The 573,187-nt window shown below is 47.8% G+C and overlaps 8 protein-coding genes across 36 annotated transcripts; 5 read left to right on the forward strand and 3 right to left on the reverse strand.

Moving 5' to 3' along the window:
* Nucleotides 1-13,289: 13,289 nt before the first annotated feature.
* LDLRAD4 (low density lipoprotein receptor class A domain containing 4) lies at nt 13,290-317,368 on the forward strand. Its single transcript, XM_012535261.3, is given in 8 exon segments — nt 13,290-13,535; nt 57,236-57,327; nt 161,955-162,417; nt 203,006-203,146; nt 304,606-304,757; nt 314,760-314,810; nt 315,893-316,360; nt 316,362-317,368. Coding segments are annotated over 6 exon segments (969 nt in total). The 5' UTR covers nt 13,290-13,535; nt 57,236-57,327; nt 161,955-162,320; the 3' UTR covers nt 316,422-317,368.
* On the reverse strand, nt 312,860-366,260 carry FAM210A (family with sequence similarity 210 member A). 23 transcript variants are annotated; one of them, XR_007471634.1, is made up of 9 exons: nt 366,067-366,260; nt 347,870-347,928; nt 340,602-341,115; nt 334,273-334,384; nt 332,024-332,319; nt 327,296-327,444; nt 326,984-327,075; nt 319,594-320,302; nt 314,292-318,085 (listed from the first exon to the last, which is right to left on the reverse strand). XR_007471634.1 is itself a non-coding variant. In XM_049697768.1 (3 exons), the coding sequence occupies exons 1-3, from the start codon at nt 341,072-341,074 to the stop codon at nt 332,086-332,088; spliced, it is 819 nt and encodes a 272-aa protein (XP_049553725.1). In that variant the 5' UTR covers nt 341,075-341,115; the 3' UTR covers nt 330,585-332,085. The 23 variants fall into 23 exon arrangements, 1 of the variants encoding a protein (XP_049553725.1); XR_007471632.1 differs by having other exon boundaries at nt 347,860-347,928; XR_007471628.1 differs by lacking the exons at nt 347,870-347,928; nt 366,067-366,260 and adding an exon at nt 312,860-313,551 and having other exon boundaries at nt 317,884-318,085.
* Nucleotides 366,261-366,264: 4 nt separating this feature from the next.
* Nucleotides 366,265-392,813, forward strand: RNMT (RNA guanine-7 methyltransferase). 5 transcript variants are annotated; one of them, XR_004486614.2, is made up of 12 exons: nt 366,265-366,394; nt 368,622-369,080; nt 371,480-371,615; nt 374,716-374,841; nt 377,511-377,626; nt 378,917-379,098; nt 379,625-379,789; nt 382,776-382,893; nt 384,088-384,189; nt 384,871-384,946; nt 385,115-385,148; nt 386,161-392,813. XR_004486614.2 is itself a non-coding variant. In XM_033439497.2 (11 exons), exons 2-11 carry the CDS (start codon nt 368,664-368,666, stop codon nt 386,178-386,180), a joined length of 1,416 nt encoding a protein of 471 aa, XP_033295388.1. In that variant the 5' UTR covers nt 366,265-366,394; nt 368,622-368,663; the 3' UTR covers nt 386,181-392,813. The 5 variants fall into 5 exon arrangements, 3 of the variants coding, with proteins under 3 accessions (XP_033295388.1, XP_004276026.1, XP_049553724.1); XR_004486615.2 differs by having other exon boundaries at nt 388,281-392,813; XM_033439497.2 differs by lacking the exon at nt 384,871-384,946.
* A 6,745-nt stretch (nt 392,814-399,558) lies between these two features.
* MC2R (melanocortin 2 receptor) lies at nt 399,559-400,452 on the reverse strand. The gene has a single exon (XM_033439516.2). The coding sequence runs from the start codon at nt 400,450-400,452 to the stop codon at nt 399,559-399,561; it is 894 nt and encodes a 297-aa protein (XP_033295407.1).
* A 5,096-nt stretch (nt 400,453-405,548) lies between these two features.
* LOC105748299 (PRELI domain-containing protein 1, mitochondrial-like) lies at nt 405,549-406,786 on the forward strand. The gene has a single exon (XM_049697770.1). It carries the CDS (start codon nt 405,713-405,715, stop codon nt 406,379-406,381), a length of 669 nt encoding a protein of 222 aa, XP_049553727.1. The 5' UTR covers nt 405,549-405,712; the 3' UTR covers nt 406,382-406,786.
* Nucleotides 406,787-461,574: 54,788 nt separating this feature from the next.
* Nucleotides 461,575-470,067, forward strand: DGCR6L (DiGeorge syndrome critical region gene 6 like). The gene is made up of 5 exons (XM_004275983.3): nt 461,575-461,774; nt 461,861-462,021; nt 467,953-468,053; nt 468,920-469,060; nt 469,592-470,067. Exons 1-5 carry the CDS (start codon nt 461,665-461,667, stop codon nt 469,673-469,675), a joined length of 597 nt encoding a protein of 198 aa, XP_004276031.1. The 5' UTR covers nt 461,575-461,664; the 3' UTR covers nt 469,676-470,067.
* PRODH (proline dehydrogenase 1) lies at nt 466,235-489,652 on the reverse strand. Of its 3 annotated transcripts, none has more exons than XM_049697766.1 (14): nt 489,365-489,652; nt 485,473-485,681; nt 481,697-481,731; nt 481,173-481,322; nt 479,291-479,355; nt 478,975-479,091; nt 478,474-478,553; nt 477,844-477,925; nt 476,670-476,762; nt 476,435-476,581; nt 475,751-475,926; nt 475,052-475,150; nt 471,278-471,336; nt 466,235-471,169 (listed from the first exon to the last, which is right to left on the reverse strand). In XM_049697766.1, the coding sequence occupies exons 1-14, from the start codon at nt 489,635-489,637 to the stop codon at nt 470,982-470,984; spliced, it is 1,773 nt and encodes a 590-aa protein (XP_049553723.1). In that variant the 5' UTR covers nt 489,638-489,652; the 3' UTR covers nt 466,235-470,981. The 3 variants fall into 3 exon arrangements, with proteins under 3 accessions (XP_049553723.1, XP_004276032.1, XP_049553722.1); XM_004275984.3 differs by having other exon boundaries at nt 471,248-471,336; XM_049697765.1 differs by having other exon boundaries at nt 466,235-471,336.
* A 26,614-nt stretch (nt 489,653-516,266) lies between these two features.
* On the forward strand, nt 516,267-540,629 carry RTN4R (reticulon 4 receptor). The gene is made up of 2 exons (XM_004275986.3): nt 516,267-516,553; nt 538,926-540,629. Exons 1-2 carry the CDS (start codon nt 516,532-516,534, stop codon nt 540,347-540,349), a joined length of 1,446 nt encoding a protein of 481 aa, XP_004276034.1. The 5' UTR covers nt 516,267-516,531; the 3' UTR covers nt 540,350-540,629.
* The last annotated feature ends 32,558 nt before the right edge of the window (nt 540,630-573,187 follow it).

Genomic DNA, 573,187 nt, shown 5'->3' on the forward strand with positions numbered 1-573,187 from the left:
ACTATTTTTGTAATAAAAAATGTTTTAAAGAGGTAAATGTAACAAAGGAATTGTTTTAATAAGAGATTTAAAAATCCAAACATCACTTTTTCTGCCAATATTCAGTAAACTTAATGGAATATCACTTATTAATTAGGGTATTGACAGTAGTCTTTCTCAGAAGGTTTTGAAATGACACCTCACAGTAAAGTTCTATCTTTCCTTCTGAAGAAGCTCAGGCGTGGAGACCCTCGAGGTCCTTACAGGTGTCGCGGCCTCTTAGCAGATGCTCCCCCTCGGCTTTGCTGTGACGTGTGTTTCAGTTTGGTGTCCAGGAAGCAGGGCCGGTCCCCCAGGGGGCCTTTGTGGAGTAGGTGCCAGCGGGTCTGAGGTCTGAAGGTTTCCTGTCAGCCTCACCTGTAGGGCTGCCGCCCGCACCTGCCCTGCTTCTGGGAGGAGGAGGGTTAACCAATCCTGTGCCTTCTGTTCACTTGGGATCACTCGGTCCCACTACAAGTTTGCTTTCCCCTTTGTTATTTAATGTCGATGTTAAAGCCACTAAGAGGGTTGCCTGTTTCTACGCCGAAGTCACTGGACATGAAGAGAGCCCATTTTTATATTTTATATAAAATATATAACGTAAATTTGTATTTCTGTATTTTATAGGTTTAAGTATATTTTTAAATTTCTATATATACACATACATATCAGGATAAAGCAAATAGATTGAGGTTGTTAGCAACCAAGGTTTTTAGTAGAAGACAAATGTGATGTTATAATTCAAAGATAAGTCAAGATATTAAGTCCCTTTGAAGTTAAATTTAAATCAGAAATATTAGCTTGCACTCATGATTTTTTAAAAATCCATATTTCCATCCTTCTCCACTGAAAATGCCCAAAGCAGTCTTAGCTCATTGGCAGTAGCGCCCCTGGAAAGAGACATGGGACACGTGTGCCGTGGCCACACGCCTACAGTTGTATTATTTTAATTCTAATCTTGTTCTGTTAAACTATGAAATGAAGAAAATTAAAACATGAGGTTAATATTCAAGAGTGATTATGTTGTATATACAATATAAAAATTGATCTGTTGTAAGTTAGTGAAAGTAAATAATCCAAGACTCAACACTCATTTTTTATCATTCATACTGATTAATTGGCAAAATTCAACTTCATTTTGGTTACGTAAGTGCAGACTTTAAGGAAAATACTCTTCATCATCTGTTTAGAAGAGTGCAAGTTAATTATCTAAAGGATAACTTCACTGGGCATGATTTAATTTATGTATGTATGTGTTTGTTTATTTCCCTAAGAAGAGTGATTAGAAGTCCTATCAATTATAGAAATCTCATAGTCTGCTCAGAGAAAATAACTTGTTGACTTTGGTAGAAAAACAGCAATTTCTAGTTATTACATAAAAATAAAGCCAGAAAATAGATGTAGTAATGGAAATAAAGAGAAATATCAAAATGGTATAATTGACAAACAGCTGGAATACCACTACCTCATACCATATGTACAAGTAAATTCCAGATGGATTGAAAATTTTAATGTAAAACCTATAAGATTAAACTGTATTAGATTTTATATGTCTGTAACTTTGGATGGGAGTGAACTTCCTAAGCAGGAAAGGAAACCCAGAAGTTATAAGGGAAAGTCAGATAAATTTCTTTTAATTGTTGTAAAATATGCACAACATAAAATTTACCATCTTACCGTTTTTAAGTGTACAATTCAGTGGCATTAAGCACATTCACATTGTCGTGCAGCCATCACCACCATCCATCTCCAGGGCTTTTCCATCTTCCCAACAGATGTATTTTAACACACAAGTTTAACATATTGAACAGCAAAAAGACACCATAAATAAAGACAAGAGACAAACCATATGTTGGGCAAAGACGTTTAACAACACTTTATTTCTAGCACCCCGAGTGCTAGAAATCCTATAAATTGGTAGGGAAAGGCAATCCAATAGAAATGTGGATAAAAGAACATAAATAGACATTTCACAGAATGATAATTTTAGATGGCTAGTAGACATCTGAAAATTGGTTGAGAAAATGCAAATGAAAGCAAGAATGAAATACTTTTTTTTTAATCCATGAGATTGAAAATTAAAATGTGTCATGCATCCCTACATTGCTGGTGAGTGAATTGCTGGAAATTGGTATGGGAAATGCTAATTATAGTAATAAATACCATTTTTTTAAACTCATCAAATTGACAAAAATTAAAACGAATAAGAAATATCCTTTGCTGGTAGGAATGCAACTGCTAAAACTTTTGGGGGATGTAATCTACAAATACCTACTAAAAATTAAAATCCTTTCACCCAGCAATCAACCTTTGGGAGTCTATTTTATAAAAATGAAAGCACCATTACATATAGCTATACGTATGTATACATATACATATATGTATGTACGTTAATACCACGTAAGAGATGCAAATACAGTATCCTGAAAACATCCTACTGTGAGAAGCTGTGGAGGTTAAGAGCCCTGTCGGGAGAGAGAGGCCACAGGCCCTGCAGTGCCAACAGGTGAGCAAGAAACTGTCTTGCACCTGGGTCATCCTGGCTGAGTGCTCCCCAGATTCCTGGCCCACGCAAATGTGCACAAAATAATGTTTTAGGGTACTTTGTTATGCAGCAATCTTGGTTTCTATAAGGAAAAAGTCTCTTTCTGCTATTCCCTCACATCATTTAGTTCCTTTTTATAGAACATGTGAAGGTACTTTTTTTTAACCAAAAATCTCTCTCTATTTACTAATGGAGTCAAATAAGCAATTTACATTAGGAAACAAAGGAAAAAGTTATTAAGTTTTATGTAAAAAGTATTATAGTGTTGATATTTGGGGGAAAAAACTCATAACCAGAGGCAACAATCTTCTTTTTGCAAAATAAGCTACATGGCCTATTTGGTAGGCAGTACATTGTAATTGCTTTGTTTTTATTATCCCTTTACATGTTTTAAAACTTTGCCAGTAAAGCTTTTCTAATAGTGCTGAAGAGACGTTTTTCCTGCTTACTTGGCAAAGTTTGCTCTCTGAATAAAATAAAAAGCAAAAGTTGTGTTGATTCTCCTCCTCTCTCCTCTTGCTCCTCACTCTTCCTCTTTGTTTTTCCCTCCTTACCTCTCTGCTTTCCCCAGAATCAATCAACCAGAGTTCTCATTTGCCAGCAACAGGACTCCACGCCGCACTCAACACAGCGGGGATTTGTTGGTGCATGTTCTCGATGGCGGAGCCAGAACTAGGCTTGGACACAGACAGGGGGCCTGGGCACAGGGAACACAGCTGGGGCCCAGCAGACCTGCCCCTTCTGTGATGAACTGGACATCCAGTTGTGTCCACTTCCTTAAACCCGCATGTAAGCCCCATGGGAGCATCTGATTTGCCTCACCTGGGGTAAGTGCCGCCCCCATGGTGAATGGGGTGGGAAGGGAAGATCTCCAGCAGCAGGCATGATGAAAGAATATCCAAAAAGGAGATGGGGCTGCCGGTAGGAAGGCACACAGATGGCCACTAAAAACGTAATTTCATCAAGGTTCTGCTTAGAAAAAAGCAACCAAAAATTGAAGATGAACATAACTTAAGACCCAGAAATCCCATTCTAAATGTCTATATACTGCGTGTCTAAACACTAAGAAGTCTCCCACCTGTGTGCAAAGAGACATTAACAAGGATGTTGATTGTAGTAATGGAGTAAGAGTGGAAAAAAATGGCAACTCTTAAATGTCATCAAGAAGAATGTGATCTATTCACGTAGTGAAATACTATTACCAGTTAAATGAACTAAAACGATGTGTCAACTTGAATTTTTTTTTTTTTTTTTGCGGTACACGGGCCTCTCACTGTTGTGGCCTCTCCCAGACGCATAGGCTCAGCGGCCATGGCTCACGGGCCTAGCCGCTCCACGGCATGTGGGATCTTCCCGGACCGGGGCACGAACCCATGTCCCCTGCATCGGCAGGCGGACTCTCAACCACTGCGCCACCAGGGAAGCCCAACTTGAATAAATTTTGACGCGTAAATGAGTGAAAAGGTCAAATGTACACTATGATAGCATTTATATAAAGTTTAGAAACATACAAAGCCATATAAGCATGTATATAGTTTCAGAATATGTTTATATGCAGCATAGGTATAAAAACCTGGATGGAGAGGAATGGACCGATGTCCAGAGACAGTTCTCTGACTTTCTACATGTCAGCACATCTTGCAGGCGAGGCCCTGCCTGCCTTGTGTTCTGCACTATCTTTAGAAGGATGTTCATGTAGGTAACAGACTTGCCAGACAGAGATGTGTCTCCTTCAGCTCCTCTCCTGTAACACAGCCCACTGTGCTGGCAGGTGCCATCTGGCCCTCTTGGCATGGCCCTGTGAGAATTGGGGCTCAGAATATTGGTGCAAAAATGCTAATACTGCTATTGCTGTGGGCAATGAATGGTCCCTTGTCTCTGACCCTGGAGTCGCATTGCCTTCTGCCAGCATCCAAGAAACTGTAACAGGCGATAGTATCAGCTTACAAATGGGGTAAAATTTCAGATTCTTCATAACTGTTGACAATTACCTTCAGGCTAAGAGTTGTCTCTAGGAAGGGAGGAAGGGGCCTGGAATAAGAGGGGTCAAACGGAGGTTGTACATTTCATTTCTCAAGAAAAAGCTCTGAAACAAACATGGCCATGTGATAGTATATATGCCCTTATTATATTCTCTATATTTTTTGGTATGTCTGAAATATTAAATTAAAAAGTGAACTTACATTTTAAAAATCCCAGAGAAATGAGTTTTTTTAAACAATAATGAGTTTTCTTTCTTAAACCTGTAATCTATAGATTGGATCTCCTTTCTTTTTTCCTTCGTATTTTCATCATGTTCATCTCTGTGTTTTTTCTCTACTTTCTAAAAATTTTGCTTCAATTTTCTTGTTGAGATGAAATTTACATAAGATTAGCCATTTTAAAGGGAACAATTTAGTGGCATTTGGCACATTCACAATGTTGTGCAACCATTACCTCTATCTAGTTCCAAACTATTTTCATCTTTCCAGAAGAAAACACTACTTACTAAGCAGTTACTCTTCTCCCCTTCCCTCAGCTCCTGGAAACTACCAATATGCTTTCTGTTTCCATGAATTTAACTACTTTGGATACGTTTTAAAACAGCATCATGCAATATGTGACCTTTTGTGTCAGGCTTTTTCCATTTAACATAATGTTTTCAAGGTTTAGTCACGTTGTGGGTTTGAATTTCTGTCTGGGGTCATTTGCTTTTAGTCTGAAGAAATTCTTTTATTATTTCTTGTAAGGTGGGTCAGCTGCAACAAATTCTCTCAGTTTTTGTTTATCTGGAAATGTCCTATTTCATCATCAGTTCTGAAGGATAGCTTTGCTGGACATAGAATTCTTGGTTGACAGTTTTCCTTTTGAGCCCTTTGACTATGTTATCTCACTCCCTCTGGCCTCCATTGTTTCTGCTGATAAGTTAGCTGTCGATCTCATTGGGGCTCCCTTGTAAGTGAAGAGTCGCTTTTCTCTGGCTGCTTTCAATATTTTCTCCTTGTTTTTGACTTTCAGCATTCTTGCTATAATGTGTCAGTTTGTGGATCTCTTTGAGCTTATCCTACTTGGAGTTTGTTGAGTTTCCTGGGTGTTCAGTGTTTTTTTTTTAATACATTTGGAAATATTCAGCTCTTTATTTCTTCAAATATTTCCCACTCTTTCTGATACTCCCATTATGCATAAGTGGTTTGCTTAATGCTGTCCCATATTCTTCTTAGGCTCTGTTCATTTTTCCTCATTTTTTTTCCTCTCCATTCTTCAGATTACTAATCTCTATCAACCTACTTTCAAGTTTGCTAATTCTCTGTTTTACCAGCTCAAATCTACTGTTAAGCCCCTCCAGTGAAAGTTTCATCTCAGTTATTGTACTTTTCAACTCTAGAATTTCCATTTGGTTGCTTTTCTTAATATATAATTTCTATCTGTTTATTGGTATTTTCTATTTGATATGACAATGGCATCATACCCTTCTTTACTTCTTTTTTTAATTAATTTATTTACTTTTGGTTGTGTTGGGTCTTCGTTGCTGTACACGGCCTTTCTCTAGTTGCGGCGAGTGGGGCTACTCTTTGTTGCAGTGCATGGGCTTCTCATTGCGGTAGCTTCTCTTGTTGCAGAGCATGGGGTCTAGGCACGCGGGCTTCAGGAGCTGTGGCACGCGGGCTCAGTAGTTGTGGTTCACAGGCTCTAGAGCACAGGCTCAGTAGTTGTGACACATGGGCTTAGTTGCTCCACAGCATGTGGGATCTTCCCGGACCAGGGCTTGAACCTGTGTCCCCTGCATCGGCAGGCGGACTCTCAACCACTGTGCCACCAGGGAAGCCCCTGCTTTCATTTTTAATCTCTTTCCACATCCAGTGCAACACGCCCTCAGGACCGTGTGAGGGAACATCTTTATGGTCCTACTGTGCTGACTCTTCTAGAAGCCCCCAAATGTCAGTGCCCCCATCAGGCTGCCCGGGGGCCTCGTCCTCCTTTTGTATCACTCTCCAGATCCCATCCTGCTGCCCTACACAAAGTTGTTGTGGACACATCAAGGCTTTGAATTGGTTTCTGTCAAAAAGGCTTGCCCGCAGAGTTCAGAGAAAGGAAATCTTCACTTTGTTAAAGGCCACTGGGTCTCCTGGGCCAGCAGCTCGAGCCCCTGGCCCTCCTCTAAGCTGAGCAGCTTTGGGGCTGCACTCTGGATGCGGGGGGAGTGGCGGTGAGGTCCCAGCATCGCCCTGGGGCTCCTCTCACACCCTACATCCGATCAGAAGGACCTTGGAGTGGCATAGTGAGTCCTCGGGCGTCCGTTGTAGCTCGTGCTTCCCGCCCAGTGTCCACCAGCTGGGTCTGAGCTCCAGCCTCCCTGCCTGGGCCTCTCACAGTGACCTGGCCCAGCTATTTGTCGGCCCCTCTCCTGGTGGCTCTCAAACACTCGGCCGCATTCCCCCGGCCCCAGCCCCGCCCAGCAGCCTGAGCCCGGACGGTGCCGGTTCCTGGGCACCTGGGTCAGCTGACAGCAAACCAACCTCTGTGTTGGGACGAGTGTGTGAAGAGTACAACACAAGGCGGGTGAGGACAGGGGTGAGGGTGCCAGGGGAACAGGAGAGGGGACTGGGCAAGAGCAGCCTGGCTCCGGAGCCAGAGGCCAGGGTGCCGGGCTGGGGGCAGGACTTTGGGTTGGGTCCCAGGAGATGGGAGCCCCCGGAGCTCCTAGTATGGCCTGGTCACGCTGCCCATGGGGACTGAGCACAGAGAGGAGGGGGAGGTTCGGGGCTGCTGGTGGGAGAGTCGGTGGCTTGGACGAGGGAGATGGGGGTTGCTGCTGAGGAGCACGCGGATTCTGGATGTAGCCACCTGAGTTTCCATCCAAACTAAGTCCACAATCCAGCCAGGGGAAACTTTTAAAACTCAGAAAAATAAAACCTGAATCATTGCACATCACTTCCTCGTTTAAAACTGGGCAGGAGACTGGGGTGTGGGGAACCCCACCCACAGGGCAGCAGCAGTCAGCTCTGGCCCTGCCGCCGCTGGGAATGAAAGGTTGAGGAGCTAGGTCTTTGCATTTCTCCGGAGAAGCAGAAATTTGAAATCTTTAGGTGAAATCTTCCTACTTTTACCCTTTAAAATAATGGAGGTCAAATGACACATGTTTTGAGGATTTGACTTCTGCTCATAGGAGGCAGTCACGAAGTTTGCTGGATGGAAAAACTGATACTCCTACAGCTTAGGTATCTTTATTATTATTGTTGGTCTTCAGACTTTCCCCCTTGACACAGCGGAGGGAAAGTATATGGCAGTGGTGGTGGTTATGAGGGGAGGGGTGACGGGGAGGGAGGTGGGGACGACCCCAGGGTGGGGGATGCTTCAGATCCTCTGCCATGGGCTCCTTGCTCCGTCTGCAGTCGCTGGGCCCTGTCCATGCCTGACTCTAGGAGGTGAGGATGGGGAAGGGGTGGTGGTGAGGGCAAATGACTCTGGAGGGACTGGACTTGCAGCCCGGGCTCTAAAATGATGGGCTCAGAAGATGTTCCTGCTCCTGGCCCCAATCTGGAATCAGACACTGCTCGTTGTGAATGACCAATACTGAAGCATCCACAGTGGTTTCAGCAGCAAGTTATTTTATTGGTTTTAACTGCTTTTTCTTCCAATAACATTATGCTACATGTGTGTGTGTGAGGGGAAAGTGATACCCCAGCGTTGGAGACGCCAGGATGGGCAGCCACTATGGACGGCTGTCTTCCAGCCGTGGTGTGGCAGAAGGACCGGGGCCCAGCTCCCCGGACGTGGTGGTCATGTGATTTGACACATCATTTAATATACGTGAGATCCAAGGTTTGCTTTAAGGATGAAATAAGTATGTAACTTCTGGTCGGGGTGCCTCTGTGCTCAACAGAGGGCATCGGCACAGAATTATTTTAACATAATGGACCTATTTCTTCCTCTTGTACAACAAAGACTCTTACCAGAATTCCCAAATTCTACTTTGATTTCGCACTGATACTTTGATATACTGTAAATAATATGCTGTCAGCCATTGAAATATGAACCTCTCAGCCTACAATTCACCCTGTCCTGAGTATTTATAGGACTAAGATGAATTTTAGGACTGCTTCAGAAGGGCAGCTGCTCATGCCCAGTGATTACAGGAACATGAGGAAGTTTGCCGAAGAAACTTTCCAATCAGTTTACTGACACCTGAAAGGTCAGAAGGAGAGATTAATTTATTTTTGTTTCCTGTTAATCAGTCTCCTTGGATTAAACTTTGCAGTCATTTAAAACCTTTCATTATGGTTTTAATTTACATTTCCCTAATGAGAGAGTACCTTTTCACGTGTTTACTGGCTATTTCATACCTTCTTTTGTAAAGTACCTTTCAAATAGTTTGACTGTTTTGGGGGGACACCTTTCCTTAAAGAAGCTAGATTGGGGGTTATGTTCTCCACAAACAGTTGATCTCTGGCTGAGACGGGGAGATACCCTGGCCCACGATTCTGTGTCGGTCAGGGTTGGATCACAAAAGCAGAACATTTGTAAGTGACACGGAGTCGGTACTTACTACAGGCAGTAGTGGTAGTGAGCAGCGCACGGAAGGGCACTGAATCAGGGCCTGGCAGGACTGGCAGGTGGGCAGGAAAACTGGCTGTGAAGGGGGGGCAGGGATAGACGGGCACTCACAGCACCACTTGGGCCCACAGAGCAAACAAACCCTGTCTGTCTTTTGTCCCTTCAGCCTAAAGGACACAGGCGACTGGCAGAAGGTGCTGGCGTCCTTCGCCACGAGGCTGTGAACGCACCCCTGACCCAAGACAAGGGGACGAGGGGACACAGGGAAAGCAGGTCAGGGGTGTGCGGGCTGCTTGGTGCCTGGCGCCCTGCGTTCCTGGCAGGTCCTGGCCACTGCTCGACCCCTCCTTCCGCGTCGCCCACAACTTTCTCTATGGCATCCCTAACCTGCCTTAGAAAAAGACTAAAGAGGACAATTCAGGTAATACAAACTTTAATGTTTTATGAAGTGGACCTTTTAAATTGCAAAATGGGGCAGAAGGCAAGAAGCTCTCACAGGATAAAGAATAGAGAACGAAGAAGAGACAAAGAGGAAGCACGCAATCAGTGGGGGCTGCAGAGCCCGCCTTGTTTGGGGTGAGGAGGCCCAGAGCTAGTAGTGCATCTGGGGATGGCTGGCTGGATGCCCTGCATTTCTGGTCAAACGAGTGCTTGTAGGACATGAAAGTCATCTACGTTTCGGTGTGCTGACAGGTCACCCCAGGCATGAGTGTCTCCATCTTCGGCCTAGAAATTTATTTCAACACTTGCAACCCCAAGGAAGGGAATTCCGGGGAGCACGGACCCCTGTGGCTAAGTTGACCCAGTACAAAGTCACCGGAGAGCCTGTCCTTGCTGGCAAGGATGAGAAAGGGTGAAGGAAGCTGATAGTTACTGAGGACATTTTGGGCCAGGTTCTGTGCTGAACACTGAACTCACTGACCATTTGTACCCCGCTGACTGACCGTGTGTCAGAAAGCAGTGTGCTAGGGTGGGGGCTGCAGCAGCCACCTTCTACCCAGCTGCTGGTCACTGCAACGGAGAGCAGGCCCCAAACTCAGCAAGGGACCAGCCAGCCCTGAGGGGCTCTGCTGGACATGGGGGAAGTGGACGGGGCTCACCACGGCACCAGAGGAGGCAGAAGCTGTGAACTGTTGTGGCTTTAACAGACCAAGGAAACTTCACTACACTTTACTATCTGCAGGTGGTTTGAAAATAACGTTCATCGCTCAGGAGTTGTTCCATCATTTTTGATAACTGATGCGTAGCAGCCACACCTAAGTGCATCTGGATGGACAGTCTTTGAGGTGATTGTTTACATCTTTTACTTGCCGTATTCTTCCTTTTCCTATACCCGCTCCCCTTCAAAGAGAGAGAACAGATGTTTTTTGTTTGGCCCAAGGAGAGTATTGCAGCAAGGCTGAAAGCAGAAGTCGCCTGCAAAATATTTTCCTTTCTGTCTTTGGTGATTTAAAATCTACACTCATAGAGGGGGGAGTGAGGTTTGTGGGTCCTGGAGCAGTGGGGGCAGCCAGATCCCAGAGCGGGTATTTGCATGGAGATGCGGACATGGCCAACCTCACAGCAGATCAGGTGAGGAGGGAATTGTTATCTACAGTTTACAGATTGGACACTGAGACAGTTTGATGGTGCAGACAGCACAACAAAATGTGCCCGTGACACGGCTGAGACACACGGGACAGAGGCCTCCCTCCTGGAGCTGAGCTTATCCGTGTCCCGTCCCGTGTATTTATCTGGATGGGGTTTCGCTTCCCCAGCAGAATTACCCTCAATGCAAGCATCTCGCACTCCTTCTCCATTTCTTATTAATTTAAAAGGTACAGCGAGTAGGGTGGATCTTTTTTGGATAGCTTGAGTCCCATCCAAATGTTATACATGAGATCCAAATAACCGAATTATATTCTCCGATTCACATTTATCTTGCGGTTGGTTGGGGCCCTCAGAATCTTTTTTCAACATTTGCTCATGGTTACCCTTGTATTTTTGTCTCCTTGGATGACTGACCTTCTTCTGTAGACTAAGTACAGTCGGGATTTAATGGACACCAGGTAAACTGCAGTGGATTTATACTGAGAAAGAATGTTTCTCACATCCCACTCCTTGAAACCATTTTCAGTTGATTTCCACCCAGTTTAGTGATATTTTACCTCAATATTATTTCTTGTCCATCACAATACGAGGCTCCATTCATTTCCCCGATCTCTCTGGGGCCCTTCCTAAGCAGCAGGTGCAGTTCTGGCCGCCACGGACACATGTGCTCCTCTCTTCGGAGCAGAAGCAAGTGCTGCTCTCCTGGCCTCTGCCTGGGCCCTTGGCATGAACACAAGAGGTTACTAACGGTCAGGTGAGCTGGCGGATTTTACAGAGAGCAAACGTGCATCCAGACGCCTCTGGCTCTGCCACTGCTGTGGCGAGTGTGTGTGTGTGTGCAGGGCTGTGGGAGGGGGCAGCTGAAATGCAGAACAAATATGAGGACAGCGTTCCTCCCATAGCTGTTTTCCAGAAATAGAAACAGAGACCTGCACTTTCTAGTTATAAATTAGGGAAGACAGCAAGAAATGGGAATGCAGAATGAATTAAGATTCATCATAAATGGTAAAGCTGAGGCTAAGATGTAAAATTCGGGTCTCAATTTAAGAGGGTTAAATCGTACGCAAGGAAATGATGCCCAAGTGAAATAGAAGAACAAATTGTTTCCTGTTCTTGGAAAAAACATTTTCTCCACTGTCCATGGGCAGTTTCAGGTTTAGAAGGAAAACGCCATTTCTCTGTTGACCTCAAGAGGGCAAGAAAACAGTTTCTCCAACCCCATAGCTGCTGTTAGTTGGCACATTAAATATAGGCTAGCAAGTAGATGCTTGTCAAGATTCAGATTACCTGTATTAAGCACTGATTAGCTCACTTCTCATTTAAAGCAGTTTTCCGGGAGGCCAGATTCAAAGCTGTCCCACTGCTGTAGACACTCCTCATTTGCCTGGGGCCTGGGACTCCCTGGGAGCTGGGCTGAGCTGAGCAGGAGGGATGTCAGCGCGGCTGTAGGTGGCAGTATGGTTCAGCTCCCGCACTGTGCATAGCCAGTTCGGGATTTTGTGGTCTGGAGACAAGTTAATCTTTCACAGCCTCAACTTTCTCATCTGTGTAATGGGGAAGACTAGCTGCCACAGTTGTCCTGAGGATTGAATTAGATAATCTCCGTAAAATTCCTAGCACAGGGCCTGGCACAATAAATGGTAGTTAATATTGTATCACCTATGAGCACTGATCAAATCCTACACAGCAGTTACCATCATAGCTGAGGACAGCTGAGGACTGTTTAAAGGAAGTTGAATTAAGCTAACATTTCACTAACTAAAATGTTACTGATAAGTTAATGTAGATTTCAAAAGATTCTTTTCTCTGATATTATGGAAGCATGAGCTGGTCAACTTTTGGCGGGGAGGTGGAGACATTGAAAATTAGCTGCTTTAATTAGCTGCCCTTCTGTTATACCAGGCCTGAAACCCCAGACTGGTATATTTTGATATGTCTGCTGGGGAGTTAATTTTGGCAATTAATTTGTCTAATTTTGGTGGCTGTAATAAAGCTGGGTTAAAATGCCCGTATGCTGTGGCAGTAACCAAACCCCTATCAAACACAGTCAGGTTGGCCAGTGTGAATGCTAGTACTTCTGGAAGACAACATGTATACTGTCCGCACTCAAGTGGAGTTTAAGTCCCAAAGGCCTTCCTAGGAGAGATGTAGGTCCTCCAAGGAGAAAGGGTCGCAGTGGTAAGAATCCACCTGAACTCCCCATCTGGGAAGGGGCTGACTAGGTGGGGATAGAAGGATTCATCCGTCCCACTAAAGGCCCTGCAGCCCTACTGTGCATCTCAGCTAGTGCCAGAAGGCCGGCTGCCCGCGGCGCAACCACCCCCCCACCCCCCGCCGCCGTCGTCTCCCGGCTCCGGGATGGAGTTCCCCGTCCGGCCGGCGGTGGGCGCACGCCCAGCGAGGCCGAGCCGAGCCGCGTGCGCAGCCGGGGGTCCCGCGGCCCGGGCGCCCGCTCGCCCAGCTCGGTGCCCGCGGCCCGCGGAGGTCAGCGCGGCCCGCGCGGGGTCCGGCCAGCCCACCCCGCCCCCGCCCGGCCGCCGCCGGTCCAGCTTGGAGGGGGATGGGGAGAGCGGAGAGGCCGGCGGACAGCGAGGCAGACGGCGCGGAGGCGGAGGCGGCACCCGCGGCACCGTCTCCCGCTTCCCTGCTCGGCGCAGCGGGCCGGCCGGCCGGCCGGGCCGGGAATCTCCTGCGAACCGGGGAGGAGCTGCCGCCGCCAGGCCGGCTGAGCGTCCGGGGAGCGTGGAAGGGGGCGGGGAACGCGGGGAGCCGGGGCCGATCCCGGCCCTTAAAGCAGCCCCCCCGCGCCCCGCGCGCCGGCAGCCTCACTACAGAGCCGCGGCCGCAGGTGAGTGCCGACCCAGAGCTCCGGCGTCCAGCCAAGTTCGGTGCCGCGCGGACCGGGGGCGCGAGCGGCAGGACTGGGCGCCGGAACTGGACGTCCGCGAGCCAAGCCGTCGGCGGGCCGCCCCCCACCCCCGCGAGTCCCGGCGGCGTCGCGGTGGGCACGGCGGCGCCCGGGGCGCTCCCGGGGGCGGGCGCAGGAGGGCGGTCCCCACCGCACAGTCTGCTTCCCGGTGCCCCGCACGGTTGTGCGCCAACGCGGCGGGGGACGGCGTCTGCGGGCAGGTTGTGCGGGCATTGCCAGAGTTTGCGGGGAGGGAGGCGCAGAGCGGCGGGACCCTGGACCCCGCGTCCCGGGCACCCCGCGTCCCGGGCACCCCGCGCGCTGAGCAGGGGCTCCAGCGGCGGCTGGGAAGCAGCTTGTCCCGGCGCCGCTGGCCCTCAGGCTGAGCCCCGAGCCCGCAGGAAGCGGGCGTGGGCAGAATTTCTGTGACCCTCACGGCGGAATAAACAGGAAGCGACGAGCACCCAGCCCAGCCGCCCTGCCTTTGTTGTGCGGTCTGCGGGGCGCAGCGCAGAGGACGCCTCCCGGGACCCCCGCCGGCCCCCCGGGGGCTAGGCGCGCCCCGTAAGTGCGTCGCCCGAGACCTGGGCTCGGTGCTGGGCAGCTCGCCGCGCTGGCCCCGAGGACAAATCCTTGGTTTTAAACTTTTTTTTTTTTTTAACTGGTAAAGGAGGAGGCTTCCGATTAGGCGGAGGTTTCTGGAGGACGACGGGGACCGCGGCGGGGTGGGTGGCACCTGGAGAAGGCGGGTAGGTCGGGCCGCTTCCCGGGTGAGCGCGCGCGGGTTGGCACAGCGGGAAACTCGTAGCGAGCTGGGACCCAGACGCAGGAGTGATTACTGAGTGCTGGTGGACACATAAACTAGCGTAATTTTTGTTTTCCCCAGAGACTCTTTTAATTAACTAAAATTGGATAATCCTGATTTGCTTCTTTTCTCTTTCTCTGTGTTCCATCTACTCCCTTCTCCTTCTCCTTTCTAATTTTTTTTTGGCAACTTCGCATTCCTGGACCCTTCGCTTGTAGTTCAGTGTTGCTTTCTAAATGTTAGTTATGATGGTGGTAATATTTTTGGATGACCTACTGTGTGTAGGTGTTGTGGGATGAGGTGAGGTAAGCTGCACCGTGTTGATTCCAGAGCTGCTGTTAGTAGGCTTCTCGCAGTGGAGGTGGGTGGCGATGGTGAGCCACCCTGGCTCTTGGAAATATGTGGTCCTGTGGCTGGCATGGAGGTTGGTGCAGCCCTGGGGGCTAGACCAGGAAGATTCCTTTTAAAATGGTCCTTCCGCCTGTTTGGCTAGCTAAGAGGGTGTTCTCCTAGTCTGTCTCCCCTGAAGCTGCAGGACAGTGTGAGTTACAGGACAGGTCCTGGAGGATCTGCACTGAGAAACTGCCATTGCATCCAGTCAGGTCTGCATTTGCATAGGAGTGTTTAGTCTTACCAGGACTTATATTGCTTCTACTGTCACCTGTACATTTGCCCTTGTACTCTGCACTGTTCTCTTGAACATGTTCTTTATGTTCAGTGAAGGGTCATGTCAAATTTGAGTCATTGTACAAAGGAGTAGATCTGATTATTATCCATGTACATGTATTGAATTATAATAGTTGGTTTCCTATCCTTGGATGCTCTTTGATGGCTCTTGCAAAGAAGTGCTTTTTAAAACATGGGGGTATATTCCTCATTATCTTTGAGAGCTTAATTCTTTTAAGAGCTTCACTTTGCTATTGACATTGAGCACACTGTTAGGAATTAGGGCTGAGACTGTAAGTGCCAGTAAGGGATTTGCTGCAATGGACTTGTAGCTGCCTTCCTCCCTTATTTTAAAAGCCCCCTCTAATTTCTTAACATTCTGCTGTTACCCTCGAAAGAGTCTTTGCTGTGGTTCTAGTTTGTGGAGGCTTGTATTTACGATGGAGAAGGCTTTTCCCAGCAGGTATTAGGGCTGTCTCTAGAATCCTCTCTGGGGCCCTTTGCATGACCACAGTCCTGCAGAGGAACCCAGCCAGTGCCAGCTGCTTATTAAGGGATTTTGTGCCCATTTGTTGGCGTATTGTTTGAGTCAAAGTCTCCTGCCCCCACTTGCCAGAGTATATAGACAAATATTTATTCCCACCCCCCCAATGCTGACAGTGCTCTAAGAATAGTTTTCTTGCCTGGCGCTGGGAGCAGGACCCGCCTGCCTGCAGAGGTGTTTACAGTTTGGGCCTGGGCTGCAGTGTGGGTTGACTTAGCAGCCTGGCATAGCGGCCCGCATCTCCTGGGACGTGCTTGGCTTTTCCTCAGGGCTGTTGGAGGGTTGCCTCCCAGCCTGACAGGAGCATAGGGAGGTGACGGTGACTTAGTGCCCTGGGTGCGGTTCCTGGCCTGTGGTCCAGCAGAAACCCCTAAGCTTGTCCAGATCCCTGTGCAGTCACCCCCATGGTCTGGGCAGGAGGTCATGGCTTTTTGTCATCACGTAAAACCAACCACTCAGCGCTCAGGGCAGGGACACTGGCAACTGTGACTGTTCAGATCTTCCTGTCGGCCCTTTGCAAGTTTATTCCTATCTTTCTTCTGTGTCTGGGCTTATGGCCTCTCTGTGATGTGTCTGTTCTTTTGGGTGAGAGTTAATAGAGAAGGAAGAAAGAAATGAAAAGATCATTCCATGTTAACCTGGAAAATTTTTAGAAACGTTTGACGTACTTCATATAGATTTGTGGCTATTCAATGTAAACGGTGTGGAATGCTACGGGGTCCCCAGTGCCCTCTCTCCCTGCTTCCACCCCCTCCTTTTTTAGGTCACAGAACACTCTCCTGGAAGCCAGTATTTTCTCATGTCAAAGTGACTTTCTGCCTACATGGGATTTGTTAGCTTAGAGTTACACCGTGACCTATACCATGGGTGTGATGGAAAGTGAATCTTCAGTTTTTAAATAGCAATGTATAGCTTCTGACTCCATCTGAAAATTTAGGCCACAAGACCTGCCATGTATTAGGGAGATTTTTTGGTGGCGTTATTAGCTTTATTTTTAGGCAGCTAGGGGACACAGGTGAGCACCTGTACTATTAATTGCTGTAGAAATATTGGGTTCGTATTTCCCATTAATACTGTTTTTCTCTCTATCATAGGAGGACTTGAAAATAATGTTTGTGTTGTCTCCTATCCATGTGATTTGAGTATGGATTGCTTTTCTTTGAATTTCCACTAAAAATGGTACTTTGGCCTTTTAAGCTGTTTTTGTAAGGACTTTTCTTTCCACCAGGCTTGTTTTCCAGATAGGTCTTGGAAATTACGAAGAACATAGCTATAATTTCTCCCTTGATTGGCAGCAGAGCGCTTTCCTGGACAAAAATAAGGCTGCTCTGTGCCAAATGGTTGACTTTTCTAGAATAAAAACTCTAAAGGGTTTGCAAAGAGTCCTCTGGTTAATATATTGGCATTCCCAGAACCCACTAAAACCCCGGCAGCCTGCCAGACACCACTTAATGAGGACACAGAGTGTCTGGCTCAAATCCCCACGAGCAGAAGCGGGTGGAGGCTGCTGTCCACACCCTTTATTAATTTTTAATGACCGTACTTTTGTTTTGCAGATTTTGCTCTGCACCCCCTCAAGACCAACAGACACGGGTGCCACCCCTCCCCCACTCATTTACTCATTTCCTTGGCATTGGAAAAGTGTTGAGACTTTCAAGGTTTAGAATCCTGCTGAGGGATCATTTCTGTTTGCATGAGTTCTTTTGTGGTTGGCTTTCTTTTTTTCCCATTCTTTCTCCCCCAGCCCTGCCCCCACCAGCCTTTATTTTGGAAGAGGAAGAGAGAAAAGGAACAGAAAAGGAGATAACTTTTTTTCTTATGATGCTTTATTGTCTGCTGGAAAAAAGAAGCACTTATGAAACTTTAAGTTTGTCAGACAGTTTATATGACAGTGCAAGTTGGTGCTTGCCAAGCTTCAGACAGATTGCTAACGTTACATGATGGGGATAAATAAATTACCGCTGTGAGCGGTGGGCAGGGCCTTGGGCACCCAGGAGCATGCAGGATGTGCAGTACGTGGGTGTGTGGAAGGTCTCTGCGCGCTGCCTGGAATTCTGTGACTTGCTTTGGAAGCGAAAAGGGTGTGTCTCTTGCTTTTATTTTCGCCAGGGCTGCAGGCGGCAGAATCCAGGGAGCAGCTCTGTATTTTTCCCGGCCTGGTGGCCCTGCCTCTCGATGGCCCCTTACCCCCATGTCTCCCCTCCTCTGCATCAGGGGGCATGGCACCTCGTCTTCCATCCAGGGTCCAGCTTCCGATGAAACTGAACTTTGGCTGCTGTTCTTTCTGCAGGTGCAGGCATTGAGAACAAATTGTCTGACATAAGTGTGTGAGCTGCCTGGGAGGGGGCTGGGTGACACTCCTTGGGCACAGTGTACTTTCATCCCTGGCGTGTGGATAGTCAGCTGGCAGAGTGACAGGTGTAATGAACTTAATGGTCTTGCTCTAGTTGCTGGCGGACACACTGCTTGTATTACAAAGCTACCTCCTAAGTTGGGCCCTGGCCAAATGACTCGCAGGATCTTCTCTGTGCAGACAGGATTCAGAGCCTGGACTGGCTAGGAATTGGGTGGGTGTGAGCGACATGGTCCCTAAATGGACCTAGAATTTCTCTTTAAAGTAAGCCTGGGGGCTTACCTGCTGGCGCAGTGGTTGAGAAGTCCGCCTGCCGATGCAGGGGACGCGGGCTCGTGCCCCGGTCTGGGAAGATCCCACATGCCGCAGAGCGGCTGGGCCCGTGAGCCATGGCCACTGAGCCTGCGCGTACGGAGCCTGCGCGTCCGGAGCCTGTGCTCCGCGACGGGAGAGGCCACGACAGTGAGAGGCCCGCGTAACGCAAACAAACAAAAAAGAAGTAAGCCTGCTCTGTCCAATTTGCAAAAAGGCCCCATCCCATCCTACCCCCCCACCCTGCTATCCAGCCATATTGTGGGGTGTGGCAAGGTGCCCCCCCATCCCTGGGGTTGTGGATTGCAGGCTCCCAGTGCTGCCTCCTTGGTTCCCCAGAAGTGGACTGGGCCTCTGGTGGCCGGTCCATGGCCCTGGGACCAGCAGCCTCTGGACAGAGTTGGGAGGGAATTTCGAGAGTGAAATCCCACTGTTCCAAAGGCGGAAGGCCAGGCCGTGCTCGGGAGGGCTCCCCCGGGCAGTGGTCAGAGCGACAGCAGCACCGCCCCTGTGCCAGGCTGTCCTTAGCGTTATATTAGCTGATTGAAGCCCCCCAGCAGCCCTGGGACGTGGGCACCGCCACCATGCCATTGGCACACAGGCAGCAAGAAGCCTGAAATGCCGGAGTGAAGAATCGCTGTCTCGTGAGCAAAGGTGGAGGTGGCCACGTCACGCTGGGGCCTGGGCTGTGACCCTGGGGCTGGCCCTTCCTCAGGGACCACTCACGGCGGGCGGAGGGAGACCAAGTCTCTCCTCGTCCCAAGCAGGGCCCAGGGCTCCTCCTTCTTTCCTACCTTTGTCCATAGCTCTGATTTACACCCCACCTCCCGGCCCCACCCCCATTTCTAAACCCTGCTCCTGTGCCTGTCCTGCCTGTGCTCACAGCCTTGGTTTCAAGAATTGGGCCATTGGTGGCTCTGTTTTGTCCATGTTGAACCTCGTCATCCCAGGAGGAATCAGCCAGAGAGTTGATGCCTGTGGTCCTGGGCTCTGTGGAACCACCTCCGCTGGTCTTCTCTGGGTGAGGTTTGTCGGATGTCGGTCCTGTCTTCCAAGGGGTACCCGAGGCCTGCGGGGCTGGACTGAGGTAGCCCAGGCCCTCCCGGCTCAGCAGGATCCAGCAAGTCCCTGAAAGTGGGGTGAAATGAAAAGATGATACATCTCTCAGATTCTCTGTCTCACTCCGAGGGGGCGTGGATTAATCAACCACATGTATCTGCGTGCAGTTCTTGTGTTCATCCCAGACAGACCTAAGTGTTTGAGGTTATGGGGCCTGAAGTGAGGCCCCAGGAGGTGCGGATGTCCAGGGTCCTGCAAGACGGCTCCCCAGCCCTTTGCAAACCTTCCCACGGCAGCAGGTGGGACCTGGCCTCTTCACACCCCTGAGTGGCTGCGTGATGCCGTCCCCTCTGAGGGGATTGTGGTGGCCACACACTGTGGGGCCTGGTGGGCCTCTGTCTAATTTGGTCCCTGGGGTGGGGTTGGACGGGTGCTCTTTTGCGTTGGGGGCTGCACTGGCCTGGGAGAGTTCCTGTCTGGTCCCCCTGTCAGGCATATAGGGGCCCGGGTTGGCCCTAGACCGGGTTCCACCCTCTATTTGAACCTGACTTTATTCCAGAGATTCTTTCAGGCCTGGCTGAAACCAGTGTCATGGATCTAGTCTCTGAAATCCTTTTTTTTCCTGATTATATACTTATTGAAGATAATTAGGAAACTATGAAACGAAGAGGAAAAAAAAAAAAGAAACAAGAAGAAAATAAAAATGACTACAATTACCTATAATTCCACTACCTTTAGAGATGACCTCTATTTACAGTTTTGTAGATTCTTTCCAGACTTAATTATAAAATCATGCATCAAACTTGTATACTTTTTATAAACTTAACGTTCCATCCTGAACATATTTTCATGTAATTTAAATATTCTCCAAAAATACCACTGCTGATGACTATTAAATTCTACTCTGTGGTTATATTGTTTTTTTTTTTCTAAGCCCGTTTTGGGACGCTGAGGCTGTTAGCAGTTTTCCCTATTATAAATAATTCTGCACTGGACATTCTGATTACGTCCTTTGGATAGCTTCCTCAAGGAGGAGGTGGTGGGTATAACTTTTAGAGGCTCCTCCAGAAGTATTACCAGTTGCTTCTCAGAAAGGCTGGGACACTGCACACGGACACGGGGGTGACTGTAGTCTTGCCAGTGCTGAATATTGTTATGAAAAAAATCTTTTCAAGTTTGGCAATGAAATGGTATGTTTAAATTTTTCTTCCCATTCTTCTGTTGTGAAAATCAGGGCGTGGCATCTGGGGATACACAGGTGAAGAGAGTTTTGCTGTTGCTAGAGCTTTGCTGTGGGCAGATGCAGTGATTTTAGTGGATGCTTCCAGCATGGAGATAAGACCTTTGTGCTGTTTTAAATTCGAATTAAATGTACTCAAGAACTTTGTGCTATTTTAAATTGGAATTAAACCTGCTCAGGTAGGTTAAGGGCACGAAACAGTCTAATAATACATTTTAAAATAAAATTATGGGATTTTATGGCCAAAGACTATGCTTGGTCTTTCCCCAACATCCTCACCCTAACCGGCTGGGTAACGTGGGCCCCGGGTGGAGGGATGAGGTGGGGGAGGGGTGGCTCGGCAGCAGCTGCTTGAGGAGCTGTGTGACACTTCCCTCAGTCCTTCCTCTCCCTTCTCAGCGATCGCTTTTTGAGATCAAACTCTTCCCTGGCCTTTTGCCCAAGGATACCAACATAAAATTCATTTTCTTACTGTTTCACTCGATGGCTGACGGGAGACACCTGGCCTGGATGCCCTCTGCTGGGAGCCTCTCCCTTGGTCCCCTCTATGCTTTCGCAGACTTCTGTTTCCAGCCTGAGGGTGTTGGCGCCCACACTGGCTGCTCTGGAAGCTCCAGAGAAGGAAAACCATCTCAGTATCTTCAGTACGTTGCAGTTAACTAAAGTTGGTTTTGTTTTCCTCGAAAGGCAGCCTTTTTGGCTGAAAGGTTGAGAACAGCTGGAGGGAGCAAGACATGACACCTGCATCTTGAGGTAATTGAGCCCCAATTAGCTTGTTCTGGTCACACACACCTTCGTGCGTCGGTGCTGGGGCAGGTGTGGGTGCTTACCACGCCCCGGGGTGCATGCTGGGAGCGCCCGGCACTGTCGGGCGTGGCCTGGTGAGCAGAGAGTATGGTCCGAGGGGCCCAGGTGGGCGCTGGTGCTTGGGTGAGTGACCCCGGCCCTCCAGGCACAGCCTGTGGGGAGCACCCTGGCCGTTGTCTTGTCTGCTTGGTCCCCCTGCTGGCCATGTGGGCAGCCACACCACGCTTTCCAGGTGCAAACACACCCTGCACGTGGCTAGCAGGGCAGACGGGGCCAAAGCCCTGGAGGTGGAGCGAGCAGAGGAGTTCCCAGGGAGTTGGTCATGGAATAGATGTCATGGAATAGGTTGCTGACACCCCTTGTGTCCCTCCACGTTGTTTGCTGCTGGCTCGTGTGTGCGCGGCTCACACACTTGGGTTTAATCCAACCTGGTGTGCTCCTTCAGCAGGATGATAGAATGCTGGAATCTTCCAGTTGGAACAGAGGGCCTTTCTGGACATAATGCAGCATGATTTCAAGGTTGGGTAATGTTTACAGCTGGATGGCTTGGTTGAACTATTATATTTCTATTACTTTGTCTATTAAGATAAATATTGCCCCCTTCAGAACTTAGCTTTCATCCTACTGCTATTTAAATATAAGAGTCACAATTTTTTACTTCCAAACTAGAGGTAGGTCCTGGGATTTAACTTTTTTTTTAATCTGAAGAGTAATGTAAAAATAATAAATATATATACACAGTCATAACTATATAACTTATGTAGTAAATTTAGTCCAGAGAAAACATAGTGTTTATTTCTGATAAAAGAAGTTGGCTGTTCCGTGGATTGGAGATTTTGTTATTTGATGGACCTCTGTACTGAATGCTTCGTGTGAATGTTCACGCTTTTATTGTTATAACGTGGTTCATACAATGGATTTTAGGAATTGGGGCACATTTATGTGCCTGAGGGAACGGCTCCCGTTGTGTCCTTGGCCACCCAAAGAAGCAGCATCAGGGCCGTAGTGTGGGCCTGAGCCGCCCAAGGGGATTTGTTGTTCATAGCGCGCATACGCATCACCTCCTGGTTTTGAGGAAAGTTTTGCTGTAAGGGGGTTGCTTTTGTCTGTGGCTCACAGCCCCCCTGCCTAGCCAAGCCCCCGGAAGGCTTGTGACCTTGGGGAGGTCAGTTTGCCCTTCCCTAAAACAGCCATTTTCCTGCCTCTTAGGTTTGCAGGGGATCAAACGAGATAAGGCTCATGTAGACCAGCAGGGAGGGGCCCAGCGCTGCCTCAGTGAGAGCTCGGTAAAGTGTGGCTGCCTCCAGTCAAAGGAGCATTTGGGAAGCACCCACCCAGCCTGTGAGGCGGGGACCCCGCTCCTTCCCCCAGGACTCAAGGAGCAAGTAGTCTGGCACAGGAAGCAGCCAGCAGTGAGGACAGGCACTTGTAGCCAAGCCCTGGGTTTAAGAGCGGGAAATGCCATCTGAGCCGTTCGTTCATCGGGAAAGATTGTATACCTGGGGGAGGGGGGGACAAAGGCCGCTGGGCCTATGAGCTCTGACGGCCTCACGCGCCCTCCCTCCCCTCTTCCTCTGCTCCACGGGGCCCCGCGATGTCCGAGCACACGGTCCGCTCTGGGCAACCTAGGAGACTTCAGGGAGAGGCTGGCTTTGGGCTGAGAGGTGGCCAGAGACCGGTTTGCGGGGCGGACAGCAGGGAGAGGGTTCCCCTGTCCAGGGCTCTCAGAGCTGTGCACGCTGGGGTCTAGAAGGCACAGACAAGGGCGTAAACCTCAGTACAGTGTGTGCGGGGCCCTGCTTCCGTCCTCACGTGTGTAGTTTATAATCAAGTACGCATGACCCGTGTGTGCTGCCCACACTTCTTTGCTCATAGGAGGACGTGTGTGAACAGTTGGGGCCACTGTTGGCAGCGGGACCGCGTGTTCAGGACCTGCCGCGAGGGAGCAGCTGTGGTGGGGAGGGCTGGCACCGCGGGTCCACAGTGACCATGTGGCTCCTGTGTTTAGGGCTCTAACGCACCCCTGCGGGAGGGCGCAGGGAACCCTATGCGGTGGTTCGTGTGTCAGGGCTGGGGACACAAACTCCATGGCCCCTCCCCCAACTTTGCAGCCCTGGCTCCTGTGTGTGGCCCCTTTTCCTGAGTCTCCAGGCGGTGGGAGCCGGGCGGATTTTGACGCGATTTGGTAATGTGCAGTGCTGGCAGGACAGATTTGTCGAGAGCTGACCGTCCAGAAGGTGAGATGATTTACTCAGTGGAGCAGGTCAGTGAGTACATTGGGTTGTAAGGCCGAGAAACGCTGGTTCTCGTCCTGCCCAAGCAGAACGTGGGTTGTGGCTGGAGCTTTGCTGGTGAGACCCCATCTGGACAGGCGGCGGGAGTGGGTTTGGGCTGATGTGGCGGTAGAGGGGGCTTTCGGGGGAGGGGCACAGGTGGTGGGAAGAAGTGGCACTTGACCCGTGACCGTGACCTGCGTGGTGGAGGGTGGAGAGGCAGGAAGAGGGCTTGCGGATGAGCATGAGCAGAGGTGGGACTCGGAGGCGTGTGCGGCGAGGCGCTGTCACTGTCACCAGTGGGGACAGTCGTGGTGCTGCGGAGAGGTTGGCAGACTGAGTCTCTTGCAAAGTTTCTGCCCATCTTTGCTGAAAACCGAATCAACCAGCCATGTCGGTGAAGAGAAATGGGTCCCTCGGGACACCTGATTGTTTGCCCTGGGGGCCCTGTCCTGGCCTCAGCTCTCCAGTACTGGGTACTTGTTCACATTTCACAAAATGCGAAAATGTTCGTGCTCCACGCAGCTCACACCAGGGGGCCAGGCTTGTCACTTTCATATGGTGACAGTAGTGGCTTCTATTTGCAAAACACTAACTTTTTAAAGCTCTTCACAGACAACATCTAATTTCATGATCCTTGGCTTTAAGGAACAAACAAATAGTGAAGCGCATTTGGAAGTGTAATTGATCTCTAATGCGGCTGTTTGCTGAATGTGGGATTCAAATCAGAGTGTATCTTAATGTGCAAAACCTCCTGGGAAGAGGTGGCTGGCAGTCGTTCAGGCCGCACGGCGGGTGGTTTTTTGAAGGGACAAGGCTTTGCAGCTTGCTGGATGGGCAGGAACCTGGGCAGCGTGATTTTGAGAGGTTAGGGCAAAACACTAGTCAGACTCAGAAGTACAAGGCCATTTGAGGGCTGTGCTGAGCAGTCGTTTCCCCGTGGTTGTGCAGAAAAAGACATGGGGTGAGGCGAGGTGCGTGGGGCAGCCGCTCTCACCTCTGTTTTTAGAGGAAGGTGTGCTGGTGGCCCTTTGTGGCACTTAAACTACAGCAGGTCCTGGCAAACCTGGAGTGTCGCCCGGCGGTCGCAGTGGAGCCGACGTCCAGCAGTGTGTCCAGTGTCCTTCAGCCCTGGCTTCTTTTCCCTAACATGGCGTGGCTGCTGTCCTGGTGTCCGTCTGTTCAGCTGTGGATGCAAGTTACTGCCGGTTCTGTCTCTCCGCTTCTAGCAGAGTAGTTTTCGTGCTGCGTTGGGGCCCTTTTCAGGTGACATAAGGCAGCCCCAGCCCTCATGGTGCCCGGCCTCCCCTGTGCCTCGGCCTCCGGCAGTTCTTCTCCACTCAGTTCTCCTCTTCTATGGGCACCATGCGTCCTGTCCCCTTCTTGGACCCCAGGCGGAAGCCACGCTTGCTCTGCAGTCTTCTGCTCTCTCGTCTGCAGTCCCCAGAGGTGCCATGTTTCTCCCCGAGTCCAAGTGTGTCCCAAGCTGGTGATGGAGGCAGAGGCTGCAGGGTCTCCTGCTTGGACACCCACTAAACCACTAATGAGGGGTAGGTGTCGCTCAAAGGTTTAGGCAGGAAGGAAGTGCTTTCCGCCCTCCTTGGGGTACTGAGTCTGTGGGATCAGCAACTACTGCAGAGGGTCAGCAGCCCACGGGGCATTCGGGGGACGGCCCGACCCTGAAGGATGGTGCGGGCAAGATGGCCCCTCCTTGCTGAGCCAGGCGCTTGTCTCCTGTGTTGTTTGGATGTTCTCTGCTGTTGGGTGGAGTGGTGACTGTGGAGAGAAGGGGGCAGGCGGTTGGCGGGCGTGACGGGGACAGTGAGCAGAGCCTGGCGAGCCGGCGGGGGGACCGAGTGCCCCTTATCTGAGCCCTCCTTTCTTTGACTCTGCCACTGACTCTGGCGTGGTTTTATTAACAACTGCCTTGTGACAAGACGTGGTTGGGTGCTTGGTGATGTGGCCAGGAGTTGGGGTTGGTGTCAGAGTGGCCCTCAGTGCGGTCTCCCCCTCATCTGTCAGAGGGGAAGCTTTCTGACCCCAGAACCTCCCACCCATGCCTGGAAAGCTTAGAATTCTGTTGTGTGGATTGAAGTGGGCTCTGTATTATGTGGAGGCTCTTGCCCCAGACTCTGACTTCACACTCATGCCCGACTGCTCAGTGGGGATCTCCAAGCCTGTGTCTAGAGCCATGTACTTGCCCCTCCCCACCCAGTGATTAACACACACATCTTGGAGCCCTCCTGGGCTCCCCCAAATCTGGTCACTTGTCACCGTCGCTAGTAGCTCAGTGTGTCCCTTCCATGGCCTCACGCGGGGCCTCCCGACTGGCCACTCGCCTCCCCGCCACACAGTCTGCTTTCAGCCCAGCGGCCGTGTGAACCGGGCCAGGGAACCTGGGATTCGGCTGCTCCGCCTGGCCCGGGGGTCTGGCCGCCATCCCCTGAGGCTCCTCACCATCCAGCTTCACCCTCAGGGCCTTGTGGTTGCTGCTGAAACCCACCCGCCAGGGCTGTGTGTCTGTCTCTCACTTCATTCAGGCGTCTGTTGGGCATCCTGCCCATACGCTGTCCTGGTTTCCTCTGTTTGTGCAGGGGGAGGTGCCCAGGACCGTGAGTGCAGGACTGGGGAGCGCGTGCTGGACGCGGCAGGATGGCAACTCCTGGGGGCCAGTGTGGGCACCGGGGGTCCCACCACAGTCGTCAGGGGTCAGGCCGGGCCTCCCTGCAAACACACGGTCCTGCCGGAAAGGCTGAAGCAGAGCTGCAGGCTGGGGGGTTGAGTGGGGTCTGGCACAGCTCAGCATCCACATTGTCCCCCTCCCCTCGCCCCTCAGGTGTTTCCTCACCTACATTAACTTTTATTTTACCATTTTCCCCCAAAGTGACCTACCCGAGAGAGAAGCGATTGTTTGCCTGACCTGATCTCGCTCCCCTACCCGCCCTCCCCGCCAGTTTAACCCGCTGGCCAGATAAACTGCAGACGAATGAAATATTATCTATTTGTTTCAAGCAAATTAATCAAACTATAAAAGATCATCAGACTTGTTAACTTTATTAAGATCATCATAGGTAGAGATTTTCCCTTTAGACAAAGTGTCTTTATTATTTTCTTGGTTCTCCTTAGCTGTCTTCTTCTGTTCTTGGGATCCGGAAAAGTTCAAAGTAGAGAAAATTATCATCTGTGCGTTGTTTTTCCATCTTTTCAAAGAAGACTAAGTCCTTGACAGGTACTTGGGAGCCTGACTCATCCTCCAGACACCTGACTGTGCTTTTATTCTGGTGTTAGATACGTCTTCTTGAGTTGTGTTTTGTTGCCTTGGATTTAAAATCCACAAGGATGTGAAAACTAAGTATTTAGTGGAACAAGGAAAAAATCCTGAATAAGACAAATTCCAGTTAGTGGCAAGTAACACTGTGGTTCATTTCCGCTGATGGATTTCAGCCCGTGTGATGTGTCACCACACACTAGCTGTGCCTATGGTGAGGTGGGGGTCTCCCCATGTCCAGGGGACACATCTGCGGTCCTGCCCCGACCAGCGGGGGTGGGTTGTCTCGAGTACCGATCTCCACTTTCTGCCTCCATCAGGAATCTGGTTGGACTGATGCGGGCACACGTGCCTTCCTCTGGAAAACAGGCTGCAGGGAGATGCACCAGGACCTTAAAAATGGATGTCTCCATTGTAGCCCCGAGGGAGATTTTGAAATCCCATCTTTTTACCTTTTCCGTATTTGCTACAATGATCTTTTTTATAGCAAGAAAATCACCAGTGAACTTGATTTCTTCAGGCCATGGAACAAAAAGTCAGTTTCTGAAAAACTGTGGAAAACAATGTGATGTGTGTCTTTTTAAGCATCTTGGAAGCATGGAGGGAGTTGCTATGGGGACGGTGAGGTTTACTCTAACGGAGAGCGGCTCCATCTGGCACCACACGTGCCCCCAGCGCCCTACGTACAGCGGACTTTCTCCTTGATGTGAAAACAATTACATGCAGAATCATGATTCCATCTTTTCCCCTCAAATCACCATTTGGCTTTGATCTAAGAGCAGCCTTTCCCTGCTCTGTGCCTGGGGTCAACTGGGGTCACCTGCGAGACCGCCCTGCCTGCCGTCTGAGACTCCATCTTCGCTGCTGGAGCGTCCTGACTGGGTGCCCAGCGTCCGGTGTGGGTAGAATTAGCTGCTGCTTCTGCCCCCGTGCTGGCATCTGCACCCCTCCCGCAGCTGCTCAGAACCAACATGGTCCCACCTTGATCTAGAGAAATGGTTGTAAGTGTCTGTCCTGGGTCACGGTGGGGACGTCGTGACTCGAGCAGTAAAGTTGTTTCCTGTTTGAGGGAGAGCAAGGCAGAGCGACACAGAGAAGGGGGAGGGGCGTCCACAGCTGCCCCAGAGGAAGAGGCTAATGAGCAGGTTGGAGGCGGGGGTCCTAGAGCCCCGGTGGGGGACTCCCTGCCCCCCTGTGTTGGGGCTGTGCTTGCTGTCCATGTGGGGTGTGGTCTTAGGTCCGGCTGAGTTCCGGTTCCCCCGCCCGGAAGGTGGGGTGATCGTGACCCTCAGGCGTCTGCTTCAGGGAATGGGGACTGGGCTTGTGGGAGGCGCCTTGCCCCATGTCCTGCCATCGACTGGTCCTGTGCTTCCGCAGTGTCCTCCCCATGCAGATGCCCTGGTGGCACCCACTCCTCTCGTCTAGACGCCATCTACAAAGGAAGGCCGTGGTGACCGACGGGCTGGGGCAGGGACTGGCCAGCATGCCCTGTCCTCCTGCCTTGGAGACGCCGTGGTAACTTCCTTTGGAGCCGCAGGGTCTGGTGGAACGAGGGTGATTCTGCTTTAATGGGAAAAGCAACTGGAAGACATTCAGGAAATGTGGCTTCTTGCTCCCAGCCCCTTCCTTCAGTGGACACTATTGCTCGACCACCCTGGGTCAGGCACCAGTCACTCAAGACCTCTGGCCTCAGTTTCCCCACTGAGAGCCCCGTGCCAGCCTCCCCCCAGCACTCCCCACACAGGATTTCTCTTGATGGATTTTGTTCATTTGTGGGGCTGCGTTGTGTGACGATCATTCGCATTTTACAGATGAGGGCACTGAGGCCCAGAGAACGTTAGCAACTTGTCAAAGGTCACATGTTGTTAAGATCTGTCTCCAAAATGAGCGGCTGCCGTGGAGTCTGGTGCTCCCCAGGGAGCCTGCTTCCTCAGAGCCCCGGTTCCTGGGCTGTTTATGTAGGAAAAACGGGTGTCGGGGCGGAGCTGCTCGTGCTCCATCCTTGCCCGTGCAGCACGTGCTCTGGAAACCCACCCAAACCCCAGGAACTGCTGGGAGGTGCAGACATGACAAGGCTCCCAGTATCTGCCTTTCCCGAGTTGGAGGGGCTTCTGGTCACGTTTACACTCAAGCACGGGACGGATCCAGGGTTTCTGTCATTATCTGGGGCAGAGACCAGAGGCAGAACTCTGAGGACGCCTGCTGAGTTCACAGAGAGGCAGAGACTCCGCTGTCTGGCTCATCCCCAAATGTGTCACGTCCTGTCGGTACCTCCTTTGCTCACCTGGGAGGATACTGGAGTTGCCTTGCCTGCAGTCCTGGATGTCCGTCTCTGAAGCTCCTTTGGATGGAACCGAGTTCTTTATTTGGGTGGCAGATTTTCACACAAGAGGAAGACTTCTGTCTCTTTGCTGAGTTTCCGTGATAAACTGGGTTGTTTCAGAGTTGGTGGTTAGTCAAGAGCAAAGGTGAGTGAGAGAGACCTTGAACCAGCGGGCAGTGCGAGGGGGCGGCGCGGGGCCCACCGACCAGGTTCCCGTCTGTGGAAATGCATACCCAAGGTGCGGTACTTTAAGGGTCCTGCAGAGACCGAACAAGAAGACCTCTGGGGTGGGGCTGAGACCGAGCCTGTACTAGGAGTGTGGACCCAGCGCTGCCCAGCACAGCTCCTGAGTGTGGATGAAAGGTGTGTGTCCTCGACTGGCTGGCTGGCGGGGGGGGCCTGGGGGAGGGGAGCAGGGACTGGAAATGTTGACGCAGCTAATCCAGTGAGAACAGCCTCCTGGGCTATGGGATTTGAGGGAATAAAGAGTATTGATGGGACCACTTAGAAGTTTAAACAGACTCTGTTCTCCTTTTCCCCCATGTTTTGTGTAAGGATTTTGGTGGCTTCTAAATGAGCTGCCCTGAATGGCATTGACGCCCTTGTAAATTCTAATTAGCTGGTGAATTACTTAGTATGAATTTTGATTAGTTAGGATGAATTATAGGTATTAATGAGCAAATGAAAGTTCTGGTGTCCAGGGGGCTTTGAATAGTCTCAGAAAGGCTGTGCTCTCTTTGCACACTGCGTTCTTTACCCTTAGAACCCATCGTGGGGTGGGGATGCCTCGCTCTCCTCGCTGGTTTGCGGGGCTCCAGAGCCCTGTGTGCCCCCCGCCCCCCAGTGTGCCACGTTGGGGGGCTGCTTCTAGTGGGCTGGTGAGGAGAGCTCAGAGGGTATCAATCTTCCTTCGGCCTCGCCATGTTCCAGACAGCCTTGCCCTGTGTTTAAAGAGGAGTGGTTTGAAAGACCCGAGCCAGACCCATTTCAGTGATGGAGACGGGTCCCATGCGTGGCCAAGGAAGGTGTTCTAGGAGGTCACAGGTTCATTTACATGCAGAGCAGCTGGGGCGGCCTTGTGTGGTCCAGTTGCAGGTGCTGGGGGTGCAGGCTCCTTGGCCCGGCCCCTCCCACGTGCCCTCTGCAGGCTCTCACTCCCCCCCACCGCCCCGCCTTCCTTTGCGTTCTCTGGGAGGTGCTGCCTCCCCGCCCCTTCCCATGAGGTGCCCCATGTCAGCATCCCAGGCCGGCATGTCCCTGCCCTCCCCTGTGCTCAGAGTTTGACCATAGTGTGTGTGTGCACGCCTGCTCACACTGTTGTTTCCCACTTGACTGTTCTCATACCTGCCTTCCGCACAGACCACGACCTCTGAGCCCTCTTCTATATTCCAAGTACCCGACGCAGGGCCTGGCGCGTAGTGTGTTTGCAGAGATGCTGGAGAACAGATGGAGGAGACACGGCCAGCGCTGGGGATCAAGGCAAATGGTGGTTTTCTCGTGATTTCTGCCAAAGAAAGCATCAGCCTTGCTTCAGGCAGACCTGGTCCGCACTCCTTCCTTCGTAACCCTGTTCACACCTCACATGTGTAGCGACCCGAGGACAGTAAAGTTCCATGGGGGCCACAGCGGGTCCTGTGTAATTTCCCGCCGTCTGTGGTTGGCGAGCTCATCCTGAGTGCTCCTCAGGGGTGAGTCCCAGCAGGTGTCACATCCAGCATCAACCTGACGAAGAGGTTCTGATACTTAGAGAATTCACATGGGGCAGAGATCCCACCCAGGGATGGAGGTGGCAAAACCTTGGCAAAATTGACTTCCTTGTGGTCAGACGGTGTCTCAGGAGCAGAGCAAGCAGCCGGTGGATTCAGGCCCTGAGGCCTTCCTGCCAAAAGGCTGCTGTCTCTGGGTCTTGATGGTCAGCCAGCCTTGCAGCTTCTCACCCCAACCGACTGGTGGGCAGGTGCAGGGGCGACCCTCGGAACCTTGGGGTCCCTTCGAAGTTGGTGCCAGCAGGGGCAGTTCCTTCAGATGCCTTGCTCCATCCTGGCCCCCGTTCCCCTCACACCGGGCCTCCAGAGGCTGGTATCCTGGGACCTTACTGAGCACTCTCACTGGGGGCCCAGGTTACAGAGATGATCACCTGCTGTCTGCTGTGTCTCCGTATTTTACTGTCATTTAACATGAATGTTGCAGGGGTCATGGTTCAGACTCTCATGTCCACAGAGGTAGGCTGGGCTCTGGGGACGTGGATGGGTATACACGTCCCGTCCGCTACCTGCAGGAGACAGATGTCTGGAAAGGCTCCCGTGGCCTGCCGCCCTCTGATGTGGGCATAGGGCTCAGACCCTGCAGTCTAGCTGGGGAGTAGCTCGTGTCGTGTCTCTAGAGGATGCATTGCGGAGGTCTTGGCCTGTCCCTCTTGCACTGGTGGCATTCTGTTGATTTCCTTGTGCACGCCCAGCTTCTGCTAGGAGTGATTTAAAGATAGCTACAAAAATACGCATAAACTTAAAATCGTAACAAAAGATGGAAGGTTTTAGGGAAGAGAAAATATGAGTTTGAATAAGCAAAGTACTTCAGACATGTTGACTTGCAGGAACCCTTTATTTATGACTGTCTGGGAAAGTCCATTGAAACAATTCTGTTTAGGATTTTGGTATTTCAAGTTTTACTCAAGAGAAGGAAATGTCAGGTCACCGCAGCACCAGTTCACATTTCTTCTACAGTTTAGGAATTGAGGTTTGAGATGCAGAGGCTGTTTAATTCCTTCTGGTGTTGTGGTTTCAGGCCTGGAACTGTTTGGGTGATTAGTGATGTCTGATCATGATGGGTGGGGGCACAGAGAGGCAGGCAGGAGCTTCATAACTTTATTCAGATGCAGAAGCACCTTCAAGCACTTCCTAATGATTTTCATTGAGAAATGGATCTTTCAGAACAATGATACAGAGATTGTTAGTATTTTACCTTTAAAATATGGTAGTTGTGGCAGAGATGTCTTTTATGTGGTAGGTAGAAGAAGTGTTTTACTTGACTCTAATAAAAGCAACTTTCCAAGTCGTTTAGTTCAGTCTCTGGCCTTTCACTTGGCTTGATATCCGGTCGGAGCCCCGGTCGCCCCCCTTTGCTCAGGGAGCAGCAGCCCCAGCCCCCATCCCCGAGTGAGGCCTCGTCTGCCGTCTGGCGGCCCCTCTTCCGAACCCTTCACCTTTGTGTCTTTGTCCCCACACCCCTTGTTCTGAAGCCCCTCTTTGAGTGGCTTGGAGCTGCCCTTTACATCTGAGCACTTTGTGTCTGATCCCAGCAGCTCATAATTTCCCAACCACTTTACACCTGGACTTTCTAAGGGGCGAGGCCGCCTTGCTGAGGGCCAACTGTCCTGGCTTCTGCCACCTTCCGGCTCTTAACCTTGGGTGCACTACTAACTGTCCACTGGGCATAAAACCATCTCTCAGACAGTGTGGAGGAACAATGAGACAAAATATGGGCACAGCCCTTGACACTATGTCAGCATCCATCCATCCAGTCCACCCACTTAGCTAGCTATCGCTTATTAAACTTAACTGCCATAAATTAAATTGATGTTATGGTAAAGGCCCCAGTTTTCTCTATTACCTGCCCATTCTCCTCTTTTTGTTATTATAGTTACTAATTAACCTTTGAAATCTTTAAAAATTATTTATTGGTCCACATAGAGTGTATTGTGGTTAATACAATCACTTTTACACCTTCAGGAGTTGCCATCAAAAGCTTAGGGGTGTCTTCGTGATACACACGTACACACACATGCAGACGCATACATTCATGTATATGTTTAGATTCACACACACATACACACACACACAGTTGCGCACACGCACAGCAAGCCTTATGTGTGAGTGCTCCTGTGTGGAGTTTGTACTTCTTGCAGAGCTCACGGGTGGACCCTGTGGTTGGGATTCTGTAGAACTGGTTGGAGTGTTCATTTAAGGTTACATTTAATAAGTTTTTAGAAAGCATGTATCATATGCCTCACTAGCAATTTTGTTAGGCATCCTGGGGAAACAAAAGAATGAAAGCTCATGAATTATCCGTGTCCCCTGGACCTTCTCATTTTGGGGGCTTTCCTCTCATGCACACGAAGTGCTGGGGCGGTGCTGTCGCTGGCTCACCTCCGTGGACCCCCCCCCCACTTTATTGGGTGGACTCTGGGGGTCCCGTAAGTGGAGCTGTGCCCGAGTCAGGGCCTCAGGGGAGGTGTGGGTAAGGGTGTTGGGCGTTTACTTCCCTGCCCAGGAAGAGCCCCGTGTTGTACCCGCCCCCCTGCAGTTCCACACCCTGCAGGGCTGACTGTACTATGGCCCCACCACGGGAGGGGACCAGCCTGATTCTACCCAGCCCACCCCTGGTGGGTCCTCGGTCAGTGCCAGTCTCTGTGGGAGGTTTCAGGTAAGACAGGCCAGTGAGGGAGACAGGCCCATGCGTTGGATTTAAGCCATGTCAGTTTTGGGGCCACCTGAGTTTTTTGCTGAGTTTCTTCTGGCAGGAAGTACTACTACCCCTAATTAACATTCACACGGGCCTTGGCCAAATGCTTACTGCACGGGTAGCAAGTGTCGTTATCCTTGCTTCCAAATGAGGAAACTGAGGCTCAGGCTGAGTGCCTGCCCCATCTGCCCTGCCTGCCTCCCGAGGAGGGATGTTCAGCAGAGTTCCTGCAGGTGGGATGGGAGCCAGGCTCCCACAGGGGCTGAGGGACCGAGCCCTGACAGCTCTGCCCAGGGTGCGTGGGGCTGGCTGGGAGGACCGGGAAGGGGCCCAGAACCCAGGAGCTGTGGCTATTCTGCCACAGAGTAGTTCTGCCTGGATTACGAGGTAGGTGCCTGCAGTTGTATAAGTAGATGCTCAAGAGCGAATTAAAAATGCGTTGTTGAAAATGGGTTCAAGTGTGAACAAAGATGGGCATGAAGGTTGGTCCCTGTATTTTTAGAGGCTAATTAAAGTGCGTGAACAACGATAAATCCAGATAACCCATATCGTCTAAAATCACCGTTAAGCATTCACTGAAGAACTCACTGCATAGGACACTGTGCTGGTGACCCGCAGAGAGTCCTGAGGTCGTGGCCGTCATGGCCATCAAGCCCTGCGTGCTTTTGCCCATGCTGAGAGCAGACTGTGTCCAACAGCTGGCCCCGGGGATCTTCGCTTCCCACACTCGTGCATTTCTGCAGCCCTGTGTTGGGACACGTGTGGGCTCTCCCATGGCCGTGTCTGAACCACTTGCAGAAATCTGTGGTCAGGTGTCTGTAAGGTGTTCCCTTCAGTCCCCCACATAATGCAAAACACAAATGCCTCAGCCCCCGCTGGACAGCTGGCCGCTGCTGACTGGCTGGCTTAGGCGTAAGAGCGGGCTGTGTTCTGTAAAGAAGCGTGATCCACAGTGACAGAATCCCCGTTTTTGTCAGTGACTTGGAAAATTGGCCTCTGGAGCTGAGCCATGGAGGGAGCTGTGTTAGGGACTGTCGTCTCCTAGTGCAGTGTTTGGCCAGTTTGTTCGGAGGCCCAGGTGCACTCCTGATGTTCTGTTAGTCACACTTAGAAATGAAAACATTTGCACTTAACCCTCAGGGTTAAACAGTCCTGCAGGTAGATCACAAGTGATGTCGAGATTTTAAAAACTAGGTTAGCTTTGTTCCTGAAAGTCTGTGATGCCTTTTTATCCACAAGCTCTTAAAAATTTTTCCTAACAGCAACTGCTTATTCATTGCAGGCAGGTACAGTGATGACAAACTCAGGATGAAAAAGGCCCAGGGAAACCCAAGGTCTCCAAACATCGTAACTGGAAACACATCCATTCTCACCACACAGACTTTCAGATTCCAACCTGGGCAGCTTTTTTTTTAAGATTTTTTTTTTTTTTTTGATGTGGACCATTTTTAAAGTCTTAATTGAATTTGTTACAATATTGCTTCTGTTTTATGTTTTGGTTTTTTGGCCAGGAAGCATGTGGGATCTTAGCTCCCTGACCAGAGATGGAACCCACACCCCCTGCGTTGGAAGGTGAAGCCTTAACTACTGGACCACCAGGGAAGTCCCCAACCTGGGCAGCCTTTTAGGTGCCAGGAGGTAGTAGGAATTATGGGTTATGTTTTCAGGATGGCTGCAGGGTTTTAAAAGCCATATCCCTTCCCTTTCTACCATTACGCCTCTGCTTTTTTTTTTTTTTTTAAAGCTTTCTATCAATGACTTTGCAGTAATTGTATATTTACAGAGGAGTTGCGAAGGCGATGCAGAGTTCCTCTGTACCCTTCACCCAGCTCCCCTCAATGTTGGCGCCTGATACCACATCAGGCCATGGTGATTGCATCACAAGGCACAAAGCGGCACAGGCTTACTTGGGTCTTAACCACTTCTTCTACTAAACCCTCTCTGTTCCCAGACTCAGTCCCATATGTGTGTGGCATTCAGCCACTGCTGTTTTTCATTCTTCCAACCGTCTTATTTTCAACTTCTTACTACGGTAAAATTTCAAACTGAATGTAGAGAAGAGCAGTGAGTCCGAGTTGGTCCCCTTTCTCAACTGCGATCGGCATGTGGTTTATCTCACTTCTGTCCCCATCAGTAATCATGTCCTGCTGGACGAGCTGGCCTCAAGCGAGTGACTGTGACCTCAGGGGTGCCCTTCCCGTGGGTGCACAGGAGGCCTGTGGAGTCTGTGCCTGGCCGCATGCTCCTCGTGTGTCATCACGGGGCCCCTTCCTGATGCTCTGCAGTTGCTCCTGAAACACCTTGAAGTGAGAACCGGGTCGGATCCTTCCCTGCTTTCAGCTAGTTTCCAGGAAGAATGCTCTGAATGGGAGGGACGAGCAGCACGGTTTGCGGGCAGACACCCTCACTCCAGAGCCTTTGCCATGTTCAGTTTACGTTTGTTGTTCGGCGTGAGCACCCCCAGCTCCACGTCACTCCACTGTCTCAAGTTGTGTGATTGTAGGTGCCAGACCTCAGCGCAGAGAGGAGAGGTTCTCTCTTTAACGGGAGAACCGTGGCCTGGCTTCTGTGCCCACCTTCCCCAGGTGCCAGGGATCCCTAAGTCACCCTGATGCCCTTGCTCCGATGTGCTCCTTTTTTCTTGTGCTTTTCCCCAGTTATTGGCTGGTGCCTGACACAGACATCTCCCCCATTAGCATTATCTGGTAATTGTTTGTTGAGTGAATGAATGAACTATCAGCCTATCAGTAAATAGGTCTATAGGTTTAACTGCTAAGCTACTTCACACCAAGGTGGTAATAGCGATAGTGTTATCAATGTTGATCCCTTGGGGTTATTTACATTTTAAGGAGATGTAACAGTTCCTTTACCCAGTTGTGGAATTCCAGACCTTGTGCCCAGTGCCTGGAGGAGGCCAGACGCTTTTCTTACTGGTCTTTAAGGCAAGTTAGTGTTTGTATGAAAACTCAGCCCTGGTGACCAAAGAAGGCAAATTGAAAAGAATGCTTTTCTTGTGGATCCATAGAAATCGGATAGTCTGAAGGGGACTTGGGTCTTCCAGCAGGGAACAGTGCGTGTTGATGGAGTAATAGGTCTGCTGTTGTGAATGAAGTTTGACGAAAAGCTGATGTCATTGCTGAAGCTCATCTGCAGATGTGCGTTCGTCCCTGCTGTGGTCACTTACTGTGCTGGGGACCTGGGCAGCACCCCAGCCCTGTGCTGACTGGGGGACTGGCCTCGGGGGCCTTGGATGCCCACCGTGCGCTTTTGCAGGCCCTGCTGATGTTGCAACTGTGGGTGGAAACCCAACCTGGTGGGTCCTAGTGCATCAGGAAGGGGGCGACAAGGCCCGGCGTCTACACTTAATCATCTGAAGTGTCAGGAGTTCCTTATGGGTAGTTGCTGAAGCATCTGTCACATAAGTGTGGGTCACACTGTCCTCATGGGACCGGGTCCACACCCCACAGGGTGGAGCCTTGGACGATCATGAGGCGTGTGGCAACCACTGAACTACATGGGGCAAGGAACTGCGATGCCATGGGCTGGTGTGTGAGTCAGGCGGGGTTGGGGGGGGCCCTGCATGGGGGGTGGGGGTCTGCAGGGGGGTCTGTGGAGGGGCTGTCCTTGCTCCTGGCATTGTGTCGTGTAGTCCTGTCAGGCTTTTCTTCTGTTTATTTTGTGTCTTGGCATTTTGCTCATTTTCCAAACCTCTGCCTGGGCCTCGAGGCCTCAGGGCACAGATGGTGTAAGACCAGTGTGCACCCGGGGGTCCAGGGCCCAGGGTCCTGGCCTGCACGCTCCTGGCCACCGCCTCTTCTGGCCTGGGCCCCATCCCAGAGGGGCACCGCCTGGATGCACTGTCGGTGCCATAGGAGAAGGACGGAAGGAAGGAAGAAGCGATGGGCATTGCAGCCTCGTGGACTCAGGGAGCTGCCATCCTGGGGAAGTGGCCTCCCCTGACCGGAGGCAGCCTCTGTGGGGGAGGCAGACAGCCTCCTGTGTCTTCTGCCATCTCAGCAGGAACACGCTCAGGTCTTCACTGACAGTGTCATTTCCTCCATTTCTTTTTAGAGACTAATGTGGATCTAGAAAGAGGGATATTTAAAGCCCTTTCTTCTCCTTTTCCCCACTCTGTGAAGGAATTCCCAAGCCTGCAGGGTAAACTGGCATCAGGGTGTCTGAGACATCTTTCTTGTGACTGATTTGTTTTCAGCAGGCAGATTCCTCTGGGTTGATTATGACTGGTAAGGGGAGGTGTGGTGTGTTGCCCTGTAAATCCTGCAGGCAGGAAGGAAAGAGGAATGGATTCATCGAAAACAGAACACCCTGGAATTCAGAATAGTCTTTCTAATATTCTCCTAAAGCCCTGCTGATCAGAATCTATCACGTTTTCATTTTCTGTAGGAATGAGCACACTTTCTTGACTGGGCACAGGGCTGTACCTGACCCTTTACGCTCTGTGAGCTCAGCCTGCCTCAGAGCTGACCGTCAGGTGGGGGGGCGTGGTGACCAGGCAGTACTGTGAGTAAAGGTGGACCTGCCCCTTGGGAGAGCCGGGAGGGCATGAACGTGGGAGGGGTCCCCTGGTTCCCTGGGAGGGATGTGCAGTGGGGGAGAGCTGCCTGGGTGCCGGGCTGGCTAAGGGTTTCCCCTCCTGAGACTGTGCAGTGGATGATGAACTGTTTTCTCTTGGCCACAGTGGGGAGACTGGCAGGGGGTGTGGGGAGGCTCTCCCGGGCACAGAAGAGGGAGGCCAGGTGCAGACAGGGCCGGGCTGCTTGGGGGCCGCTCGGCTGCCTGGGGCAGAGCCGGGCCTAGAACTCCAGCCGTGGAGTTTGCTCTCGCAGCCACGTCCAAAATTGTCTTTCCATTCGTGGCTGGGATGGAACAGGATGTGCGCTACTCTAGCCAGAGTGACCTGAACCAGCAAACATGCTCACAGGTAACGAGATGAGAACAGAACATTTAGAAGAAAACCCCCTGATTCTTTTAACTTCAAAACCTCTACTGTTAAACATAAGGTGGGTTTCCATGGCTGGGGGTCAGGGCAGGCCTCCTCAGTGAGGCGGCATTTGAGCAGGGACCCCTGAGCGGCCCAGATGGCATTTGGGAAGATCCTAGGCCGAGGGAGCTCTGTGCAAAGGCCTGGAGGCCAAAGCTTGTCTGAGTGTTGCAGGTTGTGCTACGGGAGAGGAGCCGGGAGGGCGCCCAGGTGCGCGTGTGCAGGCATGTGTGTGTGCATGTTTGTACGTGTGCACTTGTGCATGCATAGTCCTGGATGGCCCCCAGGGCTCTGTGGAAGGAGCCGGTCCAGGCTTTGGGACAGCAGTGTCTTGTCTTAGGACTCACGGGGCCTCTGGGTGATGTCGGGACAAGGGAGAGGAGGCTGTCACAGTCTCAAGTCCAGGAAAAGGGCGCCATGTTCCCACACAGCTCCAGAGCCCTGCGTGCTGTTGGAATTAGAGCAGCGGTTATGTGTCAATGGGACAGAGATCCGGGAAGCGCCCCGAACAGCAGCGGGAGGCTGGGTGGATCTAAGTCTGCTTCCTTCCTCTGGAACCTCCTTCTCTATTTGAGGTGGGGCCTCTCTGTGTTGGGAGTAGAAATCGCTCCTCTTAAATTCAGGCCCCTTTCCTGCCTCTGTTATCTGAGTCACTGATTAGAAATGCACATTGGTCCCCACCCCTACCCACGGTCAGAATCTACCTCCTAACAGGGTCCCGGGGACTGGAGGGGCTGAGTGAGGCAAGTCCTGCTTCGGGGCAGTATCTCCCCAGGGATCCAGGCTTAAATCCCCTGGATGCCAGCGGGTCGTAGGGCTGCTGTGAGCAGGGACCCCCACGGCATCTCTGGTGGCCTGGCAGCCACAGATGCTTTGAGCCTGGTGAGCCGGAATGGGTGTTGGCACGCTGGAGGGAGCCCTCTCTCTTCTACGGAAAGGGTCAGGAGGGGGACTGCCCAGGGGGAGCCCAGGTGTTGGCACCTGTGTCGCAGCTGCACCTGCTGGGGTGAGAGGAAATTGCTGAAATGCAATAGCTGTTTGACGAGTGTTGGTGCGCTTATTTGGAAAACCTTGCCCATAGATCTCAGAACTGTTTGTTGCGCTTTCCTTAAACGTTTCTCTTGTCAGAATGATGAGAAAATTGCCTGTGTGGGAGCTTAGAAGTGCAAATTTATTAATACCTCCTTTGACAGTGGTTTGTGTTTAGAGCTGTTTATGAGCTGTCACAAATCATTTCTAGTTAAAGGTGCTTCTGCTAAGTGCAGGAGCAGCGGGGAGCTGTGGGTGGGGTGCGGGTGACCTGCCGGCCAGGGGCCGGGCCCCAGGCCTCGAGGCCTAGTGAATTGAATGGTAAAGAGTGAAGAGGCCTGGCTCCTGTGGAAAAGGACTGTTTTGAAAATCTCCCTTTTAGCGGTCCCCAGAAGCCCGGTGTGAAGGCATGCATTTGAGATGCAGCCCTTCTTCTGACGGCCAGAGAGGAATCCCACGCCTGCCTTTGTTCCTTTATGGCCGCGTGTGTTAGACTGGCCTTTGGTAGAAGGTGCCACTCATGGTGGTGGATTTGCCCTGACCCACCCACCTGTTCATGGCAGGCATCTGCAAGATAACGTCCTGGGGTCCAGAGTGCAGCCTGGGGCCTCGAATGGTGAGAAACTAAGCATCATGAGGGGTGCTTTTTGTGGCTCTGGAGGCTTTATAACACAGATCCTACTGGAGGCGATTTTGCCTCCCCGTGTCAGGAGGACATCTTTGGTTGTCGTAACTGGTAGTCGGGACGTGTTCCTGGCATCTGGTGGGTAGAGACCAGGGAGCCTGCAAACGTCCTACAGTGCACAGGACACACCCACAACAAGGAATTATCCAGCCCCAGATGTTAGTACTGCCGAGGCTGGGAAACCCTGCTCCAGTGCTGGTGGCAGTTTTGACAGATGATAGCGAGTAAAAGTTAGCACACACTGGGCTTCCCTGGTGGCGCAGTGGTTGAGAGTCCGCCTGCCAATGCAGGGGACACGGGTTTGTGCCCCGGTCTGGGAAGATCCCACATGCTGCAGAGCGGCTGGGCCTGTGAGCCATGGCCGCTGAGCCTGCGCGTCCGGAGCCTGTGCTCTGCAACGGGAGAGGCCACAGCGGTGAGAGGCCCACGTACCGCAAAAAAAAAAAAAAAAAAAAAAAAAAAGTTAGCACACATACATTGGCCAGGTAGCAGCTGAAAAGATGTGAGAGCTCCAGTGTCTGCTTCTATTCCTTGTTGTTTACTTAATATTCAGAAAAGAAATTCCATTGTCCGAAACCCATCTTTCTTTTTAATTTTAAAAATTTTTATACAATTTTTAAAGGTTACACTCCATTTACAGTTATTATAAAAATAATTAGCTATATTCCCGGTGTTGTACAATACATCCTTGTAGCCTGTCTTATACCCAATAGTTTGTACCTCCCACTTCCCCACCCCTGTGTTGCCCCACTCCCAAGCTGGTAACCAGTCACTAGTCTGTTCTCTATATCTGGGAGCCTGCTTCTTTTTTTGTCATATGCACTAGTTTGTTGTATTCTTTTACATTCCACATATAAGTGAGATCATATAGTATTTGTCTTCCTCTGTCTGACTTTACACAAATGTTTAAACATGACTAGAGGGAAGTTCAGGGTATGGACTCTGTCACGGGCGCCCTCAAGGTTAAATTCTTTCTCACAATTGCCTTTCCTTTCTTTTACCAGGTCCCTTAAAAGCTTTTGTGATCTGATTACACCTCATAGAAGTTTGCAGTTGATAAATTTGTTGTTCATCAATTCAGTATTTAGGCCAATAATATTTCTTTCTAGCCTGTTACTAAGGCCGTGGTTTGGTCTGTCCAGAGGCGTATTTCCTCTTTCCTTAGCTGGATACGATAGTGTTCAAAGGAGGCAGAGAAAGGATTGGGTCAGAACCACTGGCCTTTTAACCTCTGTAAAACAAGGTCCCAGAAAATGCTCTCTGAAGGAGACTCACAATTTTGTGCAGAAAGGGCAGGTCTGCCGCTGTTCACCCCTAGACACAGACAAGTGACCCCTGGGGCAGGGGGGTTGCAGTTTGTCATATTATCCTCAGATCAGGATGACCGTGTGTTCCTGAAATGTACTCTGGTTTTGGAGGCTGTTGTTTTCCTGGAGTGCTTGTATAATCCCATAACACCTCCTTCAATGAAAGGTGAATTTGCATAGTTTGTGGGTACTTCCTAATTTCTAATTGACTTTTGGGTAAAATGAACCTTAATACTGAAACGTCCCACAGTTGTAGCTCTTAGAGGGGCACTAAGTGAAAGGAACCACAAGCCTTAGAATGTTCTGTTAAGTGTGTCGTATGTTGTTATACACTTTTGATTCATTTTCTTCCAGTTGTTTCTTTAGCTTGTTTTCTGATTTTATATCTAAGTCATCTTTATCATCTATTTATATCCACCTTCTGTCTGTTTATCTATCAATCATCTCTATCATCTTTATCTGTTATTTATATCTATTTCTGTCTACTTATCCTGCCTGTCTGTCTGTGCTGTTCACACAACTCAAGGGGTACTCATTCCATCTTCCCCTCTAAGAGAAAAGGCTATACTTTATTTTTGAATAACCTCCTGAGAGCACATGCTGATTTTTATTGAAGGTCATTGCTTGGCCGTTGAGCGGCCCCTGTACTACAGCTGGTAGATGTGTCTTTGCTGCCTCAGCTTCTTTTTTTTTTTTTTTTTTAATAAGGCTTTTTTGTGTGTGTGTGTGGCTGCTTTGGGTTTTTGTTGCTGCGTGCGGACTTTCTCTAGTTGCAGCGAGCGGGCTACTCTTTGTTGCGGTGCGCAGTGACGCGGTGGCTTCTCCTGTCGCGGAGCACGGGCTCTAGGTGCGTGGGTTTCAGTAGTTGTGGCACGCAAGCTCAGCAGTTGTGGCGCACAGGCTTGGTTGCTCCGCGGCATGTAGTTTCTTCCCAGACCAGGGCTCGAACCCGTGTCCCTTGCGTTGGCAGGCAGATTCTTAACCACTGCGCCACTAGGGAAGCCCCTCAGCTTCTTTTGAGCACAACAGCTAACGTTTTCTCCTGGCTGACGCCCCTGGATGTCTGTGAACAGGGCATGCCCCCAGCTCTTCTTTGCCCAGGACCCTGGCTTGGTCATAAATGGCTAACATGGATTAGAGCACTTGGCAAATCTTTCTCAAATTTGCTTGACGAATGGCTGAGTAGTAGTGGTTTTACACAAACTTGTTACACAAACACAAATTTGCACATGACAATAGTGGCAAATGGCGAGATGCTCCGTGTAGCATCTTGGACTTGGCCGATTATTTGTTGCTGCTCTTCTTTCTCCCACGATTTCCTTCCCTCTGCAAAGATGTCTTTCTCTCCAGGACTTGCCTTGTCTTTTTTGACCTTCTGCCTCATGGACAGGAGTCGTCACCTGCACCATCAGTGTGACGTCCCTCTGTCCTGTCACTTGACTAAAAGGAGCCCTCCAGCCATGGCTGGAACCTCCCTGCCGATGGGGAGCTCATCACCTCAAACACCGCCCCTTCAAGGCCAGTGCAGATGGGTTGAAACGTGCCTGTGATTCAGAGCAGGTTGGCTTTCCTTCCACGTGGGTCCCACAGCCATTTGCAGGCACCACTGAGGCCCCAGTGAGCCTCCTCTTCTGGGCTGGGTGGCTTGCCCTCCCCGTTCCTTCTCTGGCTTCCTGACGGCCCTGCGAGCTCTCTTCATGGATGGCTGCGCTCACAGATAGTGGGCCTCCAGCCAGGCGTACTGCGGCTCAGCATGGCGGGCACAGTGAGGAGGAGGCAGGCCTTATGGTCCTGCTGGTCCCAGCTAAGCCGCCGAGGGAAGGATGCAGCCTGGAGACTGGATGGCTTCCCAGCTCCCTGGAGTCACATCCTCAGAGTGGGCCTTGCTCCTCTTCAAAAAGAGAATATTCAGAACATTAGACACACCCAAATTTAATGATAAGTGTAAAATCATTTTATAAAGCCAGAAATGAATGATTTTTGAAGTATTTGCCATTGTTCAGTTACACAGTGTCCTTCATGAGTGTAGCTGATTAAGAATGGACTTTTTTATACATATCCTGAGCCCAATAACTTGGGTAAATGACATTCTTGGGCAGAGAAGCCTTTAACATGTGTTTTGTATTAGACAATGTGCTGTTTCCTTTCTATTCAGAATTAGGGTGAGTGTCAAGCATTGTTTCCTACTTTTCTCTGCAAGTGGCTACACTTGGATTGTGTGAAGTTCTGTAGCCTTTCTCTTCTTCCAAGACTGAATCTGGATTGATTTCTGTTTATGAAGCTTCTCGAGATCCTTGCTGGAGAATGTAGCTGGAGAAGACACCTGAGTGCGTGTCACACCTGTGCTGTTGTATAAAAGCATTTAAAGTACAATCTTCCTGAATCTGGAGGATCCCAAGGTGGCTTGTAACAGACTTGAGTATTTCAAAGTTGAGGCAGACGTTGGCAGGACTTGTCTGTGCAATGACATAAAAGCTTTCTTTTCTTTGGCCTGACCTAAAGCTGGGTACCCTAGCCAGGCTCTGCCCCCTCCTCCCTGCACGTCTAGTCTATCTCCGTGTCACCAAGTCCTGTGGTTTTACTTCTGAGTATTTTTTCACCTGACCATTTCCATTCTTACTCGTTACTGCCTTCGAGTCCCAGTGTTTCTTGCTTGGACTTTCGCAACAGCCTCGGGACAGACCACTGTGCCTTTTTTTTTTTTTTTTAAATTAATTAATTAATTTTTGGCTGCGTTGGGTCATTGTCGCTGTGCGCGGGCTTTCTCTAGTTGTGGCGAGCGGGGGCTATTCTTCGTTGCGGTGCGCGGGCTTCTCACTGCGGTGGCTTCTCTTGTTGGGAGCACGGGCTCTAGGCACGTGGGCTTCAGTAGTTGTGGCTCACGGGCTCTAGAGCGCAGGCTCAGTTGTTGTGGCGCATGGGCTTAGTTGCTCCACGGCATGTGGGATCTTCCCAGACCAGGGCTTGAACCTGTGTCCCCTGTATTGGCAGGCAGATTCTTAACCACTACGCCACCAGGGAGGTTCCAAGACCGCTGTGCCTTTGACCTCTAGTTTTTCTCTCCCCTCCTTGAGTGTCTTTTATGTGCTTTAGCGAGAGGATCTCAGATTTCAGTGTGTGTCAGAATCACCTGGAGGGCTCCTTAAAATGCAGTTTCTGAATTGGCAGGTGGCGAGTGGAGCTTGAGACTTTGTTCTCATGTGTTTCCCAGGGAAGCTGATGCTCCTGGTCTGGGACCCCCAGAGCGACACTCAGCTGACCATGCGGTCACAGTGGCCTGGCTTGGGGCTCTTTCTCTGGGCCCCGCTCCCTCTGCAGCCTGTGGCACCCTGTTTCTCTAGCGCCACCCAACGGACCACACCCTTCCTGGCCCCTCTGTCTGGAGGCCACCCTCCTTGGCTGTGCAGCCGCATGTCGCCTGGAGAGGAGCGTGCTCCTCTAGGCTCATCTTCAGCGGCTGGAATGAGCTGCTCCAGACACTCAGGGCAGGGCAGGCCTCTTCTCTGTTTTTCCAGAGCAGTTACATCACCAGGAAAGGTAAGAGGGCCTCCCTCAGTCATTTGGGGATGGAGTGTGTACCCAGGATGTGAACTCCCCCCTCCCCAGTGGCTTCCTCGGTCTTTTGTGGGTCCTGGGGTCACCCAGGCGGGGTGGCTCGGTGTCAGTCCTCACTCAGCTGCCCCGAGCCCCGCATCTCCTCCCACCTCTGACTGCTAAGCTGCCTGCCTCCCTCCCTCCCTCAGGTCAGTTTAATTTGGGTTTAGACCTCTGTTTTCCACATGTCGGTATGTTGATGAATTATTTGGTGAGCTTGTTGAAATTCAGATTCCTAGAGATTCTGACTCAGGGGAGCTGAGACAGTGCCCAGGAGGTGGGGTCCGGGCCGGAGGGAGTAGCACTTGCCCAGACCCCACCCCCTTCTGGGTCCCTTTGGACCCAGAAGCATAAAAGGCCATTTTGCTACAAAGTGTTAAATCTTCCTGCTATTGGCTGGAGGCTGGAGACTCCCAAGCAGATGGTGGGCTCCCTGAGGGCAGGACATTTGCTTTATTCTTCTGCTCAGATAGTCTGGGCAGTGCATGCCACAGACTGAGGAAGGCCACACACTGGGGCTTTCGCCTTTTCTTTTCTTTCCTGCGTGATGGTGCTGTGTCCAGAGGCCGGAAGAATTATGAGGGTCTGCGGTGGCTGCTGACTCCAGGTCTGGGCTTCTGCTGGGCGTGGCTGAGAATGAGATGTTTTTAAATTGCCAAACAGTGGTCTTAGATCAAAGGAAAGCTGCCGAAGTGATGTTCACATTGAGATGGTAGCTGGCGACAGCTTGTACATGGAAAGCAGGGAGCTGCTTTAAAGTACACTCAGCCGGGAGGTCCTGCAGGGCTCCTGGCCCCTCCCTTCTTGGGGTTGCCTTCCGGCATTATCTACAGTTTCATCCCAACCCCAATGGATGGGAGTCACTGACTTGGTTGTAGAATTGACATGAACGGAATTCTGAGTAAGAGCAAATCTGACTGCAATTGTTCTGTTTCAGTGAGATTGAAAATCTTCTGTGCTTACTGCCCAATAAATCCTCTTGCACATGGAATAACCTCATCTCCCGAGTCCTGGCCGAGGTCTTGGCCGCAGTCAGCAGGGTGCCTGTGGCAAGCGGGAGGCTAGTAGAAGCTCCTCGGACTGCAAGTCTGAGTTACAGAGATGACTTCTGAAATTGAGTCACGGTCTTCAGTTATACCTGTATTTGCAAAAAGACCCCAATAATTAAGTGTATTTGAAACAGCTTCTGCATGTGATCATGTAGAGTCATGCACTTTTAAATTATCAAAGAAATGTTTGTTACTTTTGGAAACTGTACTTGCAGCCCCTGGAGGCGTGTGCGCACACACAGGCCTGCAGCACAACAGTCACCAGAAGGTGGTCTGTCTCGCTTGTTTGGAAGCAGCAGCACCAGTCCCCCTTCACACGTGGTGGGATTTGAGCAGAACAAGGACAGTTTTCTCAGGAATTGTGGAGGTTTCCAGGGGCAGCCTACGCATGATAATTCACTTTCTAAAAACAACCTGTGCAGCTCACATGCCTGGGATGCTTCCCTGCGCTCAGACCTGGCTCCTGTTGCCTTGTAGCTTGAGACCAGCCACCCTCCCTTCAGACGTGGGTGCCCCTCAGCCTCGTCCCCGTTCATCCTCGTTGTCTGTCAGCTCTCGGGAGGTTGGGGCCACCCCTGTGCGAGCAGCAGCGTCCAGCGGCAGTGCTGGGGCCCAGGTAGTGGCTTGCTTTGGATTGTGAGTCACTAACTGTCGGTTTTTTGTTTTGTGTTTTTTCATTAAAGTATAGGTGACTTACAATATTGTGTTAGTTTCAGATGTACAGCACAGTACTTCGGTTTTGTTTTTGTGGTGTTTTTGTAGGTTATATTCCATTATAGGTTATTACAAGACGGTGGCTACAATTCCCTGTGCTAATACAGTAAATCCTTGTTGCTTACCTATTTTATGTATGGCAGATTGTAACAAATTTATGGATGTCAAAGGGAAGAGGGAGGTGGCGAAGTATGGGATTAATGGATGTAAACTAACTGTCCTTTCTGAGTTTGGGTTTAAGTCTCGTGCAGACCAGGGCATTCTTTCACCAGACTTTTTATTCTCGCGCTTTTCAAGCTGAGCCCCCAGCGTCACGATGATTTCTGTGATCTTCGTCAGTGGCAGAATACTTTGTGCCTCTGGGGATGGGTGCAGACAGGGCTGACTCCTGGCCTTTCCCCTCAGTCTGTTCCTCTCCCTATGCCTCAGTTTTCTCCAAATGGGGGCATCTGGTCCCTTTCCTGTGGCTTTCTGCTCTTGGCTTGGCCCTCCCTTCCTCTCCCCTCTCCCTCCTGGTCCTGGCAGCCACTGTAACTGGGAAGTCGGCCAGTCGTTTTGTGTGTTAAGGTCTTGTGGTTGTAATGATTTTCCTTCTCACAAAAATTCCAATTATTTGAATTTCTCAGCTGTTTGGGTTCTGGCTAAGTGGATTTAATTTCATCTGAGGCTCTGAAAACTTGGTGCTTATCTGAGTTTACTGTTGAAGACGCTGAGGAAGGGAGATTTTTGATAAGTCAGTGGATGCAAAATGTTATGCTTTCAAAACTACTCTTCCTTCTGGTACTTCGCAGCTGAAGCATCCCGCACACATCGCATCCTGCCCTTGGCTTGATTCTCTGTAACTAGCGTTGCTGTGCTAAAGTCACTTCCTGCTTTCCCTATCTCCCCTCCCCTCACCTATGTCATTAATCTTAGCTTGTACTGCTTTGTTAAAGGCTAAAGTAATGCACAGAGTAAAACTCTAAAACGTTTAGAAGCTATGCAGTATTATATTGTAAACCTGTATAAATTCTTAACAAAGTTAGTGGTTTGGAAGGATTTTCAGGAGAACTCCTTCAGCTAAAAGGTAGTAAATTCCTTAAAATAACTGAACTTTGGCTTATAACAAGGTCATTGTTTGGCAGTGTTCATGTTTTTAAAGCTTTCCAGAACTCAGAGGAGGAAATGATCTGAGACAATGTAGTGATTAAAATAATAAAGGTAATAAATTAACATTTGCATTATTTGCCAACGATTGATTTCCTTTCTTCCAACTTTTTACCCCACATTCTGAATAAATTGGACCATGTGAAGAACTAGAAGATTAGCTTTACTTTTTTTTCTGGTTGAAATCGGTTTTGCAGAAGTGGAAATTTGGCAGCAAGTATGGAAACTAGCAAATCAGTTTACAGTGTCCTGTGCTTAGTTTAATGAAACCCGCAAGAACGATGAAAGACTCCATGGCCTCAAATAAGAGAAGGCTGAATTGTGTAGGTTTTCTGGAATTTTATTTTTATCCTTATTAATTCAGTAGCATGTAGAACAGTATGTCCAGGCTCTAGTTGGTTAATAGTTGCTTCCAAGTGGGTAGAATTTCAACTTCAATAGTTATTTTTTGATGATCTCATGGAGAAAATGTTGGGAAATATTTTCTAAGAATAGTCTAAAATGAAGAGGAGTGTGGTAATTTTTTAAGAAAAAACTGTGACCTAATGGAATATAAGCAATTGGCTGATGACCAACCAGTCTTTACCACCAGACGTTGACCTCTAACGAACTTGACCTCTAATGAGGTAGTAGAACCATGTATCTATTTTCAATTAAAATGATTGATTAACATGGGAGTATTGGGAGCATCTGTATTTCTTTCACATAAAATGGGGTAGATGGACGTTTCTTTGAACAATGGTTTCATCATCAGCATACGTTTTCCAGCTGCTGCAGCTCTCGCGAGCCCATCTGATGGAACGTGGCTCACGTGTAGTGTATCCGAGTTGTTGTGTCTGAGTTACTTACAAACAGATGTCTCTTTTCATTCTTGGGCGGTTTATAGGTTTCTGCACTGGGCCTGGCCCTGCATTCTTTCACTCCCTCACCTGGGTGCTGACCTCCACTCTGGCCAGGTGGCCCTTCCATCACCGTCAGTGGTGCTCCCGTCACCTGAAGCCAACATGAACATGCTGTGGGTGTCACCTGAATACCTGCCTTCAAGCAGGTGCTCTCTGCTGAGGGGTCCACTGTGCAATGAACACATATTATTAGGGGGCTAAGGGGGGATCTTGACCTGACAACGACCAGGGCTGTCTAGTGCTTTGTTACTGGGTCACCGCAGTGGGACCCCTGGGAGCTTGTAAGAAATACAGACTCTTGGGGCTCACTGCAGACCAACTGAGTGTGAATCTGTCCTGTTCTAGGGTACAAAGTAGTGCCCATGCTGGGCCTATTTTAATGACCATTTACAAGTTTATCGAAGCATTGAAAGCCAAAGGCAAAGATCCTTTAGCAGTAGAATGTGTTTTCATTAAGTTATTTCAGGATACTGGATCCCAGACTTTATGTGAAGAGCTTATGCACAGATTATGCAGATGGGTGACTTCTGTTTGGCTCCTTTTTGCTTTCTGGTTAGTCTGCAGGGCTGTGCTGTGAGGGATGGTTCTTCAGGATACCCTAAAGTTTTCCTGGTAGACTGGAGTTTGCTCTTCTCTGTGGGTTGGGAGGGTAGGGGGGACAGGAGGGGACAGCTGATGTTGTGATGAACATGGGGTTATTAATTCATTAATAGTCATTAATTAAGTGCCTTAGTTATTTAAGTGCCCAACCAGGGTTTGAGAACTACCTCCCAACTAATTGGCAGGTCATGAACTCATTAGTTCACAACCAGCAATTAAAAAAAGTGACTTGCAGTGGAAGGTGGAATGTAGGTCACATAGTAAGGCTGAGTAGTTTCAGAAACTTTTAAGCTATACATGTGATAAGTATATATAAATATTTACTATCACATATATATGCATGTGTATTTATATATTATGCATGTGTATATAGGTGTGTATGCATATACATGCACACATATATTGCATTAAAAATGAAAGTACAACGTGACTAATATTATGGAGGGGTTATGGAGGAAGTATTACAAGATATAGTCTATGTAGTTTAATGAAGGAGAAAGACCAAGCATAGATGTTTATTATTGGCTCAATTTACCAAAATGACAAATTCGTATCTAGATAGCAGTGAACAGTAAACATTTTTTTGCTGTTCAGAAATGTTGGGAAATAGGATGTTATGATTTTCAAACCTTTGTAGTTAATATAGAACTAGCATAACTACCGTTGATAGACTTAAATATTTAGAATTCAGTTAGGTATAGTCAAGACTAAAATGATCTTGAACTTAATTTGCTTCATGCTGGTTTGGACACCTTTAGGACCTCCTGTATCTCTGGTTGCGGTGAAGGCTCAGCATCTGTATGAGTAAAGGGTGGAGAGGAGCCAACAGGATGCTGGCTCCCAGGCCCCCACTACTCAGCCCACTGAATAGAGACCGTAGCCACCACTAAGGGTGGAAGAGCCTGATTTTGCCTCTTCCCGTGGCCTCAGCCATCTGGCCCAGGGCCCGGTTGTTGAGGTGTGGAAGCCCTTGTGGAATGACGGCTCCTCCTTCCTCTCCAGTCAAAGCCAGTCCCTACGACTGCATACGAGCCCCGGGCCCACGGCCTCTCCGACTTCATCTCCGGTACCTTCGTCTGCGTTCAGTCTGATCAGCACCTGTCCTTGTTCTGGAACCTCGTCCCAAGACCCCCCGTCAACCTCTGGCCTCCTTCCAGCCTTGCGGGGATGCGCCCGCTCACCCCGCCTGCACGGGCGCCTCCACAGTCTGGCCACCTCCACCCCCAGGTGCCCGGGGGTGGGAATGAGGCTGAGTCGCATCTGGCACTCGTGCACCTGCCTGCCTGATGCTGGTCCAGGGGTTCGGGTGGGTTTGGACGCGCTCAGGTTGCTGCTTCCCGCCTCCCGTCTCTTCCTGGTGTTGAGCATCCGCTCCCTCCCAGGACCAGGGACCTGGCTCATAGGAACAGCTCTCTACCAAGAACTGGGTTTGTTTTGGATGTTAACTATTAACAGAGGTCGGTAAAAAGTGGAGGACAGTTTTTATCTCTGGCTTATGAAAACCGGTCTTGACATTTTATTATGACAGCACAGGCTTGCTTGTGTCTGTCCTGCTTCCCGTTACATTTTGGGTTATCAGGGGAATGACAACCTAGGTTTTCCTTATTTTCTGAGAGCACGTTGCAGGAAGTTTGGGACATAAGAGGTCTTCAAAATGCCGCTGCTTCCCCAGCCTGGGTTGAGCCTGCTGTGGCCCCAACCCCACCCAGCCTTTGGGGGTCAGGACTCTGGCCTACCCACGTGGTCCACAGCATCTGCATTTGGATGTGTGCAAGGCCTCTTGTACAGAGGACAGCTGGACGAGAGGTCCTTCCAGGAGGCCCGGACACCAGACAGCACGGCTCCAGATCAGAGAAGGACCTTGACGTCCTGCGGTCCTCGTCACACTTTCGTTCAAGTGCTTGGTGATCTTTTGTGGAGGCGTCGGGCTTTGCCTTTCTTCTTCCCTTGAGTTTGGAAATCAAGCTTCTGGGGTTGGGGCGCCAACCCGCCAACTACCCCCGAAACAAAGGGATGGACGGGTAACGGCCCAAGGGCAGGAAGATGAACAGTTTGAGTGGAATCAGGACTCGGACCCTCCTCCTTTTGATTCCTCACGCTGTGACCTCTACTCCAACACAGATTTTCCCCCACACTTAGTGACCTTAAAGATCTGTAAAGAGGAAGCTGGAAAAAAAACCCGCATTTGAGGGGACCTGCCGCTCAAACCCCTGTTGTTCAAGGGTCAGTTGTAAGCAGGAAGCTAACCCCCTTGGACCAGAACATCACTTAAAGGAAACCAGCATCTTTTTTGATGTTTCCTTAAGGTGCTCTTTCTGGCTTTGCTGAAAACTTTTGTTCTTCTGGCTTCGGAACGTTTACGTATGGCTTTTGGGATCTGGAAGGCTCCGCCCTAAGTGCTTTTAAGACCCTGCTGCGTGTGCGCAAATGCGTGCGCGCCCCCGTGTGCGCGCTCCCCTGGGGGCGTGCGTGTGCTTGCGTGCTTGCGCGCGCCTCAGAAGCGCCGCACGGCTGCCGTGTCGGCCGTGGTGTGGCTTCGCAGTGCAGCGTTTCCCTGGTGGCCATGGCCTGGTTCCCTAACGGGTGGTTCTGGCCTGTGTAAGGTTGGGCGATGGAGCTTCTGAACAGCTCAAGGCAGTCGGTCTGGAGCGGAACGGAGACAGGACACCATCCTGTGCAGTTTCGCCTCAGGTGACCGGCTGTTTGCTCTGAGAAGGCCCGACATTTCTCTGGAGGCAGCTCCGGCTGTGGGCCCGGCCTGTGCAGGGGCTGCCCTGGGCTCGGCTTGGCTCCCAGGAGGCCGGCACCACCTCGGTCCATTTGCTCTGGAACAGCTTGGCCCCAGGGAGAAAACGACCCTTGCGTGGTCAGAGGACCGGATGCGGCCTGCGCCTGGTCCTGCGTCCGTTCGGGCCGTGCCACTGGCCGCCTCTGCCTTCCGCGACAGTTTAGGTAGGAGAGGCCTTCTGTTTCCCTCATCTCTCCGTAACTGAAGTCCACACCTACGGCTTCGTGCTCGTCCCCGTCCCACAGACCGGCCGCCCATGGCGGAGACCCTGCCCTTGTCCCCGGGGACGTCATGTTCTCAGGGGCCCCTCGTCCTGGGGCCCAGGATCCGCGGCCGGGCTTCTCTCCCAACCTCAGTATTCTGTTACCTTAGAGAAAGCGAGGAGGTTGTGAGGGTTAAGAAGGATCGTGCCTCAGTTTCCCCGTGAGTTCAGCCTTCTGCCCCTCGTGTGGGCCCCTCCCGTGCGAGGGGCTCTGTCCGCGTGCTCCTCAGCAGGGATACCAGCGCCCCGCCGCTTCTCGCCCTGCTTCTTACCGGCTCCCCAGCTGTAGCCACTGACTGCTGGAAACGGGTCAGGAGGTGGCTTTCAGGAGGCGATTTGGGGCTGGTGATATCCTCAGCCCCGCAGGACCACATGCAGGTGATCGGAGCACGGGGCATGGTACAGGAGGACCGCCGCCAGCTCCTTGTATGAGCGCCTGTGCTTACTAATTCTCTTGAGTGAACCACTCTCGCAAAGGCTTAGTTTCCTGGGTGTGGGCGTAATATTCTTGCGCAGTTTTCTTTCTCTGAAGCATTGGGCTTTGTGTGGAGCTGTGCTTTGTGAGATGATGGAAAAGGCCTGCACTTAACTAGAGATGAGTGTGGAGGGAACTGGGTGGGTTCTGTCCTCTGGGCCTGTTTCTTCCTCTGCCTGGGGAGGGGTTGCTCAGTGACCCCTCCTGTTCCCTGCTGTGGGTCATTGGCTATTTTCACACATAGAGATGGGCCCAAGAGAGTTAAAATTATGCCGAGAAGTGGTGAGTTTATTGAAATTCTCTGCCTCATATGTCATGGAACTGGTGTTTTTAGTTTTTCTTGGCTTGAGTGTGAGCATTCTGCTGCCTGAGAGGCTGAGCACCAAGGGGTAAACGTTGGAGATAATGTTCAGGTTTATTGAGTGATTTATGAGGGAGTAGGAATATATAATAAGATTTCTTTTTTATAATAAGATCTTGAATATAGATTTTAAGAGAGTATGATGTGCTTCTGTAATGAATGGAGTTTTTATTTTGTACTCCCTTCAGTAATTTAACTGATTTGAATATTTTAAAATCTCTCTTTTATTATACTAGTTCTTTTGACATCTAAAATAGACACAACTTGAGTTGCAATATTCTTTGTAATTAAAAAACCAATAATTTATCTCTCGAGGATAGCAGAAACTGGATGATTTATGCATTCAACTTTTATTTTAAGCAGAGCTTAAATAAAATCTTGCTTAAAAGAATTACAAATCAGCAGTTTAAAAATAAAAAATCTTAAAGAACCTTTGAAATAGGTTGTCATGAAGTTGATGTTAGCATTTTGTTTCAGAATTAGAGTCAGGGGATTTGACCTACACAGGTTTTTCCGTTGTGGTTGGGAATGAATTATCAATACAAATGGAAAATTAAGAGTGATTCACATGGGCTTCCCTGGGGGCGCAGAGGTTAAGAATCCGCCTGCCATTGCAGGGGATACGGGTTCAGGCCCTGGTCCGGGAAGATCCCACATGCCGCGGCGCAACTAAGCCCGTGCGCCACAACTACTGAGCCTGCACTCAAGACCCCGCAAGCCACAACTGCTGAAGCCCGTACACCACAACTGCTGAAGCCCGCACGCCACAACTGCTGAAACCCACGCTCCACAACTACTGAAGCCCGTGCTCTGCAACAAGAGAAGCCACCGCAGTGAGAAAAGCCCGCGCACCGCAACGAGGAGCAGCCCCCGCTCGCCGCAACTAGAGAAAGCCAGCGCGCAGCAACGAAAACCAATGTAGCCAAAAATAAATAAATAAAAATAAATTTATTTTTTAAAAAAGAGTGATTCACACATTTTTACTTCGGAAATTTTCTTAGGGAATTTTTTTGTTTTTAACCTTCAGCTGATAGCTAAATGCCCAAGAAGGGGCAAGGATATTTGGCTAACGTGGTAACTGCAGAGCAAAATTTCTAAGCAGTGACTCAGGTTCACAGGTAAAATGACATAACCAGTCCCGGAGAAATTGTCCATTCATCATTTGGGGGTAGAATATGAGGCTTAGTATCTTCCACCTATTTTGACATTAATTTTGTGGCTCTGAGCTCTGCTTTGAAGGATTGCACAAATTCTATTGTTTTGGCCTTATTGCAGTAATGAGAGATTGACAAATCATAACTCTTTTTTTTTTTTTTTTTTTTTTGCGGTATGCGGGCCTCTCACTGCTGTGGCCTCTCCCGTTGCGGAGCACAGGCTCCGGACGCGCAGGCTCAGCGGCCATGGCTCACGGGCCCAGCCGCTCCGCGGCATGTGGGATCTTTCCAGACTGGGGCACGAACCCGTGTCCCCTGCATCAGCAGGCGGACTCTCAACCACTGCGCCACCAGGGAAGCCCCATAACTCTTTTAATTTGGCTTATTTAAAAAAATATATTAAGGGCATCCCACGTGCCACATACTCTTCACAGTCTTGGTGATGCCAGGGTCATGGTGATGTTGGTTCTTGCCCACAGAGAGCTCATAGTCAAGTAGGAGAAATGAGTTTTTGCTTATGGATGGATGAGGCAGGTAGGGAGGGCTGTTTTGATGTGTTAGTTATGTGTGCATTTAATATATACATATGTGTTTTATATACTCCTATATTTAATTAATTGCCAAATTAAATTTATTTGCCATTGCTGCAAAACAAATGACCAAAAACTTAATAGCTTAAACCAATACTCACATATTATCTTAACAGTTTCCATGGGTTGGGAGTGTGGGAATGGCTTAGTTGGTTCTCTGCTCAGGATTTCAGAAGGCTGCAGACAAGCTCTCAGCCCGGTTGTGTTCTCTTCTGGAGGTGTGAGTGTGGTAAGAATCCACTTCTAAGCTCATTTAAGTGGGTAGAATTCAGTTCCTTGTAGCTGTAGGTCTGATGTCCCTGTTTCCTTGCTGCTGTCAGCTGGGGACTGTTCTTGGCTCCTAGAGGCCCTTGCACTTCCTTGCCATGTGGCCTCCAGGCCCTTCAGACATGGTCGCTCACTTCTTTAAAGCCAGAAAGGGAGTCCCTCACTTTCTAGTAGGCTGACGTGGAGTCTTACATAGCGTAACCTGATCAAGGGGATGGCATCCCATTACTTTTGTCATGTTCTTTTGGTTCATCCCTTTACTTTTGTCATGTTCTTTTGGTTCTGCCTGCACTCAACAGGAGGGAATTATGCAAAGGTGTGGCCCCACTGGGGGTCACCTTAGAATTCTATCGACTACATACATTTCTGGTTATTCCACTGACTTCTGTTCCCTCAAAATCAGCATTTGAATCTCAGGAAGACTGATGAGAGTAGTCCCAGTTGAATAATAAAACTATCATCCGGAAAGTCAGAAGTGGGTTGTTTTCTTCTCTCAGTATAGGTAAAAGTCAGGAGGACAAAGTAATGTCTGTAGGTTCACCACTTTGGTAGGAAGGAGTTATATAAAAACAGTGGGGTGTCTGGCTCATATGTTTGGGGTGGATGTCCACAGGAATTTCACAGGGGTCCTCTGGCTAGACGCAGTCATTTTTTATCTGAATGTCTTAGCATTGGCTGATCACTCAGGAGTGACATATGGCAGGAACATGCTTCGGGGGGGCAAGTCTCCTGGAGAGTACATTGCAGCACACAAACTAGACAGATGGTGGCTTATTCACCCTTGGACCAGAGTGTAATCCTGCACATTGGCCAGCTGGGTGCTGAGAGGTGCTTGTGCCATCTGAGGCAGAGCCAACTGAGTTTACCTGGAACTGCTTTGTCAGGCATGAGGCGGTCACCTGACATGACCTGGAGTGGCGAGAAGGACAGTGTACTCATCAGGCTGAGAGGAGGATGCTGGTGACAGGTTGTGTGAACTGGAACCAAACAGAGTCGGGAGGACGTCCTGCCAACAGGGTGGAGGGCAGGGGTTAAGATAGCCTAGCAGACACAATCACGGAAGTTGTCACCTTAGCTAGGTCTTCACTAAGCAGGGGTCACTGTTGCTCCCACAAAATTAAACATGTGTTTCAGGGGAGGAAAAAGTGCTGCTGGGCCTGCCTCCCTTTATAGTTAAGGATCGGTGGATCCATGTGGTCGACAAGATACTTTGGGTTCTTAAGACAGCCATATTTAGGATGTCTATAATTTAAAAAATCCCTAATCCAATAAAGACATTGTCAATTACATGTTCATGACCCCTCGTTGAAGAAAAAGCGTGTGACTTTGAAGGAACAAATGTGTGTCCTTTGATTGGAAGCTGAGAACCTGTGGCCCTGTGGCTGCTGGAGAATTTATCCCCAGTTCAGTCATACCCCGTACCCAGATTGTGTGCTGGGGGTCTTCTCTCTTCTGTTTATTATATGATGCTTATTTTATTCATTTTGGTATCTGTGCCTTTTATTGTGACAGTCCTCAAGTATTTTTCAGAACTTGGAGAAGGGGATGGTACACTTAAAGAAACCAAGAAATGGTTCACTGGAATTCTTTATTTTTCCTTTCAGCAGTTCAAGCTCTATATCTGTAACATCAAAGTGCCGTCTCCTGATTGGACCGTTTTCAGGAACTCGCATCAGTTTTCATAACAGCTTAAAAGGTGAGTAGAGCTTGAGACTCTTCTCTTTGATAATGTTTGTGAAGCAGAGCTTGTCACAGCACTGACTGTTCTGAGATTGTGTCCCTCTCAAGAAAGTGGTCCCAACTCCAAGGTGCAAAAACTATCTTCCCAATGTAACTTTTTCTGATTGGAGGAAAGTTGCATGATATCAGATTAAATGTGACTTTTCTTTTTTGTTTAATACCCAAGTGTATTCATAGTGGGCTGTGAATGTATATAAAATACATATTTCTAGATTTACTAGAATATCTGAAGGAAAATAATCTTACTATTCAATTTCTATTTATTGCTGAGCCTGAGCATTTAATACCCAGATGTTTAAAAACATTTAAGATTGGTGAGAAACGGGATTCTTTCTTTCTCATTCTAAATTTTTTGTTCTGCTTGGTTTCCAACTTCATAAAATGGGAATAATCACGGGATTGCCGTGGGACGTGATGAGCCACCATGCTTCATACAGCACCTGGCATGTAGTGCACACTGAACGGATGTCAGCTTCTCTCTCTCCTGGCTGTTGTAACAGCAAGTGAGCAGGTTTTCCTCTCTGTGTGTTGGTTGCACACGTGATCTGTACTGTAGGGGGGCGTTGACCTCCTAATTTGCTGTGTTTGTGTTCCTGTGTGTTTCTTCTTGAAGGGTGGGGAGTAAGTGGCCTGGGGTATAAATTTCAGGGTATCTGGAAGTAGAAGCTTAGATGACACACATGTTTTGGTCACCTCTGCGCATCCTCAGACCCAAAGCCCAATTCAGAGCCAGCCCCAGTTGGGGACAGTTAGTGAAGGTGCCTGGCGGGGGGTGGTACCAGGAGCATCCTACCTGCCTCAGCTTACCTGCCCAGCTTTACCCTTTAGCATGTCTCTTCACCTCTCTTTGCTTCTATTTTGTCAACTCTTAAGTATTTTAGTGATTCCTGTCCTGCCTAATTGCCAGGCTGTGGAGAACATCAAATGAAGAAATATATGAGAGTCTTCAGCAAAGTAAAAACATTCTATACAACATAAGGTTCTTTTCCCCTAAATTTTTAAAAAATTTATTTATTTTCTTTATTATTTTTGGCTGTGTTGGGTCTTCGTTGCTGTGCGCGGCTTTCTCTAGTTGTGGAGAGTGGGGGCTACTTCTTGTTGTGGTGTGCTGACTTCTCATTGCGGTGGCTTATCTTGTTGTGGAGCACGGGCTCTAGGTGCGCGGGCTTCAGTAGTTGCGGCACGCGGGCTCAGTAGCTGTGGCTTGCGGGCTCTAGAGCGCAGGCTCAGTAGCTGTGGCGTACGGACTTAATTGCTACAGGGCATGTGGGATCTTCCCAGGCCAGGGCTCGAACCCATGTCCCCTGCATTGGCAGAGGGGTTCTTAACCACTGCACCACCAGGGAAGTCCCTTCCCTAAATTTTTAATGTGCCAGGCATGACTCATTGTTTATGCCATATTCCTTACTAGAATGTAAGCTTTATAAGGGCAAGAATGTCCCTCCCTCCCACTTGTTTTTTCCTCCAGGGCTTGAAACAGTGCCTGCTAACTAGGAGGAGTTCAATGAGACTTTTGTCAGAGGAAATGATTGATGGAGATCCCCCGGAGGCTTTCAGAGCTTACCCAAGCCTTTTTATTCATGGTGGTTGTTGGAAATAGATGAGGCAGTTGGAGAATCACGAGGGATTTAATGTGCTTCCTCACTAAGGCACACAGACCCTTGAACTTATGTGGACTTTTCACAGGTTGGAAGCTTCCTGAAATTGTAGGTGCTCAGAACCATGCTGTACTTAACAGACTCCCTGAGTCACTGTTGGGTGCAGTTCCTACGTAGTTCTTTCCTGAGTGGATTTCACAGTCAGGGATATGCAAATGTGGAGCCCATTCAGTAGGGTCTCACAGGGTCGGTGGTAAGCTTCTGTGGGGGGCACTCAGGCCGCACGCCTCGCCAGTGGTCAGTGACTGATGGAACACTTTTTGTTCACGTGGTTCTTCATTACCTGACAGGACAGTGTGATGTTTGAGAATCCCTTACCTTCCCAGACATGGTATTGCTGAGGTGCGCCATTTTTCTTCCATAAATTGGCATACCCACCACCAGCTTGAAGCAGGAGGTGGCAGCTTGTCTACACCAGAGCCAGAGAGAGTGTGGGCACAGCGTGGTTTCTCATCATCATCTCAGATGTAGTCCTCTTTGACTTTGCCCACCACAAACTAGAACTGTCTTCATGTAGAATTCTACTGGGTAACTGAACACACCACTGATTCTGCCCCTAAGGACTATGCAGCTTGATTTGCAGAATTTTGACAGAAGTAGAAATCTTGCAAATTACATAACTACCCTATTCTCTCCCGTATATGGAGTTACCTCATTCTGTCAGCTATTTTAAGCAACTTTCAGAATTGGTAATGGAAAACTTTTTCTTGACTACATTACTGTATATGGATTTTAAATTAAAAGTAAAGTGCGTTGCTCCTTCTGAACATAACAGTGGTTAAGAACAGATTCCTTTCTGCAGAACTGCATGTCACCTGGTACAGTACAGGTCATTTCCAGGTACATACTTGGGTTCAGAGGTGTTGTAAGAGCTTTCGCACCTCTAAGATAGGTTCTTACAGCTGATTGTCCTGGAATTTATATTTGTTCCGTTACTTGTAAAATTCTGTCCCTTAAAGCTCACAGCTGGACCGGGAGACATTCCTACATGCTGATAGGACAGACTGGAGGCATTACCACTCTGCTCTGTCTGCTGGGATGGGAAGGCCCAAGGAATTCTGGGCTTTTTGTTAACTGCAGAATGTGCCTGTCTTACTGTACAGTGGATTTTTTTGGACTTGGTTTTAAAATTGGGTTGGGTCCCCATGTCTAGGTTGTTATTAAGTGTATTTCAAAAATTTGACCTCCTTGATAAATATGAAGACAGGTCCCTCTTTGCCTTATCATATCTGTAAGGTATATTTGGAAACATGGCCTTTGGCCCGAATTCTGTGCTTTTACTCACTTTGTTACTCTGGCAAGTCCTAACCTCCTCTGAGTCTCAGGTTTTCTCATCTTTAAGTAGGATAGTAATTGTTTTGTGGAATTGTTGTGAAGATGCCTAACTTAGCATTCAGTGCGTAGTAGGAGCTTGATGAAATGTCAGTTATTGTTTTCCATCGAAATGCCAGCTCTTACCCAAGGACCATGGCTGGCTGGATCCGAGGAAGAGAGCAGGGGCGGAGCTTTCTGTCCTCTTGCAGGACTAAGGAGGTTTGCTGAGTAATTTCATGGGGCATCTTGCTGGAGTCAGGTGGGTGGAGTGCCTGTGCCCTGGCCAAGCACAAAGTGGCTGGGATGGAGGTAAACAAACCATTAATTCGAGCTTTTTGCACCTTTTCCTGTCCTCTTTGTGAGACTTAGACCCGGTTGGCTCTCAGCACAGATGTGAAAGGTTCAGATGGGGAAAGTCCCATCTCTTTTTTTGGTTTCCTTCAATGTCCTTAAGGGATCTGAAGTGGATGGTGAGGACCAGGGAGCCAAGTGGGAGTCCCGCATTGTGAGACCTGTGGTCCCAGTGGGGAGATGCTCTAGCAGTCAAAAAATAACCGTAGATACAGGTGATGCAACCTGACCTGAACTTCTGTCTTTGTGTTAAATTTAAACTTTCAAGGTACATCACAGAGGATCAGTAGTGTTGCGAGAAGCATAACCTCTGAGTGTAGGTCTCTGCTGTCTACACTGTCTACAGGAATGCTTATTTTCTCCAAATGTATTTTTGCCAGTGTCCAGTAAAGTCGATTAAACCATGAAAGGTTTGTGTTGGGAGTTCCCTAACTTGAAGGAGGATTTAAACTCTGCCTCACAGTTAGGTTGGGGTCATTCAGAGGCTGCACCAAGACATACTGGCTGTGTGAGAAGCTGGGCAGTGGTGGGTTGGTGCCTCTCTGGCCTTCCAGGTTGTCATCAAGGAAGTCAAGGTGAGCACATTGAAACCAAGGTGACACCAAGGTTTCCAGTGGGAGGGGTCCTGGGACAGATCCCAGGTAGACTAGTTCCAGGGTCCCTCTTGGCTTGTGATAGAGTTTCTGGGTTCTCTAGGCCTCATTCAGGCCCTTCCACCTCCTGCTTCCTCTCTCTTCTCCTCCTCCTCCCTTCCTCCTGCCCACCCCATGTCTGTGCAGCGTCAGGGGATTCAGATCTGAGCCCCATCTCACTGCTTTTCCCTCATTCTTCCACTTTAAGGTTAAGAGTGGCACTGAGAAAAATTGGAACTCAGCAAGGGCATCAGGGATGCCATGTGCTGTGTTTGAGTTAGGAAAACCCAGCAATGCAAAGAGGAAGGCCAGCAGGCAGGACACCACTTAGAGGCTGGGAAGAGAACCTCGTTACCTCTGCTGTTTCTGCCTGTGGCCTGGGAACTTGGGAATTTTCTCTGCCTGTGTGTTGGACGCTGTCCTTCTATTGTTAGACTATATTATTTTGTTATTAAGTAGACATTCAGAGTTGTATTAGAGAAACACCTTTATGTTTCGCTTTAAACTGAAACACAGCAACTTCATCAGTCAGTGCCTAGCACAGCGTTAAACTGCTAAAAAGCTAGCAAATTTTCCACCTAAAAATTTTGTCGGGGAGGTAAAGGTGGGGGGCATGGGGGAGAGTATAAAAATAAATCTTTCAGAGATCCTGGGTTGCTTGGTGGCGTGTGTATTTTTCCATGGTGCAGGAGGTTAGAAATAGCATTGCTTTTTATGGGATTCTCAGCAGCAGCTCAAAAATGTGGCTTCGTGGGCTCAATCTGTGTGTGTGGGTGAGACGGCTCCTGCAGCCCGTGGGGTGGGGGCAGTGCCTATCTGTCTTCCTGCCCGTCCGCCCCAGCGGGTGTCACCCGGGTGAATGGCGCTCACGTGTGAATGTGCTCGCCAAGGTCAGGCTCTTGTGAGGATGTGCCTGTGGCAGCGGATGCCAGCTGTAGCAGACGGAGCCTCAGTGATCCCCACAAAGTCACACTGGTGCACGTGCGAGGGCAGGTGCCAGGCACAGGGGTCGTGATCTGGGAGGGCGTCCTCCAAGGCTTCTGAGTGTCTGACTGGCTGGGCCTCCTGAATCTCTGTGAGATGGCTTCCCCTTCGAGCCTTAATACCAGCGGGTTTGGTGGGCCACCCCTTCAAAAGGAGTCCTGAAGGATTCTTGACATTTGTTAGAGTTACGTAATTCTTACAGATGGAGGTCGGTTGCCCAGTGTTTCTCAGATTCAATGCAGGAAGGAAATGGAAGGAGGCAACCACTGGGCAGAGGCTTTTAACCCCCATGGGACCCAGGACATATGTGAATTCCTGGAAATTGTGCCTGTTCCTGCAGAGAAGGCCAGGGCTTTGATGGGATTCTCGGTAAGATTTTGACCTCCAGAAAGGTTAAGAGCTTTTGCAATAGAGCATAAGGTAAAGTTCATTTAACTCGGGAAAATCATTTTGGAAGCATAGTGAGTGTTGGGAGAGGGAGGTGTTGGCAGGATTGAAGAGGACGGGCAGAGGAGGAGAGGGGTCCGCTTAGTAAATTGTGTGACAACACAAGAGGGGACCCCATCTGCTGGGGGTTTTCTTTGTGGGCTTTCTTCTTGAACTTCCTGTAATATTGTGTTGGGGATGGTTCCTGCCGAAGGCCGCTTGCCAGTGCTTGGTTACCTTCGCAAGCTTGGTGCTTGGAAGGGGGGCCGGCTGCTCGCAGGTCATCTGGGGTCTGTGTGGATTCAGCCCAGCATTTAATCAGCAGTTTCCCCCTCTTTCCCTGGATCTGCTGTGCCTTGTTCTTTACAGTTTTTCTGGCGACTTGCTTGGGGGTGATTATGATAGGCCAGCAGCTGTCCAGAGGACAGTGGAGGAAACCTCAGGCAACGAGTGCTTCACCTCCTCATCCACAGCTCGCCGTGGCTTTGGTGCTACTCAGTGGTGCCCACTTCAGTGCCTTCTGTCTGAGTGGCCAGTCGCCTTTGGGGGACAGGATCGCTGGATAAGTGTGCAGATCACTTGCAAACACAAAGCGTTACAGCTGCCCGAAGACCGTGTGGGCGAGAGTGCCTCAGCCAGGTCAGGGGTGGTGCCCCTGCTGCCTGGGCCTCACGGTCCACCAGGGGCAGAAATGTTTCTCTTGAGTCCTCGGGTGGAGCCGGAGGAGCCGGGAAGGTTACCCAGGCACCTCTCTTTCGGAGCAGGATGTCAGGGGTGCCCTGGAGCCAGAGCGAATTAGAGCAGGGAGGACTCATCCCAAACACGACCTGTGTCTACTTTTGCTTTTTAAAAGTTCCAAAGTTGCTACCTGATATGCAGGTTCTGTTCTGTTGTAATATTTCACCTATGCAGTTATATTCCAAGAATAATGATGCTTTTGGCTTTCTTTATTTCTCTGCTTGGATTGATCCATGTTTGCCCAGTGCAATGACTGGGCAGGGAGTTCTGCTTCCTGTGGTGCTAGTCTGGCAGCTGCCACATGTCCTGTCACCTCAGTCCCTATCTCTCGGTACCCCTGTTGACTTCATAAAAATAAGAGAATGTGCTGAGATTCTTCAGTCATTTGAGAAAATTTGTTTTACAGGTTCAGGTGGGTTTGTGAAGTATTTTTTAGTACTTTGCAAGATATAAGGATGCTTTTGAGTTATCATTAAAAGAACTTTTTACCACTTAGTATTGTGGTATTTAAATCAGTTGTCTATTATTTGATCTTTAATTGGTTCTCAAACATCCTGCTGCTCCCCTTTTTCAAAAAGTGTGGTGGAAAATATATAACAGAGAATTTGGAACCCTGTTGGTGGTTATGAAAGGTAGTGTTGCTGTGGAAAACAGTATGTTTTAACCATTTTAAAGTGTACAGTTTAGTGGCATTAAGTACATTCACATTGTTGTGCAATCATCACCTCCATCCATCCCCAGAACTATTTTCATCTTGAAAAACTTGAACTCTATTCCCATTAAACACTAATGCCCATTCCCCCCACTCCCAGCCCCTGGCAACCACTTCTACTTTCTGTCTCCAGGAACTTGACTGCTCAAGACCTGATACAAGTGGGATCATAGAGTATTTGTCCTTTTGTGACTGGCTCACTTTACTTAGCATAGTGTCCTCAAGGCTCATCCATGTTATTGCAAGTGTCAGAATTTCCTTCCTTTTTAAGACTGAATAATATTCCATGGTCTATATAGACCACATTTCGTTTATCCATTTGTCCGTCAGTGGACACTTGGGTAGCTTCCACCTTTTGGCTGTTGTGCTAAACATGGGTGTCCAAATATCTCTTCAAGTCCTTGCTTTCAGTTCTTTGGGTATCCTCATTTTAAAAAAATACTCCCCAAACTTATTTTTAAAAGCACACTCTCGATTAGACACCATTAGGAATCCAAAAGAAAGATATGCTGAAGTATGGAGGTGATCTTAAAATTACAAGATTTGAAAATGTGAACTAATTAAAGGGAAGTGAAAGAATAGAATTGAGAACTATCCTTTCCTATAGAGGTAATAAATATTATTCGGGCCAGCAGGCCTCTTGTACATGTTCTGAGTGAAGCATTATTCCTTACACAAGACTCCAGGTAGGGCCAACTTCCAGGAACAACGCACTCGGCCTGCATGTTGCTCTTGTGTTGTCAGGGGTGCTGATGGGGAGACAGACAGGAAATGTGAAAAAAAAGGAAAAACGGGAGAATTTCTGGTCAGACTCTTGTTTTTCCTGAGAATTGGAAAAATTTTAAATTGTGACCTTTTATGGATAACAGTACATTATTTGTGATAAGAATTCCACAAGACTTTTACTGGAATGACTTCTAGAATCCTGTGCAGTGGGAAGGTTTTCTACAGTGTTAGCGCCGTCTGTGTGCATGGTGGGAGCCTCACCCTCCCTCCTGTGCCTCCATTATCTTTAGAGCATGAATTGCCTGGTCAAATCAAGAAAGAAAGCTAACAGGTGAGAGGATAGGGAAGTTTGTCTCAATCTGGGCAAACCTTGGCTTTCAAAAGTGTGGGAAGACAGAGAAGCTGTTATTGGAAGAGGAGCAGTGGGACAATGAGCAGGGTCACCACCAGCTGTTGGTGATAAAGTTTATCTTTAACCCACATCAGAGCTCCAGCTGTGTGCTGGCCCTCTGGGGGGCTTGAGCACAAAGATGACTGGGAAACAGGCCCTGCCTCACAGAGGGACTCGTGATCTGATGGAGGAGACCCACAACATGTCCCTGGTCACAGTCCACAGTGACTTGCGCTCAACACGTGGTGCCGAAGGGGCCCAGGGCAGAGAGGGCCGTGTACACCCTACTGGGAAGGTTTGTGGATACACTCACGGAGGTGGTGACGTGTGAAGTGGGTCTTAAAGCACCCATTGTAGTCTGCAGGTGGGCAGATTAAACATTTCTGGGTGTGTCTGTGAGAGTGTTTCCAGATGAGTCAGACTCAGTAGATGGCCTCCCCAGTGTGGGTGGACATCGTCCAGTCCGTTGAAGGCCTGCATAGAACAGAAGGCGGAGAAAAGGGGAATTTGGCCCTCTTGCTTCCTGCCTGCCTGCTTCAGGTGTGACATCCTGCCCTCGGACTGGGGTTTACACCGTCGGCTCGCCTGTTCTCAGGCCTTTGACACCACTGGCTTCCCTGGATCTGCAGCTTGCAGACGGCAGATCGAGGGACTTCTCAGGCACCATAATTGTGTGAGCCAGCTCCTCATGATAAATCTCTCTCTCTCCTCTCTCTTTGTGTGTGTGTGTGTGTGTGTGTGTGTGTGTGTGTGTGTGTGTGTGTGTGTGTCCGTCCTTTTGGTCCTGTTTCTCTGGAGAATTTTCAGCAGCTTCTTCATTAATCTGATAATGTTTATATTCTAAGTCTTCTCCTACTATCTCAACATCTACTTCTTCGCATATCTAACTTATTTTGGATAAAATAATCCTGAAGCCATTAGAATACTATCCAAACTTTGCTTGGCTAGAATTGATAACTAATAAAGATTCTATTTATTTGCTTTCTACAGTTTTATCATTTTCTTTATTTATTCTCCAGGCAAGTATTCTTAAAAAAAAAAGAAAAGGGTTTGTTTTAGGCATCTTTTTATGCCTTATTTCTGTATGACTGTGTGTGTATTTTCTTTTTTGATAAGAAGCAAAAATCACAGTATCTTGAAAGAGTTCTGTTGTCTACCATCAGATGTGTGACCTACTGCTTATTCGTGGGCAGCAGCAAAGCACTTAGTGAGATATAAAACTAAGTAAAAGTCAAATGCTGTGTATATTCTAAGAAGTTACAGTATACCACACAAATGAAAAAGTCTCTTATTCCTAAATTTAAACCGTAGCTGATTTATACCAAACCTTTGCCTCTAAGGTAGGCCTGTAAGAATATAAGAGGGTACAGTCACTGGCATAAGGACTGTCACTGCCAGCATCAGTGGGCAAATCGGAGGCCTCGCTCTGCACTGCGGCCCCCTGAGAAAGTCAGCCCACGCAGGGGCCACATCTGGACCTGTTGTGACACACAGGGATTTTAATTTCCTGAGGCTAACTAAATTCTGAAGTATTTTCTCAGTTTCCAGGCAATAAGAACCTAAACAAAACTGAAAGGGACCGTGTATCAAGCCTGGATGGAGTTTGGGCCCCTCCAGGGAGTATGTGTGAGCAGGTGCGTGAACACCCTGCTCCTCCTCCTACCCCAGCCAGTCTGTGTTCACAGAAGTCCTCACACCTCGCAACTCAGGCTCAGCCTCTTGTGCTCCAGCAAACAGAATGATGAACAGTATAATCGGCAGCAGAGCACCTCTGCCACCAGGAAAGGCATCTGAAGGCAAAATCGGCTGTTAGTTTTTTCATTCTTTTTATATGTTCACTCATGCATTCACTCAGCAAATAATTACTGCGTACTTGAATGAAACCATACAGTATTAGTCCTGGCAAAGGCCTTTTACAAATGGAATGAAGTGGTTAGAGAGGCTGTGGCTCCGGCAGGTGCAGCGATTTGCTCGCGGCCACAGCGCCCTCGAATGGAGCTGCAGGGACCTGGCTCAGGTCTCTGGGGCCCTCGGGCATCTTTTGCCTCACCTCAGGCTCAGCCCTTCTTTCTCCCACAGAAGACCCTGTAGACTGGCCTGGTCTGAATCGCAGCTGCTCTGTTCCAAACCTTAGCCACTAAGATGTTAGGATTCTTGGGAACAGTGAGCATCACATTCAATGTAAATGTGGTTTATCTTTAAGAATTACTGAATTTTGACAAAGCAGTGTTTCTGAGGAATAGAAATGTGTCATCTCATGGCCAGTGTAATTTTCTCTTCCATTTCTCTTACAATTCTGTTTTTGAAAATCGTGCTTTTTATGCTTGAGGTGGACAGGGTGTCGCCAAGTAGAGGCCACAGCATAGGGCATTTCCTGTTTACCAGGGAAATATTGCCCCAAGATCTGTTGGTCTAGCTGATTATGGTACTTTTGAGCCAATCAGATGAAATTTTGGAAAATATCCAGTAAAATAAAACTTTCCCTTCTAGGGTACCAAAAAGAAATGCTCAGCGTTGGGTGTTTTAGTTTAGTCAGTCCTCATGCACTAGTTGTGTGCCATCAAGGGCTCAGCAGGTGATAAGGAAGTGCGGTGGGGTTCAGAAGTTTCCTGGCCTCAGGGAGCTATTTGGCTGCTGTTTGGCTGGATGGTAGAGTGGATAGAGAGAATAATGCAGCATTTCTGAAGGCCTGATGTTTTCCTTGGCTCATTGTCTTAGGTGTTTCAAAAGCAGATGGCAAACAGTAACAACAGTGTTGGGTGCGAACATAGGTGATCCGTGAGTAGGCTGCTGACATTATTCCTGGGTGTGTTCTGTGTGTATTTGTGATTCTGTGACCCATACTCTATTCCTGTTGTTTTCGCCAGCCACTTCAGGTGATCATATGGCTTGAGATGAGTATAGATGATGGAAACTTGAGTTATAAAACATTTTTAGCATCTAGAAATGTCCTTAGACATTTGACTTAGGATCAACAGTCTTGATCTAAGATTTTTTCTTTGCTACCCCTTTGCTTGTTCCCTGATCATTCCGGGGTACAAAGACCACTGGAGAGAGATCTGGGATCTTTCCAATTCAGGGGCCACTTGGGAATGGGATGACAGTGGAGGCAGTGTGGACTCTAGGAGGTCAATTCTGGGCATTGGTGGGGTGGCTCCTGAGGCAGATGCTTTGGTTCCTGGGCATTGGTGAGGTGGCTCCTGAGGCAGATGTCATATGTGCTTTGGTTCTGGGGCTTGGGCACCCCATCAAAGGAATACTGTGAACCTTCATTGCTGACTTCTTTTAAGGTAGACACATAATGAAAATGTGAACCTGAAATCACTGGTTTAGGTCTTGGCAAAGTTACGTATTTTTTGACAAGTTGGCATGGGTTGGCATTTCTTGTAATTCAATTTTACATCCTTTCTATGGTCTCTGTAGAAGTAATCAGTTTTCCAGTTCTGGAAACCTGGTCTTTTTGTGGACAGAGTAATTTGGTGGAGAGAAGACATTATTTCTAGGTTGCTGCTGGGAAGCTGTTGCCATGTAGACTACAAACTGTAGCTGATCCTATGTGTTGGTGTATGTGTGTGTGCATTTTCTCTAAGTCGGCAGTAGTTTGTGGCATTTTACAGATATGGAAATTATTTAATTAAATTTAGATGCATGGGGACTTCCATGGTGGTCCGGGGGTAAGAATCCGTGCTCCCAATGCAGGGAACCCGGGTTCGATCCCTGGTTGGGGAACTAGATCTCACATGCATGCTGCAACTAAGAGTCCGCATGCTGCAACGAAGACCCAGTGCAGCCTAAATAAATAAATATCTTAAAAAATACTTTAAAAAATTTAGATGCATGACGAGAACACCTACTCATGCAGAAGTTATGCAAATACATGCAAATCCTGTACAAATGAGCTGGCTTGGCTGGACTGGAATATTGTTTCACACCAGTCCTTCATTGTATCACAGAAGAAGAAATATGGGAGTACAGTTATCTTATGGTTCACTTTTGGATTAAATCATAACTTTAGGATACTTTTTCTTTTAAAAAGTGACTGCCTAACTAAGTAAGAAGTCTTAGATGGATGTCACCTTCCTTCTTCATTTTTTTCACATTGCATGTGAATTTTCAGGTGTCAGTATTACCTCGTTAGTCATTGTCATCTCTCCTGATCACCTTTGAAGCTACTTTTAAAATTTCCTTTTAAGCATTTTTAAAAATTGCATTTTACCTTGCTTTCAGTCCCAGAAAATCACATGTAAATTGTTGGAAGCTTGCTTCCACGTGCACTGTTGGAAGCTTGTCCCATCCTTCTTAGGGATCTTGGAGGAGTCAGGCTCACAGGCTGGGGGCTGGAGGAGTCCTTTAGAACAAGTTCAGTGCTAGCTCTTTCTCAGTTTACACTAAATGATTTCTGAGGTTGGAATGACAGATTTGTCCTAGTGGCTCTACTTTTAACCTCTGGCTATTTAATTCTATGAAGTAAGCTGAGGAATATACATGTTAAACACTAGTTTCTGCCCATGCTGAAAGGGCTGATGATGGTCAGGGTGACTGTCACTTTGAGGCTCTAGGCTGGGAGCACATCAGAAGGATTGGACCAGAAATGGCTTAAATAGGAGATAATTATGACAAATGGTCTCTTAAAAAGTCTTAATAACTCAATCTAAATACATAGCAAGAGATTTTTCTCATCAGAAGGATGAGGTCTGTGGTATTATTATTAACTGGAAAGGAAGTTATGTCTTTTTCTTTAGAGGGAAAGAGACCACAGCTATCATATGTATTCAGAAACTTCATTTACAAGTAAGGAAGTGGAAGTCAGAGACCTTAAGTGACTTGCCTAAGGTCAGACCCTTAGTAAGTGGTGGAGTAAGCCTTGACGTGAGAGGCTTCATTGCAGCCTCTGCCCTTGTAGACCCCATCCTACACTGGAGGATATGGATGGAGGATGTTGTAAGGCCTGCTGAAAATGGTATTTTTTTTTTTTTTTTTTTTTTGGGTTCGCGGGCCTCTCACTGCTGTGACCTCTCCCGTTGCGGAGCACGGGCTCCGGATGCGCAGGCTCAGCGGCCATGGCTCACGGGCCCAGCCGCTCTGCGGCATGTGGGATCCTCCCGGACCGGGGCACGAACCCGTGTCCCCTGCATCGGCAGGCAGACTCTCAGCCACTGCGCCACCAGGGAAGCCCTGAAAATGGTATTTTTAATGGTTGCTAGGAAAATTCTGGTTACACTCTTTTTTACATTGTAATTGACGTTAGAACAGCCTACCTGCTTGTCTGCGTGCCAGCCCATTGTTTAGAGTAGTCAAAAATGTGTATCTTTTTAGTTTGGTCTTACATGGAATAGCTGTGAGATTGTCAGTACTCTCAAGGGATATAAAAGTGAATTCTGTCAGATTTGTTCATTAGTTATTAGAAAATGCTTAGGAGCAAAGAGCATTTTGGTAACTGGCTGGTCAGATTTGGGACATGCATAAAAATATAGTAATCAAGCACAGTGAAAATCAAGCATTTGATTTGTAGGTAAACCTTCCTTCCCTTAAAGAAATGAGCTGTGCAATCTTTGTTTGCAACTGAGGAGTTAAACACCAACGCTTTTCTAAGGGAAGTGGCTTCGACAGAAGCATCAGCAGTAGTGAAGCCCCTGTTGGCATCTGGACTTTGTAGAAGCTCGAGACATTTACTCTCTCGCTTGGAATTTTCCCTCATACAGGGGACCTTCCCTCAGCACCTGTGACCTTGCGTAATGTGCCCAACATCCTGGGGAGCTGTGATGAACCTGGTGACTGGGGAAACCTAGAAGTTGACCCTTCTGTAGACTCATCCCCCCGGAGGTGCCCGAGCCCTACCCAGGAAAAACCAGCGGCTCCTGCCTCTGGAGTCCAAGTGTGGGCACAGGGCAGCCTGTAGCTGGGATTTCACTCAACATGAAACATAGCTCCAGATGGCTTGTATGTGAGCTTAGACCTGTAGAAGTAGAATGAATTTTAAAGGATCAGCTGACACCTTGAAGTGGTCAGCACTGTATACTTAGTACACTGTGGAGGGGTGGGGGTCTGCTGGCTTCTAAGTGGGTAGAGAATCTTTATACTGTTGTTTCGGGTGATACCTGTTCTTGAATATCTGGAACAAAGGGCATAGCCACTGTTGTTTAATATACATATTCTTATGAGGCTCTAAGACTTCCCCAGTAAAAGTGAACTCTAATGTATATTTTGGTGTGTGTGCTTTTAATGATTGTACAAAAAGAGTTTAATTTGTGTTTGTGTGGAAGATTGAGCACTGCACACACTGACAAAGGCAGACATTATAAAATTAAAGTTTCAGAACTTGAAGTAACTGTGAAGGTCACTGATTCCATCTTTTGCATTGTACAAAGAAGAAAACCTGAAGCCTAGAGAGGCTGAGTGAGAACTCCATCTGATCAACACATTTCCACGGCTGAACACCTCTTCTAATCAGAGATGGATGTGGCAAGGAACAAAGTGTGGTGGACTGGCAGCTGGCCACTAGTTTGAGCTCTGAGACCAGCCAGTAATTATCTGCATGGCTTTGAGCCGCTCACCCCTCAGAGTCTCAGAATCCTCAGCCGTGAGTTCCTGGAGGCCCGTTTGTCTTCTCCATTTTTGTGTCCTCAGCAGCCACTGTGTGCCTGGCTGGAATGGGTGCTCAGCAGATGTTTGCTCGGCAGTGAAGGTGGCTGGAGAGCGTGTGGCACTCAGAGGAGTACTGGTCTCAGGAGGTGGCAAAGAGAAAAGATTTCTAGTCCATCAAGTTTATAAAAGTTGCCTGTTAGATCTCCTTCCTGGAGATTCTTAACGTACCTTTAGCATATTAGAGGCTCGGAGAAGTTTGACGGAAAAGAAAGCTGTAGTGTTGTTTAACCCAGAATCTCCTAAATTTCTCTCTCTCTCTCTTTTTTTTTTTTTTTTTTTTTTGCTGCACTGCGTGGCATGTGGGATCTTAGTTCCCCAACCAGGGATGGAACCTGCGCCCCCTGCATTGGAAGTGCAGAGTCTTAACCACTGAACCGCCAGGGAAGTCCCTCTCCTAAACATTTTTGACCCAAGAACACTCTTCCTATGGCTTTGTTAAACCTGGGGGAACTTTTGCTGGAAGAGATGAGCTTGAAGGAGACTTCCTGCTGGAACATTCTGAAATTTGAGAGCCGGGGTGGGAGGATGGGACATATTTAGAGGCATAAGGAGGTGGCAGTAGGTTTGGGGCAGGGGTGGGGCGCTGTGGGTTGGTCTCTAAACAGGGCTCAGACTCCAAATTCTGCAGTTAAACCTGTAGGCTCTGCATCCATAGCACAAATAGGAATCTGGGGTGAGGTGTTCATCCCTTGAGTTGCACTCACACAGGGAGAGGTGTGCATCTTGTCCTTAGGGAACCGAGGGCAGTGGCATGAAATGACCATGTTTCTGTTGTGCTCTTGCACTTTCTCCTGTTTTTCTCTTTAGCAGATTGTTTCTTGAAAGCAGGACTCTAATCTAAATTCTGTAAAACTCGCTAGGCACCATTGCTGCTCATCCACCTACCACTCGGAGTAAGTGCTGAAAGTGCTGAGACACTTTGTCGAGATGTGGTTACCTTTGCCCCCCGCCTTTCTCCATATGGTCTGAGATGGGCTCCACTGAGAGAGCAAGCAGGAGGGTCCCTCTCTGTCAGCCACACTGTTGGTGGGTTTGGTGATGCCGGTAGACGTGCCTAATCACGGCTGGTCAGCTCTCCCCTGGCCCCCACTGCTGTCTCTGGGGACCCATGCCCCAGCCCCCAAGGTTTGTCTCCACCTACTCCCCCTCCCAGATAAGTACATATAAATGTGATTATGTTTAGAAGCTGAAGCATTTGAATAAATCAGATGCTTTTGCCCAGCCCTAGAATAAAGGCTGTAGTTATTTTAACAACAACAACAGCAAAAATCCTGCAGTCTTCAGCTATTTCTGGAAGTAGACTGGTAATTAGCATGCCATTTGTAATTCATTGCTGTCTCCCTGCTGTTTGTTTCCTTGTTCCAATGCAGCCCAGTTTGGGAGACTGGGTTTATTTCATTTGGAAATGCGATTTTGTTGAGACCTCCAAATGCCATAACGAGATTAATGGTTTTCTGGAGCCGAAGTTTGCCAAACCTGGTGTTGGCAGCTTGGGGACTCGTTTCCAGCAGCTCTGCGGAGGGGAGTAACAGCTTGCTTGGGTGGTATTGACTTTCCAAGAAAACTGTTAGAAGCAACTGCTTCAGGATGGTTTGATGCTACCTGAGGAGAGTGATTCTTGAGGAGGAGAACAGGTAATTTGGGGGTAGGGTAAAGAGGCTTACATTGTTTTATTTGCTGCACTGTTATTCCTGGGAGATGTTTTTTCACATTTGTAGTTTATATATTTACTGATGTTCGTGGAGGCCAAATGCAGATGAGTGCCTTTTGGGATTTTGTTCTCTGGAGTGAAAGGAAAATGTTTGCAGTGGTTCCTTGGAAAGGGGCAGGCGGGCAAGAGGCTCCTGCGGGGCCCCTGTGGCCTCTCCCTCCGGACTTCATGCTAGCCCTCCAGCTGCAGAGGGAAAAGAGGAAAATATGAAGTGACCGTTTCTATTTTGGAGTGCTGGGATCTGACTATAAGAGAACTCAGCCATGGTCCCAAAGGAAAGCTTTTGGTTCCTTCTTTTTAGAAGATTTGTTGGGGTAGTCTTTAATGAATAAAGGGGTTCTCTGGATTTCTCCAGGGTGTGTGCTGTCTTACTCTGCCTGCTCTGTTGACCCCAGATTTGCCAACAGGACAGGCGGGCGGGAGTAGAGCACAGAGTGAGCATGCCTTAGGCCCAGCTGTCTTGGGGGTTCCCATTTGTCTTCTCCTTTCCACTGAGAGGGAAATAAAGTAACTTTGCCCTCTGAGGACTTAATTCCTTTTTTCATTCATCAAAAGCTATTTTATGCATGAGCTAAATCTTTCTAAACTGACCCTCCTGCCCTTACTCTCCCCGACTCTACAAAAGAGGGAGTAAGTTAAAACAAACAAACAAAACTCTCTTGTGAAAGGGATGCATATGTATTGTTCTGTGCAGCTCTTGATAAAACGGTTTAGATGTATGGGCGCTAGGTTCTAATAGTAAAAGAATTAAAATGGTCCTAGTTGTTCTGTAGGATACGATGATAAGAAGGAGCTAGCTTAGATTGTACAGAGGCCATAGGCAAAAACTATGGCCTGAAGTGTTGTTAGACAGTGCAGTTTGCCAGCAGGGAGAGTAGTTTCTGGGTTTTTAAGTAAAGGTGAATAGTTGGAAAGGTTTGAGTGCAGTTCTGTGGTGTGGGGGAAGATGTAGGCACCTGCGTCCTGGTGGTCGTCGTGGACCCCAGTGCAGAGGCTCTCCCACTAGGGGTGTGGACGGCTTCCAGGTTTCTGTGCTCAGCCCCAGTCTTGGTTGACATTGTTCAAGGCATTGGACCTTACATGTCCCTGAAGGTCAGCACGGTGCAGGCTGTGGGTTAGAGCTCCTGGAAAAGTTCTGGGTAGGATGGGTGTCTCTCAGACTCACTCAGTGTAAGGAGATCAGCCAGCTGCTCTCACGATTAACCCAAGAGGGTTCAGCTCTTTCAGGTTTACCTGGTGCAGGCTTAGGAAAAGGGATTCCTTCTGTTTTAGTTTCAAATTATGATATTCAAGAATAATTTATGTTTTCTGAAAATCCTTGTCATAGAAACAGACTTGAGGATAGAGGACTGGCAAACCAAGTACTGTGAAAGGATGTTAAGGGTCCCCTGCGGATGGGGGGCTGTAAACAATGTGGGAGACAGAGGGTCGTCTGAGGAAGGTGGACTCAGTCGTTTGAGCCGCAGCTTGCTGATGTGGAGTCTGGGTTGAAAGACAGCTATCATGTCATGTGTAAAAAACTATTATTATTATTTTATTTTCAATTAGGCAATATCATCTCATGGTTCAAAAATAAAATCAGTTGTCAAAAGGTATTGATTTGGGACTTCCCTGGTGGTCCAGTGGTTAAGACTTCGCCTTCCAATGCGGGGGGTACGGGTTCGATCCCTGGTCAGGGAGCTAAGATCCCACATGCCTCACGGCCAAAAAACCAAAACATAAAAAAAAAAAAAAGCCAGGAGCAATATTGTAACAAATTCAATAAAGACTTAAAAAAAAAAAGTATTGATTCAAAGGTCTACTCTGTCCACTCTGTGCCTGTCCTGTCCCACAATCACTGTCATTAGTTTCTTACGTATCTTTCTAGAATCATTTTAATCATTCATGACAGACTTGAAAGTGTGTTGACCATCACCACCTCTGTTTATCTAGAACGTGTCACACCCATTTTCCTGCACCGCTTTTTATACTTAACATGGTTTGGAGACCCTTCACATCAGCACATAGAAAGCTTCCTTCCTCTCCTCTCTCCTCCTTTCCCCTCCCCTCCCTTTCCCCCTATTTACAGCTGTCTGGTGTCCCATTTAATAGATGCACCATAATTTATTGAACCAGTTCTTTATTGATGAACGTTTGACTTATTTCCAAATTGCTTATACAAACAAAATACAGTAAATATTTTATTTTGCTTAATTTCATTGTACTTAATTATGTGCAAGTGTACCTTTAGGATAAGTTACCAGAACTGGAATTGTCAAGTCGAAGAGCAGGTGCATTTGTGGTTTTGGTTGACATTGCCAGTCAAGCTCCCTGAGGTGGCACTAGCACACCCCATCACTCAGCAGTGGATGAGGGTGCCTGTTTTACCACATCCTCAGGAATAGAGCATGTTACCACGGTTTTGGAGTTTACCAACCCGATAGGTGGAAAATGTGATCTAAATGTACTTTTAACTTACATTTCTGTTTTTATGAGTGAGTGTGCATCTTTCATATGAGTTTTAGAGCCGTTTGTATTTGTGGGTTGTTGTACTTTTTTTTCTCTCTTGGATTTCTAGGAGCGTTTTATATGTTAGAGAAGTAGATTTTGTGATGAAATTTGCAAATACTGTTTCCAAGTTTTTGTCATTTGTCTTTTAACTTTGATTTTTACCAGGCTGAAGTTTTTGATGTTTATGTGGTTATATTATCAATCTTTTGTGGCTTCTGGATTTTGAGTTATCGTTAGGAAGGAATTTCCAATATGGCTGCAGAACCACCCTGTTGTTTAGGATTAGCTGGTTTTAGATATTTTGTTGGTTTCCCCAAAATAACACAGGTTATTCAAGTTATATTTGCTTTTTGTTTCCTGTATACTTTGCTTTTGTCCTCTCTGCTAGACTTTATCTAATATAATAAGATATCTTTGCTGCATTTTTCCATTCCCCATAACTGGAAAGAGATTGTAGTTGCCACCCAGAGTAGAAACGCTCTCAGTCTGGTGGATTAGACTTGTTGGTGTACGTGGCCAGGAGGCCTGTGAGTGACTCGCCCTGCCCTCCATGTGCCCCCTGGCGTGGACAGTGCAGTGTCACTGGAGAGACCTTCAGCTCTGCTGGGGAGTAGGCTCTGAATGTGGCTCTTGAGGCCTCAGAATGCTGGTAACAAATACCTAACAAGTGGCTTTGGGAATTGATAAGTTGGATGAGGATGATTTGCCAATGAAAATCTAATTCCAGGTAGGTTGTTCTCTGTGCAGTCTGGTTCCAGTTTCTCTTGCAAGTAATTATTAGATGTGCCAGCCTGTTATGTTTATTACTTATAATTTTACTTTTCTCTCTGTGAGTTAACTGAGGACTTGGGAGTTGCTTTGTGGGGATGAGTCTCATAGGACATAGCACCCCACCTCCAGCAGGCTCTCAGCACTCTTAATACTATGTATTAAAGATGTTAAGGACCTTAAAAAACAAATTAACATCAGTCGGAAAACTGTTTAGATCTTGACCACTTAAAATAAGATCTTATGTAGGATCTGTCTCTGTGGAGTAAGCATTTTCTGCGACTTGGAATGTTGGATGAGAGTTGGGTCTCAGGGACACAGGGAGGGATGTGGGAGAGATGGGAGAGATGGACTTTGGGATGATTGTATTTAAGACTTGAAAAACACTGGGTGGTCCCGTGCCTGCCTTTTTGAAGAATGATCTGTTGAGGACTCAGCTTGTCCTTGCTGGGGCTCCTGTCAGCCTGTCCTGGGCACTGTTGTATCACCTGTAGTGAGGTTCTCTTGCTGTGCTTGTCTGTTAGCAGGCGGCCCTTTTAACTGTATATCATTTAACCAAATACAATGACAAAGCAACAGAAGGTTGTTTCTCAGTGTTAGGCTTTGAATTCCTACCACAGGACAGCCAGAACTAAATTTGTACACGGTTGAATGTCAGCCGTGTGGTGCAGTTACACGGGTGTAGTTGAGCAAGCCTCTGGTCCATCCTCTCCTGCTTCCTCCTTCTCTCACTCCCTTCTTCCTGCTGTCCAGGTAGCATTTCTCCACTGGTGAGCAAATTTAGGTAAAGTCAGTAAAATTCAGCAAGGACGATTTTGCTGAGGACAGCACTCCAGGCAGCAGCAAATTTTAGGGGCTCGGTGGAGGAAAGATGCTGGTGAGGGTGTCAGAGACGCGGATGATCAGAGGGAGGCGACGTGGAGTCCTGGTGACTGTGGAGGGCCGGGCAGGTGCTGTCAGCGCATGAGGTGCTTCTGAGAGGCACAGGCGACGGGGACCTGATGAGGCTCTTTGGGTTTGGAGTTTAGGAGGGTGCCAGAGAGCTTTGCCAGAGCACTTCCAGAAGCCTGGCTGTGGGATGAAGGCTGAACATCCTGCTCAGTTTCATGATTTCCTGCCTCACAGACACTGTTGAAAGGAAAGGCTGACCCGTGGAGGCCATCGTTCATTCAAGAGTGTCCATGCCTGCGAACTACTCCGTCAGTGCTCACAAAGTTGTCATTGGGTCTGCTGGTGGAATGTACAATTCCCATGTGATTTACCTCCAACCAACTGCCAAACATGGAGTTTAAAAAAATAGCTTCTATTTGAGATTTATGAGGACACCCAGGAGTGAATTTGGGTGGATTATTGCCCTTTGTCATGGCCTTCACTCTACAGGATGTATATTCTCCAGAGAAGCCCATCACTGAACTTTAAACCATTGATAAAATGATGACAGGTCTCTGAATGATGCATCAGGACACGTCACAGAGCTAGATAAATGGCCAAGATGATAGTGTTTGTGGTCTTCAGACTGGCATTACCCACTTCTTTACTATCAGAATGGAGAGAGGAGCTGAGGGTAGGCCCACTTGGGCTTGTGGTCAGGGCAGAGGGAAGAGCAGGACTGTGTTTGCTCTAATAACCAAAAGAAAGCATAACCCTTTCAGTTGCCAGCGAGCACTTCAGGTCTTTCTTGCTTTTACTTTATTCGATTTGCTTACAGAGTTCACCATTCATTTATTCATTTGCTAATTCTAATCCAACTGTTTTTGAACATTTGTGATATGTACAGTGTGGTGATAGATCTGGTCAGAAAAAATATATAGGTAGAAGACACAGTTCTTACCCTCAGAGATTTTACAGTCTGATTTGATCAGAGAGGCCATGGGCACTGGTGTGGACCAATCAGTAAATTCTCCCTCAGGGAGGGTGGGCGGAGGCAGCCTTAGCCATGCTCCTTTCTCATCCCCTAGATTCTTCCTCTTCATTCGCCCAGACCTGAGTTCTTCCTCACTGGGCCTGAGGTTTCCAGGCTTCAGTTGCTGTTTCCATCTGGAATAACAGCTTCCAGATGGGCTTTTTTTTTTTTTTTTGTGGTACGCAGGCCTCTTACTGTTGTGGCCTCTCCCGTTGCGGAGCACAGGCTCCGGACGCGCAGGCTCAGCGACCATGGCTCACGGGCCCAGCCGCTCCGCGGCACGTGGGATCTTCCCGGACCAGGGCACGAACCTGTGTCCCCTGCAACGGCAGGAGGACTCCCAACCACTGCACCACCAGGGAAGTCTCCCAGATGGGTTTTGATCTAAGTTTTGTGTTTTGACATGTTTTGGTTTATATTATTTACAGTGGACAGTATGAGAAATATTTTTTATTCTGAAATGAACATATTTACTTTGCTTATTCTTTTGTTTTACTTGGGAAACTTTGCAGAGTCATACTTTCATTAAGACGATTTGGTATATTGGAAAGGTGCAGGTTTTGGAACTAGAGAGATATAAATTCACATTTGTGTTCTACCCCGTAGCATTACTGTGGCCTTAGACAAATTATGTAACTCACTGAACCTCAGTCCCCTGCTCCACAAAATGGGGAGAGCAGTGCCTACCAGGAGGGCTGTTGTCAAGATCGGAACAAATTAAAAGCTATGACTATATTTTCGGGGAAGGCAGAGGGTCCACATGACCTTTCCTGTTTTACATTTCAAATCCATTCATTCATCTATCCATTTTACTGTTGAGTCAGAGTTTATGGGGAGCTTCCTATATGCCAGGATCTGTGATGGGTGGGACACAAACACAAATGAAATTCCCACTGACAAATAGATACTCAGGGGACTGACTTCAGTCTTGTCAGCGTGGGTCAGTGGCGTCCCCTCCGGGCCCTGAGACTCTCTACCTGTAGAACCGTCCTTCATGGGGGAGGGTCCTTGTGTGTCCTGGTGACAACACCAGGCAGGGTGGCGGCGGCGAGAAGCTCTGATGTCCATCAATTCTCGTTATTCTTCCCGGTCATAGGTGGCACTCCTTGCATTTGCCAGCGGAGGTGACTTTTACTCCAGTGTCATCCTCAGGAATGCAAACCACTGAATGGAATGCTGTTTTCAGTTGGTTATTACAGTGTTCTCAGGGGAGATTTCAGAATAACCTTTATGGAGGTCTTCAAAAGCTGACTGTGTTGGCGCAGTGACAACTGGCAGTGTGTCTGGTTTCCTTGTCACACTCTGTAGGGAAGGTGGTGGATTAGCCTGGTGGTGGAGGAAGTGCTCACAGGCCTGTCCAGAGGGAGTCCTGCATGGTCAGGTTGCTGTGAAAAAATCCTCCTAGTCGTTCAGGCTGCCTGGGCTAACCTGAAAATAAAAGTCCATAGGAATAGCTGTGTACTTAAAGGAGCTATGGGAGAGCATCATTTTAAAAAATTAGTTCAGGGGCTTCCCTGGTGGTGCAGTGGTTAAGAACCTGCCTGCCAATGCAGGGGACACGGGTTCGAGCCCTGGTCCGGGAAGATCCCACATGCTGCGGAGCAGCTAAGCCCGTGTGCCACAACTACTGAGCCTGGGCTCTAGAGCCTGCGAGCCACAACTACTGAAGCCCAGGTGCCTAGAGCCTGTGCTCTGCAACAAGAGAAGCCACCACAATGAGAAGCCCTTGCACCACAACGAAGAGTAGCCCCTGCTCGCCGCAACTAGAGAAAGCGCGCGTGTAGCAATGAAGACCCAACGCAGCCCAAAATAAATAATAAATAAATTTTAAAAAATGAGTTCAGGGTTAAAGATAATACTGCATAAGTTTCCCATTACATTTATATGAATGAGATATCTTAAATAATCATAAAACCACTGGGGAAAACTCTAAGCCTCAGTTGCATTATATGTGTCTTATAAGACATTTTTTTTCTGCGGTACGCGGGCCTCTCACTGTTGTGGCCTCTCCCGTTGTGAAGCACAGACTCCGGACGCTCAGGCCCAGCGGCCATTGCTCATGGGCCCAGCTGCTCCGTGGCATGTGGGATCTTCCCATACCGGGGCACGAACCTGTGTCCCCTGCATCGGCAGGCGGACTCCCAACCACTGCGCCACCAGGGAAGCCCACAAGACATTTTTTGACTGTTTAAGCCTAGAGCTTGAAAAAGATGGTAATAAAATAACACAAAGTTCTGTTTGTGTTTTTCATTTTTGTTTTTTACCTATGATCTTTTTACTGACTTGGTTAACAATGGTGGGGGTTGGTCTGCTTTGCATTCAGCTGCAGGGCTTGGTCTACACAGGGAAGGATTTTTGAAGGCTAAGTGCTAAAGAGGGCCACGTGCCTCATAGAATTTTGGGGCCACTGGAAGGGATCTGTTACTGTGTTCATTTTACACCACCTCTAGTCTCTGGAGGGAAGGACAAGCTTGCAAAGCTTTTTGTGTCCTTATTTGCACAGAGACTAAGTGAGTCAGCGTGTGGTGTCCGGCCTTTCTGTTTGGGTTAGGACGCTTGCCTTGCTAGCCTGGCAGCAGAGACTGGAGTCAGTTATTCCAGATTCTTACTGTGCCATAAACAGCCAGCTAGCAGGCAGCTTACTGAGTCCCCCGGGCCTCAGCTGTGCAGTGAAAGGGAGGTGGATGTGGGCTGCAAGTACCGTTCAGACGTGGCCTTGAGCCGTTTTCTTCCTGTGTCAAGAGTGCAAATTTGGGGTGTTTCCATCTCTGGGTGACCCTGATTTCCCCGAGGTAAACAGCTGTTTAAAGGACTGCCTTCTTCCCTGTCGGGGAGCATGAACTTAGTTTCCTTGGCACTCTTGTGTGCATTTCATTTGAACAGGAACATTTTGCACCTGTTGATGTACTGCTTTTTAATTGTTCACAGCTGTTTTCTTTGAATTTTTTTCCTCTCCTAAACCACAAGGACTTTGAGGACAGTGACGGTTTGTGACGGTTTCATGCCAGTCTGCATGGCCGTGTTCTTAACCCAGCTGCGTGCTAGGGTGGCCCGCTCCTCTCCTCCCTGCATATTTCAGTGCTTGGGTTCAGGAGAGTTGTTTCTTTTTCCAGTTTTTATGTCTGAGAAATCAGAAAGGGAGGAAAGCAGGAGAAATCATAATTGTTTTACTGTGAACTAAATGCAACTAAAAAATGTCTTTCCACTGCTCTCTACCCATGCTTTAGTAATGTGGCCTGAAGAGATTCAGCCCAAAGTCAGTATTTAAATGTCTGTTATCAGGTGAAGAAGCAACACCTTCAGGTCTTCTCTGTAATGATTTTGGGAATCAGTGGGGCTGAACGGGAAATATCTTGGTGCGATTTATGGTGGTTTTGTTGCATTTTCTAATGGCTTGGGATTTCTCAGTCACCAGTGGTTTGTCCCAAGGGACACTTTAAAAGAGACTGTTTTGACCTGACTCAGTGGAATGTTTTATGAATTAGAGGTAGCAAAGAGCTGTGAGTTGTTTTCTGGAAAAGTTCTAAGTAATTGTTTTTATATTGTTCAACCATGCCAAATAATTTATTTTAAAAGTGCTCTCTTAATTTTAACACTTCTGTGACATGGCTGTTACTCTTATAATAATATATATGTATGTGTGAGGAATAAAAATTACTTAACTGTATGTTTTTAAATTTAATTTTGTTTTTATACAGCAGGTTCTTATTATTTTATACATATTAGTGTATATATGTCAATCCAAATCTCCCAATTCATCCCACCACCCCCACCCCCACCCATCCCCCCACTGCTTTCCCCTCTTGGTGTCCATACGTTTGTTCTCTACATCTGTGTCTCTATTTCTGCCTTGAAAACCAGTTCATCTGTACCATTTTTCTAGATTCCACATATATGCGTTAATATACGATATTTGTTTTTCTCTTTCTGACTTACTTCACTCTGTATGACAGGCTCTAGGTCCATCCACGTCTCTACAAATGACCCAGTTTTGTTCCTTTTTATGGCTGAGTAATATTCCATTGTATATATGTACCACATCATCTTTATCCATTCATCTGTTGATGTGCATTTAGGTTGCTTCCATGACCTGGCTATTGTAAATAGTGCTGCAATGAACATTGGGGTGCATGTGTCTTTTTGAATTATGGTTTTCTCTGGGTATAATATGCCCAGTAGTGGGATTGCTCGGTCATATAGTAGTTCTATTTTTAGTTTTTTACGGAACCTCCATATTGCTCTCCATAGTGGCTGTATCAATTTACATTCCCACCAACCGTGCAAGAGGGTTCCCTTTTCTCCACACCCTCTCTAGCATTTGTTGTTTGTAGATTTTCTGATGATGCCCATTCTAACCAGTGTGAGGTGATAGCTCATTGTAGTTTTGATTTACATTTCTCTAATAATCAGAGATGTTGAGTAGCTTTTCATGTGCCTCTTGGCCATCTGTATGTCATCTGTATGTCTTCTTTGGAGAGATGTCTATTTAGGTCTTCTGCCCATTTTTGGGGGGTTGTTTTTTTTTTTTCATATTGAGCTGCATAAGCTGTTTATATATTTTGGAGATGAATCCTTTGTCCATTGATTCTTTTGCAAATATTTTCTCCCATTCTGAGGTTGTTTTTTCGTCTTGTGTATAGTTTCCTTTGCTGTGCAAAAGCTTTTAAGTTTCATTAGGTCCCATTTGTTTATTTTTGTTTTTATTTCCATTACTTTAGGAGGTGGGTCAAAAAAGATCTTACTGTGATTATGTCAAAGAGTGTCCTTCCTATGTTTTCCTCTAAGAGTTTTATAGTGTCCAGTCTTGCACTTAGGTCTTTAATCCATTTTGTGTTTACTTTTGTGTATGGATGTAGGGAGGGTTCTAATTTCATTCTTTTACATGTAACTGTCCAGTTTTCCCAGCACCACTTATTGAAGAGACTGTCTTTTCTCCATTGTATATTTTTGTGCCGGTACCATATTTTCTTGATTACTGTAGCTTTGTAGTATAGTCTGAAGTCAGGGAGTCTGATTCCTCCAGCTCTGTTTTTTCCCCTCAAGATTGCTTTGGCTCTTCGGGGTCTTTTGTATCTCCATTACAAAATTTAAGATTTTTTTGTTCTACTTCTGTAAAAATTGCCATTGGTAGTTTGATAGGGATTGCATTGAATCTGTAGATTGCTTTGGGTAGTAGAGTCATTTTCACAATATTGATTATTCCAATCCAAGAACATGGTATATCTCTACATCTGTTTGTGTCATCTTTGATTTCTTTCATCAGTGTCTTATAGTTTTCTGAGTACAGGTCTTTTACCTCCTTAGGTAGGTTTATTCCTAGGTATTTTATTCTTTTTGTTGCAGTGGTGAATGAGATTGTTTCCTTAATTTATCTTTCTGATCTTTTGTTGTTAGTGTATAGGAATGCAAGAGATTTCTGTGCATTAATTCTGTATCCTGCAACTTTACCACATTCATTGATTAGCTCTAGTAGTTTTCTGGTGGCATCTTTAGGATTCTCTATGTATAGTATCATGTCATCTGCAAACAGTGACAGTTTTACTTCTTCTTTTCCAATTTGTATTTCTTTTTCTTCTCTGATTGCCGTGGCTAGGACTTCCAAAACTATGTTGAATAATAGTGGTGAGAGTGGACATCCTTGTCTTGTTCCTGATCTTAGAGGAAATGCTTTCAGTTTTTCACCATTGAGAATGATGTTTGCTGTGGGTTTGTTGTATATGGCGTTTATTTTGTTGAGGTAGGTTCCCTCTGTGCCCACTTTCTGGAGAGTTTTTATCATAAATGGGTGTTGAATTTTGTCAAAAGCCTTTTCTGCATCTATTTAGATGATCATATGGTTTTTATTCTTCAGTTTGTTAATATGGTGTATCACATTGATTGATTTGCGTATATTGAAGAATCCTTGCATCCCTGGGATAATCCCACTTGATCATGGTGTATGATCCTTTTACTGTGTTGTTGGATTCTGTTTGCTAGTATTTTGTTGAGGATTTTTGCATCTATATTCATCAGTGATAGTGGTCAGTAATATTCTTTTTCTTGTAGTATCTTTGTCTGGTTTTGGTATCAGGGTGATGTGGCCTCCTAGAATGAGTTTGGGAGTGTTCCTTCCTCTGCTGTTTTTTGGAAGATTTTGAGAAGGATGGGTGTTAGCTGTTCTCTAAATGTTTGATAGAATTCACCTGTGAAGCCACCTGGTCCTGGGCTTCTGTTTGTTGCAAGATTTTTAATCACAGTTTCAGTTTCATTACTTGTGATTGGTCTGTTCATATTTTCTGTTTTGTCCTGGTTCAGTCTTGGAAGGTTATACCTTTCTAAGAATTTGTCCATTTCTTCCAGGTTGGCCATTTTATTGGCATAGAGTTGCTTGTAGTAGTCTCTTAGGATGCTTTGTATTTGTGCGGTGTCCATTGTAACTTCTCCTTTTTCCTTTCTAATTTTATTGATTTGAGTCCTCTGCCTCTTTTTCTTGATGAGTCTGGCTAAAGGTTTATCAATTTTGTTTATCTTCTCAAAGAGCCAGCTTTTAGTTTTATTGATCTTTGCTCTTGTTTTCTTTGTTTCTTATTTCATTTATTTCTGCTCTGATCTTTATGATTTCTTTCCTTCTACTAACTTTGGGTTCTGTTTGTTCTTCTTTCTCTAGTTCCTTTAGGTGTAAGGTTAGATTGTTATTTGAGATTTTTCTTGTTTCTTGAGGTAGGATTGTATTGCTATAAACTTCCCACTTAGAACTGCTTTTGCTGCATCCCATAGGTTTTGGATCATCATGTTTTCATTGGCATTTGTCTCTAGGTATTTTTTTTTTTTGGTCTAGGTATTTTTTGATTTCCTCTTTGACTTCTTTAGTGATCTCTTGGTTATTTAGTAACGTATTGTTTAGCCTCCATGTGTTTGTGTTTTTTACGATTTTTTCCCTGTAATTGGTTTCTAATCTCATTGCATTGTGGTCAGAAAAGATGCTTGATACGATTTCAATTTTCTTAAATTTACTGAGGCTTGATTTGAGACCCAAGATGTGATCTGTCCTGGAGAATGTTCCATGTGCACTTGAGAAGAAAGTGTAATCTGCTGTTTTTGGATGGAATGTCCTGTAAATATCAATTAAATTTATCTGGTCTGTTGTGTCATTTAAAGCTTGTGTTTCCTTATTAATTTTCTCTCTGGATGATCTGTCCATTGGTGTAAGTGAGGTGTTAAAGTCCCCCACTGTTATTGTGTTACTGTCAATTTCCTCTTTTATAGCTGTTAGCATTTGCCTTATGTATTGAGGTGCTCTTATGTTGGGTGCATATATATTTGTAATTGTTATATCTTCTTCTTGGATTGATCGCTTGATCATTATGTAGTGTCCTTCCTTGTCTCTTGTAACATTCTTTATTTTAAAGTCTATTTTATCTGATATGAATATTGCTACTTCAGCCTTCTTTTGATTTCCATTTGCATGGAATATCTTTTTCCATCCTCTCACTTTCAGTCTGTATGTGTCCCTAGATCTGAAGTGGAGCTCTTGTAGACAGCATATATATGGGTCTTGTTTTTGTATCCATTCAGTGAGCCTGTGTCTTTTGGTTGGAGCATTCAGTCCATTCACATTTAAGGTAATAATTGAGATGTATATTTCTATTACCATTTTCTTAATTGTTTTTTTTTTTTTTTTTTTTTTTTTGTGGTACGTGGGCCTCTCACTGTTGTGGCCTCTCCCGCTGCAGAGCACAGGCTCCGGACGCGCAGGCTCAGTAGCCATGGCTCATGGGCCCAGCCGCTCTGTGGCATGTGGGATCTTCCTGGACTGGGTCACGGACCCATGTCCCCTGCATTGGCAGGCAGACTCTCAACCGCTGCGCCACCAGGGAAGCCCTCTTAATTGATTTGGGTTTGTTTTTCTAGGTCCTTTTTTTTTTTCTTATGTTTCCCACTTAGCGAAGTTCCTTTAGCATTTCTTGTAGAGCTGGTTTGGTGGTTCTGAATTCTCTTAGCTTTTGCTTGTCTGTAAAGCTTTTGATTTCTCCATCAAATCTGAATGAGATCCTTGATGGCTAGAATAATCTCGGTTGTAGGTTCTTCCCTTTCGTCACTTTAAGTATATCATGCCACTCCCTTTTGGCTTGTAGAGTTTCTGCTGAGAAATCAGCTGTTAACCTTATGGGAGTGCCTCTGTATGTTATTTGTCATTTTTCTCTTGTTGCTTTTAATAATTTTTCTTTGTCTTTAATTTTTGTCATTTTGATTACTGTGTGTCTCAGCGTGTTTCTCCTTGAGTTTATCCTGCCTGGGACTCTCTGCGCTTCCTGGACTTGAGTGGCTATTTCCTTTCCCATGTTAGGGAAGTTGTCAACTATAATCTCTTCATATAGTTTCTTGAGTCCTTTCTCTTTCTGTTATCCTTCTGGGACCCCTATAATGTGAATGTTGGTGCATTTAATGTTGTTCCAGAGGTCTCTTAGGCTGTCTTCATTTCTTTTCATTCTTGTTTCTTTATTTTGTTTCACAGCAGTGAATTCTGCCATTCTGTCTTCCAGGTCACTTATCCGTTCTTCTGCCTCAGTTATTCTGCTATTGATTCCTTCTAGTGTATTTTTCATTTAGTTATTGTATTATTCATCTCTGTTTGTTTGTTCTTTAATTCTTTTAGGTGTTTGTTGTTTAATTCTTCTAAGTCTTTGTTACGTATTTCTTGCATCTTGATCTTTGCCTGCATTCTGTTTCTGAGGTCCTGGATCATCTTCACTGTCATCATTCTGAATTCTTTTTCTGGAAGGTTGCCTATCTGCACTTAATTTAGTTGTTTTTCTGGAGTTTTATTTTGTTCCTTCATCTGGTACATAGTGCTCTGCCTTTCCATTTTGTCTGTCTTTCTGTGAATGTGGTTTTCCTTCCACAGGCTGCAGGATTGTAGTTCTCCTTGCTTCTGCTGTCTGCCCTCTGGGGGATAAGGCTATCTAAGCGGCTTGTGCAAGTTTCCTGAAGGGAGGGAGTGGTGGTGGGTAGAGCTGGGTGTTGCTCTGGTGGGTGGAGCTCAGTAAAACTTTAATCCTCTTGTCTTCTGATGGGTGGGGCTGAGTTCCCTCCCTCTTGGTTGTTTGGCCTGAGGCGACCCAGCACTGGAGGCTACAGGCTCTTTGGTGGGGCTAATGGCAGACTTCGGGAGGTCTCATGCCAAGGAGCACTTCCCAGAACTTCTGTTGCCAGTGTCCTTGTCCCTGCAGTGAGCCACAGCCACCCCCAACCTCTGCAGGAGACCCTCCAACACTAGCAAGTAGGTCTGGTTCAGTCTCCTGTGGGGTCACAGCTCCTTCCGCCTGGGTCCTGATGCACACACTACTTTGTGTATGCCCTCCAAGAGTGGAGTCTCTGTTTCCCCCTGTCCTGTTGAGGTCCTGCAGTCAAATTCCACTAGCCTTCAAAGTCTAATTCTCTGGGAATTTCTCCTTGTGTTGCCAGACCCCCAGTTTGGGAAGCCTGACAGGGGGCTCAGAACCTTCACTCCAGTGGGTGGACTTTTGTGGTATAAGTGTTCTCCAGTTTGTGAGTCACCCACCCAGCGGTTATGGGGTTTGATTTTATTGTGATTGTGTCCCCCCCCCACCATCTTATTGTGGCTTCTCCTTTGTCTTTGGATGTGGGGTATCTTTTTTGGTGAGTTGCAGTGTCCTCTTGTCAGTGATTGTTCAGCAGTTAGTTGTGATTCCGGTGCTCTCGCAAGAGGGAGTCTTAACTACATTTTAAAAATTAACATAGGGCTTCCCTAGTGGCGCAGTGGTTAAGAACCCGCCTGCCAATGCAGGGGACATGGGTTCGAGCCCTGGTCTGGGAAGATCCCACATGCTGTGGAGCAACTAAGCCCATGCGCTGCAACTACTGAGCCTGTGCTCTAGAGCCCATGAGCCTCGATTACTGAACTCAAGTCCCGCAACTACTGAAGCCTGCACGCCTAGAGCCTGTGCTCCGCAAGAAGAGAAGCCACCACAGTGAGAAGCCCACGCAGTGCAGCGAAGAGTAGCCCCTGTTCGCTGCAACTAGAGAAAGCCTGCATGCAGCAACAAAGACCCAATGCAACCAAAAATAAATAAATAAATAAATAAACAAACAAACAAACATAAAACCCCATATATTTGATGGAAAAGTGTCATGAACTGTCGGCCCAGTGCACTTTAGAGCTGCTTGAATGGTAGCTCATTGTGTTGGGTGCACGTCACAGAGATGACCATGAAATCAGCTGTTCAACTTCCCATCAGAACGTTGTGCCCTCTGCGTCTAGGCAGCAGAACTTTGCTAAGTGGGGCACAGACTGGCTCTGTGTGACCCAGCAGAGCTGCTCACCTTCCTGGAGGATCTCACAGCGTCTTAGCTCACTGGCTTGGATAAAGCAAGCTTCACCGATTTTTTCTTGTGTATTTTCTTCAGGCCATAAGAGTTACTAATGAGGCACCAAGCCTTCAAAGTACGAGTCTGCTGACTCCCAAAGTCCCATAGAACTCCTGTTTCTGTGATGTGTAAGGCAGGCTTTGTAGCCAAGTGTGTGCACTAGTGTATGTGTAGCACAGTGGGTTCACTAGCAGAGGGAATGGTGCTTGGAGCAATGGACCACAGGCTTGTGTGCCTTGGAGTCCATGGGGAAGAAGAGACCTGCTTGAGGGGTGTAAACAGGTCACTGCTGCTCCCCACCCCTCCCAACATTGAATTCATAGGAACACGTTCTCTGAGGCTTCTAGGTGGGTAGCCAGAGTCTGGAGTCGTGCGAAGTGTCCACAGCCTCCCTCAGGGGGAGGCTGTGGACCCTTTAGCTCCCAAGCTCTGAGACATTTCTCTTGCCAGGAGCTTTTTCACCTGGCCAGAAGGGAGTTGGATTCATATTCAGTTTTAGTTCCTTCCCTTTCCAGTGTTCCACGTGTGAATGTGGACCAGGAAATGCATTAAAAAATTCTCACTGTTGTCTTATGTCTCAGGGCTCCCCCAAATCTTCCCTTGGGATTCCTTCTCCTTCGCTTTTTCAACAACTTCAGAACTGGGGCCATATCTGCCTTCCCTGGCAGGTGGTGGTTAAACTTTGAAGACCTTCTTCCTTCCCTCATCTTTGGGGTTGATGTTAATTTAATGGTACGGCTGTTAGGAGGCTCTGAATGACTTTCAGAAGGTGTTTTGCTGTTTGTCCAGTCAGCTCAGACTTTAGCCATCTGGGCCTTAAAATAATCCAGTGGCTGTCGTCTTCCAGATATCTTCCTGCATTTTGACCCTATCTGTAGGTAATTTTTGTTTTTCCTTTGGAATCCTCTCAGTACACACATCTCTTAGGCGGAGGGTTGTCGATTCACTTACCACATAGATGGTGACCTTGGGTACTAAGGGTGTCAGGGCAGCAGTTGTGTCCACTGATTTATAGAAAGTAAACATTGTCAAGTCCTTAGGAATAATGTCCTCAGAAACATTTCATAGATAAAGAGGCAGCGATGTGCTCAAAGTGATAAGACCAGTGACAACTGCTCAGCACAACTTGGTGATTAGAAAGATCCCTTCTTGGGTCAGAATTCAGAGGAGCTTCTTACCTTTGAGTAAATCTTTTCAGCCTATGGCTGACCTACCAGTGCTATTGTGTTGGGAAGTGAAATAGGTCGTATCGCAGTATATTGTCTGTCACGAGCCTTTTTTGTCAAATTTGGATTGTGGTCTTTGGAGAAATAGGAATGTGTTTTCTCTTATTTTACCCAAACCTCAATCCACAGTACCTAGTAAAATAATGATATACTCTGATTCTGTTTTTAAAGGTGTTTAAATTGATTGCAGAGCAAAGTCAAGACAAATCGCCAATTTTGTGATAGTGTGGCCTCGTTTATGTTATACAGTAAGTACCTTCAAGTATGCACACCTTACCAACAAGGGATTTCTGTGCACACAGAGGAGAACCTTCATGTGTCAGACTGAGATGCAGATTGTGATTACCTTTGCTTAATTTCAGATTAGTGAGGGGCACCAGCCTTACCACAGAAAAAGGGAGAGAGAAGTCCTGGGCATAGTTGGCAAAAGGTCGGTTCCAGGAACGTACGCAAATAAGACCCTCAGAGAGCTTATTTTATTCTCCTTCCCTTCACCTCTACCTGTATATATAGCAGCCTGGAAGGACTCTCACTTGAGAATCACCCTTGCTTAAAGGATCCTGTGACCCTGTGATCCACCTATATAGACCTCAGGCTGTGGTTGTAGCCTTCTCAGTGCAGCCAGCATGACGAAGTGGCCTGCACATTTGCCAGCAGCGGCAGCCTGCTCCTTGCACCCTGGGGAGGTGACACCATGTCACAGCAACTCTGAGGAGTTCCTCTGACAAAGGCCCTTGTCCCCAGACAACTTTGTGACATTGAGGACCTAAAGCCAACTTGAATCCTTGGGCTTTAGGGATGAAAGTCAGTCCATCAAGTTATTCCCATATGTGTAAATGAGGATTTCTGCCGTGGTGGAGGACAGAATCGTGCTGAAACGACTGCTGACTCCCTTAAGTTCAGCTTCCTGAGCAGTTTATGAGAAGACCCCCCAGGTGTGGGATACACTGAAAAAGTCCAGTCTTGAAAAACAAAGAAAATAAGGATTAAATTTCTCCATTTATTAGAAAATGGCATAGTCTGCCTGTTAGATATAAATGGGAAAAATTTGGCAAACCTTAGAACACAGTTGCTATGTAATACATGGGTTAAAATATTTTTGTATGTTAAATATTACTGGTGCTAAAATCAGTGTTATTTAATAAGCATCAACTGTGTAGTATATTATGCAAAATATGAAAGCACATATTTTCTAGGCTCAAAAATGCCTTCATTCTTAAGACATAAGTATAAATATATTTGTTTTTATATTATATATGGTAGGGGGAAAATACAAGATTATTTTTATCTGGCTCTGGAATGCTCATGTTTTTTTGGAGGGGAAAATGTAGTGACTTTTTCAGTTTATAGTTAATGTTAAAATTAATTTGTGTTTCTTTTTATACCCCAGTTGTTAGAGTCTTTCATTTTCTTGGTGAATGGCAGCCAGAGGGAAAAAACACACATTATCTTAAAGAGGCTATTATAAGACTGACAGCTGACATTTCAGAAAAAATCAGAAGACAATGAAATGATTAATCTTTTAAAAATTTGACGTATATTTGACTTAAAATATATTAGTTTCAGATGTAAAACAGTGATTTGATATTTTATAGATTATTCACTGTACAAAGTTATTATAATATTATGACTGTATTCCCTTTGCTGTGCATTACATCCCTATGACTTATTTTTTTAATAACCGGTAATTGGGACCTGTTAATCCCCTTCACCTATTTCACTCATTTCTCTTCCACTCACCCCTCTGGAGACCATTGATTTGTTCTCTGTATCTTTGAATCTGTTTCTGTTTTGTTTACTCATTTGTTTTGTTTTTTTAAGATTCAACATATAAATGAAAACACACAGCATTTGTCTTTCTCTGGCTTAGTTTAGTTAGCATAATACTCTAGGTCTGTCCATGTTATTGCAAATGACAAGATTTCATTCTTTTTATGATTGAGTAATATTCCATTGTATATATATATATGTATATGTATATGTATATATATACCACATCTTCTTTAGCCATTTATCTATTGGTGAGCACTTGGGTTGCTTCCATATCTTGGCTGTTGTAAATGATGCTGCAGTGAACATAGGGATGTATGTATCTTTTCTAGTTAGTGTTTTTGTTTTCTTCCGATAAATGCCCAGGAGTGGAATTGCTTGGTCATATGGTAATTCTGTGTTTAGTTTTTTGAGGAACCTCCATACTATTTTCTATAGTAGCTGCACCAATTTACATTCCCACCAAAAGTGCATGAGGGTTCCCATTTCTCCACGTTCTTGCCAACTCTTGTTATTTCTTGTCTTTTTGATAATAACCATTCTGAGAGGTGTGAGGTAATATCTCACTGTGTTTTTTATTTGCATTTCTCTGATGATTAGTGATGTTGAGCATCTTCTCATGATGTGTCTGTTGGCCATCTGTATGTCTTCTTTGGAAAAATGTGTAGTCAGATCCTCTGCCCATTTTTTAATTGGGTTGTTTGTTTTTTGATACTGAGTTGTGTGAGTTCTTTATATATTTTCAGTATTAACCCTTTATTGCATATATTGCTTGTAAACATCTTCTCCCATTCAGTACGTGGCCTTTTCATTTTGTTGATAGGTTCCTTTGCTGTGCCAAAGCTTTTTAATTTGATGTGGTCCCATTTGTTTATTTTTGCTTTTTGTTGCCCTTGCCTGAGGAGATAGACCCGAAAACAATATTGCTAAGACTGATGTCAAAGAGCATACTTCCTAAGTTTTGTTCTAGGAGTTTTATGATTTCAGGTCCTACGTTTAGGGCTTTAATACATTTTGAGTTTATTTTTGTATATGGTCTGAGAGAGTAGTCCAGTTTGATTCTTTCGCAGGTAGCTGTCCAGTTTTCCCAACGCCATTTGTTGAAGAGGCTGTCTTTTCCCCATTGTATATTCTTGCCTCCTTTGTTGTAGATTAACTGACTATATAAGTGTGGGTTCATTTTTGGGCTTACTATTCTGTTCCATTGATCTATGTGTCTGTTTTTGTGCCAGTACCATACTGTTTTGATGACCATAGCTATGTAGAATGGTCTGAAGTCAAGAAGCGTGATTCTTCCAGCTCTGCTCTTCTTTCTCAAGACTGTTTTAGGGTATTCAGGGTCTTTTGTGTTTCCATATAAATTGTAGAATTATTTGTTCTAGTTCTGTGAAAAATGCCACTGGTGGTTTTTGTTTTGTTTTTGTTTTTGTTTTTTGTGGTACGCGGGTCTCTCACTGCAGTGGCCTCTCCCGCCGTGGAGCACAGGCTCTGGACACGCAGGCCCAGCGGCCACGGCTCATGGGCCCAGCTGCTCCGCAGCATGTGGGATCTTCCCGGACCGGGGCACGATCCCGCGCCCCCTGCATCAGCAGGCAGACTCCCAACCACTGCACCACCAGGGAAGCCCGCCACTGGTGTTTTGATAGAGATTGCATTGAATCTGTAGATTGCCTTGGGTAGTATGGTCATTTTAATGGTATTAATTCCTCCAGTCCAAGAACATGGTATCTCTTCCCACCTGTTTGTATTGCCTTCAATTTGTTTCATCAGTGTCTTATAGTTTTCTGAGTACTGGTCTTTTACCTCCTTAGGCAAGTTTATTCCTAGGTATTTTATTCTTTTTGATGTGATGGTAAATAGGATTGTTTCCTTAATTTCTCTTTCTGATAGTTCATCATGAAAAAGAACACAAATAACAAATGTTGGCAAGGATGTAGAGAAATGGAAACCCTCGTACACTGTTAGTGGGAATGTAAATCGGTGCAGCTACTGTGGAAAACAGTATGGAGGTTTCTCAAAAAACTAAAAACAGAACTACTATATGACCCAGCAATTCCACTCCTGGGTATATATCCTGAAAAAATGAAAACACTAATTTGAAGTGATACATGCACCTCAAGTGTTCACAGCAGAATTATTTACAATTGCCAGGATATGGAAGCAAGCAAGTGTCCATCAACAGATGAATGGATAAAGAAGATGACACACACATGTATACAATGGAATACTACTCAGCCATAAAAAGAAAGAGATTTTGCCACTTGCAACATGGATGGACTTGGAGGGTATTATGCTAAGTGAAATAAGTTAGATAGAGAAAGACAAAGACTGTATGGTAACACTTATTTGTGAAATCTAAAAAATACAACAAACTAGTGAATGTAACAAAAAAGAAACAGACTTACAGATAAAGAGAACAAACTAGTGGTTACCAGTGGGGAGAGGGGATGGGAGAGGGGTGGGAGAGGAGGTGGGAGAGGGGGTGGGAGAGTGGGTGGGAGAGGGGGTGGGAGAGAGGGTGGGAGAGGGATGAGAGAGGGATGAGAGGGGATGGGAGAGCGGGTGCGAGAGGGGCTGGGAGAGGGGTGGGAGAGTGGGTGGGAACATATAGGGGTAGTAGATTCAGAGGCGCAAACTGTTACATATAAAAGAAGCTACCAGGATACATTATACAGCACAGGGAATATAGTGAATATTTTATAATAACTGTAAATGGAGTATAACCTTTAAAAATTGTGAATCACTGTATTGTACACCTGTAACTTTTATAATATTGTACATCAACTACAAAAAAATTTTTTTTTAAATCAGATAATAACCTTATGGAGTTTACCTTGTATGTGACTGTTTGTTTTTCTCTTACTGCCTTTAAAATTCCATTTCTATGTTTCACTTTTGCCATTTTAATTATGATTTGTCTTGTATCTCGTTGGTTCATCTTGTTTGGGATTTTTTGTGTTTTCTGGACCTGGAAATCTGTTTCCTTCCCCAGGTTAGGGAACTTTTCAGCCATTATTTCCTCAGATATGTTTTCTGCCCCCTTTTCTCTCTCTTCTCCTTCTGGGATCCCTGTAACGTGAATGTTAGTATTCTTGGTGTTGTCTGAGAGGTCCCTTAAGGTAATTTAAAAAATTCTTTTCTATTTTTGGTGTTTTGATTGGGTGATTTCCACTATTCTGTCTTCCATATTGCTTATGCATTATTCTGTATCACCTAGTCTGCTGTTGACTCCCTCTAGTGTACTTTTCTAATTTCAGTTATTGTATTCTTCACCTCTGATTCGTTCTTTTTTGTGTTTTCTAATTCTTTGTTGAAGTTCTCACTAGTGTTCCTGTGTTCTCTTGAGCTCATTGAACATTTTTTTTTAATTTATATTTTTATTGATGTATAGTTGATTTACAATGTTTCAAGTGTACAGCAAAGTGATTTAGTTACACATACATACATATATATATGCATATACATATGTACACACACACTTTTTCAGATTCTTTTCCATTGCAGGTTATTATAAGATATTGAATATAGTTCCCTGTGGTATACAGTAGGTCCTTGTTGTTTATTTAGTTTATATATATGTGTATATATATATATATATATATATGTAGTGTCTTTTTTTTTGGCTGCGTTGGGTCTTTGTTGCTATGCGTGGGCTTTTCTCTAGTTGAGGCAAGTGGGAGCTACTCTTCATTGTGGTGCACAGGCTTCTTATTGTGGTGACTTCTCTTGTTGCAGCGCGTGGGCTTCAGTAGTTGCAGTATGTGGGCTCAGTAGTTGCAGCACGCGGGCCCTAGAGCACGCGGACTTAAGTAGTTGCAGTGTGTGGGCTCAGTAGTTGTGGTGCACAGGCTGTAGGGCACGCAGGCTTCAGTAGTTGTGGCATGCAGGCTCTAGAGAGCAGGCTCATCAGTTTTGGTGCACAGGCTTAGTTGCTCCGCGGCATGTGAGATCTTCCCGGACCAGGGATTGAACCCATATCCCCTGCATTGGCAGGCAGATTCTTAACCACTGTGCCACCAGGGAAGTCCTTATGTATAGTATCTTTTAATCCCAAATTCCTAACTTATCTCCCCCCTACCCCTTTGGTAACCATAAGTTTGTTTTCTGTGTTGGTGAGTCTCTTTCTGTTTTGTAAATAAGTTCATTTGTATCACTTTTTTAATGGTAAGTGATATAATATTTGTCCTTTGTCTGACTTACTTCACTTAGTATGATAATCTCTTGGTCCATCTGTGTTGCTGCAAATGGCATAATTCCATTCTTTTTTATGGCTGAGTAATATTCCATTATATATATATCTATATATCTATATCTATCTATATATATATATATACCACATCTGTTTTATCCATTCATCTGTAGATGGACATTTAGGTTGCTTCCATGTCTTGGCTATTGTAAATAGTGCTGCAGTGAACATTGGGGTGCATGTATCTTTTTGAATTAGAGTTTTCATCTTTTCTGGATATATGATATGACCAGGAGTGGGATTGCTGGATCATATGGTAACTCTAGTTTTAGTTTTTAAGGGATCTCCATGCTCTTCTCCTTAGTGGCTGCACCAATTTACACTTCCACCAACAGTGTAGGAGAGTTCACTTTTTTTTGTTTGTTTGTTTTTTTGTGGTACGCAGGCCTCTCACTGTTGTGGCCTCTCCCGTTGTGGAACACAGGCTCCGGACGCACAGGCTCAGTGGCCATGGCTCACGGTCCTAGCCGCTCCGCGGCATGTGGGATCTTCCTGGACCGGGGCACGAACCCGTGTCCCCTGCATCGGCAGGCGGACTCTCAACCACTGCGCCACCAGGGAAGCCCGAGAGTTCACTTTTTGATGAGCATTTTTATGCCTGTTGCTTTGAACTCTTTATTAGGTAAACTATCTCAGTTTCATTAGGGTTCCCCTGCCCCCCGTAGGTGTTTTTTTTTTTGAGGTATAGTTGATTTACGATATAAGTTTCAGGTGTACAACAGAGTGATTCACAATTTTTAAAGGTTATACACTCCATTTATAATTTTTTTTCATTTATAATTATTATAAAATATTGGCTATATTCCTTGGGCTATACCATATATTCTTGTAGATTATTTTATCCTAATAGTTTGTACCTCTTAATCCCCTACCTACTTTCCTTGTTCTTTCATTTCAAACACATTGTTCTGAAATGATTAACCTTTAAAGTGATGAAGAAAGTGTCAACTTAGAATTCACTTCCTTCTGAAAATATCTTTAAAAAATGAAGGCAGGACTTCGCTTGTGGTCCAGTGGTTAAGAATCTGTCTTGCAATGCAGGGGACGCTGGTTCGATCCCTGGTTGGGGAACTAAGATCCCACATGCCGCAAGGCAACTAAGCCCGTGCACCGCCACAACTACAGAGCCCACGTGGTCTGGAATCCACTCACCACAACTAGAGAGAAGCCCGTGCACTGTCATGCAACTAAAAAGACCTGACGCAGATGAAAATAAATAATTAATTTAAAAAAATAAATAAAAATAAAAAATGAAGGCAACTGAAGGCCATTTTCATACAAACAAAGGCAGAGAGAATTTTCAGAAGACCTGTAGGAAAAGACATACTAAAGAAAATTCTTCAGGCAGAGGGAAAAATGGTCCTAAATGGATGCATCGAAATGAAGGAAGAAATGAACAGTAACACAAACAATAAATATGTGGATAATTCTGCATGAATATTGAACATAGAACAACAACTGCTATAATGTCTTGTGGGGGTGTAATATGTATGTAGACTTAAAATACTTGATAATAGCATAAAAGATGAGAGTGGAGTTGAAGGCACTTCCATTGTTAAGAGAAGTTGTTAATGTTGTAATCTCCATCGTAATCACTATGATAATCAAGTATAATTAAGGTAGTAATAGAAGGGAAATTGAAATGGTAGAAAGTACTTAATCAATTCAAAGAAAGTAAGAAAGGAGAGATAGAGAAACAAATAGTGTGACTGAACAGAAAACAAATAGCAGCATGGTCCATTTTCACTCAGACATGAAATGCATTTGGACTAGATACTTTGTTTACTTGACAAAGATTGTAGATCTGGGTATTTAAACAAGCAATTGTTGTTTAGTATAGGTATACCTTAAATAAAAGGTATTTGACACAGAAGGATTTGACAGTAAAAGGATGGAAAAAGATACACTATGCCAGTACACCAGCCAAAACAATGTTATAGCTGTACACTAATGCCAGATGAGGTAGACTTTAAGGCAGTGAACATTGCTAAAGATAGAGACATTTTATAATGAGGGAAGGTGAATTCCCAAGGAAGATAATTTAACCTAAAGGCAGGATCTGTAGCCACAAAAGGATAGTCCTTAAATTTCTCCCAGATATACCCAGCTCTTAGGGACAGTTTCAGTCAGTAAAGACTCCCAACTTCTTCAGCCTTAAGCATAATGCACACATCCCTAAAGGCAATTTGGATAGAAGAGACTTGCCTGCTCAGCTATTGAGATTATTTATTTATTTTTTTTAAAGGAGAAAGAGTGTTTCAAGTGTGTCTGAATTCATTTTGATGGATTTACAAACAGCATTTCTTCACTGGGAGGCATGTATCACTTAAAAAAAGTTAACAATTGAAATTGGTTATCCTCTATCTTTTTAATAAATTCACAACAATTAGAGATTGGTTGAGTAAACCTGTGTCTGTTCTGTGGCACCGCTAGAAAGACCTTACAGTATTGTTGATGTGTAATCTTTGAACATGGAAAATGTTAAAAAAAAAAAAAGCAAGTTACAACACAGTATGTACACTGTGATCCCACTTGAGTTAAACATGTGTCTGTTATATTCATATAGAAAAAAATCTGGGAGAATGCACCAAAATAGAAATAATGTTTCTCTCTGAATGAAAAGATTATGGGTGATTTTATCTTCCCTGTTTTCTGTACTTTTATATTTTTTCCAACAAACATTTATTACTCAGGTATTAAATATAAAAATTATTTGAGAAAAAAACACTTTATTATATGACACCAGCTATTTCTACCAGGAGAATCTGTCTTCTTTTAATCTTTATTAATGTACATAGTTAGATTTCACATTGTGTTAAATATTTTTCTGTTAATGTCATTTGGAAAAATAGAATATTTTGTATTATCACATAGTTGAATATCTGCTGTTTTGAATGAATTGACCCATTTGTACAATGTACCTGACCTTTCCTCATGTCCCTTGCTAAGCGGCTTGTTCCTTTAGCTGTCAGTGTTAGGAGTTTTCTCTGACACAGGAGTGGAGCCCCTCAGAGGTGAGGCTATGCCCTTGTCTGTAGCTCCCAGTTTATAGCACCACTCCTGCCTTCCCTTCTGCCTGTGGCCATCTGCGTTTTGAGGCATGGAGCTTTAATTCTTGGTGGATCTTCAGTGTGTCCTCAAAAATTAGAATAAATGCCCATCAGTAAGGCTAAAAGTTCTTATTTTTTCTTCATCTGACTGTTAAATGGACCTGGATGAAAATGGGAAGCTTCGTGCTACTTTTTTTTTTTTTTTTTTTTTGCAGTACGCGGGCCTCTCACTGCTGTGGCCTCTCGCGTTGCAGAGCACAGGCTCCGGACGCGCAGGCTCAGCGGCCATGGCCCATGGACCCAGCCGCTCCACAGCATGTGGGATCCTCCCGGACCAGGGCACGAACCCGCGTCCCCTGCATCGGCAGGCGGACTCCCAACCACTGCGCCACCAGGGAAGCCCCGTGCTACTTTTAATATGATGTTAGGTGTTCCAGTGATTCCAAACCAATGTGGTGATGTGGTGTCACAAAGGCCACAGACCCAAGGAGGATGCTGGGTCCTGAGTTGTTGCTGGAGTTGTTGTCAAGTGGACTCGTGGGTGAACATGGGCAGTGCTATTGCCACCCAGGTTAGAAAAGCCCTCTTGCTTCGGACTAAATCAGGTTTCCTCTCCATCAAGGATAGTGGTCCCCTCTTTTCTCTGGATTCAGTGTCCCCGTTTATCTCTGGGGGGACATCAGAAGCTTGTTTTTCCTGGTTCTGGTTACTGGTTCTGGGTGCAGCTCCCCTGCAATCGCATCTCCTCCGGGCAGCTGGAGTTCCACACTTTCTCCCGAAGAGCTCAGTTTGTATGCAGAGAGAGATGGCTGAAGGAACGTCTCTTCATTTGAGCATTAACGGCTTTATTGATTCCTTAGCCTGGCCCTGGCCCTAACAGTCACCCATCTTGGCTTGGAGTTGGAGGAGGACTTGACTATTGCACAAAGTTCTCAGGGTCTAAATGAGGAAAGCCCAGAACTAATAGGGAAAAATGCTTGCAAGAATTGTTGGTGGACTCGGGTCCTACTGCATCTGTAACACATCAAACTTATTAGTGTGTGAGGTCATTCACTGGTTGGATTTTTTAAAATGCTGTTGCTGCTCTTATTCTTCATAAAGCCCTTAATGTTGGTTAAATATTTTACATGTATCGATTAATCTGTTGCTACTCCTCTCTGCAGCACCACCTTTTGTTTGTGTGGGCTTTATGGTTTATAAAAGCATGAATTGATCCTCACAATGAACAACAGCCCTGTGAAGTAGCGATGGGAGGTGTTATTAGTCCCAGTTCACTGACAGGAAACAGGTGTGCGGGGGTAGAATGGCTTGTCCAGGGTCCTACAGCCAGGAGTAGAGCCTGAGTTTTCTAGTTTTGGTCTGATGATACTTTGTTTACAGATATCAAGCTGCTTCTGGACCCCCGGTGGATCGGGAAAGCTGGAGTGTTAGAGGTTGAAGGAAGCAGGAATTGAACGCTCTCCCTGCAGAGAAGCCAAGTTCATTATTCATTTGAGACACTTGTTAACATTCAGTTTAAGTGTTTCTTCCTAAAAGTTATTACTGGATTTTTTTTTTAATTAATTAATTTTTTTTTTGGCTGTGTTGGGTCGTTGTTTCTGTGCGAGGGCTTTCTCCAGTTGCGGCGAGCAGGGGCCACTCTTCATTGCAGTGCATGGGCCTCTCACTATCGCATCCTCTCGCTGCGGAGCACAGGCTCCAGATGAGCAGGCTCAGTAGTTGTGGTTCACGGGCCCAGTTGCTCCATGGCATGTGGGATCTTCCCAGACCAGGGCTCGAACCTGTGACCCCTGCATCAGCAGGCAGACTCTCAACCACTGCGCCATCAGGGAAGCCCTACTGGATTATTTTTTTCATTGTTATCTATTTTTAGATTTGCTTTTAATTTATGACTGGTGATACTGGATTTCTGTTTATGGTACTGATAGACAGCTCCCTTTTTTTGGTATTGCAGCCAAGATCTTTAATAGAAACTAAATGAGGAAAATGTCTCCCTATGCGTACCCTGCCCTCCCCAGGATTAGTGGTTGGTGAGGATGGTTCTGAGCAGTCCTCAAGTCACAGGCAAACCCAGTGGTCACTGCTTCTCTGCTCCTGGCATAGGAAGTTCTTGGGGGTATGGTTGGAAGAGCTTGACTTCCTGTGTGGACTCAAAGCTGTACTTTCCTAGGAGCTCAGGATGAGAAGTCCTGTCCTTGACATCCTTCTTGAAGCAGATGCAGCTGCTTCCGAAAGAGGGGTTCAGCCTTCACGGGTGCGTCTGTGCCCACTGGGGTGCGTAATTCACGCAGGGCTTGAGGCTGAAGCCAGTCAGCTAGGGCACCACTAGCTCCGGGAACAAGAACTCTTCTTTTACATAATCTTATTTTCAGCCAGAAAGCGATTAGATTTATAGTAAATAGTACAGTTGGTCTGTAGCTATTGTAGAAACAGAAAAGAGGGCACCCAAGTGACTCAAATTTTGGGAACCTTGAATGAAATGACCTCTCACTGTATGTATTTCAGGACGTGGTTGGTTTCTGGCTCTAAAACTGATGTGGTTTAATGCTCAGATCAGGAGGCATTACTCAGGATCACTGTGTTGAATTGTTACTATTTTTTTAATGATAATTTTACAAATAAAAGAATTCTTGACTTATATTCCCCAGTGAAAGAGGGGATGAAGAAGAAAACAAGACCAAAAGAGCTGTATATGGCTAATTCATGGGCCATAAAAAATATATATATATATATATATATATATTTTTTTTAAATTTGGTCGCACTGCGTAGTTTGCAGGATCTTAGTTCCCTGACCAGGGATTGAACTTTCGCCCTTGGCAGTGAAAGCATGGAGTCCTGACCAGTGGACTGTTAGGGAATTCCTGAAATATTTTTGTTTTGACTTGAAACAGTGGTGTCCACATTGTTGCAGAATCAGTGTTACTTCTTATGCTATCCTGGGATATCCTGTCAGTGACACGTGATTCTTACCCAAAGTCCTTAGTTTACGTTACGGTCCACCCTTGGTTTTGTACATTCTGTGGGTTTTGATAAAAGTATAATGACACGTGTCCACCATTATAGTACCATACAGAATAGTTCTACTACCCTAAAAATGTTCTGTGCTCTGCCTATTCATTCATTCCTCTCACCAATCCTTGGTAACAGCTGATTCTTTCATTGTCTCCATAGTTTTGTCTTTTCCAGAAAGTCATAAAGTTAGAATCATACAATATGTAGTCTGTTCAGATTGGCTTCTTTCACTTAATAATACACATTTAAGGTTCTTCCATGTCTTTTCATGACTTGATAGCTCATTTCTTTTTAGTGCTGAATAATATTCTATTGTGCAGATGTACCACAGTTTATCCATTTATCTACTGAAGGACGTCTTGGTTGCTTTCAAATTTTGGTAATGTTGTATAAAGTGGCTGTAAGCATACATGTGCAGGTTTTTGTGTGGATATAAGATTTCAACTCATTTGAGTATATACTAAAGAGTGCAATTGCTGTATCATATGGTAAGAGTATGTTTAATTTTGTAAGAAACTACCAAACTGTCTTCTAGAATATTGTACCATTTAGCATTCCCACCAGCAATAAATGAATGTTCCTATTTCTCTACATCCTCACCAGCAGTTGGTGTTGTCAGTGTTTTGGGTTTTGGCTATTCTAATAGATGTTTAGTGATATCTCATTGTTGTTTTAATTTCTAATTCCCTAATGACATATGATGTCGAGCATCTTTTCATATGCTTATTTGCCATCTGTATATTTTCTTTGGTGAGGTATCTGCTCAGGTCTTTTGCCCATTTTTTAGTCAAGCTGTTCATTTCTTACTGTTAAATTTTAGGAGTTCGTTGTATATTTTGGATAATAGTCCTTTATTAGATATGTTTTTTACAAATATTTCCTCCCAGTGTGTGGCTTGTCTTCTCATTCTTTTAACAGTGTCTTTCACAGAGAGAAGTTCTAAATTTTAGCAGAGTCTAGCTTCTCAATTATTTCTTTCATGGATCATGACTTTGGTGTTGTGTTAAAAACTCATCACCATACCCAATGTCATTTAGATTTTCTCCTATGTTATCTTCTAGGAGTTTTATGGTTTTGCATTTTATATTTAGGTCTATAGGCCAATTTGAGCTAGTTTTTATGGAAGGTGTGAGGTCTGGATCTAGATTTATTTTTTGCATATGGGTGTTCAGTTGTTCCAGCATCATTTGTTGAAAAGAGTATTTTTTCCCCTCCATTGTATTGTGTTTGCTCCTTTGTTAAAGGCCAGCTAACTGTATTTATGTGGGTCTATCTGGGCTGTTTATTCTGTCCTGTTGATCTGTTTTTTCTTTAATCAGTATCACACTGTCTTGAGTACTATAGCTTTATAGTAAATCTTGAAGTCAGGTAGTGTCTATTCTCTGACTTTGTCCTTCTCCTTCAATATCATGTTGGTTATTCTAGTTCTTTTACCTCTCCATATAAACTTTAGAATCAGTTTGTTGATGTCCACAGAATAACTTGCTGTGATTTTGACTGAGCTTTAATTGACTCCTTAGACTGAGCTGGAAAGAACTGACATCTTGACAATATTGAGTCTTCCTTTCCAGGAGTATGGACTATCTCTCCATTTATCTAGTTTTTAAAAATTTCATTCATGAGAGTTTTATAGTTTCACTCAAATAGATTTTGTACATATTTTGTTAGATTTATTCCTAAGTTTTTTATTTTGGGGGTGCTAATCTAAATGATATTGTTTTTAATTTCAAATTCTACTTGCTTATTGCTGGCATTAGGCAAGTGATTGACTTTTATATATTAACCTTATGTCCTGCCACCTTGCTATAATTGCTTATCAGTTTTCAAGAGTTTTTCATCTTTTTTTTTTTAAATTTTCTACATAGACAATTTTATTTCTTCTGTCCCAATCTGTTGACCTTCCCCCCCCTTTTTTTTGGTCTTAGTAAATTAGCTAGAACTTGCAGTACAATGTTGAAAAGGAGTGATGAGAGAGGACATCCTTGCCTTGTTCCTGATCTTAGCAGGAAAGCTAGTTTCTCACCATTAAGTATGATGTTAGCTGTAGGTTTCTTCTAGATGTTCTGTATTAAGTTGAGGAAGTTCCCCTCTATTCCTAGTTTGGTGAGAATGAGTTGAATTTTGCTTCATGGCCTCATCTGAAAAAATTTTAAATTGGTGAATTAAGTTTATTTACTTTGTATTTAAGTTCATTATTGATATGATAGGTATATTTGGTTTAAATTCTGTTCCATTATATGTTTTTATGGTTTTCTTTAAGTCGTTTTCATGTGACCTATTTATTTATGCATATATGTTTGGCCTGAGTTCTGTCGTGCTATTTTATGTTTTCTGTTAAGAAAATTTTAAGTCTCTTGTTATGGGGTCTTTTTAAAATTTATGTTTTATTTTTTGATATTTACAGTTGTTTGTATCTTTTTCTAGTAGTAACTTTTTTGATTATAACTTAATTAAATGCCATTACTCCTCTCTTTTGGAGAGAAACTCCTACTATGAGCAATGACGTTTAGCACCTGTCTTCCTCCTTCTTGTCCTATCTGTCCCCTTCTGTGCTTGATGTTAGTCAATTATATTATCTTATTAGTATTTATTTTCATATTGTTACCTATGCTTATCTGTCTGTTACTTTTTTGTCAAATTTAAATATCTTTTGATTCTCAGCCACTAGGCAGTGGCATTACCGTGTCTCCTACCATCTTTCACTGTTCTCCTACACTGTCATAATTTTTGTTTGTTGTATCATTTTTACATTATCACACATTATAAAATTTACATTTGGCTTATCACTTTAATCTTTATATTTGTTTTAATCTTAGTTCTACAGTGAAGTGAATTCAGTTGCCGGTTCTTTCGTCTTTGCTTCCCCAGTTGTCTTTTGGGTTCAAGGGGACAATAGTTTCTGAGTTCCAGTGTGTTCAAAACTATTAGTCTGTGGTCTTTATACTTGAAGGAATACCAGGCTGGATATGAAATCCTTGGCTCACACTTTATTTTCTTAAGTATCAATATTTTAAGAATTTTGAAGATTTATTCTACTGATATATGGCATTGTATATTACTGTGAAGAAGTATGAAGCCAGATTAATGCATTTACCTCTGATAGGTGACTTGATTTCTTTCTTTTTGCCCAGCTGCCCCAAGGAGTTGTTTCTTATTTTGGAAGTCCAAGCTTAATAAGTCCAATTTTACTAGAATATGTCTGGATCAGTTAAATTATTCTGGGTCAGTTTCCTTGTCACATGGGATGTCCTGTGTGCCCTTTCATTACATGGATTTAAGTCTCCTAGTTCCATTGAAAATGAAGTTTGAGGGCTTGCCTGGTGGCGCAGTGGTTGAGAGTCTGCCTGCTGATGCAGGGGACGTGGGTTTGTGCCCCGGTCCGGGAGGATCCCGCATGCCGCAGAGTGGCTGGGCCCGTGAGTCATGGCCGCTGGGCCTGCGCGTCCGGAGCCTGTGCTCCGCAGCGGAAGAGGCCACAGCGGTGAGGGGCCCGCATACCGCAAAAAAAAAAAAAAAAAAGAAAGAAAATGGAGTTTGAAATTTCATACAACTTTTTTTCATTGTCTTTTTCATATTCAGACGAAATAGGAAACAGTTTTGTTTCTTTTATTCTGGGTAAGGAAAGTAGTTTCACAAACATTAAGTAACTTGATCCTTTCAGCCAGCAAAAGGCAGAGTGAGGATTCAAAACTGAGTTTAAAAGCTTATGCTCTGTTACTGTACCATGGTGTTTCTTTAGGACTGGAAATATAGTCATAGAAGAGAGCAGTTATATGGTCAAAGGAACCTTAGTCTCATTGGATATTTGTCACAGAGGTAGATGCATCTAAGTAGCAAGTGATGGTCCTGGAACATTTTTGAAATTTCATTTAGTGGACCACTGAGAACTTCATGGTCTTCTATAGCTTCAAGTTTTCTCTCCTCTCACCACCCGCCCCCACCCCCACTTTCATTTTTTCGTTCCTTCTGTGTGACCCAAAAAGGAGACTATAGGTAGATAAAGCTCTTCATTCTCATCTTCTATTTTCTTTTGATTTTTCCTTTTTCAAACTGGACTCATTAATATGTGTTCTCCCTTTGATTTGTTAAAGGGGAACTCCAGTCAGACTTTCTGTGGAGCTGCGGGATGAGTGGGTAATATCAGATTTCTTTTCTTGTCTGATTTCACAAGTTTAGAGTGGTTGAGCTTCCTGAAACAGAGAGATCTAAAAAGAGTAACTGCTGCTGTTGACTCTGACAGGCTTCTCAGCCCTGAACATTGCTGTGCCCTTCTTAAATACAGTGCTGGTGGATTTGTTTGTGAATGTTTCTGAGAGTATAAAGGTTACTCTCACACATATGTTTACTCTGTAAAGATAAGGTTCTGGTGAAAATAGAATTGGACTGTGCCATGTTCTCCATCTTAGTATTTCTGTGAAGAACAGTCTAGTTTTCAGAGACTATTGGTGGTTGTTACTCTATTTTAAGAAAAAAAGGCTTAATTGCTAACACTTAGGGTCATTGTAGGATCAGACTTAGTTAGTTGTACGTACGGGTCCTGTATACAAATTTTGGCTTGTGTGTTTTTTTTGTTTTTAGCTGGGTAGATTTGTGAGAGACTCAGGGTGGACAGTAGACAGAAGATGATGGTGTTTCAAAACCATGCTTTCCATTGACTTTGTTTCCTCTGAAGAGGACAGAGGTGAGTCTAGGGTGTTATTATTTTTTGTGGGTATGAGTCTGTTTTGGGACTGGACGAGGGAAAAGACACAATTTTTAAGAATTCATAAAATAATTTAAAATTTTGTTTATGCTTAATTTATAATACTTATGACATAGCTGCATATATCGGTAGGTAAGAGGGAAACATTTGATAGTTTTATTTCCCATATATCAGGGACTACTTTCCATTGCAGCTGAGAATAACATTCACTGATGAAAATAATGGCTTTTTAAAAATTAATGCATTATATGGTGAGCATGCAATCTCTTTAAATCTGTTTTCCTTTTATATATCTATTTCTTAATTTTGTGCCCTTTTCGTATATAATGGTAAAAAGTTAGCATAAAAACATAAGTAAAGGGTTTCCCTGGTGGCGCAGTGGTTAAGAATCCACCTGCCAGTGCAGGGGACACAGGATTGAGCCCTGGTCTGGGAAGATCCCACATACCACGGAGCAACTAAGCCTGTGCGCCACAACTACTGAGCCTGCTCTCTAGAGCCCGCGAGCCACAACTACTGAGCCCGCGTGCCACAGCTACTGAAGTCCGTGTGCCTAGAGACCATGCTCTGCAACAAGAGAAGCCACCGTAGTGAGAAACCCACACACCGCAACGAAGAGTAGCCCCCGCTCGCTCCAACTAGAGAAAGCCTGCGCGCAGCAATGAAGACCCATTGCGGCCAATAAATAAATTAAATAAATTAAAAAAAATAAAACTACATATGGCTAGAAAAGATACAGTGCCAAAGTGTAATGCTGAAATTTTTTTTTTTTTTTTTTGCGGTACGCGGGCCTCTCACCGTTGTGGCCTCTCCCGTTGCGGAGCACAGGCTCTGGACACGCAGGTTCAGCGGCCATGGCTCACGGGCCTAGCCGCTCTGCAGCATGTGGGATCCTCCCAGACCGGGGCACAAACCCGTGTCCCCTGCATCGGCAGGCGGACTCTCAACCGCTGCGCCACCAGGGAAGCCCTGAAATTGTTTTTTAAAAAGCAATGAAACAAAACAAACAAACAAAAAAAAAATGAAGAAACAAACAAAGAAAAAAGCAATGAAACAAGAAGGTTTTTTCTTTTATTATTAAGATGATAATAAAAGATTATGAAAACATTTTGAAAATAGAAATAAACGATTTTAAAAAGGAAATAATCTTACTTCTTGGAGGTAACCATCAATGTTTTTTAAATTGTTAATTTTTTAACATTGTGATTAAATATACATAACAAAATTTACCATTTTAACTTATTTTATTTTTATTTTATTATTTATTTTTGCGGTACGCGGGCCTCTCACTGTTGTGGCCTCTCCCGTTGTGGAGCACAGGCTCCGGACGCGCAGGCTCAGCGGCCATGGCTCACGGGCCCAGCAGCTCCATGGCATGTGGGATCTTCCCGGACCGGGGCACGAACCCGTGTCTCCTGCATTGGCAGGCGGACTCTCAACCACTGCGCCACCAGGGAAGCCCCATTTTAACTATTTTTAAAAATATTTATTTAATTAATTTATTTTCCTTATTATTTATTTTTTTGTTTGTGTGTTGGGTCTTATTGGTGGCACTCGGCACATGGGATCTTTGTTGACGCATGTGGGATCTTTTTTTTAAATTCTATTATGGTTCACGGTCTGCTCAGGTTTGTCTCTAGTTGTGGCGTGTGGGTTTTCTCTCTCAAGTTGTGGTGCGTGGGCTCCAGGGTGTGTGGGCTCTGTAGTTGTGGTGCATGGACTCCAGAGTGCATGGGCTCTGCAGTTTGTGGCACGTGGACTCTCTAGTTGTGGCTCATGGGCTTAGTTGCCCCGCAGCATGTGGGATCTTAGTTCCCAGACCAGGGATCTCACCCATGTCCCCTGTGTTGGAAGGTGGATTCTTTACCACTGGACCACCAGGGGAATCCCCCATTTTAACTATTTTTAATTGTATAGCTCCATGACATTTAAGTACATTCTCAGTGTTGTGCAAATACCACCACCATCCATCTCCAGGACTTTTTCTTCTTCCCAAACTGAAACACAGTTTCCATTAAACACTAAGTCCTCCTTTCCGCCTCCACTAACCCCTTGGCAAACACCATTCTTCTTTGTCTCTATGAATTTGACTACTCCAGGGACCTCATCTGAGTGGAATCAGGTAGTATTTGTCCTTTTGTGTTTGGATGTTTTACTTAGCATACTGTCTTCAAGGTTCATCCATGTTGTACCAAATGTCAGAATTTCCTTCTTTTTCTAAGGGTGAATAATACTCCGTTGTATGTATATACTATGTTTTGTGTATCCATTCATACTTTGAAGGACACTTGAGTTGTTTCTACCTTTTGGTTACTGTGAATAATGCTGCTATGAACCTTGGTGTAGATATATCTGTTCAAGTTTCTGCTTTCAGTTCTTTTAGTTATATACCCAGAAGTCAAATTTCTGGAGCATATGGTAATTCTGTTTAATTTTTGTTTTTAATAGATTTTATTTATTTATTTATTTATTGGCTGCATTGGGTCTTCCGTTGCTGTGTGCAGTCTTTCTCTAGTTGCCACAAGTGGGGGCTACTCTTTGTTGTGGTGCGACGGCTTCTCATTGCAGTGGCTTTTCTTATTGTGGAGCACAGGCTCGAGGCACACAGGCTTCAGTACTTGTGGCATACGGGCTTCAGTAGTTGTGGCGCACAGGCTTAGTTGCTCCATGGCATGTGAGATCTTCCCAGACCAGGGCTTGAACCCGTGTCCCCTGCACTGGCAAGTGGATTCTTAACCACTGTGCCACCAAGGGAGCCCCTATTTAATTTTTTGAGGAATTGCCAGACTGTTTTCCACAGCTGTACCATTATTCATCCCTACCAGCAATGCACAAGTGTTCCTATTTCTCCATGTCCTTGTCCACACTTGTTACTTTCTGTTTCATTGTTTTCTCTTTTTTTTTAACATCTTTATTGGAGTATAATTGCTTTACAATGGTGTGTTAGTTTCTGCTTTATAACAGAGTGAATCAGCTATACATATACATACATCCCCATATCTCCTCCCTCTTGTGTCTCCCTCCCATCCTCCCTATTCCACCCCTCTAGGTGGTCACAGAGCAACGAGCTGACCTCCCTGTACTATGCGGCTGCTTTCCACTAGCTATCTATTTTACATTTAGCAGTGTATATATGTCCATGCCACTCTCTCACTTCGTCCCAGCTTACCCTTCACCCTCCCCATGTCCTCAAGTCCATTCTCTACATCTGCATCTTTATTCCTGTCCTGCCCCTACGTTCTTCAGAGCCATTATTTTTTTTTTAATTCCATATATATGTGTTAGCATTCGGTATTTGTTTTTCTCTTTCTGACTAACTTCACTCTGTATGACAGACTCTAGGTCTATCCACCTCACTACAAATAACTCAGTTTCGTTTCTTTTTATGGCTGAGTAATAATCCATTGTGTATATGTGCCACATCTTCTTTATCCATTCATCTGTTGATGGACACTTAGGTTGCATCCATGTCCTGGCTATTGTATATCTCTCTTTTTTTTTTTTAACATCTTTATTGGAGTATAATTGCTTTACAATGGTATGTTAGTTTCAGCTTCACAACAAAATGAATCAGTTATATATATACATATGTTCCCATATCTCTTCCCGCTTGCGTCTCCCTCCCTCCCACCCTCCCTATCCCACCCCTCCAGGCGGTCACAAAGCACCGAGCTGATCTCCCTGTGCTATGCGGCTGCTTCCCACTAGCTATCTACCTTACGTTTGGTAGTGTATATATGTCCATGCCTCTCTCTCGCTTTGTCACTGTTTACCCTTCCCCCTCCCCATAGCCTCAAGTCCATTCTCTAGTAAGTCTGTGTCTTTATTCCTGTTTCACCCCTAGGTTTTTCATGTCATTTTTTTTTTTAAATTCCATATATACGTGTTAGCATACGGTATTTGTCTCTCTCTTTCTGACTTACTTCACTCTGTATGACAGACTCTAGGTCTATCCACCTCATTACAAATAGCTCAATTTCGTCTCTTTTTATGGCTGAGTAATATTCCATTGTATATATGTGCCACATCTTCTTTATCCATTCATCCGATGATGGACACTTAGGTTGTTTCCATCTCTGGGCTATTGTAAATAGAGCTGCAATGAACATTTTGGTACATGACTCTTTTTGAATTATGGTTTTCTCAGGGTATATGCCCAGTAGTGGGATTGCTGGGTCATATGGTAGTTCTATTTGTAGCTTTTTAAGGAACCTCCATACTGTTCTCCACAGTGGCTGTACCAATTTTTATTCCCACCAACAGTGTAAGAGGGTTCCCTTTTCTCCACACCCTCTCCAGCATTTATTGTTTCTAGATTTTTTGATGATGGCCATTCTGACTGGTGTGAGATGATATCTCATTGTAGTTTTGATTTGCATTTCTCTAATGATTAGTGATGTTGAGCATTCTTTCATGTGTTTGTTGGCGCTCTGTATATCTTCTTTGGAGAAATGTCTATTTAGGTCTTCTGCCCATTTTTGGATTGGGTTGTTTGTTTTTTTGTTATTAAGCTGCATGAGCTGCTTATAAATTTTGGAGATTAATCCTTTGTCAGTTGCTTCATTTGCAAATATTTTCTCCCATTCTGAGGGTTGTCTTTTGGTCTTGTTTATGGTTTCCTTTGCTGCGCAAAAGCTTTTAAGTTTCATTAGGTCCCGTTTGTTTACTTTTGTTTTTATTTCCATTTCTCTATGAGGTGGGTCAAAAAGGACCTTGCTGTGATTTATGTCATAGAGTGTTCTGCCTATGTTTTCCTCTAAGAGTTTGATAGTTTCTGGCCTTACATTTAGGTCTTTAATCCATTTTGAGCTTATTTTTGTGTATGGTGTTAGGGAGTGATCTAATCTCATACTTTTACATGTAGCTGTCCAGTTTTCCCAGCACCACTTATTGAATAGGCTGTCCTTTCTCCACTGTACATTTCTGCCTCCTTTGTCAAAGATAAGGTGACCATATGTGCGTGGGTTTATCTCTGGGCTTTCTATCCTGTTCCATTGATCTCTCTTTCTGTTTTTGTGCCAGTACCATACCGTCTTGATAACTGTAGCTTTGTAGTATAGTCTGAAGTCAGGGAGCCTGATTCCTCCAGTTCCTTCTTTCGTTCTCAAGATTGCTTTGGCTATTCGGGGTCTTTTGTGTTTCCATACAAATTGCAAAATTTTTTGTTCTAGTTCTGTAAAAATGCCAGTGGTAGTTTGATAGGGATTGCATTGAATCTATAGATTGCTTTGGGTAGTAGAGTCATTTTCACAATGTCGATTCTTCCAATCCAAGAACATGGTATATCTCTCCATCTATTTGTATCATCTTTAATTTCTTTCATCAGTGTCTTATAATTTTCTGCATACAGATCTTTTGTTTCCTTAGGTAGGTTTATTCCTAGATATTTTATTCTTTTTGTTGCAATTGTAAATGGGAGTGTTTTCTTGATTTCACTTTCAGATTTTTCATCATTAGTATATAGGAATTGTCCTGGCTATTGTAAATAGAGCTGCAATGAACATTGTGGTACATGACTCTTTTTGAATTACGGTTTTCTCAGGGTATATGTGCAGTAATGGAATTGCTGGGTCATATGGTAGTTCTATTTTTAGTTTTCTAAGGAACCTCCATACTGTTCTCCATAATGGCTGTATCAATTTACATTCCCACCGACACTGCAAGAGGGTTCCTTTTTCTCCATACCCTCTCCAGCATTTACTGTTTGTAGAGTTTTTGATGATGGCCATTCTGACTGGTATGAGGTAATACCTCATTGTAGTTTTTTTTTTTTTTTTTTTTGTGGTACGCGGGCCTCTCACTGTTGTGGCCTCTCCCGTCGTGGAGCACAGGCTCCGGACACACAGCCTCAGCGGCCATGGCTGACAGGCCCAGCCGTTCCGCGGCATGTGGGATCTTCCCAGACCAGGGCAGGACCCGTGTCCCCTGCATCATCAGGCTGACTCTCAACCACTGCGCCACCAGGGAAGCCCCTCATTGTAGTTTTGATTTGCATTTGTCTAATGATTAGTGATGTTGAGCATCCTTTCATGTGTTTGTTGGCAGTCTGTATATCTTCGTTGGAGAAATGTCTATTTAGGTCTTCTGCCCATTTTTGGATTGGGTTGTTTGTTTTTCTGATATTGAGCTGCATGAGCTGCTTGTAAATTTTGGAGATTAATCCTTTGTCAGTTGCTTCATCTGCAAATATTTTCTCCCATTCTGAGGGTTATCTTTTCGTCTTGTTTATGTTTTCCTTTGCTGTGCAAAAGCTTTTAAGTTTCATTAGGTCCCATTTATTTATTTTTGTTTTTATGTCCATTTCTGTAGGAGGTGGGTCAAAAAGGATATTGCTGTGATTTCTGTCATAGAGTGTTCTGCCTTTCTTTTCCTCTAAGAGTTTTATAGTGTCTGGCCTTACATTTAGGTTTTTAATCCATTTGGAGTTTATTTTTGTGTATGGTGTTACGGAGTGTTCTAATTTCATTCTTTTACATGTAGCTGTCCAGTTTTCCCAGCACCACTTACTGAAGAGGCTCTCTTTTCTCCATTGTATGTATTTGCCTCCTTTATCAAAAATAAGGTGACCATATGTGCGTGGGTTTATCTCTGGGCTTTCTGTCCTGTTCCATTGATCTATATTTCTGTTTTTGTGCCACTACCATAGTGTCTTGATTACTGTAGCTTTGTAGTATAGTCTGAAGTCAGGGAGCCTGATTCCTCCAGCTCTGATTTTCTTTCTCAAGATTGCTTTGGCTATTCGGAGTCTTTTGTGTTTCCATACAAATTATGAAATTTTTCTTTCTAGTTCTGTGAAAAATGCCATTGATAGTTTGATAGGGATTGCATTGAATCTGTAGATTGCTTTGGGTAGTATAGTCATTTTCACAGTGTTGATTCTTCCAATCCAAGAACATGGTATATCTCTCCATTTGTTTGTATCATCTTTAATTTCTTTCATCAGTGTCTTATAGTTTTCTGTGTACAGGTCTTTCATCTTCTTAGGTAGGTTTATTCCTAGGTATTTTATTCTTTTTGTTGCAGTGGTAAAAGGGAGTGTTTCCTTAATTTCTTTTTCAGATTATTCATCATTAGTGTATAAGAATGTAAGAGACTTCTGTGCATTAATTTTATATCTTGCTACCTTACCAAATTCATTGACTAGCTCTAGTAGTTTTCTGGTAGCATCTTCAGGATTCTCTGTGCATAGTATTGTGTCATCTACAAACAGTGACGGCTTCACTTTTTCTTTTCCAGTTTGGATTCCTTTTATTTCTTTTTCTTCTCTGATTGCTGTGGCTAAAACTTCCAAAACAGTGTTGAATGATAGTGGTGAGAGTGGACAACCTTATCTTGTTCCTGATCTTAGACGAAATGGTTTCAGTTTTTCACCATTGAGAATGATGTTGGCTGTGGGTTTGTCATTTATGGCCTTTATTATGTTGAGGTAAGGTCCCTCTGTGCCTACTTTCTGGAAGGTTTTTATCATAAATGGGTGTTGAATTTTGTCGAAAGTTTTTTCTGCATCTATTGAGATGATCATGTGGTTTTCCTCCTTCAGTTTGTTTATATGGTTTATCACAGTGATTGATTTGCATATGTTGAAGAATCCTTGCATTCCTGGGATAAACCCCACTTGGTCATGGTGTATGATCCTATTAATGTGCTGTTGGATTCTGTTTGCTAGTATTTTGTTGAGGATTTTTGCATCTATATTCGTCAGTAATAGTGGTTGGTAGTTTTCTTTTTTTTTTGTAGTTTCTTTGTCTGGTTTTGGTATCAGGGTGATGGTGGCCTCATAGAATGAGTTTGGGAATGTTCCTCCCTCTGCTATATTTTGGAAAAGTTTGAGAAAGATAGGTGTTAGCTCTTCTCTAAATGTTTGATAGAAGTCGCCAGTGAAGCCATCTAGTCCTGGGCTTTTGTTTGTTGGAAGATTTTTAGTCACAGTTTCAATTTCAGTGCTTGTGATTGGTCTGTTCATATTTTCTTTTTCTTCCCGATCCAGTCTTGGCAGATTGTGCCTTTCTAAGAATTTGTCCATTTCTTCCAGGTTGTCCATTTTACTGGCATAGAGTTGCTTGTAGTAATCTCTCATGATCTTTTGTATTTCTGCAGTGTCAGTTGTTACTTCTCCTTTTTCATTTCTAATTCTATTGATTTGAGTCTTCTCCCTTTTTTTCTTGATGAGTCTGGCTAATGGTTTATCTATTTTGTTTATCTTGTCAAAGAACCAGCTTTTAGTTTTATTGATGTTTGCTATCGTTTCCTTCATTTCTTTTTCATTTATTTCTGATCTGATTTTTATGATTTCTTTCCTTCTGCTAACTTTGGGGGTTTTTTATTCTTCTTTCTCTAATTGCTTTAGGCCCAAGTTTAAGTTGTTTATTCGAGATGTTTCCTGTTTCTTAAGGTGGGCTTGTATTGCTATAAACTTCCCTCTTAGAACTGCTTTTGCTGCATCCCATAGGTTTTGGGTTGTCGTGTCTCCATTGTCATTTGTTTCTAGGTATTTTTTGATTTCCTCTTTGATTTCTTCAGTGATCACTTCGTTATTAAAGTGTATTGTTTAGCCTCCATGTGTTTGTATTTTTTACAGATCTTTTCCTGTAATTGATATCTAGTCTCATAGCATTGTGGTTGGAAAAGATACTTGATACAATTTCAATTTTCTTAAAATTACCAAGGCTTGATTTGTGACCCAAGATATGATCTATCCTGGAGAATGGTCCATGAGCAGTTGAGAAAAATGTGTATTCTGTTGTTTTTGGATGGAGTGTCCTATAATTATCAATTAAATACATCTTGTTTAATGTATCATTTAAAGCTTGTGTTTCCTTATTTATTTTCATTTTGGATGATCTGTCCATTGGTGAAAGTGGGGTGTTAAAGTCCCCTACTATGAATGTGTTACTGTCGATTTCCCCTTTTATGGCTGTTAGTATTTGCCTTACGTATTGAGGTGCTCCTGTGTTGGGTGCATAAATATTTACAATTGTTATATCTTCTTCTTGGATCGATCCCTTGATCATTATGTAGTGTCCTTCTTTGTCTCTTCTAATAGTCTTTGTTTTAAAGTCTATTTTGTCTGATATGAGAATTGCTACTCCAGCTTTCTTTTGGTTTCCATTTGCATGGAATATCTTTTTCCATCCCCTCACTTTCAGTCTGTATATGTCTCTAGGTCTGAAGTGAGTCTCTTGTAGACAGCATATATATGGGTCTTGTTTTTGTATCCATTCAGCCGATCTGTGTCTTTTGGTGGGAGCATTTAGTCCATTTACATTTAAGGTAATTATCGATACGTATGTTCCTATTCCCATTTTCTTAATTGTTTTGTTATTGTAGGTCTTTTCCTTCTCTTGTGTTTCTTGTCTAGAGAAGTTTCTTTAGCATTTGTTGTAAAGCTGGTTTGGTGGTGCTGAACTCTCTCAGCTTTGCTTGTCTGTAAAGGTTTTAATTTCTCCATCAAATCTGAATGAGATCCTTGCAGGGTAGAGTAATCTTGGTTGCAGGTTTTTCTCCTTCATCACTTTAAATATGTCCTGCCACTCCCTTCTGGCTTGCAGAGTTTCTGCTGAAAGATCAGCTGTTAACCTTATGGGGATTCCCTTGTGTGTTATTTGTTGTTTTTCCCTTGCTGCTTTTAATATGTTTTCTTTGTATTTAATTTTTGATAGTTTGATTATATGTGTCTTGGCGTGTTTCTCCTTGGATTTATCCTGTATGGGACTCTCTGTGCTTCCTGGACTTGATTAACTATTTCCTTTCCCATGTTAGGGAAGCTTTCAACTATAATCTCTTCAAATATTTTCTCAATCCCTTTCTTTTTCTCTTCTTCTTCTGGGACCCCTATAATTCAAATGTTGGCTCATTTAATCTTGTCTCAGAGGTCTCTGAGACTGTCCTCAATTCTTTTCATTCTTTTTTCTTTATTCTGCTCTGTGATAGTTATTTTCACTATTTTATCTTCCAGATCACTTATCTGTTCTTCTGCCTCAGTTATTCTGCTATTGATTCCTTCTAGAAAATTTTTTTTTTTTTTTTTTTTTTTTTGCGGTACGTGGGCCTCTCACTGTTGTGGCCTCTCCCGTTGCAGAGCACAGGCTCCGGACGTGCAGGCTCAGCGGCCATGGCTCTCAGGCCCAGCCGCTCCACAGCATGTGGGATCTTCCCGGACTGGGGCACGAACCCGTGTTCCCTGCATCGGCAGGCAGACTCTCAACCAGTGCACCACCAGAGAGGCCCCCTTCTAGAGAATTTTTAATTTCATTTATTGTGTTGTTCATCATAGTTTGTTTGCTCTTTAGTTCTCCTAGGTTCTTGTTAAACGTTTTTTGTATTTTCTCCATTCTATTTACCAGATTTTGGATCATCTTTACTATCATTACTCTGAATTCTTTTTCTGGTAGACTTCCCATTTCCTCTTCATTTGTTTGGGCTGGTGGGTTTTTGCCTTCCTCCTTCATCTGCTGTGTGTTTCTCTGTCTTCTTATTTTGTTTAACTTACTGTGTTTGAGGTCTCTTTTTCGCAGGCTGCATGTTCGTACTTCCCATTGTTTTTGGTGTCTGCTCCCAGTGGCTAAGGTTGGTTTAGTGGGTTGTGTAGGCTTCCTGGTGGAGGAGACTGGTGCCTGTGTTCTGGTGGATGAGGCTGGATCTTGTCTTTCTGGTGGGCAGGACCGCGTCAGGTGGTGTGTTTTGGGGTGTCTGTGACCTTATTATGATTTTAGACAGCCTCTCTGCTAATGGGTGGGGTTGTGTTCCTGTCTTGATAGTTGTTTGGCATAGGGTGTCCAGCACTGTAGCTTGCTGGTCATTGAGTGGAGCTGGGTTTAACATTGAGGTGGAGATCTCTGGGAGAAATTTTGCCGATTGATATCACGTGGGGCCAAGAGGTCTCTGGTGGACCAATGTCCTGAACTCGGCTCTCCTACCTCAGAGGCACAGGCCTGACACCGGGTTGGAGCACGAAGACCCTGTCAGCCATATGTCGCAGAAGAAATAGGAGAAAAAAAGAAAGAATGAAAGAAAAAATAAAATAAAATTACTAAGATAAAAATTTTTTAAAATTATTAAAAATAAAAAGTTAAAACGTGATAGAAAAAAGAACGAGGATAGCAACCAAACCAAAGAACAAATCCACCAATGATAACAAGCTCTAAAAACTAAACTAAAAAAAAAAAAAAAAAAAAAACCGGACAGGTAGCACCCTAGGACAAATGGTAAAAGCAAAGCTATACAGACAAAATCACACAAAGAAGGATACACATACACACTCACAAAAAGAGAAAAAGGAAGAAAAAATCTATATATAAAAAAAAAAAAGGAAGAGAGCTACCAAATCAATAAACAAATCTGCCGGTGATAATAAACTCTAAATAGTAAACTAAGGTAAACATAAAACCAGAAACAAATTAGATGCAGAAAGCAAACCCCAAGTCTACAGTTGCTCCCAACGTCCACCACCTCAATTTTGGGATGATTTGTTGTCTGTTCAGGTATTCCAGAGATGCAGAGTGCATCAAATTGATCATGGAGGTTTAATCAGCTGCTCCTGAGGCTGCTGGGAGAGATTCCCCTTTCTCTTCTTTGTTCGCACAGCTCCTGGGTTTCAGCTTTGGATTTGGCCCTGCCTCTGCATGTAGTCGCCTGAGGGCATCTGTTCTTCGCCCAGACAGGACGGGGTTAAAAGGAGCAGCTGATTAGGGGGGCTCTGGCTCACTCAGGCCGGGGGGTGGGGGTTGGGGGAGGGTGGGGTATGGAATGTGGGACGAGCCTGCGGCGGCAGAGGTGATGTTGCATTAGCCTCAGGCGCGCCGTGTATTCTCCTGAGGAAGTTGTCCCTGGATCACGGGATCCTGGCAGTGGCGGGCTGCACAGGCTCCCGGGAGGGGAGGTGTGGATAGTGACCTGTGCTTGCACACAGGCTTCTTGGTGGCTGCCGCCGCAGCCTTAGCATTTCATGCCCGTCTCTGGTTTCCGCGCTGATAGCCGCGGCTCACGCCTGTTTCTGAAGCTCATTTAGGTGGTGCTCTGAATCCACTCTCCTCGCGCACCCTGAAACAATGGTCTCTTGCCCCTTAGGGAGGTCCAGAGTTTTTCCCGGACTCCCTCCCAGCTAGCCGTGGCACACTAGCCCCCTTCAGGCTGTGTTCACGCAGCCAACCCCAGTCCTCTACCTGGGATCTGACCTCCGATGCCCGAGCCTCAGCTCCCAGCCCCCACCCACCCCAGTGGGTCAGCAGACAAGCCTCTGAGGCTGGTGTGTGCTGGTCGGCACCAATCCTCTGTGCGGGAATCTCTCCGCTTTGCCCTCTGCACACCTGTTGCTGCGCTCTCCTCTATGGTTCTGAAGCTTTCCCCCTGCCACCCCCAGTCTCTGCCAGTGAAGGGGCTTCCTAGTGTGTGGAAACTTTTCCTCCTTCACAGCTCCCTCTCAGAGGGGTAGGTCCTTTCCCTATTCTTTTGCCTCTGTTTTTTAGTTTTTCTTTTGCTCTACCCAGGTACGTGGGGAGTTTCTTGCCTTTTGGGAAGTCTGAGGTCTTCTCCCAGCATTCAGTAGGTGTTCTATAGGAGGTGTTCCACATGTAGATGTATTTCTGATGTATTTGTAGGGAAGAAGGTGATGTCCACGTCTTACTCCTCCGCCATCTTGAAGGTCTCTTTTCTTTTTGATAATAACCAATCTGATGGGTGGTGAAGTGGTGTCTCGTGGTTTTTTGTTGTTGTTTTGGGGTTTTTTTTGTTTATTTGTTTTTTATGGGATCAAGCAAAGGCTATTTATTCAGAGCTTGCCATTACAAGTGAGTCAGCCACCCATCACTTGTGTTTGGCAGAGTCTCAAAAGCAGGCAGAGGAGAGGGAAAGCTTTATATAAAGTGAAGAAAGGTGTGCTGGAAGGAGGAAGTGTTGGCTTGGGGAAACTGTAGGTGGGCTAACTAGAAGCTGTGCATCATATGTGATTGGTTAGGCATATTTTGCTTTCCCAGTTGTTCCTCAGTTGATATCAAGGGCAAAAATTAGCAAAGCTGTCAGTTATTAATCAAGTCCTGGCCATTTTGTGTTGATTGCTATTGGGGTTGTTTGGCTTCCTGGACTGATTGCTGCAGACTGTAGATCGGAGTTGTATTTTTATTTTTGGTCTGGCTATTGTCTGTATATTCAATCTCTTGGTCCCTGCTTTTGACCATTCTCTCATTTCCTGGAGGTTGACGAATTCAGGGAAAGCCAAAGATCCAGATCTTCAGTGCTTGGAGTTTGCTCAGCTGTCTTCATGGTCAAATGTATTGCAAGATCTTCTTGCCCTTTTTGTTGTATCATCATGGAGATCATCTAGGATCTTTTCCACTTGCTCTATGGGTGGGTCAAAGTCCACCGGTTTACTGGTGCTCTCCTTTTAACCAGTCTAGAAGGATGTGCAGGTCCATGCATGCCTGTCCCGTGAATATAGGTAAATCCTCCCCTCCTTCTCCTCCTGAGGCAAGGCCCCTGCAGTGTACTGGTGGAAGCTGGATGCCATAGCCCCTCAGAACCCGGGAAGCCTTTGGGTGGCCCCTGAGCTTTTTTTGGCCCAGGGTTTGGGTCCGTTCCGGGGTGGCCCACCCCCACAGCCCAGTATTAGGCCAGACCCAGGCCCAGGTGGCTGGGATTTGTGGAGGGCGCACCTGCTGCCTGGCGGAGGAACCCCGTGATGCTCACTGTGGTTTTGATTTGCACTTTCCTAATGATTTGTAATGTTAAACATCTTTGCATGTGCTTATTGGCCATTTGTATATCTTCTTTGGAGAAATGTCTATTCAAGTCTTTTGTTCATATTTTAATCAGGTGGTTTGCTTTTTTCTGAATTTTTGAGTTGTAGTGTTCTTTATATATTTTGAGTATTGTTAAAAAAGAGACAACAGGCCTAAAGTGGAGTCACTTGTGCTTAGTCCTCATCACCAAACCAAGACTTAATACCTAAGTTAATTACAGTTTCAGCCTCTCCCAGGAGTGGAATCTTAAACTAGCCAATTTTGAATTATCTGAGGTAATCTGACCAGTAGACCCCTGGCACCCCTAAAGTAAGGGAAGCCCTGTACCACACTGTTTTAATTACTGTAGCTTTGTAGCTTGTTTGGAAATCAGGAAGTGTGATGAGATCTTCAACTTGGTTCTTCTTTTCCAAGATTGTTTGCCTATTTGGGGTCCCTTGATGTTTCATATGAATTTTAGAATAAATTTTTCTATTTCTGCAAAAACTGTCATTTAGAATTTAATACTGATTGCATTGAATCTGTGGGATCACTGGATTATATTGACGTCTTGACAATAATAAGTCTTCTTGGGACTTCCCTGGTGGCGCAGTGGTTGAGAGTCCGCCTGCCGATGCAGGGGACACGGGTTCATGCCCCGGTCCGGGAAGATCCCATATGCCGCAGAGCGGCTGGGCCCATGAGCCATGGCCGCTGAGCCTGCACGTCTGGAGCCTGTGCTCTGCAACGGGAGAGGCCACAACAGGGAGAGGCCCGCATACCGCAAAAAAAAATGAATAATAATAATAAGTCTTCTTAAAAATATTAAGTCTTCTAATTTATGAACTTAGTATGTCTTTCCATTTATTGGTGTCTTTCATTTCTTTCAGCATTGTTTTTTAGTTTTCAGTGTACATCTACTTGGTTAAGTTTATTTCTAAGTATTTTACTATTTTTAATGCTATTGTAAATGGAATTTTTATCTTAATTTCCTTTTTGTGTTGTTCATTGTTAGTCTATAGATATGTAACTGATTTTTGTGTGTTGATTTTGTATCCTTCAGCTTTGCTGTATTCATTTATTAGTTCCAGTAGTTTTTCTTTTTTGTCTTTATGTGGAATCTTTAGGGTTTTCTACATGTTAGTATCATGTCATTTGTGAACAGAGATAATTTTACTTCTTTTCCAATTTGGATGTCTTTTATTTATTTTTCTTACCAAATTTCTTTGGCTAGGACTTCCAGTAGAAGTGGTGAAAGTAGGCATCCTTGTCTTGTTCCCAGTATTAGAGGAAAAGTTTTGTTTTCAGTCTTTCATCATTGAGTGTGATATTATCTGTGAGTGTTTCATAAATGGCCTTTATGATGTGTGGTATTTTCCTTCTGTTCCTAGGTTTGTTGAGTGGTTTTTTTGTTTGTTTGTTTTTGTTTTGTTTTTAAATCATGGATGGGTGTTGAATTTTGTTAAATCCTTTTTTTCTGCATCAGTTGAGATGATCATGTGGTTTTTTCCCTTCATTTTGTTAATGTGTTGTATCACATTGATGTTTATCAATTATGTGAATAATCTTTGCATTCAGAGAATAATCCTACTTTGTCACGTTGTATAACCTTTTTAATATGCCGTTGATTTTGGTTTGCTAGTATTTTCTTGAGGACTTTTGCATCAATGTTCATAAGGGATATTAGTTTGTAGTTTCCTTTTTTTTTTTTCTTATAGTGTCTTTGTCTGGCTTTGATATCAGTAATTCTGTTCTCATAGAATGAGTTAGGAAGTGTTCCTAACTTCATCTTCAATATTCTGGAAGAGTTTGAGAAAGATTGGTGTTAATTCTTTAAATGTTTGGTAGAACTCACCAGTGAAGACATCTAGTTTGGGACTTTTTATTTTAATGGGAGCTTTTTTGATTAATGATTCAGTTGTCTTACTTGTTATATGTCTGTTTAGATTTTTTATTTCTTCCATGATTCAGTCTTTGTTAGTTATGTGTTTCTAGGAGTTTGTGCATTTCTTCTGTGTATCCAATATGTGGCATATAATTGTTCATAGTACTCTTTTATGATCCTTCTTATTTTTGTAAAATTGGCAGTAATGTCTCCACTTTCCTCTTTTATTTTATTATTTTGAATCTTTTCTTGGGTAGTCTAGCTAAAAGTTTGACAATCTTGGTGATCTTTTTGAAGAACCCATTTGGTTTCATTGATTTTTTTTTTGCTGTTTTTCTATTCTCTGTTTCATTTATCTCTAATCTTTACTGTTTCTATCCTTCTAGCTTTTGGGTTATTTTGTTCTTTTTTCCTAGTTCTTAAGGTGTAAAGGGAGGTTGTTGATTTGAGATCTTTTTAAATATAAGTATTTATAGCTATAAATTTCTCTCTTAACACTGCTTTGCTACATTTCACAAGTTTTGATACGTTTTTTGTTTGTTTGTTTTGGTTTTTTTTTTGCGGTACACGGGCCTCTCACTGTCGTGGCCTCTCCCGTTGTGGAGCACAGGCTCCAGATGCGCAGGCTCAGCGGCAATGGCTCACGGGCCCAGCTGCTCAGCGGCATGTGGGATCTTCCCGGACTGGGGCACAAACCCGTGTCCCCTGCATGAGCAGGTGGACTCTCAACCACTGCGCCACCAGGGAAGCCCTTGATATGTGTTTTTATTTTCATTTGTCTCAAGTTATTTTCTAATTTCCCTTATGATTTCTTCTTTGACCTATTGGTTGTCTAATAGCATGTTATTTAGGTTCCTCAGGTTTGTGAATTTCCACTTCTGGTATAGATTTCTAGTTTTTTCCCACTGTGAGCAGAAAGATATCTTGAGTGATTTCAGTCTTTTAAAATTCATTACCTTGTTTTCTGGCCCAACAAATGTTCTATCCTGAAGAATATTCCATGTGCATTTGGAAAAATGTGCATTCTGCTGTTATTGGGTGGAGTGTTTTGTACATGTCTGCTAGGGTACAGTTGGTCTGTAGTGTTGTTCAAGTCCTGTATTTCCCTATTGACTTCTTTGTATCTGTTATTGAAGGGGGGTATTGAAGTCTTCTGTTATTGTAGAGCTGTCTAATTCTTCTCTTCAGTTCTGTCAATATAGATTCATATTTTTAAGCTTTGATGATTGGTCCATATATGTTTATAATTGTTATATCTTCTTATTTTATTTTATTTTTTAATATTTGTTTTATTTTTTATTGAAGTATAGTTTATTTATTTATTTATTTGGCCACACCTCGTGGCATGCGGGATCTTAGTTCCCTGACCAGGGATGGAACCAGTGTCCCCTGCATTGGGAGCTTGGAGTCTCAACCACTGGACTGCCAGGGAAGTCCCTCTTCTTAGTTTATTGACCCTTTTATCATACGTAATGATGTTCTTTGTCTCTTGTAATTGTTTTTAACTTAATGTCTATTTTGTCAGATACAGCCACTCCTATTCTCTTTTCATTTGTATTTGCCTGCAATATCTTTTTCCATTCTTTCATTTTCACTCTGTTTCCTTATATCCAAAGTAAGTCTCCTACAGACCGAATATAGTTGGATCTTGTTTTTTTTTTCTTTTTTTATTCCAAACTTTGCCAATCTGTGTCTTTTGACTGGGGAGTTTAATCCATTTAAGGAAGGACTTATTTTTGTTTTTTTAAAATTTGTTTTCTGTATGTCTTACAGAATTTTTGTCCATTATTTCCCTTTGTGTATACTCTGTAGATTTTTTTTGTCAGTACCATGGAGATTACATAAAATATCAAGTCATAACAATTTATTTTAAACGGACATGAATTTAACATCAATTGCATATAATTACTCTACTCCTTTGTATCTCTGCTCCCCACTTTGTTTTTTTTTTTTTTTTTTTAGGAGATGGAGCAGTCTGCTCTCTCTCTTTTTTAAAATTAATTAATCAATTTTATTTTTGGCTGTGTTGGACATTACTTGCAGCATGTCGGATCTTTCATTGCAGCACGGGCTCTTCGTTGTGGCATACAGACTTCTCTCTAGATTTGGCGTGCAGATTTTCTCTCTCTAGTTGTGGCGCATGGGCTCTGTAGTTGTGGCACGTGGGCTCTGTAGTTTGTGGCACCTGGGCTCTCTCATTGAGGCGCACAAGCTCAATAGTTGCCCTGCAGCATGTGGGATCTTAGTTCCTTGACCAGGGGTCGAACCCGCGTCCCCTGCATTGGAAGGCGGGTTCTTTACCACTGGATCACTAGGGAAGTCCCAAAAGTTTTATCTTTTTATTGTAAAATAAAACAGATAAAAAACATATAAAACAAACACATAGTTTAGTAAAATGTTCTCTGGTGATTATGCCTGTAACCACCACTGAAGTCAAGAATAGAACTTTGCCCCCCACCCCGAAGAAGCCCCTATAGGTGCCCCTTTCCCATCACATCCCATTCCTCCCCTCTTCTTTCCGAAAGTAGCCACTAGTGACTTTTATAATAAATGACTTCCTGATACTTCTTTATGATTTTATCATCCAAGTTTAATCTTTCCCAATTAAAAAAAGTGCTGTGTCTTTTAAGTTTCTTTTAATATACAGGTTCTCTCTCTATCCTTTTGTTTTCCTTGAAGATTATTTGTTAAAAATCTGGGGCCTGATGACCCATAGTTTTCTTCACTCAGTGTTGTGCTACCTGCACAGCCCTAGTGCAGTTGCACATGTTTCTTTTACCTGTAATTCTTGTAAATTGTAGCTGTATCCAGGAGCTTGATCAGAATTTGTTCACTTTGGCAAGATTAGAAGTTATGCTGTTTTTCTTTCATTAGGAGGCATGTAATGTCTTTGTGTCCATGTTTTTATGTTATGTTCCTTGCTCTGTTATTTATTGGACTATAAACTGGTCAAGTTGTAATTCCGTTATTTTGGTTTTTTATTAGCCGGAGCATTTTTGTAAGGAGATGCTTCCCCTCATTTACCCAATGGTATAGGTCATATAAATGCTTGATATTCGTTTTAGCTACCAAGTTTTCCTGTCATCCTCAAAAGATGACTGATTAGTTTTTAAAGTATAGTAATTCTGAACTTATGGATTTAAACAAATGGTTTCAATCCACTATAATTATTACTGTTATTAAAGTCCAAACAGTCCCATGCTTGACCAGTGTGAACCTCTTCCAGTTGTCTGCTGAGTTCTTTTGATGTGACTGCAGTGATCTTTGGTGGTTTCCTTGTTATCTGGTATGACAAGATGTTCTAGGCTCATCTTGCACATTTTGCAAATTAGACTTGGAAACAGCCATTTTTTCCAAAAATCCCTGGTTTCTTTTAATGGAAAATTGCATTTCAAGAGCATATAGTTTGAGTACTAGGGATACTCACTATACTAGGTCATTGTTTTTAGGCCTTTCCAGTGGACAGAGCTGGGCATATATACATATCACAAGATGAAAGATCTTAGGAATTCATATTAATGTACTCAACTTAATTTAGGATTTCACTATTACTGGGTTTTTACCTAAGCTTTTCTGTATTACATTTATCTCCTTCCTTCTCCTATTATCAGTGGAGAAAAAATCGCATCTCAGAGCCACTTTGGAAACAGGTTTATTTTAGGAATGAATATCCTGTAGAACTTCTTTGGTCAGAAAAATGTGTTTTCTGCCTTCAAGAAGGTTGTAATCTAATGAGGGATATAGGAAGGTAAATACAGGTGAGGAGATATACAGTATTACACTGTACCCAGCAAAGACAGGTACTGGCCTTTACCAGTGATGATCCTGTTGAGTTGTTGCTCTCTGTGCTATCGTGAGTTTCATTTGGTTGGGTCTTGGGCCTCTGTTACAGATATCAGCACTAAAATCAGTCAGTATGCCAAAAGATCTGTGAATTTTTAAGTCATGGAATTTCCAGGTTACACATACAAAATGATGGTAAATAGTCATGGAAAGGATATAAGTCAATATAACGTGCAATTTTCCTACCTTTAAATGTACTGGCCATCTAAAGTTATTTACAAAGATAATTTGACCCAAAAAGAAATGACTAGTATCATGTTTCAAAAGGTGAAAAGGCCACTGAGAGGCAGGGCAGTTGGACAACTTCTCACACAAGGCCTCTCGGGAGTGGAAACTGAGCACAAGAAGAGATGGTAGTACAAGTGAGAGGGGTGTGGAGGTGTCCGTTCCTGGCCCTGGGGAGAACTGGTTATTGTTCTATGCCACCATTTCCGCCATTTTCTCCCCACTAAATTTGGTCCCTTTTTCCCCAGAGGAAGAGGCAGATGGGTGGGAGATGAGGATAGCAACCCCACTGAATTTTGCATTAAGAGTTGCCTTTAAGGTTTGCAGCAGACATTTGGGTGTTGAATGCGTTGTAGATACTGGCTCGTAGAGTGTGGGGGAGGAGTAGGAGTGCAGGTGTACACTTCTGGGCAGCAAGCAACCCTGTGAAAGGAGCCCATTGCTCGTCAAGAAGATCTTCACTGAGGCCACAGACTTCCCTTCTGTAGTTCACTCAAAATGGGCCTCTGAAGGTACATTCCCATTTCTTCCGTCGTTCTGGTGTGTGCTGCCTGCCAGCCTTCTTGGGGACACTTTCTACTAGGGGACCCTGGGTTTGAAGAGGTGCGTGCACTTGCTGGGGCACTTCCCTTTGGGGGGTGTCTCCATGGCTCTAAAGACAGGCCCCAGGCAGGACAGCCATGTCGCCATGGCCCCAAGCCTCATCCACTGGGAGATGAGGACGTCAGCTCTCTGGCCTGATCTCTCAGGCCGTCTGGATGCCCCTGTGCTGCCTCCCCATGTCAGGTGTGGTCGCGGTGATGAAGGCCACACGGTAGGGCTGTGGAGCCTTGGTGGTGGTCCGGTGGGTGAGGAGTCAGGAGGCACGTATTTCCCATTCAGGGCCTCTCTCTGCTGACGTGGTGTGAGCCGCACACCATGCTGTCCTTCCTGGGCTTCGCCCCGTCAGTTGTGGGGGCAGCGGGGGTGTGTGTGTGTGTATGTTGTGGCAGAACCAGACCCCTGCCCCCATGCTGTGGCGGCAAGCTAATGGAGTAGGCTTGTGTTGACCACATATGGTCTAGTGGGCAAGCAAGGCGTAAACATGTGCTTGTTTGCCCACAGAGGTGTGTTTGGACTACAGTGTGAGCAGAGGTGTGAGGGAAGAGAGGCCGCTTTGGGATTTGTTGTAGGTACTCTGCCTGATACACGAACTTGTGCTAAGGCTGCTTTCGGGCTGTGCTGACGTGTGTAGTGGGACCGTCAGGCAGCAGTTCTAGTCCGACATTCTCACGGCTTGTCAGGGAACATTTCTTGGGCTCTCAGCATGTGAATCACAATTTTACTTTCATACATTTGTGTCAGGTTAGTGTTCTAGTGACCTTATCATTCAGAGTCTTTTGCAGGCCCAGTAGACTTATGCTTGGAGCTTTGGGATGTGCCAATAACATCTGTGGGTAGAGAGACTGACACATATGAGATCAAGGTGCGATTTGGAGCTGCTGTTTAGGAATAACCCAGAGCCGACCTATTGTGGCCGTCTGGCTCTGAAGCCACTGTCCTGGCGGGACATGGCCCAGAGGACCTTTGGGCCTCGATCTGCTTGTGTCAGGTATGCTTCCTCATGTTTCCAGCTGGACCTTAGTAGAAATGTGAACACACCTTAGAAGACAAATTGAATAAAACAAGTAAAAAATTCAGAAGGTGAATATAGCAGAAAACAGCTTGACAGATCTAACTGTATGGAAACCAGTACAATATAAATGAAAAGGCGAATGCAAAGATGATAAATATAAATTATTCTTGAGTGATATTTAGTTTTTAATTGTGTTAAGGGCAGGAAGGTTCTTTCTGACTTCCATTATGAAAATTACATGAGAAGCTGGTGAATCACTGTGTTTGAGCTTGCTGGATATTTTATGCCTTCAGAGAAGAGCTTAATTGGAAAACTACTGTTTATTTTTTTCTTTGCTTGCGCTACGAGAGACCAACTCATCTTTTGGGGAAAACTAATCATGTTTCTAACCAGTTCTATGTGCTGTAGTTATCAGGTTAACCATAAAAATGCCAACTGGCAGGGCTTCCCTGGTGGCGCAGTGGTTGAGAGTCCACCTGCCGATGCAGGGGACACGGGTTTGTGCCCCGGTCCGGGAAGATCCCACATGCCGCAGAGCGGCTGGGCCCATGAGCCATGGCTGCTGAGTCTGCGCGTCCGGAGCCTGTGCTCTGTAACAGGAGAGGCCACAACAGTGAGAGGCCTGTGTACCGCAAAAAAAAAAAAAAAAAAAAGCCAACTGGCAGAAAGTCTTGAGAATAAGAATAGAGAATTGGGGTGGGTAGTGGACAGGCTGCAAGTTACTTCCCTTAATGAAATTCTTTAGGACTGAACCAGAGGAAGATGATAGTAGAAATTAAAATGCAGATTTCCCAAGTGTGTCTGTGTGGTTTAATTATTCCAGCATCAAAAAGAGCTTTGTTCAAACAGAACAAAATCTGCTATGCATCATGTCAGAGGAGTCTAGGAGTCAGCTCTGAGGGCCGTTTTGCATTTTTTTTTAACATTTTTATTGAAGTATAATTGCTTTACAGTGTCATGTTAGTTTCTGCTGTATAACAAAGTGAATCAGCTATACATATACATATATCCCCATATCCCCTCCCTCTTGCATCTCCCTCCCACCCTCCCTATCCCACCCCTCTAGGTGGTGACAAAGCACCGAGCTGATCTCCCTGTGCTATGCAACTGCTTCCCACTAGCTATCTATTTACATTTGGTAGTGTATATATGTCCATGCCACTCTCTCACTTTGTCCCAACTTACCCTTCCCCCTCCCCATGTCCTCGAGTCCATTCTCTACATCTGCGTCTTTATTCCTGTCCTGCCCCTAGGTTCTTTAGAACCATTTTTTTTTTTTTTTTTAGATTCCATGTATATGTGTTAGCATACGGTATTTGTTTTTCTCTTTCTGACTTACTTCACTCTGTATGACAGACTCTAGGTCCATCCACCTCACTACGAATAACTCAATTTCATTTCTTTTTATGGCTGAGTAGTATTCCATTGTATATATGTGCCCATCTTTTTTATCCATTCATCTCTGTTTTGCATTTTTAACTATCGTGTTGCCTTCGACTTAGTGTTGACTTATGACCTTGGCTTTCAGGACGTGTTTTGGCAGCTGACAAAGATAATAGTAGTTCTCATTTCTATGATAAAATATGTAGTGTCAGGAGTAGTACTTTAATAAAAATAAAATAAATATTGGTTCTGGCCTCATAGATACCTTAAGTCTTTATAATTAAGTATCATTTTAAAAAATGTGAAACATTTTAATTGCCAAATTAACAGCACTGGAGCGCTCTTTTAAGTGGAGTCATTATACAGCTCGACACTTCACTTTTTGCAATGCCCGTCAGTGCTGAAGTTCTCTTAGTAGTCATGTACTGTGCCTGTTCTCTACCAAGGCCTGGTCTTGTTATCAGCAGCGAGTGAAGATCAGTTTTACTCTGAATTTTAAAAGTTTGTCCTCAGGACTTCCCTGGTGGCGCAGGGGTTAAGAATCCACCTGCCAATGCAGGGGACACTGGTTTGATCCCTGGTCCGGGAAGATCCCACATGCTACGGAGCAACTAAGCCCGTGTGCCACAACTACTGAGCCTGTGCTCTAGAGCCTGTGAGCCACAACTACTGAAGCCCACATGCTTTAGGGCCTGCGTGCTACAACTACTGAGCCTGCGTGCTGCACTACTGAAGTCTGCCGGCCTAGAGCCCGTGCTCCGCAACCAGAGAAGCCGCTTCAATAAGCATGCGCACCGCAACGAAGAGTAGCCCCCATTTGCCACAACTAGAGAAAGCCCACGTGCAGCAACGAAGACCCAACATAGCCAAAAAAATAAAATAAAATAAATTACAAAAAAACAAAAAGATTGTCCTCAAATATACTGAGATCATATAAATGTTCTGTTTCAAAGAATAATTAACGTAGAATGAGTTTAAATATATATTAAATGAAGACATTCTACAAGTCTATAATATGATACTACTTTTGTTAAAAGTATATATATTACACACATAGTTAACTGAAGGATACACGTCATGATACTAATACTGGTTAGCTTTGGTGATGGGATTATATGTATTCATTTTAAAATTTATCTGTTTTTTTCCATTGTTTTCCCCACTGAACATTATTGCTTTTTTAAAAAAAGTGTTCTTTAACGACAGGTATTATTTGATTTTTTGTGTTGGAGCACATGTTATACAAGTAGCAAGTCCATTTAAAAATCCTCAGCAGAGGCACTTTGTTCTGTTTCCTGCATTCCCACAGATAACGGTACTTTGAATAGTACTGTTTATGTAGGAGTCTCTCAGTAATTCCTCATCGGAGGAAGGTTGGGAGTCCGGCAAGCAGGCCTATGGAACTGTGTGCGTGAAGTGCTCACAGGGAGTGGCCGCAGAGCATGAATGAATGTGGCGCAGCTCTGCAGGTGGCAGCCGAAGGTGAGGGCGTGGAGTCCCTGGGAGTCAGCTCAGTGTCCAGAAGTTCAGAGAGTTACTAGGGTGGAAAGTTCTATTAACCAGATCTGGGTGCTGCCTTTTTGTTGACCCAGGGAAGACGCTGTCCCCTCCTGCATGTTCACTGATGCCACCTGAGAGTGGATGTGGGGTTGTGGGAAGCAGACGGATCATTCCCACACAGTCATGCCACTTTTCGTTCTGGAGTCACTGTGACAGAAATGAGCACTGTCAGGATTTGTCGTGCTCTGTGGAGGGTGGTGAAGTTCATTATAAAGAACCTTTTTCACCCTTCGCTTGTAAGAATTCAGCAGTGTCGCTTAGAAGACAGCCTGTGCATATGAATCCTTCCCACGGACAGTTTCCTCTTCTGACAACACCCATTTGTATCTAGACATGGGGAAATATCATAAGAGTAAACTGATAGGACACTGAAATGTACTTATAGTAAAAGGCTGTTAGATTGAAGTCACTTTGTTCGAAGGCTGTCTCAAAGTGACAGAGATTCCCTGGCTGGGTTTTATTATTTTTTTGACCATAAGGATACACTGATTACTTGAAATTCAAAGTAAAAATCTGTTCCTGTAAGTCCTGGACTCACAGTAAATTATGTGTTTATCTCAAAGCCAATGAGTTTTCTTTCTTTTTTTTTAATAGATCTTTATGGAGTATAATTGCTTCACAGTACTGTGTTAGTTTCTGTTGTACACCAAAGTGAATCATCCATATGCATACATATGTCCCCATATCCCCTCCTTCTTGAGCCTCCCTCCCATCCTCCCTATCTCACCCCACTAGGTCATCGCAAAGCACCGAGCTGATCTCCTTGTGCTATGCTCCTGCTTCCCACTAGCTAACTATTTTACATTCGGTAGTGTATATATGTCAATGCTACTCTCACTTCGCCCCAGCTTCCCCCTCCCACCCTATGTCCTCAAGTCCATTCGCTATGTCTACATCTTTATTCCTGCCCTGCAACTATGTTCATCAGTACCATTTTTTTTTTTTTTTTTTTAGATTCCATATGTATGCGTTAGGATACGGTATTTGTTCTTCTCTTTCTGGCTTACTTTATGACAGTCTCTAGGTCCATCCATCTCACTACAAATAATTCAATTTCATTTCTTTTTATGGCTGAGTAATATTCCATTGTACATATGTGCCACATCTTTATCAATTCATCTGTCGATGGACATTTAGGTTGGTTCCATGTCCTAGCTATTGTAAATAGTGCTGCACTGAGCATTGTGGTACATGTCTCTCTTTGAATTATGATTTTCTCAGGGTATATGCCGAGTAATGGGATTGCTGGGTCGTATGGTAGTTCTATTTTTAGTTTTTTAAGGAACCTCCATACTGTTTTCCATAGTGGTTGTATCAATTTACATTCCCACCAACAATGCATGAGGGTTCCCTTTTCACCACACCCTTTCCAGCATTTAATGTTTCTAGATTTTTTGATAATAGCCAACCAGCATGAGGTGATACCTCACTGTCATTTTGATTTGCATTTGTCTAATAATTAGTGATGTTAAGCATCTTTTCATGTGCCTCTGGCCATCTGTATGTCTTCCTTGGTGAAATGCCTATTTAGGTCTTACACCCATTTTTTAATTGGATTGTTTGGTGCTTTGATACTGAGCTCCATGAGCTGTTTGTATATTTTGGAGATTAACCCTTTGTCTGTTGTTTCATTTGCAAATATTTTCTCCCATTCTAAGGGTTGTCTTTTTATCTCGTTTATGTTTGCTGTGCAAAAGCTTTTAAGTTTAAGTCCCATTTGTTTATTTTTGTTTTTATTTCCGTTACTCTAGGAGGTGGGTCAAAAAAGATCCTCCTGTGGTTTATGTCAGAGAGTTTTTCCTATGTTTTCCTCTAAGAGTTTTATAGTGTCTCGTATTACATTTAGGTCTTTAATCCATTTGGAGTTTATTTTTGTGTATGGTGTTAGGGAGTGTTCTAATTTCATTCTTTTACATGTAGCTGTCCAGTTTTCCCAGCACCACTTATTGAAGAGGCTCTCTTTTCTCCATTGTATATTCTTGCCTCCTTTATCAAAAATAAGGTGACCATATGTGCGTGGGTTTATCTCTGGGCATTCTATCCTGTACCATTGATCTATATTTCTGTTTCTGCGCCAGTACCATACTGTCTTGATTACTGAAGCTTTGTGGTATAGTTTGAAGTCTGGGAGCCAGATTCCTCCAACTCCATTTTTCTTTCTCAAGATTGCTTTGGCTATTTGGAGTCTTTAGTGTTTCCATACAAATTTTAAGACTTTTTCTTCTAGTTCTGTAAAAAATGCCATTGGTAATTTGATAGGGATTGTATTGAATCTGTAGATTGCTTTGGGTAGTATAGGCATTTTCACAATATTGATTCTTCTAATCCAAGAATGGTATATCTCTCCATCTGTTGATGTCATCTTTGATTTTTTCATCAGTGTTTTATAGTTTTCTGAGTATGAGTCTTTCACCTCATTAGGCAGGTTTATTCCTAGGTATTTTGTTCTTTTTGTTGCAATGGTAAATGTGATCATTTCCTTAATTTTTCTTTCTGATTTTCCATTGTTGGTGTATAGGAATGCCAGATATTTCTGTGCATTAATTTTGTATCCTGCAACCTTACCAAATTCATTGACTAGTTCTAGTAGTTTTCTGGTGGCATCTTTAGGATTTTCTATGTATAGTATCATGTCATCCGTAAACAGTGACAGTTTTACTTCTTCTTTTCCAATTTGTATTCCTTTTATTTCTTCTTCTTCTCTGATTGCTGTGGCTAGGACTTCCAAAACTATGTTGAATAATAGTGGTGAGAGTGGACATCCTTGTCTTGTTCCTGATCTTAGTGGAAATGCTTTCACTTTTTCACCATTGAGTATGATGCTTGCTGTGGGTTTGTCATATACGGCCTTTATTATGTTGAAGTAGTTTCCCTCTATGCCCATTTTCTGGAGAGTTTTTATCGTAAATGGGTATTGAATTTTGTCAGAAGCTTTTTCTGCATCTGTTGAGATGATCATATGGTTTTTATTCCTTAATTTGTTAATGTGGTGTATCACATGATTGATTTGTGTATATTGAAGAATCTTGCATCCCTGGGATAATCCCCCTTGATCATGGTGTATGATTAATATGTGTTGTTAGATTCTGTTTGCTAGTATTTTGTTGATGATTTTTGCATCTATGTTCATCAGTAATATTGGTCTATAATTTTCTTTTTTTGTGATATCTTTTTCTGGTTTTGGTATCATGCTGATTGTGGCTCCATAGAATGAATTTGGGAGTGTGTCTCCCTCTGCAATTTTTTGGAAGAGTTTGAGAAGGATGGGTGTTAGCTGTTCTCTAAATGTTTGATAGAATTCACCTGTGAATCCATCTGGTCCTGGACTTTTGTTTGTTGGAAGATTTTTAATTATGGTTTCAATTTCATTACTTGTGATAGGTCTGTTTATATTTTCTAGTTCTTCCTGGTTCAGTGTTGGAAAATTGTACCTTTCCAAGAATTTGTCCATTTCTTTGTGGTTGTCCATTTTATTGGCATATAGTTGTTTATAGTAGTCTCTTATAATCCTTTGTATTTCTGCAGTGTCAGTTGTGATTTCTCCCTTTTCATTTCTAATTTTATTGATTTGCATCCTCTCCCTTTATTTTCTTGATGAGTCTGGCTAAGGGTTTACCAATTTTGTTTATCTTCTCAAAGAACCAGCTTTTATTTTTATTGATCTTTGCTATTGTTTTCTTCATTTCTCTTTCATTTATTTCTGCTCTGATGTATATGATTTCTTTCCTTCTACTGACTTTGGGTTTTCTTCATTCCTCTTTCTCTAGCTGTTTTAAATGTAGGGTTAGATTGTTTATTTGAGATTTTTCTTGTTTCTTGAGGTGAGATTGAATTGTTATAAACCTTCCCTATTAGAACTGCTTTTGCTGCGTCCCATAGGTTTTGGGTTGTCGTTCGTGTTTTCATTGTCATTTGTTTCTATGTATTTTTTCATTTCTTTATTGATTTCTTCAGTGATCTCTTGGTTATTTAGTAGCGCACTGTTTAGCCTCCATGTGTTTGTGATTTTTACAGTTTTTTCCTGTAATGGATTTCCAATCTCATAGCACTGTGGTCAGAAAAGATACTTGATACGATTTCAATTTTTCTTAAATTTTCCGAGGCTTGATTTGTGACCCAAGATGTGATCTATCCTGGAGAATGTTCTGTGTGCACATGAGAAGGAAGTGTATTCTGCCATTTTTGGGTGGAATGTTCTATAAATATCAATTAAATCTATCTGGTCTGTTGTGTCATTTAAAGCTTGTGTTTCCTTATTTATTTTCTGTTTGGCTGATCTGTCCATTGGTATAAGTGGTATGTTAAAGTCCCCTACTATTATTGTATTACTGTTGATTTCTCCTTTCATGGTTGTTAGCATTTGCCTTATGTATTGAGGTGCTCCTATGTTGGGTGCATAAACATTTATAATTGTTATATCTTCTTGGATTGATCCTTTGATCATTATGTAGTGTCCCTCCTTATCTCTTATAACAGTCTTTATTTTAAAGTCTATTTTATTTGATTTGAGTATTGCTACTCCAGCTTTCTTTTGATTTCCATTTGTGTGGAATATCTTTTTCCATCCCTTCACCTTCAGTCTGTATATGCCCCTAGGTCTGAAGTGGGTCTCTTGTAGACAACATATATACGGGTCTTGTTTTTGTATCCATTCAGCCAGTTTATGTCTTTTGGTTGGGGCATTTAATCCATTTACGTTCAAGGTTATTATCTATATGTATGTTCCTATTACCATTTTCTTAATTGTTTTGGGTTTGTTTTTGTGGGTCTTTTTCTTCTCTTGTGTTTCCTGCCTAGAGAAGCTTCCTTAGTGTTTGTTGTAGAGCTGATTTGGTGGTTCTGAATTCTCTTAGCTTTTGATTGTCTGTAAAGTTTTTGATTTCTCTGTTGAATCTTAATGAGATCCTTTGCTGGGTAGAGTAATCTTGGTTGTAAGTTTTTCTCATTCATCACTTTAAGTATATCCTGCCACTCCCTTCTGGCCTGCAGAGTTTCTGCTGAAAAATCAGCTGATAACCTTATGGGGATTCCTTTGTATGTTATTTTTTGTTTTTTTCCTTGCTGCTTTTAATAATTTTTCTTTGAATTTAATTTTTGTTAGTTTGATTAATATGTGTCATCTGTTTTTCCTAGGGTTTGTCCTGTATGGGACTCTCTGTGCTTCCTGGACTTGGGTGACTATTTCCTTTCCCTTCTTAGGGAAGTTTTCGACTATAATCTCTTCAAATATTTTCTCAGACCCTTTCTTTTTCTCTTCTTCTGGGACCCCTATAATTCAGATGGTGGTGAGTTTAGTGTTGTCCCAGAGGTCTCTGAGATTGTCTTCAACTCTTTTCATTCTTTTTTCTTTATTCTGCTCCTCAGCAGTTATTTCCACCATTTTTGTCTTCCGGCTCACTTATTTGTTCTTCTGCCTCAGTTATTCTGTTATTGATTCCTTCTAGTGTATTTTTCAGTTCAGTTATTGTGTTGTTCATCTTTGTTTGTTTGTTCTTTAGTTCTTCTAGATCTTTGTTAAACATTTCTTGTATTTTCTCAGTCCGTGCCTCCATTCTGTTTCCAAGTTTCTGGATCATCTTTACTGTCATTACTCTGAATTCTTTTTCAGGTAAATTGCCTAGTTCCTCTTCATTTATTTGGTCTTGTAGGTTTTTACCTTGCTCCTTCATCTGTGACATATTTTTTTGCCATGTCATTTTTTTTTTTATTTTTTATGAGTCAGATTGTGTTCCTGTCTTACTGGGTGTTTGGCCTGAGGCTTCGAACACTGGAGTTTTTAGGCTGTTGGGTAGAGCTGGGTCTTGGTGCTGAGATGTGGACCTCTGTGAGACCTCACTCCGATGAATATTCCCTGGGGTCTGAGGTTCTCTGTTAGTCCAGTGGTTCTGACATGGAGCTCCCACCACAGGAGCTTTGGCCCGACCCCTGGCTCATGAACCAAGATCCTGCAAGCCAAGTAGGGTGGCCAAAAAAAAAGAGAGAGAGAGAACAATAATAAAGCAAAAAATAAAATTAGACTAGGAAACTAACAATTATGTTAGGAAGAATATAAAAATAAAAATATAGATGAATCAATAACCAGAAGGTACAACAGTACCAAAATAGTAAAAAGAGGAGAAGGGAAAAGAAAAAAAAAGTGGGCGGGGAAAAGCCTTGGCTGTGGAGGGTGGGGTGTAAGCAAGGGCGAGGTTTGAGTGGTGGGCGGGGCCAATGCTTAGGACCCACAGGGCTGGAAAAGGCCCTGGGGGCTGTGGGGGGGTGGGGCTTAGGCTCAAGGAACAGAAGGGGCCCAGGTGTGCCCCCTACCCCTGGTCTCAGAGGGTGGGGGACCTCACCTGGGAGCCCAGCAGGCTTCCTGGGCTTGCGTGGGTGGGGCAAACGGCCTCCATTCCTCCCCTCCTCCCCGGCTCCTCCTGGATGGCTCCTGATCCACTTCATTTATGCTATTTCTCTAGGCACTTTCTTGTACGTGTTTTGGGACCAGATCGTTTAGGAGCACCTTAAGTTTTGGAAGGCCTGTTTGAACTTTATAGAGACTTGATAAGTGCTTTAATTTGCGCTGTCCATGGATTTCTTCTTTCATGCATTTTGGGGTGGAAAGGACCTCTGACAGGCTTTCTAGTTCCATCTGGCCCTTTACCTGGGGGGACACTTGAAAATAGAGAAGTTGGCTTCATTGTCAAGGTCACGGGGAGGGTGGCAGGAGCCTAAGCCTCAGTGACCCGTTGTCTGCACTCCTAACCTGACAAGTGCCTTCTCCCTCTTGCTTGCCCCCTCTTTCACCTGAATTTGTTTGTCCAGCAAAGTGCTAGGACTTTCTTCCGTGTTTTTTTTTTTTTTTGTGCTGTTCATGCTGTCTGGACTACTTTAGTTGGAGAGGTAGAGGACAAACTGTATGTCTTTCTTGGTTTATTTCTCTTTATTCTTTGTTACTGTGGGTGTTTGGCCAGCTGCACAGCTTCTGCGTAGACATGGTCGCCAGGGGTGTGGAGTGCAGAGGCTGAGGGCCTGAGTCCCCCAGGCAGGGGAAGGGCTCTTATTCTTCTCTTTTGTGGTGGGGAGGTCATGAGGGTGCTGCAGCCTGGTCCTGCTTCTCTGGAGAAGCCACGCTGGTGTGGTCCAGAGGCTGGCTTTCCAGTGGGAAGAATCCTGTAAGTTGAATCTTGTGACAGTCTAACCTTGCAGCCTTCAGCTTTCTGACTCTGGTCTTACCTGTCTATAAAGGAGAGGTGGGTAAAATTACTTGACTGTGGGGAAAGACCAGCCATGTAATAGATGTGAAACAATATTACAGTGTAAAGAAATACATACAGATAATCAGGTATTATTTTGTTATTATTTGAAATGCCCGTCAGAACTTAGAAATGACTCAGGGGTCTTCTTTAAGATGAGGTGTTTGACAGCTTGAAGTTCTGTGATTCAGGGAGTCTGTATGGGGAGTGTCTGGGGGTAGGTGACTGGAGGGGGTCACCACAGAGGCGGGGACTGGGAAGGAGCGGAGCTTCTGCTGAGCCCCACGGAGTGCATGTCCGCCTCACCCCGCACTTCCCTCCCCACCCTGGAGGCAGATGTGGCAGGAAGCTAGGTGGGGCACAGGGCAGGAAGCTCTGAGATGCCCTAGCCCTGCTGATCATGCTGCTGCTGGTGTGCAGAATGGTTTGTAGCCGAGTGCCATCCTGAACAACCCCCTCTCCCTTTCCTTTGTGAAAGCTGGCAGGGGTTAACAAGGGTTCCTAAGTGCTCTGAATCTCCATGGATAAGTGTGCTGCAGCAGGGAACATGGTGTCCAGGCTCTGACAAGTCACGCACTGGATTAGACACACTGAGTTTTCACCTGTGTTGGGGGTTTGTCAGTCCCAGCTATGGGGGCAGCTCCTGTTCCTTCTTGTCTTCTTGGGTAGTAATATCCCCTGTCCTTAGGAAGAAGCAGGCAGGGTTTCCCTGTGGGTTGGGACCGGGCCAGAAGGGTGGGCTTGGCCCATCATGGGCGAGAAGATAAGATTTACTCTCTTGCTTAAAAGTTCTCCTGTTTCAGAGACAAGGACCAGGAGCCAGGCTCTCCTGTCCTTTAATCCCACGCAGTCCTTCAAAAACAGGTCGGATTTGCCTTCCTGCCCATGGCCCACCCAGGGGAGTGAGTGGCATGGCTGAGCAGGTGTGATGAGTTTCCGCTTCCCCAGAATGTGGGCAGAGCAGGCTCGTCACGGGTGAGAGTGCCATTGGGAGCACGATGGCTGGGTGGAGTCATGTTGCGTTGTGCCCAGAAGCTTGCCAGATACAGGTTTGGGGTGTTTTTCAATAATGGCTTTGTCATTTGTAATGGCTGCTGTTTCTAATGTTTATTATAACTTCACAAGAGTCAGTTGTCTGTTGGATTTTGGGATGAATTTGTCATCTTGTTGAGATGAACCTGGTATGTGTGACTCTTTCTCCCCAAGCCATGTATTAATTCATCATTATTATTATTTTAAATTTATTTATTTAGTTATTTTTGGCTGCGTTGGGTCTTTGTTGCTGCACGCGGGCTTTCTTTTTTCTAGTTGTGGCCAGCGGGGGCTACTCTTCCTTGCAGTGCACAGGCCTCTCATTGCAGTGGCTTCTCTTGTTGCGGAGCACAGGCTCTAGGTGCGTGGGCTTCATTACTTGTGGCACGTGGGCTCAGTAGTTGTGGCTCACGGACTCTAGAGCGCAGGCTCAGTAGTTGTGGCGCATGGGCTTAGTTGCTCCATGGCATGTGGGATCTTCCCGGACCATGACTCGAACCCATGTCCCCTGCATTGGCAGGCGATTCTTAACCAGTGTGCCACCAGGGAAGCCCAATTCATCATTATTGATGGGTATGTTTTATCTCTGTCTCCACATACTCACATACTCACATAATGCTCTATGTATATAATACATAATGTACAATATATAACATGTATAATTTGTACATAATATACAGTCTTTATATGTCAGGAAGATGTGTTCACCTGTTCCCTGTAACAGTTCTTACCAGCTCAAGTCCTTATCTCTGAGATGTGTGTTGGCCTTACGAGCTGTCTGTTCTCTTTTCTGGTCACCCCATTGGTGTGTGTTGTGACTTTCTCTCAAGGTGGGGCAGAGGGTCAGTGGAGAAGGAGGCCACAGTTCTTTCTGTGAGAGAGAGCTCAGTCAGTGCACGTGTGTCCAACAGTGAGCTGGACATCAAGATGAAGAATGGAGACCAGCCTGGCCTTAGGCCAGTGGACATGAACTGGATGCTGAGGCCAGGCTCACACAGGCCGGGCACGTGTGGACTGAGGAATGGCAGCCGCTCACCCTCCTTCTCAGGGTTTCCATTTGTTTTTGTTTGTTTGTTTTTAACATCTTTATTGGAATATAGTTGCTTTACCATGGTGTGTTAGTTTCTGCTTTATAACTCAGGGTTTTCATTCTGCTCAGCATTACAGAGCACCTGTTATCACTGGAGCCCTGTGTTTGGTGCCGGGGACATAGGAATGATGTGTATTTCTCGTCCTCAAGGAGCTACCCTGCCTGGTGGAGACAGAAAAGTGGAAAGTGAAATGGGGTAGCAGTGCTGTAAGAGAGGGCTGCGTGTGATGGGAGCCCTGCAGGGCAGAGGCCCAGGCTGACGGTGGCGTGGGGGCCAGGTCCAGGTGAGGGTATTGCTGGCAGGGGTGCCTCGTGGAGATGCTTAGGATTGGCTGGAGTGTGGGGGTCGCAGTGGGAGTGGAGGGAGATGAGAACCGGAAGGGAGGCAGCGGCTGGACTACAAAAGGCCGTGGATGCTCCCGAGGGTGAACTACATCCTCAAGACAGCGGGGAGCAACTAAGGAACATTGAGCAGGGAAACAGCCTGATGAAATTTGCATTTCAGAGAGCCACTTCTATGCCCCAGACCTTTGATAAGTGCTCTAGTTATCTCTTAATAAGTACTGGAAATGAACTTCATGTTCTGTAGATAAATAGCCTTTCCTTGAGTGTCTTTTCCACTGATGTCAGACTTCTAATAAACACTGAGTAGGCTTGTGCAGCCAGACTGCCTCATTTTCACATCAGGGGTAATTGTGAAGATTGTCCCTTTCAGCCCAGCTCTGCTGCCTAGGGGCAGGCTCAGCCTTGGAGCTCTGGAGGTTCTGGGGCATTTCTGAGCTCTTGTCACTACACTGTGTCCCCATTAGTCTGGAGTAGTTGGTGCATGGACATCTTTAATACTCAGCCAACACAGTCATCAAATTCCTGATTGTAAGTGACTGTTCACTCAGGGATCTGTGTTGATAGCATAGTATTTATCAGTGAGAAATGAGTTTTATATCCTGACCAAGATTCACAGTAAGAAATAAATGTTAAAAAAAATATAAAAATAAAAAAAATAATAAAAAAAAAAGAAATAAATGTTATGTCGTGACCCAGTGCGCACATACCAGTCCCCACATACACACCACTGGATGGAGGTTCCTTCCTTCCTTCCTTCCTCCCTTCCTTCTTCCCTTCCTTCCTTTCTTCCTTCCTTCCCTCCCTCCCTCCCTCCCTCCCTCCCTCCCTTCTTTCCTCTGCATTGGGTCTTAGTTGCAGCATGCAGGATCTTTGTTGCTGCATGCGGAATCTTCATTTCAGCATACAGGATCTTTTAGTTGTGGCATGCGGGATCTAGTTCCCTGACCAAGGATTGAACCCGGGTCCCCTGCATTGGGAGTGTGGAGTCCTAGCCACTGGATCACCAGGGAAGTCCCCTGGATGGAAGTTTCTTGAAGCAGCCCTCACTCTTACTTACTAAGATGTACTCTTTCCCTCTGTTAGAAAGTATTGGTTATGATCTACTTCGTTAATTTCAGAGCTAACTAATGGATCATAACCCAAAGCTGGAAAACATTGTCCTGTGGGACAAGGGTCCCCAACCCCTGGGCCATGGACCAGTACAGGTCTGTGGCCTGTTAGGAACCCGGCTGCACAGCAGGAGGTGAGAGGCAGGCGAGTGAAGCTTCATCTGTATTTACAGCCACTCCCTGTCTCTCGTGTTACCGCCTGAGCTCTGCCTCCTGTCAGATCAGTGGCAGCATTAGATTCTCATAGGAGTGCGAACTCTACTGGGAACTGTGCATGAAAGGGATCTAGTTTGTGCGCCCCTTACGAGAATCTAATGCCTGATGATCTGAGGTAGAGTTGAGGTGGTGATGCTAGTGCTGGGGACCGGCTGCAAATACAGATTATCATTAGCAGAGAGGTTTGACTGCACAGAGACCATAATTATTCAATTACTTGCAAACTCATATCAAAACCCTATCAGTGAGTGGCAAGTGAAAACAAGCTCAGGGCTCCCACTGATTCAGCATTATGGTGAGTTGTATGATTATTTCATTATATAGTACAATGTAATAATAATAGAAATAAAGTGCACAATAAACAATGCATTTGAATCATCGCAAAACCATCCCCCTGCCTAGGTCTGTGGAAAAATTGTCTTCCACGAGACCGGTCCGTGGTGCCAAAAAGGTTGGGGACTGCTGCTGTAGGAACGTACAGTCCTGGGTACCGGACACTGCTGTGGCGTTTCCTTGTGTGTGTGGGCAGAGCAGAGGATGCAGGGGGACATGTGCATCCGTGTTAGGTATCACAGGGAGTCTGAGTTGGGGCTGAATGCCGTTGTCAGTGAGCCCACGTGAACACATTTGAAAACAAGTTTTCACTTTGCCTTTATTCACTTGGGTTGACCATGTAGACTGTCCTGGATGATTCCTGCTGTGCTGATGCTCAGTGTGATAATAATACTGCCGAGCGATTCCTGTCAGGCACTTAACGTAGACCCTACGTAGTTTAGTGTTTGCATCAGCCCTATAGGGCCACTTTTATATATTATTCATAATGAAAGTGCAAGAGGCGATGCTCTGTCCATTTTCTTTTCTGCCAGAGTGGCCAAGAGAAAGTTTAGAATGGTACATGGAGCTGTCTGCTTTCTGTGACATCAGCACTTGCCTCATTTTTAGATGTGGGCAATGTCTCCTTCATGGTTTTTGGTCCTTCTACCTTTTCTCATCAGAATATGCTACCAAGGTGTTCAGACTAAGCTAGTGGCACCAGGAAGGTTTTGCTCTCCTTGAGAAACCAGGTTTCAATGGAGGAAGTAGAGATGGCTGTTGGGGAGGCTTTCCTCTGGGGTTTGGATGGCTCCTGAATTGCTGCCTGTGTTCATCTCTCTCTGATGCTTATTGGGAACAGTCTACAGAGAAATTGATATTGAGGAGCCAGGTCTGTGAAATGCAGCTAAGACACGGGATGGTGTAGTGTGCACTAAGATCAGGGCCGTCCCCAGCGGCACAGCATTCCATCCCTGCTGCTGCTGGACCCCAAGCCACAACTTGATGTCATCTCCTATGCTTCACTGCGGACTGTCCTAATCCCCTGTGGAAACACTGCCTTCCAGTAGGCAGACCTAGTCTGTCAGAACCTAGATTCAAGGAACTGCTCAGTCAGGGAACAGGCATCTTTTTACTAATGCATATGTTTTTATTTTATTTTATTAAAATTTTTAAAAATAAAGTATGAATTATAAAATTTTTAATTAATTAATTAATTAATTAATTAATGGCTATGTTCGGTCTTCATTGCTATGTGCGGGCTTTCTCTAGTTGCAGCGAGCAGGGGCTACTCTTCTTTGTGGTGCGTGGGTTTCTGATTGCGGTGGCTTCTCTTGTTGTAGAGCACAGGCTCTAGGCTTGCGGGCTTCAGTAGCTGTGGCATGCGGGCTCAGTAGTTGTGGCTAGCGTGCTCCAGAGCACAGGCTCAGTAGTTGTGGCACACGGGCTTAGTTGTTCCATGGCATGTGGGATCTTCCCAGACCAGGGCTCGAACCCGTGTCCCCTGCATTGGCAGGCGGATTCTTAACTACTGTGCCATCAGGGAAGTCCCTTAATTTTTAATTTAAAAAAATTTTAAAATTGAAGTATAGTTGATATACAATGTTATGTTAATTTCTGGTGCACAGCAAAGTGATTCAGTTATACATATATATACATTCTTTTTTTAATATTCTTTTCCATTATGGTTTATCATGGATATTGAATATAGTTCTCCATGCTATACAGTAGGACCTTGTTATTTATCCGTTTTATATATACTAGTTTGCATCTGCTATTTCCAGCCTCCCACTCCATCCCTCCTCCAACCCGCTCCCCCTTGGCAACCACAAGTCTCTGTTCTCTATGTCCATGAATCTGTTTCTGTTTCATAGATAAGTTCATTTGTGTCATATTTTAGATTTCACATATAAGTGATATCATATGGTGTTTATCTTTCTCTTTCTGACTTGCTTCACTTAGTATGATAATCTCTAGTTGCATCCATGTTGCTGCAAGCATATGTTTTTATTTATGAGGGGAGATTCATTATAGGATTCCTTAAGACATCAGGAATTTCTATACAGGCATACCTTGGAGATATTGCAAGTTTGGTTCTAGGCGACCACAATTAAGTGAATATCACAATAAAGCAAGTTGCATGAATATTTTGGTTTTGCAGTGCATATAAAAGTTATGTTTACTCTAGACTGTAGTCTATTAAGTGTGTAGCAGCATTATGTCTAAAGAAACAAGGTATATAACTTAATTTAAAAATACTTTATTGCTAAAAAGTGCTAATCATTATCTGACCCTTCAGTGAGTCATAATCTTTTTGCTGGTGGAGGGTCTTCCCTCAGTGTTGCTGGCTGCTGACTGATCAGGGCAGTGGTGTTCAAGGTTGGGGTGGCTGCGGCTATTTCTTAAAATAAGACAGCAATGAAGTTTGCTGCATTGATTGACTCTTCCTTTCAGGAACGATTTCCTTGTAGCATGCAGTGCTGTTTGACAGCATTTAACCCACAGTAGAATTTCTTTCAAAATTGGATTCAGTCCTCTCAAACCCTGCTGCTGCTATATCAACTAAGCTTATGGAGTTTTCTAAATCCTTTATTGTCATTTTGACAGTCTTCACAGCATCTTCACCAGGAGTAGATTATATTTCAAGAAACCACTTTCTTTGATTATCCATAAGAAGTAACTCCTCATCTGTTCAAGTTTTATCATGAGATTGAAGCAATTCAGTCACATTGTCAGGCTCCACTTCTAATTCTAGTTCTTTTGCTGTTTCTGCCACATCTGCAGTTATTTCCTTCGCTGAAGGTTTGAACCCCTCAAAGTCATCTGTGAGGATTGGAATCAACTTCTTCCAAACTCCTGTTAACATTGATATTTTGACCTCTTCCCATGAATCATGAGTGTTCTTAATGACATCTAGAATGGTGAATCCTTTCCAGAGGGTTTCAGTTGACTATGCCCAGATCTGTCAGAGGAATCACTGTCAATGGCAGCTATAGCCTTATGAACTGAATTTCTTTTTTTTTATCATTTATATTTGATTTGATTTGATTTTGATTTTAAAAAATTTTTTAACATCTTTATTGGAGTATAATTGCTTTACAATGGTGTGTTACACAATGGTGTGTTAGTTTCTGCTTTATAACAAGGTGAATCAGCTATACATATACATACATCCCCATATCTCCTCCCTCTTGTGTCTCCCTCCCACCCTCCCTGAATTTCTTAAATAACAAGACTTGAAAGTCGAAATGACTCCTTGATCCTTGGGCTGCAGAATGCATGTTGTGTTAGTAGGCATGAAAACACTAATCTCCTTGTCCGTCTCCATCAGAGCTCTTAGGTGACCAGGTGCATTGTCAATGAGCAGTAATATTTTGAAAGGAACCGCTTTTTCAACAACTGGCTTAAAATATTAGGTAAACCATGTTATAAACAGATTTGCTGTCATCCAGGCTTTGTTGTTCCATTTCTAGAGCATAGGCAGAGTAGATTTAGCATAATTCTTGAGCACCCTAGAATTTTCAGAATGGTAAATGAGCATTGGCTTTAACTTAAAGTCACCAGCTGCATTAGCCCCTAGCAAGAGTCAGCCTGTCTTTCGAAGCTTTGAAGCCAGGCAATGACTTTTCCTCTCTAGCTATGGAAGTCCTGGATGGTACCTTTTTCCAATAGAAGCCTGTTTCATCTACATTGAAAATCAGTTGTTTAGTGTAGCATCTTCATTAATGATCTTAGCTACATCTCTGGATAGCTTGTGGCATCTTCTATATCAGCACTTGTTGCTTCACCTTGCACTTTTATGTCATGGAGACGGCTTCTTTCCTTAAACCTCATGAACCAGCCTCTGCTGGCTTCAAATTTATCTTCTGCAGCTTCCCTACCTTTCAGCCTTCATAGAATTGAATAAATTTAGGGCCTTGTTCTAGATTAGGCTTTGGCTGAAGGAAATGTTGTGGCTGGTTTGGTCTTTTATCCAGACCCCTAAAAATTTCTCCATATCAATAGTAAGGCTGTTTTGCTTTCTTATCATTCCTGTGTTCCCTGGAGTAGCACTTCTAATTTCCTTTAGGAGTTTTACTTTTGCATTCATAGCTTGGCTGATTGTTTGGTGTAGGAGGCTAGCTAGCTTTTGGGCTCTCTTGGCTTTCGCCATGCCTCCCTCACTTAGCTTAATCATGTCTAGGTTTTTTTCTTTTGCAGTATGTGAGCCTCTCACTGTTGTGGCCTCTCCCCTTGCGGAGCACAGGCTCCGGACGTGCAGGCTCAGCAGCCATGGGTCATGGGCCCAGCCGCTCCGCGGCATGTGGGATCTTCCTGGACCAGGGCACGAACCCATGTCCCCTGCATTGGCAGGCGAACTCTCAACCACTGCGCCACCAGGGAAGCCCATGTCTAGCTTTTGATTTAAAATGAGAGATGTGTGACTCTTCCTTTTACTTGAATGCTTAGTGGCCATTGTAGGGTTACTCATTTACCTAATTCTAATTCTGTTGTGTCTCAGGAATTAGACTTGAAGAGAGGGATGGGGGAACAGTGGGGCAGTCAGAACACCCACAGCATTTACCAGTTAAGTTTGCCATCTTACATGGGTGTGGTTCATGACGCCCCAAAGCAATTGTAATAGTAATATCAAAGATCACAGATCACTGCAACAAATATAATAATAATGAAAAAGAGTGAAATATTGCAAGAATTACCAAAATGTGGCATAGACACGAAGTGAGCAGATGCTGTCGGAAAAATGGTGCCAATAGACTTGCTTGATGCAGGGTTACCACAAACCTTCCATTTGTAAAAAGTACAGTATCTGCGAAAGCACAATAAAGCAACATGCAATAAAACGAGATATGCCTGTGTTATGTTTAAAGGGCATTGGATTTAGCCCAATTTTATACTCTGTTCTAGACTCAGCTCTGCATGACTTGCGATATCTGAGCTGTAATTTCTACTTACATGGGACGATGAGTTGAACTGGATGATATCTTAGAGCATTTTCTCTTCCCAGATCCCACAGTTTTGTTCCAGTGTATGAAGTCAGATTAGTTCACCATGCAGTTCCCCCTCTACGTGTGTGTTGTTGAACTCAGGGGGTGTTTCCACGAGCAGTAGCCTCAGGGCCTTCACAGGGTAGACCTGCCATCATCCTCTGCCGCGGGTGCATGGGAGTCAACATAAAAGGTGGTGGTGTTTTTTTCTGTTTAGCCGTAGTTTTACCTACCCTTTGAGAAGAAGGGAGAATTTGTCAGCAGTATCTTTTGCTGAATATTAGGCTAAATTTGGAGGGAAAATGCAAATAAAAAAGCCTTGCCCTTGAGACTGTTAGAATCTGTGAAGGAGATGTGATAAATGAAGAGCACAGAACACGGCAGACCATCAGATGTCCGTCAGTAGAGGCCGTGCAGGGCTGGGGTCCCAGGGAAGCGCGGGGACACTCGGGCTCCTGAGAGCCCAGGGGCTCCTGGGGCAACGGGAACCGGATCTGAGACAGATCCAGCAGCCTCCCCCACCCTCCCCGTACCTGAAGCTGTGATGAGGAAGTCGAATGAGACATTCCCCCCAAAGAGGCAGTGTGCCGTCAGAGGCCATGGCCTGGCCGCTGCTTGTCTGACTGAAGTGAGTCTCCCTGTGACGCGTCGAGCTTGTGCTGTGTGGTCTGCACTGTGAGGACAGTGTTGGGTGTAGGGACAGAGACTGCGGGCCCTGCAGACCAGCTGCAGTCCGGCCATTCACAGGAAGTGTTGCTTCTTCATGTCAATAGGGAGTAAACTCACGGACCCAGTGAACACCACTGCGGATTCTCTGGCCAGTGTCTTGGACTCCCAGGGTTCAGGAAGCAGGGTGTGAGCATGTCTCTGCGTTTATTCCCAGCTGTTCTTATGCTTTCTAATGGCGCACTTGATAGCCCACACCCCAGCGGTGTCCTCTACTGTGGCTGTGTCACCCATGGTTTTGTGGGGGGGTGTTTATTGTCTTTTAAGCAAATGCAGAAATCCCTATTTCTGACTTCATTTTCTCATCACAGCACTTGTCACACTGGCTTCATGTGCTTTGGGAACTTTACTAAAAACAACTGAGTCTCGAAACTAACTCATGTTTATTTTAAAGTTTATGTGTGACATTATACATGCATGTATAAATAAATATATGTATATTTTTGCCTCATGGGAATGAAAATGTGTGTCACAGACTGTGTGTGTGAAGTTTTCTTTGGCGGCCCGCAGTTACAGGGCTGTGCAGACGCTGAGCTCTCTTTGTTGCTTGTGTGCTGACTAATCAAAGAACTGATTTTTTCCCTTTTACATGTTTAGAATTGGAAGATTACTTTTCAAGTAAGCTACAACATAATTCAGTGATTTATAGCTGGATTCTTTGTTCATATTTTAATTTTCAAAGATTGGTATATGTTATGCTTTTCTTTCTTGGCCATGCCGTGTGGCATGCAGAATCTTAGTTCCCCGACCAGGGATCAAACTTGTGCCCCCTGCACTGGGAGTGCAGAGTCTTGACCACTAGACCTGCAGGGAAGTCCCTATGTTATGCTTTTTGAAGAAAAAGATATAAAATGTATTAAATGAAACAAACTGAAAGCTCCCTTTTTATATATAAGCAAAATGGAGATTTCTTAAAATATTACAGAAAATCAGTAGCTTGCTTTTGAGTAACACACTGGCATTTTATGTGGTTTAAAACTATTTTGTGGGCTCAATATTGAAATACATGTTACTTTTGATTACTCTGCATACTTTTAGCTGAAAAGTGAAGTCTGGCTTGTTTACTCTCTTTTTTTTTTACAATAGGGATTTTAAGGCTAGCTGAGCTACTTTATAATAATTGTACAGTTTTTCAAAATTTTCATTTCGTTTAAAATATGTGAACACTTCCATTCTTCTTTGATGATACATCTACATTTATAAATATTCTAACTATTTACACATTTTCCACCACTAGTGTAATCCTCAACTATGCAGAATTTGCTTTTACCTTTCTTCGAGGAATCAGATTTAGAGGAGGCAATCATGTTTTCCCTGATGATTGTACATAAATTTTGACTATTCTGTTACCTTCTTATCCACACAGGATTGTCTCTGGAGGCTGAGAAAACAGGCAGAGGGAGGGTAATATGAAGCATGGCTCAACTCCTCTGTAGGCCCTGACCCCAGAGCTGTTGGCCTTTGCGGCCCAGCCCGGTGTGGACTGATGGCTGAAGATGGGAATAGGCTGCCCCATGGGAATGGCTTGAGTCTTGGGTCTGTGAGAAGGTTCTAGAGCCAGACTCACTGGAGTCTAGATCCTGGCTACTCAGATGTGGCCCAAGGACCAGCAGTATCAGTATCCTCTGGGAGCTGGTTTGAAATGCAGACCTGCAGACCCAGAATCTGCATTTCACCAGGGTCCCCTCGGGTTGCATGACTGCCTTAAACTTCAGGAAGCTCAGGTCCAGATCATTGGTGTCCCAGACGGCTGAGTATCAGAATCACCTTTGGAGCTGGTTAAAAACTACAGAATCCTATTCCCAGCCCCCTGAGAGATTGATTCAATAGGTCTGGGGTGACCCAGCCAGATGTGGAACTGCTGGTCTGAAATGGATCACTCCTGGCTGGTGAGGGCCCTTTGAGAGAAAGGGTGAATCACCTTCTGAGTGTGCGTTGGGAGGGACCCACGTCTAGCCTGCTGTGAGCTTCCCTTTCTCTGGGCCTCCATCCCTGAGTGGACGTGTCACTCCTGAAGAGCCCTGGAGGCCTGCAGGCCACTGGACCAGCGTGCCAGCCACCATGTGCAGCTCACCTGATGGGAACACAGATTTACAGGCACTCCAGCTACCCAGCCTCCATCCCCTTCTCTTCCAGTTCCTATGGAAACAGATTGCAGGGAAACTGGGCACAGTGCTATCTTTACTCTGTTTTGGGGATCTGAGGTCTGTTTGTTACCATGGGAACCAGAAGGGAAAGGGATGATAGTGGAATAGCTAGACTGCTTCTCAGTCTCAACAGCAGCCTCGTCCTCACACACAACCCTCTTCTGCCCAAGTGTACCTCTGGGCTCAGGGCCTATGTGGTTGAGTGTGGCTGGGACTCACCCGGGGACGGTGGGTCAGGGAGGGGAAAGACAGGGCTCATAGAACACCCTTGAAGGTGCCAGTCGCTTCATTTTCTCCCAGGCCACCATTTCTAGGTGTTGGTTTAAGTTACTGAAGTGTCACCCTTAGCTATTATTTCTTATATGGTTCTGTTGAACTTAACAACATGTTTTTATTCAGAGGAAGTGAAGAGATGAGTCATTTCAATAGTGGTGATTTCTCTGATGTGTGGAATCCCTATGGTTGGTGGATGAGCTGTGAATATTGCCTGGCTCGTGTGTTGGGGTGGAGATGAGGGCCTCGTGGGGTGAACAGCAGGGCCAGGTCAGATGGAAGTCTTGACCTGTGGTAAGGAAAAAGAAGCGTACCTGATGGCGACCTATTTAAATAATTGTTTGAAGATGAGAATGTTAAATTTCAGTCTAGCATGCCCTAGATTTTAACTCTGAGTGGTCGTCCATGGAGTGGCATTCAGTGGACCCCACCCGCTTACAGCCCAGTCGACTGACCACACCATCTACACGGCTCCCAAGGGTCTGACATCCAGGGCAGTGTTGCCCCTGCCCTTCTTCCCTGCTCCCCGTTCCTCCCTTTGCTGTGTTTTGAGGGCCTGTTGGGTGTTCTGAGGCTGTGTCCATGCTGTCGTGTATTTTCTCAGCACCACTGCCTTACAGCTACATTAATGTCCCACTTGACAGATGAGGAGACTGAGGCTCAGAGAGGCTGTGTAGCCTGCCCGGGTAGGGTGGCAGGCTGCTCAGCAGAATGGTCATTCTGAGCCCCGTCTGTTTGACCCCAAAGCTGTGCTTGCTCCTCTGAGCACAGCACCTCTGTGGAGTGAGCGGCTGTGTCAGAGTTTGTCAGCCCCGACCCTCATTCTCTCTCTATCGTGGCCTCTGACCCCAGCCCAAATAAACAGGCAGCTCCTTGCTCTTTGACATTAGTCTTGTGTATTTACTTACGGTTATTTTCCTATTTCAAATGTATTTATCAATGGATTCAGTTTTTCAGTCAAAACAGGCAAAATTTAGTTTTGATGATTGCATGTTTCCTCTAGGGACATTAGGGGGAACACTGGCTTAGAGTGTTTGGGTTAAAAGCAGTAATAGCTTGCCCTTCTGTGAGGAGCACGATCACATCCTCCTCCTCGCTGTTAGAGGGCACAGTGGGGGCCAGGGGACGGGAGGTGCTGCTTTGATTGTGGTGAGGCCTCCTGTTGCCCCCCCCCACCTCCACCCCACCACTGCCGGAGGCTCCTGAGGGCCCACTGCAGAGCAGGAGGGAATGGGTCACTTCCTACTCGTTGGCTCCAGAGGGGAAGGGAATAAATAAGGGCTGGTTTTAGAGGGAAAGGAAGAACTGAAAGAAGATGCTCTTTTCAATGGGAAGAAAGTTGCCGGTCATGCTGACGGGGCCGCAGAGTACTTAGTCCTGCAACACCATCAGATACTGGCCAAGTGTGGGGAGTGATGAGAACAGGAGCAGTGATGTCAGGCTCCAAACTTGGTGCTTAAAATTTCCTCCTGCAAGGGCTTCCCTGGTGGCGCAGTGGTTGAGAGTCCGCCTGCTGATGCAGGGGACACGGGTTCGTGCCCCGGTCCGGGAAGATCCCACATGCCACGGAGCGGCTGGGCCCGTGGGCCATGGCCGCTGAGCCTGTGTGTCCGGAGCCTGTGCTCCGCAACGGGAGAGGCTGCAACAATGAGAGGCCCGCGTACCGCAAGAAAAAAAAAAAAAATTTCCTCCTGCTGCCCGGAGCCCTGTGGTTTTCTTGGGTGGTTTCATAGGAACTCTCTTGTCCAGATCTGATGGTGGACGCGTTAAACAGACAGCTTCACTCAGTGTCAGGAACACTGACATGGGCTTGGTGCACTGTTCAGGGTGGGGTGGTTTCTGTAGCGGTGGTACGTGCTCTGAAGCTGCGGAAACTCAGCGGACTGCAAACACACAGGCCCAGGTGCTGCGGGACACCGTGTCAGGAGGGCCAGTCCTGTGTTACAGGAGGTACGTCTCCCCCACTGGGGACGCTTGGTGGGACACATGGTACCTGCAGTGGTGCCTCCCTCATGAATAACACCTGTTTGCTTCTGCTGTGACGAGCACACACGTGGGCCTTTGTTACCAAGGCAGCGGAAACTGGTCTGATGAGCCCTGTCTGCTTGGCTGGAGGCCTCCAGACACACGGGGTTGGGTTGTGTAGTCCCATTACTCAAATACCACTCAAGCTCTCCCCTGAATTCTCTGCCCCTTCAGCAGCTGCTCTTCAGGACAGGTGCACTGTCATGGCCCTGCCCCATCCAGCCTTCCAGGAGGCCGGGAAACTCTCTCAGTGTTTCCCTAACGGCTGTGGAGTTGGGCACCACTCGTCTGTGGCTTAGTGTGCTGGGGCCTTTCCCAGAGTGGGAGCTCGCTCTTGTGCTCCACTGCCACCCAAAGCCCCTGTGTCACACTCTCGGGCCAGCTGCTGCAGTGACATCAGCTCCAGGGGCCAACCTCAGACTGTACCATTTTGTGTTGTATCCTTGGACATCTGCTGAAATGTGTCCTTGGGCTTCTGTGATCAGACTGAGTTGTTCCACCAGTGCTGACTGGGCTAAATGAGTTCTGCTTCCAGAATTTGGCGTGGCTCCCGTGGTGGCTTTCTGGGTTGAATTCCACGTCGTCTTGGGAGGCTGGTCCAGAGATGATCTTTGAGTTCTCTGTGAACCTGTGATCTGTCTGGGGCAGTCACAGGGTCTTCCTCCTCCTCGGATGGTGGACACGTGGCGTGTGCTGCTGCTTCTGCTTCCCTTAAACGAGAGAGGCAGCGGGGTGGTTGAGTGGAAGGAAGTGCAGGTCCTGAGAGGGTGCAGGTGGGTCCGCGTCCATGAGCTCTCTGCCCACCTCCTCTATGCAGAGCTAAGCGGGCTCCTCCTCGGTTTCGTTGTCTCTCTGCCAGGGCACCGGTCACTAAGCAGCCCTGTGTGTGTGACCTTCAGTGCACCTGTGTTAAATTGGCCTCTGGTCGGAGCCTCGTGGGCCCCGGTGTGGGCAAGTGCCTATCAGGGCTCACAGCACGCATCTCCCTTCTCCCATGTCTGTCCCAGACCATGTGGACCTTTCTTTGGAAACATCTAAGAAGAATATTATTGGAGTGTTCAGTCCACTACCACCCACCTCAAACAGGTTATTGAATTGTAATATAATGTGGAAAGTTTTCTTTTTCCTAGAGAAATATATTTTTCAGAAAATGAATATGAGCATACAAGGCAAAGCTACTTGATGAACGTTTAGGTATCCACTGTGTGATTAGAAAGCAGATGTGGAGCTGGTCTGGGGCTTCGTGCACAAGGGACACTTAGGAAACGTTTGCTAACGCGAGCGCCTGGCATTGTGCAGATGGTTCGTTTCTGTAGGAGCACCGGCTGTTTCATTGTTGGTCATTATATTAGGTTTTCAGGTGCCAATGGCCCTGTTCCAACACTTCCTGTCATGCAGAGGGCACTTGGTGAGATGTCCTCTCTGTGCAGAATTTCATTCTTGAGGCCTTGGGAAAGCTTCAGAAATATACGTAAAAGGACTTAAAAAGTCAGCACTTTACAAAGGTACAAACCAAACAGGGCGAAGGGCAGAAGAAAGGCAGATTGGACCCTGCATGGTTATTTTCTAGTAAGGAGATGTAAAACCTGGGTCAACTTTATTTGTTACCATCTATTGCTGTTTTTAAAATTTGATATTTCAATATGTAAACATTTAGAAAAATTGAATATCGAGACTCTTTTTCCTTTTAAAGACGAGTTTCTTTTTTGTCATTTGTTTAACTAAATAATAATAACAAAAGGTTATTCTACCACATTTCATACCAAATACCTCACCTACACATTTTCTTTACTTTTGTATCCTTTCCCTTTTCTTCCTTTTATTAACTTTAGCTGACGTAGGGTGTTTGTGAGCTTTGTGAGCTTAGATTTTTATCTGTCAAGAACTTAAAAAATATCAAGACAAATCATGTGAGGAAATATGAGGTCGAACGCTCTGTCGTGTCCGGCTGGGTGAGATGGAGCTGGAGGAGGGAGGGTGGGCCATGCTCTCCAACCCTGCATCAGGCATCTGCCCAGGTGCACTGTTCTTTAACATTGATTGGAGACCAGTGTTTTGTACATGGCCCCTCATTAAGTGCACAATAAATCTATGAGTGTCATTGTTGCTTCCAGTCTACAGATGAGGAAGTTGAGGCTCAGAGTTAAGTACCTGCCAGAGCTGCATGTGGCCTAGAATGAGGTGCACCCAAGGCGGTCTGCCTCAGAGTCTGGCCTTTTGTCCTCTGGCCTGTTTGCATGGAAAGCTCTCCTTCCAGTGTGTTTTAAGTGGTGGAGGGTTGGCCTTGCCTGTGCTCCAGATGCCCAGCCTGACCCTCCCACAAGGAGCACCCTCCCGGTGTGTATGCCCTGTGGCCAGCAGCCTCCTTGGGTCGCAGGCCCTTGGTGCTTCGTGCAGCTGAGGCAGGGCAGAGAGAGTAGAGTGACAAGGGGGTGACCCAGCTGAAGCTCAGATGTGATTCAGTGCAGTATAACCAGCATTTATTGGGTACCTGCTGTATGCTAGTCCCCATGGACAGTACTGTGGATGCAAAGATTAGCAAGAAAAGGTTTCCGTTAGAAATACCTCCATAGACAGAAATAGGAGAGTGCAGGCACCTCAAATAGTGCCGTGCTAGAGTAGTGACCCCACAAGCAGCTGAATGAGAAGATGCAGCTTGTGTGGTATTCTTTAGGCCAGAGAGCAGGAAGGAGGTCACGGGCAAGGTACCGGGGTGCAGGCGGTGGCCCAGCAGCCCTGATGGGTGACGGGGGTGCCAGGAACATGTGCAGGGAGGGTGGAGCTGTGGGCCCATGTTCCCTTCTGCTCTCAGCCCCCTTTCCTTGCTGTTCATACTCGTTACCCCTGCAGGCCCCCCTTTTCTTGGCCTGCCATGCCCATTGTAAGCTGGTTTTATCTGAAGAAAATTGGGGTGGAGGAGAGTGCTAAGTGCTAAGCAGAGCCGGCCTGTGTCCCTCACACCAGGCTGGGAGGAGTGACCTCTGCTCAGCTGGCATCCACTGTCGAGGTGACTGTGACGTGCTCAGACTAGGTGAGGGGACCTCCGGTCAGTGCACGTCCGCCCAAGGACTCTGACTCTGCCCCTGCCCCAAGGCCCTGGCCCTTCTGCGCCTTCTCTTTGGGGTGTATTGGTGTCATGGGCATGGCCCGATCTGGGCCTGGGAAAGTGGGTATCGTTTCAGGATCCCCTGAGGCCCACAGGCAGGGGTCCATGTGTGCCCTGTGCCCTTTCTCAGCTTCTTCCTTTGACCAGTTTGCGTCTACGGGAGAGCCTGGAGCTTGGGCCCAGACTGACACCTGGTTCTGGTCCAGCTTTGCCCTCATCCTACAGTGTATTCCCTCTCCTCCCTGGGCCACCGTCTCCTCCTCCATGAAATGAACGGCGACCCCATGGGGCCGCCCCCCCCCCCCCCCCCCCCCCCCGCCCATAGGTAGTGTGAGGAGGTAGTGGTACCTGTACTGATTATTAGGGGCAGTTTTCCTACTTAATTATCTGGGGAAATGTTCTCCAGCTTGGTTTGAGTAGAGCTCAGACTGTAGATTCTTCAGGTTTTATCAAGTGTCAGATTTTCGAGGTGACATTTTAAAGGATGGTCTAATAGAATTGCTACCTTCCCTGTTTGCATCTTGTGTGCATATTTGAAGAGGGTTTTAGATTTTGTACTTGCTTCCTGAAGTGGTGACCTGAGTACCTGGAGCCCATTGAGCTGCCCAGGGCTCGATGGCTTTGAGGTTGTGTTATAAAAGCTGCAATTGTCATACACCCCAAATCACAGAAATTAAGAGCAGTGAGAAGGATCTGTACTGCTGTGCAGATGGCCCTTTGTCTGAGTTGTTCTCAGACTTGGTTTCTGTGCAGATTTTCTGTGGTGGTTCACAGTGTCCTTTTCATGCACATCTGTCCTGTCTCCCTTGATTGGAGACATGAGCACTGGGGCCTGCTCAGATCAGAAGGGACCTCGAGCTCTCACCCCTCATGGTGCATGAGGATGTGGTAGCCTGGCTGAGCCTGGCCCAGGGCAGGGCAGAGCCAGTGGCTGCCATGAGGAATACCTAGACTGACCGGCACTTCCCAGGTCTGTGTGTCTATCCACAGGGCGGAGGGCTCCAAGCTCGGGCAGAAGCAGACCCTCAGGTTTCTTGTCCCACTTTTCCTCACCTCTATCTCGCTCAGAATCCATTGCCACTTTGACCTTAGGTGAACAAGGCAGTAGTTGAGTTTTTTCCAGTAAGCAGTGTGGCACACTCTCAACCTATTTCTGTTTTCTGAGTTTTGCAACAGTGTCATGGTTTGTCGGGGTTGGGACCATCCCTTCACCTCTCCATGCTCCTTCTTCTGAGGGTGGAGCAGCGCCCGTCCTCAGACAGGTGGGACCTCTGCGGCCTGGAGCCTGCGGCTGCTCGGTCTGGCCATCACCCAGGTGGCTGTCACCTAGGTAACCAATGTACCAGGGAGGCAGTCTGTCCATGGTGCGAGGAAATCAGAAATGAAACTGCGGTATTGATTTTTTTTTTTTTTTTTTGCGGTACGCCGGCCTCTCACTGTTGTGGCCTCTCCCGTTGCGGAGCACAGGCTCCGGACGTGCAGGCTCAGCAGCCATGGCTCATGGGCCCAGCCGCTCCGCAGCATGTGGGATCTTCCCGGACCAGGACACGAACCCGTGTCCCCTGCATCGGCAGGCGGACTCTCAACCACTGCGCCACCAGGGAAGCCTACGGTATTGATTCTTTATGCACTACACTTATACTAGTGTTACTAGATTTTGAGAAAAGGTTGTTTGACTTCTCTGTTGAGTTGACCTCTGTGCCCAGTGTGTGACCCTATGTTTCCTGAATCGCAAGTCTTTCCGCACTGAACTTTCATGATAGGTGTCATCTGTGGAATGCAGTTCTTTTCACTCCCCAGTGATTCTAGAGAAGCTGTGTGTCGTATGAGTTTTTGTGAACAAGTGGTAAAGCAAACGTATTCCTATACAACTTATTTGGTTACGTTTCGTGGGCGTTCATGTTTTTAAGAACGTCCCTTGTTGTGGGGGTGTTTTTCCCTTTTGTGTGGTCTATTTTCTTAGTAACTGTTGCTCCATTATGGGAGGGACTTAACGACATGTTTCAAGTGCAATATTGAATTAATTTATTTCCTGGTTAGTCCTGCCCATCTTCCCAGTGTAAGTAGAACATGTGTGTGTGCGTGTGTGTGTGTCCATATGTCCATGACAGGATGGTGGTAGTGTGCTTGCTGTAGAGGGGCTCTTGAATGGGTTCAGGGTTACTCTGTGACCTTGCATCCTGGGTAAGTTGCCTCTTTCTCTCTTTATTTTTCCTCTTTTCCCCCCTAGATTTTCCTGATTTGAGCATTACCAGCGTTAAGGCACTTCGGTTTAGGAAACTACCTGAGATTCAGAAGTAGCATGGGAATAACAGTGGCTGGAGGGGCAAAAGACCAGGTGTTAGTCCCAGTTCCTGAGCGCTAGTTTGGGACTAAGTCATGTAACCTCTGTGGGGCTAGAGTTTTCTCTGTGGCTTGAGAGGATTTAGAGCAGTGACCTCCATGGTCCTGTGCTGGGTACTTTGCTGTGAAGTGTGAGTGCAGGGGAGTCACTGCTCGTTATCCTTGTCTCACCTTGACTAGTGGGGTGGTAGCAAAAGCCTTGCCAGTTCAGAGGCTCAGAGCCAGAGGTGTGAACAGCCTCTCAGCCCAGGGATGGCATCCATCAGCATGGCTCGGGGCAGTGGGTTGGTTTGCAGGGTCTGCCGAGCCTCTCTGTGCGCCTCGTCCAAACACCAGCAGCCTTGGTCCACCCATCCATCGTTCAGTAGACTCGTCCTACTGATGTCCACTGGGCACCAGGCAACGCCTTAGGTGCTCAAGGGAAACGTCCCCGTGGGGCTTACAGCTCAGCGGAGAGATGGTGCTGAGCGATCAGCACCCCTGCATGCAGCCACAGCTGCGGCCAGGGCCAGCGAGCCAGGTTACCGGGCTCTGCATTTAGTCCCAGGGGTGGGCGAGGTGCCACCTCTGAGACTAGAAGGTAAGCAGGGCCCTCGAGGGTGGGAGGCAGGCAGGACAGCGATGTGTTCAGCTTCTGCGCCTTTTTCCTGACTCTTGGTTGGCTGCCGAGCTGTGAAAGCCGACATGTGGTACCTCTGCCAACTCTAGGTCCCAATTACCCACCTGTTCTCCAGCCTGCTGGATCATCTGTACTTTCCTCCTGAGCATGGCTGCCTGGCCCCGTTCCCTTTGGTCAGTCCCTCGCTGAACAAAACAGACTCCAGGTTCTGGGGACCCGCTCCTCTTTTTTGTGTGTTTCTAGAAAGGGTATCTTATCTGTGTTGTTAGTGGTGAGAAAAAAACATTTTATGGCAGTTACAGGTTCACTTTCACTTGAAAATTGCATATTAAGGAGACTCCAAATGTATGTAGGAATATGCACGTCATCAGTTAATGAAGATAATTAAAATAAATTTTGGCCCTTCAGCCTGTATTGGGAACCACACATGTCATGCTCTAAACATCCAGGCCAGGACCATGCCCAAGACCTCAGGGGGAGCTGTTACACACCTGTCGTCTTCCCTCTCTTTTAGAAGTAAAGTTAAGTATTGGTGAGTGTGACAGAGACAGTAAGAGAAAAAAAAGAAGAGTTTGTTGTTTCTTCTATTTCTATCCACATCAGCCTCAATCTTTCCCATAGCCTTTTGAAATGTATAGCTTGGTTTTTTAAAAAATTGTGGGAGCATGCCTTTTGCAATGAAACAAGATAATTAAGCAAAACCCCTCAATAAAACAACAAAAACATCACCACACTTTAGTTTGTCTTTGAGTTCAGGAAAAGAGAACAAATACAGTCTAGTATTTCTGTGCGTTGAAAGCATCATAGAAAGAGTAAAGAAAATCAAGGTTTTAGGGCAGGTGGGCTTTTATTTTTAACTGGCAATTCCATTCCCTAAAGTAGATAACTACAGTGCACATGGTCCTTTACTCTGGATGTTGGTGTAGGACTTTGGGACATTGATAACTGTACTGGTCATTTGATACAGAATGTTTAAATTCAGAGAACAAACATTTTCTCACATTTTCAAGCACTTCAGAACCACCATTTACATAAATGATTTTTAATTAAATTTTTTACCTATTCATTAAACTTGAGGACTCCTACTGGGCTGCACTTTATTAACTGAGATTGTTACTGCAAGTACATGAAGGCAATGCAGTTGAATTTCTTTCTTAATGTAATTAAGGTGCTTCCTTAATCCAGTAGGGCTTCCTTCCAATTAGTCTGTATTAGTGATGTTTTACTTTATTACCTTATGTTTACAGCAAGAGGGCTTTAACAGAGGGTTCCTTTCTGTTATGTGCTGTTTTCTTAAATTTTTTTCTTTTCTCTAGTTTGATGGTGAAAAAGAGGAATAAAGTTACATTTTTAAAAAATTAGCTATAAATTGTTTAGGATGAAGTGATAATAATGGAAAAGGTTCCTTTTCTCTAATACCAGAGATTCATATTTGGGATTCTATTTTAAAAGTCTGGTCCTATGTAGAGAATGGACTTGAGGACACAGGGAGGGGGAAGGGTAAGCTGGGACGAAGTGAGAGAGTGGCATGGACATGTGTACACTACCAAATGTAAAACAGATAGATAGTGGAAAGCAGCCACATAGCACAGGGAGATCAGCTCGGTGCTTTGTGACCACCTAGAGGGGTGGGGTAGGGAGGGTGGGAGGGAGACGCAAGAGTGAGGAGATATGGTGATGTATGTATATGTATAGCTGATTCACTTTGTTATACAGCAGAAACTAACACACCATTGTAAAGCAATTATACTCCAATAAAGATGTTAAAAATAAATAAATAAATAAAAATAAAATTGAAAAAAACAAAAGCCTGGTCCTTGGGCTGGTGCAGTGGTTAAGAATCCGTCTGCCAATGCAGGGGACATGGGTTCAATCCCTGGTGCGGGAAGATCCCACATGCCACGGAGCAACTGAGCCTGTGCGCCACAACAACTGAGCCTGTGCTCTAGATCCCACAAGCCACAACTACTGAACCCACGTGCCACAACTACTGAACCCACGTGCCACAACTACTGAAGCCCATGCGCCTAGAGCCCATGCTCCACAACAAGAGAAGCCCCTGCAATGAAAAGCCCGTGCACCACAATGAAGAGTAGCCCCCACTTGCTGCAGCTAGAGAAAGCCCGCGCACAGCAATGAAGACCCAACGCAGCCAAAAAAAAAAAAAGTCTGGTCCTTTGGACTTCTAACATTCTTGTAGTTAATGTTGCTAGTATAACAACATTAAAATATATGATAAGTATTTGTAAAATGCTTTTATTATTATGGGATATGTAATATATATGGAACAGTTTATATTGATAGATTAAATTTGCTTTTCCTTCCTATTCTTTTAAAAAAATTATCACTGACCTTTTCTTCCCACTTAAGAGTCACTTTAAAAAATATATTTATTTATTTATTTATTTGGCTGCACCGGGTAAGACCGGTTGGGGCATGCAAGATCTTTAGTTGCAGCATGTGGGATCTAGTTCCCTGACCAGGGATCGAACCCGGGCCCCCTGCATTGGGAGCCCGGAGTCTTAGTCACTGGACCACCAGGGAAGTCCCAAGAGTCACTTTGTGAAACAGCTCAACCCAAGTCCTTTCTGGCGTGCTGACAGCAGTGGGCATGAACCTCAGATCCCACTTGTAAGACCTCAGAAAACTGCTTAGGAAATGGATTTCTCCTTCAGGTGTCTGTGGCCTAGGGTAGCCTGGGGAGTACATTTGAATGCGTGTGACCTTTGTAACTGTTCCTAGAATGGCTCAGAGCAGCTGGCCCCATCTTGTTTTGGGTGCAGGAGTCCCCCCGGCCCCCCACCCCTTCTCGGGCAGCAGGAGAAGTGCTACACATGCCCCACTTCCCACACAGTGTGGTCATGGGCACAGCTCTGGGGGCTGCTTCTTTTTCTTTTTTGGCTTCTGTGGGTCTACTGAGTTTCATGTTCTACTGGTCATCAGGAAAATGATCTCTTTCTTTTTAATTTCAGCAAGGGGAGAGGCGAAGCATAGAGAGCTGCAGATCAGACCCTCCTGAACCCCCCGGAGCAAGTGAGACCCCTGGAGAATGCTGGCTTCCAGGCGGCTGAAGGGGTCCTTCCTCTGAGGTGGGTAGGCCGGTGTCCGTGGGACAGCTTCCTCGCTCCTGGGCCCGCCATGGCCTCCACTCTCTGGCTAGACGGCTGATGTGACCGGTGCCCCAAGCGTGCACACTGCTGGACTGGGTGCCGTCCCAGCTACCACCTGCTCTCAGAGGCTGGGAGCAGGGCAGGTTGGTGTCCGATGCTACCAGAAACCAGACAGGCAGAGTGATGGCCTCCTGCAAGCTGAGATGGAGGTGACCTGAGGCCTCCTGGATGTTCCTGGTGACGGGACAGCTGACAAGTTGGAACACAGGCCTGCCGGGGAGCAGTATGCAGGAAGCTGGCTTTCAGGCCACAAATGCTTTCACAGGTGAGAATCCGCCACTTAACTGAAAACTTTATTTCATCTCTTAGTCGATAGGTAATAAGATACCAAACAACTCTATGAAATGAATATATGTCTACATTTAGGAACTGAAGCCCACACAACGTCAAGGGGCTCAGGCTGCCGTGGTGACTGATTTTGGCAAAACTTTGGCATGTTCTCCTTTTCTGTAGAGAGGAATTTGAAAGAGCATCAGACATTTTACGATTCTGCTTTGTTGAGTTGTAGGGCGCACATAGTATCTGGCGAGCCACCGTTCCTTGAAGAAAATCCATCCCTTGCAGAGCGGTGTGTTGGGTTGTCTTTCTGTCCAGAGCTGGGAAGACTTGGAGGGAATAGTTATGGCTGATGAGTAACCTTTCCCTCCGCGTCGTTAGTTTTCTTCCTGAGACTCGCTCGTGTGCAGACGGTAGTGGGGTGGCGACTCTGAGCACTGACCTTCTCCTGTAAAGGACTCGTGGAGAAGCCCCGTGTCACTCTTCCACGTGGATGTTCTCCCCCCAGGTCTGATTTGCTCCCTTCACAGGGAACCACTCAGTCTGGCTGGTGCCCAGAGCCAGGGCTTGAGCCACGGAGCTTTTGAATTTGGATCCTGGTTCTTTGTCTGATTCACTTAACATCCCAGGAAGCCACTAATGCTTCTGGGCCTCTGCCTCCTTATTTATAGAATGTGGGCCGTGAAGTTGAAGGACCTCGTGGAATCCAGGGAAAACAATTTTATGTAAAAAGAGTTTTGTGTTTTTTTTTTTAAAGGAAGGATGATAGGAAAATTACAAGAAGTGCCTGTATTCTCTGGCCCTGTGAGTCCTAAAAGTTGGCAGGTTTTCCAGTCGTGTGTAGCGGGCAGCTTGGGTTGCTGGGGAGAGAGCGTGGGGCTCTTCCTCCCTCCGGCTGGAGCTCTGCTCCTGATAGTCACGTGTTGTTCCTGCTCCCCTGGCTGGTTTGACAGTGAATGTGGTCACGTGCAGCTCTCACAGGAGAATGAGGGGTGGAGGAGCCGGGCATGTGTAACAGGGGACCCCCCTCCTGGGGGCCAGTTGGGGAAGGTCCCCCAGAGTGGTCAGGGCCCAGGAAGACGAGTGAGATGGCTGTTTCAGAAGAGTACGTGGAGCCCAGCTCTCTAGGCCCTCCTCAGCTGGCCAGCCCAACCGGAAACCCCCCTCTCCGGTCCTCCCTAGGGGTCGTGCCTCAGCTGTCCATCCCAGGAGCTGCAGCCCTGGGACGCAGCTGCCGAGAGAGTTGCCTGTGAGGCCATGGAAGGCAGCTCGTAAAGCAGCTCCAAGAGGAAGAGGGAAGAAGAGAAGGAAGAGAGGGTGGGACAGAAAGAACCTGAGGAGGGGCACGCAGCTCACAGTCCAAAATGTAGACGAGCCTGTCCCCACACTCCTCAGCTGTGTTACTGCCCCCACAGGGGTGAAGAGCGTGCACTGCCTAGCTCCCGAGGCTCCCAGCTCACTGCCGGTTTCTCCTAGGTGGTCAGCTCTTCTGCCCCCTGGGAGGGGAAGCCCCCAGCCCGTCGGGGGGCCTTGGGATAGTAGGCGCTAAAGAATGGAAAGCAAGAATGGTTCAGCCTGGAGAACTGGGGGTAGTTAGGACAGTGCCTGCCCCGTTAGTTCAGGCCCAGGTAAGTGGTTGCAGTTGTGACTGTTCCTGCCCCAGTTGTGGGCCATGCACACTGCCCTCTGTCAGCTCTCCACACACTTGCCCTGAGCCACCCTCTTGGAGCTCCTCCCCAGCTCTTATTTTCTTATCTGCTTTTAACTCATAGTTTTCCCAAGAACTCTGTTTCTTTACAAATTTGGCCTTGTCCCAGCTGTGTCAGCCCACCTGAATAATAATCATACTACTGGCAATAGTGAAACGATAACTGTGGCCGACCTAATGTTCTAGCTGTGTTGCCCCGCCCTTCTTCACCGCAGCTCTGAGGCCGGTGTTGGTGTGCCGGTGTCACTGCGCAGGGGGCACACTCAGAGTAGCCAGGAGTTAGATTGAGCCGGTGGCCTTTCCAAACCTCCTAGTGGTATGTGCGACCCTGGCTGCACACGGGGGTCACCTGGGGAGCCTTACCACTGACTGGGTCTCATTCTCAGAGATGGGAAGCTAACTGGTCTCTGCTCACTTAGTCCTGCTACGTTAGGGCTGCATCCTAACAAGAGCTCAGGTGCTTGGGGCACAGGAAAGTCTGGGAAGCACCGGGAGCATCGTGGGGCAGGTGTCAGAGTTGAGGGGCAGGTTCCAGAGTCAGTTCTTGATAAAAGAAACCGACTTGTCCTTATTCCTTCAACAGGAATGATTGAATTAACTAATCGGCCCACCCTTCAGAAAGCTGTCGAGTGCTGACTGTTATTTATCAGAGCTGGGTACACCGGGGCAGTGGTTTTAGCTTCCCAGTATCTCTAGGAAGTAACAAGTGATAAAAGGAAGGAGACCTAAGTGATGGCCTTCTCTCGGGGTGGGTCCCTGGGGACTCAGCTTACGGATTTGTTCTCTGTCTGCTCTTCGTCATTCTTTGTCCACATAGTTGGTAACAGTTACTTACGGTGGCGTAGGATGAAGGGGCTGAACCTGCATCCCTGCCCCGTGGGCGGGTTGAGCTGTGGTCTCAGATGGAGGTGAGCAGGGGGCTTCCCCTCCCCGCCTGATTTACTGTTCTTATGTTTTTTGACTTTAGTCTTTCTTATCCCAGGGCAACTGAAAACTATCATCTTAGCTTCTGGAATTGAAGATGCTAATGAAAAAAGTCTTGCCTTACGTATCTTAAATGATAAAGGGGTTAAGGCATTTTTCCTTGGCTTAAATCTTGTTTTTGCTAGACAAAAGTCACTATACAGTTAACCATACCTCCACTGAAAAAAATTTATCAGTTTGTATTTTATGTTCTGATTCTCTTGGAAGTAGGGGTGAGAGGGGCTCCAGATTTCTTAGGATGTAAGGAAGGGCTTAGCGGCTGCAGTCTGGCTGGGAGGGAGCCTGGGAGGCCTGTGTGAAGCTGTGTTTGCATGGCAAGTCCATGCTTGTTTGGAGCGTGTGAAATTACCTTGAAGGTGGTAGAAGCTGGGAAGTCCCCTCCCCCATGCACTGCTGGCTGCCTGCCTGCCCACGTGGTTAGAAGTCCCCTCTATGTCTTGCTTCCTGTGTGCATGCAGGTGTACCCACATGGATACGTACTGTAAAGTCAGCTTTCTAATTATGATTTTCTTTGGCTAATCCTTGCATACAGGAATTTATACATTGTTTTAAGTTTTCTCAGCACATGTAATTTAGAAATTATTTTAATCACTTAGATACTATTCTTTTTAACAAACTCAAGTTTTTCCTTTTACAAGTAATGCCTGCTCATTGTAAGAAAATTTGGAAAGCACAGAAAAGTTGAATGAAGACAAATACTTGGCCACACACAGTCCTGCCGTATGAAGCTTTCCCATTGTTAACATTCTGGCTTGTGTCCTTTCAGTCTTTCCTGTGCAAGTTTCTTCTTACAGAACTGTGTTCATAATATATATTCAATTTTATAATCTGCTCAATCCCTTTTAACTTTACATTATGAGCATTTTCATTATAAGTTTGATTTTAAATTGTTGCATAATATTCTTTTATGTAAGTGTACTTGAGTTTCAAAATTGTGCTCTTATTGTTGGATATTGCAGTTTTGGACAGCTTTTATCCTTATAAATAATGCTTTGGTGAACACCTTTGTGCAAAAAGCTCTTCTGTATATTGGGCTATTTCCTTTGGATAAACTCCCAGAAAAAGAATTATTGGGTCAAAGATGTGAACTTTATTAAGGTGTGTGATTGAATTTCTGAAGGGATTGGTTGGTCCCAGCTTCTGAGGCTGGCTGAGCTCAGTCCCCAGGTGCCCGTCCACAGCGGCTGCAGCCTGTCCTGAGAGTCACACATGTTGGTGACTCTGTAGCATGCCCCCCCCAGGAGGGTCTCCTGAGTATGGCAAGGCCCAACGACAGTGCTGCTATTTCATTCAGGCAGGTGACCTGGGGTCTCTGCTTTGGTTCCTCCCACTGAGCTTTGGTTCACGCAGGCAGTGATGTAAGTGGATAGACTCCTGTGACATCAAACCTGCAGCGCCTCTGGGCAGAGAGAAATGGAAATCCTTCCAGCGGGGTACAGCCAGCCCTCTGCTGAAGCGTCCCAGCCGTGGGAGATTTCCTCTGATGTTCACTGTACTCTGGTGAGTGGAAAGCATCCTGCCTGGGTTGTCACCTAAAGCTGATGCGGGTTTGAGACCCTGCTCCTCCCTGCCCCCAGGGCCGCCCTTAGATGCTCAGTTAACCTTCTGAGGCTCTGAATCTTTCCATTCAATGCAGAAAGACATTCAACCTTGGATAACTGGGTAGATGAACCAGATTTCTGCAGAGTTTACAAGTCTTTCTTGTGAAAAGGATAACCAGACCTAGTTGTTAAATAAATTAAGGTTATTTTACTCATAAAGGAGAAAGATGAGAGTGGATATAAGTCTTCAGGCATCTGAAAGAGAGCCATTCTAGGATGCTGCTGACCAGGTTTTCTTAGCCTAATGAGCAGAATGCAAGAAGCACTTGAACTGAGCTGCTGGGATGCCTGTCCGCACCCCCACACAGTGGGATTTTTCTCACACCAGCAGGAGCGCGGGACCCTGCTGGTGGCCTGAACAGGTCTGTACTGTTCCAGGCATGGAGCAGCCCTGAGGGATCCTGACCACCCGCTTCCCATCACCCTGACCTTCAGCTCATTACTCAGCCCTTCAAGGCTGCCGGGTTGGTTATTAGCCCATGCTTTCCAAAGCTGCCTGGAGGATGCTAGTTTTAGGAGATAGACAGCTATTTTTCAATAAAAGGGGTTGATGGATTGATGGCCAAATTCTAGAAGAAAAATTGGTTTCTTTACTGTATAACTTTTTTCAGTTCTTTATTAGGAAAGAGACTACAGTATGAAAGTATGAAGGTTCCAAATGGGCAGCCAGTGGGCAATATTTCCCAAGTGACAAGACCTTGAAGGCTTTTTAGAAAGAAAACCATGGAGGGACAGCTCCCCACAGCATGTGCTTCTCTTTGTGTCTGTAGTTCAGGCGACCCTGTCCTGCTGGTTCTGGGCCGTAGGGGGGCTGCTTTTACCCAGGCCCGTTCAGGGAGCTCTTGCCAGACGTGTGTAGGTGCTGCCAGTAGGACCCAGGCAGCTTTACTGTCTCCATTCTCCCCTGTCTGAGTTCCGCCTGTATTCTTGAAAGTGCAGCTTTAATTATACCTGCTCTTGCCCCCAAACTTTCCGTGGCTTCTTCTTGCTTCCTAAAGAGTCTAGACTCCTCAGCCCGTAGTTCAAGGCCCCCTGGTGATGTCTTTCTTCGTTCTCTTGCTGTGACTGAAGTTCTGGACAAAGTGGACCCCTTGTCCATCCGCAGCTGGTTTCTGCATTTTGAAATACCTTGATACTGTTAGTGATGCTTTCTCATCCCCCTAATGAAATCGGAGGGAAGGGGGCAGGGCACAACCTCTAAAAGAATGACATAGCCCTTGAGGGTGTGACATAAACTGGTTAGAACCAATTAGGTCCAACTTGTAGTAGACCTTGAACTCACTGTAATACATCAGCTGCATGACACACCCACCAGTGCCTTGACAGTTCTGAGGCCAACCAGAAAAGGCCAAAAAGTGGGTGGTGGCCCAATTCCTGGAAATCCCCGTCCCTTCCCCAAAATAGTTGGAAGAATCCTCCCACTCGTTAGCCTATGAAATAACCCAGCCTGTAAAAAGTAACCACCCCTTGGGCTTCCCTGGTGGCGCAGTGGTTGAGAGTCCGCCTGCCGATGCAGGGGACATGGGTTCGTGCCCCGGTCCGGGAGGATCCCACATGCCGCAGAGCAGCTGGGCCCGTGAGCTATGGCCGCTGGGCCTGTGCATCCGGAGCCTGTGCTCCGCAACGGGAGAGGCCACAACAATGAGAGGCCCGCGTACTGAAAAAAAAAAAAAAAACCCCCAAAACCCTCCAAAACCCAAAACTAACCACCCCATGTTTTGGGATTTCTCGCCTTCTGAGATGGCCTACACTCTGTCTGTGGGGTATGTTTCTCCCAGGGCTGCTCTCACTTTCTAAGATGACTCCATACCCTAGGGCTGCTCTCACCTTTTGAGACAGACCACCTGTCTGTGGAAAGTGTTTCTCTCTAAATAAATCCACTTCTTACCTATCACTTTGCCTCTTGCTGAATTCTTTCTGTGATGAGACATAAAGAACCTGAGCTTCATTAAGTCCTGAGACCAGGTGTATGATCTCAATTAAAAGACAGTGGGTTCAAGTCCCAATCTGGGTTGTGCAGTTCACTTAGACTCTGTCCTTCTGCCATCTTCCTCTCTGTCTCCAAGGTCTGTCTCAGGTCCATGGAATCTTTTGTGATGTGCATGGGAGAAGCCCAGGTGATCTTCTTCATTGTGGTTTAATAGATGTAAAAAGATAGATGACAATGGCATTCTGTAAAATCTCACATGCTCTGGCTTGAAGGAAGTGAGTTTACTGAGAGATGTCAGAGCACACTGGTGCGTGCCTGGTCTTAGGTCACCCCGTATAGGCTGGCATCTGGTCCTCGGTTACAAACCTGCCCCTTCCTTAATAACGTTGTTTCTTTGTGTAAATAACATAATTTACAGTCCCAAACGCAGCCCTACTGTCTTCCCTGTAAATCATTCACCACTGTTCCCAGGGTTTTCCTGCTGTGACAAGTGTGATTATCTTCTTTTCTAGAGGCATTATGGTATTACGGTAGCCTAATGTCTGAGGAGAGTGTGCATACCCGTTTTAAATAAGGATAGGAAGAAATTGCAATGTTGCCTGAAATTGTATTCATTTTAAGGTTACTTAAATATGTACAACATAAAGATAATTATAAACTCCTTATTTTTATAGCTCTTAAATAGCTATAACATTAAAATAAATATTATAAGGATTACAAGGTCAAAAACATTCAAATTATTATTTAGTCTGACAGATGTTTTTGTTTTGCTGAAACCTTCCATTTTCTAGTTCTTTTTATTTATAACAGTAAATCCTAAAGGGCAACTCTAATCTAGCAACTCCTTGCTAGATTTTAGGATATATACACAAAAGTCAGGGCTTTTTACTATCAGTTAAGTTAATCAGTGTTGGTTTAAGATGAATTCCTTGTCGTTGGATATCCAGAGTCAAAAATGACCTACAAATTTCACTGGGTTCTTGGAAAAATGTTGGCTTTTGTCCATCATATTTCTGAAACTTGGATGTCAAAGTTACCCCTGAAGGGAGCCATTTAGCTTGGGAGAAGTCAGAGACGTGTGCAGAAGGCAAGCGACTGCTTCACCGTGTGGCCTCCTGAATTTTTTTCTTGGGTCCTAGACTCTAGCTTTGTTGGTGCGCAGGTGTTTCTAGAGTCTTCACGTGGACTCTCCCGTGCTTACTGTTGCAGGACGAGCTCCGAGGCCAGAGAGGGCCTGGCTTCCAGCAGGAAGGTCCTGGGTAGTCCTCCCCCCAGTTCCTGCTCTATGACCTTGACAAAGTGGCTGACCTCTCAGAGGTTCACTTTTTACAACAGCCAAGTGGAAATAATAATAAGTACGAAGTAATGTTTTGAGAAGGATTGAATGAAGTGGCATGCAAAGTATCAAACATAGAGCCTGGCATATAGTTGTTGCTCAGTAAATGTTCTTTTTCTCCCCTCACCACCTTCAAGAGGTTAGTTACACATAAAGACCTTAGAAAAACTGGGGGCTCATTGAGCCAATGTTTGGTGGGAGCTCACGCCATACCTGTGGGGGGTTCACGACCGGCGCTCGGACGCCTCTCCCTGAGGTGCCCGCTCTGATGGCATCCTGAGCTATACCGTTACCTGGTGCAGTGCAGTCGTGTCACGTGCTATCCTGGAGCTGGGAGCGTGGTCCAGAGGGCTGAGGAGTTTGCTCAGACCCCAGCCTCTGCTCCTGGAAATCTCCAGCGCATGGCTTCCTCTCTCATTCACTTATATTCCATGTGGTAGGGTTTCTGCCTTCACACTCGGGACCCTCGACCTGCCTGTGCTCAGAGATGGCCATTGGAGGATGGTTTCTCCTCCAGAGGCCTTGGGGGCAGTGACCCTATACAGGTGTCACACAGGCTGAGGGTGTCATGTGCCTCGTTGGGCCTAAGATGGGGTCACAGATCTCATCTGCTACTTTTTGGGACACCATATTCAAACGTGAAAACCCAGAAACGGGATGCAGAAATAAACACGTTTACCGTCTGGGTGGATGTTTTGTGGTTCCATTTTAAAATTTGAACCAACAGCAATGAATCTGGTAACAGAGAATAATCACTTTGGTATTATTCTAGAATGTTTCCAGAATAGCGTAAGGAAGGCACCTCTTGGCTCCAGATGCAGGAGGGCAGTGGATGGTCCACACCTGCTGGCAGTGTTTGGGCTCAGGCTCCTTCTGCCAGGAGTAAGACGGAAAACTGTCTAAACTTGTTTTCCTTGCCCTTTTGGAATTATGCTCTCATTGAGCTCAGATGTCATATTTCACAGGGCTGATGAGAGTGAACATTAATTGTCACGCCAGGTGCTTTCACACACGTGGTCTCATTCACCTCCCTTGTGACAGCCCTGGGAGGTGTGCATAGCGACCCAGGTTTATCAATGAGGGAGCAGCACAGCCTGAAGCAGGCCTGCTTGAGGCCATGTGGACCAGCGGCCGCAGCTCTGCCCGCGATGGAGCTGGATCCCGGTGTCTCCCACCTGCTGCCTCAGCTCCCCCGAGACTTGGGTCCTTCAGAATCCAGTGCAGAGTGGGGTGGTGTGGGGAGAGACAGGTGGTGACGCCCCACGCTGAGCTCGCTGGTGAAGCACTTGTCAGTGTTGTCTGTGTTCCATCTTGGAAAACACAGCCGCTTTGTGGCTGCCTCCTGATGTGGTCTTGCCAGGCCATGTCCTCCTGCTCCTGCAGTGCTGAGGGGTGGGAGCAAGTGTGGACCAGGGTGGTGGTGACTGCCCAGCCTGTGAACGTGCTTAGTCCACAGGGTGGTATATTCCTGAAAGTGGTGAAAATGGTACATTTTGTATTATGCATATCTTGCTACAATAAAAACAAAAAGTTATGAAAAAAGAATCAGTTCTGGCTAGTGCTGCCCCTGTCCTGGTGACTGAGGTGCTGGGACCCATAGGCAGACGGGGTGAGGGGCTTAGGTATGGATGCATTTGACGGGCAGCTTTGTCTCTCTTAAATCCATCCAAAGTGGCTGATGGCCCCACAAAGGAGCGACTCTCCTCTGGCTCTGAGTATTGAGGAGTAGTGTCTCTCCTCTGGGCTCTCCTGGCCTGTCTTCACTCTGCCTCGTCAGCAACAGCCATGTGTGAAGATGGCTTTCTCAGAAATAAAGGTTTCTAGTCAGTGAAGCATTTGTAACTGGGAGGTCAACTCTCAGCAACGAGATACAGTGGGAGTGGTGCTGACCCACCATCGCAGCATCCGGGCCCCAGACCAGCTGTGGCGGTGAGAGTGGGGTCCACCCCTGTACCTCAGGGGTTTGTCAAAGTTCCCAGCAGAATGCCTTGCTTAAGCACATGTGTGTGCAAGTAAATGTTAGTTGGAATTAAAGTTTGTTTTTTTTTAACGTTAAGAATTATAAGCCAGGGCTTCCCTGGTGGCGCAGTGGTTGAGGGTCTGCCTGCCGATGCAGGGGACACGGGTTCATGCCCCGGTCCGGGAAGATCCCACATGCCGCGGAGCGGCTGGACCCGTGAGCCATGGCCGCTGAGCCTGCGCATCCGGAGCCTGTGCTCTGCAACGGCAGAGGCCACAACAGTGAGAGGCCGGCGTACAGCAAAAAAAAAAAAAAAAGAATTATAAGCCAAACTATCCACTAGGTAAGTATGATGTTCCACTTTGACTGAACTGCTGAATTGGGTGCCTGGTCATGAGTAAGGGGAGAGGCAGCCGAGGGGAAGTGCCAAGGAGTTCATCACGAACCACAGAAACTGCTCAGTTTGTTTTTGCTTCATCAGCAGAGGCCTTGGTCTTGCTTCAGTGCCTAGTGCCACTGTTTGCTTGTTGCCGGCCTCTGTTGATCAGCTGTGCTTGGCCAGAGACGGAGGAGCAGTGAGGAGAGAGAACCAGCACAGTGGACAGAACAACTGCAACCTGAAGCAGAAGGTTCCGGGTGCGAGGCAATGCCCTGATGCGGCTCTGCGGGCTCCTGGGGGCTCAGGGAGGAGGAGGGGAGCCCGGAGCCCTGAGAGGGAGATGCAGGCAGGAGCAGGGCAGGCACGTGGAGGCGGGCTCGGGGTTCATTCAGAGGCGAGTGAAGAGCCTTTGAAGATGTCAGGTGCAGTGACTGTCTCAGAGCTGCCGTGGCAGCCACATCCCCAGAGGGCACAGGGATGGAGCCCGGGCAGGAGGGAGGAGTTGCTGCTCAGCTCGGGGGCATGTTTCTGTTCCCATTCACCTCTCCTCCACGTTCCTAGGCAAGGCTCAAAGCTGTGTCTCTCCATCTCAAAGGCACACACTTCTGAGTGTAAAGAACCTGTTTTCCCTCTTGCTCAGAGCCAGAGCATGACTAAGATTGGTGAAGATCTGTCAGCATTCAGAGAGTGGTCAGGATGAAAAACAGTTAAGATACGTACATCATAAATATAATTTTCACCCCGAAGTAGAATAACCTGCAAATAATAAGTTGTATAAGTTTAGCTAATAGAATGGAACGCATTGTCTTAAAAGCACCTTTTATCTGGTTGTTCAGGTGGCTGTGAGATGGCGGACAACTCTGGGCGCTTCACTCAGCTCAGTGTTTTGGAAGAAGGAAGTGGGACGGTCAAAACCAAGTTGGAATTAATGTTCCTTTTTTTTTTTTTTTTCCTGCGGTACGCAGGCCTCTTACTGCTGTAGTCTCTCCCGTTGCGGAGCACAGGCTCTGGACACGCAGGCTCAGCGGCCATGGGCCACGGGCCCAGCCGCTCCGCGGCACGTGGGATCCTCCCGGACCGGGGCACGAACCCGTGTCCCCTGCATTGGCAGGCGGACTCCCAACCACTGCGCCACCAGGGAAGCCCAATGTTCCTATTTTTTATTGGTAGACTTTGTGTATCTTCCTTAAAAAGACAATTGCTCAACGAAGTTATCAAAATATTAGAGGCTCTCGGTGGAGAGAGGACTTTCATATTGAAGAGTATGTGTGTGGCCTCAGCTCATCCACGTTAAACGCCACTGGGAACGGTGGCTGCACGTAGGTAGCCTGGTGAGGAGGGGTGACCAGGCTCCCCTCTGCTGCAGGGGTGTGCAGGTGTGTAGGGTGTGAGAGAGGTTGAAGAGGGAGACTGCTCCCGTCCCCATCACCCTGTCTAGGCTGCGAGGCTTAGCTGGTAGGGTCAGCTGCACAGCATCAGGGCATCAGGGAACAGAGTTAAAGGTAGGCCTTGACCTAGTGAGGGAGTGGGTGGGGTAGGGGGATCCCGGGAGGAGCAGAGTTTGCAGGGAGGTAGGCTGTGAGCAGGGCCAGACCTTGCTGGCGCTGGGAAGAAGGGGCGTGAGCGAGAGACGACCAACTCTGAGGCAGGCGCTCATGCGCAGAGACTGCCTGGAGACGGCTACGAGGGAGAGGACGTGCCAAGGCTGGGGCGAGATGTCCAGCTGAGCTGCCTGGAGGACAGATGGGGGTCTCCTGAGCCAGGTGGGATGGGGAAGACAAAGTGTGGCAGGGACGCCTCGTATAGTCACGGTTGAATTGAGTCGAGGTACTTCGGGACGTGTTGGTGGAAACGTTGGGTGTGTGGTGGGGTGTGAACCTGCCTGTCCAGTTGTTATCAAGGCCGGGCGTGGGGTTTGGGATGGGCAGTGTGTGGCTGAGCACTGTGTGCACCGCAGAGGCCTGCTCCGCCCCCCACCCCCCACCGCCTCGATGTCTCCCGCAGGTGAGCCTGGGGCTGCCCTCCAGCCGATGCCCATGCTGACCAGCCAGCCGTTTTCGCAGAGGTGAGGCCAGCGCTTTACCAATGACTGCAGGTAGCGGCTGGAGCTACAGAATAGGAGGAAAACATTTACAATGCACACTGAATACATCAAATAAGGAGATCTACAGACTTAGGCAGAAAAGCAGGTTACACACTTCACAGGTGACCCTCTCACGGGCACAGCCTCCTCCTGCTGCCTCCTGTGTGGACGCAGCTCTGTCTCTACCTCTTCAGAGAGATGTCTGAGGCCTTCCCTGTAAAATGCCTTCCTCCCTTCCAGGAGACCCCGCTTCCTGCTTCCGTCACCCTGGGATCCACCCCCCTCATCATGGAGCAGGACCCACGAACTCCACCGTCAAGTGGAGCCTTGCTGCCAGGTCCCTGTGGGTGGTGCCCCAGAGCATGTTCCCCCGTGGTCTCGGGGCCATGGGAGCTGACGCTGCGTCCCCATTTCTCCCGAGTCCTCGGCTCTCCTTGCAGCCATGTGCACATGTGCGCACACTGAACGTCTCCCGAGGACCCTGCATTTACCGCCCAGAGACCGTCAAGCCCATGGGCTCTGTTGCTGCCCATCATCACACACATGCTTCCAGACCTCGCCCAGAGCCCACTGGCATCTGAGAGGTGGAGCCTGCGCTGGGCCTTTCTGAAAGAGACGTCCACTCCATGGGCCTCATCTTGGATAACACGCTTCATAAGCTTCATCTTATTTCTAGTACTTCTGCATGGAAGCAACAGGGTACTTTTCATCGGGTAATCAGTGAGGGCAAGAGGGGATGAAGTTACAGAGCGATGGCTCAGAGCCAAGGAGAGAGGGGCTGGGGTGGAATGTGCCCCATGGAGGGTTCAGCAGGGCATGGGCCGTTCAGGGCAGCTGCCAGGATGCGGCCCAAGGGGACTGGGTGGATGTGGGGCTGGGCACTGAAGAAGCAGAGTCAGGGAGTGTGCACAATGCTGTCTCTTGAAGTTCAAAGCCGCAGGAAGGGCTGAGGGGGAGGGCTGGGTGAAGGAGGTACGGGGACCAGGCTGCCAGAAAGCACATGTTAGATTCAGACACACGGGGTCGTGGGTGCCCTCAGAGCAATTGGCGGCCAGATCGTTGCCTCTTCCCACCTTCGCAGAGGAGGCTCCACAGGGGAGCAGCATGGCTGTGAGGTGGAAATGAAGCCCCTCCCTAGGCCGGAGGGAGAGAAAAGACCAGATTCTGGGAGGGACTGAGACCCTCCTTCCCAGCGTTCACCTCACGTCCGGGAGCTCGTTGGCAGACAGGCAGGCCGTCTGGCCTGGAGCAGGAAAAGGAATTCCGTATCGGTGCCCCGTGTGTTATTCCAGCCCAGGCAATCCTTGGCTGCCTTTGAAGTTAGCAGAGAGTAGCCTTTGTTTCTGGGGCCCCCCATTCAACCCCTACAGCTGCCACAGCCTCCTCACTCTCTTAGGAAAGGTCCAACCAACCGGACCTGACCGGACTCCTCAGGTCCATGCCTTGGTTCTGAATAGCTAAGGAGAGGTTCCGTGTGTGGCCACGTGTGCTGGAGACAACCCACCAACCCCTCTGGGTCTGGAGAGAGAGGTCCTGGGCCAGCTCTGCCCTTGCACCACCTCCTCACTGCCCCCCCCCCCCGCCCACTTCTCAGCCCCCAGTGACTCCAGCTGTGGTGGACAGAACCACTGTAGAGCCGATTCATGGGAATTCAGCAACATGACAACATGAGGCTGGCAGTCAGGCAGTGTGGGGTAGGGGGAGTTGTTTTTTCTTTGTTTAGTGTATTTTTTCCTGAAAGATTTGCATTATACTGGAAATATTTTCAAATAGTGTTTATGGAAAGAAGGGCATGTGTGTATGTTGTCCAGTCAGTTGTTAGAATGTGTCGACTTCTGTCTCTTTCCCAGCACCCATTCCTCATGGGCGCTGTCCTTCTGGCCCTCTGCCTGGTTCTAGGGAGCTGTCAGCCACGGGCCCCAGAGACCAGCTACGCCAGAGAGGTCAAGAGCACAGACATGCAGGCCGGGAAGGCAGTTAGAACCAGACCATCTGATGGCAGCTCCTGCTGTACAGATCACCTCAGTGCCCGTGCCTGGCTCTTCAGCCACCAGACCATAAATCCACCTGGCCAGCTTGCTTGTTCTTTCTTTTTTTCTCTTTCCTTTCTTCTGTCCTTTAGTTAGCAACTGAATTTGTTGTAGCTTGTACAACTGAATTTGTTGTATTGCTTGTAGCTAAGGAATACTGATATCTGTATTATTAAGCTTCTTGTAATATTTTTCCTCATAATATTTTGAAAGTTTATGTACAGTTGGCTCCTTGTCCATGGCCTCTGGGTACTGAATCAAAAGATGCAGACTCCTGACTGTGGGACTTGAGCATCTGCAGGTTTTGGTGTCTGCTGGGGTCCTGGAACCAGTCCCACGAGGATATGGAGGGGCGACTGTATGTAGATCATTTAGCTACAAAGAGGACAGTGGGCTTAGCTTGGTGAACAGAAAAGCATTACTGTGTTTGCCAGAAGTAATGGTGAGAGGATAGTACATAGGGTTTTGTTCCTGTTGTTTTATACCAGAAACTGTCTCTTCCAGCACCAACCCCAAACCTAACCTAACCCTGATAAAATCTCTCCATTGGTATAACATTTTGGACTCTGAAATGAGGGAATTTAAGAAAAGACAAAGATTGATAAACAGTGAAAGGAATAGTTAGAGAGGAAAGAAGAGAGTGAAAATGAGAAGGAAAGTATGAATCAGTTATGTCGAGGGCAGACTGCACCCACTAGAAGCGCGTGTCTGGTAAGGCTGTGTTAGCTCGGCCAAGGGGGACCGGCCCCTTTTCACCACAAGCCTGTAGTGGGAAATGGTATAAAATGTGTAGACAGTATATATATTAACTCTCTCTCCTCACTCTATGCATCCACATACAAACACACACACGCCATATATATAATGTCTGGAAAGTCAGTTAACACATAACTGTCTTTATCCATTCATCCTTCAGTGGACACTTAGGTTGTCTCCATGCCTTGGCTATTGTAAATAATGCTGCAGTGAACATTGGGGTGCGTGTATCTTTTCAAATTAGTGTTTTCACTTTCTCTGGATGAATACCCAGGAGTGGAATTGCCGGGCCATATGGTAGTTCTATTTTTAATTTTTTGAGGAAACTCCATACTGTTTTCCACAGTGGCTGCAGCAATTTACTTTACCACAGCAGTGCACAACTGCTCCCTTTCTCCACATCCTCGCGAACACTTGTTATTTCTTTTTCATGATAGCCATTCTGACAGGTGTGAGGTGGTATCTCCTAGTTTTGGTTTGCATTTCCCTGATGATTAGTGATGTTGAGCATCTTTTCATGTGCCTGTTGACCATCTGTATGTCTTCTTTGGGGAAATGTCTATTCAGATCTGCCCATTAAAAAAAATTTGATTGTTCTGTTTCTGTTGAGTTGTATGAGTTCTTTATATAGTTTAGGTATTAGCCCCTTATCAGATAAATGACTTACAAGTATTTTCTCCCATTCCATAGGTTGCCTTTTCATTCTGTTGATGGTTTCCTTTGTTGTGCAGAAACTTTTTAGTTTGATGTAGTCCCACTTAATTTGTTTTTGCTTTTGCTGCTTTTGATTTTGGTGTCAGATTCAAAAAATCATTAACAAGACTGATGTTAAGGAGCTTACTGCCTATATTTTCTTCTAGGAGTTTCATGGTTTCAGGTCTTGCATTCAAGTCTTTAATCCATTTTGAATTGATTTTTATGTATGGTGTAAGGTAGTGGTCCAGTTTCATTCTTTTGCATGTGGATATCCGATTTTCCTAACATCATTTATTGAAGAGATTATCATTTCCGCATTGTATATTCTCAGTTCCTTTGTTGTAAATTAATTGATCATGTATGTGTAGGTTTATTTCTGGGCTCTCTGTTCTGTTCCATTGATCTGTGTGTCTGTTTTTATGTCAATAAATACCACATTGTCTTAAGTAAATCTTTGTAATATAGTTTGAAACCAGGGAGCATGATGCCTCCAGCTTTGTTCTTCTTAAGATTGCTTTGATTGTTTAGTGTTTCTTATCTGCCTATAAGATTGGTCATGCTAATTCTCACAAAACCAGGATGTAAAGCCCACCAGTGAGATGGTGGCTAGATTCTTGGCCGCCTTCTCAGGAGTCTCACTGGAAGAAGAAAGAGCTCTTTCTACCCACTCCCCAACCATAACATACACATATCTCATTTATGACCCTTTTCCACAAGGTATCTAAAACTTTGATATCTAAATCAGTGATATTCTAAGTAGTAGTCATCTTAAGTCATGCCGTGTATGTGTGCGTATTTTATTTTTCTTTAGAGAGAGTTAGGACAGTAGTGTGCTTAAACATACGTGACCTCTTTTCCAGACTACCTGGATTCAAATCCTGGCTCTGCCATAGCAGCCTGTGTGGCATGGGGTGAGTAACTTAACCTCTCTGTGCCTCACTTTCCTCACATATAACATGAGAATAATGATAATATTCATTATCATTGTTGTTTGGAAAATGCATGAGTTTATGCAGGTAAACACAGACATATGGTAAATATGTGATAAATAGTTACTGTTATCTCAAGGATGCTGCTGTTACTCAACACCTGACTGTACGGCAACAGGCAGTTGTTAGCTGTAGACTCATCTCATTTACACGACTTGGTCTCCAAATGAATTTTGCTGCCTCTGAAAACCTCAACCCACTGTCAGTGGAGTTTGCCTATGGGATCTGAGGACATTTCCAGAAGAGCTGTTCAAAAGGGTTTTGAATGATGGCGACGGTATTGAAATTTGTGGTGTGAATATACCATGTGAATATATGCCTTTCTAGTTCATTTGCTAAGCAAACCTCTGATCTTGGTTACTCCTTGTAAGTTGAACTTAATATTCTCACACAATTAATTGTCCTGAATGAGTTCTATGAAGATGGATTTCCCCCCACAGTGAGAACCTTTAGTACATATTTGTCATTTAAATACATTTTTGCTATAGTTTATAATAAGGCATAAATGTAATTTAAACATACATGCTGCTAAGCAGTTTAGATTCTATATCTTTCCTGTTACTATTCTTCCTGCTTGATGTGCAGAAGAACATTCCTGGGTTGGAGAGCCAGCCCATCAGCGCTAGTTCTCTCATTGATTTTTACTGAATTTCATGCAGGCACCAAGCTAGGCACTGGGACTATAATGGCGAAATGACTTACAAAACAGGACAACGTTTTATTTAATAAAAGCACCGCATAGTTTACTTGGACGCAGGCTTCTCCTGGGCAGCATGCCCATGTCATATACGTTTGTACAATTAAGTTATTCTTAACTGCGGAAAGAAAGAGAAAGAGAAGCATGCACGATCTGGTGATTTTATTTCTGCATTTTAAAAGAGCGCCATGAGGGTTTTTATGTACTTCCCTATGTCCCTTTAAGATCCTGGAGGCCTTTAGGAATTTCCTTTTGCAGCAGGAATTTGGGCTTGGGTCAAAGTCCAGAGGGGTGAATTTCGGGTTGCACCCCCAGGAAGCTGGTACTTGGTGTGGAGCCCAGACTTGCTGGCACCGGGCGAGTCCTTGTGTTTAAGTAGCATCGTTCACAGGTGAGCAGACAGGACTCTTAAGTGTTATAACAGGGAAGGAGACACTCCAAGACAAGAGTTTTTACGATGGGAGCCCATGGCTGGAAATGAACCAGGTGCTAAAAAACCCAGTTGTGTTCACCTGTATTTTTATAAGTTGATCAGGATTGAGACCGTGTGTGGGAGCAGATCTTTCTTCTCTCGTACGTTCTCTGAAAACGCTTTGACCAGGACAAAGCCCTACTTTGAGGGATGATGGAGGAATCAGCTGTGACTTACTTATGGGTCCACAGCATGAGGCTCACTCTTAGATTTATCTGTTTAACACATGTTTATTGAGCACTTGCTGTATATCAGGCACTGTAGTTGTACTGAGGATACAAGGGTGAACAAGACAGAGAAAGTCCCTGCATTCAAGGAATTTACCAGTTGACCAGGGAGACAGATAAATAAGCAAATCATGTGATTTCAGGTGGAAAATCAAGTGCGGAAGGAGATGAGAGATGGTGGGGAGCGACCATTATTGAAGGGGTGACCAGGGAAGGCCTCCCCAAGGAAAAGGGAGGGAAGGAGTTCTGGGCGGAGGGCTCGGGGCACTGTCCTCTTCAAATGCGGGTGAGAATCTGTGGATTTTGGCTAGCACTGTTTGCTATATGTTTAGTACATTTAAATTATGTCTCATTTTGAATCATTGCTGTTTAAATATTGTCCATCTCCCAAACACTGAGTTCACTAGAAGGACTTATATATTCGAAATCAGTTCTTGGCCTTCAGTCTCTATTTTCTGGCACTTTCCAAGCACACTGCTCAGGCAGTGTTGGTACAAGTGTGAGAGGAACAAGCGCAGGTCGAGGCTCGGCAGTGTCTCTTCAGTCCCTGAGACATGGGCGTTAAGACGCTCGTGAGGGCCGGGCAGAGGCCCAGGGGCAAGAGGGCCGGAAAGACACTTTGCTCAGGCCCAGAACCCCAACTTTGTCCCTCAGGGGCAGGGGCGTCATTTTGGACCAGATAGGTGGAGAACAGGATTTGTTTCCAACTCTAGTTCTCTTCCAAACCGGGCCCCTCAGCCAACACCAAGGCTGTCTCATTATGCCTCCTTGCAGATGCCACCCTGCTGGCAGGTAGCACCACCAGTTCACACTGGATGTGTTGCTCTTGGGCTGCTGGACTGACCTCACAGGCAGTTTCCAAGCGTAGTTTGTCCTTATCCAGGGAAACGACATCATAAAATAGTGATGGGAATCAGCACCAAGGGACTTTGCCAAATCCGTTTTTAATCTTGCCATACTTTGTCTCTTTTCAGTTAAAATGAGAACATCTGATGCACTTTTCATGATATTTTCAGGATTAAATACTGCCTTTTAAAGAGATATGAACCAAAAATATTCTTTGTCCTTCTCTTCCAGCTCTTCTCTCGAGGCTTTTGGCTCTTGGTTCCTTTTTGCCTTAACCATGTGAGTTTCTTTGTTTCTTTGAAGAAGTCGCTACAGCTTGTTGCCCTTTTTTCAAAAACAAAGCTGTAGCTCTGGTTACAGGACCTTGCTACTGTGGCCTGAATTTATGCTTTCATATAATCACCCATTTCCAGAAGCTCATGGCTTAGCAATAGTAGTTGCCCAATAGCTAAATCTTGAATTATAAGATTTTTATCTCTAGTAACCTGAACGATTTTAATAATCTAGATATGTTTCCAAAACAGTTTCTGGCATTGCAGGGATATTTTTTAATCAAAAAGACGTTTATGAAAAAATTTTTAAATCTCTTTGATTTTTAAGTGAAATACATTATAACTTTTGGAATGCCAAATCTGGGTGTATTTTTGTGATCAGGAGCCATAGAAATTCTCATTTATGTAAGTATTCCTGACACTTTGCAGACATTTTTATAGCTCCTATGTCAGTGCTCTTTATAGAGAGCAGTTAGTACATATAGTGAATGAATGAAACACCAGATACTTGTCATGATTGGGGAACTCTTGCATAGTTTGAATTCCTAACTGGTGATCCCAAAGCATGTCGATGAATGAATAGCATCAACCAGGCAGGGACTCTCTAATGGCTGCATCCCCATGCTTTCGTCAAGCACTTGGGCGAAGGTGATAAAAAACATGCTTATCAGATTTGCAGATGACAGGAGACTAAAAGGAATTGCTATCACTGGTGACAGAATTGAAATTTAGAAAAATAGCAATATTAAAATATGATGAACCAGTCCCAGAATAGCACATGGTTAAATAATAATGGTACATCCTTATGATGAAACTCCCTGCAGCTGTTACAAAGGATGTTTGAGCAGAGTATCTCATGTCCTGGAGAAACACTTATATTTTTAAGCAAAAAAAGTAGGTCATAAAGCAATATGAAGAGGATGATCCTTTTATTTTTTTATACTCAAGGAACAAAGACAGTATAGATGGATGTGCACCAAAACATTACTAGTGGCTACCTCTGAGCGATAGCATTAGATGTGAGGTTTACTTTCTTAGACTTACTTATCCATATCCTCCAAAATTTTTTTTAAGTAAAAATAAAAATGCTTTACAAAAATAATGAGCCAGTAATAACTGTTCCTTTGTGGTAAAAAAACAATCATTTGCATGTGTCTAGTATAGTTTAATATTATTGCTTTGTAATATTATTATTATTAAAAGAGTACGTCTGAGAACAGATACTAAAACCCTGGCTGTTTGCTTTGGGACCGGAGGACAGTGAGGGGTATGTTGGCAGTTCTTTCCTTACGTAGTTTTGTGAGCTTGGGTGAGTTACCTAACTTCTCTGGACCTCAGTTTCTCTGTGAAATCAGGCATTAATACGATGGTGAACTGTGTGATTTGTATGATTCTGTACCACTGTGTCCCGACCTTCTGCAGTTGTCTTTCATTGGGGGATATCTTCCTGCTGTGCAGAAACCTCACGGCTGTGTCTTTATAGGACCCGGAGTATAAGCAGCAGAGCTTAGATTCTTCCTCATAGGTTTTATTTCTACAAGAAAGGCATGGGGAGTATGTGGCCCTAAAGTGGGTTTTGCCTGTTGTGTGTAAGCCCAGGATGATGGGAGAGTGGCAGGGCCCGGGAGGAGGACGAGGACGTCCGGGTACAATAGACTGGCCAGCCTTGGTGCTGAATGCAGGCTGGTGGCCAGGGCTCGGGTTTTTGTTGGTAAAGGAAAGAACTCTTCTGTTTTCCGTGTGTACACACAACACTCACACTTCTGGCCACCACATGTGTGGGTGTTTCCCACACCAGGCAACTCTGCGACACAGCTGGCTGTCCTGCGACTTGTCAGTTCAGACCCTGTCTGCCCGGAGTGGCCTGGACCCCGCAGGTCCGGGGCTCGACCCCACAGCACTGCCCCCTTCAGACTCCAGTCGCAAGTCCGGGTTGTCACCTGTGCTTCTGACCAACTGGCTATAAATTGGAGGCTCCTATGGCCCCTCCTCAGATTCGATAAATTTGCTGGAACAGCTCAGAGAACTCTGGAAAACAGTTTACTTACTAGATTACTGATTTATTTTAAAGGATAAAACTCAGGGAAAAACGAGGGCAAGGTAGTATAAGGAAAGGGTGCGGAACTTTATGTCCTCTCCAGGCACCACCCTCCTTAAATCTCCCCCCTTCCCCCCACCCCCGTGTTCACCAACCCGGAAGCCCACCGACCCTGTCCTCAGGGGTTTTGTGGAGGCCTCATTACACTGGCAGGAATGGTGAGCTCACTGGCCATTCGCGACTGGCTCAGTCTGCAGCCCCTCTCCCTCCCCAGAGGCCTGGGGGTGGGGCTGAAAGTGCCAACCCTCTCTGATCACAGGTGGTCCCCCTGGCAACCAGCCCCATCCTTAGGGGCTTCCGAAAAGTCACCTCATTAACCAGGGCCTTTTTATGAATAACGAAGGATACCTTTACGGCTCTTATCACTTAGGAAATTCCAAGAGTTTTAGGAGCTCTGTGCCAGAAACTGTGACTAAGACCAAATATATATTTCTTATTATAAATCTCAAGGTCACTGTCCCAGCCCTCACCCCCATGGTTAGTGTGGTCTGGGAAATGACTTTTACTTCCCCTTCTAAGTATATTTTACTAAGAAGCCAGAGATTTCAAATTCTGTTATTTCTTGATCAATGTCCTATAGGGTTGAGAGGTGCCTTGGAGACTGGAATCCATTCTTGAACATTTTGGATGTGTGATTTTACATTGTGAATTGAACCCTCTAGTCAGAGGTGTGTTCTGTGTCTTAGGCAGCTTTGCTGTCACTTTGCTCCATATCTGCGCTGTTTGCTGTGCCCCCTAAAGCCGTGTCCAGATGTCTGAGGGCATGGGGTGCGGTGACCTGTGCCCTCGACCTGGGCTCAGCATTGGCACCCTCCCTGGCCTGGCTTGTTCATGAGAGCGTCCACTGTGCCAGGCATGGAGCTGGTCATGGTGTGAGTCAACGGACATGCTCACCTGTCAGAGCATGGTCCACGGGAACTGTTGTTTCACAAGATTTTCTCCCAAAAATCTACGTTTAGTTGTTATTTTAAATTTACGGGGCTTCCCTGGTGGCGCGGTGGTTAAGAATCTGCCTGCCAATGTAGGGGACACAGATTCGAGCCCTGGTCCAGGAAGATCCCACATGCCGCAGAGCAGCTAAGTCCGTGCGCCACAACTACTGAGCCTGCACTCTAGAGTCCGTGAGCCACAATTACTGAGCCCGCGTGCCACAACTACTGAAGCCCGTGTGCCTAGAGCCCATGCCCTGCAACAAAGACAAGTCACCGCAATGAGAAGCGTGTGCACTGCAGCGAAGAGTAGCCCCTGCTCGCTGCAACTAGAGAAAGCCTGCGCGCAGCAACGAAGACTGAACATAGCCAAAAATCAATGAATCAATTAATTAAAACAAAAAAAAATTTACGTTTAGATTATTTTAAAGTAATTATACAAATTCAGGAACTATTGAAATGTTCATTTCAGTTGTCTGTAATATTTTAGAAATGCATGCAAAGAACAGAAATCACTAATACATGGATTATAAAAGTAATGAAAGAAAAATGTAGTGTGAGAGAAACCTAGTGAAGACATACTTTTATTTGATATAAAAGTAGATGTGGGCTTCCCTGGTGGCACGGTGGTTGAGGGTCCACCTGCTGATGCAGGGGACACAGGTATGTTGGCAGTTCTTTCCTTACATAGTGCCCCAGTCCGGGAGGATCCCACATGCCACAGAGCGGCTGGGCCCGTGGGCCATGGCCACTGAGCCTGCGCGTCCGGAGCCTGTGCTCCACAGCGGGAGGGGCCACAACAGTGATACCACGACAACAACAACAAAAAAGTAGATGTGATGTAGCAGCCTTGTTCTTGAAGGATGGTACTGCCACTCCTGATGCAGAGGGAACCACTGGGGAAATTGCATGAATGTCTTAACTGTAGCTCCCAATTTGTTTTTTGAGGTGATGATAATGATAATAATATCAAATATGTTGTTATCTTCCATTTTATTGTACATGTGCCATGGGTCAGACACTGTACTGGGCACTGCATGTATAGTATTTTGTTTAATCTTCGCAGCAACCTTAATAAGTAGGTATTTCATTCACGAAAAAAACTGAGGCTTAAGGAGACAGTGCAGTGCAGCTTGTTGATGGCAGAGTTGGACTTTGTATGCAAACCCATAACCTTAACTAGTATATACGACGTTCTGAAAGAATGGAGGCTATAAACTCACAAGAGGGTGTCACCACCTCTTTAAAGACAACTCTGTCACAATAATTTGATCTCAGCCACAAGTCTTTTTCTCTATCTCATATGTCAGTACCATGGGCACAAAAGTTACTTTGAGTGAGAGAATGTTGGTGTGTGGGTTTGTAAGTGTTTCACCATTGATCTGTTTGGCCTTTGCCCACCTGGAAGGTGTGTTATGGTGCCAGGGTGGGCATGAGCACCCAGGTGCTCCTGGACCCTCTCCCGTTGACACTTCTTTTCTTTTCTCTAAAGCAGACGGTTTACTTCATTGTGAGAGATGATTCCTCCCTAAATCCTTTTCTTTGGACTGAGTGAAGGTTTTGTGATGATCCTTATGCAACTTTCAAAACACCAATTTCACGTGTCTTTATGGCAGCTGATAAAGTTGCCTCTGGTTGTACAGCATATTTCATGCTGTGGTCTGACTGGTACCCAGATAGACCCGCCTTCCTGACCACTGACACCTGGCGAGTCCCCAGCCTCCAGGTGACCTCGAGACCCCAGCTGGTGAGGATCGAGTGTCTTGACTGGGAAATGGTCCTGAGGTTTTGTGGTTTTCTGAAATGACAGTGGCCTGTAAACCCATATTTATTAAGAGGTGACACGAGCAATGCCAGCGGGACATTTTCTTTGTTACAGGGACGATGGAAGGTCTAGCATTGTGCAGAACCCAGACAGCATGGCATGTTGAGAGGACACTGTTGTCCGTCCCACCCACGTTGGGGAGCACATGGAGACCTTGCTTTCTGGGGAGTGTGCTTTCCTGTAGTGCTGGACCTGCCCACCCTGGAGGCCCAGACGTGCTCAGTTGTCCTGCTTCCCCGAAGGGGAAACTTGCGTGGGGCTGGGGCAGAGCCAGCCACAGAGCCGCCACTCTCCCCAGTGACTCTCGCCTGCCCCTGCTTGCCCTGGGACCTCAGGTGCGGTCCCCACGTGCACTGGCGAGGGGACGTGTGGGAGGTGGCTCACAGGGCCAAGTGCGTGTCCTCCAGGCCGTCAGTCTGTGAGGTGAGTTATGATTGTCAGGGTGCTAAGGATCAGGTGGTGCAGCGATTGAAGGTGGATTTGAGTCCTTGACCTTTGGAGCCCAGACACTGATTCAGCAATAACAGCAAGTGACTGTTTATTAATGGCAATTTCAGGCCAGGACTGTTGGCCTCTGCTCTTCCATGTGGCTCATAAATTTAACGTGGTCTGAAGCACAGCGGAGGATAATAAACAAAGCTCGTGGTGCTGTGGATTTTAAAGACTCTGACTGTTTTTCCTCTGAAGAGGTTGTTGGAGAATCTGAGAACAAGTGTGGGAGAGAGCTCTGTGGACGGCACCCAGGCTTGTTTTAAACGCATGTGTTACTGTGCATCACTGCTGTACATCACCTGCTTACCATGAAGGCCGACCTGAGTGTGGTTCCACAGCTGCTCTAGTTTCATTTTTATTAGAAACATACACGTAATCTAGCTTACAGGGAAATGCCATGGTCCCCCTCCTGGTAACAGTGGGTTTATTGAGGGTGGTGGGGTTGTCTTGGGTAGTTTTGACCCAGTTTCTGCAGCACTCCGGCAGTGCTGAGGCTTTGTGTTAACCCTGCGATGGGCTACACAGGTGTCTCCAGTCACCCTTTTCCATCCCTGGGAAGGGGCTGTGCCAGCGTCTCTGTCCACGGTCACCCTCCTTTGGTGTAACTGGCCAGTCAGAGGTCAGAGGGCCGCTCCCGGGCCAAATGACAGGAATGCAGCTGGCCACCAAACCATTTTTTCTACTTTGGCATGATGGCCTAAACATATTTCTTTATTTACAAATAATTTAATGATTTGAAATATTTCAAACCACACAAAATCATGCCCTCATTGCAGTTGCCTGGAGGTATCAGGACTCCTTTTAGCTCAATTCATTTATTGTAGGTAATTTTTTGTGTGTTTCTTTTTATCTACCTTCTTTACTGTACGTTTTACAACATGCCAAATCCTGATGCCACTGGCCTGGTCTGTGTTGCTCGACCACACTCACCCACTGAGGAGGAGAGGCCTCGGAGATGAGAGGCCTTTGCAGACCTCAGCTCACCTCTGTTTAAGCATCGGTAGTCCTGGAGTTCTGACTTCCCAGACGGTTAGGAGTCCTGTGTCCCCGCTGAGCCCTGGCACTCCTACTGGTCACCCGAGACCCTCACAGGTTTGTCCCACCCCGTCTGTAGCCTCTTCCCTGTGCGTCTCTCCTCCACCACCCAGCCCAGCCCTGGGGGTGCTTGTGGTGTGGGGGGCAGGCTCCATGGTACTCTCCATTCCTGGCCACTGAGTCTGTGCTAGGACTGCAACCCTGCCTGGACACTCGCCTCCAGGGGCCAGCTCGGTTCCATCTTTATTGGTTCCAGGCACCTGGTTCCAGTGACTCACAGGCCCTGTGCTCCATCTGACTTGCCACATGGGACATGGAGGCTCACGCCATGGGACCTGGCCTGAGACAGGCCTCTTCCAGATCATTCTTTCTGCCTGAAGGACCCTTAAAACCGTGTCTTCCATTGCTGCTCTGGATGTCTTCTCATATTTTCTCTGTCCCCAGCCTCATGTCTTATGGTTCTGGATCTTTCGTTGCAGGCCCTTGTCCCTGTGGAGAGCCCTCAGGGCTAATGTGGTCAGCTTTAGAATAAGCTGAACTCCTGCACATTGCATGTCGAGGCCCCTAAGCCACCTTTGGTGTGCCAGGTTCAGAGTTTAACAGCGGCTGATGAACACGCATTTTGAGCATGGTTTGCCAGCATCCCCTGCCAGACAGCAGTTTGGTTTCAGAAGCATCTATTCGTGGGCCAGAGATGGTGTGCAAGCCAGTCACACGTGACTCCCACCTCGGGGCTCTCAGTCCAGCCCTGCCGCCTTCAGACTCTGTATGGGTCTCAAGACCAGAAAATAGAAATTTTGTATAAATGAAAGCAAAGATTATTGAATTCAGTAGTGGCTTGATTGTATGACAGAAAACTTCCTCATGTACTTTTGTTGCCAACAGTATAAACTTGCAATAAATGTTTCAGGTGGAATGTGTTTTATTAGCTTCATAAATTATCTTAGGGCTTTATTTATAGAATCATTGTCTAAAGGGGTCCCTTAAAATTTTCAGTTATACTTTGCTGCACTTTATTGGGGAAATAGTATGCTATAGTGGTATTTGGGAATACACGTAAGTTGTGGGGCAAGGACCTCTGTATACAGACATGAGTAACATGGATATACGCTTTGATGTTCAGTCTTTGTGTCATTTTACCACGTTTGTGCATTATAATTGATGATCCAAGTAGAAAAGCAGTTAGCCTGGAGGTCATTGAAAAATCAAAGTTTTGGATCATGGTTTGGCCCAAACTTCATTTCAAGTATAATATTGTGTATCTGAGGGGTTTTCTAAGTTCTTTACATGAATTATATAATTTTATCCTTAAAACATCCCTGTGAGGTAGAGACTGTGGTCTGTATTGTCCAGGCATGCAGACTGTGACCTAGAGAGGTGACCCAGCTTGCCCAAGCTTGCACAGGTGAGAAAGGTCGCTCCGGGGTTTGAGCCTGGCAGTTTGGTTCAGTTTCACCGTGTTCAGCTCCTCCCTTCTTTGGGCCTGAAAGTCCTCATGTCTGAAGTGAGGGAGTTGGGTTGCACAACTTCAGGGGCTCCTTCCAGCCCTGCTGTTGTGGTTCTCAGGGGAGGACGGGCCATTCCTTTATTCATCAAATATTCATCATTATCGAAAAACACCTCAGCGCCCTGGTCCCATGGGGCTCTCACTGGTAGGGGAAGGGGAGAGCCACAGTTAGAAAGGGGCTTCTGGTTCTGATCTTCGGTGACCTCGGCATATGGCAGCTTGAAGCAGAGTTTCAATTCCTAGCCAGAGATTGAAGTCAGGCCGTGGCAGTGAGAGTGCTGAATCCTAGCCACTAGACCACCAGGGACAAGGCCCTGGCCCATCAGCTGAATAGAAATGAATTTCCACATAGAGGCAGAAACTACTGAAATAAGTAAAGTGTTTGTTAGGAGGAAAAAGAGTACATGTGGATAGACACATTGGGTGGGCTCAGAGAGAGAGTAGCGCCCTCATGGTGGTCTGAATCACTTATGTGTGGCATTTCTTCCGGGTTTCCTTTGGCCAGTGATCTTGCTTTGCCTGGTCCTGAGTCCGTATTTGGTTTATCTCAGGTTCTTCCCCTGTGTGCGCACATATGCACTTAAGTTACCTTCTAGTGTCTCTTGGCTCCTGGTTTGGACATGAAGTGCAGAGGAAGCGTGGATGCTAGTTTGTGTGATTACACAGCTCTGACCCCTCGGATTATCAAAGACAAATGGCCCTGCTGGTTCAGCCTGAAAGTTGTGGCGTGGGGCACATCCTGCTCTCTTGACACCCTTCTCTTTACCTGGTGTGTCTGTGTGGAAGGACAGATTTCAGGTGAAAGAAAGAAAACTGACCCCAAAGTGCATTTCTCTCTGCCCCGCCCCCCATGCTCTTGATTCAGTTAAGTCAAAGCAATTGTTAATTACCTGCTGTGCTAGAGGTGAGGGTACAATGATGTCATGTATTCTGGGCTCTGGAGGTCTTGCCGTGGGTGAGACAGACAAATAGAGAAATAATGACAGCCATGTGACAAACGCTGTACTGGATGGATGCGCAGGTTGCCATGGGTGCACAGAGGCAGCCGTGTTTAATTGTGGATGGGGTGGGGAGGTTGGGGAAGGTGTCACAGACACGCCCCCCCCCTTTTTTTTTGGCTGAAAGGTCGTCAGCATTTGTCAAGTGGGGGGAGTGAGTCACTCTAGGCAGGAGCAGTAGTGTGCACTAAGGCACTGTGACAGGAGCTGTATGTGCTGAAGATCGTCCTTGTGTTCTGGTGTGTCTGGCTTCCAGGGCATGTGTAGAGGAGCTGGAAAGTAAGGTTGGAAAGATGGTCAGGTCCATGTCAGGAGGAAGGCTCTTACGTGCCCAGCTAACACAAACTACGTGCTGAAGGTTTAAAGTAAAGGGATGACATGATATTTATGTTTTAGAAATAACAATTGACTTGATAGAATAAACTTTCCTTCATCCACCAAAAATTTTTTTAAATGTATAATTAAAGTCTGTTTTATAAAAAAAATATTTATTTTATTTTTGGCTGCGTTGGGTCTTCGTTGCTGCTCACGGGCTTTCTCTAGTTGCGGTGAGCGGGGGCTACCCTTCATTGCGGTGCGCAGGCTTCTCCTTGCGGTGGCTTCTCTTGTTGCGGAGCATGAGCTCTGGGTGCATAAGCTTCAGTAGTCGCAGCACACGGGCTCAGTAGTTGTGGCTTGCGGACTCTAGAGCGCAGGCTCAGTAGTTGTGGCACAAGGGCTTATTTGCTCCGCAGCATGTGGGATCTTCCCGGACCAGGGCTCGAACCCATGTCCCCTGCATTGGCAGGCAGATTCTTAACAACTGTGCCACCAGGGAAGTCCCACCAAATGTTTTTTGAGAAGCTGTTACATGCAGACGTTCTAGGCCTCAGGAAAGTAACAGTAAACAATAAATGCCCTATGTACATTGAAGTGAACTTATAGTCTAGTGAGGAGAGACAGTGAGCAAAACAGAATAATTATGGGATTTATTAAAAGGTGTTAAGTGCTACGGAAAAATAAAGCAAAGAATGTAGATAGGGAGTCTTGGACACAGGTGATAAGGGGTACGTTTTTAATCAGGGTGCTTTGTTATACTTGAATATAAAGAAAAATTATTTTGTATTTTTTCAATGAATTTTTCAGTGTGTGTTTTAGAACTCAGATTCTATCCACATTTGTCTCTTTTTCACGTCCATTCTTCTTGCTGTTTTATAACCATGTTTACAGAAAAAGTATTGGGAAGACCTCCTCTACTGGCTGTAAAATAGAATTAGACCCTGACTCTGTGTCTACTTTGTGTGTTTGCTCCTTCCAGTGATGTGGACAGGATGACAGGTTGGAGTCTGGAGATAAGAAAGCGGAACTGTGTTCGAGGGAGGAGTTTTCAGTCTGGACAAGCTATTCTGTCTGCATTAAGGACAGAACAGGATGGAAAGGGCTTGCTTCAGTGGGAGCGTCGAGGCTGGAGTGAGGACAGACGTGTGTTGTCTACACAGGAGTGGGTGGTCATGCTTCCACACTTAGGGGGTCACTGTGAACTGCTCTGGTGACCAGTTCAGCTGATCGGGGCTCAGCCATAGCAGCAGTGAGTGGGTCCCTGGAGTTGGGCATAGAGGTATTTGAGGCCCGTCCTGTCACAAGGAGGCCAGCAGGGAAGCCGGGTGAAGGTGGAGCGTGGTGACAGCCTGGGATGGGACACAGATACAAGAGGGCGGTCGGCGGGAGGAGATTTGAGACCAGATGACCAAGAGCAGCAGGATGCCCAGAGCTCTGGGTCCTGGGTGTCAAGTCACACCACCCATGGAACAGGACCCTGCTGGTGTGCTGTCGGGAGAGGTGAGCAGAAAGTCAGATGGGCTGTTAATTTCAGAAGGTAAGAATGTTACCAGCACGTGCTCTCCACTGGGGAGGGCGGGTTTAAGACCCTGGTCCTGATTATTAGTCAGATTGTTCTGAAGTCTCCTACATCTTCTACCAGAAGCAGTCTCTCTGGTTACTGGGGAGACGGGCAGAGGGGTTCCAGAAATCCTAGATTGGCCCACGGTGCTGTAAAGAAAAGTTCTTTATGAAAGGCCTCAGATGAGCATGTTCAGGGCACAAAAGTCTTGTCCTTGTGAATGTGGGATTCTAACCTGGGCTAGATCATCAGACATAGACCGTTTTCTCCAGTAAAGCAGTGAGCATGGGGAGGGGGTGGTGGAGTGCAGGGCCAGAGGGAGCCTCTTCCCTCTAACGTGTGGCATTCAGGGAGTATAGCAATGGCTTCCCACCCACACTGATCCCTGACTTGGAGTTTGATTAGTTATGGAAACCGAAGGCCATTATTTTCAGTATTTGAAGGTCTCCCTTGGGGGACGAAGGGACAGCTCTGTCTACCAACATCCCTGAGGGCCATGTGTGGTGGGGGAGCTTGGGGACTTGGCTGGGTGGGGCACCGTCAAGAACATGCAGCCGTCAGCGTCTCCTGGGGGACAGGAGGGCTGAATAAGGCCTGAAGTAGGAAGTTTATCTGAGGGGACAAAGAAGGGCTTCTAAGGAACCAGTAGGGGAAATAAGACAAAACAGGGCAGGGGAGTTCTCCTCGCAGTAGAGCGCCATGCTGTCCATCGGAAAGCACGAGGATACCACCGCACACCTTCAGGTGGCAGGGAACACAGGTTCATGCAGCACTTGGGCAGCCAGGTCTGATTCTGTGGAGTTCTCCAAAGGTGGACGTTTTCAAGAAGGGAAATTCGTAAAGGGCGAATTTGATGGCAGCTGGAGAACCCAAGGCAGACAGCCACGGGAGGCTCAAGGCAAGAAGGTGAGGCGGTTTTCACCCAAATAGTAAAAATAGCTAGGTGGGGTCACCTTGAGGACGACGCAGGGTCAGCAATGCTATGAATCCTAAACACCTGCCTTGCTCCCTAGCCCCTGAGCCTGTTTGTGGCAATTAAAAGTAAGACATGCGGGGTGGGGGGGGTCGGTGCCCACGCCCAACTCTCTCTCAGAATGCTGGCAGCTGTGTGTGAGGGGCTGCTGCTTCCTGGGTAGACAGGCCAGTGCTTCAGCCAGAACACATGGGTTGCCCTGAGAGGGAACTCTGTGATTTAGGAATTAAGCCAGAGGACAGGGAAGGGACAGATGGGAAAAAGCCTAAACGTTTATGACATTGACAACTAGAGAGAGATTGTTTCCATCAATGAAGACCACAGGTAATTAAAGATCTATTTTGGCTAATAATTTTAACTAACCCTTTGCTTTAAAAATTCTCGTGTAATTTGCTAATGATAGATTTGAATTTTATTTTCATCTTTTTGTCTTCTTTCTACCTCATTTTTCATATGTGTACACACACACACACCCTCCCTATTGAGGATATATGTGCAGAGAAAACTTTTCTCACTCAAAGGGATAGCAGTAGTAAATTGTGGTTCCTGGAAGAACTTCCCGACAAGCTTTTACTTTTGCTCATTGATTTATTTAACGAATACTTATTGAATGCTTACTGTATACCAGGCCCTGTTCAGACTCTGGGAATTCATCAGTAAAACCAGGCAGACAAAAATCCCTACCTGCCCTCATGTTCTAGTGGGAAAAAAAGGTAAGAAATGTTATGCATGTAATTAGATGTAATGTTAGATGGAAATAGAGAGCTGTGGAGAAAAATCCAGCAGGAAAGCAGGATAGGAAGGGCCAGGAGTAGGGGTGGGGTTTTGGGGAGGGGATCCAACTTTAAACAGAGTGGTCAGAGAAAAGCCCACAGAGATGTGACGTCTGAGCGCGGGCCTGACGGAAGTGAGGGAGTTATTAGCATAGCAGATTCCTCGGGAGAGAGTGTTCCAGGCAGAGGCACAGCGAGCCTGAGTGAGCCGGATGTGTTCAAGGGACAGCGAGGAGGCCCGTGTGCCCAGGGCCAACTCGGGGACAGGAGAGGCCAGGGAGTGGATGGGGCCTGTTGATGGGAGGTTGTGTGGGGTTCATTGTAGGGACCCTGGTTTTCCCTCTGAGTGAAATAGAAGAAGCCATTTGAGGGTTTTGAGCAGAGTCGTCCTGGGTCCCCTCTTGGGACCAGACTCTGGTGGGAAGGATACGGGGAGCAGCTGGGGGGCTGGTCAGGAGACTGTCGGGGTCATCCAGGTGAGCGGTGATGGCCCTTAGACCAGGGTGACTGTAGTGAGATGGTGGGAAGGGGCCGGTTTCCAGACATATTTTGAAGGTGAAGCTAACAGAATTTCTTACTGGATTAGAGAAAGGAAAGAGTCGCAGGTGACTGCACTGTTGTTCCCTGAGCAGCTGGGAGGATGTGTTCTCGAGACATGGGGGGTTGTGAGCAGAGCCAGCTGGCACGGGAAGATGGTGCTTTGGGCTAGGCTGTGGTGAGTTCAGGTGTGTTACACCACCTGGAGATGCCAACGGGTGACATGTGGTCATCGGCATGGAGAGGCTGGATGGCTTGAGACCACAGGGCCTGGGTGTATGGCAAAGAAAAAAGGGCAGCAAATCAGGGAGGGAGGGGGATCGGTGAGGGGGGAACGTGTCCTTGGACCCACCAAGCACTTGGTTCCGGGCGGTAGGAGTGGCTGGCTGTCAAAGGCGGGTCTAGTGAGATGCGGCCTGCATGGCTGCACTGGAGTTAATGACATGGAGGTCATTTTGCGGCCTGGAGAAACAGTTTTGGCGCAGTGATGGGGGGTGTGCAGTGATGGGGCCAAAGCCTGCACAGCTACAGGCTTGAGCCTTGGGAGTGGAGACATGGAGAGTGGGGCCCAAAGCATTTTTATTTTAAAGATGGGGGAGGTTATAGCGTGTTTGTAAAGCTGATGCGAAAGATCCCCTAGAGGTGGTATTGATACTCAGTGTGTAACCAAATATCCAGAACTCAGAAACTTTGAAAGCACCTGTTATTTGGATAATCATTAGAATAATCAAGAGTGGGCAACAGAAGTACCAAAGGGCTCAAGTAGAATTTCATTCTTTAAAATTTCTTTCTTAAAATTCTGTTCAATCATGGATCCTAAGAACTGAAAGGACTTTTAGAATGTAAGGCAGTAGGTAGCTTTCAGATTTTTTAGCTGGGGGATGCTGTTTTCCAGTGGAATCTCACGAAAAGCTACCCTGCACACAGATTTAGCAATCCTGCAGGGACTCCTCACTGACCCTGCAACCCACCTCCTGCTGGAGACCCTGAGTCCTCAAGGGGTCCCTGGGGCTGTCAGGGAAAGATGCAGAACTACTGCTTTAATCCAGGTACCACGTTTACCAGGAAGGAGTTTAGAGGTTAAGATTCTTATTCTTGCCTGAGGATAAACACAATATTTAGTTTAAGAGCTGGAGGAGAAGCCAGTTTCCTGAGTCTTAGGACAATGGACTGTCTATTCTGCCCTTGGCATCTGTGGCCATGCTCCTCGCTAGAGCAGTGCAGGACTCTTGAATGAAAGAATGAATGAAAGAGTGGCTTGAGGGGAAGAGTCTGGAGCCTCAGCGGTTTCAGTACCTGAGAATCTGTGCCACCCTTTCACCCCTGTGGTTCCCCCTTGGGGTCCAACTTTGTGCAGTAAACACCTGTACATCCATCTAGGTGGGTCCTGCAGTGTGGTCCTCACGGCCGTGCACCTCAAATGTGTATGTCACTGGACAGCTTAGAACTCTTGTTGCTGCTCCGTGGAGCTGTATTGAGCGGGGTGTGCAGGGTTAGTCTTTACAGGTGTGCATTAAATGCTCAGGGCTGTGCGGTTACATCCTGTTCAGAGGCCTTTACTTAAAGCCTGTAGATGGAGCACTGGGCCTGCTCCTCAGCAGGGTGTCCAGGGCGCTCCATGACCGCACATCTGGCCCTCGGCCTTACTTCCACATTGTGGGCTGTGGCTCTATGGGACTGGCCCCCCCACCCCCAGAGCTCCCCCAGCAGGTCCTCAGGTGGGAACTGCCAGCTGGTGTGTGTGCTGTTACTGCTGCTCCGCCCGTGGGGGTGTCCCACATGTGCTTCGTGCTGAAATGTGACTGAGATAGTGGGGCTGGAGCTGTATGTCTGGATTTCTGTTTGGATGACGTCATGGGGAGTTAGGTACTTCATTATGGTGGATTTAGAGTTCTACAAATATTTGGTTTTCACAGAGATTTCCCTCTTTAAAATAGGATTTTTATTTTCCTGATTATAAAATCATACGTAAAACTCACAAGGAACTACAAATTACTAATGATCCCAGCACCCAGAGGTATCATTGTTTGTATTTTGCTCAGCGTCTTTTCATAGTATTTTCCCATGTGCTTTGCATATATTGATACACCTTTTTGTTCTGCAGAGTATTTTAAGGTGTTTCTTACCTGCTTCCAGTACTGTTCTAAAAAGCTAATTGAGAACCCCTCTTCGCATTTTATATACAGAAAAGCGCAGAAAAGAATTCATTCATTCAATGCCTTTAAACATAGAGAAGAAATAGTGCTATTTGCCAATTCAAGTCCTAGAGGACTTTTACTGACTTTTAAAATACCTGATCGTTCTTTGATGAAAGTTGGGTAAGTTTTTCAAGCTGCTCTAAAGGATAATTTTAAGACTGGAAGTCTAAAGCCAAAGTACCTTGGACTTTTAAAGGCACATTTTTCACTCATGGTTGTTAGAGAATTTTAGACACATTAAAAATGTTTTCAGCACCATCTTTCCAGCACCATAGTGAGAGCAATAAGCCACATCATAAAATGGATTGAGTTAAAAAAAATTTTATTACTACTTTTGATGGGAGATTCTTCTCTGTTAATCTTACTATATGGGCAAATGTCCTTTTATCATGTCACAGTCATCTTTCTGGAGGATAACTATGGTTTCAATAGCACCACTTAAGATACGACTTTTATTAAGTGCTTGTTAATTTAATTCATTACATAGAATGTAAACCTTCAAATTAAATTCTCCTTTGTTTCAAATTTATGACCGGCAAAGTCAGCACCGTCTTTGAGTGAGGGGAGCACGTTGTTAGTGATGCGCAGTCTTCATGTGTGGCCTTCGGTGTGCCGCTCAGGTCACCGTGTGATGCCAGGTGAGGCACCCACAGTGTCTCAGACGTCTTTCCTCAGACGTGCGTGGAGATCAGTGTTGATGTTATGCGAGATACTGAGTCTCTTACGGGTTACTCAAAATGTATTCCTTGTGTTGAAAAATGTTGCAGAAGAACATGCATTTATCATCCATCTGCCTTTCACATGCTGTCAAAAGCTGACATTTGAGATGAATAGCCCTAAGGATTAACTTTTCATTTCTGAAGAGTCTCGAAGCTTTATCTTCATAATTTGCTAAATAGCTACTTTCTGGACCCTGTCATTCTGGCTCCTTCAATAGAAACCAGTCTAATATTCCAGCCTCACAGGAGGTCACACAGGAAAGAACAATCTGAGGAGCACTTTTCCCTTTTTGGACAAAGTTGGTGTCGAGATTACCTCCGTGTTGTTGTACAGCGCCCTATAATAAGAAGAGTGATCCTCTCAGGTCTGAGAAGCAGGAGAAAGTCTGTTTCCGACTGACTGCAGCGCCTCCTGCTGTGGGCCAGTGAGCGCTCGCCACCGGTCCTCTGGTCTCCACCGGTCCGCGGCAGCCCCCTTTGCTTGGAGCTGGGTTTAGTGACTGGTCACTAGAGCTCTCTACGGTCACAGGTTTCCTCCGTCCCCTGCATTTCTAGGTTCGTGGTTTTTGTCTTTTACTCACTGTTTTCATTTCTGTGCAACTCTGCTTTTATGGTAGATAATCTTGTGCCTTGCAGGGGAGTAGGCAGTGTATGAATAAATCAATAAAAGTATTGTCATCGCGATAGTAGGAAACTTATATTGGTCGTGGTAAAATTATTTGTGCTAATTTTAGAACCTTATTAGTCCTTCACTTATAGGTCCCTAGCAGCTAAGTTTAGTCTCTGTTATCTACAATGTAAGTATATTAAGAAGGCCCCATTACTGAGAGCAAGTTCTAGATTTAACATCAGAAATGTTGGAGCCAGAATCATTCCCAGTTTTCTGGTGTGTGAGTGACGGACACGTGAGCTGAGTGAGCCCATGGTGCTGTATGAACTCTCACAGAAATAGCTGCCGTGGACCGCTTTGCCTGTTCACAAAAGAGGCTGATTCTATGGCTGTGATGCAGTGCTGCGTTACTTTGTGACTGAGGTCATATCTGTGAAAACTAAGGCTTTAAAAAGGGCATAGGAAAAATTGAGAACAACTTTTTTTGCCCTTTCCCCCAGCTTTATAGAGATGTGATTGACGCACAACATTGTGTAAGTTTAAGGTGGACAACGTGATTTGACACACGTGTATATTGCAAAATGAAGACCACAGTGGTTAGCTGACACCTGCATCATGTCACCTAATTACTATTTCTTTTTTTGTGGTGAGAACATTTAAGATTTATTCTTAGCAACTTTCAAGTACCTGTTTTTTGCCTTTTAACTAATAGAATGTTGACTCTACCAAGTGGATTAACTTTGGCTTCTGAGATGCAGATTTGTTCTCCTGCAAGTCAAGATTGAGTATTTACCCCTGTCCAAGTTTAGTTTTAGAATATTCAAATTGTTAAGCTACTGGTCCTTAAAAATTTTCTTTAATATAGTTTTTTTTTGTGTGTGTAAAAGTTTGGAATTCACAGACCACTCTAGGATATTCCATTTCTTTCCTGCTTTCAGGGCTCTTAAAATTGCTTGTTTTTTTCAAAGGTAATAAAATTCAAAGTAACAAAGGAAATTCTCTTAATCATTCTTTTCCTTTCTCCTTTTTCACATGGTATACTCCAAATGGTTAGTACTAGTTTGTACCTAATAGGAATGACATTTAGGACAAAAAGTGTTTTTCCCCAAATTCGGTAGAAATTGTGGGTGTTAAGTTCCATTACAGGAGGTTTGTTCCCTGACTTTGGGTGAGTCAGGAATTCTCTCATCTGTGACCTGAGAGGGCGGTCCACTGTGTCTCTAGGGCCTTCTCAGCGCTAGAATTTTATGAATCTGTGACAATTCAGAGTCACTGAAATTCATCAGAAGCTTAATGTAGGAGTGTAGAGAAGCTAAAGAATTCTCCAAATTTGGAGAAAATTCTGTATTACTAAAAGCAAATAAAGTGATCCTAAAATCTATTGCTGATTCTAGATTTTTAAAAATAAATCAAATAGAGAATTATGGCAGAAGGGAATGCCATTTTCTTTACCTAAAAAACCCTGACTTTAAAGAAGAGGAATTATTTAAATATTACAAATTTTAAAATTAAATATATAGCTCTTGCAGGAAAAGCTGGTTCCTGGTTGTTGATTCTATATTCTGTTCCAATATTATACATCTGAAATCACCATGAATTTGTAACCAAAATGTTTCTGATGTTAACAGTCTTTGCTTTCCTTCAACTTCTTGCTTAGCAGGAATACTCAACAAGCTCCACAAAGAATGGACAAAATAAAAGAAAACATTTGGAAAAATTCTTCTGTCTTTTTTCTCTGACTTGTTTTATTTCATTGAGGGTGACTCCTGGCTCTATAGTGTGTCAAAATGTAGTTTGCGGGTCATACTTGTAGTCCCAAAGTTTCTGAAATATCCCATTGACAGTACAAAGTTATAGCAACCAGGCCCTATATCCTGGAGTCGTCAAAATACCTGCCCATTTTAAGATATTAGGTGTTTTTTTTTTTAAAGTAAATTAGCAAATACCAACTAAACATTCCAATACTAGCTACACAATACTATTAGCTAGAGTGAGGGCTTCATATGAATGAGTTCTCTGCTTCTTACGAGGCAGTGGCTTTTCTTGGCTGCCCATCAGAATCAGTCTAAGGATCCCTAGGAACCACCCACTATCCAGGCCACACTTCACGCCAGGGAGCACAGTGGTCCAGGCTGGTGTTGAAAGATCAGCCCAGGGATTCCATAGGCGGCCATGGTTAGAGCCTCTCATTTGGGGTTCTTAGTTTGTTTGAACTATCACAATAACCTAGTTACTAGGGACCACCCCTAATGTCTGAACACACTGGGCTTTGGGGTAGAAAGTGTGGTAGAGATGATCTTGCAGGGTGAGTCAGGACTGAGTTGGAAGCCTGCCTTGATCAATACAATTAGGTTACCTTGGACAGGCGTTTGACTCTGGTCTGCAGTTTCATTCCAGCTTTAGCATTAATCTTTAACACTTAATAACATTATAGCAGATTTCTAGATATATCAAGAAGCTGAAGTTGGTGCAAAATTTCAATTCAGTTGTTTTGATTCAAGTGGCCATGAGATGGAGAGATTTTTTAGTTTGATATTCAGCTAATGACTCACCACTGAGAAGATTTAGATATTATGAAATTGAAATTCAGTGGGTTGATGTTGGTATTTCCATTATCTAAGAACTAAAAGCTTTCTAAGCACATCAGTAGCACAGGCCTTTTTAATGCATTCTGAGTAATGTTAAGCCTACTTAAGATAAACTGTTTTGAGAACTTTGTTACATACATGTCATCCTCATTACAAATGAATTTTGCACATTCATGAAAACAGATTTGGAAACTGAGAGGCAGCAATTAGAGAGCCTAAGACCAGAGGTGGTGGATCTGGACACACGTCTGCATTTTCCCATTTATTCGCAGTTTAATTATGTGCAGGTCACTTAATCTGAGTCTTAATTTCCTCATCTGTAAAATGGGAATAATAGTATCTACCCTAATAATTTCACAGGGTTCTTATGAGGCTCAGATGAGGTCATATGTTTATTCAACAAACAGGTGACTCACCAAGGGCCCGTTCCTCGCTGGGCAGCGGTCTCACTGTGAGGGACACAAAGAAGGAAAATGGGTCCTCGGAAGGAGTGAGCACATGTGTTAGTTGCTGCTCACATTTACAAAAGTTCGTGTTGTAGTCCTTTGAAGAGGGCTTGCTCTTTCATCTCTGTGTTTCTGTGTCTCTGGGCCTGGCAGTGAACACAGAAGGAGCTAAAATACTGGTTGTATGAATAACTGAATCACATAATTCATTTCCTTGAAAATATTTTGTAACTCTAGACAGGGTCTCCTTTAAACAAGCTGAGATCAGAGTGAAGTGTGGATGTGGTTTCGTTTCTGCGCTGGTTTAAAGTTCCACACGAACTTGAACGTGGGAGTTTAACCTGGGATCCTTTCAAACCGCAGCGGTGCTTAACTTTTTACTTGGAGTTCGATTCAGTTTAGGTTAGTGTTCCCTTCTTTCCAATCACTGTTTCAACAACATCAGGAGTACTGTTTTTGGCTACTGTCCTTTTCATGTTGGGTAGTAATCCAAACTCCAATATTTCTTTTGGAAAGGAAGATAAATTCTTTCCTTGACATCCATTTTCTCCATTAAGTTAAAAAAAAAGAAAGTCACTTCATCAATGTAATTTCAAGCAGCTGGATTTGAGTCTGTGCCACTTATGGCAGCAGAGTTGGGCTTCAGCAGAGCTCCTGACATGTGGCCTGGTTCACAGTCAGCACATGGAATTTTCACCTGGACGTTGCAGCCAGTCACCAGCTGTGGATGTGCATTTGGGGGGTGTTTACGTGTGGGTCTGAACTAGGTTAGGGCTTTGGTTGTTGTCTCTTTCTAGACTCTGTTAGGAAGATGTGAACACAGAGAATTGTGATGGCATTTTCATACTGGGTTGCAGAAATACTGAGGATTTAACTTGTCTCTTTACTGCAGATAAGGGGTTCTCTTTGCAGCCCCTCTGTGTCGTTAGCATAGTGGGTGGAGGTCTTGTGTGCTGATGTCTAGCTTTTTATTATTTATTTGAATAATGGAATTTTAGAGTGGAAAGGACCTGCCACCCATGTTCTAGACAGACAAAACCAAGGAGAAATGAAGAGGCTGTGATGGTCAGTGTCAGTGGGGGTCCTGGTCTCTTTCTGTGGGGTTTTTTCTACTGGCTGCTCACTGAGTGGGATGTCCTGTGTGAATCCCACCAGCTTCTGTGGGTGCTCCTAGGGAAAAGCTCTCGGTCAGAATTAGGGTGATAGTCGATGTAAGATATACATAGATGTTTATGCGCCCATGTGTATGTAATTTCCTTTATCCTTAATTGCTTAAATTTATAGTAATGTGTTAAGTTTGCAAATTTATTTTGTCTTATAAAAGTATATTCTATTTTCAAATACTGATTTGCACAGGTTGCAGACATCCCATGCTCAGTGAAGCCTACAGGCATTGGGTTGGGCTCCATCCTGTTCTTTAAGTCACTTACGGGGCCCTTGGTACGGATGCTTCTCAGCAGAGGGCACATGTTGTGTTCCCATGTTTTATGTTATAAAGTCAGTGCTGCCCCTGCCTGGTAATAAACCTGGTTCTTCTTAGTCATGAGATGAACGAACACCAGTGAGGTTAAATGTTTTGCCCAGAGCCTCACAACATCCAGTGACAAGTTGGAAATAAAATGTATGAGCCTCCTTTTGTCCAGCCTGAGCTCCTGAGTCCTGCTGCCGCCCGGGCTGCTGCTGCACTAGCTCCCTCATCCTTGGTGGCGGGGAAAACCGCCAAGGATTTTTTCAAGCAAAGGAAGAGTCCCATAGTCATGATTTGCTGGGCACATCATGTTACTATTTTGTGGGTCAGAAGCGTGGGGTGAGTGAGGTATGGCAGGCCCCGAGTGCCCCTGAGCTCTTAACGGAAAGAGTCCGTGTCTGCGTTCTGTTCCCTGGACTCTCCAGGTAGACTGAGTGCCCAGACCATCACGGCACACAGATAGGGAAGGAGAAGTAGCAGCTGAAGAGCATCAGGCTGGCATTGACAACTGCATGCTTTATATTGTGCTTTTTCAGAGTGCAAATTCACCTGCACCAGCGGGCAATGCTTGTATCTTGGTTCACTGGTCTGTAACCAACAGAACGACTGTGGGGACAACAGTGATGAAGAAAACTGTCTCCTGGTGACTGAACATCCACCTCCGGGCATCTTCAGCTGTAAGTCCCTCCCGCTCACCTTGGTATCATTCAGTTGGTTGTGTTTGGGGATGGTTAGGAGGCAGCGACCTGGGGAAGTGGGAAGGATGTTGTTTTTTGGTTAAGAGAAGAGGTTTGTGTTTTCACAAAGGGAATGTTTTCTTTTAGGATAGAAATATGGTGTGTCTGAGAGTCAGAAGTTTCTTCCACTTTGAGCGGCCTGTGTTTTGGTAGAGGCTTTCTACTGCTTATCTTAGAAGCAGTGACTGATCCCAAGAAATAATATATTGACTTAGTATTCCTCCTACTGGTTTTGTAGAATTTTTTAGAGTAATTTTAAACAGTAATTTAAAAATAATTTTAAATAAGCAAAGAAAGGTACATAGAGGGTCCACAATTAAACTTGTAATTAAAATAAGAAAATAGAAAAAGTTTATATGGGACTTTTAAAAAAGGTTGCGATGATGTGTTTTTCTATTTGGTATTGGATGGAAAGCAACCTGAGTGAGATGTTTCCCTGTGTGAATTCCCAGACTGAGGCTGTGAGCATTTCTTGAACTGGAAGAAGGTGAAATCCGAGTACAAAGTTCATTCATTTTTGATCTCATGGCTTTTATGAAGCGGAAGGAGCAAGAAGGTGGTTTGGAAACACTGCCGAACTTCTCTTAGGGAAAACTTCTCGTAGGGAAGTGGCTTGTTGCCTCCTGTGTTTCCTGGGCTGAGGGAAGCGGGTTGCGGTCACGGATGTTTTACAGCACTGACCCTCGTCAGGGGTCTTCCCACTGAGATCATCTCAGGAAATATGTGACTTCTCTCCCCACTTTTACTGACATTATTGTGAGAAGTTATATTTGTTTTTATTTACAGATTCTAAAATTTTTGTTCTAGAGATCAGACTATGTAATACTGATCCTATAATGTGAAATGGGAGGGGATTTTAAAAGAGAAGCAGTTTTCTCTATTCCCACTGTGTTTTTATGTTGGGGGAAAGCTGTGAGTTTTAAACCTGCTACTTATTCCTGCTAAATCGGGAGTCTAATTGTGCTGTCGTTTCTGTTGTGTCAGTTTGCATTTTCTTATATTGAGCCTTCTTATAGAGTCCCATCTTGATACTTTGAGAAGACAGTTTAAGGTGAGCTGTGTGCTTCCTTGGTGTTTAGTCCATATGCTTCCTCTGGCGATGTTTTCTGCAGTAGCCTTTGTGGTCGTCAACACTGTAATTTGCTCAGTATGCCTGCCTAGACCCAGGGGAGGAAGGGACCCCTCAGTGGCCCCGTCCGGCAGCTCTGAGCCTCATCTGCATGGAGGGCGTGAGGATTAAGTGGGATGGTCCACAGGAAGCACTTAGAGTCTGGTTGGTACCGAGCACTTGATACAGGCCAGTCAGCCTCAGGCCGGGGTCTTAGAAGGAGAAGAGCAGAGTGGAGGCAACATCTCACTTGTGTTCTCTAGACTTGAGTAACGTACACACTTACACAGCAAATGGTGGGTAGGACATGAGGACCCTGCGTGGGGTCTCGCCTGGTCGGAGCTCCTGTGAAAAGCAGGCAGGACGCACCTCTGGCCTCTGCCCAGGGGCACTTCCCGGAGGTGTTTCCCCTTCACGTAGGTCGTGCCACTGCTGCAGTCCTGCGGTGTCCCTTCCTCCCAGCCTCTTCCCCTTTCTCATCAGTATTTCCTGGTTTATAAAGCGGATTTCCAGATCTCTTTTCCATTCATTTTTTAAAATGTGAACACTTTAATTTTGCTTAGAAGCCAGGTGAAGCCGTTACATCTGTAAATGGCTCAGCGTTGCCCAGGGAGCTCTGAGAGTCTGTATAGTTGATTTACAATGTTGTGTTAATTTCTGCTGTACAGTAAAGTGATTCAGTTGTACATATATATATTCTTTTCCATTATGGTTTCTCGTTTCTCACAGGATATTGAATATAGTTCCCTGTGCTGTACAGTAGGACCTTGTTGTTTTTTTTTTTTATATATAGTAGTTTGTATCCTAATAGAGGAATCTTAAGATCCTGTTGGCAAACTATTGGTCCCTAGTGTTCAGATGTAACTAGGCTTGTGCCCTTGTAGCCAAAATGGGAGGCTGTTTACAATATGCTGTCTTTTAAGAAGATTGGAAAGTCAGGAGACACAATGACAAAGGGCAGGATGAGGGCTGTGGCTTCAGGTTAACCTGGGTTCTAGTTCTAGCTTAAGGAAGCACCTGAACCCCTTTAAGGCTTAGTTTCTCTGTCTGCAAAATGAGAATAATTTCTGCCATATAAGGTTGCTATGAGGATTTACATGAAATAACACACATGAAGAGTGCGGTCTGCATCATCGTCTCATTGCTGTCTTCGTCCCCGCTTGCCGTTTGGGACGTCTTGGGGAGGGGACCTCCGTGACTGCTGCCGTCTGTCTGCACGGCAGAGCCTCCTTCAGGTGGAGCATGGGTTCCAGGCATCCACAGGCGAGTTCATCCTCAGAGGTTCTGGGCATTTCCCACTTCCTCTGCCCCTGCAGAAGGCCTGCTGGGGAGCCGCCAGCTGAAGGGGGTTTGCTGGGCCTGGCCCACAGTCCTCGCTCCCCTGCTGGCTCAGGGGCCTCTCATCACATATGGGTTTGCTGTGGCTGCTCTGTCCTCTGTGCTGCTGGAGGGTGATTGGGTACCGAATGACTGTACTCTCCTTCCCTTGGTCTGCCAGGCAAGAGCACGGAGCAAAGGCTGTTGTACTCCTCCTCAGCTGCCCGGCAGGGCTTGGATGCTCTCCACTTGGGAGGGGGTCTGCAGGGCCCACCAGCCTGCGGCTGCAGCAGGCGTACCTCTGTTGGGGGCGCCACTTCCTCCCTGCCTTGGGAACTTGGAATATTACAGGACTTCTTGTCTACAGACTGATGCATTCTAAGAAAACAAAGAGTGCTTTCTCCTTATTCCTGTCTAAGAACAAGAGTCATTTACTTGATCTGCTTTGTACCCAAGTAAGGGAAACACTCAGTGTTCTACTCTTTGATTGCACTTAGGTTCAAGCAGGGTGGAATCAGTTTTCTGCCTGTGTTGTTGGCTGTGGGCATGCGCCCTGGCTCAGGTGTCTTGGTCCTCTCTCTCATTTCATATTTGCTAAAATTTAGAATGAATTAAGGTTAGAAAGAAAATGTCACTGTCATTTGTGAAGGCAGCAGTGCTAATGATAATAGAAGCCCTTATAGTAGCTGTAAGAAACTTTTCCTTCCTGAGTGGTCTCACTGCTTCTCCGCCTTGCTGATCCGTGGCCTGAGGTGAGGCCCTGGTTCAGTGGGCCCCGAGGCCCTGCACAGATGTGGGGACGGGGCTGTGCCGAGTGTTTCACGGGGAAGGCGTCTTGCTGGTTCATCTTTTTACAGAAGAGGGGAATGCTGTGGCCAGCTTTTCCCGTGTCTTTTCTGTTCCTCCATCAAAACATTGTACTTCTGAGGGACTTCCCTGGTGTCACGTACAGTGTACAGAGACATCCGCACAGCGAGTCACTGAACATCAATGCAGGGGGCATGGGTTCGAGCCCTGGTCCGGGAAGATCCCCCATGCCGCGGAGCAACTAAGCCCGTGCGCCACAACTGCTGAGCCTGCGCTCTAGAGCCCGCGAGTCACAACTACTGAAGCCCACGCACCCAGGCCCATGCTGTGCAACAAGAGAAGCCACCTCGATGAGAAGCAGCGTCTTTTGGGGAACTGAAAGACACTCGTACAAAGACGACTCAACATGAACACAGGCTGCCAAGCCGAGTGGTCCCAGCAATTCGTGGTCCAGGAGTCCACAGAGGACCGTTCTGCTGGGACGTGGTCACGGTGGCTTCGCAGAGGAGGTGTGCTGGGTGTCAGGGCCAAGGACGGTGGAGTGTGGGTGAGCGAGGCCTTGGCGGGTGGCTGGAGGCAGAGAGTGAGCCAGTCACGCCATACCTCCTGCCCTTGTCACTGAAGGGACGGACCTCGGGTCCCCAGCTGCACAGCCTGCCTGTCGCCTGTGATGCTGGCCCTCCTCACTGGGCTTTGGCTCCGCAAATCCACTACTCTTTGAAGCCCCTGTGCCACATCTTGGTGGCGGGAGCAGTTTCTCTGACTTCTGAGAAGCAGGCATTGAGCAGCCTTGAAGGAACCATGTGCTTTGAAGGCATTGGCAAGAGCAGGCCTTCCTCAGTCACTGCTCAGGAGTCATGCCCTGGAGCTGGTGAGCACAGAGGGGTCCCTGCGACAGCTTCACCTCCAGTGAATGAGGGGGTCCGACATGGGGCGGGCGGTGGGAGGAGAGGGTGGCACTCTCACCGTTACTGGTGGCTCTTTGCTTCTTTCTTCATTGGTGGCCTAGTAAACCTAATCTCAAAGTCAGATGAGCAGATGCTAATAAAGTTCCCCGATTCAGCCAGGATTTTAACTTCAGGACTTTTCAGAAGGAAACTGTTTTTTTGCCCAGGGCTGTTTAGGGTAATAACTACCAAATAAGATAAACTCAGCACATTAAAATCTGAGCTGAGTGTCTTTCTTCCCAAACCAGCTCTCCAGCTCTTCCCACCTTCGTCAGTTTTTTCCAAAGGGACTGGCACTCTCCTTGTCACCAAGCTGTGCTCCCCTGTGCCCCATGTCTGGCTGTCTGCTCCCCGCCTCCCCAGGACTTTATTCCTTCACCCACTCACTCAGCTTTGTCAAGATAGAGTCGACACACAGCACTGTGAGTTCAAGGTGTCAGCGTGACATCTTGAGTCGCGTGCAGTGTACAGAGACATCCACACAGTGAGTCACTGAACATCAGCACTGTGTATTTGGGACCATGTTCGTAACCATGTAGAAACCTATTCACAACCAGGCTTCACAGAGACCGGACCTTTATTTTTTCTGTTTATTTCATTAACGATAATTCTCTAATAACATTCATATTCCTCCAGCTGTCTTATAAATTGTTTTGTTATGTTTACAGTTTGTTTGAAGCAGGATCCAAAGGGGCCCTAAGCGTTGTTCCAGGATGCTGTGCTGTCCCCTGAGGAGTGTTTCCTATCTGGGCCACGCGCGCGTGCACACACACACACACACACACACCCCAGCCACCGCCTTGATCTGGGTGGAAGGTCTGGACTGTCTAGTGGCAGTGTCTCACGCTCCAGATTGTGCCCCGCTTCCCCGGGACGTGTGCTCACCACCTCTCAGGCTTCCTGTCTGTCAATGGTCGGGTCTCCAAGTTTGGGGAGGCTCAGGTGTGAATGAAGGCACTCTGAGGTCCTGCTGTCCACTTCGGGGGGCTCGTTCTGTTATGTGATTATCGTCAGTCATTGGGGGGTTGCAAAGCAGTCATGACCTAATTCTGCCCTTTTTTCTCCATTTACTAGTGGGGATACTTCTATAAAGAGAAACTCCCATTTGCTATGTGATTACCAGGAAGTAGATCTCATATTGCATCAGTTTTCTTAATAACGAGAAGGTTCCCTCTAGCGCTTCAGAGGTGATCAGTGTCATTCTGAACGGATGAATTAAAATGTCTAGTTGTGTACATGGAACCTTTTTAGGAACAACCTCTGCTGCACTTGGGTGTGACCAGCTCCCAGGTTTTGTCACCGAGTCCGAGCTCGCTCTGCTCACCACATGACAGGCCAGTAAATTGGGAGACGAGGTGTTGAGGCAAGGAATACGACTTTATTCAGACAGCCGGCAGACAGAGAAGATGACAGACTAGTGTGTCCGAAAACCCATCTTATCGGGGTTTGGATGCCTGTTTCTTTCATAGAACAGAGAGGGGGAGGAGATGAGGAAGTAAAGTAAAAAGGCCGTAAGTTTTGCAAATATCTCCTGGAATGGCCAGCCTTGGGGAGGGGATGTGTTAATTTCTTCTTCCTTGCAGCCATCCACAGGTGGACAGGGTCCGAATGCTTCGCTGAATAAAGGCACTTTGGTTTAACATTCAGGCAGAGGGACAGGGTTCCCTGAGGCAGGCCACTGTGTATAGACAGTATCCTTTTTTTTTTTTTAACATCTTTATTGGAGTATAATTGCTTTACAATGATGTGTTAGTTTCTGCTTTATAACAAAGTGAATCAGCTATACATATATCCCCCCATATCTCTTCCCTCTTGCATCTCCCTCCCTCCCACCCTCCCTATCCCACCCCTCTAGGTGGTCACAAAGCACCGAGCTGATCTCCCTGTGCTATGCAGCTGCTTCCCACTAGCTATCTATTTTACGTTTGGTAGTATATATATGTCCATGCCACTCTCTCACTTTGTCCCAGCTTACCCTTCCCACTCCCTACGTCCTCAAGTCCATTCTCTAGTAGGTCTGCTAGACAGTATCCTTTTAGTGAACAAAAGCAGCGGGCAGCAAAGGTTAAAGTAAAAGAAACAGATCCAAGATGGAGTCAGGATTGGCTCCTCCCTGTTACAATTTTATCTAGGATTCTGTGATTCTCAGTGGCCTGTTTAACTTCAAGGAAGTGAGACTCCAGGAGTGCAGAGTCCTGTTCCCCAGCACTAGGGGTCTCACCAGCCGCTCTGTCACCTCCCCTGGCTGATCCTTCCTTCTCCTCCAGGCCCCTCACCTTCACCTTCCTCCCTCTGACTTCCCCAAGTGCCTTCTGACCGCCCTGTGCCTCTGAGCCCACTGCCCGCTGCTGCATCAGCCTCGCAGACCCAAGGGCAGCGTGGCCTCTGTTAGGGAGGGCCCGAGCAGCCCTCAGGTCCTTGCCATTCCTGGGTGGAGCCCTCCCCTGCCCTCCCCTGCGCTTGCCCTGGCTGGGCCTGCCCTGTCCCTTTCCCTCCCGGAGCAGCTCAGCTCGCCCCGACCCGCCCTCTCCAGCCCCTTCTTACTCACCACTGCTCTCCCCTGGCTGCTTTTGCTGGGTTGCTTGTTCACGGCCAGATCCCATGGATTTTTTTTTTTTTCTTCCCATTTCTTCTCTTTCTGGCCTTTTCTCCATAGTCGGTAAGGTTTATCATCCCCTCTTTGAGATTCTCCGTTCCCTTAGGGTCCAGGTCTCCCTGGACACCTCCAGCTGCTCCTTCTCTGTGGCGGCTCCTCTGTCCACTAGGTTCCAGCCTGGTCCTTGCCCTTGTCTGTGGGATTCTAGACACCACTTGCCATCAAAGCCACGCCCGTATTCTTATCTCCAGCTCAGACGAAGTATCCAACTCTGCTCGTAAGGCTTCTCCCAAACCTCTCCAACTCCTGAGCATTCAAAGCTGAAGCAGTTATTTCTTCCTCCACCCCCAGACCAGACCGTCCTTTTGGTATTTTCTGTCTCTTAGTGTTTTGCCAGTTACTCAGGTTGGTCACTTTCCTGATTGGTCACTAACCCTTACCAGAAATAATTTCTCCTGCTTGGAACCCTACAACATCTTGTGTCCCTCTTAAGGTGTTGACTGTTCTGCTTCATCAGCACATGTGGACAAGAATGATTTCAAGTGTTAAGCTCTTTGAAGACAGGGGCTGTGCTCACATCTTTGGAAGCCCTGACACTCCTAACGAAGCATGGACTGTACATGTCGGCACTTGAAAAGGATCTGTTGAATTGAATTGAAAACCATTTATCCTTCCTCTGTTACTTCCCAGCAAGCTGTCAGCATGGCCCTTAGTTGAACAGTGACTACAAGGGTTTCAGCTGTAGCCTTAGTGCCTCCCATAGTGCGTGGCATATATAGTATACGTTGCATGGCGTATATAGTATACAGTGTGTGGTGTATACAATATACAGTGAGTGGCCCTGTAAATACGTGCTGAGTGAATGTGATTTTTTTTTTTTTTACTTTATGTTTTTTCAGTTGGCTATATATCTATCTTTAAACAGCTTTTGTGGAATAATTGACACACAGGAAAGTGCACATATTTAGCAATTACAATTTGGTAAGTTTTACATAGGAATATACCCATGAAACCATCACAAGTTAACCATGGTGTGTCCATCTGCCCAACATGTTTGTCACTCTCCTGTGGTCCCTTCCTGTCTTAGCTCCCTGTCTGCACCCCAGGCGACCACTGATGGATTGGTGTCTTTATAGATTGGCTTGTATTTTCTAGAGTTTATATAACTGGAATCATAATGTGCACACTCTTCTGTTTGGCTTCTTTCATCCAGCATAATTATTTTGATTTTCCTCTGTGTTATATGCATCAATAGTTTAGAGATTATGTAGAATTGCTATTATTTCTTCTTCAAATATTTTATAAAATACACCATTGAAGCCATCTGGGCTTAGGGTTTTCTTTGTACAAATGCTTTTAACTACAAATTTAATTTCTATATTAGCTATAGGGCTCTGTTCCTATTTGATAAGCTTTTTAAAAATTAAAGAAATTTTTTTATGCAAGTATAGTTGGTTTACAATATTGTGTTAGTTTCAGGTGTACAGCATAGTGAATCAGTATTTTTGCAGATTATTGAATGTGATTATTTTTGAAAACTCAAGTCGGACCGGAGGATGAAAAAAAACTTGTGTTTTGCGTGGCCTAGTGCCCTGCAAGTAGACCTGGAGGGTGAGAATACTTATTCAGCCCTGGAAGCCTGCGTGATAGGACACAGAGAGAGGGGACATAAGGTCTGTTCCCCAAATTGTCTGTCATTACGGTGTATATTGGTTACTGCCAACACCCAAACTCACTGGAGTATGTCCCTACTCTAGTTGGGGTTCATTCTGTGGCCAGCAGTGTGGCAGGATGCCCTGTGCTCTACTGGGGTCTCGGTTTCCCAGTGCAGAGCCCCTGGGAGACAAGCCCTCCTGGGGCACAGGAAGGGCTGGTTTGTGCGGGGCCCAGAGGTGACTTGACTAGATTAGGTGCGCGTGTGCTGGCACGTGTGGGTGTGCTGCTTGTCGCATCAGTGACCTGGTCAGTCTACCAGCGCAGGTCCCGCTTCCTGCCAGTGTGTCCCTGGGACCGACTTTGTACTGCTGCTGGCTGTGCTGTAAACAGCCCTGCAAACGGTGCTGGGCCTGCAGTTTGTTCCAACTAGAAAATCCAAGATGAGGCCCTGAGTTACAGTCTGCAGTCCCCACTCACTGATTGTGGCTTTAGGCAAGTTGCTTAACCTCCTTATACCTTGATTTTTCTCCTGTGTGAAACAAAGACAATAATAGTATTGGTATCTCCCTCAAAGGATTGTTCTAAGGATTTAGTAAAATAGTTTAGGTAAAGCAGTTAGAATAATGCCTTGCACGTAGTAAGTTGCAGGCACCATGTCTCTTCACCCAAAAATACTTAAATGTGTATTTCCTAAGAAAAAGACATTCTCTTCCATAACCATAGTATAGTTACCAAAGCCCAGAAAATGTAACGTTGACACAGTACTACTTTCTGACAGACAGTCCACATTAAACTCTTGCTGTTGCCCTCAATCTTGTCTTTCGAAGTAGTTCGTGTTTCTCAGCAAAGGCCCCGTGGAAGAGTAGCCCGAATGCTGCTGCGGAGGGCGCTGTGCTGGGCCAGCCCTCCACTCCCTCCTCATCTTATATGTTGACAGCCGGGCGCCAGGACGCACCAGCCGGGGCTTCACCCGCTGCTGCTTCCCACTCATCTCATCACCACTTACCAAAAGCAAAGCAGCAACATAGCTGTACTTCTCTGATGATTAGCGGTGCAAGGAGTTTATCTGAAGGCCTGTGGCTTCTTAGGATGGGGATGAGGTGGGCAGAGAGCTGCCATTTGCTGAGTGCCGGCTGTTTACATGCATCATGTAATTTATCTCAAAACCTAGAAATCTAGCCTAGGGAACAGTGCTCAGAGAGGTTAAGTAATTTATTCAGGGTCACCCAGCTAGAACATGTTGAAGCGAGGAACTAAATTCAGGCTGTGGTTTTTGTTTGTTTGTTTGTTTTTGCTTCTAGGTGTTTGTTTTTTGTTTTTTCATGATTTTTTTTAGTAGGATAAGGATTTACGCATCAGTTTTTAAAGGTTTGTAGGGTGGAGATCAAACAAACAATGTATTATTATGAAGGCCCATAGAAGTGAGGGCTCCAAGAGCAATTGTTTATATGGCAGTTTTTAATTGATATATAGACGATGGTAATCTTCGTTTCATCCTGGATTTTCAAGTAGATTCCAAAATATTAACCCAGGATCCCTACTGTATCAGGGATCATTGATTTTGTTGAGTTCCTTCAGGTTTCCTCTACAGATTGTTGGAGTAATTAATCCCTTCTTCAGTTCCGCCCGGCTGTGTCCTATATATATATATGACCTGCAGGAAGTCAGTTCCCCTTTCCGTTTTCCTTTCTGATCAGGAGGGTGGAAATGTGAACACGGGAGCTGGTGGGATCCAGTGAACAGGGTGCCTCCATTTCTGCCACTGCTTACTCCCCTTCACCTGCTGTGAGCACAGAGCCCCCCCTTGGTCAGACGTGGACTGTTAGCCCTGTACCCCTGATGCACCGCTGGGTCTTGTGAGCTCTATGGCCCCTCCAGATGCCCTCAGTGGATCACACTCTGATGTGGCCTCCACAGGGAGGGTGGGATGGTCTCCCAGTGCGTTGTGTTGCCCCAGGGCAGGGATGTTGGTGGGGTGGCTCCTGCCTTGGTCAAGGTCAGTAGTAGAGGCCGCTCGGCTTGAACCAAGCTGTTCTGCACAGCAGTGTGTGTTCTTTTGACAGGGCTGCCCACCCCTTTTTCAACTTAAAAAAGGAATCCATGGCAAAACAATTACTGGCTTGTGTGTAAATGACCCAGGATGGCATTTAAACAAGGTCAGGGTGCAGCAGCTACCCCGCCGCCCACAGAGGGGCAGGCTCACCCTCCTCCTTCATGCCAGAAGGGCCCCTCCCCGCCCGCCCCTTTGGTTTGTGCCTCTGTTTCTCCAAGACGGTTTTCTGTCAATTAAAATCTTGTAAGAACTTGGAAGGCAACTCTGCCTTTTCAAATAAACAAAGGCAGAGAACAAATGGGAGGGACTTTCAGTAAACCCTAGGCTTCCTTTCCTCCTGCTGTGACACTAAATTTACTGGATAAAAACTACCTCTTAGATTTACATTTTGATTCTGTTACTGCTTTCATGTGTACGGGGCTGTCCCACTTCAGATGAAATTTATCCACTTCTTTAAATATTTAGTAGTCTAGCGTGGATGTTAATGAAAGTCTGGCAGTGCTATTTTGAGAACTGCAACAATGATAGTAATTTTCAGTGTCAGATTCCTGCTTTGCAAAGGGAGAGCGGGTGGGAGGCGCGGCTTCAGTTCTAATAGAGTTTGCCGTCCGCAGGCCTGCCAGACAGATGGGTCATGAATACTGTCTAGACGGCCCTGCCTGAGCGGAGCCCGGTCTCTGAGGACACGCACTGAGATGCCGGCTTAAGTAACGGGAAAGTCAGGGCAGGCCCTCGTGTAATCAGACAGAAATCAATGCGAGTCTGCTTACTGGGGGAGGGGGATGCAGTGTCGGGGGAGAGAAGAGGCCCTCTCTTTCGGATCAGTTTTCGTACAAACTCAACTAATATCAGGCATTAGAGAGAGCGTGAAGGGAGAGGTGTAAGTGGATGGTGCTGTTGATTTAGACTGCGCTCCACCGCTGCAGGATGCCGAGTGATCTCACCCAGACACGCCCTGCCCTGAACGGTGGGACGCAGACGAGGGACCGGATCAGTCGTGTGTGTTGCTGAGCCTGGTGCTGCTCTGGTTGACACCGTGTGTCCTGACTGTTCATTTCCAGGGTTTAGCTTCTTAATTAGGGAGGGTTTTAGAGACTCACCTGGCATGCTTTCTTTTCTGATGAATCTCTGAGAACGTTCCAGAGCTGGCTCTTTTGACCGGCCACTCTGCTAATGGTGCTGGAGGCAGAGAGGTGGAGCCCTCACGAGCACCCACTCGGCTGCACCCTGGGACACGGCACCTTCCGATGGTCGCTTTGCTCAGTGTTTCCCCAGTGCTAGGAGTGGGATTTATGTGACATAAGTAGTGACTTTATACCCATGAAAACTCACAGTCTGAATGGGGTGGGGGCGGGGTGGGTCTGTGCTCTCAGGATGAAGTTATGGGGGGAGGGGCACTGACAGGCGGAGCAGATGCAGCTCAGCTGGGAGGGGCCTTGTTGTTGGACTCCATGTCCTTAGTCATGTATTTGCCTCAGAAAAATTACCCAAAAGGGTCTGCAGTAAAGCTTGGAAGGGACCCTCTTTGAGGAACTGCAGAAATAGAACTGAGATTCAGTCATCACAGCATGTGTCCTGTCCTGCAGAAGGTACCCCCCACCCCCCCGCCCCGGAGGCCCAACCACGGAATCAGCCACCTGGCTTGGAGCTCTTTTAGTTACGTCTCAGAGCAGACGCCAACATAGGCTTTTGGTTTGGAAAAAACTCCCAGCAACCTAAGTTTAGCAATAATCATTTTTTCACTCCTTCATCCATTCTTGTCATGTCCCAAGAGCTAACAGCAGCGGGAAAGCTAGGTGGTCTTTGCTTCATCCTGCCTGGAAAGAAAAAGGAAATCAAAGGTGAAAACTAATCATGAAGCACACGATCCCTGGAAAAGAAGGAATGAGCTCTTGTGTTCGGGAGCTGGAGCCACAGGCAGCAAGCGAGCCGACCTCCCAGAGTGGCTCTTAGAAGTGTCTTCTGGGTCGTCCCGAAGGCATAGCCATCTCTCAGAGATGCTTCGCCCTTCCCTGAATCTCTTGCCTGCCATCCCTTCAGCTACATGTAGGGCATAAATTCTCCCCGTTTTGGACAAGCTGCAAGGAGCGCTCATTGTGGCATCTGGGTGCCATGCGGGGTGTGATGCCAGCTGACAACAGCCTGGGTGTCTGGAGAGTGAACCGCAACACCTCTTGGTTCTGTTCACGTCATCAGAGGAGCAGAACGTTGTCTGCCCGTGTCAGGGGCCCCCGAGATTTCCTGGGGGGACTTGGCTGGAACAATGAGGTGTGGTTCCCCTCTTTGGGAAGAGGCCCCACCCTCACATTGGCAGAACCTGTTTCCGAAGGGATGCCTGGGCGTGTTGCCTCCTTATCTTTATCCCTTCATCTTCACTGGGGCTTCTGGGCTTCCTTTATTCACTTATTCTAAAAAATGGGAGAAAAAGGAACTTGAACTAACCTCTGACCCTTTTCTCCTTAGATCTCTGGGGGAACCCAGGTGTTGTTCCTGGGAACGCGCTCAGACCGGCAGTCTCTCCAGCCATCAGGGTTGGAAGCAGGCTGCTCTCCCTGTCTTGGGAGGTGCGGGCGGCTGAGCCAGGCAAGGACAGTGATATACCTTCTGCGACTTGATTGAGGTCTATGTCTGTGACTTGATATAGTTTCTACAGAAGGACAACCGAGAAAGTGCAGCCCCTTCCTGTTATGTGTGCTTGGAAGATAGAAATTCCGAGTGTCGTCTGCTTCTTGCGGAGGGAACTTGCATGAATCCAAGTTCTTAAAGGCCAGTCTGACCTTAAAAAATGGAGAGGGTTTTAAAGATGTCCCAGGGCACCTGCAACCCCACAAGGCCGCAGGAGCAATGGCTGCTGCCTCCTCAGTCCCTTGTGGCTCTGCATTCGTTCTCGTGTCAGGACATTTAACCTGGAGTAACAGGGACTGATGGACAGTGCAGGTAGCTTCTCCCAGAAAAACCAGGTGCCAGGACTAATTTTCAGAACAGGACAGGGGGCTGGAGAGTGCTCTAGAGAAAATGTGTTTGGGGTGGTTACTCATAGAAAATGGTACCCTAAGTAGTAGCAACACATCCTTTTGGGGGGTATATTTCGTGGAGAGTATTTTTGTGAGTGTTGAGCATGTGAAGGGCACAGGATGCAGAGTATGGGGGCGTGCCGGGGTACAGGATGTGGTCTCCATCTAGTGGTAAACTGGTGCCCTTGAGAAGATCCATAGAGGTTTGGGGCAATTTCTCCAGTGCCAAGTGTGGGACAGCACTGGTGCGTGGGTGCACAAGGCAGACCCATCGTGGGTGGGGGCCTTGGAGAACTCTCTTTCCTGAGCAGCCTGGCATGTGGGGGAATGGTCACAAAAAGCCAACTTGCTTGGAGGTCAGGGCTGATTTTAAGGAGCATTACTAGAAAGGTAGATTGGGGCCAGATTACAGAAAGCCAGGATGTCGGGCCAAGTAGTTTTTATTCTCTATTCTGAAGGAAGTCATTGAAGGGTTTTGAGTAGGAGAGTGAGGCTGTGAGACAAGGCAGTTATACCCATGCAGGTCCTGAGAGAGCACGTAGCTCTGAGCCCCACCTTATAGGCAAGGGAAACTTATAGACGGAGAACAGAGGGGGAGCCCCTGGAAGGACCCTGCCTTGTCCACAGAGCAGGTGGCCTTCAGGTGAACTCGAAGTTGCCATCTGAGACACTACAGGGAAGGTAAAGGGGGGAGGGGTCTGGCTTTTCAACAGGTTTTGAGAAGAGTCTTATTGCTGTGATATGATTATGTAAAAAAAGAAAAAAAAAGAGTTTGAAGGAATGGGTGTGAAATCACATCAGGAGTTGAATAGATATATAGTCAGAGCTGCACCAGCTAGGAGGGGTCCCCCCCCAGCCCGCCCCCATTCGGGGGTCTCACTGCTGGGGAGTGAGGGAGGGGAGTGTGGTTATTTCAGGGCGGAGGCTGTGGAGTGGAGTCACTGGAGGGTGATCCAGCCTCCGAGGGGAGAGGCCTGATCCCGGGAGACTCGGGCAGACGCTTAGCTCATGGGCTGGGGGACGAGCGGAGCCACCAGGGAGCTTGGGTCTGGGGTCTGCGGTTATCAGTCAGCCAGGGCTGGGAGTTGAAGAAACACAGTCAGAACAGTCAAAAGTCATGGTTGTACTTTGCAGCTTGCTTTAAATTTTTTAAAACATCAGCCTTATTGAGGTATAGCTGACAAAATTGTAAGATGTTTAACGTGTACATTGTGGTGATTTAATATATGTACACATTGTGAAAGGATTCCCGCCACCTAGTAAATTACCACATCTATCACCTCACATATTTACCGCTTTTGTCCCTTTTTTTTTTTTGGTGAGAATATTTAAGTTCTACTCTTAGCAAAAGTTTCATTTGTACAACAGTGTTGCCACCTGTAGTCACCATGTTGTACGGTAGGTCCTCAGACCTTGTTCATCTTACAGCCGGATGTCTGTTTCCTTTACCAGTTAGTTCCTCCCTGTTCCCCTCCTAACTCCTGTGGTGTGTGTGTGCACACGCATGTGTGTGAGCACGCATGTGTGTGAGAGTGTGTCACAGGGTTTTATTGTGTGTGAATGTTAACATTTGAATAACAGCAGGGGCTGTATTTGAGGAAAGATACACGGTCCAGTTCTTTTCCCTTTGGAAACAAGTGATGGACTTTGTTTCGCTGCTGCCGTGTGTTCAAGTGCCCACATTGTAGAGGTAAGGAGGCCTGGGAGTTGTTGCAGTGTGACACGGTATCATGGTGTTACTTGGGAACTTTGGGTGTGACGTTTGCAAGGGGAAGGACCCTTAACGATATTTTTTTGGAGGCCCAGCACTGAAACTTGTTTTTATCGTGGATGACAATAGATTTGTGCATTGCTCCTGTCACACGAGTGGCTTAGAATCAGAGTCAGAGGCTCTGTCTGCTACTCTGGGCAGTGATCTTGGTTCGTTACCGCCTTGGGCCTGGGTTTTCTCCACCTGGGCAGGGAAAACGATTGTGATCCCTGGAATCCCCGTGGCTCAAAAAAGCACCTGAATCAGTGACTTTATGTCTGTTATTAACTTGAATGAGATAAATATTGGACACAACATTTATCCAGAAGAGGTGTTTCTTTGTGAATCATGTGATTATTTTCAGGTGTTTGCTGGAAGTCACCAGGCAGACAGCATTTCCTGGTGTCACACAAGTGCCTCCCTGTGCCCCTCACTCCGGCCGTCGTCACCGGGTCTGCCTTTCCCACTGTGACCCCTTTCATCACTTGCCAGCCCCTGCCCGCAGTGTTCTTGTGTAATCTGTTCACGGGGGACAGTCAGGATGCAGTGTGTGAATCCAGTCTGGCACCTAGCTGCACACTGGCGGAGATGGAAATCTGTGATCGCAGCAGTGAAATACGCTCAAGCCGCGGGGGCTCGGGGCTGCTGTGGCTCGAATGGGGCCGAGCAGGAGGGCGCCACTCCCGCCCCACGTTGGGTGGTGGGTTCTGTTTACGTGGTGGTGGTCTCTGAAAGGGACCGCCCAGCTCCTTGATGAGCTGTGCTGCCTTTCTGGAACTACGGAGACAGAAGAGCCTCTTAGTACGACTGTTGGTGCTGAAGGCAGTTGACGGGGAGGAGAGATGTTTGCAGTGGCGACAGGAGGTGGCCTTTTGACCAAATAGATCAGTTTCTGTCCTGTTCGTGGTTGATGTTTCTCTAGATGACATGTTGATCTGAGTTATAGAAAGAGGTTCTAAATGTGTCACTTAAATGCGCAAAAGAATTCCAGTATACCAAGTTTAAAGGGATGATTTAAATGCCGTACAGTAAATTAAATATATAGAATTTTGAATTTCTGCCTTGCAGTTTTGTCCTGGCTCATATTAACCAATGACTCCATTCTGTTCATAATCTTGAACACCAAGATGCACCCTCCCCTATTTGCTTGCTTTCACTTTGCAGTAATCAGTCAGGTGAAAGACACCCGAGTGAGTGGGCGACAGCCAGGGCTTGTCTGCTGAGATCGCTGGGTCTGTCGAAATTGGAGGATGGCTGTTTCTGCGGGGAGGGTGCAGGAGCCCACCTGGCCCTCCCCAGAGCTCACCTGAGCCTCAGGGCCTGGCACCTGACAGAAGTGAGGTGGGCAGGGTGCCGCGTGCATGGCATTTAGGGCTCGGGCATACCTGCTGGGGAGTGAGGAAGCCCTGCTTTCGTACAGCAGCCCTGAGGCCACAGCTACAGTCACGATCACCTGTGGGTCACTCATCCATTCATCAGGTATTCCTCTTGGTGCACTTTGCTGGGTCCCCAAGGCACGCATAGGGCATGGAAACTCGCAGGTATCCCGTCAGTGTTCAGTGAGTGGGTTCGTGTGCACCCGTCACTGTGCTGGGCGATCCAGGTTCTGTTAGACTTGGTGGTCCTCACCTGCAGAGGATAGAAAGTAGACTGATGCTGGGTTACCTGCACACACACACACACACACACACACACACACACACACACACACACACACACACACACACACACACACACACAGACACACACACACACACACACACACACACACACACACACACACACACACACACACACACACACACACACACACACACACACACACACACACACACCCCAGAGCGGAGCCGGGCGGAGGACCCTTCAGCTGCTGTGCGTCCTGCCTCCAGGACCCGGGTTTCTATCCGAGCAGGATGCAGGCAGAGAGCCTGGAGTCTCCCACCTTTTCGAGGGCCCATGCAAATATCGGAAACAGGGAAAAAATGATACTGCCCCACGAGAGGAGAAGAAAGCTGCAAAATGGAAATGAACACATGTAACGAAAGGTCACAGGACTCAACAGCACATCAACTAGTCAGCCCCAGCCATCGTCTCCCATGGGATGTGGTGTGGCCCCCGAAAGTGCTGGCGTGGCCCTGGGCAGCCTGCAGTGCCACCTGCTCCCTAGGGAGGAGCTGCCCAGCCCCTCTGGGCGGGCATCCAGGCTTCTGCACAGCTCCACCTGCCCAGGAAGGTGTCCTGGGTCCCAGCACCCAGCCCGGCCCAGGCACACATCAGGGGGTGGGAGAAGGTGCCCCTTCACCTGAAGAGCAGGGACAGAAAGGGGCCACTGCCAGCCTGGGTCTGTGCTGGGAGCCAGCTCTTCTGGAGCATCTCTCTACAGAGAGCCCCACCTGGAGTCAAGTCACTACTGTAGTTGAGGAAACTTTTTATAGGGCTCTACTGTGTGTGGGAAACTCATCGTGGATCCTGGTCAGAGCCCAGGCACCCCTTCTCCAGGCTCTCCTCACACATCTTCCCAGTGTTTTGGGAGCAGGTTTTGCTACAACACGTCTAGTTTTCTGCTTCCTACCTTCCTGCACCAGAGTTAAACTTCGAAACACACATATATTCCCTCATCTTTTTCCTCTTCCCTCTCTCCCATCTGACTCTCCCCTCCACTTCTCTCTCTCCTTCTTTTCCTTCTTTTTTTCTTAAATGGGATAGTGATATCTGCCATCTGCACTTTGGGCTGTTTCAAACAAAATGTGTAAGGAGGGCTTCAGCAGAGGCGTCAGGGCACAGGGGTAAGGGGAGATGCCCAGAGGGTGTGCGGCCCTGTATCAGTGCTCCTCAACCTCCAGGGAAGGAAGTCGGCCCCAGGAAGCCCTGCGCCCAGCCTGCCCTGTCCATGGCCTCTGTCCTTTTAGGATCTCTCAGACACTGTCAGTCAATAAATACTGAGAAGTGAGGTGTGGTCTGAGATGAACATGGCCGCAAAGCACAGCAGGGAGGTGGTCCAGAAGGCCAGGCAGACTGGGTACTGGTGGCTTTTCAGGGGCGGAGCGGAGACAGTAAGGATGTGGCCAGAAGTACAGAGACCCCAAGCAAAGCCCCATCCAGGAACTCCTGTCCATTGAAGGAGCCAGAGGGCTCAGACCTTTTGGTGAACAGTTCGCTGCCAAGACTGGAGGAGGGCAAAGGTGCTCTCTGGGGGGAGATCCTGGGGGATCTGTGTGGAGGTGGGCTGCCCTGAGGGCCTCCCTGGTTCTTGGGGGGCAGCTGACAGGCAAATGCAGCCCTTTGGCGGCAGCCCGAGGGTGACTTGCTGCCCTCAGGCCCGTCGCCTTTCAGAATCTCTGAAGTGATTGATGGTTCCCTGCAGACAGCAGTTTCCAGATTCAGTGCCGTGTGTGCTTGTTGGGGAGGGCTGACCTCTTCCTGGACCTGCATGGGCAGGACAGACTCTCGGGCCCTCCTTTCCCCAGGCCTCTATTTGGTCTCCGAAGAGAACGCCTTTCTCTTCCTTCATCTATGGAAGGGCACAGCCTGCCAGGCCCCGCCGTCCAGTTGTTGGCACCATCCCCCAGCCTGGGTCTGGAAGAGCCAGGCAGCCAGCGGCCGCGGGACTGAGGACGAACAGGATGTACTCCCTTTCTTGCCTGTGAACAAGCAGCTCTGTTCTGTTGTTTTATTTTATATTCAAACAGGCTTAAAAACACTTCTTGACACTCATCTCCCAAACTGTCATTTTTTTTGAGATAGTTGACGAGCATACATACACCGTGTCTTCCAGAGACTCTGATTTACACCCTGTGGTGGGCACTCCCAGCACAACTCTGACGCTTGATCCTGACTCGGCACGGTTCCCTGACACTCCTGACGACCACTGGCAGGGTGCTAGGTTTCAGACCATCCTGACAACTGCCCCTCCATCCTGGCGAAACACAGCAGCTAAGGAAAATGTGCTGCAGAATAAGAGAAAAGGACGCATGATCTCTTCTTTTAAAAATGTGTTTCTCAGCATGTTCTCTGGCATAATTTCTGCACTTGTGGATAGTGCCTCTCAGCCTTTCATGAAATTTCTGCCTCTTACAAATGTGGAAAAAGTAGAGGCTACTTTAAATTATAAAGACAAGCTTTAATCTAGTCCAAGAAGCTGGGGGAAATAGACTGCTTTTCTTGCTTTCAGCCCCATTTCCCTCCCTAATGTTAAATACGGGTTTTTCTCCCATTTTAGAGGGTTTTCTTTGTAGAATATGAATGAGTTATTTACTGGGTAACAAAAAAACAAGCCTTTTAAGTACAAATGGAGCTTTGGAGATCTCTCAGTTTGAAAGACTGATCTCTGCATAAACACAACTGTTTCTCCATATTGCTGGGAACTCTGCATCCAGCTGTTGGGCCACAATTTTCTATTACGATTTTTATAATATGAAACACTGGCTAATAGCTCAGCAGAGAAGTGTTTGGGCACAGTAGCAATAGGGAAGTGTTTACATTGCCTTATCTGTGTTGATGAGCAAAGAATAGTAATTTTCTACAGAGTTGCTCTAATCTGATTAATAAAATTAGGCATTGCATATTTTCATTCACCTACATTTTTTTGAGCTCATGTCAACCAGTAGCCTCATTTCAGTGCTTCAGTTTTCCTTATTAAATGTCTGGTTGTACTTGTTGCCTTTTAAAGCGCAAAATCTTAACAGCAAGTCTTTCTTTTCTCTGTGTGTAAATGAACGACGTAACCAAGACTGTCTGCCACGGGGATAGTTTGGAGGTCACTGTGCACCTAGGGCCTTCCACTCAGAGTGACCGGCTGTGGAAGGATGGAGCCATTACCTTCAGAAGTACCCTTTGGGGCCTTCAGAGCCGGACTGCTTGAGGTGTACATCCCTGTAGATGGGGCCTGTAGATGGGGCGTGTGAAACCCTCCTTCCCTTCAGCCCCACCCCACCCCAGGGTTTTAAGACAAAGCTGGATTAGTGAATTCATGGCCTGACGGGCTACACTTCACATCCCCGCGTGCACCTGTCCCTGGCGTCGGCCTGGCCACGGGGCTGGGAAGTGCAGTTTCCCGTTGCTCATGGCCCATCCTGCCTGCTGTGATGGGAGAGAGGAGAGTGAGCTGGAAGAGGCTGAAAGAAACATTGCTCAGATGCAAAGTCAGATGATTGTCTTCTCTAGGAAGCTCCCTATTAAAAATCTACATGGCTATTGAGAATCTACATGGCTGTTTTGTAATTGAAGTTAGGCCATGTTTAACCTGTATAATATCTGCTTAAAAACCCTGGATATATTTTCTGTCTATTTCTGTGATTCACTTAATTGGCACTCCGTTGCAGCTTCCATGTTAAAATCAGTGTATCAAACAGCATGCCTGCTCTTCATTCTCATGCTATATTTTTCATTTATTCTGAAGGTCAGATGAATATGTTCAAATTCTGTTAGCATGTTGGAGTCAGAAATGAAAAGATGACTTAACTTTTTATAACCTCTAAAAGAATCATTCAGTGTCAGGAAACTAGCCTGTGGGAGTTACGGACAAATGCACAGTCCTGAATATTTTCAGCTATTAAAAATAAGTAAAAGGTATGACAATTAGAAGGGTGGGTTATGATTTTGGAGACCTACTCTTTTATCACTTGATGGATTCTGCATCCTTGTTCTGGTTGTGGAGGGCAGTATTTTGTGCCATTTATGCCCTCACTGGCTCACAACACACAAAACCCACATTATATTTGACATCAGGCTCAGTACCTGTTGGTGGAGGACATGGAGCCAAAAGGAAACGGGATTTCCTAATAAGGCTTTTGGCTTGGCAGGGGATTTTTGTGGGAAAGACACTACATTTATTGAGGCAATTTCTTCCTCTTCACTAAGAGCGTTTTTCTCTATTTCTCAAGCAGTGCTGAGTTATGGACATGTTTGTAAACTGTAATGTTGCAAGTTAGATAGCCCTCTCTATCTAAAATCTCAACCTCGTCATGCTCTCTGCCCCCTTTGCTGCTTTATATTCTTTCCTTATCACTTGTACTAATTAACATACTCTGTATTTTACTTATCTTTCTTATTTTGTCCCCTCTCCCAGATGTTACTCCAGGAGGGTAGATATGTATGTTTAATTTACTGGTGTGAACTACAGTCAGTACTTAGAACAGTGCCAGAGTGTACAGTTAACATGTGTTGAATGAAATAATGATGCTCAGAGCATAGTTTTTATATAGTAATACATCTTTTGAAATTAATTATCTTTTTAAGAAATAATGAAATTGTAGTTCAACATAAAGAAGTCAACCAGTGTAATACACCACATTTTAAAAAATGAAGGAAAAAAACACGCTTATCTCAATAAACAACAAAAAAGGCATTTGACAAAATCCAGCATCCTTTCATAATATAAACACTTAAAAAACAGGTGCAGAAGGGAACTTCCTCAACAAAATAAAGGACGTTTATTAAAACCCACAGCTAACACCATACTCAATGGTGAAAGACTGAAAGCTTTCCCCCTAAGATAAGGAACAAGACAAGGATGCCAGTTTCACCACTACTATTCAGTATCGTACTGGAAATTCTAGTCAGAGCACTTAGATAAGAAAAAGAAATAATAATCATTCGAATTACAAAGAAGGAACTAAAACGATCCCGATTTGCAGATGACACGATCCTGTTGCAGAAAATCCCAAAGAATCCGCACAAAAGGTACTAGAGCTAATAAACAAATTCAGCAAAGTTGCAGGGAAGATTAACACAGAGGAACCCATTGTTTCTATACATGTGCAGTGAACAATCTGAAAGGAAATTAAGAAAGTAATTTTATTTAAAATAGCATCTAAAAGAAGAAAATAACTAGAAATAAATTCAACCAAGGAGGAAAGACTTGTACAGTGAAACCTATGAAACACTGCAGACAGAAATTTAAAGAAGCCTTAATTAAATGGAAAGACATCATCACATATTCATGGGCAGGAAGACTTAATATTGCTAAGATGTCAGTACTACCCAAAACGATCCACAAATTCAGTGTAACCCCTACCAAAATTCCAGCAGCCTTTTTTTCCCACAGAAATGCAAAAGCTGATCCTCAAATTTGTACAGAATTGTAAGGGGTCCTAAATAACCAAAATAATCTTGAAAAGGAACAAAGTCAGAGGACTCACACTTCCCAATTTCAAAATTTATAAAGCTACAGTAATCAAAACAGTGTGGTACTGGTATAAGGATAGACATAAATTCTATTCTCAGTGGAATAGCATTGAGAGTCTGGAAATGTATACCCATACATCTATGGCCAACTGATTTTTGACAAGGTTTCAAGTCCATTCAATGGGGAAAGAATAGTCTTTTTAACAAATGGTGCTGGGACAACTGAATTTCCACATGCCAGAGAATGAACTTGGAACCCTACCTCACGCCAGATGCAAAAATTATCCTAATAAGAGTTAAAAACCACAAAACTCTTAAATGAAAAGATAGAGGGAAGTCTTCATGATCTCGGATTTGGCAGTGAATTCTTAGATATGATACCAAAAGCATGAGCAGCAAAAGAAAAAATAAATTGGTCTTCATCAAAATTAAAAACTCTTGTGCATCTAAAGACATTATCAAGAAAGTGAAAAGACATCCTACAGAATGGGAGAAAATATTTGTAACTCATATATCTGATAAGGGCTTACTATCCAGAATATATAGAGAACTACTAAAACTTAACAAAAAGACAACCCAATTTAAAAATGGGCGTAGGACAGCAAAGAAATGATAAACAAAATGAAAAGACAACGTACTGAATGGGAAAAAATATTTGCTAATGGTATATCTGATAAGGGGTTAATATCCAAATGTCCAATATAAAGAACTCATATAATTCAGTAGCAAAAAACCCAAATAATCCCATTTTAAAATGGGCAAATGACCTGAATAGACATTTTTTCAAAGAAGATATACAAATGGCCAACAAGTACATGAAAAGATGCTCAGCATCACTAATCATAAAGGAAATGCAAATCCAAACCACAGTATCACCTCACAGCTGTCAGAATGGCTATCATCAAAAAGACGAGATAACAAATGCTGACGAAGATGTGGAGAAAAGGAAACCCTTGTGCCCTGTTGGTGGGAATGTAAGTTGGTCCAGTTTCTATGGAAAACAGTATGGAGATTCCTCGAACAATGGGAAATAGAACTACCATATGATCTAACAATTCCACTTCTGGGAATATATCTGAAGGAAATGAAAACACTGTGTCAAGGAGATATCTGTACCCCATGTTTATTGGCATGATTTACAGTAGTCAAGACATGGAAACAGGGGCTTCCCTGGTGGTGCAGTGGTTGAGAACCCACCTGCCAATGCAGGGGACACGGGTTCAAGCCCTGGCCCGGGAAGATCCCACATGCTGCGGAGCAACTAAGCCCACGTGCCACAACTACTGAGCCCACGTGCCTAGAGCCCGTGCTCCTCAGCAGTAGAAGCCACTGCAGTGAGAAGCCCACACACTGCAACGAAGAGCAGCCCCCCACTCTCCACAACTAGAGAGAGCCCGCGCGCAGCGACGAAGACCCAACACAGCCCAAAAAAAAAGTCATGGAAACAACCTAAGTGTCTATCAACGGATGAATGGATAAAGATAATGGGTGTGTGTGTGTGAGTGTGTGTGTGTGTGTGTGTGTGTGTGTGTCTGGAATATTATTCAGCCACAAAAAGAAGGAAATCCTGCCATTTGCAAAAAGATGGATGGATCTTGAGGGCATTATGCTAAGTGAAATAAGTCAGACAGAGAAAGACAAACACTGTATGATTTCACTTATATGTGGAATCTAAAAAAGAAAGAAAGAAAAAACCCTCAACATAGAAACAGAGATCAGACTTGTGGTTACCAGAAGCGGAGGGTGGGTGGGGGAATGAGAGGGAGGTGGTCAAAAGGTGCAAACTTCCAGTTATCAGATAAATAAGAACAAGGAATGTAATGTACAACACGACTGTACTTAACACTGCTCTATGGTTTATATGAGAGTCGTTAGGAGTGTAGATCCTAAGAGTTCTCATCACAAGGAGAAAAACCATTTTCTTTTTCTGTTTTTGTCTGTGTAAGATGACAGATGTTGGGCTTCCCTGGTGGCGCAGTGGTTGAGAGTCCGCCTGCCGATGCAGGGGACACGGGTTTGTGCCCCGGTCCGGGAAGATCCCACATGCCGCGGAGCGGCTGGGCCCGTGAGCCATGGCCGCTGAGCCTGCGCGTCAGGAGCCTGTGCTCCGCAACGGGAGAGGCCACAACAGTGAGAGGCCCGCGTACCGCAAAAAAAAAAAAAGTGCAGTTGCTGTGGAAAAGTTTGACAGCTCCTCAAAAGCTAAATGTAGAACTACCATATAACCCAGGACTTCTACTCCTAGTTATAGACCCCAAAGAGTTGAAAACAGGAACGTGAACACATATTTGTATACCAGTGTTCATTGTAGCATGATTCACAACAGCCAAAAGCTGGAAACATTCCAAGTGTCTATCAACTGATGAATGGATAAATAAAATGGGGTATAAACTGGAATATTACTCAGCCATAGAAAGGAATGACATTCTGATACAGGCTACAATATGGATAATTCTTGAAAAACTTCATGCTAAGTGAAATAAGCCAGGCACAAAAAGACAATTATTGTGTAATTTTACTTATATGAGATACCTAGAATAGGCAAATTCATAGAGACAGAAAGTAGATTAGAGGTTACCAGGAGCTGGGAGAGGGGAGAGTGGGAACTTACTTGGTTGCAGAGTTTCTGTTTGGGATGCTGGAAAAGATTTGGAAACACATAGTGGTGATAGTGGGACAATAGTGTGAATGTAATTAATATCACTGAATGTATACTTAAAATGGTTAAAATGGCAAAATTTGTTATATATATTTTATCACAAAAGATTAAAAAAAGAACGGAATTATTTGGAATGGAAATAATAACATTGAGTTTTATTTCTCCTTCTCCAGTCTGTCTCACAGATCTGGGGATCGAAAGAGATTGAATAATAAACTCCTTCTGCTATGACTGTATTTGACAAGAAAGTAATATTCTGTAGACCCTCGACATCTGAAGGGATGTACCTGAAGACTTTTGCAGATCTCCGAATAGGAGGCTGCAGAAATGTTTGTAGAGTCTCCTTCTGTCCAGAATTTTCAGAGAAATAAGTGTTTCCTGTGTATTTTCTCACCCTCAAGTTTAACGGTCATGTTTCATGAAGAAGAAACATTTTCAGCATTTTGCAAGTGTGTGTAAGGATGGTTAGAGAGTAAAATCGTCAGGTTGAAATGCAGGTCCCAGCCCTCCAGCCACTCCCTCGCCAGCCTGGGGTTTGAGCACAACCCTCACAGCTCACGACTCGGATTCAAGCTGGAGCAAAATGGCCCAGCCTGAGGCCCCTGGGTCGGAAGCTCCACGAAGGATGCGGTCACCTTTGCCCCGCTGGGCGTGGGACATGGAGGTACCTGCAGTGAGTGGATGGCTCCTCGCTCTCGAGGAGCTGAAACCTCAGCCCTCAATCTGTGCCTGCTCGTGGTGGTTCTGTGCAGGATTACTTTCCAAGGTTCTGAGTGGAAATTAGGAGTGTGATCTGAAAAGCTCAGTGTTGCCTTGGGGACACAGCTTCTTGCTTCTGTCACCCCATGCCAGTGCTGAAAGACAGGGTGTGAGGAGGTCATGTCCCCCTCCCCCAGTTGACGCCTGCCCCTTGGCCGCAGAAGCATCTTCCTCACTGGCCGGTGCTGACCCTGCCTTCAGCTTCCATCTCTCCCCAAGGTGCTGGGAGGCCAGCAAGCCCACTGCGACCCCTCCCGGGACACGTGCCCCTTCCTCTTCCTGCTGACGCTGCAGCCATGCTCAGTGCTGCCCGCTCCCTGCCCCCTGCCAGGCTGACAGGCGGAGAAGCTTGTCTGCACGCCCTCCTCCGGGGTGCTTTCCTGAAGGTGCAGAGCTTTGTGGGAAGTCCTCTGGATCACTGACAGTGGCATCATGGGTATGCAGCCCTTAGTGTGTTCCAGCGACGGGTGCTGGTCTCCCTGTGGGCTGATCTGTGGCCTTTCAGTGGGTCCTATGCCTGTGTCTTACCACCAGTGTCTGCCGCAGACTGAAGGCTGCCTTTTGTAGCCTCAGAGGGGCCCAGCATAAATGGGCATCTCTAAGACTCAGGCTCACGACCTTGATCTGGTTGAGGCCAGGTGCAGTCATCATAGAACGTGGATCAGGATCCCACCGTAACAGTCTGTCGCTGCATGAGTGCCGCACGCATGAGGGTGTGAAGCACTTAGCAGGCTCCCTCACAGAAGGCGGCGGCGTCACCATCAGGAAGAAGCCAAGCACTGCTTTTCTATTTTAAGGGGGAGAAAGAGGGAGGAAAGGGCTGAGGCATTTTGGAAAAAGGTTCTCCAATTTTCCATGCATCAGCTGACTCCATCCTCTGAGATTCGGAAGACCTGGGATGTTCTGAGCGTTTGTGTTTCTTACGAGTCTGCAGATGCTGCTGCTGCCGCCACCGCCATGTTGCAGGGACCACGCTCGACAGACTACTCGGCAGAAGGGCAGAAGCACGAGGGAGCTGGGGAGGCAGCAAAAGAGGGGGTGCCCGACGTGTGGCTTCCGTTCTGCCCTGTGAGACACACTGGAGTCTGAACAAAGCAGCGGCGCCATGGAAGCTGCAGGAGCCTGACCTGCGGAGGCTGGAGACGAACCTGAGGGTATGGGCGCCCCCGGCTGACGCACAGCCCCCGAGATGAGACGGGCTCCTCCTCTGTTCCCGTCCTCACTGGCTTCTTACCTAACATGCACCTGCCTAGCGTGCCGGACCTGAATGTTGGCAGGAAGGGGATGGAGAGGGAAGCCCATGTCTACCTGTTTTTAAAAAATATTTGAGGAAAAAAAAAATATTTGGGGGCTTCCCTGGTGGCACAGTGGTTAAGAATCTGCCTGCCAATGCAAGGGACACAGGTTCGAGCCCTGGTCCGGGAAGATCCCACGTGCCGCGGAGCAACTAATCCCATGCACCACAACTACTGAGCCTGTGCTCTAGAGCCCGCGAGCCACAACTACTGAGCTTGCATGCCACAACTACTGAAGCCCTCACACCTAGAGCCTGTGCTCCGCAACAAGAGAAGCCACTGCAATGAGAAGCCCGCACACCACAATGAAGAGTAGACCCCGCTCAGTGCAACTAGAGAAAGCCTGCACACAGCAACGAAGACCCAACGCAACCAAAAATAAATAAAGAAAATAAATAAATTAAAAAAATTTTTTTTAATAAATAAAAATGTTCAAAGATAGTGTTTTTAATTTACTCATAATCTTAGCATGTCATTAACGTTCTCTGAACAGCATTTGTTTGTAGAAATCAACATTAATTAAGCTTCCCAACTGAAATGAAAATACTTTACAGGAGTATAGCAAATGCCGCACCCCACCCCATCCCCGCCCCAGGGCATCAGATGGATTTAAACACTTGAAGGCAGAATATAGTTAATGAAAACCCAAAACTAATTATAGCTTAATGATCATATGACAGGTGAGTTGTCATCTTGCCCCACTTGCAGCCCTGGGTGGGAAGGGACGCGCATGCTGCCTGGGTGCTTCCTGCCCTGTGCCCTCTGCCCTCTCCGCCTTCTCTAGTTTTGTTGTAGGCACTTGTCCATCGTCGGGGGTTTCTGAATGAATGCAGCATCCCAGACAAATTCAAACACTTTCAGGGTTTTGGCATCCATAGGTCAGGCGGGATGTGTCTGACTCAGCATATGCTCTGGCGGTTCTGAGGACTCAGGCTGATCTAGGAAATGGGTGACCGGGGACTCCGGGTGTGGGGTTGGCTCAGGATTCCAGTTGAGTCTATTAATTGGCAAGAGTATGGGTCCTGTTTGGTCTGGGGTTAAGGGGTTCATGGTCTTTGGGCAACCGCAGTTTTGGGGCCTGAGTTTGCCCTGGGTCTGCCATGGTGCCTTCTGGTTTCTGGAAAGTCCCTAACGTTTAGACCAGTCAAGCGCTCACCTGTCTCCAAAGGGAAATAGGGCAGGTGGGCGAATCCAGGGGCGTGGACATGGTGCTGTTTTCAGTTCTGTGCTTTGCACTGTTAACCAGACCTTTTTCACATGGGTGGACAACTCTGCCTCCCACTTGAGGGAGTGCCAGGTTAGCTGTGGCTGATCTCTTCTGGGTTAATTAACGTCGTGTGTTTTGGGACTCATGTCCCAGAGGCCTTCATGTCATAGGGTGCATGTGGATCCTTGTTACCCTCTTAAAAAACATGAGACCTTACGAATGGCCATCTAGACCTCGCCCCACCACCCAGAGCTCACAGCTTTGTCAGGAAAGAATGAATCCACGTGAAACGTCCCAGTGGATCTGATGAGAAAAGGTCTGTTTACCGAGGCGTCATGGAAAACTGTGTGATGGTACCTCACGACTGGAGGTGGGGAGAGACCACTTCTGGGAACAAAACAGTATGTGGGGAGGAACAGAGTTGGAAAGGAGGAAGGCGTGTTGGTGGTGGTGGAAGGCTGGTTTCACCAGAACGGAGTTTGTGGGGGAATAGGCACCATAAATTGGATTAATCCGGGGCTCAGACAGTGAAGATCTTCCAGCGCATGACAGCATTAACCCTCGATGTGGCCACTGGACGTGGCTTCTGAGGATGGGGTCACTTTGTTGTGAGAGGCTGCACACTGGCCTCGGGCCACTTCGGATCCAGACACGTGTTTGGTTTACTGTATATGCTGTTGTCTCTGAGGGTTTTAAAAATTATGAATAAACTGTCAACATTGAAAAAATTAGGAGATTTAACTTTAATCTGGTCAAATTTCTCTTTTGAAAAATGGGCAGATGTAGTAGCCGTTGGGCCAGCATTGTTGGTGGTCCTGGGTGGGGGTTGAGGAGCAGCCGGTTCTCCTCCACGTGAACGACAGAAGCTAAGGGTGGGTGTCATGGGGAACATGTCCTCCTGTTCCCTCCCACCCAGCGCACCTCACTCGCTGAATCGCGGGCCGGACAACTGGCAGTGAGTGCATCTGGCCCTGCATGTGTTTGCCTGGCCTAATATTTCAAAATAAGAGAATGAAGTGATGTGGATAGTATTTGTTAGATTAGATCATGCCTTATATCAGAAAGGTTCTCTACTGACTAACTTTTTTTGTCTTATCCTTTTGGACGTATCAAGTAAAGTTGCTTATGCAAAACACATGAAGGGGGTCAAAATAAATAAGCCCTTGGATGTAACACACAGCATGGTGACTGCAGTTAACAAAACTGTATTGTGTACTTGGAAGTTGCTAGGAGAGTAGATCTTAAAAGGTCCCATCACGAGAAAAAAAATTGTTGACTGTGTGTGGGGATGGATGTTAACTAGACTCACTGTAGTGATCACTTCACAATAAATACAAATATAGAATCACTGTATTACACACCTGAAAGTAATGTTACGTGTCAACTGTGTATCAATCTTTAAAAAAGGTTATTACTTAAATCAATTTTTACAGACATGTTTGAACTTAACCCCACAATTGGACTAAGCTTTTTAGGAGACTAAATTTATATTAATGCTTTAATAATTTGGTGGAGTTTTTCTGAGGTAAAGAATAAAAGAAGGAACACCAGGAGTGAGAAACCCTGATTGTGCCCTGATTTTCCCCAAGAGGGGAACCCATTTTGCCTTCCAGCAAGATGGCTATGGTGTTAGATTTCCTTTCCTCGGTCTGGGTGAAGCAGGGGCTCTGATGTTCCCAGGAAGAGGTGTTTGTGGATGGGAAACAGGCCTGCCTGGGAAAGTAACACCGCAGCTCCTCCCCACCCACCCATCCACCCTTAGAACCAGTGCGGAAGCAGGAATGCTTCTGGGGAGAGTAGTTTGTGCACCACCTGGAGGCTGAGAGCTGTGAAGCCGACTGAGCAGGCAGAGCAGCCTATGGGTGGGTGCTTAGGGCAGAGGGGGGGGCTTTCGAAAGCTTTAGGACTATGGACAGAGGACTGGAGGCATTTTCTAGTCCAGCCCCCCTTTTTTCATAGCTGAGAAAAGCTGTGGTCTGGAAGCGAGGTGGTGAGCCCGGGGGCTGTTCAGGTACAGATGTGATACCACTGTTCTGACCATCAGGTCATCATTCCTCTTGGTGAGCTTATGCGCACATTTAGGAGGGAGAAAGGCACACGCCCTCCATGATGGGCAAGCTAGGGGCATCCTTCACATCAGTGCAGGCACCGTGGTTGGGGGGACGGCAGCAGCTTTTCCTTGGTCCCTGGCTCTGATGCCCCGTCTCAGGCCAGCCAGGGGCACCAAAGGCGCGTTCCCTTCATCCACTGTTCACAGACCCCCTGGGCTCCCTCTGTCCTGCTCTGGACCCACTTCTAAGAATCGGGTGCAGGGGAACAGCATAGGGACAAGGCAGTGTCCCCTCCTCCCTGACTGCCTGGGCTCGGACTGTGCGCTCTCTCCCCGAGGCCTGGTGGCTCTGTGTCATCTGAGAACCTTGTTAGGAGCCCGGAACCCTGGGCCCCCCCCTCAGACCCACAGCATCCCACTCCTCCCTTGAACATGGGCCCCGGTGGTGAGCATGCACATCCAGGCTGAGATATGCCACCCTGGGTGAGCCCCCAACTCCTGTTTTCCTTCCATCCCCTCTGACCATCAGCCAGGGTTCTGGTTGGAAAACAGTCCAGCTGTGCCAGTTCCTCGCCTGGAATCCTCACCAGGCTCCGTGTTGCTTACCACACATGAGCCCCTTGGCAGTGGCCCCCACCTAACTCCCCGGCACCCCTCATCCCTCTGTGATCTCCTGAGTCCCTTGCACTGATTGGCTTATGGAGGACTCCCCTCCCCCCACCCCTCAGCTCAGCACCCATCCTGCTTCGAGGCTTTGCTCAGACTTCACCCTCTGGAGCGCCATGCCCTCGTGGGCTCTGTGCCTGCTGTCCACGTGGCCCTCGGGCTGCTGTGATGCCAGCATGTATGTGCTTTCTGCAGGGTCACAGGCTGCTCTGAGGGTGTGGTGACAGCCCCCATAGCCGAGTGGGCTGTTTCAAAAGAGCCACAGCAGTGGATTATTAGACCCCAAGTTCAGCATCAGGTTTTCCGCGAGAAAAGCTTGGGAGTCACTAGTGTTGTGCATCCCTCTGCCTGGAGAGCTGCCTGGGCCTTTCAGAGGTTTCTGGATGAGGATCTTCTGCAGTGGCGCTGGGTGGCCTGGCCTGCCTTCATGATGCTGGTTTGAGTGGCGACCAAGATAAGCCAAGCCCCTGAGCTCGGAGATTCTGGGAAGTTCTTTGTAAATGTCTCACCTCCTAACAAGGTCTAAACCAATATCCTCTGATTTTGCCTTTTTAAAAATAGAAACTTGGGTGCCCAGACCTCAGGAGGAAGGAAAGAACTGTTCCCAGAGCTTTGAAGGCTGTGGTTGGAGTGGAGTCTGATGTGGCTGCGGGTTTGGGGTCATCCGGGGACTGAGGAAGGAAGGGGAGAGAGGCTGGGCCTCGGAGGGGCAGCTCTGTGTCATCATCCCTGATGCTGAGTGTTCGGGGAGCACAGAGGCCCGCGTGGAGGGGACGCGTGCAGACAGGAGCTGCGGACTCACAGGAAGCACAGTAGACGGATAGGTGTCAAGGTGAATGACTTAAAGAGTGGACTTCATCATATAGTACTTTTCAGGATTTAAAAAACTAAAGATTTGTTCTAACAAGCAGGGTTAGGTGCTTTTTTGGCTTCTTTATTTTAGGGAAAATAATCTCTCATGATGAGATTATATGGCTTCCTTGCCTTGAAAGTTACTTGGGGTAAGACACTGTCAAACCACGCAGGCACTCACTTCGGCTCTCATGGCTGGGTCTTCTGGGTCCAGCCGACTGTCCCAGGCACATGTATCACCTCACGTGGGGGCTCCGGCCATTTCTGCCCCTGGGGCTAGAATGCCATGTGCAGTGTTGTTGCTGTGGTTATTGATTTCTATTTCAAATGAGTCTGACATATAACTATGTAATTGTAATTTGGAAAATCAAATTAGGTTTCTTATTCTCATTGGGGAATTATTTGATTACTTTGGCAAAGGAGGGAATCATAGAGTAACTTATACCAAAATAAAATTACTAAAAATATTGTGTAAATATTTACTATCATGTAAAAGTTCAGTATTTTCAAATTTTTCCTTTTTTTTTTTTCAAATTTTTCCTCTTAATTAACAACATCCTGAATAGAGCTTCATAATGTAGAATAATTTTTTTTAAGTTAGATTTGGGCCATGACATGTGATGACACGTGTCAGAAACAAAGGACCTGAAGTAGAACATAGAAAGTCACTTCAGCTGCATACACACCCACATCCCCTATGTCCAGGCTGTCGCCACATCAGCCAGAGGGGCGCGGCCAGCATCAGCATCCAAGGAAGAACACACAGCGATCACCTGAGCAGAAATCCAGCATTTGGTGAAGCCCTGTCAGCCTTCCCAGGAGATCTGACCTGGACGCAGTGAGTGCGGGTCTTAGGGCCAGAGGCAGACGTGTCGTGCCGGCGGGGAACTGGCTTCAGTCCTGAGCATGTCCAGCTGTCCCCCGACTCCTTCCACAGCCGTCCTGAGCTGGGTGGGCTCACTGCCTCCGGGGAAGAGGGCGTCTGGCTGAGGAAGCGTGGACGAGGAGACCCTAACCCATGACTGCTCGCTGGACAGATGAGGTGATTTGCACGCAGCCCTGAGGAGCAAGGTCTCTGCAGATGGAGGCTGAGGTTGGACTCCGGCTGTGCTCCCGCAGTGGCCTGACTTCTTAGGTTAACCCTGGGGTTAACCTGGCCCAGCACGCCTGGGTGCCCTGCCCGCTCACTGGGTTCTCACTGCTAACAGGCTTAGGTGCTTCAGTGCTAGAAATGTAATAATTTTCCCCATACGTCAGAGAGTACTGTGTGATATAATTTTTATATTAAGGACCCAGGATAAATAATATCACCACAAAAAAGAAGAACAGGAATCATCAATTGTGATTGAAAATACAAAAAGATAAAGTCTTATTAATTGCTTTAAAGGGAGCCTTTTCACTTCTTTTTTCCTGGCTTAGTGTTGTAGTAATCCAGAAGCTGCCTCTGCTGAAGTAGCTGTTGATAATTACCCAGGGTCTGGAATGTGCCAGCCACTTGGAAAGATCAAGAACTAAGAAGTAATCCTGGAAACTGAATTTTAACCTCACTATCTGCTCTCCAAATACTAACCAGATGGAGCTTTGGAGACCATCTAATGAGGAATTAGTTACCAAATACACACCGTTATTTCCCCAGGCACCCTGAGCACTGTTAGCATGGCCAGTGCCAGGTATGAAAGCTCTTGCATGTTGCTGACGTAGTTCCTGGGGATATGTGACATTATAGGTGATTTTCACATACAAAATAATTTTGCTACACATTTATTTTGGTTATTATTACTTTTTTATGAGCTGTCCCTGAACTGAATGAAACAGTTTGCTTTCTCCAAAGAATTGGAAGTGTACTTGCAGCTGACTGAAAACAAAAGCCGTGTGGAAAAGGTTGCAGATGGGTTTTGTCACATGCACAGAAAACCCATAAATTGTTCAGGAGAAGGGATATGATGTAACCAAAAGTGACCAAAGCTTGTTCTGCCAGGGAGAGTGAAGAAAGGACAGAGAGATGGCAAAAGAAGAAGTACCGCGTGTGCCTTGTCCCCGTCTGCAGTAGGCGTTCTCCAAGGGCTGGAAGCAAGGAAAGAGCCCTCATTCCCATTTTGTCTCTCTGTTTTTAAATTTTTTATTAAATTAGTGTATACATTAGAAAAGTGCATATATCAAACCCTGTATTTTTTATACATTGAATACCTGTACTAAATGCCACTGAAATGTTCACTTTAAAGTGGTTAATTTTATATTAATGTGAATTTCACCCCCAAAAAAAAAGCAGTAGCAGAACTGGACCAGCCACCTATGGAGCTCCCTCGAACTGGGTTTTTCTGGGAATATGGGAGCAGAATTGCAGGGGCCAAGTGGTGTCGGCGTCCCCTGGGGCGGCAGACGCAAGCCGGGTGGCACCTGGTGTCCTCAGGCCTCATCCTTCAGCCGCTAGTGGGGGCGGCAGTGGTGTTACACTGAGGCTTCATTCTGCATTTCCTAGATGACTTAGTGACTATTTCCTATGTTTATTAGTCATTTTAATTTTTGTAATTCTGTTTTAAATAAAGACCTTTTTTTCCTTTGTAAAATTTCTACGAGGGCAGTCATTTTTCTTCCATTTCCCAGCCAGACTCCAGCTCAGCAAACTTACAGACTTTGGTCCCCATCTCCAGGAAGCATGGCACCGGCCTCCATGGTGGCCTGGCGCCCATCCAGCCTGGTCGGCCGTTCACCCCTCTTACCTGCAGGATGCCTGCAGGTGGGCGTTTGGCTGCAGGCATCCCTCAGGCTTTGCTGCTTGGTTGGAGCTCAGGAACGTGGGGGAGAAACACGGAGATTCACCTTCTGAACGAACACCTGGGTCTCCGAGAGTCACCCCCACCATTGAAGGAACATAAACATGACCTTTTCCTGGCCAGATTTGGCCTGTGGGGCTGCGAACCTTACAGAATGACGAACTGCATGTCTGAGTCCTCCCTGGATGCCTGTCCACCTGTATTCACTCTGCTGTGGACTGACAGTGAATCGGGGTCAGAACTATGCAGCAACGTCAGTGATCTCTATTGTGTTGTTATATGCATAAAAGATAGTATGCGGTGCTTGATACAGCCAGTCAAACCACTGGCCATCCACAAACTGGTGGTGGAAACACCTCTTTTTCTCCGTCAGTGACTAATGCAAGCCCCTTTGTCCTGCACAGCCAGTGACCCAAGAGCACCAATGTGCTCATCAGCTTTGGCTGAGAAGGCACAGACCTTCACACTGTCCCCTAGTACTGGACTGAGAAAGAGGAGATCCATTTTCTTGCCCTTTAGTTCTAGATCCTATTCCTTGTCTGTAAAATGGGTATAAAACTCAACCTTTGGGCCCTGTGACATTAACTTTATTACTGCCTATATACAAACCTCGGTACACTCCAGCACTGCTTCTGCTGTAAAATCAAAGGTTAGCATCTTAACCACAGGTTACTATATTACACTTTCCACACTACTGATCTTTAAAGGAAACAGACACAAATTAGGTTCTTTTGTTTTTTTTAAATAAATTTATTTATTTTTTAAATTTTTGGCTGCATTGGGTCTTTGTTGCTGTGCACAGGCTTTCTCTAGTTGCGGTGAGCAGGGGCTGCTCTTCGTTATGGTGCGTGGACTTCTCATTGCAGTGGCTTCTCTTGTTGCAGAGCATGGGCTCTAGGCGCACAGGCTTTAGTAGTTGTGGCACACGGGCTCAGTAGTTGTGGCTCGCGGGCTCTAGAGCGCAGGCTCAGTAGTTGCTCTACGGCATGTGGGATCTTCCCGGACGTGGGCTTGAACCCATGACCCCTGTATTTGGCAGGCGGATTCTTAACCACTGCGCCACCAGGGAAGTACACGAATTAGATTCAGTGGTTTTCAAACATATAAAGTACTGATTCAGCTTTAAATGTGTCAGTCTTAGGGCATCTGACCAAAGCCTCTGTCTTCAAGCTGGACACACACACATGCTTGTAAGTGAACATGATGGATGCATTCTATGAGAGTCAGTGACCACCAGCCACCAGGCTTGGGTCCCAGAAAAAATAATTCTTGGAATTTTAAAATTATCCCAGGTGCCTTCCAGGTAGACATTTGTAACAAAACAGTCTCGTATCAACACAGCACATCTCGACCCTTCATCGTTAACGTCCCTACATGGTGTGCAGCAGGCTGGACAGGGTCTCTGCCTTTTCCATTGTGGGAGGGGGGCCCCACAGGGAATGAGGGACGCGCCATCTGTGAAGCACAGGGAAATGAGTCCTGAGTCCTGAAGACTGTCAAGAATTAGAGGAGATTGTTAAGATCGTGGGAAAACAACCACCTTAAAGTCGGGCGGCCTCCCTACCCAGAATGAGTGTAGTGGGGTCTTTGTGTGGAGGTCGGGGTGACCCAGGTGCCCCCCATCCTCACTCTCAATTCTAGTAAAAGATTTTCATGGGCTGAGGTTTCACAGTCAGTAGTGCAGCCTCATGCTTCACAAGTCTTTTGTTGACCTTTCCATCTGACCTGAATCTTTCCTGTGGAAGTTAAGCCATGTTTCCAGTGGAGATAAAGAATCTAGGAGATAGAAATTCAGCTTTAATGTGTCCAGTTAAATTGGGGGTGTTTAGAGTTAGGGGACTCGAGTCCACACTGAACTGGGTCCCATCATGTGATGGTCTCAGAGAGAAAGACATCACACGAGTTTGACTCTTGGTTTTGGTGTTCGAGTCGAGGTCTCCGTGTTGAGGTCAGTAAAGGAATTGGGAGTTCGGGGGAGAGTGTGATTTCAAGGTTTGTGGTGGTTACGGCCACGCTGCTGTGTTCCATTGGCCCGGGCTGAAGCCGGCGTGTAGAAGGTCAGGTGCACAGCCACCTGCTCCAGCACGTCTGGAGGCGGCCAGGCCTGCAGCACCGCCGGGACATGGTCACCAGGCAGCACGGGATCCAGCCTCTTCATTAATAATCTTAGGACTGTGTTTTTATTAGTTTAAAAAAACATTAAAAATGTGCATATGTTCAGGAAACGCAGTTAAGTAGGATGAAACGATGAGTTTTAAAGCTCTAATGTTCAATTAATCAGTAATTTCCATCCAGCCTGTCGCCGCCTCATACTGGGTGTTCTCCGGTCTAAGTAAAGTTTAGGCTCTCAGCTCCTGGGAACTTCCTATCGCTTCTCTTCATCACTGCTTTAAAAAGGGGTCTTTTAGCATTTTTAAAAGGGTGAATGCTGTACACTTTCAACCTTTCTTGTCATAACATGAGATCAAAACACATTTGGGGAGCCTTAATTTTCTTTCATGTGGCAAAAGTCCCCCTCTGGGGAAGAAAGGAGGATGACTTCTAAAAACCAAAGCTATGATGAGAAGTATTTTGTCAGCTAGGGGGTTGGAGGTGGGGGCAGGAGAGGTCCTTTCAGCTGTCAGGATAGAGGAAGCCCTGGTGAGGGGGCCATTGAAGAGACCCTTCTGCCCACGTGCCTTCCCAGCCATGGGGACCCTCCTGGGCCCTTCCTCTTTCATTCTCAGCTCTCCTTCCAATGTTCTTCTTGGGACGAGCAGCCAGCTCTCTGTTCTGCCAGTGACGCAGTCGTCCCCTTTCATCCACAGGTTTGCTCTCTGTGTTTTCAGTTACTGTGGTCAACCGTGGTCCAAAAATATTACATGGAAAATTCCAGAAATAAACAATCTATGAGCTTTAAGTTGCGCACCGTTGGAGTAGCTTGACAAAACCGTGTGCCCTCCTTCCCAGGATGTGAATCACCCTCTGTGCCCCTGTCCTGCCTGTTAGTCACTTAATAACCATCTCAATCAGATGGGCTGTCATGGTATCCAAGTGCTTGTATTCAAGTAACTCTTATTTTACTTAATAATGGCCCCAAGACACATGAGTAGTGATGCTGGTAATTCGGATATTCTCTTACTGTGCCTAGTTATAAGTTAAATCTTATCACAGGTAAGTATATATAGGAAAACACAGAGTATTTAGGGTTCGGTGCTATCTGCGGTTTCAGGAATCCACTGGGGTCTTGGAACATATCCCACTCAGATAAGGGGGGATGATGTGAAAGACAGCACCTTAGTCCCGTTGCTTCCCACCTCCAGTTCCTGTTCCCGTTGACAATGGATTACCTTCCATTACTTTCCTGATTCATAGGGAAGTTTGGTTTCCCACTCAGAGGCACACCTCTGGTGTATAGACATGTTGTCCAAGACTCTGAAATTTGGACAAGTTAGGAATGACTTGAGACTCTTTCTGTATGGAGGATGTTTTGCTCTTTTAAAAAACATTCAGGAACCACTGTGCACGTGGTCTTAGCAGCTGGCTGGGCTGGGCAGCCCTGACCAAGACCCTTGGCACATGTGGGGAGTGGGCTCCTGGCTCCCTCTCCCCATGTGGCAATGTAGGCATGTCAGAGTGCAGACGCAGATGGAGGGTTTCGGGCCTCAGGTGTTTGTTCCTGCGGTTCACACACAAATTGCCCTCAGGGCCTTTAGGGGAAGATTTTGCCTCGATATCACACTTTCTTGCCCCTTCCTGGAATAATACCTGTGGGAGGGGAACATTATTCCCCACTCTCTGGTGAGCGGAGGTGAGACTGGTGAAGGCTTTGACTGTGCCTTGTAGTGGGTCCTTCGTGAACTTGTGTGAAGATGGGCACTTAGGTGCTGACTCCCAGAGCAGAAGTCCTGTCTTTTTAACTGAACTAAGGCTGATGTCAGAGGCCTCATCCAGTAACAACAGGGAACGTTTAAATTAAAGAAGCCTTGAGCATTTCTGTCAATGCTTCTTCTCTAAGCTGATCTGCTACAGCAGAAATGTGCATTGTTGACGGTAACCGCAGAGATGGACCATCAAGGGAGGCCCGTGGGTCCCCGCACTGTGGTGCTGTAACTTGTGAGGCCATAAAGCAGGTTGTCAAAAATGGATGGTGGAGCAGATTTAGATTGTTTTCTGGACAGGAGAAGAAACTTGGCAATCTACTGTGTTTCCAGATATTACAACTATCAAGGCAGCTTGAAGTAGGTTTCAAGACCCTCTCCCATTCTCACCGAGAGGATGAAATGGAGGAAACCCCAGCAGTTTCCAGATTTATAGCCACTAGGACAGGCAGTTGCAGGCAGGGGGAGAGGGGTCTGTGTGCGACCCAGGGTGTGTGAAAGGGATTGCAGGAGGCCAGAGTTGCCTCCCTCATCGTTCAGGGAGACTGGAGGATGGGGAGTGGGGCGGGAGGCTGACTCTTTTCCTCCCATACCTGCTAACGTGGTTTCAGCAAAACCCTGACTTTCCCATCTTCAGTCTTAAACAGGTACAGTGGTTAAGTATTAATATTAATGAGCATAATAACAATAATAAAACTGGCAGCAGCATCGAATGAATGTGGTCTCCTGTGGTAGAAATATTTACCCAATGTGTCCTGCCAGTTAGAGAGATTTTGGCATTAAACCTAGACATTACCTCATCCTCCTGGGCAGACAGCCGATTGCGATGCTAAGCAAGTCTGCAGAAGTGAAGAGCTGCGTGTACCTGCCTGATTGGCTGCATAGCCCAGACCCTGGTGGGAAGCTATTTCTTTGAGCGTCTCTGTCTGTCTGTCTGGGTCTTACCCTTAGTTCCTTTCTTTCTCCCTCCAGCCCTCCTTAGGGTTGTCATTGTCTGTTTTCAAATTGCTGATTTTTTTTTTTTTTTAATCTTGAAGGGCACATTTTTTTAATCTTGAAGGGTACATTGTGAAAAGATCTGCCAGCCAGGTGGGCAGGTATTAATACACATAGAGAGCTGAAAGATCAGAATTAATGGGAGGAAAAGTGAAGTACCTGTGTGTGTGTGTGTGTGTGTGTATGTGCATGTGTGCTTGTATGTGTGTGTGCAGACGTCCCCACACTCAGGCACATATGCTTCTCTCACTTTGTAAGAATCAGAGACAGGTTAATGAAACAGGTTTCTTGTTTTGTTTTGGTTTGTTTTAATTCATGATAAATACATGGGGCATTCCACAATGAAGGAGGTTTAATTTCAAGATAATTAGCAACTAAAATAATATTTTGAAACATTTGTAATTATGCTAAAATGTGTTTTTGATACTTCTAAGAAAACATAACAGTTAAAATAATTTATTCCACTGGCCTCAAACCTCTCTGAAATTAGTACTGTATACTGTATAGAAGTTCTAGGTAAGCACAGTAGGCAAATCTGAGCTAGAAAGTAAAATCTTTGGGTAATATTGAAAATATTGAGAAGCCTTTGAACTGTCACTAAAGTACCAAATATTTTGTAAGTTTTCCAAAAAGGTTATGGAAAAACATGCTTCTGCTCCTAGGACCAGCTTGCCTTTTGTTTTCTTTAGATCTTGACTCAAACTTTCACATCACATAGGTTTTGTGCTATTACTACTAAGTGACTTAGTTTTATCAGTTGGTGTCACATCTTCTAAAATTCCTAAATCGCCTCCGTGTTGGCCCTGATTATTAACCAGCTCTTAGGACTGTATTGAGGTGCATTTTGTGAAAATTTTTTATAAAATGCTCTTATTTGAGTTTAAGTTGTACTAATTTCTTTACACACCCACAAGTAAAGACTAATTATTGGCCTGAGTATTACCAAATTTTTGTGTATGAGGTTCATTCCGGCCACTAAATCATTAAAAAAAATGTTAGTAATGTAAGTACTAAGCTCATAGATATACAAGATGGCCATCTAGTAAATTCTTATCTTATCTTTTCTTTTTTTTTTTTTTTTTTACTAAGTCTTAGTGCATGTGAAGGTACATATGTTTATACAGATCCATTCACTGACAGTATTACTTTTTTAAAAATTTATTTATTTATTTTATTTTTGGCTGTGTTGGGTCTTCGTTGTGGTGCATAGGCTTCTCATTGTGGTGGCTTATATTGTTGCATAGCATGGTCTCTAGGCATGTGGGCTTCAGCAGTTATGGCGCGCAGGCTCAGTAGTTATGGCTCATGGGCTCTAGAGCACAGGCTCAGTAGTTGTGGTGCACGGGCTTAGTTGCTCCGCGGCATGTGGGATCTTCCCGGACCAGGGCTTGAACCCGTGTCCCCTGCATTGGCAGGCAAATTCTTAACCACTGCGCCACCAGGGAAGCCCATAAATTCTTAATTCTTAATCACTCTTTACAGAAGACAGATATATCTTGGCGAAAAGATGAAGTCACTTCCTGCTGTTGGCAGAGTGGGCCCAGCTCTGGAGCTTGCTTCTCACGTGTTCTCGGCCATCTTGGGAGGGACTGCCCGCGGGGAGGGTTGCCAGGCCCAGCCTGTGGAGGTGATCTGCTTAAGGAACAGGTCTTCCCGATGCTTCGGGCGGATTCCGACTTCCCCAGGGGCCTCCGAGAGCTAGCTCAGCTGTAGGACATCGTCCCTGGAACGGGTGGTCGTCCCTGGAGCGGCCCCAGGTCCACAGGCTGAGCCCCAACCTCCTCAGACGGCTCCCCAAGGCCCCATGGGGTGGGTCCTTTCTGTCCTGCAGGGACTTCATGTCCAGATGGTGGTTGTCGGTCAGTGGACACAGCAAGCGTCTGCTGTTGTAGAAAGAATTTGGAGGAAATGTGTGAGAATGAAGGGCAACAGCAGAGTTTGGTGTATGAGTCAGGGTTATTTGCTTGTATTGACACGAGTGTGAGTGCTGAGGGTGTTATGTGGAGCTTTAAATTTTGGCTGTGCGTGAATTCTGTTTCTGCGTTTATCTGTGGCCACTATCAACTGATGATGTGTGATAAGAATGTTTACAATTTATATACTGGAAAGGACACTAAGAGGGTTTTTGTTTAAGTTACTTTACTCCATGGTTTTTCCCCTCAGTTACATGGAACATGGTGCAGCATACTGTTATAAATGGTGTTGTTGAAGAACACTGAACCTTGTGCTCCGGCACTATTCCTGTTCTGTGCAACCTTTGGAAACCCTTTTCTGCAGACGGTTGGCAACGTGCATCCCATCACCAGGTACCAGAACACGAGCCGACATGTGTGAGGTTCCCTCTCTAAGTAAAAATGTCTTAAAGACTCTAAATGGGAATTGAGACTTTTTAATATCTTCTGCATTTTTCTTCTTTAAGTATCAGATAAGGGAAACAGATATGAAAAGGAAAGAGGAAGAAAGATCAGAAGGGGCTTTCTTGCTGCAAAGGAGACTGTGGGTTCAGTTTAAAGCAGCTCCACATAAACAGAAGGATCGAAGGTGGGGGGAATCCATGTGGGCTGGAGGGACCAGACAGCAGAGCCTGGGCTGAAGGGGATTTTGTTTCATTCTGGGAGAGCATTGTAGACTATGTCAGCAGAAGATGACAAAGGAAAGGCCATGCTTTAAAGCAGAGTATCCGTCGTCTTTAAGTGAGCAGCTGCGTACTCAGAGGTAAGGAAACTGTGTAGAAGACAGATTTTTTCCTTCTGTGAGAGGCAGGAGTGTGAGACCTGGCCTGGCTATGGGTTAATAATCCGGTGGTGATGTTCCCATGAAGATGCCCCGTTCCTTGCCGTTGCTGTTTGTGATGGATTCTGATTTGGGAATATCCATGCTTCCTGCCAGAGGATTGGGCTGGCTGTGGGCGGGTGGGCAGAGAGGATGGCTTGGAGTCTGGAGAACTGGCTTTGGATTCCAGCTCCACCATGTGGCTTGGACAAGTCTCCGAGTCCCTGTCTCACACGGACACGGTGAGACCCGGACATGGTGGGGACTCCAAGGTATGGTGGTTTCTTCTGAGTAAAGAAATGGAACAGTGTCTCTCTGTTGCCTTAGGCAGTAGGAGCAGGTCACTCCTAACTTCTGTCTTGGCTTCTGCAGTTGTCCCTGACCCCTTCTCTGTGACGCCAGGCTACCTTGGCGGGTCCCTCTGGCTGCCCGTCTCCCCGGCCCCCGCAGCTGTTTCTTCTGTGCCTCCGTTTATGGTGGAGTCACATCTCACTTCAGGCATGGTCACTTCCATTTGCTTTTATCTTAGTGGCCGGTTCTCTCTTCTGATTACCCATCTCTGGGGAGCGTCTTGTGTGTCCCTGGGAGGCGGGCACAGCAGCTACCGCTCTGCTGTTTGGGTGTCGCGGCGGCTCCCAGAAGTGCTGTGACTGGTCCCGGTCATCCTCCTCATCGGCTGATCACACAGCGACCTGTGGGCCCAGGAGCTGGCTGTCCGCTGGTGCTTCCTGCAGGTACAGTTACACACCCTGACGGCTGCAATCTGAACCCTGTTGCTAGGCATGGTGTTATTTAACTAAACTGTGGTCACTGAAGTTTCTTCACATCTGAACTGTGTAAAGCAAGGGCAGCCTTTCGGTGTCCGTGTGCAAGAGAGTCACTCGTGTACCTGCCATGAATGATGTTGCTGGGATGCGGGGATAGACAGTTGTGAAGTGTTTTCCAAAGGGCCTGTGCCAGTTTACACTCACCAGTGGTGAGTTCCTTCTGTGCCTCGCCAGCACCGTGAGACTCTGATTTTGTCAGGCTGTCGAGGGTGAAAGAATGACTCACTGCAGCTCTAATTGGCATCTACCTGCTATGTTTATTGGTTCTGGTTTTTCTTATGTGAAATGCCTCTTCAGGGCTTTTTGCCCATTTTCTTGTGGGTTGTTTGGGTCAAGATCTGTGAAGAGTCTGAGTTCTACTGTAGTCACCAGTTTTAGGGATGCTGGCAGAAGACCCCAGACTCCTGGGTTAGAGACTTTATTGCTCATAGAACAAAGAGCATGAACCTCGGCAGATTCTCAAGTTTTCCTCATCTGGGACCCCCGGGGGTGACCACTGTTCACTAAGTTCAGGGACAAATTTTGTTCCACTTTTTCTAGTTGGATGACTCCCCTTGTAGGATCCATGTAAATAACATACCGGTTACTCCTCCAAGAAGTCCCCTGTGTAACCCAGGGAAGCTTCATCTTGGAGAGAACCTGCAGGGACCTGAGGGTTACAGGATCTACTGCTGGTGTTTCCTTAGACATTCTGAGGTCTCCTACGGCCACCTCTAAGGGGCAAGTGACAGTTTTGGAGAGGGTGGCAAGAAGCATAGTCCTGGAGGCACATGAGGGGCCCCTGGAAAGAAAGTGGTGTTTACAGTTGTTGGGCAGTTTTTCTCTCCAGCTGTTTTTAAGGTCTTCATATATGATACTCTGTTCTCCCTATAATACATCTGCATAGATTCCTTTTCCTCAACCTCCTCCTCTTCCTCCACTCCTGCCTTCCCCAGCACCCCCCCACACACCTTCACCTTCTTTTCCTCCATGTTTTTTGAGATTCCCAAATCTGTGGACTGATGTCTTTCAACAGTTCTGGAAAATCCTCAGCTTCTGCCTCCCCACGTACTGTCCCTGCCTTGTTCTTTCTTGTTTCCTGTTATTTGCTGTTATTCCTTCTGACTCTGTCCTCCATGGCTCATCCTCTTCTGTGTTTTTCATTTTTGTTTTTCTGTGCTTCATTCTGGATAATGTCTTCTAGTCACTCCTGAGCTGTGTCAATATATTACTAAATCCATCCAATAAAGTTTTGTTTAATTTATTATATTTTTCATTTTAGAAGTTTTTTTGGGTACTTTTTCAAATTGGATTGGTCATTTTTAAAAATTATGTCTTGCTCCTTATACAGAGTTTCCAAATCCCTTCTTTTTAACATACTAATTTTACCTTCTGGATCTGATACTTTTCATTTCTGAAGTCTTTGTGGGTCTTATTCAACTTTATGCTTCTGCTGGCTATCATTCATAGAGCTTTGTTTCTTGTTTGTTATGCAATTTTTTTTTTTTAATGTGAGCTTATATTTCTTAGAACTGTATCTGTGGGAATTCCTGAGGCCTAGGCTGAAGGTGGGTTCTTCCAGGGGCTACATGCATCTGCATCCTCCAGATACTTCGGTGCACCCTCACTCAGCTTTGGATCGTACTGTTTTTTCATTATCATGAGCTCCAAGTTGTTGTAAGCGTATTTTATAACCAAGTATTCTTGTGCAAAGTAGATATCTGGAATCTACTAGGTAAAATGAAACGTGCTAGCAACAGGTGATGAATACATGGGAACAGAGTAGGAAGGGTGTATGAGTTTGAAAACAAAGAATAGTCCTTAACTGTAAGTATCCTCTAAAGGCCCTATAGTTTACCAGTTCTTTCTGAAAATACACTTATTAGGAGCTTGGGCAATGAAGTAAGCTACTAATAATCCCTCAGAGGAATTCAAGAGGATGAGTCCAGGTTTCTTAACCGTTAAGTTGGAGGCAGCTTTCCAAGTCTGCTAAGTACTGTCTTCCAGTGTCAGTGGAAAGCGGCCCAGTTGGGTTTCTCTGGTGACGAGAAGCATGAGCTGGACTAGTGGTGGAGACAGAGTGGCAGTCAGCACCTCAGTAGTTCCTGTCTGGGTTTTCCTGAGCTGTGTCCCACCAGCCTTTAGCGCTGTTTGCTGACGTGTTAATAGGTTTCTCCTGACAAAGGAGTGCCATATTCACACAAGGTGGGGACAGTGGGAATGCACCCAGCTGCTCAGGAATGCCACCTGGGAAATGCTTAGGGGTGGCTATTCTTGTTTTTGTATAAGCATATTTATCTTTTTTCATAAATGATACACTGTATATAGTGTTCTACAGCTTTTTAAAAATTGAGGCATAGTTGAGTTAAATATTATATGTTTCAGGTGTACAATATAGTGATTCACAATTTTTAAAGGTTGTACTCCATTTATTATAAAATATTGGCTGTATTTCCTGTGCTGTACAATATATCCTTGTAGCTTATTTTATACTTAGTATAAAATATGGGGTGACTTAATCTAGGAGTGCCTTTTCTTTAGGACAGCAACTGAAAAATGCACTCACATAGAGCTTTACATGAGACTAAGAAGACAGTAATTTGGCAAAAAACAGAGAGGATGTTGCTGATGGGGAATACGCACTCCCCTCGGCCCCGTCCCAGCCCTGCCTGCTGGCGGCGCGTGTATACAGGGTCTCACTGGAGCCAGACTTGGGACGAGCGTCCTGCACTTGTGCCCTCCCCTCCCGGCATCCTTTTTTTACTCCCTTCATGTGCCTGTGATGGATCTGGATCCATGCTCTCCACGCAGGACTGACCCTTATCCTCAGGTTCTGCTTTTGTATCAATAGATTCCAGTGTTTCTGTGGTAACGAGATAGCGAGAGAGAGAGAGAGAGAGAGAGAGAGTGTGTGTGTGTGTGTGTGTGTGTGTGTGTGTGTGTGTGTGTGTGTATTCTCTGAACCTCCTCAACGGAGCTGTTCTGTGTCTTAACTATGAATCCTTGTTTGGGAGATTGGTTGGGAAGATGGATTCTCGTCTTGTGAAACACACTGACACCAGTGGGAGACGTTCCGCAGCCTTGAGGGCTTTGGCTCCTGCTCTCGTCAGAGGTGGGAGGCGCTAAACCAGACCAGGAGATGGCAGGTGCCCGCTAGTGCCTCTGTCCACCTCCTCCATGAGTCCTGTGCTGGGCCTCCTGCCAGGGGCATGAACGGGGTGGTGGGAGCAGAGTCACCAGGACACAGTCACCCTTGGTCACTGCTCTGGTGTATGGTGAGTGGGCGGGGGGCAGGGGGGGCCTCTGGCCTGGGGCCATCCTTGCCCCGGGGTCCACAGCAGTGAACACACCACCAGGAGTCATATGCGTTACCTCAGCCCTGTTGCTTACTTGCTCTGTGTTTTGGACTTTTGAAAATACCTTAAATTTGGGAGATAACTTAGGACAAGAATGAGAACTGTGGAAAAATTAAATTATAAAATAGTAACAGTCATTCCTGGAGCTGTAATTTGAAATTGCGTAGCCATCCTGCTTTCTCTAAGGCTGGCAAGGAAACCTCTCTGACCCGGGGCTTCGTTTCTACGGACCATGCCCTGGCCTCCTGTCCCTCCTTCATGGGGTCACAGGCAGTGGCTCCCCTGAAGCCCTGCTTGCTCCTGGCTCTTTCAACACACCAGCAAATGTTACCTGTTGATTATGTTGGCTTATGTCATTTTTACCTAAAGCAGGGGAAAAAAGAAGATATTTCTGATCCGGTTCTTTTGTTTGAAGTAAGAAATGCTTCCATTTTCCTGTCTAATCTACTCTTTAGCACTGGTGGCACCAGGCTGAGTTCTTGCTCCCTGGATAAGCTTGTCTGATGGCCGTGCTGTGACACAGAACGAACGGGCCTCTGATGCCACTGCCCAGGGAGCCCCTTGAGATGGAACATTATCCACAAATGGGTCTAGACAATCTTCTACAACAGACTAGTTTTTTATATTTGTGTAGATGATACTGCACTTAACAGCATGTGTGTACACATCCTATTTTCCAAGATACTTGGAGGGCCAGTCCTCATGTCTGCACTGGGTGGTACTGAGGGCTGAATTCCAGTTAAGGAATTACTGTGCAGATGAGATGTGTGTTCTGAGGCGTTGGGGAGCAGGGCACCTGCTGGAAATACTCACCGGTCCTTGTCGACGTCGTTCAGGTGGAAGCTTGCCCACAGCAGAAAGGAGCCAGTGATGCGACGTCAGCCACAAAGCCATATCCTGTATGTTTAGACCTGTCTTCTTTATCTGGGCCAGAGGTAGCTTTACTTCTTTGAATGAGCCCAAGTTCATAAAAACCCAGCAGTGAATTCTAGGGTGCTTTTCTTTGGGGGGGGGGGATACGCGGGCCTCTCACCGCTGCGGCCTCTCTCTTTGCAGAGCACAGCCTCCGGACGCGCAGGCTCAGCAGCCATGGCTCACGGGCCCAGCCGCTCCGCGGCACGTGGGATCTTCCCGGACCGGGGCACGAACCCGTGTCCCCTGCATCAGCAGGCAGACTCTCAACCACTGCGCCACCAGGGAAGCCCTCTAGGGTGCTTTTGATTTTAGTTTTGGTTTTGGAATTTTAGTAAGAAACTCATTACCAACCTTTTTTGTAAATAATATTTTACAATATTATCTTAAATATATAAGGTATAGAACTATGTGTTTAATACATTTATTAGGTGTTTAAAGTTCAGAAGCATAAAGAAGAAAACTAAACGTCTTGTAAACCCACTGCTTGGGTGCAGGATTGGACTCAGATCTTCATCTGGTTTCTCCACCTTCCTGCTTAGGTGGAGCATCCCCTGCCTCTTCATTTTCAGGCAGTAAACAGGACCTTGGTCAGTCACAACCAGTGGTTGAAGGCTATACCCATCCCCTGCCCCGCCAACCCCCCCCCAGCTGGGGTGTGTGTGTGTGTGTGTGTGTGTGTGTGTGTGTGTGTGTGAGTTGGGGGCGGTGGAGGGAGCATCTATCCTTCCACCCCCTGCCCACGTCCTGAGCACATGGTGGGGGGGGCGGGGGCGGAAATGCCCTTCTTCCCTGGCGAGGCCCTGGGATGGTTTGCAAGTTGCACTCTTTGGGTCTCTGTGTGTTTATAGCTGACTCTTTTGTGTGCTTTCATGGTATGTGAGGCAGATTTCTGAGATGGTCCCCAACATTCCTGCCTCTCACCTGAGTGTGGGGTGGGGGCTGAGACCGTGACAGGATTGTCACTCCCGTGATTGGGTTATAGTAGTTGGCAGATGTGAGGAAGGTCCTGTCTGAGCCTGGTCTCATCAGATGAGTCCTTAAAAGAGACAAGAAGCAACTTGAAGAAGTGAGATGAGTGAGGACCTTAGTCCTGTGACAGCTGGGAGCCAGCTTTTGCCACTAGTGTGGAGGAGTATGGAAGGGAGTCCTGAGTTCCAGCCGAGAGGCGGCCTCAGAGACCCTGAGCAGAGGGCTGGCCTGCAGCACCGTGATTTGAGAGCTAAGCACCGTGTTTTGGAGACTGGTTGTGCAGCAGTGGGAAGTCGCCCCGCTGCTTCTGCAGGCCCCACTGGGAGCCTTCTCCTGCCCTTCCTTGGTGTGGCCACACCCCCGCTGTTTGGATGACCCCCCTGCAAGTGGACCCTTTCTATCGGGATCCCGTTGCTTTTCCGGTTGGACTGTTTGGGGAGCATTTAATCCCTCGTGACCCTCGTCTTTTGCTTTGACAGATTGGGAAACCCTCTGCCCCACCCCAGGCAGCAGGAGCAGCTGTTTTCCTTCCCTGCCTCCAAAGCAGCCAGTCAGCCCGGTTCTCTGTCTCTAGATTTCTCAGGTGGGAACCAGGCAGCAGTCCACTGAGCCTCCCTGGCCTGTTGGAAACTTTCTGGATGGTCCCATGAGCCTGTGCCCTGGCAGGGGTCCTAGTGAGGCGCACGGCACACGTTCTCCAGAGGAATTTCTCTTCTCGGAGTTCTTCCAGAGTCAGGGCCCCTGGATTAGTCTGGACCCGGCGCCCCCTCCTCTTCCCCTTCGAGCGCCAGAGAAGCCTTCCCAGTCGATGCTGTTGGCCCTTCCGTGCTTTGGTGCAGGTGGGCGTTGAAGGCTTTTGCAGCTGTCTGGTGCTGATTGTTTATTTTTAATTTATGCTTTCCTTTGAAAATATGCACTTGATCTGTACCCTCCCTTTGACATATTATTGCATCTTGATGCTTCATTCAAAACTTCCAATTTCACATCCTGTCATACTTGTTTAATTTTTTTTCTAAAGAAAACTAATATAAGTTTCTTGATGTTTCTAAAAAATGAAGCCAGTTAAATAGAGGCATATCTTCTGATTCGTATTTTAGCAGAGTGGTTACTCCTGTTTGGCAGTAGAGTCTGAAGAAGGCTGGCCCTGACTTGCTGAGTCGTCTTAGTGCTGGAAAGGGAAGCTTCTGTCTTCCAGCATCAGCATCACTTAGCTGGTACCTCAGTGATACCACGTAGCAAACCACTCCAGAAACCCTGGGGCCGGGGCTCATAAAAAAATGATCATTTACTATCACTCAGTCACCCCCCCCCCACCCCCGTCTTCATTGCAAGTCCTGCTCATTCCAGCAGGAGCGGTGGCGTTGGATCTGGGGAGAGGACTGTGTAGCACCTCACCGGGGGCTGCTGATCGATGCAGGACCTCTGTGGTTGAAGCCCTTCACTCTTTAAGTCACAACTAAGCCCACGATTTTATGCTCAGCTTCTGAAGCTTTAAGTGTGACTTGATCTTCTTGATGTTAAAGAGAATTAAAATGACAGTTAAGTTGGCTTGTGTCGCTCTCCACCCTGCCCCAGTTCTAAATTAAGGCTGCCCTAGTTACAGCTGCTTTTCCTCCCGTGACTGAGTATCGGTTTGAGAGGATGAGTGTGCCTGGTTTGCATGGGTGCATGCTCGTGGCAAGCATGGACACACTGGTGCTCAGGTGCACTGAGCTGTGTTCCTCTGGAAAACAGTGTATGGTGGTGGAGAGAGAGTGCTTTGGGAGTTGGCAGACCTGACTTCTTATTTTTGTCCCTTTCAGCAAGTGACTTAACATCCAAGAGTGTTCGTGTCCCTGTCTGTAAAATGGAGACACGAACATCAACGTTGTGTTTTGCTGGATGATGAAGAGTGTAGTGTTCAGTCAGCCCTTGGAATCTCCCATTGAAATCTCAAAATTTAAACACTTTAGAAGGTCTGCCTTTGACATCATCCCAGTAATCCTGGACAGCTGGAACACTAGCCAGTCAGGGTCCCCAGGCAAACATATTCCCATAAACTCGACTGGTCGCAGAGAAATGTTACCAACACCATTGGAAGTTAACGGGCTAAAGAAGCATGAAAGGGGTAGGTGGATGGCATTGGAGTAAGGACATTTGTCCAAGGAATTAAACAGTCAGGCAACCAGATGACTTTGATAACTAGTCTGATCTCACCCCCAGATTTTGATGCTTATTGCCTCGAATGTGGTTTTATGTTCGTGGAGAAGACTCAGCCGCTGGCAGACTTGGCAGAAGCAGAAGAGAGGTGTGTTCATCAGTGTAACATCTTTAATAGCAGGAGTGCTTATAAAACATTTTGGATTCCTAGCCCCTAGGGCATAGCCCTCTTTGTGCCTGGGTTCCTACCACGCAGTGGCACACTCGGCCCTGGGCCCCAAAGCCAGGGCCAGTGGGTCCCATCCTGGGCGGGGGCGGTAGCAGGAGCCCTTGGTCAGGAGCTCAGAGTCCCCCTGTCAGATCTGCTGGCTGGAAAGCAAAACAAAACAGTGAAATAGAAGTGAGCTTCACTTGACCAAAATAGTATGCATCGTGTTTTTCTTGGTTTTGGTTAATAACAGCTATTAATTCATCCATTGTTTCCATTAATTCATCCATCATGTTTTCTGAGCAACTACTGTGTGTCAAGGATTAAGGGATAAGCTGGTGAACAAGGGCCCCTCTAACGCTCTTTGTTCTAGTTATGGGCTCAGGTTTAGTATCAGCCAGAGGAGCCTCTGTCTGAATGAACTTGTGTACATTAATCTGCATAGAGGGATATTTTTTTTTTTTTACCAAAATTGATTTGTCAGAGTGATAATCCATTCATTTTGATACATTTTTGGTCCCCAACTGTTGTCAAACATTTGATTGCTTAGCTCTCCATGATTTCTTTGAAAGAGTAAGGAAGGAAGGGAAGATAAAATAACATTGAAATTAGTAGATTTGGGGATTGTGGAACATCTCAAGGAGAAAAGGCTTAATGGGAAAGAAAGTAGAAACAGAATTAAATATTTACATTTAGCTTATGATCTCAATTTTTCACATTTTTTGCACAAACTAGAGCATTTCCCCACTATGCCTAGCAAGTTTTTAAATATCTGGCTTTAATTTGAATATTAATTTTATTTATGGGTGGTACCCCCAGTTGCCCATGACCATTGATAATTTGGAAGGGATTGTGCTCTGATCCTTACCATCAAGTAGTATTCCATGTATCTGAATTTATATAATAGAGGCTTAAAAATGTCTATGTCTATAGCTGGAAGGAGGGAGGGAGGGAGGGATGGGTAGGCTTTTTTTCAATTGAGTTTAAAGACTTGCCTCAATGATGTTCTATATTGGGGATTAAAGGGACTTCTCAGTTTCTCTCTTGAACATAATGTGTCTTTCCCTGAACTGAGGGAAGTCTAAGGAAACTTGCACAGCTCTCTTACTTGACAAGAGGCAAAATGGAATGATGCTGTAAAAACTGTATGAAACACAGTAATTTAAAATGCAGTTTTAAGGTGCATTTAGTTTGAGTGGTCCGTGAAGCTGTTGGGTTCCTGTTTGTGTTTGTGTTTAGTTCCCTGGAGTAACTTCAGGTGTGTCTCCTGGATGTCCAGCTGCCTTCCTCCTTGTAGTTCCTGTGGATTGTTAGGACCAGCCATTACCTTCTGGTTTCTGCCACTGAAACTCCCGGCGTTTTTATACTTTGCTGCCTTCTTTAGTTTTTATAGATGATTATTTCAAGGCAGTTCTTACCTGCACTTCCCTGTAACTCTCTTTCTCTTTAATGTAGCATCTGCATGAATATATCAACACTTTTTAAAATCAAAGGGTCGTTGGCTCACTGCAAGTCTGGGTATGTTTGCTATTTGGGCTTCCTGGTGATGCTCCACGTGTCAAATTTATTTTCAGAAACCTGATTAAATTTTTAATGGGACCCATAGTTAAATTACCCTGTAAACAGAAACTGTTTATATTTTTTGTAAAGAGGAATGTCATTTTTTAGCCTAAATAAATGAGAAGGTTTGCTTATATTCCTTTGCAGTTTGAAGGAAAATACCCTGAAATAGGGAAGACTTCAAGAAAGAGGACTAGAAAGTTTTATGATCTCTCTTGAAGAGCAGCAGAAATGCTCCAGCAACACCTCTGATGGTTGAGGCTGGAGTCGATCCCTGTCTCTGCTTGGCTGCTCCACACGGGTCCAGTCGAGCCGAGGGGGAAGTGGGGCAGCTGGAGGCATGGCTCGCTCTCTCCGTGAAGGCGTCAGGCCTGCTGGATCCTCATCTCTTTTAGTTACATGTTAGTTGGCTCCTTTAAAGGGAGGAAGGGTAGGCAGAGAGACAGACATAAAAGCCTCTGGTTAGCGTTGAGAAGCCACCCTGTCCACTGAACACTCCGGAGACCCCCAGAGGGTTACTTCCTTTGCTCTTGACCGTGGAGACTGTCACTGACTGAGCAGATGGGTTTTTAACCACAGTGGTCACTGGGCCAGTCAACACATACGTGTTTATGTTTGCTCTCTGCCTTTGTACTCACTTCCTCCCCTGGCCCCAGGCCACTTCTGATCTGCTGTCTGTCACTCTCTTTTTTCCTTTTGTAGAATATAATATAAATAGAAGCATACATTATGTCATCCTTCTAGTTTTACTGCTTTCATTTAGTATGACATTTTGAGATTCATCCATGTGATGGTATGTATCAATGTTTTTTCTGTTTTATTGCTGAGTAGTGTTCCATGGTACGGCTATGCTGTAATTTGTTTATCCCTTCATCAGTTGATGGCTATTTGAATTGTTTCCAGTTTGGGGCGATTATGAATAACGCTTCTATAAATATATGTTTTGTGTGGACATATATTTTCATTTCTTTTTGGTAAATACCCAAGAGTTGACTGGCCAGGTCCTATGGTAAGTGTATGTTTAAGTATATGTTTTTAAAAAAAGGTAATGCCATACTGGTTTTCAAAATGGCTATACCATTTTGCATCCCAACCAGCAATGAGGGAGAGTTCCAGTTGCTCCACATTCTAACACTTGACATGGTTAGTCTTTTTACTGTTAGTCATTTTGGTGGTTGTGTAATACATCAAGCTGTTTTGGAACACATTTCCCTGATTGAGCATTTCTGATGTTGAGCATCTCTTCATGAGTTTATTGGTTATTTCTGTATTTAGTTTTGTGACGTGTCTGTTAAAATCTTTTGCTCATTTTTATTTGGGTTGTTTGCTTTTTTATTGATTTGTAAGACACCTGTGTATGCTCTGTATATAAGCTTTTGTCAAAAATATATTTTGCAAATAGTCTCTCCTAGGCTGTGGCTTGGCTTTTTGTTTTCTTAGCTGTGTTTCAAAGAGCAGAGTTTAATTTTTATGAAGTCTATTTTATAATTTTTAAAATACAGGTTGTAGTTTTTGTGGCTTATGTAAGAAATATTTGCCTAACCTAACGTCACAAAGGTTCTCTTCTATATTTTCTTCTATAAGTTTAATAGTCTTGGCTCTTGTGTTTAGTTCCATGATCCCTACTGAGTTAATCTGTGTGTGTGGTGTAAGAGTCAAATTCACTTTTATCCATACATTTCCATTTGAAGAGTCTGTCTTTGCCCCATTGAAAAACCATGGCACCTTTATTGAAGCTCAGTAGGCCATACAAGGATGGGTCTTTTTTTGGACACGCTATTCTGTTCCATTGATCTGTATATCTATTCTGACACTAAATACACTTTCTTGACTACTGCAGCTTTATAAGGCCTCTTGAAATTAGGTAGTACAAGTCCTCCAACCTTACCCTTTTTCACGATGCTTTTGGCTTTAGGTCCTTTTCCTTTCCATATAAATTTTCAACTGAGTTTGTCAATCTGTTCGAAAAAGCATGCTAGGATTTTAATTGTAATTGACTGAATTTAAATATTAATTGGGGAAGAATCGCTATCTTAATAATATTGAATCTTCCAGTCTGTTAGCATTGTATATCTCTCCATATTATGAGGTCTACTTTGATTTTCCTATGTAAAGTTTTCAGCATACAGGTCATTCATTAAATTTACTCCTAGGAATATTTTATGCTATTGTAAATGGAATTGTTTTAAAATTTTCATTTCTAAAGTCAGTATTGCTAGTCTAAAGAAATACAATAGATTTTTGTACATTAACCTTATACCCTGGGACTTGGTAAATTCATTTGTTTGTTCTAGCATCACTTTGGTGGATTCTGTAGAGTTTTTTCTGTACAAAGTTATATCATGTGCTCAGAGAGGCTATTTTACTTCTTTCTTTCCAACCTATATGCTTCCCATTCTTTCTCTTGCCTTATCACACTGGCCAGATCTTCAGTACAATGATGAATGACAGTGGTTAAAATAAAAAAAGGACATCCTTACCTTATTCCAAATCTTAGGTAGAAAGCACTGAACCTTTCACAACTGGTATATATTTTATATTATTATATTATAATAATAATAATAATATAATATAATATATTATTATTATACTGGTATATTATATACCAGTATAATTATATACTGGTATATAATTTATATATAAATTATATTTCACAATATAAAATATTAGCTGTATGTTTTTTCTAGACACTTTTAAGCAGGTTGAGGAAATTCCCTTCTATTTCTACTTTGCTGGGAGTTTATTTTGTTTTTTAATCATGTATGGATGTTGAAATATGTCACATACTTTTTCTGCATCTATTGAAATGGTCATACGGTTTAAAAAATGTTATTCTATAAATGTGATTAATTACATTGATTTTCAGATGTTAAATCAACCTCCCATTCTTGGGATAAACCCCGTTTGGCACTTTGTTATAAAGCAGAAACTAACACACCATTATAAAGCAATTATACTCCAATAAAGATGTAAAAAAAAAAAAAACCATTTCGGCAGGTGTAGTATTCTTTTTATATATTGTTGGATTCTATTTGCTAATATTTTGTCAAGGATTTTTGCATCTGGGTTCATGAGAAAAATTGACCTATCATTTTCCTTTTTTTGTGATGTCTTTATCAGGTTTTGTATTACACTAATATTGGCCTCATAAAATGATATGAGAAATGATCCCTCCTCTTTTTTCTGCAATAATTTGTGTGTGGTTGGTATTGTTTCTTCTTTAAATATTTGATAGAATTCATCAGAGAAGCCATCTGGGGCCTGGAGAGGGAGGGCGGGATGAGGGAAGGGGGGAAGGGAGGGAAGGAGGGAAGGAGAGAGAGAGAAAAGGAGAGAGAGGGAGGGAGGGAGGAAGGGAGAAAGATATTTAATTACATATTCAAATTATTTAATTGATGTAGGGCTCTTCGTTTTTTCTGTTCTTTCTTGCATTCATGTGTCATTCAAGAAATTTGTCCCTTTTCATCTACATTGTCAAATTTATTGGCACAGAATTGTTCATAGTGTTTCATATTATCCTTTCAATATTTGTAAGATCTGTTAGTGGTATTTCCTCTTTAATTCCAAATATTGGTAATTTGTGTCTTCTGTCTTCTTGACCAGTCTAGCTAAAGGTTTATCAGTTTTATTGAACTTGGGACTTCCCTGGTGGCGCATGGTTAAGAATCCGCCTGCCAATGCAGGGGACACGGGTTCAAGCCCTGGTCCGGGAAGATCCCACATGCCGCGGAGCAACTAAGCCCGTGTGCCACAACTACTGAGCCTGCGCTCCAGAGCCTGCGAGCCACAACTACTGAAACCTGCGTGCCTAGAGTCCGTGCTCCGCAACAAGAGAAGCCCGCACACCGCAACAAAGAGTAGCCCCTGCTCGCCACAACTAGAGAAAAACCCGCATGCAGCAATGAAGATCCAACGCAGCCATAAATAAATAAATAATTTTATTGAACTTGTCAAATAACCAGCTTTTCTCTTCATAATTTTCTGTTTTTTATTTCATTGATTCACTTCTTATCTTTATTATTTCCTTCCATTTACTTACTTTGGATTTAGTTTGTTCTTTTTCTGATTTTTTAAGTGTGAACTCAGATTATTATTTTTATATCTTCTTTTTTTTCCATTTTTTTAAACATCTTTATTGGGGTATGATTGCTTTATAATTGTATGCTACTTTCTGCTTTATAACAAAGTGAATCAGTTATACATATACATATGTTCCCATATCTCTTCCCTCTTGCGTCTCCCTCCCTCCCACCCTCCCTATCCCACCCCTCCAGGCGGTCACAAAGCACCGAGCTGATCTCCCTGTGCTATACGGCTGCTTCCCACTAGCTATCTACCTTACATTTGGTAGTGTATATATGTTCATGCCTCTCTCTCGCTTTGTCACAGCTCACCCTTCCCCCTCCCCATATCCTCAAGTCCATTCTCTAGTAGGTCTGTGTCCTTATTCCTGTCTTACCCCTAGGTTCTTCATGACATTCTTTTTTTCTTAAATTCCATATATATGCGTTAGCATACGGTATTTGTCTTTCTCTTTCTGACTTACTTCACTCTGTATGACAGACTCCAGGTCCATCCACCTCATTACAAACAGCTCAATTTCGTTTCTTTTTATGGCTGAGTAATATTCCATTGTATATATGTGCCACATCTTCTTTATCCATTCATCCGAAGATGGGCACTTAGGTTGTTTCCATCTCCGGGCTATTGTAAATAGAGCTGCAATGAACATTTTGGTACATGACTCTTTTTGAATTATGGTTTTCTCAGGGTATATGCCCAGTAGTGGGATTGCTGGGTCATATGGTAGTTCTATTTGTAGTTTTTTAAGGAACCTCCATACTGTTCTCCATGGTGGCTGTACCAATTCACATTCCCACCAGCAGTGCAAGAGTGTTCCCTTTTCTCCACACTGTCTCCAGCATTTACTGTTTCTAGATTTTTTGATGATGGCCATTCTGACTGGTGTGAGATGATATCTCATTGTAGTTTTGATTTGCATTTCTCTAATGATTAATGATGTTGAGCATTCTTTCATGTGCTTGTTGCCAGTCTGTATATCTTCTTTGGAGAAATGTCTATTTAGGTCTTCTGCCCATTTTTGGATTGGGTTGTTTGTTTTTTTGTTATTGAGCTGCATGAGCTGCTTGTAAATTTTGGAAATTAATCCTTTGTCAGTTGCTTCATTTGCAAATATTTTCTCCCATTCTGAGGGTTGTCTTTTGGTCTTGTTTATGGTTTCCTTTGCTGTGCAAAAGCTTTGAAGTTTCATTAGGTCCCATTTGTTTATTTTTGTTTTTATTTCCATTTCTCTAGGAGGTGGGTCAAAAAGGATCTTGCTGTGATTTATGTCATAGAGTGTTCTGCCTATGTTTTCCTCTAAGAGTTTGATAGTTTCTGGCCTTACATTTAGGTCTTTAATCCATTTTGAGCTTATTTTTGTGTATGGTGTTAGGGAGTGATCTAATCTCATACTTTTACATGTAGCTGTCCAGTTTTCCCAGCACCACTTATTGAAGAGGCTGTCCTTTCTCCACTGTACATTCCTGCCTCCTTTATCAAAGATAAGGTGACCATAAGTGCGTGGGGTTATCGCTGGGCTCTCTATCCTGTTCCATTGATCTTTCTGTTTTTGTGCCAGTACCATACTGTCTTGATTACTGTAGCTTTGTAGTATAGTCTGAAGTCAGGGAGTCTGATTACTCCAGCTCCGTTTTTCATTCTCAAGATTGCTTTGGCTATTTGGGGTCTTTGTGTTTCCATACAAATTGTGAATTTTTTTTGTTCTAGTTCTGTGAAAAATGCCAGTGGTAGTTTGATAGGGATTGCATTGAATCTGTAGATTGCTTTGGGTAGTAGAGTCATTTTCACAATGTTGATTCTTCCAATCCAAGAACATGGTATATCTCTCCATTTGTTTGTATCATCTTTAATTTCTTTCATCAGTGTCTTATAGTTTTCTGCATACAGGTCTTTTGTCTCCTTAGGTAGGTTTATTCCTAGATATTTTATTCTTTTTGTTGCAATGGTAAAGTGTTTTCTTGATTTCACTTTCAGATTTTTCATCATTAGTGTATAGGAATGCCAGAGATTTCTGTGCATTAATTTTGTATCCTGCAACTTTACCAGATTCATTGATTAGCTATAGTAGTTTTCTTGTAGCATCTTTAGGCTTTTCTGTGTATAGTATCATGTCATCTGCAAACAGTGACAGCTTTACTTCTTCTTTTCCGATTTGGATTCCTTTTATTTCCTTTTCTTCTCTGATTGCTGTGGCTAAAACTTCCAAAACTATGTTGAATAAGAATGGTGAGAGTGGGCAACCTTGTCTTGTTCCTGATCTTAGTGGAAATGCTTTCAGTTTTTCACCATTGAGGATGATGTTGGCTGTGGGTTTGTCATATATGGCCTTCATTATGTTGAGGAAAGTTCCCTCTATGCCTACTTTCTGCAGCGTTTTTATCATAAATGGGTGTTGAATTTTGTCAAGAGCTTTCACTGCATCTATTGAGATGATCATATGGTTTTTCTCCTTCAATTTGTTAATATGGTTTATCACATTCATTGATTTGCGTCTGTTGAAGAATCCTTGCATTCCTGGAATAAACCCCACTTGATCATGGTGTATGATCCTTTTAATGTGCTGTTGGATTCTGTTTGCTAGTATTTTGTTGAGGATTTTTGCATCTATGTTCATCAGTGATATTGGCCTTTAGTTTTCTTTCTTTGTGACATCCTTGTCTGGTTTTGGTATCAAGGTGATGGTGGCCTCATAGAATGAATTTGGGAGTGTTACTCCCTCTGCTGTATTTTGGAAGAGTTTGAGAAAGATAGGTGTTAGCTCCTCTCTAAATGTTTGATAGAATTCGCCTGTGAAGCCATCTGGTCCTGGGCTTTTGTTTGTTGGAAGATTTTTAGTCACAGTTTCAATTTCAGTGCTTGTGATTGGTCTGTTCATATTTTCTTTTTCTTCCCGATTCAGTCTTTGCAGGTTGTGTATTTCTAAGAATTTGTCCATTTCTTCCAGGTTGTCCATTTTATTGGCATAGAGTTGCTTGTAGTAATCTCTCATGATCTTTTGTATTTCTGCAGTGTCAGTTGTTACTTCTCCTTTTTCATTTCTAATTCTATTGATTTGAGTCTTCTCCCTTTTTTTCTTGATGAGTCTGGCTAATGGTTTATCTATTTTGTTTATCTTGTCAAAGAACCAGCTTTTAGTTTTATTGATGTTTGCTATCGTTTCCTTCATTTCTTTTTCATTTATTTCTGATCTGATTTTTATGATTTCTTTCCTTCTGCTAACTTTGGGGGTTTTTTATTCTTCTTTCTCTAATTGCTTTAGGCCCAAGTTTAAGTTGTTTATTCGAGATGTTTCCTGTTTCTTAAGGTGGGCTTGTATTGCTATAAACTTCCCTCTTAGAACTGCTTTTGCTGCATCCCATAGGTTTTGGGTCGTCGTGTCTCCATTGTCATTTGTTTCTAGGTATTTTTTTATTTCCTCTTTGATTTCTTCAGTGATCACTTCATTATTAAGCAGTGTATTATTTAGCCTCCATGTGTTTGTATTTTTTACAGATCTTTTCCTGTAATTGATATCTAGTCTCATAGCTATGGTCAGAAAAGATACTTGATACGATTTCAATTTTCTTAAATTTACCAAGGCTTGATTTGTGACCCAAGATATGATCTCTCCTGGAGAATGTTCCATGAGCAGTTGAGAAAAATGTGTATTCTGTTGTTTTTGGATGGAGTGTCCTATAAATATCAATTAAGTCATCTTGTTTAATGTATCATTTAAAGCTTGTGTTTCCTTATTTATTTTCATTTTGGATGATCTGTCCATTGGTGAAAGTGGGGTGTTAAAGTCCCCTACTATGAATGTGTTACTGTCAGTTTCCCCTTTATGGCTGTTAGTATTTGCCTTATGTATTGAGGTGCTCCTATGTTGCGTGCATAAATATTTACAATTGTTATATCTTCTTCTTGGATCGATCCCTTGATCATTATGTAGTGTCCTTCTTTGTCTCTTCTAATAGTCTTTATTTTAAAGTCTATTTTGTCTGATATGAGAATTGCTACTCCAGCTTTCTTTTGGTTTCCATTTGCATGGAATATCTTTTTCCATCCCCTTACTTTCTGTCTGTATGTGTCTCTAGGTCTGAAGTGAGTCTCTTGTAGACAGCATATATATGGGTCTTGTTTCTGTATCCATTCAGCCGATCTGTGTCTTTTGGTGGGAGCATTTAGTCCATTTACATTTAAGGTAATTATCGATACATATGTTCCTATTCCCATTTTCTTAATTGTTTTGTGTTCGTTATTGTAGGTGTTTTCCTTCTCTTGTGTTTCTTGCCTACAGAAGTTTCTTTAGCATTTGTTGTAAAGCTGGTTTGGTGGTGCTGAACTCTCTCAGCTTTTGCTTGTCTGTAAAGGTTTTAATTTCTCCATCAAATCTGAATGAGATCCTTGCAGGGTAGAGTAATCTTGGTTGCAGGTTTTTCTCCTTCAACACTTTCAATATGTCCTGCCAGTCCCTTCTGGCTTGCAGAGTTCCTGCTGAAAGATCAGCTGTTAACCTTATGGGGATTCCCTTGTGTGTTATTTGTTGTTTTTCCCTTGCTGCTTTTAATATGCTTTCTTTGTATTTAATTTTTGACAGTTTGATTAATATGTGTCTTGGCATGTTTCTCCTTGGATTTATCCTGTATGGGACTCTCTGTGCTTCCTGGACTTGATTAACTATTTTCTGTCCCATATTAGGGAAGTCTTCAACTATAATCTCTTCAAATATTTTCCCAGTCCCTTTCTTTTTCTCTTCTTCTTCTGGAACCCCTATAATTCGAATGTTGGTGCGTTTAATGTTGTCCCAGAGGTCTCTGAGACTGTCCTCTGTTCTTTTCATTCTTTTTCCTTTATTCTGCTCTGCAGTAGTTATTTCCATTATTTTATCTTCCAGATCACTTATCCGTTCTTCTGCCTCAGTTATTCTGCTATTGATCCCATCTAGAGTATTTTTCATTTATTGTGTTGTCCATCGTTGTTTGTTTCATCTTTAGTTCTTCTAGGTCCTTGTTAAATGTTTCTTGCATTTTGTCTATTCTATTTCCAAGATTTTGGATCATCTTTACTATCATTATTCTGAATTCTTTTTCACGTAGACTGCCTATTTCCTCTTCATTTGTTAGGTCTGGTGGGTTTTTATCTTGCTCCTTCATCTGCTGTGTGTTTTTCTGTCTTTTCATTTTGCTTATCTTACTGTGTTTGGGGTCTTCTTTTTGCAGCCTGCAGGTTTGTTTTTCCCATTGTTTTTGGTGTCTCTGTGTCCAGTGGCTAAGGTTGGTTCAGTGGGTTTTGTAGTCTTCCTGGTGGAGGGGACTGGTGCCTGTGTTCTGGTGGATGAGGCTGGATCTTGTCTCTCTGGTGGGCAGGTCCACGTCTCATGGTGTGTTTTGGGGTGTCTGTGGACTTATGATTTTAGGCAGCCTCTCTGCTAATGGGTGGGGTTGTGTTCCTGTTTTGCTAGTTGTTTGGCATAGGGTGTCCAGCACTGTAGCTTGCTGGTCGTTGAGTGAAGCTGGGTGCTGGCGTTGAGATGGAGATCTCTGGGAGATTTTCGCCGTTTGATATTATGTGGAGCAGGGCGTTCTCTTGTTGACCAGTGTCCTGAAGTTGGCTCTCCCACCTCAGAGGCACAGCACTGACTCTTGGCTGAAGCACCAGAAGCCTTTCATCCACAGAGCTCAGACCAGGTACGTGGGGAGTTTCTTGCCTTTTGGGAGGTCTGAGGTCTTCTGCCAGCATTCAGTAGGTGTTCTGTAGGAGTTGTTCCACGTGTAGATGTAATTCTGGTGTATCTGTGGGGAGGAAGGTGATCTCCGCGTCTTACTCTTCCGCCATCTTCCCGGAAGCCCTATATCTTCTTTTCTAATATAAGCATTTAAAGCTATAGATACGCCTGTAAGTACTGCTTTAGCTGTATCCCACAAATTTTGAAATGTTTTATTTTTATTATTATTCATTTCAGAATATCTTCTAATTTCCCTCATGATCTCTTCTTTGACCCATGGATTACTTAGAAATAAATTGTTCAATTTCCGAATATTTGGGGCTTTCCTAGTATCTTAATGTTGTTAACTTCAAATTTAATTCCATTGTGTTCAGACAGTGTATTTTGTATGACTTTGGTGTTTAAAATTAATTGCTACTTGTTTTTAGGCCTAGCATATGGTATTTCCACATATACTTGAAAAGAATGTCTATTATGCAGTTTTAATGTCTTTAAAAGTCCTGGCGGGGGCTTCCCTGGTGGCGCAGTGGTTGAGAGTCTGCCTGCCAGTGAAGGGGACACGGGTTCGTGCCCCGGTCTGGGAAGATCCCACATGCCGCGGAGCGACTGGGCCCGTGAGCCGTGGCCTCTGAGCCTGCGCATCCGGAGCACGTGCTCCGCAATGGGAGAGGCCCGCATACCGCAAAAAAAAAAAAAAAAAAAATCCTGGTAGCTGATAGTGTTTTTCAGATCTTTTATGTATTTGCAATTTTCTTCTTCTTCTTCTCCTTCGTCTTCTCATTTTTATTATTAGTATTAGTATTAGTTTAGGAGTAAGAAAACTACAGGGCTACATGTATCCTGCTGCCTATTTTTATAAATAAAGTTTTATTGGAATACAGCTACACTCATTTTTTTATATATCATCTCTGGCTGCTTTTGCACTACCAAAGCTGAGTTAAATAGTGACAGAGACTGTATGGCCCAGAAAGCCTATGATATTTACTGTCTGGTCCTTTATAGAAAAAGTTTGCTGGTCTCCAAGTTGTCCCAGTGACTGGTGAGAGGAAGGATTAAAACCTTATTTTAATGATAGTTGGAATCATCTCTCTCTCCCTTTGATTCTGTTTTTGCTTTGTGTGTTTTGTTTTTCTTTTTTGAGCTGCATACACATTTATGATTGCTGTGTTCTCCTGATGAATTGACCTTTTATCATAGTGAAATTTCCCTTTTTATCTCTGATGATACTTTTTGTCATGGAGTCCATGTATTTGATATTAACATTGTCCTTCCAGCCTTCTCACTATTTGTGTTGTATATCTTTTCAGTCGATTTACTTGAAGCTGTTGTTTATTTGTGATATTTGGTTAAAGAATTAGATGGGGTATGGAGAAAAGTGAAAAGTGTCTTATGGGAATGGAGACTGAGAAACTGCCTGGAAACTGAGGGAAGTGAGAACCGGCATTTTGGTCAGGGTTTTCTTTTTTTCTTTTTCTTTTTTAAAATAACTTTATTTATTTATTTTTATTTGTTTATTTTTGGCTGCACTGGGTCTCTGTTGCTGTGAGCGGGCTTTCTCTAGTCATGGCGAGCAGGGGCTACTCTTCATTGCAGTGCGCGGACTTCTCATTGAGGTGTCTTCTCTTGTTGCGGAGCACGGGCTCTGGGCACGCGGGCTCAGTAGTTGTGGCTCACGGGCTCTAGAGTGCAGGCTCAGTAGTTGTGACACACGGGCTTAGTTGCTCCGCAGCATGTGGGATCTGCCCGGTCCAGGACTCGAACCTGTGTCCCCTGTATTGGCAGGCAGATTCTTAACCACTGTGCCACCAGGGAAGCCCACGTCAGGGTTTTCTGGACCAAGTTCATCAGGCATCCTGGTTGCTGCAATCCAGGATAAATATAGTATGTGTAATCTTGATCATACTCTTGATCCTTGATTTCTTCACCTGTGAAGTGAGGATAAGAATACATTTGTATTTATCTCAAACCAAATTCATGTATGTGGGTAGTTGTGCAGATTACCAAGCACCATTAAAGAATTACTTTAAGGAGTGGGACAGTATAGTGTAAATGGGAGCAAAAGACAGCTTTCCATTCATAGATTTTTTTTTATGTGAAGGGTGTCATTTAAATTTCTGATTTCTTTCTTTGACTCTTGTTGTGACCGTGAAAAGCTTTCTTTAGGGAAATTTGGCTCTGGTTAGTGTTCAGGGCCGTAGAGTTTATCCACTTAATGAAGCCTTTGAAGGCGTGATGACTCATCTTTTCCTTATTTGTCCCTAAAAGGTACATTGAGGTTCTTAATGAGAAATTCAGTTTCCTTTGGTGTAACTTTGCTTTGGTTTTAATTCTCCTCCCCTGATCACAAAGGGGAAAAAAAAGCTCAAGTGGTTCCTGCCACATTTTTTCTCGAGGTAGATTACTCTTACAGGTCTGTTGGAGTAGTGAAAGCCTTCGTAATGCCTTCCTAGCAGCACTTTATTTTGAGGCCTCTGGAGGGATTTGGGGTCCTGAGTGCATGTGGAGACCACACCGTGAGCAGCTGGGGGCCTGTCTGAGGAATGAGGAGCTGAAGGAGGAAGTTTAGTAGAGTAGTTTTTCAGTCACTAAATGCAGTTCAATTTCATCTTGTTTTATTGGCATAGAAATAGAGCTACTCAAGGGAGGGACCAGAGCTTGAAGAAGCTTGAGTTTTGCCAACAGGAAACGCAGACTCGAGCTCTTCTGACTCAGCGTCCTTCACTGTAGAAAGCTCTGTGTGTGCTGCAGATAAACAGAGATTATTTTCCACCCCGGTTCACCTCTTTAAAGACAATCTATACTACCTCTCCCAACTCCACCTATTTCAGTATTCATCACTGTTAGAGTATTTGCATTTTCTTTTTTGCCCAAATAGGAATAACACATGAATTAGATATTGTGATCGCTGTGTCTTGTTGGAGGAAAGAAGTTACATCAGAGATTTATGGGACTAACATCAGGATTAATATTTGCGTGTTTGCTTAGTCATGTCCTGGATTTAAGTGCATGCAACAGGTAAAGAGTCCACACTCTAAATATAATTCTTATTTCAAAAAGACAATCTCAGGTGCGTGAAAAGGAAGTATAATCAGTGTCCTACTGGAGAGGAGGAATAGGTGCTGAGATGGTAGACAGATGTCCTGATATGAGGCCAGGCGGCTGTGCCCTGGGCTTAGCTGTGGCCTACTGGGCCCTTGAAAACCACGGCCAGGACCACTGGGACAGCTCTGGAGGCCCTGACATCCCTGAGGGGTGTGGGAAGACCGAATGGCAGGCATCAACATGCTAGGGTTCTTTCTGGCCCAAGAACAAGGAAATAAGAAAAACACAATTGAAAATTACACGACCAGCTACCAGTGGAGGTTACGTAAAACAGGGTTGGTTTTTTGGTTTGGTTTGGTTTGGTTTTTTGGTTTTTGCACCAGATCTTTCTGATTTATCTGTATTTATTTTTTGTTAAAAGATATAAGTTGAAGAAAAACTGGTAAGAGCCCTGGGCCAAGAAACTGAGAACTCCATAATTCTTTGTTTAACCTCTAAGGTAAAGCAGATCTGTATCTAAAATTAAGTGGACATTGAATAACTTAGTGTGTGTAAGGGCACTCATGCTTGCAGATGTCTGCATCTGTTAAGGGCAGGGTAAGGGGAACTGGGACTTGTATTTTTTCTGGAAGAAATCGGCATTCCAGATGTGTCCCATAGAGTCTTTTTTCCTTCATGTATGTTCCTAAGTAACAGTTTCTGAAAGAGATTCAGTCCTGGTTGGGGGCTGGAGATGTGTTTATGCTGTGGGTTGTTAAATATATTTACAGCTTTCTGAAAGTTCAGTGGGGCTTCTACAGCTGGGCTTCAACAGCTGCTGGCTGGAACTAAACCAGTATGATTCTTGGGAACACTGTAAATCGCTTCAGACTGTAAGGAGCAGTAGGAAAGGTAATTTGAAGGAAACTGCACATGTTGTTAGTGTTCTTAGTTACAGTGTGTCAGGAGAAGGATCTAAGATGGGAGTCTCTGTCTGTGTCTCAGCACGGTGTTTGCTCTCACTCCGGGGCTGCCGGGAGATTTGCCCACTCTGGTTCCGTCAAGTCTGTTGACGCTCCCACCGGGGGACGGGGCAGAGGCAGTGCCGGCTCCTGTTCGTGGGCGCTGCCGCCGCCTGTGCATGGGGTGGAAGGCGTGAGATGCACGGGGTCTTCACTGTCCACTCTCTGTGACGGGCTTGCCCCTTGGGGTCCCCCTCCAAAGGCAGGGAGCCGAGGTCTCTCCCTCACCTGCAGGACCAACCTGACCCAACAGGCATTCCCACCAGGGTATAAACTGGGGCTGCCATTTTTGAAGATTTGGGGAAAGGTGTAGCAAAATGTAAAATATGCAGTTTAGACCAGTGCAAAAAGATAAATATTTAATGGTGCTTGTTATAACAGTTTAAAACGGTTCCCTTTAAATTACTGAGAACTCATATTCACACACCAGTGCCAACAATGGGGACTTGGTTTAGGAAATTACAGAAAGAGATTCAGCACAGATTGTTGAGTGGAAAAAAAAAAAAAGGCAGCAAGAGCCCTTTGATCTCTTATGTAAAAGTGTGTGTGCACACAAGTGTGCACAGAGATGCGAGGAAGAATAACCACCAAACGTGGGTGGTGGCTTTTTCAGGTGGTGGGAGTGCCTGGCTTCCTCTGAGATATGAGCTCACGGAGACCTGCACTGACGTTTCCCACTGGAAGTGCCCAGTGGCCAGCGTGTTTCCAATTGACACTGGGCGCTGCTGCAGCTGAGGTGTCTCGGGACACTTTCCCACCAGCACAGTGCCTGGAAATGCTCTCAGTCTGTAAAGTGTGCGCTACCTTTGGACCTCGTCTGCTTTGAGAAGTTTAGCATATGCAATATAATGTGAAAAAATAATTTATCTCAAATCCTACCTCCAACAGTAGTGAGGCTCTACTCACAGAACTGATGTTGTGTGGTTTACATTGGGGATTCAGTTAGTGGTTTAAAAAGTTGTTTGATTCAGAACGTGAGCCAGTGTATTTCGTGGAGAAGTTCTTTAACAGCCACTTTGGACCAGGCCTTGCCATCCACAGCACCACCTCCCTTGCTCCCTCTTGTCCACTTGCTTCCCAGGCGCCTCCCCTCCACCCCATGCACCTCTTTCCCCCAATGGGATCGGGTCCCGTCCTTGGCAACACTGTCCCTGACCCTGCAGGCAGAACCGGCTGGTTCCTCCTCGGTCTCCACGGTGTCTAGGACGATCCTGGCACCGTCTCCCTCCAGACCTGTGCTCTCCGTGGCAGCCTCAGGAACAGCTGGGGTGGGGGTGAGGGTAGGCGTTCTGCTCCAGAAACACAAAACCCCTTCCATCCTCCTTCTCGTGTTGCTCTTTCTTGTGAGTCCTTGGTGTTTTTAAACAAAACCTCTCCCTGGAGTTTTCCTTTGGCCAGTGAGGCTGGTTCGAGCACAGATCTGCTGGTTCTCTGTGTTTGCAAAGAGAGAGGCCTCTCGTGCGTCCAAGCTCCAAGGCATAGAAGGTGCCTCCCTTTTCTTTGCCCGTACCCCTTCTGAGTCCCTCCTGATGTTGTTCCCCTTTCCATTTAGCCTGGTTGCCCAGGTGTTAAGGGAGAATCACTTCTCTGGATGGATCAGGACCGTTACCTGGATGATAGGGCACCCCTGCTGTGCTGGGGGGGTGCTCATGGAGGCAGGTCAGGGATCATGCGTTTATGTTCCTTGCAGGTTTATTGAGTGCGGCTCTTCCTATTCAGTCCTACCAGTTAAATCTCAGTCCCCCCTTGGAAGCTGTCGGATGAGGGTACAAGTGTGCAGGCGAGCAGCAGATTCCTGTGTCCTGGTGCCCTCCCGAGACAAGCACAGGTCTGAGGCTGGAGCTGAAGGCCTTGGGCACCTGCTCTTAAAATACCTCCACCTGCCTCTGCAGCCTTCTCCTGTTAGGCACACTCCCAGCAGCTGGGAGCCTTCTGGGTGCGGAGCCATGTGAATTCCAAGATCATCTGGCTCTTTCCTTAGGGTTTTATCCATTTGCTCCTGAGCCCCTGGACCGACCATGTGCAGCAGTGCTTTTGTTTACTGAATGTGGGCGGGTGGGGCCAGGGGCCAGGGATGTGGGTGGTTAAAGGGTCTAAAAGGTCTGAGGACCTTGAAGGAGGCTTAACAGACTGAAGAAAGAGACCTTTTTCAACTGGAGAGAATTTGCACTTTTGCATTATTGTTAAACTTAGTGTCCCATCCCTTGATGAGCATTTATAAGCTGCCTTTGTGCCTTGACCCTCTTGGTCTGTGTTACATCAGGTCTCAGAGCTGGATTGGTGGAGTCACCTGGAATTTGTTGGTGAGTGAGAGGCAGCCTGTGGGGTCAGCCAGACCCTGGTTCAAATCCAAACGCGACCCTTTATCATCAGCTTTGCACCCTTAGGGAAGTCAGTTAACATTTCTGAGCCACAGTTTCTTCAACAACCTAACGACTACCTCCAGCAGGGCTGCTGGGACGGTAGTTAAGGAAACGTCTGTGAGGGGAACCAGCGCAGCCCTGACATGGGGTGGGTGCCCAGGGAGGCGAGGACGAGGCCGGCCGAAGACGCCGGCCCACGTGCGCGCGCACGAACGTGCGCGCACAGACGCGCGCGCGCTGGGAGTCGCCATGGGACCAAGCCCAGACCCGCGCACCCTCAGTCCTGGCCCGGAGTCTAAATTGCTGGGCCTGGACGGAGCCACGCTGCTCCTCAGAAGTAAAAGTTGGGGAGGGGCTTGGTGAACTTTGGTGAAAATGCAATCCATTGTTTATTTGAGTAGCATCCATTGAGAACACATGGTTCTTTATACCTTAAAGTTGGAATTACATATTCCGGTCTTTGAAAACTACAACTATCTGAAAAATTAACTTTCTGCAGAAGCTACTCGAGCATGAGAACAGTTTTAAACTTGTTGGAAAATCCATCAATGTCTAGCAGTTAGTCTGTGATAAGTCCTAGATGGCATCGTGGAGGGAGTACTGCATGCTCCCCTTTCTTCTTCCCCAGTTGGGGCTCTCGTAAGCATTTCCAGTCTTAAAGCAACTTCCTGAATTTCCCCCAAAGCAAGCGGCCGCCTAGTTGAATTTCACTGTCGTTGTAAAGTGGTGCTGAGGCAGTCACATTTGGGGGGTGCCTGGATGGGAGAGCACGGTGGTGCCTCACAGAAGCTGAGTCTAGATAAGAAACATTTGCATCAAGGCACAGAGGGAGGCACCATGCAAGCCCCTAATTCGCTAAGGTCCCTGCTGGCAGTTTTTAATGCTCTGTTGATTTTATTAAACATTTATAATAAGAAGTTGGAGTTTTGTTTAGGCTAAAACCATAATGATAACAGCTGTCTTCATCTCTCAGAAGCAGTGAAAGTCACACGGTGGAGGAATCAGCACTGGATGGGGAGCCGGCACAGGCTGAGATGCAGCTCCTGGGAGGTGCTGGGGGTATGTCTGGCCAGGGCGCCAAAGGGCAGGGGATTTTGTGAGTAAAATTCAAAAAGACCAGTGGTTCTGTTGAATTTATTTTACTCACAGAGAGGTATTTAAACTGAGGAACAAATACATAATTGTGTTTTTACGCATCTAAGCAAAGGGAACTGAGTCTGAGTATTTGGGCTGGAAGAGTGACACATTCAAAGGCTGTGGCCGCGAGGCTCTGTGAAGCCCCGGGGGACAAACTTAGGAGGGCGAGGGCGTCCAGGTCAGCCGGGGTGCGGGTGCTGACAGTGCCCTGGTCAGGCAGGGCTGTCATGGGTTAGCCTGTGGACTTTCACAGCTCCCAGCTTTTCTAGTTCTTGCTTTTTGGGTTTTTCCAGTGGAGCCATCAGCAGGGTGGTCAAGAAGGCAATTTTGCTATCAAGCAAAACTAAGTTCAAATTTGGGCCCTGCCCTTGAGAAGCCAGAGAACGTGGGCAAGTTTCTTAATTTCTCTGGGCTGTGTTTACCCTGTAGGATGGAGATGCTATGACCTGCCTCGTGGGTAGTTCTGAACTGTTGCCGTCATCCAACCAGCACCTCTTCATTATTCAGACCTTCCCTTGGGACTGTTGGCCATGTCCACAAAGAGAAATCAGGCACCATTGCTGCCTTCAGAGGGCTTATTATCTACTTAATGTAAGACTTGAGAACAGTTTACATCAGAAAGTGAGAAAGACCACATAAAAGGTTCCAACAGAATGTTGTGCTGGTTCTGTGGAGAGTAAAGCATGGCTTTGCGAGGAGCTAAAAACACAGCCCTGAGCAGAGACTCTGCTCATTAACAGGGGATGACTTCACCCACAGAATTGTTTAATTTCTGTAAGAAAGCAAAAGCCAGCAAAAGAAAAGCTTCACCTGATTTGTGTTATGCAAATTTTGATGGATGGAAACGAAGATCTGGAACCTGTAATGGATCTGTGGAGGGATTTGATGCTGGCATAAGTCAAAGCTGGTGGTATTGCCCTGTGGGTTTTCTTTCCCTGAATTTATTTCTCTCTTGTTAAGAAAAAGTAAGAGTTTGCTGTGCCAAAAGGACATGGAGTTAGGTTGAAACTAACCATAATCATTTTATTTGTTTCATTTACTTTATTATGTGGATTAGTTGAGAATTCACCCATTCTTAAAATATTCTTAAGAAAGGATTGAAAAATGATAAAAGGTTGGTATTTTGTTGTTTTATATTTTTAGTAAGTGTGGTGTTCTAGTTAAGTCTAAGACTTGGAACAGTGTTGAAATTGTTTATGAGTGGGAAATAGATGGAAGTAAATAAAAAAGACTTATAGTTAGTGATTTGTTCAGTATCACTTAGCAACATCAATATTTTTGTCCACAAATAAAGGTCCCTTGTTTTGTGCATGTTGAAAATATTTGTACACTGAAGTGTTTATGACCTTGTGTACACACTATATAAGGCACTAGGACATTTTGGTCATTGCTGGGTTTGCAGTACTTAATTTGGGTGTCTAGACTCTGGTTATAGTGACAGAAAACCGTCTGAAAATATGAGACAGGATTTTAAAGAATGACACTCTTAAAATATGTCTGCAAACTGCCTCTTAACACAGAAGTAAATTAAATTACAGACCTAGAAATATCTTAAATTAAAAGGATTTGTGTCTTCGAAAATAATTATTTGCATGGTTTGAACATCACTTTTTCCTCTTCTGAAGCTGAAACATTATGTTCCGTGAGCTGAACCAAGAACAGGGGCAATTACTATTAAAAACATGGAAATTGATTAATCTTCAGTTCTCTGGTACCTTGATTATCTGGATCCTGACCAGCTCAGACACAGTGGCTCTACTCCATTTCTCCTGCTGACAGCAGTGTCCTTCAACATAAAACCACAGCCTGGGTGTCAAGACAGGTGGCAGTCCTGGCTGCTCTCATGATGTGGTCTTGACCTGGGAGCAGGTCAGGTTAGCTGATCTGTCCCTTTTGTAAGTCTATCTGGTATTTGTTCACTGAAATTGCCATTCATACGGCAAATTACTGAGTAAGTCTCACCGTCCAAGGCTCTGTCTGGATGTCTCTGCCTAGCCCATTTTCACCCCCAGGATGTTTTATTTCTTCTAATTATTCTAGTCACATGGCTGGAATTTAATCCCATTATCCCACTTGTCTGTCTTGTGCTTGAATAGATCATAGAATTGCCTTATTTTTCTCTGCTTCCCTGAGCCTGGTGCACAGTGGGCGCTCATACACGAATGGTTATTAAGCCAACAGACTGATGGACGGGTCAGAGACCGTGCAGGCATTACATACATTCTGTATTCCAGCTGTTAGCTCAACATCAGGTGTTCGAACTTAAAAACATAATTCCCGTGTAAAAATATTACAAATTATGGCCAAAATTGAAAATTAGACCATGGTAATGTATATAACTGAGAATGTAACAGATTAGTTGTTTATGTGTTTTTCTAAGTCAGGAAGCCCATGTATGTTCAATAAAATAGTTGTACATTTTTAGTGCTATTTCAAGCATTTAGTTTCAAACATGGCTTTAAACGGGGCCTCTTCTGTTGATAGTTCACCTTCAAGTCTGATTTGGAAAGGGAGTGTGTGGGCTGTCTGGACACCAAAGGCTCAGGGGCCAAGGACACCTGCAAATGAGCTATTTAATTTTTGCTACAGTGAACTATTGCCCTTTAATATTATTATTTCCTTTAGGGAAAACTGATGTTCAGGAACATGATAACAATTTAAATTTTGGTACCTTGACCACTAAAAATAATATTTTAATGAGTAACTTGCACATATTTGCAAAAGGTAATCAGTAATTTATGTAAATGTTGCATCCCCAAGGATGGAGCCTAACTCCTTACTCCTTAGGGAGGGGCTATACGTACTGCCTGCCTTCCAAGTGTGTGGCACACGAAGGGGGAAGAGGAACTTCACGGTGGAGAGACCTGACAGCCACAAGCTCGGCCAGGGCAGGATGGCAGTGATGAGGCATGTTGAGAGCACTGGCTTTTGATATGACATGACAGAGATGACTCTGGGCTTTTATGGTCTTCCTCCACAAGACCCAAACATGCATTCTAATCACACAGGGGAAAAAAATCAGACAAATCCCAGTCAAGGGGAATTCAACAAAATACCTGACCAGCCCTGCTCAGAACCGCCGAGGTCATCAAAAACAAGGGAAGTCTGAGAAACTTGTCACAGCCAGGGGAGCCTAAGGAGATGTGGTGACATAATGTAACATGGTGTCCCGGACGGGGTCCTGGAACAGAAAAAGGACATTATGTAAAAAAGGAAATATAAATACACTGTGGACTTCAGTTGATTTTTCTTTGAATTGTAATCCATAAGAGGAAGGCTGGCATCCAGTTGAGTCCTGCTGCCTTTCTGAGCTAGTTCGGGATGCAGCATCCAGAATGGTTGCGATAAGATCCGTCGTGGCCCGCCTCCTCCCACCTCCTCCTCATCTCTTTCTCTCCTCTTCCTTTTTTAAGAAATTATTCTGCTAGATTACTTCTGGTGAAATGTCTTGATGTTCTCTTACCTGTGGGATGCAATATTAGATAAACTGCTGATTTTCAGGTTACTATTTTCATTTGAAATGGGCTAGAAGATAGTAGACTCTAAGTGTCTAAATTTTGTTGTGTGGCTCAGTAAGATGGAAAGCAGTTGTTACCTTAGGGCACAAAGAAATGTAGATGAGCTGGGTTTTGAGTTGAAAAATTACTTGGTCTGTCCTAATAAACAAGCCAGGCATGCCTCAGAGAAACTCACTGTTTTCAGACAAAGACTCAGAATTATAAGTTGAGAGAGAAGCTTATAGGGTATATAGTTGAATTATCTTACTTCATAGGTGGAGTAAATCCAGAGTTAGATGATAACGTAGAGCTTGTTTGGCAGTTGTATTATCTTCTGAGAAGGTGGGTAAGTAGTTTTTTGTGTATGGATTAGTCTCTTGCATCCTGTTTTAATAGCTTCATCAGAGTCTTCCTTGTGGCTTCATTATTATAGAGAGAGCGTGAGTCTGTGTTAAGCGTTAGACTTATTACCCATCTGGCCTGAGGCAGATGATGGTTTTGGAAAGCATTCCTGCCCTATCTGGTCAGTCACTGAGAGCGATAACTTGCATACTCATAAATTGGGTAAAAACACCCTATCTTCTTAAGCATCAGTGTATGTTGTTTTCTATAATTTGTCATGTCTGGAAACTTGATTTAAGTATGAGCTATTTATTTTCACTTTGAATTTCTGAAACTATTGGTTATCATTTCAATCAGGGAACATTTTTAGTGAGCAGAGCTTTCCTTCTTGTGATGGGGTCATCATCCTTTCTTCATGTTGTCAGGAGGTCACAGGGCCTCACTGGAATGAGTACGTTTGAATTGGCAGAAATTAGATAGGTATAAACCCTGCTTTCAAGAACTTTGCAGTCCAAAGAAGCACATGATTACTTGTAATATATGTCTCCTGAAGCGTGTGAAATACATAGGTGAAGAGTAACGAGGATGCTTTGGGAGAGGTGGGCTTGGCTCTGCCTGGATCAGATAAGGTTTTCATAAGAGGAGGAGTTATGGGCCTAGATCAGATGGCCACATAGGGACTTCTTTCTGAGAGCAAGGATGGCTCTGTGGAGCCGGTGGCCTGGAGGCTGGGTCTTCAGTGTCAGTAGGTTTCCAGAGGTGCAGGATGCCTTTGGAGAGAAAGGAATTTCAGCTGTTAAAGAAAGACATACCACTGGGGAAAGTTGAAATATATTTGGAAAATTCCATGATGGGGGATTGGCTGTTGCTGAACCTCCTAGTCTTCGTACATCAGATCAAGGGTGATATTGCCAATGTGATTTATGACTGTGGATGCTGGCCCTCAACCTGGTTGAGGTCGTGTTTGTCAGCTCGCTTCACTGTAAAGTTACTGTCTTCCCCTTATCCAAAGGGAGCCACCCTTTAAGGGGTCGTTAATGCTCTATAAAACATAGGTATTATCAACATATTGTGATGAAAATCATGGATATTCCAGACCAGTTATCAGGCCTAAGAAAATAGTAAACAAACACTAAACTTTACGTACACTTTGAAAAAGATCCTCATCTAAACTTGACCTTCTCAAAAACTAGTACCTAAAGGTAGTTTCCTTTAGGCAAGGTTTGTTATAGGGAGACCAGAAGTTGTTAAAGAAATGAGTTAAGAAATGACACTTGTCTTAGCGACTGGTGTGGACTCATTACTGTGTAAAATGTCAGGCTTCATTTCCAACATCACCTTTATCATCATCATCATCCTCACTCTCATTGAATAGCTGAAGCTCCCAGATACTGGACACCAGCATACCCAAATTCTTGATAACTAATCTCATTATTTCCACTTTGAATTTGAATTTTTAAAAAAGTTTTTAAACAAAAACAAAATCTAATCATTTTTCAAGGTATAAGGAATTTCATATGTTGAAGCCATTCATATAATGAATGGTTTTTGCAAACTTTGGCACTTTAAAAGGTGTTGGTATAGGCCACTCTGGGAGATTGCCTGTTGATTGCACTGTTAATCAGTTCCTAACCAACCACTGCCAGATTTATCTGCACATCATACAACTTGTGTGTTATCCAAGCTGGTTGAAATTTTTACCCTTGTACAAATATAGACCAGGGAGAATGGAGCAGGACTGCACTCAAGCATACCTTCTAGGAGGCGTGTCTCTGGAAGAAGAAAACAAGAAGCAATGAGTTCTCACGAGGAGGAACACTCCCTGGGAGACCACCCCAGGATGGGCACTGCTGTGGCCCTGCTTCTCAGTCCTCACCCGGCTTCTCTGGCCAGCGGGGCAGCTGCTGAAGTGCTGGGGAGAGGCGCTGCTCCTGGGGAATGCGGTTGCCTCTGCTGTCGGCAAGGCCGCCGTGAGCTCTGTAGCCGAAAGGAACCCACGAGTCTAGACGGTAAATCACCAATCGTTAGTGGCTCTGAAGGTCTCTTGAAAAAAAGAGCGAATCCCTACTTTGATTTTTCCTCAATAAATAATTGTTGACTAATTACTAACGAAGGGTTCCTCCAGAGCCCAGTGGTGATTAGAACAACAGCAGCTTCACGACAGGGCTCTGAGGCGTTGCCAGCTTCTTGTGGGAGTCACCCCTGGCCTGGGAAGGGATGAAGGAACAGCAGGGACCTGGGAATGGCACCTGCCTTAAAACAGCATTCATGGAAAATGTCTAGATGCTTCAGCCAAGTTATTTTTATAAATTGTTAATTACATATGAAGCCCAGTCCACTAAAAACTGCAACAGGAGTATTAGCCTCTATTTGTCTAGAATTGGAATTTCTAAATATATATATGTGTGTGTGCATATACATGTTTGTATGTATATATGCACATATGGATAAACACATGTCTGTATATATGTGTATGTGTGTGTGTGCATATATGTACATATAATCTACATATTACTTCCTCGAAGTCTGGATACCAAGGTCACACTGCTTGAGCATCAGGAAACTGAGTTCTCATAGCAGCTCCACAAATTACTTTTTCAATGATCTTGGCTAAATCATGCCTTTTCCTGGCCTCAGATTCCTCGTCTCAGGAGCTGATAGAGATCAGTGAGGCCTCTTCTAGTTCCAAGATCACATGGTTTTTGAGATTACTCCTGTATCTGGGCAGCGCCCTAATGCCCTCTAACCACGGCAGGGTGTCAGTCTCTGCCTGTGAAATGTCCAGTTTGCCGTTCGGAATCTACCGGGTTGGGTGTTGAAACCTGCAGCAAGGATCCCTTGACCAGTCCTTCCGTCTGATAGTGTTCTCATCTGCTTGGCACTTTCTAGCTTTTCGGTTAAGTGTTAGCAGAAAGGGTAGAACTCCTCAGTTCCTGGTTTGGTTTTATTTTTTCTTTCCAAAATTATGTTGTTCAAAACAAATAGAGGAACCAGGGAATTATCTTCAGGGATTTGAAGCCCTCAGTAGGTGAGGTGATTGCACGAGTGTCCCTTTGCTTTTGTGTCTGTTGGCAGGTGCCAGCCACGTCCCCAGATACTGTAGGCCAGGCGGCTACAGCAAGAACCCCAAATCACTAAGAGTCTGTTTGGCTGCTGGCTTTTCCTCTGTGGCTTCTGAGCAGGTTTTCGGAAGTGATAGGTAACTCGGCACAATCTCAGAACCAAAGGGAATCTGGTTCTTACTTCCTGGGCCGTGATTCTGTCTTTGCCAGCCCCCAAAGAGCCTGCATCTTAAGTACTGTCTCTGGACTGGCAGGAAGAAGTGGGGCTCGCTCCTCTTCCAGGGGACCCCTGAGGACGTGCATTTCACATGACCCAGCAGGACTAAGTGGGTCATTAAAGTGACAGGATTTTGAAAACAAAAATTTTTTTTCCTCTTCCATGAATTTTGAATTTAATCTTTTTTCCCAAGACAAGAAATCAGACAGTTTATCTTCTTAGCTTGTCTGTGAAAGGGTCTTAATGAGATCAAGCCTCCTTTTTCAATCTTGACCTTTTATTTTGAGAATAATATTTAAAGAAGACTCCAACCTCAGCATTGATGTGCAGGAAGCAGCAGCTCCTATTGATGTGGTTGATGAGATGTGGGGCCTAGAACGTGGAGCTGGGGTTGAAGTTACCCGTCAGAGTCTGCGGGTGAGCAGTGAGCTGGTTGGTGCTGTAACTGTGGTCTCGACACAAAGCTGTCAAGTATGTGTGGAATAAAGGAAGACCATGAATCTCATCCTGTGTTTCCACATGACCTGTATGACCGTAGGAGAGTCCAGAGAGCTCTGTTTTCTCACTTGTAAAATGGCTTCTGATTGTGTCCTGTGCCTCGGGGGTGTGTAAAACACCCCAGTTTGCAGGTCTTACCGTCTCAGGGGACGTCCCAAGTAGGTATTAGGGGCCCTGCTATTCTTTAGGTTCTGTGTTTGAAGGGCTGAAAGACTTTAGGGTTTTTAACTGGACATGAACTGGTAAAGTTATTTAGGGGACAATAAGTAGATAATATGTTTTGTTTGTCCTTTTGAAATGGGCCTCTTAGTGTACCTGTTGCACTTTACCCTTTCCTTAGGGCACCACCCACTTATGTTTCCGCAGGTCATAGAATTTGGAATTCTGAAAATTTCTCAATGAGAAATAGATGCACACTTACAGCTCCTTAAGATCTTGTGCTTGTAATTAAATTTTTGAGCACCATTTTTATATTGGAGTAGATGAGATAATTAAGATTTTTCAGGAAGAAGTATATGAGAGGATAAGCGGTTTCTGCCATGTGATTAAACAGTGCGGCTGAGATACTTGATGAGCAAAGGAGGTGTTTTTGGAAGTGCACTTCACCACCATCCCAAGGGCTGTCCTAATGGTAGTTCAGGACAGCTGTCCAGAGACCTAGAGTGTGGTGACACCCATTTACGAGCACATGCCGTGAAACTTACCTTTATTTGATGGAGGATTTACACTGATGGTCCTTGGGCCTTGTGGGAGATCAGGCATGAAAATGTGCATGGTTTACTCTAGTGATCCAGCATATTAGGAGGATACACTGTGAACCTAAAGGTTCTTCTGACTGTCAAATCCTCGTGTAATTATAAATAATTATTGTTTTATGTACTAGAAAAAACTTTAAAACCGAGGATGTACAACAGCGAATAATAGTAAGAAAGAAAAAGTAGAAAGTCTAAAATATCTAGTGAGCGTTATATACGTCCTTAATTTTACTCAGCTGTCTGGCATCACCTCTGGGATGGCAGAGTGATTGAAAACCTTGGGGTTAAGGAGATTCAGGCCCCAGATTCATGACTTTGTGTGCCCTCAGGCAAGTTGTTTGGTACCTGTACACTTCTGTTTCTTCATCTGTGAAAGGTGACAGCATGCCTGCTTTATAGGTAGTCTGCTGTGGGCGTCGATGATGATGAGCCCTGTGTTTGGTCGAGGGGCTGCCCTGGACGACATCATCCCTGGCCCCCAGACTGGCCACCTTGGGACTTTGAAACTGATGTAACTCAGTTCAATCTGAGCTCCTCTCATTTCTCCACCCTCTTAATTATGTCCTTTCCGTTTCAAATTTGTTTTCAATGAATTTCAATTAAAAAAAATTTCAGTAAAGGCCATTGACAGGATGTTGATGAACTTATGAGAGATACAAATTCTGAGTTGGCGCCCCCCACGCATGGAACCCCTGTTTCTCCCAGGCTGTGCCCTCGTGTGTGAGCTGAAGGCGGGAAGTGGCGCGCTGGCTTCTGGAAACGTTCAGCTGCCAGGTTTCCTGTGCTGCAGACTTAAAGTAGATGAGACTTGAACGGCTCTCCCCTCTAGACTGAGACTGTTCCGCTTGCTCTAGTGTCCCTAGCACGGTCATTCCTTGGTTAGGAGTGGAGGAAGCTTAAACCCCAACTTCCCATTTCTGACTGTTTGGGCACAGACCTGATGGCTTACCCTGGGTACCTGAAGGGTTACTGTTTCTGGTCACTCTGTCTTTTTTTTAAAATAAATAAATTTATTTATTTATTTATTTTTGGCTAAGTTGGGTCTTTGTTGCTGTGCACAGGCTTTCTCTAGTTGCGGCGAGCGGGGGCTACTCTTTGTTGCAGTGCGCAGGATTCTCGTTGTGGTGGCTTCTCTTCATGCAGAACACAGACTCTAGGCGCGTGGGCTTCAGTAGTTGTGGCTCACAGGCTCAAGAGCGCAGGCTCAGTAGTTGTGCTGCACGGGCTTAGTTACTGCATGACACATGAGATCTTCCCGGACCAGGGCTCGAACCCGTGTCCCCTGCATTGGCAGGCAGACTCCCAAACACTGCGCCACCAGGGAAGCCCCTACTCTGTCTTTTCTTTTTTTTAAACCATGATAACTTCTTTTTTATTGAGAAATAACTAATGTATAACATTTTATTAGATTCAGGTATACAAAATAATGATTAGCTATTTGTATATTCAGGCATACCTCAGAGATATTGCAGGTTCGATTCCTGACCACTGCACGAAAGCAAATATCACAATAAAGTGAGTCATGAATTTTTCAGTTTCCAGTGCATATAAAAGTTATTTTTACACAGTACTGTAGTATATTAAGTGTACAGTAGCATTATATCCAAAAAATACATAATTAATATACTTCATTGCTAAAACATGCTAACCATCATCTAAGCCTTCAACAAGTCACAGTTTTTTGCTGTTATAGGGTCTTGCCTCGTTTTTGCTGGCTGCTGACTGATCAGGGAGGTGGTTGCTGAAGGTTGGGTGGCTCTGGCAGTTTCTTAAAACAGCCATGAAGTTTGCTGCATTGATGGACTCTTCCCTTCATGAACGATTTCTCTGTAGCATGCAATTCTGTTTGATAGCATTTTACCCACTGAGCTTCTTTCAGAATTGGAGTCAGTCCTCTCCAATCCTGCCCCTGCTTTGTCAACTAAGTTTAGGCAATATTCTAAGTCCTTGGTCGTCATTTCAACACTAGTCATAGTATCTTCACCAGGAGTAGGATCTATCTCAAGAAACCACATTCTTTGCTCATCCTTAAGAAGGAACTCCTCATCTGTTCAAGTTTTGTCATTAGATTGCATCAATTCAGTCACATCTTCAGGCTTCATTTCTAATTCTAATTCTCTTGTTGTTTCTACCACATCTGCAGTTACTCCCTCCACTGAAGTCTTAAACCTCTCAAACTCATCCTTGAGTGTTGGAATCACCTTCTTCTAAACTCCTATTAATGTTATTTTGAACTCTTTTCATGAATCATGAATGTTCTTAATGGCATCTAGAATGTAAATCCTTTCCAGAAGGTTTTCAATTTACTGTGCCCAGATCCATCAGAGGAATCACCATGGCAGCTATAGTCTTACGAAATGTATTTCTTAAATGATAAGCCTTGAAAGTCAAAACTTACTCCTTGATCCTTGGGCTGCAGAATGTATGTTGTGTTAGCAGGCATGACAACAACAGTGCAGAGCTCAGCGGTCACCTGTGGCTGAGGCAGTGAGACGTGACGCATCCTGTAGTTGTCTGACACACGCACACGTGGTTTTATTTGATCTTTTATGACACTCTTAGTGCATGTAGGGGTGAAGAGGAAGAAGGTTGTGTGACTCATGCAGGTCAGACTATCATCAATGTATTTATAGTACGTTTCCCATGAAGATGGAGTTTTGGGGAAGAAGCTGACTTACCTTGTTTAATTGGGAGAAATGAAATACTTGAATAGTCAGTTACTTTTTCAATGGGTACCTTTCAAACTTTTTTAACCCTGACCTACAGTGAGAAATACATCTCTTATCCCAACCCAGTTCAAACACAGATGCATACATGCAGAGCCCAAGCACACCTTCCACAGTGCTTATCCTCACTATTTGCTCTCTGATATTTTCCATTCTATTTTGTGTCTTGAAATGCACTATTGCACTGACTGCCTAGTGGATAGCGAGCCTGGGCTTAAAAATCACTGTTCGGTTTCCTTTCTCTCTGAAGGCCAGAATGGTAACCCGACGGTTAGGGAAGGGGGTGAGCTGTCTTCCACAGCCACGTGGGAAGATGTGCTTTGGGCCAAAGCATTAGTAGTATTTGGTAGAGTGTATAAGATGTATTGTCACTTGTATGCTTGATGGGCTTGGCACTGGGTGGTCAACTAGGCTTTTAACCCTTTTAAGGAAAATTCTTACATGATAAAGAGTGTAGGTATGATTTTTCCAAGGTGGGATGATGAACGGCGTGAGCCCTTCAGTTTTTAATGTTACATTTAACTCTTGGAAATCCAAGATGAGAAACAGGGCCACAAAAGATAAAATTTATAATCTACAAATAGTTTAGAAGGAATTTAGTTTCTTCTGGAAGTCATGGTTCCCAGTTGGAGTACAGAAGGAAACCAGAACTTGGTGAAGTGATCTAAGTTCGAGCTGTTTCTTATGAATTTATTATCTGACTCTCATAGTTTAAAACTTGGTTGTAGGAATGAGCATTTACATGTAGAGATATTTTTAAACTTATGAAGTGCTATTTGCAAAATAATAGTATTTTTAAAAATTTATCTAATAGCTTGACTTTGTTTTTTTTGGCCTAATATTGTTTCCCCAGCAAGACTGTGAGGTTTTGTGAGCTCGCCTGGCCATGGCAGTTCCTGTTCGTCCACATGCTGCACGGTGGTGGTTACAGACCCTGGGGGTCTGGCCTATAGGCAGAAATGGAGGAGGGTTGTGCAGGAGCACAGGGTGGGGGCATCGGCAGCCTTTCTACATTTTTCTTTTCCTTCCGAACTTCCTTATACCCTGATTTTCCATCACTGACCTCATTTAACCTTCGCCCATATCGTATGTGCACAACCGTCCCAGGGTCCCAGAGAGCCTGTATCTCCAGAGTGGTACTGGGGGGCCGCTCGCCCCTCCGAGGCAGCTCCTGGTTCCGTCCCTTGGTCCGTCTGCCACTCAGCTGACTGCCAGCCACCACGGTGGATTCTGACCCTACTGGTTCAACTAGACCTTCCTCTAAGCAATGTTGTTTAATTTATACCCTTTGTGAACCACTGGTTAACAAAGAAACACTAATGTTGAAATACTAGTGAGGATGTTAAAAATCATAATCACTCTGCAGATTTCTTTCAGTGTGGTCTCAGGTCTCTGTGTTCCATGATACTGATAATGGAATATCAGAATAATGATACTATTCTGGTTTTTCTGGTTTCTGATTTTTCAAAATTTAATGTTAAAGAGGAAAAATATGTTGATAATTATATGCAGGTTAATTTTATATTTATTGAGAATAAAGATCATCCACAGATTAGAAAGATGCTCGCAATCAATGGCACAAAACAGAAATATTACAAAAACAAGCCCATTGATTATTAAACCTGGAAATACAAAAATTGTAAACATCAATTAAAAGTGATTGTTAATTGTTAGTGTTTAAAGTAATTTCATTTCATAGTTCTTTTTTATTATACCAGCTTTATTGAGATATAATTCACATATGCCATACAATTCCCCCATTTAAAGTGTACAATTCAGTTGTTTTTAGTATATTCACAGAATTGCACAACCATCACCATGGTCTAAATTTAGAACATTTCTGTCAGTCTAAAAAGAAACCTCAAGCCCATTACCAGTCATCTACCTTTTCTCCCAAGCTCCCAGCTCTAGCCAACCACTCATCTACTTTTTGTCTCTGTAAATTTGCCTATTTGGGACATTTCATATAAATGGTCTTTTGTGACAGGCTTCTTTCACTTAGCGTGATATTTTCAGGGTTCACTCATGTGGTATCATGTATCAGTGCTTCATTTCTTTTGATGCCTGAACAGTATTTCATTCTGTGGATATGTGACATTTGTTTATCCGTTCACCTGTGGATGGACATTTGAGTTGTTTCCACTTTTTGGCTGTTATGAGTATTACAGGATTTGTAAGGGCATATGTGTTCATTTCTTTTGGGTGTATACCTAGAGTGGACTTGCTGGGTCGTGTAGTAACTGTCTGTCTAACTTGGTGAGGAGCTGCCAGACTGTTCTCCACAGCAGCTGCCCCGTTCGCACCCCACACATGATGCAGGAGGTTTCCAGTTCTCCATGTTCTCACCAACACTTGTTACTGTCTTTTGATTCTCGTCATCCTGGTGGGTGTGGAGTGGAATCTCAATGTGGCATTGATTTGCATTTCCCTGATGAGTAATAATGCATCTTTCATGTGCTTCTTGACCACTTGTACAGATTCTTTGGAAAACTATCTATTTAGAACCTTTGCCCATGTACCTTTTTATTATTGAGTTGTAAAAGTTTTTTATATATTCTTGATATAAGTCCCTTATCGGCTCTATGACTTGTAAAAAAATTTTCTCATTCTGTGGGCTGTCTTTTCCCTTTTCCTTGATGGTGTCCTTTGAAGCACAAAAGATTTTAATTTTGATATAGTCCAATCTATTTTGCTTTTGTTGCTTATGCATTTTGTGGAATAACTAAGAAGGCTTTGCCCGATTACAGATCACAAAGATTTACTGGTGTGCTTCTTTCTAAGAGTTCTAGTTTTTTAGTTCTTCCATTTAGATCTGTGATCCATTTTGTGTTAGTTTTTGTGTTTGGTGTGGGGAGGAGACTGAGTCTCAAACCCTCTTCTGAGTGTGGACATCCGGTTTTCCCGGCACCATCTGTTGAAGAGACTCTCCTTCCCCAAAGACCGGTCATGGCACTTTTGTCAAAATGAACGAACTGTAAATGTGAGGGTTTATTTCTGGACTCTCAGTTCAATTCCATTGATAATGCTCAGCCTTATGCCAGTACGTCATCATTGGATTACTTGTTTTGGCTATTCTGAGTCCCTTGAATTTCCATATGAATTTTAGGATCAGCTTGTCAATTTCTGGGGGAAAAAAAAAAAGCCAGCTGGGGTTTTGATAGGGATTATGTTAAATTTCTAGATTAATATGTGAAGTATTGGCATCTTAGCAACATTAAGTCTTCCAGTCCATAAGTATGGGGAATAATCCGTTTAATTGGGTCTTCCTCAGTTTCTTTCAATGATATTTTGCAATTGGAAGAGTATATGTTTTATACTTCTTTTGTTAAATTTATTCCTGAGTATTTTCTTCTATTTGGTGCTATTGAAAGTGGAATTGTTCTCTTAATATCACTTGCAAGTTGTTTATTGCTAGTGAATAGAAATATGCTTGGCTTTTGTCTATTGAACTAATGTCCTGCAACCTTGATGGGCCTATTAGTTTTAACAGTTTTTTAGTGGATTCCATAGGATTTTTCACGTACAAGATCATGTCATCTGTAAATACAGATAGCTTTACTTCTTCCTTCTTAATCCTGATAACTTTTATTTCTTTTTGCTGCTTACTTTCCCTGGCTAGAACCTCCATTAAAATGTTGAATAGAAGTGGTAAGAGTGGAGATCCTTGTCTTATTCCTGATCTAGTTAGAAAGCCAACTTTTCACCACTAAGTATGATATTAGCTATGAACTTTTTATAGATGCCCTTCTATTCCGGGTTTGTTGAGTGTTTTTATGATAAAAGGGTGTTGGAGTTTTGCCAAATATTTTCTCCATATCTTTTGAGATGATCATGTGGTTTTTGTCCTTTGTTTATTGATAGTAGTGTATCACTTTAATTGATTTTTGGGTGTTAAGCCAACCTTGCAGTCCTAGAATAAATCCCAGTGGGTCATGATGCATAATCCTTTTTATATATTGCTGGATTCAGTTTGCTAGTATTTTGTTGAACATTTTTTTTTATAATAAGAAAAGCAATTTTATTTTTGTCTCCCACTGATACTTTTTTTTTTTTTTAACATCTTTATTGGGGTATAATTGCTTTACAATGGTGTGTTACTTTCTGCTTTATAACAAAGTGAATCAGTTATACATATACATATGTTCCCATATCTCTTCCCTCTTGCGTCTCCCTCCCTCCCACCCTCCCTATCACACCCCTCCAGGTGGTCACAAAGCACCGAGCTGATCTCCCTGTGCTATGCGGCTGCTTCCCACTAGCTATCTCCCTTACGTTTGGTAGTGTATATATGTCCATGCCACTCTCTCGCTTTGTCACAGCTCACCCTTCCCCCTCCCCATAGCCTCAAGTCCATTCTCTAGTAAGTCTGTGTCTTTATTCCTGTCTTACCCCTAGGTTCTTCATGACTTTTTTTTTTCTTAAATTCCATATATATGTGTTAGCATACGGTATTTGTCTCTCTCTTTCTGACTTACTTCACTCTGTATGACAGACTCTAGGTCTATCCACCTCATTACAAATAGCTCAATTTCGTTTCTTTTTATGGCTGAGTAATATTCCATTGTATATATGTGCCACATCTTCTTTATCCATTCATCCGATGATGGGCACTTAGGTTGTTTCCATCTCTGGGCTATTGTAAATAGAGCTGCAATGAACATTTTGGGTACATGACTCTTTTTGAATTATGGTTTTCTCAGGGTATATGCCCAGTAGTGGGATTGCTGTGTCATATGGTAGTTCTATTTGTAGCTTTTTAAGGAACCTCCATACTGTTCTCCATAGTGGCTGTACCTTTGTTGAACATTTTTGCATCTAATTTGTGATTTTCTGTTCCTGTGATGTCTTTTTATGGTTTTGTTATCAGGGTAATATTAATCTCATAAGATGAATTGAGAAGTGTTTTCTCCTTTTATATTTTTCAGAAGAATTTGTAAAGACTTAGTGTTAATTCTTCTTTAAATATTTGGTAAAATTCACCAATAAAGTCATTTAGCCTGGGCTTTTCTTTGTGGGAAGTTATGAAATTACTAATTTAATCTCTTTTTATAAGTCTATTCAGATTTTCTATTTCTTCTTGAGTCAGTTTTGGTAGTGCCTTTCTAGGAATTTTTCCGTTTTATCTGTTGTCTAATTTGTTGGCATACCATTGTTTATGTATATTCCATTATAATCCTTTTTACATTTGTAAGATAGATACTTAATTTACTGGAGGGCAGGTCTAACTTAACAGGAAGGAAATGCTCACGGGTACAGTTCATTCTGCGTCCAGCACTGTCTCCCCTGAGGTGTGCAGACTCCCTTCTCCACTGCTGGAGGTCAAGGTTCTGTCTGTGCAACTCCAGCCCACTCAGGAGCCTGGGTCTCAGAGGGGTGATTCATTCCTTGAATCTTCTACACGGGGCTTGTATACCAGGGCCCTTCTAAAAATAGGATTTGGCTCAGGGGTCATCCTGGGACCTGCCATGAGCAGAGCCATTCTGACAAGTGGTCAGGAGTAGATGCCAGGGGAGACTTCTGGTTCAGGTCCCGGCACGGCCACAGTCACTGTGTGACACCGGGCAGGTCACATGTTCTCCCTCTGTGAGACGGGCAGTCATGTGTCCTCGGTCTCCTGAGACACTCGTAGGGGTTCCCTGGCTTGATCAAACGAGTCGAGTGCATTGGAATACTGCCTGACACAAAGGAAGCACCGTGCCCGTCGTGCGGGGTTTATGTGGTTGTTTAGGTTAAGTGTCCTGCTTTGTGCTGCTCCCACGGGACCCTCACCCACCCGCCCACTCACCTGGACAAGGAAGAGGACAGCTGTGTCTCTCTTTGTACCCCTGTCCCCTCACACTGACTGGTGCGTGGTCACTGCTCGGCTCTGGACTGACCTCCCGTTTTCAAAGGTGACTAAGACCGGAGAGCCGTGCTTCTTGTCTTGGAGCATCTGTGTGACTCGCGGGGCTGGAGGAGCCGAGGGTGAGAGCAGAGGGCAGGTGTCCAGTCTGGGGAGACTGAGGTTAACTCGGTACTTTGGCCTGTGATTTTTCCAGTGTTTGGCCTGTGCTCTAACACAGTAACTAAAACCCTGGAATGTGCCATGACTTTATCTCAACTTTTGAAGAAATTAATGCTTTTGCCAAAACCAGGAACCTAAAAGGTCTCAGAACTGTCTGGACACGTCCCAGAATTTATAAGCAAGATGAAGAGGAGCCCCAGAGACAATTGCGGGCACCTCTCTCCACATTCAGATCCTCCGAGAAAGGCTTGTGGTTGAGGAGTGACCACTGCCTTAGAATCTTCCAGAGTAGTGATCCCAGCGCTGCTCTGTAATTTAGCAACAACACACACCAAACGTGGACACGTGCGTGCCACAGCCGTGTCTGAGTCACGGCACCCACGTGGAGTGCAGGCTAATGCAGTGGGTGCCGGCTCTCCAGGGACAGTCGGAGTTCTGTGGGAACTGGCATAGTTGTGTCTAGGATCTGAGTTACACCATAGTTATGGCCTGCCCAGACTTGTGAAGGTTTTTCAGCCTTCCAGCTTTTGGATGAAATTGAGAAATGTAATATATTTGAAAAGCAAAATAAAACATTTTTCTGAATAGCCACTTTGAATATTTTAAATATTAAAATATTCAGTGTGTTTTAAACTACGATACATATACCTTTCACCTGAAATGTGAAGTGGCAGAGCAGACCATTTCCACCACCTCTTGAAAGGGCCTCCCTTGACCCTGGTGTCAGTTTTGTGAGGGCACCACCACACAGCCCTGCTGGTGGGGAAGGCAGCTTGGGGGTGCCCTGAGCTGACCACTGGCAGAACGCATGCAGCAGACGTGGAAGCTGTTTCTGGAACTTTCCAGCCAGGACTCTACTTTCCTGGCGTCTGGCTTTCTCAGGCTGGGGAGGCTGGTGAGAGAGCTAGGCCGGTTCATAGGGGTGGACCGATGGCAGCTGCATAATTCTGTCTTTAGAAAGAGTCTGCTTCTGGCAATTGAGTTTTTCCAGAGGCAAAATTAGAATTCTTTCTTCTTTCCTGAGGGACTTTTGGAGTTCTTATGAAGAGTGCTAAATATCCCAGAAATTGTATTCCGACACCATAGCCTCTGTTACCACAAGCTGGTTGGCTGTGCCGTTCTCGTGAGCCCTGACAGCACCGTCCGCCCAAAGGGTGTGATGGGTCAGCACGGTGGGAGGACAGCGGGAAACACCTGCCCTGTGGAACAGGGCTGCCCTCGCAGCATGCCCAGTTTACACGTGTGCACACAGACGTGTGCGTGCTGAGCACCACTCTTGAAAATTGTGTTGAGTAGCAATCACTTGGGCCCTGATTCTGCCTCGTTTCCTCTGTGTGGTGTGCACAGGTCACAGATTCTCCGAACCCCAGTTTGCTAATTTAATCCAAATGAGGAGTTTGGATTGGTCCAAAGTTTCAGAAGCAACCTGGGGGTTTTGTTTAAACGCACGCTCTGGTTGAGCCAGGGTAGGGGTGGTGCCCGAGATCCTGCATTTCTAACCAGCTCCTTGGACCACACTTTGAGTACAAGGCTTAGATGGGTTGTTTTATTTCACCTTCCCAACGGCTGTTTGATGGAGGACTCTTAGCCTCATGTTACAGATGAGGAAACGGGCTTCACAGCTGATAGAGTCAGGTGGCAGGACTGGAACCCAGACTGGGGTCTAACTGCCCTGAATTTATCCACTATAAAGACTTCATACTGCTTTCCATTTTCTTCTGGGTTTGCAAGAGTAGCTGCTGTTCTCACAGGAGTAAAAGCCACTTAGTAGGGAGTAGCTTAGCTGTTGTGAAAATCAATACTGCCATAAACGCAGAATAACAGTAATTTTTTTTTCCAATAGAGGGAAAAAGTACCATAGTAGCATCGACAGTGTGTAGGTAAACTCCATGGTCTGTTAATATAGGGGTATCGTTGCATGTTAGGAAACTATTTAGGGCTATTTAGTTTAGACTGATTTATTTAATAAATGTTTAATCCGCCGTCAGCTTGCTAGCTCTGTCATGCTGCATGACATTTCTACAAAATGAGGGGCGTCAGGTGCTGTGGTCGGAGCACGTATAGGGCATTCACATTTCTATATAAGAACTTCTCTGTGTTGCAGTTTTTTAAGCACTAAGAATACATTAGTGAATTATTCCCTGCTATAGGCTGACGTCCACAAATATCAAATAAACTATTACTGTGTTTTGAGTCTGCAGGAATATAAAGTTTGTGTTCTTTTAAAATCCTCATTCATGACTTTAAGTGTCGCAAACTTACTAAAATGTACTGTTTTGTTTTTTAAAGGCCAAATTCCAGGGCTTAAGTTTTATGTGGAAAATTTCATCTCAGGGCAGAATTTTACAGCGTAGTCATAAACCTCAGAGAACGGGAATTTGTAATGGACAGAGGCATCGACTCTTACTGGAGTCGCGTTAACAGGCATACGAGACACGTAAGTGGCTCCAAGGGCCTCTGGCAACATGTAGAGATACAGAATCTTTAACATGGTTTTGCAAGTTAGTGCCTCAAAGGAATACAAGTAAGTCCACAGCAATCTGCTGACCTCCTCCGGTTAGTGTCAGGGCCCTTCATTTGTGGTTGGGGAATTCTGAGCTCCCAGCCTGCCTCTCAGCAGCCCTTGAACCTTGGACAACATGCTCACCTCCCCGAGCCTCGCTCCTTCCCCTGTAAGGTGGGAATGAGGTGATGTGCCCTGCTTGAAAGTACCTAGAACTGAGCAGTGCCTCTTCCTGAAGGTTTACAGATGCTAATTTGCTATGCAGCCACGTAAAGACATTCCTAACTCTCCAAATGGTGTTTACCTGTGAAAGTCTCTGTGGGACACCCATGGGGTGTGGAACTTGGTGGGGACACAGGAGGCAGGGCCGAGACGCCCATGGTGAGTAAATGGGAAGATTGGACCAGGCTGGACGCCGACCCAAGTTCTCTGTGACAGAGATTCTGGCCTAGCAGAGCAGCTCTTTGCCACCTGAGATTTTCTCTGAAGCTTATGAGCTCTGAGGTAAAATCCCTGCCCTGTGCTGCCTCGTTTGGCGATTCAGGTCACTCCGCTTGTCATGTTTGGATCTTGGCTGGAAGCCAATGCCTGGAGCTTATTCAGTTCCTTAGATCAGCAGTTGTCTGCAGACAGAACCCAGGACGAGTCCACCCGACAGCGAATGCCTGCCTGTCAGTCACGTTCAAGGTCCATACGTTTCCTCCTAAGGACTGTCCACGTGGTGTGTATGTGTCACACGGATCAATGAATGGAGGACCTTTGCAGAGGGAACCTTGGGGATGAAGGCAGAGGCTTTGGTCCTGGTTGCCATTGCAGCCCCTCGTGAAAGTGTGTGTCTTAGGTGCCCCTTCCTGGCACCGTCTCCAGGGCCTCGCTGCACATAGGCAGCCTCAGGCAGCTCGGAGACGTTTTGTCACATTAGTGAAATCAGCCCATCAGAGCACTCATTTTAAAGATGTACATGTACAGTGAGGAGGGAGGAAAGAGTTCTTGGCCGCATGTGGTTTTACACTTTCCTGCTTGTGTGTTTGTGTTCAGCTGAGCACTTTCCCCACACCCTTCTCGCATGGGTGCTGCTGTGTTCTCTGAGTGAAGGGAGAAGAAATCCTGGCACCTGTCAGCTAAAAACATGTTGTCAGGGTCAGCGGGAGTGAGTGACTGTTAGGGCCGGACTGCTGGATCAGGTCAGGCAGTCCTGCATTCCTCCCGAAGCGTCCTCCTGAGGCCACTGCTTAAAAGGGCAGAGGAACAAAAGTGAGACCAGGGCTTCCCTGGTGGCGCAGTGGTTGGGAATCCGCCTGCCGATGCAGGGGACACGGGTTCGTGCCCCGGTCTGGGAAGATCCCACATGCCGCAGAGCAGCTGGGCCCGTGAGCCATGGCCGCTGAGCCTGCGCGTCCGGAGCCTGTGCTCCGCAACGGGAGAGGCCACAGCAGTGAGAGGCCCACGTACCACAAAAAAAAAAAAAAAGTGAGACCAGTTCCTGAGGCTTGGCCCTGCCAGTCTTCACTGAGGCCAAGGAGCAGGGCCAGGCCCGCATCAACCAGGCAGCGAGGCTCACAGGCCAGACCGGCCCTGCTGGGCTCCCCTCGGCCGCGCGCAGCCAGACAGCGTGCACCTGCTCTGGGGTGTGGGTGCCTGCCATCCATAAAGACAAGCCTGTTTAAGTGATTTTTAAACGATTAAACAAAATGCACAAGGAGCTTAATTTAGATAGACTCCCCTGCCTCCAAATGCCCCGTGGTGAGGAAGCCAGCCCAACAAGTGGGTGTGTAAAGGCAGAGGGGGCCCAGCAGCCACCAAAAATGAAAACATGTTGATTGTTTTGATGCATGAAATATACATCTTAAATAATGTTAGGGCTTCCCTGGTGGCGCAGTGGTTGAGAGTCTGCCTACCGATGCAGGTGACGTGGGTTCGTGCCCCGGTCCGGGAGGATCCCACATGCTGCGGAGCGGCTGGGCCCATGAGCCATGGCCGCTGAGCCTGCGTGTCCGGAGCCTGTGCTCCACAATGGGTGAGGCCACAACAGTGAGAGGCCCGCGTACCTCAAAAAAAAAAAATAATAATAAAAAAATAATAATGTTAAACCCCAAAGTGGACTCTTTGCAACCATTTCAACATGCAATTATGTCCCTCAGCAAAGGACAGGTTTTCAGGTCTCAAGTTGATGAAACCCCTACTTTTCAAGAACCAGTTCACTTGGGGTCTTATGAACGTCCCTGCCTGAGCTGACCAGAACTGCCGGCCAGGACCTCAGCTGCAGGGACGGGGAGGGTCTTCACCCAGCCTGTGACTGCGAAGAAATCAGGGAAAGTGTAACACAGGGAAGGGAGTTACGTTTTAGGATTTTTGCTCAAGAAAAGTCAGGCTGGGGCTTCCCTGGTGGCGCAGTTGTTGAGAGTCCTCCTGCCGATGCAGGGGATGCAGGTTCGTGCCCCAGTCTGGGAAGATCCCACATGCCGCAGAGTGGCTGGACCCGTGAGCCATGGCCGCCGCTGAGCCTGTGCGTCCGGAGCCTGTGCTCCGCAACAGGAGAGGCCACAACAGTGAGAGAGGCCTGTGTACCGCAAAAAAGAAAAAGAAAAGTCACGCTGTGTTGAGTGGCACGTGCAAATGTGTACAACTGTTAATTTTCCTACTGAAATTCCCATTTCTTTTATCCACGTGAAATCTTCTAGATGATCCTTTTGTACCTTCCCTGCCTGTCCCCCAGTAGTTAGAACAGAGGGGTGGTGTCTCTGGCCGACCCGGGACCGGTGGACATCAAGCCCCTGACGGCTGACCACGGGGCGGGGCCGACTCACTGTCCTGTTTCTCTGCTGGTTGTTCCAACAGAGTTTAGTTTTGCTTTGACCATACGTCCTGTGGCCCACGTGCCATCGCTATTTACCCTAAATAAGGAAAACAGAGGCTCTTCTGGGCCCCGAGCAGTGCTTGTGGCGGCGTTACTGGGCGGGGGCTGGCCTGATGCCCTTTCCCCGCAGCCCCAGGGTAGCAGAACCACTGGAGGTATTTTCTGTGCATGAAACAAGCTGTCTAGACCCTGGGGAGAGGGAGAAGTCTCCTCCGGGGACAAGGTCTGCTCTTCTCATTACCTGTGGTTCTTGTAAAGTAACACTGGGTAGTAAGGAGAGTCCTCACTGTATCACTTCTCTGTGGTCTATTTGTGCTCCCCGAGGCGGGGGTGGGGGGTGGAGAAAGGAGAGAGAGAGAGAGAGACATGCGTGGCGGGGGGAGGGAGGAGGGGGTGGTGGGAGGCAGCCAGTGAGGGTTCCCTGCTGTGGCCCTGACTTTGCCAGCTGGGCTGCGGCTGCCAGAGCTTAGCCGCAGGGGCCTTACAGCTGCTCTCAGCGGCGAGCGGCCCCGGGGCACGAGGAGCCGGTTGGCCAGGCTCTGGGCTGCAGGAGGGATGCCGTGCTCACGCAGCCAGGGGACCCAACCTGCCAAGGTTAGCGCTCCGTGGGCGCTCTCTCCACTTCTCCAACTCGGAGAGCTTCTAGCGGAGATCAAGGGCAGGAGTGTGGTATTTGACGGGCAGGTTCCCCCTCTTCTGCCTTGTCTGGCCCGAGGGAGGTCAGGCGGCTGGTGCAGGCGGGTCCTTGCTTTGTGTTGTCAGCCTGTCGCCTGGTGGTCAGCTGCCCCGGGGGGCGGGGCGCTCCGAGACCCTGTGACACCCTGCTTCCCGCCACAGTCCTGATTCCTGGGCGGCTGTTGATAGTTGGTGGCCATGGCCTGTGGTTGGAGCCACAGCGCTTGAGTCTGACACCCGGGCTGGGCGCCGATATGATGTGATGAGGTGAAGCGGGGACAGGCAGACAGCTCCCTCCCCGCCCGCCCGCCGGCTCCCACTGTAGCTCGGAGAGGCGAGGAGGCGGCCTGGAGCCGAAGGGATGCTTTCAGCGGGGGGTAGGGGGCTGCGTCAGGGAAGGACCCCCGGCAGAGGACTGATTATGTCCACTGAGCCCCTGGGCAATGGTACCCTGAAGGAAGCCCCATTTAAAAACCTGGTCTTGAAAAAAGGTACATTCCGGACCAGCCGGGGAGGCTGCTCTTGGGCTTGCAGTGGTTCTCAGAGTTTGGTCTGAGAACAGAGCTGAGAAGAGTAGAAACTCTTTCCCGAGAAGCTGGCGTCTGCCTGGAGGGTCTGTTGCCCTGGGAACCCTGCAGGGCTGGCCCTCCTGAGGAAGGTGTGCTCTAGGCTCTTTGGTTCCTATAGTGGGAGGAGCGCAGTGCACACGGTTGTCAGTTTGGAGTTTTGTTTGTTCAGATGCTCTGTGCCTGAGGCTGAAACCTCCCCTGGAAATTCTGTCACTTGCTGCCACACGTGTGGGTACTGTTTTTTTCACCCTGACTCTTTGAAAACAGCATTTTAAAGGAAAGATGCATTTCTCAGGATGTGGGGGGTTATTGGGCAGTTTCTCAGGTCAGCAGTGCAGTAACAGCAGAGGTTAGGAAGGAGAACCGTGACCCTGACAGGGAGAGACGGACAGACAGATGGATGCCAGCTGGGGAGCCCTCAGACGCGACTGCTCTTAACCGTGAACGAGGCGGTGACTTGTGCAGCTGTGTTTCTTCCTGATACACTTTCCTAAATTAATGATGTGGGGGTGGAGGTGAGGGCGGATTTTAAGTGAACGCTGTGGAGGAAATTATGGTTTTATGTATGCATTTTCCCCTATTGATAGCAAAGGGATAGACGTTTAAAAGGTTTGTAATTGCTTAGTCCTCTTCTGTGTTTTCAGAAAATCCTGTCAATCATCTTTGATGGGAACATATTTAACTAAATTTCTTTCTGAAGAGATCATGAAGCTCTAGATTATAAAATGCATGAAGAGCTGTATTGGGTGCCTGCTTGGACCTCAGTAGATTAGAAAGATGCTCTTCTAGCTGGATGGACTCGCAGTGCAACTGTCACCGCCTGCCCGCTGGTGCGTCCACGTCCCCCAGCCTTGGCCTGGAGTCAGCAGGTGTGGTGCGGGCACACCTGCCCCAGAGGCCCTGTGCCATCCCTGTGCTCGGCTCCCCTCTCTCCTCCCACAGACAGTAGGTGTCATTTCCCACTTCTATTATCAGGCAAGACATTTTAGGTAAACATATGAATAGAAACGGTAACTTTTATTAACCATGGGGGTCCCGCGGAGTAGTAACAGCATAGCGGGATGGCGGGATGGTGGTTACAGGTGAGAGGCTTTAGCAGAACCTGAGCAGCACGGAATTTGTCAGCGAGGGTTTGGTGGAGTGCGGTTCTGTGCCAACACTGTCCAGAGCAGGTGGCATTTCTTCCTCGCTTTGTCTGTCACAAGCCCTGAGGTGTGCTGCCTGCCAGGGACCCCGCAACAGAGCGCCATGTGTCCCAGGGTCACTCCATGCTGGCGCTGGGCCGGGGCTGCAAGTCCGCTCTTAAGGGGCCGTGAGGGGGCGTCTGAAGGAAGCAGAAGCCAGGGTGGCACCGTAGCTGGGGTTTATGGGGGTGGCTCTTTGCCCCTTGTGTTGTTCTACTTGTCGTAGGATGGATGAGAATAGCCAGCCCACCCCAAGGAAAAGAAAATTCAAAGTATGGAATATAATCATCCTGATGATGGCTCTTAACTGTTTTGCCTTCTGAACTTCAAACTGTGAAGTTATTCATATAACACAGGCTGAATTTCCCTCCTTGACCACAGTGTATAATGAGTGTGAATTTTCATTCAGCCGCTAAAGTCTCCAAGAGTATTTTTATACTGAGTTCACAGACTTGAGGCAATTTTAGTCTGTAGACTCCACCCCCTGCTCCCACAGTCTTCCTGCCCCCCACTGCCCCATGTCTATAGGATCTGGGAAAGAATTCACTGGCCTTTAGGAACATCTAGCACTTTACAAGTGTCACAGAGCCGTAAGAGTAAGACACCCCAAGGCTGTCATCACCACACCCATGCCCAGGGGGACAGGGCACAGTTCCTGTGCCCCAGTGGACACGGGGGCCTGGGAGAAGCCACCTGGAGGGTAGCCCTGGGGTCTCCACGTCCCTGTAGGTTCCAGCACTTGGGGGAGCGATGGGGGTGCTGCCATGGGGGGTGGGAACAGCAACCCCAGGCCTTGTGACGTCACCATGTTTTGTGTGATGCCTCCTCTGAGTGAGGCCGAGGTGTCCGCCTGCCCCCCGCCCCATTATCAGGGCTGTAAGGGCATAAACTATACATCTGGGGCTTCAGAGTAGTTAACTGTTGAGAAGAGGGCGTGTGTGGAGGATGATGCGTTCATTGGGGGACAGGCCTCGTGGAATGGGGGGTCCACCCTCCCGAAAGCAGAAGCGAGTGTCGTGTTGGGAGCCTCAGGCAGCAGAGCCAGGCCCCGCGTTCTTTAAAAATAGCTCAGACACTCGTGCCTCTGGCAGAGTCAGCCCAGCTTCTCCCTGGACGATGTGCTTCTCTTGCTGCTGGAATTCTCCGCGCAGCCTGGAGTTTCTTGGAGACGTCTCCATAAAAATAGGGAGATGCCATCATCACCTTGTCCCTGTCACTGTGAGAGATGAAATCAGGGTCTGAGATGTCTTCCTGTGAACTTGAGACGCGATGCTGTAAAACCCCTGGTTGGGTGGCAGTGACTCATCACTACAGCATCATCAGCCTACAGCCCCTGGAAAGCAGGGGGCGTAAACATTTGACTTTGGTCTAAAAGTCTTCCCTTCATGGCCTGCTTTTTGGTGTCCTTCTGCTGATGTCGGTAGTTGTTGTAATCAAGAACTGCCCAGTGGGCTGTGTCCAGACTCCATTTTGAAAATTTGGAAACCCTGAGGGATCCTATTATTTTCTCAGAATGCTATGGTTCCTGTATACTTGTTTTAATAGTTCTTCCAGAATTCATTCTTTTCTTCTCCTGGCCTCCCCACCCTTCCTTTCCGTGTACCCCCATTGCACATCCCTTCCCCCGCCACATCCTGCGGGGCCGGGGTGCGGGCGGACAGGGCGGGAGAGGCAGCAGGGCCCCACCTGCCACACTTCTGTGTCACCCGGGCCCAGGGCTGGGTGCCCCCTTGGTTCTCGGGAAGCCGTGGTGGGCTCGAGTCTGTCCCATGGGTGCAGCTCTTCAGGGCCTGTTGGGAGTTCCCCGGGGGGCAGGTGACAGGCCTCACCGCACCTTCTGCAGCGCTGTGCACAGCCGGCACCCTGGGCCTCCCGGGCTGGGGGGAAATTGGGGAGAAATGAATGCGGTGTGAGGTGGCGGGGGTGTGTGTGCGCCCGCGTGGGGAAACTGCTCCTGAGGAGGGCGGTGGTCTCAGAGGACGCGGGGAGCCCTGACTGCAGTGCAGGGAGTGGCTGGGCTTCGGGCCCCAGAAGCCCCGCGACGTCTGTGGTTGAGACCAGAAGTGAGAAATCTGGAGACGGACACCGTGACGAACAGGTGTGCTGAATTTCATCCGATTCTTGCATTCAAAAGTGGGGAATGCAGGGCTTTGTTTTTGTTTTTTAATGTGAAGCTTCTTCTGCTTGTTCTGTGGAAGTTATTTTCTTGAGAAGGTGTAAAATCAGGCCGTTGGCGACAGAGCCACATCCGGGGGGCTGGTAAACACTTTGGGGCTGAGTGCCTCTGAGCCGTCTCCACAGCGGGGTGGCGGGAGGGGGAGGGGGGCTCAGGAATCGTGAAGGAAGAGGGGACAGGAGTCACTCATCTGTCACTGTTACTACAGAATGTATGCGGGGGTAGCAGCTGGCTTTGGGGGTCTCTGAGCCCTTCCAACCTACCATCCCAGCTTCAGATGTCCTGCCATGTGTGGTCTTTACGTAGTTCGCCTTTTATGAGGTGTTTTTGGTAGGATGTTCCTGCTTAAAGTGAAGGAGGCCGTGGAAGGACAGGGGTGCCCACACACCCCCTGCTAAGCTCGGAGGGGCTGTTGGTAGCACAGGACCTGGGTCTGGATGACACCGTGCTTCTCCCCAGGAACCGTCTCTGTTTCCTCCAGTTTTCACTCTGGACCACTCTTGGGGGGGAGGGAGGGGGAGTATGTGTGGCCCCAAAGAGAGTAAAGCCTCGCACTTTCCAGTCGTTAGCGTTTGAAAAAGCAGTCTGTTTTCATGGGCTGGTTCACCCAGAGTTCAAAGTGAAGGGCTTCTGTCACCCAGGGCTGCCGGCCTCAGCTAGTGGCGCCCTGGGGGCCGGTTCCTGCCATCCTGTGCCCGGGCTCCCAGGAGCTGCTCTGAGTACATCTCGAGTCCCGGCGTTAGCATTTGTACTAGAGGGCCTGTCATCAGTCCATGTGGACCACCCGTCCTCCAACTGTGGCCACAGGACCCCCAGGAACCCCAAGACCCTCCCAGGGGTCAGTGAGGCAGGACCTCCTCCTTGTACCTCAGCCACATGTCCCGCCGCTGCAGGTGAAGCAGAGGGGAGGCCACTGGGAGTAAAGAGGTGAGCACTGTGTAAAGTGTGGCAACGGGAAGTTATTTTGTTACATGTGTTAACATGTGGTGAGTTTATTTTTTAATGAATAAATATTTAACATCTTCAAGTTTTAATTTCAAATACGGTAAAGACTGGTAGACGTCATCCACACAGAGCTCTTTGGGGTAATTGGTCATGTTGGGGTACAGAGCAGCCCTGGGACCAAAGCCCTTGAGGGCGGCTGATCTCAGAGCAGGAGGGAGGGCCTGGGGAGGAAGCTCTGCCAGTCTGGACACGTGGGGGCGGGGGGACACTTCTGGTGCTGGCGCCTCAGCAGGGACGCAGCAGGGCCCAGGGCACAGGGCACGCCGACCACAGCCTGAGAGCAGGTGGTTCCCTTTGAAAGAAAGGTGGGAGCTTCTATACAGTTTCCCACAGCTGAAGTCTGTCTTACCCTTGTTTGTGCTGAACTTTTTAGTTTGATATTAGATCAGAAGATTCATGCCTATCAGACAACATAAAGGGTTCTACATGCTGTCTCAGACCAGAAGAAATAAAATCCAGAGCAAGTAAAGATCTGAACAGAAAAATCTTAGAAGAAAAATATTTTTAGAATACTGGAGAGAAGACCTTCCTAATCAATGGGAAGCTTAGAAGCCATAAAGGAAAAAGATTGCGACAATATTTGATGACATAAAAATAAAAAAAATTTATATCATCTACAGAGAAACGCACACCAAAGTTTAAAGAAGTGACAGACCAGGAGAAAATATTTGCAACGCATGTAGCAGATAAAGATTTATAGCCATAATATGTAAAGACTGCTTACAAATAAAATAAATGAGAAAACTACAAATAAACTAATATAAACTAATATTATGAAAAAGAAAAATACAAATTTACCAGTAATCATAGGGAAAGATCACAATCACTAGTAACCAGGGAAATACAAATTAAAACAAGGTACGTGTTTTTGCCCATCAGATTAGTACACGTGGAAAGGACCGAGGGTCTGGGGCCATGAGGCAGGAGACACCCTGCCCTCTCCTTGACAAGAGGAGCATTTACAAGGTTGTATCAGTCTTTGGAATTTTTTCATAGGGATGCTTACAAATGTGGGTCACACACAATCTTTTGGTCACGGTAGAAAAAAAAACAAAACCCAACCACCTAACACCCATCGCTTGGAGAATGCAAGTCCCAGTGTTCTGTGTTTAGGAACTGGCAGCACCACAGGGGAATGATGTTGGTTCACGTATTTTCTTGTTTAAAGGTGTCTGTGATGTATTGAGTGGAAAAAAGAACAATATATTTGTACAGTGATTCCATTCATTAAAAAGAAGAAAGCCCTTATTCAACAGGCAACACACAGATACACACAACGGGTGAATTGTGCCCCGGACGGTGTGGGTGCGGGGGTCGCAGTGAGAGCTGCTGGCCTGTGCAGGGGAACTTATACATTATACACTATTTCCATCTATGTTCTTTGAATTTTAAAGAAGTCTTCATTATTTTTATAATAAAAATGCTTTTCAAATGAAACACATATATACCCCCAAATGTGCATAGAATTACGAAAATGTAATTTGATTGTTTTGCTGCAAATGGTCATCTGCATAGCCTTCCATATTCAGGAAAAGATGACCTAGAATGACATCCTCCCAGTGAAGAATTAACACGCAAAGATGTGTGCGGGGCCCCTCGTCGTAATCGTCATCCAAAAAGCAAAGCAGTTTTCTTAAGAAGAGGAAACATTTGTCAATTCAGGGCACGATTTAACCTGAAAGGCAAGTTTTGAATACTCTGCTGTTCATTCACAAAATAAAAATAAAAGTTGGTAAAACAAAGCATTATTTTGGGTTTAGTCTTCATGCTGCATTAGTCGCCCTTGACTCCCTGCTTCCTATCTGCTTGTCCCTGGAGCAGGGGTCCGTGGGTTGGTGGCTCACCCTCCACTCATCTCCTGAGATGCCCCCTTGTGCTTGGCAGCCAGGGTGGGCCTCACCCCTGCCTGCGGGAGCCGTCCTCTAGGTGGGCACCTGTGCAGTGGGCTCCAGAGCCTGTCCTCAGTCCACCTCTTCATGATGACGCTGGGCCCACCCATGCCTGATGCCAGGAACACAAGGTGATGGAGGCAGGTCCCTCATCGCTTACGCACACAGTCTCATCCTGTGTCGCCGATGACGAGGTTTGGGGTCCAGATGCGTGGGCACCTTGTGACACAGGGTGTCCTGGACACGGGACAGTTGTCTGCAAAGGCAGGGGGTTGTGAAGACGTGTTTCTCCCTCACAGGTGTGTCACACACCCCATAGCACATGAGGATAAACGAGGTCACGCTGGTATCTGTACTCCAGCTGCAAAGTCCCAGCCTAGACCCTCCGACAGAGAGTGATTTCAGTTTCCAGGAGACTCCACCTTGAAGATTCTGATCGTCCCTGGGAGGTACTTGGGTGGCTCCCTGGGGGCTCCCTCCCCAGAGGAAGTACAAGCGCAATCTCCTGCCCATCAGTCACGAGGCCTCTGGGCGTCCAGAGCAGAAAACTATGGTGGGGAGCCCAACGTGTGGGCCCAGCGGCCCCGCCCCTCCTGCTGCTAGGGCTTTGCCTCCTGCACCTGCTCAGCCTCCAGCCAGGGGTGCGTCCAGCACACCCGCCTGGGCCCTGCTGCTCCCCACGGGGGGCTGTGGGGTCCTCAGGCCTCACACTCATCATCTGTTCTGCAGCGCACCCCCTCCCCTGCCTGGGGCCACTGGCCTTCCCGCCCGGTCCAGCAGGCATGTTTGTCAGTCTTTGTCCATCAGGTGTGCGGGGTGGAGGGCTGGGGTGGAGGATGGCTCCACAGGACAGGACACAGTGGGATCCAGGAAGACCCTCCCTCTACCCCAACAGGGTGGATGTGGGGCGGCACCCAGCCCCTGCCTGCATTGCGCAGGTGTGAGCCTGCACTTGAGAGCAGTGTACCCACTGGCCGGTGGCCTGAGCCCTGCTGCAGCAAGAGGGTGTGCCGTGCGTGCACATTCGTGTGCCCGTGTCCACACGTGTGTGCGTCCTAGGCAGCACCACTGCAGACAGGGCTGTCCCCCTCTTGCCCTTCCTGCACTGTGCCCACCCCCTGCACAGCCACCTCCGCTCCAAGTGTGGGGAGAACAGGGCAGCACTCGGCCCGGCGGGAGCGGGAAGTCTGGACTGACCTTGGCCCTGGGCTCCGCTTCCCCTGAGAAGCCGAGGGCTGGCACCCTCTCCTCGAACTGCCCGTGAAGGTGCCCAGTGGGGAGCACGTGGTAGCGGTTTAGACAGGCTTCTGTAACGGTGTGGTCAGAACCCAGTGGTGCCACAGGACTGGAGACCATGGGGATGCGTCTCCTCAATCACCTCCCCTGGTGGGGCCTTCTCAGAGCGGAGCTGGGGCTCTTTGTCAGCGTGTTTTCCCTCCAGTGTGCTACACGGCCCCTGCGTGGAGGTGCTTTGGGAATCATACTTTCCACCCCCCTGGGGGTTGGGGGATCTGGCAGGGATGGGGCCCCAGAGCTTCTTGTGTCCCAGGAGATGGCACCCAGGAGCTGCCTGCCCTGGGGAAGGTCCCTGTGTGGTGGCTGCCCATGCTGTGCACACGGGGCTGGACCTGGTGTCCTGTGTGACGCCGGCCCATCACAGCGCAGGCCTTCGGGAGGTCCCATGGGGCCAGTGGGACACGCTCGACCAGGCCCTTCTCAGGACAGAACCGCAAAGATGAGGTCTGTCTGTGCAGCTGGGCCTCCCTCCATCATCTGCTAGCCACACAGTGGGGTTCTCGGGCAGCAGGCCTGGGGGAAGTCGTTTCTGTCCCAGGAGGGTCTGGGGAGCAGGGTGGCCCTGGGCCTGGCTGACGCACTCTCCTCTTCGTCACAGCGGAGCTGGAGTTCGCCCAGGTGGTCGTCGTGGTGGTGGTGGTCACGGTGATGGTCGTGGTTGTCGTCTGCCTGCTGAACCACTACAGAGTCTCCACCCGGTCCTTTATCCACCACCCGGGGCAGGGCCGGAGGCAGGACCGGCCGCAGCCGGTAAGTGTGGGCTGAGCGGGGCCGGGAGCCTGGGTGCAGGATGGCCCTGGGCTCAGCATGTGAATCCCACACACAGAAAGCCCAGTCCGGGGGCCCGACCGTGAAGCCAGTCCCCCACCCCCACCCCCCAACACAGTTACCACTGCCTGGACGGCAGTCAGCACACTCATTTCTCCTGCTCTGAACTCTATGGACCGTGCAGTCCCTGCCCTTCCACATCTGGCTTCCTTCCCTCAGTGTCATACGTGTGAATTCCATCCATGCTGGGACATGGCCTAGGGTCAGCGACGCATCCTGCATCCCCACCTACGCCCATGAGACGGGGGCTCAGCGGGGCAGGACAGGGAGGGGGTTGGACCCTCTGGGGTACAAGGGTGGGCAGGTTGTGTGGGCCTCACAGAACAGCAAGGCTCTTCAGGTTGGTTTTTTAAAAAAAAATTCCTAGCTACTTCCTGCCCTGAATCACCACCCTCTTCTGGGAAATAAAACACTGATATTCAGCTAAACTGCTCTATGATCTAACACAGGAGCCCAGGGGCCATGGAAGGTTCAGGTCCAAGCTGGCTTTGCTGTCTGTGGTTCCAGTGGCTGTCAGTGAGAGCTTGGGGACACTGAGTTTAAACAATTATATATTCTTGGCTTCTGTGGTGGATGGAGGAGGCTGAATCCCCAAGCATGTTGGGACCAGGGCTGCCTGGTGACTGGCCTAGGGAGGCTGCCCTGAGTGTGGGGGCAGCTGTCCTGGGGTGACCCCCTCACACTTCATCGGGGCCAGAATCGCTCGGCCAGCCTTCGGGTCTGCTGTCCCCATGGGTAGAGCTGAGGTTTGCCCAGTGTCCTGTGTCCATGGCGGGCAGAGCTGGGGGGAAGGGTGAGGCTGCTGTGTGCCGCCCCCAGACCCACAGGGCCGAGATGGGTGCTGGGGGCTGCAGCTCAGCCCTGAGGAAGACGCTCTCTCCCTCTGGCTTCCCCTCATCCTCCGCCGTCCCCTCCCTGCTGTTTCCTCCGTGCGGCCCGGCCCGTGCAGGGCAGGTGTATCCCGAGGCTTGGGTTTTCCTTCTGATAAAATGGGAGTGTGGATACTGCTCACCGAGGTTTCACAAACTCATGATGTACTTTTACACGGTGACCAGAGACAGTTTAGGCGCAGGCCGGACCTCCATTTCATGTCTAGTCCAGAGGAGAAGCCTCACTCTCCTGGACAGGGACATAGATCCAGATCCCAGGAGCACTGGGGGTCACTGCCTGGGAACGTGCCCCCCACCGGGCTGGGCTTCTTGCCTCCTAAGTACCTCCTCCTCCCTCTCGATTTCTAAAAGATGCTGCTTCCCTTCATCACGCTCTGGGAGAGCAGTGTGATCCTTTCTTTCATACTCATTGTTCCTGTCCAGGGGACCTTCGGCGATGCGGGGAGATGTTTTTGGCTGTCATAGCTTGGGGACGGTGTTGCAGGGATGCTCTGAACGTCCTCAGCTTATGGGGCGGCCCTGCCCTCCTCCCCGGGGGCCCTTCAGCGTGAGACGGGGATGCTGTTAATACACGTGGATCTCATGGCAGGCTCAGGGGCGTCAGCAGAGTGAAGAGAGCCCTTGCTGACAGCTCGGTGGGGGTGGGAGGTGTCCACAGGGAACCTGCCCCATCAGACGGTTTTGGTCTGGGCTGTGTCTTCCTTTGCTCACTGTCAATCAGTGGATATGAGCCTGGCACCCACCAGACAAGGAAGAAATGATGCAGCCTCTCCCCATCAGCAGCGCCCACCTGGCTTGGTGGTATTTTCTCAATCTCAGGGGAGGCCAAGGGGTCTCCAGGGGCCATTTGTGTGTGGGGAGGGGTGTACATCAGGAGGCCGTAAACCGTAGAAGGGTGTGGGGTGGAGCAGCTTCAAGGTGCCCTTCTGGGTGGCCCCCTGCCCCGCTCCCAGCATCCAACCAGCCTCCTCCCGAGGGGCTTAGAGGGGCAGGCTGCCCGTGGCCTCGTGTGGTTTGTGCTCTCCTAGGGAGAAGGTGGCCGAGGCTGGAGGTGCCTGGGGTCGCCGTTGTCAAGGTGGTTCCATGTCTGCTGTCAGAGCATCCCAGGAGCTGCTGTGCCTGCTGTTTGGCAGCTGGTGGGTGTGGGGTGCCCCCTGCCGGCCTCACCGTGGATGAGCATCCATGGCTCTGAGCCTGTGCGTTGCTGGGACACCCACACTTCTGGGGGCCTTTTGGCCCGTTTGTTCCAGAACTGTGTGAGGTCTCCACGACCATGTCAGTAAAAAGTGTGTTTATTTTAAACTGCTGTGAGAAGGGCTGGGCATCTAATTTGTCAGCTTCTAGGTGATCTGGCTTAACACTATTGGTTAAGGTTACTTTTATGTATTTCCTATGGAAGACTTGATAGTCAAGATGGAAAAATATAGGACAGTAATTGGGATTTTTTTTTTTTTTTTTTTTGGCTGTGTCAGGTCTCAGTTGCAGCACACAGGGATCTTCGTTGCGGCACGCGGGCTTCTCTAGTTGTGACACGTGGGCTCTAGAGTACGCGGGCTCTATAGTTGTGGCGCACTGGCTTAGTTGCCCCACAGCATGTGGGATCTTAGTTCCCCGTCCAGGGATCGAACCCATGTTCCCTGTGTTGGAAGGCGGATTCTTAACCACTGGACCACCAGGGAAGTCCCTGGCCTTTGTTCTTGAGAAAGAGGCTGAACATGTAGATGTTCTGATGTGGTTGAGGAAACATGACTCCCTCTCTGCACTAATGGGCTTTCCCTGGTTCCCAGGGAGAGTCCTCTGGAAAAAGGTGGGTTGGACCAGTTGCCCCTTTGGGCCCAGCTTGCTCTGATTCGGGGGGTTTGCTTTGTGCAGTCACAGCCCCTTCCTCACGTGGCCCCTTGCCACCTCCATTGCCTGTGGGCGGACACACTTCTGTGCCAAGGGAGGGACGGATGGAGTCTGTGTTGGCCGAGGCCAGTCGGCCTGCATCACCACAGCGTCCCTGAGACGCCATTCCAGGGGAGCAGGGCGATGGGATGGACCGGCCCTGAATTTGGTGGAAGCAGCCACTTCTGGATGAAAATGAAAAAGAGTGATCCGCTTCAGTTAAGTTACGACAAAAGTAAATGCTTAAATAGTGGCAGCAGCAGTGAGTGGGTTTGTGATAAAAAGCCGTACGTGTTCTTTCTGAGGGAGCCTGCCTTAGTGTTTAGAGCCTGGCTTATGTGAGTTCGGCACTTTGAGACTGTCTAGGTTTCTTTTCATCATCTTAGACCACCAAGTAATAGGAAAACAATAAAAGGGCATAAATATTCCAGACACAGCCCTGAGAGATGTTCACACACGTCGCTGGAGCCTTTCTTTCCCAAGCCAGGGGAGGCCCGCATGGCCTTTTCTGACAGCCTTGCCTGTAGGCCACCCCGCAGGGCCCACCAACCTGCCTGGACAGCAGGCAAGGCGGAGGTGGCCGCCCATCTACTAGGAACAGCAGAAGGATGGGAACGTTTTACTTAGTTTGAATCATATAAAATTGTGGGTGTTCAGCCATTTTGACCTATAAAAGCAGCAATTTCAATTTTAAAAATCAACAAAAGGAGTCACATCAGGCATTTTTCTTCATGACCAAATGCTACAGGAATTAAATCAATTGTAAAAGTGCGGTGCCCGGTGCCCGGCCTCCCTGGAGCCAGAGCAGCGCCTGGCGGGCAGTGGGTGCACCAGCCCCGTGGGGAGGGACGGGTCTGTGGTGCAGAAACTCAGGTGTGGGGGAAGTCCAGGCCCAAAGACCCTCCCTGCAGATGGCCAGACCTGGGCGAGGGTGTGGCCAGTGTGTGTGTGGTTCCCCCCGCAGGGTGTTTTGACAAAACTTGATCCAACTTGAAAAAACTGGGAGATTTCACGTAAAAATAGAAATTTACATCTTTCCTTGAAAAGTGAGCATATCAGCCACACTGGCCTGTATTCCTGCTTGGCTCCCCCAGGCCAGGGCTGCCAAGCAGCCTGTGCTCACTTTCCGCTGTGGTCCCAGCCCCTGCACGGGCCTCAGAGGTGGGCCGGTTTGCACAGAGGTGATTGTTTTTGGAGCAAACATTCTTCTGCATTCATGCCTCTACCACAAAGGTGAAAACAGATGGACCAAGGGGGCCACTGGCTTCCGAAAAATGGGGAAACTTCTTTGTGGAAGTAAAGATCATTCCTATGAGATGAGTGGTTCGGCCAGGTGAGGTGAGTCTGGGTCACAGGACGGTGTGTCCCGGGCCTGCTGACCAGTCCCACGCTCGGAGCAGGGCCCTCCTCTCTGACGGGGTCTGGGCTCCTCTCCACTGGCCCGGACGCCTTGCGAACCAGGGCCGGCAGTTCCGTGCAGGTGTGTCCTGGGGCCCCACACAGCTCACTCCCACTGTGGCTGAGAGCCCGGCAACTGCGCACCTGCCTAGTCTCATTTCTACCTACTTCAGCCTGTGTTAGGAAAGCATTTCTAAAACGATAGGAAGGAACCATTTTCAGGAAGGTGCAAAAAATGAGCTGAGGGCCTGCCTGATAATGCAGGTGGAGCAGGCGAGTCTGTGACAGTCTGAGTGTAGCAGCGGCTGGTCCAGGGCGCAGGCTCCCTGCGAGCAGGTGGATTCTTGCTGCACTGTGAGACTGGGGGGGTTGCTGCCCACCTTGTTTCATGAGCATTTCCAAGTGTCCAGAGGCCACGGGCAGCAGGTCAGGCCTCCTTTAAGCATCAAGCATGGGATCCTACTGTCTACCTCCTGTTTGTCTCAGCAGGAGCGGGGCGTTTGCAGACTGGCCATTTAAAAGGTTTTACCCTTGAAGCATTAGAAGATAAACAATTTTAACAGCTTGAAAGATTCAACACGCTTTCATAATAAAAACATTCAACAAACTAAGATAAAAAGAAACTACCTCAACATAATAAAGGTCATCTATGAAAAGCCCACAGCGAACATCATAGTCAATGGTGAAAGACTGAAAGCTTTCCCTCTCAGATCAGGAAAAAGGCAAGGATGCAGGCATACTTTCACCACTTCTGTCTAACATAGTATTTATTATAAGTTTTAGCTAGAGCAACAAGGCAAGAAAAGGTATTCAGTTAGAAAGGAAAAAAAGTAAAATTATCTCTCTTTGTAGATGACATGATCTTATGTGTAGAAAATCCTAAACATTCCAATTAACTAATAAACACACAAAAAGCTCCACTAGAACTAATAAATTCAGCAAAGTTGCAGGACACAAAGTCAGCCCCCTAAAATCAGTTGCATTTCTTTACACTTACAATGATCAATCCAAAAAGAAATTAAGAAAACAGTTCAATTTATAATAGTATCAAATAGAATAAAATACTCAGGAGTAAACTTAACCAAGGATATGAAGGGTTTGTACACTGACAACTATACAGCGTTGCTGAAAGAAATTAGACACAAATAAATGGAAGACATCTTGTGTTCAGGGACCTGAAGACTTGATCCTGTTAAGATGTCAGTACTACCCAAAGCAATCTACAAAATCAGTGTAATCCCTGTCAAAATCCCAATGATGTTTTTCTGCAGAAATAGAAAAGCCCATCCTAAAATTCATGTGCTATCACAAGGAACCCCCATCCCCACCTACAGCCAAAATAATATTGAAAAATAACAACAAAGTTGGATGTTTCACACGTCTTGATTTCAAAATTTACTACAACGCTACAATAACAAAGCAGTGTGGTGCCGGCATAAAGACAAACATTTAGACCAACAGGATAGAATAGAGAGCCCAGAAATAAACTCTCCGATGTATGGTCAAATGATTTTCAACAAGGGTGCCAAGACCATTCAAGGAAAAAGGACAATCTTTTAAAAAATGGTGTTGGGAAAACTGGATATTCACTACAAAATGATGACATTGAACCCTTATCTGCTACAATATACAAAAAATTAATTCAAAATGTATCAAAACCTAAATATAAGAACTAAAACTATTAAACTCTTAAACAATAGGGCAAAAGATTCATGACATTGGATTTCGCAATGATATCTTGGATCTGACACTAAAAGCACAAGCAACCAAAGAAAAAAATAGGTAAACTGGACTTCAAAAATTAAAAACTTAAACTTGTCAAAGGACACTATCAAGAGAGTGAAAAGGCAACTCATAGAATGGGAGAAAATATTTGCAAATCAGGTATCTGATAAGGGATTAATATCCAAAAAGTATAAAGAACATTTACAACTCAGCAACAAAATAAGTGAACCTAATTTTAAAATAGGCAAAGGACCTGAGTTGGTATTTCTCCAAGGAAGATATACAGATGGCCAATAAGCACATGAGAAGAGCTCAGATCACTAATTGTGATGGTTAATTTTATGTGTCAACTTGACTGAGCTAAGCAATGTGTCTATGGGAGTAATTCCGGAAGAGATTACCATTTGACTCAGTAGACGGAGTGAAGAATATCTGCCCTCACCAATGTGGGTGAGCATGATCCAACCCCTTGAGGGCCTGAGTAAAAAAAAAAAAAAAACAAAAAATGGAGGAAGGGCAAGTTCTTTCTTTCTCTCTTTTCTTGAGCTGGGATGTCGATTTTCTCCTGCCTTTGGACATCAGAGCTCCTGGTTTTTGGGTCTTCAGAGTCCAAGACATACCAGTGGACACCCCCCCCCCACAGTTCTCAGCCCTTCGTATTTGGACTGAATTATACCACTGGCTTTTCTGGGTCTCCATCTTGCGCAGAGCAGATTGTGGGACTTCTCTGCCTCCAGAAACAGGCAGCCAATTCCTATAATCAATCAATCAATCTCCTATTGGTTCTGTTTCTCTGGAGAACCCTGACTTAATACACTAATCATACACAAATCAAAACCATAGTGAGAGGGGCTTCCCTGGTGGCACTGTGGTTAAGAATCCACCTGCCAATGCAGGGGACACGGGTTCAAGCCCTGGGCCGGGAAGATCCCACATGCCGTGGAGCAACTAAGCCCGTCCACCACAACTACTCAGCCTGCACTCTGGAGCCCGTGAGCCACAACTACTGAAGCCCACGTGCTTAGAGCCCATGCTCCGCAACAAGAGAAGCCACCACAGTGAGAAGCCCGCAAACCGCAACAAAGAGTAGCCCCCGCCCGCCACAACTAGAGAAAGCCCGCGCTTAGCAACAAAGACCCAACTCAGCCAAAAATTAATTTTTTAAAAAAACCATAGATGCCACATCACACCCACTGGAGTGACTATTAGCAAAAAACCAGAAAATAACCAGTGTTGGCAAGGATGTGATGAAATTAGAACCGAAATGGTACCACTGCTATGGAAAACAGTAGTGGTTCCCCCCAACCCCAAATTAAACATAGAATTACCGTATGATCCAGAAATTCTACTTCTGGGTGTATCCTCAAAAGAATGAAAAGCAGAGATTCAAAGAGATATTTATACACCCCTGTTCACAGCAGCATTATTCATGACAGCCAAAAAGGGGAAACCACCAAGATATCTATGAATAACAAAATATGGTATGTACCTGAAATGGAGTATATTAGCCTTAAAAAGGAATGAGATGCTGACACAGGCTGCAACATGGATGAATCTTAAAGACATTATGCTCAGTGAAATAAGGACAGTATTGTATGATTCCACTTAGACAAGGTTCCTAGAATAGTCAGATTCATAGAGACAGAAGGTAGAATGGTGGTCACCAGGGGATGAGGGGAGGAAGGAATGGGGTGTTAGTGTTCAGTGAGTACAGCGTTTTCAGTTTGGGAAGACAAATTCTGGAGATGGATGGGGGTGATGGGTGCATGGCAACGAGGATATACTTAATGCCACAGAACTGTATGCTTTCAAATGATTAAAATAGTAAATGTTATGTATAATTTACCACAACTTTAGAAAAGACAATTTTGATTTTCCACTCACCACCCAGCCCACAGAAAGTGCCAAACAGATTTAAAAGGAAAAACTCCAGTCATTGTGTTCCAGGTCTGCAGACGACACATCTGGATCGTTGGGATCATAAAGACAAGCACTTGGAAGAGCACGTGATTTTTTTATCTTTAATGCAGACGTTTTAGTGTCAGGCAGATTCAACTTATGGGATAATTTTCTGGCCACGTGGCTGTTTACCATTCAGAAGGGGGAAAATACAATGCAGATTCCTTGAGGGTAAAGGAACCTGAAAATGCACATCTTCAAGCCTGTGAGATCCGGAGTTGTCCTGTGTCCCTTTTTCAGAAGATGCAGAATCACTAGAGCCCCTCAGGGTGGCCCAAGGCTTTCGTGGGCCTGGATCTTGGTGGCCATGCTCCCCGGGGCACCCACAGGGGTGTCTTCAGGGCCACCAGGAACGCAAGGGCGCCGGAGGTGCTCTGTGGACGCAATGCGGCATGAGGGAACAGTTCTCACAAGCAAACAGCTACGAAAGACGCAGTGCGTATGGGCCCGCAATAGCGATACTAGCAAGATTTTGTTCCTGTTGCTCAAAACTCTGTGAGCTGCTATCTTATTTCCCAGCTTATTCCGTCGTGGTCAGAGGACCCGGCTTCCTGCGAAGGGTGGTGGGGTGGCTGGGCCCTGGTCTCGCCGGGCTGTTTCTGGTGCACCAGAAGAGGCCAACCTCATGGCCTCCCCTGCGAAGCCTGAGCTCAAGGCAGCCGCCAGCGAGCAGCTGAGTGAGCAGTAGGGGCGGCGGCCGAGGAGCGGGTGCGTGCCCTGCGGAGGCTGTGGTGGTGCAGACCCGTCCCGTGACGATGGCCCCTGAAGAGGAGGGGGTCCCTGCAGAACCACAACATTCCACCTGTGCAAGGCTTGGTGTGGATCTCTTTTAGGCACTTTTCCAGTTTTGCTAATTTCTAGGAAAATAAAGCCATTGAGAATAGTTATTGCCGTTTTCAGAAAACGTGCTACTACCCGTCTTCTGGATCCCTTCCTGCCCGCTTCATTTGGTGCTGTGATATCTGGTTGTCAGGCTGCGCCCTGTGCTTTAATCTGCTGTTGCCAAGGGTGGAATTCTTAGGAACAGTGGAGGATGCTCTGTGCTGTTCTCAACGCAGGAGTGACATCGCCCTTGACGCAAAGGAGCACTGCCTAGGGCTCGGACATCTGGTTAGAGCCACTCTGTTGCCGTTACATAGTTGTATAGTCAGATCTAGGGATGCCACCTGCTCACGGCGAGGGGGGCCGTGGTGGATGCCTGCCTGCAAGGAGCAGGGGAGGTCACTTTCTCTTCTTAAGACCTGGGGCTGTTTGACCTCCCAAGTCCACCGGTGGGCACTTTCAGGTCACAGAAGGCCATGATGGCAGGAGGTCGTATGTGCACATTCCTGGGAATCCAAAAATACAGGCACTTCTCTACCCACCACCCCGTTCTCTTAGTAGTCACAAAAGCCCCGCAGACCCTGCTATAGCCTACAATTGGGGTTCAGAAGGGATACCACACTGAAATGCTCTGTAGAAAAGTTTATGGTGTTAGAAGTGATCCTTAATCATGCCTACTGTTTGCTCATCACCTTGCTGGTCTGGCTTTTTTTTTTTTTGGTTGCGCTGGGCCTTAGTTGTGGCTCGTCAGCTCCTTAGCTGCGGCATGCGAACTCTTAGCTGTGGCATGCGTGTGGGATCTAGTTCCCTGACCAGGCATTGAACCCAGGCCCCCTGCAATGGGAGCATGGAGTCTTAACCACTGCACCGCCAGCAAAGTCCCTGGCCAAACATTTTTGAAAGATTACTAAACAACTAGATGTCAGGTTCCACACTCCTCGTGAGCATTTGTACTGAGGAATCAATTCATAAGAAAATGCACAGAGGGCTCTTAGGTTTGGGAAACTCAGTCTGAAAGCCAGCGGTGTAGATGGGCACACCATTCAAGGCTACTGTGGGGAGACCCAAACTGTTTGACTTTCCTGTGGCCACGACTCCTCTGGGGGTGCAGGTAACAAAAGGCTGGGGCTTTGTGGTTCCGGGTGTTAAACAGCCTGCGCTCAGCTGAGTGTGATCCCTTGGCTTTGGGTGCTGCTGCATGAAACTAATGATCTTCCTGTTATGTCCCCCACCCCCCAACCAGGAAGGGCGCCTGTGGCCTTCAGACAGATTTGGACCTCGGCCCACCTCAGAGGTAAGGGGTTGGACACAGGTGGGGTGTGGGTGGCAGGAGATGCATAGAGGGGGATGAACAAAATTGGTGGAAGGGTTGAACGTGTCAGCACAGATGAAGATCAAGGCCTGTGCCTGTAACTTGGTTTAAGAGGTGCAGGAGGGGTCTTCCCTAGACTCTCCCAAGGATTCTTTGTGCCTGGCCAGAGCTCCTTCGGGAAAACAGGTCGAGAATCCAGGATCTTCACTTGATGCCTTAGGCTGCTGATAATGAGGTGGTGGCTGTCGGTGTAGCTTATAAACATCACCGCTTGATTCACCCCATCTCCCAGTTTAATAGTATGATTGTAAAAATAACATTTTTTGCCTTTAAGTTAAAAACATGGTGTGAGAGAAGTTGACAGATGGATGTATATCTTTATATACATATGTCCTTCCTCTAGAAGAAAGTGAGATGGTGGAATAGATGAGAAGCTATGCAAGAGAGTACCTGGATTCTTTTGGGGGGAAAAAAGTATAATTATACTTACGTTGGAATATAAAATAGTTTTCATGTCAGTTGCTAAAAATAACTACAGGAAACTTTTATCCAGAAAGAAAGTCACTTGTTTCATATTTTTAAGTAATTGATAGGGCAACAGCTCCTATAAATAACTCATAAATTGACCCAATGTCTTGTACCTGCTCCAAGTACCATCCTGTGAAGTTACAACTTACATTTACAATGAAAATTCTTCACCCTCTATACTCCTCTGAATCACAGGAGTGGGGCCCAGAGAAGGTCACATGGTGGGCAGGCCGGGGTGGGGGGGGGGGCTCCTGTGTTCTCCTTGACCAGTGGGAAATGTACACAATAACTCCATTAAACCTACATTTTCAGGTAACCGCAATTATCCGTTGCTGAACCGTCCTGGGTTTGGCAAGGTGAGTGCTGTAAAGTCATTAGGAACGAAAAACCTGTTTTTCTGGAATAGCCTTTACATGTGTTTTGGGGGGAAAAGTTTTCAGATGGGTGAGAACAGACGTGAATTTCCTTGCTGCCATCACGTCCGTGGTCATCACTGTGCCAAGAACATCTCCCAGGTGTTGCTCTTTTCCCTGCAGATCATGTACGCACCGCGGTCCAGGAATGGGGGGACTGCCCCAACCTTTCTCCAGAGGGATCGGTTCAGCCGCTTCCAGCCCACCTACCCCTACGTGCAGCACGAGATCGACCTTCCCCCCACCATCTCCCTGTCGGACGGGGAGGAGCCGCCTCCTTACCAGGGGCCCTGCACCCTGCAGCTCCGGGACCCCGAACAGCAGATGGAACTCAACCGAGAGTCTGTGAGGGCCCCACCCAACCGAACCATATTTGACAGCGATTTGATAGACGTGTCCGTCTACAGCGGGGGCCCACGCCCACCCAGCAGCAATTCAGGCATAAGTGCCAGCACCTGCAGCAGTAACAGGAGGATGGAGGGGCCACCCCCGGCCTACAGCGAGGTGATGGGCCACTGCCTGGGTGCCACTCTCTTCCACCCCCAGCACAGCACGCACAGGGGGAGCAGACTGCCACTCCAGCGGGACGGCCCTGGGGGGCACCAAGCTGCCCATTCAGGGCAAGGACAGGAAGCCCGGGAACCTCATCTGACCTGCGTGCATACCTGACTTAAGAAAGGAGGAGGGAGGCGGTGGCACTGCTCCTCCGTCCCCAGCACAGCAAGTTCAGTAAAACAATGATTCCTTCCACAGGAGCCGCACGCAGGCTGAAATAGTACAAACCTCCTCCAGTCTGGCCGCAAACGGTGTTCATCTGGGGCAGTGATAGGAAAGGGCAGGTTTTGGCAAAGGGTGGGCATGAGAACACAAAGGGGTGCTTTGAAGACATTATGAAATAAAACCCACAGAGGCATCTGACTTGACTATGAAAGCAGACGCAGCAGGGGAAGAGGCCAGAATGGCCTGTTTTACAATTAACTGAATACAGAGGAAAATGTTGTTATACATTATGGGGAAGAATCGCCAGTTTGCTTCCCACCCCTAAACTGTGGAACTTTTTTATTTTAAAAATATGATTCTAAATTCCTGTTTTGTGTGCCAAGGTATAAAGTGGAGAAGTCAGATGAATGCAAGGGGTTAATCAGTGTTGTGATGCTGTGTTTTAAAAGTTGCACTATCTTCATGTTTAAGATAATGAGGAAGCTTTACTCGAAGTTCTGTATGTTGTCTTTTCACCTGTGGATTAAAATTAGGCCCCATAATCATCTCCCCCATAATCATGCAGGAAAGGGTGTCAGGGGAGGTAGCCTAATGTACACCACTTACTTACATTCACCAAGAAAGTCACCACACAGCAGTGAATGTGTCACTGAGGCACCTGGAGACTCTGGATGGAGCAGAGGAAACTTCCTGCATCCCTGGTGTGTTGAGTCCCTCCAGCCTCAGGCTGCGTGTTTTACACCTGCATTTACACACCACGCAGTGCTGCCCTGGCCCTCCAGCAGTGCAGTTTCTGTGGTAATTTAGATTTTTTTCACTGTAGCATGAAATATACTCAGATAATACACTATTTTATGCAATAAATTGTTTAAAATGCAAGGTGGCTATTTTTATACTGTTGAAACACATGACTTCAGTGTGTTCCTGCGGTCTCTCCTTCCCTGGATAGTGGAGTTCAGGCCTGGATGGCTGGTCAACAAGACTCAGCAGTCGCTTCTGTGCAGCCCACCGCCCTGTTATGTGTGTGACACTGGCTGCAGATACTGTGTAGAAGCCCCTGGGACTGAGGAAGGGACCCATGTGGCCAAGTATGCGGACCAGCACCCGGGAGGAATGCAGTGCTCAGAACCAGATGTGCTCCCAGGGGTCACTAAGCCTCTGCAGTGGAGGCCAGAACTGGGCGGGGAGCAACTCAGAGCACAGGGTAAAAAGCACAACTTGCAGCTAAAATCAACTAGAAAACTAACCTTAATTATTGTAACATTCATTCTCACCTAAAGTAACTTCCTTCACAGAAGCATCTGCCTTTGCTGCACCCGGGTGGGGTGCTTCTGTGCAGCCCCTGCCTGCTCTCACAGGGACCGAGGGCTGGAGGGATGACTTGGGACCCTGACCTGCAGTTCCGGGTGTCTGCTGTTGTGGTCTCGGAGGTGGCTGCCCGGTGAGGTGCCCTCGTGCTACTGGCAGAAAGCTCTCAAACTGCTTTCTGCTGCTCCTTTCCAAGGCTCCTCTTGGTTGGTAGGTCCCTGGGTTTTGTTTGGAGAACTGGAATCTTCATCCATTTCACACAGTAACATCCACACAAGTAGTCAATCTCTTAAAAGAAGATGGTGGTCAACAATTGTCACTCATGCTTCAGACCCTGTTGAGCAGTGTGCACGCTGAGGGCCATGGCAGGAGCTCTGGGACGGGCAGAGTCCTGGGGGCCTGACCAGAGGACACCCACCCACCCACCGTATCAGATGGCCTCGACCTCAAGCCTGTGCTTAAAGGAGCCTGGGACTCTGCGTGGCGTGAGGTTTCCCCTTGTGTTGCTGGTGAAGGTGGGAAACTGCCTGTCCTCCCCATCTTCGGGCAGATTATCGGTCAGGCGTTCCCCTTAGGTGCAGAATGAGGAGGTTGGCTGATGGTGTCATCATTCCAAACCTCACCTGCACTTCTGGTAGAGTGGGTGAACACACCCAGTAGTTCTAGCTCAAAATGGTGAGTTATGCTTAGAAACTTATAAATTCCTTAGTCACTTTGCAAGCACCTGAACATTTTGCAGATGTTCACAGTACTGGTAAAACAATTATTTAATTCAAATAACTTTAATTGTTCTTCAAAACCGAGACTGCTCCCTTTTGGCCACCCTATTAGATAATTGCCTCTAATGTAAATAGTTATTTAATGATGCAGACATATCAAACCATGACCTGAATGGTCTCTGAGGCTCTGTAATGAATTAGTTTAAAAGCCAAGGTCATAAATTGAATTAATAGTCAATTTCCCTTCAACACAGGAAAAAGGTAATTTAGACCTCTGCTTTTTCGAAGGTTGTGGCTGACATGGTGTGGAAAGAGGCGTGACTGTGAAGCTGCAGCTTGATCAGTGGGGCCTGAGGGTCCAGGTTAGAAACCAGAGGGTTAGGGGATCAGTGAGCAGTGGGTGGGGAGCTGGGCTCCATCGTCTTAGCGACTCCCTGGATATGAACCCCAGGCACCTTGAGTCCCACTTATAGGAACACTCATGTGTCTGTTGGCTTTTTCAGCAAGCCCAGTGTTCCTCAGACACTAAGGTTGTCCTTTACTACAAAAGAGATTTTGCTGAAGAAATTGTGCATTTATTGCGCTGGCCAAAAAGTTCGTTCAGGTTTTTCCATGTTACAGAAAAACCTGAACGAACTTTTTGGCCAACCCAACACGAAGTTCTATCTGGGACCAAAATTCAGTGTTAAAAAAGCTTGACAAGCATATACCCTCTGTCCTCCGTACCACAAATACACGTGGACACACAGCTCAGACAGCAGAGGAAAATGTGCAAAACTTGGGAAGGTTTGTCATGAGGATGACACTTAAGTCCACTAATTGCAGCTGGGAGAGGAGGACACAGGGGCCAGCAGGAAGCGGGGGGCCTTCTACCCCAGCATAGGGACCTGTACTCAGATAAGCGTGTCTCCAGCTTCAAATTATCCCCCTCTTCACCTGTATTTTATCATCATAAGAATGAGAAGGGCTCAAAGGCAAGCACTTTTCGAAAGCAGCTCAGATCTGGGAGAATCCATTCAAATCCCCGCCCTCCTCAGAACCAGTGGCTGCATCCTGACAGGTGGGCCTGGATCTTACCTCCACCTGCTCTTCTGTCCAGAGAGTCCTTGCAGAGACTGTCCAGGTCCACGAGCCCCTCCAAAGCAGCTTCCATTTGCTGCTGGCCACCAGGCTCCCACACTGGCCTGGCTGCGAGGCAGCGGCTAGGGGCTGTTCCCCAAGCCTTGTGTTTGCTGTGCCAAGGCTGCTGCTTGAGGTCTGCTGCTTAGAACAGCAACATGTTAGTGTACGGTTCATTTTTCTTAAAATTTCCAGAGCTGAGCAGTGTCTGTGAAGGAAAGACTAGGAAAGATAGTTGTGCTGGGCGTGGGGCCTTGCGGTGACAGCCCCCCACCCCCACCCCGCACCTTGGTGGAGAAGCAGGGACCAGGCTCCCCTTCTGCACGGTCACCTTGGCCTTGGCGAAATGGAGATGCATTGGCAAGTCCCCCCCAGTGTAAGGACGCTGTGTCTAAAGGGGCCCAACAAAAGCAGATGAAAGACCTGCACTCACCCCAACCACAAGTGGGTCCCAGTAGCTCACCTGAATTGTGCGAATTCCGCAGGAATCAGGATTTCAGCTTTAGCTTATTTTACTCCCCAAGTGCTGCATCTTGCACAGTTCAAGTTTATGTTCACGGCCAGGGTTAGACGGCCACTTGCTGCTCCTGCCTTCAGGCTGGTGTGCAGGGAGGGACGCCTTGTGAGCAGCGCTGTCCTCAGTGTGTGTGAGGTGCTGGGGTGAGAGCTGTACAGAGATGCAGATGGTGAAGATCCACGTCCTTTCATAGAGCTCAGCGTGGCAGTAGTTTTTAAGCAGCCAAGGTGTTTCATGTTCTAACTTCTGCAGATGCAGGAACCCAGCCCCCTTTGTTGTGCCTCACTCACAATGGTGCTTTCAGTGTCTGTCAGGCGTTCATTTGTAAGGTGCTGTATATAACTTGACTATATTACGCACATAATCCTACCCAATGGGTAGAACAAAACTTTGTTAATACTGCAATATAAGGTATAGATACCAATTTTAAGAGAAATGGCATAGAATTTGTGAATGCCTATGTGCTTTGTCCTCTTTTATAAGGAAATGTGCGAATGGATGCATACAGATAAAAGTCTATGTAGTTTATTAATAAATATCAGTATTATAACACAAGGGAAACAAGTCTGAACAGGCAAGCACAGCCTATGAACAACATATGTACAGCAATCAGAGTTGCATCTTTGCTGTGAAAACACTTAAGAAATAATTTTTTAAAATACCACAGCCTTTTGGAGCCACCAGATGCTTATTTTAATCCCTTCGATAATGTTCAGTTGGACCAGTATTAGCTATAATCAGAAAAAAATGTGGATCTTTCAACTTGCTTTATGAAAAAATATTCTGTTTCATGTTGTAGAATGAAGAGGGCAAACCCAGTGAAGAGTGCACTTTTCACTGAAATTGCAAAACTTAGGTCAGAGTGAGCACATTAGCGTGCAGCAGAGGACTGTGCAGTCCAGACGCATTTGTGACCATCTGTCTTTCTGTGCCTTTTTGACAAACGGAAGCTGTGGAACCAATGAATGAACAGTAGCATTTGCAGGAAAAATAACTTAGGACAAACCAGTCCACTTGAGAAGACCCCAGTCTCAGAAAGATTTGTTATGGGTTATAATTAGCAGATTGGCAATCAGCCAGCCGAGTGAATTCTTATGTCCTGTCCCTTCCTTTTGGTGTCTCCTGGTGATTACGACCCCAGAAACAAACTAGGCTTTGCCACTGACCAGGGACCATGTCACACCCCCTGACTCAGCATCTACTTACAGCTCTGTCTTTAGTGTCTGACGGTGACCTCTGCATTTATCTTCAAATATTCTAATATTGAAAAATGAAGAGCCTATGACAATGTTCATTAAAACCATGGATGAGGGGCTTCCCTGGTGGTGCAGTGGTTGAGGGTCCACCTGCCGATGCAGGGGACACGGGTTCATGCCCCGGTCCGGGAAGATCCCACATGCCACAGAGCAGCTGGGCCTGTGAGCCATGGCTGCTGAGCCTGCGCGTCCACAGCCTGTGCTCCGCAACGGGAGAGGCCACAACAGTGAGAGAGGGCCGCGAACCCCCCCAAAAAAAACACAAAACCGTGGATGAAATCGTGGGTGTGGGCATCCTTCCCAGTGCCATCCAGTTTCGTGAAATTCTGCCCACCTGATCCCTATTTCCAGTTTATTCTGTCATCAGAGGATGTAAATTCTAATAATTCCTTGTTTTTTATTTGTTCCGTGGTGTATGTTTTGATTTTGAGAATCACGACGGAGTCATACTCTTGTCCTCTACAAAACAATTACTGATTATCCTTAAACGGAAAACACCTCTGCAACTCTTGATGCTAATGGACCAAAGGTCAGCCCTTCTTTGACTGTGCTTTGCAAGGCCACAAGAAGATGGGGATCTGTGTTTTCTGTACCCACTGCCCCCGCTGTCTGCTCACTGCCAATGGCAGTGGCCCTGGTGGTTCAGGTCAAGGGTGGAGGCTCCTCCCTGTTAGAAAAACTCCCCCAGGCTTCATCTCTTGGGAGGACTGCTAAGCAGGAGTGTCATCTGAGGACGTTCTGGACTCAAAGGCACTAAATTTGTTACCACGTCATGGCTTTTCTACAGAACTAATAGAGGCTTAAACTTTACTGTTAATTATACTGGTTCATCTTAATGTGCTTGCTGGTATATTGCTATTCTTCATTTCATGGCTTTCAAAAATCACTTTCTGGTGTAAAAGCTATTTTTAAATATGTACAATACTATTCATAGCATTTAATTCACTTAATTTTCACTAGGCTGCTTTATAATGAAAAAGTACAACTTTATCTGAACTTTTCAACAGTTGTTCACGTGATCTATAATAATCTGAAGTTGTTAAAGTCTTTTTTTTAAACAGACATTTGTGCTTACTGTTCAACATAATTCCCACTTATACACAGAGAAAGATTTCCAGCTGTCATGTATCTGCCTCTTTAACTGAGCGAGGGGATGTAGTTCTTAGACCCAAGGTCTGTAACCGCAATCCGGACTTTTAAAGGAAGATGTTGCTCTAAGTGCTATGTGTTATGAAATCAGCCTCTTCTGCTTGTTCTTAATGCTGTGTTCGAACCACAGCTCAAAATCATTAAAAAAGATCACTGATACACGTGTCTCCTGTTTTTTTAAAAAAATATTTCACAGACAAAGCATATGTTGGGGGGTGGGGGGAAAACTACTTGCATTTAAAAACCCGTCTCAGAAACGGTTCTTACGGTTCCCCAGGTAACCGTCCCATTCAGTTCTTACTCACTCTGACTTTTCAGAAATCATTATATTTGCTATAAACCCTGGCAGATCACATCATACAGTTCTGGGTTCTACACAGAACACTCAGGGATCGTCACCTGAGTTGAGGTGTCACCTTCAGGCTTCTGGAAGCTGTCACAGACAAACTGAGTCAACTCAGCCCAAAACGTGAGCAAGACTTCTAAAGAGAATTGTTCAGCAGACACCCTCAGAGGCTAATAAGGTCATTGGCATCAGAGGTTTTCAGTTCGTGATGATGGAGCAAAAGGAATCTAAGTTTCCTTCACTGAGAGATTAGAATGATATCTCTAAGCTCTAAGTAAGTATATGGATTCACAGATTACATAACTGTGAATGTATAAAACTTCATACAGGGCTTCCCTGGTGGCGCAGTGGTTGGGGGGTCCGCCTGCCGATGCAGGGGACGCGGGTTCGTGCCCCGGTCCGGGAGGATCCCGTGTGCCGCGGAGCGGCTGGGCCCGTGGGCCGTGGCTGCTGAGCCTGCACGTCCGGAGCCTGTGCTCCGTGGCGGGAGAGGCCACAGCAGTGAGAGGCCCGCGTACCGCAAAAACAACCCAAAACAAACAAACAAAAAAACACTTCATACAACCTACCAAACTACTAGAATAAGTGAGTTTAGCTTGGTTACAGGAAATACAAATAAAATATTTTTGCATTTCTATATGTTAGTAATGAACTGTGGAAACAAATGAACTTTGGAAACTGAAATCTTAAAATACCATTTAAATAACTGTATGGGCCCCAAACTCTAGTTATAAAACTTTTTTTTTTTTTTTTTGGCCACACCGCGCAGCTTGTGGGATCTTAGTTCCCTGACCAGGGATTGAACCTGGGCCACGGCAGTGAAAGCGCCAAGTCCTAACCACTGGACCGCCAAGGAGCTCCCATAAAACCCATTTTAGATTCTGAATTAATTTTTTAAGACAATTTTGGAAAGGGGATTAGAAAGCTATAAGGAGGTAAATAGCTGTAAGAAAAGGATTTCTTTCTATTAAAACAGCAAATAGTCACTGATAAACCACATTATGCTCTTGAATAAATTCTATAATCTCTTATTCAGCAGATATTTGAGAAATTTTAAAGAATATTTCCCAAACTTATATCCCTCAGTGAAGGTAAGACCAGTATAAACTTTCGTCACAGAAGGAGAGGAGATTCCAGGCTTGATTCCTACTGGATTGGGTTCAGTAAACCCATTTCTATATGAGGTCGCCTGGTTGGCTGGGTCTGGGTGCAGGGAGGTTACTTGGAGCTGCTCTGAAGGAGGCAGGAGATGGTCAGGGTGGGCCCACTGGTGTCCATCTGGGCAGCGGGGCTCAGTGTGGCGCTGAGAAACCAGAGACTGCACTCTTGCAGGACAGGAGGCGGGACACTGATCTCCACTGTCGGGGGCCTGTGGGACCCCTTCCCACAGCCCTGGCTGTGCACTGAGAAGGCTCTGAAGACTTCAGAAGAAGCCCCAGGCCAAAAACAGACAATAGGCCTGGAGGCTGCCTGTGACCCAGGAGCTGTCCATCAGGCTGGAGCTGAAGTGCCAAAGGCCAAGGAGCCCCTGTGGGCCCTCGAAAGCCGAGGCACCACCAGCCAGGGAGAGAGACGCCAAGGTCTGGACCCACTGTTTTCTGCTCAGGCTACACTCAGCACAGGACATAACAGAGGCCAACACCTCCCTCCCTGGCGATAGGTTCCCTGCTGACCCACCTGGTACATGGGGAGCCCCCACTGCACTTCAGGGCCTGCACCGGATCCCATACCCCACCAGTCTCTGGCTTTCTTGGACCAACTTCTGTTCATTGGATCGTTTGTGAAACAGCAGAGCTGCCAACAGCTAAGATGGACTAGCAACTCAGGCAGCCCTCTCCCTGCACCCTCGAGGACATCTAGAAAAGCAGTGTGCTCGAAAGAAACCTCCAGAATCCTTCAGAGAGCCACTCACAGTGGCCTTGGAACAAACACTTATTTCTGACTCTCCATGATGACACTTGCACAAAACAGTTTATAACGAGCCTGTTACTTAAAACATCATAATTTCTCTCGTTACACTGTTTTGACGTTTTGCTTTGAATGGATTCTAATTAAAATACATGTTTTAAAAATAACAGCCAAAAAGGTAAAAGTTGTGCATTTGTAAATTTCATTGTTTTGATGGCATGTGTCTGTCCAGACTTTGGGCTTCTGTGCTAATAATGTAAACCTCATTCACCTTACTTTAAAAAAATCAAAAGCTACAGTCTTAGTCATTTGAACACAGCATGGTGTTAACTGCAATACAGACTTTCAAAAGGCTTTACCAGGAAACAGTATATATACATTTACACACACTTGTGTATAGTATACTGCTCCTATATGACTTAACCTGTTTACAAAGCCATTTGCATTTATAGAGTTTACTGTGGTACTACCACCAGAATCTGGAAGCACAAAATATTCTAGCAGTCTACACTAGCAGACAGAGTAAGCATGCTTTCAAATCAAAGTGCTGACTTTGGCCTCTCCCACGTGGCAGGCCAGGGACCCATCCCCTTAGCCCCACCTGAGCCAGGCTGTGTCTGCCACCCTGGCTTCGGTGGGGGACCCTGAAGTCCTGCTTGAGATTTCCTGCTTACAGTTCAAGGGCAGCACAGGCGTTGGAGCCTACAGACCTGGTGGCCTCAAGTATTAGCTCTGTCTCAGGTTAATGTCTTCAAATGTCACGCATACAACAGGGTCACCTGCGCGAAGACTGGAGGAGAGGGTGTGCTTGCCACATGCGGCCCCCACAGAGGGAGCTGTGCTGCTCAGCTTTCACTTTCCAGGTTCACCCAATTCCTACAGACTTGTAAATAGCACTCTGTCTTGGCATGCTCTCTACGCTAACACTGCAGCTTAAAATGCCAGTGACGAAAACGGGCCAAGTTAGTGCCAAGGGGGTTGGAGCACCTGTGTGAAGGCAGAGACTGAACCACCAGGACCCAAACCTCCTCGCCATGGTTTTAAGTAAAATACATCTGTTTCTTTTCTCATTACTCTAGATGTGGACAGTATTTTTGGTTAAAAAACCATGTTGTGTGTGTGTCGGGGAGTGTTCTTACAACCTTAGCAATAAAATGTGAAAATCTGAAGGGAGAATAGTTTTAAAAAAATAACTTCCCACCTTGCCCCCATTTTTTCCTTCTCTGGCTTCCTTTCTGTGAGGGGTGGGGGAGCTAACACTGATCTGAGCGCTGTCACAGCCTCAAGGAAACCGCAAGGACCCCAGGCTCCTGGTGCCGGGATCCTGTACCACGTATGCATCCTCTTCACCAATGCTGGCACACTTCCCTTCCTTCCAGAACCATCCACGAGCACATGGTTTTGCCTCACTGTCAACCTCCCGTAAACCTCCCGCACACACATTCTCCACTCCCAGAGAGGCCAGCCTAACAGTTCTTAGTCGGGGATACACTGAACTTCCCAGTGAGAAAAGTAACCACAAAAGCCAGCTCCTGATGCTTCAGATGTTCCATCGATTGACCCCAAGGAAAAGGAAAATTCCAATCTGAGCTGTTCCAAGTGTCGCAAATGCAGGCTCAGGTGCTGTGACCACCACCATGACCCTCCACACAAGTTCAGTAGGAAAAGCAAACTCACTTTCTTACCACGGGAGGATGGGGTATTTTCTGAGGCTGAATCCTCTTTGGATAATGAAATATCACTCTAAAGAAAGAATTAAAGAAAATTATGATGCCACGGAGCAACTAAGCCCATGCACCACAACTACTGAGCCTACGCTCTAGAGCCCGTGAGCCACAGCTACTGAGCCCACAAGCCACAACTAGTGAAGCCCGCACACCTAGAGCTCGTGCTCCGCAGCAAGAGAAGCCACTGCAATGAGAAGCCCAAGCACCACAACAGAGTAGCCCCTGCTCACAGCAACTAGATAAAGCCCGTGTGCAGCAACGAAGACCCAACGCAGCCAATACAAACAAACAAAAATTTATTTAAAAAAAGAAAATTATGAAGTTAAAAGGGAAAAGATGATAGAAGTCACCAGAAGAGGACAGAGGATTAGGAATATTCATAAATTGGCTTCAGCTCCAAAAATACAAAGAATTTTACAAGTTCCAAAGCAGGTACTTACTTTACCTTTCTTAGTTCCTGGATTTGAACGTCTGACCCGGCTCTCCTGTGCCTTTCTTCAACTACAGCTACTGGCCTCAACATTCTGAAGTGACCCACTAGAGGGAAAATTGGGTTTATGACTGAGAAAACTTCTATTAATCTAAAATGCTTCCAAAATAATGCAGTTACAAAATGATCTAGATTTCTCAACAGAAGTTGCATTAGGTTTTGTGGACAAGTGTTTTACTGATAATAATATTTTCAACTTTTTTTGGAAAGTAAAACTTGTCCCTTATTACCAAACCAAAAGAAGTGAGGAATGCAATTACAACCTACCAGTATCTTCCATCTTCTTCAGGAGGGGAATAACAAGCACATGGTGATGGAGCACGATGGCAACCAAGCCCTGTAACTCTACCTCCAGACCAAGGTGAATGGCAGGGCAGTCAGTGTTTGAGGACTGGACAAACTGTGCCTTTGGGACCCTTGCAAAGAGAGAACCCAAACAGCCACTATTCTTAGAGAAGTAAAGCAACAGCCATAATTAAGTCGCAAGATTGTATCCAAAGAAAATACTGACTCAAACTCAATAAAATACAAATTAGTCAAAATGCGCTTCAAATCATTACAGAATCTCAAATCTCATACTTAGAGGTGCATACAAAATAACAGCTTAATATTTGTGTATATAGAGGAAATGCTGTATGTTCTTTTTTTAAAAACAAACAAATCCTCAATTAGTGCTCAGGAGCTGAAACATCTCATTGTTTTACCCTATTTAGATTATATTAGGTAGATTTCATGTAGATTATATTAGATATATTTCATATATGGTACACTTAAAAGTAATCTTATGAAATTACCCAAATGGAGTAAAAGGCTGACTTTCAGCAGGTACCTGATTAGAAAGTCAGGAAACACCTGCAAGCTTTCTGTCCCGCTCTTACTAAGGAGTGGGCCATAGCGCCTGCCCACCAGAGGGAGGGAGAACCACATACCGGCTACCGCAGGACAACCAGGCACGCTTGCATGCAAACTTGCCTTTTTCTTTTTCACGTCAAAGAGAGTTTTCTACCATTTAAAATGGTCAAAATTCAAAGCAGAAAAAGCTGGACAGAGGGAGGGAGGGAGAGGTGAGGAAAGAAGGAAGAAAGGTTCTATGCATACCTCACAGCCAGGAAGAATGAGAATATATTGTGGCTACACGTGGAACATCTATCTCTGACCTGTCCTACAACTTCTGCTCTTATGGACCATGCTGTCCCAGAGAAAACACAACGTGAAAGTGCTTTCTGTTCGTCTCAGGCTCCATGAGCCCTCTTACTTGTAGAGAGAAAACACAAGTGCTGAGGAGGACTTTGGGGCTGCCTGTGCACTTCCCACGAGCACTATCCAAGTCAGCGGAATAATGTCATACTCTGCCTTGAAGGCTTCTGAAGTCAAGCCACATTCTCTCTGCTGAGAGAATCATTCTTGTCAAAATAGCCAGATAACTGCCACAAGATAATTATGATCTGTCATCATTACTGTTGGTGGCTGCCAGCGATTTACGGGGAAGAATACAGCTTGATTTTCAAAGCCTAACCCCGAAGAAGCAAGACAACCAAAAACTTGTTTTAATGAGTTAAAGTGAACCAGCTTGACATGGAAGTCACAAAGGAAAAAAATCTCAGAGGGAAAACTATACCCAATCGGCACAAACTTAGCATTTCTCAAATGCTCAAAATGCAGGACAAATATCTTTCAAAAATCAGAAAGCCAGGCCAAAATTCACGGCTGAAGACAAATTCTGGCCAAGTCTCTAAGAGAAGGAGAATTTTTGCCTCTATTGTTCCTTTGGGTCAAGGAGGCAGAATCTTTTGGGTACTCCGTAATATACAGATGGACCAGGAGAGACCAAACAAAGCTCCTATTTGCGGAATGAATAATTAAAAGCACCCACCTCTGGTTCTGCAGATTTCTGGTTCAGGTGGTTAAATTCCAAGGCAGTAGAGAGGCCCATACTTTTTATGAACACTCCTGTGCAACTCCGGCCTCTAGGCCAATGTGACTGGACGCACCGTAGACCATGGCTTGGGAAAAGCCCACTGAGTAAGCATCTAATACCAAAAACCACTTCAAACCAATGTTGGTAACACTTAATCTAAATGTATTTTACTTTCTTCTAAACTAACTCCATATCTTCCCTATGGAGATTCAATTTTGAAAATCTGAAATAAATGAAGGTCCCCATTTTAAAAAGTAAGATGTAGCCAACAGAAGAAATATGTCTATATTACCATGAAAGCAAGTATTTTTCAGACAGAATCCTTTAATAATTCAGAAATGTATATCTCACCAATGCATTTTATAAAAATGGTATCATCTCAAAGGTATCAGGAAAGATGCACGTACTCTTTCTGACTCATTTGCTAAAACATTTTCTGTCCATTTCATTACCATCACCATACTCTACAATCTTCTACAGTGGCTTTGTTCAGAACATCTGAATTTGGATAAGAAATCCTGAAGATGAACCAAGTGGAAAGAACACAAGAAAGAGCTAGATATGTCTAACGTACAACTTGCTTCTTTTCTTCAAACACCTCTTCTGCCCAAACTGTTAAGATGTTTATAAAATTCCTGGAATTACCTTCTGAGGTCACTGAAATAAGACAGCCAATAGCTCCACTGCTTCCTAGAGCATAAAGGACTACAGTAACGTCTTCCATCTGTAAATAAATGGAAGGCAGATTCTATAACAAATAAGCTGAAGATTATATTTGAAGGCATAGTTTTATTATTTTTACTAGTGGCAGGAAGGTGACCTTAATACATGAACTCTTTCTCCTTTGTTGGAATCTGCAAATAGCACCCTACTGTATGCAAAATGTTGGTTCAGTAAGAGACATTTTTGTGGTACTTTAAAAGGTTGGTTTTGCTATTTTTCTTGAATAAACTAAGTCTTTTTTTACCTAATCTATTTTTCATTTCAATTGTTAATTTGCTGAGCAAACACTTTTTATCTATTTTATAGGTGTTAAATTAAATCTCAGCCATGGCTCCGTCTTTACCCTGTCAAAAATCCTACTTAAATACAGATGTGCACACCAGACACAGCAAGTATAAGGCTTATTGTAAATGAAATGGTTATGATATTTACCACACACACACACCCGGATAATTTAACTCAATGCCCACTATGTGCTGCTGGCCTGCTATGAATACTCCACACACATATTCCAGGGGTCCCCCTTTCGGCTCTTTGTAGCTTCCCTTAAGGACTAGGTTAGCAAGATGAGAGCAGCAGCATTTGACAAGATCAGATATTCCTGATACCAAATAATGACAAAAGAACTTCTTACACCTTCAGAGAATGTTTTACTAGAGAATTTCAAAGCACTCCTTATTATCTCACTTTCTGTAACTGGACAAGTACAACACAATTATGAAACTGGATGGCAACAAATCTCAAACAGGCTGAACCAAAGGTGGAAACTCAGGGTTATTAGTGCTTCTAAAGACCCACAATTTATCCTCATTGGAAAACACGCCCTATGCAATGTGAAAAGTAAAAAGAAAGTTTCATATAACACATGATTTTAAACCGAGCAGTCTCAGTGGTTAAAAATAAACAAACAAGAAATTTGTTAATATCCATCTTAGCATTTAATATATGCAAAAATGTGAATTATTTAATAAACAAGCTAAAACATGTTCACTGTTTTTGAATTTGAAAATGTGCTGTCAATTTGAAGTCACACGTTTGATCTGTATCAGGAGACAAACCATCCTGCCTGATCGGGCCTGCATGTGGCAGAGTGAGCCCTGCCCCCTCACCACTCTACCCACCCCCACAAAGAAGAGTCCAACCACAGCACAGCCAATATAATGATGAGACATGTCAAATGCAAACATTTTTTTCCCTTTAAAGTATTCTCTAAATTTGGCCAAACTCAGTATTTAATACGAAAACCCTGCCTCACAGCAGTGATGCCTGCGGCCTTATCAGATCACTCACAACAAAGACAATCTAGAAAGAGGCCGTTCCCTCTTTCAACTCAAAGGTTAGAACTGAAGTAAAGGCAGTTAGAGCAAAAGGAAACACACAAACACATCCTCAAACACACCCACACAAATTGTGGCAACTTTCACATCTGAAAACAACTGAATTTCATTCCAAGCAGGTTTTAATGACAGTTTGCTATTTAAAAAATTCAAGTAAAATGCTCAAGTAAGGATGTTTCAATGCAAGAGGAAAACAGCAGCCTACAATCTTAAAATTTTACTGCATAATGGAATCAAGACCGACTCTGGCTGGTGGAGACCAGGTGGCAGGGACAGGCAGGTCCCATCCTCCCAAACCTGCACTGCCGAGAACCACAGCTGCAGGCACTGCTAAGCGTATCTGATCTCCACCATAAACTTAAGGTGTGATGATCTTCCCTTTTCCTCTGAGAGATCAGTTGGAGAGGACATGATGCAGGAATAACAGTTTTACATTCTGGGTGAGAAAGTGCTATGACCGCACAGATTTGCTTAAAAAATTTGATTATGGCAAGCTTCAGGTAAAAATCATTTTTAAAGGGTCAATTTTTCATTTACATATAACCAATACATCTTATTTACATATATATGACCCAATTTTCATTCAGCTTTCTTTATATGAAGTCTACATTTTAACTGGTATGTAACCGTTATATACTATCTTTAGAGAAAGACTAAATATCCTCTTATTCACAGGCAGTTCTGATGATAACAGTTTGTCTCCACATTGAGAAGTGAATATCGTTAAAACCTCAAATAACAAAAAAGATGAAGACCTAGTGTTAAATCTGTGTAGGGCCGCACCAGCTATTCAAGGAGTCAGCAGCTATCTAAACACAAAGCAAGGATGACTGAAGACATGGACCACTGCTTAACACTGCTACTGACATGAAATTCTTATACTGGGTTCATTTTTTCTTTTCAAAAAACACTGATTTTTCTAGTGATGTTCAACTTTAGAAGTTATCTTAGTTCTTTAACCCTCAGAGAACTGCTATATTTAGGCTGCTAACCAAAAAAATAATCAAGAGCATGTACCTTTGTCCAGTCCCCAAGGGTTAAAGTGCAGGAACTGTCTATAACCTGGTATATAAGGCACCCTATTCCACTTTTTTCTTAAAAGAAACCTTTCCTTTGGTTTCTTGCAGTTTTTCAGTAAGTCTGTCCTTTGTCTCCTCCATTTTCTCTGTGAGGAGCTCCTTTGTCTCCTCCATCCTGTCCTGCAGATACTCCTTCACAGGGGGTGGTGTCGACATATAGCCACGGCTGCGCAGATACTTCACAGTGAAGGAGGTCCCCCCCAGGGTCACAGTGTACCGCGCAGGCGTTGCAATCTGTGGGAAAATGAAATGGACAGATCAGTACTGATTACAACTGTTGTCTAAAGCAAAAACAGTGTGACGTTAAAATTCTTGTTAATAACCAAACTATCAATTACTTTATTGCTTCATAAGGCTGTTACATCCTATATGGTTTTCCCTCCTAACATTCCGTATTTGTCACCTAGACACTGACCCAGGATTAGAGAACATTCACAGGGGCAGCACCAAAGTTCTGTACCCATGTGCTAGTGAACCTGGGGGGCAGACTCACTGAGAACCAGAGGGAGGGCTCAGGACCCTCCCTATAACAAAGGCACATGCGTTTCCACTCCCCAGAAACCCTGCCGACCTGCACACACTATTCATCTAAACCGGAACCAAACTGAGGGGCAAGCACGGGCCAAATGTTTATTCTTCACTGAGTTTAGTTTAGTTTCACTTCCAAATCTCTTTTCTTTGGCTTTTCCAGGCTTTATGCTACTTTCTCATTACAGTCCATGCTGGGCTTGGCATCCCAACCAGGAACTTCCATGAGGCCAAAAAGTGGTAAAATGGCACACATATAGGAGACATGTACACATGTCAACTGACCAGAGGTTTAAGGTCCCAAACTAACTAGTAGATGAACTGGTACAAAGGGAGAACTGTAAGAGCACAGGCTGCATCACATTCTGAGGCAAGAAACCTCAGTGTCTGCTGCTCTACCTGAGAAACCAGGTTACAGAAACCAAACACCCAGGTGGACCCTCCACACCTCTTTCCTTGCACAGGAACATGAGCAGAGCCCCTGCTCACGCCAGCCCACCTGCGTGCCAACCTTGTGTTTCAATTCCAAGCAGGCCAACAGGCACTGAGCACTGATGTGCCTCCAGAGCACAGCACAGGCACAGTGGAAATACAAAGAAAGAAGACATAACTCTAAATTCCTAGGAGCTCATGATCAAAGACAACAGACATTAAAAAAAGACTTAACACACAGACTGTGAAATGAGAGCATGGGATAAGGAACAGTTATAATTAGGGAAATGGTTTCAACCATCATGACAGTTGGATTAAGGTTAAATTATATACACTGTAACTAAAAACTTGATAACTTATTAATTTCATAAGTTTTAATGTTGAAAAACTCAGCAATTAAGCTTTAGCCCTCTAGTCAAAATTATCATATAAGAAATCTCCCAATATTTCAGAGGATTTTAATGAGGATGACAGAATAAAACAACATTATTTTTGAATACTACTATAAACCCGTAATTCTAAGTATTTTCATAACAGTAGTAAAATAACATTTAGTTTCCCAATCTCTTCTACCTGTTTTCTTAGGATAAAGCTACATAGAACCTAATTTTTTGTCAGTTGAGAAAAATTAGATTAATATAGCTAAATTCCACAATTTACAATATGAGTCTTCTCTTCCAAAATAAAGACCCATAACTGTAAAAACTATCTATTTACAAAGATGTCATTCTCTGAATCCAGACAACAACTGTAAAGACAATGAACTCCAAAATGAAACATACATTACATCAACAACTAAGTCTAAGGTTTATCACATAAAACAATTTGATTAAACTTTACTATTTTACTTTTTAGAAAGATAAACTATTATAAACAGTAAAATAAATGCTAAATTTCACTAACATGTCAGGTGGCATGTGGATCTCTGAATAAGGAAAATTAATGTACTATCAATAGGAGAAATGTCACAGAGACAACCTGTTCATTAGAAATTCAGAAGTCTCACTTTGTCTCATCACAGCAGGTTATGAAAAACCTACCTATTCTTAAGGCAATTCTTCCTAAACCACCATTTTATTTACCCTTAAAAATTTTAGTTTACTTTTAATCATTAGACATGTAAGAGATGAAACACGGTATTTTAAGTTACAAACGTAACCCTGGGAGCAAGCACGGAGTGTTACAGAGGTTCAGTGTGAGGAGCCATCTACCCACAGCAGTACCTACCTTAAACAGGGCATATGCTGTCAGTGCATTTCCACTCTGGGAATTTTTCAGAATGTTTACTACGCTGTCAGGTAACCCAATAAGTTCTAGAAAAGGAACGACATTCACTCCTCTAAGAAAGAAACAGAAAGTAATTTATATATACATATAGATAAACTTTTAGGGATAAATATTTTCAAAAGATTATCTGAAAACATCAAAACCAAATTCTGTTTAAAAGTCAATCCTGCACCACCAAGCACTCTAATTTCACTCTAAAGGAACAACATGTGCATGAACACCAGCGTCCTGCTGTGTCTCACTGTTCACAGCTTCTGTTCATGGACATCCCTAATTAGCACACTGAGAAAAATAGAATCATTTATCAGAGAAAAATTAATAGCATTAAGTAACCTAAGAGAAATGATCAGAAATGATTCTAATCATTCTCCTGATCTTATAATCTTTAGTTCCTTAGAATGATCCAACTCAAAGTTTAAGACCTAAGATTTTTTACCTCTAAAATTACATGTCAAACTATACTATTATCATAAAAACAAGTGATATTATAACACCACTTACTGTATTATGCAAAAAATAAATGATTCTATGGGTTTCATGAAAACTTCAATTATTCTAAAAAGATGCTTCTATTCTATTATCAGACTTAAAAGGCAGGTAAAGAAGCAATTACCATGAATTGCAACAAATTTTTGGAGGGAGGGAAAGAAGGCAGAAAAAGTCTCTAATCCAACTGGTAAACCCTAATTTCTTTTTAGTTTCCCTGAGTGTCAAGTTTGCCACGCTGGAACACTCGTGCTCTCCCACTCTCTCCCTCACTGCCTGTAGTTTTGCAGACATTGTGAGCCTTCACCTCAAATCACAAGGTTCTTGTTCTGTGCTTCTCCTTCATAAACATAATATAATCATCACAGCCAGGAAACTTAACATGTAGGACAGTATATAGTTAATACAAAAGTACGTTATTTAATGTTAAAATTCCCTGAATTGGGGCTTCCCTGGTGGCGCAGTGGATGAGAGTCCGCCTGCGGATGTAGGGGACATGGGTTCGTGCCCCGGTCCGGGAGGATCCCACGTGCCGTGGAGCGGCTGGGCCCGTGAGCCATGGCCGCTGAGCCTGCGTGTCCGGAGCCTGTGCTCCACAACGGGAGAGGCCCGCGTACCGCAAAAAAAAAAAAAAAAAAAAAAAATTCCCTGAATTGTCCGGTGAGTCCCTTGTCACTATCTTGTCATGTCTTCCAGTTCTTCTCCAGAAGCGCTGCTCAGCACTTTCTGTTGAGGAGGAAGGCAGGACCTCTTTTTTGATGCTGAGATTTTTGAAACTCCCAGGCCAGCTTTGTGGTAGAACAGCCTTTCATTTGGATTTGTCTGATTGTTTCCTCATGATTAAATTTGAGGTAAATGTTTTCAGACAGGAAAGCTGCAGAATTGATTCTATGTCCATCTCAGAGCATCACAACAGGAGCCACACACTCAGTCTGTCCTGTGAGTTTGACCTGGTGTTTGACTTGTGTGAGTTTGACTTGTGGTTAAGGTCGGGTCCACAGGTTGCTCCTCTGTACAAGTACTCTTTCTCTTTGTAATTAAGAAAGGGAACAGCCTGGATCCATTATTATTACAGTAGTAGTAATCTCCTAGTTTATTTTTAATATTAAAAAATAATTTGCTTAACTGGGGAAAAGCTGTCCCTCTCTGATTTCACTATAATACTAGGAGATCAGAGACTAATCTCAATAGATACGGATGATCATCACCAGGAATTACTGGCCATCTATACAAGAGGAAACCAGATAACTGAAGGAAACTTTAAAGAGTTAGATTTAAAAATCAACTACAAGTCCAAACCAGTTTCTTTTATCTCCACCCTCATTTCCTTTTCAAATCTCTTAAACAACAGAACCCCACTGAAGCAAGACTTAGTACTACAAAGATTTAGCGATTCTGTGGATCTAATCAAGTCACTAGGTACAATAACATCCTACCATAACATGCTAATCATCTCTTCTGGTACCCGTACAATTACCAAATTATTTCATTAATCATTTCTTAGTTCAGACTAAGCCCTGTATGTAAAATCTACATATTTAACAGCAATCATGCAGGGGGGGAAAAAGACAACATGTGGCTAAATATAAGACCAAACTGAGTGATTTAAAAACACAAAAAAACAACTGGGACTTCCCTGGTGGTCCAGTGGTAAAGAATCTGCCTTACAATGCAGGGGATGCGGGTTCGACCCCTGGTCAGGGAACTAGGATCCCACATGCCACGGGGCAACTAAGCCCATGTGCCACAACTACTCAGTTTGTGCGCCTCAACGTGTAGCCCACGTGCCACAAACTACAGAGCCCACACGCTCTGGAACCCGTGTGCCACAAACTACAGAGCCCACGTGCCCTGGAACCCACACGCCACACCTAAAGAGAAAACCCGCAGGCCACAACTAGAGAGAAGCCCGCACACCACAACGAAGAGCACTCGCACCGCAATGAAAGATTCCACATGCCTCAACAAAGATCCCATGTGCTGCAACTAAGACCCAACACAGCCAAAAATAAATAAATAAATGAATAATAAATCTAAAAAAAAAAACTATCATAGGGCTTCCCTGGTGGCGCAGTGGTTGAGAGTCCGCCTGCCGATGCAGGGGACACGGGTTCATGCCCCAGTCCAGGAAGATCCCACATGCCGCAGAGCGGCTGGGCCCATGAGCCATGGCCGCTAAGCCTGCGCGTCCGGAGCCTGTGCTCCGCAACGGGAGAGGCCACAACAGTGAGAGGCCCATGTACCGCAAAAAAAAAAAAAAAAAAAAGAACTATCATAAAAACAAACAATAATGACCAAGATATCTTGCACAAGTATCCTGTGTAAAATAAAGAAGCAACCACCTGGTCCCACTTTTTTCTAAACTATTGATTTGATGACTTAACTTTTAAAAAATAACTTTCATTTCCTTTGGAATTACTAAATATGAGGCATTAATGAGGGTCTGATCCAAATAGTAATATCCACTCTTGTCACAAAAGTTCCCTCAGCCTGACAGAAACCTGTGCTTCACAAACCACCAGCTTTATGGATGTTCCAAATGATGCAAAAGTATAGCCACAGTCTGGATGAAGTGCAGTGAAAACCAGTCAGGACTGTGCCTCAAAATGGATCTGTAACTTTAGAAATTTGAGGCCCAAATACAAGGCATCTAAACGTAGAGACAAAACCATCCTCAAAGAGCTTCATTTGACCAAACAGAGAACTTCTTGTTAGAAGATGAAAGATCTCTGCAACTTTTCCAGAGAGAAGCAACAACAAAGCTTAGTTTAACATAAAATATATGGACTTCCCTGGTGGTGCAGTGGTTAAGAATCCGCCTGCCAATGCAGGGGACACGGGTTCAAGCCCTGGCCTGGGAAGATCCCACATGCTGCGGACCAACCAAAACTAAGCCCGTGAGCCACAACTACTGAGTCTGCGTTCTAGAGCCCACAAGCCACAACTACTGAGCTCACACGCCACAACTACTGAAGCCCGTGCGCCTAGAGCCCGTGCTCCACAACAAGAGAAGCCACCACAATGAGAAGCCCGCTCACCGCAAGAAGAGTAGCCCCCACTCGCCGCAACTAGAGAAAGCCTGTGCGCAGCGACAAAGACCCAATGCCGCCAAAAATATAAATTAATTAAAAAATAAATAAATAAATAAAATCTATGAGGACACACAATTTAGATCTCCCTGAAATAAAATGTTTCAAAAGCCTGAGATCTTCATCACTGTGTTAACTAAATACAGAATGGCATTTTGCTCTGTGGTGCTGAGAGGCAGTAATGCTAGTTGTCCCTCAAGTTACAAACTATGTTTTCCCTTTTCTTTTAATAGTAAGTAGGCAACAAACAAATAACAGAGAACTTTTTTCAGCTAAAACCAAATAAAATAAACCCAGCCTCTAGTCAGTTGAATTGAAAACCTGTATTTAACACAATCAACTCCAACATCACAATAAAATCATCACAGTGAAAGATACACTGCCATTCAAGCATAAACTAATATTTTCTAAGTATCACTTCCCTTAGAACAAATCAACTTTCAATTTCTCAAGCATTAAGGACTTAACAAAACATTAGGGACTGTTCTGGAAAGCAACACATCCTACCTAATATAACTTAGCTATGTGATGCTGTAACAGAACTGGACCAGTGGTCACGGTGGGGCAGTAGAGCTGGGTCTGGGGACCAAATTTCCATGCTGACAAAGAGCCAAAGTCAGGCGGTGATGGATGAGGTATACGACTTTAAAGTGGACAGTCCCACCACATTTACACACAGGCATTCACAGAAAAAAGAGGGGGAAAGACAAAACCAAGAAAGGTGGACTCCACAGGGGACAGCAGAACGTCACCACAACTGCATCAGTGCAGACACCACCGAAAGCGTCCTAAGTCTAATTAATATTACTAGGTTATTTGAAGGTCTGTTTTTTTGGTTATAGAACTCTTTTACTGAAGGCAAGGAAAAGTAAAAGGAACAAAAGTACTCTTTTTAATAGTCCAAACAAGAATCTCATATTCAATTATTAAAAACTTAGATTTCTCCCCCTGAGGCCAGGAGGCTGAATGCTTATTAAAGGCAACCTATCAAAGGCAAAAGAAACATGGAAGAAACTCATCATCATTCACAACACCAAATCAGAAAAATCCTAAATGGCTCAAAAAAGAAAATTCAATATGTAGAAAACTATTCATTAAATAGAAGAACTGAATGCCTATGAAATTTTTATTCAAAATGGTACACGATTTTAGGCTCTGTTAAAAAACTAAAGGCAGTTCTGAAGATTTCTATAAATATTTTTATACATGTCCAGAAAATGTCATTAATAAAAAGATAATTCCATAAAATGCACATATAAGAATCTCTGCAAAGAAAGGAATTCTTAAAGAAAATAATGATACATAATGAAGAAGGAAATAACTGAATAACAAGAACTAAATAGAAAGATATGAAAAGAAACAGAACAGCATCAATTATACAAGGTTAAAAAAAAAATCCTTTTATTCAACAGAACTTTTGTAAAGAAACATTTCTAATCCCATGTTTCCCAAGAATAAGAATAGTCTCCATTCCATCATCTTTTAATTTAATAAATGATAAGCTTTTTCCAATGAGTGAGCTTTACATTAAAATATTTAATACCTTACTGTCAAACCATTAAATATAACCCAAAACTGAAAATCAGTGGACTTTTGGAAAGTATAAAATAATTCTAAACCCATTAGAGGAGTTTACAAAAACATCAAAGTGGTCTTCACTGTGCATCTCATTGCCTGCAGGATGGTAAGCATACTGTTCATAGGTCACACCCAGGCCACAGCAAGAAAAGCCACACAACACTCGGGACAGGCACACGCTGGCACACTCAGTTCTGCTGGTGGCAGAAAGAAACTGGAAATCACTGATAATCTGTTTCTACGTGTACTCCTGCTCCTAAAACAGTGTGAATGATACAACTCACTTTAAAAGAAAGGAACAGTAATTAACAAGAAAGGTACATTTAGAAATTCTACGTTTTATAATACCTGGAGGCTAGGACCACTAAATTAACTTTTTAAAAAACATTTACTTTATTGTAGTAAAAAATACCTAACACGAGATATACCCTCTTAAGATTTTAAGCAGACAACAAATCAACTTCTGATCAGAACAAAAGACCTTACCTTGACATTCATCAGATGTAACATTAAAGCATAAGTCTGCAATTTGTTCATTTTTGTGTCTACAACAGATACAAGCCAGGCTTTGCAAAATCTTACTAATTTCCAACCAAAACCATACACATGGCAAAATAAGTTATCTTTTCACGTTGATAAACACTGTAAGAAACATATAAGTACAGAACTAACTCACGGTGCTGCCAAATCTCTGGAAACTGTCATTTTATTCCTATGCTATCCTATATGTTGATGGGACACAAGCATAGTGATTAAGGCTTGAAATCAGACTCCGAGTTATTTTGGGAAAAACTAAGTTATTTTGACTTATTCCTGCTTAATCTGTTTTCTCATTAATAAACTGGGAATAATTGCACGACCTGCTTCATATGGTTGCTGTGAGAATTAAATGAGATGATACAGTTATAAAAATTTTAGCATAATACCTGCTGTACACAGTAAGCGAATGTTAGCTACTGTTATTAAAATGTGGAAAACTGCTATGAAAAAATAGTCATCCTCTATCAATTGAAGACATTAAAGCATTTAAAAAACTACTTAAAGGCTTTCATTAGTACAATTAAGATTAACATTCTGATAAAACAGGGAAAGGCGCTCAATCAAGCAAAAACTTACTTTATGGCTGCATAATAAAACGTTCCAAACCAAACACCAGAAGTTATTAGATGCACTGGAATCAAAACTTTTCCATATTGTCTAAATGTTTTCTTAAATCGTTGATAAAGACTAATTGATCTGTCTTGTAAAGGATCAGGTTCTTCCTTTTTTTCAGAGGGAGTTCCTGGGGATGTAGCACTGGATGACAGAACCCTCTTGGATAAGGTATCCTGCTCCCACTGTTTATGAAGGATCCCTGGTTGGGGTGGGTGAGCAATGAATGGCTTCCTTTCCTTTGCAACACACTGGGCAGCAGGTAAGTGCAGCCATCGTTTCTGAGGGCCCTGTACCCAAACCACTCTGGATTCTGAGGTATACAAAAGTAATGGTCCCTTCATGTTTTGACAGTGTCCCAAAAGACCAGCTTTATCTGGTTCCATGCATGTCCTATGTGCCAGTCGGAATACAGTCTTTGGTACGTTCCATTGCATTTTGAAGAACGGAGATTGATGGATTTCAGCTTCTATAGAGACTAGATTAAAAAAAATTAGATTATACATAGATTTCCATTATAAACCAATCTACTTCAACATATATCATTAACTATTAAGAAGTAAAAGGATAGACATTGTTAACCAAATCCACAGAAATTAATGTTAAGGTATATAGTTCTACCATACCAAATTTTAGAATTTCATTAAAACACATCATTTAAATATGATATAGTAAACCAGTCCAACAGACATCATGGACGGTAAGATTTCCGGGCTATTTTATTGCCACAAAAGGCATATTTGTAGGGCTTCTGTCATTCTACAAAGAAGCAGTATAGTATAACAGAAAAATCAGATCTGGAAGCTAAAGAGCTGGGCCCTAATGTTTTGGGGTCATAATTCTATGCAACTGTCTTTTAGATTTGAAGCCTAAACCCGCTAGTAAAACAAGGATTACTTCATAGGTTTTTACAGGAATTATATGAAATGTATGATGAAAAGAAGTGCTTCTGTAAACTAACAAGCATCATATAAGTGTTAGTTATTAAAATATTAAGGTCTGATGAACAGTTGACATCAATACCATTTATTCTATAATGCTTTTAGACTAAATTATATAAAATTGTAAATTACATATGTTATTAACTGGTGAGAACAGACTTTTCCAGAAAGCTACAACTTTGTTAAAAGACAGGATAGAAGGGCTTCCCTGGTGGCGCAGTGGTTGAGAGTCCACCTGCCGATGCAGGGGACACGGGTTCGTGCCCCGGTCCGGGAAGATCCCACATGCCGTGGAGCGGCTAGGCCCGTGAGCCATGGCCGCTGAGCCTGCACGTCCAGAGCCTGTGCTCTGCAATGGGAGAGGCCACAACAGTGAGAGGCCCGCGTACCACCAAAAAAAAAAAAAAAAAAAGACAGGCTACTATAATTTTAAAAAAACATGGACTTTGAAATAAGATGGGCCCAATTGAGTTAATAGTGGTATTATTTTGAGCAAATTACTTAGCATCTCTAGACACAAAGTTTCCCCACTGGTAAAATAGAATTATTGTATGCATTATTATATAGCAAATCAGTTCCCTTCCCTCAACATCAGGCAGTGCCACCTAACCCCTAATCTTCACCCGCACCTTGCAACAGCTACCTCTTCAATTCTAATACATTGAGAATAGATGATCTTATTTTTTATAAACTGTGTACTTAATAAGAATCACAAGTTTTGAGTTAGCACCTCAGTAAATTAAGCACTCCAACAAATACAGATACACCAACTTACATGAATGTTTGTTACCTGGGATACAAAGCTGTCACTTAAAAACAACTACTAACAAACTGTCTCCTTATAAAATTAATCCCAGACTCATCCCTTCCTAATTAATAATTAACTTAGCTTCTATCAGGCTCTCACAGATGATCCAACAACACAAGGCAAATGGGCTGTGAAATGAAACTGCAAATCTTGCAAAACAAACAGGCTCCCAGGAAGCCTTTAAAGGTGATACTGGAGATGGCTGAATCAAAGCAAAGCCAGTGAAAAGTGACAGAAGACTCAGACCAGTTAATAACCAAAGAGAAAAGCTACAGGGTAATGACAAGTGCTTCAAATAAAGAATGATTTAAACACTAAATGACTAAGGCCATTCAGAGAAATGATTAAGTCTGTAATTATTTTTACAAAACTGACTTATTTTTTTGTTGTGAGTCAGACAGTAAGTAAAGGATATCTTACTGTGCTCGTCTACCACCCCTATTTTATCTATAAATCCATGCCATGCCTATGCCAAGGGGAAAAAACACCAACTGGTTATTTATTCTAAGAATTAGCTCAGTTGGAATTATAACCTAAAATCTGTCAAATATAAAAATTCATTTAGAAACTTTTACTATGAATTTTTTGGTCTCTATTTTAGATGAATTTATTTTGAGGCTTTTCTCCAGCACCATTCATTACCTTTGAATGATTCCGGTCCCTGGCGTTAGTACAGGTGTTTTCTGAACTCAAAAGGCTTTTTCTCTTTTAAACTTATTTCCTTTACAGGGCAGTTTCCCAGGAGGTGAAGTTCCCAGAAGTCTAACTTTCAGATAACTGGATTATTATGTGTTTGTGTTAGTGAATAAAAAGAAAAAGGATTTTTTAAAAAGGCTCTTTCCAAGCTTCCAGTTTGCATCCTTTCCCCCGGTTTCAACTATTCCCCTCCCATTTTTAAAAACATCTTTATTGATATAATTCACATAATATACAAGTCACTTATTCAAGGTGTAAAATTCACTGATTTTTAGTATATTCACAGTTGTGCAACCATCGCCACAATCTAAATTTAGAACATTTTCATCACCCCCAAAAGAAACTCCAAATCTATTGCAGTCACTGCCCATTCCCTCACCCTCCCAGTCCCAGGCAACCACTAGTGTACTTTCTGTCTCTACACTTGTCTATTCTGGACACTTCGTATAAATGGAATCACACTATGTTATCTTTTGTTCCGAATCATGGGGAGCTGGGGATGTTGTGGGGGGAGTGGAGGTGGTTTGAAAATAGATTCCTGGACTCTCTTAGACCTAATAAATCAGAATGTCCTGCAGTCAAGTCACACCTGACAATATGAACTTAAGAACCATTTCTCTAAGCCCATCAAATGGCTTCAGTGCCAGATGCAGCATGGCAGCAAAAATATCATCCATCATCACCATCATCATCATAATTGTAAGATGTTTTTGATTTTGAGCCCTTAGTATGTGGTTGGTGCTTTACAAACATTTTACACGTATTAACTCGTTTTATTTTTGTAACAACCCTATGACGGAGGGACTACTGTCATCACTTTACATTTGAGGACACTGAACCAATAGCTTGCCCAATGTCACTCAACTGCTGAGTGGAGGAGCTGGGATTCAAACCCAGTTTAATCCCAGGCCCATACATACTGGGTCACTAAGCTAACATGGCCACTTCTAGAAGGAAGAGACAGTGCCAATTTTCAGCAAACCAAGTCATATAAGACACATGGTCAAAGCTCTCTAAGGAAACACAGGGCCCAAAAAATGAGTCAAATTTTACATTAAAAACTAAAATTAAATCAATTTAAATTTAAATGGGTGGGTGATGGCTAGACTCCCAAAGGTATCCAATCACAATACTGGTGACATACACATTAAGACTCATGCGATTTCAAGGAACAAACCTACTTCAGATGAGTGCAAATAGAAGTAGAGGGCAGGGGCTTCCCTGGTGGCGCAGTGGTTGAGAGTCCGCCTGCCAATGCAGGGGACACGGGTTTGTGCCCCGGTCCAGGAAGATCCCACATCCACAGAGCAGCTGGGCCCGCGAGCCATGGCCGCTGAGCCTGCGCGTCCGGAGCCTGTGCTCTGCAACAGGAGAGGCCACAACAGTGAGAGGCCCGCGTACCGCAAAAAAAAAAAAAAAAAAAAAGTAGAGGGCAGGCAGAGACTGAGTAGTATATTCAATATTCTGGAGTGAACAGGCTTCAGGAACATAAAATGACAAAGTAGAAATTTTCTTGTCTCACAGTCAACACCTGTGTATAATGGCCTCAGCTCACTGGCAGCTTCCATTTCTTGATTTTACTAGTCTGCTCATATTTTCAATTAAAGATAAAAGTTTCTGGTTACTGGCCAATAACGGAGGCGCCATTCCTCTTAAGCCCTACCCAGATCAAGTCAGCTATATCTGGACAGGTGAATGAGTGGGCCTGAAGAAATTGTGAACTAACAGGCACCTAAAATATTTCTGATACACAGGGAGAATCTGGAGAACTTAATTTTGAATTTCTTCCAGTGAAATACAGTAATTCCAGTAATAAATATTTAAATCATGAGACTTAGCTTATTTCCTACAGAACGGTGACACGTTATTTTCCTGCTCCAGCAGCATGAAACTTTTATGTCTAGAGATGAGGGCACTGTTCTGAATTGCTTAGAATAATTTCTAAGTAAAGCCTGGTTCTTTTAATGACCTCCTTAATTTTAGTAAGCAGGCTATAGCATCTAACTTAAAATGGAAAGCTTGGAATCTGAGAGGTCAGACTGCCTGGGTTCAAATTCTGAAAACCTTATTTATAAACTATGTAACCTTTGGACAAGTTTATCAGCCTCCCTATGCCTCGGTTTCCAATTTGTAAAATGGAGTTAATAATAGAACCTACTTCATAGGGTTGTTGTAAGGATAAAATGAATGAATACATGTAAAAGGTTTAGAAAATACCTAGCATGCAGCAAGTGCTCAGGAAATGTTACAAGTTATTATTATAAGTAAGCAAAATAGCCTATTGCCCTTATTTGCAGTGGTAAAGCCTGAGGATCAGTGCTTGAGCCAAAAGGAGGTTCTATAGGATAAACAGTTGCTTAGGATGGGTCTGGCCCAAAATTTAAAATTTCTATGAAACTGTAACTAATCAATTCCCTAATACCTAACCTTTCAGAGACAGGGCTCAGGACCAGGCATGAGGAAGCAGTAACACACATGTCTGAAAGTCAGGAGCCTCTCATGTAGTCCTGAGGCAGAGCAAAGTAGAGTGAAGACACAGTGGTCAAGAGTAAAGGCATAGGGGCTTCCCTGGTGGCACAGTGGTTAAGAACCTGCCTGCCAATGCAGGGGACATGGGTTCTAGCCCTGGTCCAGGAAGATCCCACGTGCCGCGGAGCAACTAAGCCCGTGCACCAAAACTACTGAGCCTGCGCTCTACAGCCTGCAAACCACAGCTACCGAGCCTGCGTGCCGTAACTACTGAAGCCCATGCACCTAGAGCCCGTGCTCTGCAAAAAGAGAAGCCACCACAATGAGAAGCCCACGCACCGCAACAAAGAGTAGCCCCTACTCGCCGCAACTAGAGAGAGCCCGCATGCAGCAACGAAGACCCAACACAGCCAAAAATAAATAAATTTTTTTAAAAAAGAAGAAAGGCATAAGGAAGCAGTGGGAACCATGAGGGAGAGGGAGATGGAGAGGGATGGGGAAAGGGAGAGGGGAGCTGAGTTAAAGGAATGAAGGGGAGGGTAGATGGACTGGAAACAAATGCCAGTGAGAAAGCACAAATATTAGAGTGCTGTTGGGATTCTAGGGCCACTATATCCTGAAACTGCAGTTCCATAAGGCCAAATGAGTTAGTTTATGAGACTCCTTTCCTCCCTCTATATCCTTACCATACCCATACTGCTCAAGGTTATATGAGCATGTTTCTGTTCCTCACACCTGGAAGCCTAAAACATTCAAGCAGCACTAGAAATACAATAGCTGCAAAAATTAACTAATTTATACTCTGTTCTTACATAAGAAATAAAAAAACAATGACTAAAAAGTTAGAGTTGAAGCAACAAATTTCAATAGCGGAACCTGGTTGTCTATTATGTGAATTCAAAGTAACTCTTTTGTCAAACAAATTCTTATTTGTAAGTCCAACAAAGGAAATAACTAGAAGCAAAGTTGCTCAGATTAAAGCAGGAGTGAGAGGAATGGAGCCTCTGGTTTGCCCCCACCTCCTCCAGCTCACAGGGCACAGCCACAGAAGCCCTAACAGTGAAAACAAAATCTCTGTGAATGTTGGTCCTACTTTGCCTAATTGCCAGTTTCCCACCAGTCACAACATAGGCACGTATTCCTACTGAAGCTCCCGAGCTGCACAGGCCAGATAAGAAACTCCAAGGTAAATTGAACAGATATTGGAATTTTCTTGGGGCCTGCCCACTAGCAGGACAACACAAGCTTTGCAACACCCCAGACCCCATACCCAACCGTGTCAGGAACCAGCCCCATCCACCAGCTATCTGACACTAGCTCTGAGACCCCTGGGCCCTGCAACCAGATTCCAGGACCTGGCTCTGTCTGCCAATAGGCTGGCACTAACCCCAGGACCTACCTTCACCCACTAGTGGGTGAGCAGCAGCCCCAGAGTCTCCTGGACCCTGACTCTGCTCACCAGTGAGCCAGCCCTAGCCCCAGGGCCCCCTGGGTTCTGCCGTCAGCCACCTTGTGACCTGGTCCTGCCAACCAGTGGCCAGCAGCCTCCACACAAGGCAGGGCCTGGCAACCAACCAGACCAGGGGCCAACCAAGCCTACCAGACTGCCCACATAGCCCACTACAACAGAAGGACCCATGCAGCCCTCATAGGGGGAAGCCCTAGAAAGCTAGGGTGATGAAAGGGAAGTGCACTGCTGGGACACATAGGATGACTCCTACAAAAGGCCACTTCTCCAAGGTCAGGAATGTAACTAACTTATCAGTTATGTTACAACAAAAACAGCAACTTAGGCAAAATGAGGCAAGAGAGGAACACATACCAAATGAAGGAACAAGATAAAACCCCAGAAGAAGAACTAAAAGTGGAGACAGGTAATCTACTTGATAAAGAGTTAGGACAGACAGACTTCCGGGAAGATGGCGGAAGAGTAAGACTCAAAGATCACCTTCCTCCCCACAGATACACCAGAAATACATCTACGCGTGGAACAACTCCTACGGAGCACCTACTGAACGCTGGCAGAAGACCTCAGACCTCCCAAAAGGCAAGGAACCCCCCACGTACCTGGTTAGGGCAAAAGAAAAAAATAAACAGAGACAAAAGGATAGGGACGGGTCCTGCACCAGCGGGAGGGAGCTGTGAAGGAGGAAATTTGTCCACACACTAGGAAGCCCCTTCGCGGGCGGAGGCTGCGGATGGCGGAGTGGGGGAGCTTCGAAGCCGCGGAGGAGAACACAGCAACAGGGGTGCGGAGGGCAAAGCGGAGAGATTCCAGCGCAGAGGATCGGGGCCGACCGGCACTCACCGGCATTCACCAGAGGCTTGTCTGCTCGCCGGACGGGGCGGGCGGGGCTGGGAGCTGAGGCTCCGGCTTCTGTCGGAGCGCCGGGAGAGGACTGAGGTTGGCGGCATGAACACAGCCTGCAGGGCGTTAGTGCACCGCGGCTAGCCCGGAGGCAGTCTGGGGAAAAGTCCGGACCTGCCGAAGAGGCAAGAGACTTTTTCTTCCCTCTTTGTTTCCTGGTGCACGAGGAGAGGAGATTAAGAACGCTGCTTAAGAGAGGTCCAGAGACGGGCGTGAGCCGCGGCTGAAAGTGCGGAGCCCAGAGACAGACATGAGACGCTAAGGCCGCTGCTGCCGCCACCAAGAAGCCTGTGTGCGAACACAGGTCACTATCCACACCCCCTTCCGGGGAGCCTGTGCAGCCCGCCACTGCCAGGGTCCAGGGATCCAGGGACAACTCCCCCAGGAGAACGCACGGCGCGCCTCAGGCTAGCAACGTCATGTAGGCCTCTGCCGCCGCAGGCCCGCCCCGCACTCCGAGACCCTCCCTACCCACCCCCCCCCCCCCCACCCCGGCCTGAGTCAGCCAGACCCTCCGAATCAGCGGGCTCCTTTAACCCCGTCCTGTCTGAGCAAAGAACAGACGCCCTCCGGCAACCTACACGCACAGGCGGGGCCAAATCCAAAGCTGAGCCCCTGGGAACTGTGAGAACTAAGAAGAGAAAGGGAAATCTCTCCCAGCAGCCTCAGAAGCAGCGGATTAAAGCTCCACAATCAACTTGATGTACCCTGCATCTGTGGAATACATGAATAGACAACGAATCATCCCAAATTAAGGAGCGGTGTGGATGAAAAGCTCTTGGTGCTGCAGCCAGGAGTTAGTGCTGTGCCTCTGAGGTGGAAGAGCCAACTTCAGGACACTGGTCCACAAGAGGCCTCCCAGCTGCACATAATATCAAACGGCGAAAATCTCCCAGAGATCTCCATCTCAACGCCAGCACCCAGCTTCACTCAACGACCAGCAAGCTACAGTGCTGGACATCCTATGCCAAACAACTAGCAAGACAGGAACACAACCCCACCCATTAGCAGAGAGGCTGCCCAAAATCATAATAAGTCTACAGACACCCCAAAACACACCATGAGACGTGGACCTGCCCACCAGAAAGACAAGATCCACCCTCATCCACCAAAACACAGGCACTAGTACCCTCCACCAGGAAGCCTACACAACCCACTGAACCAACCTTAGCCACTGGGGACAGACACAAAAAACAGGAACTACAAACCTTCAGCCTGCAAAAAGGAGACCCCAAACACAGTAAGATAAGCAAAATGAAAAGACAGAAAAACACACAGCAGATGAAGGAGCAAGATAAAAACCCACCAGACCTAACAAATGAAGAGGAAATAGGCAGTCTACCTGAAAAAGAATTCAGAATAATGATAGTAAAGATGATCCAAAATCTTGGAAATAGAATAGACAAAATGCAAGAATCAGTTAACAAGGACCTAGAAGAACTAAAGATGAAACAAACAATGATGAACAACACAATAAATGAAATGGGGCTTCCCTGGTGGCGCAGTGGTTGAGCGTCCGCCTGCCGATGCAGGGGACGTGGGTTGGTGCCCCGGTCCGGGAAGATCCCACATAACACGGAGCGGCTGCGCCCGTGAGCCATGGCCGCTGAGCCTGCGCGTCTGGAGCCTGTGCTCCGCAACGGGAGAGGCCACAACAGTGAGAGGCCCGCATACCACAAAAAAAAAAAAAAAAGCTTAAATGAAATGAAAAATACTCTAGATGGGATCAATAGCAGAAAAACTGAGGCAGAAGAACGGATAAGTGACCTGGAAGATAAAATAGTGGAAATAACTACTGCAGAGCAGAATAAAGAAAAAAGAATGAAAAGAACTGAGGACAGTCTCAGAGACCTCTGGGACAACATTAAACGCACCAACATTCGAATTATAGGGGTTCCAGAAGAAGAAGAGAAAAAGAAAGGGACTGAGAAAATATTTGAAGAGATTATAGTTGAAAACTTCCCTAATATGGGAAAGGAAATAGTTAATCAAGTCCAGGAAGCACAGAGAGTCCCATACAGGATAAATCCAAGGAGAAACACGCCAAGACACATATTAATCAAACTGTCAAAAATTAAATACAAAGAAAACATATTAAAAGCAGCAAGGGAAAAACAACAAATAACACACAAGGGAATCCCCATAAGGTTAACAGCTGATCTTTCAGCAGAAACTCTGCAAGCCAGAAGGGAGTGGCAGGACATACTGAAAGTGTTGAAGGAGAAAAACCTGCAACCAAGATTACTCTACCCAGCAAGGATCTCATTCAGATTTGATGGAGAAATTAAAACCTTTACAGACAAGCAAAAGCTGAGAGAGTTCAGCACCACCAAACCAGCTCTACAACAACTGCTAAAGGAACTTCTCTAGGCAAGAAACACAAAAGAAGGAAAAGACCTACAATAACGAACCCAAAACAGTTAAGAAAATGGGAATGGGAACACACATATCGATAATTACCTTAAATGTAAATGGACTAAATGCTCCCATCAAAAGACAGATTGGCTGAATGGATACAAAAACAAGACGCATATATTTGCTGTCTACGAGAGACCCACTTCATACCTAGAGACACACACAGACTGAAAGTAAGGGGATGGAAAAAGGTATTTCATGCAAATGGAAACCAAAAGAAAGCTGGAGTAGCAATTCTCATATCAGACAAAATAGACTTTAAAACAAAGACTATTAGAAGAGACAAAGAAGGACACTACATAATGATCAAGGGATCGATCCAAGAAGAAGATATAACAATTGTAAATATTTATGCACCCAACATAGGAGCACCTCAATACATAAGGCAAATACTGACAGCCATAAAGGGAAATCGACAGTAACACATTCATAGTAGGGGACTTTAACACCCCACTTTCACCAATGGACAGATCATCCAAAATGAAAATAAATAAGGAAACACAAGCTTTAAATGATACATTAAACGAGATAGACTTAATTGATATTTATAGGACATTCCATCCAAGAACAACAGAATACACATTTTTCTCAAGTGCTCATGGAACATTCTCCAGGATAGATCATATCTTCGGTCACAAATCAAGCCTTGGTAAATTTAAGAAAATTCAAATTGTATCAAGTATCTTTTCCGACCACAACGCTATGAGACTAGATATCAATTACAGGAAAAGATCTGTAAAAAATACAAACACATGGAGGCTAAACAATACACTACTTAATAACGAAGTGATCACTGAAGAAATCAAAGAGGAAATCAAAAAATACCTAGAAACAAATGACAATGGAGACACGACGACTCAAAATCTATGGGATGCAGCAAAAGCAGTTCTAAGAGGGAAGTTTATAGCAATACAATCCTACCTTAAGAAACAGGAAACATCTCGAATAAAAAACCTAACCTTGCACCTAAAGCAATTAGAGAAAGAAGAACAAAAAAACCCCAAAGTTAGCAGAAGGAAAGAAATCATAAAAATCAGATCAGAAATAAATGAAAAAGAAATGAAGGAAACGATAGCAAAGATCAATAAAACTAAAAGCTGGTTCTTTGAAAGGATAAACAAAATTGATAAACCATTAGCCAGACTCATCAAGAAAAAAAGGGAGAAGACTCAAATCAATAGAATTAGAAATGAAAAAGGAAAAGTAACAACTGACACTGCAGAAATACAAAAGATCATGAGAGATTACAAGCAACTCTATGCCAATAAAATGGACAACCTGGAAGAAATGGACAAATTCTTAGAAAGGCACAACCTGCCAAGACTGAATCAGGAAGAAATAGAAAATATGAACAGACCAATCACAAGCACTGAAATTGAAGCTGTGATTAAAAATCTTCCAACAAGCAAAAGCCGAGGACCAGATGGCTTCACAGGCGAATTCTATCAAACATTTAGAGAAGAGCTATCACCTATCCTTCTCAAACTCTTCCAAAATATAGCAGAGGGAGGAACACTCCCCAACTCATTCTACGAGGCCACCATCACCCTGACACCAAAACCAGACAAAGATGTCACAAAGAAAACTACAGGCCAATATCACTGATGAACATAGATGCAAAAATCCTCAACAAAATACTAGCAAACAGAATCCAACAGCACATTAAATGGATCATACACCATGATCAAGTGGGGTTTATTCCAGGAATGCAAGGATTCTTCAATATATGCAAATCAATCAACGTGATACACCATATTAACAAATTGAAGGAGAAAAACCATATGATCATCTCAATAGATGCAGAGAAAGCTTTTGACAAAATTCAACACCCATTTATGATAAAAACCCTGCAGAAAGTAGGCATAGAGGGAACTTTCCTCAACATAATAAAGGCTATATATGACAAACCCACAGCCAACATCGTCCTCAATGGTGAAAAACTGAAAGCATTTCCACTAAGATCAGGAACAAGACAAGGTTGCCCACTCTCACCACTCTTATTCAACATAGTTTTGGAAGTTTTAGCCACAGCAATCAGAGAAGAAAAGGAAATAAAAGGAATCCAAATCGGAAAGAAGTAAAGCTGTCACTCTTTGCAGATGACATGATACTATACATAGAGAATCCTAAAGATGCTACCAGAAAACTACTAGAGCTAATCAATGAATTTGGTAAAGTAGCAGGATACAAAATTAATGCACAGAAATCTCTGGCATTCCTATACACTAAAGATGAAAAATCTGAAAGTGAAATCAAGAAAACACTCCCATTTACCATTGCAACAAAAAGAATAAAATATCTAGGAATAAACCTACCTAAGGAGACAAAAGACCTGTATGCAGAAAATTATAAGACACTGGTGAAAGAAATTAAAGATGATACAAATAGATGGAGAGATATACCATGTTCTTAGATTGGAAGAATCAACATTGTGAAAATGACTCTACTACCCAAAGCAATCTACAGATTCAATGCAATCCCTATCAAACTACCACTGGCATTTTTCACAGAACTAGAACAAAAAATTTCACAATTTGTATGGAAACACAAAAGACCCCGAATAGCCAAAGCAATCTTGAGAACGAAAAACGGAGCTGGAGGAATCAGGCTCCCTGACTTCAGACTATACTACAAAGCTACAGTAATCAAGACAGTATGGTACTGGCACAAAAACAGAAATATAGATCAATGGAACAGGATAGAAAGCCCAGAGATAAACCCACGCACATATGGTCACCTTATCTTTGATAAAGGAGCCAGGAATGTACAGTGGAGAAAGGACAGCCTCTTCAATAAGTGGTGCTGGGAAAACTGGACAGCTACATGTAAAAGTATGAGATTAGATCACTCCCTAACACCATACACAAAAATAAGCTCAAAATGGATTAAAGACCTAAATGTAAGGCCAGAAACTATCAAACTCTTAGAGGAAAACATAGGCAGGACACTCTATGACATAAATCACAGCAAGGTCCTTTTTGACCCACCTCCTAGAGAAATGGAAATAAAAACAAAAGTAAACAAATGGGACCTAATGAAACTTAAAAGCTTTTGCACAGCAAAGGAAACCATAAAGAAGACCAAAAGACAACCCTCAGAAAGGGAGAAAATATTTGCAAATGAAGCAACTGACAAAGGATTAATCTCCAAAATTTATAAGCAGCCCATGCAGCTTAATAACAAAAAAAACAAACAACCCAATCCAAAAATGGGCAGAAGACCTAAATAGGCATTTCTCCAAAGAAGATATACAGATTGCCAACAAACACATGAAAGAATGCTCAACATCACTAATCATTAGAGAAATGCAAATCAAAACTACAATGAGATATCATCTCACACCAGTCAGAATGGCCATCATCAAAAAATCTAGAAACAATAAATGCTGGAGAGGGTGTGGAGAAAAGGGAACCCTCTTACACTGTTGGTGGGAATGTAAATTGATACAGCCACTGTGGAGAACAGTATGGAGGTTCCTTAAAAAACTACAAATAGAACTACCATATGACCCAGCAATCCCACTACTGGGCATAGACCCTGAGAAAACCATAATTCAAAAAGAGTCATGTACCAAAATGTTCATTGCAGCTCTATTTACAATAGCCCAGAGATGGAAACAACCTAAGTGTCCATCATCGGATGAATGGATAAAGAAGATGTGGCACATATATACAATGGAATATTACTCAGCCATAAAGAGAAATGAAATTGAGCTATTTGTAATGAGGTGGATAGACCTAGAGTCTGTCATACAGAGTGAAGTAAGTCAGAAAGAGAGAGACAAATACCGTATGCTAACACATATATATGGAATTTAAGAAAAAAAAATGTCATGAAAAACCTAGGGGTGAAACAGGAATAAACACACAGACTTACTAGAGAATGGACTTGAGGCTATGGGGAGGGGGAAGGGTTAACGGTGACAAAGCGAGAGAGAGGCATGGACATATATACACTACCAAACGTAAGGTAGATAGCTAGTGGGAAGCAGCCGCATAGCACAGGGAGATCAGCTCGGTGCTTTGTGACCGCCTGGAGGGGTGGGATAGGGAGGGAGGGAGATGCAAGCGGGAAGAGATATGGGAACATATGTATATATATAACTGATTCATTTTGTTGTGAAGCTGAAACTAACATACCATTGTAAAGCAATTATACTCCAATAAAGATGTTAAAATGAAAAAAAAAAAGTTAGGACAGTTATCATAAAGATGATCAAATAACTCAGGAGAAGAATGGATGCAGAGAGAGATAAGTTAGAAGCTTTAAAAAAGAATTAGAAAATATAAAGAACAACCAAACAGAAATGAAGAATACAATAACTGAAATGAAAAATATGCTAGAAAGAATCAACAGTATACTTAGTGATACAGAGGCATAGATCAGCGAGCTGGAAGACAGAGTAGTGGAAATCACTGTTCTGAACAGGAAATAGAAAAAACAATGAAAAGAAATGAGAGCAGTTTAAGAGACCTCTGGGACAACATCAAGTGGACTAATATTCACATTATTAGGGTCCCAGAAGGAGAAGACAGAGAGAAAGGGGATGAGAACATACCTAAGGAGGTAAAAGACCTGTACTTGAACACTGATGAAAGAAACTGAAGATGACACAAACAAATGGAAAGATATACCATGTTCATAGATTGGAAAAATATTTTTAAAATGACCATACTACCCAAGGCGATCTTCAGATTCAATGCAATCTCTATCAAAATACCAAGGGCATTTTTCACAGAAATAGAAAAAATAATTTCAATATTTGTATGGAAACACAAAAGACCCCCAAATAGCCAAAACAATCTTGAGAAAGAACAGAGGTGGAGGAATCAGTCCCTGACTTCAGACTACAATAATCAATCAGTATGGTACTGGCACAAAAAGAGACACAGATCAGTGGAACAAAATAGAGAGCCCAGAAATAAACCCCTGCACTTATGGTCAATTAATCTACAACAAAGAAGGCAAGAATATACAATGGAAAAAAGAGTCTCTTTAGTAAGTGGTGCTGGAAAACTGGACAGCTACATGTAAAAAAATTAGAACATTCTCTAACACCATATACAAAAATAAACTCAAAATGCATTAAATACCCAAATGTAAGACCAGATAGTATAAAACTCTTAGAGGAAAACACAGGCAGAACACTCTTTGACATAAATTGCAGCATTATTTTTTTGGCCCCATCTCCTAAAGCACAGGAAATAAAAGCAAAATAAACAAATGGGACCTAATTAAACTTAAAGCTTTTGCACAGCGAAGGAAACCATCGGTAAAATGAACAAGACAACCTCCTGAATGGGAGAAAATATTTGCAAATGACGTGACCGATAAGGAGTTATATCCAAAATATATAAATAGCTCATAAAACTCAATATCAAACAACAACAAAAACTACCACAACCCAATTACAAAATGGGCACAAGACCTGAATAGACATTTTTCCAAAGACATACAGATGGCCAACAGGCACATGAAAAGATGCTCAACACTGTTAATCATCAGAGAAATGCACAAAGGTTGGCGAGGATATGGAGAAAAGGGAACCCTTGTACGCTGCTGATGGAAATGTAAATTGGTGCAGCCAATTTGGTGCAGTGGAAAACAGTATAGGAGGTTTCTCAAAAGAACTAAAATTGAACTACCATATGACCCAGCAATTCCACTCCTAAGTATATATCTGAAAAAATGAAAACATGAAAAATATTGAAAAAATTCAAAAAGATACATGCACCCCAACATTCACTGCAGCATTATTTACAATTGCTAAGATATGGAAGCAACCTAAATGTCTATCAACAGATGAATGGATAAAGAAGATGTGGTATATATAAATGGAATACTACTCAGCCATAAAAAAACAAAATTTTTTCATATGCAACAACATGGATGGACTTGCAGGATATCAGGTTAAGTGAAATAAGTCACAGAAAGACAAATACTGTATGGTATCACTTATATGTGGAATCTAAAAAGAACAAACTAGTGAATATGACAAAAAAGAAACACAGAGAACAAACTAGTGGTTACTAGTTGGGAGAGGGAAGGGAGGAGGGGAAAAATAGGGGTAGAGGATTAAGAGGTACAAACTACAATGGATAAAATAAACTACAAGGATATCCTGTACAACACAGGGAATATAGCAAATATTTTATAACTATAAATGGAATATAACCTTAAAAATTGTGAATCACTATGTTGTACACCTAAAACTTACACACTACATCAACTATACCTCAATTTAAAAAAAAAAAAGAAGGAAATCTTCCCATTTGCAACAACATGGATAAACCTTGAGGGCTTTATGTTAAACAAAGTAAGTCAGAAAGGAAAAGAAAAATATTGTATGATCTCACTTATATGTGGAATCTTAAAAACAACAACAAAGACCCAAACTCAAATTTGTACATACAGAGAATGGAGTGGTGGTTGCTGGGGAGGGCAGGGGGGTGAGGGAAGAAGGCCTGGTGAAATGGATGAAGGTGTTCAAAAGGTACAAGCTTCCAGTTATAAAATACGTAAGTAGTCATGAGGATGCAACGCACAGCATGGTGACTATAATTAATATTGCATTGTATATTTGAAAGTTACTAGGAAAGTAGATCTTAAAAGTTCTTATCACAAGAAAAAAATTCTGTAACTATGTGAGATGGTGGATATTAACTAGACTGTGGTGATCATTTTGCAATATATACAAATATCTGAATCATTATGTTATACAGCTGAAACTAACACAATGTTACATATCAATTATATCTCAATTGAAAAAAAGATGTTCATGCTCATCAGCATGTCTCTAGAGAATTGCAAATTAAAACAAGATACCACTACACATCTATTAGAATGACTAATATCCAAAACACTGACAACAAATGCTGCGGAGGTTGTGGAACAACAGCAACGGTCATTCATTGCTGGTGGGAATGCAAAATGTTACAGTCACTTTGGAAGACAGTTTGGCAGTTTCGTATAAGCTAAACGTAGGCTTACAATGAGTCAGCAATAGCACTCCTAGGTACTTAACCAAAATGAGCTGAAAATTTACATCCACACAAAAACCTGCACACAAATGTTTACAGCAGCTTAATTCATAATTGCCAAAAACTGGACATAACCAAGAAGTCCTTGAATAGATGAGTGGATAAACAAACTGATATACTGTATGATTCCAACATTCTGGAAGAGGTGTGACATTCTGGAAGAGGTGAAACTATAGAGATCAGTGGTAAAAAGATCAGTGGTTTCCAGGGTGGGGGAGGGAAGGGATGAATAGAAGGAGCACAGGACATTTTTAGGGGAGTGAAACTTTCTGTATGATACTGTAATGGTGGATAAATGTCATTATGCAATTGCTAAAACCCACAAAAATAAATATACAACACAAAGAGTGAGCCCTAATGTGAACTATGAACTTTAGTTAATAATGTATTGATATTGTTCATCAATTCTAAAAAACGTACCACACTAATACAAGATGTCAATAATAGGGGAAACAGTGTGTGGGTGGGTGGGGTGGATAAGGGGGGAATTCTCTGTACTATCTCTGCGCCATGTTTCTATAAACCTAAACTTCGCTAAAATAGTCCATTCATTAATTTCTTTAAAGACAGTACACTGTGGCCTTACCCAATACAACTGATACATAGTATAACTTTAACTTGAAGTACAGGTATGAGAACAGGATAAACGTAGAACTCATCAGGTTGAAACATAATAAAAAGGATAAATGAAGGAAAGAACTGCCTCTACTTATACAAAGTCCTCAATTACCATCAAACAGGAGGAAATTCGAATTTTCTCCTTTCAACAGATTAATATTCTAATTTATTCATTTTGATCTCTCTCTTAATCACACCTTGACTGCTGTTTCAAATCAAATTGAGTTTGCTGTTTAGAAAAAGTAACAGGATGCAAATTTATTTGCAGCACTTTCTGGGCTGTTACTTTCCTGCTCCATAAGGCACTGGATGGCTTCAACTTAATTTCTATTATATAATCCATCTTCTTCAATCTATTCTGCTTTTAAGCTTTCTATTACCAAAATTGAGCCACTAAAGCTGTGGCAATGATGAAGCCATTGTTAAATTTCTAATCTTCAGAAAAGGTTAAATTATGCCCCCTAGTAAATTCCCAAGATATTTCATTAATGACTCATTGATTTCCCCAGCTTGTAAAGAAAATCAAATTTTCCAAAATTACTACACAAATATCTTAATTTACACAAAATGTTTCTCTTTTTTTATCTCTTTTCAGAGGCTCTAAGTTCAACAAGGCAAGTCAGGGTGATTTGTTATGGTAACACTGGTCCAGAATCCAGTGGTTCCAGACTTCCACCCACTTCCCTTTTGGGCTGTGGCAGGTGTTATCCCATTGCAATGGGAAGAATGCAAGCTTTACAGTCAGAAAGACTAGTTCCGACCTTTTCTGGAATTACTTTACTTCGCTCTTTTCCTCATTCCTAAAATGGAGTTAAATACACTTTTATCATATTGCATTTATATGATTAAATGAGATAAAGTATAGTATCTAGCACTTAATATGCTGGATCAATAATTAATTCTAGCTTTCTTTCTTCGTCGTCTCATCTACTGACCTGGTCAAACCAAGCTCACAGTCTTCCTTCATCTAAACTTCTGCCATTATTCCATTTGTTTGACCCATGCAAAATCCCAGCCTCTCTAGCAATACACTCCACTGGTCATACCTTTGTCACTGAAATAATCTGTTACTGACCCACAACTGAAATCCTCAAACTATACTATCCCACTCTCTTCAGCCTCTTCTTCTTCCAGCTTCCACTCCTTTACTCTCTCTGGACTCTAGTTCCAGGACCTTGTCCCACTCTACCCTCCTTTTCCTTCAAATCCAACAGCTCCTCCTGGTTTCACTCTTAAGTCTTTATCCAGCCTGGATTCTACAGTGCATTACTTGAATCACTACTTTGTCCTTCTGCAACACCAGACCACAAAATCTAATCCAGAGCCAGTCCAACCATCTGTTTTTCCCACAACTACATCCCACAATCATAGCTGAGCACTAACAAAAGCCACATAACTGAGTAAATTAGTACCAGCATACATTGATGGTACATCATTCTATCTCAGAAAGGCTCTGAATGCTGTGACAACCGATGATGGTTTCTGATCAGATGAGCTTCCTCCACCATTCCTCACTTTTCCCAATCTCTTCAAGCCTCATACTTCACTTTCAGATGGTAAAATATAAAGTATACATCAGATCATGTCTCTCCTCTGTTTAAAGCTCCCCAATTTCTCCCAAGGTAAGTCCTTACAACTGCCTACAATGCCTTACACCAGCAGTCCCCAACCCTTTTGGCACCAGGGACCAGTTTTGTGGAAGACAATTTTTCCATGGACTGGGGGCGGGGCATCGGGGGTGGGGATAGGTGCAGGTGGTAATGCGAGCGATGGGGAGCGGCAGATGAAGGTTTGCACCGCTGCTCACCTCCTGCTGTGTGGCCCAGTTCCTAACAGGCCGTGGACCGGTAATGGTCCGAGGCCAGGGAGTTGGGGACCCCTGCCTTATACAACCTTCTACCTTTCCCTCACTGAATACATCACCTACTCTCAGTCTGTGCCTTGCTCACTCTCCTCCAGCCACACTAGCCCCCTACAGCTCTTCGAACATGCTAAAAAGGCCCCTGCTTTAAGAACTCTGCATTAACTGTTCCCTCTGCTTGGAAGAGTCTTTCTCCAGATATCTGCATGACTAACTCCTTCACTTCCTACAAGTCTTTGTTCAAATGGTACCCGCTCCATGGGGTCACTGCTCCCAATCCTTTCTCTTCCAGCCCTGTCATCCCAATATTGCTTATCTCGCTCTATTTGTTTCTTTTTCCATAGCACTTATTGTCTAACACCCTACATGATTCACTTATTTATTATTGTTTTAGGATAATTATTATTCACTTATTATTATCATTTAAGTCCATTTAAGGACTGACAAGGACAGAATTTTTTTTCCCCTGTTTTGTTCACTACTGCATCTCAGGTGCCGACAACAAAGGTTGGCTGGCACATAGGAGGCACCTAATATTTGTTAAATGAATAATTAGATAAAGCTATCCTCCACTTCCCCTTAAAAATGAACCAAAATTATTAGGGGATGAATTTTCTCAACTTCAGCCTTCTCCCTTCCAGTTACCTGCATCCAAACCCATCTCAGGGTTAGTTAACTGCCTCCTCAGAAAATGAACTAGCCCTCCATTCAAAGCCCATTCCTCCATCTGTGTTCTAGATCTAAACTCTTCCTGTGTCTTCCAAGAATTCTGCTCAACCAAGTTTTCCTTGTATTTTTCTACTGCTATTCTTTTTCCTGTACTCCAACTGCCCTCTCCTCTGGCTTCTTTCCTTCAGCATATACATATGCAATTAAGAAAATATGTCTCTCTATAGTATCTGCCCAATTTCCAATTACCTTCACTTCATTTAAGGATCCCCAGTTTAGTGGCAGCGAAGTCACTGTAATTTCTGACCCACAGAGAAGAGCAATCATAGAGCTCTTCATGGATGCTGGGGCTCCCCTCACAAATTTAATTCTCCCAGTCATGGTGAAAAGTTTCTCTTCTGGACTCCCCCAGAGTGGGTGAGCTGCTCTTATGTGTTAAATCCACTCTACCATTCCAGTGTCCCTAAGCCTTTGGACCCCTTCCTCTTTAGTGTACCAAGGCAGGTCTGGCATTTCAACTTCATTTAGCGTGGGTCACCTTTTGGTCCATGCTTCAGCCAACCAATCAAACTGTTGAGAGCCCTTTCTAACCCCTCAAGCCATAAAAGTGAATCAAGAATCTCTACTTAGTGGGCCTATATCAGTAAATTTAGCCCGGCCCAACTTTATGTTCCTTCCACCATTATCCCACATCCTTAATATCCATTCCTAAACATATCCCCCAGATTTCCATGTGTATAAACAAATAAACATTCCTGCCATTTTTTAAGAGTATGGCACACCCCCTCAGGTCACACTTTGTAGCTGACCCTTGAGGGCTTGTTAGGGTGGGAATCTAGTTATAGGTCTAGAAGCAAAGAAGTGTGGTAGAGGTAGTTCTTGAGGAGAATCAATCAGCAATGTCTAGCCTTCAGGGAAGGTCATTACAGGTTAACTTCCTCAAACAGGAGTGGAAAGACTGCTTCTACCGCCAAAGAAGACTAATGAAAACTTAGGGGTTCAATACTCCATTCCAAATTTGAGGATCTCAACCTTCCCCAGTCAATGCTCTCATTTTAACAGCAGACACCCTGTTAGAATGGGAATTCATTTTGCATTGTAATCCAGCCACTCTGCAGGATAAGAGTTTGGTTTTCAGCAATCTCAGCTCTGCATCTATGTGAGAAGGGCAGACATAGAAACTCTCTGGTCATTTATACAGAGCTTGAGCTGGGAATTTCAAGACCTGAGCTCATCACTCTCCACCTCCCACCCCCCTTTCTCCGAAAACAGAGCAACCAGTCAGTCTCATTACACTTGTTCATCATCTGGGAAAAATGTTTTAAATCTTCAAATACATGATCACCCAAAACCTGGTCTTTCATTAAGTATCTGAGTAGTAGTATCCAATGGTGGTATTTTGCATATCTCTACTGTCATATCACATCGTGGGCTACAGTGCCTGCCTTCTTTACCACTAAAAATAGTCAAGGGTGCCTTTAAATCTAATCAGATTAGAGAACCAATTTCAGGAATGCCATAACCAATCCAGAAAATTCATCCTTAAGATTCTGTTCCTCTAGAACCACTCTCAGTACCAAAATCTGAATCAGACAGGGTTCTCCAGAGATACAGAACCAACAGGAAAAAACATATACATATATCTATATCTACCTATTGGGAATCTATTATTAGATTGTTTATTTAAATAGATATATTTATTTTAAGGAACTGGCTCACACAATTGTGAGGGCTACACATCTGAAATGTGTAGAGCGGATTTGCAGGCTGGAAACTCATACAAGAGTTGACGCCACATGCAGTGGTTGAGAATCCGCCTGCCAGTGCAGGGGACACGGGTTCCATCCCTGGTCCGGGAAGATCCCACATGCCGCGGAGCAACTAAGCCCGTGCGCCACAACTACTGAGCCTGTGCTCTAGAGCCCACGAGCCACACCTACTGAGCCTGCATGCTACAACTACTGAAGCCCGTGCGCCTAGAGCCCATGCTCCACAACAAGAGAAGCCACCACAGTAAGAAGCCGTGCACCACAACGAAGAGTAGCCCCAGCTTGCCGCAACTAGAGAAAGCCCGCGTGCAGCAATGAACACCCAACACAGCGAAAAATAAATAAATTAAATAAATAAATTTTAAAAAAAAAGAATTGATGCCACAGCCTTGGGATTTTTTTCTTCTTGAGGCACCTCAGTTTGAAATTTAGGTTTTCAATTGATTGAATGAGGCTCACCCGTATTATGAAGGGTAATCTCCTTAAAGTCAATTGATTACAGATGTTGACACATTTTCAAAATACCATCACAGTATCACTTAATAGGTACTATAGCCATGTCTAGTTAACATATAAAACTAATCATCACACATATAAACTTACAGATTTCTCAAGCAAATCTTTACTTTCTATTACAGGAAAAACCTTTTAAACAATAATATCTTATGTGTTCAAAAAAGGCAATAAAATTTCAGTAGGGACACTTCGGCTGAGCGGACTGAAGGAATGAACAGTTCTTCCAAAACTATTTGGAGAAACACAGCTTCTACAACCACCTCTCTTTCCTACCTCCAAGAACACTATCATTCCTAGGAAGCTATAACATTGTATCTACATTTTAAAAACAATTTTTATGTTTCAAAAATGTGATCTTCAACTCCACAACAGAAATGACACCTTAAAATTACCCACCTCTGAGTGCTCTCACTTTAAGGGATGGTATCTATTGAAACTGTTGCTTGCCTTTAGTCTGACCAGAAAACTTACAAATTACTACTTCATTTTCTCTCACTGACAAAAGTATAACATCTTATGGAAAAACCCAAACGAACTTTTTGGCCAACCCAATACAAACCAGGAGAAATCCAAACCAGTCTGGGTGAATAATGGACCAAATAATCAAAACAGCACATAAAGAAATCTTATAAATAGGCTGAAATAAATCCTGTATGTCCTTTCAAAAAAAAAATGGGATTTTTAAAAACCTCTCTAGGCTATTCATTCATCCATTACCACCCCACTATGTGCCAGGCACTGTTCAAGGCACCTGGGTTAAACCACTGAACAAAACGATGATCCCTGTCTTGCTAGAGTTCATACGCTAGCAAGACAACATCCTTATCCAGCTATTTTCTCTCTGAACATAATAACCCAAGCATTAAGAAGTATCAAAACATTTTCTGAAAATCTACTATGTTTCAGTCAACTTCCAGTTCTGAGTCTGGCCTCAAACTGGCACTGTTTCATCATTAGCATAGAGTCTGATTTCTGGAGTCAGGCTGCCTGGATCCAAAACCTAGCCCACCACTACTTCCCAGTTGCATAACGTTGGACAAGTTACTTACCCCTCACCTATAAAACAAAAATAATCATAGCAACTATCCTACTGAAAATGTAAGAGTTAAATGACTTCAAATGTATAAAGCACTTAATTTGGCACACAGAAGGTACTAAACTATCAGCTATTATTATTTTAATTCAACTTCCAGAAAACCATTTATTACTCAGGCAATGGTGGGAAACATAACACCAATGGTAACTTTTAAAATATTCTTATCTAGCCCATTTACTCTCTCGATCACTACTACCTTCAAGAGTTCATACTCCATTCTTGAAACCAGTGGGTAATCATTAAATCCATTTCACCTGTAACCTGCCTTACACGCTTTTCCAATCACCTTTCCCCACACTCCCACCTCAGACAGCCCTACTTCTTTATTCTTTATCCCATAAATACCCAGAGCCCTTCGCTTTAGGATAGATAGACTAGTTTTCCTGTCTCCTCACTTGCTTGCCTTGTGAATAAACCCTCTCTTTGCTGCGAACCTGAGCATCTCAGTGTTTGGCTTGCTGGGAGTTGGGCAAAACGAACCTGGTTCAGAAATATTCTCAACGGAATCTACTTGACTTCTAGTTAACTTTAATAAAAACTACAAAATGTGATCTCTATATATCTCATTCACAACATCAATTCACAGTAGAGTTTGTATAAACATATAGTTAGAAGGCTTTTAATCTAATGAGAAAATTTCTTAAAAAGTCAAAATTAGATTCCTTTTCCATAAAATTACAACAGCAACTATCATAAGAAACTTTAGCATTGGAACCAGCATATATGGATATGTAATTAGCCAGTTCTAAATGCATGAATACGCAATAACACATTCAATCTCTAGGATAACCTTTGCAGTTGTCAATAATAATGAACTCAGGTGGAGAGCAAAACAACCTACTATAAAAATAAACAACAAAGAGAAAAGTAAAAATGTGCCATGTGGAAAAATATATTTTCCCAATACGCTGTGAAAAGTAACAAGTACTACTAAATCACACTGAGGAAGAGACATTTCGTCATAGTGATTTTCTACACGTCAGCTGTGGCAGGCCACTAATTTATGTTTAGAGAAATAAACAAGGATACATTTAGCTGAATTTTTAGGTTTGATGCTTAAACTTTCTTGGAAGGATCACTGGCTATTTTGTATGCATAAAGAGTATTTACAGACACATACTCAAGTAATCTTACTTGTGTTATGAGGGCGGTAAGTATCAAAGGTGCATGCATCACTATGGTAAAAAAAAAAATCAACCTCGAAAAAAAAAATAATGAACTGGTTAATTCTCAACTTAGCTCACTGCATATAATTAAAAAAAATACAAGTACAGTCATCTGAAATGGATGGTTCATCCTCATTCATTAAAAACAGACTTCATTCTTGGTCCAAAGTTTATAAGTGGTCAACAACCTCAGAAAGGTTAGTGCCCACAATTTAGAATTTTGACTCGATTGTAAAGTACATGCTGCGAATGTTGCTTTCCCCCAGGCGAAGTCTAGTGGCTAATATAACTGCGTCTACTGACAAGTATGCAGGCTAGTGAACCTATTTCCAAAGCTGCTTTTAAACGGATCAATTTTGGTGAAGAATAATGGAAAACGTATTTCTGATCCCGTTTTACACCCTTCAGGTGGGAGGTGCTGAGGCACAAAGCATCAACAATTTTAGGTCCACAGGCACAGTTTTGACCCCAGTCTGGGGTGGTAAGCAGGTACCTGCGACTCTCCAGTAGATATTTAAGGGAAAGGACGAACAAAGCGTGTTGACTCCCCAACCATCCCATACCAAAATCCAGAAAACACAGATACTACCAGGAAGGTGTTTCTCCTAAACAGGTGTGGGCTGCCCCTTCCTTCAGAGTCTGACAGATGAGAACGGCCCTCTCGAGAGAAGTCTGGCTGAACCTCCCGAATGCGGCGGTAGGGAGCGACACGCGGTCCCCGGGGAGAAGTAGGGCGCCGCGCGTTTCCGAATCAAGTCCGAGCGCGGGGGCTCTCAGGCCCCTCCCGGCCGGCGTCCAAGTAAAAGCAGAGCAAAGGGTGAAGGTGGCAGAGCGGAGGCTGGAAAACCGCTCCACAGACAGGGTTTGCAGGACACCGGCGCACAGCGAAGGGCGGGGTGACCTCTGTCCGCCCCGGGGGCGCTCACCGCCGCGTACCACGTTGAGGAGGCCCCGCCGACTGCCCGGCCCCGCCCCCAGAGGCCTCGACCCAGGATACCTCAGGACCTGAGGCCGCCGCCGCCGCTCCCCGCCGTGCGGCCGCTTGAAGCCCCCGCCGTGTCCCTCCGCAGAGCCACCAGCCGAGCGTGGGTCAGGGCGCCGAAAGCCGCGTGCTCAGGCGACCCGGCCTCCGGCCCGCCCGCCCAACACACCGGCCCCACCAACCACTGGCTCGCACCGCTCTTGCCGGCGCCCTCAGCACGGCGCGCGCGGCACGCCGGGACTCGGGGTTCCGGGACGCATGACCCGCGGTCTCCGGAAGTGGCGTCACAGCGTGCGCGTGGCGCGGAGCCGCTTCCGCAAACAGAGTCGCGGATGGCTGGACGGTGAGTGTGTGGTTGCAACGCTGGGTTTCGTACTCTTTGTGTGTAGCCACGCCCGACCCGGTGGAAGAGGCCCTCAGACCGCTGGCAGTGCCGGGTCCGTGGGCGCTGACGCCCCTCCGCGCAGAGCTGGCCCGGGTTCGGGAGGCCCTAGAGCGGCTTCAGGCCCGCCGGGCTGCCGGAGCCGGAGCGGCCGGCCGCCTGGCCTGCGTAGTGGACTGGAACCTGAGCCGGGCGGCGCCGGGGCAGCTCAGTGAGTCCTCGGGCTCGAGGAGACCCGGCCCGCCGGCGGGTTGGGCGTGGAGCTCACCTGCTTGAGCTCGAGTCCCCGGGCCGGCGGTTCCCGTGAAACCTCGGGTGTGACTGCCGCGCAGGTCACCGAGATGCAGGTGTGGTCGTTCATGCGCATCTGTGTATCTGTCGACTCTGTACCTGAGTTCTTCCTCGAGGGTTCCGAAGGACAGCCCTCTTGGGCCTGGACCTTACTCTTTGTTCACCTTAGACGCTCGGCCTCAGGCTTATCCATCTCTGGGTTCGTTTGGAAATCCGTGTCGTTTATTCTGACCGAATTGTCTTTAGACCATCTCATCTGTGGAAATACCACAGATAAATATAAATAAAATTAACTTTTATTCCCAACAGTGAATTTAGATATTACATTTACAGCTAAAATTATTTATAGCTAAGGATAAGTTACATTGGTTTATTTGAAATTAAAACCAGTTTCTATTTCCTTATTAAGAAATAAATGGTAGGGAGGAAAGGATAGGGACTTGATAATTTGGTGGATAGTTTTACTAGATAATCATTTTAAGCAGTATTCATAAAATTACATTTCTGGGTAATTTTTTTCTCTGTGAGTCATTTCTTCCTGTTTTGGCACGTTTTGGTATTTTGTTACCTCAAACCTTGGGTAGTGAAAGTTAATATCCCTTGAAACCCTTCCCGGTTTAGAGTGACTTGTTTTTACCCATTCCATTAAGCGACTTTATTTCTTATTCTGTTTCTTTACAGGGAACACCCCCTGCTTCATAATTTTCAGGTTCTGAATTTGCTGAATCTCACTGATTTTTGGACTTTTGCTTTTTCTTTTACATTTGGTTTGAATAATACAGCCTAACATTCTAATAGTATATCAGCTGTAAACTTCTTGAAGACTAATTCACATAGTGTCTTATTGAGCTTCTCTGTAGTAGGCGTTCACTCAACTTGTTGAATGACTTAATAAATTCCTGTCCAATAAATAGCTCACTTATTTTTCTCCCCCTCCCATTTCACACATAGGCTTAAGAACATTTGAAAGAGACTAATGGTCATTACGTTGCAGGCTGGGTCTTGAAACTTCTTGTTCACCCATTTCTACTTTCTTCACTTTCTACCTAATTCTGACACCCATTACGAAGTAAGGATTTTAGACGTCAACTGTAGGTTCCCAGACTTCTCCTGTTCTTGGCTTTCAGTGTCCCTAGGCCAAAAGAAATACCTAGCAGTTTCCCTTACTAAATAGTTTAGTCCAAACAATTTAATAAGCGTGTCCTAACAACTTTGTATTTAAAAATAATGCATGGATTGAAAAAAAATTGTGTTTAATTCTTAGCTAACCACGAATGCATACTAGTGGAATATGTACATCTGTTGAGTACTGGATATCTTCTCAAGCCTTGAGATCGGATTTGACATCAACTTCGTTTCCTGTTTTACACTGATTTTCTGTGGTACCACCAGTCTCAGCTTCACAAGGTTCTGGTGTCATTTAAAGAAATGTAGTGCAATCTACTCAGTTAAAACTATGCTCTATTTGAAGCTGTATCTGTGATATTTTCCAGATGTCAGATGTCACTACCTTTGCCTTAAATTTTGAAATATTCTCCTGTGCCCATATCAGTTTGTTATAGTGTCCATCGCACATTTGGGGAACCAAGGCTGTAGGGTAAGGATCAGGATAGAAATGGAACTGACTTCATTTACCACGACTTCGTCAGTTTTAATGCCAATGGTGACTTTTATGGACAAGATTGTAGAAGTGTTCCGGGATTATAATTAGTACTTCCACATTAGCATTTTCAGAAATTCATATGCAATATATATCAATATTGTTTTCAATATTCTTTAATGAGGTTTTTTAAACTCTTAGTTGATCACTGAAATTAAATGACTAGTTTCTGGTTTAAATTGTTTTTAAAGTCTTAGCATTACGTTTACAAGTAATATGAAATTTTTGCCATTCCAGTGTTAGTTCATGAAGTTTTACCATCTATTTAAGTAATCAAAAATGGAAAATTCTGCAAAAGCAGAGGAATGTGAAAAGATCTCTCGTGAAGAGGCAAAAACATCAATAGATTCAGAAACAGAGTCTTCATGCATTGTTAATGAAAACACAACCTCTCCTGGGACTGGGCTTTCTGAAAAGGCTCCTACTTGTGGGCAAGTAGACACTCCAAAAAAGAGAAAAATGGAGTTTGAAGTTGATCTTGTAAAGGAAAGTTCTAGTTGTGGGGAAGACACTCCATCCAAGAAAAGAAAACTTGATGCTGAAATTGCCCCAGAGGAAAAAGATTCTGGTGGTGATGAAGGCATTTCAAGGAAAAGAAGAATGGAAACTGATGGTTTTCCAGAAGATGAACCTACTGGAGATGGCACTCAGAAAAGGAGAAAAATAGAACTTGAAGATGTTCCTGAAAAGCGAAAGGTATTTTGAGTGTATTTTCTTTTATTCATAATGGAATATGTCAGATTGAAATCTGGAGCAGTTGTGAAATAATATCTTTTTTTTACATAATTTTAATAACTTAAGAATGTTCTTTTTTTAATTTAATTTTTATTTTATATTGGAGTATAGTTGATTTACAATGTTGTGTTAGTTTCAGGTATACAGCAAAATGATTCAGTTATACATATACATATATCCATTCTTTTTCAGATTCTTTTCCCATATAGGTTATTACAGAATATTGAGTAGAGTTCCCTGTGCTGTACAGTAGGTCCTTGTTGATTGTCTATTTTATATATAGTAGTGTGTATATGTTAATCCCAAACTCCTAATTTATCCCTCCCTCCCACCTTACCCCTTCAGTAACCATAAGTTTGTTTTCCAAGTCTGTGAGTCTATTTCTGTGTTGTAAATAAGTTCATTTGTATCATTTTTTAGATTCCACATATAAGTGTTATCATGATATTTGTCTTTCTCTGACTGACTTCACTTAGTATGATAATCTCTAGGTCCATCTATGTTGCTGCAAGTGGCGTTATTTCATTTTTTTTATGGCTGAGTAATTTTCCACCGTATATGTGTACCACATCTTCTTTATCCATTCCTCTGTCATGGACATTTAGGTTGCTTCCATGTCTTGGCTATTGTAAATAGTGCTGCAGTGAACATTAGGGTGCATGTATCTTTTCGAATTCTGGTTTTCTTTGGATATATGCCCAGCAGTGGGATTGCTGGATCATATGGTAGTTCTATCTTTAGTTTTTTAAGGAACCTCCATAGTGGCTGTACAGTTTGTACCAGTTTACATTCCCACCAACAGTGTATGAGGATTCCCTTTTCTCCACACCTTCTCCAGCATTTATTGTTTGTAGACTTCTTGATGATGGCCATTCCAACCCGTGTAAGGTGATACCTCACTGTAATTTTGATTTGCATTTCTCTAATAATTAGTGATGTTGAGCATCTTTTCATGTGCTTTTTGACCATCTGTAGGAATGTTCTATTTTTAATAGACATCATCTTAAGATAGAGTAGGGTTTTAACTCTTGTAATTTAGTTATTTTCTATGTAGGTACAACTTCTACTAATGAGATAATTTTTATCTTATTTTGGAAATCTTATTTAACTAGAAACTTGAAAGGTAGTTTTTATAGTTTGCTTTTTCTTAGTACTTTCAAAAACACAACAGTGTAAGGTCCAGATGATTTAATTAGGTGTTCCTAATTAATTTTTAAATTTTGTTTCCCTTTTAACTAGGTGTTCATTTTTTTCCCTTTTTAATTAGGTGTTCATCTCTTTTTTTTCGTTTAATTAGGTGTTCATCCTTTTTTTTCCTTCGTAATTAGGTGTTCATCTCTTTTGTGTCTGAAGTATTTGAGATTATCACTTACAATGATAAATATCAAGATGATACCCAGCTTTACATTTTTTTCTTAATGTAATTCCTTAAACTATGGTGTTTCCACTTCTTATTAGGGTAGTTACATACAATTTTAGCTAAGCCTGGTATTTAGCAAGAATATTATAAAGCAAGGGATAGCAAGTCATTTTCATCTGGAAATACTATATTGTGGCGGGATCTGAGTTGGAATCTGGATTACTCAATGAATGAGTAAAATTCTGCCATCACTCCTCAGGAAGAAAGTAGCAGATAAGCCACATGTTTGTCATTGGTGGAATGCAAATCTTTGTAACAGAGAGGGGCTTGTATCATAAATGTAGTTTTTAAACTTTTACTAGCAGTGGAACCCTTTTTTCAAGTGAAAATCGTAAACCTTTTACCTATTTTACATGTCAGATGAAACACTTTGGTTGAGCAGGGGAGTGGGGGGATCTGAAGCCCTTTACCTTCCTGGCATTTTTGCAGAATGCTTAGGGTCTTAGATAGAGAGCACAAATTGAAACTTGAATTAGGTTAATAGCAAATAATAGAAATCACTGACACTGAACATAGCCTGTTGAGTTCCCATCTCTTTGTGTATATTATCTCACTTAATGCCCACAACAATTTTATAGTAATATAATAAATGTATTATTTCTATTTTATATTCTTGTAGGAACTTCATCCACTGACTGACATTTACTGAATTGAATAAATCACAACTCTGGAAGAGTACTGGTTTTATTAATACATTAACACCAAAATTCTATAGATGAAAATCAAGATGAAAATTTTTTAAATCAGGAGATGTTTTTAAAAATAGGGAACAGGGGAAAATCTTCCATGTGATTATAATTAGGATTTCTGTGGTTATGCCATTGCTGAATGAAGTTTACCAATTTCAGTAGTATTTTATCCGTATATAGGTCAGATGCTCTTTTAGACTAATTTTTTTCATGTTCAGCTTCTTAATTTTATTCAATTCTTTTATTTTCAGAACTTGGAAGAAGGACACAGCTCAGCAGTGGCCGCTCACTACAATGAACTCCAGGAAGTTGGTTTGGAGAAGCGTAGCCAAAGTAGAATTTTTTACCTAAGAAACTTTAATAATTGGATGAAAAGTGTCCTCATTGGTATGTTTGTTTTTTGATTTATAGTTTTGAATTTTTAATTTCAGCTTATGTCTCATTTTTACTCCCCAAATGGTTAATCATACACAAAGCTACTAGGTCTTTAGTTACCATTCATTTAATCATCAAAGCTTGGCTTTATGAGACTGGAGCCAAAACTGAAACTAAGCCTTTTAGGTAAATTTTTTTCATATTTACTTATGATTGACTACATAAGATAGCAATGAGTGTTTAATTAATATTAAGTTGATGAGTTAATCAGGCTTTCAGAAGGCAGCGTGCTTTTACATTTAGAATCAAGCTAACCTAGTGCTATTAAATAATCTATTTTACTCTAATAGTTTTGGAGCGATGATATATTGTTGAATTAAACATTTGGGTTCCATTAGGTCAAGAAAATGGACAGTGCCATGATCTTTTATCTCTAGGCCTTTAATGAGTTGGTAAAGGTCATCATGTGTATTGATTGTCCATTGAACTTGTTTTTTCTTCTGGGGAGAAATAAAGTTTACTTTGAGGATTGATGAAGACATTCAGCTTTTTAGACAGCATTTTATGTATGGAAACTCACCTTTGATATTAAAATGGAAGTCAGTGGAGGAAATATGATTCAGAATATATTTATTGCTTTGTGTATCAAGTATATTAAATAGTCACTTACCTGAGATTAGAGAATTTTTAAAAGCCAGTAGATTTTGGAGTTTTTCACAAAAAGGTTTTTTTTAAATTTTGGTTTCTGTTTTTGTTTTCTAAAAAGCCAACCTCAGAAAAAGTGAGAATGCTTTCATATTTACACTGAAAAGAATAAAGTGCTAATTATGGCTACTTTCTACTAGTTTTAACAATAATTTAGTAATTTTAAAAGATAAATTATCCGTTCTGAGAAGTGTCAGGAGTGGGAACTATACTCATTATTTCGAACACATTTTAATATTTTTCTTTGTTTTATTATAAAAATAAGACTTATTTGACTCTGCTACTTGTCAGCCAGGGTAAATGAATAAACGAACTTCTTTTTATTTATTTATTTATTTTTTAGGTTACTTATGGCATTTTTGCTCTATACTCGTAATCTTTGGTTGCTGTTCCTAACTTCTTTTCAGTTTTTCTCTTCCTTTCCTCATCATCCTCAGTAATGCAGATAAGTTATCATTGAGTATTTTTCCTAATGTGTTGTTTATTTATGTATTTATTCATTGAGTAAATATTTTTAAGTTCAGCACTATTTTTCACATTGTTAGTTGTATTATTTTTATAAACAGGGATATGGGTAGTTTTTAAAAATACGTATGTCAGACTTGGCAAAAATTTATCTCTCAGCATATTTATGGTATTATTTCTTCTTCAGCTGTTCCAGCAACTCTCTCAGTGGGTGCTTTGCTATCTGCACCTGTCTTTCTGGTCCTGCTGTAATCAGTGTGGTCTGTGCCAAATTCCCTTGCTGCCTTTTTTCTTTCTCTTCTCAACACCCATTCTTTGTCATTCATTTTCGCTTCCTTGTTGCTGCTTATAGCTAGTGATAGTTGAGTATGATGCTTGAATGTGATAAAGATATCTTTGAATAATGTTTCATGAAGATTTCCCCTCTCATTAATCTTATGTGGAAATAAAGAGATTTTATAATTCTTATTTTCACTCTTTCCGTATCATATTTTATGCTGGTTTTTTTTTTTAAGATTCACAGCAGAAAGTTGAATATGGAACACTTGTACTTCTGTGACAGTGAAAGGCAGAAGTACTTATACAGAATATTCTAGCAGTCAAAATAGTACACATAAGAAATAGAAAACATTAAACTCAGAATGATAGACAGGAAGAGTAGATCTAGGATTCAGTATTTTATCCAATTTTAGAATTGCTGAATATTTCATTGTCTAAGAATATTAATATGCCTTTAACTTATGTTTGAACCATTTGGCTATTGATGTAAGGGACATGCTAATGTTATTCGTTGGATCTTAATGTGATTTGGTAGATTGGGATAAAAGACTCCATTTTTATTTCAGAGTTTTTAAGAATTCTGATGATAGTAAAATTAAGAGGTATGTATAGTTTTTTGACTAGTTTAGAGGTAAGCTTGACATCTTTTATCAAAACCGAGGTCTCTTGTGATCCCATAATTATTACATGTATAGTAAGCTAAACACTTAGCTTTGGAAAGAGAACTACAAAAAATTATGAATAATTTTTTTCTTATCATGAGCAAGTGTTGGGTATTCTTGTATTAATTAGAATTTAAAATGTTTGCTATTGACCCACCAAGGTCATGTGGCTTCTTTGTACTATTAAACTTCTTTTTAATAAAATGAGAGAGAAAAAATAAAATGTTTGCTATTTAATGTTGAATCAAATTCTGAAAATAACCTTCAAAAACCTGTCTTAGCTTCTAAAATACCAGACACATACTCTTTCATCTTTAATGCTGAGGATCAAGTTAATTAACTCTTAGTCAAATTTTGAAATATTTTCTAGAAGTTATGAATTAATTACATAAATGAATGTGTTTATATTACACTAAGTCCCCTACACAAGAACGAGTTTTGTTCTGAGAGCACATACATAAGTCCAATTTGTTTGTAAGGCCGACAAAGTTAGCCTGGGTACCCAACTAACACAATTGCTTTATAGTACTATACTGTAATAGGTTATCATAACTTCTCACACGTATAATACATAAAAAACAAACATAAAATATTTTTAAACTTACAGTACAGTTCCTTGAAAAGTACAGTAGTACATTACAACAACCCGCGCTTCTTAGCAGTACCAGCTACATCACCACTGCTTTTACAATAGCTTCTGGACCTTCGGGGCTTGACATAATACTGTACTACTGTACTCTGTACAGTACTTTACCGTAAAATACACAAAAGCACAATCACTTGTAGAGCATGCATGTGACAATGTACGCCAGACACATGAACTAACTTACGTGATTGGACATAACGAACACACATTCACATCTTTGAAAGTTCTCTAGTTTGAATGTAGGGGACTTACTGTACGTGTCAGGCAGAAGTTAGTAGGTTATTAGGGGTAACAGTTTATGCTTTAGTAAAAATGGAGAAGAGATAATTTATTATGACTTAATTTTCTCTTTTAGGAGAATTTTTAGAAAAGGTGCGACTGAAAAAAAAACGTGATATCACTGTTTTGGACCTGGGATGTGGTAAAGGTGGAGATTTGCTCAAGTGGAAAAAGGGAAGAATTGACAAGCTAGTTTGTACTGGTAAGACAGATAATGGCATGGGAAAGAATAATTTGTGGTCTGTCGGGTAAATGTAAATAAGAAAGACCTCATTATGGACATAATACCAAAATACCTTACCACAAGATGTCTGGGGGCTAGGCATGAGATGGGTGTTTTCTAAAATGAGTAATGAGACTTTACTGATGGTGTTAAAAACAAGGATGATTGGAGTCATGTTGGACTCCATGTTTGAAGCACAAACTTGGAAAGGCTTTCACTGGTCAAAGATAGGATAGTTTCTTCATTAAAAAAGAGAGTGATTACAAGGGACTTCCCTGGTGGCACAGTGGTTAAGAATCCGCCTGCAAATGCAGGGGACACGGGTTCGAGCCCTGTTCTGGTAAGATCCCACATGCTGCAGACCAACTAAAACTAAGCCCGTGCGCCACAACTACTAAGCCCGTGTGCCTAGAGCCCGTGCTCCACAACAAGAGAAGCCACCTCAATGACAGTCCTGTGTACTGCAACAAAGAGTAGCCCCCACTCGCCGCAACTAGAGAAAGCCCGCGCACAGCAACAAAGATCCAACGCAGCCAAGATTAATTAATTAATTAATTAATTAATTATTTTTAAAAGACAATGATTACAGTGGATTGAAACATGAAATAAAGGGGAAAAATCTCGTTCACACTTGGAGGGAGCAAGGAAACTTACTCATTCTGAAATTCATAAACTAAGGGAGGAGGCGGCGAGTATTTATCTTCTCTAACCCTGTATAAACCATATTTCAACGTAACCAAATGGTTGAAAAGAAAAATACCTCTTTATTGAAAAATCATGATGAATAAATTTTTCCACGCTTGGTAAATAATAGATCTAAGCTATTAGGTGAAAAGTTGATAGGAACTTAACTGGATGAATCAAGTGCCTGAATCTGCTGGTCAGTATTAACCCTGAAGAGGGACAAGATGATGTCATGTTCCTTGCTGTGGGAAGTGCCCAGCACCACCTGTGGAGTAGTATTGCCTAAATCGGCACTTGTCAAAGTTTTTGGTTTTATGATTGAGGACCCCAGAAAGCTTTTGCATATGTGGTTATATCTGCTGATTATAGAAATTAAAACCAAGAATTTAAAAAATATTTATTACAGATAAAATGTAGTGAGAAGACTGGCATTTTAAAAGTACTTTTGCAAATTCCTTTAGAGTCTGGAATAATAGAAGACAACTGGATTCTCACACCTGTTTCTGCATCAATATGTTTTTTTTTTTTTTTTTTTTTTTTTTTGCGGTACGCGGGCCTCTCACTGCTGTGGCCTCTCCCATTGCGGAGCACAGGCTCCGGACGCGCAGGCTCAGCGGCCATGGCTCACGGGCCCAGCCGCTCTGCGGCATGTGGGATCTTCCCAGACCGGGGCACGAACCCGCGTCCCCTGCATCGGCAGGCGGACTCTCAACCACTGCGCCACCAGGGAAGCCCGCATCAATATGTTTTGATGTGTTATTTTATTTGATGAGTAGTTGTGAAATGGAGTATTTTAATAGCCTTTTCAGATAATTGAGGATATTCATCTTTGATACTACATCAAAATTCGGCAAGTGGTAGTTCCTTTAAAGGTTAGTTACAGCGTGGAATCTGAAACCATATTGGTGAACTTTCTGTGTTCTGTTATATTTAAATCCATTGGTCTATCTTGCACTTCGCCCTGCAAGATTTTGTAATATTTGGAAAATAATGTTCACTAAAGTTATGCAAATCTTCTAAATGTTGACATCAGGAAATCACATTTGTTTAATATCACCATCGGTCAGAAAAATCTTAAGTATTGGGAAGATGCCCAGCCGGTGGTGGTAGATAAAAGTTTGTCAGAGTTGGAACTTTCACTTGAAAGCTCAAATTTATCATTGGTAACAAATACAGTCCGTAGTTTTCATGATATGACAGGCTCATTTTTTTCACTATGAAGAAAAGGTCTGCCAAATTACGAGGTCTGAATAACCAGTTTGTCTGTCAGTGGTTCTTTAAGTGAAACAATTTTGTGTGAAAAAAGTGGGCAGTACAGCTTACAGCGCAGTCACACCAGTCCTGTTCAGGCAGACTTTGTTATGTAGCAGAAATGTTTTGAAGATTTCATAAAATTAATTTTTACTGCTTATCAAGGACATTCTTAAATGAAATTGGATTTTTTTCCCCCTTTTTTCTTTCTGTGCTGGCTTATAGCAGTGAAGAATATATCAAGTATTACCAGTACCATTGGTGCCCCTACCTTGTATTCATGACAAAGTACCCACCGTTACTTTTGTACCTGCAGTGCAAATCTCAACACTGGGAAAAGGCAAATAACATTTTATTAAGAAACTCTAAAGAGCTGGGCGTATAGTGTTAGGTTTTATAATCCAAATTGGAATTTAAACTTTCTGCTTTTAACTTTGAATAAGCATTTAAAAATCATGGTAGAACTTTTCTGTTGTCACTACCTATTGAGAAAGTGGTTAATTCCTTTTGAAAAATAAGAGGGCATTTCCATTGGAACAAAAGACTTTCTTCTCTTTTGTTTTGAAGGAAATAGAACGTTTTTGCTTTTCTAAGGCTAGATTCGCTGCCAAAGTTTAAAAGTTGAGATGAAGTCTAGATTTGTGCCATTTTTGCATTTCCGTTTTAACTCTGTGGGCCTTTGTTAACATTACTAATACCCGTCCCCCTTCCAGATATTGCTGATGTTTCTGTCAAACAGTGTCAGCAACGGTACGAGGACATGAAAAATCGTTGTCGTGATAATGAATATATTTTCAGTGCAGAATTTATAACTGCTGATTGTTCAAAGGTATGTATTTTTTTAATTTGTTTTTATATTTTAGTATGAGTAAATGGTTTGCTTTAAAAATCAGCTCATTTTTTAAAAATTTGCTTTGAAACATTAAAAATCTTTAGGACAGGGGCTTCCCTGGTGGCACAGTGGTTGGGAGTCCGCCTGCCGATGCAGGGGACACGGGTTCGTGCCCCGGTCCGGGAAGATCCCACATGCCGCGGAGCGGCGGGGCGCGTGAGCCATGGCCGCTGAGCCTGCGCGTCCGGAGCCTGTGCTCCGCAACGGGAGAGGCCACAGCAGTGAGAGGCCCGTGTACTGCAAAAAAAAAAAAAAAACCCAAAAAAAAAAAAAAAAAAAATCTTTAGGACATGGATTTTGAGTTTCAACTAGAAATTCCATTAATGATAAATTTCCTTAAATGACCCAGTGAATACTTCTGGGAATTTTTAGCTTTTAATACTTTTACTTTGGAAATCATTTGTTGCTTCTCTGTTTGGACACGATTTATTTTCTAGTATTTTGAAATAGATCTGCACTTCATTTTGTTTACCTTGTAATTTGTTTGGGTGGTTTCCCAACATATCACAGTCTGGTGACACCTGTTTCCAAATCTCTTTAACAGCTAAAGTTCAAGACTATAGAGGCACTCGAAATGCTGGAAGTACCCCCCTTGAACATTTCTTTTCTGACTCCTTAGCTCATTGAACTATTATAGATACCTGTAACCCTACACATTTTGTTTGCAGTTGTGAAAGTGGAAGGAAAAGTGCTAGAAAGTTGGAAACCTTTAAAAACACTTCTGCGTTTTAAAAAGATGTCCCAGGGAGTTCCCTGGTGGTCCAGTGGTTAGGACTCAGTACTTTCACTGCCGTAGCCTGGATTCAGTCCCTGGTTGGGGAACTAAAGATCCCGCAAGCTGCATGGCGCAGCCTAAAAAGTAAAAAATGTCCCAAAGACCAGCTTTGTGGTTTTTTTTAAACCCAAGTTACTGTTCAACATCATTTTACTTCAGTTTTCAAGTAAAGCCAGTTAAAGGTTCAACTCCTTTAAATGTCATGTTTGATATATTTTTTAGCATTATTTCAGAATCTCTAGTTTTTAAAATTACTGTGAAAATGGGAATCAAATTCTATTGAATCAGAAAGAAAGAACGTTTTTATTATGATCTTTATGATATGTAATGAGAAAGAGTAGGTTGGTGGGAGGTCATGTCTACTTTTAAGGATCCTAATTCTAGAAATTAATTCACTAAATTTTTGTGTCGCAGCCAACTTCAAAGTCTTGACCCATTTTAATTTGTTTCAGGAACTTTTGATTGATAAGTTTCGTGACCCAGAAATGTGCTTTGACATCTGCAGTTGTCAGTTTGTCTGCCATTACTCATTCGAGTCCTATGAGCAGGCTGACGTCATGCTCAGAAATGCATGTGAGAGACTGAGCCCTGGAGGCTATTTTATTGGTACCACTCCCAATAGCTTTGAATTGATGTAAGTACTTTTATATGTTGTGGTTTATAAAATACTCAAAATTAAGCTTATTTTAGAGTAGCAAGTGTTTATTAGGAATAAAGTTTACAGAACATGCCGTGTTGATCTTATAAGGGCTGAGCACTTTGATAATGTATTTGAGTAGATACTCAAATTTTAAGTTAAAAAGTTAGATTTGCAGATGAACCTTTAAAACATCTTTCTGTGTAAGTTGGAGATTGATGTTACTTCCAGCCAAAAAGCCAGAGGTGGTATTGCTAGACAAACTCCAGATCAGATGTGAGGCATTGGGACTTAACCAGCTGTCATGATAGTGAAACCTACTTCCAGCATAATTTTATTAGTGAGATTGTTAATGATCTTTTAGTGTATCGCTTCTTAAAAGTAGCTCAAATCCAATTAAAAGCTAATCTTTATAAAATTGCATCATGTGTGTGTCCCCCTCCCATATTTAATCTGATCAAAATAAATTTGACCTAATAACAAATTTAATCTTTTTGTTTTGGTTTGGGGATAACTTTTATAGAAGACGCCTTGAAGCTTCAGAAACAGAATCATTTGGAAATGAAATATATACTGTGAAATTTCAGAAGAAAGGAGCTTATCCTTTATTTGGCTGCAAATATGACTTCAACTTGGAAGGTGTTGTGGATGTCCCTGAATTCTTGGTCTATTTTCCATTGCTAAATGAGTAAGAATGTCATTAATCTGTTAACTATTCTCTTTTTGCGTAAGAGAGAAAGAAAAGGAAAAAAAATCAGTATTTATGTTTGTTTCTTATTTTAAGTGGGATCCTAAGAAGAAGTATAGCCTTATTTAAAAAAATAATAATAATAACTTCAAATCCAGGGTTGGTGGCATAGGTCTCTTGCAGCCTTACTCATTTAGTTTCTTTTATTCCTGGAATTATTTCATCCTGTAGGCAAGAAAGGGAGCCTGTTGCCTGCAAGTTGTGGAAGAAAATAACTGACACTATAAATAGCAAAAGACTTGTTTTTAGGTAACTGCTGGTACTTTGGTAACATAAAATGAGTCTTCCCAAAGTAGAGATCCTCCTTTTGACAGGGATAGGTATTAAAAGTTGTTTTATATTTCGCTATAGCTTATGAAATGGCCTCTGTCTCACGGGCAATGGCAATAATAAATTGATTATTCAGGAATGAGTAATCAGGAATTCCTGATTCAGGAATGTATTCACTCATGCACCTGAATTCCTAGGGGTCCTGGCAAACCACAGGCACAGGGAAAGCTGGGGTTTCAGGTAAGGCCCCAAGGCCTTTTCTTGGTCTTGGGGGTCCCCCTGATAGGGAACGTGCAAGAGTCCAGTTAAATGCAGGCCATGTCACAGCTGACCAAACTGCATTTCCTTCTTTTTAAAACAAAGCCTTTATTAACTGAGGAAGAGGAAGAGCTTTACTTTTTTACTTATATTTGGCTGGTGATTATTTGAATTGTTCAGGCAGCTTGTAAAATTATGGGTGTAGGATTTTCAGGAGTTCTACAATATATAAAAATTATATACAATAATATGAGAAAATGAAGTAGCATGTGACTAAACATGGAAAATACTATGCACAATTTATAAATATGAACTATAAAATTAAAAAATTTATATCACATTTTCCTTATAATTAGCAAACTTTGGGGAAATGTTATGCTCTTCAACTTTATGAAAGAAAAATATTAAACATTTTTAGTATGTTGTTTTATATGATTGGTATGTTAGCTTGGTGTTTGGGGTTGACAAAGTTGGTGATTTAAGTATACGCCAAAATATAAAGAATAATATGAAAGTTTTTTTTAAAAAAATGCTAGGCATACACTAACAATTGTTTTTGCTTATATTGCCTAATGATTATAAACATATAAAGTCATAAAGTATCACTTTAATATTTTAAATTTTTTTAAATTATTTAAGACAGGTATTCATTCAGGGAGACAATCAGAAAATGCATAGGGATTTTGAGATACCCTTCTGCTATTTCGTTAATTAGCTTTTACATGGCAAACCTATTCAGATTGGTCAAATTGAGTCTCAGTTCTTTGTAATTATGGTATTTCTTAGGGTTAAAGCTTGGTTTCATTTGTAAAGTCTCATTTTGGATATTTATGATAGAAAATGAACTACCTGGAATAGAAGAGGCTTTTATATTTACTCATGTTGTCTTTCCAAGGAGGGCTAATGCTAATTACAGGGACTCCTGCCTTACGTATGCCTCTTACATGCAAATCCAAGTGGCCTGCAAATGTTTCCTTCACTCTGTCCCCTCATCTGTCACCTCACAAGTCCCCTTTCAGACTTTTTCCCTTTCTTCCTCTCCTCCTTTTGTGCTACCTGAAATCATCTTCAGGTTCCCTTTTGTTGTCTACAGCTACATAGTAATCAACTTCAGCAAATGCACTCGGAAATAATAACACACGCAAAGCATAACGGGAGACCTAATGTCATTGAGGATTTAAGGAAGCCACCTTGGAAAAAGTGATGTTTAAGTCAACATCTAAAGGCTGTCTAGTTGGCCAGTTGGAGACTGGAAGGGAGAGTGTTCCAGGCGTAAGGGACCCCGAAGTGGGATGGACAGAGCTTGGCTAGTTCAAGGAGCTGAAGGAAAGCCATTGTGACTGGGCCTTAAGGAATCAGGGCCCAGCTGGCTCAAGATGAGGCAGCACTCCTGTATAAATGAGTGCCTTAGAGGCCATGTTAAAGGCTTTTGAATTGTGCCCTAAGTGTGCTGGAGAGCCAGTGAAGGGTGTGAAGGAGGGACGTGATCTGTGCATTGCTAAAAGCATAATCTGGCTGCAGTTGGAAAATTGGTTGAGGGAGGGTAAGAATAGCAGCGAAACGAGCGAAGTGGTACAGCTGTGTGGTGATGGTGTTGGAGCAGGATGGTGGCGAGTGACGGGGTCAGAAGTGGGCCTGTTTGAAGTGTGTTGTATAGGTAAACGGAGAGGACATAGTGGTGTGCTGAACACTGGGCATAGAGAGGGGGAGGCGTGGATCGTTAGATAGATTTACTGAAATAGCAAAGACTGGCAGAAGAACAGGCTAGTGGGATTCAGCCCTGGAGGTGGAGAGTTAGAGCACACCTGTGACAGTCCTGGTGGAGATTTCTAGGGAGCAGTGCAGTGACAGAGGCCAGGACTGAGCTACCGTAGCTGTTGGCAAGCTGTATACGTCAGGGAGTGACAGTGAGCAAGGTTCTGGGCCACACTTTTCAGAACCATGACATTTGGAAGTTGGGAAAAGAAACCTGTAAAACAAACTGTGAAGAAGTAGTTCAAGATGTAGGATAAAAATTAATAGTGTATCTTGCCAGGGAATCCAGTAGATGAAAGAGACTATTTTAAGAAGGAAGTTGGCCACTATTTTCAATGCCACTGTGAGGGATCGAGTCAAATGAAATGGAGTTGGTAGAAAAGTGTTCCTTACAGCCTGTGGTCCCCATCTCACAGCCTTTCATTTCATTTCCTGGCCTGTTATGTTACTGGAGTTCCCTGTGACCCAGTGAGATTTAACTGCACATTTCCTTCAGGTCAGTGGTGTGTTGCCCTTCACTCATTTTCCATGGTCCTCTTGTGAATTTGTAGAGGTTTTTAGTTAAGCCCAGAAGGTGTTACTGTTGCATGTGGAATTACAAATATTTTGGAAGCCTTTTCATTAAATAATCTTTTTTGGACAGAATGGCGAAGAAGTACAATATGAAACTAGTCTACAAAAAAACATTTCTGGAATTCTATGAGGAAAAGATGAAGAACAATGAAAATAAAATGCTGTTAAAACGAATGCAGGCCCTGGAGGTGAGTATTTAGAAAAGGTGTAAAAATTTCAGGTGGTAATAAACTTGTTTGGCTGTCTCTGAGATTTCTTTCAAGGCCATGTACACACTCAGTATTTATATAAGTTACACAGCTTATTGGTGCCAACTCTAGACTCTTCAGCACCTAGGACAGAGCTTTAACATAAGAGTTCTCAACCTCAGGACTGTTGGCATTTGGGGCTGCTCTGTGCCCTGTAGGATGTTCAGCAGCACCCTGTCCTCTCCCCACTATGGAAGTCCAAAAAACTAAATACTTTTTAAACAGCAAACACATAGCTAAATTTCTAATGTCTGATCTTACTGTAGGATACTTATAAAGGGGAAAAAGAAGATAGCAAAGTAAACATTCCTGGATCAGTTTCTTAAAAATTCTCCAGGAAGATGTACATCTAAAGTGGTTCCTTGCTAGCTAGTTTGTTGTAACAGGGCAAAGAAAGGAATTAAAAGAGTATATAACCTTTACAGAGCAGATGGTTGCTACATGAGTGTGTAATTCATTGTTTTTATTTATATGCATTACAAAGCACTTTGTAGTATAAAGAGATGTTAAAATGGATTAAAAATAGTGCTCAAAGTAATCTGAATAAACATTTGTCCAGCATACCTTTTAGAACAGCATTGTTTTGAGGCCCTTCTTCAGATTTTATGTAAATATGGAGGCGACCTGTATTGGAGGTTGGATATTTTCCTTCTCTTCTGGAACTCCCAAGGTTCTGTTGACTGAGCATTTCGTTTGTATTATTTCCAGTTGCTGTTCATACTTCCATGGCTGCTAAGTCACCATAATGTTCAAATGAATGTTTAGCCCTTCTGATAACTTCCTTCAGCTTAGAGTCGTAACAGAAAAAGCCTTTGACCAGGAGTCAGGTAGGTAAAGGTGTTTGCAGCCAGTGGTCCTTGGTGGCAATTCAGGATGCTATTCAGTCCCTGTGTAGACTCTGTGATTGTAGATACTCTGATCATGCTCAGTGTTGACCATGGCAGCTGCTTTGTTCAGAGAGGATTCCCTTCACTCCTTTTTTTTTCATATTTCAAAAGTATGTGTAGTTTGTATTCCTGAAGTAATACTTAAAGATTACTGTCTTAATTATTTTATTTCAGTGATTGTGTGTTTAATTCTGAATTGTAAATTTCAGTGTAATGTCTCAACTAGGAATTTCACTTGCTTCCCTAGCCATATCCTGCAAACGAGAATTCCAAACTTGCATCTGAGAAGGCGGATGACTATGAACATGCAGCAAAGTACATGAAGAACAGTCAAGTGAGGTTGCCATTGGTAAGTTTTTATTTTTTAACATGCTTTATAGAAAAATGGAAACTTAGGAAATTATTTCACTGATTTATAATACTTGAGTTCACTGAGTTGCAAATCAGATATACAGTAGTCTGTTTCCCCTAAGTTGTGATAACTTTTTATAACTGTAGAATATAGAATAAAATGTACTTTAACGAACTGAGAATGGAGGAAATAAGGATGGGAGAAAAGTTATAGGCTTGGCTTGAGAGTTTTCTTGCTATACCATTGTATCTTTACCTGGACACTACTGACTCGTGGTGTTCCATAGATAAAATTCAGGGGCTTATGAACTTAGATGGGGAAAAATTACATCTTCATTTTCTCTGACTTCTATGTGGAAGTTCACATTTTCCTTAATTATGAATGCTACATAATTATCACTTCTTCAAAATTATATTAGTCACTAAACTTGCCACTGTATATCTTGTTACTCAGTGCCTTTGCAAAGTAGCAAGTACATCACTAAATACAATTTATTTCCTTTGTATGATACATACTTTATTTTGTGATTTCCTTTGTAAAAACACAAAAATCTTATTCCCTCCTGCAGTATTATTTGATGTTTCAAGATAGGCCTCTTTTTTTTTTTTTCCATTTTCCAAGTTAAAAATGTAAGCTAGATAATTTTTCCAGTTACACACGAATACCCTCTTTATGCAGATTCACCCTTTGGTTGAGACTCAGTGGTTTAGAGAATTGGCAGGAGCGCAAAAGTGGTGAGAAGATGGCATTAAAGGTTAATCTCATTGATTTATTTTATATTCAGATCACAATAATATTAACAGTAAATTGTATGTGTATTTATAATGAAGTTAGGGTTTTGGAGACCTCTGTCCATTATTGAAAAATAAGTATATATGTACTTGCATATTCAATCTGAAATTTTCTTTTTTTTAAATTTTAGGGAACCTTAAGTAAATCAGAATGGGAAGCTACAAGTGAGTATATCATCAGTGTAGATTTACTGACATTTTCAAAAATTGCTTCAAAGTGATTGTTAAAATCTGAAAACTTTAGAATTTTTCTGACATACATTAATTTGTATGAGGGGGTGATTGTGTTATACACAAAATTCCTATAAATGTCTGATTCCCCATCTTGCACAGCTATTTAGTGCCAAGAGAAAATACATGCAGGATGTTCCTTAACGTAAACTTTGACGAGCGTTCTTAAACATTTTCATTGTCTACTTGTTACTGTGAAGCCATCTGTATTTGACGTCTTTACCTTACATTTCTGCTGGAAATTTTGGCTTATGGAGCAGTTCCATGTATTTTATTTGATTCTGGCCTCTCTGGCGTTGACAGTGAGGTCATAATAAATACTAGAACATTTAGTGAAGCAGCACTGAGCAGGATGTTTTAGAGGGTGTGTGGTTGGGAACAGCCATGATGTAGAGACATTCTGAAGTGAGGCACCTGTCTTTGGAGGAGAGGTCAGAGGCCTGGCCAGTCTGTGAAGTCCCAGAGCCTCCCTGCCAGGATGGTGATACCCTTATATGGTTGCCCTGACGACTTAAAAGGTAGTTCCCACTCTTTGGTTAAATATTTGCTGATTATGTTGAAGGAAAAATCAAAGGTAATCAGAGATAACCCATTGGATAAACATTTTGAATATTAACTTACATAAAGATCTATGAAAGGGCTTTGGAGGATAAAAAAATAAATGTTACCTCTCTGCCTTCCAGAAGTGTACTATCCAGTAGAAGAAACAGACATAAATAAGTGACTTCTGGGCACACTGTTTTACATGCTGAAGTTCTTGTAATGGGGAAAACAGATGAAGGAGAGCTTAATAAAAACTAGTGAAATCTGGAAAATAATAATAGTTCGTATTACTGAGTGTTTAGCTTGGGCCCAGTCGCTGTTCAAAACTTTTCCTGTGTTATGCCTCGTTTAATCCTCACAGCTTTGTCAGTAGACTACTATTAATTCTGTCTTCTTTTCACAGATAGGAAAGCAGGCAAATAGCTTGGCTGAGGTCAGAGAGCTAGCCCAGGTGCTCCACACTCGCAGCCATGGCCTCATGGACACCTACGGAAAGGAAAATTCTTAGAACTTGCTGATTTGGAGAGAGAGGAAAAGGGAAGAAGGCACACTTTGATCCAGTTTCAGAATATTGGTGACCTCGGTAGAAATGGGATTGGAAGATACTAGAGACGTAATCTCTGACAAACGTAGAAATATGTGCAGAAACCGACACATTTCTTTGGTTTCCCTGGAGTGGAGATATGCCAACTACCTTAGATGTCCCACCAATTCCAAAGTGCCGTGTAACAGAACGACCTAGGTCAAAGGTCGTGATGGTGGTGCTGGCTGCAGATGAGCACTGTATTTTTATATTAAACATGGACTTTAACAGTAATATACAAGTGAAGAATTAGATGCTCCCAGACAGTTGAAGAAGAGGTGGGTTAGAGAGGAGAAAAGCAATAGGAAAGGAACAATGGCCAAAGGGCAACCAGGGTCAGTGTGTCAGGGTCCATCTGCCCTGTGATGAATTACATTTTTCTAACCTGGAGGGCTTTGTGGGCTGGTGCCACAGTCTAAGAAGCTATATTTTAGACTCCTACTGGTCTAATCATTTAGCTCGTATTACCAGAGCCTGCTGCTCCTCTAGAAGATGCTTTAAATGTGGAAGAAAAGAGAATTGTTGCTGATCTGCTTTTAGAAGTGGTTTAAGTTTCTTTTGTTTAAATCCCAGTTGAAATGCTGGCACAGAAGGTGTTTTATATAATTAGTGAGACTTCCAGAATTTTTGAGTAAGTAAGGAGAGAAAGTTATTCATTGCTGATCTGAAATTAAGCGCTGGTTTTATATGACCCTAGATCCAGGCAGGTCAGGACTGCCAGGTTATCTGCAGTGGGTATAGATGTGTTTGGGGTGGGTTTGGCAGCGTTTGCTGCAGAAAGAGCACTTGGAGTGCACGGCAAGCTCAGCAATGCCGGCCTGTCCTGAGCCTCAGGACTTGCCAGTGAGTGCTTTAGGCTGCTCTGCTTCCTTCCCCTCAAGAAGAATCCACAGTGTTGATGATCACCCTGCCTATTTTCTCCCCATCTGTCTATTCTGCTCCAGCCATATTTATTTCTCCTAAAAGACTCAGGAGCTAGAGAATGAGTAAAGAATAGCATGACCAGAATGATGTTAGGGGAGACTGCCGTGGTGCTCCTGTGCAGGCTGGGTTGGAGAGGCCGAGGACTCGAGGATTGGGAGGCCCTTATGTGGTCTGCTGTCCTTCATCCGTCCCCTGTTCTACAGTTGACCCAAGGGGCGAGGCCTCCTCATCACGTGGCTTCTTATCTCGACTTGCTGGGTGAATGTTCTAGTGAACACCCTGAACATTTTTGTGATGTTTTGAGGATTTGTCTTCTCAGTCGTTTTCATAATCATAAAATCTATCAGTATCTTAAAAGAAGATATAAGAAGTTTGAACTTCAGTGTGGTTCAGAATGGGGAACCATAGATGCATTTAGATGTCTTTGAGTGAACACATCAAAGCCGGAAACCTTATTTAAGGGAGAGTGCTCTTGGGGCTGGGACTGTCGATTATCATGTGGCTTTTGGCTCACTTTCCTTACCAGGCCCTACGACACAACCACTGGCTAACTGGATGAATTTTAACATGCACGTTATATGTGTTCCTTACCATTTTTATTAGGGTTTTTTTCCCCTCCTGAGTAGCAAACTTAGATTACCCCTGCACTCATAGTAGTGCAGTTATTCCAGGTAAAAAGAATTAAATCATAAGGTTTTCCAGTTTTCATTTTCTTTGCTTTTATACTTTTTTTTTTTCCTCAAACGGTCAGTAGAGATTTTTAGAGCTGTTAAATTGGTTTTCTCCAGGGCTGTGATGTCACTATTACAGTAAGTGGATATTTGTGTTCAAGTAAGCAGATATGATCTCATATCTGCCTAAGTATGACTCAAAATTATTGAAGAACTCCTAGAAATAATGGAACTTTTCCTTTTCAAAAGCTGCTTGAGAATTTTCACCAAATTATGAACAAGACCAAGATTGTTGCCCTGAGGATGTGAGAAACCAAGCTCTAACTTTAATTGTTTTCTTTTCAGGTATTTACTTGGTTTTTGCATTTGAGAAGCAGCAGTGAGCACATCACATATGCAGTAGCACCAGAACAGCTGTGTTCTTTCTTGTACAGATTTGAATGGTCCATCTTCCATAGATCTGACATCCTTGTTTAATTTAATTATTCTCAACGTGCAGGATGCTGCTGGAAACTACAGTGTATAAATTCAACATTTGCTGTCTGTGACAGATGAACTTTGTGTGTGTATATAAGAGTGAGTCGGGACCTTTGTCTTTAAAAATCTATTTTTAAGTAATGTTCTAAGAATTCCATTTGCCTCCACTCTCTTAGCTCATAAAAATTATAAAATGACTTGTTAAAACCTCTGAGTTCTTTCGCCAGTGCTCTGCTTTGTCCAGTGTTTATTTACATTATTAAATTTATTGCAGTTGTAGAATTGGTGAGAGAGTGTACTGATTCGGAGGTGTGTGTACTTATTTCCTTAGTTTTGTTAGTGTTTTTCAAGATTAAATGAATTGCGTTCTGTACAATTGAATGTAAGTGTTCAATATATATTGCTAAAATTATAAGTTTAAAACTAAATTTTAGATGGTCATAAAAATTAATTACCTAGAATTTTAACCAGTTATTAAATTTCATTATAAATAATAACTACTTCATTTGCTAATATGATGCAGTTTTAGAACTAGATAGAACATTTCAAATTCCAGCATAAAATTGTTTTGGATTTGGGGAGCTTTCTCTTAAGAGTTTCTTACAATAGCAATGAATGTTTCTAATTATCAAGGATGTAATTCATATCTTTACTGAACCAAAATGCTGTAGGTGCTTTTCTCAACGTTTGGTGAACCTCTCCCATGTGAACCTGTTTGCACATTTTCTTCAGCTTTATATATGGAACTGCAGTTGGGGTGGCGGGGTGGGGAGCGGGCGGCAGCGTGGTGGTAAAGGAAGCTGACTGAGAGACTTCGTAGGAATTCACCCTGATGATGGGTCTGGGTTACGGGTGCTGCATGCTGTAGATCCGTTACCCCCTTTGGCCCAGAAACAACCAGTACCTGCTCCTCTGTCACCATGTTGTACTTGGCACAGTGGGTCTGGCGTCTCGTCCCCATTCACAATTTGCATGTGCCATTTCAGAACCCTTAAGAGTTATCAGCCCTGGCTTCTTGTGTGACTCTTCGGAAACTGACACCAGTGTGAATTGTTTTTCTTAATTTATCACTGTTTAGAAAACTTGCCAGTTTTTTATATGTAGTGAAAAATTTAAAGAGCAAAGCAGAGCAATTTATACATGCTCCTTTAAAAATCACTTATTTCACGCATGGTTTTTAAAGACATTTCTTTCTGTAATTATCCAGAGAACTTGTTAAAAAACTGTAGTCTCTTAATTTGTTTATGTGTGTTGATTGTTCACGGTGTTAGAGTAGCAGACCTTCTAGCAGGACAACACAGGTTACCTAACTTCCATTCCTTCCACAATCTGTCCATCTCCAGACTGTTACCAGTTTACAGAAATGGTCATTTGCCTTAGTGGTGGTTCACCATAAGTCATTGGGGAAAATAAATAGTAGCAGTTCTGCCTGGTGGCTGCCATTCACCAGCTGCAGTTTGGTGCTGGTGCTGGTGCTGGGGAGGTAGGGGTGGTGAGCTCTTGGTGTTACATGCCCAGGTTCATTTCAGTTCTGGGGGAGGTGCCAGAAAGTATTGTGATAGTTTGGGTAGAGTATGAAAAACTTCTCTGTTATTTCCTACCACTGTCCTCATGTAATGGTCTTAGTTTATTCTAAGCAAGTCATAAGGCATATTTTTAACCTTCTGCTCTCTCCTACTCCATGGGTAATTTGGGAGAGAGAAGAATCCCCAAAGGGTGGAGTAATTTGTGATGGCAAAACCAAGAGGAAAGGAAGGTGGGGTCCCCAGGCCTTTAGTGGATGGAAAGGTGCCCAGAGAGCTGGAGTGGGCTCTCGGTCTGAGCGGGCTGGCGTGTGTGGAGGGGTGTGTGGAGCCTCGCCAGAGGGTGTGGCATCTCAGCCATTGCCCTTTGAGCTTTGGTGGCCTTGTTGCCTTCTCTGCTCTTCCTCCCTGACGTCTCCTGCTGCAGTTAGGTGTCTGGGCAGTGATTGAAGAAGAACTGCCATCACCAGGGTAAAAGCTTGTGGGACGATTCCACACACAGTCTAAATATTTGGTGATTTTCTATCCAAGACTAGTGGAAACTGTTAGGAGTGGTAGGATGGCTTTTCATTGTCAAGCCAGTGATGTAAGCTGCTCTTGGAAGTGGCTCAAGGGCATTTTCAGACCTGCCATTCAGTTTGTCCTCAGGATGAAAGTAGAAGTGAGAATCAGCTACAGCATTTGTGGAAAGAAATCATGAGGAATGGGCCGGGAACCTGGCTGGTTGTGGTGTAACTGAGAGCGCACAAATGGAACTCTTTGGGCCTGGAATCCAATAAAACAAGGGCCCAAGTAGCCAGTGTTCACGGAGAGAACCTGGCCGTTTCCCACTGCATTCTAAGGGGATTGTCCTAACCTGCGGGTGGTGACTGTGCACTTGGGCCACCAAGCCTCCACTCCAGTGTGACTCCCCAGAGAAATTTGCCTTCAGAGAGAGAAGGATTGATTAGACACTGTGACTTAAATTAACTAATCTTTGTGATGACTCTGAAAGGTAGATTATCAATACAGGGTTTCCTAGCCTACCCCTCCCCAAACTTGGAAATTGAGGAAGTATGATTGCTGCCTGAATTCATGTTAATAGTATTTATAGGGCATCAGAGCAGGGTGGTGGGGTACAAGTGAGATGGGCTTGGAGGTGGGAGTGATGTGGATCAGCAGAGGAGAGACCACAGAAGCATTGTCAGCTGTCAGCTGTCCAGATCTGCAGTCCCTTTAGCTCTTCTGGGTATTTATTCAGCCTGTCTTAGTTTATTGCATTATGTTATTTTGGTAAGTCTTCAAGTATCCTAATGAGGATTTGGCTTCTTGTGCAAATCTGCCTGTGGGGAAGTACTGCCAGTGTAAATATTCTAGCTACTGAACATGATTAATAGGAAGTTGTTGTCTACCTCAGGTTTTCAAAGTAGAGGCCAGACCCAGGGACCACGGCCCTGTAGTAACAGTTGTACCGTAATGCCCATGGCCGTTTGGTCAAACAGGAAGCATGGATGTATGATATCACCACCTCCCTGGTCGATGTTACATCAAATGCTACACACCTGATAGGAAGTTTCTTCATTTCTCACCCTCTGACAACAGCATTTCATTGAAGGCAGTCGATAACAGTGGCTGATGCATGCATTTATTTAATGATAGACTTATTTAGTAGATATACGTGGGGCTGGGGGACAGCCAGCTCTTCTCCACCTCATGTCCTTCCCAGTTCCTCCTCCGTTCCCATTTAGCCCTGGAGCATGTGTGCCTGCTTCTCACTGCACTACCTAACAAATATAGGGCACACAGGAGTACTCTCCTGGGTTTGCCTGGCGAGACTTGGGTGAGCTCCAAAGCCCTCTGCTACCTAGACTTACCCTAGGCCGTGTGTTCTTGGGGACAGTGTACCCTGGGTAAAGCCATGTTGACAGCTAACATTTACTAAGTTCCTCCCTTATTTCAGTCACTTTTCTAAATGTATTATATGTGATCCTTACAACAACTGTGTGAGGTAAGCACCATTATCCCTGTTTTAATGATGAGGAAATCGAGAGACAGAGAGGACACAAAGTTGCCCATGGCAAAGCCAAGATTTGAACACCCCATAACCCCCAGGTCGGGCCTGCACTGCAGTTGCACATTACATGCCTCCAGGGCGTTAGGCCTAAAGGACTCCTTGCTCATCTGCTACCTGCAACTGGAAACATTAACTATTGGAGCTCCATCCTTTGGGTGCAAAACTGATACTTACTTAAATGTTCCCTGAGAGGAGCATTTACTCCTGAGTAAGGATTTGGGGCAGAGAGAGCAGGAGGGCCCTTGAGTGTACTAGGGAGGAGGGTAAAAAGTGAATAATTCATAGGCAGGAAGGCAAAGGTTTAAACTGGGATTTCACATTTTGGTAGGCCTATTCCTTTAGCAGCCAGACCTAGAGCAAATCTAGTTTGTTAGGGGCTGACACCATTTGGGAGTGGCAGTTAGGAGTTGAGAGGATGGCCGAGAGGAATCATCTCTTCAGTCTGAGCTGATTATCCAGGCAGAGGCACATTATTTTGTTTTAACTTTTTATTGAAGAGTAACATATATATATATATAAGTTGGTGTTTTTCGCAAACAGAAAACATGCATATGGTCAGCACCCATATCAAACAATACAGAAGCCCCTCCTGCTCCCTTCCAGTAGCTGCCTCCCAAGGGTAACCGCTATCTCAACTTCTAAGAGCATAGGTTACTTTTGTCTGTTTTTGGATGTTATATGAAAAGAATCAAACAGTATATATTCTTTTGTACTGGCTTATTTGGTCTACAGTGTGTGAGATTTTTGTTGCATGTATTTGTACATGGTTCTTTTTCGTGGCTGTATAGTATTCCATTGCGTGAATAAACCACGTTATTTATCCAATGGATGTTTGGTTCATTCCCAGTTTGGGAAATACTATTAATAGCACTGCTTCAAATATTCTAGTCCGTGAACTTTGGGGCACAGGTACTCCTCTCTGCCTAGGAGCAGAATTGCAGGGTCATAGTACAGACATCATGCTAAGCTTTATTGGACTCTACCCAACAGGTTTTCCAAGTTCCAGTTGTCCCACTTTTCACCAACACTCAGTAGTGTCACATAGTGGTATCTCATTGTGGCTTTAGTTTTCATTTTACTGATTCTTAATGACATTGAGCACTTTTCATATGCTTATTGGCCTTTGTCCTTTGTGAAATATCTGTTCAAGTTTTGCCCATTTTTATATTGGGTAGACTATCTTTTTTGTGTTGACTTGTTGGTTTTTAAAATATGTTTATTCTGGATATGAATCCTTTGTGGAATGTATCATATTGTGAGGATATATTTGGTGAAAAGAAGCTCTTAATTTTAATATACAATTTACCAATGTTCTCCTTTATAGTTGGCATATTTTGTTTAAGAAGTCTTTGCATATTCCAACCAAGATCATGAAGATGTTCTTCTGTGTTTTCTTCTAAAATCTTTTTTGTTTTACCTTTCACTTTTAAATCAGAAATCTTACTGAATTTATTTTTGTTAATAGGATTTAAGGTAGAAGTTTTCTCTTATGGATTTCCAGTTGTCCCAGCATTATTTATTGAGAAAAACCATCCTTCTCTTAACGATACCAGTTTTCCACCTTTGTCATGTAAAAGGTGATCAGATATGTGTGAATTTGTTTCTGGACTCTTCTGTTTCACTGATCAGTTTGTTTTTCCTTGTACCAGTACCACACCATTTTAATTGTATCTTTATAATGGATCTTATCAATAACAGAATACAAGGATAGCTTTAGCTTGCTAATTGAGTTAATTGAGCAAAGTGGAGAGTGGTACATGATGAATGCATAGAGATAGGTAGGAGTGGGAGAAATCTGTTATTCTAAAGTCAGTAGAAAGCCACAAGAGGATTATATGAATGAGGTCATTTATTCTGTTTTTAAAAGATAACCCTGATCCAGCAAGGATACAGAAGACTTGGAACAACCCTATCAACCAACTTAAACTAAATGTCATCTATAGAACACTTCGCCCAACAACAGCAAAATGTACATTCTTCTTAGGTGTACATGAAATATTCTCCAGAATAGACTATAGAACTAATATCAATACAATTAAAAGGATTAAAACCATACAAAGTATTTTTACTACCACAGTAGAATTTAATTAGAAGTCAACAGCAGAAGAAAATTTGGGAAATCCACAAATATTTGGAAATTAAACCAAAAAAGATTTTAATAACTTGTAGGTCAAAGAAGAAATCACAAGGAAGATCGGAAAATATTTTGCACTGAATGAAAATCAGAACACATCAGGATGTATGGGATGAAGCCAAAGCATTGCTTAGAGGAATATTTTTGGCTGTAAACACCTATATTGGGAAGGAAAACAAAGATCTCAAGTCAATAACCTAAGATTCCACTTAAATAATGAGGGGGTGGGAGAACTAAACGCAAAGTAAGAAGGATGGAAATAAAGATTAGAGGGGAAAATAAATGAAATAGAAAACAGAAACAATAGAGAATATCAGTGAAATAAATCCTTTATAAACATCAACAAAATTGACACACTTGACCAAGAAAAAAAAGACACCAAAATGAGGAATGAAAGGAATTTACTATCAAATTTACAATATATAAATGGATTATAAGGGAATAATATGAACAATTTTATGTCAACAAATCAGACAAATGAAATGGACCAATTCCTACAAAGACAAAAGGACCCCAAATACTGAAACACTCAAGAAGAATTAGAGAATCTGAATAGTAAAGAAATTGAATTAATACTTAAAAATCTTCCACAAAGAAAAACTCAGGCCCAGATGACTTCACTGGTGATTTCTATCAAATATATAAAGAAGAAATAATGCCAGTCCTTCACAAACTCTTACAGAACACAAAGGAGGGACTACCCTGGTGGTCCAGTGGTTAAAACTCTGCGCTCACAATGCAGGGGGCCTGGGTTCGATACCTGGTCAGGGAACTAGATCCCACATGCTGCAACGAAGATCTGGTGCAGCCAAATAAATAAATATTTTTTATAAAAAGAACACAGAGGAGGAGGGAATACTTCCCAGCTCATTCTTTGAGGCCAGTATTTCCCTGATACCACCCAAAGCCAGGAAAAGACATCACAAGAAAAGAAAACTACAGACCAATATCTCTTATGAATATAGAGATTAAAATCCTCAACAAAATACTAGTAGACAGAATCTAGCAGCATATAAAAAGGATTATACACCATAATTAAGTAGGATTTATTCCAGTAATGCAAGGAAGGTTTAATATCTGAAAATCAATATAACACTATTAATAGAATAAAGGAGAAAACAGCGTGAACATTTCGATAAAGTATTTTAAATCCAACATCCCTTCATGATAAAACTCTCAACAAACTTGGGATAGAAGGGAAACTTCACTGTGATCAAAAAGGCATCTACAAAAACCTACAGCTAACATTATGCTTGTTGAAAGAATATTGAGAATAAGGCACTGATGTTCACTCTTGCTACTTAGGTTCTAGCCAGTGTAATCATGCAAGAAAAAGAAATAAAAGGCGTTCAGATTGGAAAAGAATAAGTGAAACTGTCTTACTTGCAGATAACTATATATAGAAAATTCTAAAAACTCCATCAAAAAACTATGAGTTCAGCGAAGTTACATAATACATGATCAATGTACAAAAAACAGTTATATTTCTGTGTGCTAGTACTGAACAATTCAAAAATGATATTAAGAAAAAAAATAATAAAATGCCTAGGAATAAATCTAACAAAAAAGTATAGGTTTTGTACACTTAAAACTATAAAATATTGCTGAGGGAAATTAAAGATCTAAGTAGGGCTTCCCTGGTGGTGCAGTGGTTGAGAGTCCGCCTGCTGATGCAGGGGACACGGGTTCGTGCCCTGGTCTGGGAAGATCCCACATGCCACGGAGCGGCTGGGCCCGTGAGCCATGGCCGCTGAGCCTGCACGTCCGGAGCCTGTGCTCCGCAGCGGGAGAGGCCACAACAGTGAGAGGCCCGCGTACCGAAAAAAACAAACAAACAAACAAAAACAAATAGTACACATGGAGCTGGGATTTGAACTCAATGATGTGAATTTTGAATCGTTCTCTTACCTCTCATGACTGTGCTTTTCTATCTGTAAAAGGAAGTTCTTGCCACTTTTAGACATATTCTATGAATTTACTTGATCAACATTTTAGCTTTATTGGTATTGGGACAATTTTCAATGTGTCCAACACTCTTGGGTTGGATATCATCAAAGAATCAGGAGAAAGGGAGCAGGAGAAAAGTTTCAGCGCTCTTCAGCAAGGGCTGCAAGGGGTCCTGCTTAAAGTCTGTATGACATCACAGTCTTGTTCAACAAACTCCAGACTGCTAGAACCTGTAGAAAATTGGAAAGGATTAAGTAGGGGCAGATAAAATGAAGACTTTTAACAGATTTTAAGCTCATGGGATTTGTTATCTCAGATATAGTACAGCTTCTACTGACATAAAACTTTCTTAAAAAAATTAAATTAGGTACATTTATTAATATCCTAATGGAAACAAGGGACACTCACTGTTCTGAAGGGTATTCTTAATCTTTTGTGGGTCCTCCTGCCCTCTGCCTTCCTTATTTTCAGAGTTCTGAGGAACATGGTCGAAGTCTGACCTGAGACATTAGGGGATGTGACAAAAGATGTGCTTTCTCTGCACGAGGGTATATAGGTATTTAGGGGCTCTTAACATACTATCAAAAATTTTAATTGTAATACAGACTACACTTACGTGGATAAAGAAACATGTATGTAGGGCTTCCCTGGTGGCGCAGTGGTTAAGAATCCACCTGCCAACGCAGAGGACAGGGGTTCGAGCCCTGGTCCGGAAAGATCCCACATTCCGCGGAGCAACTAAGCCCGCGAGCCACGGCTACCGAGCCTGCGCTCTAGAGCCAGCAAGCTGCAACTACTCCGCGCGCCCGGAGCCCGTGCTCCGCAACAAGAGAAGCCACCACAATGAGAAGCCCACGAACTGCAAAGAAGAGTAGCCCCCACTCGCTGCAAATAGAGAAAGCCCACGTGCAGCAACAAAGACCCAACACAGCCAAAAATACATAAAAATAAAATTTTTAAAAAAAGAAACATATATGTAGATTTGCAAAGAGGAGTTAACTGGATTCTTTTTTCAGCAATACTTTGCAAATAATAGATCTTAAATATACAACACATGTTGGCAAAATAAATAACAGTTGTTTGCTGTTTCTTCAATGATCATATTGTAATGTCAATGGGAGGTTGTCACCCTGAGTGTGAGAATTTCTAGCTACAAACTGTTGCATGTGTAGCAAATAGGGATCTGCACAAAATAGATTTTAAAAATCACTAAATATACGTAAAGGAGTAGCCAACTAAATATTCCATGTATAATTTCTTCTCCTTTATTTTAAAGGGAATATTTATGGAACCCACATATCTGTTTATTTTTTTGGCCGCAGTGCACAGCTTGCAGGATCTTACTTCCCAGACCGGGGATCGAACCTAGGCCCTGGCAGGGAAAGCCCTGAGCGCTAACCACTAGACAGCCAGGGAATTCCCTCAAAACCACATATCTTGAATCTGTATTTTTTGGTACTGTTCTCATTTTTCATAAAATTCACTAGAGGTCATTCATGAAATATAAATTAAATTATATCATTATAGGTAATTTCAAATATGTAAAAGTATAATTCACAATAAGTTGTTTGTCAAACAGTATATTTTAGCTTTGTAAATATGACCATGGTTGGTATACTACATATCAATCTTCATTTGAAGTTTGCAAAGATAGCCCAACTGTTAAAAATCTATTAATGTGATATACCACCTTAAGAAATTAAAGGAGGAAAAACTGATCATCTGATAGATGCTGAAAAAGCATTAAATAAAATTCAACATTGATTAGTGATTAAAAATTACTGTTAAGAAACTAGGCAGAAAAAGAACATTATTAACTTGATGAAAGGTAATTTTCAAAAAGTAAACTTATTGGTGAAATTTTTAAAAGCATTTCTATTAAAGTGAAGAAAAGCGTAAGGAATCCCTCAATCTTTGCTTCTTTTTGCCTTTGTCCTGGAGGTTCTGCCAGAGAAATAAGAGGAGAAAAAGGGTATCATCATTCATTTGGTGAGAGGGAAGGACCAAAGAAGGATTTCTAGAGAATGGAGGACCAGAAGACACACTGTGGGTTTCACCTTCAAGCTGTGTCACAGGCTTTCTGGACACCTGCCCACAGCTGCCTTCCCTTTAACTCTGTGCTTTCTCTTCTGCTTCTTAAGCCCCTGTCCCTCCCCACACCTAATATCCAACCCATCACCCAGCCAGCAGTCCTGCTTGTGGCTTGCTTCTCCTTTCAGCAGCTCAGGGAAAACTCCGAGGGCCAAGAACTGCCTCATCCCGAGACGCCGTCCCTCACTGTGGATCCTGAGCATTTCAGCTCCATGCACCTGCAGACCTGGCCTCTTTCTCTCTTCCATCTCAGCAAGGACTTAGGATCAGAATTTGCTTCCTCTTTAAGCTTTATCTTTAGCTATTAAAAACATAGGAACTTGCAATTTATGCTTCCTTTACCCTACTTGGGATGTTGCTTTTCGATATCTGGCATCTTTCCTGTGGATTATGGTAGGATGAAGTTCTCCAGTGATGTTATCTGCCTCTCAGACTCATCTGTGGAATGAGTTTAAGTGTTTTTCATCACTCTCTGGCTTGGGTCTCAATAATAGCACTGTCTTGAAGTATTGTTTTGATCTTGGTTTCCCCCATAGTCCAAAAACATGGTGAACACACACACTCTTGACTTAGTCCACAAAATGCATATTGGGGCTTGGGACGTCTTTTCATTTACTTCTGTGTTTGGACAGATACACAAGGATTGATTATATCTTCTACAAACTTCACAATTTTCCTCTGACCTTTATTTATTCCTACATAGGAACCAAATGGATTAAATTTTTACTTCCTCCTTTGAAATTTATTCTCCTAAAGCTTGAGGAGTTTTAACCAGGAAAATACTTTAAGGCCAGTGGGATACTGAGTTAGCAAAGAAGACTAACGGAGAAGGTTTCTTTATTATTGGAAACTCAACACTGGTTATTTGACGTTTATAATGTGCATCCTGCCTGCTTCCAGAAAGATCTGAGATGGCATACAAGAAAGCAGGCAGGCAGAAGGGAAAGCAGGCGAGCAGGGATTCTGTGTGGCAGTCTGGGACAGGCAAATTCAGCTACAGCAACTTAATGGCACCTTTGGCTTACAAAGGCCCTGTAGTTTATACACTGAGTACTTGTCCTAGTACTTTGGAAAGGCCACCCCAGTGATAGGCTAGCTAGATATCTATAGAAGAACAACTTCTTCCTCAGCCCAGAGTTCTCATATGTGTATTGCTGCATGTGCTTTGTATCTTGTCCTTCTTTTTAGTAAATATTTTGTCTCTCTAGCTATAGAAGTTGTACCTACAGCAAGGCTGTGCACAAGGAACTGAGCTATTACAACACAAGTCAGTGAGATTCTCCTCGTGTGCTTTAGGGAAGGAAAGGACAGTTGGAGCATTAGTATTGTTGGTATGTCACGTTACTCTGTCCCTTGACAGTATTTCCCCATGGCTCCTAAAATCAGGGACCAATAATTCTACTGGTACCTGTTGCAGAAGGTCATCTTTTTGAATGCCTCCCTGAGCTCTGGGCTCCGGAAAGCATATATGAAGGGGTCAATGACGGCGTTACACATGATCAACACACCGTTCACCTGGAAGAGGGACATGTAGCAGGCACAGTAGGGGTCAGCTGGGCAGAATGTCATCAAGAGGACATGAAGGACAAAGGGCGCCCAACAGAAAATGAAGACCCCGAGCAGAACAGTCAGTGTGACAGCCCCTCTCATGTTGGCTCTGGGAAGCGTGGAGGTCCTCCTGGCGTGGGAGCGGGCCAGCAGGAACATGTGCAGGTAGAGGCACAGGATGAAGGCCAGCATCAGCGGGAACAACGCTGTGAAGGCGATCACCGTGGGGACATGATGGGAAAAGGTCACGATGGTGATGCCGCTGCCCATGCAGCACGTCCAGATGACCATCAGGACGACAAGGGCACGGCGTGGGGTCACGATGCGGTGGTACCTCAGAGCGTGGAAGATTGTGATGTAGCGGTCAGCGGCGATCACAGACAGGCTGCAAATTGAGCCAAGGAGGGAGAGGATGAACAGGGAGTCCACCACGTCGTCTGCTGTGGTTTCAAAACTGCCTTGAGGCTCGAGGTAACCCATGTTTCTGAACATGATCAGGATGTTTTCCAAGATCTTGTACAGGCTGCCCAGCATATCGGAAATAGCCAAGCTGCAGATGAAAAAGTACATGGGCGACTGAAGATTCTTATTCTTGATCACAGTCAGAAGGACCATCAGATTCTCCAAAACCCCAACAATGGATATTGTGAAAAATATCTCTTCTGGCAAAACCACAGGAGGACAGTCTGAATTATTTCTTGCTGTACTGTTGATGCTTTCATACAGGTTGATAATGTGTTTCATCTCTCCTGCACGTGGTTAAGACAGGGATGTTACTGTGACTTGACAGAAAATTTGATTGATTCTTCAGAATCTTTTCTTCTCTGTAGTTCTTGCTGAAGACCTGAGGTGAAAACCACACAGTCACCTAAAAAAGTGTATGTAGGAATATCAGTTGTAAAATAGATCACAAAATAAAAACAAGCCATGTTAGCTTTGAGGAAGCTCTATTGCCTCTGCAAAATATAATGGTGGAATATTTAAATAAAACAATTTACTGGACCCTCATCTTTTTAAAAATCTTTCCTAAATATATTTTTATTTTTAATTGAAGTATAGTTGATTTACAATGTTTTGTTAGTTTCAGGTGTACAGCAAAATGATTCAGTTATATATATGTGTGTATATATATATTATTTTTCATACTCTTTTGTTTATTTTCTATATAGTAACGTATACCTGTTAATCCCAAACTCCTTTTATTCCTCCCCGCTTTCCCCTTTGGTCACCGTAAGTTTCTTTTCTATGTGAGCCTGTTTCTGTTTTGTAAGTTCATTTATATCATGTTTTTAGATTCCACATATAAATGATATCATATTTGTCTTCCTCTGTCTGACTTACTTCACTTTGTATGATAATCTCTAGTTCCATCCACATTGCCGCAAATGACATTATTTCATTCTTTTTTATGGCTGAGTAATATTCCGTTGTAAATATATACCACATCTTTTTTATCCATTCATCTGTTGATGGACACTTAGGTTGCTTCCATGTCTTGGCTATTATAAATAGTGCTGCTATGAATATTGGGGTGCATGTATCTTTTTGAATGAGAGCTTTCATCTTTTCCAGATATATGTGCAGGAGTGGGACTGCTGGATCATATGGCAACTCTATTTTTAGTTTTTTAAGGAACCTCCATACTGTTCTCCATAGTGGCTGCACCAATTCCCACCAACAGTGTAGGAGGGTTCCCTTTCCTCCACACCCTCTCCAGCATTTATTATTTGTAGACTTTTTAATGATGGCCATTCTGACTGGTGTTAGGTGACACCTCATTGTACTTTGGTTTGCATTTCTCTAATAATTAGTGACGATGAACACTTTTTCATGTGCATGTCAGCCATATGTATGTCTCCTTCGGAGAAATATCTATTTAGGCCTTCTGCCTATTTTTTGATTCAGTTGTTTGGGGTTTTTTTGCTATTTAGTTGTATGAACTGTTCGGTTTTTTTTTTTTGGCTGCGTTAGGTCTTCGTTGCTGCACATGGGCTTTCTCTAGTTGTGGCGAGCGGGGGCTACTCTTCGCTGTGGTGTGCAGGCTTCTCATTGCAGTGGCTTCTCTTGTTACAGAGCACGGGCTCTAGGGCGCGAGGGCTTCAGTAGTTGTGGTGCACGGGCTTAGGTGCTCCGCAGCATGTGGGATCTTCCCAGACCAGGGCTTAAACCTGTGTCTCCTTCATTGGCAGGTGGATTCTTAACCACTGCGCCACCAGGGAAGCCCTGTTCGTATATTTTTGAAATTAAGCCCTTGTTGGTCATATTGTTTGCAAGTATTTTCTCCCATTCTCTAGGTTGTCTTTTCATTTCGTTTATGGTTTCCTTTGCTGTGCAAAAGCTTGTAAGTTTAATTAGGTCCCATTTGTTTATTTTTGCTTTTATTTCTTTTGCCTTAGGAGACTGATCTAAGAAAGCATTGCTACAATTTATGTCAGACAATGTTTTACCTATGTTCTCTTCTAGGAGTTTTATGGTGTCATGTCTTATATTTAAGTCTTTAAGCCTTTTTGAGTTTATTTTAGTGAGGGTGTGAAGGTGTGTTCTAACTTCATTGATTTACATGCATCTGTCCAGCTTTTCCAACACCACTTGCTAAATAGACTGTCTTTTCTCCACTGTTTTCTCCTTTGTCAAAGATTAATTGACTGTAGGTGTGTGAGTTTATTTCTAGGCTCTCTATTCTGTTCCATGGATTCATATACCTGTTTTTGTGCCAATACCACATTTTTTATTACTGTAGCTTTATAGCATTGTCTGAAGTCTGGGAGTGTTATGCTGTAAGCTTTGTTCTTTTTCCTCAGGATTGCTTTGGCAATTCTGGGTCTTTTGGGGTTCCATATAAATTTTAGGAATATTTCTCTAGTTCAGTGAAAAATGTCATGGGTAATTTGATAGGGATTGCATTAAATCTGTAGATTGCTTTGGGTAGTATGACCATTTTAACAATACTAATTCTTCCAATTCAGGAGCATGGGATATCTTTCTATTTCTTTGAGTCATCTTTAGTTTCCTTTATCAATGTTTTATAGTTCTCAGCTTGTAAGTCTTTCACCTCCTTGGTCAGGTTTAGTCCTAGGTATTTTATTTTATTTTATTTTATTTTGGACACATATTTAAAAGGGATTTTTTTAAAGTTTCTCTTTCTGATATTTCATTGTTAGTGTAAAGAAATGCAACAGATTTCTGCTACCTTTCTGAATTCACTTATCAGTTCTAATAGTTTTTGTGTGGAGTATTTAGGTTTTCTTTACAGAGTGTCATGTCATCTGCATATAATGACAATTTTACCTCTTCCCTTCCAATTTGGATATTTTTAATTTCTTTTTCTTGTCTAATTGTTGTGGCTAGGATTTCCAATACTATGTTGAATAGGAGTGGCGAGAGAGAGCATCTTTGTCTTATTCCATAATTTGGTGGGAAGGCTTTCAGCTTTTCACCATTGAGTATTATGTTGGCTGTGGGTTTGTCATAAATAGCTTTTATTATGTTGAGGTATGTACCCTCTGCACCCACTTTGGCAAGAGTTTTTCTCATGAATGGATGATGAATTTTATCAAATGCCTTTTCTGCATCTATTAAGATGATCATGTGGTTTTTGTCTTTTGTTGATGTGGTGTATCACATTAATTGATTTGTGTGTGTTGAGCCATCCTTGTGACCCTTGGGATGAATCCAGCTTGATTGTGGTGTATGATCCTTTTTATGTGTTGTTGGATTCAGTTTGCTAATATTTTGTTGAAGATTTTTGTGTCTGTATTCATCAAAGATATTGGCTTGTAATTTTCTTTTTTGGTAGTCTCTTTGTCTGGTTTTGGTATCAGGGTGATGGTGGCTTCATAGAATGACTTTGGGAGGGTGCCCTCCTCTTCAGTCTTTTGGAAGAGTTTAACAAGGATCAGTATAAGTTCTTCTTTGTTTGTTTGGTAGGCTTCCCCAGTGAAGCCATCTGGTTCTGGACTTTTGTTTACATGGAGGGTTTTTTTTTTGCGTTATGCGGGCCTCTCACTGTTGTGGCCTCCCCCACTGCAGAGCACAGGCTCCGGACACGCAGGCTCAGCGGCCATGGCTCACAGGCCCAGCCGCTCCACGGCATGTGGGATCTTCCCGGACCGGGGCACGAACCTGTGTCCCCTGCATCAGCAGGCGGACTCTCAACCACTGCGCCACCAGGGAAGCCCTACAGGGAGTTTTTTTTTTTTAATTACAGATTTTATTTCACTTCTAGTTATTGGTATGTTCAAATTATCTATTTCTTGATTCAGTTTTGGTGGGCTGTAAGTTTCTAGAAACTTGTCCATTTCTTCTAGGTTGTCCAATTTGTTGGCATATAACTCTTCACAGTATTCTTTTTTGTTGTTTTTGTATTTCTGCCATATTTGTTGTTATTTCTCCTCTTTCATTTGTTATCTTGTTTATTTGGGTCCACTATTTTCTTCTTGGTGAGCCTGGCCAGAGGTTTGTCAATTTTGTTTATCTTTTCAAAAAACCACCTCTTGGTTTTATTGATCTTTTCTGTTGTTTTGATCTCTTATTTATTTCCTCTCCAATATTTATTATTTCATTTCTTCTGCTGACTTTGGGTTTTGTTTGTTCTTCTTTTTCTAATTCTTTTAGGTGGTCATTTAAGTCATTTATTTTAGATTTTTATTGTTTTTTGAGGAAGGTCTGTATTGCTATGAGATTCCCTCTTAGGATGGCTTTTGCTGCATCCCATAGATTTGGTATGGTTGTGTTTCCATTATCATTTGTCTCAAGGTATTTCTTTATTTCCTCTTTGATTTCATCATTGACCCATTGGTTTTTTGGTAGCATGTTGTTTAGTCTCCATGTAATTCTTTTTCCTCATTTCTCTTTCTGTGGTTGATTTCTTGTTTCATGCTGGTGTGGTCAGAAAAGATGCTTGAAACAATTTCTAGCCTCTTAAATTTGTTGAGGCTTTTTTGTGTCCTAGTATGTCATCTATCCTAGAGAATGTTCCATGTGGACTTGAAAAGAATGTGTATTATGGTTGTTTTTTGTTTTTGTTTTTGTTTTTTGGATGTAGTGTCCTGAAGATGTCAATTAAGTCTAACTGTTCTATTGTATCCTTTAGGATCTCTGTTGCCTTACTGATTTTCTGACTGGAAGATCTGTCCATTGATGTCAGTGGGGTGTTAAAGTCTCCTACTATTATTGTATTCCCATCAGTTCCTCCCTTTGTCTGTTAGTATTTTATGTATTTAAGTGCTTCTATATTGAGTGCATATATGTTAATGAGTGTAATATCCTCTTCTTGTATTGATCCTTTTATTATTATATAGTTGGACCCTCATCTTAACTGCTCTGTGAAAACATATTTAGTGGAATTTTGAGCCTAGAGATAAAGATTATCCTGTGCTTCTCCCCTTTCGCTCCTTATCTTTCTCCTGAATCCAATTGCATGTAAAGTGGGTTAGAACAAGTAAAGAAGTAAATATTCAGAACAGGAAAGCACACAGTCACCCTTCCTCAACTTGGAGGTGGTGGTGGGTTCCATGAATTGACAGGATGTTTAGGTCCTTTCTTTCCACTGCTTGCCTTTCTGGGTCACTGCCTGACCCTACAGCTTATGGAAAAGGCAAAGATGTTGATGTACTATTCCCATAGTTGATGGTGCAATATGTGTTTCACTTCTGTTTCAAAGGGAGAACTCACAGATTTCATTTCCATATTTTAGGGTAAAAATATATTTGATTTGGTAATACTGTTTATAAATTTGTTTTCTAATTTGGTGGAGACATAGACTACTATGGATGCTCAAATACTATTAAGAAACTACCCCAGGGCTTCCCTGGTGGCACAGTGGTTAAGAATCCACCTGCAGACAAATCCTCATGGCAGTGGTGGCGCCTGTTTGGGTGCGGCGCTGGAGTGACTGAGCTGCTAGCTTGGCGGCCGAGCGTCGAGCTCCAGCCCGGTCTCTGCGTGCCCTCCGGGCTCCGCACCCCTGATGTTGCGCGGGCACTGAGCCCACCCGGCCTGGACAATGGTGAAGTATTTCCTGGGCCAGAGCGTGCTCCGGAGTTCCTGGGACCAAGTGTTCGCTGCCTTCTGGCAGTGGTACCCGAATCCCTATAGCAAACATGTCTTGACGGAAGACATAGTGCACCGGGAGGTGACCCCTGACCAGAAGCTCCTGTCCCGGCGACTCCTGACCAAGACGAAGAGGATGTCCCGCTGGGCTGAGCGACTATTTCCTGCCAATGTTGCTCACTCAGTGTACATCCTGGAGGATTCTATTGTGGACCCACAGAACCAGACCATGACCACCTTCACCTGGAACATCAACCATGCCCGGCTGATGGTGGTAGAGGAACGATGTGTTTACCGTGTGAACTCTGATAACAGTGGCTGGACCGAAATCTGCCGGGAAGCCTGGGTCTCCTCTAGCTTGTTCGGCGTCTCCAGAGCTGTCCAGGAATTTGGTCTCGCCCAGTTCAAAAGCAACGTGACCAAGACTATGAAGAGTTTTGAATACATCTTGGCCAAGCTGCAAGGTGAGGCCCCTCCCAAAACCCTTGTTGAAACAGCCAAGGAAGCCAAGGAGAAGACCAAGGAAACGGCACTGGCAGCTACAGAGAAGGCCAAGGACCTTGCCAGCAAGGCAGCCACCAAGAAGCAGCAGCAGCAGCAGCAGCAGCAGCAGTTTGTGTAGCCAGCCCAGGCCCTGGGGCCGCAGCACAGCAGACCACTTGCTCCAGTCCCTGTGCTCTTTCCTCCTTGTACTTCATTATTAAAAGTCAGCTTCCAGCCCTGTCTACTGTCTGGGTGGTGGGCTGGGGGTGGGTGTGTTGTTTGGCCTCTCCAGCACACCAGGCCGTTACCCGTGTCTGAGCTGGGCCTGCTTATTCCTGCATCAGGTGGCTGAAGATAGAGGTACAGTGACTTGCGCAGGGTCACGTCCAGGTGAAGTGGTCATAAACGCTAGACTGTAAGCTCCATGAGGGCAGGGACCTTTGGTTTATTTTCTGATGTGTCCCAAGTACCTGAAACAAAATCTTGCACATAACAGGCACTCAATAAATACTTGTTGAATTCAAAAAAAAAAAAAAAAAAAGAATCCACCTGCCAACGCAGGGGACACGGATTTGAGCCCTGGTCCAGGCAGATCCCACATGCCACGGAGGAACTAAGCCCGTGCACCACAACTACTGAAGCCCGTGTGCCATGCTCCGCAGTAAGAGAAGCCACTGCAATGAGAAGCCCGCACACCGCAAGGAAGACCCAACGCAGCCAAAAATAAAACTAAATAAAATAAATTTAAAAAAAAAGAAACTACCCCAGTTTAACGTTCAATATAAGAGGTAAAGTTAAATTATTCTTCATAATAGGAGAATGTAATGGGTGTTTTAAAAGTTTTGGCTATTTCTTTAAAAAAAGGAATGTGTCTGGTAAACATTAAAAGCAAAACAACATTAACTATTTATAAGATCTTTAGTAGAAAATGAAAACAATCCAGTTTGTGCTCTTTATCACCTAACAAAATATTATAACTTCATTTTTCAGATTCTATGGGAAAAAAGTACCAAATGGGCAATTGTTTTCCAAATTAATAGTGGAACTCTTACATTCCTTGAGACAGCAACCATCTTTACTTTTCCCACTTGTCTCTGAAAATGCCTTTTAGACCACTGAGGTCTGGACTTCAGTGAGTGCTGAATCATGGCTTCAATGCCACTGCCAGGGAGGGTGGTGCTCCCCAGAGTGCTTTCAGTCGGTGAAAACAATTGCTAAAATGATGGCCAAACAAAGCATTTTAGAAAATGACACCAAAAATTATTACCCCGCAATAAAGAGAGGATCAATGTATTCTTAAACCAGCAGGTGTTTTGGTTTTGATTGTGTTTTTTTGTTTTTCTTTTTGCTTCCTGCTGATTCTGGCCTTGCTATGAGTGTGAGGTTGTCAACTGATTAGCTCTTGTGCACACCCCCAAGGAGGTCACACTCAGTGTGGAGCTTGATGGTGGCCAAGTCTTGGTTTGTAGAGTGAACTTTTACATTTCAATCCTTCTTACATTATTTTTCACCTCCAGGATTAATTCCTTGTCTGAAGACCAAGCTCTTTGATCTTGAGCGTCAGTAACCAGGGTCTAGAAGTCTCCATCTCTGTCTGTGGTGTTGCCCTGGGAGTCATTGAGGGGGAAGGGGCATAATGGAGGAGGACCAGAATCTGACCCAGCAACAACTTTTGTTCACTCATTTGGCTTGAGGGGTAGGTTTTGGGCACAAAGAAGAGAATTGGGAGCAACAATAATCACATAAGGACCACAAAAAGCAAAACTGACTTCTGGTTTTGGGCTGGGTCTTGAGGAACACAAGTCACCAGAGTTAATGGCATCACGGGGCAAATGAATGTGGCTCCAACAACTGTTATGCGGCATAACTGGGCCGATGTTGTTTGCAAAAGCAAAGGGAGCACGGGCAACTGTAAAATGAGATTTTTATACTGATTATTGTCTTTGACGAGAAAATGTAAAAAATCTAATTTTCATATTTTTGCAGGGCTCTAAGAGAAAGGAGAAGGCTTTATTATTTGTTATTAAATTTCTGTTATGTGCCAACCGGTACAATGCCACGTGCTGTGCATGGCATCTTATTTTAATCCTCTTGTCAACAGTATAAGGTAGTCTTATTTTCCCCAATTTGCATCTGAGGAATTGAGGCAGAAAGGCCAAGATACTGGCTTGAAGTTCCATAAGCTATAAGAAGCAGAGTTGGAATTTAAATCAAGGTCTGTTTGGCTCCAGAGATGAGTATCTGCTAAAAGAAATCACTTAATCTTAGTGCTTCTATAAATATTTATCGGATAAGGAATTTTTATTGGCTTTAGTAGAAATGAAAATAAAATAACTTAAAAACCTTAAACCTGTACATATGACCAAGTCAGGATTGTTTTTCCAATTCTCTCTCAAAGATTATTAAAGAAATTCAGAGAAGAGCAAGGCCCCGCAATCCCCTCCTTTAGTTGAGAAGGGAGAGTGATGGCGCGAGGCCTTGAGTAGAAGGGCTGCACGCATCATGGAGATGGCGGGCAGTTTGGGGGGCTCCCCTGAACCTTTCTGGAGACAAGTCAGCAACACTGTGCCCGTGTTCTCTGTGCTCCTGGGGGTTGTTGTATGGCTCTTTGGGAGAACAGCTGGGAAGGAGGGTAACATGGCTTATTTTTCTGTTGAGTGGATAAGTGGTTTTTGTTATAGGGCTTCCAGGCTTTTCCAGCTGATGGAGTTTTAGAACCTAGGCTTCAGAGAGAGCCAGTGAGGAACTGAGGTCTGGGTTCCCAGGAAAGGTTTTTCCCAGAAACTTTTCAAACCCCCTCCTCTTGGGTTTTTAGGGAGGCTTCATTACACAGGCACAGTTGATTGAATCACTGGCCATTGGTGATTGACTCAACCTCCAGCCCCTCAGGGGTGGAGTTGGGTTCCCTGGCAACTAGCCCCCATCCTTAGGTTACCAGCTTTCTAAAAGTCACCTCATTAACATAACAGAAGACAACTTGATTGTTCTCCCCACTTAGAGAATTCCAGCTGTCTTATGAGCTCTGTGCCAGAAAAGAGGAGGAAGACCAAATGCATGTCTCTTATTATAAATCACAATGCCACAGGGCTGCTGTCTGCATCCCAGGTCTGTGCTGCCCTCTGTTTTCACTGGATGCATGTAACATTTTTATTTCATTTTTGAATAGGTACTGCAGTCATATATATTTATATACGTATATTTGTGTATGTGTAGATATGCATAAATAGTAAAAAGTCTCCCTCCCAACCCTCTATCCTGTGTGCCATTACCACTCCTCAAAGAGGTGATCAATCTTCTGGAGTTTCTTTATGCCCATAAAAGAAAATAGGAGTATGTGCATCTTCTCCCAGGTATTAGTTAGGGTGAAGGGGAGAGGCAACAAGAGCAACAGGGGAGCCTTCAGGCTGTGAGGCAGGTCTGCCTCCTGGGGGCAAATAAGAGGAAGAAAGGGGGAGTCTCAGAGCACAGCACAGATCTGGGAAGTTTTGACCTGGCCAGTGGGGAGTCCTTGAGCCAGCTGCCAATTAAAGGAATCCTAGCTCCAACAGAAATAGACTGTGCCCAGTCATGGAATGGGGGCAGCCTGGAGGAAATAGGACCTCAGTAGGAACATGGTGGGATCCAGACACAGAGCGCTGGGCACCAGTCAGCCCTACTTCCCACAGCAGATCTGAGAGGCCCATTTCCATGGCCAGCATGATCCCCTGCCCTTTGTGTTCAACAGTCAGTGTATTGTACATAGTGTTTTGTACCTTGTTTCATCTTGGACACTTTCCACAAAGTAGATGGATCACTTTCTCATTCTTTCTCCTCCTCCTCCTTCTTCCTTTTTTAAAAAACCACTACATGGTATTCCATTGGGTGGATATGTCCTAAGTTATTTAATCTGTGTGTATTGATAGTCACTTGGGTTGTTTCAGACATTTTGCTGTATAAAGAATGCTGTAATGAGTAATCATGTAAGTATATGATTTCTCATGTGCATAATGAATCGGATAAGTTCACAGAAAAGGAATTGTTGAGTTAAAGTGTATATGCATCACTGGTCTTCATAGATATTGTCGAACTGCCTTCCAGAGGGGTTGTGTCAATTTACATCCTCACCAGCAGAGCACTTCCCCCCCATAGCCTCCTCAATACAGGGTTATCAAACTTTTTGATCATTGCCAACAAAACACCTGGTAGGTTTTCGTCTACATACTTGCCATGCATGTTGTTACCTCCCTCTGTGTTACTCTGATATCCCATCTCGGGCAGACTCTCCACTGCTCTTGTGCTCTCAGGGCATTTGAGACTTTCTGATCTTACTTCCTACCTCTGTCTCAGTGCCGACAAACACAGCAGACCCATCCTCCCTCGACATGTGGCTGAAAGAGCCACCCAGAATTTCCTGTTTGGGTACAAACTGTCCTTATAACTGATTTCTATTTCTTGGTCTTAAATTCAAAAACAGAAGAAAAAGAGTGGAAAAAATGAGTAGTGAAATAAGCTAAAGATGATCCAGTAAAAAAAGAAAAGATGAAAAATAGGGGGGAGGGGGAAGGGTAAGCTGGGACAAAGTGAGAGAGTGGCATGGACATATATACACTACCAAACGTAAAATAGATAGCTAGTGGGAAGCAGCCACATAGCACGGGGAGATCAGCTTGGTGCTTTGTGACCACCTAGAAGGGTGGGATAGGGAGGGTGGGAGGGAGGGAGATGCAAGAGGGAAGAGATATGGGGATAAATGAATATATATAGCTGATTCACTTTGTTATAAAGCAGAAACTAACACACCATTGTAAAGCAATTGTACTCCAATAAGATGTTAAATAAAAAAAAAAAGAAAGAAAGAAAAATAGGAAACAACAGTAAAATCTTAAAAACCAACATGCAGGAACAGGTTAGGTTTTACATAAATTTAAAGTAGCTGAATGGTAGACTTTGTCTTGAATGGACCAGTTTACCTTAGTGTCGGGTTGTGGGGGGGTCAGTGTCCTCTGGCATGTTCTAAGTATTTTGAATATTACTCTGATTGCATGTTAAGATGAAGCCCACTGAAATGTTGGAAGCCACTCTTCCGAAAGGGAAGAGTTATTTGGATTTTCACCAGAGCTTAGTGGCTCTGGCTGAAACTTAAACCATGGAGGGTGAAGCACAGGAATGGGGCAGGGTGGAGGATGTGGGTTGGTCCGGGAGCTTCCTGCTTCCCCTCGAGCAGACTCCCCAACCTCCCTGCTGCCCAGCACCCAACTCCACTCAGCACTGGCACTCCTGGCAGGAGTCTGTGTGATGGTTGGAATATGTGTAACCTATCAGCTGTCTTGCCAAGGCACTTGCCCGCTTGCCCCAAGGAGCTGAGCACCTGCCAGTCCACACCTTCAATCCCAGGTGTTTGACTTGAATAGAGCAGAACACTTTGAAGGACTTCTCATAAAAGTAATTGAACTAGTGAACAAATTGAAAAGATTCTGCTTTTTGTGAGGGACTTTGTAAGTGATGGGAATCTTCAGTCTGTGTGGTGGGTACCCCTTTCCCCTGGCACCTTTCTACTTCAGTGACTGTGCCTTTTATCTTCATTTGCATTGTATAATGTAACTGGAGAAAAATCAATACTCAATTAATTAGTTGTGTGTATAAAACTCAAAATCTCCTATTTTGTTAGTAATTCAATTGAGTTTTCCCTGGCCAGCGAGACAACACATTTATATCAAACTCCAAAGTACATAAAAATGGTAAGGACAGCCAAGTGACAGTTGAGACTAGGTGAGATTACTGTTACCTTAAAGGGGAGGAGGGGGAAGCAAAAGCTATGATAATTAATATAAAGCCCCCTTTTTTTCAACTGATGGGAAAGACAAGCAAAAAATATCTCTTAGTGAAAACATTCTCAGCAGCATACCTGACAAGCTTAGGTGTCTCCAAGGCCCTTCTGCTTCAGCAACTCAATTCTGCTGCTCATTGTAAATATTGATAGGGCTCTAAAGTAAAGTTAGCAAATCAAGGAGCTTCAACATGGAAGTTCTCTACGCTTCAGGTGATTCTAAAGGAAGAAAATGCACACTGGGAAAGAATCACTTCTCTGACTTTTAGTAACAGTCCTAGCATTCTTTAGATTCCTCACTACTCCATACACCTGCAGTGTAACATGCATCACTTTGGGCCATCTGTCAATCATACAAATAAATTAATTCCAGAAGGCTGCAAAGAATTAAACGAAGTAATAAATCAGGCTAAGCCTTCACAAACCACTCCACAGCAATCAACAGTCTTCGTGTCTAAAAAGCATCAGCTCAGTGTCAGTGGAAAGGCTGAATCGCTGAAGTGGAGGGGCTGAGTTTGTAGGATATTTAGATCTGCCACCTTGTTTAACTATATTCCAGAGAAATGGTGCACTTTTCTGGCAAGAGAGCTAGATATGTTCATAAGAATACAGTTGAAGACGCTCACCAGAGAAATAATCATCGAAATCAAGAAAAAGCATCAAAGAAATAGATATCCTTAAGCCTTGTCATATTCAGCTCCCCCACATGCACATGGGGACAAGACTACTTAGTTCAGAGCTCTTGCGTTACGTTTGGGTTATATATGACACTACATGTAAATTACCCAGCCCAGAGCCAGGCATGCAGTGTGGGCTCCATAAAGGAGTTCTCATTGTCTACGGAATAAAATCCCATTTTTAAGGCACTTGGCATTTACGGCTGTCTACAATCTGTCCCAGGCTAACGTTTTCTTGCCATGTTTCCCAGTATTCTATGTAGAACCCACCTTCCAGCCCGGTTTTCTTATCATCTCCAGGAAGCTTAGCACATTTTTACTTCGACATTTTTACTACTGTCTTCCCTCTAGAATTCTGCAATCTCTCCTCTAAATCTTACTTTTGTTTTAGCCCCAAGTCAAGACCAAACGTCTAGAGTGTCTCTGCCTACCACTCAACCCAGGTGGCCTTTCTGCTCTCACGTCCTGAAGCGTGTTTTGTTCTTGCCTTGCATTTGTCATGTGGCACCCTGTGCCCGTTTGAAAGGTCAGCTTCCGGTGTTTGTGTTGTGTCTCCTGAGCAGCAGGTAACCCCCTGGGTCGGGGGCTGGTAGGTTCTCCCTCCTCCTCTGTGATCCACTTCAGTAACTCACTGAAGTGCCCAGTAACTATTTTTGATGTGTTAGAATGTGAACATCATCAATTGAATAATCAACAGTTTGTGTTTCTAGAAAGATATGTTTGGGGGAGGTATATAAAATGTGCAAGAAACAGAGTTAGTGGTTTTATTTTTTCATTGGCAGACCAAATTTCAGTTCGAATTTTGTGGGAAAATGAATGCTTCTGCTAGAGATTAATTTTTTGGTTTCCTCTTATTTGAAGTAGCGCCTGTAAAATGAACAGCCTCACTCTCCTCGTAGAAAGGGTGAGGGACCAGCTTCCCTAGAGTCCAGGAAAACAGCTTTATCTGCAGGCCAAAGTTCTCCTGGGCAGTAAAAACAGAAAATAATGAGACTTTTTGTGCAGGAGAGAAAGGAAGAGGGTTTTTAGAAGGGGCAAGTGACTAGCCTTTGTCAGTAGAAAGGAGTTGAAATCAGATGTCTTACTTGTTGAAAGAAAAATTGCCCAGCCTCTGGGAATGTTTACTCAGGAAGAGAAAGAGACATTGGACAGTCCTTCTCTAGGAAGAGAGAGGTGAATGTCAAATCCAGTTTTGTCCCAGAGCTCCGGGGTGGCTAGTACTCCGGGGGCTGCTGTGATGGGGTTGAAGTGCTGAGGACCTCGGGCGGTGGTCTGACAGTCCTGGGAAGCAGGCTCCGCCCTGGTTGTCCTGGGAACCACGCCCACCAGGACCAGCACCTCTGCGAGCAGGTGGAGCAGTTCCCAACAGCGGCACCAAGTGGCAGTGAGGAGTCCAGACAGTACTAGATGGACCAATGCCAGGCTCACTGTTCAGTTTAGGAGTCCGTAAACCACTGGGGTTTTAGAACATTCAGGATAGGAGGCAGCCCAGAGGAAGATACTGGCCTTTTTTCCCTACATAGCAGGCTGGTGCTTGAACATTTAATTCAAATATCAAGAGATGCGACTATTTTTACCATTACTTTGTGGAGCAACCCATACTTGTTACATGAGGTCTATATTAAAATATGACTTCTATGAGATATTCAGGATAAAAAGCACTGTATCATTCTAATGAGTAAAAGGAAATATATACTGGGATCAAAAAGTATAAGCCCGATATTATCAATGTAATTTCAGATTCCTGGGGTTCCATTTGGTTCAAATCAAAAGGTAGGCAGGTGAGTTGAGAAAGGCTCCTCCTAGAAGCAGGTCAGCCCCCTCCTGCACTTGGTACCAAGTTCTTTTCATACAGGAGAAAATACTGATAGTTGGCTGGAGTGAAAGTTGGAGGAGGAAAAGAGAAATACATGGTTAAAGCAAACAGTTTTCTATTAACATTGGAGCCTAACTGACCAATGACACTTCAGAGAAATAAAAATTGATGAAAAGATGAAAAAAGAGTTATAAATGAAGGTGTTGTGAAAGATCATAATCACAGCTGATTTATTTAAGCTGTGATTATATATATCACAGCTTATATATAAATATATATATATATATATACATCTGATATATTTATTTCAATAAATAAAAATTGCTCAAAATCCAGGTACCAAGTTTTGTTAAATTTAGGTGTCTAGTACTACTTCAAACCCCTGAATTAGAAAATGTGTCATCACTAAAAATCTGAGGATCCTAGTCACACACTCTAACCCAATAGAAGGTGACAGAGAGTTCCACTCTGCCTTTAGGACCTACAAACCTGACTGAGCTGACTCAGTGGCTCTAAACAAATCATCAATGATACGAACAAAGATGTACATACAATGATGCTCACTGTGTATACATGTTAATGATAATAGTGGGAAACTGCAAAACCATACATATAACTGGTGACTGAGGATTGGTTAAATAAATTCTGGCAGGCCCATGATGTAGACCACTACTCTATGGTTAAAATCATGGTTCAGTGGTGCAGAGTATATATACACTCACGCAAAGGCATAGAAAAATCTCTGAAAGACATATGTCCAATTTTAATTGGGTGATGGAGCTATGAACATTTTTTTAAAAAAATAAACTTTTTATTTTAGAACAATTTTAGATTCATGGAAAAGTTACAAAGATAGTTTAGAGAGTTACCATACACAGCACAGTCAGTTTCCCATATTATTAACGTCTTACATTAGTATGGTACCTTAACCACAATGAACGGTACAATATTGACACATTATTACTAGCTAAAACCCATATTTTATTCATATTTCCTTAGTTTTTACCATATGCCCTTTTTCTGTTCATGCCCGCATGACATTTAGTCATCTTTACATTGAGTATGTTTCATTATGCTCCTCTTGGCTGTGAAAGTTAGACTTCCTCTGTTTTTGATGACTTTGACAGTTTTGAGTACTGGTCAGGCATTTTGTAGAATGTCCTACAGTTGGTATTTGTCTGGTGTTTTTCTCATGCTCAGACTGGGGTTACGGACTTTGGGGGGAGGAAGACCACACGAAATAAAGTAATATCCTCATTATGTCACATCAAGGGACGTATTGTCAACATGACTTTTCCGGCATCACCTGGCCGAGGTCGTGTCTGTCTAACTTCTCCCCTGCCCATCTGCCGCATGACCTCTTTGAAAGGAGGTCAGTATGCACAGCCCACATGTCAGGAGTAGAGAGCTGTGCCTGCCTCCTGTGAATGGAAGAGCCACGTAAATTACTTGGGAATCTGCATGGGAGATTTGTCTACTGTCTTCCATTTATGATTTGTTCAATCATTGGTTATCAGTATGGATACATGGGTATTTATTTTATACTTTAGGTTATAATCCAATATTATTTTATTTATTTTGTTGCTTAAATTGTTCCAACTTTGGCTGTTGGGAGCTCTTGCGGTTGGCACATACCCTTTGAACATACCCTCACCACTGTGATTTTTTGGAACAATTATTTACCTTCTGCACTGCAAGATGTTCCAGGCTCATCTTGTTATTTTGTGCTATCGTCATGGAATCAGTCATTGTTCCAAGGATCACTGACTCCTTTTATTGGAGAATGGTGTTAAAAACCAAAATCTGAGGGCTAATGTGTATGTTGTTTCTGGGGTGCTGCTGCTCCTGAGCCCTTTCCACTAACAGAATAAGGCGACACATGTGTATACACTAAGCCATGTGTGTACACACATCTACAAATACTTCTCTCTCCATCTGTATCTACATGAAGCTAAGTGTGAGCTCATCCTGAAGTTCCCAACTCCAGTCTGTTGCCACGTGGAGCCTTCTGACCTCCTCTCCTTGCTTACCTGTAACCTCCTGGCCCAACAGTGAGGAACTCAGCTCCTGCCAGGTGCAGGGCATCATTTAATTGCTGGGTCCAGATGCACACTTCCAGTGGTTTCAGAATTGTTAGGCCACATCCCTGTGGTGAACTGTATCAACTAGAGAGCAGATTGCCTTTGTCTTACAGTCTCTACTCATTTTCAAAGTCACTTATGTCAGCACCTTTCCCCCACCGCATGCATTGAGGTTCTTTCATGTATTTATGATACAATCAGATTCTTTGGTTGCTTCCATCCTGAGACATTCTAACCTCCTAAATGATTTTTTTTTAATTTTGAAAACCTAAGATTTGCACTTTATGCTGTAAATTTCTATAAGTTTTGACAAATGCATGGTGTCATATATTCACTATTACAGTATCATACAGAATAGTATCACCACCCTAAAAATCCCCTTGTACTACATCTATTCAACCTCAGTCCCTTCCCAAACCACTGGTAATATCTTATCTATTTACTATCTTATAGTTTTCCTTTTCCCAGAACGTCATATAATGGTAATCACACAGCACATGGCCAGACTGGTTGTGTCACTTAGTAATATGCATTTAAGTTTCACCCCTGTCTTTTTTAGGCTTTCTAGCTAAACGATAGTTGAAGGACTTCTTGGTTGTTTCCAAGTTTTGGCAATTATGAATAAAGCTGTTATAGACATCCATGTGCAGATTTTTGTGATGAACATGAGTTTTCAACTCAGGTAAATACCAAGGAGCACAATTGTTGGATCATATGGTAAGAGTCTGTTTAGTTTTGTATTAAACCACCACACTGTCTTCCAAGGTGACTGTACCATTTTGCATTCCCACTAGCAAGAAATGAGAGCTCCTGTTGCTCCACATCTTCACCATCATTTGGTATTGTCAGCATTTTGGATTTTAGCCATTCTAATAAGTATTTAGTGGTATCTCATGGTCATTTTAATTTTCATTTCTCTAATGATAAATGATAAGTATTATTTTTATGTTTATTTACCACCTGTAGATCTCCTTTGGTGAGACATCTATTCATATCTGTTGTTCATTTTAAAATTGTATTGTTTGTTTTCTTATTGTTGAGTTTAATATTCCTTTGAATATTTTGGAAAAAAAGTCATTTCCAATATGTATTTTGCAAGTATTTTCTCCCAGCACTATCTGTTGAAAAGTCTATCCTTTCTCCCTCGCATTGCTCTCACACACTTGTTGAAATCAGTTGGCTACATTTGTATGGGTCTGTTTCTGGGCTCTCTATTCTCTTCCATTGATCTTTGTCTATTCTTCTGCCTTGATTTCTGTAGCTATATGGCTTTACCTAAAGCCGTATAGGATTCCTTGTCTCCTGCGCAGGGCCCAAAATGTATGTTTAGCATTTTAAATTAATATTTTAACATATAAAAGAGCAAACTCCCCAATACACCAGCATATCCTTAAAATCTGTACTTTAAAAGCAGTCTGATTTTGCCCTGGCTTCTCTTACAATGGTCTCCATGTTAAAGGTCAGAGACGGTGCGGGGTGAGAGGTGTTCTTCAATGCTCCAGTTAAATATGAGGGGCACATTCTATTCCTGTTCCCTGCTCTCCCACCCGTTTCATAAATAAGAAAACTAAGGCTCAGAGAAGGACTTGCTCAAGGTCACTGAGCTACTGAGTCTGTCTTGCTCCAAGTCCCCACACGCATCGCTGGCATGTTGCCAAGTGCATGTGGAGCCCTGAGTGTAAATCTTCTTCTGAATTTTTGTATCATTTTAATATCAGCCAGACTTCTTGAGATGACACCCACGCCCTTTACACACCTTCTTGTCTCTCAGCTCTCAGAGCCTCAGGGCCACCTGGCTCCCTCCCGCCCCCCGTGCTTCCTCCTGGACCCCCCTTCTCTGGGCTGCCTTCCCTAAGCTGTCCTACCTGTGCTCCCGCCACCTGTCCTTACGTCCTGGCCCCGGATGCCACCCCCCAGCACAGACTTGCCAGCGTTTTTATGACAAGGCAGACGGATCTCACATGAGGTTAATTAGCCATTAAGTATTCAGGTGGGAAACATGCCTGGAAAACTAATGAGGTGAAGGTAGGTTGGCTTTTCTTTTTACGCTGAGCTGCCTGAGGTTGCCCTGAGGAATGAGAGGGTGATGGTGCTGGAGGGGGGACACCCACACCTCCCCCCCCCCCACGAAATCCGGGCCACTGAAAAGCCAAGGTGCTCCATGGTGTCCCCTCCACTCGCCGGAGGGTGTCCTACCCCATCTGCTGGGGGCCCCCTTCTCTGGGCTCCCACAGCCCCGTGGGGGTCTTCTCGAGGACTGAGTGTGACCTGCTGTCTCAGCCACAGCAGCTTCGCGGTCGCAGGCCTGGTGCCTCAGTGTGCATGGGCCTTTCCGGTCAGAGCGTGAATCAGTGAGGCTCATGACCAGCCCTCTGCACACCTGCCCCTCCCAATCCTGTTCAAGGCCCTGCTCTCAGCGTCGGCCTCTCATCACTCTTTCAGTTCTTTCCCCCTTGGCTTTGCATGTGTGCGCATGCATGTATGTACGTACAGGTATATGCATGTGTGTATGTGTGTGTACATGTGTACGTGTGTGTAAGTGTATGTGTTTGGGAGGAAGATGAGTGGTGGGATCATCTCAAGGCAGCTTAGGGAAATAAAAATAGGAAGAATAGCTGCTTTTGTGAAAAGACTGAGCCCTCCGTTTTGGGGAATACGTATTCCCCGTGACAGAGCCAACCAAGCAAAGAGTGAATGTCTCAGGTCTGCAGTGACTGCATGGCTTTCTAAGTGACAATCACTTTGGAGGAGTATGTGATCATGAATCTTCTTTTAATTCTCATTTATCCTACACCCTGTATTTTTGCCAAGGAAGGCAGAGGACTATTGAACTTGTAGATGAGAAAGGCAGAGTGTTAATTGCCCCAGAACCACAGAAAGTCCACATGTATATGTCGATGGCAGAGATGCTTATGCACCAGTACCAGAATGGAAACAGAAGGTTAATCAGGTAAAAGGGTGACTCTCAGGAGGTAAAAGAAACATGACGTTTTCTGCTCCTAATCCCATTAGGAAAAACTTGCTTGTAGTCCTGAATAGAGCTTGATGATGATGTAGAGACTAAAACTGTAAAGAAGCTAAGAAATTCAACAGGAGGGAAGTTTGCTTTGGTTAGACATACAAGTAAGAGATTTTGTTGTTACAGTTTAATTAGAAAATAATGTACTCCCACAGGAAGATGAAAGACCATAATTTAAAAGATGAGCTATTAGGAATTCTGAATAGAATCTTTTCTCAAGATTTTTCCCTAAGTGTTCTATTTATGATCCCAAAGCACTTAAGAACCTGAGAAATTAGTAGAAAATGTACTTACTTTCAGCTCTGAAGCAGGAACTTTCTGGCCGAGATGACTGAGAACAAATGAGGTTTGAAAGAAAAGCAAGAGAAGGGCCTTGGGCTGGGACACACAGAACAAATGCATCACTGGAGAGACAGTTGTTTGTTGTCATAACCTTGGATAAATGTCATTCGAAACGCACTGCATACTTCTGGTAATGCGAAGTCAGAGAAATGAAAAGAAGCGGTTGGATTAAGTCACAATTTCCATGGGCTCAACTGAGCAAGGCTGCTTCCAATGTTCATGACAAGGTTTATGGCAGACGGCAGACCCTGTGACCTTGCTCCTTTTTTTTTTTTTTTTTTTGCGGTACGTGGGCCTCTCACTGTTGTGGCCTCTCCCGTTGCAGAGCACAGGCTCCGGACGCGCAGGCTCAGTGGCCATGGCTCACAGGCCCAGCCGCTCCGCGGCATGTGGGATCTTCCCGGACCGGGGCACGAACCCGTGTCCCCTGCATCGGCAGGCGGACTCTCAACCACTGCGCCACCAGGGAAGCCCCCTTGCTCCTTTTTAACATCATTTTAGAGTTAGTTTTCAACCAAGGAATTCAATAAGATTGGATTTTGAGGAAATGGTTTTGGAAGAATTTGTTTTAAAATTTTCAGCAAACTACTCAAGGCATCTTGCAAACATTTAGCTCATTAATCTCTTTAAGAAGAGGGGAATAAGCCCATCATCCATGTTTCACAAGACCAAACAGTGAGACAGGGGCTGTGTGCCCAAGGCCCTGCAGAGCATGGGCTGCCACAAGAAGAAAACCTCGTGTGCTGCCGATTCTCCTCTGTCATTAAGCTTCACAGAATCCACCATCCAGAGCTCCATCATTCAAATCAAAATTGTTCAGTTTAAGGGTACAACAGTGTTGGGTTTCTGTTTGCCAGTGCCTGCAGGGGAGGACTCCTGTTGGTATCAGGCACATTGATGTGAGTATTTAAATGTGGCCTGGGGCCAAGTCAGGATGGACCTGGGGCTTTGGGGCTGAGTCCAAAACAGTGGCCATTTCTGAAAAGAGCAGCTCCAGCCCTGAGCTGAATGATGTCCCCACGTGAGTGGTCTGGAGAGGTTTGAGGACAGAGGTCTGAGTCTGATTTCCCAGGCAGGGAAACAATTTTTTTTTTTTTTTTTGCAGTACGCGGGCCTCTCACTGTTGTGGCCTCTCCCGTTGCAGAGCACAGGCTCCGGACCTGCAGGCTCAGCGGCCATGGCTCACGGGCCTAGCCGCTCCGCGTCATGTGGGATCTCCCCGGACCGGGTCACGAACCCATGTCCCCTGCATCGGCAGGCGGACTCCCAACCACCGCGCCACCAGGGAAGCCCAGGAAACACATTTTTATAAACTGTCTTTCCTCTGGCCTGTCCCTGAGGTGAAGCATGTTCTCCTGGGCGCTGCCGGCACCAGGGTCATTCTAGGCCTCAGAGCATTTGTGAACAGTCCTGAGCCCCACAATGGCCCTGGGGCCCACACGAGGCTGTTCTGCGGGCCTCTTTCCCACCAGAGCCACGCAGTTGAACAGTATGTAAAAGCTGGGCAGTGCCCCCAGAAAGCTACCTAGGAAAGAAGAGACACCTGTCCTCAACCCTCAGACCTGCTGTTTCCAGAACCTTTGCCAAAGATCTGATTAGCTAGTTGGGAAAGCTGGTGGCAGGTCAGGGAGCGGGCCCCAGGCAGGTTGGCAGAGGGAGCGGTGTTGGAGAAGGCAAGTCTTGAGGGTGTCCCCTCCGTGTAGAGGCTTGGGCGGCTCCATGTAGGAGTGAAGAGAGATTTCAGGGAGGGTTTGCTAAGCCCTAGGAAAGAGAGGAGGTTTTGCCATTTTAGTTCTTTCATTTTTTTCTTTTTTGGCTCATCTCCCTCTAATTATGCAGGAAAATATTTGGATCATGAAAAACCTTGTATGCCATATAAAGGAATTTGATTTTTTATTTAGAGGAGCGTATTAAAAGCAGGTAAGAATTTTGACAACATGAGTAGCAAGAATAAAAAGTGCCTTGCATAGCAAATCCTTCATGACTGGCCTTTGTTTGTCGTGTCCTGTTCTTTGACTGGTGTGTATGGGCTGGCAGGGGGTGGGTACCAGTCACACCCTGAACTGAAGAGTGTAAGAAGGATCACGTTGATTGATTTGGGGAGGGAGATGTAGGGCGGTGGCTATTTTTGAAATTTGTTCCTGAGCCCCTCCAGGTGCAGGGCACTGCCCTCAGGGTGGGGGACTTCACAGAATACAGTGAAGTATGAGTAGGTCATAGCTGCAGCGGCATGGGCACTGGGGAATCAAGTTAGAGCCCTCCTTGTTTCCTAGAGGATGAAACTGACCCCAGAGAGGCTGACTTGCCCAAGGCCAAGTGGATGTCAATCTGCATCTCATCTTGCCCCCTGGCTCAGTCTTCAAGGGGCCCAGGCCTGATGACTGTCTCCCTACCTTCTTTTCTGCAAGGAGCCCTCCACTGTCCCGCCTCTCACTTCATCCCAGTAACCACTTATTCTCTCCTCTTCTTGAACTTTTCTGGTATTCCCACATCCCTCCCAGATTACGGAGCTTCCGTTAGACAGGGAAACTGTTGTGGTCCTGGAATGGAGGCTCCATCATATGGGCTATTTGAGAAGAACTGAGTGAAAGGACTGTTTACAGAGCATGTAGGGAACCGCGGGGAAGCACAGGCCCTGGGAACACACATGCCTGCTTGTGCGTTTGCAGCCCTGGGTCTGAGGGGAGAGCGGAGGATGTGGTGACTGTCACCACCCCACGGGAGGAGCTGGGAGGGGGCCCACCCCCCTCTCTCCTCCTCCCTGATCTACTACTGGGTCTCAGGGCCCAGGGATGGGAGGGGGGTGGGGAGGGGTCACACGGAAGCTTTCCCTCACAGACACACAGGTCCAAAAGAAGCCGGCTTGGGAGGAGTCTGCAGTGGTCAGGTGCGTGCCCCCGGCCATACCGGCCCAGCCTCCCAGCACTGCACCTGCATCTCAGCCCGTGTCCAGGGCTCACTTGTCTTTTCTTGGTGCCCCCTTTCACTCAGCAAAGCTCAGTGTGTCTGTGTCTCGCTTTCATCACACAGCAACAGGTGGTTCTGTAACAAGAATGCTCTTTGATCCTTTAGCTCAACATCGCGGATGGCGCCTGAGTGGTCTGCAGCTGGGACTAGGGCAGTTTCCGCTCTTAGAGGATGTTTGGAGAGTGTTCATGCTTAAATTGCACAGCATCCCAGGGTACTCCTTTTGCCCTTAGCCAAATTGTCTGAAATGCTTCTCTTAGCACTACCTGTCTTCACCAGGGAGAGATTATTCCTCTCAGAAAGCACAACCTACCTGTGTTACTTTATAGGGAAGAACAATATGGTTCCCCAATTAGTAAATGCCTGGTTCTGGCTTGGGCATGCTGTCAATCACTTTTGGTTTTGGATCTTCCCCTGAAAAGGAAAAAGTAGGCATTTGGCTTTGCTTCAGAGCAAGTCCACATGCCCAGGGCCAATCACTGTTGCTTTTAATGAAAAACCTCTCACACATCCCAGACCTCAGAGATGGAAAGGGACCCAGAGGTCCTTTGGTTTAGAAACTTTGATTTGCAGTTAAGGAAACCAAGGCCCAGGGAAGTGAGATACTCTTCCAGTGTCATTCTGTTAGGCCATAAGCTATCTTTCATACCTAAAACGTGTTTGATTGGAGGTCCAAATATAAAATATTAAATAATATTAAATATACAAATAAATTACTTCAGCTACCATTCTGCGATACCGTTAGAAGTCTGGCTCCTTCCCCAGTTCCTGCTGGGATTTCGTAACCAGTGTTCCCAAGGTTGCTGCCAGCCTCCACTTGCTCTGAGCTGCTGCCTCCAGCATCTCACCTTTGCCTCGGCCCGTCTCGAGCCGAACTCTCCTGCACTGCTGGGAGCAGAGGGTGGGCAGCGAGTCCTCAGCCCCCAGTGCAAGGCTCCTGTGTGGGACGCAAGGCTTGGGAAGAGCAGAATGGAAGCAGGAAAGCTCAGCTCATCAGCCAGGCTGCACTATTTATTCACTCAGCTCTCATTGAGAGCTTCCTGTGTGACCAGCAACGTTGTGGGTGCCGACAGTTTGCAATTAACAAACAAAGTGGCCACCTTTGTGGAGTTTCTGTTCTAGGGCTGGTCCCCTTTACCCAAAAGACCCCTTTGTCTCTCCTTCCCCTGCCTGACACCACCTTGGTGCAGGGCTGAGCCCTCAGAGTAGAATTCTTTATGTTACGTTCTTTGCAGCTTGGATCCCTGGCCTCCCCAAATTCCTTTTATTCTCGGTGGGTCAGAGAAAAACAGAAAATCTCCTTGAACAACCAAAAAAAAAAAAAAAAAATCTGTCCAAGAAAAGCCCTCTCTGCTTGGTTTTGTCGAGCACTGGTTCCTAAAGCTGGTCTTCAGACGAGCATGACCTGAAAACGTGTCAGGGACGCAGGGATCCGGCCACCCGGGTCTCACAATCCCTCCAGCTGGTCCTGATGTCCTGAGGCTTTCAGAACTACGGCTGCAGAGTAGCTTGACCCCCACCTGTCTCAGCCTCATGCCCCTCCCAGGCCTGGGCTTCTCATTAAATGAGCAAGGGATCCAATGAAGTGTTTCCCAAAGGAAAAAAAGTTACCCTCAGTAAGTGCAAAGAAAAAAAAAAAGATGTAAAATTTCTTACTTTTAGGAACACATTTTTCATGTATTTTTGAAAAGGGATCACAGGGTAGATATCAAATTGTATAGCATTTAGACATTCCTGGATATAAGTGATGTAACGGTTTTTTAATGTCAATATGTACAATATGCCAGGAATTATACTTTTTGCAGTTTCTTAGGCACATGATGAAAAATGTTTGATTTCCCATGAGAAATACACATGGGGATATAGGATTTCAAAGTCCTTTCAGTGGGCACGTGAGCAGAAATGTTCCAAGACTACTGATCCATAGCATGAAAGCTGCGCTTCTCCATGGAAATGCCCTTTGTGGTGTGTCTTCTCTTCCCTCTCCAGTTTCTGGGGTCTGGGGCTGGCACAGTCACCCAGCTCCACCCACCCTGAAATGCTCTCTTCCCACCTTCTCCTTGCTCCTGTGCAAGCTTCCATGTGGCCACCTCCTTCCTTCTGGAGGGAGGGGAGCACCCCGGCCACATGGGACACAGCACTTACCTCCCTGTGTTGTGATGATTTGCCCGAAGTTTTCTTGACTCCGTTATAAGCTCCTTAAGGGCAGGTGCTGTGGCCTCCTCATCTCACCCCCTCTCACCTGTGGGTGTTTTTGTTTGAATTATCCAGTAACCAGTTTCAATTCACCCTGGTGGCAGCTCTGTTTTTCTAGTTCCTAAGATATCAGTATACATCACACTTTGTCACTTTTCTATGTTTCTGTGTAAAAGATGTACTGCACATTTGTCGAAGTAATCAATTTTAGTGTGAAAGTATTTCTTTTGCTGAATGTCCATAATAAAGTTGGCATGTGTGCTCCAGTCTCTGCAAAATCTCTGACTAATCTTTGATTAGTCAGGCACTCCTTAAGCTGGAAACAAAGAGGTTCCCAGCCAGCCACAGACAAAGATCTACACTTGGATGGAAATTCCACACACCACTGGGGGGTGATTTTCTTATTTGAAGGTACCAAGCAAAGAAACATTTATGTTTTAACATCTAATGGAGTAAACTCAGGTGACAAAATGTGTTTGTGGATTGTTGTCTGGAGGTACTAAACTTTGCATCTCTGAAGTTCCAGCTCTATAGCTGGTGGTGTTGACTCGGGGATGGGCCCTTCTTTCCGTGCAGGTGTACATGTTCTTTACATATGTGTGTAGTTACAGGACAACCTCAGATCCCTGTGGTAATAAGATGGTGTCTAGGGTCTTAAAGCAATGGCACATTACTTCCAAGCCATGATGGGTGTTGTGGCATGCCCTATGGGACTGTTTGCAGTTTGATGTCATTACTTATGTCCTGAGAGAAGTGGACCTCAGGGGACATAATATGGTTTTCACAGGAGGTGCCTGGGAAGGAGGCGGAACGGATGTGGAGAGAAGGCCCTGAACGAAGGGCCACCAGCAGGGAGCAGCTTGTAGCTTTGAAGTAGGTCATAACTACTCACCTCAACTACTGTTGTGATGTGAATGCAGCCACAGGAGACACAAAGGAATGAGCATGGCTGTGTTCAAATAAAACTTCATTTATAGACACAAACATTTGAATTTTATATAATTTTCATGTTTTATGAACGATCCTTTTTTCTTTTTTTTTTAACACTTTCCAACAATTTAAAAATATAAGGACCAGTTTTAGCTCACAGGCCATGCAAAAATAGAATCTGGCTACAGCTGTAGTTTGCTATCTGATATAGACTATTGTGGTAGATTGTATTACTGTTCAAAATATTTTCTGCCCCCCCCGCAAAGGACCCTTTCTACGGTATCCCCTAGTCACTCTTCTCTAAGAGAGGGATGTATTTCCCATCTACTGAAGTCTGGCTTGGCCACATAACATGCTTTGGCCAATGAAATGTGAGCTGAAGTGACACGTGTGGCTTAAGAGACAGCTTTACAATCTGTGTCTTCGTTCCACCAACATACCTTTCTCTTTGCACAATAATTGCAACTTCTCATTTGGGAACAAGATGCCAACTGTCTTCTTTATATTCCCATGCTGTTTCCATAGGCCTAGTTAATGGGATAAGAGAAGATAGTAAAGTATTGAAAGAGATAAAATATCAGTAGTTTGCCTTTGCTGATATTTTATACAGAGAAAATTCAATAATAATAACTTACATAATTATTATGGAATTCTGGTGAGGTGATTGGATAAAAAATAAATATGAAACACTTTTTTTTTTTTTGGTTAACCAGCAAAAATAAGTAATGAATTGAGATAGGAAAAAGAATTCCAATTCATAGTATAAAAAATGAGGAAATGATTAGGAATTAAATTTAATACTAAATTATAAATGCTATATGAAGAAAATAAAATCTTTTTGAAGGATAAAGCAAGATATGAAAACATAAAAATATTTACTGTTTTTAGATATGAAGACAATGTGAGCTTATCAGTGATCCCCAAACTAATAAATAACTTTAATGTAATTCCAATTAAAATCCCAATTTTTTTGAATTGCATAAAATAATGATAAAATTTATGTGGAATAATAAATATCTGGGAGTAATCAAGAAAACGGTTAAGTGTGAAATTACTTTGCTAGCTTCTTTTTAATCAACTTAAGAAACCTGGAAGGTATAAATATATTTAAAAATCATCTGACCTCTTTAAAATTTGTAAGGAAAAAGATCCCATAAAGTAAAATGACAAATTATAATTTCAGATAAAAATTTTTTTTAAAGCCTAAGTCAGGTAGAGACTGCCTCGGGCATTTCCCAACTCTTTCTTGGCCTTGCCTTTCCTGCAGCACAACTCCATCAGACATGAGGTAATTTGCTGACCATCTGTCTGTCTGTCTTCCCACATCCAAGTGGAAGCCACGTACAGGCAGGGGTTTTTGTCTGTTTCTTCAGTGCCTGGAAGAGTGCCTGCTCTAGTATGTATTTAATAAGTACAGTTGGATGAACAAATATATAAAAGTATCTTACAAGCTGGTAATAAAAAGACAAACAATGTAATAAGAAGGAGGTCAGGGGCTTCCCTGGTGGCGCAGTGGTTGAGAATCCGCCTGCCGATGCAGGGGACGCGGGTTCATGCCCTGGTCTGGGAAGATCCCACATGCCGCGGAGCGGCTGGGCCCGTGAGCCATGGCCGCTGAGCTTGCGCGTCCGGAGCCTGTGCTCCGCAACGGGAGAGGTCACAACGGTGAGAGGTCCGCGTACCGCAAAAAAAAAAAAAAAGAAGGAGGTCAAAGATTGTGAACAGGCCAATCGCAGAGGAGTAGACCTAAGATATCAGTAAATATATAAAATGTTTTGTTCAGCCTCAGTCAGGGAAGTGGAAAATAAAGGCATAATTGGATTGGTGAAAATAAAAATGGTCATAACTACTATTCCTGTTGGGAGTATGTGGAAAGGACAGTCACATGTGTTGCTGGAGGAAATTAGAATTGTTACATCATTTTGAGAAAACAATCTAACATCTAAGGTATCGATTGCAGTATTGGTTGCAGTAGCAACAAAGAGAAAATTAACGTACATCAAGTGAGAAATGATTTTTAAAATTATGGTGTGTCCACATCACAGAATATTTATGGCATTTTGGAATGGAATAACCCAGCTATTTCCTGATATTGTTGTGTCAGAAAAGCAAGATGTAGAAAACACCAAATTGGTAAAGCACGCAATGGAAAAACTAAACATATGCATGTGTGTGTGTGTGTGTGTGTCTGTGTCTGTGTCTGTGTCTGTGTGTGTCTGTGTGAGTGTATGACTGTGCTGAAGAGGGTGTGAAGGAAGGGAATGAAAATAAAAGAATTCTGTAAATCTGTAACATTCGGAAAGAGCAAGCTGCATAGCAGTATATACAATTTGCTTATGTTTGCACTCAAGACACACATCTATGTGTATGTAATACACACATGGGGTGTGGTGAAAGATGCCACACAGCAGTGGTGGACACCAGGGAATAATCGTTTATGGAGGCAGGTAACGAAATAAGTTTTCTGTTGATTTCATACAGGTTTTAAATGGTTTTATTCCTCACAGTGATAGCAGGTTACATTTACAATAAATTTAAAAAATCAATAGTGAGGAGTGGGATTTGTCTTGACTCATAGTTTCCCATCTGGCTTTAAGATCTTAGGAGTTCTGTCTGCATCAGAATTTTCTGGGTTTCGTCCTCTGGTTTGCCAGTTTTTGACCGGGTGGATGTAGGGGGAGGACCACGCTGTGTGGACGTGTTTGGCTGTGATTGTGCATGTGGGTACATGGCTGGGACTAGGGGTACAGTAGATAGTCAGGTCTGAGTCAGATTCTACAGGCCCCATCTTCTCACGGGTGTATTTAAGGAAATGCAGCTCTCCCTGGGGCCAGCCGTGTGGAAGAAACGGCTCAGTCCCCATGGATGACAATTGCAGTACATTTATTGTATGGCACAGAAGTAATCCAGGGTGGGAAGGAAACACTCACACATCTGTCTTTCTGGTAGAATTGTGGGTTTTGCCATTAGACTGTCATTGTCTGCCTGTCAGCCCCTCCTGATTTCCCAGGAACTGCTGCTCAGGGAATCTGGGTAGTCATGGAGCCCTCCTCCTTAGCCCAGCTCTGCTGGTCATCTCAGGGTTTCACATTAATTCTGGCTGGTGTTTTTGGCAGTTAGGGCACAGGGCAAGGCTCAGAGGAAATGCTTACTCATTTACACATCGATTTTCTTGTTTATTCATTTATTTGTCCTTCCCACTACCCACGTATCAGAACATTTATACTTGACCAATATTTATGAAGATCTGTGTGCCAGTCTTGTCCTCTGGCTGAAGTTGTAACGAAGAATAAGACCTATATCTGCCCCATGGCACTCATTAGCTAGGTCTGAGTCAGACAGAGTCTGCTCTCTACTGGAATGTAACATGCACCATGAAATAGTTATGGGTAAATCAGACCAGACAGGGCTGTGGGATCCAGGAAAGCTTCCTGGAAGTGATGTGGCACAGGATCTGGAATGAGGAGTAGGAAACTTCCAAGCAGAAAGAAGGCTGCATTGAATAAATGGGGTGGGGGGGTGTTGCAGAGGATGGGAAGGGGCACCAGGAAGGGGAAGGAGCATGGACAGAGCATGAGGCCTGGATCACAAAGAGAGCCCAGCGGTTCTGAGCTGTACACCTGCGGCTGAAGGTCAAGGCTGGACAGAGCTCGGAAGGCGAGGGTGGTCACTGAAAGACTTTTGGTGAGAAAGTGTTGTGATCCAACCTGCATTTAAGAATAATGAAAATATAACTAGCACCATTCCTGTCTTGTCACCCCACTTCACTGTAATTTCCTTTGGTAAGATTGCTGTATAATATAAAAACGGGACCACAAAAGCATAAGTTGGCCTAAGATCATTATATGAAAATGTTGTCTTGCTTAGTTTATGGCAGTGACAAAATTTCAAGAAGGACAACTTTCTACACACATTTCAGCACATCCGAGAGAGTTTGTGTTTCTCATCTGCTGGTCAAGATGGCTTTTTTCCCAAGGATCACCTCATTTCAAAAGTGAAAAAACAGAAACAAACTGGTTACCACTGCGAACACTTTTGATATGCAGAATAGTCCAGAGAACATTTTGAAACTTTGACATAGATCCAGGTCTCTTTGGTTTTAAAAGTGAAGTGTGGTGGTTTTGCACTACATCAACTGGGCTAAATTGGAACTGTGTCTTTCAGAACCCCCTTTACTGTGTGACTCCAGGTCAGAGTTGGCTAAAGGAGAAAGTTACATGGGATTGAGAAGTAGGCAGGGACTGTTCTGAAGGTCGTCCTGGCCTTATCTCTCCCTTGGTGTCAGGCCTTCACCCTGACTGCTGGTCTGGCTCTCCCCCAGTGATCCAGGCACATGGTCAGGCCAGATACAGAGGCCAAGCTTACCATTTACTAGACTCGTTGCCTGTTCCCTTTGGTGACCCACCCTGGCAGCCTTCAGGAGGGCGGCTTGTGACTTCACTCTGGTCTCCGACTCCCTTTCAGATTCCTGCTTCTCCAGCTTTTTCTGAAATTTTGTAGGCTCTTTTACTACAACACATCATAATACTCCTTAATACTCATAACGGCTTTCCAACTCCGATTGAAGAATTTGATAGCTAAACACAGGGTGCTCAAGTAACAGAAACCTAAAAAAGGTGGCTTTCAGTCGGAGTGGTGGGCAGAGGGCTGAAAGTTTCCAAAGAGACTATTAGTGAAGGCTTGAAGGACAGAGAGAAAATTTTTATAAGAAGAATGGGAAAAGGAGATCCACGCGATATGGTGGTGGAACATTTGCTGAAATTGTGGGCCTCAGCAACAAGGAAGTTAGAATAGATACTGAATGAGCTCATGGATCTGACTAAGGAGGAATTTGAAAACGCTGACTGGCTCCTTTCAGCTGTTTGTAATAAAGTACAGGGATAGCTAGATGGGCAGAGGCAACTGTTTACCTTTCAAGCAGAGTTTAGAAGAAATATAAATGAGCCAGGATTTACCATGTTGGAAATAAAACAATTTCTCATGCTCAGCCTCTCCAGATAGCAAGAGATTCTGAAAGTAATAAATGGCCTTAAGCAAGAGGTAGAATCCAGAGCACCTCCAGCATAACATACCTTCAGAGTCAAGTAGCCTTAGATCAGACACAAGAGACTTAACGTGGTGCCTTTACACTGCACCAAAGTTCTAAGAATATCAAGGGCATGCCTGTACAGCTGTCAGCTAGACAAACGGGCTTCTAAGAATCTCAAGGTCTTTCTTCCATATCAGTCTCACATGGAGCTCAAGGTAGAAAAAGCACCTTTCTCAGAAAAAAATGTGGCATGGCCTCTGTCTAATGGAGTGTGGTCGTGACTTTTGTCTAATTTTATACATAAGAAATGAACAAATGTTTTGAAGAAATTGTATCATCTTGGACTGAAAGGGAAAATTTATACAGTTTATAATAAAAAGGGGACTCTGGGCTCTCAAGCTCGTATCAGCAGGAAGCAGGCTGAGAAATTTCTCGGCTACAGCATGGGCCATTTCTTATGGGAAAGGAAGGATGATTCAGAGAATGGAGCCAAGAATGACAGAGAGCCACCCCTGGGCGGCAGCACTGGGTCCTAATCAAGGAACTGGTGCCGTGAGTCCAGATGGATTTCAGGGTGGCTCTGGACTATGTGCTTCCTCCCTCCCCCTGTCCCCTTTGGAATGGGACACCCTCTGCCTTTCTCACATTGGGAAATTGACAGTTTGTCTCCTTAGCTCTCAGGTCTTCAAATTAAGATAAACTACCCAAGAAGTTGCATCCAAGGAACCACAAAGGAAGAGATTTATCTTGAGATTTGGATCACAAGATCCTGGAATTAGAGTTCACGCCTCATGAGGGCAAGACTTCTGGGATTTGGGAGGGGTTAGTGTGTTTTTTGTATGGGAAGGACTTGGATTGTTGTGGCTAGAGGGAGCTAGTGTCCAAAAATAACCTTAAAAAGTCCTTTCTTCCCCATGGGCACACAGTGCTTCTCTCATGGGGAGCTTATGTCAGTGTCCTTGATTCTGGGGTGGGTCTGTGACTGCTTTGACCAATAAAAATATGGAATTTTGGAGTTAATATTTAAAGAATACCTGCAGCTTCAGCTTCTTGCCTTTTGAGAAAGCCGTTATGCTGGGAGGAGGGAGGCTCTGGCGGTTACTTGAAGAGGCCAATGTGAAGGAAAAGTGAGGCTCCTCGCCATGGCCCCGCTGACTCCCCCACAGCCAGCGCTGACCTGCCAGCCACGGGAGTGAGCTGTTTCTGGAGCAGCCGCTACAGGCCCAGTCAAGAGACTCTGACGCCAGAAGAGCAAAGGTGAGTCCCCACTATGCCTGCTCATGTTGCAAGACTATGAGCAAATAAAGGACTCCTTTTGTTTTCAACCCCTAAATTTGGGGATGGTTTGTTACACAGCAATAGATAACCTACACTAGAAGTAAATTTCTCTCTGAGAATTTCACTTATTGCTAGAAATTCTCAACAATGATTTAAAAGCGGAAAGCACTGATGACTAAGAGGAGATTGCAAAGAGAACTAGATTTAAAAACAACTCGGGAATGGAGGCTGGTAGAGGCATGTCTGAGTATGGTTCTAGAGCAGAATATGTTTTGGAGCTCTTAAATGTTGAATATAAAATCGTAAAATCTGAATTTGATAGGTTGAGACTTGTGATTCATTTTAAAGGAAAAATCTTTGAAAAGTATGGGAAATATTATCATTTGAAAGAAAACACAGGCAAAATATATGGTCTTCACTGAGTATAAATCACAAACCCAGAGAATGGAAGAGACTGATAGCGTTGGATCCAGAACTGAGAGTACTTTTCTCATTTCAATGCATATGGTTCTGTATTAGTTCAAACTGTAATCTTAGCAAAGCAAAATCTGCTCATTTTGGTTATGTTCATAGTTGATTCTGAAACTAGGCTGAATCAACCAAGTGTTGAGTTACGGGAAGGACAGGGATCTCTTTTCATTTTATACATTTGGATAAAGCGGAAAGTGAACGATCAACATCCCCACTGCATAGAAACTAAGGTTTATGGGGATGCATTTCAGCACTTCTACACCCAGGCCAGGGCCAAAAGAAGGTGAACATTTTGGCAGAAAACTAACATATTCGTATAATTGGGGATGAGGGTGTTTTAACTCAGCGCCTAGTGCCGCCCGCCTCTCCAAGTGCCTGCACAACTTCATTGAGAAACACTTATTCTTGCTTTGTATGAGTCAAGTTCTCCAGATGAAACTCTTGGAATAACGGCAAAATAACTTTTGGAATAACCAATTTCCTTCTTGTCTTATTCTCTCCAAACCCTCTAACTCCCTTCAGACAATGGAAAATAATTTGGCTTCATAATTACCCCAATTTGATGTAATTTAGAATCACTGAGAACCATTGTCTTGTGTGGACCTGATCTTTGTCCTTGATTTCACAAACAGATGTCCTGCCAAGTTTGAGAGGGGAGTGTCTGGGGCTGCCCGGCAGCCAGTGTGTGGGAGGACATGCACTTTCATACAGTAGCAAACTGTCCACCCTCACTCACGCCGGACACCTGCCTTGAGGGTTCTGACTAAAACTTGTCTTCCCTCATGGACTCTGTACTGAGGATTTAGAATATTCACTTTGGCAGGAACTATACCTATTTATATACTGTGTACCCCAAAGGCTTATAGCTATAAAATTTCCAATGATTTTTTTAACAGTAAAATAAGGAATGAGGAGTGAATATGGGAACTCCATAAATCTTAATTATCAATGGCAACCAAATGCAGGGACCATCAACCAAAAGTGTGGGGGTTGGCTTCCCTGGTGGCACAGTGGTTAAGAATCTGCCTGCCAATGCAGGGGACACGGGTTCTAGCCCTGGTCCAGGAAGATCCTACATGCCTCAGAGCAACTAAGCCCGTGCGCCACAACTACTGAGCCTGCGCTCTAGAGCCACGAGCCACAACTACTGAAGCCCGCATGCCTAGAGCCCGTGTTCCACAACAAGAGAAGCCACCGCAATGAGAAGCCCTTGCACCGCAACGAAGAGTAGCCCCCGCTCGTGGCAACTAGAGAAAGCCGGCCTGCAGCAAGAGGAAGACCCAACGCATCCAATGAATACATAAATAAATAAAATCCATTTAAAAAAAAAACTACGAAAGTGTGGAGAACTCTGGCCTTGGCAGCAGGGTGGTGGCAGTGACAATGGTCAACATTTGGTAAATTCTTTTCGTAAGTGGAAAAATTCCCACGCTAGCTGTGGGTCTAGAGGCCCTGAAGCTTGGGAATAAGAAGAGTGCTGCAGAAGCTGTAGTTATGGACAGTCTCCCTATTGTCAGGTGAAGAACATTGTTAAAGAATCATTCATCAAACCAGCGCTCACTGGGATCTATGTACCAGATACTGTGCCTGGTGCCAGGGTGCAATTTTTCTCTGTCCCCAAGCATTCATTGTCAGATGAGTTATAAGTATATCATTTTTTCTAATGTGGTTAAGAATGATGTTTAAATGTATATAAATATTTGATAAAGCAAAGGTCATGAACAAAAAATATGGATCGTTACCTGGGTATTGTTTTTAGAGCTTGAGGACTGGTTATCCCATTGCTCATTAATCATCTTTTCTTACTATATCTCCTAACAGCCATATAAGAAAGAGACTTTCTACTGAAATTTTCCATTTTCCTTGTTTCCTCTACTTACGTTATAAAATAATCGACAAATAATTGCCCAAGGTACAGCTTGCGTGTTTATGGGGTGGCTTGAATGGGGGCAATATGGAGAGAGGGTTGGCTCAACACAGTGGTGAATTTTGGGGTCTAGAGTCATGCTAATTTGTTTAAAAATATATTTGTGCAACTTAGTGGTCTTGAGAACTTGGACAAATTACTTTGTTCTCTAAGCCTCAGTTTCCTCACCTATAACATGGAAACAATAATGATAGTATTGATCTCCTAGGGTTGTTGTGAGGACTAAAGAAAATAGGTCTTGTGAAGGGTTTGCAATGGTGTCTGTTGTAAGCAACCCATAGATGTTCACCCTTTTATTTGTGCAAGAAAAATACAGGAGGCAACAAAGAGAACTTTTGTGAAATAGGGAAGTTTGGTGGAAAATTTAAATATTTTTAAAAGACAATTTAGAATAAAGACTTAGAAACTATAGCACATTAAAATAGAAAAAATCCCTAGAAAAGTTCAACCATTTCATTTTTAAGCTTCAAAGAACTTAGAGTGAGGTGGAGGTGCCCTTGGTCACAGAGCTGGTGGGGGCAGAGCTAGAACTACAGCTCGGCTCAGGTTCTGGATGATTGTCCTTATCTCCCACCAAGTCTGTACTGTCCACTTCTAAAGGGATGCAACACAGGACCGTGATATCAGATGTTCCACTGCTGTATATGGGCCTCCATTTTCTGGGGTTGGGTGCTGTGTCTTGTTAGTCTCTGCTTTACTGTGGCTACTTTCTGATGGTGGACCTGGAGGAGGAGAAAGCCCTGGAATGTGAGTTCCAGGATTGTAACATGTTACTTAGAAGGCAGCTAAAATTTTGACTGACTTTCAGGAAGCATTGTCAGAGTAAGTTGTATCCATCGATGATTCTGTTTTCTGGAGACCCTCCATCCTAGCAATAGGTAAATACTCTACTTATGTGAGCAGTCCTAACAATCACGTCTCACAGGCCTAGAGATTGGGGAATGCAATACATTATAACTATAATTATGTATATACACTGGCTAACAGAAAGGTATTATAACCCTGCGGCAATATTAGGGAATTAGAATTCAACAAAAGGTAGACTGTGTATCAGTTAGCTACTGATGCATAACAACCCACACACACACCCAAACTCAGTGTCTTAAAACAATAAGTATGTGTTGTAGAGGAGTCCTCCTGCTCCACCATGAGTTTGCAGTCAGTTATGGGTCAGAGATGGACCTCAGGTCTTGGCTGGGCTCTCGGACGTTGTGGTTGGCTGGCTGTAGGCTGGTCTAGGGTGGCTTCAGCTGGCCTCAGCATGGCCCTCCTCCACACTGTCTCCCATCTTCCAGAGGCTACTTGGGCTTGTTCACAAGGCAATGACACTGTTCTGAGATGGAGCAAAAGTATACAAGGTTTTTTGGCCCTAAGTTGGAAACTGGCACATCATCACTTCTCCCACATTCTATTGACCACAGTAAGTCTTAATGACTCAGATTCAAGGGATGGGGGAATAGTCTCTACCTCCTGAAAAGAAGAGCTTCAAAGTCACGTTGCAAAGGGCATAGAAGAATTGCCACTGTTTTTACGATAAATCTATCCTAGTTTGTATAATGAAGACAACATAGATTTTGGAATCAGATCAATATTTGATCACTTATTCTCTGCTTTACTAATTTTATCACCTATGTAATGCATATAATGCATTAAAATATAAGGTGTTATATCTTCCTTTGATAGTCTTTAGGTACCATTAATATTTACATCTTATTGTGCCTTAATATCATTGTTATGAGCATTGTTTTTCCTGTGTTGTAAGCATGTGGGTTAGTTAATGAAGAATTTTATTTCACAGAATAACTCACAAAAATGTGTAAATGCGTTTGATAATGACAAATGACCAATGTACATATTTAACAGTACATATATGTATATTTACTCTTACATGTAACACACATATATTTAATAACAGTGCCTAAACTCAATGTACTACACACAGTATCTACTCTAAACATTTGTTGAGGTCTTCCCTGGTGGCACAGTGGTTGAGAGTCTGCCTGCCGATGCAGGGGACGCAGGTTCGTGCCCCGGTCCGGGAAGATCCCACATGCCGCGGAGTGGCTGGGCCCATGAGCCATGGCCCCTGAGCCTGCGCGTCTGAAGCCTGTGCTCCGCAACGGGAGAGGCCGCAACAGTGAGAGGCCTGCGTACCGCAAAAAAAAAAATTTTTTTTTGAATGAAAAATGAGTAAATCTTGTATACTGATATGGAAGGGAAGGCAGTTATCCCGTTCCAAGGGCTGTCCCTCCCAGAGGGGTAGCTGCTGAGGTCTCTGTCCAGCATCTAACAGGCTTCCGGGTCTGCTCTTTTGGTTTTCACAGGTTTCTCCCTCTGTGCTATTTCATGTGTTCTCTTCGTGGCACCTTGGATGTTCTTAGCTGGAATATCTTGCCTGTCTCCCAGCCTGACCTAATTTTCTACTTCTTCCTTGTGTCTTCCTCTGGAAGAACCATGTGATGAAAATTGGGACTTGCACTTGTAGCTGCTCTCGGTCTGAGCAGGATGGGGTGGCTCTCTTGGCGAGTGACCAGACAGCAGGACAGCTACAGCCTCACTGGTCTTCTTCAGGACCAGATCCCAAGGTTCAGGGCCTCCTCTGACAAGCTCTATTGACAGCAATAGCCTTTAAAACCAACCACAGCATGTGGTGACATGCTTCTCTCTTACCTGGAAATGTAAGTGCTTTAGGGTTTCAGCGTCTTGTGCCTGAGCCTTGGAGGCAATGCAGGTGAGCCAGTGTCAACTGGGGTGTAAGACATGGCTTACTGCGCTGAGCTGGGGCCAGGGAGGGCTCCCCCACCTTCAGTAGGGCTCACATGAGTCCTGATCGGAAGGAAGGGGGCTGCTGATAAGGGTGAGCTTGGGCCAGTTTCCAGGCAGCTGGTGGAGCAGTACTGGTTGCCATAGCCACCTGCAGGGCTGCAGGCAAGGTGAACTGAGTCTGGGTTGATGAACAGAAGTCAGGGTCTGGAAAGGGCAAAGCAGGGTCTGAGACCAACTTGCAATGTGCCTCGATGGTCCATGGAATCTCGCAGCCAACAGGGTGTTTCATTTGCTGCACCTGAACACCTTCCTGGGGGGCAAATCTGTGCGAGTCAGTCCTCCTTGGCCTCACGGGGCCAGGAATCCAGGGACGTTTTGGCAGCTCACACACCAGGCCGTCTTCTCCATGTCAGGCTGGTCCTCCCATGGGGACAGCTCTGGTTGGCCTTCCCTGCAGGATGGTGGAAGCCGAGCACCCTGGTCATGGGCATCGGTGCCGTCTTCCCACCCCTCCTGCCCCGTCCCCGTCCCTCACTCCAGGGCCTGCAGGTGTCACAGCTCCAGTCCTCCAGAGGGTATGTTTCAGACCTCAGAAGGCAGGAAGGACAGGCTGTGGTTGGCAGGTTAGCAGTGAGGAGAGGAAGGAACATGGTGACAGAGCTGGTTGTCTTGGAGGCAAATGTGGGAGGAAGGGGTCTTCTCCGTTCATGGCTGGGAGCATCCTCAGTGCCTCCTGCATGATGGCCCCTCCCAGCGCTCCTCTTCCCACAGTCACAGAACCCGTCGACTCTGACATATCAAGGGGGAGGATTCAGGGTGGTTAGGGTTAGGGTCAGAAGTTAGAAGTTGTAGAAATGAGACTCAAATCCAGACCTGCCTCATCCTAGAAGCCCTAATCTCAATCTGTGCCTTCATGGGACCCTGGCAGACAGCTCAGCCTCATGCTAAAGCTCGGTCAGGTTCCTGGGGGGGCAGCAGCTCTTATTTTCACCTTGAGTTTACCCTAGCCTCAGGCACTTAGGAGATTGGGGCTCTTGTCCCCAAACCGAGTGAAGCAGAGTGATCCCACGCTTCTCCAAAGTTCTTTCTTCGTTGTCAGGGGAACGCTCCTGACTCCCTCCTGCTTTGCATCCCGGAGCTAGTAAACCTTCCTTCCTGCTGGCTCCATGTGCCCCAGGTGAGTACTTTCTCTTTAGTCAGATATGACCCCTCAGCTTTAATTCCGTTTACACATCGAGGAAGGGTTTACCTAGACGCTGTGATGTGCTTCTTGGTGTTTGACATTTTGTATTGTTTTACTTAGTAGCATTTTAGAAACTGAAAGGGCCACTGCTGTCCACTTTCAATCCAGTTTGGGCTTCAGAGATATGTTATGGGACTAGGAGCAAATATCTATGTGCCTCAGTTTGTATATCAGTGAGAAGAAAGGAAAAATACAAGAAAAATAGTCTGTGTTTTGGTTAAAGGCAATGCTTACCTCTGATATGTTAAAGAAGATGTGATTCCCTACCCAGTTGTTTTAACTTTCCTCCCAAAGGCTATTTTTGTGCCGAGCCCCAATATCATTTTCCCAGAGTAATCAAAGCTCAGGACCATGTTCTATGGTGCATGAGAAATGCCATTTAAGGGATATTCAAAGACTAGCCTCTGTGAGGTATACCTGGGGTGTTAAGCCAAACAATATTGACAGATTACAAAACTGAGAACCTATTGTGTGCAAAGTTTATCCTCTAGAGACAACATTAAGTCCTGGACAAGAAAAGCAGGGGGTCTACGATAATCCTAGAACCACATGGCTTGTGTAGATGAAGGATTCTGCAGAGGGGCAGATCAGCTCAGAGTGGGGTTGTTAGAAGGTTTAGGGAAGGTGGGAAGAGGCATGGGCTTTAAAGGGTGGAAAGGAGGCCCTAGAGCGTTGTAGTTCTGTGGAAAGGCATGAGGGGAATGCAGCGCCAAGTCCCTGGGATGGGGCTTCATGCTGGGCCCTGTGGTTCCTGGAAGGCCCTGGAAGGCCTTCGAGGGTTTCATAACCTCCAGAGATTGTTTGTGAACTACCCTCCATATGTGTGTGTATGTATTTTCCTGTGAGAGGGCCCAGAGCTTTCATCAGATTATCTGGGGATCTGTCTGTGGCTCAAAAATGATAAGAAACATGAATTATCTAGGATATGATTCAAGATGCCAGTGTAGGAAATCCTAAACCCACCTCCTCCTGCAGACACGCCGACTCTACAGCTGTACATGGAGAAGTTTTTTCTGAAAAAAACCTAAAAACTGGCAGATCGACCCTTTCCCATCGGGCAAATGAGAGGGAAGGCACACTGAAGGGGGTAGGAAATGCAGAGACACGATCTCTCCATTAACTCCACCTGTGGCCCAGCGACCCACAACCGGGAGGGAACTCAAAACCTGGTGCTTCTCCCTGGGGAGCTGAGAGTTCTACCCGACATCGGCAGCCCAACTGTTAAGATGGGCTCCTGAGAGAAAAGCCCCCAGCATCTGGTTTTGAAGACCAGCGGGGCCCCGCCAGCTGAGGAACGGCTCTTACAGGCCCGCGTGCAGACTCCCGCACCCCAGGGCCCAGCGCAGAGGCAGCCCTTTGAACAGTGCCCAGACTTGGGTGTGAAGGAGACTCATTCCCTAGTTAAAAGCATTGGTCTGAGGGGCAGAGGCCTGGTGGGATTCTCTCCAGGAATGGGAGCTGGCAGGCGCCATGTTTTGGGTTTTGTTTTTCTTTTTTCTTTTCCTTTCCTGTGATGCCATCCCTTTTATTCCTAGTTTGCCCAGGAATGGATGTTAAATTTTGTCACATGCTTTTTTGTGTCAGTTGAGATGATCATATGGTTTTTCTTTTTTAGTCTATTAATATGGTGAATTGCATTGATTGATTTTCAAATGTTGACGCAGCCTTGCCTTCCTGGGATAAACCTGAGTTGGTCATGATGTGTTATCCTTTATATACATTGTTGAATTCAATTTGCTAATACTTTGTTGAGGATTTTTGTGTCTGTGTTTATGAGGGATATTGATTTTTTTTTTTTATAATATTGCTCTCTGGTTTTGGTGTTAAAGTCATGCTGGTATCATAGAATGAGATAGGAAGTGTTTCTTCCTCTTTTATGTTCTGGAAAAGATTTGTAGAATTAATACTATTTCTATTTTAAATGCTTGGCAGAATTCACAGATGGCTTTTTTTTGTTGTTGTTATTTGTAGGTTCTCAACTGTGAATTTAAATTCTTTAATAGATATAGGACTATTCAGTTTATCTATTTTCCTTTGAGTTTTTATTTATATCTTTCAAAGAATTGGTCCACATCATGTAAGTTTTTCAACTTATAAGTATATATTCCTTTATAATCCTTTTAATGTCTGAGAGGACTGTAGTGATGACCTTCTACCTTCCTGACACTGGTAATTTGAGTTTTGAGGTTTTTTTAATATAAATTTATTTTATTTATTTATTTATTTTTGGCTGTGTTGGGTCTTTGTTGCTGCACGTTGCAGTGGCTTCTCTTGTTGCGGAACATGGGCTCTTGAGCGCAGGCTCAGTAGTTGTGGTGCAAAGGCTTAGTTGCTCCACAGCATGTGGGATCTTCCCCGACCAGGGCTCCAACCTGTGTCCCCTGCATTGGCAGACGGATTCTTAGCCACTGCGCCACCAGGGAAGTCCCTCTTCTAATTTTCTGAATGAGGTTTTCCACCCAGTAGAAATCTTTAATTTTATGCAATCCACAGAATCCCTTGTTTTTCTTTCTGGGTTGCTTGTTTGTGTTGTGTGTTAAAACCACAAAGCTTGTGAACTATATGATCAAACCCAAGCTCATGTCAATTTTCTTTTATGCTTTCTTCTATAATTTTGAATAGTTTTGCATTTAAAATTTGTCCATGAATAATTTTGAGTGAATTTGGTATAAGTTGTAAAGTTTGCGTCTACATTTATTTCATTCCATATGGTTTCCAATTCATTGTTCTTTAACTATTTTTAGAAAAGTTATGGGATATTGTCTCCATTTCAGTTTGAATTTCCACAGTGTAATGGATTCAGCCGTTCTGCCAGCAGGGGGTGGCAGTTCTGCCAGTGACCTGGGAGGGAGGCACGGCCTGCACTTCCCCCACTGACCACAGGGTGGCGCTGAGCTCGCATCTCTGACCCACAGCGCATGCGCGCTCTCTGCCGGCTCGGCTCTGAGCGCAGCGGAGAGGAGCTGTGTCTCCGCAGGCACCACGGGAGCTTTGGCTGGGGCGACGGGGTCAGCTTCTCTGCTGATAAGAGCTCAGTCTCCTTAGGACTTGCTGGGGTTTCGGCTTCAGGACAAAGTGGAGCTGCGTCCACGCTGACGGGAGCTGGGTTTCCTGACGACCCAGAAGATGCTGGGAGGAAAAGGTGAGAAAAATTGAGAAGTGAGGAGAAGCTTCCTGTGGGTGGCTGACTGCTGAGGGGCGGGGGTCTGTTTACAGACGACCCAGAGGGGCTTGATGTGGAAAGCTGGTGTGCAGTGTAGCCGGTATGCAGTGTGCAGTGTAGCCGGTTTGGTGTGCAGTGTAGCCGGTATGAGTTATGGGGTGTCCAGTTTTCCCAGCACTGTTTATTGTGGGGGCTGTCCTTCCCCTTGGTGTGTCCTTGGCCCTTTGTCATAAATTAATGGACCCCACCCGTATGGGTTTAATTCTGGGCTTTCTGTCCTGTTCCTCTGGTCCCTGTGCCTGTTTTTGTGCCAATTCTGCACTGTTTTGGTGACTGTAGCTTCTCAATAGACTGTGAAGTTAGGGAGGGAGATGCCTTCAGCCTGTTCTCCTTTCTCAGGGTCGCTTTGGCTATTCGGGATCCTTTGTGGTTCCACACAAATATTAGGAGGATTTGCTCTATTTCTGTGGAAAATAGCATTGGAATTTCAGGAGGGCTTGCATTTACTGTTTACATTGCTTTGGGTAGAATGGGCATTTTAACAACAGTAATTCTTGCATTCCATGACCACGGGGTTTCTTTCCATTAATTTGTGTCTTCTTCAATTTCTTCATCAATGTCTCTAAGTTTTCAGTGTACAGGTCTTTCACATCCTTGGTTAAATTTATTCCTTGGTATTTTGTTCTTTCTGATGCAATTGTAAATAGGGTTTTTTTCTCTCTTTCTGATGGTTCATTATTAGTGTTTAGAAACGCAATTGATTTTTGTGTGTTGATTTTGCATCTTTACATTTATTATTTCTAATAGTTTTTTGGTGGAATGATGTGGAAAATTGGAATTCCAAAATCCCACTGTTTCTACCACATCCAGGTCATCCACAACAGGGAAGAAAGGGAAGTCCTTTATATTGGGAAGTCCTAATATAGTTTCTAAATTACATGTGGACTTTGGGTGAACTGGATCTGGGTAAGGCTTGGCCTCTATATGGAAGTTTGATGTTTTCTCTGCTTTTCTGGCATGGTTTTGACATAGTGTTTTGAAAAGTAATTTATTTTCCAATAATTTCAAACATACAGACAACTTTAGATACATAAAAGCAAGTCTTGTATCTTGATTAAATATATTCCTAAATATTACTGTTGACATTATTTTAAATGGAATTGTTTTCATAAGTTCTTTTCAGATTATTTATTGCTAGTATATACGTATAAGATACGATTTTTGTGAATTGACATTTTTTTCCTATAACTTTGCTGAATTATTGACTAGTCAAATAATTTTTTGTTGTTATAGGAAGTTTTATATATAAGATGGTGTGATCTGTGTTCTGTGAATAGACAGTTTTAATTTTTCCATTCACACATGGATGCCTTTTCTTTCTTTCCTCAAAACTCTGGGTAGAACTTCCAGTACGTTATTAACAGTGGTGAAGGCCAGCTTACTGGCCTTCTTGATTTCTTGATTTCAGGAGTAAATCTTTTAGTTTTTAGCATTGAGCGTGATGTTTGCTGTGGCTTTGTATACTACTCTTTTTCATATTGAACAAATTTCCTTTTATTCCTACTTTCTTGATTGTTTGTGTCATGAAATAGCACTGGATTTTGATTATAGCTTCTTCTGCAATAATTGATATGATCATGTGTTTTTACTTCACACCTTTACAGTTGTTCAATACATTGCATAGTTTTGTTTTTTTAATTTTATTTATTTTTGGCTGCGTTGGTCTTTGTTGCCACGTGCAGGCTTTCTCCAGTTGTGGTGAGCAGGGGTTACTCTTCATTTTGGTGCACAGGCTTCAGTAGTTGTGGCACACGGGCTCAGTAGTTGTGGCTCACAGGCTCTAGAGCACAGGCTCAGTAGTTGTGGCGCACGGGCTTAGTTGCTCCGCAGCATGTGAGATCTTCCCGGACCAGGGCTTGAACCCGTGTCCCCTGCATTGGCAGGCAGATTCTTAACCGCTGCGCCACCAGGGAAGCCCTTCTTGATCTTTTAACAGGGTTTAGTCCCACTCTGTCCCTGCCATAAAAATGTCCAATGTCCATTTATTTACCCTATTTCTGTTGCTGGTTTTTTCGAGGTGCAGATCTCAAAATATAGACAGGAGTCCAGTCATAAATCTGTAGTCCTGGAGCCCGTTTGTCTCTTGCTTCAGGAAATGTAAACAGGGGGCTGGTAATGAATGTCTGGCCTGGAGCCCATCTTCTTCTCACCCCAACAAGTGTGAACAGGAGGCCAGTTGTAAATGTCTAGCCTGGAGCCCATCTATCTCCTGCCTGATACTCTTTAGGGGTAGCACTGCCGGATCATACGGTAGATCCTTTTTCATCTTTTATAGGCACTTCCATAATGTTCTCTGTAGTGGTTGTAACCATTTACATCTCCCTAGGACCATAAAAGTATTTCCTTTTCTCCATGCTTTCTCCACCGTTTATTCATTGTCGATTTTTGATGATGCCCTCTCAGACGGGAGCCAGGTGATCCCTCATTTTAGTTGTGATTTGCATGTCTCTGCTAACCGCTATGTTGAGAATGTTCTTATGGGGTGTCTATTCATAATCAGGTGAGTAGAATTTACCTGTTGAAATTGCCTTCTTGAAAGTGTGCCCTGTTTTCAGTTATTTTCGAACACTTAGGCCTGGACATTGTTTGAGGGCAAGTATCATTTAGAGCACAGCAGGCCTTGTGAAAATTAAGTGCCCCCAACCAATCGCTTTCAGGTTGCTTTTGTGAGAAACGGCCACAAGGTGGCAGAATTTCCTTGGGCCCAACTCTGGTTGCCCCGGCAACCAGAGCCTTAGGGGAAATCCTGTTGGGGGTTGTAAATTACAGTGGAATGTGCCAGAACAAACACTCAAATCTTGTGTCTCATTAACACTTTTTAAATTAGATTAATTTTTATTTTTTATTGCAGTAACATCGATATACAAGGTTGTGTTTGTTGTAGGGCTAGAGAATATTTTTCTGTTAAACATATACATATATCTATGCATGTTTGGCTTCTTTTCCCATAATGGTTATTAGAGAGTGTTGATAGACTTTCTTTGGTATACACAGATCCTTGTTGAAGATCTGTTTTATATGTCATAGTTTGTATTTGTTAATCCCATCCTCCTAATTTATCCCTTGCCCCTTTCTGTCCCCTTTCGTAACCATATGTTCGCTTTTTAAGTCCCCGAGTCTGTTTATCTTTTCTAAATTATTTCAATGGTGTGTATTTTTAGATTCCAACTATAAGTGATGGCATATAATATTTGTCTTTCTGATTCTGACTTACTTAGTATGATTATCTCTAGTTTTCTCTACGTTCCTACAAATGGCATTATTTCATTCTTTTACATGGCGGAGTCATATACCATTGTATACATGTATCACACCTTTTTTATCTGTTCATCTGTCCATGGACATTTTGTATGTCTCCACATCTTGGGTATTGTAAATGGTGCTGCAGTGCACGCTTGGGTACATGTGTCTTTTTGAATTCTGGTATTCTCCGCATATAGTCTTAGGGGTAGCACTGCAGATCATATGGTAGATACTTTTTTACATTTTCAAGGCACTTCCATAATGTTCCCTATAGTGTCTCTTACCATTTACATCCCACAAGCAACATAAAAACATTTCCTTTTCTGAATGCTCTCTCCACCATTTATCATTGTCGATTTTTGATGATGTTTATTCACACCGGTGCCAGGTGGTCCCTTGTTGTAGTTTTGATTTGCATGTCTCTGCTTATTGCTATATTGAGCATGTTCTTATGGGCTGTTTTTATTCATAATCAGTGTGAGTAGAATTTACCTGTTGAAATTGCCTTCTTGAAAGTGTGCTGTGTTTTCAGTTATTTTTGAACACTTTGGCCTGGACATTATTTGAGGGCAAATAATATTTACAGCCCAGCAGTCCTTGTGAATATTAAGTGCCCATAAGCAATCACTTTCAGGTTGTTTTTTGGGAAAGGGCTACCAGGCGGCAGTATTACCTGGGACCCAACTCTGCCCCGGCAACCAGACCCTGAGGGGAAACCCTGTTTGTGGCTTGTAAATTGGAGAGGAATGTGCCAGAACAAACACCCAAATCTTGTGTCTCAATACCAATTTTTAAATTCGAATAACTTTTTTTATTGGAGTGACATTTATATAGACTGTTGTGTATGTTGCAGGTATACAGAATCATTTTCATTTATACATATACGTATGTCTGTGCATGTTCAGCTTCTTTTCCCATAATGGTTATGAGAGTGTTGTTAGCCCTTCCTTGGTATACACAGATCCTTGTTGAATATCTGTTTTATATGAAATAGGTTGTATTTGTTAATCCCTTTCTCCTAATTTATCCCTTGTCCCCTTTGGTCCCCTTTGGTAACCATGTTTGCTTTTTTTTTTTTTTTTTTGCGGTATGCGGGCCTCTCACTGTTGTGGCCTCTCCCGTTGAGGAGCACAGGCTCCAGAGGCACAGGCTTAGAGGCCATGGCTCACGGGCCCAGCCGCTCCGCGGCATGTGGGATCTTCCCGGACCGGGACACGAACCCGTGTCCCCTGCATCAGCAGGCAGACTCTCAACCACTGCGCCACCAGGGAAGCCCCATGTTTGCTTCTTAAGTCCCTGAGTCTATTTATATTTTCTAAATTATTTCAATGGTACATATTTTTAGATTCCAACTATAAGTGATATCATATAATATTTGTCTTTCTGATTCTGACTTACTTCACTTAGTATGATTATCACTAGTTTTCTCTATGTTCCTGCAAATGGCATTAATTCATTCTTTTACATAGCGGAGTCAGATACCATTGTGTACATGTATCACATCTTTTTTATCTGTTCATCTGTCCATGGACATTTTGTATGTCGCCACATCTTGGATATTGTAAATGGTGCTGCAGTGCATGCTTGGGTGCATGTGTCTTTTCGAATTCTGGTTTTCTCCGCATATTCTCTTAGGGGTAGCACTGCCGGATCATATGGTAGATCCTTTTTTACCTTTTAAAGGCACTTCCGTAATGTTCTCTATAGTGGCTCTTACCATTTACATCCCACAAGCAACATAAAACCATGTCCTTTCTCCATGCTCTCTCCACCATTTATTCATTGTAAATTTGGGTGATGGTGTTTTAGACCGGTGCAAGCTGATCCCTCATTGTAGTTTTGATTTGCATGTGTCTGCTAACTGCTATGTTGAGCATGTTTCTTGTGCTGTAATTCTTCATAAACAGTGTGAGTAGAATTTACCTGTTGAAATTGCCTTCTGGGAAGTGTGCCGTGTTTTCAATTATTTTCAAGCATTTAGGCCTGGACATATTTTGAGGACAAGTGTCATTTAGAGCCCAAAAGTCCTTGTGAATATTAAATGCCCATAATTAATCGTTTTGAGGTTGCTTTTGCGGGAAACAGCCACAAGGCGGCAGAATCTCCTCGGGCCCAACTCTGGTTGCCCCGGCAACCAGAGCCTTCGTGGAAATCCTGTTTGGGGCTTGTAAATTGGAGTGGAATGTGCCAGAACAAACACCCATATTTTGTCTCATTACCACTTTTTTTTTTTGGTTGCATAGAACTGATTGGCTTTTATTCATGTTACAAAGAGTTGTTTTCTTTACAAAAATTATCTTTCTGTCTTTTTTTTTTTAACATCTTTATTGGAGTATAATTGCTTTACAACGGTGTGTTAGTTTCTGCTTTATAACAAAGTGAATCAGCTATACATATTCATTTATCCCCATATCTCTTCCCTCTTATGTCTCCCTCCCTCCCACCCTCCCTATCCCACCCCTCTGGGTGGTCACAAAGCACCAAGCTGATCTCCCTGTGCTATGCACTATGCTATTCCCACTAGCCATCTGTTTTACATTTCGTAGTGTGTATAAGTCCATGCCACTCTCTCACTTCGTCCCAGCTTACCCTTCCCCCTCCCCATGTTCTCAAGTCCACTCTCTAGCAGGTCTGTGTCTTTTTTCCCATCCTGCCCCTAGATTCTTCATGACCTTTTTTTTTTTTTTTAGATTCCATATATATGTGTTAGTATACAGTATTTGTTTTTCTCTTTCTGACTTACTTCACTCTGTATGACGGACTCTAGGTCCATCCACCTCACTACAAATAACTCAGTTTCATTTCTTTTTATGGCTGAGTAATATTCCATTGTTTATATGTGCCACATCTTTATCCATTCATCTGTCGATGGACACTTAGGTTGCTTCCATGTCCTTGCTATTGTAAATAGAGCTGCAGTGAACATTGTGGTACATGACTCTTTTTGAATTATGGTTTTCTCAGGGTATATGCCCAGTAGTGGGATTGCTGGGTCGTATGGTAGTTCTATTTTTAGTATTTTAAGTAACCTTCATACTGTTCTCCATAGTGGCTGTATCAATTTACATTCCCACCAACAGTGCAAGGGGGTTCCCTTTTCTCCACACCCTCTCCAGCATTTATTGTTTGTAGATTTTTTGATGATGGCCATTCTGACTGGTGTGAGATGATATCTCATTGTAGTTTTGATTTGTATTTCTCTAATGATTAATGATGTTGAGCATTCTTTCATGTGTTTGCTGGCAATCTGTTTATCTTCTTTGGAGAAATGTCTATTTAGGTCTTCTGCCCATTTTTGGATTGGTTTGTTTGTCTTTGTGATATTTCATTACCACTTTTTAAATTACATTAATTGGGCTTCCGTGGCGGCGCAGTGGTTAAGAATTGCCTGCCAATGCAGGGAACATGGGTTCGAGCCCTGGTCTGGGAAGATCCCACATGCTGCGAAGCAACTAAGCCCATGCTCCACAACTACTAAGCCTGTGCTCTAGAGCCGGTGAGCCACAGCTACTGAAGCCTGTGCGCCTAGAGCCCATGCTCCGCAATAAGAGAAGCCCTCGCAATGAGAAGCCCGCACACTGCAACGAAGACCCAACTCAGCCAGAAATAAAATAAATTTATTTAAAAAAATAATAAATTACATTAATTTTTATTTTTTATTGTAGTAACACAGATATACAATGTTGTGTTGTTTGTGGGTATAGAGAATCTTTTTCCTTTAAACATTTACATATATCTATGCCTGTTCGGCTTCTTTTCCCATATAGGTTATTAGAGTTGATAGCTCTTCCTTGGTATACATAAGACCTTGCTCCATATCTTTTTTTTAAAATTTATTTATTTTATTTATTTATTTTTGGCTGCATTGGGTCTTTGTTGCTGTGCTCAGGCTTTCTCTAGTTGCGGCGAGTGGGGGTACTCTTCGTTGCAGTGTGCGGGCTTCTCATTGCTATGGCTTCTCTTGTTGCGGAGCATGGGCTCTAGGTGTGTGGGCTTCAGTAGTGGTGGTGTGTGGGCTCAGTAGTTGTGGCTCACAGGCTTTAGAGTGCAGGCTCAGTAGTTGTGGCGCACAGGCTTAGTTGCTCTGCAGCATGTGGGATCTTCCCAGACCAGGGCTTGAACCTGTGTCCCCTGCGTTGGATTCTTAACCACTGTGCCACCAGGGAAGCCCTCCATATCTTTTTTTTTTTTTTTTTTTTTTCGGTACGCGGGCCTCTCACTGTTGTGGCCTCTCCCATTGGGGAACACAGGCTCCGGACGCGCAGGCTCAGCGGCCGTGGCTCATGGGCCTAGACACTCCGCAGCATGTGGGATCTTCCCTGGACCGGGGCATGAACCCGTGTCCCCTGCATCGGCAGGCGGACTCTCAGCCGCTGCGCCACCGGGGAAGCCCCATATCTTTTATATATGAAATAATTTGAATTTATTAATCCCATCCTCCTAATTAATCCCTGACCCCTTCTGTCCACTTTAGTAACCATATATTTTCTTTTTAAATCCCTGAGTGTGTTTATATTTTCTCAGTTATTTCAGTGATGTTTATTTTTAGATTCCATTTATAAGTGATATCATGATATTTATCTTTCTGATTCTGACTTACTTTATATAATATGATTACTTCTAGGTTTATCTATGTTCCAGCAAATGGCATTATCTCATTCTTTTACATGGCGGAACGATACCATTGTGTACATGTATCACATCTTTTTTATCTGTTCATCTGTCCGTGGACATTTTGTATGTCTCCACATGTTCGGTATTGTAAATGGTGCTGCAGTGCATGCTTGGGTGCATGTGTCTTTTTGATTTCCAGTATTCTCTGCATATAGTCTTAGAGGTAGCAGTGCCAGATCATATGGTAGCACTATTTTTACTTTTTAAACGCAGTTCCATAATGTTCTCTGTAGTGGCTGTTACCATTTACATCCCACCATCACCATAAAAGGCTTTCCTTTTCTCCATACCCTCTACACCATTGATTCATTGTCAGTTTTTGATAATGGTTATTTACACCGGTACCAGTGATCCCTCGGTGTAGTTTTGATTTGCATGTCTCTGCTAATTGCTATGTAGAGCATGTTCTGATGGGCTGTTTTTATTCATAATCAGTGTTGAGTAGAATTTACCTGTCGAAATTGCCTTCTGGAAAGAGTGCCATGTCTTCAATTATTTTCGAACTTTTAGGCCTGGATCTTTTATGAGGGCAAGTATCATTTAGAGCCCAGCAGTCGCTGTGAATATTAAGTGCCCATAAGCAGTCATTTTGAGGGAAACGGCCACAAGGCGGCAGAATTTCTGGGGCCCAACTCTGGTTGCCCTTGCAACCAGAGCCTTAGCGGAAACCCTGTTTGTGGCTTGTAAATTGGAGAGGAATGTGCCAGAACAAACACCCAAATCTTGTGTCTCATTACCAATTCTTTAATTTGATTAATCTTTACTTTTTATTGGAGTAACAATGATATACACTGTTGTGTACGTTGCAGGTTGACAGAATCATTTTCATTTATACATATACGTATATCAATGTATGTTTGGCTTCTTTTCCCATATAGGTTATTAGAGAATGTTGATGACCCTTACTTGGTATACATAGATCCTTGTAGAATATCTGTTTTATATGTAGTAGTTTGTATTTGTTAATCCTGTCCTCCTAATTTATCCCTTGTCCCCTTCTGTCCCCTTTGGTAACCATATGTTTGCTTTTTAAGTCCCTGAGTCTGTTTATGTTTTCTAAATTATTTCAGTGATATGTATTTTTAGATTCCAACTATAAGTGGTATCATATAATATGTCTTTCTGATTCTGACTGACTTCACTTAGTATGATTATCTCTAGTTTTCTCTATGTTCCTGCAAAAGGTATTATTTCACTCTTTTACATGGCAGAGTCATATACCATTGTGTACATGTATCACGTCTTTTTTATCTGTGCATGTGTCCATGGACATTTTGTATGTCTCCACATCTTGGGTATTGTAACTGGTGCTGCAGTGCACGCTTGCGTGCACGTGTCTTTTGGAATTCCGTTTCTTTCTGTGTATATTCTTAGGGGTAGCAATACTGGATCATATGGTAGATTTTTTTTTTTACATTTTAAAGGCACTTCCATAATGTTCTCTACAGTGGCTGTTACCGTTTACATCCCACCAGCACCATAAAATGATTTCCTATTCTCCATGACCTCTCCACCATTTATTCATTGGAAAGTTTGGTGATGGTGTTTTAGACCAGTGGAAGCAGAGCCCTCGTTGTAGTTTTGATTTGCATGTGTCTGCTAACTGCTATGTTGAGCATATTTTCATGGGCTTTTTTTCTTCAAAAACAGTGCGAGGGCTTCCCTGGTGGTGCAGTGGTTGAGAGTCCGCCTGCCGATGCAGGGGACACGGGTTCGTGCCCCGGTCCGGGAAGATCCCACATGCCGTGGAGCGGCTGGGCCTGTAAGCCATGGCCACTGAGCCTGCGCATCCGGAGCCTGTGCTCCGCTACGGGAGAGGCCACAACAGTGAGAGGCCCACGTACCGCAAAAGAAAAAAAAACAGTGTGAGTAGAATTTACCTTTTGAAATTGCCTTTTTGATAGTCTGCCCTGTTTTCAATCATTTTGAACACTTACCCCTGGACATTTCTTAGGGAAGGTATCATTTAGAGCCCAGCAGTCCTTGTGAATATCATTATCCATAAACAATCTTTTTGAGGTTGCTTTTGTGGGAAACGGCCACAAATAGCAGGATTTCCTCAGGCCCAACTGTGTTTATCCCGGCAACCAGAGCCTTAGGAAAAATCCTCTTTGGCCCTTGTAAGTTAGAGTGGAATGTACCAGAACATACACCCAAATCGTCTCTCTCATTATCATTTTTAAATTAGATTAATTTTTATTTTATTTGGAGTAACATTGATATACAATGTTGTGTATTTTGTAGGAAAGAGAATCTTCTCCGTTATGCATGTACATACATCTATGCATCTTTTGCTTCTTTTCCCATGTAGGTTATTAGAGAGCATTGATAGCCCTTCCTTTGTGTACATAGATACTTGTTGAATATCTGTTTTATATGAAATAGTTTGTATTTGTTAATCCCATCATCCTAATTTATCCCTTGGCTTCTTTTTTTTTTTTACGGTTTTCTTGGAAAGGTTTTTTACTGTATTTTTATTTAAGGTATGTATAACTCTAAATTATATAATTATAAATTTCACCTATTCTGTTACATGGTTCTACCTATTTTGACAAATGTATATAGTTATGTAAAAACCACCACAATCAAGATATAGAACAATTGCATCATGCTAGGAAATTCTCCCATACTCACTTGTAGTCAGTCCCTCCCCCACTTCTTAGCCACTGATCTATTTTCTGTCCTATAGTCTTATCTTTACAAGAATATTATATAAATGGAGTCATACAGTATGCATCCTTTTGAGCCTGGCTTCTTTCACGTAGGATACTATGTTAGAGAATCATTGTGTGCCCTTTGGTAACCATATGTTTGGTTTTTTTTTTTTTATTCAAGACCCATTTATTCTCTAGTTCTGCCACAGGGAGACACCCTCCTTGAAAAGGCGTTAAATCCTTCCGTTCACTTTAACACCTTGTGCTGAAAACACGTGTTCCAAGTTTTCAACTATGAGATCCACATTCTTAAAGCACTAATTCTTAAACCTCATCTAGATTTCTCCCCTTGGATGGGGGGAGATGACCCAAACACGGCGAAGAACAGCTCAGAACTGTGAGCTCTGCTCGCCCAGAAGACTTTGCAGCTCCCCTGACCACCCGGCTGGAGCCAGGATTAGGGCCTTGAGACGAGGAGCACCTGCTGGGCTGCCGCCACTGCCACCAGCTCCCTAACTCCTGTCCTCTTCACTGGCTTGCTGTCACCTCTAGTTTCCCTGGAGCTTGGGGATTCCAGACGGTCTCTGCTCACACTTCTGCATCACACCTGCTGCCTCAGCACTGCTGATCCACACCAAGGGGGAAAAGCACACAGAACTGCTTTTCAACACACCAACGTTCCACATAAAAGTTATTTTATAAGCCTGCAGGTTCTTTTTCATCAGAGGACATTCCCAAGGCCATGACTTCCCCCAGCTCCCCACTGCCCTTGCCGGCAGACTGGGCATGCTTGGTCACGGTGCTGAGTCGGGCACACGCCCTGGCTCCACTCAGGCGCACTCTCCTGGAGAACTGAGGGCAGTGCCCTGGGCTCATCAGCAGGATCTGTCCTGAAGCCAGTCCGAGAGTGACAAGAGCCACACCTGCAGGTCTGTTCCACTGACCAGCCGCACAAGACCGAGCTGGGCCCACGGACCTTGGTCTGGATTGTGTTGGCTGGTCATTCTTGCCTAGGTTCACAGACCAACAGCCAGTGTCCTTCCTTTCCTGCTCATCACTGCACCAGCGGCTCACTCCTACCTGCTGCCGTCACATGCCTGGCAACCTCGTGTTCCGGGGCCAGCCAAGAACTGAGACCCCAGCAGGCCCCTATTTCCCAGCAGGCAAATTCCCCACTAAACTACTGCTGCCTAGCCGTGTTCTCGAGGCTTCAGAGCCGGGAAAGTGCGGAGAGCGTAGCAAGCCGCGGCGCCCCCATCCCCGGACCTGCGATGCACCGCGGAGGCGCCGGAACCTCGTCGCACCGCACTCCCCGCCCCAACACAAGCGACATCAACGCCCACCTGTCCCGGGGACCTGGGCGCACCTCCGGCCACCGCGACCCTGGACGGAGACGCGGGCGCAGGGCTCGGGGTGGGGGTGGGGGGGCGGCGGGCGCTGGGGCCGGCGGGGATCCCGGCTCTGGCCCCGGCCCCAAGGCTTTGCGGACCCGCCAAGCCCACCTCCGTCCCCGCCGCCCGGGAAGCTATATGTAACTTTTTAATACCATTTTCTAGTAAAAGGAACCAGAGCTCTTCGAAGAAATGGCTGACACTAGGACTGAGACAGTAAATATATGAGCCAGGCCAATCCTGAATCTTGTATCAGAAAGGAATTACCAAGAAAACAAATCCACAGGATGAAATGATGTCAAAGGAAAACAATGGAAAGAGCTCTCAATAGCCAAAGTGGGAATGAACTTAGCAACCAAATCTGGATTGCTGGATAATAACACAAAGTTTACAAAATAAAAATAAAAAACTATCCATAGGTGTCCATGTTGGTAAAAATAAGTAACTGCATAGGGTTTTTTATGAATGGGGTTGAATAGAAATCTCCTATGTAGAAGAATTCCAAATAATTGATGTAGACACTCAGCCATCCACGGAGTGTGGAGGTGGAGCTAACTCCTGCCTCCATAGGTGCTGGTTCCCAGTGTGACTTCCTCCTAAGGAAGACACACAGTATGGAAATGGGAAAAAAATTAACTTCATTGTGGGGAAATCTGACAAGCACTACCTCAGGCAGGTAACCAAAGTTAATATTAACAGTGATAAGTTGCCTTGAGAGCCTGTTCCCGTGATATAAAGTGATGAGAAATCACTTTACCTCTGTGATCTGCTTACTCAAAACCCATAACTCAAGCCTAATCATGAGAAAAACACCAAGTAAATCCCAGCGCAGGACAGTCTACAAAATACCTGACCAGACCTCCTCACCAATGGCAGTGTCATAGAAACAAGGAGAGTCTGAGAAACTGTGAAAGCCCAGAAGGGCCTAAACAGACATGATGAGTAAATGTCACGTGATACCCTGGATGGCATCCTGGAAGACAAAAAGTTAGAATGAAGGAAACCTAAATGAAATATGGACTTCAGTTAATAATAAGGTATCGATATTTGTTCATTAATTGTGGCAATTCTATAGAAAACACTCTCTTGCAGTGTGATCTGGTCTCTCGCCAATCCTTTGTCCTGCTTTGGGGTGGCCCCATTCACAGGAACAGTCTCTCTCACTGCATCCAGGGCCTCCTGGAGCAACTCCAGGCTGATACCACTCAATGTCCATTTTACCAGAAAGGGTCTCTCCTTCCCATGAAAAGCCATGGTCTAAAATGCCTTTGGCTTGGGTCACATTCTCATTCTTGAACCAATCAGAGCACCAAGAGGATAGAACATAGGATTGGCTAGATGTGGATCAGAAGCGCATCTTCAATGTGGGTGGAATGTGGGGTCTGCCCTCTGGAAATATTTGGATTGAAAGCGGGTAACAAGCAATTCCCCCAAGGAAAGCTGAGCTGCTGAACTTGGCCATGAGAACAGATACCCAGTCGGGGAAAGCAGCTGTTTCTGTATCACTGACAGATCACTGCACAGCTGTGGAATCTGAAGCCCAAAGAAGGAAGGGGTTCAGTTAGGGTCAGGGGCTGCAGCCACCCATCCACGGCTCTTGCTGTCCTCCCTTGATGGCAAGAAGCTCTTCTACTTGCTAAAATAGCAACTTTGCTGTTGGTGGTAAACTCCAGGCTCTTGCTTTGGGCATCGGGTCCTCACATCAGAGACTGGCCCTGATTGCCCGTGTGCCTCAAAAGGCACACAGACTTCATTCACGTCCCTGGTGGTGGGAGCCCAGGAGTCACACCTGCCCCCTGGCCACATTAGTCACCCATTCCTGAAGAACAAAATTGCTAATGTTCCCGTCTCTTCTCTCTCCTTTACAAAGACCTGAGACCAAATGCTGGGTGGTAAGTAAACTCTTGCTCAGTGAAGCAGTGGGAGCTTCAAGGGTTATTCCATGCCACACAATCCACAGTTGGCAAGCTTTCTGGAGGACACAGGGGCTGAGCCCTAAACTCACATGGCTCACTGAGACCATGTGGCCTCAGTGAGAAACTGCCCATTGGGAGGCCCAGTGGCCCTCATATCTTTGAGTCTTAATGAGTATGAGTGTCAAAGTTTATTACAACTGGAAAGCCAAATAATTTTAGGGTAATAGTCTGCTGTTTGGATGTTGTGACCAGGGCCACACTCCATGTTCGGAGGGTTATTACCTCTCTTGGCCGGCTACGAGGCTGTGAGGGAAGAGACACTTCTCTCAATCACATGCATGTAGGGAACGGAAACATCCAGGGGCATGTCTACGCTGCCCAGGTAGCTGTTCAGTTGCACAGCTGCATGGTCAGCTCAGTAATTGGCAACAAGAGCTTGACAGGGCCCAGGCTGGCCTGAGCTGGAGAACCACAGATGCCTGCCTGGATGCTCAGAGGTCAAGGGCTATCCTGTCTGAGACTTGATTTTCTACTGATGCCCACTCAGATGGGACAAAAGATTCATCAAGTCCCAGGAGGGCCTCAGTAGCCCTCAAAAAGGCAGCACCTGAGGGCCAGCCAGTCACTGCACCCAGTCCTGAATAAATCCACACATGTCTTCTGAGTGCCCTCACGTCAGAGCTGTGCTGGAACCTAGGTCTGCCCAGGCAGAGTGGGGCCAGCACCATCCTTTCCAGGCAGGAGGGAAGGCTGACAGAAACTGCTTGATTTCTGATGCCCTCCACAACCCTTGACTGAGGTTGAGTTGGATTCGAAACAGAGACAAGTACAGACATTCATTCTTCTCTCAGAGCCCAAGACTGGGGGGCAGAAACACAATGATACAGCTCACCTACCTGACTAATGTGTGACCTTGGGAGAATAATGTCCATCCTGGAAGCCTCAGAGAAGGAGAAGGGGGATGAGGGTGGGTTATGCTTAAACCTAAATCTAACCCTAACACCACAGCCTATAACCCTAACCCCTAACCTATAACCCTAAACCTAACAACCCTAACCTTGGACTCTAGACCCTCGATCCTGATACCTAAACTCTAATCTCTGACCCTGACCCTTTAACCATCACCCTCTATCCTGATTCTCCAACTCTGACCATAATCCTAACCCTAACCCTGACCCCTAAGCCCTGACACTGACTCTGACCACAGACCTAAACCCTAGCAAAGTGGATACCGAGGGATGTCTCTATAATCTCTCAAATAAACCAAGGGAATAAATCTTTATCATCTTACATTTAGTAATAGTTTCTTAGATCTGACACGAAAGTACAAGCAATGAAAGAAAAAAATAGATACATAGGATTTCCTCAAAGTTAAAAACTTTATCATATCAAAAATGCTATCCAGAAAGTGAAGACAGCCCACAGAATGGAAGGAAATGTTTGCACATTTTATATCTAATAAAAGTCTATTTTTAGAATGTATCAAGAAACTTACCAGGGACTTCCCTCCTGGCACAGTTGTTAAGAATCTGCCTGCCAATGCAGCGGACACAGGTTCGAACCCTGGTCCGGGAAGATCCCGCATGCTGCAGAGCAACTAAACCCGCGTGCCACAACTACTGAAGCCCTCGCGCCTAGAGCCTGGGTTCCGCAGTAACAGAAGCCACCACAATGAGAAGCCCGCACACTGCAACGAAGAGTAGCCCCCGCTCACGGCAACTAGAGAGAGCTTGCGTGCAGCAACAAAGACCCAACACAAGCCAAAAGAACCTAATTAATTAATTAATTAACTTTTTAAAAAGAAACTTAACAACAAAAACACAAAGAACTCAATTTTTACAACGCACAAAGGACTTGACCTGACTCTTCTCCAGACAAGATATACAAATGGTCAGCAAGGACATGAAAAGATGTCAAACATCAGTAGTCATGATGGAAATGCAAATGAGTACCACGATGTAATACCCCTTCAAACACACTAGAATTGTTATTGTCAAGAAAAATAAAAAATAATGAATATTGGCAACAAGGTAGAGCAAATGGAATTTTTTTTTTTTTTTTTTTTTGCTGTACGCGGGCCTCTCACTGTTGTGGCCTCTCCCGTTGCGGAGCACAGGCTCCGGACGCGTAGGCTCAGTGGCCATGGCTCACGGGCCTAGCCGCTCCACGGCATGTGGGATCTTCCCAGAACGGGGCACAAACCCGTGTCCCCTGCATCGGCAGGAGGACTCTCAACCACTGCGCCACCAGGGAAGCCCATTTTTTTTTTTGCAAATGGAAGTTTTAACCATTACTTGTGGAAATGTAAAATGGTGCAGGCTATATGTGTAATATTTTGATATTTCCCCAAAAAGGTAAATGTACAGTACGATATGGTGCAACAATGTAACTCCTAGTTATAGACAACAAGGTATTGAAAACAAGGGTTCAAACAAAAACTTGCACATCCATGTTAAGGGAGTGGAATATGACACCCCATATATGCCTCTTTGGCCTAAGGATTATTTTGAACCAATTAATTTAAAAAAACAGACACAGGAGAATCTCTGAAATTCGAGTAGAAGTTACCCTTTTGGGGAGGGAAATTTACATTTATAATGGAAATCTACATTTATAAAGGTGTCTCCCTCTCAGTACCAGGAATAGAAGGGTGACTATCTCAAGAAACTCTTATCAGTGGAGAAGGCCTGGACTTAAATCTGCATAACAACCATACTCTTTTTTTACTGTGCTTTGCCTGATAACCTCCTTTAACCGGGTTCCCCCCTCGCCTAACACCTTTCTTTTGCTTTTAGCGGAGGATGGCATTTGAGGAGCTGGCTTGGGCCATTTCAGGGACTTACTCAGTTTTCCTGGGTATCTCCCAAATTCACAGGATGTATGTACGTTATTAAGCTTCTGATTGTTTTTCTTTTGTTAATGTATCTTATAGGAGTGATCTCAACTAAGAACACAGAAGTATAGAAGTAAAATTATTTTTCCTCCCATACACATGCAATTAAATACTATTTAGCAATGGAAAGAAATGAACCATCACCCTATGCAAAGACATGGATGAATCTTACATGTATAATGCTAAGTGTGACAACCAAAAAAAAAAAAAAATTGCAGGAGACTGCAAACAGGAAAAGGGTTTATTTGGGATCTTAAGAATTGTGTTTGGGAGTGTCCACTGGAAAAAAAAAAAAAGCACAACGTGAGAGTTGTGAGTTATGTTTTATTTGGGGGCAAAATGAGGACTATAGCCTGGGAGACAGCCTCTGAGATAGCCCTGAGGAACTGCTCTGAAGAGGTTGGGGTGGGGGTGGGGTCAGTATATATGTGATTTTGGTGAAGGGAGATACGTGCAATCAAGCACACATGTTGGCAGAAGATTGCAGCTGGTCGTGAGGCGGTTGCTGCTAGTCACAAGGAGCGGATGTCTCAGTTAATGATTTTAGTGCTTTTCTTTTTTTTTAATTAATTAATTAGGCTGCATGGGGTCTTAGTTGCAGCACGTAGGATCTTTCATTTACAGCATGTGGGCTCTTCGTTGCAGCACACGGGCTTCTCTAGTTGCAGAGCAGGGGCTCGGTAATTGCGGCGCGTGGGCTTAGTTGCCCTGTAGCGTGTGGGGGTCTTAGTTCCCCGACCAGGGAATTGAACCCGTGTCCCTTGCATTGGAAGGTGGATTATTAACCACTGGACCACCAGGGAAGTCCCCTTCTCTCGATATGAGAAAATGCAAGAAATTGGGCTCATAAAATCTCCTGTCTGAAGACCTGTTCTGCGAGTTTTCCCAGAGCAGAGTGCCTCATTCCTGATCTCTACCCTGAACTCCTTTCAGGGTGTGTTTTGAGACTGCAGTGGCTGGTGACCTCATCCTTGCAGAGCCAGATGGCGAGTGACAATTTTTAGTTGGCAGGAGACACAGATTCAGGTAACCCTTAAAAAGTGTTCTAGGGAAGAGAAAGGGTCAGGGGCTTATAAAGACAAAAAGACAGAAGGTTGTTAAAAGTTGCCTGGCAATAATTGTTATTGACTCTGGCGGGAGTAAGAAAATATTTGTCCTTAAGAAATCACGAGTCTTGGGGACTTCCCTGGTGGCGCAGTGGTTAAGAATCCGCCTGCCAATGCAGGGGACAAGGGTTCGAGCCCTGGTCCGGGAAGATCCCACATGCTGCGGAGCAACGAAGCCCGTGCGCCACAACTACTGAAGCCTACGCGCCTAGAGCCTGTGCTCCGCAACAAGAGAAGCCACCACAATGAGAAGCCCGCGCACTGCGACCAAGAGTAGCCCCTGCTCGCGCAACTAGAGAAAGCCTGCACGCAGCAACGAAGACCCAACACAGCCAAAAATAAAAAATAATTAAAAATAAATAAATAAATTTAAGAAAAAAGACATCATGAGGTTTTTTTTAGGGTAAGGATTGTTGCAGCAAAACTAAAAATGAAGTTTTCCCTCTCCTAAGAACAAGGAAAATAAAGGGAACAGTGAACAGGCTAGAGAAGAAACATAACCTGGCCTGAAAGAGTTAATCCTAGTTTTATTTTAACTGTTACTAATCTGTAGTGTCTGTAGTTAGAATTGTCCTTCACAAAGCTAACCTGTCACCCCAATCCTTTGTAATTTACATTCTACACCTGGTATTTGCTCCCCCTGTAACCTCTTGTAGCAAATCACCCCTTGTAGTTGTTTGCATTTCAGAAAGGAGGTCGCAGACCGATAACCCGGGCTGGGGGATGCAGTTACCGGGTTGCTTGACTCCAGCGGTGACTGTTTTGAAATAATGCAAGAAGAATGTATGACCTTCACCATTTTGATCCTTGTCACTTACTTCGGATTGCGAACTCCCCTATAAGAATCCCTGTAATTCCCCAGGAAGGTTGGTGGGATGGGGCACAGTTCTTGAGGCACTAGCCTACTGTCTTCCCTTTGCCTGGCAAAGAAAATTAAGCCTCGCTACTTCCTATCTTCCAAACCTCTGTCTCCATATTTTTATTTGGCATCGGTGCACAGGGAGCCAAGATTTTTGCAACAGGCTTGGGATTTAATCCTTGTGGAGGTAGATGGCAAGTGCCAATTTTTAGTTGGCGGGTTTACTGTTACCATTTTACTCTAGCCTTTGTGTAAAATTGAAAAGTCTGAAAAGAACCAATGTTTTAGAAGAAGCAGTGTCACTTGTAAACATCCTGCCACCTAACAGGACAGCCTCTTCTTCTCCACCCATGACTTGATAAAACAGGAAGCTCTCAACACAGGCCTGAAGAAGGTGGATTTCACAAGTCACTGTGATTTAAAACTGTTCTAATGCAATGGAGCTACTAAATACATATGCTTGTTCTTAAGAAAAATTATAAAACTAACGAATCCTTTACTCCAGATATAAAAAATAAAATCTATTAATCACTACTGTAATTTGATTCCAGAAAAATAGCCAACTGAAGCAAAAAAAAGCACAGGCTGCCCATAGCACGGTCTACAATGTAGGGCGGGGTGGGGGCGGGGCGTAGGTCCACGCCCACCGCGCGGGCGGGGGAGAATTCTCAGAAATCTCGCGATTTTGAGGCTGTGGAGTAACGCCTCCGAGGTCGCGTGGGCGGGGAGGCAGGGTAAGGGGCGGGGACAATGCGGGACGCTCCCCGGTGGGGCAGAGACAGCCTCCTTCTGGGTGACGCAAAGGCGGGCCGCGCTGTGCTCAGAACTGTCGTGAAAGGGGGCGGGGCGCGCCGCGCTGTGGACTGACGTAGAGGCGCGCGTCGCTTCGGCGGCGGCTGGCGGGGTGCGGGCGCCATGGAGCGGTACTCCGGCGCCTTGGAGGAGGCAGTGGACGGAGCCCGGCAGCAGGAGCGGCACTACCAGTTGCTGTCGGCACTGCAGGGCCTGGTCAAGGAGCTGCCCAGGTGCGCGGCTTCGGGGCACGCGGGGTGGGCGGGGCCGCGGACAGGCGGCTCGGCCCCGCCCCGCTCACCGCGCCCTCCTCCCGCAGCTCCTTCCAGCAGCGCCTGTCCTACACCACGCTCAGTGACCTGGCCCTGGCGCTCCTCGACGGCACCGTCTTCGAGATCGTGCAGGGGCTGCTGGACATCCAGCACCTCACCGAGAAGAGCCTGTACAACCAGCGCCTGCGGCTGCAGAACGAGCACCGAGGTGCGCGGGGGCGACGAGACGGCCCAGCTCCCCGCGCGAGAGCTCGGCCTGCCCGGGCAGTTCCGGTCTCTGCGGGCGGAGGCCTTCCGCGGATACCGTTCGAAAGAAGCCCTTGAAATTGACCGGATTGAGGGCGCGGGGCCATTGATGACAAATGGGTCAAGTCGGTTTTACTTTGTCAGTTGCAAAGTCATATTTTCGCAGGACATCCAGAAACTCCCTGCTCGCGCTCCCGCGTGCCCTCACTCCCCTTCCAGGCAGGATGGCCCAAGGCCTCTGTGCTTGGTCAGCCCACTGGCAGGTCTGGTGTTGGCGGTTGGCCGCCCGCAGTGATGCCCCGCAGTGTTGACAGCTCTGCAGCGCCCTTTAGTGTCAGTTTCCTTTCCGCAGCGCATCAAGTTCCCTTGCACTGATCCCTGAGGCACCCTCCAGAATCCAAAAACTTTTCCACTTGAGCCACGCGTTTGGCCAAAGCCTTGGGAGCCTTGGCCCCTCCCAGGCATCCCTACTGGGAATGGGAGGGGCCTCCGGAGCCCCTTCCTGCGAGGTATGCTGGTCAGCTCTTCCCGCCCCCTCAGATTTCCCACCTTTCTTATTTTATTTTTTCCCAACTTTTTATTTATTTGAAAAAGGTTAAGTATTTAGAAAAGTTGGAAGTATAATATAATGAATACTTACACGTTCTCCAGCTACATTCAGTAACTGAAGTTTTGACAAAGTTCTTTGTGTCCGTAAGTATGTGCAACACCACAGGGCTTCACCAGGGGTCCTCAGCATTCCTCTAGACCAGGGTTTTCAACAGCAGCGCTGTTAGCATTTGTGGCTGGACAGGTTTTTTTTTTCTTCTTCTTTATTTATTTATTTTTGGCTGCATTGGGTCTTCGTTGCAGTGCGCGGGCTTCTCATTGCGGTGGCTTCTCTTGTGGAGCGTGGGCTCTAGGCGCACGGGCTTCAGTAGTTGTGGCACGCGGGCTCAGTACTTGTGGCTCGCAGGCTCTAGAGCACAGGCTCAGTAGTTGTGGTGCACGGGCGCCGCGGCATGCGGGATCTTCCCGGACCAGGGCTTGAACCCATGTCCCCTGCTTTGGCAGGTGGATTCTTAACCACTGCGCCAGTCCTTGGACAAGTCTTAATGGTTCTTTGCTGAATGTTTAAAAGCATCCTTGGCTTCTAACTACTAGATTATAGTGGCACCTTCCCCCAATAATGACAGCCAGAAATGTCTCCAGACATCCTTGGGGGTCAGCCTTGGTCCAGTACTGAGAACCAGCGATCTAGAACAAGAACGCTCTCCTTTGTAACCACAATGGATAGAAATGAATCATTCCAGGGTGTGTTCTGACATTGAGTCCACGGTCACATACCGAAACTTGTCTCAAATTGTCAGTCCCTTTATAAGGATCCAGTGTGTGGTCATGCATTGCCATTGGTTACTTTGGTCTCTGCTTCTGAAACAGTTCCCAACATTTATTGTGGCGCTGACTTTTTGAAGAGTCCAGGGTATTCTGCCTTAGAACGTCCCCACTGTGGATCTGTTGGATTGCCTCCTCGTGTTGACATTTTACCTCTTCCTCCACTTTCTGTGTTTTCTGTAAACTGGACAACATGACGATGCACACATTAAGCGTTTGTGGCAAAAATTCCTCCTAGTGATGTGAGGTCCCTTTCCTGTGGGGGCAGATGATAGACATCTGCCCCAGGATTAGTGTGTTTCTATCAGGAATGGATGTTGGGATTTGTCAAATCTTTTTTCTGCATCTATTGAGATGATCAAGTGGCTTTTTGGTTACGACGGTGAATTACATTGATTTTTTAAATTCCTGGGATAAACCGCATTCCTGGGATAAACCTTACTCAGTCATGATGAACTATTATTTTTGTCTATGTTGGTTTGATTTGCTAAAATCTTAAGAATTTTTACTTCTATGCTAGTGATGGACATTGGCCTGTAGTTCTCTTGTAACATTTTTGTCTGGTTTGAGTATCAGGGTGATACTCGCTTCACAGGATGAGTTGGGAAGTGTTCTCTTTGGTTTTCCAGAAGAATTTGTGTATAATTGGTAATACTTCTTCCCTAAATGTTTGGATGGTTGTCTTTGTACATGTTTTTTTAATATAATTATATTTTATTTATTTATTTTTGGCTGCGTTGGGTCTTCGTTGCTGGGCACGGGCTTTCTCTAGCTGCAGTGAGCTGGGGCTGCTCTTCGTTGTGGTGCCTTTGCTTCTCATTGTGGTGGCTTCTCGTTGTAGAGCACGGGCTCTAGGTGCGCGAGCTTCAGTAGTTGTGGCACGAGGGCTTAGTAGTTGTGGTTCGTGGGCTCTAGAGCACAGGCTCAGTAGTTGTGGCGCACGAGCTTCATTGCTCCGCGGCATGTGGGATCTTCCCAGACCAGGGATCAAACCTGTATCCCCTGCATTGGCAGGCAGATTCTTAACCACTGCGCCACCAGGGAAGTCCCTGTACACATTGTTATTGAGGAATGAGATGCATACTCACAAATCCAAAGTACATAGCTGATGCCTTTTAACGCTCAAATCATGCCACATTTGGCCAGTGGAAGAACAGTGGGCTGGCTCCTGTGTCCTTTTGATGTGTCCCCCTCATTCTTGGAGCACTTCTTGCTTTCAGGCTCATCTTTTCTTGTTCTTTCCCAGCCTCAGCCCCTCTTCTGACGGCCTGCTTCCAGCTTCCCCACACCAACAACCTTCCATCAGGATGGACCTTTCCCCTTTGCCACCGTAAAACTTTCCCACTCCTCCTGCCTTTGACTGGGTCTGTGCCAAATGCAGGCTGTCAGTAAGTAGTATTTGCTCTCGTTTTGGTGATTTTTGTTTATCTTCAGAGCTTAGTAGCTCAGGGAGCAAATCAGGCGCTCAGAATAATTTTTTTAAAGGGAGAGGGGGCAGCAAGGGAAAAAGCCATGTCTCCATGGAGCCCTGGTTCCTTTTAGTGGGGAGTTTTGATAACTCTTCAGACACTTCGCTTCTTGTCCTTTGGAAGGTTTTGTGCTGTCAGCAGCGGGAAAGTGCCTGTGACTTTCTGCTTTTCCTTCCTCTGACTTAGCAGGTGGTGGTTGACTGCCATTGCTTTCCTTGGTCATTGCAAAGGCCAGGCCCCCGCCCGGGCAGTGGGTGCAGCTCTCTTTTTGCCTCTGGTTGCTTGCCCTGTGGAATCTGGAAGTTGACCTGAGATTTGTAGCGACGTTGATAAATGGGGTGAAGATGACATTTCCCTGCATTTATCTGTTTTCTTGCATCCTGCCTCCACACGTTGTAAATGTTAACTGGGGAGTGTCTTTCTCATCTCTTTGTTTATGGAAATGTCTTGAGGGTGGCCCTCAGCTTCAGACTCACTTAGTGTGATGAATGCCATAGTCGAGATGTGCACGCACTGCGAAGAAACAGGAGATTGGGGAACCTCAGGGGTCCTCCAGAGAAGGGCTGTAACGTGAGGTCTCTGCCGAGGACCGAGTGGTGGCCTTGTGTCTTATAGCCGGGACCCCTCCTCACAGGGGAGATCTGGCCACTTGACACTTACTAGTCTAGGATTTTGGCTGCATAGTGTTGAGTGTTCTGTTTTGTGATTGGTTTCTTTCCATCCCATGCTACCTTTCTCTTCTGTCCAGTCCTGTACAATTAGTGGGGACTGTGGAAGCTTTCCTTGGTGGTCGTGGTGGCCCCTCTTGGAGCAACACAGACTCCCTGGCACATGGCCTCTGCCGGCTCATGCCATCTATTGAAAAATTAATCAATAGTCAATCTAAGAAAGAAATGGAAAATTATAGTCGATCCAACCTGAGGATTCTAACCTGGAGACAGTCTTTCCGAAAGCTCTGAGGACTGTTCCAAAGAGGTGAGGAGGGAGGCCAGTATATATGTGATTTTGGTGAAGGGGTACATGTAACCAAGCATGCAGCTTGGTAGAAGGTTACTGCTATTCACGAGGAACAGATAGCTTAGTTAATGGTTTTAGTGCATTTCTAAGTATGGGAAGATGCAACAAACTGTATTCATAAAATTTTCTCCTGAAAATATCCAAGTGTCTGAGGGCCAGTTCTGCCAGTTTTCCCAGAGCACAAAGTGCCTCATCCCGATCTTCACCCTGAATTCCTTTCAGGTAGGTCAGCGACTGCAGTGGTTAATGACTTGATTCTTGTAGAACTGGGTGTTGGGCAACATTCTCTCTGTTACAGTCCCTTCTCTTTCAGTCTTTTTTTTTTTTAAATCAGTGTTACTTTATTCTTTTTTTACAATTAATTAATTTATTTTTGGCTCTGTTGGGTCTTCGTTTCTGTGCGAGGGCTTTCTCTAGTTGCGGCGAGCGGGGGCCACTCTTCATCGCGGTGCGCGGGCCTCTCACTGTCGTGGCCTCTCTTGTTGCGGAGCACAAGCTCCAGACACGCACGCTCAGTAGCTGTGGCTCACGGGCCTAGTTGCTCCGCGGCATGTGGGATCTTCCCAGACCAGGGCTCGAACCCGTGTCCCCTGCATTGGCAGGCAGATTCTCAACTACTGCGCCACCAGGGAAGCCCCTCTTTCAGTCTTAATTTCGACCAAGGTTTGGGAGGCATTTCATGACCAATTTGTCCCACGGTGTTAGGAATGCTCATTCCCAGGTCAGGCGAGGATTTCCTTGATAGGCCACTCAATGTGCTGTTACCAGACTAGACCCCGTTAACTAACAGTAGCCCAAGGCCTCCGGGCTGCCTGTCCTACTAGTCTGTTATTGCCCTGTTGTTGCTTCTTCCCACATCTAGAGCTACACTATTACAATCCTTGATCTTACAGAACTATATATTTGGTCAGTTGTTTCAGGTCTTATAGTCATCATTATCTTTATTGGAGGCTCAGCCACACATTTGGTCATTAAAGAAACAGTAATCTTGTAAAATAGGCAGAAATATAGCTAGTGACATTAATAAGGTCATCAGTAAATATTTAAGCTGAGAACTCCAGCCCAGTGTCTCCCCAGGTCGTCTGACCAGTCTGTTCTGCACCAATCGCTGTCTTTAAGGGAAATGATATTGTGGCCTTGTCCATAAAGTCCACCAAAGACATCTGCACGTACAAGGCCAGTGGTGGGTCATCATGACCCCTTACAGGACTGAGAAAGGAATGTTGCCTCCTAAGGAGTTACATGGCTGGCACCAGAAGGAGAAAAATTGATCTTTGTGGTTGAGCAGGTATTTCTGCCATTGGGGAGTCTGGTTCATGCTTAATGCAGATGCACAATGTTCAGTGGAGGGAAGGGAGGAGGCTCAAATGAGCAGAGAAAAAATTTTATTTAAATGTTGCGTGTCTTAACTTAAAATATGAATTTTATTTCATCACATCCTTGGGCCCCTCAGGGTCTGTGCTCAGGGTCTGTACTCCCTCTAGGAGCTGTGGATAGGGTACAGGGTGGCTCTGCACCCCTCACCACCACCAAGGGCAGCACTGAGGGGGAGTGACTGCTACACCCCAGGGCAGAGGCCACTCTCCTCGTCCTCCTTTCCCAGGCCTTTGCCTGGGTGGTCTTTTGGATGTCTCAGTGGATGTCCCTTGGATGATGGCAGGTCACGCTGGACTCCTGGCCTGTAGCCAGCATCTGAGCCTAGAAACCTCTAGACCGCAGTCTCCTCCCTCCCTATCCACAATTCTCTGAGCTCAGGCTGCAGCCCTGGCTCCACCCCCATAACCATACACTTGGCCTCACCCTTCTCTAGCGCCCTGGAGCCCTGCTGCTGGAGAAGGGCCGTACCCTGGGTGAGGGCCCGCCTGAGTGGGCTGGGGGCTGGGTGTCCAGAGCTCCACCCAGCTCCCAGTGCAGGCCTCCCTCACGTCCACGCCTCTGCCCTGCTTCCCTGTGGTGGTGGGACAGCTGGAGCAGGCCCCCTCCTTACCCCTCTGCCACCTGCTGATAACCCCTCTGGTCTCGTCCCTTTCCAGTGCTCAGGCAGGCGCTGCGGCAGAAACACCAGGAAGCGCAGCAGGCCTGCCGGCCCCACAACCTGCCTGTGCTCCAGGCGGCCCAGCAGCGCGAGCTAGAGGTAGGGGTGTGGGCAGGGTGGGCACCACCTGAGCTCTGCTGAGAGGGCCGTAGAGGAGGGGCTCCGGGTGGCTTGGGAGCCACTGGCCAGCCTGGGCCTCAGCCTGGGGTGGGCCGCGAAGGCTCCATGTGCCCACATGTGGCTCTTCACTGTCGGGGGTTGGGGTGTGCTTGGAGTGGATGGAGAGCGTGTGATCCCCCCACTCCCCTCCTCCTGCTCCTCGAGACAGCAGCTCCTAATGGGCTGGGCCTGTACAGGGCAGGTGTGAGTGGGGGCCATTGTGCCCCATGGCCTTGGGGATGAGGGCAGTGGTGGGATGATGGAGCCAGCAAGTCCTGCTCCCACGTTGCCTGGGAACAACGCAGAGGCCCACCCATAACCAAGAAGCCACCAGTGGTGGGGTGCATGTGGAGGCGTGTGCAGGGTCCCAAGGCAGCCCCAAGCCAGGGCATGCAGGGAGGAGGTGCTGAGCCGGGCTTGGCCGCAGCTCCAGTGGGGAGGAAACATACGCAAAGGCCCAGAGATGGTGGCCAGCTTGACAGTCAGCAGAGGTGGAGCCAGCATCTGGCCAGCTCATGGTGGTCCCGAGCTGTCAGGGCTGGGCGAGGCCTGGCACAGCAAAGGGAGGACACCTGACAGGAGGTGCTGGAGGAAGGGCATTTGGGGCAGGTCATCTGAGCCCCTCTGCAGGGTTCTGTGTGGCTAAGAAGGGACGGACCTGGGTGCAGTACGGGATCCATCCATAGTCTGGGAGCTGGATCCACTGGGAGGTGGGGAGGGGCCAGAGGAGGTGACAGGCCAGGAATGTGTGTGTGAGGCACTGATGGGCAGGAGGCTGAGCCCCTGAGCTGCCTTCACCGTGGCAGGCGGTGGAGCACCGGATCCGTGAGGAGCAGCGGGCGATGGACCAGAAGATTGTCCTGGAGCTGGACCGGAAGGTGGCGGACCAGCAGAGCACACTGGAGAAGGCAGGGGTCGCCGGCTTCTATGTGACCACCAACCCGCAGGTCAGTGGCACAGGCCTGCCCCGGCACAGCCCAGGGGAGGTTGGTCCCCAAGGCTAGATTCCATATGGGGTTTTAGCTGGTCGCTGGGAGCCCAGGCCCAGGGTGTGTGGACACAGGGGACATGGTGAGTTAGGGAGGCTCCAGGAAGGGTTTCTGCGTTGTGCTCAGTATGGAGGCTGGTCACACTGCCTCCGCCACAGGAGGGTAAGCCATGTGACTACAGGGCATTGCCCACCTTCCCCGGGTTCGCTATGCCCTACAGGGCCTCGTGTGCAGTTCCCCTACATCCCTGCACACACCTCCACTTATGCCAAGCCAGGGCAACTGCAGGCCCTGCCACAGGTGGAGTCCCAACACCTGCCCCTTTCTGGCAGGCGGTAGCCAGGCTTCACTGGAAGTCAGCCCCATGGGCTCAAGCCTGGTGCTCTCTAGGTCCTGGTATCTGCCCTGGGTCCTTGGGTAAAGGAGGCTGCTTCCTGGGGCCTTTGCCAGGGCTAAAGGGGACCTCACAGTGGCCCCTCTGCATCCCAGGAGCTGACGCTACAGATGAACCTATTGGAACTCATCCGGAAGCTGCAGCAGAGGGGCTGCCAGGTGGGGAAGGCGGCACTATGAGCAGGCAGGGTTCCTGCCAGTGACCCGCTGCCCATCTTGGCTGGGAAGACAACCCTGTTCCACAGTCACCAAAGGCAGCAGAAAGCTGAGTGGCGCTCATCTTCCTGAAGTCTGGCCACCACCCTCCCAGCTGCTTGCAGGAGGGGCACCCCGTGAGGAGAAGCTAGGTGGACCTGGGCTGCGTCTGCCACCCACCTTCACCTGGGCTTTTTTGTCCAAAGCTAGGGTGGGAAGGTAAAGGGAAGAGTGGGCCCAGCCTTCCGGCTGTCTGCCCCAGGCTTCCGATGTGTTCTGCTTTCGGCCCCTCCCTTGGCAGGTGCAGCCCCCGAGTAGGAAAGGCTCATGAGCTGCATGTGACCCCGAGAAATAAAGACACCTCAGCATGGCCTGCACGTGGCTTGCATGACAGCTCTGTGGTGCCTGTCGTGACCAGGGCCTAGCTAGGGCCCTTGCCTGTGGGCTCCGTGGCCTACAGGGGAATCAGCAGAAGATGGCCCCACCCCCATGTCACAGAGGCCCCTCCCTGGGGCAAGTCTGAGGGCACTAGGGCCACATCCAGTCTGCTCTGTGGGGCGGTCAGAGCAGCCAGAGCCTGGTGTGGGTCACTGGGGCCGCTGGGGTGAAGGGCACAGAGCAGCAGGAAGGGTCTGAGGGAGGAAGAGACTGAGGATGGGGAAGCACCAAGCCCACTGTGGGGAGTGCGCTGTCTGCATTGGTCTGAGCCCCAGCTGTGGGGTTGGAGGTGAGGGTATCCAGTGCCCTGCGTGGCTGGGTCTGCAATACAGCTTGAAGGCAGGTGTTGGTGGGTCCACCCTGCCCAAGGTGTGCCGGGGGCGCGTGACACAGGAGAGGCTGAGCATGAGGCTTCTCGGGCCATCGGAGCCACTCCCTCTGCCACTGACTGCACATGAGGGCTCTGCAGGGAAGAACATCGTGGGCCTGGAGTCAAGGGCTCTTAGCTGCAGAAACAGTGGTTTATTGACAGGCCACCTTTCCCAGCCAGCCACTGCCCACCTGTGGGGCTCAGGGCCCATGGGTTGAACCCTGCAGTAGGTGGTTCTTCAGGCCCAAGGTCGTGGGGGTGGGCAGAGATGCAGCCATGCTCGCTCACTGGAGGGCGGTTTCTGACAGTTCCCAGCAGCTCTGGCAGGTAACGGAAATAGCCCACATCTGGGTGCCCACGGGCAGGGGCCAGCGGGGTCTCACAGTTTGGGATGTAAAAGGTGTTGTGTGTGAGGTTGGGGTCGGGCTGTAGCCCTGGGTGGTCGCAGCCCAGGTGAGGATGCGTTGGGACGCAGCCACAGCACTAGGCCGGGCGGTGGAAGAGGCTGCCCGTGCGGAGCCTCCGCTTGAGCTCCTGCCAAAGCAGCTGCCACTCCCTCTGGGCACCCTTCATGACTCCGCTGTTCTCTAGGGCTCGGCGGGACAGGTAGGGCAGCACCTCCATCACAGGGCCGTAAGGCACGTACTTGTACACGGGGTAGCCTGCCTGTCCTGCACACAGGGGTGGAGGCGGTGAGTCCCAGCACCTCCGCCCCTGCCCCCCGCCCCCCCACCGGCAGCCCAGCTCACCTAGCGGGAAGCTTATCTGGTCGCACATACCCAGAAGCTGTCCAAAGTACACCTGGCAATCGGCGGGGTGCAGGCCCAGTTCCTCCATCCTGTGAACAGGCAGGGTGGTGGGTAAGACCCTCCCTCCACCCCCAGATCCCCACCCACAGGGTAGGGCGTGGGCATAGGCTGTCTCCTGCATAGACCAGGCCTCTTCCCTGCTGCTGCTGCCGCTGCCTCAACCCAAGGCCACCAAGTGCCCCCCTTCCCCAGCCAGCCTCCCTCTTGCTGTGCTTGCTCCCCGATGGCCCCTTCCCTGCTACCCACTATGACCCAGCAAGGCAGATTCACCCAGTGGCCAGCCCTTGGTGTGGCCTGGGAAGCTCTCAGCCCTCCCACCATCCTGTTCTCAAACCCCTCAGAGTTACGTTGCCTCTGTTTCCAGCCCTGCGACCCCACCTCCAGCTTCTCATCCTCCCCTTGCTGCCTGCCCTGTCCGTAAGGCAGTCACCAGGTACTGGTGGCAACTGAGCCTTTGGAAGGCGGGTGGTCTGAATTGAGGTGCACTGCAAGTGTCAAACACATGGGCTTTTGAAGACAGTGTGAAAACTGAATGTAAAATATCTCACTGTTTTTCTGAAAACATGTTTAAATGGTACTATTTTGGATATGTGGGGTTAATTAAAATGTATATCAAAATTAACTTCATTTTTTTTAACGTGGCCATGAAACATTTGGGGTTAATAGATGTGGCTCGAATTTCTATTAGTGCTACTCAGACGTTGAGGTGGGGGCCCCCAAATCTGTCCACACCCTCTCCTATCCTCACACCTCCCCTCGTAGGATCTTTAAAAAATTCCCAGGGTTTGAAATATCTGTGCATTAATGATTCCCACGTTTTTACCTCTGGCTTCCTGCACGTGCAGATACAGACTCAGCCTATCAGCACCAGCAGTCTATAGCCTGCCCCCATCCTTCCACCCCACAGGGGCGTGTTCCACCTGGGTCCTCACACCCACCCAGGCTACAGGCTGGGCCTGCTGGTCCCCATCCCTGCCCTTGGAGCCCCCCTCCCTTCTCACTGTCTCAGGACCCCACCCCAGGCTTCCAGAGCACTTAGCGCCTCTTACCCTGGGCCTCCACGTGAGGGGCATCCCAGACCGTTTCTCTCCTTCCCCCAGGGCTAGGCTCCAAGGTTGGGGCCCCAGTCTGCACAGTGTTGCCCAGTGTTGCCCAGCTTACATGTCTCTGTCCCCCGTGAGAGCAGGGCTGCCACTGTGTTGCTGCCTGATGGTGGTGGGAACACTCATGTGGCGTCCTGCAAAAACTGACTCCTCCCCTGCTGCTGCCCCTTCCCTGCCAGTGTCCATGCCTGCTGCCATGTGACTGTAGCTTTGCCCAGCACAGAAAGAGGTTCTCTCCATCTGGACGGCAATATCTGGGCTGAGCATGACTTCCTTTAGCCAACAGAACGATAGCAAATGTGACATGGGCAGAGGCTTGCCCCCTCCAGGGCTTCTGGTAGTCTGAGACCACCTGTGGAGAAGCCTAAGCTGGCCTGTAGGACACCCGACATGTGATGCAGTGCGCTTTGCTGTCCCAGCCACAAATGAGGCCATTTAGGGCCAACCAGACACCATGTGACCACGGATGCAGGACAGGCCCCAGGCAAGGCCAGCAGAAGCAGCCCGAAGCAGAGCCCAGCCCACACTGCTGGCTCACAGAACATACTGTGTTCAGGCGTCTGAATTTTGGGTTGGTTTGTTAACTCAGCCAAAGCTAATCTGACTGAGGTCTCTAATGTGTGGCATCAGAGGCCCACACTGCTGCCCCTGGGAAGACCAGCCCAAGGTGTCCAAGGCTCTGTGGCCCCTGAAGCAGGTGCACAGGACCTTGGCCTGGCGTGGGCCGCGGAGCCTGTGAGACGGGCAAGCGCTCAGCTGGCACTCAGCATGGCGGGAGCCGTGTCTAGGGCAGGAGGCCACCGCAGCCAAGATGGGGAGGCCACACATGCTCCCAGTGGCAAGATCCAGAAATCAGGTGAAAGGAAGCCCTTCTGAGGGCAGGTTATACCTTTAGACGTTTCACTGTCCTCGCCTAGTCAGGCTGAGTGGACTAGCCTGTGACAAAAACCTAAAATGGGGCAACCACAGGCTGCTGAGATGGTGATGGAAACCTCAGGAGGTCGGCACTGCCAGGCAGGAGCCAGGGCCTCTCTGTGCACATCGTCTTGGGGTGCACCCTGGTGCCGCACGGACCACTTCTGATCACAGTTCCATCACAGAATTGTACTTTTAAGCCTAAGTGAGAGCCAGCTTTTAAAATTTTCAACTCAGCCCTGTGTTCCTTCAAAAGTCAAAGAAGCCAGAACTGGGGTTTCCCTGGTGATGCAATGGTTAAGAATCTGCCTGCCAATGCAGGGGACACAGGTTCGAGCCCTGGTCCAGGAAGACCCCACATGCCGCTGAGCAACTAAGCCCGTGCGCCGTAACTACTGAGCCCACACGCCTAGAGCCTATGCTCCACAACAAGAGAAGCCACCGCAGTGAGAAGCCCGTGCACTGCAACGAAGAATAGCTCCCACTCGCTGCAACTAGAGAAAGCCTGCATGCAGCACCGAAGACCCAACGCACACAGCCAAAAATTTTAAAAATAAATTAAAAAAAAAAAAAAAGAAACCAAAACTAATCTTCCCCAAGCACAAAAGGTGTCCCTGGCCATCCCACGTCCAGGGGTAGGATGGGGCGTCCAAGGAGGCCCCAGGGATGGAGGGAAGAAAGCGAAACAGTCCACCCGGCTAGGACGCCAGTCAGAGCCAACCACCAGCAAGGAAACAGCCTGACCCCAGCCTAGCAGGACTCCAGAGGGAGCCTGGACACAGTCTGACCTCCACCTGGCAGCCCTGCTGGCCTCAGCGCTCCTGTTCACAACCAAGCAGCTGCAAATGCAGAGCATTAGAAATCGTGGCCTTTAGTTGCAGTTTCACACCATGAAAAAGCAGCCCCAGCATGAGAAGGACAAGCATGACATTAATGAATGGTTTAAGACGACCAGAGTCACCCTCCAGGCAGAGCCTGCAAGTGCCTCTGGGTGCACGCCCTGCACCTTCACTACTCGGCCCAAGCCTTGGGCTTGGGGTGCCCACTGTAGGAGGGGGGCCCCTGCCTTGCTCCTGGGGAAGGCAAGGGCCAGCAAGGCCACTGCCCGCCCAGCTTCCTGTGGCGGGGGGTGGGGGGCGGGGGGGGGAGCTAGGACCCCTGCTGTGGTCCAGTTTGGGTTAAGATATGAGATAAAAGAACGTGGTGATTGGAAATTCCCTGGCAGTCCAGTGATTAGGACTAGGCGCTTTCACTGCCTGGGGCCTGGGTTTGATCCCTGGTCGGGGAAATCCCAGAACACGGCCAAAAGAAAAAAATGTATATTTATTTCACCTCATTCCTATAACTGACTTATAAGGATGCTCCATGGGACAGGCATTTAAAGAGAAAACAGACTATCTTAAATTCTAAACAGTTTAAAGTGTTGAGAAATTGTTTATAAATGAGGCAACACATCTGAGGGCTCCAACATTTCACATTTAAATTTCACCTAATGAAATTTATTTTTTAATTTGAAACTTTAGTAAGTCTGGTATTAATGTTAAAAACCCAAGTAACTGCAAACAGCCTTTTGGCTACTGCAGCACAACGCCCAGCCAGCCTCAGGGGATCTGGGGGCCCTAAAGCCGCCACTTCAGCTCGTTCCACAGATGTCCCCCCAAAACCCACTGCCTGCCCACGCTTCCTGCCCACCAGGAGCGCCCAGCGGGAAGGGGGCGGGGCCAACCTGCACAGCGTGAAGCGCACGGTGTCCTCATTGTGCGAGGCCACCATCACTGCAGCCCTGGCGTTGTGCTTCAGCTCCTCCAGGACGTAGTTGAGGCACCTGGGGAGGGTGACGCGTGAGTCAGGCCTGCACAGCCCCTGCAGGGCCAGGGGCAGAGGCAGGTGCAAAACAGTAGACGATCCTGGCGTGGAATTAAAAAGCAAACAGGGGCTTCCCTGGTGGCGCAGTGGTTGGGAGTCCGCCTGCCGATGCAGGGGACGCGGGTTCGTGCCCCGGTGCGGGAGGATCCTACGTGCCGCAGAGCAGCTAGGCCCGTGAGCCATGGCCGCTGAGCCCGCGCGTCCGGAGCCTGTGCTCCACAACAGGAGAGGCCACAACAGTGAGAGGCCCGCGTACCACAAAAAAAAAAAAAAAAAAAAAAGCAAACAGGCCTTGTGCCATTTGGGGAGGGCTGCCGGGGTACAGCTTTCATCTTTATCAACCCAGGCAGTTCAGTAAGTAGACTTTTATATTAAAAAAAAGAAAACCTTAATGGTTTTGGAAAAAGTAAAACAAAGGCAGAGGAGGTATTGGTTCTGACCCCCGGGTTGCTCCCACGTTGGACAGGGTCACGTCGGGTCAGCTCCAGCCCCTTCCCGGTTTCTCCTCCCACCCCCCCGGGAAGCTCTGAGGCTCCAGGAGCCAAAGAGGGCAGCGCACCTGTGGTACATGGCGTTGGTGGCCTCATAGGTGGGGTTGATAGGGTCCTCATACCCAATCTCCAGGGCGCGGGCACGTTCCTGGGCCATGTATGCACCACGCACCAGCTTGGCCCCGAAACACCAGCCCTCTCGGCGAGCCAGCTCCACATCCAGGGTGACATTGTCGTAGGTGTCCTGTGGGCCAGAGCCGAAAGTTGAGGATGACCAGGATGGGCCCCCCTCCAGCCTGCGTCCCATAGGGCCTCCCTGGGGCCTGGGTGCCCCCCAGTGTGCAGTCAGCAGGGGCACTGGGGCCAGCAGCTGTGGTGACTTGGGGGCTGTCAGCACCTGCCTGGACCCCACGCACCCACTTCCCCTTGTCCCCGCAGCCCCTACACCCACCCCACCCTGAGTCCTCCAAACACCTGGCTGGTCCCTGAGCGGCCGCCAGAGTTTGTGCTCAAGGGTCCCTGAGGCACACGCACGAGGCTGGGGAGGGGCCCAGAGCCTTCATCAGACCCTTAAAGGGAACCAAGCTAAAAAGGGCGGGAGTAAACAGTCACTCGAAATCTGGCGATTAAGGCACGTTACATGGACTCCAAAAGCTCCTTCAGCACCCTGTCTGGGGTCTGAGGCCCAGGGGACGGGTCCGCTGGCAGCTGGTCCTGGGGGCCTGTCTCCCCACAGCAGACGCTGGGCGCACCTTGAGGTAGCACTGGTACGTGTTGAAGATGAGTGGCCTCTCCACATTGAACCTGCGCTGCATCTCCAGTGTCAGGCGGCTGATGGCCGGCTGGAAGTAGGTCTGCTCGGCATCCACCATCAGCCGCACGCCCACCTCGCTGGCTTTCTGAGGGGCACAGCGGGGAGAGAGGGTCTGTCTGGGGCCCGGGTGACACGGGTGCCCCCCCACCCCGGCACATCCCAGGGTCCTCGACCTTGGCCAGGACGTCCATCCTCTGCAGCATCCTCATCATCTGCCGTTCCTCCTCCTCAGTGAACCGCGACAGCAGAGGCTCCAGCTGTCCTGTCTGAGGGGGCAGCGCAGTCAGGCCACGGCACGGCTCCAGACCTGGGCTCTCGAGGCCAGCGCTCCCCCCACTCCCGTTGGCAGCCTCTCGCCCCTGGTGCAGGGCCTACCGATACCCAGTGCCTGGTACCCGGGACCAGTGGGCCTCATCCCTGCGCCCCCTTCTCCACCTGCCACCCTGTTTGTGCATTAAGGTCAGTGTCCTGTCCAGGGTCCCGCCGGCCACACAGCGTCCCATAACCGCGCTGCCCACCAGCACACCCTTCCTCACAGGGCTGGCTGCCCCAGGTCAAGCCTGCACCCAAGGAGTCGGCTCCCACGGCCTGCACAGGATCCTCACGATGGGTCCCCCTTCTGTTCCTGTGCAAAGTTCAGGAAGTGACCCTTGACCCACCCAATCACCTGGAAAGACTCAGCCCCTAGCAGGCAGAGGACATGGAAGAAGAACTGTGCCTACAGGCAGACTTGGCTGGCCACACATCACAGACTGACATGCAACAGGGGGACGGAGGCATCGGCCCCAGATGGTGGCACTCAGGGCGCTGGGCAGGTCAGCAGTAGGCACCCACCCTGCAGGTCCGTGAAGCACGGGGGACCCTCTGCTCACCCCGCTTGCCCACTAACACTGCCCAGGGCACTCCCGGCGAGGCCTCAGGCACACCCCTCCTGGGCCCTCCATCGCCAGGCTGGAGCTTGTTAAAGGCAGCGTCTGTGCGGTGTTTCCCAAGGCACCTCTGCTGCTTCCTCCCATCCCAGCTCAGTGGTGCGTTCAAGCACGGCCACAAATGCCCGATCACCCTCCCAGGGGCAGGTGGAGTCTCATTTTTCTCCCCCTAACACAGGCCAGTCCCTTTTAACAAACAACAGCGACTCCCTTTTAACAAACAACACTGGGCAGAAGGGACGGCGTGGGTCTCCTGAGGCTCGACTAGAATAGGTAACAGCTTCCGCCTGGCTTGTGGGGACACTCATCCTGGGGACCCAGCGCCACTCTGAGGAAGCACTGGCGGTGTGAGCGGGGACCCTCCGTGACGACCCTGCGAGAACGGTGAGGTGGGGGGCACAGACGTGCACAGCGTCACCTGCATGTTGGGGACCACCAGGTGCCTGGAGAGCTCGGTCCTGCTGTCAATGAGGCTGCCCCAGTCCAGCAGGTCCAGGGTGCTGTGGGAGAAGGTGCGTCAGCACGTGGACACACGGCCTCACCACGGCCCCAAACCAGCCCCCTCCCTGCAGGAGCACCCCCAGACCCAACCCCACAGAACCTGCCTCAGTGCTCAGTTTTGAAAGACTGGTAAAATGTAAACATGGTCCTCTGTTTAAAAAACAGAAACCAAAACATGAATATTCTTACATGAGGGCCGAGACCACCCAGGCCACATCAGGCTCGGGGAAGAGCTGGACACGGGAGACCAGGCAGGAGGGGACGGCACACTGCCGCCAGCCCCCAGCTCCTCACAATGAGGCTTGGGACCCTCCGGGATCTCAGCTGCCCTCACCCTTCACCCGCCTGCCAGATGGGTCCTGGGACGGCTGGGTGTGGCACCCTCACTCCACAGCCCAAATAATTCTGTAAGAAGCCCTAGGGTTCAAGGGGGCCCATGCCCTGGAAGAGGGCGACCAGGATTGGAGGAAGGCGTTGGGGCTAAGCCAGAACCTTGGCTGAACCAGGGCGGCTGCTCCCGAAATCTCAGCCTGGGGGCTACCCTTACCCAGACACGCCAAGGGTCTCCACAGTGAACCAGTTCTCAATCTCCATCCGGGACGCGATGCCCATCTTCACCACACTTTCCTTCAGAAGCAAGAGGGTGTTGGTCCCACTGCCATCTCCCAGGCCTGCTCACGAACATCTCCTGCCCCTGCCTGCTGGCCTGTGATGCTAGGCTGACTTTATTATGCCAGTACTGAGACTGGCTACACTTCTGCCTTGGGTTTCTGCTCCAGAGATAGTCTCTCCCCGCTGCCCACCCCCCCACACCTGCCCATCCCTGCAGGTCCACAGAGCTCGGCTACTGGCAGGGCCAGCCCCGCTCCAAGCCTCCCACCCAGCACATCCTCCATCTCTGCTCAGATTCCCTCCCCACCGACCCAGCAGCTGGGGGCTGGGCAGCAGGCCCTGGGAACCCACCTCGGACACTGCCTGGCCAATGCCTTCTGGGCAGGGCTCCTCCCTGGCCCACCTTCTCACACCCACCACGGAGTGGCGGCCTCACCTGCAGTGCAGCCACCTCCAGCTTCGTGTCCATGGCAGCCAGCCCGGCCTTGCCCTGCTCTGCGGCCATTTGGTGGAAGAACCGTCTCCATTTGGTCAGCACATCTGAGAACTGCAGCTGCGGATGCGGGCCTGAGCTGCCATCCCAGGTGCACATCCAGCCCCCTCCCAGGACCCCCACATAGCCCGAGCCACCCCATGCCACCCATGTGCCTGGCTCCCAGGGCCAAGGCACCAGCACACGAGCTTTCACTTAACGCTCACGGCAGCCCCAAGTTCTTACAAACTCCCTGTGGGTGGAAAGTTTTGACACTTACCAGAAACTGGGGTCTCCCCAGTGCAGTGAGCTTAATGGCTGAGAAGCCATCCTCGCTGGCACCACCTATGAGAAGCCGCAGGAAGAGCCGTCAGTGCTGGGGGGTGTGGGGGGGGGGACCCTGAGCCTGCGCCCGGAATCTGTGCCACTCAAGAGTTAGGACACTTCTTGGGACGTCCTGGTGGCACAGTGGTTAAGAATCCGCCTGCCAGTGCAAGGGATGCAGGTTCAAGCCCTGGTCCGGGAAGATCCCACATGCCGCGGAGCAACTTTGGCCCGTGCGCCAAAACTACTGAGCCTGCACTCTAGAGCCCACAAGCCACAACTACTGAGCCCGTGTGCCACAACTACTGAAGCCCACGCGCCTAGAGCCCGTGCTCCGCAACAATAGAAGCCACTGCAATGAGAAGCCTGCGCACCGCAACGACGAGCAGCCCCTGCTCGCTGCAACTAGAGAAAGCCCGCATGCAGCAACGAAGACCCAACGGAGCCAAAAAGAGAAAAAGAAAAAAAAAAAGAAAAAAAGAGTTAGGATACTTCTCATCCACATATGACAGACTTCAGGAGGCAGGCGGTGGCCGTTCTTCCTATTAGTTACCTACAACACATGGTATTGGGTCTACCTTGCACCTGGGCCCTGAGACCCCCCCAGAGCACGAACAATCCAGCCACCCGATGAGACGGTGCAGTGGCACCAGCGCATCTTTCCTCCCTTGCCCACCAGGCCCAAGCAGGCCCACAGTGGCCATGCTTCCCGGGCAGGCTGCCTGGCCGTCAGAAGCAGCTCTGGTGGCTGCCTGGCAATCTCAGGCCGAGGGGCGTGGCAACAGGAGGGGAGAGCCCACCGAGGACCCAGACGCCTGGGCTGGCTGACCACCCATGGCAGAAGAACAACGACCCTACGCAGCCCGCAAACACCCTACACTTGGCTGCTCCAGATGCCCCACCATGCAGGTGGGAACTGGTGACTCAGCAGGGTTTGAGTTTGCCACGTGGGTCCAGGAATGCAGTGGGCAAAGGAGCTGGTGATGCCTGCTCACTCAATCCCTGCCTGTTTCCTCTCCAATACCCTCGGCACCCGGGGCTGCCCCTAGGGGTTCACCGAACACAGACACGCCCAGCAGAGCACAAGCTGGAGGCAGAAGGCACTCAACCACCACCGCCATGCTCTCCTCTGGCTTCCGGAAGCCCACGACACATATCTTTGCTTCTGTGGGGCCCTCCCCGTCTGTCTGCCCCCAGGCAGAGTGGGCAGGGAACCAAGAAGACGCCCCTGGCACTGGACACTGGGCAGCCGGGTGTCTGCCTGACCGCCCGGGGTGCCCAGCGCTGCTCCTAGGAGGCTGCCTCTGGGCGTTGCTCACTCCCACTCCTTAAAGTGTTCAGAAGGTGTGGGACCTACTAACAGGAGGGCTGCTGGGGACCTGATGGACGCTGAGGGCTCTGTGACCTCGCGGCTTAACTCACCTCCGTAGCAGGTGTTCCCACCCAGAGGCCACGCAGGGAAGAATTCTCTGTTAAAGAGGACGTGGCACCAGCTCCCGGAATGGTGTGGCCCTCGGCAGAGCCAGGGGTCATGTGACAAGAGTCAAGCCCCTGCCTGGGACTGGGGGCCACTTGGCCCGCTGACAGGCCCACATCTGGACACCTGGTACCCAGGAGAGGGGAGGCGCCCTCCTGTAGGCAGCCAGGCTCCTCAGGAAGGGGCTGGACTCAGGTGTGAGCCCAGGTCATCCTCAGGACCGAGGCCACAGAGATGGGAACGGAGCCCTGAGCAAACACTCCAGGCCCGGCCTTGTGTTCCCACACCAGCATCTCCTCGAGTGGAGGTCAGCCCAGGCTGGGCCTGGCGGGTGGCAGGCCAGCGACAAGCAGGACCCCACCTGAAGCCTCGATGCAGCGCAGGAACGTCTCCATGTGGCTGTCACACTTGGCCTCGCTGGCGTAGAAGTAGGTGAGGGTGCTGACAACGCCATCCCTGCGGTCTCCAAATGCCCGGTGGGCCTGGAACTGCTTCTCCCTCTTACTGGTGCCTGGAGAGGTGGGCATCCGGCCTGAGCCACCTCCCCACACCCCCAAGCCCGCATCCCGCCACCAGCGCCGCACTCCAGCTCCAGCCCCATCCCACCCCGAGCCCACGGCCCCCTGCCTGTGCTGCTCCCCAAACCCGCCCATCCTGGCGCCCACTCTTCCTTCTCCTTGGGTCACCCTAGTCATGTGGCAAACCCAGGGCAGGAAGGCAAAGCCCAGACCCACCGAGGGCCGAGTGCACCGGCCCCCCAGGTGGGCCGTAAGGATGTGTCAGCCACTCATAATGACGGCCTGGGTGCCCAGGGACACGGGGAGGAGCCGGGGGTGTGTGCAGGTGGGGAGCGGGCTCGTTCCTGAATGGCTGCCTCCCACTCACCATGGCCGTCCCTCTCCGATGCTGAGGTACAGGACCTGCAGGAGGGAAGAAGAGGGAGAGGGTCGCGGTCACGCCACCTCAGGTACAAGTGACAAACGCGTACCCTTGAGGAGGCACAGGTGGGAGGAAGTAGAGGCTGAGCCCTGACCCTGACCCAGGAGGGCTGAAGAGGAAGGCAGGGTCACCTGGCCAGGTAAGAGTGACTCACGCCACCCCACCCGCCCCCAGCCTCCGGGGTCACCTTCTCTGAGCCTGGCAGCCTACAAGCCCTGCTCCGGAGGAACCTGGGTCTCCCCCTGGGTGAGGCCGCCTCCCTACACTGGGTGAGGAGGAAATAAAGCAATACACAGCCCAGGGTGTGGGTAGGTCCTTGAGGCCGGCTAGCCATGGGGTACTCCTTCCTGTGAGGAAAAGGCGGGGCGCGGGCCAGTCAGGGCTGAGGATGGCGGAGAGAGGGAAACCACCAGCTTCCTTATCCCCAGAGCCAAGGAGCGGGTCCCCTTGCTCTGCCCTCTGCCCACAGCCGGCCCCACCTCCACCCGCACTCCTCAGGGTTATTTTCAAACCAGCAACCACAATTTATTTTTTTAATGCAAACCCTCCCCTGGCCATCATACCTGAATATACCCAGTCCTCATGAGGACAGGACAGAGAGGGCACCTGTAAGGCCCGACGCAGGCCGCCCTGCAGCTGTGGCCCACTGAGGTGGAGGCATGACATGGCACCCACCATCTGCACCAAGGCAGGGGCCTCATCCCGAGGTTGGCAGCTGAGGAAGGCTCGGGCCTGCTCTGTCACCACACAGCCCATAACCTGCAGGTATCCACCTTCTAGGCAGACTGCCCTCCACTGAGGGGACACCACTACCCAGAGGCCCCCAGGGGCCCGGGGCCGTGTGACGGTCCCAATTAGCATTTCTACAGCTGGCCTTCTACCCTCCAAGCCCCAGCCTAGCTCCAAAGGCACAGGGGAGCCAGCCGGCCACACAGCCACGTGATCAGGGGCAGTGGCCTATCCCAGAGCAGACAGCACTTAGCATGGGCGGGGCTGCACTCTTGACCAGGCCCGGTGAGTGGATCACGAGGAGACAAAGATGGCAGTTACCAGGCTGGGGGGAAGGGGAGTGTCGTGTCACCATGAAGAGAAGAGCATGCTCTGTACACACACACACACGTGCAGACACATGTGCACACATGCACACACGTGCAGACACATGCGTGCACATGTAAGTGCACGGGCCAAGATGTGGAGGAGGGAATGGAGTGCCCCCGGGGGCAGGGGGTTAGGAGAGGACCGCAGGAGCGACCCAGGGGCTTGCAGGAGTGGCAGGAAGACCCCAACCATCCCCTCAGCCACCTCCAAGCTCAGCTCTGCATCAGGTAATTTGTTGGCTGGACACCTTTTAGAAAAAAGTGAAAAGTGAGGGGAGACCACGCCGGCCGCCCTCACACCAGCTCTCCCCTAGTGAAACGCAGGAGGCAAGAGAAGAACACAGAAAAGCCTGTGGTACCCCAGGCCCTGGCTCCAGGCAGCACCCAAGACGCTGCGCACACCAGTCCCAAGGAGCGGCCTCCACCCTGGGGACCAAGGCCCAGGCCTCGCCCCCAGCCAGCCCTGGGTTTGCACAGCCAGGACACACACACCTGCTGGCCACACTGTCCCCAGCCATCCTCATCACAACCTCATCACAGCCAATCATTGAGAGGAACCCAGCCCTGCGCCCTCTCCCCACGGCCCTCAGCCTGCTGGGGGGACCCTGCGAGGCTCCTCTCCTAGAGTTAGGTTCCTGGCCTCTGCCTTCTAACAAGTGTTCTGGGAAACACCATCCCACCCCCTCCCTGGATGGCTATTCTCCCTCCTGCGCCTCTGGCCTCCTACCTCCAGCTTCCTAACCTGGGGAAGCCCCACGGACCCCCTCCTCCCAGGGCCACGTCCTCAGGGCACCTGCTGGGCCTCTTGCATGTTCAGACGCCCCCATCTTTTCTGTGCCTCTTATGGTTATGCCTGGGGCAGGGCCCCACCACCTGTGCTCGCTCCCCGCCCCACCCCACTCCACTCCTGTGGCTTTAACTTGGGGCAGTGGCCTCTACATCATTCCCCAGAGCAGGGTCTAGGGGCTCCGCTCCCCACACAGGGGCTCCTGATGGAGAATGTGTGGCATCTCGACGGCGTGGATGTTCGATCAGTGCCTATGAGCCTGGTTCTGCACCCTCAGCCAGGCTCCACGGAGCACACAGGGCTGCCTAGCAGCAGTCCTGCCACTGGCATCGGACGGCGGCCACCAAATTAGGACAGGAAGGGACTGCCGTTCACGTCCCAAAGCCCACAAAGCAGGGCTCCTGCAAGACAAGGGGCACCAACAGCAGAGTGGCCCAGGGTCACAGGTTCCAGTGCCCATGGTAGGGCGAAGCTGGCCCTCCTCCCAGTGCTCCCCTGCAGGGCAGGGAGGAAGCCAGGCGGATCTCCCTGGGAAGGAAGTCTTTTCATACCAGAGAGAAAATCCCACTGTGAAACCACCAGCCCTCACCCAGACCCAGCGGGGATACAGCCCATTAGTTATTCAACAGGCAGCCTCAGTGCAGGCTGCAGCCCCAGCCCACAGCCCCCCTAGGAACACCGGGGCGCTGAGCTGGAGAACCCTGCCTTCAAGACAGCAAATCACAAGGCAGGGGCTTGGCTCCCCAGGCCAATCCACCAGCAGCTCAGCTCGGACATTCCGTTCCCAGGGCAGGAGCCTCATGTGACGCCTTCCCCTCCCCTCCGTGCCCCTCCCCTCCCCTTCCCTCCCCAGGCCAGAGCAAACACCAGAGCTTGAGACAGGGCAGGTTACTCAGCAAGCCTCCCAAGCCTCACACGGTCAGGCGCGGCTGCTGTCAGGACTTAGAGGCCCAGATGCCAGTGAAGGGTGGAGGGGTGCAGGCACCAGCCCAGGAACTGGGCGTTTTGCAAAGAAAGGGCTGGTTCTGCCTGGATCTCCCATGAGGCTCCTACTTCAGGAAGCAGAGGGTGAAATGGTCCTCAAGTTCTGTCCTATGGCCCAGGAGGGTGGGTCGGGGGATGCCCATCTGTCCCCATACTCACTGCCCAGAGAACGGGCCCTGCAGCCAGTTGGTGACCTCGGCAGGAGCCGCTGGGCTCGCCTGCCACACGTGTGCTCCTGGCAGCACATTCCCTTTTCCTCGGACCCCCAGGCAGTCTCCACACCCACCAGGTGGGGCCCACCTGCTAATCAGGAAATCATCTCAGGGGCCAGGCAAGGGTGGGACAGTGGGACCTGCCCAGTAGGTCAGAATCCCCAGAAGAGATGCTGCAGGAGAGCAGGAAGCCAGAGCACCTCCAACACCAGTGTCAGCAATCCTATTTTGTAAACTGCTGGGTAGCACCCAGCGGCCACCACTGAGTCACGGACACTCAATTCTGCCCCTGTAGGGTGAGAGCACTTTGAATTTCACATAATTTTCACGTGTCACAAAACATTACTCTTGCTTTGTTTCAACCATTTAAAAATACAACAATGATTCTTAGCTTGCAGACTGTACAAAACCAGGCTGATCGGGCAGGGGACCAGAGTCTGCTGACCCCATCCTCGCCCCTCCTCCAGCTTCGGCACACAAGGCCTCGGTGGAAGCCCAGAGCTGTCATCCTCACGGGGCAAGAACACAACCCCAGGCAGACCCAGGAGGGCTGCCGTTAGTCAGGTGGACAGAGCTCTCCCAGCCAGGCCCAGCCCAGCCCCGGTGTGCTGGGGCTGCCAGCAGGTGCCACGTGGGCCTTACTCCATCTCCTCGCGTTCGGCCTCCTCGGGGGTCAGGTCCTCCTCCACACCATAGTCCAGGATAGAGCCCACGCCGAAGGCCCTGTTGTGCTGGATCAGGGGCCGGATGGACTCCTGGTCCTCACCAGCCACAAACTGCCCGTAGAAGGTCATCTTCATCAGCCTGTCGAACAACCTTTGCCCCAGAAGTCTCCTGGCAAGACGGAGCAACTGAAAGGTAAAGGGCAGCGGCTATCCTGGGCCACCTGGCCTCCCACGTCCCCAGAAGGACACTCCTGCTCCCCCGCCCGCCCGTCACAAAGCCTTGACGTGCTCTCCCCAGGGCCAAACTCGGCTCATGGCCTTGGTTTTACGGTGACACCACCCGAAGCAGACTGCTTCTCTGCTCACAGTGACTGTCCATGCCCCACTCCTCATGCAGCGTGGCCGGTCCTAGGCGCTGCTCTTGCCTCCCTGCCCTCACGCTCATGGGTGACCCCAGTGGCACATGGCAGTCGCCTGACTACCACTCGGTGGATAAAGAAGTGAACGGCAGCTCTCTCTGGGAACAGCAGTGGGCGTGTTCATAACATTCTCTGTATCCACACCTCTGCAGGTTATGCTGGGGAAGAGGGGGATTTGGTGTGAGTTTCTAGAAGGTGAGAACCCAGATTTTTCAATGTTTTGTTCACTGCTTATTCCAAGTCCCTAAAACAGTGCCTGGCAAGGGGCCGGCCCTCCATTGGGTGCTGAACGGATGAACACACAAAACTCTGAGTGAGTATGAGTTCTGCCGGAGAAAGCATAGGCTAAAAGTGAGCCAGGTAACCACCCACAAAGGTCTGGGAGATGACCATCCACCCGGGACCAGCGGGGACTCAGCACACTCATCCAGGCCGCAGCAGGCCGGCAGCCCGAGAGTACGTCCCCCAGGGGAAGACAGCCTCCCAAACGACTCAGCTTTCTCCTCCAATCATATCTCGCCACACCCCAAATTTCTGCCATCATTCAAATGTCCCAAGCAACTGCCTCCTGCCCGACACAATTTTAGGGTGAACAAAACAGATGACAGGGCTCCCATCCTAGTGGCAAGGAGACCCAGAAGGAAGGAGGGGCAAGGTACCTCCATGGAATTCAGAATGGGGGTGAGGGAGTGCCGGCCAGGGCAAGGGCGGGAGGTGTTTGCTAACTTAGATCCAGGGTGCAGGGCTTGCCTGGCTAGGAGGTGACGCGGTGCTCCTGCACTGGGGACAGTGGTGGGAAGGAATGAGGTCAAGGAGGGGCAGGGGGATGACCACTGGGAGGACACACCCACCATCTGTCTGGGAATTCCCGTGTGTCTACTATCCCCGGCTCCAGCTCCAAGGCAGGAACAGTCTAAGGTTTCTCAAACCCAGTGAATAACAGAACCCCACTTTTTTGTGAGGAACATCTCTTGGGATCAGGGTCTCAGGGAGCAATCTCTAGTCTAACCAAAAGCATGAGTCAGTCACACACCTTCATCCACAAACCAGTCCCAAACAGCCCAAGCCTCTCAAAGGCCGACACACCTGAACCGTGGCTGGCACCCAGACGGAAATTCTTAAGGAGCCATGCGGCAACACGAGGGAGGGTGAAGGTTTCCAGGCCATCACCTGTCTGTGCCGTGTCTGATTTTATTGCATCTCATCATTTTTATAAAGAAGAAGAGAAATGGAAAGTGGAAGTGTCAACCCGGGAGACGGGCAGGCCTCCTCCACCTCACAAGAGCCCTAGCCAGCAGTCACGAGTCTGTGGGTCAGAGCACCCTAGCAGGAGGAAAAGCCAGGTCTTGGATATATCAAAGTTCACCCCAGAGGGAGGCGAGGCAGAAACAGGGACCTGAAAACCAGCATTCAGCTCTGGAAAAACCCGGACATCATACACGTCAATTCTGAGGACTGTCAGAAACACAGTGTGTGTGGAAGTGGGCCAACTGTCTACTCCAGGGCTGGCAAACTTTCCCGCCCAGGAACACGTGGTAAATAATTTAGGCTGTGCGGGCCACCCAGTTTCTGTCATAACTACCCAACTAGCATGAAAACAGCTCCAGCCAATGTTCATAGAAGGAGCAGGAGCAAGGCTGATGCTGAGATGTGGTCCAGGGGTCATGGGCTGGTGACCTCCCGCTCCCCTCCTGTTCCCCTATTGTCAGAGGGAACAACAGTGAAGGCCACCCAGGTAACCTGAGCTGGTCACCGACCCTCTCACCCTGGCAAAGGGGAGGCCAGCCTGTCACAGAGGGCTATGGAAGCACATGGTGCAGGGCTGGCAGTTTTAAGCCAACTCCAGAGCAAAACAGCCCCTTTAAAACCATCCTGGCATCAGGCGTGCCCTGGGGTGCCACTACCTGAGAGCCCCACCTCTTCCCCAGGTAGGAACATCCTTCGTGGATTTAGAAACTTGCACCAGTAACACAAACACCGTAAAAGACTCAAAGACATGTCTGCAGAGCGAGGACAGGTAAAGCCGGTTCTCTCCCCTCCCTGACTGCCCCTTCCCCCACATTCTCCTGCACTGGCTCACACCCAAGCACAGAGGCTTTCATCATGGAAGACCTTACTTTTCTAAACCCTTCTCAAAAAGGCCTGCCTTCGGGCAAGTGCAGGCCCCCACTGGGTCCTGAGCCAATGCCACAGCTCAAACTGGGCTCCTGCAGGCTGACACTCCCTGGGGCATGAGCTGCACAGACCTGCACTGGCTCAGCAGGAGGAATTTTTGCTGCAGGCCAGAGCACAAGAAGGACCAGGTTCTGGTGAGCGGCCCACTACTCTGAAGTCTGGCCTCTGCCCCGTCTCCTCCAGCACCAGGCACCAAGGCCACTGTCACCAGTGGGACCACCAGCAATGATGACAGGGGGAACAGGTCCCACGGAAGGCAGGCAGAGCACACCACACAGTTACCGGGCTCCTTAAGGATGTCCCCAGGGCACAGGTAGAACACGAGGGGAGCGTGGGAGAAGCCTCCTTGCTCCTCCAGGCACCCACAGCACAGTCACAGTGCACTGGCACTTGCCCCAGGCAGGCACCCAAGGGACGGTGGAGCTGACATGTCCCTCCCATTGCTGCCCATAGTACCCAAGGACCCACAGCTCTGCTGGCTTCTCTGCTGGTTTTGAACCTAGCCCCTTCAGAGCCACCCAACTCTAACTCTGCCCTCATCACCCACCCACCTTTGGTGTCCTCACCTTCATGTATGCCCAAGGTGTGGCTTGGTGCTCCTCCTGGGTCCAGTCTCCCTAGCCTCTGCCCGGAGCTAAGGTGCGCTCAGCACAGTCTCACTGAGAAGTCCACACCACCTGCTTGAAGCGCCTTCAGGACCCTCAGCACCAACTGGACCCTTGCTTTTAAACTGTTCCCAGGATCACCTTGACCAAGAGCGGCTAAGACACTTCTGCTTTTCACTTCCCCAAAGCCCTCACACTTTTCAATGTAACTGTGTTAAAGTTTCAAAAGTCGGAAATTTGAGCAGCAAGCGTCCCATTCTCCCTCAACATTGTTCAGAGTGACCATGTCTGGGGATCCCCTGGGTCACAGCGTCCAAGAACTCCGGGGTCCCAGGCTATGAGCCGCTCAGTACGGCCAGGCTTCCCTTTGGGCAACATAGACGACACTCAATTTTAAATTTCGGGTGAACACTGTGTATTACTGCAAGCAGCATATAGCTTAATATTTAAACTAATCTTTGTTTTTAGCTTCCAGTAACTGACACGTAGTAAAATTCACGGGCCCGAAAGGGCGTGCAGGATACACCTTCCTTCCTGACTTCCCGGCCACAGGCGATGCTCCAGAGGCCCCGCTTTCCACTTTGAAACTTCATAACGGCTCCCAGGACCGGCGAAGGCCCGCGGGGCCCTGGTCGCACCCCACCCCCAGCGTCCCCGAGCCCCAGCACACCTGCTCGTGGCGCGCCAGCAGCGCGGGCGAGGCGCAAAGGCGCAGCACCAAAAGGCTGCGCGCCAGCTCCCAGCTGCGCCGGCTCCGGTATGCCTCCTGCGTGTTGCCGAAGTCCACAGCGGGCACTGGCGGCCGCGCGTCTTCGGCCGCCCCGCGCCCCCGCACGGCTTCCAGGCCCGCGGCGTGCTGCTCGCGGGTCGCCGGCGCTGTAGACAGCGGGGCTCGGCGGGAGAGGGCGGAGCGTAGTACAGGGAAGGCTCGCCTAAAACTCATGGCTGTTGTGCACGTGCCCCTGGGCTGATTAAGTACGCGCCGCCAGCCCCGCCCCGCGCTCGGCCCCGCCTTTTCCCGAGAGGCCCTGCCCCGCGCTTGGCCCCGCCCTCGGTCGCGCCCCACCGCACCCCGAGCTCGAGCCTCGCCCTCTCCCCCGGAGGTTCCGACCCGCGAGTTCCTGAAAAGCGTGGGTCCCCTGGAAGGCCCCGCCCACCGAGCGGCGCCACGTGCGCCTGAACCCCGCCTTCTCAGCTAGTGGCCGCCCCCCCCAACCCCGAGGAGACCCCGCCTACTTGGCTGACCACCCTAGCTCCGCCTGCTCCGCTGGAGGCCCCACCCTCCCCGCCCCCCGCACACCTGTACACCTGGGCGCCTCCCTGGGCGTTGAGCTGCAGGAACTCACAGCTGAGGCAGGGGCTGCGGAGAATCCGGGAAGGCCGAGCTCGATGCTGCTCCTTTCGTGTAAAGGGGCTTTGGGAAGCCCTCCGTCCTCTCCCCTTCCACCGGCCTCCCTTCACTCCTAAGGACCTTCAGGGCCTTCCCACCCTCTGTCCCTCTGCCTTGGATTCCCTTCCTTCCAATATCATGCTAGGCCTGCTGTCCCAGCCCCAGATTTCACCTCCTGGGAGGAGCATGTCTTGACCACCCTCCCCATCACTTCCCCTCCCCACACCTGCATCTCCTCAGGATGTTCCTGCACACCCACGGGTGCTGGGTCTGACTGTGTGTGGCAGCCTCACGCCATACTTTGCCCACCTGTTTCACCTGGTTCTCTGGGTGCTGCACGCATCTTGGTGCATTGGACACCCTGACCTGTTTGGCACTTGGGACTGAATAATTGTGCGTTGAAGGATGTTTATCAGCATCCCAGTCTTCTACCTGCCAGATGGCAGTAGCACCCCTCCCCCAGACCTTGCTCATGTCTCCTGGGGTATACCATCACCACGCCCTATATTGAGGGAGGCTTCTTGACATTGTCATGGGCCTCTTGCCCCCCTGCCCCCTATTGGAGTTGAAGAGAAAAAGGGAGAGACACAGGGGGCAGGTGAGTCAAGGCCCAGGGACAGGAACTTGGGGGTCCCTCCAGCAGCTCAGAAACTTAGCTCCCCAAGAGTAGGCCAGCCTTGACAGCTGGCCATGGCCACCAGACTCTCCCATTTTCCTGTCATGGATAAACTTCCCTCCTCCTGAAAACCCTTCAGGGACTCCCCGCTGCCATCTGGACAAGGCTGCTGGTTCAGCCTGGCTCATCGGGCCCTCAGTGGCCAGGCCCCGCCTACACCCACCTTACCTCTCACCGTGCTAGTCAATCTGCTGGCCCCTCCTCTGAGCACACTGCTCGCTGCTCTGGGGCACCTGTCCCTCCCCTTGCACCCCAGCCCCCACCCTCCTCCTCCTCCTCAGGGTCGGCTTGGTGGGCACATTCCCAGCTGGGCACCAGCTTGACCACAGCTCCCTCTTCTTGCACTTGACTCCCAGCCACCTGCTGTGTCCCTCCCCAACTGCCTCTTGATGTGTCTTTATTGAATGAAGAAAGGAAGGAACACATTCGATGTGGGAAGTTCGATGCCAAGCTCTAGGCTGGTGACTGGGTTGGAGACGTCCTCCAGGCCCCGCCCTGAATCCTGAGTCGCCCTGGACCACACCCAGCCCTTGCCTAGCACCCTGGCTCCTGCTTTACAGGCAGACACCCTGTTGGTGCCATGTCTCTCCTCTGCTGGGCACACAAAGCTGGCCTGGGTTGCGTTCCCCCAAGAGCGTCTGCACCTGGTTACCAGGATTGGACCCAGGTTCCCAGCCCTCAGCATCATGTGTCAGGACAAAGTGCAGTTCTGTGGGCACCTGGTGACGCACACGCCAATCGGTGTTGGTACTTGGTCCCAGCTGACACACAGCGCTGGAGCTGACCCTAACCCCAACCCTTCCCACCAGCAGCCAGTACTGCGCTTGGCCCATCTTCAGGATAATCTTGTTGATCTCATCTGCCCCTGCCAGTGATCTCCCTCTAATGCACTCGTATAAGGGGCCAGGGTGGGGGGTACCACAGCAGCCCCAGCTGTGCCACGGCTCACTGCACTGATAGTGAAGAATGCTGGTAATCATCCACGTCACACACACTTTTGGCAAAATGATTGTGCATGTGAAATGCCAGGTCAGCTTGTGGGCTGACCTTCCCACGCACCTGTCCTCCGACATCTCCAGCCCTGCTCTGACTCAGGGAATAGAGGGTGGAGTCTAAGCCAAAACACAGCTGACAAGGTCAAGGCAAGGTCCAGGCAAATCTCACAGACCAAGCAGCACAGTCGTGGTCAGTGCTGAGCCCAGGCTGGTACCGCACTCCAGCCAGGGACAGTCCCCAGGGGCATGTTCAGCCCTGCCTCCTGTGTGGGAGGTCACACTGGGTTCCTTGCCTCACATCAGCGCTGGATTCCTGTCCTCCAGCTCAGGAGACTGAGACAGATCTGAGAAGGCCAGACCTCTGGGGTCTTTGCCATGTGGCAGTCACCTGCTGGTCACACCTGGATGACGGCGAGTCAGCAAGGGCTCCGAGGAGGAAGCAGCTGAGCGGCAGACACGAGTGGACGGGTCTGTCCCACTCAGTGGACTGACCCATCTCAGAACAGTCACTGACCCACTTTTGCCACAGTCGTGTGGCCCGGTTCTTCCCAGAGAGCACACCCTCTGAGTTCCCCCTGCACCTCGTCTCCTACGGATACCCGGTAAAATGTTTGTTTTCACCTCATTGGTGAGCATGACATTGGAACTCTGTCAAAGTTATTATTTTGCCATGGGCCGTATTTCCTGAAATATTTGTCTGCCCGAATCGTGGCTCCCTGTCAGAACACATTCTAATTTATTACAGTTTGCTGCTTGCTCTATACCCATTTTCACTGATATATTTGCTCTGTCTACACACAGAGGAATTCATTCACATTTGTTTAATTTGGGGATTGTCTTCCTGTTATCAGCCTGCACCAAACACAGGCCAGTATTTGCCCCCCCGGAGCGTAAATTCCCTCATGGGCACATCATCCCCTTATCCACTCCCTGCCAGTGTTCATAGACTCTGCCCGAGCTCTGTTTAACTCTGTGATCTTAGTCATTGTTTTTCAGAGCTAGTAAAATATGATTGCATTCCCTGACATTAAGGTTGTCTGCTCGATCGCAGAACACGCTGCTGTGTTTACGTGGATGCCATCACTCTTCACCACACAGGCCGCTTTGTCTGGTGACTTTCAATACATGTGAGGAAAGGCATTCAGATTTCCCCCCCAATTCTTTCTCTGTAAAATCAAAGTGTCCTCTGTGTGCTGACAAGCGTGGCTGTCACAACCTTCCCCCTCGGGAGCTATGATTGCTGACCCGGTTTATGCAGGAGAAACTGAGGCCCAGAGGGGAGGAACAACCTGCCCAGGGCCCACTACAGGATTGGAAGCCTGGGTCACTGTCCCCAGAGCCTTCTTCCACCTTTTCTGGTTGTCAGGCGTGCACTAGGTCTGCGGAGCACACGACCCCCGGCGACGCACGTGGCCGGCACCAGGCTGGGGACCTGCAGGCAGGAATGTGGGGACCCCGGCCTGGGCTCAGGCCTTGAAAAGGGGCCAAGCCCAAGGGACCCGCAGCCCCTGGTGACAGAAGGGAGGGCACGACAGCAGAGTCGAGGCTAAATAAGCCTGTGCATCTGAGGTTAGTGGAGTGGAATCCTGCCCACGAAGAGGGCAGTTGGCTGGGGGCTCCAGACGCCTTTAACGGGACGGAGCAGGCACATGTCATGTGAAGGCCAGAATGACACAACAACAGGAACAGCAGCCCACGGCAACCCAGTTCAGGTTGTGTCCTGGGCACACCCACACCTGGAGTGCAGGGACTGCAGAGGGAGGCCGCAGACTGTGGCTCTGGGCCAGAGAGAGTTTGGGACCGCTTCCATGGGGAGATGAGAACAACAGTAATCGCCCCCAGGGGTGACTGCCAACAATCAATGGGCACCGAAGGCGTTTAGCACGAGCCCTGGCACCCACCAAACTCCTGACAAACCAGAGCTCTGCTCTCGCCAGCTGCGCGGGGCACCTGAGAGGTGCGGGGAAGCCTCAGGAGACCAGGTTTCCCACAGGCTGGAAGGGGGCCCCAGGGGACCGCAGGACTTGACAATGAGCAGGTTGCAGGCAAGGATCCCGTGTGGAAGCGGATACCCTGCTGGCATCTGTCCTGGGGACACAGACATGGCAGTCCCCTCACACAGAGCTTCCTGCATGATGGTTGTTCCCTCGGGGGGCGGTGGCAGGTCACCAGGGCCCTGGACATTGAGGATGGCCAACGGGTCCTGGGCCAAATCTCAGAAGCAAGGCCATCCTGGGAAGCTGTGACTTTGGTCCTCCTGCCCACAGCCCTCCCTGGGTGACCCACACACACCCTGTGAGTCTGGGTGGGATGTGAGAGACATGTCACCCATGGTCCTCTGCAGGCAACTAGAAGCCAGGACTCTTGGTGACACTGGGCCAGCCATACCCTCTCTGCTCCAGCCTGGTGATGGTGGCACCCCAGCCCAGGTGGAAACCTCCCCGGGGAGCAGGAGCCAGCTGCCCCATGTGGCTCCTTTGGGGCATCCACCTGGCTTCTCCCTGAGGCCATGGGGCATGATGCAGGGTGATGCCTGTGGTCTCTGCACGTGCCACGGGCCCAGCAGGGCCTCCCGGGAGAGTGCTGTGGGACAGACACAGTCACTCGTTCCTTTACACACCTGTCTACTTTGAGCTTTTTAATCCTGACAAGCAGGTGTGACTTCTGTAATTAAAAAAAATATTTTTCAAGTGTGTAAATAATAGCCATAGAAAGAAAAGGCAAAGCAGGGGCTCTGGCTGAAGTCCCAGATGTTCGTGAGGAGCTGGCTCAAGGCAGGGTTACACGACCGGCCTTTCATGCCTTTGGACACAGGTGGAAATGGCCCTGGCCCTGCCAGGTGCCTTGCACACGTGGGACTTGCACAGCTCCCTGTCCCTGGCGGTGTCTCTCCCAAGGTGGGAGGCCCTGGTATGCAGGGATGAGCTTGTCCAGAGTCCCCAGGGCTTGGCCTGGCTACGTGTGCCAACCCGGCCACCAGCAATGGCCTCAGCGCTGGCCATGCTTCCTGGGCACCCATGCAATGACTGGTTGGCTTCCTGGAGGAGGTGATAGCTGAGTTGGAACAAGGAGGACCCTGGATTGGTAAGGGAGAGCTGGGGGCTTCAGGGGGTCACAGTGAGACTTGGCCCGAGATGCGGAGGCTTGCAGTCCTCCTCTACCAGCTGGATGCACCCTGAGCATCCTCCAGCCTGCGGGGCTCCTGGGGTCGGCTTGTAGCCTTTGCTTCTGACTTCTGACCCTTCACCACGGGTGCCCCAACGCCCCTTTGTCTGCCTTCAGCAGTACTGGGATGAGCCCCCGCCACCAGCTCCCATCAGTCCCAGCTCCCGAACTAGTGCCAAACCACAGCCTCTCCTGGGGGTCTCGGCATGGGGGGAGGTCGGGGGTTCCCTGCCCTGCCCCTCCCCCAACAGTAGCTACATCAGAACTTGCACCGGGGTCCCCAAGATGGGTTCCCTTCGGTAGGGGTCGGGGACAGATGGGGGCTTCACAAAGCATGACTGAGGGCCCCAGTTCCTCCTGCTGCCCCAGCACCTCTCGGGGACTTCAGGCCTCCTGCAGAGCCATCTCCTTGGGCTGCATGGAGGCATTTCGGCCCAAGGTCTTGCTGGGGGTTGCTTGGCGGCAGGGGCAGGGCCGGCCTGGCACACTGGGTCCTGGATGAGGTCTTGGGCTAGGATTTCTCACAGAGCCCCCTGATAAAGAAGGTTTGGGACATCCTTAAATGTCACCACAGGGGTTGAAGGGCTGGGAGCACCTTGGGGCATCCACATGATGATAAATGAGTGTCCTCTGTGTGTTGGCCACAGTGACACATGTCCCTAGTACACGGGGGTGAGGAAGGCCTGCACAGGTGAGGCTGCGTGCCCACAAAGGTCGCAGAAGGGGGTGGGAGTGGGGCAAGAACAGGTGAGTCGAGGAGGCCAAGACTCAGTGACTCTTGTCTTTTACAGTAATGTTTTTGTATCAACTGCTCTTTTATAAAGAGTTGCCATCATTCTTTTCCAAAGTTATAACGTCGTAAAATAACGTTACAGTTTACTTTGTAACGTGTAATAATCAGGGCCAGTCAGAGACGGAGACGAGGCCCCCAGGCTGACCCCTCACCAGTGTCCTTCACCCAGTCCAGGCTTGCCAGGACTTTTTGGAGATTGGTTCAGCTGGTGTGGCTGGAGCTGGCCTAGGGCGTCTCTGGATCGCTGTTCAAGGCCCTCGGCTTCTCTCCAGATCCGCCCCAGTGCGTGGTCAGCAGTTCTGCTCCAGCTGGGCCAAGAGCCCGACCACCCCCAGGGGGATATCCAGGGCCCAGGTGGACGGGCTCCCGGAGTGCTGTTCACCTGGCCGCCCCTTCCCCGGGTTCCCATGGGAAGTGGAAAGGCACAGGGACCTGTGGAGCCAGGGTGGATCTGGCGCCCCCAGCCCTACCCCCAACCCTGTCCCCATTCCGCCCCCACCCCCATCCCTGCAGCTGTGAATAGTCCCTCAGCCCAACATTGATTTTCCTTCCTTGCTCCGGCCACACTTTGAAGTTGGTACGAGCTGTACCTCCAGGTGCTCAGCGATGCTGACCTTGGCCTCCCTGCCCCTCAGCAGAGCATGCTGACCTTGGCCTGCCCCTCAGCAGAGCACGCTGCTTTGTGCATCCTGCCGTCCTCCTGGTGAGGCAAGGCACGGACGACCCGGCCCCCTGGCAGTCCACGTTGGACCCCGTATTGCAGAGAGCAGCGCAGACGGGCCTCCCCCTCCTCTGATTAATGTTTAAACACACGTGTGGGGGAATGTGGTGCGGGGCAGGGGGCCAAGGGGGAGAAGAGCTGTGTCCTCTGTCCACTCAGATGCTGCTGCCTGCTGAGGCTGAAGGGGAAGCAGGAGGCCATGGGCATTGGGGGTTACATGCCTTCTCTGGGGGCTGAGCCTGGGGAACGAGGGTGCCCACCCCAGGCGAGCCCCAGCAAGTTCCCTGAGGGCCAGGGGTGGGTCTGGAAGGACTAGGTTGGGCGGCCTGGGGCAGAGCAGACTGTGGGGCACAGTGGGAAGGCCCCACCTCCAGGCCATAAGGACATCAGCCAGGCGGGCCTGGTGAGGACAGGGCCCAGAGGTGCAGGGTGGCTGGTGAGAAATGCAGCACACAGGGCTTCCCTGGTGGCACAGTGGTTAAAACTCTGCCTGCCGATGCAGGGAACACGGGTTCTAGCCCCAGTCCGGGAAGATCCCACATGCCACGGAGCAACTAAGCCCATGTGCCACAGCTACTGAGCCTGTGCTCTAGAGCCCGCGAGCCTAGAGCCTGTGCTCCACAACAAGAGAAGCCACCGCAATGAGAAGCCCATGCACTGCAACAAAGAGTAAGTAGCCCCTGCTTGCCGCAACCAGAGAAAAGCCTGCGTGCAGCAATGAAGAGCCAACGCAGCCAAGAATACATAAATAAATAAATAAATAAAAATAGAAAGAAATGCAACCCCCCCACACACAAACACACACACACATAAACGATACTAAAACAGAGCCCTGTGGGTCCGCTGGGTCCCAGTGCAGCCCCACTTCTGCCTTAGCTGCCCTGCCAGGTTCCTGGAGCCTCTCTCTGGACCACCTGACCTTACCCTTAGCCTCTCAGAGAACTTCATGTGCTTTGAACACTGCCTGATGTTTTGAAAAAGCTGGTTTCCTTTCTGATTATAGAGCTAGCCTGTGCTTTCTGTAGACATCTTGATAAACACATGGAAGGTCAACAGACAGAACAGCACTGTCTGAGACCCCAAACCCAGGGCTGGAAGCCAGGGCTGAAATTCAGGCGTGTCTCTCTCCAATCTCTTCTTTGCAGGTGTGACACGTGTGCACACGTGCACCTGTACCCGAGGCACACTGGCCCCACCCCACGCATGTGTTCATGTGTGCACACCCACCCTCCCTTCTAGAACTTCCTGTCCCGCAGGGCTCGGGGCTCCCGTGCTCCCGGTGCTCTCAGAGTGTCCGTGTCCACACAGGGGCCTGCCACGTGGTGCCTCAGGACGAGTTCTCTAGGCGCCCAACGGCCCTGCACCAGCTCACAGCAGCTCAGTGGGTGTAGAGGCCCCACAGAAGCCGAGAGACACCTTCAGCTCTGTCCCCCCAGCAGCCTGCGAGGGCGGGTGGACTCAGGAGCAGCAGCACTGAGGGCACGAGACTTGTCACCCCCACCCCCCGAAGAGCAGGGCAGGTTCTGAGTGATGTCCCGGGGGAACGGAACCTCGGGGCGCTGAAGGAAGGGGTGTGTGTAGGGGGAGGCCCCGGGGCACTGAGGGCTCTTAGCAAACGGAATCGGCCCTGAGCCCTTCACAGCCCCCGGTGATCACAGGTGAAGACCTGGCCTCAGCTCAGCCCTGGGCTGGGCACAGGGTCAGCACCAAAGTCACTGTCCATCCAGAACAGTCCACTGGCCTGTTTTAACCACGTATCAAACTCCATTAGGATTGATGGAATTCATTACCTGTGTACAGAGCTCTGGGGCACACAGAGGAAGGTCTGCCATAAAGAGCGTCTGGGTGGTGAGCGCCCTCTGGGAGGGGCTGGGGGAGTCAGGCCATGTTCAGGGTGATGTTGGGGGCAGAAGGGGTGGATCCCCTGCCCTTAGCCTCTCATTAGATCTCCCACCAAGGGCCCAGATGGGGAGCCACAGTGCCAGGTGCTTGGGGTGGGGCTTCCGGTCCTCCTCCTGGTGGCAGGGCACCTGTCAAGCTGGCCCCTGCTGTCCTGAGACCTTGGGTGGCAGCCCAGCCTTTCTGAGCCCTTTCCTCTCGAGCCACTGTGGGACAGTGGTGGCGGACCCCAGGCTGTCCCATGGAGTCCCCCAGGACCTCCTGCCCCAGATGACGCTGGGCACAGGGGTCGGCACAGGCTCCCAGCCCCCTCAGACCTCAGCAAGTCAACCCCGTGCCCGCCCCTGGCACCGCCTGGCCTGGTCTCTTGGGGTCCATGCCCTTGGGGGTGTTGGGGAGCTGAGGGGCTAGGCCCGCAGTGACAGAGCTGGCCAGCAGAGGGCAGCAGAGGGCCATGGAGCCCCCTCTATAGAGCACCCCGCTCCCCCAAGGGGCCTTATCCCGCCTCTAAGACACCCAGACCCTGACCCTCATCTGCAGAGGGAGATCAGGCCTCACCCCTCCCCCACCCCAGGCCACCTCTCCTTCAGGCCTCTATCCGCCGCCTGCCCCCAGCACAGAGCTCTCCCCCACTGCTCTCACCAGCCCCCACGCACGGGTCACCCCCAGAAACTGTCCTGGCACATCCCAGAGCCCAGCACAGGGTTTGCCTCCTGTACCCCTGGGCCCCCAAGGACCGGGTGAGGCTCCAGAACATTCCAGGCGGCAGCCCAGGGGCCATAAATCACGTTTGTGTTGCCTCTGCACCACGCATCCTGAAAAACCCACCTCCCAGCAGCTCAGAGACCCCACGTGCACCCAGCTGCTGAGGCCACAGATAGGGAGCACCTCCAGGGAGCGAGACTGGGCCTCCAGGGTCTGGCCAAGCATCCTCAGGGGCCAACTTCTCCCAGTGGGGGTCCCAACAGAGGTGGCTGTACCCTGCAGCAACGTGAGGCTCCCTGGACCCAGCATCTTGAAGGCTGCAGAGCCTTGTTGCCTCAGTGGGTGGTCAGTCTCTTTGTGTCCTCCAGTGACAGGGAGCTCACCCCTTCACGGCTGCTGGTTCCAGAACCTCCACAGCTCCTTCCCATAAGCTCAGGTTTGGTGGTATCAACACCCTCGGTCCCATGGGTGATGTTCTGAATTTGCCATCAAGCCCTCCTCCTCCCGCTGCTAGATCCAGCCTCTGGCCTGGGACCCTCCCTTCACTGTCCACCTTCTTTCTCAGGTGAATGCATTGGTGTCTTGGCTGTAACTATAGTCCACAATGGTCCTCCCACTAGCCCAGCCACTCCCAGGACCCACCCATGGGCCCAGGCTCCCACTGTAGGCGCCACACAACTGACCCTCCTCAAACAAGCCCCGACCCCATCCCCCCAGCCACCACATGGCACCACTGGCCCTAGGACATCGACCCCCCCATTCTTCTTCACTCACCCCAACTTCTGTCTCCCTCTCCCTCCTTCCCCAGCCCACTTGCTTGGCCCCATCCTGGACAGAAGCTCCTAACTGCCCTCCTGCCCCCAGCCATGCCTGAGAAACCTCCCACGGCTGTTCCATGCACTCAGAACCAGTCCAGGCTACCCTCCACCCCCACCCCTCCCCAGCCACACTGGCAAGAATCCCACCCCACCCCCGGCAGCTGTGACCTGGCTGGGCCTGGCCCATTCCCACTGTGAAGACTGGGGCCTGGCTGGCTCAGGTTGTCAGCACAGACTTGTACCTGCCACAGAGGCTGATCTGGACCAGGCTGTGGCCTGCCCTGGGCATGGAAATGGGGCAATGAGGGTGGAGCCGAGGGTGGCTGCTGGACAGCTGAGGTGAGGAGTGCACTGTGGGCTTCCAGGAAGGTAAGCAGGCACACAGGGCAGCATGGCCGAGGGAACCTATAGGAGCACAGCGGCACCTGAAGCTTACATCGCTGCAAATCTTCTCAGTTACACAAGCCCATGAGTTCCCTTCACAATCCAGCCCAGTTTGCAGTGGGTTTTCTGTTCTTTGAAGCCAAAGGCTCACTGTGGGTGTATCACCACTGTCTATCCCACCTCGCCCCCACTGCAGCCCAGAGTTTCTCCCCACAGTCTTCCAGGTATGTGTGGCCTGCTCGCCTGGGGATGATTGGGTCCCCACAGCAGCCCCTCTTCAGGCCCTCCGCCTCCAGAGGAAGCCGGCAAGGAGCAGGCTGGGTGGCACCTACTGCAGAGTAGTCACGCTGGCCCACAGTGAGCCCCAGAGACAGAGACACCCGGTGGCCCCCAAGGGCCAAGGGCCAGCCAACCAGGATGCCCATCTGGAGGGGCAGACAGGTGGAGGGCATGCTCCCTGGAGGTCACTGTGCCAAGGAGGAGAGTGCCCCCAACCAGGACACTCTGGTCTGGACTCTGAGGGGCTGTCTCCCCCAACCCACCCCATCACCCCTAGGCCTGCAGCCTCTCCAAACCCCACACCATGTCCACACACAGGGTCTCCTGCCCCAGCCCTGCCCACTGCCCCACACGGTTCCACACCCTCACCCTCTGGGGCCTGCAGTCCCCCAGCGCCCGCAGCCCCACGGTGCCCTTTGTCCAGCCTCCCGAGCCCACACTGAAAGTTGCAGCCTCCTACCTGACACAGAGGCACCAGGAAGATGGGCTAGGTCTGACGTGCCCTATGTGAAGAGCCGGGTGTGCGGCCGTGGCCTTGGCCGGGCGAGAAGCTGGTGAGACCTACGAGCTCCCACTGGGAACGGGCCCAGACTCCAAAGCTCGTCTCCCTCTTCAGAGTGTCGGGACAGACACATGCCCAGGGTACCAGCTCGGGTGCTGAGTGAGTGACAGCCTGAACCAGCGAATGAGCCTTGAGCTGCCCCTCGTGGGGGCTCAGCCTGGAGCCCTGGGCCTGGTGACCGCAGGCCCCGTGTCAGCCAGGGGGCGGCCCAATTCTGGGCACTGTTTTCAAGGAGCAGCCCCAGGGGCTGAGGGCTGGCCGGGTGGGTGTCCTAGGCCCACTCCACCGAGGACAGACTTGAACCTGCCTCACGTTTCTCCTCCCGAAGCACATTGTCTTTGAGGATGGGGCATTTTGTAACGAAAGGGTTTGATGATCAATGGGAGCAACTTCCCCCTTACAAAATATTGAATGGATTGTCGCAGCGTTGTTAATTGTCTATACTCCAATATAAAATAAAAAGTTAAAAAAAAATTGAGGGACTTCCCTGGTGGCACAGTGGTTAAGAATCTGCCTGCCAGCGCAGGGGACACAGGTTCAAGCCCTGGTCCGGGAAGACCTCACATGCCACGGAGCAACTAAGCCCGCGCACCACAACTGCTAAGCCTGCATTCTAGAGCCCGCGAGCCACAACTACTGAGCCCACGTGCTGCAACTACTGAAGCCCGCGCGCCTAGAGCCCATGCTCCACAACAAGAGAAGCCACCGCAGTGAGAAGTCCATGCACCGCGATGAAGAGTAGCCCCCACTCGACACAACCAGAGAAAAACCCGCGTGCAGCAACGAAGACCCAAAGTAGCCAAAAATAAATAAATAAAATTTTTAAAAAAACATTGAATAGAGCCACTTCCCCAGGCCACAGCCCTTAGCTCCTTCCCATTCAGAACAGAGGCCTCCTACCTGGCCCAGCTCTCTGGCAGGGGTAACCCTGCCATTGCCCCACCTGGCTATGTGTCCCCCTATACCACCAGTGCCAGCCTGGGATCTCCCATCCTGTGACTGGGTTTCCTCGATGTCTTCACCTCCAGTGTCCCCGGGAGTGGCTCCCGCTGTGCCCTGCTCCATGACACCCACTGATTCAGGCTGCCAAGGGGGCACTGGGGTCTCCAGCAGCCTTGTGCCCTTTCTCATCAAGGTGTAGGACAGGGGCCACTACTCCCGGCCTCTGAGGGAGGAGAAGAAGCATGTGGGGGCCTGAGGCTGTGTCTGGGGAGAGTCTGGCCACACAAAGGTCGGCGGGGGTGTGGCAGGCCCTGGGTGGCCTGGCCTGAGCTCCGTCTCCCCCCGCCCAAACTTCACTTTGCTGCCCCTCATCTCTGCCGGGGAGCTGATGTGGATGAAATGGGAGCGTGAGACACGTCTGGGGAGAGGACGTCCCCAGTGGGGTCGGAGAGGGTCGATGGGGATGGGGGGAGAAGGTGGCAGCCCCCAGCCCTTTTTCTGAGCATCAGGAGGAGCTGGGGCTTGTCTGGGCTGGAGCCCCACAGTGGTGGGCAGTGGCCGCAGCGGAACATGCCATTTGTTGCCCCTGACAACGTGGTCTTGGAGGGGGTGGTGGTTTGAGGAACAAGCTCATCCGGGCTCCCTGAGCTGGAGGGTCATCTTTGGAATGGGGGGTCCGGGGCTGTTCCAGACATGGTTCCCCTGGGGAGAATGAGCTCTGAGCCGGCCACCTGCTCCCCCCGGGCCCCCTTCCTCCCACTGTGTGTGGCTCTGTGCTGGTCCAGCCCTTGTCCCCTCCCTTCACCCTCAGTCCTACCTGGTTCCCTGGAGCCCTCACTCTCCTGTCTCTGGGCTCAGAACCCAAAGTTGAACTTGGGGGAGACAAAACTGAGCCAGACCCCACCAGGAGAGAGGCAGCCTGGCTCGGGGCAGAGGTGGCTGTGACGGGGTGTTGTCTTAAGATGCAATGGGAGGAAACAGCACCAACTACCCTAAATTGCCCTGAGGCTTGAGCACGGGGTGCCAGGAGCTGTGGGAACGTGCAGGGGACAAAAACGCAGACGTACAGTGTGGGTCTCAGGACGGGCCCCAGGCTCCTGGGGACAGAGGGCTTGCAGCTTCCCAGGCAGGCCTGCCCAGATCTCGGGTGGAGGGAATGCGGCATTTCCCACAAGCCCCCTCAGCCCGCGGTTTGGCTGCTCGTTAACATCTGAGGACTGCGGTCGTGGGCACTCCAGCATCCCTCCCTTGCCTCAGAGGACATGCGGATGACTCGTTGAACATGCTGGGTTTGAATTTCCAGTTCGGTTCTCCCAGTTTCATAAAATATTGACCCAATCTCAACATTTACAAGGAAAGGGCGTGCTGCTGGGAGGCACGACGGGCTGTCGTGGGATGGGTCTGGGGAAAGTAACCGCAGGGCTCTGACACTCACGCCCGTCTCTCTCTCTCTTCAATCTGGCTCAGATATTTTAAAAAGGGAAATAAAATCTCTGCTTCACGATGGTGGTTTCTGCACTGCTTCCAGGTCTCTGGGGTCAGAGTCCCCCTCGTGCACCCTGGGTGCAGTTCCCTGCATTTGGGGGCTCAAGGAACAGGGTGTCAGCACTGAGGGGAGGAGCTTGGGAGAGACGGGGCTGGTGGCTGGAAGCCAGGAGTGGACGGTGGCGGCACCAGAAGCAGGCAGGACGTATGCCTGGCGGCCCCAGCCAACGTCAGAGGCCTGGCGCCCATGGCCAGGTGGGTGGGGGGAGAGGCTGCAGGGGGCCGGTCTGCCCCCTCAGGCTCCTGGCTTCCTGCCTACCCTTAGATTCCCCGCAGGTCTGTCTTGCCTCAGGGCCTTCGCACTGATGGTTCTTTCTGCACATGCCTGGCTCTTTCTGGTCTCCTCTTCTGAGAGGACCTTTGGTAGCACCTGAGTTCGGCCACATTTCCTCACTGCCTGCACCTGCCCTAGCACCTGGCAGGCACCTGTCGTAGCAAGTGTGCCATACAGACTGGGGTGCAGGGGAAGGAGGAGGCTCCCTCACCCTTGGGGGCCTCTGGGGTTGCTTCTCAGGCTGGATGTGTGCTGGACTCTCTCCAGCCTTCCCTCGATTTGCCCACGCTCCATCCTCCCAGACTGACCACGTTGCTCGGGGGTGCCGGGCAGGTGCTGGCTTAGGGGCCCTGGCTATGGGGCAGAGGGCAGAGGCCTCAAGACCTCGGTCTGGCCACAGGCATGGGCGCAGCCCAGCTCCCCGACGCCCTGTCCCCACAAATAAAAGATTCCCTTCCTCCTCCCAGCCTTGCACAACCGCCTGCAGCCTGCTCAGGCCCGGCCCTTTGTGCCCACACGTTGCCATGGAGACGGCGATTCAAAGGCCTGGCACTTCAAGGCTTCCCTCCTCTCTTGGCGGGCTGGGCGGGGGTAGCTGGGACGGTTGGTGGCAGGTGCTGCCTCCTCTCTCTGTCCAACTAAACGCCAGGCTCAGCCAGGACTGGCACCCGCTCCCTCTCACCCAGGGACAGGTACACTTTTACTGGGATCTTATTTGAAGTTGTATATAATGAGGGAAACTGAGGCCTGGTGGCCCCTGGCTCCTTTGGTCTCTCTGCAGCCCAGCGTGGTGCCGGGTACATGAGGGCTGCAGCGTACTACACGGCGGCCACAAGACTCTGCATGTGCCTTCTCCACTCCCCGGCCAAAATCACCATCTGTGCAGTGGGCTGTTCTCAGCCTGAGTGCCCACAGGGTGTCTGAGCCTCTGGGACCCAGGCCCAGGCAGATGCTGCCCCTCCCTCCATACCCACAGCACCTGATGGCCCTGGGACTGACAGGCAGGGGGTGCTGCAGGGGGCTCCTGATCCAGTACTAGTCCATCCTCTCCTTGTCTCCACGTCCGCCGTCTGGTGTCTGTCTCTGAGTCACCCCACTGGGGGTGTCGCGGGGTTTTTGAGGCTCTTGCGCTTTCTCTATGCCCTGTGCACTACTCACGCTTTTTATCTCCCCATAATCCACCCTTTAATCATCTCAGACTCATGCGACTAAAAATGTCTACAGCAGAATCTTCTGGTTGCAGCCACTGCCCTCCCACCCTGTGGTGTGGCAGAGGAGAGATGACCATTTGGGGTGTCACCCACTCACTGTGGCGCGTGGGGGCGTGTGGAACAACTTTGAGCCTCAGTTTCCTCTCCTGCCTAATGGAAGCAGCCACCTGCTCTTTAACACGTGTCCCCAGATGTCTGGGGGGCTGGGCTCTTTGGGGGCCTCATTTCTTTGGGGGAGACCCTTTGTTCCAATCCAGGAACTCTGGTGAGGGCAGCCCATCCAGACCTCACTCCCCTGCCCACGTTTCAGAGCAGGCCGGGCCAGTGAGGGACTTCCTGGGAGTTTCCTGATGGAGGGACGGAAGCCAGGGAGAGGCAGCAGGGCTGGCTGCACCCCAGGCTGGCTCCATGAGGCCCAGGCTTTGCACATGCCTTCCTTGGCCTGGACCCCTTTTCACTTGAGCAGCTTGGCCCAGGGCAGCCCTCACCCTCACGGGCTGTGCCCATGGAGCCATGGTCCTGGTTTCTGGAGCAGGCAAGTGTTGTGAACACAAAGAAAGAGTATACAGGCCAGGGCCCTGTGACGGCACAGCAGGAGCTGGACAGCTTCACTAGGTGTTGCCCCAGCACAGCATCTAGGTGTCCCTCTATGTTTTACGTTAAACTCCTGGGAGCGGGTACTCCCCTCTGGAAAGATGCTGGCGATGGTCTGGTGTCCCTTTTCAGCAGAGAGGTTCCCATGACCAGTCAGCGTCGTCACACCCCATGAGAAGCTATGAGACGCAAGTTTGTGGGATCTAGTGACATATCGGGACCCAATCTTAGCAGAGGAGGGGCCATGGCCACCCCTAGGTGCTGCCCCTTAGTGTCCCCAAATGGGAGGTTTTAGTGGATGTGTGTGCCTTGGGGCTGTGTCAGGGCTCCAGGCTCCCAGATGAGCCCCGGGTGAGTCCTTGGGCTGTGTAAGGAGAAGGAGGGGCAGAGGCTGGAACTGATGGAGCCTCTGGCGTGGTGGGTGCAGGGCCTGGCACACAGAGGTCAGTAACAGAGCTGGGCCCTCCACCCCATCCCCAACCCCTCGTCGCTCCTGGAGATGAGCACATGGACATCACCTAATTTGGACTAATCTGGGCTCCCCAGCCCAGTAGAGGAAACACCTGCCACAGGCAGAGCCCTGCTTGGCCCCTCGTTGGGTGGGCACAGTTAGCTGAGGACCGCTGCCCATGTGCCACCTCCCCGGAGCTTAGCGGGAGCTAACTGGTCCCTGTTCTATCACAGGAGCCCCAGCCTGGCAATGAGGTCACTCAGCTAGGGAGGGGATAGGGCTACGGGGGTTGGGGTTGAACCCCGCCCGTCTGACCCTCAGGCCTGGGCATCACCCACCTCACTCTTTTCTGCAGAAGAAACTGAAGGGGGCCACAGCCTCACGGGAAAGGGCCAGCTGGGCCCCAGCCCATGGCCCCCACACCCTGTGAGCTCAGATGGGGCCACCCCCTCGTCCCACCTGGAAAGGTGGCTGGGCCAGGTCCTAAGTGCAGGAATACTCTCTGCAGAGTAAGAGCCTGCCTAATTCAGAACCCACTGCCACGTCCAACCGTGTGGGGTTCATGGATTACACCCATCAGGCCTCACACGGCCAGGAAGAGGGGTTCAGAGGGTATCCCAGGCGGCGGCAGGCATCGGTGAGGGGAGAGCAGGGAAGGGCAGCACAGGACTGGCCCGATGGGGTGAAATGGGCACGCACGGCCTGGGTTTTCACTGGAGGGAGGGTGTCCTCCTGCTCCATTCTGTATATCCCAGACTTCTGCTGACAAATCCATCTCTTCTTCTCCTTTTTTTTTTTTTTAAATAAACTTTAAAATTTTAGAACAGTTTTATATTTACAGAAAAATTGAGAGGATAACCTAAGGAGCTCCCATCCCAGTTTCCCCTATTGTTAACATTTTACTTAGTATGTGTAATTGATGAACCAATATTGATAAATTATTATTATCAACTAAAGCACATACTTTACTCCTCTTTCCTTCGTTTTTACCTGATGTCCTTTTTCTGTTGTAGGATCTGCTTTTTAGTCATTGAAACTTCCCAAGAACAAAGGGACACAGAGGTGTGGTTTGGCACCTGGGACCCAGCCCACCGGGCATCCAGGGGACTACCCAGGAGTCAGGCCTGGACAAGGTGGAGACAGTGACCCACCACATATCTGGCTGTGGCCCTTCCCCACTCCTTACTTCCTGTACCACAGAGACCCTCCTAGACTTCAGTCTCCTTATCTGTGACATGGGCCCAAGCTGCTGCCACGTCCACACCATGCTCCACACCCGACAAGCACATGGAAGAGCCTTTTCCCCAACTGTGGCCAGATGCTCTCGGGGCTGGATGCCCCCCTCTCAGGAGCCTGGGTCCCCCAGATGGGGTCTCCCTGTCCTAAGACCTGGGTGGGACAGGGGCAGCATAGCCTGCTCCCTGAGGGGCACACAGGAGGCGTTTCTGACCCGGCAGGCAGAGTGGCTGCTGGAGGTGCCTCCCCCCAGTTCTCACCCCCCAAGTCTCACTCCTCCACACCCGGCCCTGCTGCCATCCTCCCACCTCCAGTCAGCCTCAGCTGAAAAGATGACCTTTTCCCCAGAAAGCTCTGCCAGGACAAGACAAGCTGGTGAGTTATGGGGCAGGAGAGACCCATGCTCTGCTTCAGTGAAAACAGCTTCCGCCTCACTCTGGTCCTTGAAGCCCAGCCCCAGGGGCTGCCCAGAGCCCAGGCTGGTCAAGCATCCCCTCCTTGGTCCAGGTGGGGGGCAGGGAGGCAAAACTAGGCAAGTGGGTCCCTAAGGAGTGGACAGTCAGCCTTGGTTGCCCTGGCCCAGCACTCAGGGACCAGCTATCTGCCTCTTCCAGGGAACCCTCCTGGATTACCCACCTCTTCTCCAAATGACTGTTGTCTTTGCACCTCCCACATGGACATGCCTAGGCAGGACCTGCAAACTCAGGGACCCCCAACCCACTTTGGGACCCTGGGAGGGATGCTCCTCCCATGTCCCACCACTCCTGCCTTCCCTATTCTTGTTAATTCTACCTCCTAAGAAGTAGGTCTTACCCCATTTCACCAACAGGGAAACTGAGGCTGGGAGGGGAAGGGACTGCCCAGGGACATGTGGCCAGTCTGTGAGAGGCCAAGGATCTGCTAGCGACCTGTGACAAGTGGGGATAGCTGGGGTATGATAAAGCAATGTGGGTGAAGCTGACTGGACCCATGAGGAGGGGCAGTGGAGCTTCTGGTGACGGGCTGCAGTGGGAGCCAGGGATCAGGGCCCCTGTGCACCCCTGTTAATCTGGCACTGCTGCCGAGAAGCAGGACAGCTGGACGACAGACTAATTAAAGCAGGTCTTGCTAGCACAGCGTCAGTGAAAACGAGGGTGGGGGGAGGCTCTTCCAGGTGCCTGGTGGCAGCTCCGCACAGGTGGGCACCAGGAGAGTCCCTGCCTGCCACCTTGTCAGTGGTGGCAGCCAGGAGGGGATGGGGTCATTTGTTTTCTTTGTAAATAATGCTTTATTTCCTGTTCTGAGTGGATCCCCAACCTGTAATGTAGATAAAAGGGGCACAAGAGTGTGTCTCACTCTCACCCCATCTCCAGCCTTCTGACAATACAGCCCTACCTGCAGGTGCCCTCCCTCACTCCCCATCCCTTCCTACAGGTGTCCCCCCACCCTCCATCCCTACCTGTGGGCCCCCCCCAACCCCCATCACTACCTGCAGGTGTCCCCTCTCTCGCAGAGTGAGTCCCCCAACCTTAATGAAATCTGTTGCCCTGTCAGGGGGTGGGGGTATTGCATCTTACAGCAATTTAAATTTGCATCTTTCTTATTTTGAGTGAAGTTGAGCCTGTTTTGATGGGTTCATTTCATATCTTGGTCATTTTTCTCTTGGTTTGTTGGTCTTTTTCTCACTGATTCGTAAGAATTTGTTATATGTAACAAGAAGTGGCCTTTTGTGAAATGTCTCCGATACTCCCACAGTATGTTGTTTATCTTTTTATTTTGTGCCCCCCTCTCACTGCCATGCATCTGCCTTTTATTTTTATGAGGTTGAATATATCCATCTTGTACTTTATGGCTTCTGGTTTTTGTATAATTCTTAGAATGATTCAAGTTTACAGTTTTTTTTTTCTTCTTCTAGTAGTTTTATGGTTTTTTACTTTTTAAAGCTTTAGTCCATTTGGAACTTATTTTAGTATCGGGAGTGAGGTAGGGAATCCAAAAATTTCCCCCAAACGTCTGTTTAGCTGTCCTAAGATGATGTATTTGTTATGTATTTTGAATTATTTGTTGAATAATCCATTTTTCCTCCTGGATTTCACCTGCTCCCTTCTCATATTCGCATTGGAGTCTCTTTCTGGGTTTTCCTTCCCATCATCTGACTGCCCATGGGCTGTGTTAATTATTGTGGTTCTAGAATATATTTTAGGATCCCACATGGCCCGTCTCCCTCGGTATGCTTATTTTAAAATTTTGCCTGGGTTTCTTTGCTTGCTCAGAATTGCTTTGGCAAGGCCTCTTGATTTAGTCAGAGAACCACCACTCAGAACTCCAGCGAGGCCCAGGACGCGCCCCAGGGCCCAGCGCCCGGACCACCTCCTCTGACCTGCGCCCGCGGCCCCGCCCCATCCCGGCCCCGCCCTTGCGGCAGAGTGCGCAGGCGCGGCTCTGTCCAGCGTGCTGAACAGTGGTTCTGCCCCCTGGCCTTGGAAAGGGAGTGTGCCAAGGGAGTGGCCCAAGCGGAGGACATTCTTTCTGGGTGTCCTCACTTGTCTATGGGAAAGGAAGTGGTCCTGGCCGAGCCGGGATGCTCTGCAGGTCCAGCTGTGGGCCCTTCTGCTCATATGCAGAGCCAGCCCACCCTGTAGGACAGGCTGGAGAGACCCAGTGGCCAGAGCAGGTGGAGAGCACTGGGCAGGGATGGCCGGGAGGGGAGATAGGCCAGGGGCAGGTGGCTATGGCCACTCTGCTGACCAGTCATTCCAGAGGAGGCCTGCAGGCAGGTGGGAAGCAGCAGACAGTGGGCCCTCAGGCCGAACTTACACATGCTTAGCCCAGACCCTGGAGCCCAGACCCTGGGCATTGATTGGAGACTCCCAGAAACCCATCTCTCAGGCTGGTCAAGAGTGGTGGCCGGGAGCCCAAGATTCAGCACATAGGCAGCCGATGGCTCTGCTCCCAGTCTCCCTTCACCAGTTCTCAGCTGCACCCTCAGGGCCCAGGCTCAGTTCCCAGAATGCCTGACCTGGGAGAGCCTCCCCTGGGAGAAACTAGCCACCTGACTGGGAAGGGCTGCAGCTGGATGGGCTGGTGGGGCGGGGGCCCTGAGCCGGGCTGGACTTGGGTGGCAGACCCTGAATGTCCTGACGCAGGCTGGGAGAATTGCCTCTGTGGCTGGCAGCAAACCTCGGCCAGCCTGGCCTGTCAGCAGGAATCCTGGCTAAAAATACCCCAGTCTCAGAGGCCTGCCTGCTGCTGCAGCCGCCTCAGAGCCCCCTCCTCACGCCAGGCATTGCAAACGTGCCCTTCAACCCCTGTGAAAGAGGCTGGTGATAGGGCCCACTGAACAGATGAGAAAACTCAGAACCTGTACCTGGTGAGTCCCAGCCCAGGACACTAGTCCCCAGGACTGGCCACAGAGACCTCTGTCTCACTCGAAGGGCAGGTTTGGCACCTGTCCTGCACCCTGCTTGGGACCCTGGACAGGGGTCAGGGGGAGGTTCAGTCCAGGATAAGCTGGGGAATGGGGCATGGCTCTCTGTCCCATGGCTCTTGGGGTGCAGAGCCACTTGCTGGGGGGTGGGGGAAGAGCCTCAAGACCTTGGACTGAGCCACCCCAGAAGAATGTGGGGCACCAGGTGAGTGCCAAGCCATCTCTGTCCCAATTGCCTGCCCCACTGTATCAGACCCTGTGGGCTTCTGGGGGACCACTTGGCATGGGCACACCCTTTGTTTTGGGTTCATTAGCTGACTGACCCCAGGACAAGGCTGTCTTCCCTGGGGCTAAATTTCCCCATTTGTACCCTGTGAGGGTGAGAGGAGTCGAGTCCATATAAGCGTGGACTGGAAGCAGTCTTCCAATGTGTTTGTTGAATGACTAAGTGACTGAGCAAGAGAGCAGATGAAGGCATTGAGGGGAGGATGGCCAGGGGGTTCTCCACAGTACACTTTGGGTGGGATTTCTGAGCTCCAAGTTGGACTGGCCCTTCTCTGCCCTCAGCCTCTCCATCTGAAAAATGGAGCAAATCTTCATGCCCCGTGGATCATGGCAGCCCAGAGAGGGTCTCAGGGGCCCAGGGAGCCCTGGGAAAAGCAAGACTGGGCACTAAGCCTGAGTTGGCCCAGCAGGAGCCTCTCACTGTGACTTCGGAATGGGTTTGCAATGCCCACCCTGCCCTCCACTCCAATCTACTCCAGCTGGCAGCCATGGCCACGCCTAGGCCTGCCTTCCCCACCCCACTGGGTGCTTGTGGGTCCTCTAACCAGGTGCCCCCCTCTCCCGACCCGGTTTTGACCGCTCGCTGGGCTCCTGCTGTGAACAGTGGCTCCCAATTTAGCTGTCACTGGCGGGTGGGTGGCTCTGGAAGGATCCGCATTCCCTGCAGGGGTGGGGGAGGGGCATGAATCAAGTGCTGATGCCTTGGGCACAGCCTGGGGACCCTGCCTTCCAGACTTTTGGCCCTCAGGGACCAGGAACGTCCTACTCAGCCCTAGGCCCTCAGGGACCAGGAACGTCCTACTCAGCCCTAGCCCTGGTCTCAGCCAGTGCCCAGACAGAGGCCACCAACCTACACTCACTGAGATAGGACCCTGAGTCCACCCCCCCAATGACCACTAGGGAGCCCTGGGGACTCAACGCATCTTCTGGGAGTCAGCAGAAGGGGCAGATCCAGCCTTGGGTGCCATGTGCCAGTGCTGTGGGTCCCACTCAGCCTGAGTCCCCTACCCTCTCCAGGCTTAGGTTCCCATCCTGGAGACCGGCCACTAGAAGCGGGGATGGGATGTGCAGTGAGGGCCACCACTGTGTAATGCACACACTTCCTCGACCATGCCCGGCAGCCTCCCAGAGGTGGGAGGTGCTGGCAAAAAGAGCATCCAGCATAGCAGAATCCAGGATGCCATCCTGTGGGAGGAAGCCTCTAGTTGGTGTGGAGATCGGAGGCATTTGGAGTTGGGCAGCCCAGTGGGATTCTTGGGGATGCTGCCAGGGATTGGGCTGTCAGCCCCTTCCCTGCATTGGCCCCCATTGCTGCTGTGTGTGGCTTTGATGAATAAGAGATGAAGAAGCAGATTAATTATGGCCTAATATGCACCAAAGGTGGGCAGAGGGACTCCTCAGAGGCACTCCTCAGGCAGGCCTAGGCGTGGCCATGGCTGCCAGCTGGAGTAGATTGGAGTGGAGGGCAGGGTGGGCATTGCAGACCCATTCTGAAGTCACAGTGAGAGGCTCCTGCTGGGCCAACTCAGGCTTAGTAGTGTATGGGTGTAGTGGGTGTCCTCAGGGGCACAGGGCTGATGACAGAAGGCCAAGACACCCTCTGCAGCCCTGAGGTTGGGGTGATGGGGGTTTCTGGGTGAAGTAGTGGCTGTGGGCAAAGGTCATCCTGGGAGGGGCTGCCAGGATGTGGGTCTACCTAAGTTCCCCTGACCTCCATTTTCTTGTCTGTAAAATGGGTAGTGGTGGTACTGTCTACACCATAGGACAGAATGGGATGTTGCACTTAGCAGGCCTGGCACAGAGTTCTTTTGGGCCTTGGGCAGACAGCTGCCCTGTGCAGAGAGAGCAGATGGCAGGCTGGCGCCCCCCAGCTCCCTGGAACTGCGACCACATTCCCAGCCACCCACTCAGAGTGCTGGGAAAGGTCACATTGGACCAGCACCTGGGTGGAAGCAGGTTTGCTGCATGCCCTTGGAGGTAACAGGTCCTTTCTTGCACTGCCTTGGGGTGGCCCAAAATGTGTGCAGCAGAGGCCATGCCCCTTATTCCCCCATCCCTCCCTGGGAGGGTGTCAAGGGACCACATGCCCATGGGTACCACATCAGCTGCCCAAGCAAAGCCACCACAGGCCTTTCTGTCCAAGATGGAAACAAGCCTCTGGGAGCATCTGAGCAGGTTGACTCCTGTCCCTGTCACCCAGCACCAGCCACAGTGGAAGGGTCCCCTTGTCCAAGCTGGATTCTACCTCCAGTGGACCTGGAGGTTTGAGTGAGAATCCACGTGCCCCCTCAGGGCCTTGTACAGGCCTCTCAGGGAATAGGATAGGTTGGGCAAAGGAGGGACGGCGGCCAGTTGATCTATCCCAGGAGGTGTTAGTGTCGGCCTCATCCACATGCTGCCCTGAGCTCAGAGAGGGCAAGGGGCTGGACTGAGGTCACACAGCTGGGAGGGCCCGCTCATGCCTGACAGGCTGAACTTGGAGGCTGGTCCCCAGGGAGGAGGAGGGGGGTGAGGCAGCCCTGTATGTGGCTTTACTGGATGGGTGTAGTGGGTGAGCTGACAGAAGGCCATTGTGGTGGGTCTGAGGGGGACAATTCAGGCAGAAGCCCAGGCCAGGCAGGGGTGACAGGATTGTTCAGCCCCAAGAGCAGAGCTGCCTGCAGTCTCCAGGCCAAACCCACTCCTGATCCCCAGAGCTATGTGTGCAGAAAGCCTGGAGAACTCAGATCAGTGTGGCCTGAATGGTCTGTCATCTCTCCACCCTTGCTGGGCGACCCAGGGACTGGTCAGCAGTGTGCAACCAGGCTCTCCCCACGGTGTCTCTGGCTCCAGCCCTGAGCACTGACCCCTAGGGCTGGCTGTGCTCCTGGACCAGAGGCTGCAGCCCCATCCCTCATGCTTTCCTGGACCTGCCCACACCCTGATAAACGTGGCTTACCATACCCCTACCCCACCCCCGCCACTGTCTCCAGCCTGAGGAGACAGCTGCATCCTGCTGGAGGCCAACTGACCTGCCACCCAGCCCTGCTCAGCTCCTCCTCTGCCTGCCATGGGCCCCCTCAGTGCTGGCCCACACCTACCTCTCCCTCCCCCCAGCCAACACCCACAGCAGACATTCAGGAGTCATCCTACAGGCTGGGCTTCCAGCGAGGAGGGCGCTGGCCAAGGTGCTGACTGGGGCGGGGGGCAGACGAAATCTTTCCCACAGCCTGCAGTGGCTGGCTTGCAGGTCTCAGCCCCACTCCCACCACACAGAACTGTAGGCCCAGCCCCAGGCCAGAACAGCCAGGACATCCGGGCTTGATGGATGAAACACGTGGGCCTGTGCCCCAGAACGGCTGCCCCCAGCTGCTGCAGGAGGGGGCTTTGAACCTACAGGCAGGCGGGGCACAATCTTTAGCAGTGGTGGGCCAGCCTGGGGTCCTAGATCATTATAGCCACCCAGGAGCATGGGATCGTGGTCCACACTAGCCCTGAGCCGAGAATGATGGCCAATGCCACATGGCTTGTCATCTGGTCTGAGGTGGCCCTGCGGGGAGAACTCTTCCTGATCTGGGAGCTCCTGCATGCAGGGACCTTGGGGGAAGAGCTGACATGGGGGACAAGCCTCAGCCTCCTGCTGGCTCTGTGAACTTGACCTCATGTTCCCCGTTTACACAATGGGGGACACACCTCCATGTGGCTGTGGGGGGGATTCACTCGTGGCACCCAGCAACCAGTACCCACTGGGGAGGTGGCTCTGGGTGCATGGCCGGGTGCAGGCGCAAGTGCACAGGAGCTGGGGGTCTTGGTTCCCCCTCAGCTCCCATGTGTCTGGGAATTGAACGTACTCCACAATGACCTGGTAAGCCAATCCTGGGACAAGGGTGACAGGGACGCAACAGGCAAAGGTGTGGTCAGGGCCACAGTGCAGCAGCCAGAGGGGTCTGGGCAGTGTGGCCTGTACCCTAGGCCAGAGAGTTGGCCTGGCACGGGCACCATTATTGGTCTCCAGCCCACAAGGCTGCCTGTGATTTTGTGCTCAGATGGGAGCACTGGGCTCAGAGAGGTCCTACTTGCCCTTGGTGAGGCCAGCAGGCCTTGATCCCTTTGCTCTGCTGACGTCTCCTAGCCACATCTGAGGTCAGGAGGCCTGATGGGGAGGCAGAATGTGCCAGGCCTCCCAGTCACCAGGTCCCTCAGCTTCACATCACTGGAACACTGGCTGGGCTCCCAGGGAGACCACCAAACTCTCAGCCAGGATGCTCCAGTCACAGGGAGCCTGCCAGCTCAGGGCCTGCCCTGGGCACAGGGTCCTACAGATTGGAACCAACTCTCTCAGCCAGTCTCCATCCACGTGGCCCTCTTACCTGCCGGGCAGGCTCGGAGAGGCCCAGATCTGGCTGATCAGCTCCCAGCCCTCCTCCATGTGCAGGGCAGCCTGCAGGGACGCTGGCCTGGCAGCTGGCTGAAGACTCAAGAACTTACCTGTGAGGCCAGGTAGATCCCCGAGCAGCAGAGGGAGGTGGGACGCCTATGCAGATGTGCCTGGGGTGTGAGTGTGTGTCACTGGGTTCTCTGGCACTAGAGCCTGGCCTGGCTTTGAGGAGGGTGGGGTACTAAACAAGTGGGCTCAGAGGGGAACTCCTGGGCTGGAGACCCCATCCCACGGGAGGGAACAGGTGGGGGGCACCTGTGGAGGTAGGGGCAGGCCCGTGCCTGAGTCCCCTCCCTGGGTGGTGCAGAGAAGGCCACAAAGACAGGTGGGGACCTGGGAAGTCTCCTAAGCTTTAAGCCTGTTTTCTAACTGAAAAATGGAGCAATGCTACCCCAGCAAAGGGTTGCTGGGCAGGGGGGTTGGCCTCCAGGGTCTACTGAGGAGAGGAAGGGCGTGGGCCAGGCAGAGGCGCACCCCACATTCCCAGGCCTGCGGACCAAGCCCTGCCCGGAAGCTGGCCGCTCGGGGACCCCCAAAAGCCTCCAGTCCGGGCCGCCACGCCCTCAGCCCGCGCTCTTAGCCGACTCGGGCCGGGCCGCCATTCCCGTCGCCGCCTGCAGGGGCCGCCGCCTCTTTAGAAACGCGCCGCCTTTGTCCTGGTCGCGCGGCGCCGCTGCACCGGGCGGGCTGAGCGCCTCCCGCGGCCCGGCCCGCGCCCCCGGCCCGCGCCCCTCCCGCAGTCCCGGCCCGGCCCGGCTCAGCGAGCTCAGGTGGGCGCCCCGCCCGCCGCCAGGCCCCGCCCAGGCCCGCCCCCGCCCCGCCTGGCCCGGCCGGCGGGGACCCGGCGGAGCGCTCGCGCGTCAAACCACATGATCCCATAAAACATTCATCCGCTCCCGGCCGGCTGCCCTCGCCTCCGCGCCGCCGCCCGACAGCCCAGCCGACCGGGCGGAGCGTGCAGCCTCGTCCCGCGGCCGGGCCGGGGCCGGGCCGGAGCTGCGGCGCCTGGATGCGGACCCGGCCGCGGGGAGACGGGCGCCGGCCCCGGAGCGACTTTCGGTCCCCGACGCGCCCTGCCCGACCCCTAAGATGAAGAGGGCGTCCGCCGGAGGTGAGTGCCGCGCCCGGGCCGGCTGGCGGGCGGGGACCCGGGCGCCCCTCCCTGAGCCGCGGGGCGCGCCCGGGCTGCCGAGGCTGCGGAGGGTTACCGCGCGGCCGCGAGGCCACCGCAATGCTGCCCGGCCCCGGGAGGGCGGAGCCCGCGGCAGCAGGAAAAGTTGCCGCTTCCCTGGAAAGTTGGCGGCGGCGGCGGGGCTAGTGTGGGGGCTGCTGGCTGGAAGGGTGGGGTCCTGCCTCTGATCGCCCGTCCGCGAAGGGGTTAATAAGCAGGTCTGAAGAAACCCGGGTACCGAGCAGAGGTGGGGGGTGTCCAGCCGCCTCCATCCTCAACCCGCGGACTCAGCTCAGGACATCTGGTTTTTCTGGGGTTAGACCGCAGCAGGATGAATGGGGGCGTTGGCGACAGTAGAGGGCGTGGGGGGCGGGGCTGGCCCAGAGCTGTCCCCCCCAGGGGGCGGGCGAGGAGAGGCGCAGCCAAGCACCCCCTATCCGCAGCCTGAGGGTGCCTGAGAGCCCCTGCGGGCTCCGCTGAGGGGCACCAGAGGTGGTGGGGCTCCAAGCACCCCCTCCCTGGCAGCTCTCATGGGACCCTTCCCCCCTACCTGGTGTGAGGTGCTGGGGGTGACCTCCTGTAGGGGGAGTTGGACATGCCTTGCCTGGAGGGTGCTCCCACCGTCCCCCCCACCCCCCCCTTGCCCCAGGGTGCCCTGCTTATTTCCAAGGTGCCGCAGGCTGCACACGTTTCTTTGCACGTGCACATGTCTACAAGGGCTGCACAGTTGCACACCGCATGTGCACATGCATGCCAGGCTGCCCCGTGTGCACGCGTACACACACACACACACGCTGTGGGTGCACATCCATGTCCTCGCCCCCGCCTGCTCGCCCACGACCATGCGTGCACATAGCGTGCCTGCTGTGGTCTCCACGCTTGGCGCACGCTGGGTCCCCTCCGAGGGACATATTCTTGTGCCTACATGCACGTGTGTTAAGGGGGAGGCCCTGGGCAGCCTGAGCTCAGAAGGGTGAGAAACCGGCCACAGGATCCGACCCCCGTGTCCGGGATTCTCCCCTCCCAGCCCCCTGGGGCTGTGTGTGTGTGAACTCGGTATGCGTCTGCACATGTGTCTCTGTTCGCATGACCATGTGTGCCTGTGAGCATATCGGCATGTGTCTCTTTGCCTCCGGACGTGGGTGCCCCTGTGTGCCCAGGCAGCCCGTGGCCAGGTTCCACCCAAATCTGTAGCAGAGGCCCAGGGAATGTGTGTTGGGGGCCCAGTGCCCCAGCCCAGGGTGTGAGGCCAAAGGAGTGTCTGATTCCTCCCCCTCCCCCCAGGCTGGGGCAGTGGTGGCTGATGGGGGCTGGGACCCACCTAGGCAGGGAAGGCCCATTTCACACCTCCAGGTCAGCACCGTGACACACAGGCCAGACCCCCGGCATGCTCTGCAGTCTGCCACTAGGTCCAGCTCAGGGTAGGAATATGCCCACCTCACGGCTGACCCAGGGTGACCTCAGGAAAGCTCTGCCCCCGGTGCCTAGGGGTCTCCACGGCGAGAGCCTTCTTGATGAGAGGTTCTGTGGTGTGTCAGCTGCCTCAGGTGCTGTGTGCAGTCTGAGGTAAGGGTATTGGTGACTCGCTCTCACTGTGGTGAGGAGGACCCCAGGCCAGGGCTCAGAGAGGCAGGGCCACACCACCTGCTCTCCCCCGCACCCATCAGTGTCCTTGTCTGTAGAATGACGACAAGTAGGTCATCCTTATAGGCTTGAAACAGAGGGGTGGGTCCCACGATGGGGTGGGCAGTGGGGCTGGCCACTCCCCTTTTCTAAGCCTCAGTCTTTCTATCTCTAAAGTGGGTATCACCACCGCTCCCACTTCTACTCCAGTTGAGGTGAGGAAGGAACCAGGTCCCTGCAAGGCTGTTCACAGACCCTGATTCCTGGGTGTGGGGTGGCAGGAGAAGAAGGGCCTGGATGTGGGTCCTGGCTCAGCCACCGATAGTGGTTTGACCTTGGGTGTGCAGTTCACCCATGCCTTAGTCTCCTTACCTGTGACATGGTCAGTAATTGGGCCTCCCTCAGGGGTTGTTGGGGACACTTAAAGGGTGAGGCCCCCACAGGGCTCTGACCCCAGTGCTTCTGCCTTCAAAATACTGAAAACACCACCACCCTGCCCCACTCAATGGTTCCCACACAGGGAAGTCCCCCTGGAACCCTTGCACTGCCAGCTGGACCCTCCCTCCTAACCATTTGCAGATGGGAAATAAAGGCCCATCGAGGTCACTGGGGAGTTGGAGAAGGGGGTGGGCAGGTGGGGAGGCAGAGAGGGAGAGAGGGCCCTGTGGGAGGTGTGAAGTGGCCACCGATGTGTCCCCCACACTGGGGCAGCATCTTTACTCTGCCCCTTACCAGCTGGAAGCCTGCAGAACCCCGACCCTTGGTTTCCCTATGTGAGGACTAACGGTCAGCTGGGGGCCCTTAGGTCAGAGCTGGCTTTCTCCCTGTGGTCATGGAGGAGAGCCTGGCCCAGGGGGTCTCAACAGCCAAGAGGGCTTGTAGGGGGTCCGTAGGAGATGTGCTTGGGCTCTGGAAGGCAGGGGAGGCTGAGGGCTGCCCCAGGTCCTTGGTGGGACCCAGGGTTTGTTTGCTCTTGTTCATTGTGAGTGACGGGCGGTGAGGGGCCCGATGTGTGCAGCTGTCCCCACCCCCACTCTCTAGACTCCGACCTCACCCTCCCTCCGCTGCCCTCAGGACAGCCAGCACGCTGGGCTGGCCCCTCAGTGCTCCCTGCCCCGGCCTTGAATTCATGGCTTTGTGGCATGGAGGCCTGTGGCAGCTGGGGCAGCACCAGGAGGGGCCCAGCTGGTGGAGGCAGGAGGAACTCACCCCCACCACCCCAGGGCTGTGTTTCCTGCTCTCCTGGGCCTGTAGCCAGAAAGTCTCCGTGGAGACTCAGTCTGTGCATCCAGAGAGGGGTCAGGAGCATGAAGAACCAGTGAACTGAGCCAAAGGAATGGGAGAATGGGGGTCTCAGTGAGCATGGGGAATAGGTGTGAGTGGCACTCTGGCCCCCGGGCCCCATCCTGGGGTTCCTGACGGCTCTTGGCCCCGCACAGTCAATGAGGTTCAGGCTGCCCTGTGCCCAGGGCTCTGACCTCTGACCCCTAGGCTGGGCTGCCTGACCTTCTGTGGCCTGCCTGCTCCTGCCCCTTCCAGCGGTCCATTCCCAGATGCCACGTTTGCTTTCAGGAACCTGTTCGTTCACTCACTCACTCACTTATTCCTGGCCTGTCAGACTCCCTCTGAGCCAGGCAGGTGAAGGGATGTGGTCCTTGCCCACCTGAGTTTATAGGACTAAATGCTTTAAAGGACAGGTGGCCATGGAGCTGAAAATGGCAGCCCAGCCAGAGCAGCATCCACACCCCTGCATCTCCTGGTGCCGTTGCTGGATGGTGTGGGCCCAGCCGGGTGTCTTGTGCTGCAGTTTCTTCTTTGGTCGCTGTATTTTAAACATTTTGCACGTCGGAAACTGTTCTTGTGTATCATGGGTTTGCGGGTGTGTGTGGAATCCCTTCCCGAGGATGCGCCATCATTTATTTATCCAAACCTGCCTCGGCCTCTCACACTGCCCGCGCTTGTACAGCTGGACAACCAGAGAAGTGTCCCCGGTGCAACCCTGCTATGTCCCCTGGGGGCGTGGTCAGGTGCCCCTCCCCCAGTAGGAGGCAGGGCCTGATCCCAACCCTTCCCAACCTTTTAAGTGGAGCAGGGCAGAGCCCTTGGGCCTCTCCCATCCCTGGGGTTGCATTTCTGCTACTCACAAGAGCAATCTGTTTCCTGGCCTTCATCAGGAATCCGGCTCTGCTGCTGGTCCAGCCCTAGTGCAGCCCGCGGCAGCGCTTTGGGGCTGTCTCTCTCCTGCCCCCTTCACTTAGCCTCCGCCCTAGCCCCGCAGTGTCCTGACAGTCCTGTCTCCTAGTGGGCCCACTGCCTCTCCCTGCCTGGGGATAGAGAATGGGCCATGGCGGCCCAGTCCTACAGCCTTGCTAGTGCCCCCTCCACCCCCCCCACCCCCGCCGCCAACCCAGGGCAGGAGGTGGAGCTGAAGGGCAGGGCTGTTGGAAGCCCTCCCAGAGGGGGAGGGGCCATGGGGAGGAGCTGTGCTTGTCTAAGGCTGGCCCAGGTGGGCCTGGCAGGTGGTGAGCCCCGGCCGGCCAGGCCCTGGCACGTGGAGCTGGGCTGATGGTGACACGGGGAGCCCAGTGGAGGAACCGGGGTGTCAAGAGCTGACTCAACTTTGTTCAGGCAGCCTCCTGGTGCCCCAGGGGGATGCTCTTTGGCCTAACGCCATCACAGATCATGCTCCATGGAACTGAGGTTCCACGGAATGTTGGTGGGGCTTGGACAAGTGTTTCGTGGTCAAGCGAATTTGGGAATGGCTGGGTAAGAGGTGCTGACAGAGCTCCTTTACCACCCCTGTGTAACACACTCAGGGTCTAGTGTATCCAGTAACCTATTTTGGGAAACAGTGGCTGAGGTCCTTTGGAGGCCCTGGGTCCATCAAGGGCTCCAGGGTGGGTGGGCCATCCCACACAAATCCTGCAGCCAAGTACCTGGTGGGTGGAGGGACCATGCTCTCCCGGCAGCAAGGCAATGTGCAAATTTAACCTTTGGGTTTATGGCTCTATTTCTTTGCAGCAAATGTCACGGGAAATGTCAGGCTAAGGCTGAAGCTGATGGGTGAGGGGCCCATCGAGGAAGGGGGTGGAGTGCTGAGGGGCTCAGGCCAAGGCAAGGCTCTAAGTTCCTCACCTCCTCCCGGGAGCCCTCTCAGATTGCCCCTCAACTGCTTGGGCCCAGCACCATGTGCCCGGTCTGTCCCAGCCCTTGTGACCTTGTTGAGATGTTGCCTTTATTTACCTCCTGCCAGAGCCCAGATGGGGTGGGCTCAGGGACCTGCCAGAATTCTCCCTGCCCTGAAGTCTGGGCAGCCGTTGGATCAGCCTCTGCAGTACCGGCTTGCTGTGTGACCTTGGGCAGCACTGCCCTTTCCTGGTCACCAGAGACCTTGTCCGTAATCCACGGCTGTCGACCAGAGGTGGGATTCCCACTCGATGCCTTCATGGGTGGGAAAACCCTCTGAGTCTGAGGTGTGTGGGGTGCTGGGCTCTGGGGGTGGTGGGGGTGGGTGGCTGGCTCATGGCATCCTGTGGCAGCTCCAGGCACATAGTAGGTGCTCAGTATATAGGGAGGGGCAAAGAGTGGACATGGTAGGCAGGGGAGGGCTCGAGGCCGGCAGGGAATCCACAGCCCCCAGACTTACTGGCCTCCTGGCCTGCCTGGCAGGGCCAGCTCTGAGGCCTTAACCTGGCCTGTCATGGAGTTCTGTCTGGCCCTTGCATCCCAGTGGTTGGTTAGCAAACGTTTGTTGCCTCCCGGCTGTGTGCCAGGCCTGTGCAGCTGAGTGGGGGTCTCAGGCTCCTAGGTTGCCCCCGCCCAGCAGCTCCACACCACTTTCCCTACACGTGCTGCTCTGCTCCACTGGGTGTCCTGGGTCCCTCAGATTCAGCCTGTCTGGTGGTGATCGCCCTTATACCACCTGCCCCTCCACCCCCTACAACTTGGCCAAAGGTCCATAGTCCTGGCCACCTCCCTCTACCCTTCCCCAAAGTCCAGTATCAAGTCTGACCCCTCCCTGCCCGTCCCCTTTTATCCCTCATCAAAGGTCTGCTGTGGACTAGCCCCCCTCCTGGGCCTGTGGCCTCAGACACCCATGTCTCCTTGTCCACCATCTCATCCTCCTTTCAGGCTCTGGGATGCTTTCCTAAAACATGTTGCCAGCCAGGCCCCTCCTGACTGAACTCTCCTGTGTCTACCGCCCGATGAGGCCTGGACCAGGGGGTCTGGTTTGGGAATGTCTCTTCCACTCTGGCTCCCTGGCTTCAGTGCCTGGCACACACACCTGTGTCTGCCTCCCCACGTCCATGTCCCTGAGTCTAGCTCAGGCCTGGCACCGGTGTGCAGGGAGCCATGAATGGTAGGGTGGCCTCAGGCAGTGCCCTGAGTCAGCTCCCAGGGTCGCAGGAGCTGGTGGTCCTAGCCCTCAGGGTTGGCCATTGGCCATCAGGCGCAGGCCAGTTGCCCAAGGTGGCTCAAGAGGGCGGTCCCCTCCAGGGCACAGGTCTGGAGAGAGAGCAGAGGTGCCAACCTGTGGGGGAGTTGCTCTAGCCGAGGGCCAGTGGGGCTTGCATTGGGAGCCCAGGACTTCAGCCCAGAGCCAGCTGTGCACCTGGCAGGCCACTCACCCTCTGAGCCTCCATGTCACACAGGAGATTGCGAAGGGGGGTCAGTGGTGAATGATGCCCACGGGACAGCCCCTGGTGAGGGCTTGACTGTCCCAGCTTCTGGGGCTCCTTCCCATTCAGGTGGGACCTCCTGCCCTGAGCTGGAACTTGCCGTGGAAATAGAGGCTGTGATGGGGCCTCGTGGGACCCCCATGTCCCAGGGGCCTCCTCAGATTCCCAAGTCCTTCCCTGCCCTGGGGACATCATGGTGGCACTCAGGCAGGTGTGTGATGGGTGTGGGCCCCACTGTCCTCTCTGGAGGAGGAGCCTCTGCTGAGCGCATAGGAGGAGCCCCTGTTGGGGCCTCCCTCCCCCCACCAGCCCTTCTGCATGAGGTCCTTGCCACCCGTCCCAAGGGGGGGTCTGTGACCTATTAGTTAATGCCATGGGGACCCAAGTGAGAAATGGGGCTGGGGGGACACGGTGGGATGGGGGTGGGAGGTGCAGGCCCCAGGCAGGGCCAGCGACTGGGGGAGGGGAAGTTGGGGCCCTCATGGGGTGTCTGCCTTTCTCAGTGAGAGGCGGAGGCCCAGCGGGGGCCTGGGGCAGGTGGGTGCTGAGCCGGCTGCGGTGCTGACTTGGAAGGAGGTTCAGGGTCTCCCTGCTTCACCACGTGGGTGTGAAGCCTTGCCTCACAGCTCACTTTGCACCAGCCTTCTGGTGTGGCGAGAAGGAGGCCAGTATTCCTGCCCGGTCCTTGGGCAAGACGGGAACCGGGCAGAGGGAGGGTGGGCCATCTGCCCCCTGTGTGGCCTCTGGCCCAGAAGCATCTCCTGTTCCCAAAGATGTGCTTGGAAGCAGAATTCCAGAGAAAGACCAGTCCTGGCTGGCCACAAGGACGCACTGGGCATCAGAGTGGTCTTGGGAGGGCTGTGGGTCCCAAGGTCACACAGGACACCCCGTACCCAGCTCTCTCACCTGCCTCCACAGCACACCCCAGCCAGGAACCTGCGAGTGGGCTCTGGTGTCCTGGGCCACCCTCACCCTTCCCAGAGCCCTGCTGTGATCTCTCCCATGCTTTCCACTGCCTCTTCCCTCCCTCTGGCCTGGCTGAGGCCTCCCTGCTCTCTTGGGACACGTCCAGCCCCCACTTGTCCTCAGAGAACACAGAGCTAGCCAGTCACACCCGTCCAGTCCCAGTTTCCAGGCTCCCCAGGGCCTCCCAGAGGATGAGGCCATGTAAGGCAGTGGCTGATGAACCTGGTGGGGACCATGCTCTTAGATCTCCTTGGGGGCTGAGGCTGTGGCCCCCAGGGCCATCTGAGGAAGCAGCAGGACTGTCATGTAGCCCTGGCAGTGAGCAACCCCCATCCCACTGCGTGGGGACTAATGGAGGGCGGAGGGGGGCCCTGGGGCTGGGGTTCCTGAGTATGGCCTAGCAGGTGACCCCCCTCCCTTGGGGAGGGCCCTCCTCACCCCTGGTGGGGTTAGCCGTGCACCACAATGCACAATGCAGGTGTGGGTATGGGGATCCCTGGACAGGTCCCCGAGGGCCACTGGCTTCCACCTCTGTTCCCCTGCAAGTGCTTTCTAGCATTACTTTCAGGCCAGCCCCATGCCGGGCAGCAGGGACCTCGAGATTCTTGTGACATATTCAGCCCTCCAGGTCCCTGGGAGACACCCCAAAGCCCACTAGGTACCCAGGGGAGAGAAGTGAGGGCATGGGTGCTGGCAAGCTGGTGAGGAGCCTGAGGCCTGGGTCCCCCACTGGGCCCTCACCGAGGCCACCCTGGGCCCACGTCTTAAAGAGGCCCTGGAGCTGCTGGCTGAGGGGGAGGGGCTCCTGGTGTGAGCAGAAGCCCAGAGACTCCGGGACAGCCCAGTGCGTGCGCCGGGGCCCCTGGGGTGGGCTCAGGAGGCCCTGGGCAGCAGGGTGGAGGGAGATGGGGTTCAGATGAGGAGATTGTGGGACCAAGAGGGGTGCAGAGGGAGGGGTTCGGGGAGCTCAGGCTGGAAGGATGGGGTGGGGGCCGCAGAGGTGGATGGCGGCGTGCCCCAGCAGGAGGCCAGCCTGCTGCTCTGTGCTCCAGCCATGTGACACGTGGCCCCTGCATTCCGGCCATGTCCAGGCTGTCTTTCATCTCCCTGCCTCAGCCCCAATTTCTGTCAGGCAGAGGCTGACACGGGGACAGGTGTGACAAGTGTCTGGCTTCCTTTTCGAAAATTGGCAAAAGAAAAACTCTCCCCATAAAGATATTCCATCTACACACCTCCTGGATGTCACCGAGAGGGCCCGTCATGGCTGAGACAGATGGTGGCCCTAATGGACTCTATTCTTCACCTGCTGCTGGAGTTGTAGCCCAGCCCCCAGGCTGGCCTGACGTGGGTGGTGGTGGCATGGGGGGGTGTCAGTACCTCTACGGAGCCCTCCCGACGCCGTGGCTGCCTCCCCTGACCCCCAGATCACAGGAAGCCTGATACAGCAGGACCATCCTTGTCAGTACAAGGGGCTCTGGTGGGGCAGTATGTCCCTGGGGTGGGTGGTGGGAAATAGGGAGGTAGGGCTGTAGGCCTTCACGCTTTGACCCCCACAGCTCATTTCCTGCCGGGTGGCCAATGTGGACTCTGGTGGGTTCACTGTCCCCACGTTGCCCCGAGGCCCAGGTGGGGTCAGGCCCTGCCTGGCATGTCATGCGCACAGGGCCCCTCAGGCCTAGCTGAGGCCCCTTCCCTGCCGAGAGCCCTTGGTGGGAGCCCAGGGACCGAGACCCCGGCCAAGCTCCATGCACTCTGCTTGTTCGCCTACTCCCTCAGTGGCACCCTAGGGGCTAAGTCCAGGTTTCGGGGCAGGGCTGTGGTTGGGGAGGGGAGTAGGATGTGCGTGGTGGGACTCTGGGAAGAAGAGCCTTCTGAGGGGGGTGTCTGGGAACAAGGTGGGGGTGCTGCCTGAGCTCAGGTCAGGCCAGGTCAGGTCAGGTGCCATCATGCCCTTGGTAGCTATAGCTTAACTTCCCCTCCATCGGGGGGACGTGGCCCCTGCCAGGGGCAACATGAGGTGCTCCCGTGGGGCGGGCGGGCCGGGCATTTCCTGTGCATCCACTGTGCGCACCAGGCCTGCGTGAGCTGTGTGGCTTCAACACCCTGTGAGGTGGGGCCTGTCGTCTGCACTTTTCAGCCAAGGGAATGGGTTTGTAGAGGTTGGGAGACCAGGCGGGGACCCCACAGCACGGGGCTCTTGAAAGGGACTCCCACTGCCTGGGGTTGGCCTCACTCACCCTACCCTGGGCCAGCTTCCCCATCCAGTGTCAGCACATGAGACCAAACGGAACAAACTAAAAACTCTTCTGATTTTACCAGTTCATGTGCATTGTAGAAAAATCTGGAAAAATATACTGGAGTTTTAAGAAATTTGTTGTACTAATCAGCTGAAGCTATGATAGCAAAATGCTACAGACGGACACTCAAACCACAGAAATGTATTTCGCACAGTTCTGGAGGCTGGAAGTCTGAGATCAGGGTGCTGGCAGGGTCGGTTCTGGTGAGGGCTCTCTTCCTGGTTTGTAGACAGCCGCCTTCCTCACGTTGCTCACAGGAAAACAGGCTCTCAGGTATCTCTTCTTATGAGGGCACTAATCCCATCATGGGGCCCCACCCTCACAACCTCATCTAAACCTAATCACCTCCCAAGGCCCCACCTCCAAATACCATCACATTGGGGGTGAAGGCTTCAGCATATGAATTTGGGGGGTGGGGCACAGACATTCAGCCTGGAACAGAAGTGAAGCTGCCCTTGGCATCAGGCACTGCTGCCTCGCCCTGTGGGGACGTCAGTGCCCTATGGACTCTCCTGGGCCTGGACACCTTTGGGACAGCCATCTCCACAGCCTCACACTTCTTACATTCACGTGACGGACGTTTATGGAGCATCTCCTGTGCCGTCACCAGCCCTAGTCCTGCCCCAAGGAGCCCACGGCCCGGGGGTGCAGAAACAAGCAAGGCAAACCTGCCAAGTTGACCATTGAGGTGTGGGGCAAAGGGGGCACCTGGCAGTGGACAGAGGTGGGGGTTTCACGGACCCTGGGAGTGATTTGTCAAGTTCTCAGACATAGCCTCCCCCTTTTACAGATGACAGACCCGGCTCTGAGAGGCGGAGGTTGCTCGCCATGCCTGAGCTGAGCAGGGCGACGTGTCTGGGCTGGGGTGACCTGGCTCATGACGGGGGCAAGCCTGTGACCAGGGAACAGTAGGAGGGTGGGCGAGAGGCAGCTGGCTGCCTGCCCAGTGGGTTGCTGGATTTTTCTGATGCGTCAACAGAAGAGGTGCAGGGGCCTGGGCCACGGGGTGCTGCTCTGAGCAGGCGGGGCCTGTGAGGGCCGTGGGCACCAGCCAAGGGCACCCCATTCCCTGCGCGTCTGCTTCCTCCTCCACACCGGGCTCCCCTGGCCCCATGGGGCCACGCGGTGAGGGGTCAACTTGAGGGAGGCCTTCGGGGTGCAACCCTTCTTTCCTTGGCTCAGTGGTTATTGAGCACCTGCTGTGTGCAGCCCCTCACAGGCCATCTGCAGGTGAGCAGGCCGAGGGCCTTCCAAGGGCACTGGGTGGGGAGCAAGTCTGTCTGACCCAGGCCTGGGCTCGTGCTGGGGACACTTGTGTGTTGGGCTGAGTGAGAAGGGAATGAGGATGTGAATTCGTTAGGAAAATTTTTAGGGAAAAGGCAAATGCCTTCATCAGGCTTGGTGAAGTCAAGCCGTGCCGGCCTGGGTGGGGAGGCAGGGAGGCCAGCTGGGCGCTGGGTATGTCCTCTGTCGGGTGAAAGGCTGGGCTGCCTGGGTCCTCAGGTTTACACAGAGGGGATGAGTGGAGTGTGGCCTGCAGATGGCCCCCTGCCTCCCGATGCCTGGCCACGGCAGTCCCCAGCAATGCCTTGGGCCTTCAGGGACTCCTCCCCAGCCTGCCCGTTCCTCTGCCAGGGGCATCGGTGCCCTGGGTCCAGTGAGGCAGGGGGTGGGGTGGGAGAGGCCATGCTGGGAACCTGTCCCGGGGGCTGGTGCTGAGGAAATGAGGCCACCCTCCCAGCCCTGCCCCCAGGGCAGCCGACCCCCTTCTGCTGCCAGGAGCGCCTGGTGCATCAGCCTCAGGAAGTAGCCAAAATACACTGACCTGCTTTTCCAGGAGGCAGCGGCGCGCCTGGTCCTCCCACCCTCACTGGTGAGAAGCCGCCAACAATTTCCATCCCAAATTGATTTCAAATAAGGAAGAGTTATCACACACAATCATATAGGAATAATTTATCACTCGTTAATAAAAGAGCAATTACTTATTCACGTCACCCCTGCCTGCGTGTCATGCATTTGGATGCAGAAACGCGATTGGGGCTCTCATAGAGGCCAAGGTCAGGGGAGCCCTCCCAGGGGCTGCAGACCCCTACCCGAGGGTCCGGGTTTATCCGCTGGATCCCCTGCTCCTGAGGGTCCCCAGTCTGGGGTCAGGGTGTCGGATCTGTGACCCCGGAGCAGGCGGGGCTGAGGAGGGACAGTGGGAGGGGCTGCCTGGAGGTGGTAGGACTGTGAAAGGCCCAGGGCACACATGGACCTTCAGGTTGGAAGCTGTCCCTTCAGGAGTCTGGATTTCAGAGGCCCCTGGAGCCAGGAGCTTGGAGCGTCCCCGAAGGCCGGGGGCGTCCTTGGCCACCCTTGGCTGAGCAGCCGCTGAAGAGCAGCCAGACGCTGGGCTGAGCACCAGGAGGCTTCGAGAGCTCTCAGTCCCGCTTTCTCTTCCTGTACCTTGGAGACGCCTGCTGCTAACCCACGTTCGTCTTCACCTTCTGGCAGATATGCTTTATTTTCTTCTTTTTATTTATCTCTGTTTCTGAGATTTCATTGCCAAGTATGCAGTCTTTTTAAAAAGATAACACTGTGGTCGGCCATATCTTGCTCAAAGTGAAAGCCAGCACCCAGCCCTCAGAGGCTGGTCTGGGGCATTGGTTTGTAGCCCTCCTCCAACCCACCTGCTGTTGCCGTGTTCCCTGTTTTTCCAGGTGGTTACCTTCACATTTCCATGTCTCCTACCCCAGCCCCCTCTTCTCCAGCACACTCCCCAGTGTGGCTGTCTCACTACCGACAGTTAAATTCATAACCAGTGTTTCCTAATCCGGGTCACATGAACGCTTGTCACTGCCTGACTACAGGGGTGACCCTCTCGCTCTCGTCTGGCCTTTTGTTTCTCCTGGAGTTTACAGTTGACTTTGTCTTTTTTCTCTTGTCCCATATGCCACCCTCATGTGCTTACTCTTCTCTGTGTCAGGCATTCTACTGGGTGTCTCATTTTCCCCAGGGGAAGTCTCTCTCTAGGCCTTTGTCCTGCTGTCCCCTCCTGGGCTGGGCATGCTGGAGCCCCCTCACAGCTGCCTCTGACTGCCTTTCATCACCCAATGTTTCTTGGGGTTCATGTTTATGTCCTGTTTTAGGTGAAGCACATTCCCAGCTAACCATCTAAGGAAGGCACAGCGAAGAATCATTCTATGAGCCCTTGAAGGTTAGCAAATCTATTCAAGCTGGATTGGCCCAGTCCAGAATTCCAGGTTGAAAATAGTTTCCCCCCAGAGTTTTGAAGCCGTTGCAGTTTTGTGGTCTTCTGGCGTCCAGTGTGCTGTGGAGAAGTCTGCTGCCGTGTTGCTGTTCCTCTCTTGACCCCAGAGACCTGAAATCGCACTGTGAATGTCACGTGTTGTGCCAGGCACTCACCCAGGAGAGCCTTCAGCTCTGGGAGATTTTCGGGTATTATTTCTTTGATAACTTTTCCCTCTATTTTCTGTTTTCTTTCTGGAATTACCTAAGACAGGTGTTGGATCTGTATTTGTCTTCTGAATCTCATCATTTTTTCCGTGTCTCTTTTTGTTTTTCTTTCTGGAAGACTTCCTTAACCTTGTTTTCCAACCTCTCTATTGATTTTGGGGATAATTTTAGCAATTCTATCTTTAACTTCCAGGGACTCTTCTAGTTTTCTGATGGCTCCTTGTTCATAGCACCCAGTTCTTGTTTTAAATCCTCTTCTATCCCTACGAGGACACTGATTAGATTTTCCCTAATTTTTATCTATTCACTGCACTGTCTCTGCTTCCTCTGGAAGCATTGCCGTGATTGTCAGCATTGGCACCTTTTCCAGACACCTGGTTTTCTGGTAGCGTTTACTAGGGAAGCACGGAAGGTGGCGGGATGCTCTGCTGAAAGTGGGGCTTGTCGACTGGCAGGTGTGGGTGGTCAGGCAGGAGCTGCTCTGGACACGCCGGAGGCCATGGTGGAGATCCTTCCTCTGGACGTTTCTCCGGGGGAACAGCCTCATCCCTGCTCCCTAACCCCTCAGCAAGTACTGCATCACTGTCCCGGGTCTGGGGTGGGATGAACACAGGTCTCTGACACGGGTGGAGGGTGGGCACAGAGGGGCCCGCCGAGTGTGCCAGTGCTGCGGGAGGAGCAGCAGCAGCTTGTGAGGCCATTCCATCTGTGCTGGGCTCCACGCCTGTCTCCGAGCCTCCTCCCTCCACTGAGGCTGAGCTCGATGGAGGCAGGGAGGTTGCCCTAGGTGTGTTCGCAGCATGGCCTGGTTGCCGTGCCCTCCTCCCACCCAGACGCAGCCTCTCATGGACAAAGCAGGGCTATCATGCCAGGCAGGAGGGGCCTCAAGACAAGTAGAGCGATCAGCGTGGCTGCGGATGCCACCTGTGAGCTGTGGGCCTCTCCTGCCTGGGGTCCTCACCTCAGACAGGGCTGCCCAAGGTCAGAGCGGCAGAGGCCCCACACCAGCCCCTGGGGAGGCAGGGTGTTGGCCACAAAGCCAGAGCCTGGGTGGAGGTGCTCAGGGGGGTTCCAGGCTGGAAGCATCTTGGGGCCCCGGGGAGGTGGGTCCTGGCCTGTTGTCATCCTCATGTCACTGCTGTAGAGACAGCTTCCCCAGCCTCTTGGTGAGGGTGTACAGAGCTGGCATCTGAGCCCAGGGCTCCTGGACCCTGGGGTCCACCTCGGGCAGCCCATGGAGCAGAAAGCTTGGGCCAAGGATAAGCCTCTCTGGGGGTCAGAGAGCCCAGAGCATGTGTTGGGGGGAGGGGCTCAGCAGCTCACCTGCTGCAGTGGGGCTGCTTCCCCTTTTTGTTATCTGGGTCACTTGGGGCTCAGGGCCTGCCCTGGTCACTTGATGTGGCAGGAGGGGGCTCTTGGACCCCGTTCCCTGGTCTTGCTAGTTCCCTGGGGTCACCACACCTTGATAAGGCTCAGTGCCCTTGTCTGAGGAGTGGGGTTGATGGTCATCTCCCCATTGTGCTGTGGGATGTAGCGAAACCTCCAGGAGTGAGGGACATCTGTGACTTGGGCATTCCAGGGAGGTGAGGGCCCCATCTCCCCCAGCTCTCCCCTCCACTGGTGCTTGGTGCTGTGTGAGGCTGAGATGTCAAGGTGGATGGACAGGGCCTCCCTGGGAGACAGGCTCGACCAAGAAGGCCCTCATGGCCTCAAGGCACTGCTGCTGGAATGCTCAGGGCTGGCTCGTGTCTGCCCAGCGCTGTCCACCCACTCACTCACCTCTGGGATGGTGGGGGTCTCTCCTCCTCAGGACCCCACACCCTCCTCTTTGGCTCTGTGGCCAGGTCACGCAGGGGTTGGCTCGCTGGCCCACTAGCATCACACTGTCCACTTGGCTGGGAGGAGGGTGCACAGCAAGTCAGTTTTGACGCACTTCCCAAGATGTTAGGATTCAGGCCTCGGCTGACAACTCTTCCCATTTAGGAACAAATAACAAAGGAGGGACAACTCGGTCCAGGAAAGGAGAGAGGCACTGGCGTGCAGGCCGCCTTGCCAACAGGCTTCCCCGGACCATCCTGTGGACCCACGGCCCCTGGATGCAGTGACCTCAGCCGGTGGTGACTCAAATGGGAGCGTCTCAGGCTGAGGGTCCTGGGCCCTGCACTTGCCTCTGGCCAGGGGTGCTCAGCAGACCATGCTGGTCCTCCGCACGGTCTCTCTTGGCGAGTGCTGCCCCCCACCCTCACTCTCCCAGCTCAGTTTCAAAGCCCCCAAGCACCCTGCCCATGTTAACCCCTTCTCGGGGCCCAAGCCACCCTGGTCGGGAGCGTTTGCGAGAACTCGGCTCTCCTGGGACAGCGAAGGTGGGCTTCAGTCCAGCTGCTCCCTCCAGACGGGGCTAATGCGCAGCGGCCCAGAGGCCGGATGGGCTGATCCCCAAGGGTGAGCCGTCGAGGGCCTCCGGAGACCTGCATTTGTCTTTCCATAGCCAAATAGATGCTGCTCGGGCAGAGGCCACCGCCTGCCTTTTCGGTGATGTTGACAAGTGCCAAGGGCTCGGGAACACCTGGGAATGTGCCCACCCATCAACTCCCACCACAGAGGAGAGCAGAACCCCTCGGCCTGGCTCCTGGCTCCTGGCTCCTGGGTGGGGCTCCCATGTCTGCCAGCCTCTGCACAGCAGCCCCTCTGCTGTTTGGCTGGCTCGCCTCTGTGCCCTGATCACGCGGGCCCCAGCAGCACAAGTTCCAAGAGTGCGTTCCTTTTGTGTGTGCCCATGGCGTGCACACCCCCACCCCGAGTGTGCACCCCAAGCGTGGGCTCCTGCACTGCATTTGCCCTGTTGGAGGCTGCCGTCAGGGCCTCGCAGGAATGGTCAGCTTCGTGTTGGCGGTAGATGCAGGGTCCCGGGAGGAGTGTGGGATGGATTGCGGGGAGGGCAGGACCCATGTTGGCCCTGCCAGGCTAGGCGTCCAGTCCTGGACAGGAGCTGGCAGTGGACAGGGATCTGGGCAGGCGGGTGGGCATGGTGGTAGGTGTGTGGTGGTAGGTCCCAGGCCCTGGCACAGGGAATGCCCCTTCTCTGAGCCTCCCTGGGGCAGGGGCATGTCGGCCACTGGCCAGTTTCTCATTAGCATCCTCTGGGGACTCGAGCCTATACTGGCTGCCGGATTGAATTAGCCTCAGGACCCTGGTGAGCTGGTCGTGGAGACAGAATTCTCCAGGTAATTAGGCAGTGGGCGTTTGTTGGTGGCCTGATGGAGTGGGGGGTTTGCTGGGTGTCGGGGGGACAGGGCTGTCCAACCTCTGGGGGGAGGAAATGCTGGCTGAGTCTCTGCTGCAAGTGTGGGTGTGGCCTGCATGGGCAGGGTCCTGGGGCTGGACGAGGCTTCAGATGCTGGTGTCATGAGCCCTCCATGTGGGGCTCCTGGGTGGGAGCCGAGGGAGGTGGGCTCTGGGTGAAGAGCATGTGGACTGGACAGGGTGAGGCTCCAGAGCCTCCAGGCTGGCAGCCTGCCCTTGGCCAAGGATGGATTCCTGAGGCCTGCTGGCTGGGCCCAGTGTCCTGCCCATCAGAGGGTGTTCTTGGACCCGCACCCTGGCAGTGAGCTCCAGGGCTCCTCCCTTGACGTCTGCCTGCTGACCGGGGCCAGCTCAGGGCTCTTTGGCCCCTTCAATCCCCCATGTGACACCTGTGGTCAGCCCGCTCCTGGACCACAGGTGTCACAGCCAGGACCACATCCCGACCACAGGGCGCCCCCTGGGGAACACGCTAGTGGGTGGGCTCTGCATCCAGGGCCTCCAGCTCCCAGGCAGGCCAGACCCTCCCCCGCCACTCTCTGTTTCCTTGCCTTGTAAGGGCCCAGAGCTGCCTCCCAGGTGCTGTGTCGGCTGGAAATTTTGGGTTCCAGGTGGGGCTGATGGGTGAGGTAGGGGTGGGGGAGCTTTAACTTTTTACTGCCCAGCAAGGCTTTTCAGCAACTGGACACCACAGGGCTGGGAATCCAACCGGCTCCTGGGCTGTGAGCAAGAGACGTCCCCCATCCCCCACCAAGCCTCATTCCCTCACCTGTAAAACGGCTAAATACACTAGCCCCTGGGAGAGCTCACCAGACAGAGGGACCTGGCCTGCTCACCCTGGGTCCACCCGTGCACAGCACAGTCAGGAGGCCGGCTCTGCCCACAGTGGGCCTCAGTTTCCCCCACTGCACGCAGCTTGGCCTGGTGTTTGGAACTGCTCAGCCCTGTGTCCAGTACCCTCCTGCCACGGTAGGTCACCTTGCCCATTATCCACCTGGCCAGCCCGCCCTGCCCTGCCCCGCAGCCGCGCCCTGAAAAGATCAATAAGGAGGGGGCCTTGAGGGGCACAGCCGGGCAGAGAGCTGGTAGCCACACCCCTGGAGACGCAGGGCTCTATTGAGGGTGGGCTGCCTCACGGGAGCGGCTGCCACCCTCCTCCCTGGCACCTGAGCCAGAGAAGGGGACCAGGAAACGCCCTGGCCACGTGTGCTGCCGCCACGCATGTCTATGCCTGGAGGACGGACGGAAGGTGGGTGGTGAGTATGAGAAACAACGATGACCAAGGGGGGACAGATGGACGACGGGGGTGGGTGGTGAGCCCATCGCGAGTGGGGGGCTGGCAGGGATGGGAGGGGTATGGGTGCAGCCGTGACGGGTGCCTTGACCCTCTGCGGTGTGTGGACGCCACTGGCTCCCACCCCCGCTCGGAGCTATTTCTGGCCTGGCTGTGCTGACTATGGCCTCCTGTTCTGCCTTGTAACTGCGATCTGTGACATGACCCTTCATGGGACGTTCTTGGTGTTCGAGAGGGTCCTGAGCAGACTGATGTCCTAGCTATGCTACGGCGGTCTGGCCCCTCCACAGACGGCTGACCCCAGCCTCCAGGGGGGTGTGCAGCAGCTCCGAACCTCCCGGGAAACGTCCCCTCCCAGCCACCAAGAGCACAGGAGGGAGCTGCCCACACTCTCCTGCCGTGGCCACTTAGTGGCCGCTCTTCAGGCTTGGGCTGGATGTCCCTCCTGCCCCTTCTGGCAGCTCTGTGGCTCCTTCTCTTGCCCACCTTTCCTCCTGGACCGGCTCTGAGTGGGAGCAGGCCGTGGTTTAACTGCTCACTGCCTCGGTTTCCTAATCTGTAAAATGGGCTCACGACACCAAAAAGAAAATTGATTCTTATGCAGCTCCAACTCACGCCTCATCATATCAGCTGGTGGACCCTTGTAATGACCCCCAAAGGGGGTGTTACAGCCACCCCATAGCCGCAGGGAGGCATAGAGGCCCGAGGGCACTGAGCCCGTGCTCTGGGCTTCCAAGGCTGCCAGCCCTGTGCCATCTCTTCGGCCTCGCTTGTGGGGGCAGAGGCATCCCCATGAGACCTCAGGGGAGCTGTACTCCTGCAACCTCAGCCCAGGCTGGGGGGCCCCGGGAGAGGCAGGGGCTAGGGAACACACTGAAGACCTCCCCGTGCCTGCAGCCTCCAGCACGCCCTGTTTCTGAGCTGCTGACCTCAGCAGCCGCCTGCCCACTTGCCCACTGGCTCCTGCGGCTGCTGGTGACTCCCCAGAAGCCTCCGCCCCTCCTGGCTCCCCTCCCTTCTGCTCCCCTCTCCTGCTCCCTCCACCTTCCTCCCCGCCCCCTGCAGTGGCCAGGAGCTGGATCAGGGTGAGCAATGTAGATGGCCTTCGAGGCCACACGCAGGCCTGATGCCCCCCAGCCTCCTGGGCCTTGTCAACTGGCCCGGAGGAGATACCCTGAGCAGAGTCTGGTAGCTGTGCCCCCACCCCCAAGGCCGGAGTGGCTGGTCCTCCACCAACCATAGCCCTAGTGCCCCTGCCCCAGCTCCAGAGCAGACCTGGGCTAAGGTGGGGGCTCCTAGCCATGACCCAGGGGTCCCCTCCGTGGGGAGGGCACTAGAGAAAACCCCTGACCCGTCCATTCTGTGCTGAGGCCCGAGGAAAGAGGAGGGATGGCGAGGGAGGGTCCGGCTTGGGTTTGCAGGAAGCTAGCTGAGTGGGCCTGGTGGCCTGGTGTGGGACCAGGACCCTGGTGTGGCGTGGTGTGCCTTGCGATGATTTCTGTGTATGAGAGCCGGGCGGGGCAGGGCTGTTTTCTCACCCTGTGTGCAGGAGGCAAGCTCCCACTGGACCCGGTGAGGCTGGGCGTGACTGGGAGGTGGGGCCAGGGAAATGGGCCGCTGTCTGGGGCCAGCGGGAGGGTTGGGGGGAGAGAAAGGAGAGACAGGTGAGACAGGGTGCAACCTGGGGGCCTCTGAAGAGTGGGCAGGACCAGCGAGTGCAGATCTGCAGGCCAGAGAGGTCTCAGGCTCCGGACTGCAAAGCCAAGGAGGATGGGTTGGGGGGTGGGGGATGTGGGATGAGAGGATGGGCTGGGAGGACAGGCTGGGGACAGGGTGGGGGGACGGATGGGGAGGACTTTTAGGGTTGGGAGGGATTAGGTGAGTGATAGGGTCCAGGGGGTGGGGCCAGGGTACACCCTCCCACTACCTGGTGGGGTCTCCAGGCCCCTGCTGTGAGAATGAAAACATGACACAAAGTTGGGTTTGATTATCTCATAGAAAGATACCCCCTCTGCTTGCTCAGCAGAGGGGTTGCCATGGAGACCAGCAGGCAGGCCCCAAGGGGGCCAGGCTGGAGCCAATTACTGTGGCTGAGGCGAGGAGTGAGCCCACCGCCGGCCGCTATGCTGACAGCAGGGCCTGTGCTGAGGGACCAACCATCAGAAGTTGGTTTCCAAAAAGCAGTTGCCTCGGCGAGAGGGGAGCCATGTCTTTGCGCCTGTTGCCCACTTCCTGGCAGGGCCGAGCCACATGGCTGCTCTGCCACTTTCCCCCATGCGTGGCTCAACACTGGTACCTATCCCAGGGCATACATAGAGCGGGCACGGCCCCAAGCCCATGGCTTATAGCCTTCCGGGGGCCCCGCTTAGCGATGGCTGGAAGCTGGAGGAGCCGGCCGGTTCCAGTGGTCAGCGGACCCCAACCCAGCCAAGCTCACAGACCATGGCTGCAGGCCTGGGAGCCAATGGTCAGGGTGCAGTGGTAACAGTGCAGTCGGTGATGTGGTGGGTATGGTCATGATGGACGGCCGCTGGCAGCCAAGTTGGGGGTGTGGCCCAGCCTGTGGTGGTGAGGTCCAGAGTCTGGCCTGATGAGTAACTGGAGCCCCACCTCACCCTGCCCCAGATTGTCCTCTGCCACAAGGTCTCGGGAGCAGGAAGTACTGTTTTCATAGCACAGTCACATCCCGTGGCAACAGTGAGATGCCGTGGGAGCTGGCTTAATCAGGCCCGACTTTCCAAAGGAGGCCCATAAGGAGAGAGCCAGGAGAGGATGCCAGCAGTTTAAACAGAACAGCTGAGATGCCCCCTCATGGCCTCCTGTGTGCAGCCAGCCCAGGGAGGGGCACCCAGGGCTTGGGCAGGGAGTGGTCCTGGGGCTGCCATGTCCCCAGCAGCCAACAAATGGCCCAGCCTCAGTGGCCACCAGAGCACAGGGGACAGAGGAGGCGCCTAGGCTGTGGGGACGGTGCTCCCAGTACCTGAGGACCGGAGTCTGGGAGGGCGTATTCCTTGTGACCGCTGGACATGCCCGGCTTGCTGGGCCTCTGGGCTTGGGGCAAGCGTCTGCACTGGCCCTGGCAGAGAGGACCTAGTGGGGGTTCGGGGCCCAAGGTCATGGTTCTGGGTTGGGGAAGGTGGCCTGTGGGCCCCTCCTTTCTCCCTCCTGGCTCCAGCCCCAGCACTTAGCCGGCCTTATGTCTGCAGAATCCTGCTCTCAGCTGACTGCCAAGGAAGGTGTTAGCTGTCAACGCAGGTGTTAGCTGTCAACGAAGGTGTTAGCTGATAACTCAAGTGTTAGCTGATAAGCCATAACCCTCCCAGGGGGATTCACATTTTAATAGACTTACTCCTGAAGGCGGAAAGAACCTTCAGCATTCAAAGCGGTGGCTCTAATGGTGGGATGATAGGCAGGGAGCTTAGTATTGGGCATGTGGCCCTGCTGGTGAGCCCAGCCTGGTTACAGCACCCCAGGAGGGGTCTCCTACCCGGTCTAGGTCTTTGGTGAGGCCCTGAGACGGGGGAGGGAAGAGGGGAGCTGCAGCCCCCTGGGCTGGGGCGGAACCTGCTGGGAGCGTGTCTTGGCAGGAGGGTTGGGGGCAGCTGGACTGTGCAGAGATTGGCCGGGAAGGAGTAAGCTCCTTGCCCAGGGAGGAGACCAAGCAGAGAATGAGGCCGAGGGGAGGAGGCTGCAGGAGGTGTTCTGAGCCAGGCCAGGAAGCAGTAAGCGGCAGTGAGGAGGGCATGTGCAGGAGGGAGCAGCCTGCCTGAGGGGCTCACGGGGCAGGACTGCAGTGCCCCCAAGCCCTGGACCTGCCTGCCCTGCTACGCCTGCCCTCAGGGCCTAGGCTCCTGGTCTGTGATGGCAGAGTTGCTCTGGAGCCTGGGGCTGCTGTGGCAGTTTCCTGTGTCCTGTTGGTGGGACCAAGACTCCTGCAGGAGGGCCACTGGGGCTGTGGCTCCCGGCTTCACCAAGGCCCCTGCAATTTCTTGGTTAAAGCACAGCTCCCCGAGGTGGGGAGGCTCCCTCAGAATCCAGGCAGGCCTTGGCCCCAGGGGCTCTGGGGGCCTGGGCAGGGCACCAGGTCTGAGTCACAGCCCCACCCTTCCTGCAGCCCGAGAGGACCCTCTGGGAGGGCTGCTGCGGAAGCTGCCAGGAGGCAGGCCTGGCCATGATCCTTGGCCCAGGGCTCCTCTGCATGAGTGGAGCTGGCCTGGTGCTCCAGTGTTTGCCGGGGCCTCTCTCTCTGCCTGGCCTGTGGGCTGATGGGACAGGGACAGGCTGGGTCAGTGCTGGGATGGACAGGGACAGCGGGCAGGCCCACGGGGGCTCTGTGTTCACTGGAGTCCGAGAAGGTATCTGCAGGTGTGCATGTCCATCCCAGGAGGCCTTCACTTGGGCCTTGGGGGTGACCTGCTAACCCCGAGTGGCGGCGGGTGCGGGCGTGTTAGCTCGTGTGTTTGAGTGCCAGGCAGGGTGACGTGGGCGTCTGCAGGCGACGTTTCCTGGTGTGGAGCTTTCGATCCCTTGGAGGGCTGTTGTGCAGCAGCTTCCACCTGGCGGGTGGGGCAAGGATCACAGCACCTGAGTTCCCAGGGGCGGCAGCATATCCTGGGCCCAGCCCCAGCCCCTCCTGCACAACCCCAGCCTTGCAGGAGCCCCTGCCCATGAACTGCCCTCTGCTCTGCCCACAGGGAGCCAGCTGCTGGCCTGGGTGCTGTGGCTGCAGGCGTGGAGTGTGGCGGCGCCGTGCCCGGGTGCCTGTGTGTGCTACAACGAGCCCAAGGTAACCACAAGCTGCCCGCAGCAGGGTCTCCAGGCCGTGCCTGCCGACATCCCGGCTGCCAGCCAGCGCGTCTTCCTGCACGGCAACCGCATCACATACGTGCCAGCCGCCAGCTTCCATGCCTGCCGCAACCTCACCATCCTGTGGCTGCACTCGAACGCGCTGGCCCACATCGACGCCGCCGCCTTCACTGGCCTGGCGCTCCTGGAGCAGCTGGACCTCAGCGACAACGCACAGCTGCATGCCGTGGACCCTGCCACGTTCCAGGGCCTGAGCCGCCTGCACACACTGCACCTGGACCGCTGTGGCCTGCAGGAGCTGGGTCCCGGCCTGTTCCGTGGCCTGGCTGCCCTGCAGTACCTCTACCTGCAGGACAACGGGCTACAGGCACTGCCCGACGACGCCTTCCGCGACCTGGGCAACCTCACGCACCTCTTCCTGCACGGCAACCGCATTTCCAGCGTGCCCGAGCGCGCCTTCCGCGGCCTGCACAGCCTCGACCGCCTTCTGCTGCACCAGAACCGTGTGGCCCGCGTGCACCCGCACGCCTTCCGGGACCTCGGCCGTCTCATGACACTCTACCTGTTTGCCAACAACCTCTCTGCACTGCCCGCGGAGGCCCTGGCACCACTGCGGGCCCTGCAGTACCTGCGGCTCAATGACAACCCCTGGGTGTGCGACTGCCGGGCGCGCCCGCTCTGGGCCTGGCTGCAGCAATTCCGCGGCTCCTCATCCGAGCTGCCCTGCAGCCTGCCCCCGCGCCTGGCTGGCCGCGACCTCAAGCGCTTGGCCACTGCCGACCTGGAGGGCTGCGCTGTGGCCGCCAGACCGTCCCGTCCCTTCTGGACCGGCGGGCCTGCCGATGAGGAGCTGCTGGGGCTGCCCAAGTGCTGCCAGCCGGACGCTGAGGACAAGGCCTCGGTGCTGGAGGCCGGGAGTCCGGCCTCGGCTGGCAACGCACTAAAGGGACGTGTGCCATCTGGTGACAGCCCGCCAGGCAACGGCTCTGGCCCACGACACATCAACGACTCCCCATTCGGGACCCTGCCTGGCTCGGCCGAACCCCCACTGACCGCGGTGCAGCCTGAGGGCTCCCAGCCACCGGAGCCCCCCACCACGGGCCCTCGCCGGCGGCCAGGTTGTTCCCGCAAGAACCGCACACGCAGCCAGTGCCGTCTGGGCCAGGCGGGTGGCGGGGGTGCCGGGGCTGGCGGGGCTGGTGGGGTGGAGGGCTCGGGTGCCCTGCCTGGCCTCGCCTGCAGCCTCGCCCCCCTGGGCCTCGTCCCCCTGGGCCTTGCGCTGGTGCTGTGGACAGTGCTCGGGCCCTGTTGACCAGCCACTGAGCGCAAAGCCTCTCTCAGCAGCCAGGTGTGTGTACATACGGGGTCCCTTCCCACTGCCAGCCAGCCCCGGGTGGCAGGCCCTCCCTGACGGCGCCTCCCGCCTGCCCACCTGCCCGTCCCATCTCCACCCCGTCATGTTTACAGGGCGTGGTTGGGGCGTTTGTTCCAGAACGCCGCCTCCCGCCCGGATCGCGATATATAGAGATATGCGTTTTATTTTACTTGTGTAAAAATATTGGACGATGTGGAATAAAGAGCTCTTTTCCTAAGCTGTGGCCTCTCACGCTAGGGGTTGCTGTGAGCCGTGAGAGGCAGGTGGGCCCTGGAGGTGCAGCCCTGCCCCCGCCATGGCACAGAGTCCCAGGAAGGGAAGGCAGCTGCCTGGTGGTATGGCCTGAGCTGCAGGCAGCTCGATCCTTTTCAGCCCAGCACTTGTGGCCATGAAGACTGACCTCAGTGTGCCTTGGCTCCCTCCCTCCCGGCTGGGCTGACAGCGGTGTCTGAGAGAGGTATGTGTCCAGCACAGACCATGCCCAGCCAGACAAGGCTGCCTCTGCGGGGACATCTGCTCTGCGGTCACACAGAGTCCCTAGAGGTCCCAGCCTTCCAGCCTAGCTTCGGCTGCCCCCCTCTCCCATGTGGGTTGAGGTGGTCCCAGGAGGAGCCTGAGGTCCAGGAGGACCCTGTGCGGGTGGGCTAGGGTGGTCCTGATGGAGTGCTGGGTGGTGAGGCTGACCCCACCTTCCAAGGCCTGGCAGGGGCCATGTGCCACCTTCATACCACTGCCTGTGATCTCATGCCAGTGCTGTGGCCATGCCTGCTCTGGCGTGTGCCCAGGGTGCCGCATACCTACACCATACCGCACACACGTGCACGCACAGGCAGGGCAGGGACCACTTGTGTGCACACATAATGCATGTGCATGCGTGCTCACACGCAGCACAGGCAAACATATGCACATGCACATTTTCTCAGTCCTTACTGGGCATGAGGACTCAGTAACAAAAGAAGCCACGTGGCCATCCCACCATCCCCCTCGGGACAGGGGCCTGGGGGAGCAGGAAGAGGGAGGAACACACCGTGAGTTGGGAGAGGGAGTGGGGGAACGTTGCTGGTGGAGCCAGATGGCCGTGGGGGCGGCCAGGGCTCCAGAAGCCCAGGGGAGGGGGGAGGGGAGGGAGTGTGCTCAGCAGCCAGGCCCCGCTCCCCCACCTGGCCCCTCTGTGCCCATGGTGGGAGCTCAGACCCTCCCTGCCCCAGCCCAGGGCAGAGCCAGGGCACTGCTGGGGGAGGGTCCCTGCCTCTCCTGTCCGGCCCCTCTCCCTCCTCAGCCGGGTCCTCCCACATGCCCCATTTCTTCTTCTAAGGGACCCTTGGGCCTGGGGCCCCTGGTACCCCCTGTGTGAGCCCTGGCAGTTTGCCCCTCAGCACTGTGGACACGGGTACATCTGAGTTTCAAGACCAGGCCGCACTGCCCCCAGGCTCCAAGTGGGCAGCATGGGCAGTCCCCTTTGAGCCAGGAGACCCCATCACCACCTTGGACAGCCTCCACACACACAGCTCCATGCCGTCTGGTGTGGAGGTATAGGGCAGCCTTGGCAACCATCAGCACCCCCAGACACCGTCCCTGTGACTGCACAGCCAGGCCGGGAGTCTGCCAGCCTGCGCCTGGGCGTTGGTGGGCAGAGGGAGCGTAGGCAGGAGTTTCTTTATCCAGTTTTATCCTGAGCAGCCCCTGCCATGCCCAAGAAGACACAGCCAAGCTGCTAAATCTGGAGAGGGTGCAGGGTTCTTGCTCAGCATGGTGGCCCCTGGGCTCCCACCACCTTCCTGGCAGCCAGGAAACTGCAGACACGCATTTGCGAAGATCTTTGAGGCACACCTGAGCTCCTCAGCTTGCACACCTCCTGGGATAGGGTGCTCACTACCTCTATTGAGCCTGCTTCTTACTGAGAGACACCCATCTGCCCTCAGGGCACTTTTCAGGCTGACTGTGCCTGTCACCACCAGCTGGCCCTCAGGTGGGGCCTGGGAGACCCCAGCATCTCAGGAGGCTGCAGGGCCCCATGCTGAGCTGGGACTTGGCTAACCCCCAGATGCCATGGCTCCATGGCCACATGCTCCTCCTGGCACTGCCAGAGCCCCAGCCCGTCCTTTGGGGTCCCACATCCTCCCCTCCCCCAGGAGAGAGAAACCCAGGCCACAGTGGGGAATGGGGACAAGGGGCCATACAGGCCTTCTGAGGGTGAAGCAGGTGGACCTGGGGGTGGGGTGGGGTACAGATCTCGGGGACTTTGTTCTGAGGTGCAGAGATGGGTTCTGATTTCCTGAATAGACCCATCTGGCCTCTGCGAACACAGTGAAGACTTGTGAGTGGGCACACAGGTCTGGCCAGGCCCAAGGAGGGTCGGGTGGGGGACCAGGAGGGCTGCGGCCGTGTTTGAGTTGGACCCAGCAGAAGGCAGAGGTGGGCAGGGCTCCCAGCGTCTGTGCTGAGCAGCCTGTCCCTGAGGTGGGGGCCCCCAGAGCAGCAGCCCCTGTTGTCAAGGCCCAGGAGACATCTGGGTGGGGGTGTCGCGTGGGCTGTGCAGGCTGAGCTCAGGAGAGGGGCCCGGGCTGGAGGACAATTTGGGAGTTGTGAGTTTGGGTGATATTTACAGCCCAGGAAGCGATGACATCACCAGCTGGCACTGGGCCCGGGGCGGCAGGCTCAGCTCCTGCCTGTCCCACCCAACCCTGACCCCTACCTTTCACCGGACGTGCTGGTCCCCTGGGGTCAGGCGCACTGGACCCAGACAGGAGGTGACCGATGTCCAGCCTCAGTCTCCCGGACCCTTGGACCTGGCTGGGCAGGAAGCTAATTCAGACCACGAGAAGCGCATTGGGAGTGCCCACCTCCCCAGGCCAGCCGCTGGTTTACCAGAATGCTCCTGGCCCTCATGCAACGATGCCAGGCCAGCCACAGGGCAGCCTGTGCACAGGATCCTTCCCAGCTCACAGGTCCATCTGTGTCACAAGCCCGGCCAGGCTGGTGCTACCGAGAGGAGTCAGTGGAGGGTGGCACCTGGGGCCTGTGCTTGCAGGGGTGAATGGGAGGTGAGCAGCGTGCTGGGCTCAGGCCGAGTTCCTCCCAGGTCACTTCTCTGCCAGTCCTGACCCTGGGGCCCTGGGAGGGCAGCGGGGCATGACTGCATGCCCACTGGGGACAAAGGGGCCCCTGGAGTCACCCTGTCCTGCCATCTACCTGCAGGGTTGGCCCAAGTCCTCGGACAGGAAAACCTGCCCCTGTCTATCTGGTGCCCAGGGCTTTGCACAGTAATTGGTAGAATTATTTTTTAATCCTTAAATTAGTGCTGAAATAATAGAAGCAGCAGAATATTCAGCAGCTGATTGTAGACCGATGTCCAGTGAGACTGAGAACGTGTTGGGAGTGTGTCTATGGAAAGGAAGTATTTATTTGTTGGATGAGCTGGGGCCCAGGGGCTGCAGGGCAGAGGCCCTTCCTCACAGCCAGGGTGACCCAGCCCACCCTCACCCCCCACGACGCCCTCGCAGGAAGAGGCTGCTGACGTCCCCTGCGTGCACACAAGTACACTGAGGCCCAGAGGTGTGAAATGACACGTTTGGAGCATTAGACCTGCCTGAGGCCGTGCTCGCTCAGAGCCGCCCACGGCCAGCGTGGCTCTGCCCCAGAGCGCCATGTGGCTCCCTCCTGAGCCTCAGTGTCCTCACCCCAGTGCTGGGCCTGCACAGGCCTGGCATAAATCTCTCCTCCTTGTGCCAGTCAGCCTGGGGGTGTCCCTCTGCCCAGAGCATCACTTGACATGGCATGTGGATGCATCCTGACCCCACTGGCATGATGTGTCGCACTGTGCCTGGCGCCTCTGGCAGCCTTGCCTTTGGTCCTGCCTTGCCCTCCTCTTTTCCCACCCTGCGCTGGGCTGAAGCTGCCCTAGAGCCCTGGACAGCTGGCCCGGCCAGTGCACGTAACAGCCCAGGGGCTTGGCCGGGCTCTGCACGTGAAGCCTGGGCAGCCCTGGGGGGACAGCAGCATTCTGGATGCAGCCCACCCCACGTGGCCAGGCTGGAATCCTGCGGGAATACAGGGGCCCTGCCCCATCCCCCCCACCACCACTACTGCCCACCCCAGCTCCCAGCCACAAAGTGCCGCAGGATCCTCCACCCAGCACCCTCTATTTATTTCAACACTCAACTCCGACACAAACCCCTCCTCCAGGAAGCCCTCTGTGATCCCCCCAGGCTGATTCCCACCCAGCCAGGCAGTCACGTAATGGATCCACAGTGCCCAGACCTACACAGCCAGGGCTTGGGGAGGTCCACGATTGGGTCCTGGGTGGGGGCAGATCACCACACCTCACTGGTCCTTGGTTTTCCTTCCTGTCATGAGGAATGAGTAAACCCTCATGGCACGGGTCCCCGTGGCTCATGGAGCCGCTGTGAGAAAGGCTCTCAGCTTGGACCAGCACCAGAGGGACTCCCAAGCCTCTGAGATGGCTGCGGCCGCCGGTGGAGAAGCGGATGGGATGTTCCTGCCACACCATCCTGAGGTCGTCCCTCCAGCCAACCCCCCCAGCCTACCCCCCACAGGCCTGTCTTCTTGGCCCTCAGACCTCGGCACAGAGCACACAGTTGGATTCCCAGGCCGGGCGGCATGCTGTGGGGCCAGGCTGGGCCACCTGAGTGCACCTCGCCCTCGGGGCTGCTGGAGCTGGCAGCTGGGAGCACCCCAAGAGTTTCCCTTTCTTCCTGCAGCCTATTGAGCACCCCAGCCGGGCAACGGGAAGCAGACAGATTCACAGCCAGCAGCCACTGTTGGATGAAAGGTGGGGCCTTTCATCCTGGCATCTACCGACTCATTGTGTGTTTATTAGGCACCTACTGTGTGCTGGGGGCTGGTAGAGGTGCTGCTGGGCTTTGGGCTTCCACTCCCTGGGCCACTAGGGAGATGGGGCTGCCTGGGATGGAACGTGGGGAGGCCGGTTATGTGGTCTGGCGTGTTGAATCCACACAGATGGAGCCCCAGCCTCTGTCCCCTAGAAGAAGCCTGGGGGCGGCGGAGAGCCCCTTCCCTTCCTCTGGGGGGAGTGCTAATTAAACCCACTGCCGACAAACACTGGGGAGCAGGAGGCCTCCGATCTGTCTTCACAAAGGGCTGTGCAGAGATTTATGGACAATAAAGGAACATTCATCTAGGGGAGGGCAGAGGAGCAGCAGCCGGGCAGGATGGGGGGAGGCAGCCCCCTCCCAACCAGCACAGCACAGGGGAGGATCACCGAGGAGGGAGAAAAATTAATGTGAGCAATCAGGGAACGATGAAGGCCTTGCAGGGGAAACACCTTGACACACACATCACGTGAGGCCAGCCTGGGTGGGCCTGGGGACGAGAGCCAACAAACCCAGGTCAGGGGCAGCCTGATGCCACACAATTATTTTTGAAAAATGATGGAACAGAGAAAGAGCAGAGGTGGGGGTATGGGGGGTGCTGCAGGCTCCAGGATACCAGGGGCTTCTGGGATGCAGTCGCTGTGCCGCAAAGGGGAGGAGGGTCTCAGGGCCTCAGGAGCTCAAGGGGCTCAGCCTTAGGACCACTGGGGCTCCTGAGAACCAAGGGCGACTTCATGGCTGAGCCCTTCCTGGGGCCCCTTTGCCCCCCAGGAGCGGCTGCAGCCACACCTGCCCACCTCCAGGTTCTCAACCACTACCCATCCCTGATTCCCATCCTGCCCCTCCACCCCAGGACCCCTCTGCTCTCTCCCCTCTACTGGACCCGCCCATCAGCATCTGATTCTCCCTGACTGCTGAAGGCCCCGTCCACACACCCGTCCACCTGTTCTCTGTATGTCCCACTCTGTCCAGCCACACTCCTCTGCTCTTCCCTCAACAGGGCCTGGTGGGGTAGGGTCGGGGAACGAAGGCTCTCCTGTCCCCGGGTCAATGTCACTCAGGACACACACCCTGCTCCAGCCCTGGACCTCTCCAGACCTGCAGAGGGACACACTGGCCCCAAAGCCCTGTCCCGGGCCAAGCCTGACTCAGAGTGACCACCCAGGCCGGGGCAGTGTCACTGTCGCCCCCATGCCTTCCGTGCCCAGGGAAGACTGTGCACCGCCCCCCATGCCGACTGCTGGATCTGGACTGTTCAGGGGCCCAGGCTGGGGACATGCACCTTGTCTGTTGGGGACTGGTGTGCCCAAGTAGTGAGATGGCCCCCAAACCCACTCCTTCCATGCAGGTGAACTGAGCACAGCGACGTTTGCAGGTTTCCCACACATTAGGCGTGTTCTGTGGAAACCAACCCTAATTAACACCACCACACAGAAGCACCCAGCTCTGTACTCCAGAAATAGGACGTGCGCCGGGGTGAGAACTGCCATGCGGTGAAGTGAGGGGGCGCCTGGCATCCGCTGTCCCCACAGCAGCGTCTCAGGGAGCCTCTGTGTCCTCGCCGGCTGTTGTGGGCATCCAGGCAGCAAGCACGGTGTCTGGCACTCAGCATTCTCCACCGCGATGAGTCCTATGGATGCTCTAACACCTGGATCTGGGGCCACCTCCTCCTGGAAGCCAGCCCAGACTGCATCCACCCAGCCCTGGAGTCTGAGCCCTCACCCGCCTCCTGAAAGAGCCCTAACTTTGTTAGGTCTTGACTCAACCCCTCCAAACTTGGTCTGGGGTGACCCGGTCTCCTGCCTGTGACAAGCGAGCATCAGGCATGGGCTGACCCCCACTCCCCAGAAAGGCTTCCTTGGTCTGGAGAGGGAACGTGGGAACAACTGTGATGCCTGGAACAGCACCTGGTCCCTTCCTGGGACCACAGGGCAGTCTGAGGCAGAGTGGAACACCGACGACGGACAGCACAGCTGAGGGGGCCTTGGCCTCCACCAGCCTGGAGCCGCCTACCACCGTACCTGCCGTTTGCCTGGGCCAGGGAGGGTCTCTCTCCTGCAGCCCCTGGGCTGGGCCCCACCGTCACCGTCACCGTCACCGGTAGGGTACAAGAGGGGACTGGGACTTACAGAGGAGGAAAGGCTGGGGAAGGCAGTGGGGGTCAATGCCTCTTGGACGGGAGAAAGCTCACGCCCAGGGACCTGGCACCTCCAACCCCTCACCTTCCGCCCACAACGCTGCCGAAAGCCAGAGGGGCCAAGGAGCAGCTGAGCCTTCAGTCAAGGAGATTCCGGCCCTAGAGAAACTAAAAATACACTCAGCCCAGTGGAGAGCCAGGCTGTGGCAGTGGAACCCTCTCCTGCTGTGTCTCAGCTCTCAGTCCCTGAGGGCACCGTGGAAGGGGCGCTCACCCCCTCATACCCCACCCCCACCCTGGCTGAGCAGGTCCTGGCAGAAGGAACAGACTGTGCGGGAAAGCAAGAGGCTGACCTCCTACCCTGAGCTTGAGCAGCCTGGGTGGGGCCTGGGCTCACCTGTCAGGCTTACCTGTAGCCCGTGAGGGGTGGGGGCAGGGTCTCCCCAGGGAACCCAGTGAGGGGTGCTAGGCCGGGCAGGGTGAGGCTGAGGGCAGAGGGAGGTGACACTGGGCACCCGTGGATGAGTCTGGAGGGTTTGCTGCACCTGCCTCTGGGGTCCCCAGGCCCCCATCATGGGCGGCTGCTGTCACGTGATGCCAAGCCTTCCCTGTTCCCAGCTAGCCTCCAGCTCAGCTGGCTGCATATCAAGCTAGGGACTCAATAATGAAGGATTTGACTTGCAAAATCGGCAAAACAGTGCTAATAAGAGGACGGGCTCACATGGGGTGGGGGCAGGGACCTGAAATCCAGGCATCAGGGCAGAACACCCAGGTCTGGCCCGGGTGCTCGTGAGGGTGGAGAAAGTGGGGCTCAGGGGACCCTGGGCCTGTCACCTCGGCCCCTGCCTGCTCAGGGCCAAGGACAGTGTATTGTGAGTAGGTAGGCAGCCCAAATTGTAGGGACAGTGCTCCACCTGCCAATCCCAGAGACTTAAGTAGGCCCAGCCCTTCCCTGTGCCCTTGTGGGAGGGGTCTGGGGTGGGAGTTCTTGCCTGACCCCTCCCATACTCCATCTTGGCTCTGGGGGCCTCACAACAGAGGGGCCTCCTGCCCCAGTCAGGAGCCCCACTGCTGTGGCTCTGAGTGTGGGTGGTCCTCAGTCCTGAAAATAGCAGCTCACCCCCCCCCTTCTGGGTCCCCCATAGGGACTCAGAGCTGGCAGGGTGGGCCTGAGGGGACAGAGAGCTGACAACCTCAGCAGGGGCTGAGCTGGGCACACAGACGGAGTGACCCGAGGGTAGTGTCGAGGGCATCAGGGTTAGATGTCTCCACAGAACAGGCTGCAGCCACGAGGCTGGGGGCAGGGTGAGGACCCCTCCCTGGGCCCTGTGCAGGGCAGGGCAGGCCTTGCCCGAGTCGGGGGCCACAGGCCACAAGGAGCTGCTTCCTGCACGCCTCCAGCGTGGGAGGTCTGTGGGAGGTGCCAGTGGGAGGGGGATGGAGGGAGGAGGGGGTCAGCCGGGGACCCTGCCAAGGCCTCTGCCTTCCCAGAGCGTTCACATCTCAACGCCAGCAACATGGCTCCACGTGCCCATGAGGGCACAGTCCAGGCTGGTCGCTGTGGCCCACTGTTCATTTATAAGGAAATTCCCCAGTTACAGCTCTGTCACTGAGACTGGCTGGCGAGCTGGCTGCATGCATGTTGCCCAGAGGGGAGCTGGGCAGGGGCACCAGGGAGCAAGATGAGGAGGCACTCGGCACCCGGGAGAGCTCTGAGCCCATGAGCGCTTTCCCAGCAACGCTGAGTGGGTAGGAGGGGGTCCCTGGCCCCCAGTGCGGCTGCCCACAGGAGGTCCTGGTCCTCCTGTGTCTGCCCAGGGATGCCGTGCCCACCCTCCACCTCCCCTCTGCACCTGGCTGGAGTCTGTGCACCCAGGTCCCACACCCAGAATGCACTCGGACACACTGGCTTGAGGGTCTGGCAGGCGTGGTACCAAGTGGGCTCCTGGGGAGAAAGGCTCCCTCTCCAGCACCCAGCATTGTCACCGCAGGGTGTGCTGTGCACCCGCTGGCACTGGTAGCTGGTGGCCGCGTGTGGCCGCCCCTGGCAGGCTGGGGCTGAGGGCTCACCCACTCTTGGCCGGGCCTGCCTCGCCCCCACACTTCCCCTCTAATTGGGCCTTGTCTGGGCCCACGCGCGCGGCTTGGTGCCCATTCTGTCAACGTCGGCACAAGCTTTGCTCACCGAAGTCTGGCAGAGCCGAGAGGCCAGTGCAGCCGCAGTAGCTCCTGGTCCCTGGGAGCCACGGAGCAGGAGGGGCATGGATCCCAGGTGTGGTGGGGACAGCCTGGGGCCACAGACGTTGCCTGGACCTCCCCTGCTCAGGCCACTGCGCCAAGCCAACGTGCACGGTTATGGTCTCTGGGCACCTGGCCTGAGCAGCAGGACACGAGAGGCCCCAGGATCAACTGCCCTCCTGCCTGCTGGGGAAAGCACAGACAAAGGCTCCGAAAGGAGCACAAGGGGCAGCAAGGAGGCTGGGCGGGGCCAACAGCCTGGCCTCCCGCTGCTGGGGGACCCTGGGGGCCATTTCACCAACCCAGGCCTTGTTTTCTCTTCTGCGAAATGGAGTGATAGGGAGACCTCCTCAGGGAATCACCAAAAGGCCCCGGACCTGCCCTCCTCAGCCCAGCAGTGCACACTCTCCAAGGAACTCACTGCGTGCATGGGCTGTGCCCGGGAGGGGCCTGCCGAACGTGCACACGGACTCTCACGTGTGCACATGGACCCTCATGTATGCACACGTGTGCACAGTGCACAGAGCACAGCGCCCACACGTCACCCAGCCCTCCAGCTCTCCACCCTCTTCCGAGGATCGCGTATCCGCGTCTCCCCTCGTCCAGCCTAAGGCCTCCTCCCATCGCCCCACAGCCCACAGCAGCTACTGACAGCAGACGTATCATCAGCCCAGGGACCCCCCAAGCCCTGAGCTGCCCAGGCCTGACCACGCAGCCCTGGGAACAGCCCTCGAGCCCACACTGGGCACTGTCAGCTCCAGACGCTCACTGGTGCTCAGCCCTGGGACACGGTGCTGGGCGGGAGGCCACCTCATAACCTGACCCCAAGCAGCTGCCCTCAGGCTTGGGTGGGTCTGCAGTGTCGCCCTCCTTCTCCTTGGAACCACCCACCCAGCTGTGGGGTACCTGCACCCAGCTAAGGGAGCGAGGGTGGCCTGGAGGGGCCAGGGCTTCTGCTCCTAGCTCACTTGCCCCTCATTGCCTTGTGGCGGGTTGTTCACAGTTCACTTGGCATTAAGGTTACAAGCTGCTGCTGAACCTCAGGCAAATCGCTGCCCCAAAGGGCAGTCGCTTCAGTGAGCTGGGAGCATGGTGAGAGGGGCTGGCCGGGTTTGGGGCGGGTGCCCAGCTGCCAGTGTCCACACCCAGAGCCTCCTGAGAGCTTAGGGCCTCTCCGGAGATGAGCCCAGGAGCAAGTGCGGTGGGAGTGACCTGGGGCCATTGCGCACAGGGCTCACCCGGAGAGCAGCCCAGGGCTCCAGGCAGCAGGAGACCCCGCGCATGCATGGCCCCGTGCTTCCCAGTCCCATGTTCCACAACTGTCACTTTCCAAATTCAGCAAGCATTTTTTGAGCACTTACCTTGTATGCACACAGTTGAGGGCGGTGCTGTGTAGCCCTCGTGGCAGGTATAGGCTGTGGAGCTAAAAGAGCCTTGGCCATGGCCAGCGTGGACCCCGGGCCTTTGCACCCCCACTGCACTCCCTCTGGGCGCAAGCTCCCTCCTCCTCTGGGCCAGTGCTCACAGCCCACTGTCTTGAAGGGCCTCCCCGACTCCCCAGCTGCACCCCACACTCTCCCCAAGGCAGTCCAAGCCACAGAGTGCTGTCCGTGCCAGGACGCTTCCCAGAGGCCTCGGCTGAGGGGAAGTGGACCTGGGGGTTCTGAGATGCCTCAGGGTCATGGAAGTGGCCCGAAAGGACATGGCCTGGCCCCCTGTGGCATCCTCCACCCCTCCTGAGCCTCAGGCCCATCAGGGCCCTTCCTCACATGTGAAGCCAGGAAGCCGAGGGGAGGCTGGCTCTGGTAGAATAGCCACCCCAGGGAGCAGCTCAGACATGCTGACTGTAAACAGCTGTTAGTCTCTTGGAGAACAAAATAAATTGTTTTAACAGCAGAGCCGTTATTCTCTGTGCAGTTTGGGGCTGAGGGCCTTGGGAGTTCCACGCCCTGCTAGCTGGCCCTTGCCCTGGCCCCGCCCCTGAGAGTGGGGCAGCCCAGCCAGCCTCGGGGCCTTGGGTCAGCCTGTCCAGCGAGTGATGGATCCTGCCCAGGCCTAGGCTGAGTCCCCGAGACCCTCACAGGGCCCGAGCCAGGCCTGGAGCCCTATTGTCTCCCTGCCATGGGCACATGGTCCTGGCCTGCAGCTCCCTCTCTTCCCCTCCATCTACACCCCTACCCCACCACTGCTGTGCTGGGGGATCTGGGGACATGGGAGCTGGGAGGTCTGGGCATGCCCCACCTCGGGGACCACACCACACAGTCCCACGTCCCAGGCTCCTGCTGCGGGGGCTCCCCACAGCTCCCAAGAACACTGTCGGGTGGGGATGGGCTCTCAGAGCCCCCTCACCAAGCTGCAGGCTGTGGTTGCCCTTTGGTTTTGGAGAGGGTGAGTCAGGCCCAATTACCAGGGACCAATTATCACTGCAGCAGCTCCGATGCCTGCCCAAGGCTTCTGCTGTCCTCACTTCAGATTTCACAGAAAGTTTTGTGTGTGTATCCATGAACTCGCTACGTGAGTGGGCACACCTGTGAGGTCATGGAGTCAGCCCTCCTGGGCAGACACCCGACTGTGGTATCTGCCCAGTTTCCCTTTTCTCACCCCGTGTCCCCACGCAGCACCCCAGCCTTCAAGTGCAGGGGGCACTTCCCCCAGGGGCCTGGTCGCAAGCTGCCACTGCACTGTCCCCCACATGGGGCCACATGTGCGCCAAGCTCAGAGATTGTGTCCTGGTCACCCCAGCTCTGGAAAGGGCTCTGCGGTGGTGCCCTGGGGATGGGCAGAGTGTCCTAGCCGGGAAGGGGTCTGGGCTGGACAGCTGCCTGCACTGCAGGGTGGCGCTCGGTGCCCATGTTGGGTGAGGCTTCCCCGAGTCGTGGGCAGAAAGAGGAGCCTGAGTTCTGGGCAGCTCACCCCACCCGGCCCTCCCTTCAAGAACAGAAAACCATCCCCGGGCCGGCCATCAGCTCAGCGCCTGCTCACAGCACATTGCCTCGGTGAAGACAGGAAATCCATACTGGGCTGAGTAATGCTTCCAGCGAGGTCAGACCTGTTGGTTGGGGCGGGGGAGGCGGAAGGAAGAGTGGGCCAGGCTGCCTACTCTCACCCGCTCTTAGGCTGAAAGCGTCTGTGCAAGCGCCCGACGTGCTTTCTGTAGGCTAAGCTGGGCCGTCCTAGGGCCAGGACCTGCAAGGCTCCACCTGCCCTTGGGGGGCACCCAGCATATGAACCCCGGGGTCAGGGCCTCGCAAGCAGGCAGCAGGTCATAGCTACCACACCACTGCCTGCCCCAGCACAGGGGCACCAGGACAGGGCCCTGGCAGGCCCCTCCTCCCCCCCCCAACTCCACGTCTGGCAGAGCTTCAAAGGCCCCTTCCAGGGTCCCCCTCCATTGCCGCCCAAGGCCACATCATCTCCACAGGGAGCCGTCACCATAGACACCACCTGCACCGGCTGTGCTGTGAGTGCAGCTTGAAGATGCTCCTCTTCTGGCCCCCAGGCCCTTTGGCCCAGAGGGGTGGCCAATGGGATTAGCACCCTCTATCCTCCAGGGGACCCACCTACCCAGTGTGAGCTCAGGCTGCGTGGTGCTGGGGGCTCAGGGGTGTTTGTGAATGAATGAATGGGAAAAAAAAACAAATCCCCAGGGATCCTCCTGCCCTAGGTGATAGCAGGATCCAAGAGCTCCAGGGCCCCACAGGTGGGGGCTCCGTGGAGGGCCCTGAACCCAGCTTTGTTTGGGGTTTCTGTCAGTACCTGCTGGCCACTGCAGGACAGCCGGGGCCTCCTGGGTCCACCCTCTGTACCAGGTGGGCTGGATACGCTGTGTGGCCTGTGGAGGGCAGAGTCATGCTCCCCAAGCATTTCCCATCAGCACCTTCCCGCCCAGGAGGCTGGCCCTTCTGACAAGGTGACCCTGTGTGCAGTTCTGGCCAATCTGTGAGCAGGAGCAGGTGGAGCACATCGGGGCTGCGTGCAAGGCCTGCAGGTTACCTCTCTCCCTCGGCCGGGATCCAGTGACGTCCCGGGTGGTGGCTGCCCGTCAGCCTGGGCCAACAGATGATGTAGACCTGGGTCCCCCGCCAGCCATGGGTTTCATGTGAGAAGGAAACCATCCTCTGTTGCTTTAAGGTTTGGGGCTGTTTGTTACATTTGTCAGCTTAACACGTCCATCTGATGGATACAAGGGACAAGCACAGGACGTAGAAACAGGTGACAAGCAGGGTCTGAGGCTGCCAGGGGAGGCACGGGTGTAACGCCCCCTCCCAGGCAAAAGTCCGAGCTGGTCGGCCAGCAGTCTGCAGACTTGAAGCCCATGAGGGGTAACTTGATGGGCAGGCCAGCAGCACGGACTGCAGCCACAGTCCCCTGGGCCTTGCAGGGCAGTGAAGGGCCTTGGGCTGCAGCTCAGTGAGGTCAGTCTCTCGCTCAAGAGGCGCAGCCCCGTGGCCCAGCCGGGCCAGCTCAGTGGCACATGCACCCAACTGTCCTCGGGGCTGAATCATGTGATCAGGACGAAGCTACCGGCCTTCATCCCCGCTTCCCTCCTCCCCCTCCAGGTCAGACCCCTCCCTGCTTCCCTGACCAGACTGTGGAAGGGTGGGGATCCTGATGACCAGCACCCACTGTTCACTCCTCCAGGCCAGGCTGTCTGTTTTGTCTCCTGCTGGGTCCTGAGTGCTAGAGCAGCCGTGCCTGGCACACAGTAGGTGTTCACTAAACAGCCTTGAGCGGGTACCTGGTCCCCTCATTTTACACAAGGGGACACCGAGTCTCAGGCCACCTGCCCCGGCCCCAAAAGGTCTGCCACACCGCGGCCATCGCCCCAGGGCCCTTGCCCTTGGCCAGGCTTATCTGGGAGCCCTGAGACCCCATGAGGGGCATGCTGCCTGCAAATGTATGTTTTCATTAGCAAGAGATGAATAATTAATGCCACAGCACCTTTGAAACTCTTTTGGTTTTTATTTTAAATCTTTTTTTCTATGTATAGAAACAGCGCTTCCGTTAGGCACCAAATTTATTCTTTAATAAACACGGCAGTTATTTATTCAATCCCTAGGCTCTCTGAGGTGGCCTGACACAGGGGCAATGTCAGCCCGCACCCCACTGGCCCAGCCTCCTGAGCACACAGTGGGGCAGAGGGCAGAGGGCAGAGGTCACGGGAAAGGTGCACACTTCCCAGAGCCCCCCCGGTTCCTCTCACGTCCCCCACTGCAGGCCCGGGATGGGGTGATAGGTGTGTGGAGGGAGCCCAGGGCCGGGTGGCCCCAGCAGAGTTCCAGGTGGGGGCTGGGCATCTCCTGGCAGGACAGCACGTGTGGGGAGCGTGGGCCAAGCAGGTCTTGGGGATGTGAGGCCACCGGCCCCCCGGCGAGCCCTGCTTCACGCCACGTGTGAGGCCTGCCTTCCTACACGCACCAAGCCTGGGACCGGAGCTGGTGGCCTGGTTGATTCAGCTTCGTGAGATCCTGGGCCAAGAGTCCGCGGGCGTTGATTTCTCAGCTCTGCAAGTCAATCTTCAAATGCCATTACTTGATGCTTTCTCGGGGATTCAGTCAGAAACACTGATTTCTTAAACTACAAACCACGGAGCATTCGGGCAGCAGAATAGTCTCCAAAGGCACCTTCCCTGGTCTGAGGCTCTGCTGGCTGAGTGCCAGCATGCTGGAGCCCCTCGGCCTGCCCACAGCCGGAGTCAAGGGGTGGATATCACAGCCTACACCCTCATCCTGCTGCCCAGCTCCCTATCCTTAGCTAGAACATGATGCTGAACCAAAGAATTAGAATGTAGATATTTCTTTTCTTGCAAAAAGTCGTCATTAATTTTTTAAAGTGTGCAATATTGTCCTCAAGAAAACACATGAAAAATGAGTTGTCTGGGGCTTCCCTGGTGGTGCAGTGGTTAAGAATCCGCCTGCCAATGCGGGGGACAGGGGTTCAAGCCCTGATCCGGGAAGATCCCACATGCCACGAGCAACTAAGCCCGTGAGCCACAACTACTGAGCCTGTGCTCTAGAGTCCATGAGCCACAACTACTGAGCTCACGTGCTACAACTACTAAAGCCCATGTGTCTAGAGCCCGTGCTCTGCAACAAGAGAAGCCACCGCGATGAGAAGCCCGCGCACCACAACGAAGAGTAGCCCCTGCTCGTCACAACTAGAGAGAGCCTGCGCGCAGCAACGAAGACCCAACGCAGCCAAAAATTAAAAAAAAAAAAAGAGTTGCCTGTTCCTAATAAATATTTTCTAGATTAAGTATTTGTAACTCTATCAATTATTTATCTCCATATATGGAGAATACATAATTTGTAATAAAATGCAGAAAGGGTTTAATTTTTCTTCACAATATATGAAATTGAATTTTTGACTAATACGTGAATAAATTGACTCTAATCCCTTCCTGTCATAGTGTATGGTATTGTTTTAGGTATAAATCTCTTATTTTATAGATGTTTTCAAAAAATTAATCTCCAGTATTTAAGGATCAGTGTAAATCTCCATAACGGGGCATTCCAGCGGATTCCCATTCATAAGGCTTGTCGTTTCCACATGCCCCCCAACCCCGAATCATCAATGGCACGTGCCAAAGTCACACCAGGGCTCCCCAAACACTCACAAATGTTCATAATTTACAAAACAGGTGCCGACTTGGTTGTAATGAGGCGACCTGGGCCCGTTGGTGGCAGGAGGAGCAGCCCGGGCCCCGCACTGCAGGCCAAGGGCTCCACGCGGCTCCAGGCGCCCAGCCTGGTCCCGACGGGCAAACAGGAGGCTGGTCCATCCCTGCAGGCCTGCCCCACACGTGAGAGGGTGGCAGCTGAGGAAGCAGGGCTGGCCCGGCTTGTGTGGCCCTGAGGCTCGAGGAGGAAAGACTGGTGGGAACCTGGGAGAGCCAGCCTGCGGCTGGGCACAGGCCAGCGAGGGGATGACAGCAGGGGGCAGCCCAGCCACAACCATTGCTCTGCTGGTCACTTCACAGTGACTGGGTGGAGGGAGAGTCATATGACCCAAGCCAGGCTGGCTGGGAACACAGACGGGGCCAAGAAGCAGGAAACGCCCCGAGTCAGATGCTTCCCCGGAATTTTTCACACTGAAGCAGGAGGTGGAGCCCCTTTCTCCACCTGGTCTGGAGGTACAAGCCTGGCATTTCTGGGGCCACGGGTACCCACTAGTCGGGAAGGTTGACCGTGGAGGGAAGTGGCAACAGGGGCTGGGGGCACCTTTCGGGCACTCTGTGTCCTGAGGCCGCCTGGAGCCCACACCATCCTGAAACACGTCCCTGGGCCTGGGGGGTTCACAGCAGAGCCTGAGCTCTTGGCCCACGAGAGTCAGCTCAGAGGTTCTGTTAACTCGGGAGCTGGGCTGCAGAGGTGCCGGGCCCAGGGACTCCGGCTCAATCCGGATGTTGTCTGGGATGTCATTCCAGAGTCTGCAAGGTGGGAAGTTGCAAGAATCGCCTCATTACACATGCCTGATAATTGAAGAACCAGAGAGGCAGGTGTGTGTTTGAAAACCGAGACCTGAGTCCTCGAAATTAAGAGCAGGACATCCGTCTGCCTCACCACCCGTGGCTGCAGGACCCAGAAAACCCAGGTGCCAGGCAGCAAAAAGGCATGAAACAGACGGGTGAAATAGGCCAGACACCAAAGGACCAATGCTGCATGACTCCACTCGTATGAGGTCCCTGGAGTCTTCACAGTCACAGAGACAGAAAGTAGGATGGAGGTTGCCAGGGCTGGGGGAAGGGAGGGGGACTCAGTGTTTAACAGGGGCAGGGTTTCAGTTTGGGAAGATGAAAAGTTCTGGATGTGACGAAGGTGATGGCTGCAGGACAGTGTGAATGTCAATGCTGCTGAGCTGTGCATGTGCACTTAAAAATGGTTAGAATGGGGCTTCCCTGGTGGCGCAGTGGTTGAGAGTCTGCCTGCCAATGCAGGGGACACGGGCTCATGCCCCGGTCTGGGAAGATCCCACATGCCGTGGTGCGGCTGGGCCCGTGAGCCGTGGCCGCTGAGCCTGCGCGTCCGGAGCCTGTGCTCTGCAACGGGAGGGGCCACAACAGTGAGAGGCCCACGTACCGCAAGAAAAAAAAAAAAAATGGTTAGAATGGTAAACTTTGTGTTATGTGTATTTTACCACATTAAAGAAAAAAGGAATGTCCTCCCTCCAAAAAACCCCCAACATTGTAAGTCTGTATGTATGTATTTTAAACATTAACGTTTAAAGTACGTAAAAATAGTTCTATGCTTCATTCGAGGTTGACTGCGCAGGATCACCTGCAGAGAAAATGTCCTGGTTACGCAATCTTTCAACATGTGGGTCATCTCAGTTGAAGGGGGAGAGCATGAAACGGGGCCCTCAGGACTGGAGACCAAAGCGGACCTGGCACCACAGTCCACAGCAGCTTCCTGGAAGGAGGACACCCTCAGAAGGGACAAGCCCTCGGAACGCCATCCCCACTGCCTGCACTGCCGTGGGGAAGGGTCCCACGCGGTGGAGTCGGGGTTGATGGGGGGACATGCGGGGCTTCATCCTGAGAGGCCTCTGCGGCCACACTTGTGGTAGGCTCCAGGACACAGTGACTAATGGGGCAGACAAGACATTCTCAGGGGGACACAGATGGGGCCAAGAAGCAGGAATGCCCCACGTCAGAGAGTTGCCCTCCGAGGGGACAGCTCCTCCTTCTCATACTTTTTTTTTTTTTTTTTTTTGCGGTACGCAGGCCTCTCACTGTTGTGGCCTCTCCCGTTGTGGAGCACAGGCTCCAGACGCGCAGGTTCAGCGGCCATGGCTCACGGGGCCAGCCGTTCCGCGGCATGTGGGATCTTCCCGGACCGGGGCACGAACCCGTGTCCCCTGCATCGGCAGGAGGACTCTCAACCACTGCGCCACCAGGGAAGCTCTCTCATACTTTTTAAATTTCCTCAAACAAAAGTTGTAATGAAAAGCCACAATAACCAGAAAGCACGTGAAGGTAGGTCAGCCGGCTGCCAGGAGGTACCAGGCCTGAAACAGGGGGCCAGTCCTCGTGAGGCCCTGCCCCCCATCCCAAACAGGTCGCTGGCCCTCAGGGATTCTAGCGGGTGACAGGCCCAGGTGGCTCAGTGGGGTAGGCAGCCAGGGTGGGCCCTGGGGTCCTGGCAGATGGGAGCCTGGGTGTCAGCAACTGCTGGCCACCCCCACTCCCTGCCCTTGGCTTTCCATGCCTTTTATTTTCTGTATTTTTTAAAAAATATTTATTTATTTGGCTGTACCGGGCCTTTGTTGTGGCATGCAGGATCTAGTTCCCTGACCAGGGATTGAACCCGGGCCCCCTGCATTTGGAGCTCAGAGTCTTAGCCACTGGACCACCAGGGAAGTCCTTATTTTCTGTATTCTGATGCTTTGTCATCCTGGTCCTTGCTGACCCTGGAGGGACTGCCCGTGCCCCAGGCTAGCCAGCTCCCAGCCCTGGGAAAGAGCAAACGTGCCCCGGTCTGCACATTTCATACACAAACCAGCCGATCCAGAGCCCACCCCCAGCCCTCCCCCGCCCCAGGGCTCCCACACTCCAGGCCACTTCCCACCTGCCCTAGTCACCCAGGGCCGGTGCCCCAGAGCTGACCCTGAGCCTGCTCACCTGCTTCACAGTTCTTTCACTCAGAAGCGGCAAGACAGGGTCCTGCCCACAGCTCCCCCGTCCCTCTGCCTCACTCACCCTACAGCTTCCCCATGTGGCCCCCGGAGCTGGTGTGCCCCCTCCTCTTGGGATCTGTGAGTAACAACTCTCTTCTCAATGACGGCCGTCTCCTGATCTGTTGACTTTGCCATGCCTGAATAATATTAATAACAAGACCTACATTTGAAACCGGCAGCCCACGACGACTCTCGGGTCAGCCAGGTGCAGGGGTGGGCAGGGGCACGGGGGGCCCCATCCCTCTGGGGCAGCTCCTCCCTCAGGTGGGGCCTCCCAGGGACCACCAGCTCCCCAGGGTGACACAGATACCAGTGGGCGTGGGGCTGCTGGAGGCACCCAGACTTCTGCCAGGCAGGGTGTCTGTGTGTGGGAGGGGGTGGAGGCCATGATGTGCCCTGGGCGCCCCACCTTCCAGGGACAGACGCCAATCAGCTGCCCTGTTGGTCTGGTCCTCCCATGTCTGCCAGGCACAGGCGGCGTCTCTGAGGCCAAGGACGTGGTGGGCTGAGTAGAGTAATAACCATTGGGGCTATATAGCCTCGATTTTCCTGGGGGCCTCCCCATCCTGGGCTTGATAGGCAGGAGAATCTGTCTCCACCACAGTGTCAGGCGGGTGGAGCAGCCAAGGCAGAGCTGAAAGGAATCGGTGGGAAAGTCAGTCATCAGAGAAGCCAGGGCCAACGGAGGCTCGGGGGCAGAGCCTGGGCACTTGGGGGCCGAGGGCTGGGGAGGGAGGTGGGCAGGAGCAAGTGTGGATGTGCTCCCCCCTCACCTCAGGCTGCTGGATTGGAGCATGTTTGACAGCAGGGGACTCTGCCCGAAGCCCCAGTGGGCTGAGACGAGGAGGTGGGGGATGCCCAGGGCCCAGGCTCAAGGACAGCATGGGGCTGGGCCAGAGCTGGGACAGAAGGGAGGCCGGGCTGTGAGTGGGCAGGAGAGGTCAGGGGACAAGCTGCTCTCGCAGGTGCACCTGACCTGGCCCCTGGCAGCCTCTCAGAGCCATGGTCTTGGTGGTCAGTCCCCATGAGGGGTCTTGGGCAGGGGAAGGGGCGCCTGCAGCACAGCCGACGCAGTGCAGGGAGGCTGGCCAGGAGGGCAGGCTGTTGGGTGGACCTCCAGGAGCTGAGCATGTCCCTGGGCCTGGTGGGCACAAGGGAGACCCCACTGACTGGCCTCATTACCTACAGGGTGGCTGGGTGGACAAGCAGTGGGGTCCGACTCCTGGGGTGGCCCTTGAGTCTGTGGCCCAGGGGTCTCTGTGTTCAGCGGCACTCAGCCCTCAGAGCCCTGGCTTCGCTGGGCCCAGGCCAGGTCCATCCCCAGACACTGCCCCTCCTGAGCTCGGGGATCCTCCACCAGGCCTGAGGCACCTCCTCTTTGCCTTCTGCCCCTGCTGGTCAGGCAGAAGGACCCCTGCCATCCCCAGGCCAAAGATGGGATTCAAATCCCTGATTCGGACTCCAAATCCTGACCCTATGGGCTCCCTGCCTCCGCAGAGACCACCTCGGGCAGAGGGAGGGCAGAGGGAGGGCCGGGCCCAGCCCAGGCCAGCCCCAACCCGCCACCAGGCCTGACTTCCCTGGGCACCGCTGGCCAGTGTTCCCATCTGACCTTCCTGCCACCAGCCCCTCGTGTGTGTGAGTGTGCGTGTACATGCACGTGTGTGCACATGTGTGTGAACAGGCATGTGAACGAACATGTGTGGGTGTGCAGACGTTTGAACCGTGGTGGCTGCCCTGAGGACCAGCCCCAGGAGAGGCTCTGTCCGCAGGTCCTGGTATCATCATATACTTGGAGCATCGTGGGAACGGATTCCTAAGTGGGCAGAGGTCAAGGCAGCCCCGCACTGGCAAGGCGCCCTGCCTAGCCCGGGTGCAAGAGGACAGAGGCCAGGCAGGGCCCCCTCATCCAACACCCCAAGTCCAAGCTTGAGGCCACAGCACAGGCAGATGTAACCAGGCCCTGGGAAGCACTTGAGCTACGGATTCTGTCACTTGGGGAAGGACAGGTACATCCTGTGTCTGAGGGAGGACCCCACCTCAGAAGACAGTAGCCCTGCCCACCAGTGAAGCAGGTCCTGGACCCCCAGATGGGCGCCTTGCCTGCTGGGGGTGACAACACAGGACAGGCAGAAGCTAGAAGCCTGGAGAGGGTGGAGGGCACACAGTGATGATGCCCCGTTTAATGAGGGGAAACTGAGGCTCGACGATGGGGGTCTTGACCGAGGAGCCAGGAGCTGCTGTGGAACCTCAAATGGGACCCCTGCTCTCAGAGCCCCCAGGGAGGGCTGGGAAGGCTCATGACCCATGGCAGGCTCCCTTACCTGCGGAGACAAGGGTGGCTGTAGAGAGGCCTCAGAAAATCCAGAAACTGCACACATGTCACCCTGGCAGGGTCCTGGGGGAGCAGGTACCAGGAGGACACTGAGGCTGGGCAGGCAGTGAGGCCCCGGATAGCGCAGCTGCTCCGTGGGAGCAGTGGGATTCGTGCCCAGCTACCCGCAGGCTCGGTTCCAAACCCTTGTGGACCCCTGGGGGACCCGGGGCCAGTGCACCTGCTCCGGTCCCAGTCGTGTGTGTGTGGACAGCTCTGCATCCAGCCTGCCGCACGTGAGAACTGACAGGCACTGCTGTGAGCCCCGAGACCATCCTCTTGCCGTTCAAATCAAAAGTGCACATAGCTGTGATTCTGGCTGACTGAGCACCGGCCCGTCAGATCCCTGGCCACACAACTAAAGCTGAGTGGTCCTGAGTCCCTACTAGGCCTGCAGAAAGGCAGGCACTGCAGGGCCAGGCTGGACACGCCTCCCCATGCTGACCCACCTGGGCCCCAAGCCTCAGGCTACCCTCTCCTCCTTGTCTGGAGCCTGTGGACACATCCGGGTGGTCAGCCACAGGGCAGGGTGGAGGCACAGCCCAGCATCCCACCCTGCGTTCCCCGGGCCCAGCATCCGTGGCCAGTCTTGCCCTTGGCTCCCTTCCCGTCCCCTGTGGGACTGCGGTGCTGGCAATGCCCCAGGGGCTGCAGGGTCAGCAGTGCCCCCCCAGCCACTAGTCTGATGAGCCAAACAGCACCCAGCTGTGCCCAGGCACATGGCTTTCATGAGGGTGAAGCTGAATACTCCTCCGTTTCCTAAGACTTCTCATCACTTGGCTGGTGAATCGCCAGTGTCCCGTCTGCCCTTGCCATCCTTTTCCTTCTACGTCTCAGGAGCAGAGTGGAGCTCACACCGACCTGCGAGACCCTCAGACATCAAGCTCGTGGACCTGCTGTGCCCTGCGTCTTCCTAACAATCCTTGTGCTCCGACAGCCTTGTGTTCTGGCAGACCAGCCCCAAGCAAGGTTGGGAGGTGACAGAGGACACCGTGTCCCCCCCACCCCTGGGGACACTGCCAGAGGCTGCAGGCAACATATGGCAACAGAACAGAGTCTGGTAACAACCATGGCTGCATGGTTACCACGAGCCGCAGCCAGCCATCCTGGTCTCTCCTCACAGCAGCCCGAAGACAGGATATGAGGGGGATCCGAGCCAGGGCCACATGGCTGGCGGGAATGGTGCCAGGATTCCAACCCACCTGGGCTAACCTCCTGGCCTGGGCCATCAGGCAGCCCACCTGACACGCGTCCCACAGGCAAAGCCCCTGCCCCAGGACCAGCATGGGGCCCAAGTCCCCCAGGGGCCGAGATTGCCTCAGGGCCCCACCCACCAGCCCCTGCCACCCCCCGTCCCCGTCACTCTGTGCCCCCCCAGGCTAGAGCTGGCTCCCCGAGTGACAGCAATTAGGGCTGCGGCTGGCAGAGCAGCCCGCTCCCCCCAAAGCGCCTGACGTGGCAGCAGCTCCCAGGGGGGCCGCTGTGCTCCGGCTTCGGCTTCAGCTTCGGCACTTGGATCTGCTGCTTTCTGCTGTAAAAATGGAAACATCCCCTACGTGAGACACAAGCTGGTGAGGAGACACCACCGCAAAATCTTGCACCGAGAAGGGCGGGCGGCGGCCAGGCAGGAAGGCTGCAGGGGGAGCCAAGAACCTGGGGGTGCAGAGGCGAGGCGCAGACCCCCAGCCAGACAGCCCCGCCTCGAGCGGCCGTTTTCCAAAAACGCCCATGGAGCCAGCCGCTCCCGGCTTTCGGCACCTGCCAGGATCTGCTGGAATAGCTGTGATGGAGGTGGGCGTGCGAGCACAGGCGGGGGACGGGGGGGGGGACATCCAAACTGGAGGGAGAGCGCTCTCTCCCCACCCCCACCCCCGGCACCCAGAGACACAGCTGGCTGGGAGTCCAGTTCTCCTGCCTGGTGGGGAGGGGGGTCAGCAATGGTGTCTAGGCTGCGAGGCAGGCCGCAAGCTGCGCCAGGCTGTCCCAGCTGGGCCGTCGGAAGCAAACACACAAGCCAAGTGCACACAAGACCTTGGCCCGAGCCCCCCAGACACAGTCAGGCCGGTGTGAGGCGCCCTGATGATCCCACCTGGCAGCACAGGGTCCTCCTTCCTGGCCCCCAGGCACTGCTCAGCTGCAGGCTCTGCACCTCGGGACTGAGATCTTCCCGTCGGCTGAGCCAGTGCCTGCCAACACCCACTGGCTCACGGAGCCATGTTGTGTGTGTGAAACACCCCCACCCAGCGGCTGCTCTCGCCCCCCCCCACCCCAGATTCACAGTGAGCTCAGCTCAGTGCCTGTTTGCTCTGCAGATGGTGGACAGGCCCTGGGCTGTGTGTCCCTTGGGGGGCCAGGTGTGGAGGGGAGTCCCCGTCTGCCCTCTGGGGACAGGGAAGATGGCAGCCACCTCTGTGGGGTGTGGACAGGGCACCTGTGGCAGGTCCACCCTGTTGGCACTTTCCCTGCGAGTCACCGGTTATCAAGAAGCCCAGTGGAGGGCAGGGGTGTGGCCTCCAGCCCCGAGGCCCGCGCCCTGCTCCAAGCTGGTAATGACCTGGAGGCCCCTGTCCTCCTGGGCATGTCCTACAGGGCCAGGAGCCAGATATTCTGGCCTTAAGACAGCCCAGGGGCTCGGCTATCCCATGGGCTCGCTCAGCTTTCAGAGTCCATTCCCAAGAGACCAAGGCCATGCAGATGTAAGACCTGGATGGCCCTCACATCTGCACACAATACAGGCTGACTTACACGCTCATCACACTGTCTTGCTCACTGTCTCACGTGCACGAGCACACGTGCACACGGACATGCTCTCTCACGATTCACACACACGCACAAGCACAGTTTGTCCTTGGTTCTCTCTCAGACTCTTTGCACAGACCCTCCCTGGCCCTCAGAGGCAGGTGTCCCCCCGGGAGCTGCTGCCAAGTGCCCCCTCCCAAGTGTCAGGTGAGCAGCCACAGCGCCCCCTCGCCTCCAGACCCTCCCCTGCAGCCCAGGGACCCCAGGTCTCCCCTCCCCTCCGAGAGGCCCTGGGTGACGGCCCTGGGTGGGGCTGGCAGCCAGCTGGCATGCCTGCTCAGCCGGATGCCGTGATCCTGGGCCCTCTGGAGACCTCCCTGGACTGGGGCCCGGGCGGGTGTGTGGGGGAGATGGGGCAGGCAAGGACCTGGGCTCTGCCCCGTGGGACTCAGAGGGCAGAGACAGGCAGCAAGATGGGGGCAAAGACCCTCCCCTCATGAAACTCACCTCTGAGGTTCCTAAAGGCCTGGAAGACACCCGATTCAGAGGTAACAGTGTGATGAGTGGCCCCAGAGGGTGGGAGGAGATGCTGGGTGGGGAGGTCCTGGGCCAAGACAGGGCATGGGTCACGACCCACCGTAGGGCCCAGGCACAGGGAGTCAGACAGAGGGACACCGTCAGGTGGACAGAGTGCAGGGGGGAGTTGTACTCAGACCCCCTGCCTGGGGGTGCACAGCCGCGGGGAGAGGCAGCAGACCCCCTCATCAGCAGGTCTGGGGGACCAGGAGGACCCTGCCCAAGGGCTCGAGGTCTGAGTTTGGGGAGAGGCTGGTTGGGGTCGGGAGTCTGGGGACTCTGAGGCCCTCTGTGCCTTTGCCTGCCAGTCTGAGATGACTTTGAGGGGGACGGCAGCTGGGAGGCCCTCCGGGCCAGATGCTGCCATGGAGGGACAGGCCTGGCAGGCCAGCTTTCCCGAGGCCCAGGCCACAGCCCTGACCACGGCCAAGGCCCAACCAGGAGGTCTCCTCAGCCGGCGGCAGCCCAGCCCCTCCATGCACTGGGCAGGAGCCCCATGGCAGCCGAGCCAGCAGGGCAGATGGGGAAGGGGTGGGTTGGGCAGGGAGGCTGGGACCGTGCTGATGGTTGGCTGTCTCAGGCAGGGTCCCCCAGAGCAGCCATGAGCGGAGGGGACACTCGGGGAACGTGCACAGGAGGGAAGCCGGCAGAGATGCGCCTGGTCTCGTGGGGGCGTCCAGAGCTGTCTGACCCCGGGCGGGGCCAGCTCTGTACCCTACACTAGTCAGAGACAGATGGCTGGTCATCTTGAGGGCAGCCCCTGCTCAGACCTGAGCCCCCTACCACCTCTCACCTGCTAGCCCCTGTCCACACCTCAGCGGCCCCAAGCCCTTGGTGCCGAGCAAACAGGTTTGTTTACCACATTTGCACTGGGTTTGATCAGGGTCTGGGGACCCCCACAGCTGCCCACCTACAACTTCAGGCTCTCTCGTCCATCCTGGGCACTGGCTCAGGTGGGCAGTGGGCAGCTCCACACTGGTACCCCATCCCAGGGAGCCCAGCCTCAGCATGCCCTCTGCCCTCCTGGGTCAGCACTTCTCCTGTTATCCATGGGGCCACTGGGAAAGGTCAGGGGCCACAGTCCTTTTGAGCCGCCCCTGATGACAACTGGGAGGAGCTGCCAGAGACCACTGGGTAGGCGGTGCCCAGGGGGCTCTGTCTCACCCTGGGCCAGGGTCAGCAGCCTGGGTGTTTAATCAGGGGCTCGGACAGCTTTGCTGCTTCATCACACCCCTATGCTCGCTCTGCTGGTCGGGTTGCCGAATACAGGGGGAAACCGAGGCCTGGGCATAACTGACATTCCCTGGGATCCCCGCCAGACCCTTAGAGATGGACCTGGTCTGTACCTGGAAACCTGGGCTGATGGCTGGGTAAGTGGCACCAGGGTTTTATTTGAGGGGCAGAGTGTGTTGGGGAGTGTCCAGTGATGAATTTAACCCCAGAGTCACCAAGGTCAGTCGTGCTGACACCACCCAACAGCCCCCAAACCACAGGGCACGGGAGCGCCTTCCTCTCAGGCGGCCCCTTCCAAGCCTCCTGAGGACTCGCCTGCTGCCTCCCCAGCCCCTCACAGCCTCCTGGGGTCAGGACAGAGTGGGATGGCACGGAGACCAGACCCAGTGCTGGCTCACCCTCTTTCTCAGCCAGGGTCCAAGGTAGGGCACAGTGGAGAAAATGCTCAGGAGCCGTCCTGAGCCCCAGCCTGGCGACCACAGCCCCAGGGCCAGCTGAAGTGCCGCGGGGTCCCAGACATATTTTCAGGCTCAGGCAGCAGGAAACAGAGGGTGGCTGCCCTGCCTAAGTCGATCCACACAGGGCCTCACAGCGCAGAGGGGTGGGAGGGCCAGGCCAGGGGCCGCAGAGCAGCAGGCAGAGGGGGTGTGTTGGGGTCCCTCCATGCTGAGGCCCCGCACACCCGGCTGGGCTGTCAACGCTGCTGCCGTGCGTCCCGTGGAAAGTCATCACCACCCTCTGCCACAGGGCCTGGCACGTGTGTGAGTCAGTGAGTGAGCAAATGGTGAGTCTCCCCCTACACACACACACCCAGTTACACCAAGGCCACCGAGGCTCAGAGGGGCTGGGACCGGCCTGGGGTCCCCGCTCAGCCAAAGGAGAAGGGACTTCACAGAGTGGCTGGGCTGCAGCCCGGCCCCACCTCTGTCCCCAGGGCTGCCCCTGCCTAGGAGTTGATGGCCTGATTGAGAGCAACGTTTAAGTGCCCAGGGAAAAAATCAATTCTCCTGGGTCCACTTTAATCCATCAGTTCCTTTTCTGATGAATTTCCTGGTGCCCAGCGGAGAGTGGCTGCCAGGTTAGGATTGCGAGGTGACTGGGGCTGTGCTAGCGGTCCAGGGCTCACCGCCCTGCAGGGGCCACTCCAGCCACTCGCCTCAACCTCAGCTAGGAGGGTGGCAGGGCCTGAGAAGCACGTGGATGCCCCTCCCTCTGCTCAGGTGTTTCAGGGACGCTGCTCAGGCTGGCCCCAGAGTGTGGCGTCGGGGGCGCTGAGGCTGACATCTGACAGGGAAACTACCCCAGGCCCCGTGCAGACCTGGGTCAGACTCCACCCTGCCATGGTCCCAGCCCTGAGCCCCCACAGGCACAAGGAGTTCACATGTGGCCCAGCAGAGGTACTGGGCCCTGGGACCCTCCCCTTCTCAGCCCCTCTCTGGCCTCCTCCCCTCCACCTCAAGCCTGGAAGCCACACAGAGCATGCAAGTCCTGGACAGAACGTCTGAGGGGCAGAGGTGAGTGGCCCAGAGAAGAGGAGCTGCCAGGAGCAGGGGCGGGAGGGGCCTAGAGCACAGCCGTGAGCCCAGGACATCGGGGTCTATCTGCAGCAGAGAAGGGACCCTCACCAGGGCTGGCTTCGTCCTGGTCTCTGTCCAGCCACCCAGCCCTGCTGAGGTGCCCCACGCGGGCCTGGACTCTGGGCAGGGGCTCACCCAGCTTCCCCCAGGGTCCAGGCGGAGCCCCCGACCCCTCCCCAGCATGGTCCCCGACCCACCCTGTGTGGCCGGAGCCCCCCTCCCTCCCGAGGCACGTGCCATGGCTGTGGGGGACTGACCTGGCACAGAGGTCAGACCCCAGCTCCAGCCCCACCTGCCAGGAGCCTGGCCAGGCCTCAGCTCCCTCACTGTGACCCGGCAATATTGTCACATCGTCAGGGCCTGGATTAAATGGGTTGATTCGGCTGCCACGCTTGGCGCCTCAGAAGAACAAGCTGGCACCAGGGGCAGTGGATTAGAGGGCGGTCAATATTTGTGGAATTGAATTGAATCCGTCTCCTGGGGGCTGTGTGTGTTCTGGTTAGTTTTGTTGTTTCTGCCACGGGTGGGTAACCCAGCAAGAGAGCCCTCGAAGGCCCCAGTTGGAGCCTGACCCAGTGTCCTCCAGGCATGGCCAGCTAGGCTGGGTGGGCCGGGGGCAGAGGCCAAGCCTGGCAGAAGTGGGTGAGTCAGCTGGGGTCTCAGGCTGAGGGGGTGTCTGCCCTGGCCCCCGTGGTGCTGAGGTCCCACCGCACAGGACCTACCCCCAATCCTGGGTCCCTCTGTTCCTTCAGGAAAGGGGTGCATTGGTCTCCCAGCAGTCAGGCCGCAGGGACACACCGTGCACCATGCTCGCTGTCATTCAGGGCAGGCACACAGAGGGACGGTAACATGAGGGGGGCAATGGCACAGGGTGGAAGGCCTGCTCTGCCTCGAGGGCATCCTCACAGGGGTCCTCTGCCGCTGTCAAGTCATGGGGAGGGGACTCATGCCAACCCAGGCCCCGCCCCCTCCCAGGTGGTCTGCTGGCCGGCGCTGTCCACCTCCAATCCCCAAAACCCAAAGTGGATTAGTTGTGTTTGGAAAGCGGCAAAGCTGCTTATATTTGAGCAAGTGCAGATTATGCTGGGCCAAGAGGGCGCCATGCTGCGTGAAGGCGGATCCGACGGGGAAACGGCACTAAAACAGGTGTTAATTGAAAATAAAGTCAAGGGCATGGTCTGCCTCCGCTTGGTTCAGCTCTGGGGACCACAGGGAGCAGGCACTGTCAGTCAGAGCTGCCGGCCCTCAAGGCCACACCTGGGGCCAGGATTGCCCCCAGGAGAAGGGGAGTTGGTCGACATGCAGCAGCTGAGGTCCCCTCCTGTGCCTGTGACCCTCTGGAGGGCCCAGGACCCGGCACGAGGGAATGTGGTTTGTGTTCTATTATCACATCCATTCCAGCATCCGGGAAGGCCGAGGTCCCGCAGGCCAGACCCCGTCTCGGGGCTTTGAACACAGGCCTGGGCCTGGAGGGGAAACTTAGGCAGCACCGGGTGCAGCCTGGGGGTCCTTGGAGCCTCCTGGCTGATCCTGGCAGCAACGCCCAGGGGGACCTCTTGGCCTCACCCTCCCCGGCCCCCTGCCACAGGAAATGACTCACCTGTGCAACCCCTCCTGACCCCAGGCCAGCCGGGAGGGAGGTTGACAAACTTTTATTTAATAAAAATGTGAATAAAATCCCTCCGTTGTAAACAGCCCGGCTGGCTTTGGGAGAGCAAAGTGAACTAGAGACGGGAGGGCAGGTGGGTTTGCAAGCCCCCCTTCCTGGAGGATTCCACCTTGGGTGCCAAACATGTGGTCACAGACAGCCCTGTCACCAGGAAAGAAAGTGGCTCAGTGTGGCCTGGGCTCCGACCCGGCGGCCTGTTGGTCCTGGCGGTGTGGCTCCTGCCCCCAGGTCCTGGCAGCTAAGCTCGGCCCCCCATCCCCACCTGCTGGCTCCTTGGGGGCTCACTGCCCTTGGGCAGGGGAATGGTCCCCAGGCTGCAGGAGGTGGGGGGGGCAGGCAGAGACAGAGGAGAGAGAGTGCATGCCGATGAGGACAGATGTGCACAGTGGTGGAGGGTGGTCTCCTCAGAGGGAGGCCAAGGCTGCCCGAAAAGGGGTGCTAAGGGATACCGCAGCCCACCCTCACAGCCCCCTCCAGTCATCTCCCACGGCTCACATGGCTGAGAGAAGTGTCCAGGGGCCCGGCAGGGATCACATCCAGGCCTCCGTTAGGGTGGTCACTGGGCTGACGGAGCTGCGAGGTTGCAGGGTGGGTGGGCGGGCGCGAGTGGGGAGGGGAGGTCACCCCGGGATCCTCTGAGCTCTGTTCCTGGAGACACGCGTCCCAAGGCGTCTGTGACCCCTGGACCCCCACTCGGGGTCCCCAAGCCCTCTGGCTGGTTTCCCAGCTCTCCGCAGTCAACGCCCAACCACTCTCCCTCACGTCCGGCCTGGCTGCCTCTCTGAGCCCTCAGAGCCAGGTCATCAATTATTTAGCTCCTGCCTCTCAGCCTCTCTCTGCTAGTACCTCGTATAGTCGGGGAAGATAAATCTCCTCTCGGCTTGCTTCCCCCGGCTGACAGGGAGCAGGCGGTCGCCAGGTGAGGGCAGCCGGAGCCCCAGCCACCGGGCCAGAGCGGAGAACCCGGGCTGCCTGCTGGCCCTCTGCTATTAAACCCATCATTCATCGCGAGGAGATGCATCCTGGGCCATGGCAAGGAGAGTCCGCCCGCCACCATGGCTGCGCTCGGCTGCGAGGGTGACTTCTCGGGATCCCCAAGTTTCAGGAGCTGTGTTTAAATCCAAGCCAGTGGAACGTTCCGGATGAGTCATGGAGCCTGGCTCACAGGGGAGGACCTTGAGAGTTCTTTGGGGCGGGGCAGCCTAAGAGGCAAGCCAGGGGCGGGGACGCCTGGGCAGCCCCTGCACACCCTCTGCCACACCCAGGGCAGGGTCACCAGGGAGGAGGCCGTGCCTTTCAAAAGCAGAGCCATCCGCCATGCCACCATAGTTAGCTGCCTGGGCAGCGGGGAGGGGGGCCATTCACAGCCCCAAACCTCCAGCCAGGCATGTATCCCAATGAAAACAGAAGGATGATTATGTCAGTGGGGGTTCAGCTGCGTCCACCCCCTACACAGCCAGAACAGCCCCTGACCCACACTGGCCTTGGGGTGGCCCAGCGGGAAGTGGAACATGGGCCGGGGTGGGGGGCAGTCGCAAGGCAGGACAAGGGGGGCCGGGGAGGGGTGGGGTCCATTCTCAGAGCCCCTCCCGACGGACCCTCTACTCAGGGGGTGACTCTTAAACCCCTTGGGCTCAAGGCAAGACAGAGGCTCCGAGTCCTGGTGATTCCAGGCCAGTGACCTAAACGTCTGCTGAGCAGAGCAGCCTGGCCGCCCGGAGGTGGCGACTGGGCTGCTGAAGGCGCCGCATTCCCCTCCCCACCCCCACAGGACAGGGGCTGAGGCCCAGGTGACAGAAGCCAGAGGGGCCACCCAGTCCCCACAATTAGCGGTAATGAGTGACCGGAGCACTTGCTGGCCACAGGTCGAGAGTTAATGGAGACTGATAATGAACTCGGGGAGGCTGGGAAGAGGCCCAGACCCTCCTCTCTGACCATTAATCCTCTGGACGTGGCTCTGGCCCTGCCCCAGAGCTAACGGGGCTGCATCTCAGCTGTAACCACAAGGCCATTGAATGAGGAGAGGCTGGGGGCTAGGGGCCCCCAGAACCAGCCCCCAGCCCCGGATGGCCACCCTGCCCTGCTCACTGGCTCCCGAATTGGCCATCTCACACCCCTGGGGTGGGTACCCCGGCAGGCTGTCACAGTCCCGTGTCACAGCCAATCGGACACGATAGCCTCCTACTCCCTCCACGCCCCCCGCCAGGGTTGCCTCCCTGCCACCGGCCACCGCACAGGGGCAGCTCTCCTCTTCCCCCGCCCTTTGGCCCAGGCAGCCACCAGGCCCATGTCCAGCTTTAGGTATAGACCACTTCGTACCTGCTTCTGCCGCAGCTTCAGGCCCCTCTCCACCCAGCAGACCTGTCCCCTCCCTCCCTCTAGGCCCCGACCTCTGTTACTATGGACAGTGCTGGTATCTGAGCCAGCGTCCAGCCACACTGGGGACTCATGGGACTTTGTAGCCTGATTCTGAGTCTCCTTCTCTGTGACCGGCCAGGCCTGCCTCTCCACCTGACCCTGAGTCATGGGTTTTGTGGGCAAAGACGAGACAGTCCACCATGTCAGCCCCATCTTGTCCAGGCCATGCGCAGACCACGCCTTGTGCCCCCTGCACCCTGGTTGGCTTGGTAACACCTGTCCCCAGGCATCTCTGCAGCGTCCCCAGGAAGACTCCTTCTGGCTGTGGGATGGAGCTCCCTCTTGGGGGCTGGTCCATGTCCTGAGCTCACTCCTCGCAGGGGCCACAGCAGCTGTGCCATCCCTCTCGCTGTCATCAGCTGAGGCTGAGCCCACCGGGTCCAGGCTTGTGTCCCAGGCCCCCCACACGTGGCCCCCCAAGGGGCAGGAACGAGGCCTCCCTCCTGCTCTGCCTCCACAGGCCCTGCCCCCGCCAGCCCCACGACCCTGCCGAGGTCGGCTGGGAGCCTGAGCTGCGTGGGGCTGAGTTATGAGCGGGGAGGAGGACGTGCGCTGATAAGGCATGGGTGTCTGCCACCAGCCACACTGCAGGGAGCACCGGAAGGAGAGGGTGGAGGCTCTAGAGACTGTCCCCGGCCTGGACAGCACGGAGCCTACGACAGAGGGGCCTCAGGAGTCCTTGGTAGGAGGAAGTCCTCCCAGAACATCCTGGGAGTGCCTCTGTGCACCAGGCCCCGGGCTGGGCAAATCCTGAGTTGCCTCAATGCCCGCTCATTCCATCATGCGGGTGCAGAAAGTGAGGCTCGGCTGGCACCACACACGAGAGGCAGAGCTGGGATTCCAGCAAGGATGGTCACCCAGCTGTGCCTCTATCGGCTGCAAACAAAGTCAGGGTCTCGTCCCCAGAAACCCTCAGGTCCTCACAAAAGGGGGCAGAGGCCAAGGGAGCCACGCCACGCAGGAGCATCAACTGGCCCCCTGCCTCGGGCCCTCCCTCTCTCCCTCCATCCACCTCCAATGGCTCCCTGTCCAGCCCCCCAGCTCCGCCACCTTCCCCCACTCCAGGTGTCCCAAACACCTGACACAGGGACAAAATGGGCCTGCACAGAGCACCGTCCACCCCCTGCCACCTGGCCGAGTCCTGCCCACCCCGTGGCGGTTGTGGCTCCAAGGGTTTGTGGCATCCCTGGCTCGCCCCAGCACCCTCTCCTCCAGCCGCCTGGCTCCGACTGCCCCGTCCTCAGTCCTGACTCCACACCTGCCTTCTGCTCTGTGCATCCGTCCCC

The sequence above is a fragment of the Orcinus orca genome, chromosome 15 (assembly GCF_937001465.1).
Source record: "Orcinus orca chromosome 15, mOrcOrc1.1, whole genome shotgun sequence".
Classification (NCBI taxonomy): domain Eukaryota; kingdom Metazoa; phylum Chordata; class Mammalia; order Artiodactyla; family Delphinidae; genus Orcinus; species Orcinus orca.

What these genes read in the sequence shown, in the direction of transcription:
- FAM210A (XM_049697768.1), bottom strand. Translation starts at nt 341,074, where the DNA reads ATGCAATGGAACGTACCAAAGACTGTATTCCGACTGGCACATAGGACA. An exon ending in TTTTATTATGCAGCCATAAA is followed by an intron (nt 334,385 to 340,601) that starts GTAAGTTTTTGC and finishes TTTCTTTCTTAG; the next exon opens with AGGAGTGAATGTCGTTCCTT. An exon ending in CAGCATATGCCCTGTTTAAG is followed by an intron (nt 332,320 to 334,272) that starts GTAGGTACTGCT and finishes ATTTTCCCACAG; the next exon opens with ATTGCAACGCCTGCGCGGTA.
- RNMT (XM_004275978.4), top strand. Translation starts at nt 368,664, where the DNA reads ATGGAAAATTCTGCAAAAGCAGAGGAATGTGAAAAGATCTCTCGTGAA. An exon ending in AACGAATGCAGGCCCTGGAG is followed by an intron (nt 382,894 to 384,087) that starts GTGAGTATTTAG and finishes TTGCTTCCCTAG; the next exon opens with CCATATCCTGCAAACGAGAA. An exon ending in ATCAGAATGGGAAGCTACAA is followed by an intron (nt 385,149 to 388,280) that starts GTGAGTATATCA and finishes TTTTCTTTTCAG; the next exon opens with GTATTTACTTGGTTTTTGCA.
- MC2R (XM_033439516.2), bottom strand. Translation starts at nt 400,452, where the DNA reads ATGAAACACATTATCAACCTGTATGAAAGCATCAACAGTACAGCAAGA.
- LOC105748299 (XM_049697770.1), top strand. Translation starts at nt 405,713, where the DNA reads ATGGTGAAGTATTTCCTGGGCCAGAGCGTGCTCCGGAGTTCCTGGGAC.
- DGCR6L (XM_004275983.3), top strand. Translation starts at nt 461,665, where the DNA reads ATGGAGCGGTACTCCGGCGCCTTGGAGGAGGCAGTGGACGGAGCCCGG. An exon ending in CCCAGCAGCGCGAGCTAGAG is followed by an intron (nt 468,054 to 468,919) that starts GTAGGGGTGTGG and finishes TCACCGTGGCAG; the next exon opens with GCGGTGGAGCACCGGATCCG. An exon ending in ATGTGACCACCAACCCGCAG is followed by an intron (nt 469,061 to 469,591) that starts GTCAGTGGCACA and finishes TCTGCATCCCAG; the next exon opens with GAGCTGACGCTACAGATGAA.
- PRODH (XM_049697765.1), bottom strand. Translation starts at nt 489,637, where the DNA reads ATGAGTTTTAGGCGAGCCTTCCCTGTACTACGCTCCGCCCTCTCCCGC. An exon ending in CGTACCAGTGCTACCTCAAG is followed by an intron (nt 475,927 to 476,434) that starts GTGCGCCCAGCG and finishes TCTGGCCCACAG; the next exon opens with GACACCTACGACAATGTCAC. An exon ending in ACCAACGCCATGTACCACAG is followed by an intron (nt 475,151 to 475,750) that starts GTGCGCTGCCCT and finishes CACCCTCCCCAG; the next exon opens with GTGCCTCAACTACGTCCTGG.
- RTN4R (XM_004275986.3), top strand. Translation starts at nt 516,532, where the DNA reads ATGAAGAGGGCGTCCGCCGGAG. An exon ending in GAAGAGGGCGTCCGCCGGAG is followed by an intron (nt 516,554 to 538,925) that starts GTGAGTGCCGCG and finishes CTCTGCCCACAG; the next exon opens with GGAGCCAGCTGCTGGCCTGG.